This window comes from Mercenaria mercenaria, chromosome 5 (assembly GCF_021730395.1).
Source record: "Mercenaria mercenaria strain notata chromosome 5, MADL_Memer_1, whole genome shotgun sequence".
In the NCBI taxonomy this organism is placed as follows: Eukaryota; Metazoa; Mollusca; class Bivalvia; order Venerida; family Veneridae; genus Mercenaria; species Mercenaria mercenaria.
Genome location: NC_069365.1, coordinates 88,007,913 through 88,584,628, shown reverse-complemented (window position 1 = coordinate 88,584,628; position 576,716 = coordinate 88,007,913). Strand labels below are relative to the sequence as shown.

The 576,716-nt window shown below is 34.1% G+C and overlaps 19 protein-coding genes across 26 annotated transcripts; 6 read left to right on the top strand and 13 right to left on the bottom strand.

Moving 5' to 3' along the window:
- Positions 1–68,897: 68,897 nt before the first annotated feature.
- Positions 68,898–103,779, top strand: LOC123557879 (uncharacterized). The gene is made up of 30 exons (XM_053544757.1): positions 68,898–69,061; positions 69,305–69,411; positions 69,971–70,222; positions 71,588–71,698; positions 73,257–73,376; positions 73,983–74,167; positions 74,412–74,556; positions 74,869–74,991; positions 75,653–75,777; positions 78,162–78,225; positions 79,495–79,627; positions 81,232–81,407; positions 82,296–82,376; positions 82,784–82,999; positions 83,560–83,709; positions 84,200–84,382; positions 85,154–85,281; positions 90,841–90,985; positions 91,694–91,762; positions 94,298–94,450; positions 95,326–95,471; positions 96,409–96,598; positions 97,804–97,944; positions 98,180–98,500; positions 98,825–99,214; positions 99,858–99,962; positions 100,366–100,509; positions 101,105–101,316; positions 102,373–102,629; positions 103,773–103,779. The coding sequence occupies exons 1-30, from the start codon at positions 68,898–68,900 to the stop codon at positions 103,777–103,779; spliced, it is 4,743 nt and encodes a 1,580-aa protein (XP_053400732.1).
- A 1,873-nt stretch (positions 103,780–105,652) lies between these two features.
- On the top strand, positions 105,653–138,761 carry LOC123559203 (atrial natriuretic peptide-converting enzyme-like). Its single transcript, XM_053544756.1, has 17 exons — positions 105,653–105,861; positions 122,039–122,220; positions 122,833–122,943; positions 123,555–123,723; positions 124,085–124,233; positions 124,847–124,957; positions 125,350–125,412; positions 128,316–128,429; positions 129,080–129,203; positions 129,806–129,880; positions 130,318–130,355; positions 130,967–131,144; positions 132,055–132,149; positions 135,421–135,615; positions 136,185–136,354; positions 137,857–138,013; positions 138,748–138,761. The coding sequence occupies exons 1-17, from the start codon at positions 105,653–105,655 to the stop codon at positions 138,759–138,761; spliced, it is 2,154 nt and encodes a 717-aa protein (XP_053400731.1).
- On the bottom strand, positions 108,926–113,267 carry LOC128557205 (collagen alpha-2(VIII) chain-like). Its single transcript, XM_053544251.1, has 2 exons — positions 112,881–113,267; positions 108,926–112,348 (listed from the first exon to the last, which is right to left on the bottom strand). The coding sequence occupies exons 1-2, from the start codon at positions 113,161–113,163 to the stop codon at positions 111,945–111,947; spliced, it is 687 nt and encodes a 228-aa protein (XP_053400226.1). The 5' UTR covers positions 113,164–113,267; the 3' UTR covers positions 108,926–111,944.
- Positions 138,762–150,129: 11,368 nt separating the features above from the next.
- LOC123559199 (uncharacterized) lies at positions 150,130–314,714 on the bottom strand. 2 transcript variants are annotated; one of them, XM_053544250.1, is made up of 3 exons: positions 314,325–314,714; positions 302,554–302,772; positions 150,130–151,862 (listed from the first exon to the last, which is right to left on the bottom strand). In XM_053544250.1, exons 1-3 carry the CDS (start codon positions 314,623–314,625, stop codon positions 151,639–151,641), a joined length of 744 nt encoding a protein of 247 aa, XP_053400225.1. In that variant the 5' UTR covers positions 314,626–314,714; the 3' UTR covers positions 150,130–151,638. The 2 variants fall into 2 exon arrangements, with proteins under 2 accessions (XP_053400225.1, XP_045206947.1); XM_045351012.2 differs by lacking the exon at positions 150,130–151,862 and adding an exon at positions 298,860–300,616 and having other exon boundaries at positions 314,325–314,713.
- Positions 314,715–335,235: 20,521 nt separating this feature from the next.
- On the bottom strand, positions 335,236–350,633 carry LOC123557878 (uncharacterized). The gene is made up of 11 exons (XM_053544249.1): positions 350,489–350,633; positions 349,970–350,163; positions 349,477–349,667; positions 348,877–348,940; positions 348,402–348,565; positions 347,579–347,777; positions 345,880–345,984; positions 342,475–342,507; positions 339,865–339,984; positions 338,995–339,090; positions 335,236–338,746 (listed from the first exon to the last, which is right to left on the bottom strand). Exons 2-11 carry the CDS (start codon positions 350,156–350,158, stop codon positions 338,477–338,479), a joined length of 1,431 nt encoding a protein of 476 aa, XP_053400224.1. The 5' UTR covers positions 350,159–350,163; positions 350,489–350,633; the 3' UTR covers positions 335,236–338,476.
- Positions 350,634–354,621: 3,988 nt separating this feature from the next.
- On the bottom strand, positions 354,622–357,578 carry LOC123557876 (uncharacterized). 2 transcript variants are annotated; one of them, XM_053544246.1, is made up of 5 exons: positions 357,473–357,578; positions 356,899–356,931; positions 356,117–356,239; positions 355,719–355,814; positions 354,622–355,455 (listed from the first exon to the last, which is right to left on the bottom strand). In XM_053544246.1, the coding sequence occupies exons 1-5, from the start codon at positions 357,554–357,556 to the stop codon at positions 355,186–355,188; spliced, it is 606 nt and encodes a 201-aa protein (XP_053400221.1). In that variant the 5' UTR covers positions 357,557–357,578; the 3' UTR covers positions 354,622–355,185. The 2 variants fall into 2 exon arrangements, with proteins under 2 accessions (XP_053400221.1, XP_053400222.1); XM_053544247.1 differs by having other exon boundaries at positions 356,117–356,227.
- Positions 357,579–358,137: 559 nt separating this feature from the next.
- On the bottom strand, positions 358,138–369,813 carry LOC128557404 (uncharacterized). Its single transcript, XM_053544754.1, has 7 exons — positions 369,682–369,813; positions 365,540–365,733; positions 361,494–361,711; positions 360,951–360,993; positions 360,234–360,397; positions 358,476–358,674; positions 358,138–358,203 (listed from the first exon to the last, which is right to left on the bottom strand). The coding sequence occupies exons 2-7, from the start codon at positions 365,726–365,728 to the stop codon at positions 358,138–358,140; spliced, it is 879 nt and encodes a 292-aa protein (XP_053400729.1). The 5' UTR covers positions 365,729–365,733; positions 369,682–369,813.
- Positions 369,814–369,882: 69 nt separating this feature from the next.
- LOC128557204 (uncharacterized) lies at positions 369,883–382,911 on the bottom strand. The gene is made up of 10 exons (XM_053544244.1): positions 382,569–382,911; positions 381,936–382,084; positions 381,490–381,568; positions 380,203–380,381; positions 379,246–379,444; positions 376,500–376,601; positions 376,237–376,272; positions 375,740–375,871; positions 375,241–375,327; positions 369,883–374,189 (listed from the first exon to the last, which is right to left on the bottom strand). Exons 1-10 carry the CDS (start codon positions 382,869–382,871, stop codon positions 373,920–373,922), a joined length of 1,536 nt encoding a protein of 511 aa, XP_053400219.1. The 5' UTR covers positions 382,872–382,911; the 3' UTR covers positions 369,883–373,919.
- Positions 382,912–394,057: 11,146 nt separating this feature from the next.
- Positions 394,058–413,803, bottom strand: LOC128545988 (uncharacterized). Its single transcript, XM_053544245.1, has 8 exons — positions 413,653–413,803; positions 408,240–408,636; positions 403,343–403,473; positions 397,511–397,709; positions 396,669–396,770; positions 396,420–396,455; positions 395,903–396,034; positions 394,058–394,738 (listed from the first exon to the last, which is right to left on the bottom strand). The coding sequence occupies exons 2-8, from the start codon at positions 408,615–408,617 to the stop codon at positions 394,466–394,468; spliced, it is 1,251 nt and encodes a 416-aa protein (XP_053400220.1). The 5' UTR covers positions 408,618–408,636; positions 413,653–413,803; the 3' UTR covers positions 394,058–394,465.
- A 5,404-nt stretch (positions 413,804–419,207) lies between these two features.
- Positions 419,208–430,122, bottom strand: LOC123557875 (uncharacterized). The gene is made up of 10 exons (XM_045349622.2): positions 429,896–430,122; positions 428,606–428,793; positions 427,920–428,010; positions 426,975–427,189; positions 425,741–425,939; positions 424,576–424,677; positions 422,399–422,428; positions 421,724–421,849; positions 421,095–421,178; positions 419,208–420,076 (listed from the first exon to the last, which is right to left on the bottom strand). Exons 1-10 carry the CDS (start codon positions 429,938–429,940, stop codon positions 419,801–419,803), a joined length of 1,356 nt encoding a protein of 451 aa, XP_045205557.2. The 5' UTR covers positions 429,941–430,122; the 3' UTR covers positions 419,208–419,800.
- Positions 430,123–432,597: 2,475 nt separating this feature from the next.
- LOC123557874 (uncharacterized) lies at positions 432,598–446,605 on the bottom strand. Of its 2 annotated transcripts, XM_045349617.2 has the most exons (11): positions 446,531–446,605; positions 442,909–443,327; positions 442,278–442,426; positions 441,908–441,986; positions 440,096–440,247; positions 437,662–437,860; positions 437,301–437,402; positions 437,053–437,088; positions 436,594–436,725; positions 436,265–436,351; positions 432,598–434,181 (listed from the first exon to the last, which is right to left on the bottom strand). In XM_045349617.2, the coding sequence occupies exons 2-11, from the start codon at positions 443,311–443,313 to the stop codon at positions 433,909–433,911; spliced, it is 1,614 nt and encodes a 537-aa protein (XP_045205552.2). In that variant the 5' UTR covers positions 443,314–443,327; positions 446,531–446,605; the 3' UTR covers positions 432,598–433,908. The 2 variants fall into 2 exon arrangements, with proteins under 2 accessions (XP_045205552.2, XP_045205556.2); XM_045349621.2 differs by lacking the exons at positions 437,053–437,088; positions 446,531–446,605 and having other exon boundaries at positions 442,909–445,820.
- A 2,243-nt stretch (positions 446,606–448,848) lies between these two features.
- On the bottom strand, positions 448,849–471,943 carry LOC123557873 (uncharacterized). 2 transcript variants are annotated; one of them, XM_045349616.2, is made up of 11 exons: positions 471,790–471,943; positions 466,766–467,036; positions 459,507–459,688; positions 459,004–459,094; positions 458,029–458,243; positions 455,305–455,503; positions 453,943–454,044; positions 453,384–453,413; positions 452,799–452,924; positions 452,306–452,389; positions 448,849–450,974 (listed from the first exon to the last, which is right to left on the bottom strand). In XM_045349616.2, exons 2-11 carry the CDS (start codon positions 467,015–467,017, stop codon positions 450,699–450,701), a joined length of 1,557 nt encoding a protein of 518 aa, XP_045205551.2. In that variant the 5' UTR covers positions 467,018–467,036; positions 471,790–471,943; the 3' UTR covers positions 448,849–450,698. The 2 variants fall into 2 exon arrangements, with proteins under 2 accessions (XP_045205551.2, XP_045205550.2); XM_045349615.2 differs by lacking the exon at positions 471,790–471,943 and adding an exon at positions 469,237–469,386.
- A 5,217-nt stretch (positions 471,944–477,160) lies between these two features.
- LOC123559198 (uncharacterized) lies at positions 477,161–500,821 on the bottom strand. 3 transcript variants are annotated; one of them, XM_053544241.1, is made up of 10 exons: positions 500,667–500,821; positions 485,434–485,662; positions 484,159–484,358; positions 483,825–483,894; positions 483,033–483,334; positions 479,572–479,770; positions 479,085–479,183; positions 478,767–478,832; positions 478,212–478,307; positions 477,161–477,992 (listed from the first exon to the last, which is right to left on the bottom strand). In XM_053544241.1, exons 2-10 carry the CDS (start codon positions 485,629–485,631, stop codon positions 477,678–477,680), a joined length of 1,545 nt encoding a protein of 514 aa, XP_053400216.1. In that variant the 5' UTR covers positions 485,632–485,662; positions 500,667–500,821; the 3' UTR covers positions 477,161–477,677. The 3 variants fall into 3 exon arrangements, with proteins under 3 accessions (XP_053400216.1, XP_053400217.1, XP_053400218.1); XM_053544242.1 differs by lacking the exon at positions 500,667–500,821 and adding an exon at positions 496,650–498,645; XM_053544243.1 differs by lacking the exon at positions 485,434–485,662.
- A 6,941-nt stretch (positions 500,822–507,762) lies between these two features.
- LOC128557403 (uncharacterized) lies at positions 507,763–508,326 on the top strand (the record flags this gene model as incomplete). Its single annotated transcript, XM_053544753.1, has 1 exon — positions 507,763–508,326. A coding segment is annotated over one exon (564 nt), but the record flags the coding sequence as incomplete, so codon positions are not given.
- A 19,654-nt stretch (positions 508,327–527,980) lies between these two features.
- On the bottom strand, positions 527,981–535,818 carry LOC123557872 (uncharacterized). Its single transcript, XM_053544239.1, has 11 exons — positions 535,636–535,818; positions 534,838–534,895; positions 534,236–534,420; positions 533,474–533,549; positions 533,127–533,329; positions 532,115–532,313; positions 531,553–531,657; positions 531,222–531,257; positions 530,198–530,320; positions 529,266–529,361; positions 527,981–529,051 (listed from the first exon to the last, which is right to left on the bottom strand). The coding sequence occupies exons 1-11, from the start codon at positions 535,755–535,757 to the stop codon at positions 528,776–528,778; spliced, it is 1,479 nt and encodes a 492-aa protein (XP_053400214.1). The 5' UTR covers positions 535,758–535,818; the 3' UTR covers positions 527,981–528,775.
- A 4,112-nt stretch (positions 535,819–539,930) lies between these two features.
- Positions 539,931–544,455, bottom strand: LOC128557203 (uncharacterized). 2 transcript variants are annotated; one of them, XM_053544238.1, is made up of 4 exons: positions 544,083–544,452; positions 542,846–542,981; positions 541,062–541,202; positions 539,931–540,541 (listed from the first exon to the last, which is right to left on the bottom strand). In XM_053544238.1, the coding sequence occupies exons 2-4, from the start codon at positions 542,958–542,960 to the stop codon at positions 540,468–540,470; spliced, it is 330 nt and encodes a 109-aa protein (XP_053400213.1). In that variant the 5' UTR covers positions 542,961–542,981; positions 544,083–544,452; the 3' UTR covers positions 539,931–540,467. The 2 variants fall into 2 exon arrangements, 1 of the variants encoding a protein (XP_053400213.1); XR_008371121.1 differs by having other exon boundaries at positions 539,934–540,541; positions 541,036–541,202; positions 544,083–544,455.
- A 1,382-nt stretch (positions 544,456–545,837) lies between these two features.
- Positions 545,838–549,135, top strand: LOC123558620 (complement C1q tumor necrosis factor-related protein 2-like). Its single transcript, XM_053544906.1, has 2 exons — positions 545,838–546,195; positions 547,874–549,135. Exons 1-2 carry the CDS (start codon positions 545,889–545,891, stop codon positions 548,281–548,283), a joined length of 717 nt encoding a protein of 238 aa, XP_053400881.1. The 5' UTR covers positions 545,838–545,888; the 3' UTR covers positions 548,284–549,135.
- Positions 549,136–551,181: 2,046 nt separating this feature from the next.
- Positions 551,182–556,118, top strand: LOC123557881 (complement C1q-like protein 2). The gene is made up of 2 exons (XM_045349632.2): positions 551,182–551,562; positions 554,819–556,118. The coding sequence occupies exons 1-2, from the start codon at positions 551,280–551,282 to the stop codon at positions 555,220–555,222; spliced, it is 687 nt and encodes a 228-aa protein (XP_045205567.2). The 5' UTR covers positions 551,182–551,279; the 3' UTR covers positions 555,223–556,118.
- A 5,545-nt stretch (positions 556,119–561,663) lies between these two features.
- Positions 561,664–571,528, top strand: LOC123557867 (endonuclease 8-like 3). Its single transcript, XM_053544237.1, has 6 exons — positions 561,664–561,893; positions 564,142–564,319; positions 565,795–565,905; positions 566,989–567,155; positions 569,209–569,830; positions 571,057–571,528. Exons 1-6 carry the CDS (start codon positions 561,700–561,702, stop codon positions 571,216–571,218), a joined length of 1,434 nt encoding a protein of 477 aa, XP_053400212.1. The 5' UTR covers positions 561,664–561,699; the 3' UTR covers positions 571,219–571,528.
- Positions 571,529–576,716: the final 5,188 nt, after the last annotated feature.

The following is a 576,716-nucleotide window of genomic DNA, read 5'->3' as shown; positions in this document are numbered from 1 at the left end:
AGTTCCGTCCTCTTACAAGCCGTACATCAGCTTCAAAGTAGTAAATAATTTACTTGGAGATATTATCTCTTGCATGGAATAGAATGTAGGTAGAAATGTAAGAACCAGAGATATATGTAAGAATTTATAGAAGTGTTTCGATTCATATATACATGATAATGATTTAGAATATTCCATCTTATGTCTATTAGACAATGTAGAACTGTTCTTAAAATAGCATTCAATATTCAGACATACATCATGTTGATACATTGCTAAAATTATTTCATTTAGTCTATGTAAAACGGCTATAAGCATTCAGTATTTAGACGTGCAAGCTGATGATTTTATTCTTAACGTTATCTTCCATGGGTCTTTGCTGAACGATTGTTAGCATTCAGTATTAAGACATACAAGGTGATGATGCATGGCTTAATTTTATCTCAATGAGTTTTTGTTGGCATTCAGTACTCAGACATACATGGCGATGATACAAGCTCAAACATCTTTCTATGGGTCTAGGCTGAACGATTGTGAACATTCAGTGTAAGCACATACATGTTGATAATTCAAGGCTCAAACTTATTTAATGTGCAGCTACTAACATTCGGTATTTAGACTTACATGGTGCTGATACAAGCCCAAACATCTCTCTGTGAGTCTAGGTTAAGCGATTGTTTACATTCAGTATACTTCAGGGCTCAAACTTATTTCTTGTGCAGCCACCAACATTCAGTATTCAGACTTACATGGCGATGATACAAGTGATATAAGGCGCAAACGTGTCACTATAAGTCTATGTAGACTGTGTGTTACATCCGATGACTTTTGTGAGTTATGGGCTTATTAAAAGTGCGAACATATCTTTCGCATTTGCTTATTGCTAAGTATAAAACTCTTATCAGTAACATACACTATGTTCAGTTATAGAAATTGCAAACGTGTAAATAAAGTGATGAACATCGTTTACATTTTAGAAAGCTTCAATGAACTTACTATCAGGACCTGGTACGTATGGTGCTGGACTTGTCATAACCTGCGTTCCGTCTAAGAGAAAATAAAGATCGAGAAAGTTTTTTGCAAAGTTACAGCAAGCCAATATTGATAAAAAGAGATGAATATTAAAGCGTATTTGAAGATGTTATCTAATGCAACACATCATGGTGCTTACAAAAGATTATAATATCGCTTTAAGTGGCGACTGAATGTAGAAGCAATCTTTAACTCTATACGGGAAGATTAATATGAATTTTCAAATACTTATGAAAACTGTAACTCAGTACGATGTAATAGAAATATGAAAAACCACAAGTCGCTCAACACGACAAAAATGAAAAATGCAGGCTCGGTTTGATGGAGCTTGTTATGGACCTTAAAGAACATATTACGGTGTTTCTGGAGTAAGTAAATACATTATTAAAAACAAAAATAGTGTTCCAATAGTGATACATGTATATGTGCATATTAAGCCGAACAAAAATTGTATACCTTTGAAACTTTTGTTACTTAAGATATGACTGTGTTTTCATTGAACATAATAACTTATATGCTATTTAATTATCACATAAATGACATGTCAAAGTTGTTTTAGATCTAAATCAAGCTTACCACATGACACACCAGCATCTTGTGCATGGGAACAATGAACCAAACCATAGCCAAATCCACGTGACTTGCAGTCTCCAAGGTTACTCTCGTTACCATGACAACTGACTTTTGACAATAATATCGGCCCAGTACCTTCTCCAAACACAGCAGTATTATAAGCGTATGCAGTGCCAGCAAAACTAAAAAACAAAGCGAAAGTGCTTTTGAATTTTTTGTAAACGTTATCTTAAGATCAGCAATTTTACGTACGTATAACGTTAGCTATATAAAATATCTTTTTTATCCTTATAACATAAAACAAATTCTTTTCTCGACTGATAATTGAAAACTGCAAGGATTTACCATTTTCCTGAAAGCGTTGTTTGAAAAAAAAACGTAACAGTACATTTTTGTTTATCATTTTAAACATGTCTAGAATAATTACAATGTATTGGTGCGCAACAGGATTAATTTTATGAACCAAGCCGCCTTCCAACAAATTTAGACATATACATCAAAATCGCCTGATTTACAAAACAATAAAAGTCCTTACTCAGGATTTATCATCCTACAAACAACAGTCGCATCTTCTATTGACCAACCTTCACCACAAATTGTTCCGAAGTCTTCATTTATCCCACGCCTTCTCACTTCTACACGACCTTTCGTTATTGATTCTTGCTCTCCATCCATCAGTCTTACCTCTAAATCTACAAGAGCAAAACAAAAACGTTAGTTGCAACTTCAATTAAAGAAACATTAATGTACATTGTAATAGCTTGACATCTTATTTAATTCATTACTTTGTGAGCAGCTGTCGAGAAAATGCCGTTGACTGGAGATTGCATTAAGACTTCGGGTCACTCACAACCGGTCATAGGTGGCGGTTCTATCCATCCTGTGGTTTTATGTCTGTATTTGAGATTGTACAGGCTTGATAGAATGTTCTGAGGCGCCAGTGGGTATCAGGCAGCAGTTGATTAACTGCCAATAACAATTTTCTAAAATCAGTAATTTTAGATTCAACGCTTATAAATGGAAGAATTACCTAAAGTTTTAAACGATTACTTAAGATGCCCCGATATAACTCTAACATTGGGCCCTTAATTATTTAGGACTAACATGTCGGAATCCATTGTTATTAGTTAGTCCACATTTATACCGGATGCCCCGATATAACTCTATCATTGGGCCCTTAATTATTTAGAACTTACATGTCGGAATCCATTGTTATTAGTTAGTCCATATTTATACCGGATGCCCCGATATAACTCTATCATTGGGTCCTTTATTATTTAGGACTTACATGTCGGAATCCATTGTTGTTAGTTAGTCCACATTTATACCGGATGCCCCGATATAACTCTAACATTGGGCCCTTAATTATTTAGGACTTACATGTCGGAATCCATTGTTGTTAGTTAGTCCACATTTATACCGGATGTCCCGATATAACTCTTAACATTGGGTCCTTAATTATTTAGGAATTACATGTCGGAATTCATTGTTGTTAGTTAATCCACATTTATACCGGATGCCCCGATATAACTCTAACATTGGACCCTTTATTATTTAGGACTTACCTGTCGGAATCCATTGTTTTAGTTAGTCCACATTTATACCGGATGCCCCGATATAACTCTATCATTGGGCCCTTAATTATTTAGAACTTACATGTCGGAATCCATTGTTATTAGTTAGTCCACATTTATACCGGATGCCCCGATATAACTCTATCATTGGGTCCTTTATTATTTAGGACTTACATGTCGGAATCCATTGTTGTTAGTTAGTCCACATTTATACCGGATGCCCCGATATAACTCTAACATTGGGCCCTTAATTATTTAGGACTTACATGTCGGAATCCATTGTTGTTAGTTAGTCCACATTTATACCGGATGTCCCGATATAACTCTTAACATTGGGTCCTTAATTATTTAGGAATTACATGTCGGAATTCATTGTTGTTAGTTAATCCACATTTATACCGGATGCCCCGATATAACTCTAACATTGGGCCCTTTATTATTTAGGACTTACCTGTCGGAATCCATTGTTTTAGTTAGTCCACATTTATACCGAATGCACCGATATAACAAGAACAAATTGGGTCCCTTATTATTCAGGACTTACCTGTCGGGATCCACGGTTGTTGCGTTAGTCCACATTCAAACCACTCATCGCTCTTGTCTTTGCAATGCACAATTTTGTCACAATGTTTGGATTCATCTATGCACTCTCCGTCACTTATACATTTGAATTCGCTTTCAGAGCAATCTGTAAACATTAGAATTACTTCCGTATCTAATTATTCTCAGACTGATTGTTTTGTTTTCTGAAAACCTTTTTCTTCTTGTCTCTGATAACTTTACTAAGCGTTGAAAAAATGAGAAGCTACAGTGTGCAGTTAATATGCTGTTGTATAGTAAGTACCGAAAATGAATTTCCTTGACTTTGAACTGATTTACTTGAATAACGTTGCCTTTGAAATGTTAAAATATTTGTTATACATGCACTGTATATTACCATGTCTTACAGGGTTATGGTGCGGACACCAAACATCTATGGGATTGTTAATTTGGCTTAAGTGCCAAAATACATATATCATGAATTCTGAAAGTTGTTATAAAGAGTTTTGATGCTGAAACCACTCAAAGTCTTGACAAGCATATATATCGTACAAATAATTTTACTGATATAACCACAACAAAACAGGACTATAATTGTACTATTTATTGCACAATTGCAAAAGTATTAAATCAAATGTGCAAAAACATCCAAAAATTTGATCTTGCATATTTATTCAAAATATGCTAAAGGTTTATTATATCTACAGTTTCAGTTCAAATAGATTTTACTAGTGAAATCTGACACGATATAAAATAATTATTTTTTGGTTTATTACCCTTCTAAGTTGAGCAATAAACTATTAAAATACGTTTCAAGATGGAAATATAAAATTTTATTTGCTATAAAGATATATATCAGTTTTATCAACATGTTGTTACACAGGATTTTATTATATCTAACAATTAAACAGCTTCAAATTTCCTAAACCTCATGAAATAGTAAAACAGAATATGTCATATTGAAGAAATAAAACCATAAAATGGCTTTATTTCTGAAATAGAAAGGGCCTTGCTGATTAATATTATTATATATCAGGGATTTTGTCTAATTTAGTGTTCACATATTTCCTTTGAATAACATACTTCATTAAGATAATTTATGTTATTGTTTAGATGACAAAACGTTGTAGAAAGATGAAACGAATGAATTGGCACTTCTGACTAATCATCATATAATCAGCAATCAGAAGACCTTTAGGAAGCGTATAATGCAGCTGTGTAAACACTAATAGACTTAGTTTCAATAAAATTGTTCTTGTCGGAGAGGTATGAAATGTGTAACTAGTTAAATCTTTAGTTTTTTATAGTGTTGTAGACAGCCTGTAATAAATAAAAGATTACACGTTTATTTTTTGGACAAGTGACATAAATAGGATTTTTAAAAGTTTCAAGACGGAAGTGGTCTAATCGTAAAAATGTCGGCCATTCATCTAGGAGGTCACGGTTTCGAGCCCCACTGGGGAGAATAAACTACGTTTCAACGTTTACTTCTTATGCATCACTCCGTTACTTACTCAAATGTCCGAACATTCTGAGGAAGCATTAAAGTGCAAATTGTATAATTTCGCCCACTTAATGCAAAAATGTGCCGTAGCCTTCTTTAATTATCAGTACATGGTACCTTTTTGCTTTAAGGGGGCGAATATATGTCCTGATTTTGTTCAATATTTCATTTACTATTTCAACATTCAGTTGTAATTAAATTACTGTAAGTTTATCAAAATGTAAGAATCAGAAATAAAAACAAATTATGTCAAAATAGTAATGTACTGTTTAAATAGGTAGTCGAGGTGACATAGGTCGAATGATCATTACGTGATCCCTGACGAAAATATTCATCAGGGAGGAATTTTGACGACTTAAGTATGCCACAACTTAAGCTTCAATAGGCTGTTCAGTAGCTTTTGTTCGACTGGTATAGTATTCAATAAAAATGATATGTCAAAGTTATTTATTCGAAGTTATTTTTGCTTCAGGGTTGTGTCCCATATCAAACTTATTATTCAATGGCCCAACAGGTTTTGTACTGGTGAATTAACCTGGAAGTTGCCAATGACTTCAAGCACTACCAAAATACAGTTGTGCACACTTTTGTGACATAATATATAACTATGTATTTAACATTATGTAACTGAGACATTAAGTGTTGACAAGTTTTTCAAAGTTTTAGAAGTACCTGTTCCACTCGACCAGGTTGATGTTGAAGAATACTGTGTGGTGACACTTGTAGTTGAACTAGGCTCTCCGGTTGATACAGACGAAGTGGTAGTTGCTGTTGTGTCAGGAAAATAAGTTGTTTGAGAAGAATTTGATTCAGGAGAACTGGTTTTTGAATGTGTAGTAGGGTTCGGCGTTGTCGAAGTTGAGGTGGACGTGTCTGGTGAAGCTGACGTACTGCTGTGTGTGGTTCTTACTGAGGTTGAAGCTAAAGTTGAGGTAGGAGTGGGTCTAGTCGAAGCTGTTGCACTAATACTTTCTGTGGTAACAGCTGATGAGGTTGAAGTCGAAGATGTTGTAGATGAAGAGGTTTCTGAAGTTGATGTACTGGTGCTTGTTATGCCAGCAGATGATGAAGAGATGGGAACTGAGCTTGGCATTGATGTAGACGTGCTCGTCGAAGTTTGCACTGACGAAGTAGAGCTTTGTGATTCTGGAATATTCAACGTTTCTGAAATTAAATTCAATCGATTTACATTTAATCGTTCAGTTTGATGTTCCTGAAGCAACATTAAATCTTGTCGCACTGAATCTTCTGCCAACCGCTTCTCAATACGGAGAAAGCAAAAAATATAATTATAAAAGCAAACACTGTATCAACTTTATCCGATGTAAACAGACCAAATTGTGAAAATATGTATCTATTATTAACAGCACAATCAACTTACTTTTAACCTCGATTCGTCCTTTATCAAATTTTGTCGATGTTTTAAGCACGACAATGACCGTGTCAACAGTGATAATCTCTTCGGTATCAGCACCAGTGACATCCGTGACAGCCGGAACGTTGAATACTATCTGCATTAGTACCCGTACACTTCCAGGTCTGTCAAAGTAAAAAGAAAATTGTGTTTATAAGATATTTGATTGATAAGGGTTCTACTTTAAGAATTATGAATTCAATCGTTGTTTCAAAGTAAATTAGGTACTGAAATCTAATAAAAACACATATTTTGAAACAACACCTTTCTTGTACATGTATATTGTTTTCATCACTTTCAGTCATTTCCATTGTTGACCGTAGTTCTTGTGTTCTAAGTCGTGCAATTTTCATATTATTTTATTTTATTCAAGTCTCATCAGCATACATAAATAAAATCACAGTACATATTTGTATTACATATAATATCTTAAAACATATTTAATGCTGCCACTCAATACTGAGTTACTTGAGACTATATATCATGATATAAATTATATCAGAGATTATATCATATAAAACAAACTCCACATTATATTGCGCTTATAAAAACCCATATTGTATGCTATCACAAAAGGGTTATTACTATTATATTAAAGGATAAACATATACCCTCTAATTCAATCCCCTATGTGATATTTACATCTACTATTGTAATCTAAATCTATACATATTTGATATATTTTACATAATTAAAACTTGAATCCATTTCGCTAATCTTTTGTAGATAAAAACTGCCATAAAACTTAGCTTAAAATACTGAAAACGCAAAACAGGCATTACTATGCAATCGTTAGAAAATGTGTGTAAGAAATCCGGTCCAACATTAATCAGATTAATGTTGGTTTGATTAGCAAAATGTATTCAGGGTTACATAAAATTAAGTGAAAACATCAATGTATTAAGAAATGACTATTTATTTACAAAGACATAAAATTCTTCTTTGTAAAATATCATGACAGGGTTTGGCTGTACACCTTATTACTCCTGGTTGGACATAATAAAAATTATCTTTTCCACATCAGAAAAATTGGTAAGATTTGCTTCTATTGATATTGCCTTAGTAAACAGGACCTGTCTTATATCATGTAAATGTGGCAATGAAATAGAGCATGTACTTCGGTTTCAACTTCTTTACAAAACGGACACAATCTATTTTCAAAACTTAAACTCTCAAATCTCCCTGTTTCCACCCGCAATGGTGCTACACCACACCTGAACTTGGCTAAAGCAGACCTGTGTTTAAGTGGTAAAATAAATTTACAGTACTGCTCAACTTGGAGTTCTGATTTATACAAACGCTACATTCTCAGTTTATTTCTTCCTTTATGAGATGGACCAACAACACTTTGTTTTTGACTCAACCATGTTGCCTTACATTTTTCTAATAATGCTGTCTTAACAGTATTATACAATGATGGAGAAATAGGGGAAGAAATGTCAACACTGAGGTCAATATTCAACTTCCTCATTAATACAGTGATTACAAAATATATATTCTTACATTACACAGAAGCTAGTGAATAAGCCCACAAAGCTATACTTTTGTTCAGTCTAGTTACATTAGTGTTTGACACATGTTGCATAGACCGAATTATACATAACACTTGTTTAACACAAGCTGGTTCCCATCCCATCTCTCCAATAAGGGCAGCCTTTGGTGTATACTTTCCCACCCTAAAAAGAATCTCATGGCCCTGTTTTGAACCGCATTAATTATACATGAATACTCCTTAAACCCCCAAATGGAGGCAGCATAACTTATAACAGGCCAAACTACTGAGTTACATAATTTTGTAAATACATCATATGGTAAACCACCTGCTAACTTGCTCTTGGCAATAAGTAAACCTTAGGCTCTACTTGCACTTTTAGCAACATATTTTGCAGTCAGATCATAGTCTAAATGTCCGGTTAACAATAAACCAAGATATGTATAACTATTAGCAATGGAAATAGTATTTTCACCACATTTAAAATTAAACTGAGTGATTGGTGTAGACTGTTTACGAAAATGAATAATACTACTTTTACCAATATTGATTGACATATCATTTCTATCACACCATATATGTAATGCATCTAACAAAAATTGCAGATCATGTTCAGTTTCTGCAAGTAACACAATGTCATATGCGTACATCAGAATACAAATTTTATCTTCGGCAACATTAATTCCTACATTCAAAGATTTCAAATACAATGCTAGATCATTGAGATAGAGGTTAAATAGCATGGGAGATAAAATACACCCCTGCCTTAAACAACATTTTACTTCAAACCAGTCAGTATAATAATTATTTACTCTGACACATGAAATAACTGATGAGTAAATTGATTTAATAGACGCAAATAATTTACCAGATACACCGATAGCTGACAAGCATATGGTTGCTGAACCATGGTCCTTAATATCGACTAAAATAGTGACCTTATTCTGTTTCCAGTGAAACTTTGAAGAACCTTATATTATTTAAAATTGATTCATTTCAGGGGTAAATAAATTTCCGATAAAATATTTGAAAACATATACCTGAATCCAATAACTTTGGTATGACTATAACTATCTGCAGTAGTTGCGTCTTGTTCGAATAATTCATCCATCTAAAAAAGATTAGAGCTGGAGAGCATTAATGCCAAGTAACTACGTCGAAATTTTGAGTTTCAAGTTACATATCTTGAAGGATCGAGTTAAATAAGCCGATATTTCGAGTAACTAAGTCGAAATTTCAAGTTAAAAATAACGTGCACCTGGTATTAATGCCTTTCTGTTACATACATCTTAAATGTACATTACAAATGCGCATGATAAAAACAGAACAACAAACTTAAGGTTTTTCGCCTGCAAGGATCATGACTGTTTTGAGGTAAAAGTTGTTTTTTTTTTAAACAGACCAAGATTTGAAAGGTAAATAGTTTGTAAAATTAATCATTTCTTAATATCCCACGTCACAATTAACATTCATAATCATATTTTTTGTACAGGTAAAACTATATTTGATATTCTGACTGTTTGGAAATGGTGAAATTATAAGAATATAATGCATAGAAAACCGTGATCCAAAATTTACATCTGATATGAAGATTTCTTTCAACTGTCTATATGCTGTAGAATCTTGGTTATTAAGATCCTCTTGCCAAGCCTGAGCTATCAAGACAACGTCGCCATCAAATGACACTTCAGTAGTATCTACAATGTATGTATTAGTTTGATAAACGGTTTCAAATGTTTCGACTTGAAAGTAATAGAGAGTAAAACAGAATTAAAGCAACAGCTTGTACACTGTACATAAGGCATTTTCTGTTTACTTTTAGATCGTGTTTTGTGAAACAACATCTATATTGCGTTCTGAAGAATTAATGCTTTGCTTGCAAAACATTTTGCTGTAAGTATTGCCTCTAAAGCTCTGTCTATATGAGGATTTTTCGGCCTTGAAAAGTGATATCAGCCTAGGGCTACGCCCTCTGTAAATAGCATTTTTCCAGGTCTTAAATAGCCTACTTACAGCGACCTCACAAAAGGCAATTTGCTGGATTTTGTGGAAAAATCACAATTGTGAAAACATTAATTATGGTCTACCTAAATAACACAGATAACAACAAGCTTATAAGGGTGTCGAATGTATTGCTGAATAAATATTGACACCGTGATTTTATTACTGTTTAAAATCCATCTCGCAAACAGTATTAACACGTGTTATAAATACTCGTGTTTGATTTAAATTTTAATGATCTAAAATTGAAGATGTCTCAAGTTCAACGTACTGGGTCAAGAGAGAAACAAAGGGTATCCGTTGTTCTAAATGCTTCAGAATATAAAGAAAATATGCAACATGAAATACAATATAGGTAAAATAATATTCCTTTTCATATAGAATAAACATATGTTTTAATCAGATTTTAAAAATCGACTGTATTAATTCAAAGTACTAACTTAAGTAGAAAAATACATAAAAAATATAGCTTCAACTGTACAAATTCTTTCTTTTTTCCACACAATCAATTCTTAAAGATTCCCTCAATTTTGCCAGTTTTAATTATTAGTGCATGTTCTTACCATTTTCCGAAATTCTGTTCTCTGAAATATATTGTATATTGCTTTATTTTGCATGTGTTTAAATAATAATTCTTCTAGTTTTCTCTCTCTCTCTATATATATATATTTTAAATATCTGAATCGTCAACAAGTACCAAACAACTACTGTACTTATGTTATCTGTCACATCTTGTGGTACAAGCTTAGTCTGAATTTTTACAAAATAATGGATAACAGACTCGGTTTGGTTCGAGTATTTACCTGTCCCAAGCCCAACAAGAAACGAGATACAATTTATACGAGATAAATGATGAAGCTGTTCGTTAAAGACCCTATGTAGTATATTACAATCAACCAAAGGAGTAAATAATATAAAGTGGCTGTTTTATATCTAAGTTTGGCACATGAATCAAGGACAAATGCCCCGTGAGCCCTTAGACCACGCAGTCTTTATATGATCTTCATTTCATGTAGACAAGATCGACATATGTATTATCATGCGCATGAAATAGATAATTCTTTGATATCACCAACTATCTCACAAATGCAAATAAACAGATGCGAAAACGGACACGGACACATGGCAAACTAGGCTTTGATATGCTAGTTTAAGTTTAGGTTACTTTTGTGTAAAAACTGTTAAATTTTAATTACCTGAACTCGAGCTTTTCATAGAAAAGACAATTCCTACGGTCACACAAGCTGTTATCAACACCACAAATATTATTACACTAATTAATACAGTCCTTTTCCAGTTGCAATCCGAGTTTGCGGACTCTCTATCTGGTACCTCATTTGGTACAGCATTAGCCATGTAGCGACCGCCTGGGTATCGGTTGCTGTCATAGTAACGCAAAGGTGGTTGGTGACTTTTGTACTCAGTTTGCTGTTTTTCATAGTAACCGCTGTTGTCATAGTAACGGACACTACGTTCGAACTTCCGCTTTTCGTCTCCCTTTAATTTGATCAGCTGTCATTAAGATTTTCTATAGATACATTCATATAAAATTCGACATAAACAGATTCAGGGCCCACTTGTTCGAAACTTTAACGGCTCTTAAAGTAACCGCCAGTTAAAGTTTGATTCAACATATTCGTCTTGAGGGGAAACACTAGTCTGATGTTTTGGTTTTACTGTAAAGACGTTTTAGTGTTCATAATCCTTAATTCATCCAATTGTTTTTCTAAGTCTTCTACAATGCCGAAACATAACCTTAAAAGTAATTCTTTCTTTAGCTTACTCGCCTGTTAAAGTTTCGACAACTGGGCCCAGGGCTCATAATTATCAATGTTAAAGTCTGAAATATAGACTTTACTTTGAAACGCAAATTCTTGGTTTTGTTCTGTCATTGTCATATGAACTCTGACTACTAGTACCTTGAAATCGTGTGTGTATGTGTGCATGCGGCAGCTGCATAGTTACACAGCTTAGCAAAATTTCATTATTAAAATATGGTGTAAACAATATGGCAAATTGATTATCAGTCTGTAGTTTATACGTACCAATCCAGAAATGTTCAAATGCACTCAATGCCAGCACTAAGAAAAACATCATTAAGGGCACGATTTAGATGAGACACGCTCTCGCATTGAATATATGGAATATTTGTTTCATAAAGAGTGCTACGTTTTGTTACCTTGATGCCGTGGAAGCATGCCAAAAGTTAAACGGAAACTAGTATTTGCGAGAAGTTTGAATCTCGACTTTAGCATCCCGTATGTCTAATGGTTTCAAACCACCTTTAGGAGTAAACTAGAATTGTTTTCTCCTAATGTTTTTATGTGCTAGCTGATTACAATAGTCGTACTGCAAGCAAACAAAGTATGCATGTATTCTATATCTTATTAGTTAAAGTTCTATAAGGCTTTAAATTTTATCTTAAAAACAGATGGATCAACTGTCTAAATAGATGTTATACATAATTACATGGCTAAAATAACGCTCTAATACACTATAATTGAGCCGCGCCATGAGAAAATCAACATAGTGGCTTTGCGACAAGCATGGATCCAGACCAGCCTGCGCATCCGCGCAGTCTGGTCAGGATCCATGCTGTTCGCTAACAGTTTCTCTAATTCCAATAGGCTTTGAAAGCGAACAGCATGGATCCTGACCAGACTGCGCGGATGCGCAAGCTGGTCAGGATCCATGCTGGTCGCAAACCCACTATGTTGGTTTTCTCATGGCACGGCTCATATCAACTTTTAAAGGGTTATAATAAAAACAGTAGATTCAATAAACTTTCTACTGCTGTCATCAATATACAAACCTTTGACAAGTATAAGAGAAACAGTTATTGGAAACAGGATTAAACAAGAAATTAAAGTATTTTATGTTCAAAACGAAGCAACATTTTAAGCAAAGGCATTATTAGACTTTTAAGTTCATGCCCAAGTACAGACGTTTATTTTAGCAATTTTCAAGTATTGAAATATTTGTGTGTGTTTTTTTTCGAAACTTCGAAACATTCTCTAAAAGAATCCATGAAATCCATGTAGTGTTTGATGTAAAGATGATTGAAAAAGCTATCCGCGGGACAGTTTAAGGTTTCGAGTAAGTCACCTTTAGCCTGCTGGTGGCAAGTGAGTCTGCCTGTACTTTCTGCCGTTCGTGCAGGGTGATCATGGTCTTCACTGTTCGCTATTCAGTCGAACACTCCTTTGAATAATAAGTGGTGCTGCCCAAATCAATTGATGGACCAGTCCATTTTAGAAATTTAGCAGGAATCAGCTAATAAGTTTTTACCTACTAGTCACTTTCAGAGTACTCACTTTTTATGGATTTTTGAGAGAAATTATTTTTCGCCTCAGATGTGTGGGTTTGTCCCTATAAATCATAAAAATGATATAAATTATTTAACCACATGCATGTATATACTGAAAGTGAAACTCGTTTTTCTCTACCATTGCATTAAAATTAATAATTAATTAAACTCACCTTACGATGCATATCTCGTCTACTAGGCATCTTCAATTAAAAGATAACTTCCATATCAACATATAAATTGAAAATAGAGAAAATTCTTCACCTACAAAGCAATGAACCATAAAATTTATTTTATAAAACATTGACACCCTCATTAAAAAGAACTATGAGACCCTCCTTTATAACACTATATCAAAGCTAATATTTAAAAAGGCTTATTTTACTAATGAAATTCTCATATGATAGATTTTAAAGCCTATAATTACTTCTTTGTAATAAAGGATCAGCCATACAAAAAGATGACCCTAAATTCGCCTTTACGCAAGTGGCAAGTGAGTACAATGCCGGTAAAGAATCAAAACGAGAGTCTAATGCCCTGTTGACCGATGTCGTATTAGTTTTAAGGTAGTTCTACACGTTCGGGTTGAAATGAGTTGTGACTGTGGCGATGCCTTAATGTAGCGAAATAAAATGTATAGGTCCTTATGCTATTTTTGAGATATTTGAACATGATTAAAGTGAACCGCATATTTAAAGCTAATTTAAAGACATATTTTTGAATAATTTAACATGTCTTAACTTTAGAAAGAAAGTAACAGTGTCATTGTAATAAATTTACTCGTGTCGCCATTTAAGGAATAATTTATAGAAAATGTTTTAACGTTATTAATACATGGAAAGAGGTTACACCGCGGAATAATTTCAATAATTTCATAATTGTCACTAGTATGAGTATCGCGCCGAACTCTTATGTTGCTGTTCACGTTTGAAACGCTATGATTTTTTCCGACGTAGTTTAAAACCGTCACTATATGTGAAAATTGTGCTGTAAAGGAAGGCATTTAAACAAAGGTTTCAATACCTAGGGAAGACGCTGGGCGCATCTTCTCTTGCTGAGATTTGAAATAAAAAAGTATATATATATATCCCCCCACCCCCCACGCACTATCCCTTTGACGCCAGGAACTACAGTCGTTATTCTTCTAGATGCATCATATTGTGGTAATTATCTAAATTATCTAAATTTATACAAATGAAAGACCTGAATTTATGCGGACCAGCTATTGGTCACCTAAAAAACATTTGCAAGAAACATTTTGTCGATAGACTAAGGGATTCAACAATGATAGTAAACGATTTCAAAAAACAAGTCAGGTGAACATAACAGAACATCTGAACCTCCTCGTTTTTACGTTTATTTTTGTAATACCGAATAAATATTTTAAAGTATATATTAATCACAAAAGCACCATATCTCAACGTTTCGCATTAATCTGTTTGCAACATTCTATGTAACAGTTTGTGTTTTATGTAAATATTTATGAGACTGTGTTTTATGTAGGTATTCAACTGTCGAATGCCGCTACAAGATACACAAAAAATAGCTTTTAAAAAAGGATGGCTGGCGCAGTGTAGTTAGAAAATAAGTTATTTATTAATTTAGTGTTTGGCCCACTGGGACCAGACCAGAAATAAAATGTCACTGTACATGTTATACCCTACCCTTAGGTATACTATAAGAACCATGGTCATGAACGGGAAATTCAACCGTACATTTCTCACCTAAAACGCGCAGTTCGATGAATGGGTACCAAGCACATTGAACAAGCGATAATGTATCTTCCATCATGCACCAGTCACATTGTCTCAATATTTTAAATTGCAGAGATACTCCACATAGTTCATGCTTTGTAGGACCACATTCGTAACAGATCGCATTTGTAACAGATTTCGTACGTATGCGATCGCATTCGTAACAGGTAAAATGTGTTACGAATGTGTTTGTCCAACATGGGGGTTGACATGAGAAGCACATATGTATCATGTTGAGTTTTATACTGCAAATGTTCAATCAGTTGGTTATCATCGCAACATCATTAAATGACTGCCATAAGCACCATCACAAGTTAGCGTGGTCGTCGTCGACGTCAAAAACGTCATAAAATTATTTGATGAGAAAATGGGCCTTCGGAAATCTTCGAGGCTTTGCAACCAGTATGGGCCCAGATCAGTGCAGCCAACATGGTTCGCTGTTATCTCAAAGAAGGCTTATTCTACCTGAATATAAAGTTTTCTGACCCTAATTCAGATGCATAAATGCCAGATCACCATATACAATTTGTCATGGACGGAGTCGTTAGCCTTAAGTCTAGGAGGGTCCGACCTTGTGCATGCTGCGAACTAATGTATATGAGATTTTATGAAAATATAACTTAGGCTTTAATTACCCTCACGGCCTCATCCCACCGAGCTCGCTTGTAAGGATATAGGCCTTCGTTTATTATAATCCCGCCGTGAAATAGCGGAGTTTGTGCGTTCGTGCAGTTATATATAGGTTCTTGTCCTTGGTATAACTTGCCCATGCATTGTCAGATTTTCAAATTATTTGGTACAAATGATCAGCGCGGATAGAAGGTTTGTTGCGATCATGATCCATGTTGCTATATCCAAGATCATGGTCACAGCTTTGAACTTAGATAAATTTGTTTTGTTATTTTGCTGTAATATATACGTTTGTGTCCGGATCATAACTCGCTTTAGTCAGATTTCTAAATACCTTGGTACAAATAACCACCATTTATTGACAATCCGTTGTGATCATGTTACACCTAATACTGCAAACGACTGAAATTTTGGCACCCTGTAGAATGGTTTTGATGAATATTATGTTTGTTTGTTTGATCCAGAGCGCCTGTTTTCAACAGTATTTAGGTAATACAGTTTAGGGCAGTTAATCTTACCATTGATCCTACAACGCACCAGTCCAAGATAATGATGATGATTATGATGATGATGATGATGATGATGATGATGATAATGATAATGATGATAAAAATGTCAAAATATCAAAATCAATACAACAGTATCTTTATGTTAGTAACAGACAACTTCCGAGCTTGAAACAGCACCGGTAGGCGGAAATCGCAACAAATACGCGTAGTTATCACCCGGTCTCGAACGTGAATCCCTCGACACTCTAGTTGATGGTTAGTTCCTCCCATTAATATTAATTGAAATTATACCCTGGCTCATATACGAGTTTACACTCATACGTTTACGGGTCTGGTAAAACGCACCGATACACGTAAAGTCTTAACTGGGTGGATGAGAGACACATTATCTCTGGAAATTCCGGCCCTGACTGGGAATTCAACAGGCTCTGCCGGTTTCGTAATCTGCAAAACTATCCACTGCACCACCCTGCCGATGGAGTTACTTGTGCCGCTCCTATAGAGATACAAAATAAAAGTGTTTCCATACGAGTGCAGACACCAAGCCAGGCAAGAAAACTCTCTTAGTAAATATAATCTAATAAAGTTCACGTCGGGGTTTTGAATAGAACATATTTCATTTGATGTATCCATTGTCGTCGGTATAAGTTTTTTGTTTGTTTGTTGTTTTTTTTTTTTTGATGTTCAAAGCAATGCGAATTGACAAAGATAAACAAAACGAAAACGAAAAACCTATCTTGCAGCGAACCCGCGCACGCCGACGACATCAGGTCCTGGATTAGAACAATAGCCATGAGCAGTCTTCGAATAGTCAAGCTAGTCACTATTTAAAAGTATACATAAATGTATATATACCCGGTGTTCCACGAAAACAAGCTTTTACAAGACTTTCTATGTTGAGACTGCCTTGATCTTGTTTTAGTGCATTTTATTTGTTGTTGAAGCGATACAACCTGTAAAAGTTGAACAGGGGTTGCACGTGGTGTGCATCTTCCCCTTTAATCATACATATTCATATATTCATGCATTCAGTAAAAATAAAATATTACAAACCAAAACCGATACGGGAAATTTATAAGTGATATATACATGTAGTACCATGCTACTATGAACCGACCAGTCATGAAAACGGTATTCTTTCCAAGTTTAATAGCCAGATAACAAACCAGTACCAAGATATTAACCTGACCGGAAATATCCCTCTAATCAACAAGAGGGTCGTCATGGCCCACTATCGCTAACAAGAGTAATACTACACTATACATGTTATTAAATCTGCGATTTTTGCCATTTCAGGGGCCATAACTCTAAGACAAATAGCGTGATGCGGCTAGTCTTCGAGGAAAAAATCAAGATCTTAATGATATATAATTCAGTGCAAGTTTGGTCATAACTCCGAGACAAATGGTGCCATTTAGCTGGTTTTCGCAGGGAACCGAGATGTTATAGATCTATAACTTCTATACAAGTTTGGTCAAAATGAAGTAATAAATAATTATGGTCACTATTGTGTTCACAAGACTAAAATAAGCAAATTTTGCCATTTCAGCCATTACTCCGAGACAAATGGCGCGATATGGCTGTTTTTAAGGTAGTTCTGCACGTTAGGATCGAAAAATTTTCTACAATGTAGAATTTGATTAAACTCTGATTTTTCAAAACTTCCGAATATACTAAGAAAATTCAGCAAATAAAAAAGATGGGGTCGTGTGCTTGATTTTTTGCTAGACTGATTTGAAATATTTCGATCTCACGCAAGTTTTCATAATGGGAGTCTATTGGAAAAACGCAATTTTCATAACATTTTCGCGAATAGAAAGTTTTCTACAATGCAGATTTTAATGAAACTTCTCTCAGTCGTAAATACACATATGGCCTATAATATGGTGAAATAAAATGTATAGGTCCATATGCTTATTTATATAAGATATCTGGCTATGATTACAGTGAACGCCTATTTCAAGCTAATTTAAGACATTATTTTGAATTATTTAACATGTAAGATTTTTAAATATCATATTTTAACTTAAGAAAGATAGTTACAGTGCCATTTTAATACATTTACTCCCGGGTTGCCCTTAACTCACTCATTAACTGACTTTCGGTTCCGTACGCCGAATCCGGGCATTATTCTACGTTTTCTGGTTAAATGACGTTACGCCATCACTTCCAGGTTATCAAACGTGCAGAACTACCTTAAAGGAAGTGAGATCCTTCATAAGTTCAATAAATATCAAATAATAAATGTAATCTCCATTGTGTTGACAAGGATAAATCAGCATTTTTTGTCTTGCCAATTCAGGGGCCGTAAATCCAAGTAAAATGGTGCAAAACGGTTGTTTTTGAAAGAAAATGAGCTCTTATAGATATATAAGTTGTGTACAAGTGTAATAAAAATAAACAAAAATATGTGGTCTTTATCGCGTTCACAAGGCTAAAATCAGTAATTATTTCCATCTCTGGGGCAATAACTCCAAGACGAATAGCGTGATATGGCTGGTTTTTGAAAGGAACCGAGATATCATAGATATATACACGTTCTGTGCAAGTTTTGTCAAAATCAAATAATAAATGTTGTCTCTATCGTATTCACAAGAAAAATGTGAACGGACAGACGGTCGAACGACGGACGATGTACAAAGGATGATCACAATAGCTCACTTTGTCACTTCGTACAAGTGAGCTTAAACATGTTACAAATGTGTTTCAGATGTAAAATGCACTTTTTTGTTCATTTTTCCGATTGAAAATGACATGTAACATATGTGATCAGATGTCACATCAAAAATCGGCATCGATCACATTTGTCTCAAAAATTGTTACAAATGTGCTTGATTTCTGTTACATATGTGATCTAATTTGTAACACCTGTTACATATGCGATCGCATTTGTAACACCTGTTACAAATGCGATCTGTTACGAATGTGGTCCTACAATGCTTTCGTCAATGTTTCAGAATTTTGCGCGACTTCCCTAATAAACATCCTATTTAGAGGTCACACTACATATGTTAGGCGGATGTGTGCTAAACAAACAAAAATTCGAAATGGTGAATGAAATTCATCTTAGAAATGATTTTGAATTTGAAGTCATATATTGGTACACATTTGTATTGTTTATTTAATTCACATTGCACATTTATGCTGCATATACACATTTTAGGTACACGTGTAGTTTAACGACGACTGACAAACGGCATTTTCCCATCAGCCAATAAGGATAAGTTTGTATATTTCATTAGGAAAGTTCGTTCAAGTTTTTTCTGCAACGTTGATTAATCTATAAAACTACGCTTTGTTTCTCTGAGATAAAAAATACTGAAGGAATGTGACCGGTACACAATGGAAGATAAATTACCTCTTGTTCAATATCCATAGTACACATTTACCAAACTGCGTGTTTTAGGCGAAAAATGCGCGATTGAAATGGGTAAGTATATTTTCCCGTTCATGAACATGGTATACTTAGGGATAGGGTATAACATGTAGAGTGGCATTTTCTTTCTAGTCTGGTGCCAGTGGTTTAAATTATAACAGAAAATTCTCTCCTAAAGTCCGTAGTAACGAACCATGATCCGGTAATGAAACTGTTCTCCTTCTGCCTATGGTGTCGAGCAAACCAACTGCTTAGTGTTTACAGTTCAATTTCATGAATCAGTTATGTTTTAAGGATATACCAAGTCGTCCTTTACTTACCGCTAATGAAGATAACACTGCTGGTCTTAATCACAGGTGCATCCATCGTGGCATCTTGTTAGACGTTCAGGAATGACTAAGTTAAAGGTTCAGGAATGACTAAGTTTGACGTTCAGGAATGACTAAGTTTGACGTTCAGAAATGACTAAAGTTAGACGTTTAGGAATGACTAAGTTAGACGTTCAGAAATGACTAAGTTAGACGTTTTGGAATGACTAAATTAGACGTTCTAACATGACGAACCAAACTGTCTGATTAAGACGTTCCGGAATAACTAATCTTTCTGTTTGAGTCAGACGTTTTGGAATGACTAACCAACTTGTCTGGGTTAGACGTCCCAGACTGACTTACCCGCCTGACTGGGTTAGACGTTCCAAAATGACTAAGACGCCTAATCCGGATTGACTAACCCGACTGTTCGGGTTAGACGTACTAGGACGTTCTAGGATAGACTTTCCCGAACGGCTAACGTCCGATTCTGGATCAGATATTCTCGAACGGCTAATGTCTGGAACTGTGTTACGCATTTTCCGGACAGCTAATTTTCAAGCAGATGTATATCTTAACGCTTGGTTGGCCTATGGGCATTGCTTTAGTTTTGGAGTTTCTTACAGATGTGTTTATCTAATATGCCGTAATGAATTTACCTTCTTTTTCCGTTTCTTTTCTATGTAATAATTCCAACATCTATTTAGTTAAAAATATGCTATTTGATTGGTTATGCCTTACTCACCTGATCAGCCTATTGTTTTGTCATTTTATATTCATGCCCATATTTCTAGGTAAAGCAATGCCAAATCAGATGTAAGTCATATTTCGAAAACGGCGATAAATTTCTTATTCCTAAATGATGCATAATTGTGACCCCAACTTTGTAAGTCCTGATTTTTAAATGGTTTGGAATTTTTTGGAGCGAATAGCGAATAGCATCGCAAGTGAATTTAAACCTTCATTTATTATCTCTTAAATTTTGTTTGTCAATAGATATTTTTTGCATTTTTTCTTGCGTACCTTGCATATTTTACAATATAAATGGGCTATATGAAGAAGATTTACTACCCGCAAAAAGCGCTCGGTTACTTTGTATAAACGGAAAGTATAACGGACAAATATACTGTATAAAGTTCCTTTATCCTTTTATAATCTCTTGCAGGACCACAATGGAAATAAGCGTAATATAAATATAATATTTGTATATTATGTGATATTTGAAATTTTTAATTTGTGTTGTACCTGTATTTGGTATACTGAAATCAATCAATCAATCAATATTAAATTAAACAAATGGCTAACTTCAAGGGTTTCATGAGCTTGGCAATTTATGACGAGAAAGCTGAACTGGTGTCTACACGATACCCAGCCTGTTGACCTTAAAGAAACGCTTTGTCCCATCTGAAAGCAAGAATCGCAACACGCTGTGAGTGAAAAGAATCTGTCAACAGGTGTTGGGTTCAACCCGCTTAATTTGTTTAAATGTTAGTTTTCTATCCTTAAATGATCATTTAATGCCTTCAACATTGGCCCTGTTTTGACATATGAAATAAATCGATTGCTGTATAAATAATACTAATACGGCATGGAAGATCATAAGGCATGGTTGATGACACAGATTGATTGATTGATTGATTGATTTCAGTATACCAAATACAGGTACAACACAAATTAAAAATCTTTAATCAGATAATTTCGTATTGCCGTGTTTTAACGAAAATATGGATGTTTTTCTTTCATAATTTAAGAAATAATTTATAGCAAAACCGTGTTTAAACACTGTTTATACACGATTGGCGGTTATACGTCGAGCGTAATAATTTGACGAGGAAGATTCTGTCCACTTGCTCTATGACAACAGCAGTATCATAATTAATATTTTGTTTAATAGTAAAACTATTGATGCCGAGTTTATAACAATCCATCCGTTACATTTCAAATTAAGATTCCTATTGGAAATTTAAATAAACAAAAGTTAGGCGTAGCTATCACATTTTATTCATATTTTGAAGACATTTAAAATAATTGTCTAAGTTTTAAAACTGTTACATTAGCGAGCTCATTCGCTTTAATTTCAGCTTTAACAAGTATCATTTTACAAGAACGCGTTTTGATAAATATTTATTGAAGTACTTAAAATATCCTTATTCTTTAATGCACAACACTGCGTAAATAAACCAGTTGGTGCTAAATAAAATGGGTACAAAAGTTGGATACTTAAATCCAATCTTAAGATAAATTAACATTTTACAAAAAACTTCATCAAAATGACAGCCTTTCATGTTTAACACTTGAAATAACAAGAGTGTCGAATTCATACTAACTTGTGAAAACGATTACATATTCAAAGATTGAAATATAAAAGTTTATATCTTGTGACGGTAAAGATATATAATGTTATATTTCATAGTTGTGAAAGTTATAAAATCTTGAACTGGTTACATAGACCTAAAGATTTCAATTTTTGTCAGACGCACCTTGAAGTCTTTGTGCGAGGGCAAGTCGTATTTTTGTAAACGTTAAAACGCAGCGAACTTAAACACGAGTTTCGCTGGATAACTTTCTAAGTTTTATTGAAAAATTATTTGGTCGTACTTTGCCGTTTTATAAAACTGAAATGAAAAGAGCATTGTATTGTAGCAAAAACCTTCAGGTACAAAGATTCACTGCGAGTAAATTTTCATAAACTAGTTTGATGGATAGTGTATGTCAGATATATTTATCAACGAACATGTTGTTACATTTGGGGGTGGGGGTGTTTTGTTGTTTTTTGTTGTTGTTGTTGTTGTTGTTGTTGAAATGTCAGTCTCTCCGACAAACTGTTAGAGACTTTCCTGACTTTGATGGTGGAGGAAGACCAATCATCTTGCCGTCAATCTGCATGATTACTTTCTCAGATATAAAAAGTTTGAATGAAATTTCTAACCCAAGACGGGTAAAATATTTGGAGTCATTAACTTTAACCATCATGCAACGGACGCCTCAATGACTGATTCAGTGTTACGAATCTAACTGTTTTATGAATTAAAGTTATCCGATTCGAACCTCACCATTAAAGCTACTCGCCCACAGTTTGGGTGATTTTTTTTCAATATGTTCAATTCCACCAAGTTTGACATAGAATGGCATTGAAAACTGATAAAGTGGATGAAAATAAAAGTAAGATGTTGATATAAATGAAAAGAGTGCAATTTTATTCAAAAAGCGTTGCAACGGTTTACTACATTCTGCAAACTATGTTTTGTTATTTATAACAATACCTTGCAAAAATCTAATCGCCTGTCGCTTTCAGAGTACTCGCCTTCTATGGAGAGACAGTATTTTTCGACTAAAATGTGTGGGTTAGTCCCATTAACCAACAATTCATATGGTTCCCAGGTGAATTACCCAGTGCATAGAAGATTACTGTCAGGTACCACGGCGTAACTGAAACATTTCCTCTCTTTCGCTGCAACCTTACCTGAAATATAGATTATAACAGAAATGTAAAAAGCCGAAATGCTTATATTACTAATAATATTTTCTTTGACTAAACTTTCATGACATTTCCCATCATATTTTAACTACCAGACTCCAGTTATTCCAAACTTTAATTTTAGAAGACTTAGAAACCCAAATGTATGAGTTAAAAATTATAAACACTGAAGAATCTTTACAATAAAATCGAACTAGTGTTTCCAACCAATGATAATATTTTGAATCAAAATTAAAGTTTCAAACGACTGAGCCCTGACTGTGGCAATTGAAAAATTTCTCTTGATGTTTTACAGACTAATTTTTTTTTTTTATTATTATTATTATTTTCTTTTTAACTTTTTATAAAATAAATACTACAAAGCACACTGCTTTAACTTTTTACTTAAAATTAAAAATAATGCAACTATTTTCTTATATTTCAAAAAAACAAAAAGAGATAAAAATCAAGAACTCAGGGTAATGTTTAACTGGCTAGAGAAAAAAGCAAAATAACACAGGTTCTAAAAAAAAATTTTGGCTAAAAATAAAAAGAAGAAAAATTTGTTAAGTTGGTTAATATCTAATTTATAGCCGAAAGACAAGATTGCGCACATCTTGAGAGTATTGTATTCAAAGTTTCATAGTTTTTTAATGATCAATAGCATCAAGTTTCAGGGAGGTTGAACAGTGCATGTCTGCTCAACTGTCAGTTGAATTGATGCCCCTTTTCTTTGCTAGACAGGTGAAAGTCGTTGTGCAGTTAAATACAACACATCTGGACAATTTGTCTTGATTTACTTTACATTGAGGAGTTAATTGTAAAATGCAAACAAACGGATAAAATAATTTCATTTTGTGAAAAATGTGGAGCCGCGGATATTACGAAACTGAAAAGGTAACGCCGACGGAATTTACGTTTATAGCACATATCTGTTCAGGATGTTTTGGTCTTAATATTTTCCTTAATCTTATTGATATCTAATATTTTAACTATTGTTACTTATTTATTTATTTATTCATTTTGTCTGACACGGAGTTTATTATCATCTGGATCCAATGCAGCTGATACATTATTTTTTGACTGGGTATTTCTCATACTGTCTGAATTTGGTTCACTTTTTTATTCGTTTTAACACATTTTCACGTTTCAAATAAAGACTGTTTCTTAATAAATATACATAAGTACCCTGTGAATATATCATTTGAATGTTGTAACTTCTCTACCTCGTGAACGGACGTGTACTGCTGCAGGGTGCGTTTTTTTTTTGTAACATTCTGTATTTTTATGCTCACAGAGGATACTGAATATGAAATAAAACATGAGAAAAAAAATTAAACGAATGAAAATAAGTAGATGATTAAAGACATACATAAATAAATTAATAAATTATTTACTATAAAATTGCACGCTTGATTTTTTACGTTAATAACAAATTGCTACTTTGGATAAAATTCGGCCCCTTAAGTCCTCCACTTTCAATGTAATTACCACGCTAAGGCCATACCGAATTGAAAAGTTGTTCATCGGATTTTTTTTCTGAAAAAAATGAGGCGGCGAGCGGAAAAATAATTTAAATACTTCTTCTGTTTTTGAGAAAATCAGGAGCGAGCGGAGAGCGAAGAAATATATTTGTCTTGATTTGGCTCTCGATTTACAAATAAAAACCTTAAAATAGAATATACAGCCCTTTTACATGAAAAATAATTCACTCAGATTGAATTTTGACAGAGAACACAACTTTATGCCCCTTTTAAATTTAGAATATTATTGTTTAAGTTTTATATAACGTCGAATAGCTCTGTTACTTTTAAAGCTACTGACTATTATACCCCTTATACTGGCAAAACTTTAATTCAGAGTCAAGCACTTAGAAGAGTAAAGCGTGCTGTCATACTGACAACTTTTGTTCTAGCTTAAAACTTTCTTTACGGATTTAATTTGTTAAAACAAAGTCTCAAATAAGGACTGAAATGGAGATTAACGTGCATTAACATTATTCTACTCGAGGATTGGAAATTTTGAAGATCTAAACTGGACACTGAACACAACTCATAATGTAAATTCCTTACCCCACCCATTTTCGTATACAAATGATCATTTGGACAGGAAAAACAGAAACCAGAAAAGTGACTTGCATCACTACGTATTTATCCTAACCAAAATAATGTAGATCGATGTTATCAACTAAATTAGTAGGTTTTTTCATCCAATTTTCAATGAAATAAATCCAAGTTTTGTAGCCGCATTTGAAGAAAATGGCGTAACTGCATAAGGGGAAATAACTTTAATGCAACTAAATATAAGTATCATGATATGTTATAGACGATGTGTGTAGTAGTATGTATTTATTGTGATTAAAGTCCATTTTAGAACAATCTGGGACTGGAATTATAAGCATCTGTAGACTGTTACGTCCATAAAAAGCAGCGCACCAACATTTTGGCTCGACTTTTTTTGATGGGGCGAGCGCAAGCCAAAAACAAATATATATATATATTATGTGTTTCTGTTAATAAACGAGCGGCAAGTCCGATGAACAACTTTTTAATTTGGTGAGGCCTGAGGGATTTCGGTTACAAGAAGAGATGGTTTCGGACGAACTTTGGGAATGGATTTCTGAGTAAAGTGTCACTGCTTTCTGTGTATTTACTGTTATGAAAAACGAAATTAGGCCCGGATGGGCATTTCACAAAACTGATATGTCTGTTCAATAATTATTAACTTATTTGTGACACTTTACTCAGAAATCCAGAGCTCGTCCGAAGCCAATTTTAGTGAGGCTCGAATACACATGTCCTCAATTAGTAAAATCAACATAGCATGTACGTTTTAAGTGTTTTGCATTTTCAGTATTCTGTTCGCCTTGCTATAGTGTTGCTACTGTCGCTGCTGCTGTAGTGTTATGACACAAAATGTAATCGTTTAGATTATTCTAATAGCAAACAACTTTGTGCAAGAAAAGATTTTTTTTTTCATCGAGACCAATTAAATCTCAACATAAACATGGCGGCTGAAATTCAAGATGATAGGCTCCCGCGTAAATGTAAATACAAACATTGCCAGTACATCAGTGTAAACAAATTATGACCTATAATGTCTACCCTTGTTCAGTGCCATTTAAAATATTTATTGCGGTCTGAATACGAAATCTGGGATCAAAAGTATAGGCTTCTCGAAACAAAATAATTCGACGTGTTACTAGAATTAAATAAGTTATCAGTACGACAGAGCGAAGCAACCCGTCGGTGTACCGTTAGGAACACTGCTGCATATTTCAAGCTCAAAACAACGAAGACACGCTACTACGATATTGAAAAGTCGTAAAAACGAAACTACGGTGGTGACAAGCCGAATCCATGATAATGAAAACACGAAACTACAATGTTGTTATGTAGAAACAACGAAACTAAGAGTCGAAATTATTTTATATTTTCATCATCGAACTTTTGACTTTTCACCATCGTGGTTTCGTTGTTTCGACTTTTCAACATTGTTGTTTCGTTATTTAGACTTTTCAGCATTGTAATTTTGAATTTTCGCCATCATAGTTTTAACTTCTCACCATCGTACTTTCAATTTTTCACCATCGTACTTTCGACTTTTCACCATCGAAGTATCACGCTCCTGATACATATGCGCAGAGGATTCAAAATAATGGACGAACACAAGAGTAACAAAGTACCATTTTCTTCAGACGACTTGATTAAGTTCTATCCAATTTAATAATAAACGGACATGTGCGCATGGACGACAGAAAAGCGATGCTGAAATCACGAAACAAAGATGGTAAAAAGTCGAAAGTATTATGGTGAAATGACAGTTTAGTTGTTTTGACTTTTTAACACCACTATTCCGTGTTTTCGTCATCTTGGAATCGACTTTTCAGAATCCTAGCATTATATCTATGCTGTTTCGAACTCACACCATACGACCCTGCTTTAATCATGCTTTCATATTTTTCATGATAAATGTCCAAAGTATTTAAAACAAAACTTTACTTAGGTGTGTGTAGGTACATTCAAAGACTAGATTCAGTCAAAACAATTTCGAAGTTCCTAAAATCTGTCGGTCTGTCTGTCTGTCTATCCCTCTCTCTGTGTCTGTCCATCCGTCTGTCCACCCACCCTCCCACCAACTAATCCAATCCAGCCGCCAATTTTCCCACCAGCCTACTTACCTACCTATCTATATCCGTCCGTCCGTCCGTCCAACCATCCATTTATCATTCCATCTAAAAGACATTCAATTTGTTGTAAATTTAGTTATTGAAAAATTACAATGTTTTACTGATGTTTCATTTCAGTTCGCCATTTTAGGAGTTAAATTTTATAAAACATTTACCACAGTGCTTTTAACATAAATATTATTAGCAAAATATAGCTAAACAGTCTACCAAAGTCAAGATATGTGCCGAAAAATTTCATCAAAAACTGATATAAGCTTTACATTATAAAATGTCAATTTACAGTTTTTATCAACAGCGATCTTAGGAGCATCTTCAAGTTTTACATTTACGGTTATTAAAACAGCAATCAAAACTCAACACAGGCACTATTTTAGGAAATTCAACTCTAACTTTACTATGGAGATATAAAATTTTGAAATTTGAACATCATCAGATCATATAAAGAACGCGTTTTTGCGTCAAATTTAGCAGCAGCTAAACATGTATATTATTCTACAAAACGAGTGTCAATTTACTATTATATGCCTTAAATTCCGGAAAAGAACTGCTTGAATGGGCCACACTTCTGGACAGTTCAAAGCCCTTAAAATCCACGAGTTAATACAGTTATACATACTGTGTCAGTTTAGGCGTTTGTTTGTGTATCATTTATAAATGGGATTTAGTAATAGTATTTAATAGAAAAAGATTATTAGTTTTGCACTCGGCATTTTCCTCAATCGCTCAACGGAAATGCATGTTTCTTGATACAAATGCAATAATGCATAAATATTGTTTTATGCATTAAAGAAAAGTTACCTAGTCTGTATCTGTATAGGGGCCACATGACCCTTTACAGTTTTATGTAAATATCATTTCCTTTGTGATAGACAGTAAGTGTATATCTGCCAAATTATCCATCACAGCTTTATGTAGATATCACTGCGTTTGTGTATATCTAAATGACGGCCAAATTATCCAGCACAGCTTTATGTAGATATCACCGCCTTTGTGTATGACGGCCAAATTATCCAGCACAGCTTCATAATGTAGATATCACTGCCTTTGTGTATGACGGCCAAATTATCCAGCACAGCTTCATAATGTAGATATCACTGCCTTTGTGTATGACGGCCAAATTATCCAGCACAGCTTTATAATGTAGATATCATTGCCTTTGTGTATGACGGCCAAATTATCCAGCACAGCTTTATAATGTAGATACCATTGCCTTTGTGTATGACGGCCAAATTATCCAGCACAGCTTTATGTAGATATCACCGCCTTTGTGTATGACGGCCAAATTATCCAGCACAACTTTATGTAGATATCATTGCCTTTGTGTATGACGGCCAAATTATCCAGCACAGCTTTATAATGCTTTGTAAGTGGCTATTAGTCTGCAATAAGCCCTCAATACTGGACGTGAGTACATAATTTGATAGTAGTTAGTTTAAACATATTTTATTGCTTATAATACATGTATTTATATAATTACAGCACATATAGATAATCAATTGAATTATAGCGATAGGGCCGGGCCACAAGTTCTGACAACATTAGTAAACGGCCCTTCCCTTGCGTATGATGGTAGTTAAAGACATATGGCTTTGCATCTATATCTGACTATAAGCTGAGGTCAATGTCACTTAACCATTAACGAATATTGACGCTTTGGGTTCAGTTGGCCTTAAACGTGGTTTTGAAAAGTGTATGTAATAAACATATTTTTCGAGCCATTGTTTTGCACAATACCATGGGGTGTTTTCTGTAACTCACAATTTTCGAATATAATTTCTTTAGTCAACAGGGAGGTTGCAATTTTATACTTGTACAAGTACGCGCACGAGTAGAATTTCATTGTTATTTCAACATGCACGTTCTTTGATATACATGCTAAAGCAAAATTACACGTACGGACAATTTCAGCTGAGGTTTTGTTCTCAAGTATAAGGGTTTACTGCACGTGCGCGTTTCTCTCAGGTGGCTTTGGTTAAACTCGTTACTGGTGGTTGTTCAGTGAAAACTATCATATATTACATAATATATAAATTATTTCACCTAAAATATTTATTTCTAGAAGCACAGCGGACGCAAGCTGTCATTCCGACAGAAAAACCTTGATAACACTGGTTATTACGACAACAGGAGTTTCGACGACGGTACGCAAGAGCCGCCTCTACGTTACCATGGTAACTCTGGACATGCCGACGGTCGCTTTGGAAGTAGATCATTACCATCTCAGAGACGACAATCTACAAGTTCTGACAAACGTCGATGTAGCTTGAAACTGACGTCAGTACTTGTTGCCATAGCGACGGTAGTGTTAATTACAGTTTGCATCATCACAGGAGTTGTCATAGCAACTTTAAACAATGATTCGGGTAAAAAAAGTTTTTATTAAACAATATTTTAAAACCGTAAATTGTGCAAATTGTATTCATCAAAGAAACTGGTTTCTGATTTATGTAAGTGCACCTCTTATGTTTATTGCGTTCTTATTTTTCGTAATTGTCCGATAAATTTTTCTTTATATTTTATTACTGACATAAAATAAAATAGCTGTTTCATACTTATTTCTTTACGAGGCATAAAATTGCGGCGGGTCACAATGACGTTCCATATCGCATATTCCACATTTTTTTCATCTCTTTTATTTCCTCTTCCTTTCAGAAAAAGAAGATACATCAAAGTCAGGTATAAGCATAATTTATTTAGACATATTATCTGCTCCATCCCAACAGTTGAGCTACCACTGGTATTTAATGCTAGTACATTGACCCATGATGTACCACATTTTAATGTATTTGTGAAGTCCCATATGTATAAGTGTATAAGTGCAAAGTGATGTTTGCACACTCAACTGAAATGTTACAATACAATTTACAATTTCTGGTGGAATAAAGTCTAACTAGAAATAGACATTCAAGGTTCTCAAATCAAGTCACAATCAAGGTATAAATAACAGGATAGTGTGCTCAAAGGTCTTCACATTAGTATGTCAATACAGGGGGAGGGAAAATGCACGTAGGTTTAGGAATTACTTCGCAAAATGAGTTAATGCTTCCAAATATAACATATTTTAATATAAAAATTTTTATAAACATTTAATTCATGTAGTAATATTGGTGCTTATCTTCACCAAGTTACGAGACAGGTAAACCTGACAGGAGACGTCATTTTGACGGATACACAATGGTCACAAGATTTGACTCAAAAAGACTCCAAACTGTACAAACAGACGGAAAGGAATTTTATCTCCGATGTAAGTTGAATCATGTTGAAAAGTTTTCCTTTTTTTATCTCGGAACTCTTGCTTATTCCGGAAGTGACGCAAATGGTACCGTCTCAAAACTTTAAGAAAGCTTGTGCGAGAGGGACAAACCGAGTCTGAATGAAAATGAGAAATATTTCTAGCGTGAGAGCTTTTTTCAAATTTGAATTGAGATTTTGCCATGAGAATGTTTGTATATGCGTGTCCAGTTCAGTTTTGCAATATACATCAAGATATTCCTGCGTTCCTTAAAATCAGGATGTTTACTTCCATTCTTATTGCCAACGAATAAGTAAAAATACTTTATATTGATAAAAACAATTCTTCATTTATATTGATAAAACAAATTTCAATACTATATTTATTTAATAATATTGATAAAACAGTATTTATATTGATTAAAGCAATACTTTATTTATATATTGTTAAGCCGTATCCAATGATTTGATTACAATGCAGCATGCTTTGTCTTGATCTAAAACATTGTACATGTGTTTGTATTCAGTGTTATTACATTTGAAGGTGGATGAATTATTCAAGCAAAATTCAAGTACAAGGGATGTCTATAGTCATACGGACGTCAGTGAATTCAGGTAATAAAGTTTTGGATTAGTGAGTTTCAACACCACACAGTCACATTGGGAACATTTATCCTTTTTCTTATTTTGGTATACCACAAGGCACTATCTTAGGACGTCTTCTTTTTTTGTGTTATGTTAAAGATATGTTCATTGATATAAATGAAAAATGCAAGTTCATTTTGTATGCAGATGATAGTTCTATTCTCTCACAAGGACCCAAATATTATAAGTAATGTTTTAAGTAAAACTTTTGAAAGTTATAAATTGTCTTTACATATTGGTAGAAAAAACGTATATTATTTGGAGCAAACAGAATTTGTCAAAAATATACGTTTTGCAATGGAATATGATACATTTTCGATCTAGGAGGTATTTTAGACTATAAATTATCTGATATACCGGCATTTGAACATGAATCGCCATGCTAATTGACAAATGCAAAACAAAAAAATTTTAATGCTAAACGCTTATAGGAAATATCGACACAGAAAAAAGGATATCGACTGAAGGCGATGCCCGAAGTTGATATCGCTTTTCCCAGGTCCTTAGCCTCATATATGTCAATTTGTAACGAGATACTTGTTATTTCTCATATTTTGTTTACATGCAAACCATGTTTTATTACCATCGTGGAAATACAAAAGAATACAGTTATTTTGTGGCGCGTCTTTAACTTATCTGATGCATAATGTCCATTAAGATGATAAAATTGGATACCTAGATAAAACAAAATTAGACACTCACTGAACTTTTAATTACTAACCATACCGTCCTCATAGAAGAGCTGAACTCTACAAACAGAGCTGACTGGTTCCCGAGTTCTCGATTTCAAATGAACACTCTAGGATAGTGTGCGCTGTCATGCTAATATAATTACTCCATACTGTAGAGTAACGGACTAATCAAAGTCTTGGCCCTGGCAATGGGTAAAACTGCCTTTGCCATACTAATTCTGCAAGGCCATACAAGCTGGGATCAAGTCAAACATGCATAAGCTCCTCTATGAGAAAGATATGATCAGCAGTTGCTAGAGTAACTCTAGCTATTTAGCTGAACTCACTCTTTCGCAAACAATTCAGCGTAAATAAATAAACTGCCTGACAACTGCTGCATATCTTGATTGCTTGAATTCCCTCAATATATGTTATTTTATAATGCCAGTACGTCGGATACATTCATAAGACTGTGTTCTAAATTATATTTTCCACTTTATTCTTCTATGGTAACCCTGTCTTTGCCTACCACATGAAAAAACTAAATTAAATCTACTTATAATGTCAATAATGTTAGACATGTTTTAATTATGCGCTACAGGGCCCCTACACATTAACGTTTCAAAACTGAATGCTCATATATGCAAAGGCTAATCTCCTTGTTAACACACATGTACTCTCCCGTTAAAAAGCGACAATAACAGCGGTTTTATTCTAGAAATGATCGATACGACATCTTTGAACACATCCTATATTTTCGCAGTTTTGAGTCCCTTACATCGTGTAAGAATACTATAAGTAGATGTAAGTAAAGGTTATGCTCGGTTTTGTTTAATTTTATTTCAGGCCAGGCAGTATAAGAGTAATATTTTTGATGGTGTTCAATATTGTTGGACCAGATCAGAATGATAGTGCTGATCCAGATCGTACTTTGATTGACATAGTTACAGCTGTTTTAAAAAGGTCTAAGAAAATAGATCGTGTGACTGTCGGTATATTTGGTAAGTAACAACCTTTCACTACGGAAAATTTTACATATATATTGTGTTAGTAATGTCCGTCTATCAATGGTAGATATTTGGAGAATTGTATGAAAACGCCTGGCTCTTACCACTAAATGATGATAAATAATGGACCATTTAGCTTTCAATTTTAGCCCTTACACTGCTAAATGTCTATAATGACCTTGTCCATCTTTCAATTTGGATACATGGACTGAATGGCGACCAGTGCAGCTCATGATCAGACTGCACGGATGTGCGGGCTGATCGTGATCTGCACTGGTTGCAAAGGCAGAAACAATCGTGTCCAGCATGATAAGGGTTAAGCATCAAAAATGGAAATACATAAAAGGGCATAAAAGTTTGTGTCGCCAGCATCTCAAAAATTATTTGACCTAGAATCCTCAAATCTCATCGGATTGTCATTCAGCATGTTAAGATGCACTTGATGTTTCAACTGAAATTTCATACAGCCACACCAAAGTTATGGCCCTTGACCTTATCAAAAATATGCATAAAAGGGCCTAAAAGTTCGTGTCATATGTATCTCAAAAAAGTATTTGACCCGGGCTTATGAAACATTTAAGGAAAATTATTCATCGTGTGGATTTATGCTCCAGGGTTTGATATTTCACTCAGACTAGAGTTATGGCCATTAACCTAGTCAAAAATATGCATAAAGGGCATAACAATTTTGTCGCCTGCATCTCAAAATGTTTTTGACTTTGAGTCGTAAAACAGATTGGTTATATGGCATGTGAAGTTGTGCATCTGGTGTTCTGTTTGGGATTTCAGTTTTAAGTGAAAAATACAAATTAAGTGCTTTAAAAGTTTGTTTTGCATGTATCTTAAAACTATTTGACCTAGAGTCATGAAACGAAGTAGGAATATCATCCAGCATGTGAATTTGTGCACCTGACATTTGTTTTGGATTTCACTCTGCAAGACCAGACTTATGGTCCTTGACTTAGTTAAAGTATGCATTAATGGCATATAAATTTGTGTCATATGAGTCTCAAAAAGTATTTTACTAAGAGTCATAAAACATTAGAGGATTGTTATATAGTATTGTGTTGTTCACCTGGTGTTAGGCTTGGAATTTCACTCAGCCAGACCAGAGTTATGGTCCTTGTCTTAGTTAAAATACACACATGAAGTACTTAAAAGTTTATGTTGCAGCTATCTTAAACGTATTTCACATTGAGTCATAAAACCATGTACAGTGACACCAGTGTCCTATGGACACACATCTTATTGCATACATATTTAATTGAGAAAATTCATAGACTTTCGTTTCTACATCAGGACGCACGGGAGAAGTTACAACACCAACAACCACTGACTCAACAACATTAGCTTCAGCTGGCTCAACAACACCCACAACCACTGAGTCAGCAACACCTTCAGGAACAACATCATTTGAATTCAATATAACTTCAGCATCTACGTCAACAGCAAGCAATACTACCCAGCCGACAACGCATCCTGGTACAACGGCACCAAATATATCTTCACCAAATGTAGCCAATCAGACGACACCTACGTCATCATCAGCGCCACCTACAACATGTCCCGCGAACGAGTTCCAATGTGTATCAGATGGAGTGTGTATACAGGGAGATTGGCAGTGTGACGACTGGGACGACTGTGAGGATGCATCAGACGAGGAAGGTTGCTGTGAGTAGGACTTTGAAAGGCTGCTTTAAGTAGGACGTATTTCTGTAAGAAAGGTCGCTATAAGTAGGACTTATTTCTGTAAGAAAGGCTGCTTTAAGTCGGACGTATTTTTGTAAGAAAGGCTGCTTTAAGTAGGGCTATTTATGTAAGAAATGTGGCTATAAGTAGAATAATTTCTATATGGAAGGTCGCAGAAAGTTGGACTATTTCTATGAGGAAGATTGCTATAAATAAGACTTGTTTCTACAAAAATGTAAACCTTTTATTTTTTTTATCAAATTTCTGTTTGCCTCTGTAAAACAATGAGTGTTGTTTATAATTAATCTACGCGATTTTTCATTGAACCAAAAATCTCATATAACACTGTTCAATACTGATGACACTGAATTTTAGAATAATTACAAAGCCTTATTACAATACACGTATGAAACTTCTTGACGATTTAGCATGATGTAGCGACTCAATAGTTTTATTTCTTCTTGACACAGCTTGTGCTGAAGACGAATTCCGGTGCTCGGATGGTACTTGTTTACCAGAGTCACAAAAGTGTGATGGTGTGGCACAATGCAAGTACTATATAGATGAGGAGAACTGCCCGCCTCCAACTGTCGGTAAGCAGTGTGCGAGAATAAAAGTAAATTTAAGTAAATGCTGTCTAAGTGAGGTATATCTTCCAGAATACGACGGATAACTGAAAATGAGTGTCACAGTGTATTTGTTTTCATTGCATTTAAAACTTTAATTGAAAGTTTCCATTCAAAATGCCGACATGATTTTTTTCCATGTGGTGTGAAGGGTCAAGCGTCTTCCATAGCACGGTGGTTCTGGCTTCACAAGCGGAAGGTCGTGGGTTCAAATTCTTCATACAGAAAGTCTAAGTATTTTGCTTCTGGTTAAGGAGCTAGGAGATACCCAGAATCTTCTGTATATTTGACACCATTCTTCAACTTAAAAAAGATCTTCATACAAACTTAGTTGATGCTGCTATATATCCGGTTCCAAAGTATAACACTTGTTTTGCAGTAAATCGTTATCTGTTACAATGTATATATGTTTTGCAGAATGTTCTGACAGAGAATTTAAATGTATAAAATATCAAGAATGTATCAATGCCTCCAAACAGTGTGATGGTAGTTATGACTGTAGGGACAAGAGCGACGAATGGCAGTGTAACATCACTCACGCACCTTGGATGCCGATTGGTATTTATGCCAGTACTTTAGCTACACTCAGTACTGAACCTAGTTATCATAAGCACGTTTACATTCTCGACTATCAGTCCTTACAGAAACGAATTACAACGTAATAACCACCCTTTGTCTAACTATCACGTGAAAAAATGGATCTCTGTCTTCCGAAATAAAGTGCATGATAATTTAAATAAAACCCATTTTTTATATCATTCATGCATTTAGACAAAAACAGAATTGAAAGCTCTATAATGGGTTGTTCTTCATAATGTTTTACTTTCTTATTTGAAATAATGGTCGCTTAGCAAAGTTTTCAAATGTATTTATATAAGAAAATAAGACGCAGTTTGCAATGAATTACATTTAAGATAGTGGGCCCGTAATGAATTCGTCAAAATACGTACTCTCCTTATTCCATTTCGGCATTATCCGTTTTTTACGGAAAAATATGTGCACGTTGAGATACACTTACATCCGAAGATTGCCGAATTGCTTTAGAAGAATACGTAATAACACGGAAATTGCCGTCACGGAAATTGCCGAGTGTCATTACGGTTCCACTGCCTTAGTTGTATTATAACCAATGCCATTTCTCTGCTCAATTTATATGTATGACGTCATTCCAGATCTGGAAGTGAGACTGATTGACAATGGTCAGCAGTCAGCCGACAGAGGACGTGTGGAGGTTAAAAGAGTTGGAGAAGATGAACAGTTTGGAACAATTTGTGGTGATGAATGGTCAACAGAAGATGCTTTTGTAGTTTGTAAAATGGTTAACTCAAGGTAATAGTTAAATTGTTTTTAAACTTTTTGTAGGTCACTTTCTGTTTCTGTGATAAACTGTGGTTAGATTCTAATAGAAACTTCTTCGTTATGATTGTCTAGACTACAATAAAAGAATTGTTTCAAAACAATTTTATCCATATGCTGATGGGTATATCCCGTATCCCACCCACTGTTTTCTAAAATGCCAGAATATTTGTAAATAGGTTTATCGATATTTTAATTTCTTTGTAATTCTCAGCAGAACAAAACTATTTGATTAAGCGATGCAAAAAGGCAAATATATAAATTAGTTATTTTTAAATTAATCAAACAGGGACAGGTTGCACATGCAGTATTTGCATTTTTCTAAAAACAATCAAATGATTGAAATAGACGTTTATAAATATATAACTACATGTAAGTTTAATTTTAGTTTCAGTGGAACCGCATTTTCTTACGCGACCTCTGTGTTTGGTGAAGGTACAGGCTCGATTTTGATGACAAAAGTCAGCTGCAAAGGGGACGAAAGCAATATTGGACACTGCAGGTCACAGGGATTCGGATATGGGAGAGTACATTGTGCCCACAGTCAAGATGCGGGCGTTTCTTGTGGTATTCAAACTTGTTTTAAATTATTAAATTCTATCTTCTTTTTGCGCCTGAGTATAATCAAAAACTTATGCTGCCAGAAGATTATTGATATTAACTGATTCACATGCATGTGCTAGCATGAAAACATAGCATTTTTATGGTAGGTAAGAGTATCATTACTGAGTGCAATTATTTTCGCCACGCCTTAAGGTGGGAATATGGTAATGGAATCCGTCCGTTCATATCATTTTGTCCGGAGCATAACTCAAAAAGCATTATAGTGATTTTTGTTAAAACTTAATTTACAGACAGATGCCATTGTAGGATGTTCAGTTTGCAAGAACCATAATCTATTTTCTTACATGTTCAGTGGGGAGGACAGTTTATAATGTTAGCATAACTTAAAGTCCAACCCATTTGCTGTTTTTTTCCATATGATTATTAATTTTATATGTTATGTATATATGTAGAAATGAAAATTATATGCAATAAAATATCATTAAACTAAACTAAAAAAGACCATAACTCAAAAACTGACAAAGGGATTTTGTAAATCTTTACACAATGACGGAATTCACTGAGACAATGTGCAATGTACAAAAGCCATAAGTCATGCTTACTTTAAAAAAAATCCCTTTTTAAAATCTACTTACCTCGGGGATAAGTGTTACAAGTGTTATAAGGATTTTACTAAAACTGCATGCAAAGACATTGAAGGAAAGTGCAGTATACAAGAACCATGACTCTACTTTGCTTACTTTCTTGATTATCTTTATTTATTAATTTACTCACATTCTCGTTGGAGAAGAACTCTGAAATTATTTAAGGGATTTATTTATAATTGTACACAGTGACAGAGATCATATCATTCTGAGAAAAGTGAAATGTACAAGAGGCATAACTACATTGCTTACTCTAATTTACTTGCACCAGGCAAGATTCTTTATGTGTTAACTTATTCAAACTGCATACAAGAGGGAAAGTGCAGTGTACAAGAAACCATAACTATACTGCTTGTCTTCTATTGGCTTCCTTTAAAGGCAAAGAAAATCTCCTATATAAGTGACCCGCACCCCCACCCCCTCCCACCCCCACCCCCTTCCCCGCCGCAAAAAAGCCAGACACTTTAATCCCCAATAAACAGGATCCTGTTTGGTCCAGTCTGATAAGGGTCCATAAAACCACTGTAGACTTGACATGTAGTCTATGTCAGAGGATCATAAATTTTATTGATATGTAAAGATAACTGGTTATTTCCAGTGCTATGCATTTCACTGATTGAAATCAGCTTTTTTTCAGATTATACACACAATTATTTTAATTGATAATATACTAATTATAATTGCTCATTCTTGTTGAGTAATGTCCTGACCAATTAAATTATGATTCTTATATCAAGACAATTCTCACCATTTTAAAAAACTCTCACCTTTATTTGATGAAAAATGAAATAATTATTTAAAACTCAATAAGAGAAATGACAAGCATTATTTCAATTATGAATTAATTAAGATCATTTTATCTAAGTAACAAAATAAAAACAGAAAAATTGAATATTGTTGGATTTTCCTAGAAATTAAAGAAGCGCTCAGTTGCATTTTCAATAAATGAAAAAAAAATGGACCTTCATGATAAAATCAAGCAATAAACGGATATCATTGTTCAAAATACACATTATTTATAAATGAATTATTCATTATTTTAAAAAAGGTGCCTGAATGCATTTTCTTTCTTTATTTTGTTTCATAAAATCAAACAATAATGAGATATAATTGTTTATAAAGCTTGATTAATTGAAAATAAATATGCTGCTGTATTTTATCACTTTGTTTGTTTAGTCCCAATTCAATCAGGCTTTCTAAACTCGTTATAAAAGTGAGAACTGGTTTGCTATAAATTAGGTGAAAAATATCACATGCAATCTATGTACTGCACAGTAGCTATACAGTAGCTTAATATGATAAACAGAAGCAAGTCTATCAATCGTCCAGTCTTGTATATTGGCCCTTACTGCCACTACGCAGAGGAGGACGGACGTTTTGGCCACGGACGTTTTGGCCCGGACGTTTCGGCCTAGGATGTTTTGGCCAAGAAAATTTTTGAGGTAGGATGTTTTGGCCAAAAAAAAATTATTTCCGTAATATGCAAATTATGATCTGGACATTAATATGTTATCATATGTTACAGTATAATTGATCATTCTTTAAAAAAAAAATAATTGTGAATAAAATTTATTTTCATAAATCTTTTGGTTTGTTGTAAATGGCAAATATTTTCACATACACACACACACACACACACACACACATATACAATATACAATGTGTATATGTTTATGTACACGTATAAAAAGATTATAAAAAATAAAAATGAAATACCATGAGTATGTTTTATTATCAGTTTAATTTGTTCACTTATACTATAACATTCTTTAGAATAATCTCCAGACCATATTTTGCACGATATGGAACCACAATTTATTTTTGGCCAAAACGTCCTACCCCACAAAAATGCCTGGCCAAAACATCCTAGGCCGAAAGATCCTAGGCCGAAACGTCCGGGCCAAAACGTCCGCTGGCCAAAACGTCCTACATTCCTACGCAGACCATAGGCCACATACCTTGCATACCAGAATCAGTGTCTTTAACAAAATTACTTGAAGTTGTTCAGAAGTCCTTTGGAATCATGGAGCCCATTCAGTATCTTTGAACTGTAACTTCGCTGAAGCCGGTGCTAGGGGGCATGAGGGGTGTTGCACTTTCCACTTGCACTTTACCTGTCATGAACAGACTCAATCAAGCTTTAGTTTGCTTTTTAACTCATGGAACAATGTCGGTATCTAGCAAAGTCCATAAAATACAATTAATTACAGTAGCTTAAAGATGTGTTATATTCTGCTTTAATTTGCATACTTCAATAATTCTGTCTAACCAAGATGCGTTGCTCGAAAATGTAGAGCCGAGTTTACCTATAAATGCCAAACAGCAGGTTTATCGATATTTTAGTGTAAAGGGAAACAACTACAACGGTGCACAAGGCAAAAAATCAATACCGACAAGAGTTGCGTTTCTCGTATATTTCACGCTCAAAGTTGGGGATGGTAGTGAAAACCGGGTCAGGAACTGCAGTGTGTCATAACTACTTATTTAACACGATTTTTTTTTGATAAACTGCTTTCTCTTCTATACACACATTACATACAAACATTTCCTTCGGCGGGGGATGACCATGTCCAACATAGCTCTTGTATAAGACTTACGATTCTTTCCGCAAAACGTCACCTGAAAATTTTTCACTTAAAACAATTTTCAGCTTTATTTGTAATACTCTGTTTTACAGATGGAACTGAGATAATCACAAGTCCTACTCCAGCCTTAGATACACGTAAGTTATCACAATTTTCTTAATATGATGAAACTAGATGGTAAAAGTGTCTTTTCGTACTGGAATTATTAAACGAGTTGAATAAAATAATTAAATTTGAGGTTGTGCAGAGATTTTTTTTCATTCAATGAGTTTAATAAATTCAACGTGGAAAAACACAGATTTAATATTCTTTTTATTATATATATATAGTTATGTTAGTTGTTTTGGCTGAAACAACGAATTTTTTTCTTTCATTACATATTATACACCATTCGACCAACGTCTTCTATACTTGAAATGACATCAGCGTCAAAATGCTATTACACCAGTGTAATACCTACCTTATGTTATGTCTTTTATTAACTCCCACGACGTGAAACATATGGTGAGTATTTTTCTTTCTTTTCTTGTATGTTTTCACAAAAAAGTACGAAGCGTTTATTATGTGTACAACTATTTAACACATATAAACAATTTTTAAAGAGATAAAACGTGTTGCCATTTTGTAAAACTTCACAGCTGATGTACGTCTGGTCAATGGGGGCACGTGTTTGGAAGGCTTGTTGCAAGTCCGTCATAATGATGAATGGCGTTTCGTCTGCGACGATAATTTTGAAAGTAACGACGTCACAGTCGCGTGCAGGATGCTGGGATACAAGTAAATGAAAATTCTCAAATTTAACAAATAAAATATTTTTCATAACAGAGCAGATCTACACAGTATAACAAGTTTATTTTATTTGCACGAAAACGCATAAATGTTTATTAGAAATACGATTAAGTTTTCTCTTGCTTTTTGCATTTGAATCTTCGGTCGGTTTTCACCAATGTTGTGAACAGGACAATTTTCCTGGTAACACAGAACAATGTCTCTTGAGTAAGCTTAATTTGTAGAGCCAAATTTGTTCATTGTACAGAAATTGTTGTTCTTTGTCTATTTGTTATTAATTTCAGTGCGGGAGCAAGCTAAGGAGACGGTAGGTTTGGTATAGGAGATGGGGTATTTTGGTTGGATGGGGTGGAGTGCAAGGGAATAGTTTTGTCATTCTGTTCATTATAAATGTTATGACGGCACCAAGTTAAGGAGACGGTAGGTTTGGTATAGGAGGTGTGGTATTCTGTTTAGATGGGAGGTTGGTAGAGTAAGTGGATAATTTTGTCTTCCTGTTTAATATTTCATTATGGAACAAGACTATGTTTACGATAGTGACGATAGGTTTGATGTAGCAGATTAGGTATTCTGATTAGATGGGGTAAGGGTACAGGGGATGAATTTGTCCAGGCTATTATATATAGAGGATATATATTTAGAAGGTAGGTTTGATGTAGGAGATGCATTATTCTGATTAGATGGCATGGAGCCTGTGTAAAGGGGATAAATTTGTCTTTCTGTTATTTATTTCAGTGCGGGACCAGGTTATGTGGATGATAGGTTTGGTATAGGAGATGGCGTATTCTGGTTAGATCAGGTGGAGTGTAAAGGGGACGAGACACATCTTGCCAACTGCTCAAGTAACCCCTGGGGTGAACACGATTGCGCTTATTATGAAGCAGTTGGGATTGTTTGTGGTAAGGTTAACTTAAATTTTATTCTTTGTTTGATAATGAAGGGCTAATTGTATATAGAATGACTTGTTAACATAGAATTTCAGAGCTTTGTGATAAAATGAAAGTTTACTGTACCAATATAAAACTAAATGTGATGTTTTACTCACACCAAATGCTTTGACGTCTAAAGCACAAAATGTTTTCAAATTCGACGATATATTGTCTTACATATTGAAATAATTGATATAATACAAAGTCCTGTATATCGACGGAAAAAAAGATATTTGCTTGTTGAAGTCTTTATGACTTTTAGAGAAAAAAAGCTAAAAAATGACATGAATTAACAGCAAACGTGCAGTTTAAGACGCAATATTTTTATATGCGAGTTTCATGCTTTTCATTCTAAGAAATGGTGTCCCTCAAGTTACAATAAAATTTTTGTAATCATGTAAATTTGGTCTTGAAATAAGCCAAAGATGTGTTGTACTGGCTGTTATGGAGATCTAATTATCCGCCTAGCCCTAGTGAATCCAAATGTTCACCAATATTTTTTTTGCAAGTTAGTAGTCAATATCCAAATATCTAATTTTCTAAATGAAACTGATGTTATACTTTTTTGTGCTCTATAAACACATTTGGTTCCAGCTGGCGAGCCTTTTCTGGATTGTGAGGAGAAACAGGAGTGCATTTCAAATATTAACTGTACATTCGATACCGGAGATTGTTGCTATCAGTTCCCTGCACCAGACTTGAATGGTGAGGGTAGTACACCGTGGGTCAGACATACAGCTCAACAGATTGGTCAGGTCGACCATACACGACAAGACAGTCAAGGCAAGGATACATTATGTTCAACATATAAAGTTTATGAGCCCTTTATCCCTAAATATATAATGTCAAGCTTAAGATCAGACATCTGTGAGTCATGTGGTGAAGTTGTCAGTTACTTGTGGAAAACGTGTCCACACTTGTGCAGTATCATCAAGGAACTTTGTTATGAATATTGTTAAACCATGGTTATGAAAACTGTTAGACCAATCAATCAATCAATCAATCAATCAATAAATCAATATGCCAATCAACAAAAATGAATTACATGTATTAATGGTTGCGTAGTATTGCAAACACTGATTTGTTTTGCTAATTAGCATGGAATTCTAAACGTCTTAATCAAGACTATTTTGGTTTTAGACATAATTTTTATTTCCCACTTGTTTAGCGTATTTGGATTATAATTATCAATACTTTGTTACAGTTTACTTATGTTTATTCCATGCATTATGATGCAACTTTTTTTTCTACTTCATATATAGTTCATTTCATTTACCAGTGTTTTATTTTACAAGATTATGTTCATTGTCTTTTCTCTATGATTTTCAGGACTGTTGTTGTACTACAGAAATATATACGGAGATGCAGACGACTTTGCAAACCTTGTTCTGCCACCTATTACGAGAAAAGATAGCCCTCAAAAACTTGAATTTTACTATTTGATTACCTCCCCTGAAATGAACGCTTTAACGCTAGAACTCCATACAGAAAGCAATGCGGAAGTGTGGCAGTCGCGTGTGGTTGCACCGGAAATGGATAGTCAGTGGACTTATGGATGTTGGAGTATTCCGGGAACACTTTCAGAGGATGATGGTAAATAATTTAAAAGATATACTTTTTATTGTAGCAGTCAGTAACAAAATGACTAACTTTTTTTGAGAAATATATTAGTCTTAGACCTTCAGTTCGATCAATTATTACTAGTTTAAGTGATTGCTTCATAATTTCTGTAATATAAATTCTATTTTTTTAATTTATGCATTCACAAGTTTGGAGAAAAACGATAAATTCATATTTTTGCAGTCAATGTAAGGTTTGTCGGTCGTCGTGGACCTAGCCGCAACAGAGTGATCGCCCTTGATGACGTAAGCCTTTCTGACGGACAATGTTCAGGTATGAATCCCGTATGATTTATAGATACCCGAGTAAACCGTTTAGTAGGATTTATAGATGATAACCATTTTATTGTTCATATACATTGTATATATTTATAAACCTGATGACGTAAACAAGTTATTTAATAATACAACAAACACGTACCTGTCATGTTTATGTTATTGCTTTGGAATGTTTTAACAATAGATAGCTATAAGTTACACTATGCTTAAATCTCGAGTTTGAACATTGTTTATATTTACATCTTGATATTTACATCTTGATATTTTTGCTGTTGTTGTCTTTTATAGACCTATCTACCGTAAAGTGTGATTTCGATGATTTCCCATCATGCAGCGCAAGCATTTTATGTGACTACTGCGAAAAGGTGAAAACTGTTTTACCGTAGTTTAAACGAAGATAATCCCTTTCATATATCAATGGGTACATTAAACGATCATTTTAAAGTTTGCACTTAAAACTAAAACAGAGGAAAGCAGATGTTATTTATAATAGGGTACTAATTATTAAAAAAAAATCGTCAGAATTACAAAACTTGATACAGTATGTTCATACTGATTTTATTTTTGCCACAGGAATACAGATGGCACTGGACAAACAGTTCGGAATTGTTTTCCTTTAATATTCAAGGTAAAGATGGTATGAGTTATTTGACCCTGTTGGTGTATAATCTTTTTTTAGTATTGCTGTATAAACTTATTTTTGTAAAATTCCATTTAAAATCCATGTTAATTTTCCAACATGGTCATTGCAGAGAAAAGAATATAAAAAGTATGAATGTCTCGAAATTCAAGTTTGATAATGTATTTATAATTGAAGTCATTTCGATATGTAAAAGAAACGTTATTACGCAATGTAATCAAGTTAAGGCAAAATTTGGTAGGTCATTTCCTATCGAGTTGATATGTGATTCAGTGAAACTGACCTACTACAGTAACTGCAAGTTTGATTCAGTGAAGCTGACCTACTACAGTAACTGCAAGTTTGATTCAGTGAAGCTGACCTACTACAGTAACTGCAAGTTTGATTTAGTGAAACTGACCTACTACAGTAACTGCAAGTTTGATTCAGTGAAGCTGGCCTACTACAGTAACTGCAAGTTTGATTTAGTGAAACTGACCTACTACAGTAACTGCAAGTTTGATTCAGTGAAACTGACCTACTGCAAGTTTGATTTAGTGAAACTGACCTACTACAGTAACAGTAACTGCAAGTTTGATTTAGTGAAACTGACCTACTACAGTAACTGCAAGTTTGATTCAGTGAAGCTGACCTACTACAGTAACTGCAAGTTTGATTTAGTGAAACTGACCTACTACAGTAACTGCAAGTTTGATTCAGTGAAACTGACCTACTGCAAGTTTGATTTAGTGAAACTGACCTACTAAAGTAACTGTAACTGCAAGTTTGATTTAGTGAAACTGACCTACTGCAGTAACTGCAAGTTTGATTCAGTGAAACTGACCTACTGCAAGTTTGGTTCAGTGAAACTGACCTACTACAGTAACTGCAAGTCTGATTTAGTGAAACTGACCTACTACAGTAACTGCAAGTTTGATTCAGTGAAACTGACCTACTACAGTAACTGCAAGTTTGCTTTAGTGAAACTGACCTACTGCAAGTTTGATTTAGTGAAACTGACCTACTGCAGTAACTGCAAGTTTGATTCAGTGAAACTGACCTACTGCAGTAACTGCAAGTTTGATTTAGTGAAACAGACCTACTGCAAGTTTGATTTAGTGAAACTGACCTACTGCAAGTTTGATTTAGTGAAACTGACCTACTGCAAGTTTGATTTAGTGAAACTGACCTACTGCAAGTTTGATTTAGTGAAACTGACCTACTACAGTAACTGCAAGTTTGATTCAGTGAAACTGACCTACTGCAGTAACTGCAAGTTTGATTCAGTGAAACTGACCTACTGCAAGTTTGATTTAGTGAAACTGACCTACTGCAAGTTTGATTTAGTGAAACTGACCTACTACAGTAACTGCAAGTTTGATTCAGTGAAACTGACCTACTGCAAGTTTGCTTTAGTGAAACTGACCTACTACTGTAACAGTAACTGCAAGTTTGATTTAGTGAAACTGACCTACTGCAGTAACTGCAAGTTTGATTCAGTGAAACTGACCTACTGCAAGTTTGATTTAGTGAAACTGACCTACTGCAAGTTTGATTTAGTGAAACTGACCTACTGCAAGTTTGATTTAGTGAAACTGACCTACTACAGTAACTGCAAGTTTGATTCAGTTACTGACCTACTACAGTAACTGCAAGTTTGATATTATGTTGTTTAGTACCAACTTTCATTGTAAGATTTTCTTATTTTTGTGATCGACTCAATGAGGGTATTACCTATGGATGGTCACATTTTATTGGATTATTTGTCACTGATTTTCACGACGATAGATTTTATGAGGGAACTATTTTAATCCTTATAATTTCTCATTTTAGGCAACTAGCATTAATTAAACAATTAAATTAAAAAAAGTTTTAATCTAAGACATGAACAAATGTAATTAGATACAGTGCAAATGTTCTGAAATGTTCGAGCCAAAGTTTAAAAAAAAATGGTGCTTAACTCCATATTTAATCTCGGAATACTACCTAATATATTTCAGTTTTAAAACTGAACTCTAATGAATAAAGTTTTAATACTCAGCTTTATAACCATTTTACAATGTCGGAAGTTTACTTTTAGGATATTACGTTTATGCTGACGCATCGTATGGCCGAAAGGGAGATATCGCTAAGATAGAGTTTGATTTCAATATTAACCCTGGTGGTAAAAGAGGTCTCAAATTTAACTATTTGATGTTGAAGAGGGAAGATATTCAAAACAGTTTAAAGGTTTGTTTGATCGTGAACACTTTGCTCAGTATGATATCCACCAACACTATGTATTTCTCCGTATCAAATATGACTTGAGTACTAGTAATTTTGTCTTCAGGATAAGTTTTCACAATAAATTGTATAGGTTTGTTTTGTAATTTAACCCTACTGTTCTACTCATTAGATCTTATCCCTACTGTTCTACTCATTATATCTTTATATGTATTGTTTCCATATCTGTTCTCCTAAACACTTTCATGTCCGATCTGTAACAATTTCATTGATATGTGAGATTTTTGCATTTTTCAGGTCTTTGTGACAACAAGCACTCGCTCTTCTAATGTCTGGGCGAGTAAGTCTTCAACGGAAACAGGAGTCTGGCATAGCGCATGCGTAAACTTGCCGGAAGTAAATGAAGGTGTGACGGTTTTCTTTGCGGCTACACGTGGAACCAACAGATTCGGAGATATCGTTTTGGATGATGTTGAAATGATTCAGTTTTGTAAACGTAAGATTACCTTTTGAAATTTATATAATACCGAAATAATCGATTTAAAGAGACATATGCATCTGATCAAAACTAGAACTGTTCAAGGTCACGCACTTTAAATCAGCTGCATTGTGTGAGATTTCTGAGATATGGTTGTGCATAAAATATAAAAAAAAAACATTTTTGCTAGATATGTGTTGCATAATGTTTAAGAGTCAAAAGAGTTAATTAGTCTTAGCAGTTCTACAAATCACGGTGGTTCAACAAAGAGTCGAGTTAGTTCCTAAAATAATACACTGATAATACCTGGAACCTTTCCTTGGTGTTTACCGCTCAAAAATATATCGTTTTTAACGATATTGCAAATTCCTTCACAGATCCTGCAACATGTGATTTTGAAACAGATGATTGTGGATACGAGGTGAAAGCAGTTCGAGCAGATGTTTACACATGGGATCACAGCAGAAATGCAGGTACAGTGGTATTCATTATATTTTACACTTACTCTTCTTTTTACAGATTCTTTGAAAAGCCATTTGTTATAATGAAACGTTGCAATAGATCATTTTATGCTTTGGGTTGTCAATACCGACGAAGTAACTGTTTCCTTGCCTAACCAGTTAGATGTTAAATTACGATATTGTTTTAATTTCAGATGAAGTGCAATTATCAAAACAAGTCTTATAAATAAATATTTGATTTAAAAAGTTATTATATTTTTTATTAAATGTTTCTTTGATATCACCCTATTTCTTGCTGCTATGATGATACTGTTTTAATTCAGAAGTGAATAGAGCGGAATAAATCAAGTTTAAATATTTTGAATTCTTTGTCAAAATTAATTTGAAAATACTTTTTAATGTTTTGTTTAAGAGAAATATAATGTAATGGAGGAAGCTAGTATACGCCTTGTGGACGGCACTGTGCCTTATGAAGGACGTGTTGAAGTGTTTCATGAAGGTCAGTCCATACTTTGAACTTGTAAATGTTTCATTTTCTCTTCTTTTCGTATCTTCTTTTTTTCATCATCTATTCCCTCCAATTATTTTTCTATATTTTTCATTTGTTCAATTCTACTATCTTTTCTACCCTCTGTCTTGCTTCATTCAGTTTGTCCTTTTTAGCTCACCAGAGGCAAAGGCTCAGAGTGAGCTATTAGGATCGGTCACCGTCCGGCGTCCGTCGTCCGTCCGTAAACTTTTACTTTAAATGACATCTCCTCATAAACCGCTAGGCCAATTTCATCCAAACTTCACAGGAATGTTTCTTGGGTGAAGCTCTACAAAAATTATTCAAAGAATTGAATTCCTTCAGAACTCTGGTTGCCATGGCAATCGAAAGGAAAAACTTTAAAAGTCTTCTTCTCAAAAACCAGAAGCCCTAGAGCTTAGATATTTGGTGTGAAGCATTGCCTAGTGGACCTCTAATAAATTTGTTCAAATCGTGACACCGGGGTCAAAATTGACCCCGCCCCAGGGGTCACTTGATTTTACATAGGAAAATCTTCAAAAATCTTCTTCTCAAAAACCAGAAGCCCTAGAGCTTAGATATTTGACATGTAGCATTGCCTAGTGGACCTCTACTAAAGTTGTTCAAATCATGACCCCGGGGTCAAAATTAACCCCGCCCCAGGGGTCACTTGATTTTACATAGGAAAATCTTCAAAAAATTTCTAAAAATAAACCAGAAGGCCTAGAGCTTAGATATTTGACATGTAGCATTGCCTAGTAGACCTCCACAAAATTTGTTCAAATCATGACCCCCTGGGTCAAAATTGACCACGCCCTAGGGGTCACTTGATTTTACATAGGAAAATCTTCAAAAATTTTCTTAAAATAAACCTGAAGGCCTAGAGCTTAGATATTTCATGTGTATTTATTTATTTATTTATTTTGTTGGGTTTAACGTCGCACCGACACAATTTTAGGTCATATGGCGACTTTACAGCTTTAATGGTGGATGAAGACCCCAGGTGCCCCTCCGTGCACAATTTCATCACGAGCGGGCACCTGGGTAGAACCACCGACCTTCCGTAAGCCAGCTGGATGGCTTCCTCACATGAAGAATTCTACGATCCAAATGAGGTTTCGAACCCACATCGATGAGGGGATTTCATGTGTAGCATTGCCTAGTAGACCTCTACAAAATTTGTTCAAATCATGACCTCTGGGGTCAAAATTGACCCCGCCCAAGGGGTCACTTGATTTTACATAGGAAAATCTTCAAAAATGTTCTAAAAATAAAGCAGAAGGCCTAGATCTTAGATATTTGAAATGTTGCATTGCCTAGTAAACTTCTACAAAATTTATTCAAATCATGACCCCCGGGGTCAAATTTACCCCGCCCCATGGGGTTTCTTGATTGTACATTGAAAAATCTTCAAAATATTCTAAAAATAAACCAGAAGGCATAGAGCTTAGATATTTTACATGTAGCATTGCCTAGTGGACCTCTACAAAATTTGTTTAAATCATGACCCCCGGGGTCAAAATTGACCCCGCCCCAGGGGTCACTTGATTTTACATAGGAAAATCTTCAAAAATTTTCTTAAAATAAACCAGAAGGCCTAGAGCTTAGATATTTGATATGTAGCATTGCCTAGTAGACCTCTACAAAATTTGTTCAAATGATGACCCCCGGGGTCAAAATTGACCCCGCCACAGGGGTCACTTGATTTTGCATAGGAAAATCTTCAAAAATTTTCTAAAAATAAACCAGAAGGCCTAGGTCTTAGATATTTGACATGTGGCATTGCCTTGTAGACTTCTACAAAATTTGTCCAAATTATGACCCTCAGGGTCAAATTGACCCCGCCCCATGGGGTTACTTGATTGTACATAGAAAAATCTTCAAAATTTTCTAAAAAAAACCCAGAAGGCCTAGAGCTTAGATATTTGACATGTAGCATTGCCTAGTGAACCTCTACAAAAGTTGTTCAAATCTTGACTCTGCAGGGTCAAATTGACCCAGCCCCAGGGTTTACTTGATTGTACATAGGGAAATCTTCATAAATTTGCTAAAAATAAACCAGAAGGCCTAGATCTTAGATATTTGATATGTAACAGTGCCTAGTAGACTTCTACAAACTTTGTTCAAATCATGACCCTCGGGATAAAATTGGCCCCGCCCCAGGGGTTACTTGATTTTACATCGGAAAATCTTCCAAAAAATTTCTAAAAATCATCAGTTTGACATTTGAAACATGTAGCTCATATTACTCTGGTGAGCGATCCAGGGTCATCATGACCCTCTTGTTTTAACTTTCAGCCTTTCCTTCTTTTTCTTCCCCTTTTCGTTCTTCTTATTCGTCTTTCTTGACACATTTTACTGCTTTTCCTGTATGTCTGTCATCTCCCTTGTCCTATTTTACTGCTTCTCCTGTATTTTCCTAATTACACCGTCCTCCTATATGTCTGCCATCTTCATTGCCTCATTTTACCGCTTCTCTTTCCTGTCTCTCATATTCTTTGTCTCATTTTACCGCCGCTTTTCCTGTATGTCTGTCATATTCTTTGCCTCATATTTTTTTTACTTCACTTTCCTATCTCTCATCTTTGTCTCATTATACCGCTTCTTCTCTTTGTCTGTCATATTCCTAGTCTCATTTCACCGCTTTTCCTATGTGTCTATTATATTCATTGCCTCATTTTACCCTTTCCTGTCTCTCATCTGCTTTGTCTCATTTCACCGCTTTTCTTGTATGTCTATCATATTCCTCGTCTCATTTTACCACTTTTTCTTTACGATTCTCATCTTCTTTGCCTCGTTTCACCGCTTCTCTTTCATGTCTTTCATCTCCCTTGCCATATTTCGTCGCTTCTCCTTCATGCCTTTCATCTTTCTTGCCGCATTTCACCGCTTCTCCTTCATGTCTTTCATCATTCTTGCCGCATTTCACCGCTTCCCCTTCATGCCTTTCATCTTTCTTGCCGCATTTCACCGCTTCTTCTTCATGCTTTTCATCTTTCTTGCCGCATTTCACAGCTTCCCCTTCATGCCTTTCATCTTTCTTGCCGCATTTCACCGCTTCTCCTTCATGCCTTTCATCTTTCTTGCCGCATTTCACCGCTTCTCCTTCATGTCTTTCATCATTCATGCCGCATTTCACCGCTTCCCCTTCATGTCTTTCATCTTTCTTGCCTCGTTTCACCGCTTCTCTTTCATGTCTTTCATCTCCCTTACCATATTTCGTCGCTTCTTCTTCATGCCTTTCATCTTTCTTGCCGCATTTCACCGCTTCTCCTTCATGCCTTTCATCATTCTTGCCGCATTTCACCGCTTCCCCTTCATGTCTTTCATCTTTCTTGCCGCATTTCACCGCTTCCCCTTCATGTCTTTCATCTCCCTTGCCATATTTCGTCGCTTCTTCTTCTTGTCTTTCATCATTCTTGCCGCATTTCACCGCTTCTCCTTCATGCCTTTCATCTTTCTTGCCGCATTTCACCGCTTCTCCTTCATGCCTTTCATCTTTCTTGCCGCATTTCACCGCTTCTCCTTCATGCCTTTCATCATTCTTGCCGCATTTCACCGCTTCCCCTTCATGTCTTTCATCTTTCTTGCCTTATTTCCCGCTTCTCTTTCATGTCTCTCGTCGTCTTTGTCTCATTTTACTGCTTCTTCTGTTCTATTGTGTAATTACAGAAATAGTAGCAACAGTTGTTTCTACTTTCATTTCTGCTGTCATATCACAAATAGTTTTTACCATTATCACAAATTTTAATGGTACCCTTACATATATATATATAACACTTCAGTATTTTGTTAATTTTGCAATGTGTGGCTCTTGTTGTGTTTGCTGTGCTGTTTGCTTCCAGGAAATTTACCCTTACCTTTTAGTTTTTGACATAAGGACGATTAAAGAAAAAATATAATTTGAAAGAAAAATAAAAAGCGACTTTCTTGAATAGGAGAATGGGGAACGGTGTGTGATGATAGCTTTGACGATAACGCTGCCATGGTGATCTGTAGAGAACTTGGATATGGGTGAGATACGAAAATGATTATAAATATCCCTTTGTACGTGACATAGGTATATTAATGCGTGTATTTTGAAGAATGAAAAATGTTAATACAGACATATTTGAACTGCCCAGTACGCACCTTACAAAACACATCTTATAAAACATTACAACTGCAGCCTGCTAATTGAATAAAAAAAAACAACAACACAAACTTGCTATTCTTACTCCTTGCCATGGCAAGTGAATAATTATTCAAACGGTAAAGACATTGCATGTGTGTAAATTTATGTATGCAGTAAACAATGTTGCATAAACATACCTCTAGGTTTTCAGGAAAAATATCCATTACAGCTGCTAATTTTAATGATTATTAATTTTATCATTTGAGCCGTGCCATGGGAAAACCAACATAGTGGCTTTGCGACCAGCATGGATCCAGACCAGCCTGCGCATCCGCGCAGTCTGGTCAGGATCCATGCTGTTCGCTAACAGTTTCTCCAATTCCAATAGGCTTTAAAAGCGAACAGCATGGAGCCTGACCAGACTGCGCGGATGCGCAGGCTGGTCTGGATCCATGCTGGTCGCAAACCCACTATGTTGGTTTTCTCATGGCACGGCTCATTTTAGATTTTCAGAGGCTATAGCGTTCACAGAGGGTTACTTTGGGGAAGGTCAAGGTTATATCTGGATGGACGAAGTCAGCTGTGTAGGAACCGAGGAAAGTATAAGGGACTGTTCGTTTAATGCTTGGGGTGATGAAGATTGTAGCCATTCTGAAGATGCCGGAGTTAGATGTGGTAACATTATATATTATACCAGATTTATATAGCGCCCTTTTCATGATAAACACGTTCAAAAGCGCTTTACCTAGCATAAAGGCAGCCACTCGGAGCGCCAAATTACTCCTCTACTAGTACAGACACAGAGCGATCTGCCCAGAGGGACAGCCCGGAATAGTAAAGAAAAATCCTTTTAGATACAGGCCTGTCTGGCTAACTTAGCCTTGCCCTTTGCGAATAGACAGTCTGGTTCTTTAACATGCCCGGTGTATAGCACTGATACGAACGAAGTCTTTCCTGGGAAGAACCGGTACTGGCCTCTTAATTAGGTGGGAGACACTCGAGAGCATCTCAAATATTTTCAATGCCTGGACCGGGATGTGTTCTTGTTGTTGGTGCAGTTTATTGTTGCTATCGTTGTTTTGTTGTTGTTGTTGTACTGAATTAATAATGCCATACCCATTAGTCCAAAAATAAATACTTTAAAGGAAGTTGACCATCAATGCCAATCGGCAATTTCCGTTTGTTTACGTATTCTCCATATTCGACTTCGGCATTTTCCGGTTGTTTTGAAAAATAATTTTCTGTTATGACTCGGGGATGCCGAAATCGAATACGTAATCACACGGAATTTTCCGATTTTCATTACGGGTGCAATACTTTGTTCTTGTGAATTGAGAAATAAACTATCATACAGCTCTTGATAATTATACGCAACAAGACAAGTTATAATGTTATGTTAATACTTAGTTTAAAGAAACAAGTATTTTACATGCTGACTGTATAAATCTGAAGAAAATCTAAAACTCTGTTATCTATATACTGCAGGAGCACCAAGTGACACCCCGCTTCAAATGACGGGTAACTACTTCCGGATATATGATACAGGTGCTCCTTTTGGAACTTGGGCCCAACTTCTGTCCCCGAAATTTGATATAAAGGAAGAAACATACAAAATATCATTCAGAATGTCCAAGACTGGAACTGGTGTTCTTCAGGTAGTTAGCATTATTGTTACTAGAAGACTCGTAATAAGTAGCTGTATTTGTTGTAACATGATATGAGCCGTGCCATAGGAAAACCAACATAGTGGGTGTGCGACCAGCATGGATCCAGACCAGCCTGCGCATCCGCGCAGTCTGGTCAGGATCCATGCTGTTCGCTTTTAAAGCCTACTGCAATTAGAGAAACTATTAGCGAACAGCATGGATCCTGACCAGACTGCGCGGATGCGCAGGCTGGTCTGGATCCATGCTGGTCGCAAAGCCACTATGTTGATTTTCTCACGGCACGGCTCATATTTGTTGTAATAACTTCGCTGTGCCTGTAATGATCCCTTTAAGAAACCCGTGAAACGAAACGAAACGTATTATGGGATCATATGCGGTGGCAGGCGGGCGTGCGGCATCAACAAAAATTATCCGCTTTTTAACTTGAGCAGTTCTTATAAAACGTTCACCAAACTTGGTCACGACGATTGTGGGCATATTTCAGCCAAGTTTGAGAACCAGCTGGATCCTTTACGTTCTTCTGGAGTTATGGTCTTTGAAGAACTCGAAATTGCGAAAATAGACAGTTTCTGCTTGTAAACTTCAGTACATTGTAGTTCTAATCCAATGTTCACCAATCTTGGACAAAAATGAGCGCAATAACCTGGGCATATTTGATAACGGGCGAAAACTGACAGTGTCCGCTTTTTGAGTGGTTCTTATCCAATGTTCACGAAACAAAGTCACAGTGTGTATATGCAAATCAATTTGGCCAAGTCTTTTTTTTTTATTTGAAAGTTGTGATCAAAGGGTTTGCTAAATATTTCATCAATGTTATATTATCAGTGATCATCCGTTAAATTCCTAAAGTACAAATAACATTAATACAATAGTAAAAGCGGCATTCTAGAAACTCCCAACAGACCGAAACTTTGCAGCAGTGTGTGAATATAGGTGTTACAGTGTATGTTATTAATATGTACGGAAAACATACAAGCCCAGCTGAGAACTAAGATAATAGACAAACAAATAAAGATCACCTTTGGTCGGCTAGTGGAAAACACCCCTTGAGACTTTTAACCGGTTACTAGTGCACCAAACCTAATTGTTGACACCCGCCATGTTTTAAAGTTAAGGGGCAATATAAATGCAAACAACCCCAGCCGAGTGAATCTTGCGTCAGCGGACGGTTTTGTTTATTTCAAGTACGATGTATTTATTCTGAAATATAGTTACTAAAAATTTGCGAACAGGCTTCAACACAAAGAAATGTTCTTTCAACGTTTATCATGTTGAATACGTACCTACTTATTTTTTACGATTCATCACTTCTGTTCATTTATTCCAGTATTACATCATCGATAATAAGAATAACAAATATACACTCGATGAATCAAAGACAATTATTCAAGACAGTACAGACACAGTAGAACAAGTTTGTGTTGATTTTAATGAAGTGGTTCTAGAGAACGCTCGGCTAGTGTTTGAATCAACAAAAGGGTATCTGTTAGGCATTCAAGGTGATGATGCTTTTGACATTGTGTCTATAGATGACGTGTATGTGTCTCCCGGACAATGCACAGGTTTGTGCCATACTAAATTGATACTAAAAAGCCGTTATTGAATTGTTGTATCGAACATACTTAAGGATGTCAATATTCTATCTTACTGATCGTTCTTTAAAATTATATTGATAAACTGTTTAATACTACAGGCCAACCTCACAAAGTAACTATTAATAGCTACTCGTTAAATACAGATCGACGAATAACAACTTGGGGTACCGGCAAGATACAAATTAAACTTCAGTGTATGCAAAACAAAACAGAAATTTTGACATTTATCTTGGAATAAAAAGGAAGATTCAATAGGAAGAAAATTTCACAAAGATGAAATTCAAACATTGACCGTAGGTCCCATTGAATGATTCTGCATACTATATATTTTATGTTAAATGTTTTGTACTTTATTACATGAGTATTTTAATTGTATTCCAGATCTACATTACTGTACATTTGAGGACGATCATCGTTTGTGTAAATACACGGTTATTGACAAACCTAGATCCAGTGTATCATGCGACTCAGCGTACACCTGGAGACGACGTGGTGGTGTCAATGAGGTTCTTGGGATGGAGGATCATAGCTACGGTGATAGTAATGGTATGGTTGGATAACTCTTACCCGGCTAAATTTCTAAAAATGGACTGGTCTATTATTCAATTTGGAAAATATCATTTATTATTCGAAAGGGTGTTCACTGCAAATTTGCCGACTGAATAGCGAAAGGATAAATATGTATACAAATAATTTGTGTGATTACTTTCAGGTGATTCTCTAGTTGTTTTTTTTTTTCATTGGAGCGGAACAGTGTCAGAAAGGCTCCTGAATAAATCATATATTACTGAAGTTTTGAAAAAATCGTTAAAACCTATTCTTCAAGTCCTATATCTTCATGGAATCAACAAAGAAATTCATATCATTCATTGCCTAAATAGCGAGGGAAAATAAGGATGTCTAATCTCTTTTCCACAGAAAACAAAAACGTTCGCATCACACGGTAAAAATCGAGGACTGTTTTACCTGTACACGCAACAATACATTAAGCATTATGTGTTTTATTTCATTTATAGAAACAGCATATTCCGAAGTCAGTGACTGACGGAATAGATTGATTTAAAAAAAATCAAATGCTTATTTTCTTACAGATTTTCTAATAAACATAAATGTGTGAACCGATTTCAGGACATTACATGTCTGTGTCCACGATATACGGAGCTCGGCAATCTTCAGCAGAACTTGTCTTCGAGTTTATCAACTTGGATACGGTCCAGAATATGACATTTCTCATGTTTTATAAAGTTTTAAAAGAAACAGACGATACCTCGGGTACGTTGTTTAACGTCATAAAAAAGTTTAACTTACCTGTTAAAAATGTTATTTATTAGAATGTTTTTAACTCGTTGTTAAAGAAAATGATCTGTTTCGAGAAAAATGAGGTTTTTTATAATATCATCCTTTGACAAATGATAAATTTTCAAATTTAACTGATACTGGCCTACCATTCTTATAAAGTTTCTTATATCTAATTCTTTTATTTTGTACTATTCATGTATTACCGTGTGCTTACGTGGAATGCATTTTCAACTTTGGAAATTATTTTTTCCATATCCAGATTCTATTACTTCATTCTTTGCATTAAATTTGTCTGAAACTACTGAAAATGGCAAAGATGCATTCCAATATTTGCATACTTTAAGCACATAGGTCTAAGATTTCGTTGTTTGCAGTACTTCAGGTGCAAATTGGAAACGAAACAACTGAAATAGGTATCTATGATGCACCGATGAACAGTTGGATACCATTTTGTATGGAACTTACAGTAGAAGAAAATGCTACGGTTTCTGTGGGAATAGAAGCAATTGATATCAATGTTGCCATAGACGACGTAATTTTAAAGACAGGATTTTGTCCAGGTATGAAATACTTGTAATATTTGATTGTCATTTATATAAAAGGACAATATGCCACATTTTGCAACATTTCCTAGGAGAAAGAGGTTGCTTGCGAAAACAATATGGAAATTGGATTAAAAACAAAAGATGTTTAAAAAAGCTATAGCCATTTGATATTTATGTTCAGTGACGTCATAACTCTTTCCTTAAATGGGCATTACCATATAAGTTAAATAAGTAAACACATTTTGTAGATTGTAATATGATACGAATCGTAATTTGTTTGTGAATATGTATATCTTGACTTTAAGTTCCACGTTAATTAAATTGTATTTCAATTAAATTTGCCATTAAAATTGTACTGGTATGCCTATGAAAGGAAAGAACGACGACGTCACAGTGCCCGGAATGACTGCCGTTTCAATAAATTGATATATTTCAAACTATACAATATAAGGAGTCATGTTATAATGTCAATGTTGAACATTCCCCTTTAATATCACTACTCCGATTTAAAATTTGAATAAAAGTATTAATAATATTTTGTTGTAGAAAAAACAGCAAACTGCACATATGAAGACAGTTTCATGTGTGGCTATACAGCTGGGCCGGGTTGGAAATATATGAATCAAGGTATGTCTACTTCTAGTATCGTCTTTTTGTGACAGTAAGCATATATGATATTTTTAATTTTATTTGAGGTTCACATGTATATCGTTCTCATTTACCAATTACATTGTCTACTGTAGTCATGTTTGCGCCTTATACTCACAAATCTGTCATAGATATTTGCAAGAATCTTTTAGCTGGAAACCGTACTATTTTGATTTTTGTGGAATTATTTTTTAAATTTTCTATTTATATAATGATTAAGGTAATGGTTTCCTAATGACACTCGGCAATATCCGAGAGATTACATATTCTCCGTATGTGATTTCGGCAACAACCGGAAAATGCCAAAATCGTGTACGGAGATTATAAAAACGAAGGAAAATTGCCGATTGTTAGTACGGGTTCGCAGCCTTCAATGACAAAGAGGGTAGATACTAAAACATCATTCCCTCATTTTTGAGTATACATCAACCTTAATGTGTTCATCCGTCATTTTATATTCTATGTCAGAAGGGTTTGTACGAGCTGTTAAATCGGATGAAGAATTCATATCTCCTCCAATTACAAGTGAGGATGAAACCGTGTGTATTTCGGCTGAGGTTCGGGGATCACGTGATGAACTGTTTGAAAAAGCCCCACGTTTACAGTTAACCATAAGAGACGTGTCCGATAACTCAGAACTTCTGCTAAGACATGATACCCTGCCGGTCATAGGGACAGAATGGCAGACATTAAATTACCAGGTGAGGTTAGCTTGCACCCCTTATACTGGCATATTATTGAGGTTAAGATCAGTGAACATTTTATTTTCTCCATACATGTATTTATAAAGTAAGTGGCAAAACAACACCACTGAGGAGCAAAAGTCGGCAAATTACGCGCAAACCCTTACTCAGTTTATCACCAACATGCTCCAAAGTATTCGACAGTGTAAATGAAAGTTATCCTCTCGTACATACGTATTGGTATAACGTATAAGATAAGAAAATATTTTTAAAGCGTTCAAAGTTAATAATTCATGTCCATTATTATTCCGAACACAGAAACATTTTGTTTTCATTTTTAGATTCTGAATCTGATTGGCGAATACAGACTAGTATGGAGAGTAAATCTTGGTGATTCTCAATATTTGGACATGCAAAGTACTGGTGTAACAAGCGGTGATTGCACATCCTACTGTAAGTTGAACGTAGGGATTGATTGTTTGTTTGTTTTTGGTTTAACGCCGTTTTTCAACAATATTTCAGTTAACGAGCAGTTAACCTTACCTGTGTTCCTGGATTCTGTACCAGTACAAATCTGTTCTCCGCTAATAACTATCAACTTTACCACATGAATCAGAGGTGGAGGACGATTGAATTCAGACGCAATGACTTTTATCAAATCGTCACGGAGAACATTAGCCCAGCCAAGAGATCGAACTCACAACCCCTTGATCCGTAGGTCTGCACTCTCCCCATTGAGCTAAGCGTGGGACTGAGTTATATAGAACTACAACTACATAGATAATTAAAAATACATTTTGGTTTTCCAAGTGCAATTACGTCCGATTGTAAAGTAATAAAAAATAGTGCTGACAAGAAACATTATTCAAATGTAATTGAAATAAATTGAAAATTATGCATTTAAACATATATTAATGTTTTTAGCTCACCTGTCACATAGTGATAAGGTGAGCTTTTGTGATCGCGCGGCGTCCGTCGTCCGTGCGTCCGTCCGTGCGTGCGTAAACTTTGCTTGTGACCACTCTAGAGGTCACATTTTTCACGGGATCTTTATGAAAATTGGTGAGAATATCCATCTTGATGATATCTAGGTCAGGTTTGAAACTGGGTCACATGCGGTGAAAAACTAGGTCAGTAGGTCAAATAATAGAAAATCCTTGTGACCTCTCTAGAGACCATACTTTTCAATGGATCTTCATGAAAATTGGTCAGAATGTTCACCTTGATGATATCTAGATCAAGTTTGAAACTAGGTCAACTGCGGTCAAAAACTAGGTCAGTAGGTCAAATAATAGAAAATCCTTGTGACCTCCCTAGAGGCCATATTTTTCAATGGATCTTCATGGAAATTGGTCAGAATGTTCAACTTGATGATATCTAAGTCAAGTTTTAAACTGGGTCACGTGCGATTCAAAACTAGGTCATTAGGTTAAAAAATAGAAAAACCTTGTGACCTCTGTAGAGGCCATATTTTTCATGGGATCTGCATGAAAGTTGGTCTGAATGCTCATCTTGATGATATCTAGGTCAAGTTTGAAACCGGGCCAAAACTAAGTCAGTAGGTCTAAAGATAGAAAATCCTTTTGACCTCCCTAGAGGCCATATTTTTCAATGGATCTTCATGGAAATTGGTCAGAATGTTCAACTTGATGATATCTAAGTCAAGTTTGAAACTGGGTCACGTGCGATCAAAAACTAGGTCACTAGGTCTAAACATAGAAAAACCTTGTGACCTCTCTAGAGGCCATATTTTTCAATGGATCTTCATGAAAATTGGTGAGAATGTTCACGTTGATGATATCTAGGTTAAGTTCAGAACTAGGTCACATGAGCTCTAAAACTAGGTCACTATGTCAAATAATAGAAAAAACGACATCATACTCAGTTCATGTGGGGACAGGTGAGCGATTCAGGACCATCGTGGTCCTCTTGTTTTTCTATGGCAGCATGTGCTGATGGTCAGTTCTCGTGTAGAGGAGATGGTTATGCGTTCTGTATACCTCTGAAAGAAGTCTGTCAAAATATCAACATGTGTCCTAACGCAGCAGACACGGTATGTTGTAAGTATAACAATTTATTACGTGATCATTTGAATATAGATCTTCACATGTCAGTCTGCAAGGGAAGGGCAAGATTGATTTGACATAAATCGCTGCCCTGGACACTCACATTCGTCTTCTGCATTAAACTTCACATTTAGCCTGCTAAATGTCTAAAATGGAATGGTCCATCATCCAGTTTGGGCAGTAACCACTTTTTATCGCTGAAAATTGACTGATTGAACAGCGCAGAAATTACAAATCTTGGTCTGCACTTGTCGCAAAGGTAAAACCACTTGCTGCCAGCAGGTTAAAGGTTAAGTAAACATAAACTAAAGTTATTGGTGTATTCCTATACGTTGTTCTTGCTATTACAGATTCTTAAACTATATATCGTAATAAATTATCATTTTTTTAACCTTTTATGAAAATACTTTATGTCTGTATATCATTTTCCTTTTCACCAAGTGTCGTCTGCAACATGTGACTTTGACGATTCGTATGCATGTGGCTGGATGTTACATGGTGTATTTATGGCAGAAGGAGATTTACAAGGTATAAATTTACATCTTTTATGTTTATAGATATATAATTTACATCTTTTATGTTTATAGATATATGAGACATTGTCCTATCATTCACACAAAATTATGAATAATGTTTTGATATGTAAATCAGAAAATGTTAAGTCCGACCGAGTTCGTCTTATTCAAGATGCTATTTGTAATTCTCAGATGTGAAATAATAAAACCTTCGCCACCTCCCCGTTTAAACAAATAATTAGATGACAACCTAGCAATAAATTCATAATTTTCTAACACAGATGAACTATGCGTTTGTTTCAGATAAGTCGCTATATTTCGGCGGTGAAAAGTTCACTTATGCTGAAACACCAGCGATAGAAGTAACAGAAACTTCATGTCTGACCTTCACCTTGTACAGAGACTTCAACGACAATTTATTCCGCGTATTGCAAAACTACAGTAATAACCTGCAGGAGCTACACAATTTCCACATGTACAAGTCACAGGGCAAGGCGCAGGTTGTAAACATAGAACTACCGGCAGGAAACTATAGTTTGGTATTTGAGTCTCAACACCTAGAAAACAAGGTTTCATATTTGCTCATCGACAATGTGTCCGTCTCTAAGGGCGTTTGTGAACACAGTAAGTAATGCTTGCTAGAAATAATATATTTATTCAGATACTACATGTTGGTTTGTGAACACCTTAGGTAAAGCTTGCAAGTGTCGGTCTCAAGGCGTTTGTGAACACAGTTAGTAATGCTTGCTAGAAATAGTATACTTATTTAGAAACTATCTGTCGGTTTGTGAACACCTTAAGTAATGCTTGCTAGAAATAGTATACTTATTTAGAAACTATCTGTCGGTTTGTGAACCCCTTAAGTAATGCTTGCTAGAAATAGTATACTTATTTAGAAACTATCTGGCGGTTTGTGAACACCTTAAGTAATGCTTGCTAGAAATAACATATTTCTTCAGAGACAAAAATTTGTCGATTTTGGAAGGCGTTTGTGAAAAGTGACTTAATAAACTATTTGCAATACGTAACATTATAATGTAATTTCAAAAAAGGGGGCTAGGCTATTGTTTTAACAGACTAAATTATTCAATGTCTTGGATAGTATATATCCATTCAAAATTAGTTAAAGGCTTTCACCGGAAACTCTTGACCTTTTAAAATTGTTGAAATATAAAACTGACAAGTTAACATAGCTCTGGGCAGGTTAAGACATAACACCAGAAAAACTACATTTTATTTTGGTAATCAACAGTCTGGCCGGTGCATATAAAAGGTCTATGTACTAGATATTCAGAGTAGCGAGGCGGCAGAGCCACCAACCGTGGTTCTGCCAATGTAAGTCAAAAATACCTTTATGCCTGGTTAGGTTAATTTCCAAAATATGTTATGTAGATTTCATGAAAGACAACTTCAGAATATACATACTTAGTTCTTAACATTTTATAGTAGCTAAATATTATTTGAAAGATGGACAATGAGACAATAAAACTACTTGTACTAAAAGACTTTCTTTAAATACCTGAAATTAAACACACATCAGAAACGAACTATTGTGTCTTCAATCTTATATATGTGTGTGAAAGTTCTACCACAGGTTTTACAAGTCTGGTAGCACTGGTGCCATGTGGCTTTTAGAGGCCATTACGCTACAACATATTTAGATGTTTGTAAACATTTTTGCCTGCTAGAAGAATAAACTATATAAAAGCAGACCCAAAAGGTTCCTGAAATCTTACATAAAGGCTTCATTGGTTTGTACTCTTTTACAGGTCAATGCAACAACTATTCCTGTAACATCAACAGTTACAATGGAAGTTTGTGTTTTCCCAATGATAATGTCGTCTGCGACAAATTTGTTGATTGTCCATACGGAGATGATGAAAATGATTGTGGTAATATAGTCTTCGTATTTCAGTACTAGTTTGGTAGGGATTCTGCACATGTTACAACAGGAAACAAGCATACGTTAACTCTGTAATAGCATAAAAGGTGTAAAAAGCTAAATCAAATGAAAATTACTTGTAAATCGAGAAGGTACAATTTGTTTCTTTTATTTATGCCTTATAGGGCACCAATACCAATGTTACGTTTCGCCATGGAATGCGCATGTACAGAATCTTCTTGTTCACATACATTAAATCTCCTCAGTATTTATTTCATGTAACATATATAGTTTATTAATTGAACTTTCCTTCATATAATAGTCGATGTATTATAATCAATGTTACATATTTTAAAATTGCAGATTATTCATTTGATTGTGACTTCGACACTGATGTCTGCGGATATGACGTTCCTGGTGGCATAACACGTGCTGCACTTCCGCACGTGATCAGTGGCACAAATGTTACAATAAATTCAATCAATGGCACAGAAAATGGTATAATTTTGAAAACGGATTATAAACATTAGCTTTTATAAATAAGGATTTCCATTTAATAAATTTGTATGAAATATGAAACATTTTTTTTTTAAAATGATGGTGTAACGTCACACCGACACAGTTATATGTCATATGCCGGCTTGCTTGTATAATTGTGTCTGTGTAAAGTTAAACCCATAAAAAAGATTATAAGGATTGGTTAGGAACGGGTCTGCATATTAAGCACGTATATCTAAGACATATTTCATGACAAAATTACTGATTTAGTTTCTGTATAGGACAGTCTTCCTGAGAGATTGAACCTAGTGTACGTATAATTTTCTCTTAAGGTAATGTTTTTATTTGTTTTGTTTTATAGTTCGCTTACTTACATTGTACTCATTTTTTAAAAAAAAAATACTGGTATGGTTTTTGACTCAAACTTGCCGTGTAAGATCACATGATTACTGAAAATATTCATTGATACTGAAAACAAGGAAACAGAGTTGTATATACACGCGAATTAAAAAGACACGTTTCAAAACAAAATGTCAATGACAAAAAATTATCCATGCTTTGCAGGCAGCGTACTGGTTTATGATGCAAGACAATTAGACCAAGTTAATTTCACAACTGGAGTGATAGAGGTGCTTAGTGAAACATGCGCAGTGTCGATGGACCTGTGGATCTACAAAGATCTGTCATTTAATCCAGAAGAAGTTTTTCTGTATCTCATAATTGACTTCATCGATGAATTTCGCAAATCAAACACCTATGAAAGCTATTTGGAACTGAATGATACCCAGAACTGGTTTACATTTTCTCTTACGACCCCTGAAACATTCAAGTAAGCGTATTGATACACTGTAAATTTATTCATCTCTTCCGCCTTAAAATTATATGATTTTCCTCAACAAATGTTTCGTTAGAACAAGAATCCAGATGATTCACATTTTAAAGATGACTGTGTGAGAATCAGGGCATGTTGGGATTTGATTACATGCATTAACGCATCCAATAAATCCACGATAACTTTCCCGCGCCAATATGTCAAAGATATTTGCTGCTTACAGTGTTTAAACTTTGGTTAAAGCTAGTCCCAATCCCTGGCTCTAGGTGGTCCGTCCACTCTAATACCAGACTGAAAGGAAACGAAAGTAATGATTACGTTACGAGATGGACTAGACAGAAACATAAGTGTTGCTAAATTAATTTGTAGGAATAAGCTTTGTTATAAAGATTTGGACAATTTTATACCTTAAAAATTAATGTAATGAATTTGCTTTCATAACATTTCAGTATTTTTGATGGGACATCAGGACCGCTGTCAAATGGTAGATACCTTCCAAATATTCGATTTATAGCACGAGGACTTTATGTTGCTCTCGACAATGTTGAAGGCAAATCATGTAATGGTAAGTTTTAAAAACAATTTCTTGAAAAATGCATAGTGCAATTATAGTAAACAACTATTTTTCAGTCTAAAATCACTTTTCAATCTTTAAACACAAGTATTTATTAGAAAACTGTAATGAGTGTTAACCTTAACCTTCTGCTGGCAAGTGATTCTGCCTTCGCGACCATTGTAGACCAAGATCAGCCTGCACATCCGGGCAGTCTGATCATCGTCAGCACTGTTCGCTATTCAGCCATTAAAATTTCAGTGAACACATTTTTGAATAATAAATGGTATTGCCCAAACAGTATGATGGAACAGTCCATTTTAAAATTTTAGTAGGGTAAAGGTTAAAATATTTGTCTCTGTCAAAGATATGTATGGTGTCTTAAAATTTACGATTGGTATTGACATGTTTTTCTAGAAAGCCAAGAAGTCGCAACAGTGCCACCTAGCTTTAGAGAAAACACGACGTCAAACAGCTTACCAGGTACTCTATGTGTACATTGCTTTTTAATAAAATCTTCATTATACCCCCACCAAACATGTTTGAGGGGGGTATATAGGAGTCAGTTTTGTCGCGTCCCGTCGCGTCCCGTCGCGTCGCGTCCCGTCCCGTCGCGTCCCGAAATCTATTATCTCAGTTATTACCAAATGGATTTGATTCAAACTTAAAATGCATGTTCCACCTTATCACCCACATCATGTGACACAAGGTGCATAACTCTTGACACCACGTTTTCATGAATTATGTCCCCTTTTACTTAGAATTTAAGGTTAATTTTGTTGTATTTTCACTGTATCTCAGTTATTACTAAATAGATTTGATTCAAACTTAAAATAGATGTTCCACCTCATCACCCACATCATGTGACATAAGGTGCATAACTCTGACACCATTTTTTTTAATGAATTATGCCCCTTTTTACTTAGAATTTAAGGTTGATTTTGATGTATTTTCACTTTATCTCAGTTACTACTGAATGGATTTGATTCAAACTTAAAATAGATGTTCCACCTCATCACCCACATCATGTGCCCACATCATGTGACACAAGGTGCATAACTCTGACACCAAGTTTTCATGAATTATGTCCCCTTTTACTTAGAATTTAAGGTTAATTTTGTTGTATTTTCACTATATCTCAGTTATTACTAAATGGATTTGATTCAAACTTAAAACAGTTGTTCCACCTCATCACCCAGATGATGTGACATAAGGTGCTTAACTCTGACATAAATTTTTTATGAATCATGTCCCCTTTTACTTTAAATTTAAGGTTGATTTTGATGTATTTTCACTATATCTCAATTATTACAAAATGGATTTGATTCAAACTTAAAATAGATGTTCCACCTCATCACCCACATCATGTGACACAAGGTGCATAACTCTGACACTAATCTTTCATGAATTATACCCCTTTTTATTAGAATTTAAGGTTAATTTTGATGTATTTTCACTATATCTCAATTACTACTAAATGGATTTGATTCAGACATAAAATAGATGTTCCACCTCATCACCCACATCATGTGACACAAGGTGCATAACTCTGACACTATTTTTCTTGAATTGTGTCCCCTTTTACCTAGAATTTAAGGTTAATTTTGATGTATTTTCACTATATCTCATTCTGATTGGCTTAGAGCCAAAGGGAAGTAACCTTTTTTTAACCTTTGTACTGAGTTTCTTCCCCTTAAATTCCAGGAATTAGTCTATTTTTAGAAATCCTATTTTTAGATTTTCAATTTTTTAGGTATTTTTCTAACTTTTTTATTATAAGTCCTATGTAAAAAGTAAAAACATTTTTCCGTGGTAACATGGGTCAGTAAGACACTTTTTTGTATTCACTTTTAGTGTATCTCTAATATTAGAGATTTAATATATTTGCGAGTATTACTATACTAGTATTATACTAGTATTACTTACATGTGGAAGCCCAGGATGAAGTACACCAAAGTATTTTTAAGATTCCTTATGGTTGCCATTCTTCTGTGACAAGACCGTATGGTGGGGGTATGAGTCACTTCTGTGACAGTTCTAGTTTCAAGTTGATATTTCAATCAGTAAAGGGTCCTAAAACTCAAGTCTGCTTAACATAAAGTCCCCGAAAGGTTAATGTAGATCTCTTGACTTCGCATGAGACTTGAAATAAAGTTTGTATTATGCAACTGAACTTTTTGTTTTCTTTATTTAATTGATTCTTTATACTTTTGTATGAATTAGGATCTATTACTTATTTTAGAAAATTTTCCAACGGTAGCTGTTCTAGAAGATGCTGTAGAAGCTGACGTCCTTGACAGTATAAAACTGACATGCATAGTTGAAAAGAAAGAAAATATTGAGGTTGGAATTTTGATATGTCAGCTTATGTTTTTCTTATTTCTTGTCTTTTATTCTAGTAGGAATTGAATTGTTATATGTGAGTTTTACATTTCTTGATTCTTGACTGATCGGTAGTAGTGCCTTTCTTCATTCTATTCTCATAGTCGAAAATGACTTGTGCTTTCCTTCATTCTTGTCTTATAGTCAGGTCGAAAAATCAGTTGTGCTTTCCTTCATTCTTGTCTTATAGTCAAATCGAAATATTAGTTGTGCCTCTCATAGTCAGATCAGAAATGTCAGTTGTGCCTTTTCAGTCTAGTCACATAGTAACATTGCAAATATCAGTCGTGCCTTTATTCATTCTATTCTCATAGTCATATCAGAAATGTCAGTCGTGCCGGTTTATTCTTGGTTCATGGTCAGATTGAAAATATTAGAACTTTACATCTCACTTAGTCTTTGTCTCATAGTCAGATCAGAAATGTCAGTTATGTCTTCCTTATTTTTGTCTATGTCAGATTTCAGATCAGAAATGTCAGTTGTGTCCTCCTTATTCTTGTCTATGTCAGATTTCAGATCAGAAATATCAGTTGTGTCCTCCTTATTCTTGTCTATATCAGATTTCAGATCAGAAATATCAGTTGTGTCTTCCTTATTCTTGTCTAGGTCAGATTTCAGATCAGAAATGTTCCTTATTCTTGTCTAGGTCAGATTTCAGATCAGAAATATCAGTTGTGTCTTCCTTATTCTTGTCTAGGTCAGATCAGAAATGTTCCTTATTCTTGTCTAGGTCAGATTTCAGATCAGAAATATTCCTTATTCTTGTCTAGGTAAGATTTCAGATCAGAATGTCAGTTGTGTCTTCCTTATTCTTGTCACAGTCAGATTTTAGATCAGAAATGCCTTATTTTTTGTCTCAGTCAGATTTCAGATCAGAAATGTCAGTTGTGCCTGCCTTTCCTCAGTCTTGTCTTACTATTTATTTACGCAGAGGCTAATCTCCTGCGCCAGCCAATAATCCGTTGTTTCTGTGTTGCATAGTAGATTTAACGTTATAAGTATAGTAAGTACACAATACCTGTATTTAATGTCAAGTTACATTTATTGCAGGCTACAATGCACTGGTACAAAGGAGATGTTCAGATATCTCGTAACAGTGACATAATTAATCAAAATGTGATCACAATCTTTGACGAGCATGATGAGGTCAACAAATATACTGTTACAATACAAGAAGACTTACCATCACCAACCTCAAATTACAGTTTAGAGATTAACAGGCACGTCATTATCCAGTTTTTGAATATCAGATTTAACTTTACTACACTTCCCGCTTTAAGTTTTATACTCCCACCAAGAATATACCTGCTATTTTCATATCATGGTTGAAGAAAGAAGAAAACTCAAATTTGCAACGCGTTTCGTATTAAAATACCTCTTCAAACGAGAATAATAACAGATCTTTATCATGATCTCAGGTTAACATTTTCTAACTGGAAACTTGCATTTTTCCCATCTTACAGTGTTTCCAGAAATGACGCTGGTGTTTATACATGTAAGATAGAGTTAAACGGACTAAGTGCAACTGCCAATGTTGACTTGTCAGTGAAAACGACCCAGGCTTTAACAGGTAAGCAAGAGATAATTTTATCTAACACTTAAGGTGGTGGACTCGCAATGGTAATCGGCAATTTCCGTTAGATTACGTATCCGCCGTATGCGATATCGGCATTTTCCGACTGGTATGGAAGCCGCTGCAGTAATGGTCGCCGAATATTCGAGGTAGAATTTGGAATTTAATCGCATGAAAATTGTCGAGTGTCATATAGGGTCCATTACTCAGATGTCGAAATTACTAATTTTAACAACTGTTTATTTATAATTTTTAATTATTTTCATCACTAGATATCATATTGTCGGTGTGAAAGTACTGATGCACAAACAAGTCTGTAATAAGAATTGGGCCTACGTGGCCGAGCGGTTTAAGTCGCTAACTTCGAATTACATACCCCACACCGCGGGTTCGAAACCTTGCCTGCGGTGTAGACTTGTGTCATACAGCTGGTTTAGGAAGGTCTGTGATTCTACCAAGGCGCCCGCCCGTGCCTTTTATAATGTGGTCTAACCACATCAAAAGCTGGAAAGTGATGTTAAATCAAAGTAAAAAATAAATTTTGATATGATTTCAGGCGATAAATGCTACAAGAGCACAATTTCAACATGTCGTGCCTTAGGATTTGAGAAAGTCACAGTACCCGGACCATTCGGCGTTTCGGATATTTTTGACGGCAATCTACTTTTGCAAAACATAGACAAGTCGGACACGTTCAAGAACATGACAGTAGACTGCAAACGTTCGATAATGGCCATGCAATGTGGACTATATCAACCAAAATGTCAGAATGGTGCACCTATACCAATCTGTAGGGAACATTGTGAAAGTAAGTAGATTTTGTGTCAAAATGCAGGCCATTACGTATCAACGTTTTAGACATTACAACTGCGGCCTTTTTCTGCCTTGCAACTACATAAATTTCATCGTAAAACTATATCGTAAAAAGTTGAAAATGTGGTGTTCCTTAATAAACGAAGTGTAAAGGTCTTAAAGAGTCAAGAAGACTGTGAACGTTGATGAATACGAACCCTGTGTTTTTTCCTGCTCCTTTAATACCCCAGTAAATTGCATTGTTTTTGTCTTATAGATTATTTCCGGCCCACATTGAAATCTAATTAGCATGTACAATAGTCATACTTGTGTTAAGCAGCCATGTATGGAAGCAGCGTGACCTGGTTACTTAATGCAGGTAGCTGTTTAAGACAAGTCGATATTAAAAAAGTATGTCACGTGCACTTTTAGGAAGTAAGCTAACTGGCTACTTATGGTAAGTGACTGTAAGCTGTAACAATAAAACAAGTATAAATGTCAGTAAATTTGCGGAATATTTTAAATCTATTAACAATCCCGAAGATCACTTTTACCAAGCGGATGAGGATATACTATATTTTAATGAACGTTTTCTAGAAGGATAAATGCAGGTTATGTTTTCAGAATTAGATGAAGAAATTACTCTTAGCGAAATAAGTAAGGCTATAAAGCAATTTAGATCGAACACTAATGGTGGACCCGATTCATATCTAAACGAATTTTTTATACACGGAACAGACACATTAACTTTGTATTTTCATCGATTGTTTAATACATGTTTACGGACGGGTTATTTTCCCAAAACTTGGTCAGAAGGTTTCATCGTTCCTTTACATAAAGGGGGTGATATCAATGACCCTGCGAATTATAGAGGCATAACGTTACTTAGTACTTTGGGGAAACGTTTTACACGAATTTAAATGAAAGGTTAAATAGCTGGGCTGAAAAATATTTCATATATATTGAAGCTCAGGCGGGTTTTCGAAAAGGAATGAGTACTGTGGATAATATATTTATTCTTAATTCACTAATAAGTCATTGTTTTGACAAGGGAGATACACTTTTTTGCGCATTTGTGGACTTCAAAAAGGCCTTTGATTTTGTTGTTAGGGATATTCTCTGGTTCAAACTTATTAAATATGGTGTACGCGGTAATATACTTAGTGTTATTAAATCTATGTATAACAATGTCAAGTCAAAAATTAAAGCATGGAGTCGTTAAGTGAAAGTTTCTCCTGTTCGCTAGGAGTTAGACAAGGGGAGAGTTTATCTCCCTTTCTATTTAGCATATATTTAAATGATATCGAAGAGACCTTTTTACTGAAAGGCATTGAAGGGATAGACATTGGTAGCATAAAAATTTGTTTATTGTTATATGCAGATGATATAATTTTATTTGCGAAAACAGCACATAATCTGCAAGAATCTTTAAACATTTTAGCCGAATATTGTGATAGATGGAAACTAATTGTTAATACAGAAAAGACAAAAGGTATGATTTCTGGAAAAGGGGGAAGGCTAAGCCATAATATCAATTTCAGATATCAGAATATTCAGTTAGAAATAATGAGTAAATTTAAATATCTTGGTATCTTATTTACCTCAGGAGGCTCTTTTAATGAGACTGACAAAATGCTTTCAGGACAGGCACTGAAGGCAATTTTTGAAATGAATAAATATTTTTACAAGTTTGCAGATATAGGGCCAAAACTTACATTATATCTTTTTGATAAACTCATCATTCCAATTTTGAATTATTCAAGTGAAGTTTGGGGTTTTAATAAAGGTTTACAAGTAAAACGAACACATCTAAGCTTCTGTAAAAGGTTACTCGGGGTGAAAATTAACACACAGAACAGTTTTATTTATGCGGAAACAGGTAGATACAACTTAGTAACAGATAGACATTATAACATTATAAAGTATTGATTGAAAATTAGCAATTGTGGCCAGGTTAAATATACTAAACAAGTATATATTTCTTTGCAAAATTGTATAGATCTAAATTCTCGCAAAATAAACTGGGTCTCCAAGGTGAAATTTTTGTTATCAAAATTAGGATTCTATCATGTTTGGCTTGCTCAGAGTGTAGGAGACACAAAGGTCTTTCTTAATATTTTAAAACAGCGTCTAAGGGACATTTACCTACAGGATTTGAGCACATCTATAAACGAATCCAGCCGAGCACTATTTTACAAGAATATATTTGATTTCAGTTTCAGTAATTACTTAACAGTAATAAATATAAGGAAGTTTAGAATAGCATTAACAAGACTGAGGTTGTCATCGCATAGATTGGCTGTTGAGACTGGTAGATGGAGCCGTCCAAATAATAAACCTTATGAAAATAGAATTTGTACTGTCACATATTAGAAGACGAGTATCATTTTGTCATTGAATGTCAGGAGTTTGTAGATTTAAGAAAACAGTATATCAGGAAGTATTTCTGGCACCATCCAAGTTATTTTAAATTTTTGGAATTATTTTTTAATGAATATAGTAAAGATACTCGTAATCTCGCAACGTATATCTTTAAAGCATTTAAAAAAGGAGGTATCTAAATAGATAAACTCTAATGTTTAAGTAGCTAATACACATGCTTGGGTTATCAAAATTGTCTCTCCCAAAGCTGTGTTATTACTGATACCTATGAATTACTGAAACAGTTGTTAAACTTGTATTTACATATCTGCTATCTTGCCATACATGTTATATTTATTTGTGTGTATATTGAAGATATGCTGATGGATCGTGTTTGATTTATTGCATAATAAAGATTCTTCTTCTTCTTCTTCTTCTTCTTATAATACAGGTGGCGCTAATGTAGGCTTAAGTGTATTTATGTTTCTTGTTTTCAAAACAAAAGCGTCTCAGATATTAAACTGAAAAAAGGTAATCCCTGCTCAGGATCCAGAATTATCTATGTTTTAAAGATAAGCATTACTAGTTCGCCCAGTTACAATCATGTGGACACTGATAAAAAGACAATTATTATATTTATCCTATATACCTAACAATAGTTCTCTTATTTTTGATATGTTATGTTTCAGGTATTATATCGGGTTGCCCGCTAACAGACATTGATCAAGAGCTTCATGCAAAGCTACAATATGGATGCAAATTCCTGCCATATGTAACTGACAGTATTGGATGTGTACCAATATCTGCAGGTATGTACTGACATACATATCTTTTTAATCTTCTTAGAGATTCTAGTCTAGTTATAGCATCGTTGTTGTAATGAAACATGATACATTGAGTCAAACAAAACAGATTTCAATTTGCGTATATACTGGGATACAAGAAGAACAGTTTTACAACAGTTTTATTGCTTACATTTTATAATGACAAAACGTTTATGGGTGTCCTCCTTGATCGAGTGATTAAGGTTGTCGGCTTTGTATCACTTGATCCTAAATAATACGGGTTCCCATTGATTCTTAATGCGAAGAAGCCATTCAGCTGGCCTACTGATGGGCGATGGTTCTACCCGTGCTTAAAAATAGGCATGAAGAGTCATGATGGATCTTCCTCCAAAATAAAAAGCAGGAAGTCACCATATAATAGCTCTTTCGGTTTATGTGTTAAATCCAGAAAAAAGTTTACATTAAATGCGTGTATAAATCAAAATCTTTAGTAGAGACTTGGGTATGATATGAAAGTGCACACATTTTGTGGGGTTTTTTTTGCAGTATAGAGTTATTTGCAAGAAATAACTTAAAACTGCTAAGATGTAACAGAACACATTCCATAACCTAAACGTTTCTTTTGTATAGGTCGCGGAATGAGATATATGGGATCTAGCGGAAGAATTCTCTCAGCTTACTACCCTGACCCTTATCCGTTGAATTCTAACTGTAACTGGCATGTAGAAGTAGATCCCTACCACGTTATTAAATTTGAGATTGTCGACTACGATGTCGGTGTTAACACCGGAAGTGAAGAGGATTGTGGATTATATGTGAGAATTTCACACTTCTTAACCTTTTAGTAAATGCTGATAATATCTCTTTAATACATTCTATATACATTTGTATATTTAGAGTGAGAGTTTAATCAGTGTTTTACGAAAACGTGAATGTAAGAAATGTCTGTTGGTGGACAGAAGAGTCCTGTGAATTAAGACCGAGAATCGAAACCGGGTCCTATGGATTGCCAGTTCAAGTGTTTACCACTGGAACACCGTCCACTTAATTATATTTCAGGTGGAAGATAAAACTAATGCCACTGTTCCATATGAGTGTGGGGAAGTACCTTCTACATTTGTAACAAGTGGGAACATTGTAAAACTAAAGTTTGTGACAGATACTTACAGTACTGGGCGTGGCTTTAACATCAAATATAGGCAAGGTAATTTTGATTCGTTAGATTATATTGAATAAGCATTTTTTTATATAAGAAGTTCACTTTTGTTAAATATTACATCTCATTTGACTTGAAACATATTTTTTTGAATATTTGATTTAAAAGTATTTTCGAATTTAGATGCCATTATTTCGTATGTTTTTATCAAAAGATTGACATGTAACGTATCATTTACAAACAGTATATACTATTTTGTCAGTTAGTGTTGAATTTATTTTTATTTTAAGCGCCAGTTTCTCGTACACATGTATATTCAATTTCAACGAATTCTGCATATTTAACCTTTGAACATTCCAGTCCCCGTTGATGCATGTATATCGTACCCAGGTGAACACAACTTAACTTTGAGTTCAGACGACAATTCATCAAACTTGGATGTAGAAACATGCAATATAACGAAAATCTATCTCCAAGATAAAAGTAAGTATAAATCAACATCGCTTAGCTAATTAAGGACAGAGTAGATCTACACTCATGAGTTCTATCCATGGGCAAGTTAACCGTTACGATTTGATGAAAAAACATTTTGTCCACCCGGTTCAACGCCAGTCGTTACATAACTGAAACACTGTTGCTTTAAAGACGGTGCTAAACCAAAAACAAATAAAAAGAAGATAGTATAAGTTAGTACATTGCTTCATTTTGCATTTTCTGTTTTGTTTATTTCTAAAACAATGTTACAGGCAAAGGCTTTCAATGCAGTTTTTCACAGTGAAAATGAATACAACATGAAAATGGAATATTATTGTGTTATTTCCTATTTAAACTTAACCTTTACTCTGCTAAATTTCTAAAGTGGACTGGCCCATCATTCAGTTTTGGTAGTACCGCTACTTATTCAAAGGGGTGTTCACTGAAAATTTACTGACTGAATAGCGAACAGTGCAGACCGTGATCAGCCTGCACGGACGTGCAGGCTGATCTTGGTCTGCACTGGTCGCAAAGGCATAATCACTTGCTGGCAGCAGGCTAAAGGCTAATTGGAATTGGAAACGGTATCAGTCCTGTTTATAGTATTGATATTTGATATAATGTTCCATTCGGTAGCATTTGTTTATCAGCTACATTTTGTCTTTTGTAGGAGATACTCTTGTTGTGAGGATTGACTTCCTGGCGGAGGGGTGTATTACACTGACTGGCAGTCTACATCTGAATGTGACTTTGTGTAATATAACCACCGTACATGAGTATAGAACAAAGGAATATGTAAGTACAATAATTGAAAATAAATGAATAATTATATTAAAATGTATATATTATTTTTGGATACATACGTTCTGTTGATCAGGCATTAAAGTTCTCATTGCTTCAGAATTATAAATCTTAGTTTTGAGACCAAGATGTAATTTTGATTCGTTTAAGGACAGTGTCAGAATCGACAAACTGATGATTTGTCACTAAATTCAACTTTCTTTGAGAATGTTAAGATTGTGGTGCTGCATGAAATCAAAGTATTGGGAGGACTAGTGGGGCAAGTTTAGGTGGACTGTTGTCTTCTCTGTTTTATGTCAATAAATGCATACCGTAAACTAATTTACAGTTAAGGTGAATAACTAAATTTACTATCTGTCTGTCGACAAACTTCATGTACTATGAATAAAATACTATATAATAAAACATTTCCCGATAAAAGGAACAAACAGATTGAACGTTTGGGATAAAGAAATAAAAATAAAGGCTTATAATGAAGTATCCACACGTTGTCTTATGGAAACCATTCTTTTAAATAGCGCTATTCATTATTCTGATATATTATTATACGCCTTTTAAACGGGACATATATACATTTACTATGGTACGAGAGCGTGCGGCAACCACAAAAGCTTTCTGTTCTCTATTTGGAGCAGCTCTTATGGAATGGTCACTTAATTTGTCTATTGGTATAATTTATAGTAAGTAAGTAAGTAAGTAAGTAAGTAAATTCTTTATTTATAGAGGGTAGCTCATTTAGCTGATGCTAATCTTCCATGAGGCCCTCTCAAGAAGAAAACTCATGTATATACAGAACATAATGCATAATAAAATGAGTACATTGAAAATACAAAGGCATGTACATAAGAAAATAAAACAAATACATATCAGAAAACAAAAAGGTAATAGTTTATGTAATGTTCATCCAGTTGAGACATGATGATTTAAAGCATTGTAATGAACGAGCAGATTTAACTTCTATAGGTAAACAGTTCCAAATAATTGGACCAGAATATAGCATACTACGTTTAAACATTTGTGTGCGTATTTGGTATACAAAAATTCTTGTTTGTGTTTGATCGCAAAGTAAAAGAAGTATCATTTACTAGAGGTTTTTGCATGATTGTACATTTCACAAATATAGTTGGGATGTAAATTATTCGCGATTTTATACATAAAACAGGCCTTTTTAAAAAAAAGACGCTGATCAAATCGCTGATCGGCCATATTTGATAACCAGCTTGATCCTACAAGTCCCTCTGGAAATTTGGTCTTTGAATTAGTCAAAATTGCGAAAAGTGACAGTATCAGCACTTATTATCAAATATTTACAAAGCTTGGTCACAATGTTTCTGCGCAAATTATATCGCCAGGTTTGATAACCAGCTTTGATAACCAGCTGGATAGTCTAAGTATCTCCGGAGTTTTGACATTGGAATGACTTTCCCCGCTGTCCTTACAGTTCATTGTTCACCAAACTGCGTCGCAATGTTTATAGTTATATTTATAGTTATATTAAAGATTATTGTGTCCGCTGTCTAATTCGACTAGCTCTATCCATTGTTCACCAAACCTGGTCACAATATTAATGGGCTTATCTCTCTTATCTTCACGTTTGATAACAAGCCGAATAGACCCAATCAGTCTTGAGTTATGACCGTTGCATTACTTGCAGTTGCGCATACTGAAAGTGCCCAATAAATAACATAGACAGTGTTTATCCAGTGACCAACGACGTAAATTAAGTTTGATAAACAACCAGATAGTCTTTGTCGTTTTGAAGTTATGGTCCTTGAATATGTCAGTTTGTGAGAATTGACAACTAGCCCCCCACCCCATCCCCGCCATAAGAAGAGTATTTTAGGTATCTTAAAATTCAAATATGTGTTGCTGTGACGGATGTATATTGTCTAGCCCTGCCATAATGTTAAAATACTACAAAAGTCTGCTGTAAGAAAACCATGTATAAGTCCACTATCAAACTCAAAATAATGTACTCAAGATCCAAGCTGAAAAGTGTGCGACCAAAAACTGTGCTTGAATAAGAAAGCTGCATAATTATATAATCATTATGCAGTCTATGAGGTAAATTTTTCATCATTTTCAGAAGTGTACTTATAATTGTAGTAGTGGGTAAAAACCCGTCCAGAAATGCGACTGATTTGAAATATTGTCATGCTTTGAATAGGAAATTATCTGGTTGATGTGAACACCATTGGTACGTATTTTTTCAGGAAAGAAACTATTTGATAGTTTGTACCTTTTATGAACAGGCTTATTCAAAACCAAGTCTGCTATTTGTTGACTAAGTTGCATTCTATGCTTTCAAAGAGTCTTCTAATAGATTTTAGTTGGCGTACTTTTTGAAAATAATTTTGTTTTAAAATTTTGCATTTCAGGTTGATATTCATTTTGAATCATCAGCACTTGTCTACAATATTGCAACTTACAAAATCACTTATGGTAAGATATAGTTCATATGTGCAACTATTTCAGTCAGATTGTAAATAAAATGCTTCTTAGATTCAAACAAAAAATGAATTTTACGTTTAAATCTAAGTTTGTTTTCGTTCTGTTTAGCGGCATGTGCAACCTTTAGCCTGCTGTCGGTAAGTGAGATTCTGCCTTTGCGACCAGTGCAGACCAAGATCAGCCTGCACGGATCGACCAGTGCAGACCAAGATCAGCCTTCACATCCGTGCACTGTTTGCTATTCAGTCAGTAAATTTTCAGTGAACACCCCTTTGAATAATAAGTGGTACTGCCCAAATTGAACGATGGACCAGTTCATTTTAGAAATTTAGCAGGGTAAGGGTTAAAGGTTATTACAGTATCAGCAAATTAAGAAAGAGTGTATTTACTACTGATAACTTGAAAAAAAATGTACTTTCAAACAGGAAGAGACACGCCATTTCTACAGAAACAAAACGATTTCTTCGTATTAAAATGTAAAATAAATATATATTATCTAATTATAATATTTAACGTTTTTTCAAATTTAAATATTTGGACGTTACTCGCGAGGCTGTAAAAATAAATGACCAAATAAGATTTATTTGAGCAAAGTAGATGCGATACTCGTCCAACTGCAATTACATCTAGTGTTAGCTCTATGAAATTATTCAATTTTAAACTGTAACTAATAAATAGAATATTATTGAGCATTCTCTTTGATTTTACTTCATGATAAAATGGTTTAGACTTTCAGATCTTTAATAATACTGACCTTGACCTCGATTTCCAAAACTTTTCCTTCCTTGAGAATTGTCAGTTATAACCTTAAACATATTCTTCTAGTTATTATTTAAATGACTTTCACACAAAGGGTAACTTACATATAAAGTCAAACAACATGTGATAGTTTGTTTCTGACTTGGAAGTAATAGTTTGCCACTATTTCATGATGTTAAAGCGAGCTGACATATGTAATTCGATGGGTCTAACCGGATGTGAGGATGTGTTTAAAATAACACTCGGGAGATCCCTAGTGTCTTATTTTCTTCCCCTTCTTCACGATTTAAGATTTTAATCACTACGTGACATTGATTGAGCCCCTACAACAAACATGTGGCTCTGCTTTTAGCAAAGTAAGAAAACAAAATTTAATTGCAAGAAGAATCGATTGCGTGCATCGCAATCTGATCCACGCCAAGCAAACAATGGCAGTGTTATGAAATAAATAATACTGACACTTGTTTTGTCAGTGAATAAAAATCATTTTGATATTTCAAGTGCGACCCGTCGAGACAGTGGCATTGGACCATTCTGGACGCCTCCAGATTATGTCAGAAGGGGAAATTGGAACTATGTGCGGAGATTTAGATCAGACTGCTGCAGACAGTATATGCAAGTCTCTTAACTACGGGTAAGTACCTAGTATGACAAATGAGCGAATTAAGTAATTGGAACGTTTTTGGTAGCTTACAAAAAAATAAAGCTTAATGCTAAAGGAACAGATTTTAAAAATGCATAGATTTCAACTCCTGCTTCCCACAAATACAGATGGTTTGAAGTAAGAATTAATATTGCGCTTAGTTCGTCTGCTTACAAGATACACCTATTTACGTTTAAACTATATGATCGCATTGTAACAACCTTGTTCGAATTGAAATAATTTGTCTAAGATTGTATCCTTATCAAAAAATTGTCTGATTCATTGTATGAATCTTATGAAAAAATAAACAAGAGGGCCATGATGACCCTATATCGCTCACCTGTTATCATTGCACTTGAGGACAAGAAGGTCCTCAGAAAAAATATCTAAGTCCAAAGGACAGGAACAACAAAGGGAAGAAATTTAACCAAAAAGAAAAAAATTCTTACAAGGTACAGATATGTCAAAATACACCTAAAGATTGGAGGTACTATCCATGTTGTACCACAGAAAAGTTTTTCCCTACGGCCAATAATAAAAAAAGTTACTAAAAATAAGCTATTTATAGTAACGTAAAAGGGAAGTAATTAAAAAAAATTATTGTAAGTGAACAAAAGAAGGATCTGCCAAATAAATCTGTTGACATAAATGAAATTTCAGATCAGTATCTTCATCAGTTACAGAGATATACCCATTTTAATTTGAAATAAAGGGAGGTAATTTGACATAAAATCAGTCCATAGTTATCTACCCTGATTGGCTCAGTCCAACTCATGACAATAATGAAATTTCAAAAAAGTCCTATAAGTACTTACTGATATAAATCCATTTTGATTACAATCAGGGGAGGTAATCAGATATAAAATAACCCTGGAACCTACGATTGGATCTGATTTGTCATGGAATCCAAGATTTATTGTTGTTGAAGATATTTTGGAAGTTGTATCAAATAAAACCATAAATGAAGTCTCTATATGGCTGCAAAAGCCAAAATAGCCAATTCTGGACCTTTAAGGGGCCATAACTCTGGAACCCATGATGGAATCTGGCCAGTTCAAGAAAGGACCCAAGATCTTGTGGTGATACAAGTTGTGTGCAAGTTTGATTAAAATCAAATCATAAATGAAGCTGCTATTGTGCAAACAAGCTAATTTTGGCCCTTTTAGGGGCCATAACTCTGGAACCCATTATAGGATCTGGCCGGTTCAAGAAAGGAACCGAGATCTTATGGTGACACAAGTTTTATGCAAGTTTGATTAAATTCAAATCATAAATGAAGCTGCTATTGTGCAGACAAGGTCAAAACAGCTAATTTTAGCCCTTTCAGGGGCCATAACTCAGGAATGCATAAAGGAATCTGGCCAGTTCAAGAAAGGAACCAAGATCTTATGGTGATACAAGTTGTGTGCAAGTTTGGTTAAAATAAAATCGTAAATGAAACCACTACCGTGCAGACAAGAAATTGTTGACGGACGCACGGACGAACTGACGACGGACGAAGGGTGATCACAAAAGCTCCCCTTGTCACTATGTGACAGGTGAGCTAAAAATGGAGAAGAATGTTTACTATTACTTCTTGTTTAAATCAATTTCAGATGGCCTGCTGGAATCGAACAAGGTTTGTCAATTCCTGAAACTTTGCCAAGACTGGTCAGTGAGATTGAGTGTACCGGTGAAGAGGAAGATATATCCCAGTGTGGTTTTGTTTTTGATCCACTCGGAAATGATGTTTGTATGGAAAGCTTTTACACGAGACAGACAGTTACCTGTCGTAAGTCATTGCTAATGTTGTTATGAAAAAAGATTTTTGTCTTCATTTCAATTAAACGTTTACCATTATAACGTGACACCTTATATAAAATGCCGGTCAATAGTTTGTTCTATTGTACGGTCTTTATATTTAACTTTACTTTGCTACCTTGATGAAAAAATATGAAAATTTATTTCTGATGTCATGTAATAAAACACTTATTGAATGACTCGCCGGCCTATAGTAAAAACTATTGCCTTCATCCCGAGTCTTTTTGGACTGTTGTTATGTTTTTGCCGTTATTATGCTTATGATGCTGTGAGATATTCGATAAAGTCAACATAAAGCAAACATTTGAGCCGTGCCATGAGAAAACCAACATAGTGGCTTTGCGACCAGCATGGATCCAGACCAGCCTGCGGATCCGCGCAGTCTGGTCAGGCTCCATGCTGTTCGCTTTTAAAGCCTATTGGAATTGGAGAAACTGTTAGCGAACAGCATGGATCCTGACCAGACTGCGCGGATGCGCAGGCTGGTCTGGATCCATGCTGGTCGCAAAGCCACTATGTTGGTTTTCTCATGGCACGGCTCATTTAATACACACACATTGCGCTTGCGTATAGCAGTAATAAGGAAGTTCCTACTTTTCTTTTTTGACGCAATTAAATTTTCATCAACGAACTACAAAATAAATGTGTGCAAGTACATGCATGCATCATAAAGGCTGACTTTTCAAATTTACGAAAGATAAAAGGTTACTTATACGTAATTATAAACATGAGGTTCACTTACTTTATCCCGTACCACATACACAACACTGGCATTATTTTTAATGCAAAATGAATGTATTTGTATAGTAATAACTTGCCACATAAAAGACTTCACTTGGAATTTAATATTCTATTACAGCAATACGGACAATAGCATGTGACTTTACTCAGTCAACATGTGGCTATCAACTGAGTCATCAAGTGAAATTGTCACCCATCTGTAAGTTCAATTTAGTTTTATATGAAATATACAAAGTTCTAATAAAACTGTCACATTTTTTATCGGTTATGTACGGCCTGGAATTTGTTACGTTCATGGTAACCTTTTAATTAAAAGATAGAACCTACCGATTTTTTTCATAAGGTTTCAAGATGTGGGACCATCATGAGATTTATTATAATAAACGATCCCTTTATGCCTATAGCAGATTCTGGTTTTTCCAAATTATTAGTATGTATTTACTCGTATAACAAATTTCTATACATTGCATATATTTAAAAATCGTTCTGTTACCAGTATCTGTATAAACTCGTATTTCACTACTTTACCTAATATTTAGAGTTTTATGTTTAATATAGTATATCGCGCTAGGTAGTGTTGTCACCGCAGATAGTTTTCAATTCTAGATGGCCTTTATAAAACCGACTCTAAAGCATTTGCCAAGGGAAGTGCAACGTCGTCGACTTTTTCCTATTCAGAGGGTATTTATTTACACTTTGAATATATTATCCGACGAGGAGCAGCCGGTGATGCTATCTCTGTCAATCTATTGCAAACATCCAGTAATACTACCGTTACCTTATGGAAATGGGCTTCTTACACAACATACGGGACATTTAAAGGTATATTTACGAGATAATACACTTCATAATTCATTACAGGCAAAATGAGTCTATTTCTTGTGATTGTAATTTATTTTGAAAACAATATGAGCAAAAATATGTTTTAATATCCTGAAATATTTAGATATTTTATTTTAAATTGTTTCAGTAAGCTGATTTCGTCAACCCCAAACGTATATCACCGTTAAACCAACCTGCTTTGAACAAGTAGATGGTAATATCTTGCCTTGTAAATTGGAACTAAATTAAGGGAATCTACTTCTTGTTGTCACCATACCCATATTTGAGCAATACTATAAATCAGTAGGTCCTCAGCAGAATACCGTCTCTTAGGTTTTGACAGATGGCACAATTACTGAATTCTTTCATTCGTCCTTCGTATCCAGTTCATATGACGAAATTTTCAGTTACTTGCACAGAGCAAGTCAGTTTTGGTGCCGAATCCTGGAACGCTGGTAAGGTTTCCTTTCAGCCTCTACAGAAGTAAAATACTTTTGAAACACAGCGTTAAAACAATTAAACCATATAATATCTCTATCGGTTTGATTGTACTGATTTAGGCTGTACAGCAATGCCGATGCCAGGATCAAATAAAGATGAACTATACCAGCTTGTTATCGAATACACATCTGGGGAACTTGATTTCATTGACCCAACGGCTGAATATACGGGGATGAAGAAATTTGAACTGTCTTTTGAACAGTGTATAGGTAAATCAGTTAATTAAGTCAGTATATTTAAGTAGGTTGAGTTCTATCTGTTAAGCGTTTGCAATTTTAAAATAAAGCATATAAAAGAACTCAAATGTTTCCAACACAAGTTTTAAACATTAACTTTAAATTTGAATTAAAAGAAGCTTTAATGCGGAATCTTCCAATGTAAATATTATCATGTTTTGACACATTGTATTTTAGTATGCTAAATTCTTATGAACTTTTAAATATATCTTATCATTCCTGCAAATTGTTAACGAAAATATTTCTTAATTTCTTTTGACTGGCATCAGAACCACACCATCCTATTTAGAATAAGTGAAACGGTCTCTCCTAGGTTTGCCTAGTAGAAGATAACATGATCTTGTCATCACTTCTCTGCCTTCGTACACAGTCGCGCTATTCTGTCTTTGTTTATCACTACGACGAGATAGAATAGTTACAAAACACATTTACATTTTGAAATCTTGTCAGTGATGTATTGCAGATGAAACAGAGGAGATCATTTGTTCATTTGAAGACCTTGAAGCATGTGCTAAATTCATATTTCTTGAGAACCTTGCATGTCCTGAAAGTCAGGACGTAAATGCATCCGCCATTGTGACATCTAAAAGTAAATACTCCCGCGAAGAATGGATTCAGTCAGATTATACCTATAGGAACAATACAGGTAAGATCCCGTTTTAGTATAAATAACGAAGTTAACGCAAAATTTAATGAAAGCTATAATGAAGGCTCACTTTTTTTGTATGATAAGTTTGTCTTATAAAGCTCACGTGTTTGAAATTACAACTATATCATGGAAAGCACATGTGTTTGTAATGACAGCTATAGAATTATCATGGAAAGCTCATGTGTTTGAAATGACAGCTATAAAATTATTATGGAAAACACATGTGTTTGAAATGACAGCTATAAAATTATCATGGAAAGCACATGTCTTTGAAATGACAGCTATATAATTATCATGGAAAGCTCACGTGTTTGTAATGACAGCTATTACATTATCATGGAAAGCTCACGTGTTTGTTATGACAGCTATAAGATTATCATGGAAAGCTCACGTGTTTGTAATGACAGCTATAAAATTATCATGGAAGACACATGTGTTTGTAATTACAGCTGTAAAATTTTCATGGAAAGTTCACGTGTTTGTAATGGCAGCTATAAAATTATCATGGAAGGCACATGTGTTTGTAATGACAGCTATAAATTATCATGGAAAGCACGTGTGTTTGAAACAACAGATATATCCCTCTTAAAAGACTGAAATATGAGCTTGTATACTTTAACCTGAAACAGCGACCCCTACGACCGAGTGCCTGGATCCCTACTACTCAAACAACTTTAAATGATGTATTAAGTAAAAACAGTAAAGTTCTTTCCATATTTCTACATTTATATTGAGTTCTAGTGTACATATCTTTTGATTTTATTTAAGGTCACTATGTACTTGTTTACGAGGGGAGTTCCATGGATGTTGTTGATTTAACCAACATACCAAGAGATTTGCAATATTTCCGATTCTATTTCGGTATCAATAATGGAGTTGATGTCACCAAAAATGCCGTAAGATTTTCAATCTTTATGTTCAAAATTTTATTAAATTCTACATATCAAAATTAATTTACACTTACATATAAAATTAATTAACACATGCATAAAATTTTCAAAATTAACTAACACCTACATATCAAAATTACTAGTTATGAATACCTCCATATCAAAATTAATTAAAACCTACACATCAAAACTTTTATTTCATTTTTAGCTCGACTATTCATAGAAAAGTAGAGCTATTGGACTCGCCCATGCGTCGGCGCCGCGTCGGCGTCGGCGTCCGCGTCCGCGTCCCGATTTGGTTAAGTTTTTGTATGTAAGCTGGTATCTCAGCAACCACTTGTGGGAATGGATTGAAACTTCACACACTTATTCACTGTGATAAACTGACTTACATTGCACAGGTTCAATAACTCTGTTTTGCTCTTTTACAAAATTATGCCCCTTTTTTGACTTAGAAATTTTTGGTTAAGGTTTTGTATGTAAGCTGGTATCTCAGTAACCACTTGTGGGAATGGATTGAAACTTCACATACTTATTTACTGTGATAAACTGACTTACATTGCACAGGTTCCATAACTCTATTTTGCTTTTTTACAAAATTATGCCCCTTTTCCGACTTAGAATTTTTTGGTTAAGGTTTTGTATGTAAGCTGGTATCTCAGTACTCACTGATGGGAATGGATTGAAACTTCACACACTTGTTCACTGTCATGATCTGACATGCACAAAGCAGGTCCCATAACTTTATTTTGCTTTTTTACAAAATTATGCCCCTTTTTCAACATAGAAATTTTTGGTTAAGTTTTTGTATGTAAGCTGGTATCTCAGTATCCACTAATGGGAAAGGATTGAAACTTCACACACTAGTTCACTGTCATGATATGACATGCAGTGCAAAGGATCAATAACTCAACTTTGCATTTTACAAAATTATGCCCCTTTTTCAACTTAGGAGTTTTTGGGTTAAATTCTTATATGTAAGCTGGTATCTCAGTACCCACTAATGGGAATGGATTGAAACTTCATACACTTGTCCACTGTCATGAGCTGATAAGCACTTTGCAGGTTCCATAACCCTATTTTACTTTTTTACTAAATTATGCCCCTTTTTCGACTTTCTTATTCATTCAAGCGACAAGGCTGTTAAATAGTCGAGCGTTGCTGTCCTCCGACAGCTCTTGTTATATCATATCGAGGTATTAGAGCCAGAAAGCCCTATGCATGCAAATTTTCGATTTTAGCATTTTTATATTTTCTGACTTATCACTTTAAGCTGCACATTTTGGTAAAATCTGGACCATTCTATTTCATTTCTATCAATAGTTATTCAATAAAGATCAAATCAGTTATGATTTAAAAGTCAAAGAAGACGCCTTCCAGAAACAGTTATTTCTATATAACATGTTATGTATTTTAGTAACACACGCATTTATGGAGTCATATCACTCTATTGTATGATAGGTGGATTTGGCAGACAATATAATTTTGAATTTACAAAAATACAAGACTGCCAAAACCTGCTAAGTAGTGATAGCTAGTTCTGGAAGAAGAAATGTTGAACAATTTAACAAAATCTCATCAGACCAGAAAGCCCTATCCGCAGATAGGGCTTAAAATTTTAATCAGACTACATTTTTCTATTGGCCTATTAACTCTATTGTTTAACAGGGCATTCTGGCTAATGAGTATACTTCCAGATCTTATTACATTCTGATATCAAGAAACAGGTATGCAAATATAGGGCAATTAGGACTTGTCAAGATAAGCCATTGTTTCCACTTTTTTTATGCTTATAACATGCTATCCATTTCAATCGTGAATGTTTTCCACTTATATTTTTCTGGAATGTACATTTCCAACCAGATGTTTGGAGTCATTATAATGTTGACGAAGTGAAACATTTTCTGTTCTTATTTGAAGCAATATGTTCATATGTTAAAGGTAAGAATTTCGATTATAATATACAAACTTCAAATTATTAATATATAACATTTCTTATAAATATGTATACACTATTTCATTTTAATTTATAAGAAACAAAATGTCATTTTATTCAATATGACAAAAGCATGCTTTGCTTTTAATGAAATTAATAAGACTCAAAAATAGATATACTTTTGCATTAGATGAAGTTTATATTATCTAAATTACATCTCACCTATTGGAATCTACTCTTGCGTTCTATGTATGTAAATAGTAACTTAAAGACACACTATGCATGGCGAAGTTAAATTAAAAATCATTTTTAGAAAATATGTCTTAGCTCAATTTATCCAAAAAATAGTATCATAATTATACCAGTCGAATGTTAGATAAAACATGATAAAACAGGCTTTGTTTGTACATTGTAACAAAGACATTTTCTTGACCAGGTGAAATATAGAATTCAAATGTATTCTATAGAAATTCCTAAAGAAAAAGGTTCATCTGTGTACACTTTTACGTGTTCCATTCAGTACCATGTAAACATATTTTATGACACATGACATCAATTTGGGTTTTTATTTCTAAGGATTTACTGACTGACGCCATAACCCCTGTGCCTTTAAAACATCATTAGTTGTGTAATGAATTTAACAGGTTATCAACTTGTGTGTGTGTGTGTGTGTTCGGGTTTAACCTCTTTTTCAACAATTGTTCAGTCATATAAACTTTATTTATCATTTATGCATATTTACATTTGGGACTTTCATCAAAATGTAATGATTTCATGAAAACCATGGTCATGTTTTGAATGTTACTTCATGTATTTTTTGTATTCTAGATGTCAGACGACTGAAGCGATTGGTCAGAGGGTGAAACAGACCGTATACCTCAATATACTATGGAGCAAAATTTAGATGTGACTGATAAATCAAATAAATTAGAAGGTGGCCAAAACAAAACGCTTGTTCACAAGTTGAAGAAAAACCCACTAGAACTTACATCGACAAGGATGGAAATATTAAGAAAAAATGAAAGCAACTACTATAAGTAGACAGACAGTATTCATTTGTACTAGGAAATGAGAAAATATCAGTCTGTAAACCATTTTTCTAAAAAACATTGTGCGTCGGGACATCATACATTGATCATGCATTGAAGAAAAAGAAAGACAGACACTTTGTTGGACAAGACCAGAGAGGAAAGTACAAACCGCATAAGATACTCAAAAACACATTGGATCATGTAAAAAGACAGTGGACATTGTGTTAGGAAAGCGGCAAATAGACAGTTTTTAGGACCAGAACTTACACTTAAAACAATGTATGATTTGTATGAAGAAGAGTGCAATATCAAGGACCTTGATCCAGTTTCTTTGGGAAAATATAGAGACATTTTCAGAAAGAATTACAACTTTCGTTCCATGTACCAAAAACAACCAATGTCTGACCTGCAATGCTTACCATAATGCTATCCAAAAGGGTACAATAACCACTGAGCAACAAGAGAAATACGATAATCACCAAACATGAAAGCAAAGCCGAGAGCCCGTTTGGAAAAGGAAACTGACAAGAATAAAGCTCTTTCTGAACCTATTGATCATACCGCCTACCTTGATCTGCAATCAGTGCTTTATACACCATGTTCCCTTGTGAGCGTCCTGTACTACATGTGGAAGCTCTGCTGCGACAATTTGACATTCTATATTCTTGGCGATAGTAGGGTACATGCTATATTTGGAGCGTATTAGACGCCAAACCGGGGCATCAGAAGTAGGAACGTGTATTAGACTACATCTTATGTCACTTTCAGCAGACAAAAGCCACGTTATTCTTTATTCTGCTGCTTGCGGGGGTCAAAATAGAAACAAAATCATTGCATCAGGTTTACTGCACTGCGTAAGAACAATGCCAAACATTAACGTTATTGACCATAAGTTTCTTGAAAGTGGGCACACACACGTGGAGGCAGATACCATGCATGCTGCAATTGAATTTGCAAAAAAAAAACACCACACATTTATGTTTCATCACAGTGGGATACGGTGTTGCAAATGGCTAGGAAAAAGAACCCATACCATGTGGCACCTGTTAAACACTATGATATACTAGACTTCAGGCAGTACCAGAGTGTGACAATGAAGGCACGAAAGAAAGCAGAGTCTGGAAAGAAAGTTGAGTGGAACAAAATGAAATGGATGCGATATTTAAAAGAGGAATAAGAACAACAATTTACCATTGATGATCCAGTACCTGCTAAATATGCATCAAAGCTGCCAATATCTGCTGCAAAGAAAAAAGACCTAGAACAGCTCTGCAAAAGTGGAGTTATACCTACTGAATACTACGAATACTATAAATCGTTACCATCTACTCCTTTCACAAAAGAAATCCTCACAGAACCAGACATGGTTGAAAATTCAAGCATTGATTTAGACTGAACATCTGATTGAGCTATGAACTGTAAACTTGTGGAACAGTAGATGTGAATATTTCTTTCGTACTGAACATGTAGATTTATCAAATCATTGTGTAAATGACACTTAATGCGTGATTTCTAGTCCATGCTTTTTCAACTATTTGAATTAATTGGCTTTTAACAATATTTACTTCATAAATATGTGTTTAAAGAAAGACCAACATGCACAAAACAGATGAACTAGTAAACACTGATTGAACAAGCGTGTGATAGATATTTCTTACCACGAATATAAGTTGCTAAATGTAGAAACAAATTTTACCAAAAGCAGCTATCATTGAATGGCATGTTAAAGACTTAAAAACCCTTATGTTGCCTTAGTACTTTGATTATGCCAGAAAGTGACATTGTTTTATAGCAGGTTTTTGACAATAATTTCATTTGGGTTATGATGGCAGTGTACCAGCTATCAAATAATAGTGTGTTGTAGCATTACCTGAAATGCATTTTATATGTCAAATTCGCAGTGCCAAAACCTGCTATTAGTCAATAGCATGTTTTGGCACGATGAACTATATACATGAAATAGACATTCATTTGTGCCAGAACAAGTTATGCGTATTATGACCTAATTAGGTTAGATAAGAATTAAAAATGTATCTATCCTGCTAAATAAACCCTATATCAATAACTTCACTGCGTCAGATTGGTCTTTTTATGCTTTTCCAACCCGTAAGACGAAAAAATGGTCCTCCTGTAAAATTTCAAAATATAGAGATAGAGCCTTCTGGCTCTAATACCTCGATATGATAATTATGTTTTATGTATTTGATTATTTTGTTATACTTTGTATTTGTATTAACATGCGTATAGATGGATTAAAGAATTTGTCTATCTGTAAGTGAAGTTAAAATAAAATAGAAAATATATTTTACATCGCGCTTTTGCTCGACTGCTGTTATTATCACTTTTAGAACTTGTATTAACTTACATTATGTTGTCAGTTGTAGTGGATATAAATTCAGAATTTGTTTTTGCAGATTTTATAATATTTGCTTATGTGAAACACTCACAACAGGAAGAGATATCTCTTCAAAACAAAAGAAATAAAGTCAATAAACTTAAAAAAAAAAACATGAAAAAGTCGAAATTTGATTAATGACAGATGTTAGAAAAAGTCGGACATTTAGCGTTGACTATATCATGTGACTTTACTATTGCCAGACATTAGTCCTGTACGCCGATGATGACGTCATTTTTGAAGCAGCCACCCTTGGTGATGACTGGACGGAAGCTTGTATAGATATATCTGATACAAACGTAACCAGGTTCAGTCTGCAATTTGGTGATCAGCAGTTCCACGAAACAGGTTGAAATATTTTGTTGATTAAAATGCACACGTTTGTTTCTAAGAGAATTCTAGTGGATAAGTGTAAATAGGGTTGTAAAAGGAAATTGAAATACATTTGTATAAACTGTTACAATCGCTTAATCTGCTGTATTTTTTTATATCGTTATATCACATTAATGAGGGAAATGTTGTATTCTAAGTGAAAAAACGTTGCTATTTTTATATTTGCGAAATTAAATAATTCGTTCGGATTATTTTTGAATGTTTATTACAATATGATCTCGCATCGGAAGACTGAAATATGTTTGGTGTACATATTATTTGATCTTTAGAGGATAATGTGCAAGGAAACGAGCCCATATGCTTTGGAAATGATGTTTTGCCATGTAAGAGGGGTCTGTTACTTTGCGGTGTTATTTATTTTAAATTCATGCTGAGTTGGACATCTGTGATCTTTTAAGAAAGTTTATTCATAAGTCCATTATGTTCTATTGTATACTTAATAAATTAACTTAACGAACGATTGGAAATTGTTTGATGGTATACTATCTGGCCTTTGTAAAATCATTTTCTATTCACGTTTCAATAATGATATTTAATTTACTAGTCGTAGACGCTTTTGAAACAAAATTATATAAATTTCTTCAAAAGTAATCTTTTTTATCATTGTACATCTTATACATGTATTTACGTTAAAATGCAAATGTTATAATTTTATTCTTATAGGAAATGTTGGAAGAAAGACGGCGTTATTGGCTGTAGATGACATCGGCTTTACGTCTTTGCCGTGCTCATGTAAGTATGCCACTGTATACATAACTATGAATACAAAAAGCGTTACGTCATTGCATTGCTCGTGTAAAACGTCTATATAAATGACTTTAGATGCACAGTCTTTACTTCCGCGCCTTACATATGTAATTTCGTCTATATCAATTGCTTTGGATACCAAAGGAGTTACGCCATTGCCTTGCTTCTTGTAAAATGTCTCTTCAATTGAATTTACTATAGATGAAATAAGCTTTCCTTCCATGTCTTGTTTATTCAAATACGCAAATAATGATAGCAACATATTAATTGCACCCTTTTATTTCTTATGAATAGAGTGAATAGAGGCAATCAAACCAAGTGTTCTATTATTTAGTTTGGTGGCGTTCTCTGCTTCTAGAGAATCTACTTGCAAAATTGTTTACTTCACAGCAGCAGTCTTTTAGTCCCATAAACAGTCAATCCTTGTTCAGATGTGCTCTTTGTTTGGCCTCATTGTTTACGTGTTTTACCTTGCCTCTGAAACTGTTAACCAATCAAAATTCGTAGTTCTGGTTAATCTCTCAGGCGACTTGTCACCATTTTACCGCCAATGGCAAGCCTCAGTATACCATGCTTTTTCCGAGATACTTCAGTCAAAGGAATTAAGAAAGACTTTCGTTACCAATTTGCAGACATGATAAGATATAGTTCTCCTGACAGCTGGACTTATTTATGAAACTCAGTGCAAACATTTTCACTATTTTCCACTAAGTTTATGATTTGTATCTGTTACAAATGATGTTCGTAAATTTTATCTTTGCATGTTATATATGATTATGTCTGTCCAAGTCTAAACCAACATTTTGTTTGAAAAAAAAAAGAGTCATGTTATTACCTTTATGTAATCTAGCATTAATAGAAACCTTTGTTTTTATTGTTGTTGTATTTTTGTGCATTCGTTCAATGATATAGGATTGTAGAGTCAATTTCACGTTTACATATATTGTAAAAATGAATTCCACAAAAACTGGTGCTATAAACGTGTGGGTTGACGTAAACGTTGTTTCACTTAATATTTCCTGTCATGAATTTACGCGCGTGTTTTGCTAGATAACTACGTCCGTATTAATAATGGATAGATGGCATTATTATCATTACATCCATACTTTCCTCATGTAATTATGCCCAAAATTATTGTTGTTCTTGTCTCATAAACTTGACGTTCATGCAATGCTATATCTGAACGCTTAATGAATATTAATGGATGACGTAGACCTTGTTCGTGCTATATCCATATTTATAGCTAAACATCTTTTTTATCCAATGACCAAGTGAAGGATTTTCAAAAAGGTAACCAACTTATTTTTATATTATTTCATAACTGAAAAAAAATGGTTCACTTAATCATGAAGTCGTTCAAAATTAATGAGTATTTATTGTTCCGCCTACTAAGGATTTCCCACATTCAGGGAGGCGGAGCAACTGCCAAAACAGAGACTGCATACAAGACATAATGTGTCTATATAAATATAAATATCAAATTATGTTGTTTTTTTTTTTCTCTCTTTATATTGCAAGCTGTACTGTAATAGATAAAGTTTTACCTTTCTGCACCGTTCACTCTTTGTATCAACTCCACGATTTTAATACAGCATTGACCGGGAAGTGCACCAATTGTTACTATTTTTATATATCCAAATTTTCTTATGGTTCATTAAATTCAAATGTAACGGTCAATTAACCTCTACTAGTCTATAAATAAACCAGAGTGCATAAAGTTAAACCTGCATATTATATTTTCATTGAATAAGTTCTACAAACTACCCGATTAGTGAATCGTCTACTGTGTATTTATAATTGCAGTACAGACAATGTTGGCTACACCTCCCAGGGAAATTCAAATTCAAATCTTCAACTTTTTTCTCAAAGTCACCTTTGCAAAATAAAACAGAAACAGATTTTTAATAAGATATTGTAAAAAGTCACTATGTACAAATGTGCAAATTAAAAAAAAGTATATTTCTACTGATTTAAAGCGATTTCAAAGAAGGGTTCCCTATGTGGATTAGTTTACTTGAGACTGAGATGTTGCTGATTGACGAAAAGGGGCGTTTTTACTATAAGTCGGTTATAGATACACTTATTGACATTCTAATGCATTAAGTTTTGCCTTCACTAAGCTGCGCTCCGTTTCGGCAAACTTAATTGCATTAGAAAGTCAATAAATGATCTATAACCTATACGAGTACGCCCATGATAATTGGTTTTCAGTGAAATTGTCTTCACGTTTTTGACATGCATATTTAAGTGCGCTCATATTAATAGTTATAGGTGGCACAGCTTTCCAAATGTTTGTTTCATTAAATCATCTATTCGTTTGGATAAAATGGTTTCAATTACAAAGACACATTGACTTTACATATCGGCAAAACTTGGTGTGTTGAAAATATGTTTACAGCTTTGTTAAAAGAAATTTTTAAATTAGTCAGACATGGTATTGACAATAAGGTGTGTGCGATTTCAAGTATATTCAAAATTAAATAATTGAGATAAAATCAGACATAATATTCTCGATTGCAGATTATCTGAACTGCGACTTCCAAAACGACTGCAGCAGACGATATAGATCTGTGACTAAGGTTAACATACCACGTGAATGGATTCTTGAAGAGTCAATGACTGACCACACATACAGACCTCACTCTGACGCGACATTCAACACTATCAATAAAGGTTTTTATGAAATGACGGCGCAATTACAGGATAGATATAGGCTAATGATAATAACTTAATCGCATCAAAACTATTAAATTTTGGTATAATAGTAAGGTACCATTTATGTATTTTTTGTTGGCATTAACGTCGCACCGACTTGATTATAGGTCATTTGGCGACTTTCCAGCTTTGATGATGGAGGAAGATCCCAGATGCCCCTCTGTGCATTATTTCATCACGGACGGACACCTGGGTAGAACCATCGACCTCAGATGAAGATTGAGGCTCGAATCCACATCGGTGAGGGGCAAGTGATTTGAAGTATAGGTAGATAACACGAAATGATAACATGGATATGTTACAGGCTTTTTCTTAATTTAGGCATTTTGTATAATGCCTGAAACTTTTAGGCATTTTGTAAAATGACTGTTAGTTTTAGTCATTTTACAAAATGACTGAATTTTCAAGGCATTTTGTAGAATGCCTGAAAATATTTGTAGGCATTTTGTAAATTACCTATTTGAGACAAAATGAAAATAACACAGTTTATTAAACAAGAGTGTTTATTTACACACATTTCTCGACCTTTGGATACTGTGCTACTAAAGAATCACTTATTTTTACATGACAAATTAGGATGACACCTGCTGTTACAAAGCTGTCCAGACTTCCGACATAAACACCGTTTAGTGTTACACCGAGACTTTATATTTGTACTACATCCACGCTTAGTAAAGATATATTGAATATCGATAGAGCATAAAATTTACTGCTGATATGAACTTGTTAAAATATGTAAATCATAAAACTGTAGATAATGTATCGTTTCTTATAAATGTAATAGTTCGGATTATGATATTTTGTAAAACTTTCTTTTGCTTTCGTCGTAAAAGGTACTTATATGAGAGCCGACTTTGCTGATGCCGAGGAAGGCTTTACTGCTGTTTTACAGTCCGGTCAAATGTCAGAAGCTGATGATATCAAATGTGTCTCGTTCAAATTCTATATAAATGGAAATAAAAATCCAGGAACATTGAAGGTGATGTTTTAATATTTATTCACTGACTGAAAAATCTGACATTATATTCATCTTATTTTGTAATACTAGACACTAGTTACATGTATATTTGATTACATTATTTGTTGTTTGTTTGGTTTAAAGTTATTTGATTAATGTCAAATGGCAACATTCCAATTTAATCACTTTTGAGGAAGACCCAACATGCCTTCTAATACTAGAATAAGAACATATAGAGCTATTGCAGTCACCCACGAATAAGAGCCAGCGTCAGCGTCCTCATTTGATTAAATTTTATATGTAAGTTTGTATATCATTATCCACTGATGGGAATGGATTGACATTTCACTGTGATGATTTGAGATGCGTTGCACAGGTTCAAAAGCTCTGTTTTTCACTGTTACAAAGATAATTATGCCCCTCCTACTTAGCTATTGTTTGGTTAAATTTTGTATGCCGTAAGCTGGTATCACAGTGTTTACTTATTGGAATGGATTGAAACTTCAAACATTTGTTCATTGTGATGATCTGACACACACACACAGTGCACAGGTTCCATAGCTCCCTTTTGCATTGTTACAAAGTTATGCCCGTTTTTTTTTACTGATAAACTTTCTGGTACAGTCTTGTATATCAGCTGGCATCACAGTATTTACTAATGGGAATGGATTATAATCCTTAATACCCTGTTAGAATCGAAATAATATATCTCAAACAGTGATTTGCTGTTGAATAAAATAATGTGATCCTTCACACATCTGAACACCCAACAATGATTTTATTCAACTACAAAACACTAAATGAGATATATTATTTCTTAATTAATATTCATGTTTTCATCAATTTTACATTTTTATTGATAGAGCTTTTGAACTGTCGAATGTTGCTGTCTTTCGACAGCGTTTTTAAAGATATATCTATGTATATTTTTTATATGTTTGTATCTTCCATATTTAAGGTTACTGTCGATACTGGAAGGGAATATGAAACTGCTGAAGTCAGCAATGGAGACAAAGGAAACGAATGGCACATGTATAAGTTGTCTGTAACAAATAAAGTCCGCTTTATTCAGTTTGTTGCTGTACGAGGCATCGGTGATGGTACTATTGCTATTGACGATGTTCTTTTCACAACACAACCTTGCAGTGGTATGTTGAATATTCTTGATTGGTTTAATTCTTGCCGTCATGATAACATGGTAAATATTATGAGTCAATAAGCATTCAACTGGTGATATTTACGTGCAAAATTATAACATTTGTATTTTATAGTATGTATATTACAAACGCGCTGTATATCTGTTATTCCCCTACCCTCTCAGAACGGGGCGGCACAAAGAAATCGGACCATCCGTCTATCCGTCCGTCCCCTTGGTTTCCGATTGATGACTGAAAAACGCTGTGACGCAGGAACATCGAAATTGGTAGGCAGGTAACCGGCAAATGACCCCTCTTGATTTTGAGGTCGGTAACTTAAAAGGTCAAGGTCGCGGTGAAAATGAAAATCTGTTTCTGATCGTTAACTGATGAATGCTTTTACCTACAATCGTCAATTTCATAGAATGATTACTTGTGATAGGTAGATGACCCTGGGGGCGGGGCGAAATTACGTACAAGGTCGTCACTGTGACCTTGAACTGAATTTCCTCTCAATAACTGAAGAACGTTTTGGCCTTTTATCGCCAAACTTTTTAGGTTGATTTCCTGTGTTGTCAGTAGATGAAGCATAGTAGTTTGAGGGTCAGTAGGTCAAAAGTCAAAGTCACAATTAACGGTTTCCTTTTATAACTTTAAAAGGTAGAACTTGACCCCCAGTCGTCAAACTTCATGGTATGATTGGTCTTTAGGTGGTATTTTGTGTGTCAGTAAAGCAATTGTTTTAAGGTCAAGCTCATAGGGATATCGAGACTGAAAATGATTTCCGTTCTGTAACTGAAATAGACAATATTGTGCTTGGGGTCAGTATTCAATGGACAAGTTCATAGTAATCTCAGAATATGGGACAGGCTACAGTGGGGACATTCGTGGTTTACAAACAGGTCCTATTTAGTTTAATATTGTAAAAGATGCATCATATATATATTAGATAACTCTGGTTGTTTGAAATTAAGCCAGATGTGATACTTAAAATAAATTTTCACTTAGTGATATTATTAGTGATACTCAAAATCTGTTCTGTTGCAAAAACTATTGTTGGGACATCTTTATATCAAAGAGAGACAAGATATAATACCGGTATTGGCTTGTTGGAATAAATTTACATATTATTAAAATGCCTTTCAAATAAATCAAACATTTCAAAGATTGTAAATTGTCATTACGTTCTTTAACAAATACTTTTTATCCTAAACCAGCTGGCCTAGACAACCTGAAGTACTGTACGTTTGAAGATCCAGTGCTATGTGGAATTGACCCAGTCAATAAGAGTTGGAAACAAGGGAGAGCTAATGACTTGTCGGAGTATATTCAGTACGATGCGGACTTGAACAAAGATGGTAATTCGCCGTTTTGCTGTAACTTTTCACGTTTTGTAAAATTAAATACTTCTCATAAAATTAGTCGTATCAACATATTTCTTTGTTAAAAGCGGCATGAACACCGAAAAAACACTGAATATTATCGATACCATATGAAAAATAAAAACTAAATATTTTCTATACGATATGCAGAAGAATACACTGATTTTATTCTATATCAAAACAATAACTGCCGAAATATCATTTCTTTCAGGACATTTCTATTACATTATTCCATCAACGCTATCCGTAGGAGAGGAGATATCTATCCTCTTTGATGTTGAGACAAATAAAACCGCCCTCCAGTTCTCTTATATATTCGCTAGCGGAGGAGCAACAAAGTTATATACTGAAATAGACGGGCAAAGGGAATATGTGAATGTCCAAATTGTAAATTACTGGGTAGAATCGGAATGTATCTCACTTCCGGTGGAATTTGGCGGGAAATTAACCCTAGGAATAGAAAATGACACCAGTGATGTTACATTTATAGCAGTTGATAATGTAAGGCTGTTAAACAAGGACAACTGCATAGGTAGGTGTTTTATCCTCGTAAACTCCATGCATTTAAAAGAGAGAAAGTGGTGTACCCCGGGCTAAAGGTTTGTTATAAAACATATGACCGGTAAACCGTAAAGGACTTTGGTAACTTCAGAACTAAATAATACGTGTTAATTTCTATAGCATTGGAATTTTTAATTTCTTCTATAATATTCTTATTTCCAATGATTACATCTAAATACATAATCCATGTTGAATGACTTATTCAGAATCTCCACCTATCGATATTTTGTTCTTATATTTCCTTCAAGCAGTTATTGTTACAAACACGTGAAGCAAGATTTTTTCTCATTTTCAGAGCCTTCGCTTACATGTGATTTTACGTCTGGAAGTACATGTAGTTACAACTCACTTGGTACTAATTGGAAATTTTCTAACATATTTACAAGTACTCAATCAGGAATTATTCAAGCGCCTGTGGTTTTAGTTGCCAATGATACGCAGCATTGCTTCGGATTTTCTTACACCGTAACGTCAGTTGATTCAGTTGAAGCACAACCTAAGCTAGCTTTATACCGAGATGCCGTGGAAATATGGAGCGGTTATGGTCACGTGGGATCCACGAGAAATTCAGGGCAAGTGACAGTAGATGGTGGTGTACTCAGTCTACAGATCTTCAGTGAAGGACGCGGTTTGTTCGAAATATACGAAACAAGATTTCAGTTCGGGGCATGTGTTAGTATAACCGGTAAGAATGATGATAATACTGACTTTTTTTATTAACAATTATTATTATTTTTATTATCATTATATACAGTTATCGCTTTTTGAGATGTCGACATGAGTGTTTATCGATCTGGAAAAAGTGGTGTCGACGTAGGGCGTAGCTGTGTACGACGATACCTTGCTTTGACGTCAAACTGTTGTGAGATCAGTCCGTAACTTGTAGCTCTGCCAACGAGTCAGAACTACTTTTTACCATTAATCATGTGTCTATGTTTATAGATGAATTGAAAAGACCATAAATATAGATTAAATAATAATTTACAAGACATTGATAAATCTTCATAAAGGCAATACTTGTTTTATTATTCTGTCCAACAACTTGTAGATTATTTGAGAAAAAATTAAACATTTGCAGCAATTGGCTAGTTTTCCTTATTAAGGTGTACGAAGTCACCATTTCAGAATATCATGACGTCACTGTTTGAAGTCAATACGTGTTTATTCCTCCGCCTACGAATCAATACAATTTTTAACATTAATTATTGGACAGAATTTAGAGAAATGATAATCATTATTATTAGATTTTATTGGTTTATCACTTTTATCAAAATAATGCATTTTATTTTATTTCTGATATTATGATTATTGTAAATTAATCTTTTCAGATTGTTCGGAATTTATATGCAGTGACAAGTGTCTCCCAAATAATCGAAAATGTGACAGAGTTGTAGACTGTTTTCTTGGGGAAGATGAAGAGGCCGAGTTATGTGGTAAGAAAGGGAGAGATTATCTATTCTTGCATACCAGTCTGAGTTTCCGATGTTTTCACCACGGCTTTAATACACCAGGGGCAGAGCCTCTTTAGTGCTTGAACATTACCGTCGGGCCGGATATTCCAAATTTAAAGATTCTTATACAGTTGTTTCTGTAGCATCATATGTATATCTTCAAGAGTGATATGGTAAATAATATGCGGTACATAAAAGCTGTAAGAGATCAATTGTCAGAGATTTAAAGATTAATTGAAACCATTTGGCACGCCAACGGCAAATGAGTTACGAGGACGTCTACGTGTAGCAGCTTGCAAAACCAGTTTTTAGTTTTAGCACATATATAAACGCAAATTCATGTTTGATTTTATGCTTAAAATAGTTATATTATTTGTGTTTTCAGGATTTCATTTTAACTTGGATTTTACAAACGTAACAAGTTTATCTGAGACTGGCTTTCAGACTCCAGTTACTTCGAATTCTGCGTGGAGGTTGCTTTCTGATTTTACACTTAATATTGATGGGTCACAAGTGGATATTTTTGACCGTAAGAACTTTGAGGAAGATGTTTTTTGTACTTTAAAGAAGTTTGTTTGATTTTACATCAAACTAACGCAATTATAGGCGACATTACATCTTTTATGGTAGAGGAAGACCCTAGGTGCCCTACGTGCGTTATTTCAAACAGGCGCGGGTAGCTCTGCAGAACTGCAGACATGATGGTTTCCTTACATGAAGGATTTCCACGACCCAAGCGAGGTTCAAAACTCACAGCGGTGAGGGTCAAGTGATTTCAAATCAATTACCTTAACCACTCTGCAATTGAGACCCTTCTGCGAGGAAGAACAATATCTGTACTTTCTAAGCCTTGACTTTAGTATGTACATGCACAGATAAAAAAGCGTATAGGAATATTTGCTGGCAAGTTTCAGTCAAACTATATTTTGTCTTATGCTTCAATGTTGTATTTTCATATTTCTGATGAATATACTAGAAGAAATGTCTATAATAAGAAATATATGTATTGCTATGTACTTTTATTATATTGATATGATGAAATATTTTATGAATTTTACTTAAACACTAAATACGGTCGAGATGTTACACTACTATGTAGCGGCTGTGTTGATCTCTGATTTCAGAGTTACTTGTTACACATTTCACAAGACTTTCTCCAATGCCAATCATTATCGAATCGTTCGAATATCATCTCGAAGAAGACTCGTGTTTACAAATAGTTTATTATGGCGACGCCGCGTCCGGCAAAATCCAGCTTCGTTACCAAAGAGATGACCAACAACAAGCCGAGATTCTCTTCCGGATTGAACCTACACCATCTACTAGACATATTTCTGTAAGTAATATTTGCGCATATGGTCAGTCTACTTGTAATAAAATAGAAAAAGTGGAAACTCCAAAGGTCGCTCAACACGACAAAAACGAAAATGTTGCAGGCTCGGTTTGATTAAGCCTGTTCATGGACGGTAGTGAAAATGCATGCTACCGTCCACGCCTTCTAGCCCCGGGTTGAGCAGAACTCAACATTTACACATGCTACAAGTACAAAGACATCTGCAGATGTGGTCAAACGGTGGTGCGCCCGGCCGCTTAGCTCAGTAGGAAGAGCGTTGGTCTACAGATCGCGGGGTCGCGAGTTATATCCCCCGGGCGGAGCGTATGTTCTCTGTGACGATTTGATAAAAGACATTGTGTCTGAAATCATTCGTCCTCCACCTCTGATAATTCATGTGGGGAAGTTGGCAATTACTTGTGGAGAACAGGTAAGTACTGGTACAGAATCCAAGAACACTGGTTAGGTTAACTGCCCGCCGTTACATAACTGAAATACTGTTGAAAACGGCGTTAAACCCAAAACAGACAAATATACGGCAATGCACACGGAACTTTCAATGATACACTAGCATGTAATTCCATGAAAAGCGGCGTACGGTACCTAGGTAAAATAATTGGTTTGCCCTAAACGAGAAAACAATGGGCAGACCTTTACAAACTGGTATTCAGGATATCTGAGGTTATTAGGGCTGCATGATATCACAAGAACTGCCAAAAGACAAAATTAAATCGTATCTGCTTTTTATCTTATTTGCCAGAAACATTTGCAGCTATGCAAATATAGCATTTGTATGAATCAGTCTTAGAAGTAAAATGAAATCATAGTTTGATTGCATGTCATCAAGTATGCAACACCGTCAAGCCCTCTAACACTGGTATGTCGGAATTTAGAGATATTGAAAACATGATAGTACATGCAAGAAGTAATCGTGTTTATTTGCAACAATACTGGACATTCTATTTGGGAAAATATATCGGCCATACTCTACTTGACACTGTTGGCCAAACGAAAATACTTAAGTTTGTTTAATGGCATTAATGATATTCATATTTCCAGGTACCAGTACAAAGTGGCAATGTGAGAGTTCTCCTGTATGTTTATATGATAGACTTGCGTCCCGTCTACAGTGATGATATCCGGTCGTCTGCTGTTTTTGTTATCAAACAGATTATAATGCATGCTGGGGAAATGTGTTCCAATCTTCTTGTAGGCAAGGACATTTTTCTTTTCCAAAAAGGATACTTCTGTACAAAAATTAGATCAGAATTTAAACTTTCTTGCAACAGTTTGTCTGCATGTAGAAATAACAACACGTTTGTTAGCTCACCAGAGCACAAAGTGCTCAGGGTGAGCTATTGTGATCGCTCACCGTCCGTCGTCCGTCCGTCCGTCCACACTTCCCTTTAAACAACATCTCCTCCTAAACCAACAGGCCAATTTTGATGAAACTTTACTCTGCATTGCCTAGTGGACCTCTACCAAATTTGTTCAAATCATGACCCCGGATCAAAATTGACCCCGCCCCAGGGGTCACTTGATTTAACATAGAAAAATCTTAAAAAATCTTCTTCTCGAAAACCAGAAGCCCTAGACCTTAGATATTTGACATGTAGCATTGCCTAATGGACCTCTACTAAAATTGTTCAAATCATGACCCCGGGGTCAAAATTGACCCCGCCCCAGGGATCACTTGATTTTACATAGGAAAATCTTCAAAAAAATTCTAAAAATAAAGCAGAAGGCCTAGGTCTTAGATATTTCACATGTAGCATTGCCTAGTGGACCTCTACAAAATTTGTTCAAATCAGACCCCCGGGATCAAAATTGATTTTACATAGGAAAACCTTAAAAAATCTTCTTCTCAAAAAGCAGAAGCCCTAGAGTTTAGATATTTGACATGTAGCATTGCCTAGTGGACCTCTACTAAAGTTGTTCAAATCATGACCCCCGGGGTCAAAATTGACCCCGCCCTAGGGGTCACTTTACATAGGAAAATCTTAGAAAAATTTCTAAAAATAAACCAGAAGGCCTAGGTCATTGATATTTGACATGTAGCATTGCCTAGTAGATCTCTACAAAATTTCTTCAAATCATGACCCCCGGGGTCAAATTGGCCCCGCCCCATGGGGTTACTTGACTGTACATAGAAAAATCTTCAATATTTTCTAAAAATAAACCAGAAGGCCTAGAGCTTAGATATTCGACATGTAGGGTCGACTTCTACAAACTTTGTTCAAATCATGACCCCAGGGGTAAAATTGGCCCCGCCCCAGGGGTTACTTGATTGTACATCGGAAAATTTTCCAAAAAATTTCTAAAAATCATCAGTTTGACATTTGAAACATATTACTCTGGTGAGCGATCCAGGGTCATCATGACCCTCTTGTTTTTGTCTTTCTACATAATTCTGTCAACTTGATTTTTAAACCAAATCCATTTTTCATGTGGTGGTTCAGAGATTAGAAATGTATGCCCATTTTAACTCTTCCTGAATATGACCCACCTTTTTCATATTTCGCTAACGATGGTGCAGAAGTCTAATATTAAAGGAGCCTCCCCTGGCAAAATGGATTGGTTCACTGGCTTTACCCATGCTTTTAGTGTAGAATGCTTTTCTGTTTAGGAACAATTCAGCTTACCGAAGACCAGCAGTTCAACACAAATGCCTACCCTTTTCTGAAAATAAATAATGCATGGAAGTGCATCTAGGGTCTTCCTCTTTCTGGTAAATACAGGCACCGATGTAGCTGTTTGGTGCTCACACTTATAACTTTCCGGTTTATCAGCTGTCAGCGAGTATATGATTTATAAAATTCTTGTGTATTTTGTACCTTCTTGTACTCACTGCAACTAACATTATTTATAATTATGAGAAATAAAATGTTACAGAGTGCCCGGATGACATTCCAAACATGTGCTCAGACAAGCGTTCCTGTTACACAGATGATCAGAAGTGTGACTTGGTGCCAGATTGTTTTGACAACTCGGATGAAACAGCCGATTGTGGTAAGGTGTATTAAAATGCATGTAATTAAGATGCCTGTTACTCATCCAAAAATATGTAAATTTTGCAGGAGTGCATGCAGTGTTTTATAAAATGTAACATTCAGGGATGGTATTTAATCTTCATGTTGTATAAGTAACATATATGTATAAAATCTATAAGAAGATCCTTTGGAAATCACAATTGTAATTATGAAGTTCATTCATAGAGCCTTTTCTTCTATTATTTTTTTTAAAAATTTTCTTGTTTAGTTGTAATGTAATGATTTCTGTTGTATACGAGAATAAGAATTTAGGTCAAACCTGTGTTAAACAGCCAGCCAAGGGAGCGACACAATATGGCTGTTAAGGCAGTTGGCTGTTTATGACAACTTAAAAGTTAGAATAAAATGTCAAATAGGAGACTGGCTGCTTAAGTTAAATGCCTGCTTAACACAGGTGGTCGCTAAGACAAGTTCACCTGTAGTACCTAAAGTTTGTAAATATAATTCTGTAGGTTATGGTATAGTATGCAATTTCGAACATGCAAACCTTTGTGGATACACGAATACTACGGTTCCAAAGACTTATTGGGACGATCGAGATATCATAGAAATGACACAAAGTCTGTGGGAACGCTCTGCAAGCATGCAAATAACCAGACCGCCTACTGATCATACCTACCAGACGTCTGGAAAAGGTAATAAAATAAATGAGTTTTTAATATTTTTCGTTATCTTTAAATCTGACAAAGGGAACACAATTTGTTACTTTTGTATGTTAAGAAGGAAAACACGTGTATTTTTCCATGGTTGATTATAAATACATCTCAAATGAAGTGCGATTGCAAAGTTTTTCGTACTGCATTTTACTGACTGAAGTAAGCAAGGCCTGCACGGAAAATTCGTGCATTTAAGGTATAGTCTGAAGCTAGACACAAACACGGTTTATACTGCTAATATTGTCGACAGTATGCTCACATAAAACTTCATTAATACTTTCCTGTTATGTTTCTGAACTATCAGAAGATATGTAGTTCTACCTGCTCCAAAAAATAACACTTTATTGTTGTTGCTATATTCGACAACAGTTATACTCATATAATATATACGATTAAGACACATATATTTAACATCAGATATAACTTGCATTATATTTTGTCATGCACTTGACATTGCGCACAGTTTATCATTTCAAATCAAAACTGTTCATTTGTATTGAGATATTTTTCTGTTAAAAGAGCGGTACATAAAAGGTTTGAAAATAGAAATATCAAACTACAATGTTTATATCAAAAGCCGAAACATAGTAACAAATTATATCAAACGTTTCTGCACAATACGTAGGTCATTTCATGACTTCAAAGAACCATGAAGGATTACTGGACGCCATTCGTTACGTGGATGTTGAAACGATGCAGTCGCCATTCCAGACGTTTGACGTAGACGGCTGTATAACATTCTGGTACTATCTTAACAGCACTGGTCACCAGCCGAAATCTACAACAGCCCAGATCTATGTATACACACAGTATGAGGACACGATGGACAAGCAACTACTGTGGTAAGTACGATAGCCTTCATTTCTATTTTCATACGCCGCTTTTGGAAAAACGGACGTTTCATGTGATGGCAAGTGCGTTCGTCTATCCGTCTGTCCATTATATTTATTGTCTGGAATCTAACTCACTAATCATTCAAGGATTTGACTTCAGACTTTGCATATAGGTACATAGCGATAAGACAATGTGCAGAGTGCTTGAACAAGGTCGATAGATTCTAAGGTAAAGGTCATCAATGGAGCTCAAATTGCCCCTCATAGCTCGTGTCCAGTGAATTACTATTCAATGTATTTCTTTTATCTTGGCATATAGGTATCTGGCTATAAGACGATGTGCAGGGCGCATGAACTAGGTTGGTAGGTCAAAGGTCAATGTCAAATGTAGCTAAAAGGTAAATGTGTCCTTTGTGTATGGAGCATAACTTGATAACCAGTAAAGGTATTGACTTTGATATTGGCATATAGGTAGGTTGGTAGGAGACGATGTGCAGAGTTCATGAACCAGATCTGTAGGTCAAAGGTCAAAGTCAAAGCAAAGTCGAACTTTCATCATATTGTTTGTCTAGAGCATAACTTGATAATCATTTAAAGTATTTTCAAATGATTGTTGAGCCGCACAGTAGTCCAGGTGACTCCTTGTTACCGCAGGAAACATTTGAACTTGATTATGCATTAGTCAAAAAGGATTTACTGTCGAATTAAACACGAAGGTTACCGAGCCAATAACTGCTAAATATAAAATGTATAGTCTGTACCAATTTTTCATTCAAGAAAGGATGCCGTAATATGTTGTTAGGATGAAAATAATATTATCACAAACAACATCCATGTTTACTTTACAGTGTAAAATAATACTTTTCCTAAATTAAATAAGCATATTTTACCAGCGTTCTGCGTTTTCAGTCAAAACGGCGAAATGGTTTATTTCAATATCCAAGTTCAAATTGCGAACAAGAAAACATATGTTTGTCATGTACTAGTAATTTATATTACAATACACTTTTTTTCAAATGATACCAATATTTTATGAGCTTACCACCTGATTCATGTGGGGGAGTAAGCAGTTACTTGCGGAGAACAGGTTTGTACTGGTACAGAATCCAACACTGGTTAAGTTAATTGCCCGCCGTTACATAACCGAAATACTGTTGAAAAACGGCGTTAAAACCGAAACAAACAAACAAAATTTAATGTAGTATTTGATTATTCGTATGAGCTACACGGTGTCTTAAGGTATCCGGTCGACAAATAAGCAACTTCTATATAACAGTGCTATTAAAATATACTAAATATTGACTGGTAAGCTCATATAATTTTGATATCATTTGAAAGTGTATTGTAATATAAATTGCATGACAAAATATGTTTTAGTTTTTACTTTATAGTTTTCAATGATGCTTCAACAGAAATCCAATTTTTACAGTGTAAGATTTATCATTTCGCGGTCAAAACAATGACTGTAGTGATTCGTGCATATTACTTCCGGTCATCTTATTTACTGGCTCTAGTTTAGCAGACACAATTTTCAAATGATACCAAAGACACCTATGGTCACTAGGCATCGAAATGTTATCTATTTGTGGATCGGGTAGCATAATGTCAGTCATATGCACATCCGTGCGTAACCTGCTGTAAGGTAATGATTTTGAGAGGCTGCGTACTTGGTACCTGGCTATTTCTGCTGGATCATTGTGCTGGTTCCTGTATTCATGTGTGATATGGCGGCTGTTAAAAATTCTCTTCATACCTTCAAACACAAATATTTTATCCTTTAGGCCATACCAGATTAATTTGTCGTTCGTCGGAACTACCGCATCAATGATTTCATTCCCGAGAAAAAGAAAAAAAAAATCACCCGCCCGCACGTACGTAAAAATCTCCGAAAATTTTTTTTTTCTGATTACGCGGTCCGGAATGATAACGGCAAAACAGGTTTTATCGCTGTTTTAATGCGTCAAAGTGATATTGATCGGAATTCATGCGTTCGTAATACATGTAGCTGATGACTCAAACTCAAAAAGTCAGGAATTATGATGTAGTTCATCATTTGTTTTAAATCTGGAGTATCTGCGCTAATGCCACACTTGGCCTTCGATGTGCCGGTAGGTGATGAAGTAGTCCCTGCACGTTCTACGATTGTTCAATACAGAATACAGTGAAAAGAACAGAGCCAGACTTGTAAGACGTGCACGGGGTTTCAATTAAAAATATTTGGATTAAACATAGAAATATTGTTCAGATAAAGTTTTCAAACTATTTGTTATCAGTTGTTTAGTTCAATATGTTAGATCTAGAGCCAAAGCAAAGTGCTTTCTTTTAAAAAAAAAAGTTTGTTCACAGATCCCGACTGATCCATCACATTAAATTTAATTGTCTCGGGGCCCAAATCATTTTGAACGTAACTTCTTTAGTATGACAGTCAGATATTCTATCAAAATGCATATATTCAATTAAAAAAAAATGTTTAGCTTTTCAAATAAGTAGTGTAGATATAAAGATAACTTCTGTTGTATTGTAACCCCAATTTTCCCTGTTTGTATATTAATTGGCTGTGAATTGATTGAAAGAAAGAAACTGAAAAAAACAGACCTTCCCAACTCAAAATTTCTTAGTCAATCAAAGCACAACAAATAACACTTTTAAGAGTGGCCATATTGGGATCATTTTTTGTCCGTCTGTTATCATTTTTGACTGAAATGAACCTCTACCACAAAAACTTAAGCTAGCCTGATCTGTTAAGAAACTGTTCCAATGGGATTCGAGCAATGTCGAAACATTTCTGTGCCCAACTCCGTTTGGTCTCATTGGTCAAGTGATTTATTACTTTCCCCTCACCTCTACCGTTTGGAGTTTCACTAGGGGCACAAAGTTGCTCATGTGTCGAAGCCATCTAACTGGGTTTCAGAAGATATGTTATTCCACTTGGGTGCCCGTTTTGTCTTAAATATTTCTCATCCTCTGCCATTAAATGGTCACGCCTTCAGATTAATGTAGAACAATCAAAATTAAAAATAAGACACTCATCCCTTAGTAATTATAAATACAAAATAAAAACAAACTGATTCAGTGAGTTTTGGCAAGAATTTATTTGCAAAACCATTCATGTAGTCTTTAAAACATATTGAAAAGCTATCTACTGTGTTAGTCACACTGTAAATGTTTGATTTCTGTGTTATTCTTAAAGAAATGTTAACTTCATGTATAATCATAACTGGTTATGCCTCCTTTTAGGGTCCAAGCAGGAAAAAAAACCCCGCTCGCTCCATGTAAAATCTACCCGACTCTGAAAAAATCAAAATTGAGAAAAAAAAAAAAAAAAAATTCGCTCGCTCGCTCCAATTTTTTTTTGAAAATTTTCCGAAGAACTATTAATCAATTTGGTATGGCCTTAGAGATTGTTTTCTAATTTTTGAGCTCCTAGTTTCGAGTGTTTTATTGTCCGTGTTGTCTTACAAATGAGAGTGCCGGTGGTAGTCGAATGGTGTCGCGAGGGTTGTTGTTCATTTCAAGTAAACGGAGATGGGTGCGACGTTCCCTGCTTACGAAGGATCTTCTTGTAGATTTTAGCTATCATAATAGCAGCCTTTAAGTGTCATGAACCCGCTTGCTTAGCTCAATAGGGAAAACGCAGATCTACGGATCGCGGTGTCGTGAGTTCGATCCCCGGGCGGGCCGTATGTTCTCCGTGACGATTTGATAAAAGACTGTGTGTGTGAAATCATTCGTCCTCCACCTCTGATTCATGTGGGGAAGTTGGCAGTTACTTGCGGAGAACAGGTTTGTACTGGTACAGAATCCAGGGACACTGGTAAGTTAACTGCCCGCCGTTACATAACTGAAATACTGTTGAAAAACGGCGTTAAACCTAAAACAAACAAACAAACAAAATCTAAGTGCCGTGTGGCGGCGGTAAAATGTGTCCCCTTACTTTATTTCAGTGATTTTATGCTTTCTTGTCATCTGTGATCATAGATCCGTTCTTTCGCGAAGTGATGTTGTTGCATATTTCAAGTAAATGCTCTTAATATCTTTAGTCATCATTTAAAACTTATCTCATCCTACCAAGGGCTAAAGTTAAGTATTCGTTATAATTAAGGTGATCAAAAACAAAAATATTTTTGACTATCAAAATTCAGTATATATGATTGCTAAAGGTTATGACTATATTTATATAAATATCTTTTATTTGTATCACTTTTGAAAAATAATCAATTTTTTTCGAGCCCGCTTGCGGATGCGAAGACATAGTTATCAAATGGCTGTTCGGTGTATGTGCGTCTGTGCGTGTGTACGTCCGTCCGGATTTGTTTGTCCGGACCATAACTTTGACATGTATAAATCAATCTTGTTTACATATAGCTTGAATGTTAACCTCAGTGAGACGGATTGTCATGCGCAAACCCCAGGATCCTATCTCAAAGGTCAAGGTCACAATTGGAGGTCAAAGGTCATGTAAGATCTTGTCCGGCCCATAACTTTGACCTGCGTTGAGGAATCTTGTTTATATTTGGCAAAAATGTTTAACTCAATGAGACGAAATGTCTGGTGCAAACTTCAGGTTCCTATCTCAAAGGTCAAGGTCACAGGTAGGGGTCAAAGTTCATTTTAGAGCTTGTCCAGGCCATAACTTTGACAAGTATGGAGCAATCTTTTTTTTCTTTGGCGTAAATGTTCACCTTTGAGACGGAGTGTTGTGCGCAAACCTCGGGTCCCTATCTCAAAGGTGCAATCCCCAGACGCCTCTCTCAAAGGTCAAGGTCATACTTAGAGGTCAAAGGTTAAAACTTGGTGCTGTTAGTTCTTTTGACAACTGGCGGACTCGATATGTTGCCCATGGGTATCTAGTTAACATATACCATATCTCATTGCGAAGTAATGGTACTGTTGTGCAATTTATTTCGAAATACTTTAGGGCATAATTATAAGTTAACACAGTTGTATAAGCTTTATACATTTAATGTTTGAAATAATTAAACTTATCAAGAAGGAAGTTATCATAAACTGGCATTGTATAGATGTTAAACCTTTATAATATAAATTATATAATATCGAGACATGCTCGTGAACCGAAAGAAAATTAGCACATTCCACCCAGCTATTTCTCTTATAAAACGTGAATTTCAACAATTAGTTCTACGCACATTGAAAATTAGCACTTATCTTTAGTCGTATGCCTGCCATTCTTCCATTTACCTACCCATTGCAGAGAAATTCCGTGTTTAGGTTTTTCTTGACGTTACATGTTTTTATGACAGATCTAACCCAAAACAACATCTAACAATCCTTTTTTATCATTTGTTTATAACTCGCTGTGTGTATTTGGAGGCGACGCAATGTTAAGAGTATTCACAGTTTGATAATAAAACCTTGAAAATACGAATGAAGTATAGTCTTCAACATGAACATGAATATAACATGATACCCTTCTATTCTGCCGCACATGGTACTTTCAGTTTTCGTCAAAACTTTTCAGCGTACTTGTTTAGTTGAAAAAAATTCGACCTTCCTCCTATATATGTTGTTATCTACTTATTATACTAGATTTCTCAAGATCGATCTTGGTCTGTCAGAAAAGCAATGTAACGTCAAAGAAAACACTATATAAGCAGTGATATATTTTATGACATGTCAGAGTCAAAGATCTAAGGAGCAGATCGAACTCATTTAGGAACAAAGTGTTGCTGTATGACGCAAGCTTCTGATGCAATATTCGTTAGAAACTTTCCTATTTAATGCGAATTAATTAACTTAGCATTGGTGCAAAGTATGAGATAATTTATTCCAAATAGCCATATTTCATATCCATTGACTATAACTAATCTAATACCAAAAAGACATTGTTTACAACGTTTAACAATAAGCTGTAGAGTAAAATTTAACTGAACGTCTTTAATGAGGTACTACATAGCTCTTATAGTGCTGTACGAACATTCCATATGTTAAAATAGACGTGACCATCTTTCATACCGTCTGAATAAAATGTGTTTTTCTCAGTCCGACAACCGTGCCACAATTTATTCAACCGGAGTTCACACAATCTGTCAGAATGTTACTTTTTCATACAAGGAACAAATTCGTCATAATTATTAATGTCTTGTCAAAAGTGCACCAGCGAATGAATTAAGTCTGTACTGGTCGTAGTGCAGGTACGATGCATGTAATATTTTAATTGACACCCGTTCTTCAGACTTAACTTTGGCAACGGCAGTTACAGAATTACAATTGTTATTACTACTGTAATGACTACTGGTGGCTACTTCAGTACCTTCTACAACTATTGCGAAGTTTGCGCCTTTACCACCAACAATACAAACATGAGCTGCAAAGTCATAGAGTCCGCTTTCGGGAGCTGTAAATATTCCAGTCGCACTGTCATAACCTTCACCTTCATTCAGTATGACGGTATCAAAAACGACGAGGTCGTTTTTGTTTGCGTTCAGTGAAGACGTACGGCGGGCGTTGAAGGCGATGTTTGGAGCTGATATGTTTTCTGCAAAATAGTGAACATGTTTAACGTAAACTATGTTACCTTTACCAATACTAGCATATGGAATTCTAATATATATTTGTTCAATTACGGATAAAATATTATACACGTTTAACTTTTTGACCAATAATTATTGAATTGATAATTTCTTTTGACGGTAATGAAAACTGGACATAGTTTGTAACCGTTTTGTCAACAGTACATTTTGATTTGATTAAAATGAATGATTTAGTTTCAGCATTATTTTATTGCATGTTAACCCTTGACATGGCTGAAAAGTTTAATTACTCTACTGCAAAAAAAGTCCATAAACTTTAATGAAAATAACAAAACATGGTAATTTGGACAAGTTTTTTTTTTATACAGAGAGTTTCAGTGATGCTAGATTATAAATAATATCGCTGAATTTTTTGACAAAATTTGATTTCTTGCGCAATATTATTTATATACTGCATTCCTGAGAAGATGATATCAAAACTGTTCACTTCAAGATATATGAATATCGAATGAGGTGTCAGTAACGGAATATATTTACCTTCAAATGCAGTGAACTTTTTCTCCATAGTATTCATAGTCTTCTTTATATCTTCTTGAAATTTTACGGCGTCATTTTCAGCATTTTCCACCCTCTGTTCCACGTCTGTCGTCGTTTTCTTCATCTCCTCTACGATTTGTTCAACTTTAATCTCCAACCGTATCACTTTTTCTAATAGTTTCTCTTCGAAGTCGAATTTTGAACACGCTGGTTCTTTTGCAGCCACCATCATACTTTTGTACTCGATGGTAGCAGCAAATATTAAAAATATAAAAATGTCCATTCTCACTGGAAATTCTTTGGAACAAATGCTGTAAAAACACAGTCTTTGCACTGCAGGTATTTAAGACGGACGTTTTTCATCGTCAATAAAATCATACTGTTTAACTTTAAAATTGAACCAAGTTACTAATGTTTGAATAATGTGAGGATTAAGAGACTGGTTGATTATGAGTACTGTTAAGCGGTTTAAATTTCCTTTCCAAATCGGTACCTCAATATTTTCTTTCATTTGTTTGTTTAATCCTTGTTGATTATGTCTTACTTCGTATTATGCATTTTTATGTGCACCTCCATCATAATTATACACATCTATACACACGCATGCGCATACACTTTTGATGGATTTTATTTTTATTAGGGCTATGATCTCAGCACCTGACATATTGGATCTCTGTTCTGTTCAGATGATATTACTTTGTAATGATTCTAATGCTATTGCGTCACTTTCTAAACACAAATAACAAATTTCAGACAGATACTCAAAAATGGCACGCATAGAATATGAAAATATAAACTTTAGTTTTCAGCTGAAATACCCATCAGTACATCTTAAGTCAAAGTTTACCATCATGGCAATTTAAAAGAATCAACATCCGGGGTAATTTGGTATGTATATTGCCAGAATAGACTGGAAAATTAGTTGGCACAAAATATTATATACATTCACAGTAAAAGCAAAAAATTGAATAAAAACAATTGTAAAAATAACATTAGGATTTTAGAATTCGCTAAAAAGGCAAATTATCAGGGAAATTTATTTAAGTTAAGAAGTATACCATAAGAATTTTAAGCAGTTTTTGTTTGCAATCGGTTTCCGGAAATGTTATTCATACCATGAATTTTGCAGTTTATCTCATAAATATTTTGTAAAGTAGATGTTTTAGTGTTTGTTTTCTGATATAAATTGATAACACATTTTTAAAGACTTTGTTGAAGGAGTGCGTAATGTTGAAAGGAAAGAGGTCCTTAAATTAAATTCACTATTAGGATGTGAAAAAGATATGTTTGTATGTAGATATCAGTATTCAGAGTACTACTTAACATAAACGCTTATAAACATTATTGATATGGAGGATAAAACATTAATTATTGACTTTTTATAAAAAACAACGACATTTCTTTCTTATGTCTTGTCTCGACCTCAGACAATAGCTTTGACTAATGACCGACTGGATATTCATTTATAAACAGTTGATATAATGATGAAGAGGTGAATATCCAAGTTATTATATACCTGTATAAATTCTGTCAAAATACAGCTTGCATTTTAAATCGAAATACGAACAGGCTAAAAAAATCCTGTACTGTACCTTTCGTATTGTATGTTGCCAGACTACTTTCGTTAATATGCATGAGCTGACGCAGTTATATAAATAGCACACACAAAACATCCTTCGTTTCATTTTATCATCAACAAACATTTAAGATTTCGTTCTGTTACAAAGAAATAAACAAAAAGATGGAGATATAATAAAGGGGTCATTGCAACAGTAGCTAGATCTGGGACATTGTATTCGGCTCCCGTTGATTTTGCGAGGACGGGTCACACTCGGCGCATTCGCAGCTCGTGAGATCCGATCTGACAAAATCCAGTCGAGCCGAATACAGCATCCCAGATTGAGTTACTGTGTTATAATAACTCTATTTTACCTACCTGCTTCTTCGTTTCGATAAGGTCTATAAACTTCTTATAGACAACTTAATTAACAGACCTGTCCTACTTCTATTGTTTACACGAAAATGTTTATGACGAAAAATCCCAAGGGCCTGTGGCGGGATTCGAACCCGGGTCGATTGGGTGTTAGTCCAGTGCTCTCAAACAATTGATATCCCTCCCGCTTAGCTCAGTAGGGAGAGCGCAGATCTACGGATCGCGATTTCGTGAGTTTGATCCTTGGGCAGGGCTTATGGTGTCCGTGGCGATTTGATAGAAGATATTGTGTCTGAAATCATTCATCCTCCACCTCTGATACATGTGGGGTAGTTTGCAGCTTCGTGGGGAACAGGTTTGTACTGGTACAGAATCCAGCAACACAGGTTAGTTTAACTGCCCGCCGTTAGATACCTAAACCCAAAACAAGTATAAACAATGGATAAAAATTCATGTCAAATAATCGCATTCGAGCAATTAAGTCCATACGATAATCTTTTGGAGGTATAGACTACAACCAAAGCAAAGGAGACAAGATTTAATTGAATCTGCTCACCAGAGGTAATGTGAACAACCCCAGTGCCCCTAGCACAGATTATAGAAGAATAGCCCGCCAGTTTAGCTCAATAGGGAGAGCGCAGATCTACGGATCGCGGGGTCGGGCGGGGCTTATGTTTTCCGTGATTTGGTAAAAGCATTGTGTCTGAATTATTCGTCCTCCACCTTTGATTCATGTGGAAAGATGGCAGTTACTTGCGGAGAACAGGCTTGCGGTGGTACAGAATCCAGGAACACTAGTTAGGTTGACTGCCTGTCGTTACATTACGGAAATACTGTTTAAAAAACGACGTTAAACCCAAAACAAACAAAGAAGAATAGTATTATAGAATATGTTTGAATGAACTCAGAGACCCCAAAGTATGAGAAATAATAATAACACTAATGTAAATTCGGGGCGACCTTTTAAGTCTGCCGTACGGTACTAAACGACTATAGTTATGAAGGTTAATCCAGTCACATTCAGGAGGCATTGTTCAAATGACTTTAAAATCCTAGAATAGAATTATGTTGAATAGACTGCTTAATTTTAAACTCCAAGATGGTTACTGTTTAGGTTAAACATAAAATTATCCAATTGACTTGATTAAAAGCTTATTAAAGTTGTCAGAGGTATTTTTTTCCTGATGAACTTTATCCGTCCCTATTGATAAATAAATATCTGAGCACATCTGTATACAAAGAACATTACGATGTATACGCAGGGACAGGATAACGCATACTTTTTCATGTTATAACGTCTATAGAACTAAGAGGAACTGGTTAGTGCTCAAGCAGTTGTAATCATGCGTTAACGCTATTCCAGCATACCATATGTGAAAAGACTCCCTAAAATGAATATATTGTCTATCAATGCCATTAAATATCCATGCTCGGGAATGTCAGCATTGTTTGATCACGTTCAAGTCATTTCCCTATGAATTATCCACTATGTTGATGTAAAATTTAGTATGTTCACGCTTTGCCACGGAACATGCTTATGTACAACGCGTGAGAGCGAGAATCTCTCTGTTAACACACGTTTATTCTCCTGAACAGACCCTAAAAACGACAAAATGCTATAATATACAACACGAACTGTTTTAAACAGTTTAAACAGCATTAATTAATTGTGCTATTTTATACAAATATACTTTACGAAGGAAAACCCGGTTCAAGGTATAAAATATTCATTTGTTCAAAAGTGCACCTACGAATGAATTCCATCTGTAACTGTCGTGGTAAATGTCTGACGAACTTACTAAACTTTTAATCCACACTTGTTCTGCAAACTTTACTATGGCAACGGTGGTCACAGAGCTACAACTGTAAATACTGTCGTTATCATATTGTGAACTAGTTGCTATCTGATTATTTTCGACAATTATTGCGTATTGTACAGGCTTATTACCTCTGTTGCATACATGGGCTGCGAAGTAGTAAAGTCCGTTGTGTGGTGCCGTGAATATACCGGTAGCTGCGTTATAGCCTTCACCTTCGTTAAGTAAGACAGTATCAAAAATGACAATGCCATTCGTACTCACAGTGACTGATTTCGAAAGACGAACGTTGAAAGCCACGACTGGAACCGATGGTATCTCTGTAAAGAAGTAAACATACTCTTACTAATTGTCTTTTTCATTTACCTTCGTGAAAAGTTAAAGTATATTTTAATTTAAATGAGAAAATATAAAATGCATACCATGATGAGTTTAGCTGTAACAGTTATGATTTGTAGTATATAAACCTCTCTGTAAAGAAAATACAGATTTTTTTCGTTATTGCTTTGTCGAATCATGTTCTTTTATGTTAATTGGATTTGTAAGTAAATACTACACAGATTTTTAAAGCTACTAGTAATTGACCTTCAATAAGTACGGTTTAAAGGACCTTCTGACAGATTTGATTAATTACCACAACAGCCTTCAAGCGTTGTATGGTTGTCGTAAAATGTCTCCCCGTAACTGGACTGACTGTTGTCTATCTAATGTTTCTGTGTTATAAAGTCCTGCTTAAGCAGGTGCTAGGGGGCGTCAGGGTTGTTGCCTATTTCTTAGCATCTCACGAATAGAATCATTCAAACCGATAATTTTAAAGATGTTATTGAATGCACCATAGTTGAAAACTGAGGGAAACTCTGATGCGATTAGGGAAAATGAAGGGTCTATTCGTGCAAAACCTTAATCTTTGAAAATACAATTTCTAACAATTACAATTATTATGTCTCCCACCACACAGTGGTGTGGGAGACATATTGGTTTACTCCAGTCTGTGTGTCTGTCTCAAATCTTTTCCGCACTCTAAGTCAAAAATTTCTCTTCCAATCTTCACCAAACTTGAACAAAATGTGTCTGACCATAAATTGTCTGCCAAGTTCGATAACTAGCCAAATCGGCCAAGGCACTTCGGAATTATGGCCCTTGAATTACCGAAAATCGGCCGTTTTACTCTTGTCCACGCTCTAAGTCAAACATTTCTCATCAAATCTTCACCAGACTTGAGCAAAATGTGTTTGGCCATAAGTCCTCGGCCAAATTCGATAACTAGCCAAATCGGCTTACTAATAGGCACTTTGGAATTATGCCCTTGAATGATCGAAAATCGGCCTTTTTACTCTTGTCCGCGCTCTAAGTTGAACACTTCTCATCCGATCTCTCCAAACTTAAACAAAATGTGTTTGACCATAAGTTCTCGGCTAAGTTCGATAACTAGCCAAATCGGCCCGGGTAATTCAGAATTATGGCCCTTGAATTACCGAAAATCGGCCTTTTTACTCTTGTCCGCGCTCTAAGTTGAACAGTTCTCATCCGATCTTCACCAAACTTGAACCAAATGTTTTTGACCATAACTCTTCGTCTAAGTTCATTAAATAACCAAATTGCCGGAGGTACTTCAGAATTATGGCCCTTCAATTACCCAAAATCAGCCTTTTTACTCTTCAAAGGTATATTTGTAGTGAGTAAACAGTATATAAAGACTGACTTGCTATTTAGATGATTAGGCAATTGTGGGAGACATGTGTTTTTCTCAAAAGCAGCTCTAGTTTATCTAAGTACCTGAGGACGTGTAAACATGGCAAATATATATATATATACCATACACTTACTGAATGAATTGTCTTGCAATAATGAAAGCTGTTTGCATGGCGTCCGATGGAATTTTTTTTTCAATACAGCAGAATTTTTTTTTCACAGATATGTTTTTCGAGAATTTACTTTAAACCACGCAAACATTTCTTTACAATGACACAGACTATGAACCGTAGACATGTATAAGGAGTCACATGATACATATTTGAATATACTGGCAGGAATTACTTATAAAATTTGTCTTTACTTAAACTAGCGGTTTGTACTCGTTCTGCCAAATATACTAATCAATAAAGAAATCCGTTTTATTATTTTTTTTTTCATTATTTTAAATTCTATTATACATACCCGCTAATCTAATGGCCTTAAGTTTTTCTTGTGTATCCGCAACGATATTTTGATATCTTCCCGAAGATGGGTGGTATAATTTTCAACAGTTTCCACTCGCTGTGCTATGTCCGTAGTTGTAGACATCGCGCGCTCTTTCGTTTTCTTTATCTCCTCTACCATTTGTTCAACTTTAATCTCCATCCTCACCACTTTTTCTAATAGTTTCTCCTCGTAGTCAAATCTTGAACATGCTGGTTCATTTGCAGCTACTGTCCCAATGGTTGCCGCAACCATTAAAATATGGAGAGAGTGAAAGAGACGCATTTCCAGTTGTTTTGTTATCTGAAGCAAACACAATGTGGCAAATGATAGCTCATATAAGCAAGTCTTTGCAAATGTTATTCTTACACTGTTTGAAATTAAAAATGACACATTTGCATTATTTGTTCGTTCACTTATTTTAGAATTTTGTACACATAGACTTGCCCTTGTCCGGTTCGTCTGTCTGTCCCTCCGACAAAATATGCGTCGTCAATATGTCCAAAAGTATATGCGTAATAACATTTTATAGATATGTTACTTGTTTTTTTACCACATCTGTAGCCTAACGGTCAGCCCAGTGTTAATATAATGAAACTGGGTGGGTTATCATGTCACGTGTCTACGGCGTGATATTCCAGTGAGGCAGCAATATCAAGTTGTACATTCTCCTTATAATGAGACCCTTAAAATAGGAAGCATCGTTCAGTCGTCTTTTATACTAGCTGTTTGTACATTACCAAAACTATGACATTCTTTTACAATGACAGAGAGTGATAGATGAATGGATGCTCCTGTATCCTATGCAAAGATCCATAAATAGGAATATTTTTGGCAGCAGACTCAAATTCTAGCAATCATTTATGCATAATGCATTATACGACAGGGATATATAAACATTCTCTCGTTAAAATAATTATTAATATATCCGTTCAAAGTGTTCCTTCCAGGATATATAATCTCACTGTCATTCTTCTTGCTAAATAAGCAAATACTTTACTGAGGTTAGCTATTTAATATCTGCAGTGCATATGACTGGCTTCGAAAACATGTTTCTCATGCATGCCAAGAATTTAAACCCATGTTTTGTTTTGCTTTCATTAAAATATTTAATTAGTTTTGCCAGGAAATCTGGTTAGCAGATATTGTGATGAATGATTCTTTTATAGTTAATGGATTTTCTTCGGATACATATTGTACAAGGAGAAATCATAAAGATCATAGAAACGCGCTCATATGACTTCAAGAAAAAAAAGTTTATATTCTTTTTGACTCTTTACAGTGGTTTAGACGTTGCGTTTGTAATTTCCATAAATGCTTTATCATTACTGTTACTGTAGAAAATAAACTATTATAAGGCATATGACATATGCACATAAATTACAAATTTTAAGGTCAGTATTGTATTCCAAATGATGGCCGTATGAAATGATATGAAAGTTTAATCGACTGCAGAAAAATACACAACAAAATCCATCAAACAAATATGTACATTGGTTTTAAATGATTAGTGAAAAGTTCACGTACATGTATTCTAAAATGAAAAAAAATCTATATACAGATTAATACATACAAAATACAAGTTAGACAGAGAGCATGAGGAGAAAGTGTATTGTGTAAAAACCATCAGTCTGCCTTGCTTAATTTTTAAACTATCAATCTTTATATCGGTAAGTCGTCCTTACCATAACTCTAAAAGTGCTGAAGAGTATTTATTCAAACTTCATTCAAAGATTTAAGACCTTTAGGAACATTACTCTACCTTGTTTACGTTTTGAATACTGTCCCTGTATTAAATTTACTCACAACAGAATAATTACAAAACTATCAGAGAGATTTTATTGAACTTTCACAGAGGAGACGTTGCTTGTTTTGGAATTATCTGCCTATATTAAATTCATTTGTACGGGCGTTAACTCTACAAGAACTGAAATGAATTCAATCAACCTACATACAAAATAGAGTACAAAAAGGTAAACATTTGCTGTGTCGAAGAACTATGACTGTACCATATTGTGTGCAAGATCTGTACTGTAACTCTATCATGTTTACTTTTTGATTATCTCCCTTTATTATCTTTTATCAGGAAACTCAAAATATATCAGAGGGATAATTGAACTTTAAGACAATAACAGAGGACATTGAGAGGAAGTGCAGTGTACAAGAAAAATAACCCTGTAACGCTCATTGTTTTAATTATCCACTTTTATCATATTTATTTATACCACTTATATCCAGAGAATAACTCAGAATCTATTTTAGGAATTTGTTTAACTTGCAAACAATAACAGAGACATTTAAGGAACTGCAATGAGATCTGTAATTCTACTGAGCTTACTGTTTAAATGATCTTCCTTAATTAAGTCGAACATAACTCTGGAAATTTACTTAACCCTGCATTCGGTGATAGATGATATTCGCAGAAAGAACCACGAAGCAGATGATTGTCTAATGTTTCTATTATCTTTGTATCATTATCGTCATAAAGATTTCTCCATTGGTTTCGTTTGCATAACACACAATAACAGGTGGCACTTAAGAGGAAGTACATTGCAGAAGAACTGTAACTCTGCATCTCCTCATTTTGAATTATGTCCCTTTATTATATCGGGAACATAAGAAAAACAGTTCAAAGGTTTAAGTTGACATTTCATACAATGACAGAGCACACTGAGAAGAAATGTAATGCGTATGAATCATGACTATTTCGTTAGCCTTTACGTAATTATCATTCTTTATCATTTTAGTTCAACCTGGCTTTTGTTGATAATGAACTTTCATACACGAGCATTTTATGCAATGTCTTCAGCTGTATACTATTACACGGCAATTACACATTAAAATTGTGTTTATTCTACAGGATCCTTCGAGTATTTTATATCTTTAGTTTTCGGTTCCTTCCTGTTGATTTTGTAATATCCTTTTACTGGACTGTTAAATGAGAAAACCAACTTAGTGCATTTGCGACCAGCATAGATCCAGACCAGCCTGCGCATCCGCACATTCTGGTCGGGTTTCATGCTGTTCGCTAACAGGATGCGGAGGCTGGTCTGGATCCATGCTGGTCGCAAAAGCAGTATGTTGGTTTTCTCATGATGCGGCTCAATAAGTATAGTTATTATTTATTGGCTAATATGTCGCGGAACTAACTTTTTTTCTCTTTTGGGCAAGAAAGCAGAAGTATTTACATCTTTCTTATTTATAAGGCTATCTTTAACTCCCATTTTCAGGTTTGATCATATAAATCGTCCATTTCCAACTTGGAGTCAGGGTGGAATCCACGTGCAGGGCAACCGAACTGTCAGACTAATAGTGACAGCAAAAACAGCGATACCATATGATGCCTACACCGGTGTTGTATCATTTGATGATGTGGACTTTGCACCAGGAGCATGCACTGTAACTCCGCTTGGTAATTATTTTGATATGACTATTAACATTTTTCACACATTTAGAAGTAACTGTTTAGACAATCCTTTGATTCTAATATCCATACACGTAAAATAAAGGTAAAATCTGGATTATGTAATTACGAATGGTAAATAATAACATAATAGACAGGCAAAATTGTTTTTATGTCGGTAATAAATGATGTCTGAAGTTTACTTACACAGTGGTTTTCGGCTATTGTGGTTTTAATTTATATCTTTATATAATCATATTTTGCTTCAATACTAAACTAGGTGGTTTTAAACAATTCGACCCATACTAGTTTTACAACATAATCTACGTTGGGAATTTCTAACTTATTGTGTGTTAATACAAAACCATTGCATATTATATAAAATATGAAAGTAATAAGTTAGGAGAAGACAACTTGTATAGATTTTGTCCAATTCTTCAACTATTATGTTGTACATTTTTTTCAGGGAATTTGTTTAAACTAAGCCTGTATGGAATTACGCAATGTATCTCTCCCTTACTCTCAGATAATTGTATTGAAATATTTTAATATGTATAACCATTATCGTGTTCATTTCCTTTGTTATTAATATTAAACTATTAAATCTTGTTTTTCTACTAGACTGTGACGATGAAATGTTTCAATGCTATGAAGACAATGTCTGTATTCCAAGCAGTATGGTTTGTGATGGCGGGCCTGACTGTCTTGATGCCAGTGACGAACAACATTGTGGTAAGTTTATTTTAGCTATAAGAAGTTTTTCACTATGTTTGGGTACTATGTCTACAATTAATGACAACCGTATTAACCGAAGTTATTAAAAGTTTCTTGAACATTGCAATGTCCTTCAAATCGTATCCTTCAATTCAACATGTATTCAGTATATACCCATCACAGATACACTTTTGAATATTTTTTCAGTACATAATATGATTGTCGTGAAGCAAAATGGTTTCGTATATGTATTTCAGGTCTTCCTAAATACTAAAAAGATGACATTGGTTGCACATTGTTATTTGCAATTTTTTTGGTAGACCCATTGTTCGGTTGTCTAACCAGTAACATTAGACTGGGAAATATATTCGATAAAATCCCATTTTTGACGGAGCTATGACTTTATTGAAAGTATCCCAGTACTGTCCTAAATATATCAAACGACGCTTTTTCCAACACAACTATAACGTCTTCATCAAACAAAATTGTCGTTACAAACAAAGAGAACTAAAATTTCATTAAAGAATTGAATCTTTTGAAAAGAAAAAAAGATCTTTATAGAAGAAATAATTGTTTGACAAATACAAGAAAGCATCTCCTTCAAACGAAGTCATTATGTTTTAACATAGATCGACCGGATGGGGCACTACAACTTGTCGGCGGAGACGGAACATATGGTAAACTTGCCTATTTTTATAGTCATGCATGGAGACCAGTGTGTTATCCGACAACTGACTATGAACAGATGGTATTCAAGTTAAATACTGCGCATTATGCCTGCAAAGAATTGGGATTCAGGTACATTTGTGTAAATGTTTCATAAAATAGCATATAACTCCATACTGAAGTTACAATACTCATTTCATGTAAACAGTGTATCATGTTAACAGAAAAGCGTACTTGTCTTGGAAAATAATAACATAAAAGTTGATCTCCATGAACTATGAACGCTAGTTATGAAGTGGTTTAAAGAGATAAACTCGGGTAATAGGCTTTCGACTAGGTTTTAGGTAATTACAAATTAAGATTTTCATATTTACTGATGCTATTAGTTTTAAAAACTGCACGTAAATTATGTGTTTAGTATGTATCAATAAAAGCCGATATGTGTTAGCAACTAGAAGCACTAATACAAAAACTATGGTCTTTTTTCTATCAGTGGAAACTCTGATGCCTTTAGTTATCGGCTATGGGAAAAACACAGCCCAACTCAAATACATCTCTCGTGCGGAGAAGACGGCAAATGTTCTGCACGTGCAACTATAGATGAATGCGATGTATTTGCTTACATCAGATGCTCCAATGATGGTTCGTATATAACAAATTACATGTTATCTATAATTTGCAACTGAAGGCAGTGACTAAGTTGTTTTCCGTATATACATGTAAAACTGAAAAAATGCGCTGACTAAGTTTTGCCGTATAACAAATTGAAACAAAGCTGTGTACAACATAGACAAGGCTGTGACAAGGTTTTGCTATATAACGCATTGAAACAAGGCGCTGTATAATAAACTAAAATGTGTTGGAAGTGAAAAGCAATTTTTTCGTATACGTTAATTTTGAGAATACTCCCTCTGAATTAATTTACCTATTTCCTTTTGTCAACAGTTATGACCCTGTTAAATATTTGATTGACGGAATTTAGGAATATAATTAAACAGGTGTTGTTCCAGTAAAATACGAAGTATTACCAAGTAGTTCAAATATTGCAAGAATATATGGCAAACTTTCAGCGTTAACCACTCTATCGTGTGTACTTTTCTATTCTGGCATACAAAGCCATTGTTAAATAAAATATAATGTACTTGTACTTGTAGAAAAGCCATAATCTCATTAATAAAGGGATAATAATTATTATGGTGATTAATACAGTACTAGATATTTATACAAGATTAATGATAAAAAATATACTTTTTAGTTTGTTTTCCTGGAGAAAGTTTATGTCCTGGTACAGAGACGACATGTGTACCCGAGTCATACTTTTGCGACGGCCAACAAGACTGCCCAGAGAATATGGATGAACAGTGTCGTAAGCAAATATTAAGATTAATTTTATTACATTGTTTCATTCAATTTTGATTTTATGTTTTCGAATTTTAAATATAAATTGAAACCAAATAGATACCAAAAGTCAAACGTCTGCAATAGAAAGACTTAGCTTGGAAACAAAAACTTGATAAAAATGAATATACTACGTTAACTATGTTAACTACATTAAAAAAATCCAATCAACATGTATCATGTACGTAATTTTAAATTAAACAATTTATGTATTTTTCAGTTTGTCTGAGGTTTCAATTTCATTCCCTATTCCGTGAACTGTTTGAACAACCCTTATTGCGTTTATATTAGAAGTAAGTGAATTAAACAAACTAGAGTGGTATAACTTACTGACGTTAAATTGGATTTCATTATTTGTAGTGTGTTTAGACGGAGAAGATACTTGCATACACACACCAGATGAATGCACGGACCGATCTTGTGGTAAGCACCCCATAACTTTTTGTTTCGCGCATTTCTTAATTAGCATAAAATTTTAACCAATGGTCGAGTAAATCAATCTAGAGGTATGAGCATATTTGAGGTATGTATCGTTGTCTCGTAAGTTGAATTTTGAAGATATTTATTTATAAGATCTTTGTATATATTACACATTGTGCCTGAGGAGGCTTATGTTCCTTGTATACTAAGATCCTTTGGACGCATAGACTGCAATCAGGCAACAAAATTGCAGATGACTTTCATGAAAGGAAATGATGGCCTACCCAACAGTACCGACTGAAGTCATACAGCACATACATAGATGACACAATCATAAAAGACCAGAAATGATTACAAATTGAGTCAGGGGTACTTCAAACCGACCATACGGCACTTAAAGCCTATTGATGCGATTGTGATAGTTAAATGAAGCAATAAAAAGGCTCCTTTTAAAGGACAGGAAGTAGCCAGGAGGTCTTTTTGTTTTGTTAAGAGGCACGCCGACACACAATTGGATCACATAGCTACTGCCTTTGAAGGCGAAGAAAGAACCCTGGGCTGCATTTCATTACGGCGGGCGCCTGTATGGAACCACTGACCTTTTATAAGCCAGCTTCTTCAAATGAAGAATTCTACTCCCAAAACGAGGTCACGGACAAGTGATTCGAAGTCAGCGATCGGCGCCACTCGGCATCGGATGCCTTTTACCATGCGATTTGTTATCGGGCTGTTTGATATCTGGCGCTTATTTATGAATTATTTAGATTTTCATTAATAACCGTATTGCCCTTATGATAAATTGGTAAATAGATAACCGGGGATGATTAGCTCATTTTGGAGAAAATAAGGCACAACGCCAGATCTATTTCCATTGGGAATAAATCATAATGAAACTAATTTCCACTTGGTTTAGAACAGTTTTATTAGTCGTTTTCTGTGTAGTTGTTGGGTGGGTGTGGTGTTTTATCTTTGTACATGATTCTGCGCTATTGTGGTTAGTTGTAGTGTAATTGGTTAAGGAAGTAGATACCATGATTAGCTCATTTTGGAGAAAATAAGGCACAACGCCAGATCTATTTCCATTGGGAATAAATCATAATGAAACTAATTTCCACTTGTTTCAGAACAGTTTTACTTGTCTGTTTTCTGTGTTAGTTAGTTGGGTGTGGTTGTGTGTTTATCTTTGGTACATGAATGTCTGCGCTATTGTGGTTTACGTTGTAGTGTAACTGTGATTAAGGAACGTAGCATTCCTGATTAGCTCATTTTGGAGAAAATAAGGCACAACGCCAGATCTATTTCCATCGGGAATAAATCATAATGAAGTAACTAATTTCCACTTGTTTCAGAACAGTTTTACTTGTCTGTTTTCTATGTAAGTTAGTTGGGTATGGTTGTGTGTTTATCTTTGGTACATGAATGCCTGCGCTATTGTGGTTTACGTTGTAGTGTAATTGTGATTAACGATCGTAGCATTCCCTTTGTATATTCATCCTTGTTCTACTTTCCCCTTCAACTTCCTCCCCCATCCACACCCCCATTTTTACCCCTTACCACTTCCACCCCTCCCCCTCTATCTATATTTGGCATAAATTTATATGTACTTGTTAGATTTTTGAAGCAACCCGTCTGTAATATTTTTCCATTACAGCTTCTTTTTGTTGTGGACCTACTTTGCAATGCGTGGCTCTAAGGCTGTGTTTTTGGTGCTCTATGCTTCCGAGAAATTTACCCTTACCTATTCTCTTATTATTCAAAATAAAATACATTTAATCTAATTGTAATAATCGAAACGGTGGGTATTAAAAGATTAAGATATCATATTAAAACACAAATTCTTATAAATCAAAACAAACTAAAAAAAAATCATTCATAATCTAAAATACTAAAATAGTAAATATTATGAAAATGGAATTTTATGCCAATAAAACCAAATCTCTGATAAATTACACAAAGAAAGTTCTTACCTGTATTAAATCAAAATGAAATAACTAATTTCCACTTGTTTCAGTTTGAAGTAAGCCGGAGCGCGGTTCTTTTATACACACTCCTAAGTAATTCATTTACGTCATAACGGAAGTTAATACTAATTACCTCACGTGATTACACTGGCTACAGTATGAACAGCCATACCAGAATTGTCTATACCATAGAAACATCAAATCTAATGAAGTATTAGGTTAAGCAACTTATATTTCATATATTTACTAATACAATTAATTAAATTCATTTCCTGCTAAAATTCAAACCAGTATTTATTAAATTACTTTCCTGTAAACATTATTATCAAAACTTCATTATAAAAGAAGATTTTTACCAAATTATGAAAAAGACATTTTATTCCCACTCATGAACGATGCTAACCACCCTCATCACACCGACACTTGGTTCCGTCCATCATGTTAGTACAACAACAAGTAGCAGCACCATTCCAAATTTAGTATTACCTTAGCAACTGTGAAACTTCGAATCATTGCCAGATTCTCTTTGAACAATGAAATCTTGCTTACCTAAGATTTATCCTTGAACTTTCATTTTGTATATTTATTTCCATTTTGTATTTTAGGCAAACTTATTCAATCATTTGGTTCCTAGATAAAATTTTCTAATTTTGCTTTATGCTACTTTATGTCTTGTAACATGCCCCCTCAATACAGTCTAGCCCAATAAAGTATTGCTACATATAATTATGTGAAAATGAACATAGCTTTAAAATATGTTATTTAGCAACACGTTTTTGAATGTTATTCAATATACTTCTTTTCATTTTCGTCTTAGAGACCTTAGATTAACTTTCATTTTCATATCTAAGAAATTAAATTGTTAACATATAGAATTATATCACGTGTTTCGTACAGACAGTTAAAGAATCTTTTACAAATACATTTTGATTATTTTTACAACAGAGTCTTGTGAGGACAAACGAATGTTTGAATGTCAGAATCATCAGTGTATTCCATTACAAGACAGATGTGACGATATTCCAGACTGTTCTGACGGAACCGACGAATACCGCTGTGGTAAATGAACTCTTGTATATTTCATGCATACTGGTCTTTATTGTTTATTCTTTTTCATAATTTTGAATGGTGTTGGTGCTTTAGAGGCGTTGGGATCAATAGTTTTCATTTAATTGTAACTAGGGTTAGGGAATTCATATCGGCATAATGAAGGCATCTACTGATAGATTAAATCAATAGTATTTTCAAGGTAAACAACTGATAGCTTGCATTTAATTATATCAAAAAAATGATACAATCTTTTGGAAGCCTAGTACCAAGCCAAACAAAATAACAGCAGACTCGATTTGATAGACCGTCAGTTCATGAGAGGTAATTACATGTCCTACACCCATAACGCCCCTAGCACCGACAGAAGCGGAATTCTGTTACAGTAAAAATGAATGATCTCCATGATCTCAATTGATGATTGAGTGATATAATTACATATGAGAAAGTGCACCATTTTGATTCATATCTAGGCTTGTATGAGTGCGGAAAAACAGATTGCACGCACCTGCTAGAATTCAGTGTGAAAACCAACGGTGTCAGAATAATTATGTTAACAATATGAAACAAAATTTATTGCAATATATACCAGATCGATAAAGGTCTACAATGAAACCGCATAAGATATCAAACGAAATGTAAATATGATACCTTTGTTTTAGTCCAAATTGAAAAGAACTTCGAGGTGACAGTATTTCTGAATACTACACTTACCCGAGAAACTGTTTGTGGCGAAGACGTTAATTTAGAAGTTGCGGAGGAATTTTGCAGACTTGCGGGCCAAGGGTATGTATCTGTAATATATAGTGACAAACACGCCGTTCTTGCAAAACTGGAAAGCATATATATAAAGGAAATGTTTAGAACTTTTGTGTAACGTTTGAAGAGAAATATGTTTTGATCTGTATGTGAGAAAAAGATGTTGAAAAAAATCCTTGTAAAATGCTTGTTTTGCCTGACTCTCTTTAGTCTAACTGATTATATCTTAAGAGGGTATTAGACTATATGGGTGATTGTCAATGTTAGAGTATTTATAATCATTACATCTATAGATATCAGTTATGCTGGATTTATGTTTGAGCCTTTTGATTACTAGACAACCACTGGAAATGACTTGTATTGTTTTTTTACATATACAATTTTATCCAAGATCAGTGCATTTGCTTTTATTTTTTCTGCTCATAATATTCATGACTTATTTACAATATCAAAAATAAAATGCAACACCTAAACAATGGTAACTGTCCTTTACCAAAATCAGTCACGAGTCGGAGTAGTTAGAAGACTTCCAAACACCGCCTCGCCAGTACTCTCAGTGCTTTGATTTATTTATGTATATTACTCCCCATCTTTCATTATAATGCCAACAAACTGTATCCTCTCTTCAGATATGTGACTGAAATTACAAGCGGCACAGAGCCAATCGAGAAAGGAGTCACGGCGAATAATTTCAATGAGAAAATGTATGTTATTGTTTAGTTGTAATTCTTTAAACCTATTGGAAACAACTTTTATTAGTTATTAATTTACACACAACTTAAAATGCACGAAAGTGATGAAATTGCTTAAATGAAAGGTTATGACAATTTTGATAATATTTAAAAGCTACACTGTAATGCTACTATAATATTGTGAGTAAAACATTGCTTCTAGAATTTTTAATACTAATTTCGCTGTTTCGATCATTTTTGCATTTCACTCATAATCCTTTCAAGTAAATATTACGAACGTTCGTTAAAGATACACTAATAGAAGCTTGCTTTTAATAAAGGAATACGCATATATGCTGTAACTAAACGTAATAGTGATTTTCGTGTTTAAACACCACTTTGTTAAAAAGGCTGCAAATCATATCACATAATAATAATGTATTAATATAATTAATACCTTTCTTATTCAGGAACTGCTTCCCACTGAATTTGAAGTGTCAGCTTCCAGGTATGTCAGAAATAACCGATAACTTACCTCTAGAATGTTTATAACACTGGGTATAGATATATAGCAATTGGACAGAGTTTCTAAGGTCATACTTGACAGTTTTGTATTCCTAAAGGTCAGTTCAAAACTGTATTATGAAGTTTGCACTGATCAGAAATGAAATGAAGATTAGAAGGGATACCTTGTCGAACCTTATTTCGGTCTATTTTACGAGGTATTTACTAGTTGTGTCATCGTTCTAGTTCATTTCTACTCCGTCCACGTTTCTATGCAACATGTAAAAGCTACCAACAATATTGATCAGTCTAGAATGTGTGAGATTTCGAGTGCAATAGTGTCCACTTACCTTACGGACCCATAATGACATTTGACAAGTTCCGTTCGATAACGTACTCCCGTTATGCATTTCGGCATTTTTCGGACATAAACGTGGTCTCACGCGCTCATAGCTTTCCATAAAATCTGAAAAATGCCGATATTGCATTCGGAGAAAACGTAATTTTGCCGATTGTCGTTACAGGTCCACATCCCTAAACATATTTTAGGAAACGCTTTCGACAATACGTTTTGATAATTTTGTCTTGATTTACCGCTCATTTTCATTTATATAGAATGCGGGACAAACATTATACAGGATCGTTTGGTGCAGCCGTTTGTTATCAACGGCCGCGATGCATCTATAGAAGAATGGCCGTGGTATGGTGTGCTCAGAATGGATGGATACTTCTTGTGTGGGGTATCACTGATACACCCGTCATGGGCTTTGACAGTGTCGCATTGTATTATTGGGTAACATTTAGAAACTACTAGTATTAGACATATCAGTTTAACAGTGTCATTAGAATAGATTCTATTGTCTATAAATAGTTCTTTGCCTCAGTAAGATATAAAGATTGTTTTCTTTATGACACTATTTAACGCTTACCCTGCTAAATTGTTATGATGAACTTATCCATTTTTCAAAGAGAAGTTTACCAAAAAGATACTGACTGAATTGCGAATAGTGTAGATCATAATCAGAATGCACGGATGTGCACTCTGGTAATAATCTACATTGTTAGAAAAGGCAGAATTAATCGTGTACTGCAAGATAAGGGTTAATCTATTTTACGGTTGCATAATTTTGTTCAGAAATGAGGAAGATTATGGCGAAGCACACCTTCTATTCCTTGCTGTTCTTGTATTACTTTTGATAAACTGTGATCAAATACCATGAATTATATTAAAAAGAAAGAACTAATTTAAAACTAGTATTTGATAGAATGTACACTTGATCTTTCTCTTGGAATAATTAATATTTGATTTTCTTTTGTGTATGATCGTTTTATTTCTGATATCAAATACTTTTTCTAAAACATTCATGATTTGTTTTTATGCCCCAGAAGGGAGGCATATTAGTTTTCAACTGTCCGTCCTTTCGTTAGTTAGTTCGGTCGTCACAACGTTAACTTTTTGCATGAAGGCATTTTACTCGCGAACCACTGCACCCAGGACCTTCAAACTTCACATGCTGATAGTACTTATTGAGTACATGGCCCCTATTGACTTTGGGGTCACCAGGTCAAAGATCAAGTTCACCAGGTCAAAGGTCAAGGCGCTGCGGGGGCATTTGTCACCATTAATTGTTTAACAATTCATTCCTCTTCATACTTTGCCAAACCTCTATTTTTATATTGAGTGATTTAATTCTTTCGTTAAGGACGGAAGACAGTAAATATACAGTTGGTTTTGGGACAGACACATTTGAAAGAGAAGGAGACTGGTATCAAGAAATAACTGTTGTAAAAATATACGGTGAGATTCATTGACTTCCTTTCTTTTAGGCAAAATATGTTTGTTATACCTTTTCACAGTAGTTAAGTGACAGGCATGATCAATATTCCACCGCCTACACATTATAGGCAGCTTCGTGTTTATTTAATATATTCAACTAAACACAATCGGTCTCCGAGAGTGCCGAACATGTCGAATAATTGATGACTTCACAGTTACAAACCCTACTTTTATTTTATTCTATTCTCCGTGAATAAATTTTGACAACATTTGTTCATATAACTAAAGTTTAGCGAATATGTGATGCGTAGTATTATGCATTTCACTTTCAGATGATTTGAATCTTGATATTTATATATAAATGGTGTTATAAAATTATGCCCTTATTCATATTTGAAAATATACAAAATAACTATTCGATGTTTTCGCAAACGTAATTTTTTCATAATGCCCGCACCATGAGAAAACCATCATAGTGCATTGGCGACATGCATCCGCACAGTCTGGTCAGGATCCATACTGTTCGCTTAACGGTTTCTCTAATTGCAATAGGGTTTGAAAGCGAACAGTATGGATCCTGACCATACTGTGCGGATGCGAAGTGTGGTCTGGATCCATGCTGATCGCAAATTCACTATGTTGGTTTTCTAATGGTGCGACTCATTTTTACGCTTGTGTTCCCGTGATGATAATCGGCAAAGTACGAATTCTCCGTGAGCAATTTCGGCGATCGGAGTCACGTGCGCGTTCATCTGCATCCGAAGAATACCGAATTGCATAACGAGAGTACGAAATGTCACGGAAATTGCCGTCAAGTACCTTAACAAATGACTGTTGCTACATTTTAACATTTAAGATAGTAGACTTGTTGAACATTATGACGTTTGGCATATTATGTTTTCTCCGTATTTGACTTCCGCATGCTCCGGTCTTTACGTAGAGTCGTATGCAAGTTTAGCTACCTTAACATACGAAGAATGCCGAATTTCCTAACGGTAGTACGTAATCTTACGAAAATTGCCGAGTGCCATTATGAGTCCACTGCTTTCAGTTTGTTTGCCGTTCTGCATACACATTGAGTTTATATATCTAGCTAATTGAAATATATTGTTAAATATCATCTATATATAAACAATTTCAACTGATAGAATATTTTAGATGAAATATGGTTATTGTACAGCTTTAACTGAAGTTCGTTTATATATTTTTTTTCTGTAACAGTTTCACATTACGGTAGGTATAAATATTACTAAACGGAATTGTGTTGCAAAGTTAAATTTGTCTTTTTGTCACATTTTCATGTTCACAAGAAAAGAAATTATAGTATACATGTCATGAAAAATGACATAATTTACAACTCCCTTGTTGTTACTGGGCAATTGATAAATTGTAGGCGGCCCGTTTCAAAGGAAATGTAACTCCAGTGTGGTTGTGGTATCTAATTGTTTGTTCATAGTGGTTCTGTCTGTAACATTGTAAACGAATGTAGGGATAAAGCTTGTTTTTACGTTTTACGACTTCTACAGAATCCCAAGGGATGTTTTAACACGAACTGAACTTGAGCATACGCTATTCTAGCATAAAACGCGCAAAACTACTTAATGAATATATTGCCGTCAACGTCATTAAATTTCCATGAAATACACGGGAATTAAGAAATAATATATCTCATCCAGTGATTTGTCGTTGAATAAATCATTGCTTGGAGTTCAGATGCGAAGTAATTATATCACGAGGGCGTAGCCCGAGTGATATAATAATACGCATCTGAACGACAAGCAATGATTTATTCAAGAGCAAATCACTAAATGAGATATATTATTTCGATTCTAACACGTTATAAAGGATTTTAAAGTATATCCTTGATGACATGCATTAAATATTTGCCCGTTTTCAATCGGTTTCTTTTCCAGCGCGCCGCTATGCCGCTTGGCGCCATGACGTAATAATTGTGACGTCAGAACAGTGATTTGTTGTATGATAATTCACTGCTTTCTTCCTTCTTTGTTTAATAGGAAAATGAATCGGATCGTGTTAGAATGTCAGTTTTGTTTAATGACGTTGACGTCATTTCCTTTTGAATTATCCGTTTTGGGGCCGTAATACGGTTACGCTTTACCACGGAATGCGCATACATAAAAAGGTAATTTAACAGAACGTGAGCGCTAGAATCTCACTATTATCACACGTTTACTCTCTTGTTAAAACACCCACGAAAAGTGATAAGAACAGCAGTTTTATGCTAGAATGTGGCAATTTACAAGATTAAAAACCATTTCGGAGGAGACTTTAGAACATTCGGATTTGATAATGGTAGAATGTTATTTTGAAACGGGTCCTTACACATTTTATTTATAAAATAATATAAAATAGAATGTAGGTTTATTCTAAAATAGTCTAGTTCATATCCGTGAATTATACAGTTTGTATCCTATGTGTGTGCTTGTTTTCATATTTCGTGTTATGTACTCGTAAAACAATTCGTAAACAGAAGATATATAAATTGTAGAATAGGCATGCACGTGAATTATGATGTACACTGTAGGTTCTGTAATAGACTTTTGCATAATAATCACTCAATTAGATTGTACACCTTTTTTATTTGACTTACAAGAGTATGTGTCGCGGATAGTATGTATTAATTACGGTGGCACAGAGGTGACATCCGCAACACTTTATTTATATTGTGGCCACAACTTAGTAAATCGTGGCCTCAACTTAGTGAATTGTGGCCACAATTTAGCAAATTGTGACCACAACTTAGTAAATTGCGGCCTCAACTTAGTAAATCGTGGCCACAATTTAGTAACTTATGGCCACAATTTAGTAAATTACTAAACTGAGGCCACGATTTACTAAATTGTGGCCACGATTTACTAAGTTGTGGCCACAAGTTACTAAATTGTGGCCACGATTTACTAAGTTGTGGCCACAATTTACTAAGTTGTGGCCACAATTTAAATACAGTGTTGCGGATGTCACCTCTGTGCCACCGTAATTGATACATATATCAGGTAATCTATTCAGAAAAGTTAATAGTTTAAAAATAGAATGTCCTAGATCTATATGTATTTACTTGAATTTTATATTTATCAAAATCACTTCACACATAATCACGCTGGCAAATATAAAACTGAAGTAAGTAAGTAAATGTTGTACCAGTTTACTTCCCCTTCCTACTTTTGCATTAGCGTCTATTTCAGCTTCTTATGAAATAGAAATATATCATTTTGTTGATGAAAACATTTTACAGATCTGTTTGTATACTTGAAATGTGTTGATGATTTTACAGAATATGGCTATATCCCATCAGCATACCCGGCACATGATATTACGCTGCTTAGACTAGAACATCCGGTGTTGATCAACAATGTTACCCGTCCATTATGTCTCCCATCGGTGACGTCACTGGATGACGTTACAAGTCGCGGGTCGTCTGCTGAATGTTATGTGGTTGGACTTGGTGCGACGGAAAAGATATTTTCCGGTAATAATTATTCTAATCAAATTCTTTTGTGGTATATATGATAACGTGAATTGATGTAGATTTAACTAAATAAAATGCGTCTTGATTGATTAATGAATTTAGTCTGTAGGACTACTATTTAGAATCATGTTTATTGTATAGCAAAAGGTGGTACCAGTATCTTTCTGAAATTGTTTGTTTTGTGTTCGTTAATACCAATATAAGATTCAAGTAGCTTCAGTAATGTTTTAATATTATGTGTATTTAAATTGAGGACATTGTTCAGTCATAATGTGAGTGTATGTAAACCTTTTATTTCATAACATGTTAGATAGATCTAACATACAGTATATATAACAAACGTCTACTCTACTTTACTCCCTTAATTGTTAACTAAACATTCAATTCAGTTCAGAAACTCTGTGCTACATTTCCCAAAATGTGAGGCAGTTCAAATGGATATTAGTAGGCTAATGTTTGTCTCTTTCGTTTACTTAGCATACCTATTATGTGCTGCACATTTAAACGAACACATTGTAAGCCTTTAATACGAATAGCGATAAAGCACTTTTTGTCTCTTTATGTTTTAGATCCAAATACGATGGATGTTATCCCGGATGTGTTACAGAAGAAAAGAGTGCACATTGTTTCGTATGAATACTGTAAACAAATTTGGTTGTCTGAGACCGAAGGGGATGGAAACTTCCCGACGGATATTGTCTGTATTGCTACGGAAGGACCGAGTTCGCCGACATGTTTTGTATGTTTTGTATGAGAATTTGTTTATCCTTTAGGAAAAAAGCTTAAATGCAAGTTATGTAGATATAAAAACATTTACGCATATAAAAACATTTACGCAAGCCCGTGATAAAATGAAGAAGTCGGCATCTGAGCAAAATTGCACAACAAACGGCGTATATTTTGCGTGGTATTACGGCACTACTCTAGCCTAGATGCGACTGTTTATATTATACATGTAACAGTGAAATATTAGAAGTTTTAGCGGACTTTACATTTATAACGATTTATTGTATAAATAATATAAAATCCTGTCAACAGCATTTTTTCAAATATTTGTTTTGTTTGTTTCGGATTTAACGCCGTTTTTCAACAGTATTTCAGTTATGTAACGGCGGGCAGTTAACCTAACCAGTGTTCCTGGATTCTGTACCAATATAAACCTGTTCTCCGCAAGTAACTGGCAACATCACCACATGAAGCAGAGGTGAAGGACGAATGTTTTCAGGCACAATGTTTTTTTTATCAAATCGTCACGGAAAACTTACGACTAGCTAGGGGATCGAACTCACGACCCCGCGATCCCTACTGAGCTAAGCAGACGGGCTTAAGATATTTGTACTTATCACATGTTTTGACGTCGCGGGAGTGTAATAAAAAAACCATTAATTCTAACACGATCCGATTCATTTTCCTATTAAACAAAGAAGGCAGAAAGCAGTGAATTATTATACAACAAATCACTGTTCTGACGTCACAATTATTACGTCATGGCGTCTAATGGCATAGCGGCGCGCTGGAAAAGAAATCCATTGAAAACGGGCAAATATTTAATGCATGTCATCAAGGATGTACTTAAAAATCCTTTGTAACGTGTTAGAATCGAAATAATATATCTCATTTAGTGATTTGCTCTTGAATAAATCATTGTTTGTCGTTCAGATGCGTATTATTATATCACTCGGGCTGCGCCCTCGTGATATAATTCCTTCGCATCTGAACTCCAAACAATGATTTATTCAACGACAAATCACTGGATGAGATATATTATTTCTTAAATAAAAATGATAATACACTAGTATAATAAAGCTTTGACGTCGACGTCATTTATAGTATAGGAGACGTTGGTCAAATTGACTTGTTTATATTGTAAAAGAAAGTAGATTTTTTGATGTTTCAACAGGAAAAACTAACATGTGATAAAAAGAATATTACATTTGTGACTCTCCACATTGAATTTATTAAACGAGTTGAATAAAATTGATGAAATGCTCGGCAGAGCCTCGCATTTTATTATTTTATTCAACTCGTTTAATAAATCCAATATGAAAAGACAATCATGTAATATCCTCTATATTTATGCTGTATGGATGTTGTACCAGGCTGCGCTCTGATACCGCATACATTTTAGAATGTCGATAAATGATAGATACATTACTGTGAGGTTGGCTGCAGTCTCAGATCATGAATTTCCCATTGGTTCCTTATACTTATATTTGATATGTCCTATATTTCTTATTTCAGGGAGATTCCGGAAGCCCACTAATGTGTCGAGCAGATTCCGGGAGGTGGGAATTAATCGGCGCAGTCAGTTTTGGGTATGGCAACTGCTTCCATGATCTGGTACCCACGGTGATGACATCAGTTACTAAATATAACAAATGGATCAAGGATACCATAGGTAAAGTATTATATATTTTATACTTACTTTGATCACACCAGTGACACAATATAATAAATGGATTAACAACATCATTGGTAAAAGATGAGATTCAAAAGGGAATGTATAGCTATTTCACCAATATCATCCTCCGATCCGAAATTTCAATGAATTTTGCATTACGTAATGAACAACTATCGTCGCTACTGATGTTGTATTAAGTGTAAAAACTATGGACAAAAAGTCTAAAAGAAAAAGTAAAATCTATAAGAATATTTCTGAGCGTCAAACAAAGAACGCAGCTGTCCATAAAATAATGCTCATAGAAATAGGGATACACATAGACATAAACACATATAAAGCGGCTGAACACGTGTATACATTTGCACAAATAAATTCAGAAATGAAAACATAAAAGCAACAAAAAGACATATACATGAAAAAGAACACAGCAGGGCATCGCCTTGAAACGGGTGAATGGCTAATCATTTGGGAGTTTAACAAGTTTACTGACCGCAAACCACTCTCTTAAAACCTCTACCAGGTTTCTGTATTTCAAGACCTTGTAAATAAAATTACTCCCGCTTGGTAAATCTCTGTTCACACATAACAGTAGCCACAGAAATAAATCGAAAACGCAAACATGCTCATATAAAATCAAAGTTAAAATGTAAGGGTAGATTTCCCGGAAGCAGAGCACACCAACCAGTAAAACCATGAATCTGTAAATGAATGTATGCACTCGATGTTTGCAGAAGCCAGAAGATAAAAGAGAAACAAGAAAAACTGGAGAAATCCTAACTTTTTAAAATGCATTTGTTGACAAAATGTTCTAATAGTATTTTCGTATGTAGACTGTAGTACTTTCTTTTAGCTGAAGACCAAGATGACAACTGTGACACTGTCTGAAAATTGGAAACTTGCAACTTTTACGATATTTGTGAATGTATTTTACATTTTACTTTAATTATCATATTTACCAGTTACAAAGGACAAGAGACTCTGGAGTTCTAAATTATATTATGTATAAGTTAAACATACTGCTTTCCTTTCATTTGTTGAGTCTTAAGCCAGTTAGCTTGCTGTTTGCCCATGATAACCATGACATCATTTTAATGTTTTACAAGAAAATTTTAATAGTGAACTAAATGAAAGAGGGACGAGTGGTAGGGCGTGCATGCGTGGGTTCCTGTGTGTCTGTGTCAGAGAGAGCATTCATTCTTTTTATGTTAGCGTTTGAAAATACGGCTTTATGTAGGCATATGGGTACCAGAGATTTGAAAACTACAACAGAATTAATGCTTCACGTCATGTACAGGGGCACAGATGTAACAATTATTCAGATCAATTATGGACCATATAAATTACGCACAACTGCATCATAAGCTCTGTCATTATTTACTTTTTTAATAAATATGCAGTAAATGATGATATATTACACATGTTATCAATAAAGAACTTGCATTTTCATATACTATAGCTTTTAAGACTCATTAATGTATTGTTTTACATTGCATGCATTTATATCGGCCCACTAACTTTGACACATCAGTGTAAGACTGTTCTGATATTTGAACAAGAGTAGTGTGACTGTTCATGTACTCACACTTCAACATAATTATTATATGTATTAACTAGCAATGAAATGAAAAGCGATTCTGAATAAGAGAAGCAAAACCTGTTTTGACATAGCTAGAAATCGAATCATTGCAAATTGCTTTCTCTGAGACTAGATAAAACCGTTCATTTTAAGAAAAGTGAAGGAAAATTATCTCGATGGTTAAGCTTGCACTACTTTATGTCTTATCAAATCTTAATGTTAAAAACGACCCGGGTAACAAGCTGTCAAAACATTTTGAAGATAACTAAGAGCATAACAGGCATGCAGTTGATATACCGTAATCAGAAAATATGGAATGTTTAATAATTTTTGTTCACATTTATATATTGCGCAAATATAAATAGCAGTAACGTTTTGGGACTTTACTTTAAGGATAACATGGTGTAATAGCCATATTTCACATCTTGTAACTGGATGGTAACATTAAAATGAAATTTGGTCAATGATATATTTCTAAACAAAAGTACATTGACTTTGAAATCGCTAACTGATTTTTGCTTAATTTGCATCAACTTGTACTCGTCGAAAAAGAAGTCATTTGGGATAGCAACCTTGTAATCAGGGGCGGATATAGGATTTGGTGTTAGAGGGGGCGTAATATTTGTAGTGTAGAGCAAGTAGGGGGGTCCGTGGGCATGCTCCCCCTGAAAAATTTTAAAACAATGGATCCATCTGGTGCATTCTGGACGTTCTGATGTACTTTATTTGCTATTTACAAAGGACACGTTTTGTGACAAAATCAACCCAAATGACATGCCAATTATAGTAATATTTTATGAATTGTCAGACTTATTCTTGCGCAAGTATCTCGGAATTTCAGGGCCCGATTTCTGAGTACTTTTATTGGGAGAGTTATATGCGAGCATAGCGAAAGACAAAATTTAAATTAACCTGTGTGATAGAGGAAAAAATGCATATTTTATATTTTCACCAAAAACAGAAGACAATTACGTATTCGAGCGTAGCGAGAGAGACAAAAATATGCATATTTTTAACACGGAACAAAGATAAATTCAATTCGAGCGTAGCGAGCGAGAAAAAATTATTATTCTATATTCTTCAGTCAGAACAAAAGATAGATTGTGAACGCGAGCGTGCGAGCGAGAAAAAATGTATATTTTGCACTTATTTTATCCAGAACATAAGACAAATTACCTATGCTCCGGCGATTTTAGAGGGGGTGCACACCGGGTGCGCCCCCCTCCCCCGTGAATCCGCTAGTAGTAATGGTTAGAACCAAAATACTAATATAGATAAAACCGTTATTCGTTTATCGTGTTGAAATGTCTTCTGTTGGTAAAAAGCGAAAAGGTCGATTTAATGCAATGAAACAGAGATACCTGTTTACAAGTGAGTTGACGAAAAGTAAAGAAAATGTGGTTTATGTTTTCATTCCTTCCATTCAGACAAGCATAAATAATTTACCACCCAACTCTAGTAAACTTTGTATAATAAACAATGATGCAAAATGTCTTTTTTTGGGGTAAAATGTTAAAAATATAAATGAAACTGCGGATTTCTCTGGAATTGTCCCATAACAACAGACTTATGCATCTAAAGAGGTCCCAACTGGGCACAACATTAGATTGTTATTGTATGCAAAATGTAAAATAATTTGAAATTTAGAAAAAAAAAATGGCGTCTTAAGTCCAATATGGTAAAGTATACAGACAAAATTGCTGAGTAATTAAGCAGTACAGATTGTCGTAAACACCACGAAATGATGATTTTCTCCAACGAAAATGCTATAGCACTACAGAGCAAAAGACTGAGGACAATTTGAATCCGCCATTATGCGACTACCTTTTTTCGCATTATTTTCCTATTTAGTGCCTGTATGCCTATAAGAAAAACTGTTTTCTCTAAGATTGTGCCAGTTTCATTTGAAATGTACAAACAACCTAATACAAGGTTTTAGTTTGAATCTAACAGTTTCTAAGGTTTTATGGCAATTTCAGTAACGTATGAGAACTCGTCAAATTTTGCCAAAAATAGCTATCGAGACATAATTTCTAATTAGTTATCATAACTGTAGCCCAGTTTTGCCCCGTTTTGTCATTTTCTGCTCTTATCTGCATATAAAATATACATTTATACTGTCAAATATGTTCAATTTTATCTCTTACTACTAGAAATTAGCAATATTTAGGCTACCAGTATGCAATTTTTGAGAAAAAGTTCTATACACCCAAAACATTGAAAATGTGATATTTTTGTGTTGTATTAATATTTAACGCAAAATTGCAATAAATTTGTCATTTTCTATCACATTCTAATCAAAGTAGACTTTCCACCCTCATCTGGCCAGATTTCAATTTTTAACAATGTTCCCTTGTAGGATACAGCACACTAATTAGCCGTTCTTCTTTATTCTATATAAAATTGTCATATTTCCAATGGCCGCAGCACACATCAGGACCAATTTCAAATGTCTTTAACTTACATTTTCTTGAGGAATATTGTCAGTGCTGAATAACAGTCAGAAGAAAAGTGGGGGTCATGTTTGTTGCAAGAAAAATATTTCACCCATTTTTCTATTCAGTGTCTGTATGCCTAAATGACCATGTGGCGGCAATTTCGGATATCTGAATCCATCTTGAATTTGTTAAAATCTGAAGTTTGTGTGTTTTGAAATAAAGTGTGTGTATCTTCTATGATGCTGATCATCTTTCACAATATTTGAGCTTTGTGTAATACTTAAACTGTTTTCCTGTATAATGAGAATTTAATGGCGGTCATCTTGGATTTCTTTTCAAAATAGTCATGAGCTTAAATTGTTTGTGTTATAGTTATTTACTACCATGAAAAATTTCGCTTTCTTAACAACAATAAAAACATTATTATAAGTCGATTCCAGAAATTGACAGTTTCAGTTATACTTTTAAACATTTTACCCCCAAAAATGCATTTTGCACCATGATACTTTTTATACTTTTAGTATGCTGTTACATACATCTTGTATAATGCTTTCACCAAAAATCAATTCCTTTAGATTTTTTCCCTATTTCTATAAATGGCCTTTACTAATAATGAAACGTATTAATCACTTGTATATGGTGGTATTGGGTGAAAATAAATATATATCTACATAGTATGGCAAGTGTGTCCATGCAGTTATATAATGAATCATCCTGAATAAAAAAAAATGATACAAAGTGTATAAAAAATCTGCCTAAGGATACCATCCTTACTCACTAAATACATTCAAATCGATTTATCAAAAAAAACTCTGTGTGGTTTTGTCCGTGCACTTAACACTAATTGAGTAATAGAACTAAAGAAACTTAAGTAGATGTCTCAGAAACCATCCGCTCGTATCCAGTAGAAACGTACTTCCTTTCGAAACTTGTAAATGACAAAAAATCGTTTATCTACAAAAAAGAAAGCAAAACACAACAAATTAGAAACTATTAAAGCACAAATTATAAGATGCTATCATTACTTTCATTAAACAAACGCTGAACTCTCAGATTAAGTAAAATATGACGCAAACTATGGATTAATAGTACTTGCGCGTGACAGGTAATCTATATGTGAAATAAAATAAGACACATCACGTGAACTTATCGAATAATATGGAAAGTAAAATATATTTACTTCGTTGTCACTACCTTGTCACTGTATATACGAAATCTCAGTCTCGTTAAACCAAGGTGACACTTTAACAAAAAGGATATATAATTAAACGTATGGTAGAGCGGGTTGGAATTCAGTATAACAAAACCGTTCGCCCGTTGAACCTCAGATAACCTATTCCCACCTTTTCTGTGTGTTAATTAAGCACAGGTCAGCTACGTAACTTATTCTTACTTTCCTTATAAGGAAAATTAACGAACGAAGAAGAACCGGTTATACCGAGAACGATAGTAAAAACATTTATGTTTTCTTGCATTCCATTTAGACAAACATAAATAATTTACCATCTAACTCCATCTAACTACAGTAACCTTTGTATAATAAACCACAAACAGTAAATAGGATTGGTTTACGGGCAAACTGTTTTATCAAACACTAAAGAACCGGGAGTTAAATGTTTGTTAAATGTAAAATAAGAAAATAAAATACATCAATGTGCTGGAGCCTGCTGAAACATTTATAAACCAAGATTTAAAGATACAGCCTACTCAGTTCTTTCTCTTGTGTAACCTCTTTCGCGATGTCAGTTTTCCACCGACCATGCTTGATAAGTCTGTCAGGGACACCATTACATTGTATTAGCTGCACAAGTAGCCCTCCTGATCTTAGTGAATGTAACCCAAACTTAGATTTGTAAAAACCTATTTTGCCAATATTATCTAAAAATATTTCTCTTGCTCTTGTACATGAGGTATGAGATATGATTTCCGTCCCTTAATTTATAAGAATTGTTTTTCTTACAAAAAAAAACAACAACAAAAAAAAACACTTTCCTGAACAAATATTCATCCGACTTTTCTACAATTCCTTTTAAACGCATAAGTCTTTTTCTAATTCTTTTACATGACAAGTGGAATTGTCGGTTCTAGTTATAAGAACTTTAGACCCTTTACTCAGCTGAGCGGTTTTTGATTTTACGATGTTCAACTCAATGTGGTTAAATTGAAAAGTAATGTGATTGCGTTTTAAAAAAAACTACCTCGTTAAATTAAGAAAACCTGAAAAGCTCAAGAGTGTCATAGCAATAAACCTAGCATTCAAGATACAGCTATTCTGTCCGAAATATTCCACTATGGCTCGCAAATCCGATATATGCACATGTTCTTTTGATACACATACTTTTTCAATAGACTTTAATAATCCATTTTAATGTTTATTAACAAAAGTGAAGCTACAACAATCCGGAAATCCAGCCATGTTGTGTGCCCATTTAATGCCATGGAGATTTTTTTTAACTCGGTAAGGTGAGAACTCTCTAAGTATGAAAGGTATAAAGCTACGTAATGATCTTTTGCAGGAACCGGAACAAGATTGTATTTACTACACCGTGTGCAAAAATGTTTAAAATACATTCCGTACGATTTAGTAGTATTTTGCGACTTTACATTAAAAGGAAGCCTTTTTAAATTCTTGATGAAATTTTCAAATCTGAGTGAACTTATAATGTATCCATCTCTCTCCAGATGCCTACTTTAAACAAATCTGTGAAATGCAGAGGACAGAAAATATATATACATAACCAATATAAACATAAACCCAGAAACAGCACTTTAAGAAAACAAACATAAAAGAAGGAAAAAAATCCGTATTTCATCGTTCAAGCAGTGGTCGCAATTAAAAACTGCCATCTGTTTTTAGTTTCAGGCACTATATTAATAACGCGGATATGGTAAAAAAAACTGACTACTGACTTACATACCCAGACACTATATCAACGTCACGGCCGTAATCCAAAATCTGACTTCCGCTTTATGTTCTGGCACTTTATTAATTTCACGGCCACAGTTTTAAACTGACTTCCGCTTCTTTTTCCTGACACTTAAATAACATCTCTGACAGAGTTAAAAACTAACTTCTGCCTAAATTTATGGAACCATATTAGTATCGCGGCCACAGTTAAAAAGTGACTTCTATTTCCTGGCACTCTAATAACATCTCTGACACAGTTAAAAACTAATTTCTGCTTAAATTTATGGAATTATATTAATATCGCGGCCACAGTTCAAAACTGACCTCTGCTTTAGATTCTTGGCACTATATTAACTTAGCGGCCACAGTTAAAAACTAACCTCCGCTACTAATTCCTGGCAATTTAAAACATACGTGACGTAATTAAAAACTAACATCTGTTTAAATTTATGGAACTCTATTAATATCGCTGCCACATATTGAAAACTGACTCCTACTTTAATTCGTTGCACTATATTAACACCAGGGCCACAGTTAAAAACTCACTTCCGTGTTTTTCTGGTCTCTCAAACAGATTACAATATTTATATACATTTGTAATTTAAATATTCGCTAATCAGCGATTTATATTTCTATGTCATAACTGACTTTTGCACAAGTCATAATGCTGTTTATATGTGCCAATATAGAAAGCAATCAAAATATGCATGTACTTAATAGCAAAGGATTATAAAATCTAGGTATTCCATAAATCACTGTAAAAACAAAGCTGTATGAGCAATCTGAATACGCACTCTGTATGTCAATAACAGACATAACTGTTAAACATCAGAAACAGTTTATTAATACAAACTGCTAGGACTTTGCCACTGAATCTTTTACCAGAAAAATGCAATATCCACATTGATTATTTTCTTAAAAATGTCTTGATCAGACTAAAACTCCAAATTCTCGGAAATAATGTCGCATTTCGTAAAACTTTTCTTGAAAATAATAGGCCAAAATGAAGCATTAGGCCATTTCGGTACTATGAGCGTACCCACGGCTCTACAATGTAAGAGTTGAAAATTGTACGTGAAACTAAGCAAATTTGGGGTACTAGCCAGTTATTACAACCACTCCAATCCTAAGTGAAGGCATCTATATCCTCTGTGTCATAATCTAAGAAATTAGAATTATAACGCTTCAGTTTTCGATATTGTGAACTAGCAAATCGATCCACATTGTGCGGATCGCATAAAGGGCCAACGAAACAGACGAACTCGTTAGTCACTTCCCATTCGTCAGTATTAATGAGTTTGCTAGAACTCTTCTCTTTTTCATAATCAGACCATACATTATGAAAGACGTTATCTTTACAATTGACAACGTAAGACCCCGCTGTTGTATGGGAGGCATCAGAATATACAAGAGTTCACGTGGGAGAATAACTAGATCAGAATCTTTTGTTTAGACTGCACAGATTAGAACGCCAGAATTTAATTTCTATGACACAGGGACTTGTGGGTGAAAGTTTATATGTACCGTCCCAAGACGTCCTGGTTTCTATTTCTTAGTATCAATATCTAGTCATCAGACGACTTAGATTCCCAAAAGCAGACGAAGGAGAAATTATTTTCACTGTGTGCATTGAGCCTTGAGTAGACTAAAAGGTAACCAATTCAGAATTGTACCTAAGGTTAAAATACAACCATTTACTCGTCTGTTAGGTATACTGATAGAAAATTCGACACTGTTCCAACAGCTTCCTATCCATTCTAAAACCTGCGCCGGTACCCAAATCGATTTTGACGAAACCTGCCTCTAAAAGACTTTTCTTAACAAAAACTGAATCTGACCAGGTTAAGATCGTACGTTTTATTTGTACCCCAACCATCATCCAAAAACATGATAATCTTTATGCCGTTGCTTCTCCAATATTTAACCATTTGACGCAAACACCTACTAAAAATGAAAGGGGCGCTACTCAGACCAAACGGTTAAACAGTAAAACAATAGTTTTTCCCCTTTAGGTTGAAGCCCGGGAATGTTTGATGAGCAGGAAAAGTATCTTTTTTTTTTGCCTTGTTTATTGGTAGAAATACTAAATGGTTTAACTATGTGTGGAGTGAAAGGGGTTTCTATTATGCAGTGATTTAAAAGCAACTCTCCCACAGAATTTTCGACAAAGTCCATGTTTTCTAGCGCAGATTTATTGGTTTTAGAAAATGAACGTTCCGGCGTTTCTAATAAAGGCAATTTATACTCATATTTTACAGTTTCAATAATATCTGCGTTCGAGCCGATATTTTCCCAGAAGGCAACGTGACTTTTCAAACGATCTTTTACATGTTTACAAGTTTTTGTACAATCAAGTTAAAATTGACTTTATTGTTTGTTCCTTAAAAATTCTGTATCAGAAAAATAACTTAAGTACTTATTATTTATCCTTATCTGTTCTTGTGGCTGTAAACTCTGGTTCAGACTGTTTGAAGGTGTTGTATAAAGGCGTATTTTGTCTGCCTCCGCTGAATTTGCAGTCTTTTTGGAAGTGTCCCCCTGTAACCACAGCTGAAACACACATCTTTCTGGGTAGCCTGCCTGGGGCCTCGAAAAAGCTAATTTTGTGTGGTGCCAGTGGGTTGGCCCGGTAATCTTGATAGTTGATAATCTTAATGCACCAAGCATTTGCGTTGTTTCTCCCCATGAAATAAGAAGACCGTTTGTAAGGATTATAAAAAGAGAACTCTAGATCTCTAGGACTAGAAGTGGTAGATTTAAGCCTTTTGACCGCTCTATACTCGGCCTGTTTAATTTTCTTGTCATCAACGATACCACTGCCAAGTTTAGGTTTATTGTATTCGTTTACAGTTAACCAACCCCCGGGGGAACTATCTGCAACCTTAATTAATTTATTTCTGTATTTGAGTTTAGCAACTACCACGTTAACAATTTGACAGCCCTACTTCCACTTCTAGTCTTTGAAGAATGTCGGAGTTGAATTCGTATTGAATACGACTGGATTCCTTTTTGAATTTGACTTCTGCAGCTAACTTTACAGATATGATATTTAAATCTTTCTTGAAATCTTTAAGCTGTGCGTCAAGATATGTCCGAAATAAATCGAAAGCTTCAAAAGCTTCAGAAAGACAACTATCCCCGGGGACTTAACGTTACGGTTATGTGAAGCCTCTGTGTCGTTTGTGTACTCGTTTTCGCAGCGTCTTTTGTCTTTTGAAGACCCTTTCTCAGCTACAATAGTTTGCAAATGCCGAAGTTCCTCGTACTCTGGCAAGATCGACGTAGAACTGGAGTTACCCCTCCAATCATGGCTGCTATCCATAATTCAATTAAATATAACAAAACCGTTTGCCCGTTGAACCTCGAAGTACATAATATATATATGGTTGTTACTGTTTATTTTCATGCAAGATGTATGACGTTATAGTTATAGTTTACTTATACACTTTTTATATATGTACGATGTCATATTCCATAATATAAGGTGGCAGAGCAAAAGTTACTAAAGTATTTGAGCTAGAAATTAGTTATTTTTGTTACATTGAGCTGAAATCTGAGTAAGTTATTCAGATATCTTGGAAAACGCACGGATATCTTTACTTTAATGTTTTCTTTCTGTTGTATATACTAAAAACTGCTAATACAGTAAAAAAAAAAAAAAAATGTTGTCCACTTGACAAAAAAATGATAAAAAGTTTGAAGTTGTTTTATATTTTAGACGAGTATATTCGAAACATTTGCTCAGAAATAAAAAAAAGAGCACCGCAATGCGAAACACTATATACGCCCGAGAGTATGACCTTTGACGCATAAGTGTGACATTGACCTTGTAGCTAGCCATCAAGAACATGGATTCTGCACATCGTATCGATATGGTTAACATTTGGGTTAAGTTTCCTCAAAATCATTCGAAGGGTTCAAGAGTTACAGAACGATGACCTTTGACACCTAAGTGTGACATTGACCTTGGAGCAAGACATCAATAACATGCGTTCTGCACGTAGTCTCGATGTGATGAACATTTGTGCCAAGTTTTTTTTACTATCCTTCAAGCAGTTCAAGAGTTACAGATCGAACACGAAACACACTCATAAGACAATTGACCCCTAAGTGTGACCCTGACCTCGAAGCAAGCCAACCAGAACATGCGCTCTGTACGTCGCCTCAATGTTGTAAACATTTGTGTCAAGTTTCTTTGAAATCCTTTAAGAAGGTCAAGAATTATAGAGCGGACACGAAATTGCTAACGGACGGGCGGATGGACACCGGGGGTATAACATAATACGTCCCTTCGGGCGTATACAAATAAAACAAAAATTAAATAATTTTGACGAATTTGTCATGACATTTAATTTATAAATTGCTTCAGTTCTTCATTCTCACGTGAATACTAGTGATTATCCTGTCCATATCTTAAAAACGGGATTGGTAACATACACTAATAATCACTGAAATAAAGTAAATATTGAAGTAGATATAAAATAATTGGTAAACATGCATGAAGAATGTATATTTTCTGCATTATTTAAAAAGCGTTGCAACGGTTTACCACCTGCATAATATTGTTGGTTATTTATAAGAATAGCTTTAAAAGTCGTACGCCAATAAGTTTGTATCACTAGTCACTTTCAGAGTATTCACTTTTTGTTGATTTTTGTGATATATTAATTTTTGCTTAAAATGTGTGGGGAAGCCCCTTTAAGAATATGATGATTTCCAGAATAAGAAAATCAGATGGAGATACATCAGGTGTTTCCCTTCAGTAAAGAATGTAAACTCACTTTAATGTTTTTAATGACACAAGAGAGGTCGTGTAAGATTATGAAATCTATTAAAAATGGATGGTTCTAATCCAGACTAAGCAGAATGTATCAAAAGGGAAGCTGGTAATGCTACACTATGGTGTTTTATACATAGCTAAAATAGTCCTTTAATCTCTATAACAACTCGGGAATTTGAGAATATGTTATATTGTATCACCAGACTTCGACCTTGTACGCTGAACGGCCTGGTACTGAACTAGAGTGTAATTACTGTTCAAGGATAAGTAGCGAATGGGAGTTCTCCATCTGTTTTTAATCAAGTACTGCTTTCAATTTCAGCTAATAGGGTGTTTTGTTCCACTAAAATATCTAAAGCATTTTATCAAAACGGAAACCAGTTTATTTGTATATTTTAATGTGAACACATCTATAAACTACATGCACATAAGAAGTATATTTATCAATTACGTTATGTTGTAGTCTAGCGCAGAATTGACCTATTAATCATTTTGTGCAAGCTGAAATATGAAGGTAACCATGGCAACAATTATAAAAACATCTTACGGTTTCACCAAAACAGTACCAGCTTACAAATGGTATAAAGGCATTCGGAATCTGAAAACTTTACTGCATTTACATATACTAGTACTTTCATTTCTTTTATGAAGAAGGAATTTAGTAGGTAAATAGTACAAAGCTAGATAAGCAATATAGTGAAAAGTTTCACATTCAATGGGTTTTGTCTAAAATCGGATAGGATTAGCAACTAACATCAAATTGGACGTTTGTTTCATCAATTTCGTAACAGAATTTTTCATAATTTTGCAAAACCTAAACATTGTTTAAGTTATACAACATTCGAAGAGATCTCTAGAAGTGGTAATACAATTCTTTTTTCAAAACTGCGAGCCAAAAAATAATAACAAGTACAGACTAAAAATAGGTCCTTGTCGCTAAATCAATCCGTAGTGTTCAAGTACTGACTAAAATAGGTCCTTGCCACTTAATCAATCCTTAATGTTCAGGCACTGACTTAGAATAGGTCCTTGCTTAGTGTTCAAGTACTGACTTAAAAAAGATCCTTGCCGCTAAATCAGTCCTTAGTGTTCAAGTACTGACTAAGAAATAGGTCCTTGCCACTAAATCAATCCTTAATGTTCAGGCACTGACTTAGAATAGGTCCTTGCTTAGTGTTCAAGTACTGACTTAAAAAAGATCCTTGCCGCTAAATCAGTCCTTAGTGTTCAAGTACTGACTAAAACATAGGTCCTTGCCACTAAATCAATCCTTAATGTTCAGGAACTGACTAAGAATAGGTCCTTGCTTAGTGTTCAAGTACTGACTTTAAATAAGTTCTTGCCACTAAATAAATCCTTTGTGTTCAAGTACTGACTTACAACAAGTTCTTGCCACTAAATCAATCCTTAGTGTTCAAGTACTGACTTAAAATTAGTCCATGCCGCTAAATCAATCCTAGGTGGTTACGAACTAACTTAAAATAGGTTATTACCACTAAATCCATCCTTCGTGCTCAAGTACTGACTTAAGATAAGTCCTTGATGCTAAATCAATCCTTCGTTTTCAAGTTCTGACTTTAAATAAGTCCTTGCCGCTAAATCAATCCTTCTTGTTCAAGTACTGATTTAGAATAAGTCCTTGCCACTAAATCAATCCTTAGTGTTCTTTAAAGCACTGGTTTATGTCCGTGTAGTCATTAACTATTTAAAAAGAAACGAACAGAACCTCTATTACGGAATATGTAAATCAAACATTAAATCTACTTAATATCAAACACAGCTTGTGTAATATGGCTTAGCATACTACTGTATCTCACTTCTGTTTTGGTACATAGCTGTTCCACTTTTATCCGACAACATATGTAAATACTATGTGAAACAATACATACACAACTGAAATAGCAACAACACTTATTGTCACTATGGTGTATAAACAAACACTTCACACAATGTCATAAGGTCCCCCATCTCATGTTTGAATTTTAAGAACTTCCCGTAGAGTGTATTCGAACAGGTAATTGTAAGCCGGAACGGATCTTTGTCAACCTGTGGACCGAAGTATGAACCGCATAGTTTCCCGCCATCGTTGATGACGTCATCACGGCTGTCCGAAACAGTAACTGTGAAATTTGTATTGCGCCAAACTAAAATGAAAAAACGATATCTGTTAGTTTACATGGTACTACAAACACAGTACTTCACATAGAAATATTGGCATGTGTAACTGGAAACTCGTGTGCCACACAGATATTGTGCGATATTGTGATGTATGAAATCACTTGAAGTGTCCCATTTCCTGACAAAGTTTTCCGCTTACTATAGCTATAAAATATACGTTTTCGATAGTTTGGCAAAGGAAATTTGCGGGAATTCGCATCAAGCGAACATGAACAAGAGGAAGATGACGACACTGAATCGTTGACCTGAGTTTCACAGCTCAAGTAGAAAGGTTTCTCCTACAGTTTACTTAGTGGCCTATTTCTAACTGTTTTTGAATTTGACATAAATTTCACGAGGACAAATATTCTAAAGTATGCTCAGGTTTCATATAGATCAGGAGAACTAGAGCGTTTGTATAACTGCGAATGTTTATCTATTATTTGACATGCATGGCTTTTGTCCCTAGTGTAAAGAAAAGAAAAGACTAAGTCCAGCTTTTATATAGACAACCAATATACTATCAGGCTTCCTGAAGAACTTGTTGCCTCTAGAGCGTTGACAATATTTTTCAATGGTTTCAACTAGCAAAGTATTTTACCTTCGCATTGATCTAAAAGTTTACGAAGACATATTCTAAAGAGGGTTTTGATATAAATAAGTTAGGAAATACGCCATCTTGTGTGTTTAGGTACCACTGCACGTTTAATAAAACAGACGTTATGGCGTAACGAAAGCTTGTACATTGTATACGGAGATGATTTTATGAATCAATGTCAGATAATGGGCAAATATATTAAAACGGCAGCGTTAATATCTTTCTAAGGATAGGCCATAGGGTATGAAATTACAACATTTTACAAGGTAAGCTATTAAAACCACAGGTGGATATTATTTTTTTAAATTCCATACCTCACAGAGAATTACTACTTAATATAGAAAATTGTTGAGAGGAAGTAGGAAATATGTTTTATAAAGGTTAGCTTGTAAACGAATATATATTTTGTCTAGAATTACACGTAGCTCGACTTTTAATTTGTAGAAAATTTCAAACATCTGTTTCAGAAGTATTATTATCTTTTTTTATTTGTATGTGTAACATATTTATCTAGGTACTAACAGTATTGTCATTTTGACAGCCCTCTACTTTCAATTTTATTTTGCAAAGAACGTTTCGAAATGTCAACACTTGCATTGCATGGAAAAATAATTTGATATTTTCACAAACTTCTCTTGAAATAATCTTTTTATTCTGAACAGTATGGTATACATTTTCTGCAAAGCAAAGGCCGATAGATCCTCCGTAAACATAAAACAAAAATTCATTCGAGGGGCAGTTTTAAAACACTTTATATGAAACTTATACTCTACGATGTAGAAAAAACAACAACAACATATATTCGCAAAATTGTGAATGTCATACAGTCCCTCAATTTCAAAACCTGTGTGAGATAGAAACTTTTTCAAATTACTGAGCAGTCCAGGAAAAACAACAGACATACGACCTTTATTTATTGATTGATTTGCCAAAAATTCTTATTACACAATACAGTTTCGAAAAAAAAATCATTTTTAATACAAACAAACATTGAAGAAAAAAGATTCATCCGAATGTGTAGAAGTACCTCATTAAGGCTTTAAAAGTGACCTTATTTCTAACTTGACCTAGATTTCATGAAAACAAACTACGCTCTTAATATTTTGCATGCATATCAGATAGAAACTACGGCCTCTACAGTATCGAAATTATGAAATAGGGCGGTTGAAACTGATGCAATGACCTTGACCCTTGTCTTGCTACAGTAATCTTTTAGAATATCTATCATTAAGCTTAACCGAGACTTTGTAACTATAAATCATCTGTGTAAGTTTGGAGAACATTGACTGGTAATGTGTTAACAATCAGAAATGTTGGCATGAAGTAAGATCACATATATTTCTTACACAATATTTCTCAAGCAGATTTCAACTTCCTTTACAGGATCGGATGTACCGAATTCCACCGCCCAATAAGAGAACAAATTATCTGTGTGTGAACAGCTTTGTCCGTCTAAATTACTGTCCGTGTTTCCATCAATGGCCTTGTCTGCAGTTACAGGAACGTGCCAGTGGGTGTATGTAGAAGACTGCCACGCTGTAGCTTCTTTTAAAAGATCTTTATCTACAAAGTAAACATTATCTCTTTTTTGAAGTCAGTTTACAAATCAATTTTCTACAATTTCTAAATGTAAAAAGGTAAGATTATTCAAAATTGTTCCAGTTAAATCTGTTCCTGTAATATTGACAAGCCTGCATTACTGATATTTGACATTTCATGACCTTACCTTGATAGCATTGGCACCATTTACTACAGACATTGCTATATATTTTACAACTTTGAGGGAATCTGCAACTACTGGCGTGCCCCCAGGCATATGCTCAACGTGTTATCACCAACACACAGTCAACTCAAAATATTTGTTAATTTGTAAATGCTTGATATATTAACCCCTCAATAGTTAAATATTGAGCCAGGAACAAATTGTTTTATAATCAATTTACTGGCACAAGTAGAAGGAATCGTTTGCGAACTCGTAACTGTCATCAGGTGTGAGGAAAACATGATTACCCCGATCTTTCAGTCTAAAATAATGTCCTAAGTTTTATCTAAAAAGTGTTTGTCACAACATAAACAAACATCACTTCGGGTCCATGGTATTTATTAGGCGTTTCTATGCTATTTACATGAATATGGAGAACTCTGGTATACGTTAACTATTTAGTTTCAAGTTTTAGATGAAAAAGGATTAAATCTTATTTGATATTTCAATTTGTAAAAACAGAATACGAGGGCAATCCTAAAGAAAATGATTATCGCGCGCTTCCGTAGATGTATGATACGCAAGGAACGCGTGTTTTACAGGGATGATACATAAATAACTCCATTATAATCCTGCAAAGTTTTATAGATAACTACCGTACCATTTTACACTATTAAGCAAAATACATGTACATGAAGCCATGAATCTGAAATAAGAGCTATCTTAAAGTACTTTGTTCTTTAGAAATATCCTCATGGCAGATACTCAGCATATCCAATTTAAGAATTCTGCAGTATCAGAGAAAACTGTTTACTTTAGATACGTAGGGCAGCCCTAAATGACAGGACTCGACCTGTATGAAGGCCGAAAACAGCAGTGACATCAAAGAACATTGCTGCCTTACGCCAGGTTACATGTCTTTTCTTGGCATGTAAAAGGGGAGAACTCGTGAGATTCTCACCAAGCACTTGGGTTTTAGAGACTTTATTGTCCGATGTGTGTTTCACATGTTACAGAGGAGCAACCGTCCTATATGGTCAAATGTGCTAAAGAAACGCTGAAAAGTACATAAAAGGAGACGAGACCTGGACATACTTTCAGGATCCACATCATCGCGTTGACAACAGACAATGGCTGCGAAAAGGTTACCGTAGATCAATAATTGCAAAAAGAATTACATGTGTCAAATTGTTTGGTAACTCATCAACTCAAATGGTACTACAAATTTTAACACGGTTAGTAAATTTAGTTACTGGAAACAATTTACTGACAGCTGTAAAACGAAAATAAAAAGAAAATTGGGCCAAGGACTGGTGCTTACGGTCTCCAGTTGATCAATGACAACGATACGGCTCTCATAAGTGTCATCGTTCAAAAGTTTCTGCGGGAAGAAAATGTGGTACGAATCAAGTACTAAGTATCCCGCTTATTTGCCAGATCAAAGTCATTGTGACAATTTTCCTTTTCAAATGCTAAATAAAATATGCTGGATGGGCGCAAATATTTTTCGAATAAAGCACATGGGTGTGGTATGTTTTCAGTTACTTAAGACCATACTAAGGGGAGAATTCTTTGCAGCGTTCGCCTCTTGGATTTATCGACTATGGAAGTCAAGACCAAATTACCTTGAAGGATTAAACTAAATTCTGAGTCTGTATACAAACTGTGATCACATAACTGCATGACTGTGATTTTATTTAGAATAGAATAGATGTATATAGCCAATAGTATCTGGAAAAAGGAGGTCCATACTCATAGAAATCTCTAAGAGGCTTGTCTAGAGGTACGGATCCGTATCTCTTGAACCAGACTAGAGATACGGATCAGTGCCCCTAGACACTTCCTTGTTCATATTCAGTCATAAATGCAAATTCTACTTACGTATAAACTGTATATCTATCGCTAGAAATAAAAACTATTCCAGAGTTAGGGATCTTTAGCTTATGATATAATCCTTTCAAGTGGCCGATCAAAGAAATTTGGTTTATGGGGTGTCATCCTTTGGATTTTGTATGATATAAGTATTCTTTTGCTTAGTACCCTTCATGTGGTATAAATGTGTGATGTCTTGATTATTACCTTATGTTGTTGTATCGTAATGAACGAATTTGAAAACTGTATGATTCTTTAAGCTTTCAGTTTCAAAGGAAATGTCGCCCCTGTGGTATTAGTTATAACGAGTGATGAAATGCGAGGGAAGCGAGGACATTTGTTATGTTAAAGACCATAATAGGAGTATTGCATTCCGACGTACTGATATTAATTATAAATGATGTGCAGGCGTAGCATTTATCATGCCTTTATCTGAAATTGTAAAAAAAAAGAACTTAAAACATATGTTTGGCAGATTTGAGGGAAGCGCACGCCAGGCCCTCCCTAACCACCAACTCCTCTCCCCACAAACTCCCTCCCCTGAATCCACTAATATTTTCGAGTAAGAAAATATGCACTATTCTCAATGGTGTTACAATAATTTTGTATTAAGTATTTTTTTTTTTAAATTTACTTCTAAAACATTTAAGCTAAAATTTATTTGAAAATGCATTTTGATTTTATGCTAAAAAATATAATATATGATAATAATTTATCATTCTTACTGAAGTTAAAGTAGCCATCACTTCCAAATCCATAGCTTATCCCCATTCCAGTGATGGAGTGGGTCAGACCACACCAATTCATGATTCTGTCTAAGCCTAAACTGCGTCCAATTCCTACCTGATAAAGAATATAGAAAGTGTTTTACATTTCAAAAGGGAAGAATAGTGATTGCATAGAAACAGTTATATATGGAAAATTTAAGACTGTTTTAAACACTAAAATAACAGACAAAAACATGTAATAGTTTCGTATTAAGCATATTTTCATATACAGCTTTTTTCCGCGAACGTATTTGTATAGATTCCCGCGAATGGCCAAATTTATGTGTACAATTATTGCATAAGTGAATCGATTTTTTTTTGTTCATGAGAAACGACTTTAACCTGGGGTGTCAAAAGTCAGTCATAACGGGAACGGTCAACCATCTTTGAAGATTTAGCTCAATTTTTTTATCAAAGGTAAGTGATTATTAGACATATTTCACACTGCTACTGCTTACATATGAAGATATACATCCGCTAAAAGAGCGGCCAGTTACAAGTGTAATAGTGAAGAGGCTCTACGTGTATCGGCACTGAAAGACAAAGATGGACTGACAAACGAACAAATGAATATGATGATACTTGCATGACTCAGTGGATCTGAATGTTTGACACTTTATAAGCTCAGAAAACAACTAAGAAATTATGCTCGACTCATGGATGTGCAAGACGTCCCAATGTGGTTTACACACGTATAAACGTACAAAAATAGGATTTGATATCTAATTGGAGTTACATTATATGTATTAAGAATAATATTTTATAAGCATTAATGTAATGAATATATGTGCCGAATTAAAGTCAGTGATAATCATTTATGCTTTAGGAATAAGTCACGAGTTCAAAGCCTAGCCTTGTACTGACCTTATAACTGTCCATTACACAATTGTGTTTCAGCATATATGCGTTTTCAAACGATAGACGAAACAATCAAATCAAATACAGCATCCAGTGGAAATAGAGGAAAACACAATTCTAACTAAAGACGTCAATGTTAGGTATAGCTTCATACATGATGACAGCCGTAAAAGAAAATAACCGAAAAGGAACTAAAGTTGAAGTGGTGAGATGTATTTTATTTCTGTACACTGTTTATACAGGACAGGTTGGTTGAAATAAATGACCAGTCTGAGCCAGTATTTCGAATGCCGACATTCAACTGAATAGGCAGAATGAAAATGACATGCGATGAAGTACTGATATGTTGCACTACTTTATTCTTAATAATTTCCAAAATTCTACCTCTGTAAATAATTTTTCACACTTGTATAAACGCGTTTTTTACGGAATTTTCAATTTTACAGTACGCATACTTCCAAATAGTTCAGAATATTGCTGTAGGCTATTGGTTTTGAAGAGTTAGCAATGATATCATTTCTGATCCTTCTTGAGCATTACAGCTATACCATTCTTTTCTGATATACAAAAATATAGTTACTTTTCAATCGGTGCAAGGGACCTCGAGGAGTGTTGCACATTTCATTACCAGATTTGGTAAATTTACCTCGTATGTTGTGAACTCGGGAACTAGTTTCTGTCTTCTGATAGCTGATTTGGTATTTGAAAAACCTCTCAGTAAGATTTCAACAACATTGTTGTTTTCATCACTACAGTTGTTTTGCAACGGCACATGAGCGTCGTGACTGCCTGAAATTATATTCAGCTCAGGTCATAAAGGTAGAAAGAGTATAAGTGCGTTTTGTTCATTTATTTAAAATTTCGAGAAACGTAACTCGAACTTTCGAGTTATTAACATACTACATTTGTAAATCGAAATGTCGACGTCTTTCTACCACATGATAAACATTATGAACTTTTATATATAAGTCCTGGTCAAGATCAGGTACCTTGGGTAGTCCTAGATGATTTTTGAAAATGACTGAGAATTGTTTGTACTAAAACAAGAGCTATCAGAGGAGATAGTGTGCTCGACTATTCCGATGATAGACAGCAAAAAGTGAATATTCGAGGAAAGTGAAGATATCACTTTAGTGATTACTAACCCTGTTATACTGCTTTGTCAGTAAAACAAAAAATTGTAAGTGTGAAATTGCTGAATTAACAAATACAATTTCAATAAGTGGAGAAAACCGGGAGGGGTAGAGGTGAGGGTACTGAGGTCCCATTCTTCGACTGTCCCAGGAAAAAATGTCATTGATGTCTACTCTTCATTCAACTTGTCATGATATGGTTGATAATGTGGAACAGCTGTTTTAAAGTTTGAATAAAATAAATTAAAGAATAACAGAGGCGGAGTGAAAATGCATTAAAAGCATTACCTAGAGAATCTAAGTAAAACGGGGGACACAATTATAACGATATTTGTACCATAGTTGTGGAACTTGTACCATTTGATGTGGGTAACGATATAGGACAAATATTTTAAACTTTAATCAAGTCTATACAGTAATAACAGAGATAGAGGGCAAGTATATCAAAACTTTAACATGAAATTCAAAGTAAAAGCGGGACACAGTAAATGGGAACCTGGGCTATGGGCATAATTCTAGTCCCTACATGCTGGGTACCCTCAAATTCCATATAAAGATGTCTATGTAGATGTATCCACTTTACATTTTAAGTGTGGCTTCCAAGCTAAGGCATGTAAGATGTAACCATAACAAAATTTATTCATACACATTTTTGACAAACGAACAGACGTGTCCATGAGACGTATACATTTTGCGGAAAAGTAGGCAAGATTCTAAGTAGAAATTTCTAGTTACGAAAGTAGAATTTTTCAGTTAATATATAACACACACACACACACACACGCACACACACGCAAACACACAAACAGGCACAGAAAAACAAAATGACAAGCAAGAAAAATCAACACAGCGGGGCACCAGCCAGGGACGGCCTGCAGCCAAAATTATGTGGGCACGATAACGCAATCTCAGCAAAAGGAGATGGGGCGCAAATACGAGGGGCGATAGGGGTAGATGGATGGGGACAGAGTGGGAGGAAAGAAACGCCAACAACTAAAAAACAACATACGCAACACAAAAATCGAGACGGACAAAGAAAAAAACAAGCTTAAAATAGGGGCACCGCCTTGGAACAGTCAGTAACTTGTATAAGGAAAACAAGCCAAATAATGGTTTTCAAATTTATTTACCCTAAACAGAAGTAAGCAGCCAAAGTTTAATACGAGTATATCATCATAAGATAAAATGTGACAACAAGTAAAATATTGTAGTCTGTAGAATAAATCAAAAGATAGGGATCCGCTTGGGAGCCCAGGGGTAACAATCATACTGGTCTGAAATTAGCATAATAACAGATTTATAAACAAAAATAGTTTCTCTAATATCATAAATACAAATCTTTTTCTGTAAAAGATACGTTAAATTGCTGTAAAAATTAATATGCTATTTCAATAAAATATACTATAATTAAAAAGTAATTTTGAACTTTTGTGAATAAAAGGGAATTAATTAATGCTGTCAGTTACTGTACTTATAATAAGCATATAGAAAGGTCAAAACCGTTTCATTCCTTCCCTCTATATACACAAATATGACTAAAAAATGTATTAATGAGTGATGAATTGTCAAGCAGCAAGCTAATTAACACTGTACCTATGTTTCTTAGTTATGCTAACATGTCCAACAATGTAATAACAACATGAATTTTTAAGATTAAAAGTGATTCATATCTAGTAACCATAACCTAACTATTAATAAATAGGGCGTAAAATTGTTTGTTTCCGGTATCCCGACCTACCATAAATTTTTGGCCCGACCCTAAATGTGTTATTGTCTTGGAGATTTTTTTTCAACTTTTTACTAAAAGTTGCAAAACTGCACTTTTTATGCTTTAAACATGGTCAGTGATGTTAGAAATCAACTAATTGCTCTAAAGGCAAAATCCCCTTATTTGTATTAATTTTTTTTGACACAAAAATAATTTCCGAAAATTCTCACCTAATAATCTCCCCCCCCCCCCACTCCCCCCCCCACCCCACTTAAACCCGACCTACCTATCCTTTTTTTGACCATGTAACCGGACACAAAGAATAGTTTTAGGCCTACTCAAAAATGACCCAAATAGTGCGAGATCATACTGGACCGGTAAAATTCCTAAAAGGAACCTGCGGAGATCTAGGGTTTCAATCAACTGTATATAAGACATAATTATCTGATAAAACAGCCGAAGCCGACTCTACAGTACTGAAACCAATATGACCTAGCACCTGTTTAACATAAAATATTTACAATTTGTCAAAGCAGCGACCGCACAAAAGATAATGTACCATTTTTACATTTTGTTTCGATAAATACGCAAGGTCTGAGAGACAGAAATAAGAGACTACGATTAATTCAGTGGTTGAGTTATCAGAAAACAGATATTGCTTTCTTACAAGAGACACACTATTCGAGTGATTTAGAAATTCTATTGAAAGATGAATTTTGTAATTGGGATTTGTTTCACTCTTTTGGAAATTCAAATAGTAGAGGTTGTTCTATTTTAATAAAGAAATCACTTCAGTACAGTAAAATAGATGATTCTTATGATACAAATGGCAGATATGTTTTGTTAAACATTGAACTCCATGAAAATGTTTTCACACTTTTATGCGTATATTCGCCAAATGATAAAAAGCACAGAAACTCCTTTTACAAAGAAATATCTGAGCTCTTGATAAATTTTAGTCAAGGTGTAAAAATCCTAGGAGGCGATCACAATGATGTTCTTTCAGTGAATGATCATGATCGTATTTACAAATCCAATAAAGGTAAACCTAAATCAGTACCTGTTTCAAACTTAAAAAGTCTCATAAAATCCCATAATTTAAAAGATATTTGGAAATTCAAAAACAGTGAGAAATGTCAGTTTACTTGGAGAAGAAAAAACAGTACCGAAAAAAGTAGAATTGATTTTTGGCTGATTGAGGAAACTTTAATACCAATGACGTTAAGTTGTGATATACGACCTGCTCTAATTCAGTATACAGATCACATGGCAATTTCTTTAAAACTTAGAATACCAAATAGGAGAGGAAAAGGGTTTTGGAAGTTTAATAACTCCCTATTAAATAACGATGAATATATAGAAAATATAACTAAAATAGCAAATTCTATAAAATCTGTACATACCGAAAATTATCAAACAAAATGGGAACTCTGTAAATTAGATATAAGAGAATATTCTATAAAGTTTTCAAAATTAAAAGCTAGACAAAGGAATAATAGAATCCAAAAGCTAGAAATAGAACTAAAATCTCTACTTTCTTTATCCGAGAATCAACTAAATGATGAGATAAGAAAACAAATCAATAGACTTGAAAATGAAATCGAATCATTATATAATTTCAAAACTCGAGGTGCCCAAATAAGAGCTAGGGTGCAGTTTCTCGAAGAAGGAGAACAAAATTCTAAATATTTTCATAGTTTAGAAAAATCGCGACAAGTGAGAAAAGTTATTACATCATTAAAAGTTAATAACAAAACAGTAACTCAAACTGAAGATATTTTAAAAGCAGAAGTTGAATTTTATAAAACATTATACGACTCAAAAATAGATATAAATAGTAAAGACTGCGATTCTTATATAAATGAAGTGCTTACAGAAAACATAAGACTAAATAACCAACAGGCAGAATTATGCGAAGGCAAATTCTCAGTAAATGAATGTTTCAATTCTTTAAAAGATATGAAGCTAAACAAAAGCCCGGGCTTAGACGGATTAACTGTTGAATTTTACTTGAAATTTTGGCATCTGATTGGAGAACTTGTTACGTATTCATTAAACGAAGGATACGATAAGGGTCAACTTTCAAACAGTCAAAAACAAGGTATTTTTTCATTAATTTACAAAAAAGGCGACCCAGAAAATTTGCAGAATTGGAGACCTATTTCATTGCTTTGTATTGACAATAAAATTGCAGCTAGAGTCCTAGCAAAAAGACTACAAAAAGTTCTTCCTTATATTATAAGTTTAGATCAACAAGGGTACATTAAGAATCGATACATTGGATATAACATTCGACAGATTCAAGACATTATAGACTATACAGATATTTTAAATATTGACGGGGCTATTCTATTTTTAGATTTTAAAAAAGCTTTCGACACGGTTGAATGGAATTTCATGTTTACAGTTTTAAGAAAATTTGGATTTAAAACATCATTCTTACACTGGGTCAAAGTGCTTTATACGAATATTTCAAGTTGTATTTTAAATAATGGATGGAAATCTGATTCCTTCAAAATATCTAGAGGAATTCGTCAAGGCTGTCCATTGTCTGCCCTCTTATTTATAATCGTTGCCGAGATTTTAGCTTTAAAGATACGAAAATGTGAAAATATCCAAGGTATTTCCGTTAAAGACAGTCAATTTAACCGAACTCTAAAATTAACTCAATTAGCCGATGATACCACTTTATTCTTAAAAAACGAAAATGATATTTCAACAGCCATATTAATTATCGATGAATTTGGAAAATATTCTGGTTTAGAATTAAATAAAAGTAAAACAAATGGTTTATGGATAGGACGTTCTAAAACAAAAAGTCTTGACTTTTTTGAACAAATACCATTTACTAATTCATATGTTAAATCTTTAGGAGTTCATTTCGGAAACGATTCAAAAGAATGTGACAAGTTAAATTGGGATTCAAAATTAAACACATGTCAATCACTTATAAACGCATGGAATAAACGAAATCTTACTACGTATGGTAAAATTCTGATAATTAAGTCTATCTTGTTACCAAAAATAACATATTTACTACAGAATACAGTTCCACCTAAAACAATCTTAAGTGAATTCAACTCAATGTTCTTTAAATTTCTCTGGAACGGAAAAAATGATAAAGTAAAACGAACGACAACAATAGGTCACAGATTAGATGGAGGGTTAGATATGATAGATATTTACTCCTTTTATAAAACCATGACAGTTAAATGGGTTAAAAACTTTAAAACAACAGAAAATGCAAATTGGAAAGTAATACCATCTTTTTTCCTAAACCAGTATGGTAAAAATCTTCTCATATTCAATACTAACATAGATTCAGTTAAAAGCCTTCCAAACGTAAACTTGAAAATCCCATTATTTTATAAAAATTTAATTGAAACTTGGATAGAAATAAAACAAAAAGATGTGGATAAAACAGAGAAAGTACACACTTTTTATGACATTCGCAAGCAACTTATCTGGGGAAACAGATTTATTAAACACAAAGGGAAGTGCCTGTTTTTCAAAGCGTGGATCGACTCTAATTTGATTTTTGTAAATGACATTATTTCAAACAATGGCGAAATAGATCCAAATTTTATCTATGAAAAATTAACTAGAAAGCAAAATTGGATCGCAGAAATTAATATCATTAAACAATCTTTGCCTAATGCATGGAAACATAATATGAAATCCGAAACGTCTGTGCATACTAAAGTTAAAACATATTACGATATTCGTATCAAAGGCAAACTTCTCGAAGAAACCACGAACAAAGATATATATAATTATATACATAATATATACTTATTAAGTTTCTCGAAAACAAAAATTTATGTACACACGTTCTTAAAGACTTTCTAAAATACATGTACTGTTAGACACTTTTGACTTGAAAAGATATATATAATATCTTTGTTTCTTCAAAATTTACAAAACCATATATACATAAATACTGGGAAGATATTCTGTCCTGTGAAATTAACTGGAATTCATTCTACTATATTTTGAATAAATGTAATGTTGACAACAAAATAAAACAATTCAAATATAAAGCCGTACACAGAATACTCGCAACTAATTCAAACTTGTTTAAATGGAATATTGAAAGTAATCCTTGTTGCAAATTATGCAATGAATTCGAAGATTATGACCATTTTTTCCTCGATTGCAAATACTTAGATTCATTCTGGTCTAAAATTGACAAAACCTTCAGAAAATGTGGAATTAATAAATCTTTTAAAAATTTAAAAAGCATAATAGTTGGTTATAAGATAGAACTTAAGCAGTATAATGACATTAACTTACTATTAAACACAATTTCATACTGCATATATAAATCGTATTTTTTGAGTGAAAGAAGAATGAAACATTTGAACATTTGGAATATCTTGTATACCGATATTTTAATACTTATTAAGTTTCTCGAAAACAAAAATTTATGTACACACGTTCTTAAAGACTTTCTAAAATACATGTACTGTTAGACACTTTTGACTTGAAAAGAAATAACTTAAGTAGAAGAATATGATTATACCTTTTTGTTATTTCTGTTAGAAAAGTATGAGCTGTAATTTGTAATGCTTTTTGTGTCTTGATGTAAACTGTTAAAAATATATGTTTATATGTAATAATCGTCAATAAACGGGCTGTCGTTTAAGCAGTTCCAAAAAAAAAAAAAAAAAAAAAAAAAAAAAAAAAAAAAAAAAAACTCGTTGAAGTCTTCAAACCTTTTACCTGCAAAAATGTAAGTTATAAACAAACAATCTGTGCTATAACATTTGAGTCGCATTATCTGTAAAACAGTATATTTTTCTAAAAAAATAGTGTAAAGCATACTTTCATGTCAGGTTTGTCCCTTAATTTCCGTAGCAGTACTTATTAAAAAGAAAAAAAAAAGTTTTTTAATTACCCCCCTTTATTAAACTTACATGTAACATTTCTTTTCCAAAGAATAACTCTAAATTTAACTAATCATTTTTGTTGAAATTTCACACAACGTTAAAGACCATTAAAAGAAACTGAAGTATTTAAAATGATGAGTCTATCTCGCTCATTTTTTAAATTATCTCCCTTTATAGAATTTAGTTGTCTGAACCATATCGTTAAACACTAAATGACATTACTTTCTATTCAGCGGTCTAAATAGAACTTACGTTACTGGCATCAGTTGATCGTTACAAAGCTTTTGTCAAAAGGTCTGTGGTACCCTACTTGCTTAAGGGTTTGTTCAATTACATGTATATAGAAAACATATAAGCAGATGGTCACAATCAATACTATAGACATTAAGATTAATATTTACCGCATTATGTACTTGTTAAATCAGACCTCAGCTCCCTGACACTTATGTTATCATCAATATGTATCATGTACAGCACAACATATGATCTTTGATAGTTGTATATTCCCTTTGTCTGCAAATTTTGTATATAATTTAACACAGATTCTTCTTTTTCTCGTCCGCGGTGTAGTCATAGCAAGAAATCTTTAACACAGATATCTTAAGCATTGTTATAGAATATGGGGTAACATTTTAGCTCATCTGATATTTTTTTTGAAAATTATTGTCATCACTTGATCGTCATCGGCGTCTGCGTCGGCGTTGCCTGGTTAAGTTGTTTTTCTCCTAAACTATCAAAGCTATTACTTTAAAACTTGCAAAACTTGTTCACCATTAATTGCTGACTCTGCACAGAACGAAACATAACTCCATTCTGCTTTTTGCACGAACTTTGACCCCTTTTGAACGAAAAAATATCAGATTTCCTATCTAAATTTTATGTGTAGGTCAGCGTTTCTCTTAAACTATCAATTCTATTGCTTTAAAACCTGTAACACTTATTAACCATCAAAAGCTGACACTGTATAACAAGAAACATAACTCCATCCTGCTTTTTGCAAGAATTATGGCCCATTTTTAACATAGAAAATATCGAATTTCTTGTTCAAGCTTTGTGTTTAGGTCAGCTTTTCTTCTAAACTATAAAAGCTATTGCTTTAAAACTTGCAACACTTGTTAACCATCAAAAGCTGGCTCTGTAAAGTGAGAAACATAACTCCATCCTGCTTTTTGCAAAAATTATGGCCCCTTTTGGACTTAGAAAATATCAGATTTCTTGGTTAAGTTTTGTGTTTATGTCAGCATTCTCATAAACTATCAAAGCTATTGCTTTAAAACTTGCAACACTTATTAACCATCAAAAGCAGACTCTGTAAAGCAAGAAAATAAATCCAGCCTGCTGTTTGCAAGAATTATGACTCCTTTTGGACTTAAAAATATCCGATTTATTGCTTAAATTTTGCGTTTATGTCAACTTTTCTCATTAACGGTCAAAAGTATTGCTTTAAAACTTGGAGTAGTTATTCGCCATTTAAAGCTGACTCTGTACAGCAAGTACAGTAACTCTACATTTTTTTTGCAAGCATTACGACCCCTTTTGGGCTTAAAATATCATGGGTATGACAGTATTTCTATTATACAGAGAAAAAAAAGCAGACGCTCTTGTTTTATTTCAGCATACTTTTATGGAAATCTATGTACCGATACTTGTATTTACTTTTGAAAAATATACTGCATAACACAGGTATAATTCGATTTCTTTTTATATTTGTGAGTTCTTACTGCAAGTCGCTTTTAAATACTTTTAATGAATAAAATTCCCCCTCCCACAATTTACCACACCTTGAGCAATGACTGTCTACCACTGAGTACTAGTATATCATGCTTTGTTTAGCATACCATTTATTTCACCAAAATCTACGTTGCATTATAACACTTAAGACTTAAGACTGACAAACTTTTCAAAGTAACGCAATCAACATTAAGTTTCAGTGCTTAGTTAACAAGCATCTCTAAATGATTTTTGAATAATTCTTTATGTAAATTACTTCAAAGTGCATTCTTTCGCCAGATGCAGATGGTACATACGTTACTTAATTAGATTATGTATTTTGTTCCTGAAAACACTCTATTGATAAAGAGTGAGTGGCGCAGTGGTTAGCAGGCTGGGCTACAACACCAGCGGTCTGGGTTCGATTCAAGGTCGCGGCTGACACCTGCCGTGGGCTCTGCTGGAAATAAGTTGTTCCATCCATTACAGGTGTGGACTTTCGTCCGCTACCCATTTTAAACGAGAAACTTTACCTTTTTTAAAAACATTTATATCAAAACAAGTAAATTTTGTGTTATATACCGATAACCTAGATGAGTTTTCATATAGGAACGCAGTTAAATAGTTCCAAAAGTTTATATGAACTCATTGCCCTATGCTGCTATTCTGCTAACTTCACATAAATGAAGTATTTGACAATACTGAATATTGTTCTGTAATCATGAGTTTACAAGTACATGTACATGTTTTAGCGACTCTCACATACAGCCGACATCATCCTTACATAATACATAATATTGGCTTGCAATTTTTGTTGGTGTATTCCACCGACGCCACTTGTGCAAAGGTCAAGGTCACATGCACCCAAATTAAGTTTCCTTTTTGTTTGTAGATGAAATTACTTCCCTTTTATATCATATAGTTTAATAAATGTATTTTTCATCAGTTTTAGAACTAATTCAAAAATGAAATTACGATTGGTTCCGATAAATATATAAAAAAGCTATTAAAATATAACATTTCCAGAATATGAAAACAGACGCAAGTCACAACTTTATTGTATCTATTAGTAATACAGCATTGTTATGATTGCAATACAATACGTTAATATGCCATGTAGATCTGCATTGCCAACACTGGTGTTAACTTTCACTGTTGTTATATGCATTAGTACCATATAAATATCTTAGTGCATTTCATTTGTTTATCAATTGCTATACTTAAATATGATATTATTATAATATCATTTAATCACATTTTTATTCCTTATTTCTTACCAATATAAAAATAAAATAACATTCGTTCTTTAAAATGCAGATATTAACATTTGAAAGGATTCAGCAATTATAGATTTCCAGACAATTTTAAAGGATATACCTCTTCATGAATTATATCACATATATAGTTATAATTTATATACACATGATCATACAGTACATACACTGGAAAAGAAAACATAGCTCTTATAGGTCCACAGTTTGTCACTTTTAAGTTACCCCATTTTAATACATTTTAAAAGATTTTCCAAGAAATGGTTTAAGGGACTGTATCTTAAAAGAACAATTTAAGGAATTGTACACCAACAAACCACATTCTTTTATCATATTAGATTATGCTTTTAAGGTATTAAGTTGACATTAGATTTCACATAATGAGAGGAGATACAATGTGCAGGAAACTGTCTATACCAGTTTATACCCTTTTTGTTATATTAAGCCAACAAAGCTCTTGATGGTGAACGATTTTGTACGTGCCACTTTATGAAATATCTTCCGTTAAATGCAACAGAAGGTTGGCAACAAATTGTACATTGAAATCGTTTCTATTCTGCGGGGTAAAAGTATTCAAGTTATATATCTTACTTAACTAAACAAGCCTATATCCTGAATCTTTCCATTTGTATTAAAGCCTTATTTCGGATACATGACGATTTTTAATCATAGAATGAAATAACATTTCTTACCCTTCTGAAAACAGAAAAGAATAATTTATTGGCAATTATTTCTGTCCTTTCAAATATTAACGTGATTGAATGGTTTATCAATAACAGTAAGCATTGTTGTAGTTGATAAATAATACCCTTTTATATGCAAGGTTATGTATCTTTTCAGTAGGCAATATGATCGTGTTTATTTATACTCCATACCACTTACTGTGACTTTTGACATACATTTGTGATTTCTAAACTGAGAAGCATCTGTATGATTGCATTAGTTAGATAAAGAAAATTATCTTAACAAGAAATCAGAAATATATGGTCAAGTAGTCTCACCCCGAATTAAAACAAGTCAGGGCTGTCCATAAGACAGCTCGCTCGATTTTTCTCATTGCTTGACTCTGAAGTAGAGCTTTGCCAGTAAAATCTTTATAAAACTTTTTCAGAGTTATGGGGATTATTTCTGCTAGTGTAGACTTTGATAGTAAATACGTATTTTAAGTTTCAAGTCAGTAACTTTGATAGTAACAGAGATATTTGACTTTATCAAAAACTCTAACCAACGGCGACGCCGACTCCGACGCTGGGATATAGCTAAGTGCCCCCATATTTGTTTGCCAATATCTTCCAAAAATAACATAAAACACTGCTTGAAATGTAGTGTACACTCAGAACAATATATTATTGATAAAATGCCGAACTTTTAATAAAACCAAAACACATATAATATTCATTCATTTTATGAACTCAACCAATTTTGGACAGGTCACAAAAAGTAAACAAAAATGTTTATAATAGAGAGTTTGAGATTTCAAACTTCGCCTTCCCCTTCAACGTCTCTCATATATATTTTGGGTAAAACGTCACCGATATGCGTGTATTTTATTTATATCACACGTTGCTACTAAAGTTTTCCATGTAATATCACGTAAGCCTAAAACTTCTCTTTATTACTATGCGAAATAAAAAGCTTAGTTTCAGGATTTCTGCTTATTAAGTTATTTTATTATCCATATATATAATTAGACTAAATTTGATGCGAATCAATAGGTATAAGAATAATGAAGTTTTGTATGGCTAATGATTTTAACTAAATACATTGAATTGAACCTGGAAGTATGAAGTTATCAACTGATTTTGAGAAACTTTGAGATTTTGTTCAAACTTTAACTTCTACGTCATATTTGTGTCCCCAGGCGGTATCGATTATACCAGATGGGCCTTTTTGTCGTATGAAGTGAAGTTTTGAACGTCCGAAGATGTAATATCACGAAAGTCGAAACTTCATTCTTTTTACATCTACTCTGTCCACATACTCGGCATCAAAGACTGAAATCTGGATGGAGGCACATGGCATGACAGCCATTTTACTTGAAAAATAAATAATTACGCGCGATTATCATTTGGTGGAACATTTTATTTTCACATCCAAATAAGATCAATCTGTTTCTGTCGTACACTTAATACGACAATTGCGTTTTAATTATAAACATAAAATGGTACTAGTAAGACGGAAAATTCTTCTGAAGTATCAGACAATTTCAGATCTATGATATCATGACGAGAGACGTTTCCTGTTAGCCGTATGGGATAACTCCATACTTTAAATGCACGGAACCAGAGCCTGGCAGGGGGACATTGTGGGTTAATTCCCCCTTTGATTCTTACATTTTACAAAGAAAGTCGGTCTTGAAACTCGGCGTGACCCTCCCCTACCCCTACCCCCTCCCCCTCCCCCACCCCCTTAAATTGGTGACCCCCTCTTTAATGTTGGTGTCCCTCTAACCAAAATTCCTGGATCCGCAGATGCTTTACTTATAAAATAGTATATTAAAATCATATTGTGCTGTCTGAAAGTTTGGCATTAAACAGAGTCATACAGAGTGTCATTATCACGTTGATATGATCATTATAGGTTATTAACTTTGTATGTGGATATATGCACGCGTTCTGCAGCGGTAATATTGCGCGACTTTAGGAGCGCAATATTGTCCGCGAAAGAACGAGTGCATCTATCCACATACAAAGCTGATAACCTTTTTATTACATATCCACTATCAAATGATTAATTTATATCTAAATTATCGTTCTGTCACGAAAGACAGGAAAAAATACGGAAAAATATTCTCCGAAAACGCAATAAACAAATCAAACGGACGCGCATTAATATTTTCCGCGAAAATGACGTCAACTTGTTGTCGCAACGTGCGCGTGGACGCCATGGACGGCACGCGATTCTTTCTATTACAACGTTAAGAAAACATTCCACGTCCTATATTAGTCCAACTCATGACGTAATTATAACTTTCATTTCATTTCAGTCTGATAAATTACTACGTGCCAGTATCTAATAGGTCAGATTAATCAAAGTGTAAAAGTAAACAAAATGTTGCATAAATTACAAATTAAACAAACACACAATAGCAACAAAAATCTAAAGAAACGAGATCCGCAATGGACAGACCGTCAGGGGAGGTAACTAGAGTCACGGATTGGGACTAGTCCGATATGAAAGCGTTCAACGTCATGATATGGAAAAAATATTGCACGATCGCGGTCCATTGAAACCCAATGGAAAATAATTTTAGGTATGTAATAATCATTTTTATTTCCTCTCATGTATGATTTACAATCGTGCATTGTATACTGACTATACTGACATACTTTTATATAAAACCTAAATGTTTGGAGCAACACTAACGAGTTTTTACATTGTTCACATTGTTTCATCGTTTTATTTTATTTTATTTTTTTTTTTTTGGTAATCGCTCTAATATCCATGCGATGATTATATTAATTGAAATGTTTCTTTTTATTTAATTTTCTTTTTTTCATTTTTAAAACCTCTTGTAAAATTCCTGTCCTTTCGGACAATTGGTATCAAAATGCACGAAAAAAACGATCATAATTACGGATAAATTGAATGGGCGGATTAAAAGAAGTAAGATTCATTCTAATGTTTGAAATCTCAAGAAATTTTAATCGAACTTCAACTTCATACGTTAACTTCGCAAGAGACGTTGAAGGGGAAGCTCAAACTCTCTGATGTGCATGTACATACTAGAAACGTAAACGTATTTCGGGAAGATAATGAAATAACTTCGTTATCTTGTTTTTTTCTAAAAACAAAGCTCATCATTCGTGTCATATTTAACCATTCGCTAGAAAATAAGTATTAGTATGAACAGTTCTTATTCTTACAAATGGTATTCACACAGCTTTTATGTGTTTTTTGTGACTTTTTTTACAAACGGAGTGAGTTAGTAAATTGAATAAAATTATTATTGGCGTTACTTAATATTTTCGAAATTTTATTATGTTTTTTTAAAAAAACTTTATTCTAATAGTATGCTAAATTTCAAAATTAGATTAACAGAATTTGCAAAGATATTGGAAAATTAGCAAATGTGGTGAGCTATTTTGTTCTGTATATACCCTATGACCTATAACCTTTATATATGAGCATGCAATGCGTTTTCGAGTGCGAGTCATAATTTATTTATTGGATACAAGTGTATGGTTTATTTAAACCTATTATTGTAAATCAAATCCCGTTTAATGTAAAATTATTCATGAATCATTGCATCAGTGCCGGAAATTATGTGAAAATATCATTTTAACACATGACCTTTTGACCCCTATAATTTGCATATATTGGTCATATATTTTTTGGAGACAGCACCCAGATGCATCAGGGATGTTTAAATTTTAATGAACTCTTTGTCTCTAAGCATTAACATTCCGGCCCTCATAAACTTTTTCAGGGGCTAAAACCACCAGACTAACAGGAAGATAATCTATGAAACAGATTTTTTTCAAAATTAAAAATAATGTTCTTTACTATGAGTATATTTCATTGAAAAAAGTTCAGAAAAGTGAATATGAAACAATATTTATTTTTCATTTGTACACATTATTGTAATGATATAGTATTAAAAATATGACTATGATATCAAATAAGGTATATAGTAAAACCTGTAAAAAGAATAAATCTTATTGTGGTGTCTTGATGCATATTTTTGTTGGTATTTATTAAAAAGCAAAACATTATGAAAATATTGCAAAATCGCTAGCAGTGTCAACAATAGTGGGTGTGTTCAAAACATTTTTTTTCACAAAAATAAGCCTGGTGACCCATTGCTTTTATTTGTTCATTGTTTTAGCACAAATTTTCCTATTATATAATTATGTGAATTCGGAAAAAGACTATGAAAGGAAAAACAAACTATACAAATTCTCTTTAAAAAACAGGAAGGTTAAATAAATTATTAACAGCAATCGGGGATTAAACATGGCTTGTTTTTCTATATGTCTTGGTAAACAATACGTCATGCCATCATTTAACTAAAAGTATCACACTTCTGATTTGTACAAAAGAATGGCCGTTAATGGACAGGCATGTTTCCTATATCTACCTTAAATTGTGATCGATCTAGGACAAATATAAATCTCTTGAGACATATCATGCCCAGCGTTCGGTATAATTTAATCTGAAAAAATGAGTGTGCGTCCTAAACATACCACAATAATGCAATTTTCTACAAATTCCCCAAATTAAAATCATTTCATAATATTTAATAACGTGTTTTAGAAAATAATTCATTTCTTTGATACATTATCAGTTTTCTTATATTGACACCAGGAATCATTTTTGTCAGTTTCAGAAACCAGCTGCAAAGAAATTCCAGAGAATTATCCCTTTGCGCCAAGTGGTCTGTATAAGATAAGGTTATCGAGTCAAAGAAGATACCAACAGTCTACTGTGACATGGGCACAAACGGCGGAGGTTGGACAGTAAATTTATTTATAATGTTACAAAAGTGTATAAGATAAAGTTATCGAAGTCACGGGTGATACTAACAGTCAACTGTGACATGGACGCATACGTCGGAGGATGGACGGTAAATTTATTCATAAGGTTACAAAAGTGGCCTGTACAATATACAGTTATCGGAGTCAAAGAAGATACCAACAGTCTACTGTGACATGGACGCATACGACGGAGGTTGGACGGTAATTTTATTTAATATAAGATTACAAAAGTGATCTGTATTAAAGTTATCGAGGCGAGTTGTGTCCCTTGGTTATGGCGGCACGGTTTTTTTTGGAGCGGAGTGAATCTTGTGACTTTTTGCTTATATTTATAGTTTTACAGCTCTGGATGTATAGAAAAAACTGTGCTGAGAGGTGACATTCTGTATTGGGATTTAATAATAGACTTTAAAAGGATTAATATTGACTACATATCTTTTTTTCTACTGTGACTGTACTGTATTGTTTGGCTTTGTTAGTGCTTTGTTTGAAAATGGCGGACAATAATGATCAACTGTTATCAAAGCCTCTTTCTGTTCATTTTGAGACTAGATTCATCGGGAAAGTCAATCATGATGAGGTATTATCTTCTCTTTCGTCTTTTGTAAATAAAAACGATATAAAGGCTATCCAGATTACTGAATCTGAGTGCATCATAACATTATTAAATGAAGAGGTGAAAAACACGGTCATTCTGCACGGCCTGAGAATCAAAAACCGTTATGTTCACATAACAGACGTTGAAAAAATAATTACACATATCACGGTGAAGGATGCCCCGTATGAAATGTCCGACTCAACTCTATTAAACGGTATGACACAATTTGGCGATGCTATTGGTGGCAGTGTATCTAGAGGCAAAATAAGAGGTACAAATATATAAAATGGAACTAGATATTTAAAAATCCTAAATTGTGTGCCATTACTACCACACACAGTTGATATTGGTCAGTTTACGGTCCGATTGTTTGCAGACAACAACAGAACGGAGTGCAAGTATTGTGGGGCGACAAACCACGCCTACTTTAAATGTAAAGATAAACCAGCGCCGAGATCAGGTCAATCAGCAAATTCTCGTGCAAAGAAAGCGTGTCGTAACTGTCAGAGCGAAAATCATGTGAAAAGAGATTGCCCTTTTGACACAATATGTTGATATTGCGAGGAGGGTCATTCGCAAAATAACTGTCCAAATGAAAAATATGGAGAGTTTGCAATGGAAATGTTAGAAGGACAAACTTCAGATAACGTGTCTTTTGAGGAGGGAGCGGTAACTGCAAATATAGAGAACATGGCGGTATTAAGCGAAGCTCTGGAAAACCCTTGGTTATCAGAAAACGTAGGTAGAAATTCTATGGGAAAGGATGGAGACTTAGAATTCACACAGGACAAGCATTCGCAGCAACAAAATGTCAGTACCTCCAGTGACGAAACTCACAAATCAACATCAATTCTAGAAAACCCATCATCTTTTATTAACAATGCAAACTCTGGGGTAAATAGAGCATACCTTATTATCGGTGACTCAAACTCTAGCAGACTACATATCAGAGAAAGCAATATTTACAACAAATCAGTACCGGGTCTGTCATTTGAAACAGTTGACAATGTGATTGATTCGGTAATTCTTCCAAAAGGAAGCATGATGGATGGTATAATTATTAATCTAGGAACAAATGATGTAGCAAAATGTGACAAAAATACTGTGGTTCAAAAGGCAAAACGTACCCTTGAAAAGGTAGCGAAGAAATGGCCAAAGTGTCCGGTCGCATTCTCGAGCGTCATGCCGAGAGCGGGGAATAGCGCACCAATCAAGCGTATCAATTCAGATGCAAAATTCATCAATAGTTATTTGCTTGATCACTGTAAGAACACTCATGGTCTGCATTATTTAGATAATGATGAATTATTTCTTAAAGGAAAGAAACCCATTCCCTCTCTCTATGATGCTGGGGATCCGACGGGTATCCATGTCTCAGATGAGGGTGCTGAGAAGTTATACATGAACATGACATCATTTCTCATCGACGGTATGTCTGATGAAGAAGTATAAAAATGTATTTGTAAAATGCAAAGAAACTATTAAATTCCTTTTTGTGCATGATAAATTTCATGAAACGTAAATGTTTGAAAGCTTTTATTACCATGTCATTATTCTATAACATAATGTTTATAGTTTCCACCAAAGTTTTGTTTGGCAATTTTTGTTTTATATTATATGCGCAGGGAAACTTAAATTCCATTTTGTGTATGATAAATTTCAGAAAACGTAAATGTTTGAAAGCTCTTATTATCAGGTCATTATTCTATAACATAATGTTTATAGTTTCCACCAAAGTTTTGTTTGGCAATTTTTGTTTTATATTATATGCGCAAGGAAACTTAAATTCCATTTTGTGTATGATAAATTTCAGAAAACGTAAATGTTTGAAAGCTTTTATTATCATGTCATTATTCTATAACATAATGTTTATAGTTTCCACCAAAGTTTTGTTTGGCAATTTTTGTTTTATATTATATGCGCAAGGAAACTTAAATTCCATTTTGTGTATGATAAATTTCAGAAAACGTAAATGTTTGAAAGCTTTTATTATCATGTCATTATTCTATAACATAATGTTTATATTTTCTACCAAAGTATTGTTTGACAATTATTGTTATAAATTATATACGCTATTAGTTGTAAAAGTGCGCATCAGATTACGTTTTTCATCTAACTGCTATATTGTTGGAATATTGTTAATACTGAAACATTCAATTTCTATTATCCTAGTATACTGTTAGTACTGAAATATTTATTTTTAAACGATGGCATATTCACTTGCTTCTGTAAATGTGAATGGGTTGAGAGATGCTAAAAAAAGATCTCTTGTTTTTAATTGGTTGAATAAGAAAAAAATAGACTTTATATTTCTGCAAGAAACACATTGTAAAGATAACAATGAAGCAAATCTTTGGGGTAATCAACGGGGCGGGCAGTCGTTTTGGTGTAACGGTACAAGTGCCTCACGTGGTGTCGCTATTCTTGTAAAAGAAAAACTATCGGTAAAACTCGATATTGTATCTCAGGATACCGAGGGGCGTTTTATATCTGCTCAGCTGATCGAAAATGACAAAAGATACCAAGTGACTAATGTTTATGCGCCAAACTAGGGCAATTTACGCAAGCAATTTTTTAAATACATCGAAAATCAGCTACAACCGCTTGACACTCCGCATATTATAGCTGGCGATTTTGTAATTTCTCCAATAAAAATAGGCGAGATGAAGGGTATTTTGATTTAAAAAATATAATTCTCAAGTTCGACCTTGAGGATATCTGGCGCAGACGCAACCCATGTGAGAAACAGTTTACTTTTAGGCGTGCCGATGCTAAATCGCGTATAGACTATTTTTTCACCTCCAAAACTATTGATAACGAAATAACCGACACAAAGATAAGAAGTTTTATTTTTTCTGATCACGATCTAATTTCTTTAAAGCTGAATACTGAAAACATTCAAAGAGACCCCGGGCTCTGGAAATTTAACGCTAGTCTTTTACAAGAAACAGAGTACATCAATTTAGTTAATACCTTTTGGCGTTATTGGACAAAACACAAAGGAAACTTCATTACTTTGAAAGAATGATGTGATATGGCGAAGATAAAAATCAAAACTTTGTCAATGGAATATTCATACAATAAAGCTAAACCGCACCTAAAAATAAATCAGCTAGAAAATAAACTTCAAAAGTTAAAAAACGATTGCAATATAGAATATAGTGATACAGAAATAGAAAAAATATATACGGAACTGAAATATTATTATGAAAAACAAATAGAAGCAGTAAAAATAAGATCAAAAGCTAAAGAAATATGTCAAGATGAAACATCGTCTAAGTATTTCTTTGATCTTGAGAAAAAGCTCGGAAAGCAAAAACTATGGTCTCAGATACGTACGGAATCGGGTGAAATTAAATGTGATATTGGTTCAATTTTACAAGAGCAGTACACATTTTATAAGACACTTCTTACTACGGAAGGTATCGACGTTGACGCTGTAACTTATTTAGCATCATAATTATCAACAAAAGTAAGTGAAGAACAAGCTAGTAAGATAGATGAAGATATAACAGAAGCAGCAGAACTTGATAAAATAGTTAAAAGTCTAAAACTTGCAAAATCTCCGGGCGAAGACGGATTAACACTGGAATGGTATATCACTTTCTGGAATACCATTAAATCCGATTTTTAGGAAGTCGTAAATGAAATTTGTAATGAATGTTCCTTGTCAGATTCACAATATAAAGGTGTCCTCTCATTATTATACAAAAATGGAGATAGACAACTCCTTAAAAATCGGCGTCCTTTAACATTTTTGAATGCGGATTATAAAATAATTGCTAAATGTCTCGCAGAACGTGTAAAGCCACTTCTGTCAAATTTAATTCATACTGATCAGAAGGGATTTATAAAAGGTCGATTTATGGCAGACGCGAATCCTTTTTTACAAGATATAATAGATTTTGCAGATGGTAACAACAAAAACGGAGTAATGATTTTTTTAGATCAAACAAAAGCATTTGCCAGATTAGAGTGGGAATGGGTCAATATATGTCTTGAAAAGTTCGGCTTTAACATCAAATTTAGGAAATGGGTTCAAATACTTCTGGCTGGTTCAAGAACTGCTATACAGACAAATGGCTTTGTATCTGATTTTTTCAGTATATCCCGTTCAATAAAACAAGGTTGCCCGATTGCACCTCTGCTCTACATTTTACAAGCAGAGCCTATGGCTTGTATCATAAGACAAAATGAAAATATATGTGGTATCAAAATTCCTTCGCAAAATGGAATTGCACTTGAAGCTAGGTTAAACCAATATGTTGATGACACACAATTCTTTTGTGAAGATGAATCTTCAATCCCTGAGAATTTTCAAAATCTTTCTATTTATGAAAAAGCATCTGGGGCAAAAATAAATAAAGAAAAAACAACTGGGCTTTTTATTGGAAAATTTAAAAACAAGACCCCCAAATTCAAAGAAATAAAATGGACCAAAAACTATGTAAAAACATTAGGCATTTGTCATGGGTACAGTATAGATTTAAATGAACTTTGGATGTCAAAAATAAATAAAATCAAGAGTTGCCTAGAAATACGGAAATCGAGAGGTCTCACACTTAATGGAAAAATCCTCATTTTAAAAGCATATGTAATATCAAAGATAATTTTTGAAATAGAGATCAGAGGAATTCCGGATAATTACATCAAAGAAATTGAACTAATTATGCGAGATTTTCTTTGGGACGGCAAAAAACCATTGGTAGCAAGTAACACATTACTTTTCGATCGTGAAAACGGGGGTTTGAATATGTGTAGCGTAAAAATCATTTTAGCAGGTTTACAAATAAAAACAATATTTAGAATAATTCACTCTGAATTACAAAACTGGAATTCAATTGGAAGATACTACTTGCAATCTCTCGATCCATTGTTTTTACAATCTTTTATGCTTTGTAAATGTTCATCCTTAGAAAATGTTAAAATAGTATGTAACATGAGCGATTTCTATAAACAAGCGCTCAGTGAATGGGCGAAAGTTTTGTCTGAATTTCGCCCACAGCTATTTCTGATATAAAAGATATGTTCTTATTTGGAAACAACGAGATAAGATGTCGAGGGAAACCTATATTTTTTAAATCTTTCTTAAAAAGTGACATTGTTTTAATGAAAGATATCTGGGATCCGATTCTGAATGATTTTATTACTGCAGAACATCTGCTAACAAAATTGAAATACAAGCAAAACTGGATATCAGAATGGCATATTATCAAAGCTAGTATTCCTTTAAAGTACATTAAAGCTCTTAAAGAAAACTTCTATAGCGGTGAAAAATATACGACTTTTTTGTCTGGTTTATGTTTAATGAATAATAATCGTAAAATATTAGATCAAACCAATTTAAAACTGAAACAAATATCATCTGTCTGGAAGAGAAAAAGAAATCTATTACAGGTAGAAAACAAATGGGAGAGCTTGTTTGCGCGCGATATACCATGGAAAATGGTATGGGGTCAAATTTCAGGTTCTTTTTCTTCAAAAGTAGCAAAACAGTTTCAATGGAAATTTTTACACAACGTTATATTTACAGAGCATAAACTCAGTCTTATGAAATTATCAAACGGAATTTGTAATATATGCAAAGAACACAGAGAAACTTTAGTGCACCTGGTGGGAATGTCATTTTGCCAAAGATATTTGGACACTTTTAAATAAGAACTTGAACGACCTGTTTAGATATGTAAACATCTGTGATTCTGCTTTTAAATTTGCTGTTTGTTTCGGATATTTAGATGACAGGCAAGTAAACAAATTGATTAATACGATTATATATGAAACAAAATGGGAAATTTGGAGATATAGAAATAACTGTAATTCAATAACAACTATCAGTCAATAAGAACCTTTTATAAACATCTAGTTAGAAAAATTAAAGAACAAATAAAATGGCACAATACTGAAAATGAAAAACTACAGTTATTGAAATCTATTGAGTTCATGTCAGATACATATATCGACGTATAAATTTTCACAATGTTGTGTATGAAAAAATATTAAAATTTTGTAAGCTTGACAATAGAAACTTCGTCAAATTTTACTTGTCTTTTCGTTTTTCGAACAAGTTCTATTTTACTGGCGATGTAACTATTGTGTTCAATATAATATTATCATTAAATTTATTATTCATATGTTTGTATAAATCGGTTGTTTATGACTTCTTTTCTGGTTATTGTTTTGTAAATGTTTATATTTTACAAAAATAAATGGGGTTATCCCAATTGGGAGCCCGAAAAAAAGAAAAAAAAAGTTATCGAAGTCAAAGAAGGCACCAACAGTTAACTGTGACATGGACACAGACGGCAGAGGTTGGACGGTAAATTATTTATAAGGCTACAAAAGTGCCCTATATAAGATAAGGTTATAGATGTCAAAGAAGATACCAACAGTCTTATAATTGTTCTAATAATTCAAAACGTTCTTGAACCGATAAAACGAAGAAAAGAAAGCAAACCTTTGTTTACCCTTTTCACGTACATTGTAGTCTTATGTTATATAATATATTCAGTTCATTTATTCTACAACGGTTCTTATTTTTGGTGCAAATCGCCTTTGTAAAATTGTATAACAAACAAGATTATTATTTATTTTTCGTTCTATTCTAATAAACATGTTCTTACAATTTCAACATTAATAATTTTGTATTTCTTTGTAAGGTTTTTTTGCTTCTTAGAGTTTTGAATACTTTTTCAAGTTTACGTAAGAAATGAACAATTATAAATTGATACAATAATTTTTTTTTCGAATAATATTTAGCTCGACTATACGAAGTATAAGGAGGGCTATCCTACTCGACCCGGCGTCGGCGTCTTTTCGCGTCTCCACCTTGGTTAAAGTATTTTTTACACTTTCTCTTTATTCAATTTTTCTCTGTAATTACATGATGGATTTGATTCAAACTTGAAATAGTTGTTTAGCATCATCACCCACATCATCTGGCATAAGAGCCACAACTCTGGCACCAATATTTCATGATTTATCCACCTTTTCACTTAGATTTTCAGGTTTAAGTTTTGATGCACTTTCACTCAGTCTCTGTTATTACTGAATGGATTTGATTTAAACTTAAAATAGTTGTTCAACATCAACACCCACTGTGACATCATTTGACACAAGGTGCATAACTCTGGCACCAATTTTTCATGAATTGTTCCCCCTTTTTACTTTGAATTTCAGGTTAAAGTTTTGATGCACTTTCGCTATATCTCTGTTATTACTAAATGGATTTGATTCAAACTTGAAATAGTTGGTCAACACCATCACCCACATCATATGACACAAGGTGCATAACTCTGACACCATTTTTTCATGAATTAAACTCCCTTTTACTTAGAATTTCAGGTTAAAGTTTTGATGCACTTTCACTCTATCTCTGTTATTATTGAATGGATCTGATTCAAACTTAAAATAATTGTTCAACATCATCACCCACATCATATGACACAAGGAACATAACTCTGACATCAATTTTTCATGAATTATGCCCCTTTTACTTAGAAAGGTCCTTTATCTCAGTTACTATGAAATGCATTTGGTTCAAACTTAAAGAGGTTGTTCCATATCATCACCCACATCCTACGACACAAGATGCATAACTCTTGCACCAATATTTAATGAATTATGCCCCCTTTTTACTTAGAATTACTGGTAAAAGTTTTGGTGCACTTTCACTCTTATCACTGTTATAACTGAATGGATTTGATTCAAACTTAAAATAGTTGTTCAATATCATCACCACACCATATGACACAAGGTGCATAACTCTGGCACTAATGTTTCATGAATTATTCCCCTTTTTACTTATAATTACAGATTAAAGTTTTGGTGCACTTTCACTCTATATCTTGTTATTACTGAATGGATCTGATTCAAACTTAAAATAATTGTTCAACATCATCACCCACATTATATGACACAAGGTGCATAACTCTGGCACCAATTTAGCATGAACTATGCCCCCTTTTACTTAGAATTTAAGGTTAATTTCGATGCATTTTCGCTATATCTCAGTTATCATGAAATGCATTTGATTCAAACTTGAAGTAGTTGTTCCACATCATCACCCACATCATATGAAACACGATGCATTACTCTTTCACCAATATTTAATGAATTATGTCCCCTTTTTGCTTAGAATAAACTTATATAGTGTTTTGATACACTTTTCTTTACCTCTTTTATTACTTAATATTTTTGACACAGACTCAGGCTATTGTGCAGTATCTTTATCCACAACTGGAGTCATTAAACACCACAGTGACAGCTCCAGCTTCCTCAGCTGTGCACAGTTTCAACAGCATTGAAATAGTCGAGTGCGCTGTCTCCTGTGACAGCTCTTGTTTTTTTTATTTTCTATATGATTATAAATTAACAGTACTTATTTTAATTTCTTGGCAGGTGCTTCAGAACAGGTTTAACGGTTCAGTAGACTTTTATCGAATTTTCTCGGAATATGAAAACGGCTTTGGTGCGTTAAATGGTGAATTTTGGTTAGGTATGTTGCATTACTTACTTATTACCAATTATCAGAATATAGTTTGATTCAGTGTTTAAGCCATATGGCTGTATGTCTTTGTCTTCGGTAGACTAGTTGTAACACGCTTGACTGTCAATACAGAGGTCCTGGATTCTAATTCTGGTTCAGGCACTGAGAACATTTCTGAGGTGTTCTTGAGAATCCGACACCTAACTAAGAGGCATGTACTGGTTATTCCCAGGAAAACCAACTTCGCTAGTATCGCTGCTATACACCGGACACGTTAATGAACCAGACTGTCTATTCACTAAGAGCTAGGCTAAGTTAGCCGGACAGGCCTGTATCTAAAAGGATTTCTCTTTATCTGTTCTGAGGGCTTTATCTCGCTCTGTCCCTCTTGTCAAATCGCTCTGTGTTTGTTCTGGTAGAGGATGAATTTCGCGCCCTGTGTGGCTGCGTTTGCTATATGTAAAGCGTCTTTGAACGTGTTTATCATGAAAAGCTCTCTATATAAATCTGGTATTATAATGATAATAATATTAATAATGATAATAATAATATAAATGTTCGGTAAGTATTCCATCGTGGTTTAAAGAACAAATTTTGTATTGAATAATTAAACAAGAGGGCCAAGATGGCCCTAGGTCGCTCACCTGAGAAACACACCACAATACACCATAACAGTGTAAACACTGTTTGACCTAGTGATTTCATGGGAAAAAATATTCTGACCAATTATCATTAAAATGAAGCAAAAACAAGTATTTTTTTTGAATTCATCTAGTAACCTATTTTTTGATCCCAGATGACCCATATTCAAACTTGACATAGATTCTGACCAAATTTCATGAAGTTCAATTGAAAAATACAACCTCTGTCGCATACACAAGGTTTTTCTTTAATTTGACATAGTGACCTAGTTCTTGAACCAAGATGACCCATATTCAAACTTGACCTGCATTTTATCAAGGCTATCATTCTGACAAACTTCATGAAGATCAGTTGAAAAATACAGCCTCTATCACATACACGAGGTTTTTCCCCACTCAGGAATATTTTATTTTTGATTTGGCATTTTAAAACTGCTTAGAAACAAAAACTTATGTTCTGTTGTTCATAATATGAACAAACTTCAATTTTAAAGAACGATCATTTTAGCGAAAATCTGGAGGTCAGTGCCTTTAAATGCGTAGTAAAAAAATAAAATAGCATGCAAATATACATTTGCATTTTGTTCAATTTGTACTAAAATAAATGTCCAGGTCTGAAGATTGTGCAGGAAATGACATATCAAGGTACAACTGAGTTCAGACTGGATGTCACAACGGTTAACCACGTGACTTTTACCGAAACCTACCAGAACTTCTATCTCGACAAAGGCCCACAATATACCCTTCACCTTGGTAAACCAGGTAATAATGTTCATTTTTGTTAATTCCATTTCTTTCATGGGAGACAAAACTTAATCTTGGTGAATTAATATGATGTCATAAGCATTCGCAAAATCATTTCTTTTTACTTTAATGTATCAGCAGACAGTCAGTGTTGAGTTGTTCCACAATATTTGGGAATAGTAGACTTATCGTTGTACTATAATTAGTTAGCTTGATAGAGTAGTTTTTAGCTCACCTGCCACGAAGTGACAAGGTGAGCTATTGTGACCGCTTGATGTCCGTCGTGCGTCGTCAGTCGTCCGTCGTGCGTCGTGCGTCAACAATTTCTAAAAAAATCTACTTCTTGAAAACCACTGGGCAGAATTACACCAAACTTCACAGAAATGATCCTTGTGTGGCCTCCTTTCAAAATTATTCAAAGAATTGAATTCCATGCATAACTCTGGTTGCCATGACAACCGAAAGGAAAAACTTTAAAAATCCTCTTGTCCAAAATCAGATGGGCCTGGTGCTTTGATATATGGTGTGTAACATCATCTAGTGGTCTTCTACCAAATTGTTCAAATTATCCCCCTAGGGTCAAATATGGCCCCGCCACAGGGGTCACATTGTTTATACAGACTTATAGAGGGAAAACTTTGAAAATCTTCTTGTACAAATCCACATTGCCTAGGGCTTTGATATTTGGTTTGTAGCATCATCTAGTGGTCCTCTACCTACCAAGATTGTTCAAATTATCTCCCTAGGGTCAAATGTGGCACCGCCCGGGGGGTTCCAAGTTTTACATAGACTTATATAGGAACATTTCTAAAAAAAATCTTCTTCTTGAAAATCACTGGGCAGAATTACACTAAACTTCACAGGAATGCTCCTTGGGTGGCCCCCTTTCAAAATTGCTCAAAGAATTGAATTCCATGCAGAACTCTGGTTGCCATGGCTACCGGAAGGAAACACTTTATAAAAATCTTCTTGTCCAAAACCATAGGGCCTAGGGCTTTGATATCTGGTGTGTAGCATCATCTAGTGGTCCTCTACAAAAATTATTCAAATTATCTCCCTAGGGTCAAATTTGTCCCAGCCCCATGCGCTACATTGTTTATATGGACTTATATAGGGAAAACTTTGAAAATCTTCTTGTACAAAACCACATGGCCTAGAGCTTTGATATTTGGTATGTAGCATAATCTAGTGGTCCTCTACCAAGATTATTAAAATTATCTCCTTAGGGTCAAATATGGCCCCGCCCCGGGGGTCCCAAGTTTTACTTTCTAGATTTTATATAGAAAAAGAAGTTTAAAAATCTTCTTGTCTGAAACCGTACGACCTAGGCTTTTGATATTTGGTATGATGCATTGTCTAGTAGTCCTTTACCAAAATTGTTCAAATTATGCCCTTGGGGTTAAAAGAGGCCCCGCCCTGGGGTCACTTAGTTATTATGTGAGTTATAGAGGAAAAATACTTAAAATCATCTGATCCTATTTCCAAGACTGTTTGATTATAATTACCTGATGATCCCAAGTAATATTATGTCACTTGACTGTGACCTTGACCTACTGACCTACTTTCTTGTTTTTTAATATACAGCCTTGAAATTTGAATGACATACACAGTTTTGCACACAAATCGTAAAACTGAATTTCATTGACCATGAATGTGACCTACTGACTTTCTTAATATTTTATCATCAGTTTGACATTTGAAACATGTAGCTCATATTACTCAGGTGAGCGATTCAGGGTCATCATGACCCTCTTGTTAGCCCATCTGAATTTTTTGAAAAAAAAAAATGTTGAGTTATTGTCATCAGCTGGTTAAGTTTTATGTTTAGGTCAGCTTTTCTCCTAAACTATCAAAGCTATTGCTTTGAGACTTGCAACACTTGTTCACCATCATACGCGGACGCTGTACATCAAGAAGCATAACTCCATCCTGCTTTTTGCAAGAATTATTGCCCCTTTTGGACTTAGAAAATCAGTTTTCTTGGTTAAGTTTTATGTTTAGGTCAGCTTTTCTTCTAAACTATCAAAGTTATTGCTTTAAAACTTGCAACACTTGTTCACCATTATAAGTTGACCCTGAACAGCAAGATACATGACTCCATCCTGCTTTTTGCAAGATTTATGGCCCCTTTTGGACTTAGAAAATATCTGATTTCTTGGTTAAGTTTTATGTTTATGTCAACTTTTTCTCTTAAACTGTCAAAGCTATTGCTTTGATACTTGCAACACTTGTTCACCATCATAAGCTGACCCTGTACCTCAAGAAACATAATACCATCCTGCTTTTTGCAATAATTATTGCCTCTTTTGGACTTAGAAAATCATTTTCTTGGTTGAGTTTTATGTTTAAGTCAGCTTTTATCAAAGCTATTGCTATAAAACAGGCAACAGTTTTACACCATCATAAGCGGATGCTGTACATCAAGAAACATAACTCTATCCTGCTTTTTGCAAGAATGATGGCCATTTTTAGACTTAGAAAATCATGGGTAGGACAATATTTCTATTATACAAAAAAAATCAGATGAGCGTCAGCATGGTGCTCTGTTTTTTATATAATGACGTCACAAATGCCATCAGATTGATGAACATATTGTACAGTCATTTGAGAAAATTACATACTATGTATTATCACATGATATAAGTATTTGTAGAACATACACTAAAACGCGTTTCAGAATTGTTTTTCATTGATTTTAATTTTCTCTTTTCAATTCAATTTTATTTATAGCTGCTCCTTAATGGTTTATAAATTAATTGAACAAGCTAATATAAAGATCTTGTTCATTGCTCTTACTTGTTCTTTATTTCTGTTGCAAATGTAGGTTCAACACAAACTATGTTTGTGTGTAACAATGGTCACCATTTTACAACTTACGACTTTGACCGAGATGGTAGTCCTAATGAGAACTGTGTATCCAATAGCCGTAGTTCATGGTGGTTCAATGAATGTACCAATGTGAATCTAAATGGTTGGTATGGATATACAGCGAACTACTACGCAATTACAAGTGATAGGCGCCAGCTTAAAACAACTAAAATGATCTATGTGTATGAAGTTGCAACCAGTGCATTAGCGAAATTCCTTTTAGAAGGGAATCTTTACTTCATACACTTGAAGCGATTTGAAGACAAGTATAGATAATTGTGAAATATTCATGACTCCACTGAAAGTGCAAGTTTTAGTATGATTTAGTTTAGATGATGTATTTTTATTTATTGGTCCATGCACTTTTTTATTTCCATTCTAACAAAACACCAGCTCTACACGAGGATACCGACCATACCCTTACATTCAATTGTTTTAATGCATTTTACATTCATGTAAGAGTTGCACAACAATAAAGAAGACCACTATAAAGACATGGTCAGACACGAGTGGTAAAGTACTTCTGTATGTATATTTTACCTATGTTGAAGGTTATAATAAGAATTCGGCCGAGAATTTACCAAAAAATACATTGACCGGTAATTCCGTATTTTGTCATTAGATATGCCCATTATAATAAGGTAATAGCTTCCTGCAAAATACACGGTATTATATAAGATTATTTTCTTGTTTGTTTCATGAAGTAGTGGAAATATTTTGTTACAATGTAAAAATTATAATTATGGAAAACAGATTTTTTCTGACAAACTGACATTCGCTTGGCCAAAAGTAGTATTTTTGAACAAAGTTACTGTCTGCACCTTTTTCCTATAATATACGTTTGTGAGAATTTTGGGGAAGTGGGTGATAATGAGTTTGTCTAAAAGTCCAAAAAAAAAAAAAAGCAACAAAAAAATCCCTGCTAAATTGGATGGGATAAAGGTCTATAGCATAAGTGAACTATACTGTCAGAAGTTAGACTTGATCACGTGATCACATTGTGTTTATTTTCATCTGTAACAGAAATAATTATGTTATTGATTTCATTCAATAACTACAAAATTAGTGTCGGATTTAGATTCTTTACTTTTCAGTTAAATGTGTCTAGTGTTCAAAATTATGACAGAGCTGCTTTCAAAGTTTATTTGATATCAATGTCAAATATATATAAAAAAAAACTGCTCATAAACCGATTTTGAACCTTCTTTCACTTCTTTAAATGATTTAAGACATCGTAGTAGATGAATTTGATATGAGAACAAAATTGCCTTTCTTTTTAAAAATATAATAAAAACTTTTTCACAAATCATTTTCTTTCAAAGCAAGATTTAAGATATGAGACGACTCTATGGAAATAGAGAATTACTTGAAAATGTTAGCGACATGGAGGAATGAGACAACTATTTTGTTTAAGATTCTACCATTAATTAGGCAGATCAGTCGACTGATTTCTTTGTTTTCAAGAAAGACAGATGTTGATGAAGAAACCCTTTCAGGTGTATTAAATTATGTTCTAGAAATATTTGAAAAAGAAACGGAAAAATAGAGGTTCTGTCATTTCTGAGTTGGCTTTACGTAGGTAGCGTAACATTACTTACATCTTCTTTAACATCTAATTACAAGTTTTGATAAACACGTACAATTCTGACTGGATATTTACATATCTTATGCTTATCTTACACTGAAGTATCAAATTTAAAATCCTCAGAAACATACCACATTTTGCTAAATATACACAACAAGATGTTAATATAAAATCATGTAGTAATCTGTTAAACAAACTTCCAGTTAGTTGTTGCAGTACAAGTTCATACTGTGGTTTCAAGTTATTTGTGGCAGTACAAGTTCATACTGTGGTTTCAAGTTATACGTTAATGATGTATTTATACAGACGAACATGATTTTAGTATTTACATATATCAAGTGTTGCAGTGGTGTTATTTTTTTCCAAATATAAACTTAAGAATAGGCATTATATGTGAAGTGTTATCCATAGATATACATGTATTGCAAGTGCGATATTGTTTTAATTTTCATGTAATTACCCATGTTTTGCATTTAATCATTTTAATTATTTTAATTATTATTTAGTTATTTTAAACGCAGAATGGATACGTATCATTGCTTTTATTTTTTATAAATATCTATTGTATATGTTTCCATTTCTTGTTAAGCACCTTTGAACGTATATTCATTTTACATAAAAAATGTTATACAAATATGGTATAATAATAATAATAATAATAATAATAATAAAACGATAATAATAATAACAGATTTATCTTTTGTTTTCTTCGATATTTGCTATAAAGGACTTGTTAAAATAAGCTTTAGTGTGCAATTGAAATCAAAATTCATATATTACATTAAATGAATAATAATGCAAAGCAACTTTCCTTTGCTCAAGAATATAAGATAATGCGTACAAAGAACGTTAATCGCATCTTATTACAAATAACCCTTACATTCTTAACCCTGTTTAGGAATATATAGACGAATATAGACATTTATTGAAAAAGTAAATCAACTTAAGTACCTATTAGAAATTGTCTGTTACACAGTTGTTCAAGGTATTGATTTTGATGTAGCTCACGTTTGCAGTATGACAGTAATTCTTTATAACGCGGGAGTCGACATTTTAAAATCATTCCTATGAGAAACAAAAACGTCTTAGACAATTATTGAAAAAGTAAATCAACTGATGTATCTTTTAGAAATTTTCTTTGATACAAATGTTAAAGGCATTGATTTAGAGGCAGTTCATGTTTACAATATTACATTTTGAATAATTGATTATTTGGTATTGATTCTCTGAAATGGTATCAGTTTAGGTGAAAAGATAAGTATTTTGTGTGTAGAGTAATTTGTTATAACGTTATTTCATTTTGAAAATATTCCTATAAGAAAAAAATCTTCTCGGTACCCTAGGAATGGAAATATGTGCGTTTCCATATGTCGTCGTTATTCTATAATCGAAGAGCCCTCAGTTACCCGTAGGTAAATGTTGCTACTTTTGAGTTTCTTACCCTTTACCGCAGCGGGTTCGAATCCTCATTTCGGTTGAATATTGAAATGAACAAAATCCAGTTGCTTAGGGAATGATGTTGGTTTTATCCGGATACCTGACCATGCCTAAAATAATTGAATGTTGTTTTGGGGAATTTCCACACTAGCATTTCTGGACAGCTGCGATATGGCTTCACGTGTGTCGATGTGACATACCAACAAAGCAATTTTCTGCAGTCAACCGATAAACACGCCTACATACATGTATACATCAAATATATACAAACATTCAAACATACGTACAAAGAGGTTTGTTCTAAAGTTATTGTTTCTCATTATCTAGGACCCTTCCCAGTAAACGTAAACGTAAATCGATTCAACAAGGAGAATGATCAAAGAACCTTCTGTCTTTCAACATCACGATTTCTAAATAATTCTTAAAGATCTGGCATTTTAAGTATTATTGTAAAAGCATGTTAGCAAAATGTCTGAATATTTAATATTTAGCAAAAAATTAGTAGGTCAGCATTCATTTCAAGTAAATGAAGCAATTTACTGAAAAAATGTAATGTAGCAAATTGAACGTTGAGAGGGGCATATTTTAGTTTTAAATCCCTGACTGGTTTTCATAGTGATTTTAGTTCTTGCCCAATACTGACTAAATACACAGTTCAAATCTTATTCATGGCGAGGGAGAGAAATGCTTTGAAAAATAAAAGAAATCCTTTACCTTTGTTCTTACTATGACATTCCGCGACATACTGGAAACACTGGAAATGTTATGTAAAGTTGAATTGATGTTAGTTTTTCATAAAGGTAGAGTTGGCCATTTGATCACTAGATTTCCTTTCATTTTGATTTATTTTACATCTTCGTTTTTGATAAGGAAACCTGTAAAACTTTGAAGACATGTTCACCAAATATTATTGTAACATCTTGACACCCAAGTATATAAAAAGACTTGTCCTTATATTTGTCTTTGATACTTTATCGCATTGATCACTGTAAAATTTTCATGGCAAAGATCCGTTAAAGATTTTAAATTATGAAAACTATTTTTTTCTTTAAAACACTAAACGGCATTGACAAATAAATGTCATGTTTAAATACACCCATGATCTAGAGGGAATACCAAATTGTCTAATAGTTCTTTGAAAATTTTTCAAATATAACACAATGAGAGAGAGAGAGAGAGAGAGCGAAATTTGTAATTTGTTTCCTCAATTTTTAGAACTATTAATCTGGAAGCTTGCCCCTTTAACAGAGGAGGATGAGGACTATTTAAGGCAAAATGGGTACCTGTATGGTACTACAATCTTCTGAACCCCAGTTAGATGGCTTCGATACATAAGCATCTTTGTCCCACTTGTGGAACTCGAACCCACAGAGGAGAGCGGAAAGTGATAAACCAATCGACAAGTGAGACTTAACAGAGTAGGGCATAAAAATGCTTTGATATTGCCCGAATCCCACGGGAAGAGTTTCTTTACAGATCAGGATAGCTTTAGTTTTTCTGGTAGAGGTTCATTTCAAGCAAAAATGATACCAGACGGACAAAAAATGATCCCAATACCGCGACCATTAAAATACTGTTTGTTGTGCTATGATTGACCTAATATTTTATAGTTTTTGTTCATTTTATTCTCTCGGTCATTACACAGCCAATTAAGATACAGAAGACAAAGTTCGGGTTACAATAGCGCGCAGATATTGTAAGAAGTTATTCTTATAGTTTACACTACCTATTTGAAAAGCTAAACAATTTTTAAAATTGACTAAATGCATTTTTGCAGAATATTTGGCTGTTGCAGTATACATTACTTTCGAAAAGATTTCGGCTAACACAATTTAATGGATTGGTCAGAGTTTTTCAAGATAGCTCTCGGGTTTTGCCCTAAATCTAACAAATTGAACTGGACAAATGATAAAAAGGGCTTGAACATCAACAATAATTTCATGTTTATTTCAAATATTATGAATTACCTTCTCGTGGATTCAGTCATGTCGGGTTTTTCGTTTCAATGCACCGAACAATTCACAGAACGTGCACATGGTAGCACCTCCTTGCACATATAAAGCAATGTGCGACACTAGCACAGACATTCCTGATTTAAAACAAATGTTGAATAACACCTGATTGCCTGACTTTGAGTTTGGGTCATCAGCTACGTTACTTCAAATTCAAAATCGATGTTTACTATAGGAAGTAAACTGAGTGTACAATACACTGACTAGAGGCTAGGGTTAGGTTTAACATAGGTATATGATACTGTACCGCCATAAAAAACCAGTACAGACTTTAGAGCTAAGCCATTACAACTTTACAAGTTTTCATATGTTTGGCCCATATTGGCATCAACGTACATTGTATACAATTTTAGAAAAACATGAAACACAATGCTAAAATTAGCGAACTTACCGTAAAGCGTATCATGTAAAATATGAGCTTTCTTGTATATGAAATATCAATATAGAATTTTATCTAAAAATATTCAGTCTATCCATAGCCATCTTTAAGGATAACATGGGTTAATAGCGATATTTCATATCTTGCAACTGGATGGTAATATCTAAATGAAATTTAGTCACTTTAAATACATTCAAAATTAAAAACTTCACCGACGGATTTTCATATTTTATCATTTTTGGGGGAATATTGGTATTGAAGTTAACATTGATGCCTTCGAGAAATATATAATTTCTTTGATTATGAGAATCAGAGCTTTGAGTTTCGAGAAAATGTACGATAGAAAGCTGGATTATATGATTCTGATACAAATATTAAAAAGAAATCTAAAATTCCCGTTAGGAAAAGGAGAACATTATTTTTTTTTTATTTTTCAGGGGAGATAGCTCATGAAAAAAAAACCAAAGTTATCAGGGGAGGTTATCTAAAGGAACTTTTTTCAGAACTCCTATCTTTTTTAACTTATCAACATGCACCTTAAGTCTATCGTTTGACATTTTCAAAGCTTACATTATCAAGTTGCATGTACGCTTTTGGTGAAATAGAGGCCTATTACGGGTAATCATCCTTAACATAAACATTTAAACATGTAACATGCAATGTATCGACAGTGACTTTTGGAGTGATATCATCCTGTTAAATGCCTACACTTAGATAAAATTCAGATAATCTGACATGTATCTAATGCAAGGCAGAGACAATCAATTTAAAGTGCGAGGGAACGTTACCCTTCAACAGTCATTGTTAGATATCCCGACTCCTATGTCTTGATACTGCTGGCCCATTGTGCTGACCAAATTAGAATAGACTTTCTTCACACTGGTGTTGGGAACAAGTGACTACTCTTGATATCAAGATGATCCTACATGCAAAAGGACAAGTTTGATATATAAAGGGAAGTCAAACCTTTAATCTAAAAGATTGTCGAAATAATCGCCATTATTATACAGACAGTTAACAGTTTGGACGACAACATGTGTGCTCCGACGACCTTTTGATGACAGTCATTTGTATGTGCAGGGTATGGCCACCCAAAATATCGGAACACCAACAAGGTTAGGTAGGAAATGTTTGTCAAGAACGGAAACCAAGACGACATCCTTCATAGTTCTGACGGCATAGACATGAGTCTTTCGCCACCATATCAATCCAATCAGTCAACTATAAAAGACCCAAATTATATAAATCTCTTTAATGTTTGTTCTCTCTACAATTAATTAATACTTTTATATGTTTACTTCTATTCATATCAAAATTAAACGACCTTGACATTTCTAAGGTGTTTATTTTACCACGTGCCCATGAGGACAGACCTTATCTGCCTGATGTTGATAAAAATGCTGGGACTTTAATGACGAGCACCAGTTAATATACAACTGGAGTAACAATAAAATCTTCGTGTTGAACTTGTTGACATTTTGTGCATTTCTGACATAAACGAAACCAGCGTAACTGATGAAGATTATGAGCTTACAAATATTGACGATTTCATGTAAGATTCAGACTGATGAAAAGTCATCATGATAACTGATAATGTTTTAGTATGCTGAATAGACAGAAAATGCGGTTTATTGAAAACGACGAATAACTATGACATGATATAAAAAGACAATTACTGAAAATAAAAACGGTAGCATATTAGCGATTACGGTAACATATTGCGACGTAAATTATACGTTTTCCTTTTATTAATCTACGTGATATTTGAATTATAACCTCACGATAACTTTATTGATTAGTTAATATATATACAATGTATTTCCTAAACATAATATACTAAATAACAACCACTTTATATGAAGTATTAGTTTCAGTTCAGTTTATTTATTTTGCATTAACGCCTCCGGCCCATACACATAACATATATACATATCAATAGCTTACATCATATACATCATCATGACACAGTTTGTACTTAGAAATAGCATATTTCAACACTAGTCATGTAACATGTACAGTAACAATTACAATTTAATTACGCATCAATTTCATGTTAATCTACATAAAAATATCAAAAGTTAATTTAGAAAAGGTTTTCAATGTACATTTCAAAAAATAACTAGATTATAATTTCTTTTCTTAGTTTAAAAGCATGATAGATAAATGCAGCCAAATTCTTCATTGTGTTTTCATTCCTACATGACATCAACAGAAAAAAATTATTAAGGCTTTGGTTATCATAATATCTTTTGCGGAATATATCTTCTTCGAATACCATCGTACAGTGGACACTTCATCGTAAAGTGATATACATCTTCAGAAAAATCTACAACTCCATAACAATGTATAAAAAAAGAAATATATTCATAGTTTTCTTAAGATCTTGATTCTATTATTTCAGTACCAATTTCAAATTGGTCATGCACTTATCCTGTTTATAAATTGAAACTAGCATGATGACATAAACTTATGATTGCTGAAAACAATAAAGTATATATTGAGGTAAATATGTATTCATATTATGTTCATACAAAATTTATAGGTGGGATCCTTAAAGCAGCTAAAGTTCTACATTCCTAATTCCCCTGTCGTTTTACTATCAAACGATAAGAAATGTTATTAACACTTAGCATTAAGTTTTGAGAAAAAAGAAATCAAACAATACAAAATCATAGAAAGAAAGTGTTATTTCATACGAAAATTGAACAGAATGTAAAACATGTATATTATTCTACAAAAGAAGTGTCAGTATACTGATATTAACATAAATTCCGGAAAAGGACTGCATAAAATGGCCACACTTCCGGACAGTTAAATGCATTTAAAAACGCACCATTTTCAAAGAAATGTTACATAATTATGTTCGTTTTGATGTATTTGCAATAATGTGCTTGTGTTGAAATTTCGCATAACGTGGTGGAACGCAATATTGTTTATTTTATCTCTTTACAAATAACATTCATTTTCAAAGGGGGACAATTTTTTCAGAAAATTTAAAGTATCCGTCGTACGGGACAGTACCATAGAACATGTAATGGTTGAGCAAAATATTGGTAAATATGTTGTTCGTTTATCTTTTGTTTCTCTGTTTTCATCATATACTCCTAAACCGTAAATCATAATTTTACCATTAACAACTAGCGTGCTTACGGGATGTATGACTTCTACATACATTTAACAGCTTTGAACGTCCCATAGAATTACAAGGCGTAAAAAAGACATTATTTATTCAAGAGTTTAATGTCACGTGACAAAATAACAATAAGTCTCATATTTATACTTTAGCTTGAGGCTGAACGAATCAGACATGAAATAAAGAAATTGGAAATAATTATAATTTCAGTTCATATCGTTAATTGTTTGATGGAATGAATAGGTATGCAGAGAACTAACTTGTTTGTGTGTTTGCTGACTTTCGTTGCAGTCTGGAACTGTCTTTCTTCTGTTGCTATAAAATTTACGAAATATAAGTTTGGTTCCGAGTTAGCAGGATACAGGTGCATACCAAATGAAACCGCCTTTGAAGTTGAAAACATATCTAATTTTTACGAATGCAGCAAGCTATGCCACTTGAATAACATGTGTATCAGTTTTTTCTACCAAACGGATATTTATAAGTGCATCGGATGTCGTGTTAATCTTGGGATCAGGCCCGGCAGTAGTTACGAGTCATATCCTGGTTCCCTATATTTCTACACTAAGACATGTATGTATAATTTTTAAGATATTTTACATTTAACTTTCACATTAGAAAATAAATGATGAGTTGAAGTCTACAGTATTTATGCTAACAGAAAAATACATGTGTGCGTGTGTACCCGTGTGCAAACACGAATGCATTCGTGTTCTTTTAAAGTACTACACACCTACAAATGTAATAGCAAACACAGAATGCAAATGTTATAACTTTGAAAATTAGAAGGTTTTAAATAAATTGTTATTACCAGGTATAATTTTACTAGATATCATTCTGCTCTTCATATAGTTTTATTTTTTAATATATTTCTTCAAGTTAAGTACATTTGAGGATTACTAAAGGTTTTCTTATATTACCGGTATAGTATAATTTAGGCCCTCCTTACGTTTAAATATTTTCACAACTATCTACAAACTTATATAGTCAATTCCTTTTCGGTATAGTTTTAAAATCATAAATAAATAACCATTTTACGCTGTTAAAAGGTATAGTCTAAACGCAAGTTTTATTAACTACCAATACAGAAATCTTTAAGTGGTGCCGTTTGGCGGCTGTTAAAAGTCTCCTCATACGTGGATTCAATGTTGTTATATTTTCTGGTCCTTTAAGATCTTGGAGTACATATAACATATGTGTAATAGAATTCCGCTTAAGCCGGTGCTGGGGTCGTGAGAGGTGTTTCACATTTCATTACCTCTCATGAACAGACTCAATCAAACCGAGTCTGCTATTTTTCTTGGTTGCATTCTTTGCTTTCAAAGGATCTTTTTACAGATCTTATTAATACATGTAGAGTGCATACGGCTACATTCATTAAAAATGTTTAGACATTCAAACTTTGTCCTGGCCTTACATGTGCCCCTTTCAGTTTGCAGCTGGATACTTGTATGATTTCTCTTTTTATGCAAATATCGTTGAAATACAAAAGAATAAGCTATTCTGTGGCGCTTTTTATATCAATATCATAAAGATAAAATACTTTCTGTGAAAGATGAGTGTAGTACCTTTTTAGTGTGACCAGTAAATATAATACCCAATGCAATCGATTGAGATGAAAAAGAAATCGTAAATTTTGATATGTCACATTCTACCTAATAACTTCGTTTGGAAATGCTTGTTCATTTTTTGAATATTTACAAACATTAGTTCGTTTTGTGTGTTGTTTTAGGCATGTTTATATGGTTACCACTGACGGTAGCTATTTTTTCTCAATATTTTGTATTGTCATGACAATGTAACACATCTAATTGTTCATGTAGTATTTCATGTGACTGTTAACACTAATTGATTTGTATAATGACTTTGCCGCTGGGGGCCGTTTAATAACTGCATGAACTCTGAATTTTGAGAGATCTATCTAAAATTAGAGGTCATTACCTCGAATGCTCGACTTATTACCTAGAGAGCACGATGTCCAGCGTTCGATATAATTTAATCTGAAAAATGAGTGTGCGTCCTAAACAAACCACAGTAATGCATTGTACTATCAACCTATTAGTTTTCTTAGATTGACATCAGGAATCATCTTTGCCAGTTTCAGAAACCAGCTGCAAAGAAATCTCAGAGAATAATTCCTCTGCAACAAGTGGTCTATATAAGATAAGGTTATTGAAGTCAATGAATGTAACAACAGTCTACTGTGACATGGACACAGACGGCGGAGGTTGGACGGTAAGTTTGCTTTTAAAATTTAAAAAAGGAAAATCAAGTACATTATGTTAATGTAGGAGTCAAAGAAGATACAGGCAGCCTACTATGAAATGGACACATCCGGTGGAGGTTGTGCGGTAAATTTATTTATACTTTTACACAAGAAGAATCAATAACATTAATAATAAATCAGTTTTACCATTTATAAATGGTTGTGTTACGTTAATATTATGCATAATAATTGTTCTAAAAATTAAATTCGTTCCTGAACCAATAATGCCAAGTAATTAAAGAAGCCCTTTGTTAACACGCTTTTTCATGTAGTCATATGACATAATTTATTAAGTTAATTTATTCCCAATAAAGACCCATATGATTGGTGACTATGGCCTTCGTAAAACCCTATAACAAGATTAGTGTTCATTTTCATTTAATTCTAATAAAAAAAGGCTCTCACAAATTAAACATTAATATTTCTGTACTTTTGTAAGATTTTGTTATAATTTTTGTTTTAAAGATAAAACTTTAAAGTAAAGCTTTAAATACTTTTTCACGTTTATGTTAGTTTGCGTTAGAAATGTTTAATTACATTTTAATGCAAAATGTGTAATTTCTTTATAATAATTTCATTTTATGTTTTATCTGATTATAAAATAAAAGTGATTATATTCATTTATTGACAGGTGTTTCAAAACAGGTTTGACGGTTCAGTAGACTTTCATCGCAATTTCTTGGAGTATGAAAACGGCTTTGGGGCGTTAAACGGTGAATTTTGGTTAGGTATGTTGCATTAATTACCTTATTATTACCAATTGTCAGAATGTTGTTTTATTTAATGCTTAAACCATATGATTGTATGCCTTTGTCTCTGAAAGTATTCCTTCGTGGTTTAAAATATTTTTATTGAATAATTGAAGAAGGAAATGCATCGAATAAAAAGATATCTAACACTTGTATTCTACAAAGCAGTATGACATATGTGCAATCGTTTATAGCATCCGACTACCGTAAAGGTTTAACTTCTATGTGTTGTCCCTAAAGCTCCGCTCCTAACTGCCTGCGATACTATAACTAACTCTTCTTTAGTCTATGGCGGTCAAATGTTTTCTTAAAACTCAAAACTATCCGCCGTGACTGTTTAGCTTCTATAGCTTCATTTAACCCTATATAGGATACATTATCCGTCAAATCAGTTATCTGTCTACGTCAGCAGCAGCATACAAAAGGTATTCACAGACATCTGTCTACCTATTGATACAATAACACTCCTATGCTATCTACAGAAGTATGCCCTGATTGATGTTATTAATAGATATTTTGACTGATCTAAAATGGTACACAACTACTTGTCTGACAAATGGTTGGTTCCCTTATAACGATTGTCGATGCAATAAACCATAAATTATGCTGTCAATATGTGGATTGGCTCGGGTTCGATTCCCGACACGGGCATACTTTGTTATTGATTTAGCATTGTAAGACTGTTTTTTAAAAAATAAAACCAAACTTATCTTCAGTCTGTTGTTCATTGTATGAACAAACTTTCAATTTTAAAGAATGAACATTTAAGGGAATCTGGAGGCCAGTGCCTTATATGTATCATAAAAATAGCATGCAAATACATATTTAACACTTTGTTCATTTTTTACTAAAACACACTTTTAATGACCAGGTCTCAAGATTGTGCAGGAAATGACATATCAAGGTACAACTGAGTTCAGGCTGGATGTCACCACGATTGACAATGAGACTTATACCGAAACCTGTGAGAACTTTTATCTCGACAAAGGCCCATACTATACCCTTCACCTTACATATGGTACATATGGTAATAATGCTTATTTTGTTACTTCTTTCATGGGAGATTAAACTGAATTTAATCTTGATGAATAGATATGATATAATAAGCGTTCACAATATCATTTCTTTTTAACTTAATGTATCATCAGACAATCTGTCAAGTGCCACAACATTTGGGATCATTATAATTAGTCAGCTTGATAGAATAATGTATCTATATATAATGATGTCACGAATGCATTAGATTGATGAACACATTGTGCAGTCACTTAATAATGTTACATACTTTGTATTATCTATTGATAATACTCATACTGATACATACACATACTCGTTTCAGAATGGTTTTTAACTTCTTTTAATTTCCTCGTTTCAATACAATCTTAACTAAGTACAATAGTAGTAGATCCGTTTGGGTTCATTGCATGTTCTTAATTGTTCTTTATTTCTGTTGCAAATGTAGGTCCATCACAGACTTTAAGGTTTATGTATAACAATGGTCAGCATTTTTCAACTTATGACTTCGACCAAGATGGCAGCACTGATGTGAACTGTGCATCCTATCAACATGGTGGTTGGTGGTTCAATTATTGTACCGAAATTAATCTAAATGTACCATATAACAATCTGGTTTACAACTACAAAACAACTAAAATGATGTTTCGATGTTCAAGTTGCAACCTGTGCATTAGCGAAATTTCATACTGAAGGGAGTTTTTACTTCAATCATTTGAAGCGATTTCAACACATGTATAGATATTTATGAACTATTCATGACTTTGCTGAAAAAGCAAGTTTTAGTATGATTTAGTTAAGAGTATGTATTTTTTATTTATTTGTCAATGTTTTATTTCTAGGTTTCTCAAAACAAACGGCCAGCTCTTACACTAGAGTACAAACGCTACCCTTACATTCAAATGTTTCAATGCATTTTACATCTGTTATGTAACAGTTGCACAAAACTGAATATTGCTTACATAAGACCACTATTAACACATGTTCAGACACGAGCGGTAAAGTAATTTTGAATGTATATTTACATATATTGAAGGACATCGGACAGATATAATATGAATTTGGTCGAGAATTTAACAACAACAAAATTGACCGGTATTTCTGTATTTTTTTTCATATGATATGCCCATTATAATAAGGTTATAGATTTTTGCAAATTACACGATATTATATGAGATTATCTTCTGGTTGAATTATTTGGAGTAGTGGAAATATGTTGTTACAATGTAAAAAAATATAGCTGTGGAAAACAGACTTTTTCTTTAAATTGACATTCGCTTGGCCAAACCTAGTACATTTGAACAAACTTACTGCGTGCATTTTATCCTGTGATATACGTTTGTGAGAAAGATGGGGATGTAGGTGATAGTGCATGTGTCTAAATGTAAAAATAAAATCCCAAAAATACAAAAAAAAAAAAACAACAAAAAAAAAAAAAAAGACTGTTAGTGTACAATTGGATGGAATAAAGCTGTATGACAGATTTTTCTTTTAGTTGATGCGTAAAATGTCTTTATTTTATGAAGTTCATAGGAGGGGTTGAGCAAATCACTTGGTTTTGGTGAGCATTTTGAGACAGGCTACCGAGAATAAACATCAAAAGAGTCTCATTCAAGTTTAAAATGATTAGATTAAGGCTTTGCTTAACAGCAGTAAACATGTTCTTTCACATTCACAGAGGTTATTTTTAAATCTGTTTAGAAAATACTAAAGTTAAATAATCTTTATTTCAGACTTTTGAAATTAATGAGCACGATACAGACGAACTCCGTTTTTTTGTAATATTTAGACAAAATGATAACTGACATATATAATTATAACCGGTGTAAGATGTTTTTCACTTGTTCTCCCGATTTGCTTTTGTGAATATTATACCTTATTAAATGTATTCTGATGGCTTTGACTGACTTGATAAAATTCTAAAACAGGCCGATTTCATGCTGCATTGTCAGAAGTTTTTTAGACTGCACTTAATCCATCATGTGCATATTACGATGTTTTTATACAACAATAAGCAGAAATCATATACTTGGTACATTAGTGTCTGTGATGTTGTGGTTTACGTTGTGGTGCGACTGTTTTTAGGGTTTATGGCGTTCCATTGTTTGTTCGTCCTTGTTCGGTTTTTCCCTTCGGATTCCAACCCCTCCCACCCCGACCCCATTTCGCCCATTGCCGTTTCCTTCCCCGCCATCAATATTTAGCATGATTTAATGTACTTGTAGGATGTTTAAAGCAACTCATCTGAAATATTTTTCCATTACTGCTTCTTTTTGTTGTGGGCCTACTATGTAAATGCGTGGCTCTGGCATGGGGCTGTGGTTTTGGTGGTTTGTGCTTCCGGGAAATCTACCCTTACCTATTATCTTTTGATCACGTGATCACATTGTGTTTATTTTCAACTGTAACAGAAATAATAATATTATTGATTGCATTCAATTATTACAAAATTACTGTCGGATCTAGATCCTTTACTTTGTAATTAAACGTGTCTAGTGTGTTCAAAATTATTACAAAACTGCTTTCAAAGTTTATAAATTATGAATGTCAATAAGATTAAAAAGATTCCCATAGATGATTGAAATGTTGTGCAAAAGTAACACAATTCCATGTATTGTAATTCTCTTGTTTGCATCGAAATCAATATAAAAATCGCATCGTGTCCAGCAAATAAGTCAGCCTTATGACATATTTTCGTAAGCACAAACCATTCATTAATTCAGATCTTTTTAGAAAAACATTTTGTACTTGTAATTCCGGTAAATACTGGAAGCAATTTTAGTGGCAGATTTTAAAATGACAAGAAATATACTAATGTACATCGCTATATGAGAGAATTTTTCCAGATCACTCCTTTTTTCATGAATAAATGATGTACATAATTTGAAAACATTGTAAGCTTATTAATAATAAGAGAACCGCTGGCGATCGGTAAAATCGTGTTTGCTCTTATTGATAAGCTCCTTAAAAGGTCTCTATCTTCTTCAGTATTTTTTTAAAAAAATATGTAAATTAAATATGTAAACCAATACATGTTTGTCTTTAAATCTCTTAACAAAAATAAAAACGAGTGCAAACGACTGTAAATGGTATAGGTCACTTAGCTTTATATATTAAACAAATATATTCAAAAAAGAAAGAAGAATTATTCTATATGTAATATATTTTTATGAAATTTAAGTTTGGACGTTTTAATAATTAAGTACGGACATACATCAATACCTGGAGACTGTCTACGCAATAAGAAGGACAAGACACCTGTCATTCTTTTATATGAGGAAAACCATTAACATTGCTTCTAGTCAGAGAACATCCTCAAACCATTAATTATGTAAATTAATTGAAAACTCTTGAAGCATCGTTAGTGTTTGACTTTTCTTCTTTACATTATGAGCATTTAAAACACAATGTGATGTGAAGTAGACGGGGAAAGCTGTGAGCCTTTAGAAAGTACATTATCTGCATAATCATATTTGTTGTTTAGTATTGTTTATTCCGTTGTCTTACTTATGCATTTGTGTGCATATATGCGTGGGTGCCTGTAAACTTATATATACTAGTAGTCGCCTCCGTAAACTCATATATACGACTACTCTAGGCTTGTAATATTAAATTTTAGAGCACGCTCCATCAATCGTCTCAACCTTTAGGCGTACATTTTGTTAAACACCAATACACAGGATCCATCCGAAATTTATTTTAGTTGTTGGAGCAGTGGAGATACAAACCAAAGGATAATTGTTTCGTAGTTCGAAACGTTACTACGAGACCACTGTTTTATCTTTGTAACTAGTTGTACAAGTAAGCTCAAGTGGCGGGAAAATTTTGTTTTGTTGAGAATAAGTGTGTATAAATAAATTCAATATCATCTTAAAGTAAGCCTCTTTTACCTTAATAATTAATGAAGTACATGTAAAACGTTTACACAGAAATCGATATGAGCTGTTTTAGGAGCTGGTATCCGAAACTGTCAGGCAAAATATTATATGGTATATCATTTTGCATTTAAATCTATTTGGAGTCTTCTGTGTGTATATTATAAAATTCTTTACAGAAACACATAATAACATTACTATGAAAAATGAATGCAATACATCAAATGTTCCTGTAGCCATTGTAACGGAACCATAATAAAACAGACGGAACCAAAGGGCTTCTGTTATATTTATATTGTCTTACACTGTATCTTTAATATGAAAATTTGGACAAATGTAACTGTATGAAAACAAGTTAACCATTTCACATAAAATAGGGTATTACTATTGTAACGCAATCTGAGATGCTGTATTCGGTTTGAGTGGATTTTGCCGTATAAGAACACACGAGGCGCGCAAGAGCCGAGTGTGATCCGACCTTGCTAAATCCGCGAGATCCGAATACAAAGACATACACACAAATTATATTGCGTTAGCACAATTATATAGAATTTATATGGCCTTCTTTGAACCATCATATAATATAATACAATATATTTTCAGATAATGTTTTCACTGAAGTTATTTGTTGGCTTTGTGTTTTGTTGCGCTTTCTGTATTGTATAATAAACAAAAAAAAACAACAACAAAAAAAAACAATATTGTATGTTATTTTTATTGAGGGTGATGATAATAATATAAATGTATATTTATAATTCAAGACAGGCAGTTGCTTAAAATTTCTACGTGAAATCTCACTACACATGTTGGTCTTGCGACTGTGAGACCCAATAGGTAAGCTTACATTGAAGAGTACATGTACAATTAGAGGTCCAGATTTCGATTCTTGAACAAGGCAATTGTTCTCAGTGAATATTGGGAAAATAATGGCACTCCTCCAAAGCCTTGGTTTCATTTAAACTAATTCATCGATAAAAACATCAAAAGTTTTGTGTCGGATGATCCTTTGTAAGGAGAGTTTAGTATATGTAGTCGATCCCTTAATATATTGAAACATAATCGCATTTCAGCTATACATCAAAACCATCTTAATGAAAAAAGATCTGTCAGGTCTTGTATGAATAATTAATTAGCGTTCTAGCTAAATATCATACTTTTGTTCTTTTGTTGAAAGAACTGCTCTATAGCAGTGATATGGCCAACATTCATGAAGGAAAATTAACAAGAGGATTTTCCAGCATTTGCTCTAAGAATCATTATCAATGCCGAGAAATTCTGATCTAAGTATTAAGATTATTATATGCGATTTAAATGATAAAGAAGATGGCCTTACGAACGTTAAAGTATTTAACTGACGTCACCTGTTATATATTTATGCCCCTGAAGGCGGGCATATTAAAATTGCACTGTCCGTCTGTGCGTGCGTCCGTCCGTGCGTCCGTGTAAATTCTTGTCCGGGCTGTAACTCTGTCATCCATTAAGGGATTTTAAAAATAACTTTTCATAAATGTTCACCATAATCAGACGACGTGTCATGCGCAAGACCCAGCTCCCTTTTACAAGGTCACACTTAGAAGTCAAATCTAAATAGGTTTCTGGTCCATAATTCTGCCATTCATCAAGGGTTTTAAAAATTACTTGGCATAACTGTTCACCATAATGAGACGACGTATTATGCTCAAGACTCATACCCCTAGCTCTAAGGTCAAGGTCACATCAAGAGGTTAAAGGATAACATAGTGTGTTTCTTGCCAGATTCATAACTCTGCCATTGATGAAGAGGTTTTAAATTTTCTTTGCATAAAGGTTCCCGATAATCAGATGGCATGTCATGCACAAGATCCAGACCACTAGCTACAAGGTCAAGGTCACACTTAGATGTCAAATGTCAACATGGTATTTTTCTCTTCTGGTCCAAAATTCTGCTATTTATCAAGCGATCTGAAAATAATTTGAAACAAATGGTAATCATATTTAGAAGGTGTCACGCGCTTATGACCAAGGTATCTCAGGTCAAGGTCGCAAAATTGTTTAAATCTGAACTATTCTGGCTTATTTTGCGCAGACAACTGTGGCATTCTTGGACACGCTTTGGTGGCATTTGCCAATAATAGTGACAGCTCCAGTTATCATAACATTTAGGTTTACGTAATGAGTTTAAGAGCGGAAGAAAAATAATAAAGCCAATACCTTCGACACCCGATCGAAATTTGTTTGTAATGAATATATCTCTACGTACGATATAAAGAATACACACAACATATAAAAAGCTTTTTTCTTTATAATATGATAACAGAACACAAATTACCGAACTATGGATAGTGTAAAGGAAAATAAACAACAGTTATTGGTTGTTAGGAATTTCAGAGCTCTGCAACGCATGTTCTAATATTATGTGTTATAAAACTAATAATTTCCTTCTTTAACTTTCAAATTAATAATCAGGGGAAGATATGACTGCAACAGAAATACAATCCTAATTATTCGATCTAATTCTCTAATGAGCATTTCCACACATCTCCTGGCTTTTAAGCTCACCTGAGCACACACTCTATACTTTTATTCAAACGACATCTCCTCTAAAACCATTTGGTGGAAGTTGATGAAATTTAGCCTGTTTATGTTTTAGATAGTCAACTACCAAACTTGTCCAACGAATTTTATTTCATACAGAACTCTCGCTGCCATGGCAAAGGAAGTTAAAACATCTACTCAGAAACCGGATTTCAGAATGGTTTTGCAGAAATCATTTCCTCAGGAAGCCCTGTATCGAATATGTTCAAAATATGTCAATTTGTCAAAGAAACATTGCAGCAAGAGAGCATGGTCGCATTCCATGATATGTATGTGTTGGGAACTATAAAAACTTTCTTGTTATTTTTTAACACAATAGAAGTCACAATTTGGGCTCAATCTTAATGAAACAAAGTCTTGGAAGAGTTTCAAACATGTTTATTGGAGTTAAGAAACTGTCACTAGGTGAAATAATAGAAAAAGCTGCTTAACCCTCTAGAAGCCATATTTTTCTATCGGGTCTTTGTGAACTCTAGTCAGAATGTTTGTCTATGTGGAATCTAGGTAAAATTTCAAAATAGGTTCCCTGAGGTCAAAATATAGGACAACAGGTTAAATAATAGAAAAACCTTGTTCAGAGGTCGCATGTTCTACATGTTCATCATAAACCTTTGACAGAATATATGTTTCCATAAAATCTAATTAAATTTTAATTTGGATTGCATTAGAAAACTAAAAAATGCTTTTGAGAAAAGCGCATGTCTCCCACAACTGCCCCTATGAAAAATGTCTAGTTTCTAGATGAGTGGATCCAATCAGTAATTCAAGGGCCATAAATCAAAAGTGCCTGGGCTAGTTATCGAACTTGGCTAAGGTCTTATGGCCAAACACATTTTGTTCAAGTTTGGTGAAGATCGGATGAGAAATGCTCGATTTAGAGAGCGGACAATTGTATAAAGGCGGATTTTTCGGTAATTCAAGGACCGTAACTCCAAAATGCCTAGACTGATTTGGCTAGTTATCAAATATGGCCGAGGTCTCATGGTCAAACACATTTTGTTCAAGTTTTGTGAAGATCGGATGAGAAATGTTCGACTTAGAGTGTGGACAAGAGTAAAAAGGCCGATTTTTCGATAATTCAAGGGCCGTAACTCCAAAATGCCTAGACCGACTTGGCTAGTTATCGAACTTGGCCAAGGTCTTATAGTGAAACACATTTTGTTCAAGTTTGGTGAAGATCGGATGAGAAATGTTTGAATTAGAGTGCGGACAAGAGTAAAAAGGCCGATTTTTTTGTAATTCAAGGGCCATAACTCCAAGACGCCTTGACCGATTTGGCTAGTTATCGAACCTGGCCGAGATCTTATGGTCAAACACATTTTATTTAAGTTTGGTGAAAATCGGATGAGAAATGTTTGACTTAGAGTGCGGACAAGCTTTGTGACAGACACACACACAGACAGACACACACGTACACACACACACACACACTGGAGTAAATCAATATGTCTCCCACACCACTGTGTGGTGGGAGACATAATTACGTCAATAGGTTGAAGCATAGAAATACATTGTAAGCTTTATTGAGGCCACAGTTTATGTGTGTCTGTCATAAATCTTAGTCAGATTATTGTCCTAATGAAATCTAGATAAAGTTTCAAAACGTGATTGTCTTAGGCGAAATATTAGGTCACTAGGCTGAATCATAAAATAATGTTGTTTTTATTCCTGAAACCAAATTTTCTGCTTGATCTCTTAAAACTTTATTTGAATGTTTGTCTGTATCAAGTAGACATCTTAAATTAGGCAATCTAAGGTAAAAAACTAAGTCACAAGGTCAAATTATATGGGTCACCACTTCGAAACGCTCAGTGACAGAAACAACACTGTGAGTTTGAACCTGATTATGATGCACACATTACCTTAATCGTAAACCCATCGTCAACGTATTCCAGTCACATTATAAACAAAATGTATCCTCTCCAGCTGAATCTGAAGCAAAAGCAATGTGAAAAAATGCATAGTATATAAAAATAGAATATAATACAAAATACAAAAATTCGTTGTTAAATTAAGTACGATGGGTGTTCAATAAATTTGGCACTAATGGTCACTAATGGTCTTTCATAGGAACCATTATTAATAATAGCATTAGAGTTGCTGGGGGAATGGGGTATGTCGCACATTTCACTCCCTCACAAGACCAGATTCTAACAAACCGATCGTGTCTGCTATTTTATCTTGGTTGTGTTCTTTGCTTCCAAAAGACCTCCTTACAGATTCTTTAAAGTATCACCAAAGCAGTCTGTAAGTGCCATGTGGAGACTGTAAAAAGATCCTCGTACTTTAATTTAATACTGTTATAGTTTTCTTGGAATCATTGTCAACTATAATAAAACTCCACTTAAGCCGGTGCTAGAGAGCGTGTGGTGTATTGCACAGCATTTATCTCTCATGAACAGACGCTATCAAACCGAGTCTGTATCAATTTTGATTGGTTGCCTTCCATGCTTCAAAAGGATATTTTTACAGATTTATTGAATACCACAACAGCAATCCGTTAGTGCCGTAGGACGGCTGAGTTGTAAAGGGCTCCCCTTACTGCGATACTGTGTCGTTATTCTTTCTATTAAATTCTACTATTGAAGATGTTTGTTTTAGCTGATGTAAGTTTGCAGGGGGCTATTGCATATTTGCCCTTTCTCATGAACAGACTCGAACAGAGTCTGTTATTTGTTTGCTTGGTTGCGTTTTAGGCTCCAAAGGATATTCTTAGCGATTATTTTTTTCTATGCTTAGGCCACACCAAATTAATTAGTTGTTCATCGGATTTTTTTTTCTGAAAAACTAAGGTGGCGAGAGAAAAATATATTTGTCTTCATTTGGCTCTCGACTGACTAATAAAAACCTTAAAACATAATCTATAGCCCTTCTAAATTAAAATGTATGTCTTCAGGGATATACAAAATCTGACCTGCAGACACATAACAAAGCGAACTGGTGAAAAAAGGTAATAACATTGTCATACAGTACCCTGTAATCAAATAATGCATGCTTTTGAAAATGCTGTTAGAAAATATGTAATAAAAAACAATGCATAACCTTAAACCATACTTATCACATACATTATGTGACTTGAATATTTACTGCTATGATAATGTAGTATTTTTTGCTGACTTTGCAAAGTTTTTGATACATCAAATATCTCCGTGAGTGTTACTGGATCTATTAAAGCTTTTGATTTGAAACTTATAATAGTTATTTACTGTCAAAGTCTACACATGGAGAAACAGTACTCTTAAGTCTGAATCTAGACAGAGGTATGTCCCTTTTTAACATAGAATATTTTAAATTAAGTTTTATATAATGACCAATAGCTCTGTTACTTTCAAAGCTTCTGACTAGTATGCCCCTTTTACTGGCAATAAGTTGAGCATGATGTGTTATGTACAGCTCTTTTTTTTTTACTTTAAACTTCCATCACATATTAAATTTGTTGAAACAATTAAGGACTGAAATGGAGATTAACGTGCATTAACATCAGTCTACTAAATGACTGGAAAATTTGAAAATCGGAACTGTTCTGGAAACAACTAATAATATAAATTTCCTTACCCCACCAACTTTCGTATGCAAATACTGATCATTTGGACAGGAAAAACAGAAAACAGACAAGTGACATGCATCAATAAGTATTTACCCTTACAAAAATAATGTAAATTGATGTTATCAAATATATTAGTATGTTTTTCTTCATCCAGTTTTTACTGAAATAAATCGATTTTTGAAGTATGTAATTTGGTAAACGTTGAAGAATATGGCGTAGCTGCATAAAGGGGAAATAACTTTAATGCAACTAAATATAAGTGTTATGGTTTATTATAGACGATGTGAGCGTAGTATGTGTTTATTTTGATTAAAATCCATTTGTGGAAACTCTGGGACTGGAATTATAAACATTTATATACTTTTACGTCCGTAAAATGTAGCGCACCGAACAAAAATGGATTGATTTTTAATGGGGCGAACGCAAGCCAAAAACAAAACAAAAATGTGTTTCTGAAAATATACGAGCGGCAAACCCGATGAACAACATTTTAATTTGGTGGGGCCTTAATAACGTATGATTACTTAACATACCTGTGAATTATCGATTAAATCAAGTTTAAACTGACCAGGTTATTTGTTGTTGAATTATACATATTCATATACAGTGGCTATTTTTTCAAAGCTATAGCTTAACGAAAAGAAACAAATTAAAGCAGGTCATTAAAGTCAAGGCTTCTTTGCGAGTAACTCCAAAGATATTTTCTGAATTGTGTCTTATCCATAATAGTTCTGTTGTCACGTTAAGCACATTTTTGTTGGGTTAAAAAAGAAAAACAAGGGTGTCAAAATAATCCTCAAGACATTAACTCTCTAAGCAGGCCTGTTGTTGCAGCAACAATAAAGAAGAACAACACTGCTCCCGTTTAGGGTATAATAAAATAAATGGTCAATATTCTATGTCGAAAAAAGCTCACAATTCAGACATTTCAGATGAGATAGTCCATCATATTTTAACAAAACGTTTGGCTTTAAAGGTTTGTGCAAGATGTTTCCCCAGATGGACTTTTAGACCTGCAACACTGATGCCTTGTTTTGGACAAAACACACATTGATGCTTTTTACCCATCCAAACACTCCTGTACATCCCGATTCTTAAAATAAGCCGAGATATGATATCAGCAGTGTAATATTTATGTTACAAAGATGTTACTTGGCTGTTGTAATGTCACTAAGCTAACAAGATTTTATGTAGTGTAACTTGCTAAACGTTTTACTACAAAAGTCATTTGAGACACTTTCAAATCAAATCAAAATTTATCTCCGACAATGAATAAATTTTGATTTGATTTGAAAGTGTCTCAGATGACTTTTGTAGTAAAACGTTTAACAAGTTACACCTCATAAAATCGGCGACGAAAAGCGGACAAGGAGTGTTTTATAGCTGTTACAAGGATGTTACATAAATGTTACAAAGGTGTAACTTTTGTTACGTTTTTTTATGTCTAATTGTAGTAAAAATGTTACGCATACATGTATTGCATGCTATTTCTTTTAATTTGCCAGAATCGGCATCAGCTTTGTAATGAAAATGTAACAGAAAGATTTCAAGACACGGACGTTTCAAGAATATTACTTACGTTACGTTAATCTAGAAGTATAAGTTAAACGTTAAGTTTGTTACATGCAATTTCTTGAAATGGGCCAAACCCTGCTTCAAAAATTGAGCGTTCGCCGACAAGCACTGACTGCTGTTCATTATTTAAGAAATATTCAAATAGTATGACATATATTTAATTTTAAACACAACAGTCCTGTAGAGTATACAACGATATAGCATCAGTTAAAATTATTATTGTTGCGTCGCTTATTTTAAAAATAAAATAAAAAAAAGTTCGCGATTTTCTGGGACAACTCTCGTATTGTCGGGTTACGCTTCCGAATCTACAGTATTTGAATGGTGAAAAGTATAAAGAAGCACCAGTACCAGGTGAAACGTTCCATATCATTGCCTCATTCAATTTTACTGGTTTTGCACTAAATTACGACTTTTGATTTAGCAAAAACAGACAGAATAGTAATTTGAAAAAAATAAACGCATACTGAATGCGCATAACTATCATATGATTGTAAACAATTACCTAAAGCTGAATTAGGAAGTAAAACATAGGTTCACTAAAAAACTTAACAAAGATTAATGCGTTATATATGCCTTTGGTGTACATACAACCTACTTAAACGTTGATTTACCGGAGTTTAATAATTTGCGTTATACACCCTTTGAAAACAGACGTCTGCATTCTATTACATAAACTCCGCACCTTCAATATCGTCTGCTACACTGTAAATGTAAGTGTTAAGGAACTGAACACACTTTGAACGCCAATTTGCAACAGATATTGAACGCGTCTTTGCGTTCAAAATCCTAATACTAGTGTTCAAACTTTTAACACTTGCTGCTCAAAAAAAAGAACGCCCGATGAACAGCCAGCTGTTCTGTTGTGGAACACCTTATGAACAGCTAGATGTTTTTGTTTAGCACCAGACATGTTCTAATTTTTAATGTTAAGTGTTCAGATTGGTAACACTTACAGTTCCGTAAGTGAACAGTCTGTGAACACCCTGGTGTTCTTTTGTTTAACTCCAGACGTGTTCAATTCCAATGCAACAGATATTGAACGTCTAGAACATGTTCAAAGACATGGACGTTAAGAATATGAGGATTAGTTGAACATACTGCATTCATTTTTGAACACTGGATAAGAGACATGTTTTTCTAAGGGATATGTACATGTATAGTGTTCTTTAGCTGTATTTTAAACATACCTGAAAAAAACTGTCATAAAAACGTATGAAGATATTAATCTGCTGCAAAATATCTTATCATCAATAAATTCATTTGGTATATCAATTGTTACACTGTCTGTTTTTGTCTATATTGTAATTGTTTTTATGGAAGCGCATGGCTGAACTGCTTGAGTTCAAAATAAAATTTATCTTACTGTTTTTACTGCTTTGCTCCAAAATGATTTATTTAATCTGCGTGTTATAAAAAGCATCCTGTCGTCAAATGGGTGAAAAGAAGCAAACACTTTGGATCAATATAATACATGACAAACAAGCTACCATGCTTTGAACATAATTTCCTGTAAAAGTGTTCCCTATTCTAAAAATTTTAGAAACTGTATAAAAAATTACCATAATGAAAAAATATTGACAGAATTCTGTTCTCCTGCAAATAGACGATGGTTATAATCCAAGTTTCAAAGAAAAAATGATACTTAAGAAAAATTTTGGATATTTTTTTAACAAAAAGACACTGGCACATGACTATGACTTTCCCAAAGCAAATAAATCAGGTAAGGTTGGAATCACTAGTTACAAAATTATTTCATCAGTGGCACAAAACCAACATTTCGACTAGACATAACCTTGACAGACTTATACAATAATATAGAAAGATATACTACTATTTTATTCTTGCATACAGCTCAGAACATACGAAAGTACACTCTTATTTATGAATTACTGTAATATGCAATAATATATATATATATATATATATATATAAAAATTTCATTTAGAAAATGTTAAAACCCTGCTCAGTTCCAATTGCATTTAGAAAATATCAACATGTCTGCTCACAACTAATAGTAACATTTTGAGAATGTCAATCAACTTGCTCAGTACCAGTAAGTCCACTTTGTAAAATATGTCCCTGCTCAGTACCAAAAATACTATTTTGAAAAGCCCAGTAGGGCCTACCAGTAATATTATTTGAAAAATGTCAATCTATCTGCTTAGAAGAGACCAGTGGTGTCATTCATTGATATTAGCATTACTGAAAACACTTCTTTATCTTGAGCTGCTGCATTTGATTTCAGCAAAATACAAACCAGAATGATATTTCAGAAGAAAGAAATATTTGCAAATGACTGCCAATTTTATTATCCTCCCAATACCTTAACCATGTAACTCATTTATTTAAATACGGTTCTATACTTCTCACAGAAAAAAATAGATTTTCTTAACGTTCATTTGTATACTGTTCTTCAAATACAAATCGAAAACACAGAATGTTGCAAATAACTGAACTGCAAATAACACTGGACTCTCTCTATTGCACCTAGTGGCAGTACAATTTCCTACTATTTAGGCTGTCTCTGCTTTGTCAGTTCTGGTAAATATCACTGAATTTGGAGGAGTGTTTTTCTTTAGCTCCAACATGACCTCAAAGTCCTGTTCTTCAACAGCCTGGCAAAAGAAAAATGGATTTCATTACATAAACGGCATTTAAATTTCTAAACACTGGAGCATTAATACAACTATTTGCTGTTTTAAAATAGGTACAGAGATGGATATTTGAATGTTGTATAAACCTATTAAACACTGTTAAATGCGCAATGATGCTTTATGTTAAAATTAGGTATAAAAGCTTATGATTTAATACTATCTCCTGTTTGATATGTCTAGAAGTAATAATACATTTTCCTGACCAATAGCTCGTTGCTGATGTAAAATATCATACGCCTTATTCATAAAAAGCAGTTATTCAATTCAAACATCCAAAGGCCAGGCACTCTGTATTATTAGAGCAGGTTCAAGTCCCAGCTAAAGGTTCAGAAAATCATACTAGCACTTAATGACAGTATTGTTCAATGATTCAGGCGTACTAGTTTGTTTAACAGAACAGAAATATCATCTAACTTTAACAAACAAACCTCAGTGATCACTTTAGGAGTCTGGAAATGACATATGCCCTTCTTATTCCGATCAAACTTTGTTTCAGCTTCTGTTTACCTGCTCGTAATACGCTTTATTTAGAGCTATCAGACAGTTTTACTGTTTGAATTAGCAGCCAATTGCACCTACTCAAGATGTGACCTAAAATAAAAGTTCAATTAATTCATGTTTCTTTAGTTCAGCATTTGCAATACAACGAAAACAACAACAACAACAACAACATAAGTGCTGCCTATTTGAATTTACATGGCATATCAGCCATATCTATCTAGTAAACACTATAGATCTAGCGGGTGGAACTTAAATATAAATTATGAACAAAGTATTCAAGCTAAGAAGGTATGCAAATAGCAGAAAAATTACTTCATAACAAATTATTCCGGATTATCCTTCCAGTTTCCTGTTTCCGCCAAAATTGAGACTCTTGTTGCTGACCTACTCACGGTACTGACAGACGTTTTCTTGAGAAATTCTATTTTTAGACATAACACCGGCGTTCTCGGTTAGAACATGCAATGAATGCCCCTGTTCGTATCAAATTTCCTGTCATTGTTTTTATATAGTTGTTTCATTTTTATGCATTCACTGAAACTTCAATTAACAATATATCGGTAAAATAACTTACCCCTAGTTCAGTAAAACTCAAAACAGTAAAATTTGTCTAGACTTTTCTTGGAAGACGAACTAGTATTGAATGCTGGCGTTCAAATCAAGCGTTCCAATCGTACACAGAACACTTGTACTAAACATCGGTGTTCAGAGTATAACACGTAGTGTTCCAAAATTGAATACAGATGAACGCGTCCAGTGTTCTCTCCATTTACAGTGTAGGAATTAGTGTTTATACAGGAAATGTTCTATAAGACTTTGATCTTATGTTAACCCATATTATGCTAGACACGATTCATTCTTCCTTTGCGACCAGTGTAGATCAAGATCAGACTGTACATCCGTGCAGTCTGATCAAGATATACACTGTTCACCATTCAGTCAGTATCATTTTGGTAAGCGCCTACTTTAACAGTTAATGGTACTGTTCAAGATGAAAGATGGACAGGTTCATTATAGAAATTTAGCAGGGTAAGGGTTAATTCGTGCAAAGAGCTATAAAAATAATATATTTTATACTCCTTTGATTCGTGTGACATTGTCAAATGTTCAACTTACCTAGGAGCAATATGTTCTCCATGTGTTTGTCGAATAGTCGGGGAATTTGATTTCACAACACGTACGCTATTTCCTGAAAAAAATATTTGTAAATTGTAATTGAACTGGAAAGAAAATATAGTAATCTAGAAATGTCTAATCGCTTCTTACAGATTTATGTTTTACAGAAACGTATAATATACTTATTCTCCGATTTAAAAAGAATTTAAAAAGAATATGAAGAAAATAAATGTATTTGCAAGCGTACAGATCTGATGCACGAAATTAAGGTTACAGTTTCTGAAAATCTAAAAGACAAAATATCTATCAACGTGGCATATAATGGTGACCACACTTTAAGCACACATAATACATTCAGTCCACAGCAATTCTGTGATAGGAATGAAGTGGGACACGTAATATTTAAAGCTAAATCGTTTGGTGTTTCATTTTGTTTTTGTTTGTTGTGATTTATAGATGTGGATTTTTTGCTTTTGGCACGCTGTCATATGAAGTGCGTGTTGCGTAAAAGTGTGTTTTCTCCTATAAGATAAATAGTCATAACTTTAGGTTACAGATAGATTAGGGCACTGGACACGAAATAATGTAGAAATACATATAACCCCGGGAAAACTGAATCAAGGTCAAATAACTAGGGGTGTAACGATACATCGAACTATCGATGCATTGCGATACTAAGTGTCCCGATAGCATGCATCGATAGAAAAGTCACGATCCAATAACAATCGCCAATAGTTCCTTCAACAATCGATAGTTTCGATAGTTTTGAAATTTTAGTAAATACAGAAATAATTTATAATTTATAAACCAAGAAACAGAGCCAGCTTTCATTTGCGCCTCGGAAAATGTTTACGTCTCCATTTCAATAATTACCCTCACGGAATTAAACTACCATAAAGGACTGAGAAGTCTGGGAGATAATTAATAAATTTAGTTTCTTAGAAACTTTGATTAAATATGTTTAAATAACCTGTTAATTTTAGATGAGAAAATGTACTATGGACATGGAGAAAGAAGGCTATTTGTATTATACAGCAAACTGTTCGGTAGGGCCCTTCATTTAGTGCTGGTACACCTTAATCCGATCCGTTAATTTTCGTCTTTTTCGATGCTTTGGGTTATTGAACATGTTGACATTCGCAACAAAATGGCCGATTCGTTTGAGTATACCTTGCATAGGTTTATTGTTTTACTTATTGTTCCAAAGCCAAGGAAGGCAAGAAATATTTAATGTTAGAATTATTTCTGTCCGTTTCAGTTATACAAACATCTCAATGTGTGTTAACAGGAATTATAAACAGTGCCGTCTGTTACACTGTAACAATGCCAGTTGGTAACTTTACTGTATAAAATATGATGGCTGATAACTATTGCAATAGTATCGCAATAGTAACCTGCAATAGAATAGTATCGCAATAGTTTTTAAGCAATATCAATAGTATTGCAATAGTCAAAATTGGCCTCAATAGTCACCCCTACAAATAACACAATATTGAACATAAAATAAGATAGAACTATACGGGACTATAGATTGTAAATTAATAAGTCAAGTATCACCTTATTCGAACAGGATGAAAGATAGAAATCTATGTATCGTGAATAGAAGAATATCATAATATGAGCAAGGAAGAAGACTGACTATATAGAACCATGATCAGGGTCGTTTTATATTATAATATATCTACATGAAAGAAAATAGAACTGTATGAAATCATGGATAAGGGATAACCAAAGTGGAATATCACAATATATGAGCATGTAAAGAGACTATATAGAACCAAGGCCAGAATCAATTATAATGATATTTACACTTGAAAGAAAATAGAAATACACGGAACAGTGTATAGGGAATGAATCATGGTCAAATTTTATAATATTTCAACTTATGCAAGGAAAAAGAACTAAACAAAATCGTTGGTAGGGAAGATATCCATTTTGAAATTTATAACATCCAAAGTAGGAATACAATGCTTTACAGTGATTAAATCAACATATCCAAAGAACAACATCAAAATTCAATGGCAAGCTCTAACGGGATTTAGTGTAAGTGTGCCACGTCGACATTTTACTTAAGGTAATTCAGCCCATTTCGGATCATTTTTTTTTCTACAATGTAAATTGTGATTATACTTGGAGTTTAAAAAACTTCAAACACATTTTAAAAATCAGCAGTTAAAACACAGGTTTGTGTGCTTGGCTTTTGCTACACTGACCTGCTTGTTTTTGCAAGATTTGCCCATGAAGAAAGAGATTCGCATATTTCAAGCCAATTCTAAGACATTATTTAGAATTATTTAACGTGTAAATCATTTTAATATCATAAGTGATCTTACGAATGATAGCAACCTTAGTGTTGTTCTGTTTTCCGCCCCTTTGGGATCATGGAGTAGATTCGTTTTTGCTTGAAAAGGGTCTTTTCATCGATTTTTAAAGCTAGGCAGACTTTCAATCCAGGAAAATATATGAGGCCATAATTGAAACTTAATAATTTCAGTTCAATCGAAATAATAAAACTCTTTAGTTATATTATTTATACAGTGCAGTTTATACAAACTAAACTATGGGCCTTAGAAGTGTTTCTAGTCGCTAAACAACCTTTGAATTGTCATGCAATTAATGCATTTAACATTTAGTCTTGAGGAATGCCTGAACAATTACTATAATAGGATTTCAAAAAGACTGTATTAATACCTTTAAAAACCCACCACGACATTGCGTCCTACCTTTTCCCTAACATGAACTTGATGAAACTCCTTCCGGTGATACAGGTAAAATACAGATACAGGCGGACAATTTAAGGCCAAATTAATCTGTTTTCTCAACTTTATTCAGAAATGTACTCTTAATGTTTCATTAGATTGATTTTAACAAATTAACAAGTTTATTTTCTGCCTCTTTAAAGTTTTGTCTCTTCATTAAACTATGGCTGCTTAACTTAAAAACCATTGATACCGAAATCATTATATGAGATGCACATTCATGTATCGAATTTGTAAAGAAAATCTGCAACTGAGTCAACATTTTCGTTATTACGTTCTTCCTCATTTATATCATTTAATACGTGCTTTTTGAAAAATACTGCAAAAGATAGTTTTGTTTTGTTTTCTTTTTTCCCCATTTATTTAATTATGGCGTCTTCTTAAGCTGACAAAGAGATAAAAAGAAACACCTCCTACCTTGCTACATGCAGCTATGTGCAGCTAATCCAATGGAAAGAATGAATTTAGTTTTCAATTTTCTTGTGCAAAGCCTACTGTTTATAATTACTTATTGATAAAATCATAATTCAATTTATTTAATTTTAACTAGTAATGTATTGCGCCGCCGGTTGCTAATATATTGGAAATTGATTGTAAAGATCGATTCTGAATGATAACATTTAGGTAATAAGTTAATAATACTGTTATAATGTATAAAATGGAATAAAACTGAATCTCGTATACCAAAAAATACAAAATAATTTCAGGGTTCATATATTTTTTGTGCACATAGTGTTTTGCAACATTGTAATGATGAAGCAATACTATCATAAGTGCAATTATACCAAAACTACAAAATCTTATAAACATAATTTGAGCCGCACCATGAGAAAACCAACATAGTGCGTTTGCGACCAGCATGGATCCAGACCAGCCTGCGCATCCCCGCAGTCTGGTCAGGATCCATGCTGTTCGCTAACGGTTTCTCTAATTGCAATAGGCTTTGAAAGCAAACAGTATGGATCCTGACCAGACTGCGAAGATGCGCAGGCTGGTCTGGATCCATGCTGGTCGCAAACGCACTATGTTGGTTTTTGCATGATGCGGCTCATTTATAAAGACTTTGTGGACTATGTACATTTAGTGCTAGTAGATATATTGAGTAAAATATATATAAAATTACTGTAAATACTCAAAATATGTCGATAGATGTATATGAATTACATCATAAAATGTCTTAACTCACTCCATTTTGCATGAGTCTGCTTTTAAAAAACCTTTTCTCAATGGTTTCAATGTTAACCCATGCATTAATGCTACAGCGACTTTCCACTTCACAACAATCAGAATCAAAACATACATGATTTACTGTCATAGGAACTAATTTTTTTATGTCGAAAGGCAAATTCCATCTTCAAAAGTTCACAATAGCCTCTTTGTTTTTCAGTAACATTCCACAATTAACATGTTGAACTTGAATTTTGCAGAGAAGAACAACAAATTGTAGCAACTCTATTGTCTCTTTTATTAACATTGGCTGGCAACAGAACACGGCATCGGTAAAGGAATGTGGAATGGTTAGTCTTATTTTGCGCGCAATTTATCTAAACGTTTTACTTCTCTCTCTCTCTCTCTCTCTCTCTCTCTCTCTCTCTCTCTCTCTCTGTTATTTTAGTTTGTTCATGATAAAAAAGTATAAAGTATTCTGTCAATAGCTACGCATCCGGTTTGATTCTGTACACAGCACAGACCTTACACTGGGATTTTATTTGCACATAGAAGGAGTAAGTTTACTCTTTTTAGAATTCTTCTGATGCATTGTTACACAACTGTTGTGTGTTGGTCCAATATGTACTGCTAGGATTTTGTTTATCACTAGGATTTGTTACATTTTCTTTGCAAGAATTGTCTGCTTCGCAAATATATTCCTGTTGGTTATTAAAATTAGTTTCTACAACAAGCTTTACAGCTATGAACTGGGTGAATTTCCGTCTTTCATTTCATCAATGAAAGGTTTCTCAGGTATCTTAGACACCGCCCCCAATGTTCTTCTGGAATTGTCTTACTGAAATCAAGGTATACCAAATATACATTTATTTTATTACTTTTAGTTATGTTATTTTGTTCTTGTTGTTGTTGTTGTTGTGTTTAATATCGCACCGACACAATTATATATTAAATGACGACTTTTCAGCTTTGATGGTGGCGATAATAATATCATACGCTTAAGAACAGCCTTTATTTACCGTAGCTTATTCAAATGTTCTCGGTTATGATGAAGTATTTATATACAAACAATAAAAGTGTATGTATCAATGTAAAGAACCTACCTTCTTGTATAATTCCTTCTTTCGGTTTTAAAGTTTTTGTTTCCAAAACTCGTTGATGTTTATTTTATTTTAATAATGTATAAAAATGTACAACGCCAGTATAATAATATATCTTTCAGGTTTTCATGGAAATGCACATATAACGTTCTGGCATACAACGATACTAGTGCTGGTGCTAAACCCTTATTGCCATATGGTTCTCTATGATAACTTAAGTTCCAAACCTGATATGGTCGAAAAGATTAGGGCAAATAAAAGCGCTCTTAAAAACAGTATTAAGAAGTCTCAAAAAGTGATTTTAAGTAAAACATGGACTTTTACCGACCGTTTTGGCTGTAACTCCTCGAATTATGTATAACACATGCTCTCGTATACTTTTATATATACATACACATGTTTTCAGTGCCTTTGCAAGAAACAGAGCATCCAGAGGAACACCAATATTAGCCTGAAATAGGCCTGAGGTCAGATATCAAAGCAGATCAGTCATGGTTCCTGTTGTCGTAGAGTGAAATAACAGCACATGTAAAACCGTTTAATGTGTTGGTTGTTTTATTTCAGTTTCCCAGTTTATGCCCAGGCTGGTGTTCCGTACTTTTGCCAAAATACTCCAATACAAGGAAATAAATCATCGCCTCCTTTACTCATCTTACTCATGTTTTGCCATCTGTCAACTCACGGTGTTGCGCGTAAAAAAGACTTCAAAGTGAAATTATATTTTTGCTCAGTATGACACAATTATAAATGTTTTCGAAAAAAAAAGCAAAATGATGTTCCACACAAATATGATAAAACATCATACGTTTGAAATATATGGATTGTAATTAATGATTAGGTCCTATTGTCAAAAAAACTCGAAGCGTGAAAACGAATTAAATCAACAAAAATGCCAATTTCTGGTCTTACGTGCATATTTTAAGGATATCTGACGTTTTTAATGATAAAACAACTGTAATACAGTAGCGAATATCACGAATATCTCATGTATTTGCTTCAAATCCTGTTTGTGGGGACATTATTGACTAAAACATCTTGGGGAATGGGGTTGCTCCCATGGAATGGAGTTGCTCGTATATATTTTAATGCCAAACCTTCTTGTCACGTATGAGACTACAAACAAGTTTGCATCTACATAGATACTTAAAAAACTATTATTTCAGTGGATTTAATTGCCTAATTATTTCTAGAGAAACGGGACCATGATTTGAACACAACATGAGGTAAAGAAATATCCGTATTGTTTCATTGTCTGTAACAAATTGTGCATGAACCCCAAACATGTTATAGTATGCAAATATAGTCACGAGGAAAACATACATAATTTCTACATTTTAAACTAGGCTGTAACACAATTAGCAGACAAACACACGTTTGCAATTCTGGACTGAACATTAACCAATTGTCATTGACTGCATTTACGCAAACCTAATATTTCATGGTTACGAAGTGCTGTATGTGAATTTTCACTGCATTTCTCGGAGTATTGTTGATGCAAGAACCAAGATGACTTTCTGCTGAACTGTTTCTACACAGGTCGCGCATATGTGCGACAGTAATAATAGGGAGAGCGCAGAACTATTTATCGCCAGGCCGTGAATTCGATCCTCGGGCTAGTCATATGGTCTCCGCTGTGACAAAAGACATCGTGTGTGTAATCATTTATTTTATCAATGGACCGTATATAACAGGGAATGACAGAAGACGCAAAATCATTGGCCATTTTAAAAGAAACCAAGAATAGATTTATTAATGACTGATGTTAATATCATTATTTCGTTGGCAGATGAGATAGCGTCTGACCATATACGTACAACTTAATTATCAGTATAAATGAAAACTACAACACAGTCTAGTGGGAAAAGGCCGCGACTTTATTTAAAGATTTCTCATGGCAACTGGCAAGGTGAGATAATGTTTAAAATGCACATACTATACAAACAGCTAAAGATGTACATTGAAAATAACCTTATTTCATTTTCCCCAGCGACACTGCAAAGGTACAAACAAAATACATTTAATAAATAAGAATAAAATTTGAATCAATCGAAAGAACAATTATCCCCAGCAATGGCTGCAAAAGGGGAAAAACTAACTGTACATAAAAGTAATTAGAGTACAAAAGTATCGATTTTCTTATAACAGAAAACAGTATTCAACAATTTTACATTCTGATAATAGAAAAGAAAATATACGACATCGAAATGTAAATGTTAATCAAACATGAACAAATGCTATACGAGATGCCATTATACCAATTAATATGCATGCCACAATCGAATCTGTATATTAAATAAGTTAAAGCCGCTACATTTTGTCACGTTGACCAAATTCTATTGTATATTTCTCAAACGGAATACGAGCCGCCCACGAAAAACCCCCTCCCCGATTTTAACTAGGACAGGAGGAAACGTGTTTCCGTAGCCAATGTATAACACATTGAGATGCTCAGACTATTCCTCGAAATACTGAAAAAAACGGAACGAATTCAAGCATGCTAAAATATATATCAGTACTCTATGACTATTATTTATTTGTAACCATTTCGTAAAATTGCCATGCCCAACCTTGAAAACGTGCGGGAGCAGAAGGACACCAAAGTACATGTAAGTGCATTTTATATACACTTTATATAAAAGTGTTATGATTTAATTTGAAATAACAGTGTTCATTATAATCAAATTCACCGTAAGAAGGAAAGATGCAGGGGACCGAGACATACAGGTGATATTAGTACACTTTATTCATGTCACTGACTGTTTATGCAACTAAGGTCCCGAAGATAGGTCTGCACTGTGAAACAAACGCATGTACAGTCAAATGAAAAAACTCACGTATCGTTGGGGCGAGCAAAACATACCAGACCAGCCACTGAGCAGAGTAACTGAAAACTGATATTACATCGAGTCCCCAGACTACCGAACCCTACAGCCTTCAACCTATGACGTCATCTAATAACACAAATTGAGGATCATATTCGACGTCAGGTAATGACACAGTGACTTAGACAGCACACCCGACTAGGCTGGAATGCCATTTTGTTTTTAGTAAGTTATAATGAACTCATATTTAAACAGTATTCTACAAATGCCTTCGCCCTCAGTTCTCGACCGAATTATTTAGTGGCTTCTAGCCAATTTTGGCAGAGAGATCGTAAGCATTCATTAAAACACAAGTGCAGACCCACAATTGAGACTTATAAGCCGACAAACTATGACAAGGCTTCTGGTAACACTGCTGAGGCTCATGAAATTTTTCCTCGAACATATATAAACCATTGTCGGTGGTCGACAGCTTTTCGAAGTGGCGTACCATTAAACAAGGCTAATAGGCTATTTCCTTTCCCTACACAGAACACTAACACAAACATGACTATTCAATTTACTTCATACCATTCTGAATTAAAACATTACTTCGGAGTAAAACTATTACTTTAAGATTAATGTATATGGCTTTGGTACTATTCTACTCGGACCCACAGTGCATTTTCAAATTAGAAACAATATTTTATGAAAACGTTACAAAGCCGCGACAAATAATAACGTTAATAAGTCTGAGTTTCTGGCGTTCAACAGTACGTGTACGAACGACATTTACTAACAACACTAACACTAAAGTGCCTGATCGTATGGGTATTCCATATCATTTCTGAAGTAGTTCTCATAGCAATAATCTCACAAAATCCATGTCATTATTTTGATACATCCTCTCAAAGAATGAACGTAAACTTAATTGATACATCCTCTCAAAAAATGATCGTAAACTTTATTGATACATCCTCTCAAAGAATGATCATTAACTTAATTGATACAGCCTCTCAAAGAATGATCGTTAACTTAATTGATACAGCCTCTCAAAGAATGATCGTAAACTATATTGATAATCCTCTCAAAGAATGATCGTAAACTTTATTACATGACCAAATTGTTAGTCACTATATAGCGGTATGTGCTGTTTGTGGGAATACCACTTTCCCTTATTGTCCTGTTCTTTTACGACGTACTCCATGTTTGTAAACAGATCTACTATGCAGGAACCTGAAAAACAGATGAACAGAAGCAGCAAAGATTTCTGATTCACAATTAAGTTAGACAATTACTACGATTTGTTTATATGTAATAAACATTTATATAAGATACTTGCTTTTTCTAAAATAGAGATGTCTCACTGCAATAAATGACTGCAGGTACAAATCATCCTGCTAAATGAATGCTCATCTAGATTTTAATCGGACGTCCATCAACACAACAGGTATACAACACATATAGACAATCGCTGGAAACATGGCGACAGCAAGAAATTTGTGAACCGTTGTGCCAATCGATGGAATCTGTGATGACAATTATTTAGCCAATGCAGCTGAAATTAAATTACTACGATTTGTTTATATGTAATAAACATTTATATAAGTTACTTGCTTTTTCTAAAATAGAGATGTCTCACTGCAATAAATGACTGCAGGTACAAATCATCCTGTTAAATGAATGCTCATCTAGATTTTAATCGGACGTCCATCAACACAACAGGTATACAACACATATAGACAATCGCTGGAAACATGGCGACAGCAAGAAATTTGTGAACCGTTGTGCCAATCGATGGAATCTGTGATGACAATTATTTAGCCAATGCAGCTGAAATTAAATTACTACGATTTGTTTATATGTAATAATCATTTATATAAGTTACTTGCTTTTTCTAAAATAGAGATGTCTCACTGCAATAAATGACTGCAGGTACAAATCATCCTGTTAAATGAATGCTCATCTAGATTTTAATCGGACGTCCATCAACACAACAGGTATACAACACATATAGACAATCACTGGAAACATGGCGACAGCAAGAAATTTGTGAACCGTTGTGCCAATCGATGGAATCTGTGATGACAATTATTTAGCCAATGTCGCTGAAAAAATGAATAAAACAGCAGCACAACGGATGTAAGATATTGGTATTAGTCTAATATGTGATACTCCTTGGGAAAAATAAATTTCTTAAAGAGAGAAGCATATGTAAGGTGGCTAGAAAATACAATTTGGCTGACAGACATGATTGTAGTCACCCATATCATTTCTAATATCTTACAACAAAGACTATTTGTTTTAAAAATTAAACTTTTAATGATGACCTGGATGTATTATCTCTAAATTAGTACGACAACTAATGAAAGAGCTGAACATTAAAGGCTATGACAATTCACTTGAGCGCTAACTTGACAGGTCGTGGACAACATGTTATGCCCGAATCATGCAAAAATGTACTAAATAAACAGGAATCCAAATGGCCATGCCCCTATGTGCGGAACTCAAATTAGCTGTGAACAAAATTTACTTGTACGAATTTTTTTTTTAACTATAACCTACTTGTTCAAAGGACAAAAGGATACAGTACACTTGTACTGCGCATACAGTTTTATCCCAAACACAGACCTGCACTGACCAAACAGACGGATACGCTTCAAGTGGGTCCTCTTTGGTGGGACCCTGGTTGTTAGAGGTTAATTAAGACATTTTTTTTAATTGTTTTACATTTTTTTTTGCAACTCTCGACGCTTGGGGATGGCCGATGAAAAGCTTACTTTACCTTGAAGTATATAAGCACAGGTCTGTTAAGGGAAGCCGACAGAGACGACACTTCAGCCGACATTTTTATAGTCAAGGCTGCCTCTAACATTTAAGGGGTTTTATTTTTACTTATTTTATTTACTCTATTTTACCCCTTAAACCAATATAAACTATGTACTTGTGCCCCCACAACAAAAGTACATAGCTGCACAGATTATGAAGACGTGGCTGCAGGCATTTTATCTGCCAAACCAGGGATATAAACTAGCTATTTTCCTTTAGGGCCCAGACTGTCCAAAATAAATGTTAAACATAGGGTATATTGGGCATTTTATCCAACAATTTAGGGGCCCAACCAAAAATCTAGGGGCCAAGGGCTACTGGGCCCCTGCTTTTTTATATCCCTGCTAACGCACGCTTACACGCTTATAATCCGCCTATATATTTATCATTACATTTCTGTGGTGAGTTTTATTATGATAAAACGCTTCCGATGGGTTTAAGCCACTCATGTCACCTTTTTGAACGTTTTTCAAGTGCCCTTCAATGGATCTCTCTGAACAGGCTGAAAATACACTCATGCACTCACATTTTGGATGACTTCTTCTTTGTTGCTCCATCTTATTCAAACTGTTTACGTGATCTACAGAAATTCCTCCAGTTGGCGTATGAAATTGGCTTACCTATTAAGGAGGATAAAACTTTACTTCCAAGCACTGTTATGTCTTTTGTTGGTATGGAACTTGATTCAGTCCGCATGGAAAAACGCCTTCCAGAGGATAAAGTACACAAACTACGTGACACCCTAAATAGTATCAAAGTCAGGAAGAAGGTCTCCCTTAAAGAATTGCAAAGTTTGATAGGTCTACTCAATTTTGCGTGTTCTGTTGTAACACCTGGCCGAGCATTCCTCAGGCGTCTCATTGACTTGACGGTCGGTGTGAAAAAATCACATCATAAGATTCGTTTAAATGCAGAGGCGAGAGCAGACTTAGCAGCGTGGAGTTTCTTCGTTGATGGTTTTAATGGCATTTCCTTAATGTTGCCTGACCGCTGGGAAGGTTCGCTCTCTTACAAAACAGATGCATAATATTCAATTCAGATAATGAAGCAGTTGTGCATGTCATTAACAAACAATCTTCAAAGGATAAGGTGTTAATGCGTCTTGTGCGCCGTTTAGTCATGATATCATTAAAGTGTAACATTCTGTTTCAAGCAAAACATGTGCCTGGCACATACAATACTTTAGCAGACCTTCTATCTCGTCAACATGTTCCCAGATATTTGGAGACGTGCTCGTTTCCAGATCCAATACCGGAACACATTCCAGTGGACAAATTGTCACTTTGACACAGGTTGCAGACACGACAGAACATCGACACGACAATTCATCGACAGCACATCGACCGATGGTATACCAGTATATGTACTTCGCAAAATTTCAGTCTCAATTACCTTTAACATTAGCATAAAACTAAACGGGATGCTGACAAGTTCTTTTGTTTTTGTTTTTACTTTAAGCTTACATTGTCATTGTTGTTACGAAACAAACACGTACTTCAGGACCGTTGAATACACAAACAATTGGCTGTTTTTCTGTAATTCTCACTTTTGTGACACAGAAATATCTGTTTATTGCATGTTCAAGTAAAAACGTCAGAAAGGTTCTGGTTATTACAAACAAAAGACTACTAGTATAATTATGTAACTAATAATCAGGACAAACTAATGTAGTATAGTATCTTTAGTATTTATATGATACTACTATAATTATTATCCTTTCTATTTAATTTGGCTTTGCATGATCTACATACTGTGCCCAGCTTTGAATCTCTTGTCATTTCAACATCGTTCAAAATATATTATGGTGGCTTGTGGGAATGTCGATTGTTCCACTCCGGTATCTGCATATACTTCAAGTAACGCATGTAAGGGCATGTTGGGTCTGTCAGCCAATCTATAAGCTGATAAGGCACAACACCATATTAACAAAAAAAAAAACAAAAAAAAAAACGAAATAGCCTAAAGACAGGAAAGTCACCAACCATCCTAAGGTAAGGAGGTAGGATACCTTGTTACAAGGGTAAATTCAAATTAGTTGAACCGCAGCATGTTTTTGTAGTTCGTGTAATATGAAGTTTTAACTGCTACAATCTCAATTTCGTTTGTCTCTGTCCCTTCAAGTTCAATTTTTATCCAGGTTCGAAGAACATGACCCTACAAAGGTATTTCATATTGAAAGAAGAAGGAAAATACGGATATTTAACATTTTTCAGTGTATTTTAGTTTCATTGATATCCGTAGAAGTCTGCATAATTGATAATTTTACTGGTATGCACGTTATCTTTCTAATATAAGCTTAAAATGTATATGTCGCGGGGCTCGTGTTTCCATGGTAACGCATTTTCTCTCATTTTTAAACAACTATGTATAAAAATAGGGATTTTCGACGGCTTCTGTGCCATTCTTTTAATGCCCAACATGAAATATTTGGGTAATATTATTAGCAAAATACCAAGCACTTTACATGGTACCCTATTTTTCTTAAATTTTAAAGTAACCATGGCAACAGAGATGTTTAAAATAGCTTATATCTTGCTGTTTGTCGTAATTTCTTTAAAAAAAATATTGAATAAGATTATCTTTCTAGTTGATGTAGCTTTAAAACATATTATTTCTAACGTAGGCTACATTTTCGTGTTATTTGCATTTTTTCAAACAAATTTCACAGCTTAGAATACGTACAGCAGTACCCCTCGTCTGCCATTTTTCATGGAAAAATCGTTCAGCGTGCTGCTATTATTCTCATGGATATTGTTGAAATGAAAATAAAAACCCGAAGCTGTGTTTCTTAAATAGACCAGTGTCAACGCTATTGAATTTTACATTTAGATACATAGGTCACGGGCTTCGTTTCCATAGTAACATCAATTCAATTCAAGAAACCACAATTTTCTACTGAAATCTGAACAATTTTAGATCTTAGTTATAGTATGTAAGTAACAAATTATCAATGGAACCTGAAAAATAGGTATTACAAATCAAACTGCTAGACTTTTTATTTGAAAATGGCCGTAACAAGTAACCTCTCACCCAACTATATTCCAAATAACATTGGTTGCCATCATCCATTTTCTTACATTCCGCATAACATTTCAATATAACTACATAAAAGAAGCAAAATATTGATTATTATTCAGAGCAAAAGGCTCATAAAAAATATTTCAGCAAATAATGATTATTTGAAAATAGTTAAAATAAAGAAAATGTACAGAATTACATACTTTCAAGATAAACGCTATTAATTTTGCGCGGTAACTGACACGTAACGTCATGACGTCAATGACGTCATTTTAAGGCAACATTGTTTTGAAGCGTTTCTGCGGCAATTTATTCATTATTTCTGCATTATTAAACCATAAAGCATCAGATCGAAGACAAGTTCATGATTTGTTTTCAGAAGAATGAATATACAAACACATTTAGTTTGTCGTAAACGTCGTCGTAAATCGTCACGTTAGCTTCCGGTTGGACATGCGCACATACAAATATGAAGGTAACCTACCTCCTTAAGTCATAGTAACTAAGAACTAAGATGAAAATGACAATTCCTTTTACCGACCCGAACACCTGTATCAAGGCCAATTTCAAGTCAGTGAACATTTCTGAAAATATGTTAGAATAAAACCTTACAGGGACCTGCAAACAGTATATTATTGAGTTGAAGGAATTCGTCGATGCATCGAAACACCCACTCACTCATTAGGCGGCTGAATGAAAAAAAAGTTTTGAATTAAACAAGCACGTGAAAATGCGTCACTGAAACACACAAATAGATGCTGAACAAAAGGAAAGGCTTGGCACAATACTTCAAAGCAATAGACTCATCAGTGACTTCAATAAGTAGACGTAGTAGTAACGTATACTAGGCAGCTTTGACGCCAGGCTGTTAAGCTGCTAACTTCACGCTGCTAGGACGCCATGCTACTAAGTTCATGCTGCAATGTCACCAGGCTGCTAGCTAAAAGCTGCTTGGCTGCTAAGCTGCTAACTTCACGCTGCTAGGTCGCTAGACTAATAGGCTGCTAACTTCACGCTGATACGTCGCTAGGCTGCTAGGTTGCTAACTTCCCGCTGCTAGAACGCTATACTACTAGGTTGCTAACTTCACGCTGCTAGCTCGCTTGACTACTAGGCGGCTAACTTCACGCTGATAGGTCGCTAGGTTGCTAGGCTGCTAACTTCACGCTGATCCTTTTATATTTTGTAATGTTAACCTCGTTTACTTCGAAAACGTTTGTAAATATTTTCTGAAAACTTTACAGTTATGCGGTAAAGGTCTGTTGGAATAAAGCACCGTATATATTTGGTAATAATTCCAAACCATAAAAGTAGAAAACCTGACAATTAGTAATTCATTAAGCACAGAAATGCAATCTAATGACTTTCATGGAAAATGTATTGCCGTAATATGATAATAATTGGACGTAGACTTCGTTCTATCACTGTCACACTTACGATCAGGTCATTAAGTATGAAATTAGCTAATATGGTGTGAAAACCTCTGTCAATAAGTTAGAAAACAATTAAATCTGAAGCGAAAGAAAACATAGCACAATTAAAACTTTGTTTTCCCAAAGCTAGATCTCATTGCAACGGTAAAACATTATTTATCCATATTCCCGTGACTACTCCGAACATTCCGAACATACACACACACTCTTAGTCAATAGAAGGAAAATGAGTAGTATTCCAGAATATCTAGAACGTGCATGGAATGTTTGAAATAAAACCTGGTTCAGTCATGGCAGTCACGTGATCAATATTTACGACATTGGAAATTAGGTATTGGTTCCTATCAACTTTGAATAATCTCAGTAGTGCTGGGTACCAGAGCAGAACAGGGTACTTTCCTTTTCCCTTGACAACAATTAGATCATTCCTCTAGAATGTTTAGAACAGCATTCTGGGTAGTCAAAAGAATATGTGCTTAGTCTCTAATTCAGGCTTTCTTGAAATAACTGGCTGTTTCTCATCATTTTGAGATTTGAACGTCAACATTTCATTACTAGCCAGTGCAAACGAAGACATTATAGAAACAACTTCAACGTCTGAAATGTAATTCTAGTAATGCTGTTCCTTTGGGATCGTGGACAACATTCTTTTTAACTATAATAGAATTCCGCTTAAGTCGGTGATAATGGGCGTCAGAGATGTTGTACATTTCACAATTTCTCATAAACGGACTTAATCAAACCGAGGCTGCTATTATGCCGATTGGTTGCATTGTGTGCTTCCAAAGGGTTCTTTTTACATATTTTGTAAAGAATAACAATAGCATACATTAACTACCGCGTGGTGGTTGTAAACGTCTGCCCGTACTGTGGACTTAGTGTTGTCCTCTTTCTGGTCCTTTAACATCATGGACAACATTCATTTAACAATAATAGAACTCGGCGTTAGGGTGCGTTCGTGGTGTTCCACAATTTTATACCTCTCGTGAAAAGACTAATTCAAACAAAATCTGCTATTATGTTGCTTGGTTGCGGTCTATTATTCTTAGATATCCTTTCACAGACCAACTACGTATCACAGCAGCAGGCTTGAAGTGCCGTGTAGCGCTTGTAAAGTCTCTCTTTAGTTCGACCCAGTGTTGCATTTTATGGTTCTTTGTGATAATGGACAAATTCACTTTTACTACAATAGAATTCCGCTTTACCCGGTGCTAGGGGTTGTCAGTGTATTGCACATCCTACCTCTCATGAAAAAACTTAGTCAGACCGATGCTTGGTTGCATTCTGTGCTTCTAAAGGATATTTTCACAGGTTTCACTGAATTCCGAACAGCTGCAATTAAACTTTCCCGCTTTCGATATGATCAATTTATTGTTGAATTGTAAAACATAAATGCACTCAGCTGTTTTGACTGAACAATGTAGATCAAGCGTAAAGAACAGCGTTGACCTACGTAATTCATTTTATAATATGCATGAAAGCCAGAATTCATTTTCCCCCTCACAACTTAATTTGCAGTGGAAACATTTCCGGAGTTTGACATTGATTTTTGATTGGAATGCTACAATGCAGAAAATAGATGCACAGGAATAAAGTAATGCTCGACGATCTGTGACGTCAGACGTCAGACGCTTGATTGTAATAAATTTAAGTGGATACTCGAAAGTAGAATTGATTTGATTAAACAATATGTCAAAAAGGCATTAGCTTTATTCCAAAATGCTGAAATTCATAATGCAGCTTATAAATCGCATAGGCAGGTAAATGAACAAGCATTCTCACAATATTAAGATACTTGATCTATGTTATAATACTGTTGCTTCTAGCCAGTCTTTTATTTTCAAGTTTTACTTTAAATGCTCATAATGCTTTTGTTTAAAATTTCGCAGCCACGTTTTCCGTTATGAACATACAATATATTAATTTCTTGTTAAATCCTTTCTCAGATATTTGTTTTCCTTAATATCTGTCAAAGGTTTGAATACTGACGAACCTCGGAAAATGTTTTTTTGAATCCATTGTTTTTGATTACTTCCCTTCCTGTCTCTTACTGTAGATCGTAGATCTACCATCTAAATTACATTGAAAATTGGTTGACCTGGCTTGGAGATCATAGATCAACAAATTGAAATGCGTTCCGCATAGGTTGACCTAAATCGTAGTTCGTAGATCAACCATCTGAAATACATTCACAATTGGTTGACCTAGGTCGTAGATCGAAGATCAATGAACTAAATTACATTGAAAATTGGTCAACCTGGGTCGTAGATCGTAGATCAACCATTTTAAATGCGTACCGAATCGGTTTACCTGGTTCGTAAATCGTAGATCAACTACTAGTATATCATTTGCATTGCAAATTGGTTGACCTGTGTCTTAGATCGTAGATCGACCATCTAAATTACATTCAAAATTGGTTCACCTGGATCGTAGATCAACCACCTGAAGTGCGTTAATAGTTGGTTGACCAGGGTCGTAGATTGTTGATCAACCATTTAAATTACATTGAAATTGGTCAACCATCTGAAATGCGTATTGCTCAACTACCTCTGAACGCATTTGAGATGATTGGTCTACGATCTACGAGCCAGTTCAACCAATGTTCAATGCAATTTATATGGTTGATCTACGATCTACGACCCAAGTCAGCCAATTGTGAACGCATTTCAGATAGTTGAAATACGATCTACGAGCCAGGTCAACCACTTTTCATTGTAATTTTGATGGCTGATCTACGATCTAAGACCCAAGTCAACAAATTAGATTTTTTGTCGATCTACGATCTACGAGCTATGCGCCAATTCAAAGACCTCATACGTTGGTAAGCGATAAAGAATGACTGTGAATATTTCAAACTAAAATTGTTCTTTTCCAGTGAATCACTTAGGTAAAAGGAGCAGTGAGAACACCGCGCATTATGAAGCTAGCATATTGTAAGAATTATATACTGCCTCTAAGTAGTGCTTAAAATCATGTTACGATTGGGTTAACGGGAGTACCTTTGAGATTATACATCATTCCTATTTAGGAGTCATCACTGTTGAATAGAAGACTGAAAACACTTTGCTGTTGTAGAGTAGGCTGAAAGCATTTCTAGTGTAGGCTGAAAGCTTCTGATTATTGTAGAGAAGGCTGAAAGCATGTTTTCTGTTGTAGAGTAGGTAAGAAGCGTGTTATTGTTGTCGGGTAAGCTGAATGCAATTTATTGTTGTAGAGTAGGCTGAAAACGATTCATTGTTGTAGAGTAGGCTGAAAACGATTCATTGTTGTAGAGTAGGCTGAAAGCATTTCTAGTGTAGGCTGAAAGCTTTTGATTGTTGTAGAGAAGGCTGAAAGGATTTCTAGTGTAGGCTGAAAGCTTTTGATTGTTTTAGAGTAGTAAAAGCATTTCTAGTGTAGGCTGAAAGCTTTTGATTATTGTAGGAAGGCTGAAAGCATGTTTTCTGTTGTAGGGTAGGCTAGAAGCGTGTTATTGTTATAGAGTAAGCTGAAAGCAATTTATTGTTGTAGGGTAGACTGAAAGTGACTCATTGTTGTAGCGTAGGCTGAAAGCGATTCATTGTTGTAGAGTAGGCTGAAGGCGTTTCATTGCTTATGAGTAGGCTGAAAATGTTTCATTGTTCTACAGCATGTATCTCTGAAATACTTTACACAGTCAGCATATATCTCTGAAATACCTCGCACAGTCAGTATGTATCTCTGTAATACATCACACAGTCAGTATGTATCTCTGTAATACTTCACACAGTCAGCATGTATCTCTGAAATGCCTCACACAGTCAGTATGTACATCTGTAATACTCCACACAGTCATCATGTATTTCTGAAATACCTCACACATACAGCATATATGTCTCTGAGGTACTTCACACTGACAGCATGTATCTATAAAATACTTCACACAGTCAGTATGTATCTCTTTAATACTTCACACAGTCAGCATGTTTCTCTGAAATACCTCACACAGTCAGTATGTATCTCTGTAATACTTCAAATAGTCAGCATGTACCTCTGGAACACCTCACAAAGTCAGTATGTATCTCTGTAATACCTCACACAGTCAGTATGTATCTCTGTAATACTTAACATAGTCAGCATGTATCTCTGAAATGCCTCACACAGTCAGTATGTACATCTGTAATACTCCACACAGTCATCATGTATTTCTGAAATACCTCACACATACAGCATATATGTCTCTGAGGTACTTCACACTGACAGCATGTATCTATAAAATACTTCACACAGTCAGTATGTATCTCTTTAATACTTCACACAGTCAGCATGTTTCTCTGAAATACCTCACACAGTCAGTATGTATCTCTGTAATACTTCAAATAGTCAGCATGTATCTCTGGAACACCTCACAAAGTCAGTATGTATCTCTGTAATACCTCACACAGTCAGTATGTATCTCTGTAATACTTAACATAGTCAGCATGTATCTCTGGAATACCTCACAAAGTCAGTATGTATCTCTGTAATACATCACACAGTCAGTATGTACCTCTGTAATACTTCACACAGTCAGCATATATGTCTCTGAGGTACTTCACACTGACAGCATGTATCTATGAAATACTTCACACAGTCAGTATGTATCTCTTTAATACTTCACACAGTCAGCATGTATCTCTGAAATACCTCACACAGTCAGTATGTATCTCTGTAATACTTCACATAGTCAGCATGTATCTCTGGAATACCTCACAAAGTCAGTATGTATCTCTTTAATACTTTACACAGTCAGCATGTATCTCTGAATTACCTCACACAGACAGCATGTATCTCTGAAATACGTCACACGGTCAGCATGTATCTCTGAAATACCTCACACAATAAGCATGTATCTCTAAAATACTTCGCATAGACAGCATGTATCTCTGAAATACTTCAAACGGCCAGCATGAATCTCTTAAGTATTTCATTCAGACAGCATGTATCTCGGAAATGCTTCACACAGTTACCATGTATCTCTTACTAGGTACTTCACACAGTCAGCATGTATCTCTTACTAGGTACTTCACACAGTCAGCATGTATCCCTGGGGCACTTCACACAGACAGCATGTATCTCTGAAATACTTCAAACTGTCAGCATGTATCTCTGAAGTACGTCACACGGTCACCATGTTGTATCTCTGAAGTACTTCACACAGTCAGCACGAATCTCTAAAATACTTCACACGGTCAGCATGTATCTCTGAAATACCTCACACAGACAGCATGTATCTCTGAAATACTTCAAACTGTCAGCATGTATCTCTGAAGTACGTCACACAGTCACCATGTTGTATCTCTGAAGTACTTCACACAGTCAGCACGAATCTCTGAACTACTTCACACTGTCAGCATGTATCTCTGAAATACTTCACACAGACAGCATGTATCTCTGAAATACTTCAAACTGTCAGCATGTATCTCTGAAATGCCTCACACAGTCAGTATGTACATCTGTAATACTCCACACAGTCATCATGTATTTCTTAAATACCTCACACATACAGCATATATGTCTCTGAGGTACTTCACACTGACAGCATGTATCTATAAAATACTTCACACAGTCAGTATGTATCTCTTTAATACTTCACACAGTCAGCATGTTTCTCTGAAATACCTCACACAGTCAGTATGTATCTCTGTAATACTTCAAATAGTCAGCATGTATCTCTGGAACACCTCACAAAGACAGTATGTATCTCTGTAATACCTCACACAGTCAGTATGTATCTCTGTAATACTTAACATAGTCAGCATGTATCTCTGAAATGCCTCACACAGTCAGTATGTACATCTGTAATACTCCACACAGTCATCATGTATTTCTGAAATACCTCACACATACAGCATTTATGTCTCTGAGGTACTTCACACTGACAGCATGTATCTATAAAATACTTCACACAGTCAGTATGTATCTCTTTAATACTTCACACAGTCAGCATGTTTCTCTGAAATACCTCAAACAGTCAGTATGTATCTCTGTAATACCTCACACAGTCAGTATGTATCTCTTTAATACTTCACACAGTCAGCATGTACCTCTGGAACACCTCACAAAGTCAGTATGTATCTCTGTAATACCTCACACAGTCAGTATGTATCTCTGTAATACTTAACATAGTCAGCATGTATCTCTGGAATACCTCACAAAGTCAGTATGTATCTCTGTAATACATCACACAGTCAGTATGTATCTCTGTAATACTTCACACAGTCAGCATATATGTCTCTGAGGTACTGTCTCTGAGGTACTTCACACTGACAGCATGTATCTATGAAATACTTCACACAGTCAGTATGTATCTCTTTAATACTTCACACAGTCAGCATGTATCTCTGAAATACCTCACACAGTCAGTATGTATCTCTGTAATACTTCACATAGTCAGCATGTATCTCTGGAATACCTCACAAAGTCAGTATGTATCTCTTTAATACTTTACACAGTCAGCATGTATCTCTGAATTACCTCACACAGACAGCATGTATCTCTGAAATACGTCACACGGTCAGCATGTATCTCTGAAATACCTCACACAATAAGCATGTATCTCTAAAATACTTCGAATAGACAGCATGTATCTCTGAAATACTTCAAACGGCCAGCATGAATCTCTTAAGTATTTCATCCAGACAGCATGTATCTCGGAAATACTTCACACAGTTATCATGTATCTCTTACTAGGTACTTCACACAGTCAGCATGTATCTCTTACTAAGTACTTCACACAGTCAGCATGTATCTCTGGGGTACTTCACACAGACAGCATGTATCTCTGAAATACTTCAAACTGTCAGCATGTATCTCTGAAGTACGTCACACGGTCACCATGTTGTATCTCTGAAGTACTTCACACAGTCAGCACGAATCTCTAAAATACTTCACACGGTCAGCATGTATCTCTGAAATACCTCACACAGACAGCATGTATCTCTGAAATACTTCAAACTGTCAGCATGTATCTCTGAAGTACGTCACACAGTCACCATGTTATATCTCTGAAGTACTTCACACAGTCAGCACGATCTCTGAACTACTTCACACGGTCAGAATGTAATCTCTGAAATACTTCACACAGACAGCATGATCTCTGAAATACTCAAACTGTCAGCATGATCTCTGAAGTACTTCACACAGTCACCAGTGTATCTCTGAAGTACTTACACATCACCATTTGTATCTCTGAAATACTTCACACGGTCAGCATGTACTCTGAAATACTTCAATCTGTCAGCAGTATCTCTGAAGTACTACACACAGTCACCATGTTGTATCTCTGAAGTACTTTACACAGTCACCATGTTGTATCTCTGAAATACTTCACACGGTCAGCATGCATGTCTGTAATATTCACACAGTCACTATGTTGTATCTCTGAAGTACTTTACACGGTCACCATTGTATCTCTGAAATAGTTCACACGGTCAGCATGTACTCTGAAATACCTCACACAGACAGCATGTATCTCTGAAATACTCAAACTGTCAGCAGTATCTCTGAAGTACTTCACACAGTCACCATGTTGTATCTCTGAATACTTACACAGTCACCATGTTGTATCTCTGAAATACTCACACGGTCAGCATGCATGTCTGAATACTTCACACAGTCACTATGTTGTATCTCTGAAGAACTTTACACAGTCACCATGTTGTATCTCTGAAATACTTCACACGGTCAGCATGTATCTCTGAAATACTTCACACAGACAGCATGTATCTCTGAAATACTTCAAACTGTCAGCATGTATCTCTGAAGTACTTCACACAGTCACCATGTTGTATCTCTGAAGTACTTTACACAGTCACCATGTTGTATCTCTGAAATACTTCACACGGTCAGCATGTACTCTGAAATACTTCACACGTCACCATGTTGTATCTCTGAAGTACTTACACAGTCACCAGTTGTATCTCTGAATACTTCACACGGTCAGCATGTATCTCTGAAGTACTTCACACAGTCACCATGTTGTATCTCTGAAGTACTTTACACAGTCACCATGTTGTATCTCTGAAATACTTCACACAGAAAGCATGTATCTCTGAAATACTTCAAACTGTCAGCATGTATCTCTGAAGTACTTCACACAGTCACCATGTGTATCTCTGAAGTACTTTACACAGTCACCATGTTGTATCTCTGAAATACCTCACACAGACAGCATGTATCTCTGAAATACTTCAACTGTCAGCTGTATCTCTGAAGTACTTCACACAGTCACCATGTTGTATCCGAAGTACTTCACACAGTCACCGTGTTGATCTCTGAAGTACTTTACACAGTCACCATGTTGTATCTCTGAAATACTCACACGGTCAGCATGTATCTCTGAAATACCTCACACAGACAGCATGTATCTCTGAAATACTTCACACGGTCAGCATGCATGTCTGTAAACTTCACACAGTCACCATGTGTATCTCTGAAGTACTTTACACAGTCACCATGTTGTATCTCTGAAATACCTCACACAGACAGCATGTATCTCTGAAATACTTCAAACTGTCAGCATGTATCCTGAAGTACTTCACACAGGCACCATGTTGTACTCTGAAGTACTTTACACTGTCACCATGTTGTATCTCTGAAATACTTCACACGGTCAGCCTGTATCTCTGAAATACCTCACACAGACAGCATGTATCTCTGAAATACTTCAAACTGTTGCATGTATCTCTGAAGTATTTCACACAGTCACCATGTTGTATCTCTGAAGTACTTCACACAGTCACCATGTTGTTCACAGAGTCAGCATGTATCTCTGAAATACCTCACACAGACAGCATGTATCTCTAAAATTCTTCACACAGTCAGCATGTATCTCTGAAATACCTCACACAGACAGCATGTTGTATCTCTGAAGTACTTCACACAGTCACCATGTTGTATCTCTGAAGTACTTTACACAGTCACCATGTTGTATCTCTGACATACCTCACACAGACAGCATGTTGTATCTCTGAAATACTTCAAACTGTCAGCATGTATCTCTGAAGTACTTCACACGGTCACCATGTTGTATCTCTGAAGTACTTTACACAGTCACCATGTTGCATCTCTGAAATGATTCACACGGTCAGCATGTATCTCTGAAATACCTCACACAGACAGCATGTCTCTCTGAAATACTTCAAACTGTCAGCATGTATCTCTGAAGTACTTCACACAGTCACCATGTTGTATCTCTGAAGTACTTTACACAGTCACCATGTTGCATCTCTGAAATGATTCACACGGTCAGCATGTATCTCTGAAATACCTCACACAGACAGCATGTCTCTCTGAAATACTTCAAACTGTCAGCATGTATCTCTGAAGTACTTCACACAGTCACCATGTTGTACCTCTGAAGTACTTCACACAGTCACCCTGTTGTATCTCTGTAATACTTCACAGAGTCAGCATGTATCTCTGAAATACCTCACACAGACAGCATGTATCTCTGAAATTCTTCACACAGTCAGCATGGATCTCTGAAATACCTCTCACAGACAGCATGTTGTATCTCTGCAGTACATCACACAGTCACCATGTTGTATCTCTGTTGTACTTCACACAGTCAGCATGTATCTCTGAAATACCTCACACAGACAGCATGTATCTCTGAAATTCTTCACACAGTCAGCATGTATCACTGAAATACATCAAACAGTCAGTATGTATCTTTGAAATGCTTCAAACAGTGAGCATGTATCTCTGAGGTACTTCACACAGTCAGTATGTATCTCTAAAATACTTCAGACGGTCTGCATGTATATCTGAAGTACTTCAAACTGTCAGCATGTATCTCTGAAGTACGTCACACGGTCACCATGTTGTATCTCTGAAGTACTTCACACAGTCAGCACGAATCTCTAAAATACTTCACACGGTCAGCATGTATCTCTGAAATACCTCACACAGACAGCATGTATCTCTGAAATACTTCAAACTGTCAGCATGTATCTCTGAAGTACGTCACACAGTCACCATGTTATATCTCTGAAGTACTTCACACAGTCAGCACGAATCTCTGAACTACTTCACACGGTCAGAATGTATCTCTGAAATACTTCACACAGACAGCATGTATCTCTGAAATACTTCAAACTGTCAGCATGTATCTCTGAAGTACTTCACACAGTCACCATGTTGTATCTCTGAAGTACTTTACACAGTCACCATGTTGTATCTCTGAAATACTTCACACGGTCAGCATGTATCTCTGAAATACTTCAATCTGTCAGCATGTATCTCTGAAGTACTACACACAGTCACCATGTTGTATCTCTGAAGTACTTTACACAGTCACCATGTTGTATCTCTGAAATACTTCACACGGTCAGCATGCATGTCTGTAATAATTCACACAGTCACTATGTTGTATCTCTGAAGTACTTTACACGGTCACCATGTTGTATCTCTGAAATAGTTCACACGGTCAGCATGTATCTCTGAAATACCTCACACAGACAGCATGTATCTCTGAAATACTTCAAACTGTCAGCATGTATCTCTGAAGTACTTCACACAGTCACCATGTTGTATCTCTGAAGTACTTACACAGTCACCATGTTGTATCTCTGAAATACTTCACACGGTCAGCATGCATGTCTGTAATACTTCACACAGTCACTATGTTGTATCTCTGAAGAACTTTACACAGTCACCATGTTGTATCTCTGAAATACTTCACACGGTCAGCATGTATCTCTGAAATACTTCACACAGACAGCATGTATCTCTGAAATACTTCAAACTGTCAGCATGTATCTCTGAAGTACTTCACACAGTCACCATGTTGTATCTCTGAAGTACTTTACACAGTCACCATGTTGTATCTCTGAAATACTTCACACGGTCAGCATGTATCTCTGAAATACTTCACACGGTCACCATGTTGTATCTCTGAAGTACTTTACACAGTCACCATGTTGTATCTCTGAAATACTTCACACGGTCAGCATGTATCTCTGAAGTACTTCACACAGTCACCATGTTGTATCTCTGAAGTACTTTACACAGTCACCATGTTGTATCTCTGAAATACTTCACACAGAAAGCATGTATCTCTGAAATACTTCAAACTGTCAGCATGTATCGCTGAAGTACTTCACACAGTCACCATGTTGTATCTCTGAAGTACTTTACACAGTCACCATGTTGTATCTCTGAAATACCTCACACAGACAGCATGTATCTCTGAAATACTTCAAACTGTCAGCATGTATCTCTGAAGTACTTCACACAGTCACCATGTTGTATCTCTGAAGTACTTAACACAGTCACCTTGTTGTATCTCTGAAGTACTTTACACAGTCACCATGTTGTATCTCTGAAATACTTCACACGGTCAGCATGTATCTCTGAAATACCTCACACAGACAGCATGTATCTCTGAAATACTTCACACGGTCAGCATGCATGTCTGTAATACTTCACACAGTCACTATGTTGTATCTCTGAAGTACTTTACACAGTCACCATGTTGTATCTCTGAAATACCTCACACAGACAGCATGTATCTCTGAAATACTTCAAACTGTCAGCATGTATCTCTGAAGTACTTCACACAGGCACCATGTTGTATCTCTGAAGTACTTTACACTGTCACCATGTTGTATCTCTGAAATACTTCACACGGTCAGCCTGTATCTCTGAAATACCTCACACAGACAGCATGTATCTCTGAAATACTTCAAACTGTTGCATGTATCTCTGAAGTACTTCACACAGTCACCATGTTGTATCTCTGAAGTACTTCACACAGTCACCATGTTGTTCACAGAGTCAGCATGTATCTCTGAAATACCTCACACAGACAGCATGTATCTCTAAAATTCTTCACACAGTCAGCATGTATCTCTGAAATACCTCACACAGACAGCATGTTGTATCTCTGAAGTACTTCACACAGTCACCATGTTGTATCTCTGAAGTACTTTACACAGTCACCATGTTGTATCTCTGAAATACCTCACACAGACAGCATGTTGTATCTCTGAAATACTAGTACTTCAAACTGTCAGCATGTATCTCTGAAGTACTTCACACGGTCACCATGTTGTATCTCTGAAGTACTTTACACAGTCACCATGTTGCATCTCTGAAATGCTTCACACGGTCAGCATGTATCTCTGAAATACCTCACACAGACAGCATGTATCTCTGAAATACTTCAAACTGTCAGCATGTATCTCTGAAGTACTTCACACAGTCACCATGTTGTATCTCTGAAGTACTTCACACAGTCACCCTGTTGTATCTCTGTAATACTTCACAGAGTCAGCATGTATCTCTGAAATACCTCACACAGACAGCATGTATCTCTGAAATTCTTCACACAGTCAGCATGGATCTCTGAAATACCTCTCACAGACAGCATGTTGTATCTCTGCAGTACTTCACACAGTCACCATGTTGTATCTCTGTTGTACTTCACACAGTCAGCATGTATCTCTGAAATACCTCACACAGACAGCATGTATCTCTGAAATTCTTCACACAGTCAGCATGTATCACTGAAATACATCAGACAGACTGTATGTATCTCTGAAATGCTTCAAACAGTGAGCATGTATCTCTGAGGTACTTCACACAGTCAGTATGTATCTCTAAAATACTTCAGACGGTCTGCATGTATATCTGAAGTACTTAACTCAGAAGGAATGTATCTCTGAAATGCTTCACACAGTCAGTATGTATCTCTTAGGTACTGCACACAGTCAGCATGTTGTATCTCTGAAGTACTTCACGCAGTCAGCACGAATCTCTGAAATACTTTACACGGTCAGCATGTATATCTGAAGTACTTCACTCAGAAGGAATGTATCTCTGAAATGCTTCACACAGTCAGTATGTATCTCTGAGGTACTGCACACAGTCAGCATGTTGTTTCTCTGAAGTATTTCACGCAGTCAGCACGAATCTCTGAAATACTTTACACGGTCAGCATGTATCTCTGAAATACTTCACACAGTCTGCAAGAATCTCTGAAATACTTCACACGGTCAGCATGTATCTCTGTAATACTTCACAAAGTCAGCATGTATCTCTGAAATACTTCACATAGACAGCATGTATCTCTGAAGAGTGCGTGTTATTCCTCGTTATGTGATACAGATACAGTCAAGCTAGTAGCTTGAAGCTACACGATATCTCATAAGGTAAAACATAAACCATAAATACGTTCATGTAGAATATAGAAATCAACAAAAAACCTAAAAAGGGCTGAATTATTATATTACTCAGTGATTGTGCAGAAGGCGTGCTTATCGCTGTCGTGTTATCGTCTTTCTGTCTGACATGAGCAAACAAAAGTAAACAATGGAAGAAAGCTTGGTTTCCAGTATAAGGCGTTATTTTGTCTAGGTACACATACATGGAAATACGGATGATGCTGAGAGCACAGAAAGGTGAAAAGATACAAGGTACATAATAACTTAATGCCCGTTTAAAAGATATTGACTTTTATCTTGGCATACATGACCATGGCGATGTGACAATGTGCAGAGCGCTTCAACCGGCTCTCTAGGTCAAATGTCAAGATCACAAATTGAGCTAAAAGGTCAATATTGTCCATAATATTTTATGTTTTCAGCATAACTAAAAACCATGTAAGTGAAACACAAGATCAGCATGTATGTAATTATGTTGTGAATTCTTATGCAGTGTCTCATGAAATAATAACTTGTTAGTAATGGTCACTTCAGACAATCCCTACCATCATTAATGTGTTTCTATCTAAAATGAGTTAATTGAAAAGTGGTTATTAATTAGTTATCTCTTTTTATTATTCATATTACCCTTATTGATTTGTTAAGCACCGTCCACTAGTGTTAATTAACGGTTCACTCCTTCGGCAAACTACAAAAGTATTTAACAATATATATTCTAATTATTTTGTAGGACCTTAAGGGTTCCGTGGTTAATTCATCAGTTCCAAAATCTTTAACTACTTATCTTTGAAGATATGAATATGTCTCTAGGGCCATCCTACGACATTCCGTAATTACGTTAATTGTTTTATTGTTTCATAACTAAACTTTAAGGTGTATCAGACATTAAAGGCCACGTTAAGGAATCTTTTAGTTCTAACTTAAGATAAATGAGGAAAACGGTCACCTGATATGTGTTGATTCAACAGGATATCTAAGTACCTGTCAATCTCGACCAAGACAAGAGGCTTTGGTACCGTTTATAAAAAAAAAAGAAGAAAAAAGAAAAAACCTGGATAGTTCACATCCCAAAACACTAGCTTTCTCCCCGTATGAATATAAATAGTATGATTGGTTAAATTGTTTAAGATTAATGCAATTATGATTTTTTTAGTTGATTTATGGTGAATAAGCCTTTGTAGATAAATATGACAGATTGCCATTTTAAAGAAAATGCATCAAAACGGCACATATATGTATCAATAGCTATTCTGTTAAATGGTAAATTCAAACTGTTTATCAATTTCAGTTTTCAAAACAATAATAATAAATTTAAGAACACACAAATATAATTAGTTTAATGACATACATGTATTTTATTCATAAAAATATATATTTAATTGATGAAGACATGTTTGAATATACTATTTATCACACCTCATTACAAATAAGAATGTTAAGTTACATGTGTACATAATCAAAGGAATAATTTAATCCAATTATCACATATCATGATTAAAGGGTCAGTTTACCGCAAAGTGTTTGATGTGTAGTACCAACAAATAAAAATATGAAAACAATAAATAATGTCATTTATAGCATAAGCAATTAATTACATTAATTACATTTACTCCACTTTAAATTATGATATGTTCTTTTTTCATTCAAATAATAACTTTTGTTAACTTCATTGAAGTAACATCATACTCAGATAAAAGTAGATATTTAATTTTTAAAATTATTATTTCAATTAATATATTATCATGCCACGGGCTCGTTCACCGCAGTGAATTTTCTGTCACAGTCCTGTGCATGCCCGGCATCTTGCTGTATCATGTGACATCTGTGAACACTGGCAGCACATCAAGTGTGGAACCACTGGTAATTATATGAATTATCGTTTTATTATCTTTTAAATAATCACTGTAAATTTTGTTGAGTTTATTTATTATTAAAATGAATAGTCAAAATTTCGAATACCTCTATGTTTTTACTATATGTATTTGTTGCTATAGGTAGAGGTGATGGATGCTGAGGTTGAACCAGTAATAGAAAACGTCAAACGTCAAAGACCAGCTCAACCAATCCTTTAAGGTACCAGATGCTGAGAAGTCCAATGTTTCAGCAGACCTTGATATTGACGCTGATCAGAGTATTGAGATTGAAACACCAATTGAACACGGACCAGAGATTCAAGAAAAGTAAATGAATAATCATAACAAATGATCATTAAGTAATTGAAATATGATGATGATTGATAATGATAAAAATGATAAAAAAAAATGTTGATCATGATTGATCCCTAAACTGACGAGACAAACATGGATTTAGTCCGAACAAAAATGATGTTGAAGGTAAGCCATTGTGATAATGATAATAAGTTGTAATCTTTTATAGATTATTCTTGAGATGTCTGATGATGATGATGATGATGATGATAAATAACATGAAAGTTAGTGTCTAATAACAATTTGTTATCTTCTGTTTGATACTTTGATCTAATATAGACTATCATTGCGAGGTCTGACGATAATGATGATGATGATGATGATGGCTAACATGACAGTTATTGCCGAATAACAATTAAAAATATAAAAATCCTTTGACTGCGTATTCTGATAATAATAATGATGATGACTAACATGTTATTGCCTTTGAATGAGTAGTCTGATGATGATGAACATCATCATCTCATGATGATTATAATGATGATGATTTCTATTTTAAAATTGTTTTTGACAACTTACATGTAATGGTGTTTTCTTAAATGATTCATTTGATATCTTTCAGGCTGGCACAATCGTCTCAACGGTGACTGCGTACAACGGGCCTAGTCATTTTACAATTACAAGCTTCTTCCAGCCCTGAGGAAACAAACAAAGAATGCAGAGTTGGACATACAGGAGTTGGATGACCAGGGTGTGGGACGGCAACAACGGCGTGAAACGAGAAGGTCAGGAGACGCAAAACTATTCCAGTACTGAGGTGATTACACAGCAAACAAGTATAATAAAATTATGATTTCAAATGTGGTTGTTTTATATTTTAAAAAGTTTAATAACTTATTAATGTAATGAAATATATGAAAAATATTTGTGTTTCTTTTTACTTTTATTGAATTCAGCTATGACTTTCCAATCAGTGACACACTGGAGATACACAGGTTTTCACAGGAATTTAAAAAATGGAATTTACATAGAATCTCACAGGCATTTCATAGGAATTGTTTTAAAGTAGGAATAATATAATTTAACTTTTTCTCATTTTGTGAATTTTAAAAACAATACTTAAATTATTTTAATTCAATCAGAAACAGTATTAAAAGACACATTTAATTCAATAGATCTATAGTCATCAACAACATTTTAAGAATACAGAAAAACAAACACTTTTTACGAGTGTAAACAACGACGCATGAAAAAAATATTCGGCACTGACACAGCATTGCAAAATAAGCATGTACACACAAATTTTCTGCCGTTAAAGGCCTAGATTCACTACTATATAAGTGCCCCCCCCCCCCCTCCCCCCAAATCCAATATACAACTCCCATCTTATCTGCTGCTTATCAGTGATTATGTAACCGTAACTGATTAGAGGGCAATTAGCATAGCAGGGACTCCAACTAGACCATGAAGATGTGTGCAGTGGAGTTGAAAGAAATTAATTTTTCTTCAGTGAATGTTGAAGGATAATAATATTAATTACTATTTTGATATTATATAGATGATAATAAGGTTTACTTTAATGTTATAATAATGATAATAATAATAATAAAATAATCATAATAATAATTATTATTATTATTGTTATTATTATTATATTGCATAAAGGATAATTAAAGATACAGTAATAATATTGAAAATAATAATGATAATAAAACACTTCAACTTTTCAACTTTTATTTCAATACTTAGGCTCATACATAATGAACAGCAAAGCATCACAGTAAAGAAAAACATTTCAAACAATATCAATGGCGGTAACATATGTATGTTTAGTGTAGCGATATATTAGGAAACGGCAGCCTAATTTATTATACACTATATAATTAATTGTTACATGGATCATATATGTATGCAGCTTTCCAAAGGCTTTGCGGTTTCCTTCATGTTGATTATTAATGAAAACTAGCTAGTATTAGGGAAACGCCAGATTATCTTCTGTTTAAATGGTTTCTAAGATTATGATTCATGTAACCAAGGACATTGATATAAAAGATACATCTAGACAAATAGTTTTTAGTACATAACAAATTTACCATTACAGTACAATGTACTAACAAAACAATGAAATAATTCTATTTCAGCGTAAATGTATCAGACAATGAAATAGTATTTCAGCATATACGAAATGTACATGAATCATCGTCTGAGAGCACGGTTCAAAAAGTAAATGATATATTCAAAAATGGTTTGAAAATTTCAGTGAAGGCCATTGCAGCAGAAAGGAAAGGTGTATTGGATGCCGATAGAAACACTGGGTCACGTGTTATTGTGGCACGCCTTGCATGCAGTGAAGATAAATCAACTGTTATGAAGAAAAAACATGTTCTAAAAAGTCATAGTCAATATGCAAAGGTGTTTATCCACGCGGATCAAAGTAAAGACGAGAGAATTCAATCAAGCAACTTCAAAAAAATTATTGAAAGTGTGAAAAATGGTAATGTTAGTGATCTGGAGATGCGCGGTTCAAGAGTAGTGTCAAATACAAGAAGGAATGAGAGTAACGGTAACAGTTCTAGTCGCGCCAATGATTTTAATCAAAGAAACAGTAATAATTATTCAAATGAAAGAACCAGTAATAATTATTCAAATGAAAGAACCAGTAATAGGTATTCAGCTGAAAAGAACAATAACCGATTCTCAAATGGGAGAAGACCAAACTCGAACAGACAGCAAAATGGCAATGGATGGAGACCGTCCACAAGGGGTAGTAGACATTAGGAGTTATTATGCGGCTTTTGGAACGTTAAGGGTTGGAACATTAATGAATCGTCAGATAACTATATATTAAGGGAAACATGTTTAAATTTTTGTAAATGTGATATAATTGGAGTTGCTGAAACTCACCTAAAAACTGATGAATGTTTATATGTTGAAGGTTATAAATGGGTTGGTCAAAATAGAAATAACCTCCACAAAAAATCTAAAACAGGTTCTGGTGGTGTGGGATTTTTTATACGAAATAATGTTTTTAAAGATTTTAACCACGAGATTTTAGATGATAATTTTGAAGGCATTTTATGGTTAAAACTTGTATGTAAACATGACAGTATGTTAAATATACATATATGTGTTTGTTATCTTCCTCCTCAACATTCTTCAAGGCAGATTGATGTACATGATTTTTATGAAAATTTGTTATGTCAAGTTCATGCTTACCAGTCTAATTCTTCATTTATGTACATATGTGGCGATTTCAACAGTCGCTGTTCAGATAACCTTGATTATATACCTGGGGTAGATAACATCCAAGAAAGAGATGTTGTAGATTTTACTCTAAACAGTTATGGTAACCTTTTAACTGATTTTTTAGTTGATACAATTTTTTGTATTTTAAATGGTAGAAATTTCATCAAGAATGACTTTACTTTTATTGGTCCACAAGGAGCTTCATGTGTAGATTTTTGTCTTGTTCCCTATGAACAACTCAATAAGTTTAGCAGTTTTGAAGTTATTAAAACACTTGATTTAATGTCTGACTCGGACAGTTTCTCTAAAGTTAACTCAAATACTGTAAAACCTGACCATTCATTTTTACGATGGAAATTGTCTTTTGACATTTTTGCAGAAATTTGTGATAATGGTTTTACAGAAAGAAATATTACTATAGACAAAACTGTTTATGATACCAAGAACTGTCCTGAAGATTTTTTGTCAGGAAGTGAGGTTATTCAAAAGTTAAATGAAGTTATTATTTCTTAGACAGTATGAGTAATACACAAAAGGAGCTGGATACAAATTATGAAAACCTTGTTGAAATCTTTCACTGTGAAATGTCGGATAAACTAGATCATAAAACGGTTAAGCTTACCACTTCTAGGCGTACCAATAAGAAATTACGTATGACTAAACCATGGTGGACAAGTGAATTGTCGGGTATGTGGAATGACATGAGTAAGGCTGAAAAATCTTGGTTAAAATGTGCCTGTCATGAAAAAAAGAAGCTTAAACAAGTATATGTAGAAAAGAGGAGGCATTTTGATCGTTGTGTTCAAAGGGCTAAGAGAAAATATGTTATTCGGGCACAAAATGATATAGATGATCTTTTAAGTACAAAACCAAATGAATTTTGGAAAGAGATTGGAAAGATAGGAATCGGAAATGAAAGAATTAAAAAAAATATACCTTTCGAAATTGTAATGTCAGATGGTTCTATAAATAGAAATGCTGACCAAGTCCTAGACAAGTGGGCGCATGATTTCTCCTGCCTTTTGAACACAAATGATGGGAGTGAACTTTCTGCTTCTGATTTTTCAGTGTCTGATTTTGATATCAATGGGAAAGATGATGATGGTTTACATTTTAACTCGGTTATATCAGTTGAAGAAACACTCCATGCTATTGTACGAGCTAAATCTGGTAAATCTGGTTTAGACAATATACCTGCAGAACTTCTTAAAAATGACTCTGCCATTCACACGCTGGCAAATCTTTTTAATCAGTGTTACAATAGGAGTATGGTGCCATCTGCATGGTCTAAAGGAATTATTACACCAGTCCCTAAATCATCAACATCCGACCCTAGAGATCCGTTGTCCTATAGGGGTATTACACTAGCCTCGTCCATCTATAAAGTGTACTGTAGTATTTTGAATGAACGTATTAGTAAATGGTGTATGTCTAATGAAATAATTCATGATGAACAAAATGGTTTTATAAAAGGTAAAAGTACAATTGATCATGTACATACTTTAACCAGTATAATAGAAACAAGGAAACTTAAGAAAAAGAGCACGTTCACTGCATTCATTGATTTTAGAAAAGCATACGATTTCATCCCGAGGTCTATGTTGTGGTCAAAAATTAATAAGTTTGGTCTACAAGGCAAACTTTTCCGTGCTGTTGTGTCACTTTATAAGGATATACAGTGTTGTATTAGACTAAATGGTTTTGAGTCTCCATGGTTTGAAGTGAATTGTGGTCTTAAGCAAGGCTGCCCATTGTCGCCTGTCTTATTTAATTTATATATCAATGATTTAGTTACTGCTATTCAGGAATCGGGTATTGGGATTAAAATCGGTGACGATATTATTGGTATTCTACTATATGCAGATGATGTTGTTCTTGTTGCAGAAACTGCTAGGGATTTACAAAAGCTACTTGATATTCTTAACACGTGGTCTATTAAAAATAAAATGAGTATTAATGGTGATAAGTCAAATGTAGTTCATTTTAGAACAAACAGCTGTATTGTAACAGACCATGAATTTAATATAGGTTTAATCCCCATATCAGTGGTACACAGTTATAAATACCTTGGTGTCATGTTAAATGAATTTTTAGATTTTGCTGAAATGGCTAAGACTGTAGCATTGTCGGCAGGAAGAGCGCTGGGCCTAGTTATTTCTAAATGTAAAACCTTTGGTGGCTTCCAGTACTCGACCTTTACAAAACTATATGATTCTACTGTCTGGCCAGTTATAAGCTATGCAGCATCTATATGGGGGGAAAAATCATATTCTTGTATTAATGCAGTTCAAAATAGGGCAATGCGATATTTTTTAGGGGTTGGGAAATATACGCCAAATTCTGCCGTTTCTGGGGAGATGGGCTGGAAGCCACTAATTGTTAGACAATGGGGTACTGTTATAAGACAATATTGTAGATTTTTGAATATGCCTGAAACAAGGTTGAATAAAAAAGTGTTTAATTGGTCTAAATCAGCATCGGGCACCAAATGTAAGAATGGTTTTTTCCGAATTAGGGAAATGCTAAATAGTATTAACCTCGGGGATCACAGTTACTTTCATGGAATACGGGTAAATACAAAAGCAGTGATAGAAAATGTGGAAAAGAAATTGTTTGATGTAGAAATTGTTAAATGGAAAAAATCTTTAGATAGAGTATCTTCAGTTACAGGAAAGGGTAGAAATAAGTTGAGAACTTATAGAAACTTTAAGTCCGTCTTTGAGACTGAAAATTATGTAAAACAGCGTCTACCATTCCATTATCGTAGAGCAATGGCTTTATTTAGGTGTGGTGTAGCACCAATTCGACTAGAAACTGGAAGGTATGAAAACATACCTATACAAAAAAGAACCTGTTTTAACTGTACTGATCTTGTTGAAGATGAAAAACATGTCTTGTTACACTGTCCACTCTATATGCAATCTAGGGAAGAGTTGTATGCATCTATCAGAACTATTGTTAGTAATTTTGAAAATTTATCTGATGACGAGAAATTAAATACTTTATTTGCAAACCATTGTATTGCTAAGTTTACAGCCAAAGCCTGCTTTAACATTTTAAAACATAGAAGAAGTTTAGTCTACTGTAGATAATATGTATATTTTATAGTAGGACTATCATATTTTATATGTACATGGTAGTAAAAGGATGTTGTGAATTTGACATCTTATATCAAATTTGATTTGACAGGATGAATTTCTTTTAAATCATTTTAGAAGTACTATTTTAGTTGGTTTTAGCTTGTCCGCTCACAGGAGGAAATAAATGAAATCTACAAGAGGCGGTTGACCTTTGTCTTATAAAAGCAAAGCCAAGGTAACGCCTCTCGGATCTCGGTTTATAATTACCTTTTTCCAGTTGTCAAGAAATAGATCGATTCACAACATCTTTTTTATTGTATTTTATTTTTAGCTCGAATTGTCGAAGAATATGGGAGCTATCCTACTCGCCCCGGTGTCGGCGTTAGTATGAGCGTCACACAAATGTTAAAAGTTTGCGAACCACCCCAAATATTTTCAATCCATTGAGATATTGCTTTCATATTTTGCATACTTGTTTACCCCATTCTGTAAACAGGAGCAGACTACTCTATCAAGCATTTTGACTGAATTATGGCCCCTAGGCCTTTTCAACTTAGAATATGCTTATTGTAATGTTTATGTTTGCGTACCACCCCAAATATTTTCAAAGTCCTTTGAGATATTGCTTTCATATTTTGCGTACTTGTTGACCATCATGACCCCAGTCTGTAAACAGGAGCAGACAACTCTATCAAGCATTTTGACTGAATTATGGCCCCTTTTCGACTTAGAATATGCTTATTGGAATGTTAAAGTTTGCATACCACCCCAAATATTTTCCAAGTCCATTGGGATATTGCTTTCATATTTTGCATAGTTGTTCACAATCATGACCTCAGTCTGTAAACAGGAGCAGACAACTTTATCAAGCATTTTGACGGAATTATGGCCCCTTTTCGTCTTAGAATATGTTTATTGGATTGTTAAAAGTTTACTAATAGCTTATATTGTACTATCAAGCACTGAGAATAGTCGAGCGTGCTGTCAACTGACAGCTGTTGTTTTTAAAAATGTTTTAGAAATAAAACGACATGTATAGTATAAATAACAGAAATATTAATTAAAGTAAGCTATGCTTACCCGTCTCTTGTAATTCTGTTAAGAATGGCATATGTATTTTAATAAGATTTTATTATGTTTTATTGTGACATACATATGATGAGACGTAAATAAACTATTGAATTGAATTGAATTGAATCGTATCAAACAATAGGGTACTATTTCACAATATATAACAATTATACAGTTTGCTTTAAACATTTATAGTTTTCATTATCTTATTCATAAATAAACTTAAGTTCTTAAGATCTTTATAGTTATCATTAGATAGTAATGCTCCAAATTTTATGATATTTGGTCGTTGGTAATACTTCTTGTCTATATATTTCTTTCTTATATCATTAAAGTGTGAACATACTAATACATAATGGAATTCATCACCAATATCATTACAGAATAAACATTTTCTTTCGTTTGAAGGTGTTCCTCTCCATCTTCCAACTTCTATTGGTAAACGATGGTTTCTTGTTAAAAATGACATCATTCTTTTACATAAATATGTAGGTAAAGTATTGATATACGTGCTTCGTTTATATACAGTTTTATAGAGCTTATACATATTTGTATTTGATGTTCTTTCTATTTCCGCATACCATGTTTGTATGAAAATATCTCTTAGTTTTTGAGAACATGATTTAATTAACCACTTGGGATTTGAAAAACTTTGACTATACCATATTCCTGAGTATCCTGATGTACAAAGTATATTTTTGATATTCTCAATCCATTTGGATTTAGTTTCTTTAGACGCATGTAATTCATAAATCAACTGATAAATTTTAGATGATACCTTTTGTTGGACTACATCACCAGTGTTTTCTACAAGTTTTGTCCAAAAAGCTACAATTCTATTCTTTATATCTACAGAAACTGGAGTGATGCCTAATTCACCATAGATCATATAGGATGGTGTCGACTTTTTTAAACTGAAAACGTACTTATAGAATTTTAATGGAACTCTTTCTATAACATCAATATTACCAAATCCCCAGATTTCACTTCCATATAAAAGTATTGGTTTTACTGTTTTTTCAAAAAGATCCATCTGCATGTCAAAAGGTAGTGATAAAGTTCTAATCTTCCTCAAAAGACAGAATAATGCTTTGTTTGCCTGTTCGGCAATATGTTTTTTGGCTTGTAAAAAAGCTCCGCTCCTAGAAAAATATATACCAAGATATTTATAATTATCGACTATTTCTACAGTATCATTTCCAATTTTAAATTGTAGATTTCTTGGCTGTCTTCCTTTGCTAAAGATTACAATTTTTGTTTTATTAACATTTATTGAAAGTTTCCATTTATCACAATATATTTTGAAACAATCTAATGCATGTTGCATATCCTCTTTATTATCACTAAAAATGACTGTATCATCAGCGTAGAGTAAAATGAACAATTTTAAAAAAATTCGTGAATCATCTGAGACTGACTCTTTAACGACACCATGTACATTATTACCGTTTAAATAATCCTCTAAATCATTCAGAAAGATACTAAACAAAAAAGGGGACAAGTTTTCTCCTTGACGAACGCCGTTTAAGCAGTTGAAAAAAGGAGAACTTCCATCATGGGTCACAACTTTTGACTTTATATTCTCATACATTTTATAAATGATATTATAGCATTTTCCGTTTATATTTTGCTTCTGTAATTTCTGCCAAAGTCCTACTCTCCAAACTGAGTCAAAGGCCTGTTTAAAATCAACAAAACAACAAAACAATTTCTTTTTATCAGTATTAACAAGATCAATTAGGCTTTTAAGGATAAACAAATTGTCATTTGTTGAGTAATTTTTTCTAAACCCTGCTTGTGTTGATTTTATAAGACCTGTTTTTTCTGCATATAAATTTAGTCTCTTATTTAAGATACAGGTAAACAATTTACCAAAACAGCTTAACAATGATATTGGACGGTAGTTTTCTGGTAAATTTGGATCACCTTTGTTTTTGTATATAGGTTTTACCACTCCTATTGTCCAACTTTCTGGTATTATGCCTTCATTAAAAATAATATTAAACAATTGTGTATAAATTGGCAACATAGTATTTATTGTTGCCTTTAATTGCTCGTTTACAATATTATCTATACCAGGTGATTTATTATTGCTTAGACTCCTTAATGCTTGTAAAATTTCTTGCTCTGTTATAGGACCGTTTATTTCTGTATTAACGCGTATGTCTTCTTCGTTAACACTATTGCCATTTATTTCATTTTCATCTTCATAAACCTGTTCATTCACCTTTTTAAAAAAGTCATAAAAATCATTTAATGGAGCACTCACTGGCTTTGAATTTGTGTTCGAGTTTATAACCTTCCAATACTGCTTTGGGTTAGCATTTCGCAGACTTCTTAACCTAACAATTCTGTCCGAATTAAACTTATTATGCGAAATTCGCAACGTATCCTTATACTGTTTGCTAACTTGTTTCAACAGTGTTTTATAGTAATTTGATTTAAATCTGTTATATGCCCTTCTTGTTTTGTTATATAAATTTCTGGCATTTAAACACGACCTATTAAACCATGGTTTTTTATACGAGTTTTGTTTCTGGTGTCCATTTTTGTACACCATACCAAAAGTCTCCTTTGAACAATTTTCAAAAATACATCCAATATCAGAGACAATATCATCGATATCATTTTGGGAAATAATTTTCTCTCCAGATAAACCATCTAACTTGTATTCAATCTCTGACACTTTAATAATATCAATAATATAATATAATATTGTATTTCTCAACATAGGAGAAAAAGTTGTTTTTAAAGTAAGAGTTACTGGACAGTGCACATCCGAAAAGAGGTCACAAAAGTTTTCTATACAAAAGTTAGAAATATTTCTAAATCCACAAGAACTTGATAAAAAGTAGTCAACTGTACTTGCATTTCTGCATGTTAATTTCGTGTCGTGGAAATCTGACCCGACTCTTCCATTCAATATAAATAAATTATTATTTCTACAAAAATCTATCAACTGGTAGCCATAATTGTTCATGACATAATTCATGGTTTTTCTTTCAATTGGTATATTATATGTATTAAAATTCTGTATTCTTTCAGCATCCTCATCTTCAACAAATTTCAAATCATACAGTTCAGAGATAAACTCGTCCATTTGAACATAGTCAGACATATTACTGCATCTTGCATTGTAATCTCCAAAAAGCAATATGTGTTTATTATTTATACAGTATCTAAAAACTTCGTTCTGAAGTTCAAGAAATGGGTCATCATGTGCATACTTTGACCCAGCGGGTGGTACATAAACAATGCCACATTTAAGATCTTCGGCCTTTTCATCCTGTATACCATATATAGACTTTGAAATTGTAAAAAATTGTACCAGTTTACAATTACAATCGACATCAATTTTTATATATGGAGTTAATTCATGTTTACAAGTAATGCAATACCCCCTGACCGGTACCTAGATAGCTGTTTTCTATTAAAAACATGTACATTGTAACCAGAAATTTGTATATCGTCCGAAACATCAGTTTTTGTTTCTTGTAATCCTATTATATCATATTTATTCAAAAATGAAATAAATTCTGGACATCTTAGCTTTGACACTAATCCACATACATTAAGACATAATATATTCAAATCTTTATGATTTAGTTCACCTTCGAATAATGAAGGGTCATTATCAAAACTGTTTCTATTGTTCGGTAAATAATAGCCGTCTCCCGCTAATCCCTATATTGTATTTTCGTCCGTCCCTGCCCGTGTCTCGTTTAATCTCTGATCGCTATTGTCACCTTTTGCTTGATCAGTTAAATTAATTTGTGTATTTTGCGGCATTTGTGTCAAATCTAGGTCAATCAAAATTTCACTTTTTTCGCTTTCATCATCGCTCTCTGAATATGCTTCCTTTTGCTTTTTAAGCGTAATGTCTGCATCTAAAGGGGATCTCGCTTTTGTTTTACCTGCATAATTCTCGCGTCCTACAGGTGTGCTCATCAATGTTTCCTGACTTAATGCACTAAACTGGTTCTTAATAGGTAGATTGTATGGTTTCTCGACTGTATGCGGCATACTATTTTGCAAATTCTGCCTCGACCAAGGCGTATTACTTACATTTCCACTCCGTAAATTCTGTTTCCTTTGGGTATTTATATATTGTCTGCTTTGTATATTGTTTTGTCTTTCATCGTTTTGATTGCGCGTGTCTGTGTTTAACATATTGTTTTCATTTGCCTTTCCGAGGCCCGGTATGGGTTGTCCCATCGTATATTGCTTCTTGTTTATGTACAGCCTGTCTCTTACAAGACGGACTTTATTTGTTTGAATTTTGCGCGCCTCTCTCGCCACCTTGTACAGTTCTTTTCTCTTACTCTCCATTTCTGGAGGGAACTGCTCCTTTACAAAGTAATCAGTGTTTATAAGTGATCCGGGAGCTTTACTCCTTACATATTCTTTATCTTTATAGAATGTAAATTTAGCCACTATTGGCCTCGGGTATTCTGCAGCGGGATTATATCGGCCCAGCCTGTGTACGCGATCGAATGACATGTACTCGGTAATATTCATTTCATCCTTTATGAAATTTCTTATTATTTCTTCACAATTTTTTCCATTCTGTAAGAAATCTTTACTTTCTTCAATTCCAGAGAACACAAGATTTTCTTGCATGCTGCGCCACTGTAGGTCTGTCATTTTTTCATTTGTTTGTTGTTGGTTCTGAATGATATCATTTTGGTGTTGCTGTATTTTGTCTACCTTTTTCGTTAAATAGTTCAAACTTCTGTCCATTGCAGTATTGTTGCTAGTTATTTCGTCGCACATGTCACTGTATTGATGAGTCATATTCTGAGATTTTCGTTTTTATTGACTTTACTTCATTCTGTGTTTGTTCAATGTTTCTATCTGTTTTATTTATCCATAAATCTATGGTTGACAGATGTGCTAACTGAGACTCTAATTTTTCTATTCTTATGTTTTGCTCCTGGAATTTACCTTCTAAAGATTGCCATCTTCTGTCTTGATTTTCCACTAAACCTTGGATATTGTTTAATTGTTGGCACATACTTGCCGCCCACGACGGAATACCGTTATCGATCATTTGTGTATTTGGCTGTGGTGTTCCATAGTGTAATCCCTGATATGTGCTCACCATCGGATTAAATGGCACACTGTTTATGTGCGAATATATTTGTCCTTGTTCCTGTCCTTGTCCTAGTCCTGTCTGCGTGTTTTGCATGTTTTGTATATGGTGTATATTGTGTGCACTCTGTTGTTCATATAATAATTCTCTAGATTTACTAAGCATTTCACACGTGCTCGTATTATCTATCTGCCTCTGACCTTGGTGTTTCTGACCTTCATGGTTATTTAATTTTCCTTTGTCTTCTTGCTTCTTTTTATTACCCATATCGTAAAGTTATGTATTTTGTACGTATATGCATCATGTATGCATATTCATTCATATATACTTAGCTTACAAATACTCCGAAAAAACGAAGATATACCGTATTGTCACGATGATCTTATTTTCCAATTTATAAATTTTTAAGTCTCATAGCCTGCGGACATCAATCACAAGAACTCTCAATGTTCATTTTTTGTATTATCCTTTTGTGTTCTTTTTTGTCTTTAAAACTTCGTTGTCACATTTATTAACACTTTGTAATGAAATTAAGTGTTTATATTCCCAACATTTGACAATTATCCCATAATTTTCGTTACCATTTTCAAATTGTGTGTACTTTCCGCCATGTCACGTGATTCTCCTAAAGTATAGTGAAAACTTCAGGAGTTCTTTGTGCTGACAAACAATATTTTTCTTACTGGAAACTGGGTTTCCTGTATTCATGTAATCAACATTATTTGAACTTAAAATTATTGTGTTCCATCTATACTGAATTTTCATTTTCAGTATGTTGCCAAAAGTGACTTTTTTCATGCTTTGCTTTGTAACCTTGAAATGCACATACTGTTCAATTTTTAGACAAATGTTATTTACAGTATTCTGCAAGCTTTAAATGAGTGAAAGTCACAATTTTCTGAAATATCACAATTCTCCAGATAGACTTTGAAAAAATAAATATTTGCATATTTCTTTAAGTAAGTTTATCATTATTTCATTATTGTGAAAATAAGTTTCTGATTATCTTATTATTGTGTTTGTTCAACAAATATTTTTCTTTACATAGAAATGCCAAAAAAAATGTAGTATAACTTTAAAAGTTATCAATTATATATCAATTTAAGATAAATTACATTGTTTCCCCTTCTCACTAATTGATACACTTGTAAGGTAGACTGACTTTCCAATAAACATTGACCCTTGTTGATTGGAACCATACTGTGATGGTCATTAGCCCCCAACTGTGCTGGTGAAGACAGAAATCCCTTGGCCCACTGCCAAAATCTAGGCCTTTAATACATGGACGGATCCAGTGAAAAAAATAGTCGTATGCAAGAATACCTATAGAACACCCGCGTTCAGCTAATACACACTAAGCCACAAATGACACGACTTATTATCTACTGCTTACCTCGGACACAGTTGGGGGCCTCGGCTATGCAGTTATTTCTTTTTTCATCATCTAGTTATTGGAATATTGGGGTGAATGTATACCGAAGCAATTGTTTTATTATATTTTCGTTTATTTAAACAAATATGAAAGATAAAACACTTACAGCCTCATCTGACTTTTATAGGGAAAAATTATATTTGCTTATTTTCACGAACCATTTTGAAATATAGAAAAACAAAGAAACTGTGCTCTTAAAGAGGACAGTACCAAATCCTTCTTACTTTTAAGTTAGACATATGGGACCCGTCCTTCGTCTTCATAGTATCTGAATTTTTTATCTAGATTTCGCAATTTTCGACCAAAATGTAGATAGGTTTAGCACAGTTATTGGTACATAAATAACAATATATCAATTTGGAATAAGTAAAAGATAGGTATTAAAATCCATAATTTATTGGAAAATGATTGTGATAAGTAAGCTTGAACCCGCTTATCTTCCAAATAGAATGGATCAACAGCGTTTATCTTACATTCCGCACGACATTTCAATACAGGTACGTAAACGCGGCAGAATATATATTATTATTCAAAACGGATTATATGTAAATATGTATACAAAGAAAGGCTGTTCAATGTTTAAAATAACGAAAATTATCAGAAGCTATTTATCAGCGGTTACTGACAAGTAACGTGATGACGTCTGTTAATCCTAGCTGCAATTTATTTATAATCCATTTCCCACTGCACTGTCACACTATGAATTCAAAACAGCATTGTTAAAGCATTAGAATCAAGGAATGAATGTACAGACATATTTAGTGTCGTAAATTCTCACATTTGCTTCCGGATGAACATTCAAATTGATTCATGATACTCTATTTTCTTAATCAGAAAAATAGACATATAACATTTAAAAAGGGATAATTAGCCCGACTATTTGGAGAATAAGTAGAGCTATCGTACTCATCACGGCGTCGTATTTGCAGAAAAAAAATCGATCCAAACATGCAGAACTACAATTTTTAAAAACAGAATACAAGGTATTGTATTACTTCTTTGTTGTGCATCCTTCGCTTTTTTTGTTTTGTTTTTTAAAAGTTGTTCAGTCAGTCAATTCACGTGGTCCTTTTCATCGATAGCTCATTAAGTTGTTTACATCAACTTTAAGGACTGGCCTGTAATCCACTCCTATAATATGTCAAATAATTATTCTCATCAGGCGAAGGCAAAATTTGTTTACAGTCTAGCCGTAATTAATTTAGAGGATACAGTACGCATCTTGTCATTGCTTGGTTGTTTTTAACTGACAGGATGGCTTTTGTCACGTTTTCTTTGCTTGAAAATTTCGCTGAGATTAATCGTAATGGTCGTTATTTCAATATTATTCAATTTTGTAGGCTTTGGTTCATGTGTTAGATTAGTTTATCCTCTAAAAATAAGGAAAGAATATAACTTGTTATTTTCTTTTGAGAAGCGGAGCTGGATAATGAAATTGTAACCCCGGGTTTCTTAGTTCGGCGTCTGACGACAGGATATCTTAGTCCGTTCTGCTGAGGTCATGACTGACAATATTTTTATTAGTGGTCTTTTATGAAAGGTCGAAAACGTTAAGATTTAAATTTTATATTTTTGTTCATCGAAACATTGTATTTAAATTATCTTTGTTTGTAGGGGAGATATTTCAGTTCTAACAAATATACGCTAATACTTAGTGTTACCTTGTAAATGAAGTTCTTCTTTGCAAAGATATATAACATTTCGTATAAAAAATTGAAATTTAGAGGAAAGTAACGTGCACATACGCTGCACGTGCGTTCGTTATTCATGTATAATACCGATGCCATTATTTTGTTTAACGTAACAATTAAATTGGCATTTAAAATGAATATTATGTATTCACGTTTTAGTAGGGCAAAATTTTTGATTTACCTTGGAGATATCTAACCACATCAACTAAAAGGTTTACTGACTTACTGAAATGTATCAAACTTTGTAAAATTTAAGATGTCTTTAGTTTTGTCTCTTTGCCTGGTCAATATAACAGTATTTCTACGGACAGCTATTCAAAATTTCCGAAATGATATATTAATTATTCTAATATGACTAGCAATGCTAAAATCATCATTAGAATCGAAATAATTTGTAGCCAAACCGTGTTTGAACACTATTTGTACACCGGTCGGTTTCGCTATAAATTGTTTCTTCATTCTTGCTTTCTTATTACAGTGTAAGTCAAGGGAAGTAACTGCAACAGTCTTGCTGTAGTCCTTTTACTTGTAGATTACTCTAGTATATAATAAAACATACAAGTTTACTTCTCCATAGATTCAGCCGCGTAGATAAATCTGACACTTATAACGAGTTTATATCCATGGGGTTGCGGGTACATTTATATGCCAAGCATACGTATGTTTTGACATTCCCAACACACATATTTAAGAGATATTTTAGTTTGAAAATAAACATAGAAATCGGAATCCCTTTAAATATGTCCAAATTGTTATTCTACAAGTTAAATGTATATCAAAATCGAATAACATAAAGTCTATCCGGAGATAGTGCAGCTGAAACATTTAGTTCCAGTACAAGCACTAGTTCATGCAAAATTAGCATACAACGTGTTTAGAATTTTCTGTTTATGATTAGTAGACCTTTATTATAACATTTTACTTAAACATTTAGCTACACTGTTCATTATTATGTTAAAATATAGGTCATATTGCGATTTTCCAGGTTGATGGAGGAGGAATAACCCTGGTACCTCTCCGTACATTGTTTATTCACGGGCGTGTACTAGGGTAGAACAAACGTCACTTCGTAGATAGATTGATATCATCCTTACCTGAAGAATTCAACGTCCCGAGTAAGGCCCGAATCTACATCGATGGGGGGCAAGTGATTTAAAGTCAGCGATCATAACCGCTTGTTTGCAGAGTCCCCTGATCTCCGTTGATATTTTTTTTTCTAAAAAAAAACAATAAATGTGCGAGAGATGCCAAACTAATTTGATTTGTTGCACCTATAGTGGGTTTAGGATTTCTTTCCATTTCACCAGCATCCTCGAATAACTTGCAAGTAATTAAGAACTGTTGCACCTCAATCTTTATATGAGCTGCGCCATGAGAAAACCAACATAATACGTTTGCGACCAGCATGGATCTACACCAGCCTGCGCATCCGCACAGTCTGGTCAGGATCCATGCTGTTCGTTTTCAAAGCCTATTACAACTAGAGAAACCAGTAGCGAACAATATGAATCCTGACCAGACTGCGTGTATGTGCAGGCTGGTTTTGGATCCATGCTGGTCGCAAACACACTTTGTTAGTTTTCTCATGGCGCGACTCATATAGTAAATGTTTTATTCTCCATATTTTATGCAAGTTTTCTGATTATTCAGTCGCTCTTTGAGTTTTTATGTCTTATTTATTTTGCATTAATTTTATATATTTAACCTTTGAGTCAAGTTACTTTTCAAGCGCTTTTGTAAACAGTTCCCCGCATTAAATCAGCTGCCAATGGAAAGTATTTTCTTTTCTCGCCTATATTAGCTATGTGTAGTTTACGTACTGGTTTTTATTCGCACATAAGAATAGACATATATTGTCGTACATTGATTTTAGAAACGTAGGATATTTCATGTGCGTGAAGTTGGCAGCCTAGCAGCGTGAACTTGGCAGCCTAGCAGCGTGAACTTGGCAGCCTGGCAGCCTCCATTTTCGGCGCAACGCCGCTGAACGGCCGGCGTTGGGGCAATCGAGTGATCACGTGATGGCCCGAACGCCGGCCTTTCGGCGGCGTTGCGCCGACAAGTGTTTATACATTAACCTGTTAATTATTTATGATGCGTTTTAAGGTGAATTTATGTATTATTTAATTTATTTAGGTAAGTATTGGAGAATTATTTTGAAAAATGCGTCATAACATATTTATTATTATTTTTTACCGAATTGCGCAAAAGATATTATGAATGTGATATAAAAATTACGGGTTCTAAAATGTATGTGTTCTAATTTGAAGATCATTCAAATGATTTTAATGTTGAATATTGAAATTTGATCTTTGACCATCTTTGAATATATATGAAATCAGTTTAAAAAGTCAACCCTTTTATTGAAAGTACGTGCTTCTATTATTGATGATACTGTTCTTTACATGTTCTATTACTACATGTATCATACATTAAATATTTAATTGTTCATCTTTGATCTTTCTATACCAATGTATACATGTACATTATAAGTCTTTATTCCATATAATAGAATTACTTATGAATTTTAAAAAAAAGATGTGTCTATGTGATGAATACAGTCTTGACTCTAGTCATGGAATGATAATTTATAATTAAAGGAAGATGTACCTTTTTTTTTATTTTAATATCTCTTTATAAGATTATTATGAGTTAATCACATACGATAATACATTGTGCTATTACTGCAGTCATTGAATGAAAGATATTCGATCATATTCTTTCAATGATAATCTATTTTCACAGTATAATATCAAATTGTTCAAGAAATATTCCAGTCCATATAACATCAGATTAGCTCAGGCTCCATATTTCGTGCACTCTTAGACTATTTTTTTTTTTATCATATTTTAAACAATTCTGAGGTTGAAAACTTTCATCTAAGATTGAAATTTTCTTAGTTGCTATCCTTGAAAGTCGTAAACATAAACGGGCTAAGAATCATAAAAGTATCTTAGAAAAAAGTCATGAAATCTTAAGGACGCTCGTCTTGAAATTTAAGATCAAAAGACTCGATTTCTAAGATATTTTTTCCCTATTATTCTTTTCTATCTTAGAAAAGACTTTAAAAATATCTGTCTCAGACATATATATCCTTTACGAAAATACGGGCCGAGATAATATTATATGCATTTCATCAAGAATAAAATAACAGTAACTTAATCATATTTACCTTGGTTATAAATCCGTGCTTTCTGCAGACCAAATTATCAGAATTTTCTAAACTAAATTTTGCACCACTTTTAAATTTTCAGCAGATTGGCAATTACCACCAAAAAACAAAAGATTCTCACTTTCCCAACACTTAACCCCGCCTCTCTTGATTAATATACCTGATTATTAAATGTCAGGAAAAAGAGACCCCACAAGATTGGTGATGATCAGAATACAGGATGTTTATTTAAGGCCAATTAAATGTTACGTAATATCTTGATCAGAGGGTGCCGTATCCGGCTGAGCGTGCAATATCCGATCTCTAAGCTAATTTGCATAAAACGCAGGTAAATCCAGGTAAGAATAAGTCCATTTTCACAATAGAATAAAAAAGCATGCTTAAAAACGAATAAAACACAATTTAGTAGATGAATGATTTATAAAATTCATGTATTAGCAAAAAAAAACAAAAAAAAAACTAATTTACAAGTACTAAATTCAATTTTATTAGGAGATTGATATAATCAGATACAATGCAAAAAAACACCGGCCAACAGTACCGGCAATGAGACCCGAGCGTAAAACAACGACCAACAGTACCGACAATGAGACCCGTGCGTAAAACAACGACCAACACTACCGGCAATGGGACCCGAGCGTAAAACAACGACCAACACTACCGGCGATCGGACCTAAGGGGGATAACTCGAGGAAGAAAATGTCGGCAATGCCCCCCCCCCCCCCCCCCCCCCCCCCCCCCCCCGCCCCAGTAATCATTCATCTTAATATAAAATTAAATAGTAGTTTGTCAAAGGGAAGAGTAAACCTCTGAAAATAAGCTATTTATGCGAAATAAAACGTTTTAACCGTTAAAACTTTGCAGATTTTCACTTTTATCATATTTCAATAAAAATGTACCTTTATTTTAAAATGATAAAAATTAATATCAGGATCATACAACATGAAACTTACGTTTACATGTATTTCACAATATTATTTAATTCATTAGCGTTCTTTACCAATATGATTACATTTAGAATTAACGTATGTAAACTTATGATTTTAGAGATGGAAGCGTTTAAAATGTATGCCTATCTATTTCTTTTTCAGTTCAAATTTTTCCCGATTGAATGAAATCTTTTATTTAAGTACAGCTAAAATTATCATCATATTTCGTCAAATTATTGCGTAATAAAGGTTTTAAAATCGTTTAGACTTTCAATAATCTATATTCACACATAAATATTACCTCATATTTATATAAAAATAACGAAAATAGTATAAATTCATATTTGACATTAAATGTATGAATAAATATGAGTTTAAAGAAATATGATGTATTTGAATATTTAATCAGATCAACGTTTTTTCCAGTTGTGTGATTTTTTATATAGCTATAATGATATACTTTTCGGCCAAATTTATGGATTGCTGAAACATTAAAATTTCAATTTATATCTTAATGATAAGCCTTCAGTTCACAATATGCTTTAAAACATTGTCAAAAAATCTTTACAAGTATGATTAATATTTTTGGTTTCAATGTATGTATGAAAGTATCAGTTTTACGGTATACATTAAGAATAATTCAATGTTCAATATAATTATTGTTTTTGAAATGTATGATTTTTTATGAATGATGCTAAAATGACACGTTTTTCGTCGGCGAAAAAAGTTTCTTAAATACACTTTGTGAACTTTTCTTTTTCATTTTATATAAATGTTATACTTCAATATTTATGAGGCTGCGTTTGAAATATTCTATGTTCTATATTACATAATATTGTGAACTGGATCTACGTTTAAACCTAAATTTTATGTTGTATTCATAATATATATCATGCTGTTAATAATATCAGGTTTTAACATTTTGATTGAAAAGTGAAGCAACATTTTATGGAAATATGATGAAAGTAAAAATTTGCAATGTTTTTAATACGGTCTTAAAACATTTTATTATCAAAAATTTAATTCATTGAAAAGCAGTTTACTCTTCGTTTGATCACAATTTAATTTTTATATTACAATGCATTATTACTGATCGAAGAGAAAAAAAAACTGGAATAAAATGGTTGACACGAGGTGGGGGGGGGGGGGGATGGCATTACCGACATTTTCTCCCTCGAGTTATCACCCTTAGGTCCGATCGCCGATAGTGTTGGTCGTTTCTTTCTGCTCGAGTCCCATTGCCGGATGTTTTGGTCGTTATTTTCTGCCTTTGGTCCCATTGCCGGATATTTTGGTCGTTTTTTCCCTGCATTTGGCCCCATTGGGATGTGTTGGTCGCTGTTTTCTGCCTTTGGCCCCATTGCCGGATTTTTTGGTCGTTATTTTCTCCCTTTGGTCCATTGCGGCTTTGTTGGTTGTTTTTTCCCTTTTGGGTCAATTCCCGGATGTTTTGGTCGTTTTTTTCTCCCTTTGGCCCCATTGCCGGCTTTGTTGGTCATTATTTTCTGCTTTTTGGTCCCATTGCCTGATGTTTTGGTCGTTGTTTTTTTTGCCTTTTGTCCCATTGCCGGATGTTTTGGTCGTTGTTTTCTGCCTTTGGTCCCATTGCCGAATGTTTTGGTCGTTATTATCTGCATTTGGTCACATTGCCAGATATTTTGGTCGTTATTTTCTGCCTTTGGTCCTATTGCCGGATTTGTTAGTCGTTATTTTCTCCCTTTGGTTCCATTCCGAATGTTTTTGTCGTTATTTTCTGCCTTTGGTCCTATTGCCTGATGTTTTGGTCGTTGTTTTTTTTGCCTTTTGTCCCATTGCCGGATGTTTTGGTCGTTGTTTTCTGCCTTTGGTCCCATTGCCGAATGTTTTGGTCGTTATTATCTGCATTTGGTCACATTGCCAGATATTTTGGTCGTTATTTTCTGCCTTTGGTCCTATTGCCGGATTTGTTAGTCGTTATTTTCTCCCTTTGGTTCCATTCCGAATGTTTTTGTCGTTATTTTCTGGCTTTGGTCCTATTGGCGGATGTGTTGGTCGTTATTTTCTGCCTTTGGTCCCATTGCGGATTTGTTGGTTGTTATTTTCTCCCTTTGGTCCATTGCAGGATTTTTTGGGTTGTTATTTTTGCCTTTGGTCCAAATTGGGCAGGATTTGTTGGTGTTATTTTCTCCCTGTGGTCCATTGCCGGATGTGTTGGTCGTTATTTTCTGCCTTTGGTCCATTGCCGGATGTGTTTGGTCGTTATTTTCTGCCTTTGGTCCCATTACCGGATGTGTTGGTCGTTTTATTGCTTTGTATCTGATTATACTAATCTTTTTTTGAAACTGAATTTAACAATGTCCTATCAAATGATTATGCAAAATAGAAACTGTCACAGACCTTTATGGCTAGTTTCTTTTTAAAGAACATTTTATATTATTTCTTACAAATCATGAATATTGTTGAAGCTATCTGGTGTTAGTACAAAATTTGATTACCGAAAAAAATCACATGTGAACTCACAGAAATGCTTAAAGTGTTATTTTATAGTTTGCGATTTTCATCAGATGGACTCAAGGCAATATGTAAAAAAGAAGTAAATATCTTCCCTATATTTCCCTGTCTTTGCCGTTGAAAGCCACAACATGATTAAAAAAATTATTTAATTTTACTGCAATAATAAGAATATAATATAGAAAATGTACTGTTATGACCAATCCCTAAACATTAAAACTTACAGGATCATTCTATTCAGATACTCTGGCCTGAATCATTGCTTTTGTTTACATTATTTTGGCGTAGAATTTTCAATAATGATATCTCTATAATAATGAAATTTTTATCTAATGTGTGAATTTTGCTTCTGAATGTTTAAAAAGTTCTAAAGATATCTAAAAGTTGCATGTCTTTGTAGAAATATATGGGTTTTCAATAAAGGTATAGTTATGTTTGAAACCGACCTAAAGGGTCGTCCGGGCTCGAACGTGGGTACCATGTCCAAAAGGGATAAAAGACCAAAATGCCCTTATTTGTCTAAATAAATTCTATTTAATCAACTAAGACTCAAAAGTAACACTCTTTGCTGCATAACTATTATTTCTACGGAAATAATTTTTTGTAAGTTTGTCGTCTGTAAGATCTATAGAATTGTACAGGGACCCTAAAACGGTAATTTAGACGCTTTTTTTCCCCCAAAATTTCATTTAATTCATCTTATAATAAATTCCGTTTGGAGTAACATTCGCACTTTAAAAATTTCTTTTACTAAATAGTGCAGCTAATGTCTAAACATATGTAAAGATCTTTTTATCTCCGACGGATATGCCGTCGGGAATTATTATGAACTTTGTTAATTTTCCCGGGAAGATTACCCTTAAATAAGAATACATGCCCATAAATTGATTATCAGGCAGAAATAAATACAAGTAAAATTCTTTTTATAGAAATAGTAATATCTAAAAGTTGTAACAAAAATTTAAAAATGAGTGTTCGTCCGTCTGTACTAATTTAGGTTAATACCTGTAATACCGTACTTTTCCCTACGGAAAATGTTCACGTTTTTTATTAATTTCAATTTATTGTAGAATATCACAGACAAGGGATATTTTATTGAAAAAACTTTTAAATTGATTCAAGACATTGTTAAACAGACATGTATTTTGTGCAATTTTACTCGACAGTTTTCGTCGGGGGAACCTCTCAAAATGTACTATTTTTCGTAAAAAAAAGATTTTTCATCTTTTATTAAATAGAGTGGTGAGCTTATTTAACAGCCATATCTTCTTACCCATGTCCGAAATTAATAAATGAATCTTGTTGAAAGAAAACCCAATACCTAAATGAAAAAGACCAAACGGGTTCGAACCTGTCGTCGGCTAGGGGCTAAAGTTATAGGTCAAAGTCCGGCAATATTCTCAAAAAAAAAATGAACTTTTCTGAGTAGTCACAGCAGCCCTAGGGATTTAAGTACTATCTTCACCGAGTCCAGCAACACCATTAGAGTAATTCTCACGTCTCCCCTTGTCGGACCACCTTAGTCTTGGCCAGCACCCTACCGCATATAACAACTTTGAACATATTCTAAGACTGCCCTGAGCCCCGATGGTGTCATATGGTCTTGTAACTAGTCCTAACGTAAAGGTAAGAATCTACCAGCATATCATGTATGATTAGGTAGGTACCTGGGGGTAGAGACTCAAACCCAGGGAAAAAAATCTAACATAGTGTCAATATCAATTGAAATTCACTTAAATTAAAATACGTTACCTTATGTATTTCCCCTGAACCTATGGCTCACCCAGGTTCGAACATGGTCTTAATCTATAGCCAGGACTTTAATCAAGACGGTCATGTATATAAAAGTGTTACAAGATTTGGTCAAAAAGGATCTAGTCGGGTGGAAACCCTCAACAGAAAAGCTCAGAAAAGCCGTTATGAACCCAACCTGGTATTCGTATATGACTTGCCCCGACGTCTAAGACTATCCAAGGTATTCAATGGGGGCCTCATTCGATACCCAGGACTCGCACTATATGCCCATGTATAAATATAGATATATTACTGTAGCATAGGGCTCGACCGGTCGAAAACCTCTTAAATATGGTCAAAATAAAAAACTTAAAAAACCAAAATGGTGTCTTTTATGTCCGCCGCGACACCTAGGGTGTACAAAGTACTTGAACTTGGTCTCAATCGATAGCGGATTTATTCTATCAACCATATATAATACGGATAGACATTTGGGTCATAGAGCTCAACTTTAACGAAAACCTCCAGACATGGTCAAAAAAGTCAAATAGTCTTTTTCCCAAGTTTTGAACACTACCCCGGGGACTTATAGGAAACTGTCTAGACCCCTTAGTATCCAAAGGGTCCCCGACTAGGTCTATTCTTAGCCACGACCCATACCTATACAACTATGTATGTACTTGTACATTCTTGGTTATTGGGGTTCGAACCCGGGTGTAAAAGCCTTTCAGATATGGTCAAAATGGTATATTTGCTAAGTTTGAACACTACTGGTGACCTTATATGACCCGCCATGGCCACTACAGGTAGGTAATTACTTGAACTTGGTCTATCAGGTAGCCCTAGTCCATACCTACTCTTAAAAATACATTGGTAATGTTCTGGTCATAGGGATCCAAACCCGGGTCGAAATCCTTTAAAAATGATCAAAATAAGGCCGTTTTGACTACAACAGTCCTCCATATATTCATGTCCTGATCACAAATGGTACTCAATATACCCAATATGGTTTTAAACAGTAGCTAGAATCCATACCAACCCGGGGCATTGTAGTAAGGGTATATGTGATGGCAAGAGGCTCGAACCAGGGTTTCAAATCTGTTAAATGTTGTTTGAATCCTGAATTTTCACGGGTTTTAGCGTAGTTGACCTGCATATTTCACCTCTTGTGACCTCTAGAGGTTATTCTTTCACCTTTAACCTATTTTAAAATGTTGATATGGTGTGTGGCTATTGTATTAAGTGTCATTTATGTGTAATGAAAAATCAATCAAAATAGGCCATTTTTTTTGTGTATTTCCTTTACCGTGCATGCATTTTTTAAGTCCTGTTTTCATATATGGTAACAAAAAAACATGTCTGGGGTGTCGCTTTGTAGCTACGACATATATCTACCTGCTCTGTACCAAAACAAAATATATCAGTAGTTTTGTACTTTGAAAAAATAAATAAATAAAATTGGACACATTTTTTTATATCTTTTTGTAATTTTCTGCTAATATTCATCAGGTCAAGGTCACTTCATTGCCCTGTCCCTACCGTACCCATACGTACCATACCCTACCGCCTACTGTACCGCCTATCCTACCCTACCCTACGCTGCCCTGCCCTACCTTAACCGAACCCTACCCCTTCGTAACCGTACCCTACCACTTACCCACCACCCAACCCTACCCATCACCCTAACCCTAACCCACCATCCTACCCTACCAAGCCCCATCCCCTAACCCCACTTCCCCTACTGCCCTAACCTAAGCAAAGTCAAGCCTACCCTAGTCTAGCCTAGACTACCTCTACCCTTATAGATACAACTATCCCTATCCCTTACCCATAGCCTAGCCTACCCTATCCTACCCCCTACATTACACTATCCCCTACCCTATTCTACCCTACCCTAACCCTACCCATACCTACACCTACAACAATAGCCTGGCCTGGCCTAGCCTCGCCTAGCTTACCCAACCCCTACCCCTATCCCTTACCCTTAGCCTAGCCTAGCCTACCTAACCCCCTAGGGTGGTAGGGATAGGCTAGGCTAGCCTAGGGTTTTAGGGGTAGGTAGGTAGATGGAGGGCAGGGCAGTAGAGGTAGAGGTAGGGAAGGGAAGGGAAGGAAGACGTAGGCTAGGGTAGGGTAGGTTATGGCAGGTTAGGCTAAGGTAGGCTAGACTAGGCTAGGTTAGGCTAGGCTACGGTAGGGTAGGCTAGGCTAGGCTACTTGTATGCTAGGTTAGGGTGGTAGGGTAGTGTAGAGGTAAGGCAGGACAGGGAAGGGAAGGGCTGTAGGGAGTAGAGGACAGGGCTAGGAGTAGGGAATGGTAAGCTAGGGTAGGCTAGGGTAATAAGGGGTAGGTTTTGGTAGGGGTAGGATAGGAATAGGGTAGGCTGTGGTAGGGGTAGTGTAGGGTAAGGTAGGGAAGGGCTAGGCTTGACTACGGGTAGGAAAAGTGGTAGTGAAGGTAGGCTAGGCTAGGCTTGAAATTGGCTTGCCTAGGCTAAGTGGTATGTTTTGGTAAGATAGGCTAGAGTAGGGTCGGCTAGGCTATGGTAGGGGTAGGGTAGGATAAGGCAGGGAAGGGTAGGCTAGGCTAGGCTAAGCTAGGCTGTGATGGTAGGGGTAGGTTGGGTACGTGTAGGGGTAGGGTAGGGTAGGCTATGGTAGGGGTAGGTTGGGTACGTGTAGGGGTAGGGTAGGGTAGGCTATGGTAGGGGTAGAGTAGGGTAAGGTAGGGATAGATAGACAAGGGTAGGCTGGACATTGCTTGGCTAGGCTAGGTGGTAGGGGTAGGTTTGGGTAGGCGTAGGGTTGGGGCAGGGTAGGCTAGGCTAGGCTAAGCTATGGGAGGGACAGGGTTGGATCATGTAGGGACGAGTAAGCTAGGCTAGGGTGGTAGGGGTAGGTTGGAGTAGGGTAGGGTAAGGTGGGGTATGCTAGGCTAGGGTAGGCTATGGTAGGGGTAAGGTAGGGAAGGATAGACTAGGTTAGGCTGGGGTAGACTAGACTAGGCTAGTCTTGGCTTAGCTAGGCTAGGTGGTAGGGGTAATTTGGTTAGGCGTAGGGTAGGGGCAGGGAAGGGTAGGATAGGGCAGGATAAGGTAGAGTAGGATAGGGTAGGGAGGCTAGGGTAGGGTAGATTATGCTATGTTAGGCTAGGCTAGGGCTTGGTAGGGTAGTGTAGGTAGGGTAGAAAAGTTTTTAACTGCTTCAGAACTTAATACTATTTTTGTTCCATTTATATATTTATTTAAGAAAAATATTTTTATATAACATTTCATGATCTTTTGGTAACAATTTATTCATTTTTAATAGTTCATCAATTATGCTAATACCTTCATTTTTTAGTTCTTCATTATTATTTCCAGCATCAATTGAACCACAAATAAGCTCTAAGTTATTAACCAGTTCTTCTGGATTACATGGACAAACGTCATAACCTTGACCTCTAATTACTTTTTTAAATTTCATAGATCTTTTATTGATAGGTAATCCTGATTTTTCTGTTAATTCTTTGAATATTTTTCTAGAAAGTATTGAATGTTTTTTATTATTGTTATATCTTTTATTAATTAAATCAATCAAATCATCATCTACCATAACATTAATTACTTCTTTTCCGGTGTTTTTATTTTTAGCAATCAATTTGTTTTGACCATAAAGTTTATTAAGATCAATAATTAAATTACCATATTGTCCATTTGGTGAAACTTTATATGGATTATGATGTCGTATTCCTTTTCCCTTTTTCTTATACTTTTTTGATTTAATAATATCATCGAGCGAAACTTTATAACTCGTCATATTTATTGCTTTATCTCTTAAATCTTCTATTTCTTTCTCACCAGCTTTTGTCTTACTTTTCTTCTTTTGTTTTCCGGTAGCTGTAGCGCTTAGTGCTCTTCTATCTTCTTCTGCTATTTTTATAATGTCTTCTATATCTTTTTTAGTTATTTCTCTTTTATGAAATAAAGTAAAAACTTCTTGTGGTATGGGATATTTATTTTTATCTAATAAGTCCAAATTAACACCTTCATTTGGGTCCAATTCATATACCCCTAATTCTTCAGGAAATTCTTTAGCTTCTTCATACTCATCCAAATCCTTAAGCTCATTTTCTAATTCATTTATTTCATGTATTAAAAATTGTTTTTTTTTCATCATCTTGTTCACTACGATATGCTTCTTCTAATTTTTGACTTTTTTATGTATTTCTTCTTTTTCTTGTTCTTTTTTTTCTTCAGTAGGTTCTCTGCTTATTTCTGTAATCTTTCCTTCCTTGTATTTTTTATATTCTCTTAACAGTTCTTCATATTCTTCAGGAGACCCTGTAATTGGTTGCGGCTCTTGGAATAGCTGTAGTAAACCTTGATATGTTTGTATGTCTTTTATTTCATCACCGAGCGACTCTAATTGCTCTTTAATTCCAGGTAATGCTTTTAATTCTCTTGACAATTCTTCTTTTTGACTTTCTATTCCTTCTGTAATTGGTTTTTAAATTTCACTCTACATTTCTCGACCATTTCTTCTCTTTTAGCTTTTACTTTTTGTCCAACTAGGTTATTTATTTCTCTCATTTCTTTAAGTTTTGCTAGCATTTATATAATAATATAAGATAATGTAAGATAATGTAATATTATGAAATGAAAATTCCTAATTATGATACAAAAAGTGATAAATCTAATAACTTTAAGCAAATTTATCCTTTTATGCCAGATTCATGTTTTAGAATGTTAATATGTGGATCTTCCGGATCAGGAAAAACAAATACATTAATGCATATGCTTCGAAAACCTCTTATATATTATGATAAATTATACTTGTATGCTAAAAACCTAGAACAATCTAAATATCAAGATTTAATAAATCACTTAAATGAAATTGCAGATCAAATTGAATTAGATCCAAATGAAATACTTGAATATTCGGCTGATCCCAGCCAAATAATTAATGTTAAGTGTTAATGATGTTGAATCAGAAAAACAAAAAGTAGTAATATTTGATGATTTTGTATGTGAAGAAAAAAAGGTCCAAAATGAAATAACAAAATATTTTATTCAAGGACGTCACAAAAACTGTTCTGTTATTTATTTAAGTCAGTCTTACTATAAAACACCAAAAGGTATCCGAATTAACTGTTCTCATTATATTTTGTTTGAAAGTCCAGAAAAAATTGAAAATGATATGATTTGTAAAGAACAAAATATAGATCGTGATTCTTTTGCTAATGCAATAAAACAAAAATATGATTTCTTATATGTTGACAAACCAAGGAAGTTTCTAAGAAAAAACTTTACGGGAATTATATAATAATTATATAATGGGAGTTTTTAATAATATATAACAAATAAGTGAACCTGACAGTATAAGTAAAGTTAAATTTGATATTGATTTAAGTGATTATGCCACTAAAAACAATTCAAAAAGCTTAAAAAGGAAACGGAATCGTATCTTCATAGAAATAAGGAACTTGATAACACAATGAACAGAGCATTAGATATGGGAGGTAATGAAATAATTAATTTAGGAAATCCAGATAAACCCAATGATGCAGTTTCAAGACGGTTTGTGTTTAAACAAATTCAAAGTGTAATAGAAGACTATAATCTTGAAGATAACAAAAACATTAAAAAGACACTAGAAGCAGAAGTAAAAATATTGAAGAATTAGAAAAAGATTTTAAAAACAATTCATTATTAATAGTTCAATTACAAGGTAAACTTGAAGAAGAAATGAAAGCTATGGTTGATTCTATTAAAGAACTTGAAGAGAAATCTGGTTTGACAGATATTCAAATGAAAGAAGTATTCAGAACCAATTTTGAAAACTTATACAATCAAGTTCAGGAAATAAATAATACTATGATTAAACATGAAGAACTAAGAGACAAGATTATTGAAGCCGAGAAAAGGTTACAAAATATGTATCAGTTAGAAATCAGAACAGAAATAAATAAACTTAACACTGACTTTACAAAAAAGCATCAAGATTTATTGGATACATTTTCAAATAAACTTGCAGAATATAAATCTGAACTGGAAAAGGCAGCTTCACAAAGAGGTGATGACCATGGCACAGCATTAGATAACCTTAAAAAAGAGCTTAATTCTAAAATAGAAAATTTAAAGAAACAACTTCGGATCTTGATAAGTAATGTTGACACACGTCACAATTTAAAGTACGCGGACTTAAATACACTTACAGGTTTATTACAAAATGATATTAACGAACTTAATGCTAAAATTAAAAATGAACTGGACTATGTAGTTGGAAAATCAGTTAACAAGGAGAATCGATTACTGATAATACTAAAGCAATTTCCACTAATACCGAAGATATTACAAAAGTAAAAAATGCTTTTTTAAAACAAGAAACACGATTAGCTAGAACAAAAAATACTGTTGACAATTTGTCTGCTTCTGATGTAACTACAACAAAACGACTTGATGATTTGGCTAAAGTAATTCTTGAACATGAAAATAGATATAAGGCTTTGGAAGAAGAACTGGAAACAGTAAGACGTGAAGTGTTTCTTTTTGAAAATTACAATAGCAGACAACTAGATGTAGTTGTTGGAAGATTGTATTTTATTCGAGATAAACAATTAAAACAGATATTACATTCCCAAGATTTATTTGCATTATTTGGAAAACGAGTTAATAAGATTACAGATTATAAAAGTTTTATTAAAAAAGAAGGTGGTGTATTTGAAATCCAACAAGATAGGGATTATATAATTGAAATGAATATTATCATTGATCACTATGATCACTCTGATCACCCTAGTGAAAACCCAGATCGTTTTATTTTTAGCTGGCAAGATGATAACACAAACGGACAAGAGTATATATCACCTGAGGCTAAAAATACAACATTTATTTTCAAGAAAAAAGTTGAAATTAATTTAAACAAAAAAGCGACGTTTAAAATGTATCCGGAACCGTTTAAAAATGATAGATTTACTATAGAACCAGGAAGTTATGTCAGATTCTGTCTAGTTAATTAATTACTATGTTTTTATATAATGGAAATATTTAATAATATAAATGAAAAAGTAAGTAAAATAGAAAGGCAAATAATAAGAAAACAAACCTCCATTGTTTTTAACATCTGCAACAGAAGATGTTGCTGGATTATTTCAATGGAAAGTTGTAAATGCTAGTCCTGGTTTAGTTCAAAATGGTAATAATGTAACAATCAAACAAAATTGCACTTTAATTATTCTTATAAATGCAATTAAATTAGATAAAGGAGAAGTTAAATTGGAATTAAAAAACAAAGAAAATAAAATTCTTCAAAGTTACAATGCAAAAAAAATAACAGAAAAAATGAATCTATTTCTATTAATTATGCTAATGAATTTAAAATGAATGATATAATTTATATAGATGGTTTAAACGTTATGAATATTCAGTTCTGTAATTTAACGATAAGGTAATGTATCAGTACCATTATCAAGAATATATCTTTTATCGTCATAACATGATAAAGACGTTTTATTTATAACATAACTGGAAAGATTTTGCTTATCAGAACGAATAACTTTAAAGGTATGGTTAATTTGGGTTGAATTAAACAAAGTATCTTTGTAATTTTCATGAAGTATTGTTTTCTTTACAACATGTTTTTTAATTCCTTTACATTTTTTAATATTATTTTCGTTTTCTAATAAATATGAATATATTTTACTTCTTAATCCGACAAATCCAACAATGGGAATGCCGGCAGCTTCATCTTTAAATTTTCCAATTACTTTTTTATTATCTTCAAAATAAAATTCTGATTTTGGGTTGTAATCACTATTATCAAACAGTTCTGAATCTTTATAAAAATCCTTATATGTATCTTTGGTTTTTATTTCATAACATAATGAATCTGTGTCAGTAAATAAAAGCTTTGCTGAATCCTCATACTTTTCTTTAATGTAATTATAATGAAAATCATACATTAAATATTTTGATAAATCTAGAATACACATTCCAACATAACAAGGTCTGTTTGATAATAAACTTTCTTTTATTTTATGAATACCAAACAAATTCTTATTAAACATTGTTGATCTAACAAATGAAGGTTTTGCTATATATTTTAATAAAAGATTTTCATCATGTGTTAATTTAATATTGATTCTTTTAAATGAATTTTTTGCTTTAGATCTTTTTTGAGTATTAAAATCAATATATCTTTTTAACCAAGGACTTTCGTCAAAAGTTAATATTCTGTGTATTTTTGTTATTTTTAATCCTAATTGTACATACAGTTCAAGATTTTTATAACGAACAACATAATTTTGTTTTTTCATTAAAGTTGGAACTAATTTTTTTACATTACTTTTTCCTATTTCAAATTTTGTTTTAATATTTTTACTTTAATTTGAAAGCCATTGATCTTGAATGAGTATCTTTTCAGGAGCTAAGGGATAATCATTGTGAAGATCATGTAATTCTTTTGGATATTCAAGATCACATTCAATTATAAAGTTAGTTTTACCTTTTGTAATTAATTTCTTATATTGTTTTTCGGTGACCCATTTAAAATTTTCAGAGGGTAAAGGTCGACAAATAGCCCAACCGTAAAGGTTATTGACGTCAATAATTTATTTAGTTTCTAATTCAGGATCATAATCTTTCATATATTTATTGTTTGCTTTACTGTAACGATTAGCTATATAACTTATTCCTCCTCTCAGTCCCTTTTCAATAAAAAGATACATATTAATATCAGTTATTAAATCCAGATTTATTCCAGTCATTTTTAACATTGCATCCCAAGCTAACCCAGGACTACTAAAGTAATGACAAGGGTCAAGTTTATAATATTCTAAACATAGTTTTCTAAAATTTTCAAAAACATCAGCTAAAAGTAAAACGTCAGTTTTTAAATATAGATCATGATATTCTCCCATTGTTTTAATTTTAAATTTATTCCAAACATTTTTAGCATACTCATATTCATTGTCAGATATATGTGTTTCGTTTAAAATTGAATAAAACTCTTCTTTAGGAGGTAATTCTGTTTCTTTAATTCTTTTTAATGAATCCATGTAATCATACGGATCAATACCTTTTGTTTTTAATAATTCAAGTGCAACCGAAGGTTCCAGCTTCGCAAGTTTACTTTTACTAAATTCTTGAGATGTGTACTTAAATTCTGGAATATTTTTTACTAAGTTATCCAATGATTGAGACATAAATTGAAAACTATCTATAAAAATCAAATCACTTACCATAAATGCCATATATCTTTCCATATTGTTAGGAATTACATTAATTTCTTTTTTGAATTTTCCTATTTGTTGCATAATAAAATGACCGTCATAACCTCTTAAATTATGAAAAATAACAGGAATTTTGTGTGTTAGTCTAAAATTAATATTACAGTCTTGATGAGCACTTCCTCTAAATTTTCCTGTTATATGACAGTGGTCTCTTACTTTAGTTTCATTTTTCTTATATTCTTTTTCACAAATATGACAAAACTTTTGTTTTTTAAATAAAGCTTCATCTTTTTTAGACATTCTCAAATCTTTGTTAAAGTTTTCATTAAATATTTCTTTACAATATTCCTCTTCCTCAAGCATTTTTTCAATAAACTTATAAACTGCATTAGGACCTCTGTAAACTTGTGTTGGTTTAGTATATTTATCGTCATAACAACAAACTTTATAACCGTAACACAATCTATATGTTTTTGATATGGTTCAGTAAATGAAGATTCAGATGATGGTAAAGCAGTTGATATTTTTTCAGTTATTGATTCAAAATCAGCATAAATTAAAAAAGGTACTGCTAAGCCTTTATGATAATTTTTAAAATGTATTTTACTTCCCTCTTTTGGCATTTTTACAGCTTGAATACCATTAATAGCTAAACAATTTGGTATTTGTTCATGCAATATTCTTTCTTGAGAAAAATTTTGTAAACATGATTTGCAAAAATGTTTTTTATGTTGATCTTTGGTTTTGTTAAACATTAATCTGTTAAAGTCTTTAATCCAAACATAATGTGTTATGTTATGTGAGCTTTCAGCTCCCAGGGACTCACGTCCATCATTATTAATTAGCAACATGTCACAGTGTTCTTCATATTGTTATTTTGAAATGTATAATGGATAAACATTATTATTTTCATAACCAAATATATTAAATGAAATATCATTTTGAGTTTCTATTTTAGGTATTTGATTTATTGTAACAGGAAATTTTATTCCTTTAAAATTAAGTTTTTCTATATGCTTTTTATATTTTGAAACCCTTTGAGGGTTTTTTTCAACAGGAAATTTGTAAGCTAAATGACACCATCTGAAACATTCATTATCATCATTCTTTATATTTATTAATCCTTTCATTGAATTTTGTAATGATTTTGGTAATTCTAAATAACTAGAAGCAGCTAATGGATTATATTTATATCTATTTATATAATGAGCATCAACTGACTCTATTCTCCAGCCACTTCCTTCTGAAATCCAATTACCAATCCTATTTATTATTTCATCAAAAGTTTGACGTAAAGTGTTTTTTATTTCGTTTGTGTTAATAATTTCTAAAGCCTTTGATTGAAAATAAGCTGATTTATATATTGTATCTATTTTATCCATCTTCGTAAAAGTCATTTTTAAAACAACATTTATTTTTATACCTTTTGAAGTTTTAAGTTCAGATTTAAGAATATCGAATGAGTCTTCTATATTTAAATATAATTGATTTTTTGGATCTTGTCTATATCTAATTTTAATTTCAAATTTCTTAATAACTTGTTTTGGAGACTTCTCAATTTCTCTAACATTCATCTATATATTATATTTAGAAAAAAAATCTTTAAGCAAAATAATTTAAAAAAATAAAGTTTAAGAAGAAATAAAATATTTAAATTTATATCTTTTTCCATTAGTTTTTGATATTCCACTTTTTACTCTGTTTTTCCCTTCACAGCACATTTTTATTAACCCAGAATTAATATCAAGGTCTTTAGATGCTGCGTAAAAACTTTTATATGCTTTTTCTTCATTAGTGTCACAATCGGTTGCAATTATCTTTTTAGAATTGTTTCGATGATTATTTGGTTTGGGACAATCACATAATATTTTACTTTCCTCTTCTGCCGGAGGCACTAACATTAAACAACCACAATCCCATTCAAATAAATCTTTATTCTTTTCAAAAAGATAATCTATATCATTTTCCAATCTATCAATTACTTTATTTTTAAAATTTTCACTGGTCAATTGATTAAGCTTTGATTTAATAATGTTTCTATTTTTCTTTACCTTTTTAAAATTTCCACCGGTTAATTGATTAGTCTTTGATTTAATAACGTTTCTATTTTTCTTTACTTTTTTATATGATTTTTTTTCTTTTTCTTTTTCTTTTTCTCTTAATTCTTTTATTTCTCTTTCTTCATTCCATATTCTTCCTAAAGTACAAGATAGTTTTATTGAAATATCATTATCTACCTTTCTATTAACCATCTATATAATATACTTATAGAAAAAATGTTTAAAAAACGCACGTAAAGAAATAAATTCAGCAATCTGAATTTAATACAACTGTTCTTCTTTTTTATTTTTATATCCGTTAAGTTTAAATTCCTTCATATGCATTTCAAGAGGCATTTAATAGTCTTTTTCTTTCTACATTTCTAACAGTTTTATAAAAATATCTTCAATAACTTTTTTCTCATCTTCTTTACTTACTTTTCCAATCCGTGCTTTTGTTATTAGTTGTTTTATTTTGTGGTGATGCACTTTCAAAATAAATTTCTTGTCTTCAAGTTTTAGTCTATTAGTAAATATGGTAATTACTGGCGGAACTGCTCCAACCAATGCTATAAATATAGGAATAGCAGGAACAAGAGCTAGTGCAACTGAACAACCCATAATTCCTGCTGTAATATATAATCCAGTACTTACTCTTCCACAAAACTTATAACTCTTTCTGTAAGCAGCGGCAAGTTTAGTTAAGTGAATAATTAATTGATCTATTGTTTCTATTCCATTAGAAGATTTTTATCACTCATTTAAATAATATATTTTTTAAATTAATTTTTTTCCAATTCACTTAATGGTAGCCAGCTATTAAATTTTTTACTATAACCTTTCCATTTTACTAAAGCTTGTTTTTCCTTATAGTCTCGTTTAATAACTTTTTCTATTCTAAAAACCTCTTGTCTAGTAGGTAAAAGTTCTTGCTCATAAAATGAACCTTGAATTATTTCATTATTTAAATCTTTTATAGTGTATGTTCTGGGATTTGTATTATTAATTCCATAAATTATAAATATTACCTCTGTCCAGTTTGGTGTATATCCTTTTTCAAAATGTCGTTTAAGTTTGCTTAAGCGAACTCGATCACCAATTTTAAATTTTGGTTTACTCTTTGGTATCTTTAAATTACCATATAAATTAAAGTAAACAGTACCTTTATTTAAGTTTTTACTGGCGTCAGTCGGTGTCATTTTTATACTAGAATGTTTTCTTTTGTTATATGTATCAACCATATCATGCAAATTATCTTATCTAAATAAGTGTAAGTATTATTTGCTGTAAAATATTTCCACATTATTCTTTTTAAACTTCTATTAAATCTTTCAACAGCTTTTCCTTCATTAAATGTATGATACATGTTAATCTTACTTTTATTTAAAAATGATTCAAACTTTTTATCATAAAATTCTTTTCCTTCATCTACCCATAAATTTGTAGGTGTTCTACCTTTTAAAATTATTTTTTTCAAATGCTTCAGTAACAGATTCTCCAGTTTTATTCTTATAATAACCCAAGCATATTTGCTGAATATATCATAACGGTACTTAACACCTTTATTATATGTTGAGAAAGCTTGCATATCAACTAAATCAGCAGACCAAGTATCATCAATATCATTAACTATCACTCTTCGTTTCGTAAATTTTCGTTTAATCGGTTTATGTAATTCTTCTGCTAATTCATCACTCCATGTTATTTTGGGGGTCTTTTTGAGTAAATACTCTACCCCCTTTTCCCGTTTTTTGACTTTTGTTTTTGTCCGAGCCCAAGTTTGTATTTCGTTTTAATTGCAGGTTTTACAACTAAATGTTTTGCAATCTTTTCTCCAAATGTTTTTGATTTAGTGTTATTTAAGTTGGAAAGCATTTGCTTGTCACATGTACCTTTTTTACACCGCTGTCGTAGCAAAAGTCATGGTCCATACATACTGCCTCTAGTTCATTAACAGGAGGTCCATTATCTAAAGGATTTCCTGGCCCACAATAGTTATATCCTGGGAGTGTTGAACCTTTCTTAGGGAATAAAGGTAACATTGCTTTATGAATATCTAAATTACCCCCTGTACTTTTAACAAACTTTGATTTCATTCTTCCACAAGATGAACAGGTAGCCACTATCATTTTTCTCCCGTTTTTTGCTGTAACATAATGAGGATTTATATTATCAGTAAATCTTCTTTCTTTCAAACAATATATTTTATTCTGTAAACTCATCTATATCATATGTATTTAAAACTTTTTATTTTTTATTGGGTTTAAAACCTGTGGGTTTTAAATTGGTCGGCATTGGTCACTTTTAACCGATGGTAAAAGGTGAAACGAGGTCAAGCAGTGCTGGCTGCGGTAAACGCCTAACTACTAGTATCATGAAACGAAGCATGAAATGATAGATTTCTAGCCAAATTGCATAGAAACAAAATAGGCAACGCTATGATGCTGAAGCTCTTTCACCTTGTATCCCTGTGTTGCCTTATGTATCCCTTGTATCCCTGTATGACTGACCAATTTGGTGAAATATTAAAAAGTATGCTTGTAACCCCCTTGTATCTCTGTGTTGCCTTATGTATCCCTTGTATCCCTGTATGACTGATCAATTTGCTAACATATTTTTAAAAAATCTAGTGGTAATAATTGATCTTGTATCCCACTGTTGCCTGACAAAACCATTGTATTCCTTTTGCCTAAAATATAAAGTATCGTATATAATTTTGTATCCTGTATCCCAAGGTTACATTTAACACACTATATGGAAAGTTTTGTGTTTTTAGGACATATATATCTGATTTATGATAAGCACACATGTACTAGACAATGGAAGGAGAATGCAAAATTGCAAATTGTGCTAGCAAATCCAGCTGCCGAAAATCCGAGGCCAAGATGCTCAACGAATTCTCAACATAATGAAAATCTATTTTGCTCTGATTGCCTAAATTATGCTAATGACTGTGTATACAATACCGAATGCATACCGAAATGCACGAAGTGTGTTGAGGGCCACCAAATATTTTATGAAATAAAATTTGCCCATAAAATGGTACATTGAATATTGTATCTAATTACTGAATAGCCACATGCAAGCATTCATTTCTTTAATAATACCAGATTTTCCGTATAATTTACTTTCAAAGATGGCAATATAAGCTATATTCAACTCTATTTGACCATTATTTCTCTTGTTTTTATCTAATCAACACTATGCAGCAGTTACTTTTTCCGTCATAAATTTGTTGGATCTAACCCGAAATAGGTCAGGCGGTAATCTTGATAAGACACGTACATTATATTTCAGCCATAATTCAAGTATGTAATTACGTATACATTTGTATTTGAAATGATCAAAAGTTTTACTTAATAGTGTTTTGCTTACTCTGCTAGCAAAGTTTCCATTTACTTTCACCAGTCTAAGGTGAAAGAACTCTACCGAGGTCATGCCATCCTGCCACTCCGAGTATATATTTAGATTTAGCAAAGTCTCTCATGCAATCTACCAAATAGTTCAACAGTGTTCTCAGGCTGCCCTTCTATTCCTAGTGTACTGTTTGACTCGAGAGTGCTTCTTCCTTGGCTCCGGTATAATAACTGTTACATATATCGACAGCACAACGCCTGTGACAAGAGGATATAGAAGCTGCATACACAAGCATCTAAATAAAAGTAAATATAATATCAAAATTATTATCTATTATGTTGGGTTTAACGCCGCGAAATCAAATAGCTAAATAATAGAAATACTATACAGTTTTTTTATTATTGATAAATGATTTCGTTATTACGATAAAGTCACAAAGCGCACAGCCCTGGATTTGGCACTATGGACGAAAATTATTAACTAGATGGCGGCATTAAGATCTCATACTGATACAATATTCAAGAATCAATGTTACTGCAATTCCTGTACGACTAAGCCACTCGCAGTATAATACGGAATATTTTCTTACATAATACATGCATGCACAGGAACCATCTAGCACTGAAAACACAGTCAAAGCCGCAATTCGAAAGCAAAATTTGTATGACATATGCCGTTCAAATCAGTTCGATCAATTTAACCTCCTTAGAAATTTTGATTTTACAAAAGCCACAGCTTAACAATTTAATTACAAGCATAAACATAGATATTACGGACATAAACCAATGTATAGTCTGTATCATATACGGTAGAACAAAACGGACCAAAAACAACTTTTCAATAACATCGAAATTTTATCTCCCGCTTCTACAACAACCACATCAAAATAGTTTTTGATAAAAAGCGTTAACATAAATAACGTGGTCATAAACCGATCTAGATGGTAGAACAAAAGGGACCAAAGACAACGGTTTATTAACATGTAGCTGTTACCTGATTACTTACAGATATTGCTACCTATTGCTACCAAATAACATATTTTATCTACTTTACCCAACACCAGCATAAATTTCTATTGTCCACATGCTGTTTTCCTTACCCATCGTCCAAAAGAAATTTACTTTCAATACCTGCTTAAAAATAAAACAAACAATAGATTGAACTGCTGTATAATGAACAAAATGTGACGCAATCTAATACTTAATGCATGATTAATTCTTAAACCATTTCCAGTTTCGGAAGGTCAACATAGTACTGCTGTAATTATTACCCAATGTACAGTAAAATGCATAGTCTAATCATCATCATCATAACCGCCACCACCATCATCATCATCACCATATTTTACTTTTGCGTTTAAAGGTATGATTAATAGCCCAACGTCGTCATCAACATCATCATCATGAGGATACCATCAAAATTATTAAAATAGAACAATTAGTAAATAACCACGATATTATATTTCTTAAACTAGAGATGCTTTTGAGAAAGGCGCATGTCTCCCACAGCTGCCTTATCAGACTTTCAGTGCTTTGATTATAATGCGACTGCCTTATCAGACTTTCAGTGCTTTGATTATAAAAAAAACAAGTTTCAAGGGCCTTAATTCCGAAGTGCCTGGGTCGATCTGGCAAGTTATCGAACTTGGCCGAGATCTTATGGTCAAACACACTTTCGTCAAGTTTGGTGAAGATCGGATGAGAAATGTTCATCTTAGAGTGCGGACAAGCTTTGTGACAGACGGACATACGCACACAGACAGACAGACAAACACACACACACAGACAGACAGACACACACACACTAATAAATAATATATATCTCCCACAGCACTATGAGGACCTAGGAGACTGAAAAGATAAGTTGATATCGAACGCACAAAATACTGGAAAATACTATTCCACAAACTGATAAATAAGTCATTACCATTTTAAAGCTAAATATATAAATGAATCCGCTCAGTAAATTTGTTTAATTATACATTGTTTGCAACAGACACGGGTGCAAAGGTGAGGATCGGGCACATTGTGCCGCGCAATAGTTAACCCTCCAAGCAATCAACTGCACTAAGCGGCACTCAATAACATAAACAGGGGGTGGGTGGGGGGGAGACCCAAGTGTTAGAGGTTTGTAGCAAAGTGATCAAAAATATATAAAATATATAATATGTACTGAATTACAAGTACACATTTATAAACAACTTTCGACGGATCAAAGATCAATTGGCCAAAGAGTTGTAATCCCTGTTTAATATTAGATACAGTCAATTCGAGGAATTTGGTTGAACGACCGACCATGTAGGTCAAGGCCCCCTCTAACGGTTAAGAAGCGCACGCCCTTAACACCAATAATAAGAGAAGGCCAGTCGAACGCCAAACTTAAGATGCTGATCTAGTGGCCAACCTAGGAAGTGAGCTTGAATTTTAAGATACTACCGCAGTATCAAAACTTTAAAAGGCATACCAAAATTGTGGATCATATAAATTGTATATAGCTCATGTGATCAACACGGACAGCGTAAGAAAGCATTTTTGAACAAACAAACAAACACAAATAATTCTCCTGTACGAGTGCGTTGGACCTGTATCTCCTCTGAGAGACATAATAACAACGTCAGTAATAAAATTGATAATCGTTGTGATCATCATCAAAATCGTCCATTCCAATATCATCATAAGAATCGTCTTGACCACTAGTCGTGTTCACCAACATCGACCTTTTCTGTACATAAATCTACTAAATCCGTTCTACTATACTTTGTATTATCACCATCTGCAACGACAGCAACATGGCCATATGGACAGCATGATAAATTATTACGCTTTATAAGTATTCAACTGCTAGCAGCAACAACCATAGAAAGATGCGTTCGTTAATTCTTAAATTTCCAATCGTTTTTTAATTTTTGTATTTCATTTGTAATAGAGCTTTTATCTAAGGCAGTAGTGAAACAAATAAAATGTTGTTGATAATGCCGTTGTAAAATATGCACGTATTGAGACCTTTGGTCTTGAAATGTTCAAAGATATTTCATTTATTCGCTTAGGATAGTCGTTCAGGTTTGACTGTATAAGCAGTGTTAACTTTAAGCTTTCATCCTAAATTATTTAGTGAGTCAGAGAAAATATAACAAGAGGGCCACGAAGGCCCTGTATCGCTCACCTGACCTAGTGACCTAAAGATCATCAAGATTAACATTCTGACCGGGTTTCATTAAGATATGCTCATAAATGTGGTCTCTAAAGCGTTAACTAGCTTTTCCTCCGATTTGACCCGGTGACCTAAGTTTTGACTCCACATGACCCAGATTCAAACTTGACCTAAAGACCATCAAGATTAACATTCTGACTAAGTTTCATGAAGATACAGTCATAAATGTAGCCTCTAGGGTGTTAACAAGCTTTTCCTTTGATTTGACCTAGTGACCTAGTTTTTGACCCCACCTGACCCAGATCTGAATTTCAACTATAGATCATCAAGATCAACATTCTGACCAAGTTTCATTAAGAGATGGTCATAAATGTGGCCTCTACGGTGTTAACTAGTTTTTCGTTTGATTTGACGTGGTGACCTAGTTTTTGATCCTACATGACCCAGATTGAAATTTGGTCTTGAGACTATCAAGATTAACATTCTGACCAAATTTCATGAAGATACAGTCATAAATGTGGCCTCTACAGTGTTAACAAGCTTTTCCTTTTATTTGACCTGGTGACCTAGTTTTTGATTCCAGATGACCCAGTATCAAACTCATCCAAGATTTTATTGAGGGTAACATTCTGATTAAGTTTCATTAAGATTGTGCCAAATTTGTGACATCTAGAGTGTTAACAAGCTTTTCCTTTGATTTGACCTTGTGTCCTAGTTTTTGACCCCAGGTGACCCAATATGAAACTCATTCAAGACTTTTTTGAGGGTAACATTCTGACTAAGTTTCATTAAGATTGGGCCAAACTTGTGACCTCTAGAGTGTTAACAAGCTTTTCCTTTGATTTGACATTGTGTCCTAGTTTTTAACCCCAAATGACCCAATACAACACTCTGACCAAGTTTCATTAAGATTGGGCCAAAATTGTGACCTATAGAGTGTTAACAGGCTTTTCCTTTGCTTTGACCTGGTGATCTAGTTTTTGATCCCAGATGACTCAATATTGAACTTATCCAAGATTGTATTAAGAGCAACAATCTGACCAAGTTTCATAAAGATTGGGTCAAAATTGTGACCTCTAGAGTGTTAACAGTCAAATTGTTGACGACGGACGGACGACAGACAACGACGGACACAGGGCGATCACAAAAGCTCACCTTTGAGCACTTTGTGCTCAAGTGAGCTAAAACGAGGGCCATGAAGGCCTTATATTGCTCACCTGACCTATTGACCTAAAGATCATCAAGATTAACTTTCTGACCAAGTTTCATTAAGATATGGTCATAAATGTGGTCTCTAAAGTGTAAACTAGCTTTTCCTTTGATTTGACCTGGTGACCCAGTTTTTGATCTGACATGACCATAGTTCGAATCTGACCTAAAGATCATCAAGATTAACATTCTGACCAAGTTTCATGAAGATACAGTCATAAATGTGGCCTCTAGAGTGTTAACAAGCTTTGCCTTTGATTTGACCTAGTGACCTAGTTTTTCATTTCACCTGACCCAGATTTGCACTTGACATATAGAATATCAAGATTAATATTCTGACCAAGTTTCATTAAGATCTGGTCATAAATGTGGCCTCTACAATGTAAATTAGCTTTTCTTTTGATTTGACCTGGTGACCTACTTTTTTATCCTACATAACCCAAATTCAAACTAGACCTTAAGATCATTAAGATTAATATTCTGACAAAGTTTCATGAAAATATAGTCATAGATGTGGCCTCTACAGTGTTAACAAGCTTTTCCTTTAATTTGAACTGGTGGCCTAGTTTTTGACCCAAGATGATCCAATATCAAAATTCTCCTAGACTTTATTGAGGGTAACATACTGGGCAAGTTTCATTAAGATTGAGCCCAAATTGTGACCTCTGGTGTGTAAACAAGCTTTTCCTTTAATTTGAACTGGTGACCTAGATTTTGACCCCAGATGACCCAATGTCAACTCGTCCAAGATTTTATTAAGGGTTCCATTCTGACCAAGTTTCATTAAGATTGTGCCAAAAATTTGACCTCTAGAGTGTTAACTAGCTTTTCCTTTGACTTGACCTGGTGACCTAGTTTTTAACACCATATGACCCAATATCGAACTTGTCCAAGATGGTATTAAGGTCAATATTCTGACCAAGTTTCATTAAGATTGGGCAAAAATTGTGATCACATATCTAGAGTGTTTACAAGCTTTTCCTTTGATTTGACCCGGTGACCTAGTTTTTGAGCTAAGATGACCCAATCTAGAACTCATCAAAAAATTTATTGAGGGTAACATTCTGACCAAGTTTCATTGAGATTGGCTCAAAATTGTGACCTCTAGAATGTTAACATTCAAATTGTTTACAACAGGTCGGACAGCGGACACAGGGCGATCACAAAAGCTCACCTTTGAGCACTTTGTGCTTATGTGAGCTAAAAATGAGGCTCAAAAATCATTTTTTACTACATTCAAACTTTACAACCAATTTGATCCGAGTCTGCCTTGCATATAATTCTGGATACCATAACTAAATAAGGTCTTTTATATACTGACGGTGATCTTTTAGTTATGGAATTGTGATTTCTTTTGATACTGCCACGCATTTGATTGATTTGCAATAATATTTCCCGTCATATGCCATTTTGTTGGGAGAATAATCAACCGGAAGTAAACAGAGAAAGATGAATTAAATTTATCTCCCCTGAAGCACAGACTAAAATCTAAATTCTGGGACACAGAACATAACGGATTAGACTGGTCATGCGCAACACACAGTACTTTGCGCTATAGTAAGACAAAAAATCGATACCCGACAACCGCTTCCCCCAATAAAACTAATGGGAAATGTTATCTTGCATTTTGGGAAGTTTCTCTGCCGTTTTTTGGAAAATCCTTGATTAAAATAGAATAGGCTAAGTTAAAAATAGACACCAACAACACCAAATACACAATTTAAAATGTGTTCATGCCCCAGTTCCAGACAGTCAAGCGCTTTTAAAAACTCACCATTTTCAAGGAACTGTTACACATGTTTGTTTTGATGCATTTGTAATAGCGTGCGAGTGTTGAAATTTCACATAACTAGGTGGAACACAGTTTTCAGCGATTGTTTATTTTTATTTCTTTACAAATGGCATTCATTTTCAAAGGGGGACAACTTTTTCAGAATATTTTCAGTACGGGACAGTACGGCAGAACATGTAATGGTCAGGTAAAATTTTGGTAACGATGTTGTTCGTTTATAAAATATTTCTGTGTTTTAGTGATATACTCCTAAACCTTAAGATTTAATTCGACATGGAAAAGGTTGGGAAACCAAAATTCGGTCATTTGGTTTATGGAATATCTCAGTTATTGTCGATTCCGAAAATGGCAAATCGACGGAAAAACAGTTAATTGGAGTGGTATTTGTTGCACAAACATTTTGTTTTTCAGTGTACACTAATAGAATGTGGTCCAATTGATGGGATACCAATTTGTAAAAAATGTGCGTTTTGTAATATTATTTAAACGAATGCGACTACTTTGGAGCCGTACACCTGTTGACTTTCAAAGAACAACTGGCTTTGACGATGAAATGTAATGCTCATGATCATCATCAAAGACCTTCGACTACCTTGCACAGAAATATGAAAATTAATACGTCAAACCGTTTTCTATCTATTTGTACTTCATCACCCCTCTTTACGAGTATAATGTGCAGCTGCGCGCCTGTACACGAAATTTAAAGTAGAATGGACAGTAGAATACACAAATAGCTTAACAGCTGAATAGAGCCTTTGAAATCAAAAATATTGTAAAATAAGAGCTGAAAAACAAACGCTAACCTTGTTTAGCTTTGTGTCCGACCTCTCTGTTCTGCTTAACATTATTGAATAATTTTGATTTGCTGCCAATAAAATTTTGTCCGAAGTTCAGATGTATACCGAATTACCCATCTTTACCAAGCAAACGAATGATGTGACTTATACACACGCCATAACGCCGCTTGTCAGAACAAATAGGCAACCCGTATCCTCGATGATTTTATTCAATAACACTCCATTCCAGATGCAACATTTTCCTAGACTGAATTGCAGAAAGCTAAAATCCTGAACAAATGCTAACATGAGTAACTTTCCGTTTCCTCAAGCGTTTCCGTTATAAACACTTTTATGTAGTAATTGCAAGTACGGTATGCATACACTATACATTTGTACCATGGTCTCACGAACATAATAAAAGCCCAGTTTATAATAATAATCGCATAGATATGTCTTTTTTTCAGTTATTCTCAAGAACAAGATGGCGTCGTTTTAAGAAAAAAATAAAAAGTAGTCCGCCAAGCTTTACAAGTCACTGACCTGTATATATTTTTAGACAATTGAGATTAAAACCAAGACCAAGTGGGGTTTTTCCCTCATGACGTCAGAGTGTAAAAATAGCCGTAATATAGGTCATATTCATGCGCTTTGTTGTAGGTGCTCTTATTTATTAGAGGATGTAGGAAGTGGATGCGCTTTGCCGTTTTGCACTAAGAAGTGCCGGGCTTTCATTTTCCCGTCTTAATTCCATTGGAGGCGGAGCTTACGCACCGCCCCAATGATCAAAATGACCACACCCGTGAACTGCTCGTGCGTGAAATTGATTAATCGAGTCACGTTATATTATATGGACTGGATTAGAGTAACAGAAGCCGAAATTATAGCTCTTGCGTATCTACTGAAAAATAACATAGATTTATTTCTCAAGAGAACATAAATTCCTATAATTTAAATATTCGCTAATCAGCGATTTATATTTCCATGTCATAACTGACTTTTGCACAAGTCAGAAAGCAATCAAAATATGCATGTACTTAATAGCAAAGGATTATAGAATCTAGATATTCCATTAATCACTGTAAAACCAAAGCTGTATGAGCAATCTGAATGCGCACTCAGTATGTCAATAACAGACATAACTATTAAACATCGGAAACAGTTTATTAAATACAAACTGCTAGGACTTTGCCACTGAATCTTTTACCAGAAAAATGCAATATCCAAATTGATTATTTTCTTAAAAATGTCTTGATCAGACTAAATTCCAAATTTTCGGAAATAATGTCGCATTTCGTGAAACTTTTCTTGAAAATAATAGGCCAAAATGAAGCATTAGGCCATTTCGGTACTATGAGCGTACCCACGGCTCTACAATGAAGGAGTTGAAAAAAAGTACGTGAAACTAAGCAAATTTGGGGTATTAGCCAGTTATTACAACCACTCCAATCCTAAGTGAAGGCATCTATATCCTCTGTGTCATAATCTAAGAAATTAGAATTATAACGCTTCAGTTTTCGATATTGGGAACTAGCAAATCGATCCACATTGTGCGGATCGCATAAAGTGCCAACGAAACAGACGAACTCGTTAGTCACTTCCCATCGTCAGTATTACTGAGTTTGCTAGAACTCTTCTCTTTTTCATAATCTGACCATACATTATGAAAGACGTTATCTTTACAATTGACAACGTAAGACCCCGCTGTTGTATGGGAGGCATCAGAATATACAAGAGTTCACGTGGGAGAATAACTAGATCAGAATCTTTTATTTAGACTGCACAGATTAGAACGCCAGAATTTAATTTCTGTGACACAGAGACTTGTGGGTGAAAGTTTATAGGTACCGTCCCTAGACGTCCTGGTTTCTATTTCTTAGTATCAATATCTAGTCATCAGACGACTTAGATTCCCAAATAAAGACGAAAGGGAAATTATTTTCACTGTGTGCATTGAGCCTTGAGTAGACTAAAAGGTAACCAATTCAGAATTGTACCTAAGGTTAAAATACAATCATTTACTCGTCTGTTAGGTATACTGATAGAAAATTCGACACTGTTCCAACAGCTTCCTATCCATTCTAAAACCTGCGCCGGTACCCAAATCGATTTTGACGAAACCTGCCTCTAAAATACTTTTCTTAACAAAAACTGAATCTGACCAGGTTAAGATCGTACGTTTTATTTGTACCCCAACCATCATCCAGAAACATGATAATTTTTATGCCGTTGCTTCTCCAATATTTAACCATTTGACGCAAACACCTACTAAAAATGAAAGGGGCGCTACTCAGACCAAACGGTTAAACAGTAAAACAATAGTTTTTCCCCTTTAGGTTGAAGCCCGGGAATGTTTGGTGAGCAGGAAAATTATCTTTTTTTTTGCCTTGTTTATTGATAGAAATACTAAATGGTTTAACTATGTGTGGAGTGAAAGGGGTTTCTATTATGCAGTGATTTAAAAGTAACTCTTCCACAGAATTTTCGACAAAGTCCATTTTTTCTAGCGCAGATTTATTGGTTTTAGAAAATGAACGTTCCGGCGTTTCTAATAAAGGCAATTTATACTCATATTTAACAGTTTCAATAATATCTGCGTTCGAGCCGATATTTTCCCAGAAGGCAACGTGACTTTTCAAACGACCTTTTACATGTTTACAAGTTTTGTACAATCAAGTTAAAATTGACTTTATTGTTTGTTCCTTAAAAATTCTGTATCAGAAAAATAACTTAAGTACTTATTATTTATCCTTATCTGTTCTTGTGGCTGTAAACTCTGGTTCAGACTGTTTGAAGGTGTTGTATAAAGGCGTATTTTGTCTGCCTCCGCTGAATTTGCAGTCTTTTTGGAAGTGTCCCCCTGTAACCACAGCTGAAACACACATCTTTCTGGGTAGCCTGCCTGGGGCCTCGAAAAAGCTAATTTTGTGTGGTGCCAGTCGGTTGGCCCGGTAATCTTGATAGTTGATAATCTTAATGCACCAAGCATTTGCGTTGTTTCTCCCCATGAAATAAGAAGACCGTTTGTAAGGATTATAAAAAGAGAACTCTCTAGGACTAGAAGTGGTAGATTTAAGCCTTTTGACCGCTCTATACTCGGCCTGTTTAATCTTCTTGTCATCAACGATACCACTGCCAAGTTTAGGTTTATTGTATTCGTTTACAGTTAACCAACCCCCGGGGGAACTATCTGCAACCTTAATTAATTTATTTCTGTATTTGAGTTTAGCAACTACCACGTTAACAATTTGACAGCCCTACTTCCACTTCTAGTCTTTGAAGAATGTTGGAGTTGAATTCGTATTGAATACGACTGGATTCCTTTTTGAATTTGACTTCTGCAGCTAACTTTACAGATCTGATATTTAAATCTTTCTTGAAATCTTTAAGCTGTGCGTCAAGATAAGTCCGAAATAAATCGAAAGCTTCAAAAGCTTCAGAAAGACAACTATCCCCGGGGACTTAACGTTACGGTTATGTGAAGCCTCTGTGTCGTTTGTGTACTCGTTTTCGCAGCGTCTTTTGTCTTTTGAAGACCCTTTCTCAGCTACAATAGTTTGCAAATGCCGAAGTTCCTCGTACTCTGGCAAGATCAACGTAGAACTGGAGTTACCCCTCCAATCATGGCTGCTATCCATAATTCAATTAAATATAACAAAACCGTTTGCCCGTTGAACCTCGAAATATATAATATATATATGGTTATTACTGTTTATTTTCATGCAAGATGTATGACGTTATAGTTAAAGTTTACTTATACACTTTTTATATATGTACGATGTCATATTTCATAATATAAGCTGGCAGAGCAAAAGTTACTAAAGTATTTGAGCTAGAAATGAGTTATTTTTGTTACATTGAGCTGAAATCTGAGTAAGTTATTCAGATATCTTGGAAAACGCATGGATATCCTTACTTGTATGTTTTCTTTCTGTTGTATATAATAAAAACTGCTAATACAGTAAAAAAAGGAAAATGTTGTCCACTTGACAAAAATATGATAAAAAGTTTGAAGTTGTTTTATATTTTAGACGAGTATATTCGAAACATTTGCTCAGAAATAAAAAAAAAGAGCACCGCAATGCGTAACACTATATACGCGCGAGAGTATGACCTTTGACGCATAAGTGTGACATTGACCTTGTAGCTAGCCATCATGAACATGGATTCTGCACATTGTGTCGATATGGTTAACATTTGGGTCAAGTTTCTTCAAAATCATTCGAAGGGTTCAAGAGTTACAGAACGAAGACCTTTGACCCCTAAGTGTGACATTGACCTTGGAGCAAGACATCAAGAACATGCGTTCTGCACGTAGTCTCGATGTGATGAACATTTGTGCCAAGTTTTTTTTTACTATCCTTCAAGCAGTTCAAGAGTTACAGATCGAACACGAAACACACTCATATGACAACTGACCCCTAAGTGTGACCCTGACCTTGAAGCAAGCCAACCAGAAATTGCGCTCTGTACGTCGCCTCAATGTTGTTAATATTTGTGTCAGGTTTCTTTGAAATCCTTTAAGAAGGTCAAAAATTATAGAGCGGACACGAAATTGCTAACGGACGGACGGATGGACACCGGGGGTATAACATAATACGTCCCTTCGGGCGTATACAAATAAAACAAAATTAAATAATTTGACGAATTTGTCATGACATTTAATTTATAAATTGCTTCAGTTCTTCATTCTCACGTGAATACTAGTTTAACTTGGTCATGCGATTATCCTGTCCATATCTTAATCAAAGCGCTCAAAGCGCTGATGGCGGCTGCTAATCAATGTGTAAAATATTATTAAGAAAGCGACATCTGAGGAATTGATAATATAAACCGGAAGAACTCTTTTTTTCAAAATGGCCTTGGTTACAAAATTAATCCTTTTTCACTGCCAGTAATTGTTTATATACACACTGATTCAGTCTTTTAACGAATAGTTTTGATCCTTTTTAATTATTTGTGACGAAAACTACAATATAAATTACATCGACGATGTTTTACTATAAATAAATAATATAAGCTTTTTCTCCAAATCATTCAGCTTTTAAGATTTCCTTCTAAAGCTTTTGGACAGTGCCTGTCATGAATTATATACACACTGATTTGGTCCTTATCAGATATCTGTGAGATTTTTGTGAATGAAAACAACACAAACATACTCCACAAATGCACCTCAGAATGTCAGTTCTGCAACCAGCGTATTTTAGAGGTGCATCAATTATCACTCCATCCGTTATACTAAAAAATCCGCTCTACATAACAGCAGGCTTCGCAAAAATGCTGAACATTAAGTCAGACAAACTTACAACTTTAGTCAGACCGGGAAAAAAGTCGAAAAATATGTAACCGGCGAAACGAAACCGTTTTAATATTTATACATATATTTGTATCAAATCAGATATATTGAACCACACCATAAGAAAACCAACCGTCATAGTGCGTTTGCGATCAGCATGGATCAAGACCAGCTTGTGTATCCACGTAGTCTGGTCAGGATCCATGCTGTTAGTTTTCACAGCCTATTGCAACTTGAGAAACCGTTAGCGAACATCATTGATCCTGACCAGACTGTGCGGATCCTCAGCTTGATCTGGGTCCATGCTGGTCACAAATGCACTATGTTGGTTTTCTCATGGTGCGACTCAAATGAATTTTGCTGAAGTGAACAGACCCTGTCTTAAAACAATTTAATTTTTAAGGTGGTCAAATCTGTTATTCGACGACTTGCTATAGACTGCCGTTTCAAAAAGGCGAGTATTAATATCATCGTTAATTGGCAATATCAACGCCTGGGGAAATCCATATCACTGCTGATTATCGATTTTTTATAAATAGCCTAATTAGCATTTGGTCATATTTTCGCGTGTTTGAAACGAAAACGAGACAATGTGGACATTCTTAGATCACTACGGTTGCATTAATATATCTTACAAGTTGATAGCTATGACGAACATTTAAGTTTATTCTGACATATTTGAAAATTGTTACAACTTGCTGGAAAACCTATGGGAGGTACAAACTGGTATTGTCTACAGTATGGACCGGAAATGTTCGGAAACTTTTCCGTTGAAATTCCGTTTCTATTTTTAGCCGTGGATTATTGCTAGCAGAAGTCATCGTTCTTTATCAAATACAGCCTTATATTTCAGGAGTTATACATGTGACACTGCGGTTAGGAAACATGTTTGAATTTTCAGTCTAGATTCCCAGGCTAGGTTTCTACCTTTTCTACGTTATAAGCTACTTGAACTCTACAGTAGGGCAGTACTATGCAATAGCTAATCAATATCATGGCTCCAGTTCACATGACATGAGGTCATCGTTTATTCAAGTGACCATAAACTTGCATATTTGTATTCATACACGTGGTTGTTTTAATTAAAACGTTGACTTCAGTTTGTATTGATTTTAGTCGCCGAATTTACATTAAAAATGATATTAAGGCATATATTGTAGCATTGCATATTATGCACGTTGTGTAGATAATTGTTTCCCTGAAAAGCCTGGAACTATTTTTGGTTGTGTTGTTAGGATGGTCTTAAGAACTGACAAGATTTCTCAAACTGAGTATTCTTTTTGACACTGGTGACAGCAGCCACCAAAAACGGGATTGGTAACATACACTAAGAATCACTGAAATAAAGTAAATATTGAAGTAGATATAAAATAATTGGTAAACATGCATGAAGAATGTATATTTTCTGCATTATTTAAAAAGCGTTGCAACGGTTTACCACCTGCATAATATTGTTGGTTATTTATAAGAATAGCTTTAAAAGTCGTACGCCAATAAGTTTGTATCACTAGTCACTTTCAGAGTATTCACTTTTTGTTGATTTTTGAGATAAATTAATTTTGGCTTAAAATGTGTGGGGAAGCCCCTTTAAGAATATGATGATTTCCAGAATAAGAAAATCAGATGGAGATACATCAGATGTTTCCCTTCAGTAAAGAATGTAAACTCACTTTAATGTTTTTAATGACACAAGAGAGGTCGGTTAAGATTATGAAATCTATTAAAAATGGATGGTTCTAATCCAGACTAAGCAGAATGTATCAAAAGGGAAGCTGGTAATGCTACACTATGGTGTTTTATACATAACTAAAATAGTCCTTTAATCTCTATAACAACTCGGGAATTTGGGAATATGTTATATTGTATCACCAGACTTCGACCTTGTACGCTGATCGGCCTGGTACTGAACTAGAGTGTAATTACTGTTCAAGGATAAGTAGCGAATGGGAGTTCTCCATCTGTATTTAATCAAGTACTGCTTTCAATTTCAGCCAATAGGGTGATTTGTTCCACTAAAATATCTAAAGCATTTTATCAAAACGGAAACCAGTTCATTTGTATGTTTTAATGTGAACACATCTATAAACTACATGCACATAAGAAGTATATTTATCAATTACGTTATGTTGTAGTCTAGCGCAGAATTGACCTATTAATCATTTTGTGCAAGCTGAAATATGAAGGTAACCATGGCAACAATTATATAAACATCTTACGGTTTCACCAAAATAGTACCAGCTTACAAATGGTATAAAGGCATTCGGAATCTGAAAACTTTACTGCATTTACATATACTAGTACTTTCATTTCTTTTATGAAGAAGGAATTTAGTAGGTAAATAGTATAAAGCTAGATAAGCAATATAGTGAAAAGTTTCACATTCAATGGGTTTTGTCTAAAATCGGATAGGATTAGCAACTAACATCAAATTGGACGTTTGTTTCATCAATTTCGTAACAGAATTTTTCATAATTTTGCAAAACCTAAACATTGTTTAAGTTATACAACATTCGAAGAGATCTCCAGAAGTAGTAATACAATTCTTTTTTCAAAACTGCGAGCCAAAAATTAATAACAAGTACAGACTAAAAATAGGTCCTTGTCGCTAAATCAATCCGTAGTGTTCAAGTACTAACTAAAATAGGTCCTTGCCACTTAATCAATCCTTAATGTTCAGGCACTGACTTAGAATAGGCCCTTGCTTAGTGTTCAAGTACTGACTTAAAAAAGATCCTTGCCGCTAAATCAGTCCTTAGTGTTCAAGTACTGACTAAGAAATAGGTCCTTGCCACTAAATCAATCCTTAATGTGCAGGCACTGACTTAGAATAAGTCCTTGCTTAGTGTTCAAGTACTGACTTAAAAAAGATCCTTGCCGCTAAATCAGTCCTTAGTGTTCAAGTACTGACTAAAAAATAGGTCCTTGCCACTAAATCAATCCTTAATGTTCAGGAACTGACTAAGAATAGGTCCTTGCTTAGTGTTCAAGTACTGACTTAAAATAAGTTCTTGCCACTAATTAAATCCTTTGTGTTCAAGTACTGACTTACAACAAGTTCTTGCCACTAAATCAATCCTTAGTGTTCAAGTACTGACTTAAAATTAGTCCATGCCGCTAAATCAATCCTAGGTGGTTACGTACTAACTTAAAATAGGTCATTACCACTAAATCCATCCTTCGTGTTCAAGTACTGACTTAAGATAAGTCCTTGATGCTAAATCAATCCTTCGTTTTCAAGTTCTGACTTTAAATAAGTCCTTGCCGCTAAATCAATCCTTCTTGTTCAAGTACTGATTTAGAATAAGTCCTTGCCACTTAATCAATCCTTAGTGTTCTTTAAAGCACTGGTTTATGTCCGTGTAGTCATTAACTATTTAAAAAGAAACGAACAGAACCTCTATTACGGAATATGTAAATCAAACATTAAATCTACTTAATATTAAACACAGCTTGTGTAATATGGCTTAGCATACTACTGTATCTCACTTCTGTTTTGGTACATAGCTGTTCCACTTTTATCCGACAACATATGTAAATACTATGTGAAACAATACATACACAACTGAAATAGCAACAACACTTATTGTCACTATGGTGTATAAACAAACACTTCACACAATGTCATAAGGTCCTCCATCTCATGTTTGATTTTTAAGAACTTCCCGTAGAGTGTATTCGAACAGGTAATTGTAAGCCGGAAAGGATCTTTGTCAACCTGTGGACCGAAGTATGTACCGCATAGTTTCCCGCCATCGTTGATGACGTCATCACGGCTGTCCGAAACAGTAACTCTGAAATTTGTATTGCGCCTACCTAAAATGAAAAAACGATATCTGTTAGTTTACACAGTACTTCACATAGAAATATTGGCATGTGTAACTGGAAACTCGTGTGCCACACAGATATACATATTGTGCGATATTGTGATGTATGAAATCACTTGAAGTGTCCCATTTCCTGACAAAGTTTTCCGCTTACTATAGCTATAAAATATACGTTTTCGATAGTTTGGCAAAGGAAATTTGGGGGAATTCTCATCAAGCGAACATGAACAAGAGGAAGATGATGACACTGAATCGTTGAATTGAGTTTCACAGCTCAAATAGAAAGGTTTCTCCTACAGTTTACTTAGTGGCCTATTTCTAACTCTTTTTGAATTTGACATAAATTTCACGAGGACAAATATTCTAAAGTATGCTCAGGTTTCATATAGATCAGGAGAACTAGAGCGTTTGTATAACTGCGAATGTTTATCTATTATTTGACATGCATGGCTTTTGTCCCTAGTGTAAAGAAAAGAAAAGACTAAGTCCAGCTTTTATATAGACAACCAATATACTATCAGGTTTCCTGAAGAACTTGTTGCCTCTAGAGAGTTGACAATATTTTTCAATGGTTTCAACTAGCGAAGTATTTTACCTTCGCATTGATCTTAATGTTTACGAAGACATATTTTAAAGAGGGTTTTGATATAAATAAGTTAGGAAATACGCCATCTTGTGTGTTTGGGTACCACTGCACGTTTAATAAAACGGACTTTATGGCGTAACGAAAGCTTGTACATTGCATACGGAGATGGTTTTATGAATCAATGTCAGATAATGAGCAAATATTTTAAAACGGCAGCGTTAACATCTTTCTAAGGATAGGGTAAAAATTAAAACATTTTAAAGGTTAGCTATTAAAATCTCAAATGAATTTTATTTTTGGAATTCCATACCTCACAGAGCATTACTACGTAATATAGAAAATTGTTCAGAGGAAGTAGGAAATATGTTTTATAAAGGTTAGCTTGTAAACGAATATATATTTTGTCTAGAATTACACGTAGCTCGACTTTTAATTTGTAGAAAATTTCAAACATCTGTTTCAGAAGTATTATTATCTTTTTTTATTTGTATGTGTAACATATTTATCTAGGTACTAACAGTATTATCATTTTGACAGCCCTCTACTTTCAATTCTATTTTGCAAAGAACGTTTCAAAATGTCGACACTTGCATTGCATGGAAAAAAAATTTGATATTTTCACAACACTTCTCTTGAAATAATCGTCTTATTCTGAACAGTATGGTATACATTTTCTGCAAAGCAAAGGCCGATAGATCCTCCGTAAACATAAAACAAAAAATCATTCGAGGGGCAGTTTTAAAACACTTTATATGAAACTTAAACTCTACGATGTTGAAAAAAACAACAACATATATTCGCAAAATTGTGAATGTCATACAGTCCCTCAGTTTCAAAACCTGTGTGAGGTAGAAACTTTTTCAAATTACTGAGCAGTCCAGGAAAAACAACAGACATACGACCTTTATTTATTGATTGATTTGCCAAAAATTCTTATTACACAATACAGTTTTGAAAAAAAATCATTTTTAATACAAACAAACATTGAAGATAAAAGATTCATCCGAATGTGTAGATCTACCTCATTAAGGCTTTAAAAGTGACCTTATTTCTAACTTGACCTAGATTTCATGAAAACAAACTACGCTCTTAATATTTTGCATGCATATCAGATAGAAACTACGGCCTCTACAGTATCGAAATTATGAAATAGGGCGGTTGAAACTGATGCAATGACCTTGACCCTTGTCTTGCTACAGCAATCTTTTAGAATATCTATCATTAAGCTTAACCGAGACTTTGTAACTATAAATCATCTGTGTAAGTTTGGAGAACATTGTCTGGTAATGTGTTAACAATCAGAAATGTTGGCATGAAGTAAGATCACATATATTTCTTACACGCGTCATTTCTCAAGCAGATTTCAACTTCCTTTACAGGACCGGATGTACCGAATTCCACCGCCCAATAAGAGAACAAATTGTCTGTGTGTGAACAGCTTTGTCCGTCTAAATTACTGTCCGTGTTTCCATCAATGGCCTTGTCTGCAGTTAAAGAACTTTGCCAGTGGGTGTATGTAGAAGACTGCCACGCTGTGGCTTCTTTTAAAAGATCTTTATCTACAAAGTAAACATTATCTCTTTTTTGAAGTCAGTTTGCAAATCAATTTTCTACAATTTCTACATGTGAAAAGGTAAGATTATTCAAAATTGTTCCAGTTAAATCTGTTCCTGTAATATTGACAAGCCTGCATTACTGATATTTGACATTTCATGACCTTACCTTGATAGCATTTGTAGCCAACCAATATCACCATTTACTACAGAAATTGCTGTATATTTTACAACATTGAGGGAATCTGCAGCTACTGGCGTGTCCCCAAGGCATATGCTCAACGTGTTATCACCAGCACACAGTCAACTCAAAATATTTGTTAATTTGTAAATGCTTGATATATTAACCCCTCAATAGTTAAATACTGAGCCAGGAACAAATTGTTTTATAATCAATTAACTGGCACAAGTAGAAGGAATCATTTGAGAACTCGTAACTGTCGCCAGGTGTGCCGAAAACATGATTACCCCGACCTTTCAGTCTTAAAGAACATCCTAAGTTTTATCTAAAAAGTGTTTGTCACAACATAAACAAACATCACTTCGGGTCCATGGTATTTATTAGGCGTTTCTATGCTATTTACATGAATATAGATAACTCTGGTATACGTTACCTATTTCGTTTCAAGTTTCAGATGAAAAGTGATTAGACCTTATTTGATATATGAATTTGCAAAAACAGAAACAAACGTTTAGTGTAATAGTATGTCATACTAAGGTCTATTGAATACAATTTCAAGTCAAATTAATTACATTTCATGCTAAGTTCAGTTCAAACAATACTATTACAGTCAAACCTGTCTACAAAGACCACCCATGGGAGAGCCAAAATGTGGTCTTTGTTGGGAGGTGGTCTTTATTCACAGGTTAAAATACACTGTAAATGTTAAAATGGGAAACAAAACATGTGGTCTTTAGAGACAGGTGGTCTCTGGTCAGAGGTGGTCTTTAACACAGATTTGACTGTATTTAACATTGCAGTGCCGAGCGTTTCAGTTGAGGCAAACATGTTTAAAACACCAGTACATTTTCGCAAAAACTGTTTTATATCATATTGGTTGAAGCTAAAAACCATAAGTATTCGTCAGAGGTACTGACCGTGGATGAATTATACTTTATGTTTATGTGTAGTTATCTCTACTAGGTGAAGCATGTGTTATTATTATACATAATCTATAGAGACATGTGAATAATTAATGGGTCTACCTGAATATATCATTACTCCTTTTTCAGCCTTAAACATGACATTATTATGAGCTTGGTACAGCTTATTTAGCCTAGCTGCTTCTACTATATACTATATGGTTAAACTAAGTACTATTTGATTATTTGTGTTTTTTTTTTCAAGAAGTAAATTTTCAGATCTTGAAGTTGGATGTATTTGAGATACGTACATGTAGCTCGGAATATTTGAATCGCACTATTTTTCTGTGTCTTACTGTAAACCTAGAAACGTTCGCGAACACTATATTTCACGTTTTTATGAAGTTTTAGCGGCTTCAAAGATTCGCAGAATACGCTAATACTTAATAGCTTAAGCACATAACAAATGGTCGCAGGTAAAAAATTTTTTTTGGTTGGATTTAACGTCGCATCGACACATGATAGGTCATATGGCGACTTTCCAGCTTTTTTTAATGGCGGAGGAAGACCCCAGGTGCCCCTTCGTGCATTATTTCATCACGAGCGGGCACCTGGGTAGAACCACCGACCTTCCGTAAGCCAGCTGGAAGGCTTCCTCACATGAAGAATTCAAAGCCCCGAGTGAGGCTCGAACCCACATCGATGAGGGGCAAGTGATTTGAAGTCAGCGACCTTAACCACTCGGCCACGGAGTCCCCCCGCAGGTAAAATAACAGATAAGACAGCACGTAAACTGGGCAAATACTAGTAACTGGTCACTTATACTTAACACATTTTAATCTATCCTATATTGTGATCGTGGGTGAAATTCACGTTCTTCAAATGCACCGTTTGTAATCACAAATCGCTTAAAAGTAGTACAAGAAAGCAGACCGATATGTCTATACGGAATTTTTGTGACATCAAATTTGATCAAACAAGCACAAGCATTTTTCCATGTGATAACTGGACCATGGCTGAGAATGGTAACAATGTTTTAACAATAAGATTTATTGTTTAGGCATTGTAACTGAAAATACAAACTTCAAGTAGGAGCTATCTATATTATATGTATGTGAAGTTAACTGCATCAGAATACAAGGACTGAAAAAATGATTAAAATATCATTTCCTGAAAAAGTGTTATTTGAGCTGAAAAAAAATGATCCCGGATGAAATATTTGGAAAAAATGGAGACAACTCTGCAAATACTTTATGATAGGCTTAGGTGACAATTGACCTAGTACCTCATCCAAACTACCCACTTTTTACCTCTAACCATGAAAAAAGCATGCCTATTTGCCACATGGATTAGCAACCTGAATACAAAATTATGTAAAGATCAAATAATTGATTGCCCTGGGGAAAGCAGGACATTTTTTGTGGTGAAATTTGTCAACAAACAGACGATTTTTTTAAAAAAGTCAAAACCCACAGAATTTCACAAGGTGAAATATGTTGAAAAGGCTAGTGCTGGAAAGAGAACAATCTCAACTACCCATACATATGCGTCAAAGTATGGGAAAAATATCTAGAAATATGAGAAAATCGAAGAAATCAATTTCAAGACTGTTAGATGCATAACTGTGTAATTATACATGGCATTTATCATAGATAGGTTACTTTTCCTTTGCACTGATTTAACATGGGCAGGATTAGGATTAAGAAACGGTGTTCACTCAAACATTTCACTATATAATTAGTTTGTTTCCCTTGCGTAAAGAAGGCTTAGGGTAAATCTCTATATTGTTTGATACGGTAACATAGCCAAGGTGATTAAAATAACAGGCTCGAACAAATATTTTACTACTGTCAGTGTTTCACATACTTTTCGCTAGCATAAAATGTTTGCATATTGTCCCATAGACGATGTTTTTTTATTGTATCACATTTTTGTTTAAATTATATGATCCTCGATATAAGTATATGATATAAATATACTACAATAAGAAATTTCTATATTATTAAAACATCTCTTTTTCCAGAGTTTTCGGGTTCAGGAATATCTCTACATTCATTGCTCTGATTTTTCATCATCCGGAACATGTTATCTGTCCTGATCCCGATTTTTCATGCCAAGCAATATCTCCTAACTGGCTTTAGACAAAACGCTTGTGATCAGGAATGTCTAAACTCACCATGCGTCGACACACCGTACTTGGCAATGCCTTTACCGTCCTTACTCCGGCTGTGTATTATCAAGATTTCAAAACTGTCATTATCCCGATTGTTTGCTTTCAGCAATGTCTTAATTGCCATAATCTCGATGTTAACGTGCTCATAAATATCTCAACTGTCAAGGAATATCTGAACTGTAACTATTCCGATTGTCCGTAATTTTATATATATTTGCCTCAAGTGTCCATATTCAGGAATATCTAATCTATCCCTATCTCGAGTGTTTGTGCTCAGAAATAACTTAGCTGCTGAATGGTCAAGGACATTTTCAGTGTCCCGATTGCCTGTGCTCAGGTGTAGCTTATCTGTCCTAGGAGTATTTAGCTGTCTTTTTCTCGATTGGCCGTGCTGAGGTATATCTTAGCTGTCCTCGCCAGAATTGTCCGTACTTTGGAACTTGTGTCTATGATCAGGAAGGAATGTTTACTGTCCTTGACCTGACTGACCTTAATAAGGAACATATATCACCCGTCCTTAACCCTAATTTCCATGCTCTGGAATATTTTTATGCTTCTTATCCCTATCGATTATTCTTGGAAATATCTTATCTGTACTTATTTCGAGTGTCCGTGTCCATGATTAGGAATATCTATACTATCCTTACGCCGAATGTCCATGATCAGTTATATGTTAATTGCCATTGTTTCGATTGTTCGTGCTCAGGATAATCTTAACTGCCGCTAACTACGCTAATTTTTCAAAATCTTGGAAATCTTAATTGTCCCTATTTTCCGTTATCGCGAATAGCTAACTGTCTTTAACCCAAGTTTCCGTGCACATGAGTATCTTAATTGTCCTTTACTTGACATTTAATATACTTTCGTTTTTTATTAGTATTGGTACCTTTAAAATAGATACAAACCGCTGCTTTAGGACTGCTACCTTAAAAATAAAACAGCTACCTTATAATAATGTTAAGGTAAAAGTCTTCTAGTAAAATGACATGCAATTTTGTTTCAAGAATGATAGACCTTTAAATAATTTTTCAGGGATGTGAATACATTTTAAGAAAGTCTTTATTGTAAATAATGTTCATTCTGAATATAATTTTGTATGTAGAATTGCCGGATTGTGATGATGCTTAGTGCTCAACTTAAAAAAAAACAAAAAACTATCTATACTTCATTTAAGGGTTCGGACCATGTGACTTGCGGTTACATTTAATTTGGAATATTTGAATAGCACTTTTCTGCCTGCTAGTTCATTCATTTCATTATATACAACTTGATGTTGTGTGATTCATGGATACAGTGGCAAAAACACTTGTAATGACGACTGCTAACCTACACATGTACAAATAAAATATGATTAAACTAAGACAATATCGGTTTATTACTCAGTTATTTCCCTTTATAAACAGAAAAGTAAATCCGGGGAAAGTAATTGTGTCCCTGTAAATCTGATCAAGTTTTAATTTTTTGAATTTGTCTACTATGTTCATGAACAAATAACCAATTATCAACTCTTCTTTAAGTATCACATGTATAAAAAGATATTACTGGTTTTCATCGGGAAAAAATCCTTGGAATGATAAAAAGCAGTCATGATTGAAAAGAAAACTGCCGATTTGTTTCGAGTTTTAAAAATTCTATAAAGACAGAAGTTTTGAGCAGTGGAAATTAAGATTAAAATAGATGAATTATACACTTTTCCCGTTCCTTAGTAACGGAAGTAAAATTTTGCGCATGCACTCTCAACGTGTGGCTAAAAAAACATAGTTTCAGAATGTAAACTACGTTCAACTTCCTCACATATATATTCAATTAATTTGGTCCATATGAGCCGGTATCATTATAAATTATCACTAGAGGACAAAGAACAATATCCTTTTTACATCTACAACTGCCTTGCTCAAAATGAGAAGCCTTCACTTAAGTAAGCACTTTATAACTGATAATAAGGGATTCATAATGATCAGGCAAAACTTTTTTCTTCAGCCATAGTGATTTTCATTTTGAAAAATTTAAGTTATTCCATCACACGATTTGACAGAAGTTACGACACGTCGCCGCTGAATTAACTTACATGATTATGTCATTAATTAAATCAAATTTAAAAATGAAAAATTGATTAAAGCGACCAACCCACACATCGTGGTGTGAGATTTACAAAAAAAAAAAAAAAAAAAAAAAAAAAAAAAAAAACATTTCCTATATTCACCTTTATGTTGCATATTTGATGTTCTAACAAGGTATTTTTCATCAAATTCTGTTGAAAATTGTTGTTTTCCTAATAAATTTAAAATGAAAACATCCGTTTACGATTTCTGATAAGGGTTTCCCGGTTTACAAAAATACGGAATTCCGTTCAACGATCACCTTGCAAGCATCACGTGACAGTGAGAGATATAACACCAATCAAGATACGCAACAGAGCGCATGTAGGTATCGCACAGTATTATAGCGTTAAAATGTAAACAAACAAAACAATAACATACGATGCAATTAGTGATTCATCGTTGGTCAAGCGATTAACGATATTCGTATTATACTTTTTCGTCGGGAGTTCGATTCCCAGACCTGTAATTTTTTACCTGTATTTCATTTCTTTTTCTTTAAAATACGATTAAACGAAGAAAAATGAGTTAGTTAATCTAGTTCTAACTTGTTCACTAACTCATATATGCCATTATTGACACGTAAGTATGTTTAAATACACTTCGCCATTAATATGATCTAATATTTTTGAAGCTTTCCTGTGATATTTTTAAAGATATACGGGTTAGTTTTATGAATTTTATAACAATCTTACATTGCACTTTAATAAAAATATTTCCGGTCATAATTTCAGTATCGATTTATCTAAAGATACTACCGATTTTATACTAGACAGGTAGCAGTCGTTAGAGGCCTTCAAAACAAATATCTCTACTATAAAATCCTCTTTAATAGCACTTTCTTGAAAAAATTACAATATCTCTGACTCTAGAGAGAAAATGGTTTTCTGAGAACATATCAGTGTCAGTATGAAGAAAGAAACTAACATTATTACAGATTATTTGATCTCAACAGACTTTGTAAGTCTAATTTTATACGAATATAAGAAACTATGCGATACATATAAATGTGCGCTCTATTGATTATCAGAGACGGAAGCAAAATATTCGAATGCGCAGTTTTGGTTTGCTGCCGATAGTGTCAAAAAATACTGTCGCGTCTCGTTCTATACTTATCATTGTTTTACAAAAGTAAACCGTTGCAACAGTTTATAGAAGTGCATGAGAAAAACTGCGAAAACTCGAATGTTGTCGTAGTTTTGGAAACTAGAAACTGATCAACCATTAAGTTTTATGTAAATATATGAAACAGTGTCAGTATTTTGCCTTTCGATGATAAATTATTTTGAAAATCACAAATCACAATGTGCGGGTTAGTCGCTTTAAGAGTAGTTGAAGAAGATATTTCATTTCCGTTAATGGATTTTAAAAATTCAAAAACTAAAGATTTTCGATGGGGTTACAGATTCATCACATTTGGTGTACAAATGCCGCCCCCTAACGCCCCCATCCCCCACACAAATACACACACCACACTTTATAACGCCCTCACGCACACTATAATATGTAATACAATTATGCGCATCTTTAAAATACGAGACAGTGGCTATATCCTTTTTAGAAAAAAATATATAGAATTGCAAAGTGCATATTGTCTTATGAATTTTTAGCAAGCAGTAAAATACAGACCTAATACTCTAGCTTCTTTTCCAAATGTGTAAATTTCACTCATGAAATTGTTATGACTTTCTTTTCTTCTCTCTCTCTACCTTTCTTTCTTTTTTTCTTTTATATTGATGCATGCAGCAAGAATTACCAATACAACAATACAATACAAGGAAATTCATTGATGCAAGCATCAAAGACGCCGCCAAGTGTTGTGTCTGAAGTACATTTATTGCAATATGAGAAATCACCTAATTATTAGTTTGGTTAGTCTGACTGGTTAAAAATATCAACATAGCACATAATACAATATGTGTTATAAACTGTTAAGAGCATGAAGAATAAGCATGATAGAAAAGTATTACCATGCAATACAAATCCTCTACCTGCAATGACACTGACATTGCGAGTAGGTGGTCCCTTTACATACAAAATTAAAGTAATTATTTCACCAACTAAGGTCAGCACCTATGAAAAGTTCTGTTATGCAGGAGCATGTGTATGAAGTTTCACAGAAATGCAGTTTGTTGAGAAATGAGGAAATGTTGAAAGATAATTATTTCAAAGTTGTGGTTCACAGAAACCATTATTTTTATTATATAATGTAATGAGTGTTTTCTATTCACTGATGAAGTTTCATGGACCTTAGTCACCTACATTATAGATTTCAGAATGCAGATTATACAGTTTCCGTTGTCAAAACAACCAAAAATCTTGTCCAAGTAAAGAATGATATAACATGAATAATCTCTAAATTGCTCCTATTCACGAAGCAAATGTCATGAATCTTTCTTATATACTTTTGGAATATCGTAGAATTCATTTTTTTGGACGAACTTTAAACTTGAAGTCCTCGTTGAACAGTAAGGTTACTAGGAATATGTCAGTGTCTAGATTCAAATCTAATATTACAAGAAATTTAGCAAGCATAATAGCCCACTGCCAAAGTGTAGAAAATGTTTTAATGAAAATCTTTTCTTAAGTTAGACATGGACAGATACAAAAACAAACTATCTATAACAGAAAAAAAAAGACAAATGAAACAAATAACAAGATATAATACAACCAGAGCAACTGACTAGTCATATAAAATTAATGAAAATATAAATTCAGCAAGGAAATCTATTTGAAAGTCACTGATGCTTTGATAAGTTATGGTCCCATGGCTTTTGATATTTCGATCTAACCGCATTTTAAAGAAGCATAATAACTTGTCACTGACAAATTCAGCCAAATAATGGCCCTTTATTGCACACCTTAGTTGACAGTGAATATCGATAAACAATAAGTATATGACACATAAGCAAAAAAAGTCAAAGGTTAGAATCAAGATGAGTCTATAAAATACATGTATCTAGAAATATTCTGACCAGTTGTACATGTGGTCACAAATGGGAAACTCCATGCTTCAAAGTTAAGGTAACCTTAACAATTAAATGAATATACAACTGTAAAAGGAATCTGCAAAAATGTGCGCATTCTGAAATTACATCACTTTGCCTATCAAAAAAGAAAATAAGACAAAAGATTAAAAACAAGTTAACAGCGGCACTTCCTACGTTCATTTTAACATATATTATGTTTATTGATTCCTTTATCTAATTTGTTAATACGTTTTTTTCAAGGAATTTTATGCAGACAAAGTGTAATTTTCCGTATTTTTATTTCTTAATATTCTTTCGAAGTTTACTGAAAGGTTAACTATTGTAAAATACATGAACGCTCCCTTGTCCGCGATTCACGCGTTGCAGTATGGTATATCTGCGGTGTGTTCTATTTATAGAAAATGAGATAGGTAAGTAGGTCATGCTAAGGTCAGAAATAGAATTCTTGACTTACAGAGTAACCTCCCTTATCAATAAATCGGATCAACATTTTGACGAAATTGTAAATAAAAAAAAAATTATTTTCTGCTCGACAAATAAGGAGAGGAAAGACAGATAACATTGTTTTATATCACATAATAAGTTGCATTACATACATTTCTTATGTTTTCTTTATGCCATTTTTTTATTCACTAAAATCTATTGTGCAATATTGTGGGTCCTTTAACAAACTATTCACTGTGTTCAGTTTATCATTCCGAAACTATTCATTACCATCTTTACAGGGTCCAAAATAAAAGTGTATCCCATGTACTCTCTGTATCGGTCGAGTTCGCGAGTTTCCGCGCGCGTTCGGAAATACCACGGACATGAGCAATAAAGAAATTTTACAAAAATCACCAACTTTTAAACGTCCAGAGAAGCAAAAAGACATTAAAATAATTTCAAAATAAAAACATATATAAAAAATTATTGTCTGTAGAATACTTCAATAGGATAATAAATATTCTCAAATTATGAATAAAGCGGCTACAAGGGAAAGAATAAGATACGTATCACAGGTTTTTGCTTATTTATCCAGTAACTATATGCCGTAAACTGAGACTGATGGTGTTTTTTAATCGCAAAGGGAAGCATTAATTCTTCTTTTTAGATATATTATTTTTATACCTTTGTAAAGAGAAAAGAATGACGAACACTTCAATAGGATAATAAATATTATGTTCTCCGTGACTATTTGATAAACGACATTGTGTCTGAAATCATTAGTCCTCCACCTCTGATTCATGTGGGGAAGTTGGCAGTTACTTGCGGAGAACAGGTTTGTACTGGTACAGAATCCAGGAACACTGGTTAGGTTAACTGCCCGCCGTTATATGACTGCAATACTGTTGAAAAACGGCGTTAAACCCAAAACAAACAAACAAACAAATCATTCTAATAAAAACAATATTAGTTCATTTTTTTCCTTCTTTGTTTCTATTGGAAAATATCAACCAGATAAAAGTCGATATCGCCCAGCCAGGTGATTTCAAGGGGGATAATTTTACCGATAAGGCGGCAAATTTTACCGAATTGTTGATCATGATTTGACAACGGTGGACACAGTCCCTCTTTTGTTTTTGCTTTTCACATTATATCCAAATGTCAAATTCATTTCGTATGCAAACTGATCATTGTAATATTATTTTTATTTCTGTTGATTTTTATTATATTTTTTTAAAGTTTTTATTTAACAAAGTCAAAGATTCGGAGTGGGGCAGAGGGTGGGGTGACTGTAGTGGTCAAATTTAAAAGGGGTGAATTTTCCGGGTAGTTGTGGGGGTGTTCTACACTTACATTCTGTTGTTAGACATAGACCTCTGTTTTAGTGGAAATCAAGTTTATTGTTTAAATTGTGCTTCTTATAGACCGTTGCTGATTTCTGTACACGGTATATTTTCTTGAGTTTAACGATGATATCAAAGCTACTCGCCCACACACGGGTGAAAGTTTTCAACATGTTTATTTCCATCAAGTCTGGCATATAATGTATACATGGCACTGAACAATGAGGCAGTGGGTAAAAATCAACGTTAGATTTTGGTAAAAATGCAAGACGAATGTAGATTTACGTTCTGCATTAGTTCAAAAGCATTGCAACGGTTTACTACCTTCTGCACAATATTTTGGTTATTTACAAGTATGTCTTGAAAAAACTCTTATGCCAATAGGTTTGTGCCACTATGACCCGGTCTTATAAGCTGACATCATCTAACTAACAAACAAGTTCAATGCTATTATGGTCTTGGTCACCAAGGCAGCATGTTTTAAGATGTTCGTTGCAAAATAATTTTTGATAAATTGCGCTCAGCAGCAACCCGTATATTATAGAGACAGCAAGCAATTTCAGTGACAAAGAGCAGCTCCTTTAAGAATTCTTAAGAAATATCATTCAACTCAGAGAAAAATATACAATACAGTGCTATTGGAAGAAAAAACTCTTGAAAGATAAAATGAAAAGAATGACATTTTCAATCATAAGGAACAAGTTTTACGCCTTTTTTGTGAGTGGATTGAGAATGCTTGCGGACGGATAAAAATATGAATAAAAGCAGCTTCTCAGGTAAGATATATCATATATATATATACACATATCTATCTCTACACAAGATATTTTTACAATAAATTATCTGACCAATTCCTATTTAATTATATCAATACAATTCGGAATACATAATGATTTTATTTAGGTTTCCTAATTTTTGATCAACAAGAGCGGCCGTTTTGTCACACGTAAAGAACACATGCGCATTAAAATTAAAACATCTGGTTAATCAACAGGACAAAAACAACGACGTTGTAAATTCATATATACTGACAATACTGAAAAACAAATGACTGCAGGAAAGGAGAAAAATAGTTAAATAGGTACTTAAAAAATCCTACAACTCAATACTTCAATACAATCCATATATTTTCTAACCGGAAATGTTTGAATTATTTCAATTTATTAAAAAAATATAAAACGATTTTCCCAATTCTGCAATAAAGAAAGATTATAACTTCTAAAACTCTAGTTCGCTACAAACATATTTTTCGGTACAGTTATGTAAAATGAGTTATTATTTAGTGAATTTCTTTCGTTTTACGATGACATGTATGAGTTTCAATAAGACCATGTACTAGTTAATACGCATTAATTACCAAAAGTTTCAAATATATTTACATATCTACATAAATTTTATGATATCACATAGATTATCATGAATAAGACATGAGAAATGATCTTACCAAAGTTTCTTCGGAAGAAGATTTTCCAGCCTTTCTCGGGCTTACCCGACTTCGTCTCGTCAAGGGGATAGTAGTCGGTAAGCTTGCATTTTCCATTTTCTTTATGAAAGTTTACCGACAGGCAACCGTATGTGTCATCACAGAGGGCAACACATGCTTGTACGGAATTTGTATCAAAATGAAAAATTACATTTCCTTTTATTTCATTTTTTGAGTATAACTCGTAAGCGAAAGATTGTTTGAGCCCATACGCTACGGCACAAAAATGAAACAATACGTATGAGAAAATAACCAGTTCCATGGTTTTATCTTAGTTTCCAAACGCCAAAGTGCACGCTTTTACTACAATATCAACGGCAGAACTAAACATTTCGCGCAACTTAATAGCAGTGTATTTAAAATTCTCGTGACTGCTGTATCGCCGGGAGAAGGGTTGTTAATAAAGTAACGTTAAATTTCGTATGTAGCGACACACGAGGACAAAATTCAGCTAATAGTATGGATAAAAATAACCATATTTACTGTTTCACAATTATCATTTTACAGTTTAAAGCGCTCATTTAACTACGTTGTAAGCTCTTATTATATGCCTCCAGTTAGTGCATAGTGAGTGACGTCATACCGCTTCGTCATAAGACATAGTGTATCTTTAAGAATACAACAAGGTTTGACATATTGTATCTTCAAGACCACAATAGGGTTTGACATAGTAACATAGTATTATCTTAAGAAACACAACAAGGTGTGTCATAGTGTATCTTTAAGAACACAACAATTTTTGACACACTGTAGCTTTAAGACCACAAGGTTTGACATGGTATACATTTGTAACTTTAAAAACACAACAAGGTGTGACTTAGTATACCTTTATGAACACAAGCTTACATATATCATTTTATGAGCATTACATTATTATTTTTCAGATAGTGAATCTGTTATGACGATGTACATTTTCCGTACGAATACGTATTCTCTATGTGCGAGTTCGGAAATCTCCGGTTATTATCTGTAATGACCGAAGGATGCCGAAATAGCATACGAGAACACGTAACCGCACGGAAATTGCTGATTATTCTGACGGATCCACTACCATAAAATACCTACAACAAGAACTGGTGTTTTCGTTTTCTTGGTAAGATGATATTGTTCTATCTTATGGCGCAGGGTTTGGTGGTTGGAGGTGAAACAGTGGAGCACTTACATAGGGAATATTCTCTAAGTGGGAGCCCAAGTCAACTACTCTCATGACAGTTTTATTTGCCATTTACAAGATTTCTGCCTCCGTTCGGTTCCGTTTAATGTGATGAACATTTTCTTTTTTAAATCTCTTTAAGTTACTTCACTGAATATTTATGTCTGATATGTAACTGAATTTTGAAAGTGACCTACATCAGTTTTTCTCGAATTTTCAATGAATACGTATAATGCAATTTCTTCCACTTAGTCGTTACATATTGATATAATCCTCCCGTTGAGCTTGAGTATTTAATTTGTGCGTAGTCAAAGTTTGCTTCAATTTAGATTGTACGTGAGTCAAATCATTCGTAGGAAAAATGCCAGCTTTTTGTTATTTTCTTCTATAACGTCAGTCCATGTGGCACATTATATTTCTGCCTTTATCTGTTATCTGGATCAGCTAATACGACTATGTATGTTACTGCCTTTATCTGTTATCTAGATCAGCAAATACGACTATGTATATTACTGCCTTTATCTAGATCAGCAAATACGACTATGCATGTTACTGCCTTTATCTGTTATCTAGATCGACTATGTATGTTACTGCCTTTATCTGTTATCTAGATTAGCTAATACGACTATGTATGTTACTGCCTTTATCTGTTATCTAGATTTAATTTAGCAAATACGACTATGTATGTTACTGCCTTTATCTGTTATCTAGATCAGCTAATATGACTATGTATGTTACTGCCTTTATCTGTTATCTAGATCAGCTAATATGACTATGTATGTTACTGCCTTTATCTGTTATCTAGATCAGCAAATACGACTATGTATGTTACTGCCTTTATCTGTTATCTAGATCAGCTAATATGACTATGTCTGTTACTGCCTTTATCTGTTATCTAGATCAGCAAATACGACTATGTATGTTACTGCCTTTATCTGTTAACTAGATCAGAAAATACGACGTTTTCAGGCTCCGATGTTTCTTTCATCGCTGTCGAAAAACTATCATGGTTCTGGAAGATTGCCAGCATCCAAATTTATCACAAAAAATAACAATTCTGTTAATTCCTTATTAAATACTTATGTCACCATGTAATTTTTTGCAACCTTCCTAAATACTTTTGAATTTGTTTTGAACAATAAACACACACACTGATTTTAGATTTTCTCATCGTTAGTGTAAGAACTACTTCTATAGCGGGAATCGCATGCATATGAAAGAAGAGCTTAATGAAACCATCATTAGGAGATAATCAGCAGCGCCAGGCAGTCGAAGTGTTTTAGACTGGCACCTAGATCTGTAACTTAGTGCGCAAAGACAGTCGATGCCTTTTAGTCTGTCACCCAAACGGGTAACTATGTGCTAAGTGCGCCCAGACAGTCAATGTCTTTAAGACTGGCACCCGGAGCTGTAAATAAGTGTGCCAAGACAGTCGATGCTAAAAAGACTGGCATCCGGATCTGTTACTACGTGCGCCCGGACATTCGATGCTTTTAAGACTGGCACCCGGAGCTGTTACTAAATGCACCCCGACAGTCGATATCTTCAAGACTGGCACCCACAGCTGTTACTAAGTGCGACCTGACAGTCGATGCCTTTAAGACTGGCACCAGGTCTGTTACTAAGTGCGCTCAAACAGTCGATGCCTTGAAGACTGGCACCAGAGCTGTTACTAAGTGCGTTCAAACAGTCGATGTCTTGAAGACTGGCACCAGAATTGTTACTAAGTCAATGCCTTGAAGACTGGTACAAAAGCTGTTACTAAATGTGCTAGTGTGCTCTTGAAGACTACCACAAGAGCTGTTACTAAGTGTGCTAGCTATAGTGTGCTCAAACAGTCGATGCCTTGAAGACTGGCACAAGAGCTGTTACTAAGTGTACTAGTGTGCTCAAACTGTCGATGCCTTGAAGACTGGCACAAGAGCTGTTACTAAGTGTGCTAGTGTGCTCAAACAGTCGATGCCTTGAAGACTGACACCCGGATCTGTCAATAAATTAGCCCAGAGGGTTAATACCTTGAAGACTGGTACCAAGAGCTGTTACTAAGTGCGCCCAAACCGTCGATGCCTTGAAGATTGACGCTCGTATATTTTTTTTTTCAAAAGAGGCACATGTATGTAATTAAGGCCAATTATCACTAAAGCATGTATTCTTCTACAGATAAATTCAGCTTTTTATTTTAATAAGCACTCAGCAATTAGCATTTGACATTTATGCCGCATTTTGCAATTAACAAGTGAAAACTGCTGCTCGACAATCAGTATTTCACATTTAAATTCAGCAATTAACAATTGGTCGTTTATCGTTCGGCAGTTAGCATGGCGCACCGGCCTTCCATAGTTTTCGCGTTTATCATTCGACAATTAGCATGGCGCATCGGTTTTCCATAGTTGTGCATTCATGAAATACTTTTTTTATATCTAAATTAGTAAAATGTAGAAGAAGAAATTTTCCAGTTTTAAAAATTCTGTTCAAAATGCAGGCGACTTGGAAATTAATACACAGACGTTTCGCTTGTCTGAACTACCCTTGTTTGTCAATTTATCTGTGTGTGACATTAACATAATATCAGATTTTGAAACGTGATTACAAAATATTGTAATGGTGTTGCTAGCAGCAGTTGAATTATACATCAGAAAACAGAAAATACATTCTTTAGACTACAAAGAGTGTGAACATATTAAATAGCGCAATCATAAAACTAGTCGATAATTATGCAGAACTTCCTGGAAATATTATGTTACGAATGGACCGTATACAATAGGCTATGACAGCCACTGGCGCCAGATCAGAAAGAAAATGCCTCTGTATATATAATACCCTACCCCTAGGTATTCTATAAGAACCATGGTCGTGAACGGGAAAATATACTAACCCATTTCAATCGCGTATTTCATACCTAAAACACGCAGTTCAGTAAATGTGTACTATTTATATTAAACAAGTGGTAATTTATCTTCCATTGTGTACCGGTCACATTTCTTCAATACTTTTTATCTTGGAAAAACAACGTGTAGTTTACTGTTTTTCAACGTTAAACAAAAAAACTTGCTTGAACTTCCCTGGTGAAGTTCCGTTCTAGATTACAAAACCATTCTGACTGGCTGATGTAAAAATGTATGTCAGTCGTCATTTTACTACACGTGTACGCTAAAATGTTTATATGCAGTATAAATGTGCAAAATGAATTAAATAAACAGAATAGATGTATACCAATGTATGATTTCAAATTCAAAATCATATACAAGATGAATTTCATTCATCATTTCGAGTCTTATCGTAAGACTGTGAATATATTGCATTCTGTTTTTGTTTGTTTACATTTCGCTTAACATGTGCACACTGCCGTGACCTCTAGACCGGATGTTCATTAGGGGAGTTCACGCAAGTTTTTTCTGTAACGTTTACTAAAGCATAAAATATATGGAGCATCTCTGCAATATGGAATATTGAGACAATGTGACTGGTGCACGATGGAAGATAAATTATCGCTTGTTTAATATCAATAGTACACATTTACTGAACTGCGTGTTTTAGGTATGAAATACGCGATTGAAATGGGTTAGTATATTTTCCCGTTCACGACCATGGTTCTTATAGAATACCTAGGGGTAGGGTATAACATGTACAGAGGCATTTTCTGTCTGATCTGGCGACAGTGATGACAGCAGCCATAAGCAAGACACAAAATCATCAGCCATTGTTTAGAGAAAACAATAGTTAAAGATAATAATTATTTATGACTTATTGTATAAACATTGCGAGCGTCCGACCTATTACGTCTGTCATACCTAACTAATTCATCAGTGTAAATGAAAACTAAAACGCAGTTCAAATGCCTCGACTTTATCTAATGATCTTTCATGGCAGTCGGCAAGGTAAGATCATGTTTTAAATGCATACACTGTACAAACAACTAAGGAACTGTCAAGGACAAATTTAATAAATTTAATAAATGAATTGAAAATAAAGTTTATATTCTGCGAATAAACAATTATCCCCAGCGATGATACACGTAAGTAATTGGAGAATACAAAACTACTTTGCTGATAACATAAAACAGTGATTACTAAATTAATATTTTGTTAATAGAAAAGCCAACATATCATAGCATCGTGAAGTCCAATGCAAATGTAACTTTTGTTCACATATGTATATATATATTATACAAGATACCGTCATGTCTATTAAGATACATGCCAAAATCAAATCTTTATATTTAACAAATTGAATACGGTTCAAGCCTCTACATTTAAATCTCAAACGGAATACGAGCTGACCAAGAAAACCCTCTCCCCAATTTTAACTCGGACAGGAGAAAACATATTTCCAGAGCCAGTGTATATCACATTGAAATGCTCAGACAATTCTTTGAATATCGGAACAAAGTCAGACATGCTAAAATATATACTAAACAAACACATGTTTCAATACTATATTTCAGTCTGATCTTGAAATGTTTATACAAAATGTTTGAATACTATAATTTCAACTCTAACCTTTTTAAAATTGAATTCTAATGCAAATTATATAAGTAACAAGTTTATAGTTAACCAAAGAGCGGTATGCGTATTACTGACTATTCTTCAGAAGTCCTCGTATACATTGTTACAGTCACGTGACCTAAATGTTCAAACGAGTTTTGTATAATATGTTCAAGTTGAAACGAATGTTTTCCGCTATATACTGACAGTATTCTATAACTTTTTCATATGATTGTCATGCAAAACGAAAACTTTGTCATTTTTTCATATTTTAAAGTATTTTCTATTTTACTTCATGTAGTTTGTTTTATATTACTTGTATTCCGTCTGCTACAACATATTAAAAATTGCTGTTAATCCCCTACTAGTGTTAAGCATGAGAGGGTTTATAGGTTGTCCCCATACGTCTGTCAGTCCGTCAGTCACGCGAAGTGAGATACTGCGATAACTTTAAAAGTACAACATATCTTTTATAGAACATGGTACATGGATAGATGGCGATGTGAGGAATGACAAACGTCATTTAAATGTGTTGCTTTGTCAACAAATGTGGTTGCTATGGCAACAGATAGTCCAAGAATATGACAAAATTGTCATCCTGCGATTTCTACGAAAGTAAGAGAGATTTTTCTTGACAAATTATACATAGATAGAAGGAAAAATTGAGAACATGCTTTTTATTTTATTTTCTCCGTTTGTTCATCTGTTCATCAGTCTGTATGTCCGTCCATCAGTCACAAATTATCAAATGGTGGATTCTTCTCTAACTTCGAAAGTACTGATTTATGAAACCTGGTTTATTGATGGTCGGTAATTTGGAGAATATACATATCCTTTAACTTTAAGTTACTATGTAAAAATTATGGTTCCTATGACACAAAATATGACAAATGCCCCTTTCAGTTCGGGACTTAAAAATGCAATAATAGATTAAAGCAACAGACTGGTAGAATCAATCGAAGCAACGCGCGTAACTATGCACCGACAGTCACAATATCTGCATAATACATTGATCAGATAATTATTGATTATGTAATACTAACTTTCGTACCAAAGAAGAGTAAGGCCGAAAATATTGAATCTGCTTTAATGGTCAAACTTGGAAATACGCATCTAGTAACTATTATGTGATATGTAATATACAAAGTGAGCTGGTATCTGAAATAATGCACACGTAAGCAACAGATGGTAGACAGTATTAGTAAACTTGCATAAGGCAGTGCACAGCATTTTGAAAGCACTTTTGACATTATATCCTTGAAGAGCTATTAGCATGATATTGGTGCTTGAGGCAAAAACAGTCAGTTTCGGTCCACTTTAGTCTAAATTCCTGAACTGTATTCGCTAAAAGATAACTTGCCCTTATCCAAGCTACATGCACTTAAATCAAGTGAATATTTATCTGAAATGTATGTGTTACGCCAAAAACGTCAAAATAATATATAAACTTTGGACGAGATATGATAAGATATGCGAAATGGCCCCCAAAATAATTAGAATATGAAAACTCCATAATTAAAATTTTAACTGTCTAAAACAAAAAAGATCATAATTGTTATAACTATGACTTTAAAAACCTCAAATTTAAGTTATGTATACGACTCATACCTTTAAATTACATGAGGTCCGTGACTTTTAGCGTTTTCACACGCGATTTACACACTACATGCTCGATTTTCATAGTGAGCCGGACCTGGTGTCAAGCTGAAGTTTTGCTGAGAAATAAGGTTACTAAATTATACATTTTCAGAAAAGATCAGCTTGACACCCGGTCCGAATCATATTGAATTTCTACTTTTTTCGCAACTTTTAGCCGCACTTTTCTTTGATGGAAATAGGATAACGCGCTCATCTCTAAGCAACCGAGCATCAAACAGATACTCGGGCACCAGACTAATAACTTAAAGTTGTTTTTACAAGAAAATTTAATGTTCAGATCCAAGTTTACTGCAAAAGTGAAACTGAAAGTAGACATTCTGATGATCATAAGAGCCTTAAAGTTTTTGGATCGGAACTAAAGTTCGATATCGGATGGCAGCGCACACATTTTAGGCATTGTTTATGGAACGAATATCATCAATACAATTTTTAGATCACTTTTGACAATGGCTCAGGCAGAGTTCTTTTTAACAGAGGGTGCGTTATTTTATTTAAGGGAATGTGGTTTTAAAACTGTAGATTGGAATCCAGTATCAAAACAGATTTGAGCCGTGCCATGAGAATGCGCAGGCTGGTCTGGATCCATGCTGGTCGCAAAGCCACTATGTTGGTTTTCTCATGGCGCGGCTCTATTTATTGTACATTGGATCACAAACTATCTGTTATTGTTAAAATAAAGCGTAATAAAACATCACGATTGACATTGAATATAATTCAGTTCAAATCCTTCTGTTATGTTATGGAAAGTGTTCTGTTACTTGCTTCAGTTCTACAACGACAGGCTTAATGGTTTGTACTGGACTAAGACTGAAGTTTAAATTTCCAGAACTGAAGTTTTATAACGTTGAAATCCTGGTCTTTGCAAATTCAACCTGATAAGTTCCAATATGTATCAAAGGAAGTGGGGATATTGTACATGCGCTCTGTACGTCGCCTCAATGTGGTAAACATTTGTGTCAAGTTTCTTTGAAATCCTTTAAGAAGGTCAAGAATTATAGAGCGGACACGAAATTGCTAACGGACACCGGGGGTATAACATAATACGTCCCTTCGGGCGTATACAAATAAAACAAAATTAAATAATTAAACGAATTTGTCATGACATTTAATTCATAAATTGCTTCAGTTCTTCATTCTCATATAAACAACATTGGTGCAATAATATCAAGGGTGGCACTTTCCGCGACATTACACGCGCGGTCTTACGTCATTCACAAAAGAAATGAACAAAATGGCGTCGTTCAAGAAAAAAATCAAAATCGGACATCAAAACAACACTCGCATATAACATCAAATTATGAGCTACAACATATTTTTCTGGCGGTAAATCGATACGACTATGTGATTTTCATTGGCTTTAATGATGCTTTAGATAAACATCAAAGACAGAGTTTTTTTCGGAAGGCAAATTACAACTAAAAGTGAACAGTTGTTTTGGCTGTTCTATTTAGATGTTTATAAAATCGGAAGCTGATGCTGCTGCCTTTTTTCGCAGAAACATTAGAAAGACTACAGTCCATGTTAAATGTATTGAATACTACAACGACTGGGGAGTTACAATTAATATGAAAAAGACAAAAAATACGATATTTAAAAAAAGGAGAAACACAAAACAGAACATTACGCTGTACAATTCAGAATTCATTTAGATATTTAGGTATACATTGCTTTGAGAATCGAAATGAGCTTGAACGCAAAAACTGCATTTGTTGATAGTCTGGAAGAATCTATAATAAATTATAGCGCCGAGGTGTGGGTAAATTACGAGTGGAGGGATATTGAACTACTACATTGTAAATGCATACCTTAAATACTGTGTGAAATCAAGAAAACAACAAATTTAGATGGCTTTATACATGCTTAACTACTGGTTTAAAATATTTAAATCACAAAATACAATCACGCAAACAGTTTTTTAGATACCGAAAATTATGTAACATACTGAAGTGCAAAGTGGACTCATCAAAATAAATCGATACCTAATCAAATAGGAATGTCAGATATTTGGCAAAACCAAACTTCAGAAAATGTATCTTTCAATCTATCAATCAACGTTTTGCAAACGTAATACACTTACAAATGTATTTACATAATTTTAACAGAGTGTCGGGACTTCCAGCAAATCACCAAAGAGTTGCTAGAAAAACTGAAAACGAAATGACAATTGTTTGATGTAGAACAAGTAACTGTTTGATGAGGAATATACGGAATATGTGAAAATTTAATGACATCTGTGACAACTGCATTTAAACTAAAATGTTATAAGTTTCACGAAATCAATTTCAGTTTTATTCACTCACAACTTATTTATTCCGGTTCGGTCAGTACCCTTAAAATGAACCCAGGATATAGAATAATCTGCACTAGATTATAAAACAGAACATTTACATGTTAAGACCGCATATCATTTGTAATGTTGACTTGTAATACGCTGTACACATGAAATTATTTTATTGTCTAACTTCAGTTAAAAATATAAAACAGTGTATTATCAACATGATTCAGACAGAAGTACAATCCTTTTTGTTTAATAATTTATGGTTGTGCGTAAATGCAATAGACAAGATTGAAAATCATGTCTGTAGCAACTGCATACAATTTTGCATATTTGATGAAAGAGTTGTTGTGAAATTCTAAGGTCTGACATAATCTACAAGCTCCTGCTCAAGCCGTATACGAAATAATTGATGAAACGCAAATTTTATGACAATAAAATTTATTGTTCACAGTAAAAACTAATGCTTAACGTCGGGAATGCAATAGTAAATAATTCAAAGTGACATTAGCGAAATGTTAAAATCATTATTGTTATTTGAGAACGGAAATCCGGTGGTGAATAAACGATTTCACACTGCACGACTTAACAAAGTTTCCTGAAATGTGAAGCCATGAAGCTTGAAATTGTAATGTACGTAATAAACTTCATGATTTCAAACTTCACAACTTCACAATTCTTTTTTTTTTTAAATTTCATATTACTTGAAATTGTAAAGTAAGAAATCATGAACTTTACGATTTCCCACCTCATTTTTATAAATTTCATAACATTTGAAATTGTGAATTTGTAAAGTACGACATCATAAACTTCAATGTGTTTCCATGTTCGGGTAATGTTCTCACATTTTAGTGTAATTTTAGTTATAATTTGCAACGTTTTGTTAATGTTCTCTCATGTAAGAGTAAAGTTTTGCCACATTAAGATTATATGTTGTAATGTAAAGGTTAATATCCTATCATGTAAAGGTAAAGTATTATCATGTTAGGATAATAATCTGCCGTGTTAGGATAATGTTTTGCCGTGTTAAGATATTGTTTTGCCATGTTAGGATATTGTTTTGCCATGTTATGAGTAATGTTTTGCCATATTAAGGAGAATGTTTCCTATGTTAAGAAAATGTTTCGCCATCTTCGGGATGAAATTTTGCCATGTTAGGACAATGTGTTGACATGTTAGGGATCAAATTTTCCCATGTAAGGATAATGTTTTATCGTGTAAGGGATAACTTTTGTAATGTTAGGATATAATGTTGTGCCTTGTTAGGGGTAAAGTTTTTTCCATGTTAGGGATAGTATTTTGCCATATTATCTCATTGCAAGTTATATGTTGTCATGCAAGGGCAATGGCAATATTTTACGATGTTAGGGATAATGTTTTGTCATGTTGGGGATTGTCGTTGCATGTTATGAATAATGTTTTACCACGTTAGGGATAATAATTTGCCATGTTTGGATAATGTTTTCCACAATAGGGATAATGTTTAGCCAAATAAGGATAATGCTTTGCCATGTTAGGGATCATTCTGCCATGTTAAGGACAATGTTTTACCATGTTAGGGATAGCGAGTATTTTTCCATGTTAGGGATAATATTTAGCTATATAAGGATAACGTTTTCCCATGTAAATGTAATGTTTTATCATGTAAATATTCTTCCATGTTAGTATAAAGTTTTGCCATGTTAGGAGACATCAGGGTAATTCATTCTTTGCCATGTTCGAGGTAATGTTTTGCAACGTAAGAGGTAAATATTATAACATGTTTGGGACAATAGTTTTTTATGTTAGGGAAAAGATTTTTTATGAAAGATTAATGCTATCTCATGCCAGGGTTAAGTTTTTCCATGCTAGAGGAAATAGTTTGCAATTTTAGCGTGTTTCTATGCCATACTGGCGATAATGTTTTAGCGTTTTGGGGTATTATTTTACCATCTAACTGTCTGTGTTAATTATATAGAATAAATAATCAGCCACAGATGTATACGCATCGATCTTGGAAAGAAAATCATTACAGTTTTGTAAAATATTAAAGCATGTTGTTGGTTGGCCTTATTTCTTTGCATTCTAAACCCTGGCTGTATTGCATAAAAGTGAAATTATATTCTATATATATTCAACAACGAAATCAATTCATCGACCGACCAGTCTATCAAATTTGTAAAATTGACGTTTACGATTTGAATATTGTTGGCGAATATGATTTTACGTAGAACAATAAAGACTTGTTTCCATCTAATCTACTCATCACAGTAAAACTGCATGTGCAACAGTTTTACGTTCCTAAACTGAACAACATCGGAGACAGAACATTTGTACAGTTTATGCACATTTGTGCGTCTACCCTATGGTACGACTATTCCCTGGTATGTTCAACCCTGGTACGTCTATCATCTGGTAAGTCCTCCGGCAGTTTACCCTGGTTCGTCCCCTGGTACGCATATTTTCTGGCACGTCTATCCCCTGGTACATCTATCATCTGGCACGTCTATTCTCTAGTACGTTTATGCCATGTTGCATCTATCCTCTGGTACGTCTATCCTCCTCTGGTACGTGTATCGTCTAGTACATCTATCCTCTGGTACGTCAAAGCTCACAATTTCAGATATACTTTCTACATCAGTGTTAGACAAGTGGTTTAGTCAATAATCATGGAGGTATACTTTCTACATCAATACAGGACAAGTGGTTAATCAACTATCACGAAGTCAAAACATCAGATATACTTCCTATAACTGTGGTGGACAAGTTGTTCAGTCAACGATTATGGAGGATCCCAATGCCAAATACATTTTTACTCTTTACATCACTGAACAAAAAGTGATTCAGTCAACGATTATCGAGATTCCAAATTTCATGGAAGTGTCTAACCGTCCGGTAACCGGACGCCTGGTCTGCGTTCCATCCATCCGGTAACATGACGCCTAGTGTTTTTTTAGTCGATGGATGCTTTTTCTCTTTTTTGTTGTTTGGTTTAACGTCGCATCGACACAATGTTTGATCATATGGCGATTTTTCAGCTTTGATTGTGGACGAGGACCTCAGGTGCCCCTCCGTGCATTATTTCTTCATGAGTATGCACCTGGGCAAAGCCACCGACCTTCCGTTAGCCGACTTGATGGCTTCCTCACATGTAGAATTAACGCCCCTATTGAGGCTCGAAACCATATCGATGAGGGGCAAGTGATTTGAAGTCAGCGACCGAAACCACTCGGTCACGGAGCCCCCTCGATGGATGGTACATTAAAGAATGGCCGTGTGTGGATTAGACCGATTAGTTACTTTGTACATAAATTACCTTGAAATTCATTCTTTGTTTTTTAAAACTAAGTTTTCAGACTTCCGGTGGTAGGGGAATATACAAGGTCAGGGAAAATTCTGGGAATATTTTAATTGGTCGAGGAAGTTTGGAAATTAGGAAAACGTTGAAACCAGAAGTTGAAAGCTGAGGAATCAATTTGTGAAAAAGTGAAAAGAATGGAAATAAAAGGCTAAAACACTTTCTTCTTAGTTAGCTTAATCAAGCAATTTCACAAATTATTCAGTTATCATTATAATGTTTTCTCGATAATTCCGTATTTCAAATTTAAAAAATTTAGTTTTCAGTCATTAAGTCTGTTTAAGTCTCTAAAACTGTAGATTATCGGCACTATAGTTAAGAGTAAACAGTTAAACAGTTACTTTATCTCATTTAACCTTATTGAAAAATAACAGTAGTAAAAATTATGCATTTTCACAATGTAATCATTAAATAATCATAATAACAATACCATAATTACTAGTATAACATATTCAAACTATGTTAAGATCACCTATATCAAAATGATTGCATGTAAAAAAAAACGCATTGATATAATTTATAACCATATTTCAAAGTTTAAACAATATACATATTTACATATTTTCATTAAGTTGGGTTGTTTTGACCAGGTAATTCTTCAAATGGCGGTGTTTTGACCAAACTTGGTGTGCTTTTACTAGGAGTGTTTTGACTAGGGAACGTTTTGACCAACATTCCAAACCTTTAAAAACTGGAGATGATTTCCAAAATTTACTTCCGTATTTTTCTCGTCGTTTAAAATACATTGTAAGTGACAGGAAACAAAAGTATTTGCAATTCTTTAATCCCTGGAAAATTACAATCGCAAATTTGATAAATAATAAAAAGCAATTTGTACGCTGTAATCTGAAGCTTTTATCAAATTCCTGTTTTTCTCGGGATTCATGAATGAAAATAATAAACTTTTAAATAAACGGTTTCTTTAGTATTTACGACGTGGATTGTGCTCATGAATGAATTGTTGAACTCGTTTAAATGTTTGAGCAAATAAATATCGATGATTACCGGAAGCCGATATTCAAATTTCATTTTCAATAAGCCTGGAAGTCTAATCCAAGTGAGAACTTATTATGAATAAAATATCTAAAAAAATCTTGATTATAACTTTTATCAGAAATAACCCTATACGCTGGTATTACAGTACATACTATTATAATGTATATTAATTTTCCGACCTCTATAGACTCCGGATCTAGAGGTCTGGTTATCGGACCCTAGCCACTTTCTACTTTTATATCAGTTGTGGAAAACTGGCTCGGTCAATGACCATTGAGTCTCGTTTCTTTATACATCAGTGGTAGGCATTTTGTTCAGTCAAAGACCAAGGACAGTCATAATGCCAGATATACTTTCTACATCCAATGCTGTAAATGGTAGTATTACATTTTTTACCCAATCGTTGTGCAGCTGTGCTCTGAATATAAATAAGCATCAGGGCTATCCACGAGCTCGCTGCACCCGTCTAAAATATCTTAGTGCCGGCTATAAGATTTAAATATACAAATCGTCATGTACAGATCTCCTCACCTGTAAACATAACCAGCCAGAATAGAAATACCTGATTGATCATGCCTGGAGGCCAAATCGATAATGTTATAGTCGCAGAACTACGGATACTGTTACAAGAAGTCGGCTCATTTTACAGCCAACTGCCAAATTCTATTCGAATATTCGTGCAAGGCAATTTATTACAAACCACATTTTATGTTGAGGAAAATTCAACGCGTTCAAATACTTGTATATATCAAACAAAGTTTTATATTGCACGTCATCAATTTTGATATCAGTTAAAACTAAATAAATCAGCAGAAATTGACGAATCAGTTCAGTTGAAAACAAATAAAATTTGACGCAACATGTTGAACCATTTATATTGTCTGTTTCATAACCAGCAAATAGTAGCTAGTCAATTTTATTTAAAATACTTGCAAAACTTGCCAAAATACAAACGCTATTTGCGAAAATTGGCAAAAATGGAACAAGAAACAGTAGGGGTTTTCGGAGGACACACATTCAGATAATCAATACAGTGTCAGAGAAGGTAGAAAGTTGCTGTTATTCGATAAGCTACATTTACTTCAAATATTCGTTCAAAAAATAAGCTTCAGATTCAACCAAAACACGAAACATAGAATTATTGATAGATCTAACAGATAGCTTGTGACACTATGAGGATTAAATAAATAATTGATCAATGTATCAAATGAATAGTATGCTTATTGCGATAAACGGCTAAAATGTATAACCGGCTATAATTCTGCAGAGCCTGGCTATAAGAAAATCCTATGGATAAGTAAAAACTGTCCATCATCATTTTATATTAAGAGTCACATAATAATTTTTGGTTGTTTGTTTGTTTATTTCGATATTGCCAACATGGCTACAATGACAACATTCATGGGCCTGGCTATAAGAAAATCCTATGGATAAGTAAAAACTGTCCATCATCATTTTATATTAAGAGTCGCATAATAATTTTTGGTTGTTTGTTTGTTTATTTCGATATTGACAACATGGCTACAATGACAACTTTCGTGATATCATATTAAGATTGATCAGCAAGGAAAAAATAATAAAATTCATGAAATATGCATATGTAATGAACCATAACAGTAAATAAATATCAGGGATTACACAAAAAGAGAAGACATCCCTAATTTCCATTTAGGTCCCTGTTAGTGATGTTCTGACATAGAGAGGCATGAAACATGATATCAATAAAAAATATAAGACTTAAGACATTTAATAATTAAGAATTGCACTTAATTAACGACTAGGTACAAAGTTTGGCACAATAGGACAAAATTCTGCATGTGTAATCTAATGTTTTAAAAAGATCCTTAACAGCACTTTAGATACGCCAGTGCAGTTAATCACTGATCAGGAATATCGATGATATATAAATCACCCCAACAATAAAAAAAAGAAGCTGAGATTTTTATTAAGATATATTAACTTAACAGTAATCATATCATACACTATATTCACATCTCACATATCCAAATGAAAAGAAACATAGTTTAAACGCACCACTGTCAACCACTACTATCAATAGCACGTTGCTCATGTTGATAATTCATTGTATTACTGTCAAATTCAAAGAAACATATTGTCACATCAGTCCAAAAAGTGGTAAACTGTTTCTTTTTGTCACACTTAATGGATTCTTGTGCTGTGGAGATTATATGTCATTGCAGTTAACAAGTTTTTACGCTCGGGTGACAATGTCATTGTAGTTAACCAATTTTTGTGCTGAGATTTTGACAAGTCATTGCAATTAAACAGGTTTTTAACGGAGATTACAAAGACATAGCAGTTATCCAGTTTTAGCACTGAGATGACATTTCGTCATTAAAGTTATCTAGTTTTTGAACTGAGGTGACATTTTTTCATTAGAGTTATCCGCTGTTTGCACTGAGAATACATTTTTTCATTAAAGTCAAATAGGTTTTGAACTGAGGTAACATGTCTTCATTAGAGTTAAACAGTTTTTGAATGGAGATAACATTTATTCATTAAAGTTAAAATTTCGTCATTAAAGTTATCCAGTGTTTGTACTGAGAATACATTTCTTCATTGAAGTCAAACAGGTTTTGAACTGAGGTAACATTTCTTCATTAGAGTTAAAATTCCTGTTTAATATTAATCAAGTTACTAGACTGCCCTTAGATAAAATGTAAGTCATTTAAGATATGATTCAGTTGATTGTCTGTCACTACTGAATGCTTAAATTATTTATTGGGAAACAAGATATGTCACTATTAGTGACAACCCAAGAAAACTACAGTTGCCTGCGCAGATATGCCAGATTAGTTTAGTTGTGAATTTTTAGCCATACGAATGACACGTGAAAATGCTCGTTGTGCTAAAAAGATATGGACCGGACACGACAAAATAAAGGCATCAAATTGCGACCTTGACCTGACAGACCAAGGTTATAGGCACTACAAACCTTTGGGCTTAGAAAAACATTTTAGAAATGTCATTTCAAATCATTCCATGGTTAAAAGAGATATGAAGCAGAAAGGGAATAAAATTAAAAAAATAAATAATGACATTTACCATGGCTCGACAGACACGATCATGCACATATTTTCAGGCTGAAATAGATATTTGCACAAAATGATTTCTAAAGCCATATATAAACAACAAAAACAATCACTGCATGGAGAAAACCGAAAACCTAATATAGTTAACATTTACGTCAAACTATTTCCAAATCTCCCTATGAATGTTGAAGTTACAACCCGGACAAAAATTTACACTGGCGCACGCACACACACACACGCGCGCGCGCGCGCGCGCACACGCACGTACTTATACGGACGGACTGTGCGATTTTAGTATGCACACCTTCGGGGGCATAAAAATAACAATAATAGCCTATCAAATTAAGAGTGTATATGCACCAATATCAATACAAATTTAACATCTTTCAAATATTCCAAAATTTTGGATTTCTTCCTGCCGTCACATGGGTGATCATTTTCCTTTATTAATAATGTTTTGAATTTGTTGCCATTTTCCATTTTACTCCACCTTCTCGTGTTTGGGTCCTGATCTCCGAGTTTTACGCCTGTCTACCCTGTAAAACCACACAATCGAAATACAATAGTTAACAGGCAATATATTCTCTCTTGTATATGTGGATTTTGTTTGTTTGTTTGTTATGGGTTTAACGCCATTTTTCAACAGTATTTCAGTTATGTAACGGCGGGCAGTTAACCTAACCAGTTTTCCTGGATTCTGTTCCAGTACAAACCTGTTCTCCGCAAGTAACTGCCAACTTCCCCACATGAATCAGAGGTGGAGGACTAATGATGTCAGACACAATGTCGTTTATCAAATAGTCACGGAGAACATACGCCCCGCCCGAGGATCGAACTCACGACCCCGCGATCCGTAGACCAACGCTCTTACCTACTGAGCTAAGCGGGCGGGCTTGTATATGTAGAAGTTTAGTCCTCAAATTTACACGTGTGTGGCAGAATTATCATGTATACAACTGTATGCAATTATTGAATGGCCTGCCAGACAATAGTCAAAAGCTTTTGGCCGAGGTCCAAAGGTTCTAGGGCTTACAGTTTTCAGTATTGATCAGCAAGCCATGCAGTAAGTGTATTATAAAATGCCATTGAAGGTGATGAATGTACCCCCAACACAACCTGACACAGTATATTGCATTTTGACACACACAATGTAAAGTAACAAATAAAAAAGAGCAAAAAAACTAAAAACAAAACAACAACAAAAAAAAATAAAAAACCAACAAAAAACAAAGACAATAACGCTGAAGCTTCCGTTTTATGAATTTTCAAAGAACATTAAATGCACCACGCACAACTAGGTTTGGTGCAGCTGTGTGAAGTTTCATTAAATTTTGTACAAGGGATCAGGAGATTAGGCGCACACAAGATTGAATATGCAGAAGTTATAAAAGAATCTAACATGCACCACGCACAAATAAGGTTGGATTGGTACTCATCACTTGTGTGAAGTTTCATTAAATTGTGTGCAATGGTTCGGGAGATTAGGCGCGCACAAGACTGCATATGCAGACTGTATGTACGTAACAAAAAATAAAATCCCATGACTTGCAGAATATTTATCTTAAAAAAAGTTACATGCACCGTGCACAGCCAGGGTTGGTACTGATCACTTTTGTGAAATTTCCTCAAATTTTGTGCAAGGGTTCTGGAGATTAGGTGCGCAAAAGTTTGCATATGAAAACTGCATGTATATAGGATAAAAATCAAGAAAAAGAACAAAGTTCCATAACTGTGGAGATTATTTTTCTGAAAGAACCAAACATGCATCGTACACAACTAGATTTACTACAGATCAGTTGTTTTAAGTTTCTTAAATTGTGTGCAATGGTTCAGGAGATAAGGTGCGCACAAGATTGCGTATGCAGATTTTTTTGTATATACATATAGTATATTAACAAAAATGTCCCGTAACTTTGCAATTTTTTTCTTAAAGAACCTAGCATGTACCATGCACAACTATTGTTGTTACTGTTCACTTGTGTGAGGTTTAATTGATTTGTTTCAAGGGGATGAGGAGAGTTAATGCGCACAAGGTTGTGTTGTGTTTGCGGACAGACAGACAGACAACCTGAAACTAGTATATTCCCTAACAACTTCGTTGTTATGAGGGTACAATTACAACTTCGTTGTTCGTGGTGTACAATAAATAGTTGACTTCAGCCCTGCAATCCTATGATTGACTACAGACTGATTAATACATGAAATATGTACTGGTAATTGATATGAGTCATGTAATAATTTTCATATCTTAAAAATCAGTAGCTTGAGTTTATTAAAGACTTTGCCTATCTGACATTGTTACATCATACACACATCATATATGCTATCATGGGCTTGCAGGCACAATTAGTTGGGTGTACGGGCATGCTCCATCAACCCCCCACCCTCACCTCCTCGCCCCCATACTGACGCTCATTTCTGGAGTGTTTAAGCTCTTAAACTCTTGTCCATTGTTGGTAAAATAAGACAGTCTGAAAGACAACTATATCCCCCGCTGCTGTTATGGATAGTGAAAGGGTTGATGATATTGGGTGAAAGCATTGACGTTGTTAAGTATATTTTATTGTCCATGTATGAGGACATCATTGAATTTGAAAATCCTTCAAGGAGTTTAGGAGAAACAGAGGAACACATAAATGGATAAATGGAAGGCTCAAACTTTTGACTTTGAATTGTGATCTTGACTCGAGTCGAAATAGCTTATTCATGGGTTTTGTACATCGTCTTGATGAGCTGATCATTTAACCTAAGTTTCATGAAAATCCTTCAAGGGGTTAAGGAGACACAGAGCGGACACAAAATGGAAGGCTAAGAACTTTGATCTTGGGGTGTGACCTTGACCTTGAGCCGACATGGCACAATCATAAGTTTTGCACATTGTTTTAATAAAGTGATCATTTGGCCCAAGCTTCACGAAAATCCTTCAAGGGGTTCAAGTTATATGGATCGGACATGATTGTTTAGGACGGACGGACGTTCTCACAAATGGGCCTTTACTTGGTTTCTTTTTTTTTTTTTTTTTTTTTTTTATGTTATGAATTACGGTACAATTACTCAACAAGCGACAGAAAGTACCCAATAAGCAGTGCGGAATCAACGAAATTTACCGTTACCTTTTGTCCTCAGTACCCGAACAATTTTCTCTCGTTTGCTCGGAAAGACAAACAGACAAAACCAAATCTATATCCCTATCCGCAAAGTGGTGGCATAATAATCAAGATACTATCACCATTATGGGAATGCTTTTCCTACAACACAAAAAAATAATTTAATTGTAAAATTAAACATAATACAATTATATTAAGAAAGTCCCCTTACAAATCGACCGTCCTCGGTGACACAGTCCACTTCGTCTTAATTCACAAATGTCTATTTTCTTGTCATTTGAGAATATAGTGTTTATTCAATGTTAATGCATCAGAGAGTATGTGAGAGAGATGTATGTTGCACTTTTCATTACCTCTCATGAACATACTCATTCAAAGCGAGTCTTCTGCGTTTTGGCTTGATTGCTTTCTCATATCTTCTATACACTTTATTCACTAAACTTAAAATCCTAACACCGATTCACTTTACTCGATGCAGATTCTGTGAATATGGTTGCTGTTTCGGTACCACTTGCAGCAATGTTTACTTATCAGTCAGTTATTTTATATAGTTTTATTATGCATCCGTGTCCAGGTGGTTGAGTCTCTATTACATTGTTACTTTTAAACGAATATCTCAGTAGTGGACGTAATGCAGTCTGTATCATGTGTGTTTCACACAGAAGGGCAACTATCTGTGTGGTCTGCCTAAATAATGTAATATATTTGAGAAACTTGTGCGATGTTCGAAAAGCAAAAGAGAACGTTGAGTACTGCTTCCACACTTCTTTGCATTTGAGGATGATTTGTGCAAGCGAAAGCAAAGAAATATAATTTTGGGTTTATTAATGTGTCAAATGGCTACAATTTACTAAATATCAAACCTAATTTATAAACATATACAAATGCTGATTGAAACTAAAACTTAGTTAAATTCACATATAATGAAGACAGGTTTTACATGCAGTTCGTTTTAGGTTTAAATATCGCCTTAATGTAAAATAAGACAAGACTATGTACCATATAAATACATAAGCTTATGTCCATAATTGTAACATGTACAATATTGAGGTTCACTCAATCTGGGCTAGTGGGCGCTAATCTAGCTTACATTTCCGGTACTTTCCACGAACATGCCAAATCAAAACGAGCCTACAACAGTTCCATTTTTGTCGTGTTTGGCGAAATCCTTGGCAATTCCCTTTTATATGTAGAATTTATCTAACTTGTATATTTCATACTGATCCTTTATGGTCCAAGAGGTAATGGAGGGACCTTTATTGCAACAATTGTGGCCAAGAGAAGGTTATACTTTTTTTGGAAACAATATTTCATATCCTCCATGAAAAACCCATTTCTTAAGTGTCAAAGCCAGGCCTTTCTATTTCTTATTCACTTATGTTTGTGATAAAGGTTAATGTTGACATTTGATATTAGCTTTACCTTGGACAGTTTTGGGATTACATCTGCACTACTGACTTTGCCTGAATACAAACACTAAAACAAGTTTACTTTAGCGGTTAATAATTTTAAGAAATATAAAACAGATTCGAAAAAGTAAAAGTAATATTTTTCACATTTTTGCATGAAAATGAACTTTGACCTCAAATTATAAGGGTTAACATTGATTTTGCGATAACATTTGCATTGCTGATAGTGACTTATAATAACAAACTGGTTTGGAAGAATAAAAATAAATTTAAAATATGCCAATTTTTGTGATTTTTACATAAATTTGAACTTTGACCTTGAATATCAAGTTTGACCTTCATTCTGTATTGATGAATTTCTTACTGCTGACATTGTCTGGCGTCTGTACATTTACTGACAACCGGATAGTTACTGTAATCAAACAGTGAAAATTGGTAGAGATAAACTTTACCCAACCCACTAATATTTTTACATTGAACGCGTTTAACTCCCTTTTCAAAAAACCCAGTGAATTAAAAATATAGGCACGGCTTTGACACTTAAAAAATGGGTTTTCATGGAGGATATGAAATATTGTTTCAAGAAAAAAATGTATAAACTTCTATTGGCCTCAATTGTTGCAATAAAAGTCCGTGATCTCTCGGACCAATGTTACAGATAATTCTTGTTACTGGTAACGATAAGTAAATACATATGAATAAACTTGTTAGTTTCGAAGGTTCATAATCAAAGTCTCTTGATGTGTTTCATCTAGACTAGCTCCTAGACTATGATATATCTTTTTTTTACATTTGTATGATTAAATGTAGTGAACTGAGCCAGTCTATATTCTATGTCCAATATCATATGATAATTTCAACATCATTCCTCTGTGAAAATCTGTAAAAGAGACTGGCTTTTGTCTCTATGAAATTAAATTCATCAAAAAAGGAAAAATGTAGAAATATATTATTATCAGTCTAGTGGCTAGTCTATGTTTCATCCATAAAGACATATAATCAACAATATCATAATCAACATTTTTACAGACTATCTATATTTAAACATCACACGACGTTTGTTTTCCTATAAACAAAGAAGGCCGAAACTGTGTTTATTTTGCAACAAAATTACTCTTTGTACTTCCCAATTATTACGTCAAACATCTCTGCCGAGCGATGTACGAGGGGTGTCCCAGACGTTCGCAGAATAACGTCCTTGTTCACAAATGCAACACCAATCTGCTTGAAATGTGGTGGGAGTAAATTTTAAACTAAGTAAGGTTTTGCTATTAAAAATCATGTTTTTCTTTCCCCCGATATATCAGTATCCATAGCAACTGACCTACCCTTACCCGGTGCAGACATTAATATGTGCATGTTTTTGTTTAAACGTCGTCAGTTTATATTACTGTAAGGTGGATGAATATCCAATGAACTGAATGTGACGTTACAGCATGCATTGACGTAATTTCCTGAAATTTCAACGTCATAGCTGTTTCTGTTCAAAGTTGCTATAACATTAGTAACATCGGTGTTAAGAAACAACTTTGGCATGACGTCCACATGTGACGTCGAGTTACAGAGTGTCGTGAAAATGTACGTAGGTCTTCAGATGTCGTCAGCAGAAATCCTGAAGCTGATGAAAAGATCGACAACGCGTCCCTAATTCGGAAAAACTTTCAGATTCCGTAAAGGTAGACACCAGAACCGGGCGGCCACCTGATCCTTTAACAATTTGATATTCATTTTCAGGGTGTTTTTTTCGGAGAGAACTAATTCAAAAGTTTTGAGAGAAGCGACCGAATGTAGATCAAAGCCCACTTAGGCGGCCAACGCTTTGAGTAGACCTCTGACCTTATCCAAACAACAAAGAAAATTGTTTCTACTCTTGACAAAGAGTGGTACATGGAAATACATGTATTTCAGAAATGGATCGGAAGACACTGGAAATGAGTAAAAATTGGCTAGGATTATGTTGAAAAAGTGACCAGGGAACTTGTAATGTAACGTTTTGTTAACGTCATCAACGTCGTATGTGCTCCGGTTGTTACGTGATAGACGATTTCTGTACATCCATTTACGGATTCATGTTTATCGTAATCTTTTGATTTTTATACATTTATGTTTTAAAATCATAAATTGTCCTCCTGAATTCTTTGTTACAAATAACCAGTATGAAATTTATTTAACAATTCCGCGAACTTCTAAGGGCACCCCTCGTTCAAGCAAACCACACAAAACAGACAAAATATTTGGATGTCGTCAATGATGTGCATGGCAATCCTTGACATACTGTTATAGTTCTTAATGCTGTTTTAAAATCGTTATTATCATATATTTCTAATAGGAAGAAATGGGAATCATTGTTTATCGATAATAATACATGTAACTGATTCGAATTATTATCAATAGGACTGCAATTTACTATAAAATAAATTGAGTTGTTCATTGGTCAGACACATCTAAGCGTTGCATTTCTTTTGCACTTTAATGTATATTACCTTGGTGCTTTATACAGTAATGTAAATCATAATGCAGATAAAATAAAAGGTGTGCGTCACAATGTATTACAACACAGTTATTGTTAGATACTTATTCATGATTATCTAGACTACTTCAAGCATATACGTAAATGTTGTGTAAATTACTGTGTATGATTCATTTTCTTTTTGCCTCTGCAACACCCTTGACGACTACAGACCCATCTTTTTCTAACAACAAAGCTGGCCAAACTAAAAAGTCGACGACATCTCCACTCTTCGTGTACTCTTTAAACTTATTTTTATCTAACTTTCCATCTGCTTCACAAGTAGCTAGAACCATTGGTGGTGATTGAACAACCATCATCCATCCGAGATTTAGACATTTTAGTATGAAAGGTTTGAGCTCCTCAAGACATTCTGGATCCCAGCTAGCCTCCATGTAGGCCTGCAGTAAGAAAACATATGGGTTTATATTATTTATGCTTTGTTAAGGTTATTACAGAAGTATTTTTCTCTTTAGAAAGATCTTATTTCAAGTAAATCATATTGACGTATGACAAGAAAGAAACAAATAAATAACAGATTATTATAAATTCTTTCTCTGTTTTACTATTAATCAGTTTGCATTCTGTATCATTTATCTATGAAAGCTGCAAATGAATATAATTGGTAATCAATAGCTGTCAAGAATACCTCCTGTACAATTGGCACCATGGATGCAGCAACTTCCTTAATAAGATGAATCAGTTTACCTTCGGCCGTTCTCTTAAGCTTCTCTTTTATTTTTCCCTGAAAAAAAGTCAAATATTCTCTCCTGATATATCATTTATACTTGTTAATATCCCTTTATTGATCGAACTTAATCTTCAAACGAAAGAAAAATCATCAAAATAGAAACTGCATTGATTATAGTTAATTATGCTATTGCATGTTATCACTTACAACAACTAATGTCTATATAGCTATAAAGTAGTCAAAACTATAAGATCTGGGGCCGTATTCATAAAGCATCTTAAGTATAAGTTTTGACTTATGTTTAAGATTTTACTTAAGTCTGTGGTGATTTCAACTTAAGTCTAATTAAAAACTTAAGTTCTAGTCATAAAACAGCTAAAACTTAAGATACGTAAGAAATGACTTAAGTCAGAAAATAAAATAGCGTGGTGAGTACGATTAAAGTGTTGTTTTCAGATAAAAGCACTTTAAACATAATTGTGCATATTGTATCTGTCTGAAATTAATGTGTTTTTTTTAATGTCTTCGTCCACAATAAAAAACAAGAATTACTTATTAAGTTGTTTTATGAATAACAAATATACTTACGTAAAATAAATTTCTAACCTAAGTAATACTTAAGTAAATAATCAATTTCTTATACTTATACTTAAGATGCTTTATGAATACGACCCAGATTTCACATTATAAAACCAATACATTGATGGAAGTTCATTATATCGACGCTATAAGATATCAACAACTTTTTTACTGATACAACAGAAGACATATTCTTAAGAAACACCTAACACTGTGCAATAGGAATCTAGAGGTGAATGAAACAGTTACCATTTCAGTGCTCATCGGCATTTGTTTGCTCTCTGATTCATGAGCATTAGTTATAGCATTTTTTGGTTTCCATCTTTGTTGTAATTTTATTTCACTAATAACACTTCCTCTTTGTCGTGGCTGCATACAGAAAACACAAATGCTTGGGTACAATACTTATAAAAGATGTCTATGATAACTAATTGGAATTATGTTAGCTTTAACTCTACTTTGTATTGTGCGCATCTTTCATCAAATATTTTTTTATCGTCAAATGTCTGCTTTAGAATATCCTCACCAAATGCACATTACTTTGATAAAAATATACATAATGTTGAGTTGTTTCCCTTCAAATCAAGCAATATCATACTTCAATTTTTGTGTTCAAGTTTATTTTGATTGATTTATCCATAAAACATTAAAGTCTGTTAGTACAACAGATTAAATAAAAATATTCTTTTAATTCAGTCTACTATGGTAAACCCATTTCAAAAACAAATAATATTAGTAAAAACAAACATATATATTACTGTAAAATGAATGATAAGGAACTGACTGCCAAGCAATGTATTAACTATCAGATCAACTTTTACAGACAAACAGCCTTGACCTTAGATAATTATTACAATTTCGAAAAGAATTGGAAAAACTGAATAATATATTGAAAAAATAATTTAAATCATTTGTATCTAAGCGATTATGGTAGAAGAATATAAAATTATAGAAGACTCATATAAAACCAGTTTTTAAACATTTTTAGAAATATGAAACACACAGCACTGAAACGAAAGAACCTTTATTATATAAGAAATATAGATTTACAGGCATAATATCAACTTTGTATGTGTAAGAGCGTGAATGAATGTTTGTCTTTTTTTCATTTTTCCTACTTATACTCGATATGATTAATACGTAATAAAATCGCAAAATATATGAAAAAGATACGAGGAGTGTTCGATATGAATTGCTTATTGTCCTCTAGCTCGATATCCACGTGGGGCACGATAAAAACCAATACCTACCTGTATAGGGTTATTCAATACCTACACAACGGTGTATAAATGTACATGTTAGACTAAGTGTAAGACATAAAATTTGCCATTTGAATACACGCAATCATTGACCACTGTAGTAAAAATGGTTGGTAGAAGCGTGGACAAGAAAGATGAAATACGGGCTTACATCAAAGCTCGCTCAAAACTTGGTTGTTCTTCGAAGCAGCTGATGACTGAACTTTCTACTGCTTATGGACCTTCTTGTGTGTCTTATGACACAGTTCGGCGGTGGAAAAAGAAATTTGAGTCTGGTGTAGAGTCCATCAAAAATGCACCGAAATCAGGTAGGCCAAAATCTGCATCTCGTAAAGAAATCGTTTCCAAAATAAAGGAAATCATTGAAGGAGATGCCAGATTTACAGTTCGTGATATTGCACGAAAGGTAGGCATATCACTATCAACGGTTCACCTTATTTTGAAGAAGCATTTGAAAGTCAGAAAGATTTCTGCTAGATGGGTGCCACATCTGTTGACTGATGAGCAAAAGAGGCAACGGGTTAAATTGGCCAAAAAGCTGCTTCAAATGTTTCCAAAATATGACAAAAAGCAGTTTGCCAATGTCGTCACAGGTGATGAAACCTGGGTCCATTATTTTGAGCCCGTCAGAAAGGTCAGCAATAAGATCTGGGCCACTAAACACAGCAAACGCCCAATAATTGCCAAACGTTCTTTGAGTGCAAAGAAGGTTTTGTATGCAATCTTCTTCTCTGGTGAAGGAGTCGCAATAAAAGTGCCGGTGAAAAAGGGCAAAAGCATCACCGGAAAGTACTACAAAGACGTAGTACTGAAGAAACTGAAACCGTATTATCAGAAACAACGCCCTGCCACTGGTTTTAAACATGTCCGTCTTCTACATGATAATGCCCCCGCTCATACCTCCGCAATAGTTACGGCGTTTTTGAAGAAAGAAAAAGTAACTGTTTTGCCTCACCCCCGTATTCCCCAGACCTTGCCCCATGTGATTTCTTTTTGTTTCCGAAATTGAAATCATTCCTTGCTGGGCGGAAATACCAGTCCCGGCAGGCACTTGGATCTGCCATTCATCAGTACCTTATTACTGTGCCCAAATCAGCGTACCGTGACGTCTTCAAGAAGTGGATACATCGGCTGAAACTTTGCATTTCTAGCCACGGGGAGTACTTCGAGGGCATGAAATGAGCCCTTTTGGGCTAACTTGAAATTTGAAGTCTCTAGATAGAAATAAGCAATTCATTTCGAACATCCCTCGTATACCTAGTTCTATACGGTACAAACGCATTTGCTTTTGCACGATAGTTTATATATGTTGTCTTTGTTGTATGTGCTAAATATCACAATTTTGAAATGTTAAATTGCAGATAAGATCATAATTAGTGTATTGTATAAAATCTTATTACAGAATTTCAATTTGAGTATTAATTGTACTGGATGTAAATGCTGCATATTTGTAAAATCTTTATGTATCGAGAAAGTGAATAAAAGGGGTAACCCTCTTTGTGGCATTAAGAAAACAAAAACAAAAATAATACTAGTAATTATTTTTAGTGTTTTTCTTGTTTTTAATTTAGAGAAATGTAACTGTGCAAAAATGTCTTACACGCTTTTGCCGAACTGTCAAGTGAGCAGGTACCTAAAAATGAAAAAGATATAGTTTTTAAAAATCACCGTTTACAAGGCAATATTGTGGCAACATATTACTGTTGTAGATAAATTCATCATCCATGAAAAACAGACACATATTATATAACAAATGTTAAATATTTTTCTTATATGCACCAAACAAAAACAGCTTACATGTCATTTGTTATTTTGTCAATATCTTAAAGTATGTTTTTGACATTTAGCGTACACTTAGCACAATGTGTTGTTGAAATTAGTTCACAATTTCAACAAAGTCAAACATTAGATCAGGTTGTTTTTTTTATATTAGTTTGCGTACAGAGATATTTGTAACCTGACAAAGTGGATACTGATTTTGAAAGTTTATAAATGCATTTATTCCTTGATTCGCGGATTTTAAGTCGACCTAGTCCGATATATATATATATATATATATATACAACCAACTCAACGGTAACGCCTATTAGTCCTTTTTTGAAAAAAAATGAATAGCAATGAGACATTTCACTGAATTAATTTTTCTGTGACGTCAAAATGTAAAAATTCTTTCGCGATGCGATCTTATTTAAAATTGTTCCATTCTGAATAAACAAAATGAGTAAGGCAACACCAATAAAGATCTATCGACAACGGTACATATCTTTGGATGTTTTCAGTTTTCGTGATCTAAAGAGTCCCTACTTTACAATGCTCTTTCTTTGGAATTTAATTAGTCTTTGATTTTCGCTTAGTTCCCTTTCTGATTCACTTAAATGACATTTTTGTTTTTTGCACATCACGATGACATAACAATTTTTCTAAAATGACACTGTCATGCATAATATGAACCTATGATGAAAGCAAGTGAATTTTTACGAACTTTTGCATCAAATGAAAAGGGAATTTGATAGTAGCTCCTCTTCACGTTGTACAAAAACAAAAATATGACTCGCTAAATTCTAGTTTCAGCTGTTCAAAGTTCCAAATTACGCTGATCTTAATCGAGTCCTCCAACAAACACAGCTTTAAATCGTGAACAATTAATTTCAAAATTCGATATAAATTTATCCAATCCTAGTATTGATCAGAAAAGGCAAGTAAAATCCAAATATTTGCGAAAATAATGCTGCCGGTAAATAAAAATATAGTCGTGGCACTAATAAAGATCACGCAAAAACTAACACGCTGTTCAAATGACGTCACCGGTACGTATAATAAAAAGCTTCCGAAAAGGGACAATTTGGAGATATGAAAATAGCAATATTATACGTTGTTTTTATGCAAGAATAGCGATAACACACATTTTTCGTGAGACCGACGTTGGAATATCGAGTAGGATTGCTACAAACATTAACAATCACCGGTGCATTTTCTAACGCTTGCCGTTACTTTTAAAAAAAATCCTCTCAATGGGCCCTGACTTCAACACGCTTTAACCATTATGAGATACCTTAAAAGCTGGCCTCAGTAATTGCAACATACGGGGGTCGAATGCAAGAGTTTGACGCATTTTGGTGGTTCATGTTAATCATACCTATATATATATAGCTTTACTGCAATACTTTAGATGTTTTTAAGTTATCATAGGCTCCAGATTCTGCGGATATAAGAAAAACATACGTGTATTTCTTTTTTGGATTTAACGTCGCACCGACACATGATAGGTCATATGGCGACTTTCCAGCTTTAATGGTGGAGGAAGACCCCAGGTGCCCCTACGTGCATTATTTCATCACGAGCGTGCACCTGGGTAGAACCACCGTCCGTAAGCCAGCTGGATGGCTTCAACACATGAAAAATTCAACGCCCCGAGTGAGGCTCGAACCCACATCGATGAGGGGCAAGTGATTTGAAGTCAGCGACCTTAACCACTCGACCACGGAGGCCCCAAAACATACGTGTAAGTCCCCGATTCATAATTGGGACAAAAATGAAAAAATGAGACTTGTTTAGTAATTATTTGGAAGCTGAATCGAGTTGCAATGCATTTTGCCGATTCCATATATAGTACGGCAAACCATTATGAAGTTCATTGCATTCAATATATACTTTGGTGCTACAAGCGTTCTATCAATAAAAGCTGTAAAACGATCCTTTGGGAGCAAAGAATGCAACCAAGAATAATAATAGCAGATTCTGTTTGATTGAGTCTGTTCATGAGAGGTAATGAAATGTGCAACACCTCTCACGACCCCCTCCCACCCCCCCCCCCCCCCCGCCCAGCACCGGCTTAAGCGGAACTCTATTACATATATCTTGAACTCTATGATCCAAAAGGACCAGAAAATGTAACAACACTGAAGTTTCATATTGTTGACGTACGAGGGGCGTTCAATATGTAATGTGACTCCGTATGTAGTTCCGTAACCGCTTGTTATTTTTAGATGCGGTTTTCGGAACATTATAGAGCAATTAGCAAGTTATTGGGAACACAATGCTATATAAATTATAAAAATCGGTAGATTCAAAGTAAAAATATAATCATTTGAATTAGGTGTACTCGGGTATACTGGACAATTTTATGTCCAAAATATTAAGACTGTAATATGCAATTCCTTGATTCTACTATTCAACAACTAGAACTATAGTTCAATTTTCAGTTTAAACAGATAAAACAAACCATGATCTTCACAAAAACATTTGAAAACTAAAATGAAACAGTTTATAACAGTATTAAATTGACTGTGTATATTTTTACTCGAAAAATGATAAGTTGAGTACAATAAGCCTCTGCAATTTTGTCAGGCGCGATAATCATCATTAAAAAAAATGTTTGTATCTTAAGAGATACTAGTATATTAATACTTGATTGCGAAACTAGTTCTTACTACTTTGATTAATCGCTCTCAACACCCATTCCAGATGGAATCAACCTCGAGTTTAGATGTTTTTAGTTGTGTTGTAAAAATAAAAAAATGCAGTAAAAAGTTTAAAACAAACGCAGACTCATTACAAACTGCTGTGCCTCGTAGTAAAAAGAATGGAATTTTGTGATTTTACAAGTTATTTTATTATTCTTAGACTCTGGATGCCCAGGACAAACCTAAATTATAATTATGGTCCAGTATACCTGAGTACACATCTCTCAAATGATTATATTTTTACTTTGAACATGCAGATTTTTATAATTTATATAGCATTGTGTTTCCAATAAATTGCTCTATTATGTACCGAAAACCGCATCTAAAAATAACCAGCGGTTACGGAACTACATACGGAGTAACATTACATATTGAACGCCCCTCGTATGTTGTCAATACACGTTTCCAAAATAATAATATTAGCAGTTGAGTTTTATCACTTGTTAAATTTCATTCCGTTTATTCGAAGTATGACTGTATTGTAATAGAAACGGTAAACAATCAATAAATTTAGCTATTGAGGAAAAAGCTCAAATAATTACCAATACTGTTACGGACTGCTTGTACTCCTCAAATAACAAATTGACCGCATCTGTGGCTTGTTTCAGTACCATACCGGCTTTCGTCTCACAAAACTTGAATACATTCTGCAAAAAACAGAATAAAATGTAAATAAGGTAAAGCGCTTGTTTATATTTTAACTGAAACTACTAACATCCTCATCACCTCCCCACCCCCCCCCCCCCCCCAACACACACACACCCGTACCCGCCCACGATAATTTTGGCGATATATTTCATTATTTTAAATTGACATTTATCAAATTTCTCACACATTTTGACAAAACAGTTTTAAGAAAACATATCAAAACTTCAAGAAAATCAAATCAGGCAAAGACATAACTACACATGAAAGTAGTTCTTTTACGAAAAGAGTAAATATCGTTTATAATGAAACAGTGGTGTTGAAATTGACAATTTACTGATATACGGTCAAATATCAAAAAACTTTTACGTTTGCCAAAGACAGGAAAATAAAAAGAAATGATCTTGCTTTTCTAAGTCTTCTTGCCTTGAGTTCGTAGAATAAATAAAATGACAGGATTGCATCATTTGACTTCGTTGAAATTTTCAAATGTTTCCTGCTGGAAATACATTTTGCCACATATGTGCGTAATTTGAAAAATATACTATGATATATGAAAGATATTGACAAAGACAACTTTGGGGGATTTAGGTTTCGTTAATTTTACATTGTCACACTTACTAGCATTGATTCACTTATGACATGCACATCATGAATCTTAACGCCAGGCAAGTGGTAACCGGTATGTCTCCCTTTCTTAACATCCGCCTCTCGTTTGGAGCTTAGACGCCTTATAAGCAAGATAACTACAGCCTGTGCATTTAAGCGACAAATTCAAAGAGAGCATCTGAACGTTTTTCAACATTGTTATTGATTAATATTATTCTTGTAATGGAATGGAATACCGATGTTTAAACACTACAATTTGTGTTTAATCATTGATTTTAGATACTGTATACTTACAAGGTGTGTCATCGAAACTGCCTGATATCGAAAGTACAACAACTCCTCCAATATATACATTGTTTCAATAAACTAACTTTGTAAAATGTCATAAGGTTCATCTCTACCTTTGAAATCACTTGTATACAAAAACATCTGACATAAGAATAGACTTATCAACGCAAAAAAATCATTTTAACTCTTTTATCTAGTAAAACTTCATCAATAGCTGTAGGAGGAATGCCACACTCAACTATTCAAAAGCTATGTCACTTATTAATTGAATGGATGAATATCAGTCGTTAAAGAAGGGGCATAACAAATGCAAAACAAAGTTATCAAAGTTATCAAAGTCAGAACAACTCATCAGTAAACAAGTATGTGAAGTTTTAATCTATTCGGGACTGAGATACCAGCTCACATACAAAACCTTAACAAAATTTAAAAAGATGAAGAAGAGGCATTACTTTGTAAGAATGCAAAACAGAGTTATGGAACCTATGCGTAGCATTTAACAGTAGCACATTAAACATGTTGAACAAGTGTTTCATATATGTATTCCCATACGTGAGATATCAGCGTATATACAAACGCCGACACTGACGCCAGTGCCGACGAATGAGTAAATGCAATATATCTACCTATGCTTCGGATAGTCAAGCTAAAAATAAAATACTAACTACAAATACACTATCAAAATATATGGGAAATTACCAGCCACGTTAACTGCAATGTTTCGACAGCCGTTTCATCGTCATAACCAGATTTGTTTAATGTTTCGAAGGCATTTGTCCATTCGTTGTCGTACATTTCACTGTAAACCTCTCCAAGTTTTGTTGGTCTGTTCGGATCACTCAGATCCGCGATTGCGGGGTTGTTATCTATCAGTCTATCCCCTGCCAATTTACTAATCCTGTTAAAGAATGAATATATATGTGATGAAAATATATTGTTTCATACAAATTGTAATAACGGCAGACAGTAAAGAATAGTACAACAGTTCTTAAGGGTGGTTTCCTTTGTATCTTCTTTCATCAAATACAGGTAAATGTGCATTGTCGATCTGGTTTTGTGCAGGACAACTAAAGCAAATTTTGGGTGAAGTAAAATCAGTTAGTGTTTGCGTTTTATCATGGTCACTCAGCACCTTAAGGCACGTTATACCATAAGGCTATGTAGAACATTGACAGTAGAGAAAAGGGACATAAACACAACGGTCTATGTGTCAAATTCATAACTTGATGGGTTCCCTTGGTTATACGTGTCCAATTCATTCTTATTCATTCTAAGGTTATAGAATGTTCATGTGTATTGTTCTATGTAAATTTTTGTGTGCTTGCGTAACAAGCTGTAAATTTTTGTGTGCTTGCGTAACAAGCTGTAAATTTTTGTGTGCTTGCGTAACAAGCTGCATTTATCACATCTTATGATGTGCAATGTTACTTAGAGATAATGTGTTTACTGTTTGGAACAACTGCTATTTAGTCGAATTCCAGGCTTGATATTTACTTAAAGAATGCTTATTTTCACTGATTACCTGAGCAAAAGAGATGCCTTTTCTTCTTCTACAAACTTTACATGCATTTGCAAACTTTCAACGTTAGCCTTGAGCACCTGTGCTTCGTCTTCCTTTTCTGCTAATTGCTTTTGTAAATGTAATATCGTCTGATCCGCTTCATATTTAGTTCCCCGTGATTGTTGCTAAAACATCATTACACGAGTTAACATCATCGTTTTGCAAATTTAATTTTGAACCCCGAATCAATTGTTAAGATATCACTGATAAAACGTTTCCTTTTTGGCGTTAAATCTAGATATTAATTAGGTATTACTTGTTTTACCGAACAACTTAAATTCTTTTGTATGAGCAAATGATGTTTATACTTATTCTGATTAGGGCGACCACTGGGCACTTGTGAGTGAAATCAAGTGCTCTTGTCAACCAAAAAACTATTTTTATCCCGATAATACATTGATGCTCGAGCGTATTTATTACTGTAAACGCAACTTACATTTTGTGGCGATCTCATTTCCGGATTTGAGTAACGACCAGCAATGACCTGCGCTTCCTGTTTCCTATAACAGTGTATAAAATTCAACTAAAAGGATGTTTTGTTATTACCACATTACTTTGGTTACACTAGTATACATACGGTAATACCTTGCCGAATAGTTCAATACACTTCTGACCTAACAGAATTTCTTTGATCGAAGTTAAAACAAAAGTGGTGAAATGTCATTGTACCTCTCTAAAGTGTGCCTTAAATACCGAGGGCAATAAAGGAAATGAATTATTTTCTTTTTATATCAGGTGCATGCATTTGTTTGATACTCATGTTTGTGCATATTCAAATCAATGCATTATTGTAGCAGTAATGTCTTGAGTTTACGAAGTTTGCATGTGTTAAGATTTAATACATTGTATATGTCTCGTCTACTGGGCGTTTCTTTTAATTAATGCACAAACTACACGAACAGTAAAGAAATTAAATTAAAGGTATGTTCAAAGAATGCTAGAAGTAATTCAATTCAAATGAACTAACTACCGCATGCCATTCATGTAACACTGTGAAAGGTAGAAATAAATCAAAATAAATTAATTAAAAGTGTACCTTTGTTTTAGCTCAGTAATTTCTCTGTTTAAAATAGATAATGTCATTTTCATTTCTATGTGCTGCGACTCAAGATAACTATTTCGTCGTAAAAGGCGATCATTGTCTGATTCTTTCCGGCCCAGTTGATACCTTAACTGCCTCAGTTTCTCTTCATTTGCTGCAACTTCATGTTTTTTTAAACTTCCGCCCTTGAATTTACAAAATAGCATTTTATGTAAAGAACTGGGTGTATTATTTCGATAGTTTGGTTCAAGAAGACTTTTTCAGCAAAGGTGTTTGTTTTTTATCCATCCTTTCAATTCGAAACCATTTAAGTAGCTTCAAGATGTTTGTTTGTAAAACTCAACTATTCAAACGACTGAAATAATTTCAACTTGCCTTGGTATCTGATCAAGACATGCATACGATTGTTATCTTTTTGAACAATTATAACTTGTATCGCACCCATGACTAACATGTATATACAACTACTACATTATTAGATATTTACCAGTTTTGTTCTTAGTCCTCTCCATTTATCTTCAGTGACCATTATTTCATTGTACATATATGCTTCCCATGTTGCATCATGCCTCTGTTGCCTTTTAATGTTGGCAAAAATATCCGACCATCTCTTGGTTTCTTTACTGATGAATACTAGCATATCATCCACAGATGGTTTCTTATTTGCATTTCCCATTTTATCTACATATCATAAACTAGACAATCATTAAATTATGAATCTTTTTTAGGAAAAAGAAAGTAGTTTCTAAATATCACATACTAGGCAATATCAGTTTTCATATCAGTTACATAATTATACTTTTAGGAAAACGAAAGTAGATCAATATTTCAACTAACAAATATGAATGAATACTTAATATGATAAGCTGTGTTTGTAAAGTTGCATAAAGTATTTAATTTTATGTAATTAATAATTCACCTTTAACAGAACGTAGAAATCGAATGAATAGAAAAGACAAACTAGCATAACCTAAATTTATTAAATTTCGGCGTAATATTTACTTGCCTGTATGAAGTGTAAGAGAAGACAGTAATGGTCCAAAGTTGCATATGTATTTTCTTTTAGTGTTACTTTAATTCTGTGAATGCAATTACCTTCCTTGTTTACTTTAATTTATCCGTACGTATACGAAGCGTAACCAGGTTTATTAACAATCGCATTCATTTACAGTCAGCGTTGTATTTATTGTATTATTTAGGTAGATTTAATACCTTAAAATAATATTAAGATTACAATATTTAAGTAAAAGGACATAAAAGTTTGTTTCAACCACGATACACCTTTTTAAAAAATCAAGGATATAAATACACCTTTAAAAACCTTTAAGAATATAGTATATACAGACTTGATGGAACTGTTAATACTGAATGAAAATTTGTATGTAGAATTGTCGGATTATTGTGATGCTTGATACATGAGCGTGGTTGTGCTCAATTCATGCTTTCTAGTGATTCATTTATTGAAAGAAATTAACTATTTTTCAACATTATTCCTGTACATATTGCTATACCGTTGAAGAAAATGTCGAGTTAAGATCTTTAAAACATCTTATTCCCAAAAGCAAATTACTCGTCACCAGCGTTTCCAAGAATTTTCCGGAAAATCCAGTATTTGACAAACGTTCATTCATTCAACAACAGACTACTCAAGCAACTGACTTAAGAAAAATACATCCAAAAAAAAAAAAAAAAAAAAAAAAAAAAAAAACTTTAAAAAGAAAAATAAAAGAACTTGTTAAATAAACTAATGTAAAAATAAAATCAATATCGATAACATTCTATTACTGGGTAAAATTGAATGAGAAAAAAAAATCTTAAATGACTATGACGAACTCGAGGTTACATGCGTGGATGCAAAGAGCTTAATTGTACGCCTCTGTATAATAGGTTAACTACACAGGTTATTTGAGTAAAATAAAAATGTATCACTGTATCGCGTAAACTAACGAAAACGCTTAAGAAATGAAATGTATTTTTTTTTTGGTGTTCATGCGAAATGAACGACAGAATAGGATCGGCAAATCCATGAGTGAAAGGTCAATATTTACAGTCATATGATATACAAATCAACATACCATACCATAAAAATTGTAAATAAGAATTTCTTTCAACGTGGGTTTTAAACAAATATACATCTGAAGAAGCTGAAGCTGTTGGCCTTATTGTTTAAAATGTAATTCAGAACTTTGTGTGATGTAGGAATGGTGATGTCATGAAAGCATAATATGTTCAGATACATCATACATTCGATTTTAATCAATTATACTCGATGATTGTTAAACTCTGAAATTATTTTAAAGTCATTGGTCCTCAGCGGAAAAGTCAAAGAAGCCCAGAGAATTATTTTGTATTGTTACACATTTGATGTGTACATTCTGTACTTCCCAGATGTCTGAATTTAAATATGAATAAGAGACTATTTCCATACATATATATATTGTAGAAAAATTGCGAAACGCACTGAACTAAATTTGTATTTTCATAAAACACCTAAATAGCAATTCAAACACATTGAAATACAGGCTTCTGTTAAAATGGAAATGAGGTGCTCATACTGAGTACAGTTTACAGTTAAACCTGCCTCAGAGGACACCTGTATTAAGCCGCCACTTACCTTAAGTTACTAACTTTCAGTATTGAGTTAGTGATCTAATTTCAACTTGTCGCAATCAACTACCTACCTTAAGCAGTCAGATAGGGTCACACCCTTGGCTTGCTGCTTAATAATACAGGGTTGTCTGTATATGCATGATTAAAACAAAGGAAGCACATTTTGCAAGTCAATACGTCAATATATGAATAAATTATAGGTAGTTCTCTGTGTTTGAGGAAAATTCAATATATTTTATTGACTACCACAACAATAGTATTTAAATTAGTAATATACGTGACAGTGTTGTTATATTATCTGGTCCTTTGACTCAATGGACATACATCAGTGAGTATCGCTTAAGCTGATGCTGTGTGTGTGTGTGAGATGGATGTTGCACTTTTCGTTACCTCTCGTGAACGCATACTTTGCTCGATTTCTGGGGATGTTGACCGCAATGTTAATTGGTTACTGTGTTGGTACCATTTGCAGTACCGTTTTCTAATCTATCGGGCTAAAATCGAATATATTTAATACATCAGTGCAGCGCAAATGTTATATCGTGTTAAGCAATTAATATATTTTTGTGAGGCACCCGTGGCCGAGTGATTAAATCTTTATTACATTGTACCTTAAATACGATTAAACAAACATGGTGAATGAATTGAAGTCTGTATAATGTTTAGTTCACACAGAAAGACAGCAATCTGAGTGGTTAGTCTAAATGATATAGTATAACTTTGGGAAACCTGTGCAATTGTCTAAAAACGAACGAGAATGTATAGGCCGCTTGAACACTGCTTCCACACAGCTTTGAAATCTGGGGATCATTTGTGCAACCGAAAGCAAAAAATTATAAATTGTGTCTATTAATGTGTCGAATAGATACATTTACCTCATTTATCCAATTTATTGATATGTGCCTGATTGTAATATTTAGATACTAACTGAATAACTCGACGGGATTTCACCATATGTTTGTATTTCCATGTACATATAAAATCTGCGTAAATCTAGACTAAACAAAAGAAATACAAAATTCAGCTTGCAAAAATAGCACTTTCCCCCTTCCCACAAAAAGTATTGAAAATCTAAAAAGTGAGCTTATTTAAGTGTTCTACTGTAGTAAATTACCAGAAAATAATATCATTTGCACTGTCGTTATTATCGCTATTTTAAACTTCTATTTTTCATATTACCTCCTTTGATATGTATATTGCATATTTTTTTTAAGACGAATGATGCAAAGAGTTTCACATGTGCAGACTTTATAGACAAAAAACTTCTAATGGCCAGCAGTAGAAATATTACTTCTGAATCAATAATAAAGCCATAACTTAAATGTAACAAGTGCCCAAACGTTACATTGAAATTATATGTAATGAAACAGCTTAGATATATTTTAAAGCGTTGTGCTAAACACGATACCGAATAAGAAAACTGAATTAGATAAACGTTACGACAAAAAAAAATACAAATGTTGATTAGAAATAACACTAAGTTAAATTCATACATAATGGAGAGAGGTTGTACATGTAGTTCGTTTTAGGTTTGAATATCGCCTTATTCAAAAGATATCTTATGTCTTTAAATTGCAATTTTGCTTGTAACATATATAAATGTTGAGGTCTGCTCCACCCGGGGCTAGAGGGCGCGGAGGGTTTCCACATTTCCACCAGCTTCCACGAACAGGCTCAGTCAAACCGAGCCTGCAACATTTTCATTTTTGTCGTGTTGGCCGACCTGTTGTTTTCCATTTTTTCGTTTTGATGCACCCTCTTACAATACAATGGTTTAACTTGTGTTTGTAGTAATCAAGTGTTTAGCAGAAGGCAATGCTGAACTTGTCTAGAAATTTGAGCTGTTACAACATTTATGAAGAGTAGTTTTCCATAATGAAATAGATAATACATGAACGAAATTTAAATAACTGGTTTGCAAACTTTAAAACATTGATTACACGTGACTAGTGACTTGGTGTTATCCTACATCTAAATTTGACAAATAAATCTTTTTGCTGTTAACATGCCACAGTGTGCGTGTAATGTGTCTCTGAGAACATTAGATTTTAGAACATACATCATACTTTTTCGCCACATCCTAAGGCAATTCCATTTTATATTTAGAAGTTATCTTAATTGTATATTTTATACTGATCCTACAGTATTAATAACACTTGTTATGAGTACCAATAAGTAAATAATAAACAGGTTATTTTCGAAGGATCATAATCAAAGTCGCTACGTAAACCATTCCTTAAACGTGAAAGAATATGAAGTCGAAAATTTAAATAGAATATGTTTTATCGACATAGACTTATACATCTGCGGATGTTTCTAAATTGATAATTCGTACTTGTAGCATGTGTAAATGTTGAGTTCTGCTCAACCCGGGGCTAGAGGGCGTGGACGGTAGCCTACATTTCCACTACCGTCCATAAACAGGCTCAAGCAAACCGAACCTGCAACATTTTCGTTTTTGTCATGTTGAGCGACCTGTGAGGTTTCCTCTTTTTCTGTTAAATCAACAATATTATAATTAACACTTCATATTCAAGAAATTTATTTTCAATATTCTAACACCGGCCGAAACTGCGTTTATTATGCAACAAAATAACTGTTTGTACGTTACAATTATAAAGTAAAAAAAAAACAAACACACAAAACAGACACATATTTGATGGCTGTAGTCAATGATGAACATAACAATCCTTGACATAGTATATTAATCCTTGATATCGTTTTGAAATCGTTATTATATATCTCATACAGTAAGAGAGGGGAATTATTGTTTGTCTTTCAGATTCGTATAATTATTTCAAGAGGGCTGCAGTATTATCTTTTAAAATAAATTTAGTTGTTCATTGGTGAGATACAAACATTCAAGTGTTCCATTTCTTTTGCACTTCGGTGTATATTACATTTGCGTTTTATACAGTAATTTAAGTCATTATGTAGATACCACATCAGAGGTATTGTGTACAAATAATATAAAAAGTATGCCGTTACAGTGATATCCAACACTCATCTTGGTACATACTTGTGATAATCTAGACTATTTCGAGCAGATGATATACTAGTACGTAAATAAAAGGGTAAATAACTGTGTATGATTCATTTTCTTTTTGCCTCTGCAACGCCCTTGACGACTACAGAACCATCTTTTTCTAACAACAAAGCTGGCCAAACTAAAAAGTCGACGACATCTCCACTCTTTGTGTACTCTTTAAACTTATTTTTATCAAACTTTTCCTCTGCTTCACAAGTAGCTAGGACCATTGGTGGTGATTGGACAACCATCATCCATCCGAGGTATAGACATTTTAATATGAAAGTCTTGAGCTCCTCAAGACACTCTGGATCCCAACTAGCCTCCATGTAGGCCTGCAGTTAGAAAATTGAGTTGTATTTGTTATGTTGGGTTTAGGCTAAGGTCATACGGGTCATTCAATATATGAGATAAGCAGAGAAATTTATCTTATTTCAAGTTAGTCATAGAGAAAAATAGAAAAAAGTCTAACCATGTATCTGTCTCTTTTATGATTGAATAATACTAGTTATTAGTTTGCTTTATATATCATTTATCTATCAAAGATACAAACGAAATTAGGACTGGTGAATAACCTTAAACAGGAAATGAACTATACCTCCTGTACAATTGGCACCATGGATACAGCAACTTCTTTCCTAAGCTGAATCAATTTACCTTCGGCTGTTTTCTTAAGCCTCTCTTTTTTCTCTCCCTGGAAAATAACTGTTATTTCCTGCTATACCATTCACAGCAGTAAGCATACACATATTTGAATTTATTAATTGTCTACAAAATCATTAGGTACATAAGATACTGTTATAGTTACAGGTTAGCATTCAGCTTACCAGCAGTTTATAAATGAATAGGAGTGATAAGATAAAATTGGACTATTCAGAGGATACTGTCGTATCAAAACTAATAGATATCAATTATTTGGTTAATGAATGAAGTAATAAAAGACATATTTTATTAGCAGCACTTTCAATTGAATCTGTGGGTAAAAGGGAGAAATACCATTCCAGTGCTCATCAACATTTGTTTGCTCTCTGATTCCTCAGTATTCGATTGAAGACTTTTTGGTTTCCATCTTTGCTGCAGTTTTATTTCTTCAGCAGTAACACTTCCCTTTTTTGTTTGCTAATTACAAGAAAAAATAGCTTTTATTGACTGTCACAACAGCAGTCTTAAAATTCCTTGTGGCGTGTGTAAAATCTTTTCCGCACTTAGACTTGATCTTTTATATTTTCTTGTTTTTTATCACAGATATTAAGATAATAAAACCTGTGAGAAGATTCTTTGGAATTAGAGAATGCCTCTTCGTATTATTTCGATGTATTAAATCAAATTATCTTTCAAATCTATAACATAAAAGTCTGTTTTATATATGTTCCATATTTTATTCCTATTTACTTTCAGAATAAACGTACTAAGTTATTCGTGTGTAGAAGATGTATTAAAAGATTAAGACAATAACGTTACTCTGTTAGTTAACGCGGCTAAATATAGTAAAATAGAGACCATAAAGTGTATGATAAAATTATGTATTATATGTGCAAGTACTCTCCTCTATTTCTTTAAATTTAACTTACGTCAAAGAATATTTATAAATGCAATGCCATTGTTTATAGAGGTTAACGACTAAGGTACTGTTATATTTGCAATAAATCATATATAGAATTCCTTTTACATAGAAACTTGATATCACGTAACCGTTATATGATCAACATTACATGCTAATTATTATTTAGATTTTTAAATAAAAAGAGGAATTTCAAGACTAATACAAATTCACTTACACTCTTATGCAAAACTGTCAGGTGATCAGGTACCTAAAATAATGTAAGATAGAAAATCAATTGATCACCGTTTCCAATAAGATGAAAATAAAATAGGACATAAAGCATATTTAATAGTTACATTCCATTTAAAAGCTAGCAGTCATATGTTAACAGTGGAAAATAGTGAGAGTGAAGTGCAATTTAACTAAACATGGGTTGTTCGTCTGTTAAATTTCATTTTCTGTACTCTTAAAAGTGAAATACACATTTGTTATAAAAGTTATGGAAGGGAAATCCTGTAACATTTCGTTTTCATTTATACTTGATTAATCAAAAACTCAAACTGAGTAAAAACTTCTGCATTCCATATCCAATGTGTTTAAGAAGTGAACATACTTGATAAACATTTGACATAATTGTCCAAGTTATTAAAACTAATTTACACCATGAAACTTTTGTTTTGAAGTTTTCTTAAAGTGTAATTTTATTCCTGCGAAATATGACTTTACCCCTAGATACAAATCTTCTTAACTATGAACTATAGACGTCAAGTTTGACAGACAAGATTCTAAAGCTGTTAAAGCATAAATACCAATGCTGATACTGATCTCTTGTACTCTTCAAATAGCAAATTCACCGCATCTGTAGATTTTTTCAATACCATACCGGCTTTCATCTCACAAAATTTGAATACATTCTGTAAATATAAGACATGTTTAGTTTGATAGTAACTGTCTGCATTTGATGGCTATAATATATGCTTGCAGATTAGAGAGAAAATTCAGAAGTATTACATCGATCTTTCTTTATAATTTTTAATACAGAGCAAAAATATAGTTGGCTTCTAGTCACAATGTCTGCAAAATTAGTTTATATTTATCCCAAGTCGCGACGCATTTTTGTACGTCCGATAAAAGATATGCAATGAAACTTAATATACAGATAGATGGAAATAAGAAAGAAAAGTCAGAATGAAAGTTCTATCACTCTGTCTTAAAATGAATATCATTGCTCTTTAAAGAGTACAACTCCAATCATCATTGAACAAAACCAATCCAAATTTTTATTCTTTCGTAAACTCTCTAACGCGTACAAAATCTAGAAAAACTCGCTTTTATCTTTAAAGAGGTAAAACAAATAATGAACTTGAAGTAATCATATATCAGGAATAATACTTAAAATGAAACTTATCAACTGATCTTAACATAAGCACTGTAGCGAAACGAGACGGTTAAAGTATTTGTAAAACATTCAATTTCAGTTCTTTACATGTCCGTTTCTTAATGCGTTATACTGCAATGATAAACAGAGGCCCGACAGACACTACAACAATAAACACAATATTACACGAGGATATAATATTGAATATATGGGCATCACCCCGGAAGATGTTAATCTATCAATATATAAAATCTGGTCGGGATCATCAAAATAAAAAATAAACATTGCCACTGACGAATGATTAACGTTTTAACTACACTCTGTTGAGTATAAAAATCGACTTCTCAGAAGTTTTCAGAATAGACTAGATACAATAAAAATACTAACTACTACATATGAATATATTAAAGATTAAAGATAATATACTATTTTACCTGTAATGTCAACTGCAATGTGTCGACAACAGTGTCCTCTTCATAGCCAGATTTCTGTAACTTCTCGAAAGCATTTGTCCATTCGTTATCATACAATTCAGAGTAAACTTCTCCAAGTTTTGTCGGTCTGTTCGGATCACTCAAATCCGCAATTGCGGGGTTGTTGTCAATCAGCCTATCTCCGGACATTTTGCTGAGCCTATCAAATTATTTAATTGGTACAAGTTATTTCTCAAGTAATAATTGAATGAAAACATACAGATGAATATATTTCAGTATATAAAATATGATTGTTTTTCGTTATATAATCTATACCGTGTTGGTGCGCCGTAAAACCCAAATAAATAAATAAATAAATTCGTTTTCACGATTTCTTGAAGAGTAACTATTATATATAAAAGCTTTATTGAAACTAGAAATGAATGCTTATAAGGTAATATCTGCGTTAACTGTGTCTGAATGTGGAATTGAAAAAAATTTAAATTTTCATCTTTTAGTTTAAAAGTGTTACTTAGCTGTTGAAAGTCATAGATTTAAAACAAGAAGACCGTGTGTCCTTAAAGTCGACTTTAGGGGAAGGCTGCATGTTTGGAACAGTATAGTACAGTAACAGAACAAACAAAAATACCAAAAAAATGCGTGCCACTACAGGATAACTCTTTAATTCTGGTACAACGGAAATATTAAAGGGTAAAATTGAATTTAAATCTTAATGCGCTAGTCAGACCTTTTCAGAATGTTTATCGCTTAAACTTTATCTTTTACAGACTGAAGGAGGATTATTCAAATTTGAATACAACAGTCAAAAATAGATGCAAGCACCTTATCTAATAAATACGACATCTATTTATATTTTAACTTCATTCTGCGTTTTGCCAGACTTTCAGATGTGCCTAGTGCTTTGATCTGATTATTATATTGCTACTATTGTGTTGTTGTTGTTTTTTTCAACTCAGAATTAGCTGATAAAATTCAAAATAACTTTTGCCTGTGATTTATTTGTTTGTTTGTTTGTTTATTTCTACACTAACAACATGTAACAATGACAACATTTGATATGATATTATCAGCAAGGTAAAAAATAATAAATTTCATGAAATATGCACGTGTAATGGACCATTTCAGTAAATCAATATCAGGGATAACACAAAAAAAAGGGAAGAAATCCCTTATTTCCATTGCGGTCCCAGTTAGTGATGTTCTGACATAGAGAGGCATGATACATGATTTTAATAAAAATAAATACCTAAATGAAGATGCTATTATTATATAAAACATGTAATGTTCCATGTTAATTATTAAAGACAAGATATTTAATTAAAAATTGCACTTAATTAAGGACTAGGTATAAAGTTTGGCACAAAAGGACAAATTTCTGCATGTATAATCTAATATTTGTAAAAAGGTCCTTAACAGAACTTTTGGCAGCAAAGCTGGACAAATTCCTTATTTGAGATGGAAGCATATTCCATAATTTAAAAGGAAAAAAGATTTCCAACCAAAGCCTTTCACCCTAGGTAGCATAAAAGACCCACTGTCACTAGACCTTGTTCACAGGCATAGTCAAAATGACACTGTATCAAAGCTAAAACCAAAGTCTTTTAGTACGATCAGTAAGAAATTTCTGTTTCCTATACAGAAATTTTAACCTTAACTAGCATTTGCCTTTTTGATAATAGGGTTAGCCATGTATTTACCAGTAAGACTCTATCTTAAGTTACACCTAGATGAAAAATGAAGATTATATGAATGAATCACCTTAGAAGAAGATTAGCCTTTTCTTCTTCGACAAATTTAACATGCATTTCCAAACTTTCAACATTTGCCTTAAGCGTTTGCATTTCGTCTTCTTTTTCTGCTATTTGTTTCTGTAACTGCACTATTTTTTGATCAGCTTCATGCAAATTCCCCTGAAACTGTTGCTGAAACATCATATAAATATGTAAGTTTTCTTAACGCATCAACTGATGGAAAAATCAAGTAAGTATAAGCTTAATTGTAAAACTAATATGCTAGCCGGTCAATTGTTTTGACTATTGGCTCGCAAGTCATTCAGTAAGTGTTTCATTACATGACATTAAAATAAGGGTTGACTTTAGCCAAGTAACATTTGTGGTTGAACTATAGACCGATCAATAGCACAACTATGGGCGGGTGATTTATATTAGGAGTCATGTTATAATATTTAATTGACTGGAGTATTACTAATACTTACATAACACAATAACTAGACTTCAGAAGCAAGCACTTTGAATAACATACTTTTGTTTGAAATGTCTTAAACAACTGCTACTGTAATATAAATCTAATGATTCTCGATGATTTGTTACTATTTTGTGTGTCATTTCGACTTGCGAGAAATTAGAAACTACTTACGTCATCAAAGAGTCTCCATATTTTCGACAAAACTCTTCAGACAACTAAGTAACATACTGTTATATTTATATAAACGACATTTTAAAATACTTAACTTACCTTACTCTCTGATTTTGAGTTTGGAACGGCAGATGTTTCAGGCCTCATATGAAATAATTCAAAATCAGCTTTAAATATATACAAAACATTCTGTTCGTAAAAAGAAAGATTTTGTTTTTAAACTATGCTCATTATCCAGTGATGAACTGTAAAAATACGTAAGTATGATTGGAAAAATCAACTAAATCGAAAGGTTATTTACATGTTCACTACTGTCAATATAGTTCTTAAAGAAGATTATGATTTTCAAAGTATTATTTTTAATGTAGTGTCTTTTTAGTCCTATTCCTTTTTTAGAAAATAGGAAAAATGAATACTAAATGTACGCATTTAAATATTATTGTCTATATCGAATACAAAGTTTGATAATCTAACTAGATGGCCAAAGATGCCCTAAGTCATTGATCAGACCTCGGTCTTTCAGCTTTTTCTGACTGACATATCGACCAAACATGTATTGTGTTAAACCAGTCGCGAAGAAGCCTTTCCTTTTGGATATTTGAGTATAGAATTTACACCCACTGGATTACAAATAATACTTACTTCGATTTAAGCTCATTATTTTCTCGTTGTAATTCAGAAATTTTCTTCGACATATCTGCAAACCGTCTTTCAAGATAGACATTACGTTGAAAAAATCGTTCTTTTTCTGACGACAACTGATTAATCTTATTAACGAATTGCCTCATTTCTTCTTCTCTCCGTTTACGTCCATCCTCATAGACTCCACCCTCATTTTTGCCGGCTCTTTGATTTCCGTACTATGGTAAAGACATAAAAGTTCTAAATCCCTCACTTCACGCAACATTACTTTGATTTCATGTTAAAATTTTAAAGTCTGATAAAATAATTTGCCTGAATTCTTTTAACATGTTAAAACTAAGGTAAATGTGAAGTATTTACATAAATTCTAAAGCAAAGTGATATTTTGATCATGCAAACTCATGTAATTACCATCATCATTATTGACTAAATCCATTTGACTAAAATTTCATATACTTAAAACGACATCTAAGACTATGCAGTTTTACACTAATATAATACAAAATGTACCAAAATTATGTAAATAATTAATTTCATTCCCAAGACGCCAAACATGTGATAAACTGCGATATGAAATGGTCAGAGATGTGATACAATTACCACACCAGTCAAGCTGTGGTAATTAAAACGTCACATCCTAATTTTGAGAATAAGACAAATCTCGATTTTGTCTTTGACAAAAATTAATCCTCTTTTAGCAATTCTTTAAAAAAGATAAGGACAAAAATCCAACAGAAAAATGTAATTCAAAATATGAAACCGCCAATACAGCGCTCCGCATAAGAATAGTGGCATGTTTTGATTTAAGTTCAAGTTTAAAGTTTATTTTCTTTCATCCAGAAATTCTGAGACCCATGTGACAAAACAACAATACATATAAATATGGCGACATGTGCGGGAAGTATATATTCTAATAAATTTGTATCTATCAAACGTAGATTCTAGTACTTTTGCGTATACATACACTCAATTATTCTTTTATATTTCATGCGTCGCTTATTTTTGAAATGATAAAATGAAGTATCTGGGACAACCCTCGTAGTGTTATAAACATTGAACAGTTACTTAGCATATACAAACATAGTTGTTGTCAAAAAAAGTGGTCGTTCACTTGTTCTTACTGCAGATGTTTTTTCTACATATGCGCTTAAGTTTATTATGACACCTTATTTCTTTAGCGATTAATTTAATACACGTTTAGTTTAATATACATTATTTATTTTAGGTCGATTGTGAAGGCAGTTTTACAACTTATATTAATCACTCTCGACACCACCTCATTCCTGATTGGATCTGTCGCCACGAGGGTATGAGAGAATGTATGTTTGTAATACATTTTTGCTTATTCAATCGCCAGTAATAATAGATTGTTTTCTTCAATTAATGTACAAAACACATTCTAATACAAAATGATATTCATCCTGCTGTTTGCTACACTAACAACTTCCAAATATGACTGAAAGCTTTGATTCGAAATATATTTATAAAATAGTGGTATACTGAAATCATTTAACACTATTCAAAAAATAGCGAAGAGTAACCAAGGGTCTGAAATAACCTTACTTCAAGAAAATCGAGAGTGCATCATGAAATGAATCATTTGACAATGAACCATTGTTTTCTATTCTGTTTGGGTGATCCATAATATCTTGTTTTTTACATACACCTTTTCAATATATCAGCTGTAATCGAATGCCAGAAACATTATCAAAATTTTGACAATATTGACCTTATTCGCCGTATACAGCTCTTTTATGTATTTCTTTAACACCTGAGAAACGCTTGCAAAATTGCATATGTAACCGATCTACAAATTTAAATGGGTTTAAGTCCCTACAACTTACATAAAGATCTGTATACTTATATAGACTCGTCTTTATTTTAAAAATAGTTTGTGCTTGTCCGTCACTTGTATTCTGCGCCCCTGAAAATGAGTTACTATGGCGAAAACAATACTTAACGCTTGAGTACATTACTGGTAAGTACATTGACCTTATAATATCCAAAAAACTTTCATCTTATCATGCTTATACCAGGTTGAATTAATTTGGTTAATTTGGACCATATATTATCTCTTTTATCCCTTTTTACATAAACAAAAGCCTTACTAAAGTAATAAAATGCGCAATACAATTTTTTACCACGTTTCATCATATAGTTGATAAGATCAAGCAAAAAAATCATGTTATCAACAGAACCTAATTCAAAACAAAAACCTGCTTGTACCTCTGCATATACAATATAGTTTTCAGCCCAGATTTTTAATCGATCAATTCACAATTGTGTAAAACGTTTACCTTAATTGCTTAGAATATAGCTGTTTTCATTTTTGTACTACCTTACAAGATTGTTTCAGGGAAATAGCAGCCCATTTCAAAACAATTATTAAACGATGACTACAATTCTGGCAAAATTGCTTGCCATGTATGAAACATTCATTTTAATATTATAGTAGTCAGTATTAAATGGAACATTTAACTCTTCAAACATAACATTAAAAACCTATTTAATATCTGTTAAGAAAATGTAAAACATTTTCATCTGCATTGAAAGAACGGTCATCAGGATTATTTACTGATTTATCATATTGTTCAAAAACATCAAGTGAAATATTTGTTTCTTTGACACCTGTTTCCGGTATAGCTTTACGTTATATATACATTTGGCATCTATCAGTTTACAAGTTTCATTCTTATCATACTCATGTCTAGTTTTCCTTATACAACGTTTATAGTGATTGTGACCGAACATTAATCATGCTTTGTCTATTTGTTGCTGATTTATTTTTCCTATATAGATTTAAGGCCACATCAATCATTTTAAGTTTATCATCACTCATCACTTCTTTTGTGTACTACTTCTTGCCTGTGGCTATCTGTCTAAATCGCATCAGAATAAAGGGGAGACAATAGCATTTACAATATTGTCAAGTTCATTTACACATGAATCAATATCAGTGTTGTTTATGTTTACATGTACACAGCCACTGAGCATATGTTCACTTAAACACAAGATTATGTAATAATAATATTACTGAAGTAACTTAACAGAAAAAAAGACTACGAAGAAGAATTGAAGCAGGCACCGTCTTGAAAAGGGCAATGGGAAGACACAAGTAGGGAGTTTAAACTATTTGACTGGCGACAAAGCATGTAATGTTGATATGTAACAAGACGGTGTAGAGCCATGTGAATCCTTGACCCACAGAGCCTTAAGCATGTGTACGCGATTACTTTGAAGAAGCCATAACAACCATTAATGGCAGGACAAAGCATGACATGGGACAATTAACAATCAATTCCTTCCCTAGAGAGGGATTTTATAATTAGTTCCCCCTCCTGTCCCGTTATCAAACAGTCAAAACCGAAAGGTCATGGTATTTTTAATTTCTTGATGTTAATTGAATGTATATTAGAATGAGATTATTTACCCGAAATATCACACCACTTTACGACCAGGCATGTACTAATTTTTATTTGCAGCTTTTTACAGATATTTGTATATAACAATAAACATGGTGACAATATTTTTCTCTTTTATACAGTTTCATTTATTCTATAAAGAAAGGACAATGATAGGGCTGTTTCTTCATTGACATTAGTATTTTTATCGGAATGACCTAGGGTTATCTTTGAAAAACGGATGATGGTTTTAGCTATGGTAAATAACTGTTTTATGACATTAAAATGGCAATCCATTCGTTACAACGTTATTGACAAAGGAATCCAACACATCTCCCTTGACTTCGGGTGGGCACTATTTAAACATGAGTTCTGCACGTCGTCTTTATGACATATTTAAAATATACGAGGCGAACATAAATGTTTCACCATAAGTTCGCATTTATGACAGTGCAACCCTGATCACTTCAACCCCAAATGTTCATTTACATGATCTTTTTTATTTAAAAAAGGCGTGCACTCACAAATCTTTTTGACATACCTGTTTTAACTTTAAATGCATTCAAAATGAGGAATATTACATTGAAAGAGATAATTCTATGAAAAACGGATAGTTTTTAATTGACTATCTATTTAGATAACTACCTCTTGTATTCTTAGACGTCTCCATTTTTCTTCTGTTTCTTTAAATTCGTTATAAATATAATCACCCCACGGCACGTCACCTCTTTGCTGCCTCTGAATATTGACTAGAATAGTTGACCATTTGTTTATCTCACGTTTGATGAATTCTAACATATCAGGTATGCCTGGTTTCATGTTTGCGTTTCCCATTTTTCCTAAATTTAAACAAGGAAGGAAAATAACTGATGATACAAATGTTCTTGATTAACGAATTTGAAAGTATCCTTAATGTGTGTAAAGTTGAAAGTATACTTCATATAAAATTGGTGTGCAATTTTACTAGGAAAAATAACGGCGTTTTATAGATAGGAAAAAACTCAATACACCGACGATACAAGCTTTGAGCAAAAGTATTTTGTCGGTTTTGATAGGCTTTTTACGTGATATAAAACTAGCACTGAAAGCCTGAAAACACAACAGTATTTCATTGACCATTTTCATGTAATATCATCCAATCAAAACATGTATTGCAGAGATAGTTCCCAAATCCTAAAATAACACTTCATTCAGAGAACGATTTTGTCGACTTCCTGGAAATAGCGGGATTAATAAATAACGCTTTCATTTGCAGATAAGGTTTGATAAGTTTCCCATACCGATTTGATATTTAAGCAAACTTTAATAAAGGGAAATTTATCATATGCATACATAATAACTATTCTTCAGAAACCAGTTTCCTTTCGTGTACAGCAGGATTAAAATTAATAAAAAAACAGTCGAACAGACTCCTACTTATAGTTAGTATCTAATAGTATCCCTGTGACAGTTCGCGTAACGCTGGTGTCAGACGGTGCGTGAGCTTGTTATTAAGTTGATAACTGAGAAATGTCATTATGTCATTGTCTGTGTATGGAACATGGAAGTTTGTAAATCCTGAACCATATTAAAGGCTTAATATTTGGCCTTAGAAACTTTTAAATACTTGAATAGGCCTTTTCAGCCAAATTAAATCAAATGCTAACAATGGGCGGGAACAAATATATATTGAACAAGTTACGTGCTACCACTGTTATATAAATCTGATATAATTGCATAACAAAAACATCCCAACATAACAAACTCTGACTGTTATAAACCTATTAATATAAAGCATACGTACATTTAGATAAAATCATTAAACATATACCATGCCAATTTTTCATAAAAAATATCATAAATTCAAATGTCAAAATCCTAATTAAATATATCTAATCTTGCCAAATACAAAAACTAACTGTATATGTACATATCATGCTCTGAAAACACAACTAAAATCCGTTTTTAGAAACGACGCATTATGTGGTCGCTAAACAATATAGAGTTCCGGTTTAGTTTATTAGCAGGACTGTAGCGCTTTGATATGTGCTTTTCTTCAGATGTTGTTTTTAAACAAAAAATTTACGGAACAGAGAGCAACTTAAGAATTATTTTTTATAGTTCTATGTAAAAAAGTGACGCAAATTACTTCGTAAATCTGTTTTAGAATGTGTTGGGCTGTTTTAGGCTCAAATACGTAACATTTCATAATAACGAAAACACACACGACATATCATCGTGAATTGTTTTTAGAAATATGAGCCGCGCCATGAGAAAACCAACATAGTGGGTTTGCGACCAGCATGGATCCAGACCAGCCTGCGCATCCGCGCAGTCTGGTCAGGATCCATGCTGTTCGATTTCAAAGCCTATTGTAATTAAAGAAAATGTTAGCGAACAGTATGGATCCTGACCAAACTGCGCGGATGCGCAGGCTGGTCTGGATCTATGCTGGTCGCAAAACAAACTATGTTGGTTTTCCCATGGCGCGGCTCATATATTTTATGGCTTTAAAATTGTTTACTAAAATTGGTAACGTTTGTGCGACTTTCAAAACTTGTTTTGTATTTTCTTTTGTTATATTTGCTAAACAATGTTTTTTTTTTATAATAGTCTCTTAACAAACGTGAAAGGTCTATCATATGTACTAATCCCCAATTATAACGTGATTCCCGCCGAAACGCGAGGACGAGTCCATTTCATGATAACTGATAAAATAATAATTCAAAATGCTTGCACATTATATGACAAGTAAATATTAGTATTTGTTTCATTTAACTATCCACTGAGTATACGGCAACATAGCTCAGTCGGGTAAAATGTAGATAACAACTGGATATTTGCAAATCGTTTTGTGAGTTCGAAACCTCAGGAGGATATTTTTCAGATGTTTTTTTTTTGTTCTTCCTATTCGTTTTCATTTTTGTTACCATATTTTCGTTTCTTTCTTTGCATATATTTTAATTTTATTATGTTCATTATTCGCTTTAGTCCATGCATTTAATTAATATCACCTTTGATATAATGCTAAACTTTTCTAATCTACCATATCGGCTTTAGATATTTCTCTGTCGTGTTGTCAAAGAGCACATAAAGAAATCTAAATTTTTATGCAAAAATGAAATAAAAATCAAATGTCGATGCTGAGTTTCGAAGCCACATAGTAAATACGCTTTACTTCTGAGCTAATTTGCAACTGATACTAAAACTAGAAATATTTAGATTTTAACATGTTAGAAAAATGTTGAATTCTCTATGTTCCATTTTAATCTATTTATAGTCATGTTTGTAAATATCAAGTTATCGTTGGGGCATAGTACTGAATTTTGACATTTCAAAATTTTGACGATTTTTAACTAGGTAAACACATTATTTTGTGCGCTTATAATTAAATATTCCCTTTTCTAACTGACATGTTACACCTAGGGCATTTTCAATAGTCATTCTAATTTTAATGTTGTGCTAATGTTATGCTATATGTTTGTGTGACTTTCAAAACTTGGTTTATGTTTTCTTTTGTTATATTTGTAAAACACTATTTTTATAATACTAGGCTCTTCACAAACGTGAAAGGTGAAAGTCTTGTTGAAATATCAATATGTACTGAATTTTGACATCTCAACATTTTAACGATTTTTAACTAGGTAAACGCATTATTTTACAATTAAATATCCCCTTTCCTAACTGACGTGTGACACTTAAGGCATTTTAATAGTCATTCTAATTTTAATATTATGCTATACAAGAGTCATTAAACACTGAATAAAACTGTACTACATACAATATTTATCTATATAAATTTACAATTTAAAGAGACACTAATTATTTGAAGTTGAAGAACGAGTACGTATTAATTTGATATATTGATATTGATATATTATATTTGATAGTTTAAAACAAACTTACAGAACTTTCCTTTATTCGAGGTTCTTGTTTTCTCGTTATTTATAAACAGATCGTAAGAATGTTCCCATTGTCAACGTGATTCACATGATCTAATAGTTTTTTGTCAAATCATATATTATACAGTCACCGTTATTTGAATTTTGTTTCATGTACTATGAGTGTCTAATATTTGAAGGAAGGTATAAAGGCATAGCATATCAATGAGTGACATTATTATCTCTGTGTGTATATGTGTGTGTATGTGTGTGTATGCGGTAGAGTGAACATTTTAGGTAAGTTGCAATATATGATGATAATCTACAATGGTGTTAACTCATATCACAAGCGCTACTTCCATGACCAATAAGTGCACATATATGACATCGAAGTGTTATTTTTATAACCACGAAATGTTACTTTTACGAGCCGGTGTGACCTATATGACCACGAAATGCTATATTTATAACCTAGTGTTACCTATATGGTCACGACGTGTTGCATTTATGTCATTGTGTTAGCTATACGACCACTAAGTGTTACTTTTATGCCCGGTGTTACCTTCATGACCCGTTGTTACCTTCGCGGTTCCAACAAGGCTGTGCTCAAATATCAGCGCACAATGTGTACTGAATTTTGACTTCTCTGATGTTTTTTAACTAGGCGAATATACCATTTCGTCCCTGACAATAAGAAATTTCCTATTCCCTATTCTAACGTGTAGCATTGACATAACTTTTCAAAAGTTAATGTTATTTTAGTTTTAAATGTTATTAAATACTTACAGACAGTAAGACTAAAACAAACATTTTACATGTTTTAATTTATAATTTATATATATATATTTAAAAGATACGATATATTTATCAGTGTTACAAGATCTATAATCTTATTTGATCAATTAATAATAATTAGTATAAACTTACAAAAGCTGAAATTTCCTTTATTCGGCGAATGCAATTACCTTCCTTCTTCACATTCAACAGACCGTAAGAACATAAAATGTAGTAAACTGTAACTCGTATAAACTAATATGTTTTGTCAAATTGCCTCAATTACAAGCAGAGTAGTTAAAGTCTTATTTAAAGAAGGCAAATCTTACGTTGAGTGTCAAGTATATAGGAACAGAACAGAACAGATAATTTATTCAGACTTGTACATGTGTACATCGTCAAATATACATTGAACATAATAAAACATGAATAAATAAAATCACAATGATCGAAGTTATACAGGATGTTCACATTTAACAGATACAGAGGATGAATTATTCTGTAATAATTGTTGATAAAGATAATCTATGTGACAATGCAGTTCTAAGATATAGACATAGATTAATTAACATATTTCTATTTTCTGTCTTTAACATCTCAATAAACTTATACATACTGGGTCTTATGTAATAACATCGTTTTATATATTTTTTTCTTATATCAGTGTAACATGGACATATTAAAATAAAATGATACTCGTCCTCAACGTCATGGAGATTACAGTATGTACAGTATCGTTCACCTCTAACAGTTCTATTTACACCATATCTGCCAGTTTGAACATGTAGCGAATGAGATGATACTCTAATTTTAGTAAGATATATTCTTAGATTACTTGGCAGTATATCAAGGTAACTATCGTATATAAATGAATCTTTTACATGGTTGTATAAATTCAATACAGCACTGTTCTCTTTATCATTATGCCAGTTTTGTATAAAACAGTCTATAACTCTTTTCTTAAATAAAGGTACAAAAACTTTATCGTTTACAGATTCGGGATATTCCCACACATAATTAAAACCGTAGTTACAAAGTAAACTTTTAATATTTGACAGCCAATTTTTCTTTCCAAGACTACAATCAGCAAATGCAATGTTATAAACTTCTTTTAAAATAACATTATCAGTCGCTAACAATTTAAACCAGTATTTAACGATTTTTACATATCTTGATATATACAAAGGGTAACGTGCAAGTTCCCCGTATACAGCAGTATTACATGTATTTTGTTTAACATTAAGTATCTTTTTACAAAATTTGAGATGGACTCTTTCTATTTCTTTTGACTTACTATTACCCCATATTTCAGCAGCATAGCTTAATATTGATCCAACAAATGAATCAAAAAGCTGACATAAGATTTTTGGCTTAAGTTGATATCTATTGCAATTAAGTAATAACACATTGAGAGCTTTTGTCGCCTTTCCAATAAGTTGTTCTTGATTTAAGGTAAAACTTCCAGTATAATTAAAAACAGTTCCAAGGTAATTAAAATCATTTACAACTTCAAGATATTTACCATCATATACAAATTGTTCATTTTGCTTCAAACCGCCTCTTTTTCTAAAAACAACAACTTTGGTTTTATCTATATTTACATCTAAACTCCACTTCTTACAATATTGTTCTAAAAGTGTTAAGCTTTTATTAATTTCTGCAGGCGATTTCCCCAAAATTACCATATCATCGGCAAATAACAGAAGTATAAGTACTATGTCATTTATAGTCAGACCACAATTAATGTCTTGTTGCAAGAACAGCTCAAAATCATCTATGAAAAGAGAAAATAAGATAGGAGAAATTACCTCCCCTTGACGTAGGCCAACGGCATATTCAAAGAAATCAGAATAGCTATTACATAGCTTTACGCATGATTTAACTTTGTTGTACATATCTTTAACAATACGTAATAATTTGCCTCTAATACCAAACTTAAATAACTTTAGCCACAGTGCATTTCTATATATACAATCAAATGCCTTTTTAAAATCGACAAAAACACAATACAAACGTTTATTATTATTAATGTAATTCTGCACCATAGTCATTAACACAAATAATGCATCTATCGTAGACTTTCCCTTTCTAAAACCATACTGGGCATCTGATAAGACAGAATTTTCTTCACAATAATTGACAATTCTTTTATTTAAAATAGACGTAAATAATTTTGACAAACAACTAACTAATGTTATACCTCTATAATTGTTTACATCATTTTTATCTCCCTTTTTATGCAAAGGAACTAAAACACCTTCAGTCCATTTCTCTGGAAAATAACCACTATTCAGTACACAATTAAATATATCACAAATGTGCGAAGATAAAATATCGATACATTCAATAAAATATTCATTCAATAAACAATCATTCCCCGGTGCTTTATTGGGTTTTAAAGTTTTAACTGCTTCTAAAATTTCTTCAACAGTAATAGCTCTATCTAAAACAATATCTGCATTGTCAAAATTATTAAAATCATTATTACCCGAAAAATCTTCAGATTCAGTATTGGTACAGGTATAGGTATTGAATTTCATTTAGCAAGAAGAAACGTTATCTCTTCATTTTATAAATTCATACGGCACAATACAAATATTAAAACTGGCCAAAAAATAAATCGGTAGGTAATCAATTTAGTAATTGTCACAGTTCTATAGAAAAGTTTTGCGGTAAAAAAAAACGTCCGATTCAGATTGAGGCACAGTGTTTTTATAATGTCTAGTCCTTTGGGATCATTGATCAATGTTCATTTATAATATAGTTTTTCACTTTTCTGAATCTGTGATGATGGGATTCATTTAGAGATAGTACCTAAAATTTTAGATTATGAAAATCAATTTTAAAAAAAAATAATACTGGTTGCTGATATGTAACATTTAAGACTGAATACGAGGGGCTCGTACAATATTTAAGTCTTGATTTGGTCATTTTGAAGCATTTTATTTAAGATTTTCTTAAACTTCTTATTTTATTTCCATGTAGCTGCTCTTGCAGACAGTCTTACCTATTAAGTTATTGATAAATATTTAATCCCCAATTATACCTGGATTATTGAGAGAAGAACTTATCTCAATGTAAAAAAGATGTCAAATACATGATTATTGTGTGACATCAGAAAATGTTTTAAGTCAAATAAAATAAATTTAGTTATAAAGTTATTTGTACCACATCACACATTATATATAAAAACAAGAAAAGCTCTTCAGCATTTATCATGAAAATTGACATTACAATGAAATGAATTATCACTAAGTTTTTAACAATACATTTACTTCATTATGCCTATTAACTTGTGTCACGCAGGTGTACAGATAAAAGCAGGATAGGATTAATTTTTGTGTCATTTATTGATCTAGTACTACGTCTAATTCATTTATACCAAGTCTATTACTTTTTGTTGCATTCTATTCTTCCAAATGATCTACTGATATATTTATCTATAGATAACTATATAAAATTTCTCTACTATAATTATGCCGATGCCTAAAAATACAATTCAAGCTTTGAGTACCCAAAATCGTCGGAGTATATAGATTTTTCTTTCTCCATCTGTCAGTCCTTTCGTTCTCCCGATCTTCCGCCTAGACGTAGCGAATATATGACATACAGTAAGACAAAACCACATGAAGCTATGTATCTGGTGTGTTATAACTTACCTTGAATTAAATCATTTAGAACAGGTTCATTGGTCTTGACTTGACTTGACTTGACTTTGTAAGTGATGTGTTCTTCATCTGTCGAAATGTATTAAACACCCTCATGCCTACTAGCATTTTTCTAACAAGATTAAAAACTACCACAAATATTCAATAATAAAATAACCTTGAGTGAAACCATACAGTGTATGTATGAATGTGTAAATGACTGACATTTACATCACATAAAAAGTTTGACAATAACACAAAGAACCATGGGGAGTTTTAACCGGAAAATGGTGAGTGCCGAAACTTACTCTTTATCTCATGTTCGTGATGTCAAATGAAACTCACTGAACAATTTAACATAACATTGATGTTAGCTCCTAGAAACTGATAATAACAGAATGATAAATTTTTGAAGCGAGCCACAACAAATAAAATACGCAGAATATTGTGATTACATTTCTTGCATTTGTTTGCAAAATGCGGATGTACCAAAGCAAAATGAATAAATGTAACATACCAAAATCAGATTGTTCACATTTTAATGTTCCTAATACGCTGGTTAATGCCTTTACACATTAAGATATCCGATCTACCGACACTCAGAAATAATTAGTAATACCCTCCTTAATACGACATTTAGTTACTCGTCAAATAAACACACATGCATTAAAGAAACAATTATAGCATAAGTTCATTTTTTTCGTAGTCAACGTATAAATGTTCTTTCAGCTTCTCTAAAGCTAATTAAGTTTTTTTTGCTTGTGCAACGCCTTTTCCGACGACTGGGCCTCCTTGATGCAGCAGGAGGGCTGGCCAAACCACATAGTCAATTACACTTCCACTTTTTGTGTACTCCTTGTACGCTTCCTTTTTTAATTGTTCACCTGTTCTGCACTCTGCTAAGGTCATCGGTGGTGATTGCACCACCATCATCCATCCAAGAAGTATGCATTTCCGGATGAACGGTTTTAGGGCATGAACATGTTTGTCGTTCCAGCTTGCTGACATGTATGCCTTAAAGTATATAGTTGTGATTTGTTAACTCATCTAACAGCAGACTAAACTTGTTGCAAGGTGGAAACAAAATGAAACCATTTATAAAACTAGCATTTTGTCTACAAATAATATCGCAAATCTGAAGTACAACTATCCTCTATCAACTTACAGCTTCACCTCTCTGCGCTATGCATTTTCCCGTTCTCTAAACATCCTTACGAACAAACTGCACGTCTCTTTCAAATACTAAATTTTATTGTGTTACAATGTAATATTTAAAGTGATTTGTGGCATCCTCGACACATCTCAATTTGTATTTAAGACTTAGCCTTACATTTTAAGAAAAAAAGTTCAAACGACACCAAATCATTCAAAGAAAAGGTGGTTTTTACACGAAAATTGAACAGCATATAAAACATGTATATTACTCTATTCAACAACAACAAATGTCAGTTTACTTATATAAACGCTGAGTTCCGGAAAAGGGCTGCATAAGGGGGCCACACTTTCGGACTGTTCAGCACATTTCTTAACTATCACTATTTTCAAAGAACTGTCACATATTTCCGTTTCGATGCATTTGCAAAATTGCCATAGTGTTGATATATCACGTAACTAAGAAAAACGTAGAGGAGGGTGGTGGGAGTGGGGGCAACTTTTTGAGAATATTTTAAGTATACATCGTACCGTACGGGATAGTACGGCAGATCTTGTAATGGTTAGGTAGATTGTTGGTAAAGATGTTGTTCGTTTATTAAAAAAATGTGTTTTGTTACTTCTATACAAATCTGGTATAATAATAATAATAATAAATATTCTAGCTACAGACTAGATTACAGTGTCATTAATTTTGCAATAACTTCTTATTTATATATTACCCATGTTACGAGGACTGAAAAGAAATTATTCGATAAGAATTTGAAAAACTAAAACTAGAGCAGTTTGCACCGCTCTTATGAAAGATAGATAAAGTCAAGATCACAATCACCGGAAGCATAATAAGAATAGAAGTTTAATTGAAAATTGCATGAGACTGTTGTTAGATGTTTGGTGTTATAATTTAACAAACCTTTTCTACAACTGGAACCATAGATTCAGCAACTTCTTTCCTGAATTTCTTCAGCTGGTCAACGACTTTAACTTCAGATATGTCAGTCTATGAATAGTGAATACATGTACATATTGCATGCCTTTGTATTATCTTTAATATCATTTATATGAGATAGTGAATATGTGTTCATTTCTGAGTAAATCAAATTACCTTTCGCCAAGACGTGTAACACATATGATAAACAATTAGCTTGTTTATCCACGGTTTTAATATAATTTTGTATATTGAGTTTCGATAGTTTTGAAATGTTCAATTGTGTAATTATAAGATAAGGTTCACTCTTATACTCGAATCTGTAAACATACGTAAGAGATATAATATGTTTTTATATTTTCCAAGAAATGTTTGGACATTTGGACAGTACAGGAAAAAGATATTATTTATATATATATAATAGTTGCCTCGTCTCCCATCCTTTGCAATATACTTCCTTTTTGTTTCATAAAAATATGGGTACCTTTACTGTAGTTTTGTTATATATTTGTCCTTGATATCCTTCGGTCTTTGGCTTCCATTTGTCCTGTAAAGCTATAGTTCCAAGATCATCAGTAAAAGAAGCCCGACGGACTAATTTACCCCATTGCTCGGACTGAAAAAGATCTCAAACATGATAAAATAGAGAAAAGAACACCTTATACCATATATGCTGCAAGGTGACTTTGGGACGACCGCAGTATCCTTGCATTACACGCTATAAGTGCTTAACCTAGACAACAAAACAACTATTCTTGTTTTACAAACAATTACTGTCCTTAAAATATTTTGAAAACAAAATAAAAGCATATTGCTTCATTAAATAGATATTAGATCAATTAATATTAGATAATTTTACGAAATCGTTTGAAGACTCATTAAAAGGTGTACTGCTTTAGCTCAAGATAGTGTTTAAAGATTTTCAGACATGTCAGCTGAACTTTGTAACTTTCAGTAATAAATAAGAAATGATTTACTTACAAGGTTCCTTGGCATTGTTAAATGTCTCATGTCTTTCTGTAATTACAAAAAAAAATTAGCTAAGTTCCAGTAAGGTTGATAAATATACCATTCTAAATTCACAATGAAGCACCTGAATATATATGATACATAAAGATACAAAAATAATAAAAATGATCGCAGTAAATCTTATATCTATTTCTTCGTATAAGTTTCAGATAAATGTTTTTGTATGTTGTCTGTAATTGTCTGACATTAATAACTTGTACTATAAAAAACGTTACCTTTAGCTCATTTGCTTTGTATTCTTCAAATAAAATATTAACGGCTTCCTCTGTTTTCTTTAGAAGTGATTCCGCCTTTCTGCTACAAAACTGGAAAACATTCTGAAATAAACGGATACAAATAACAATCTAAATAATGGACATGAATTGTTTTACAAAACATGCAAGGACTAGTCTAATATCTAAAGGTAAAATCTGATTTAGTAAAGGAATAAATGGATTGATTTTGGTTCGGAAATATGAGTTTCTCTTTCATAGACCTACATTTTAAACAGACGTTCTGTGTCTTTAGTAATAAAAATGTATTATGTCCATATTTCGTAACTGAAATTAGATGTGTGTTACACAGGTGCCCCTATTTCTTCTCCCTATACATGGTTTTATCACTCTAGCCGGGATATTTTTAAGTTTTTTGCAACATAAACTTTTAAGCAATTTATGTTATTTTTCAAGTAGTCGAGAACCATAACTCTAGTCTGGCTATTTGAAATATTGAACAGGACTTCAAATGCTATATACAGTCTTCTAACGTTTTATGACTCTAACTCAAATACTTTTTGAAATACATGCGACATAAAGTAGCATGCCCTTTATGCATATTTGTGACTCAATCAAGGACCATAACGCTGGTCTGTCCGACAGAATCCCAAACACAACCCAAGGTGCACAGCTTCGCATGCTGAATGATATTCCTATATTTAATAATCCTAGGTCATATACTTTTCAGATACATACGATGCAAACTTTTAGGCCTTTTTATGCATACTTCCGACTAAGTCAAGGGCCATAACGCTAGCCTGGCTGGCTGTGTAATATTCAAATTAAAACTCCAGGTACACAACTTTACATGCTGAATAATAATCCTCTGAGGTCTGATGACTCTGAGTAAAATACGTTTTGAAATATACACGAAACAAATTCAGACAGACGGACGGACAAGGGCAACTCGAAGTGCCTACCAAAAATTAGGGGAGTGTGGGATGTAAACATGATTTAAACAGGGAGAAACATGTCTGTGTGTATAAACGTTATTGCGTGTTATACCCCAGTCACACATACGTCGCGGATAGCTACGTCCAGCCACGGATAGAAACGTAGTAATCCGTATCGATCCGTGCCTAAGCCGTACCTTATACCCCAGTCACACATACGGCGCGGATAGCTACGTCTAGCCACGGATAGAAACGTAGTAATCCGTATCGATCCGTACCTGAGCCGTACCTTAAAGTAGTAACCCGTATCAATCCGTACCAGTCCGTACGGCGCAGGTACGGATCGATACGTATTACTACGTTTCTATCCGTAGCTAAACGTAGATATCTGCGCCGTATGTGTGACTGTGGTATTAAAGTTGTAATCCGTATCAATCCATACCAACACTTAGTCAAAACGTATTCAAAACTTATCCCAAACTTGCAACTTTCTCCAACTTTTGAACATGCACAAACGTTTGAGATATCCGTAGCCATTTGAGCGTGACCTTAGTCGAACTTGGTCGAAACTTGTTCCTCCGTAGTTGAACGTACTAAAACGTAGTTATCCGTACTGGTACGTACATTGTCGTATTGATCATTAGCTGAATGTAGTAATCCGAGGCTACCCGTACTTAAGCGTAGTTCAACGTAGTTCACCGCAGACCCGTCCACGTGATGGGCGAGGCGCAGTAAAACGTAGTTCAACATAGTACCTATTCGCGTCCTGTATTTTTTGATATCCGTTTCTCACCATACTTCCCGTACTAAGACCTACTGCTCCGTACTTATCCGTGTCCGTCCCCACCACAGACCAATCCCATCAGCACCGTACCTCAACGCACGGACATATCCGTATGTGTGACTGTAGCTTTAGGTTTAAAATTGTACACGTTTAATAAATGTTTACTTGGCCACAGTATGACTTTGTACAACATTTTAAAAATCGGCAGTTTATTTAGCAAATGACTGTTACTAACTGGCATCTAATTGTGAATGTCGCTCCTCATACACAACGAGGTTTCTATATTTAGTATATTTAGCCAAGCTAACTACATTTGATGAGCATCCACTATATTCATGGTAGTTCTGCATATTGGGATCAAATATTAGTCTACTATGTAGAATTAGATTAAACCTTGATTTTCAAAACTTCAGACTATAGTAAGAAAGTTAGGCAAATTAAAACTTTAGGATCGCGTGCTTGATATTTTGCTACATTTAATTGAAAAAACTTGGACCTTGCACATATTTTCATAATGAGAGTCTATGGAAAATTACAGTGGTAGAATGATTTCTACAATGTATATTTTAATGAATTATTAACTAAGATATGTTCTATAATATGGTGAATTAAATTGTATATGTCCTTGTGCTTATTTGCCCGTGTTTAAAGAAATCAACGCATTTAAAGTCGATTTTGAGACATTATTTGAAATTCAACGTGATCATGTTTTGTCCATAGAAAGATAGTAACATTGCCGTTTTAATAAATTTACTCTCAGGTTGCCGTTAATTTATAAAATGAATTTCGTTTCCATATGCCGAGTCTAGGCATTTTCTATATTATCCAGATGAATAACGTTATGCCATTTCGTCCGATTTAACAAACGTACAGACCTACCATAAAGTCAGTATCTATTGATAATATATCTAGTGGTGAACATTTGATATTTTTAAGATAAAATCGTATCCAAACACGCTATGGTATGGCATGAAATATTTTGGTCTTAAATTTATAAAGCACATCTGTTTGTGTTAACTGTGAGACACACCATTAATGTCAAACGAAGAGTCTCAATCACATCTTCTTCTTGATATCCTGAGTCTCTTAACGCTTCAAAGGCATCTGTCCATTCGTTGTCGTATATTTCGCTATACATCTCCCCGATCTTTGTTGGTCTATTGGGATCACTGAGATCTGCTATTGCTGGATTATCTCGAATAAGTCTATCTCCTGCCATTTTACTGAGCCTTGTGGATATAAGAAATAAATGGATAAAGAAAGATTTTGTGTCATTCCGTAGCAATTGATGAGCAATGAAATATAACAATACTGCTAGTGTTTAATATCCATGATTGCCCGTTCCTCAGTCTCTTATATAGTATAGTGTTTATTACAAATATGTTTAGTAACGCTGTATAACCTACTCTGTACTTAACGACATTTGAACTTAACCCTGGTAATAACAGGTATTTCGCCATATTGTGATATATTTGATTTTATATATTTTCTGCTTTCATTTTCTTGAAAAGAATATGTATTTGCACTTTGTAGTCAACTGTTGTTTTATTTATATCGTGTTTGGTGACCTTAGATTTCCCACTTTTTTCTATTCTGCTATTCAAATACAGAGACTGAATTAATGTTGTAAAGTTTTGGGTTTTAAATAAATATGTGTTTAAAGTAATAAGTTAAATTGTCGTTTTAAATTTGATGTCTTTAAGCCAGGCCAAATATTCAACAGGAAAATAATTACATGTTCAAGGAATGTGTCTACCTAAAACCTATCCGTCCCCATACATCCTTTAAAACGAGGTGTATATGATAAGTGGGTGCGTTGATCTCCTTGTTGTTTTTAATGATTGATTTTAGTCTTGGATAATTAAATTTTGGCTAAATAGTGTCCAACACTTTTGCGGTTTTGTTCTTATGTACAGATGTATGTTAAGGATATATATTCAATTCAAATAATAAAATAAGTGGTGAAACTTGATATCAAAACCTTTACCTCATCTGTAAAGCATTTTTCTCCGTCTTTACTTCTCCCAGTTGCTGCTTTAGATGATCAATATACAATACGGCCTTTGCTCTGGCTGCTCTTTCTTCTTCCAGATCTCTTGCAGAGACACTCAGCTTTTGTTGCAACTCTCTTATGTTATCTTGCTGATAAATGTCACTGCAACTTTGCTGTGTTCACCCAAAAAAAAATTAAAAAATAAAATAAGTTGTTTATAAATGCCTACATTTTCCTTTTCAAAGATTTTCCTTAACTTACACGAGAAATATTACTAGCAACTAAGTAACACAGGCTTGAACTGTACAGTGTATATCATTACATTCAATATTTCTGTAGAATCCTTTTCATGATCATGATGAACACATTCAAAGGTGCTTTCCATCCATGTATATATACATACAAACGCAACCTCTAATGAGCGGCGCGAAATTCAGCAGTTACAAGTGCAGATACAAAGCGATCTAACCGGAAAGACATAGCAATACTTCAGACCCCAGAACAGAATGGAAAATGTTGTACATTGTTAAAACAGACATGTTTATATAGTTACTAAGCTTAACTGTTAGTCAATAGACAGCATAATTATTTGTGGTGCACTGTTTAGAACACATGTACGAGCAGTGTCCTCTTTCATGGAAAGATTCAGTACTGGCAGAAGATACTCAAGAACATCTCAGATATTTCAACTTTCTCTATGGATCGGGCTTCAATTCAGTGACCTTTGCATAGACGATTGACCGTGTCACCTTTCAAACTATCGGCCCAACCAGAATTCAGAATGACAGCCCTCATTTTTCACAATTGAAACGAGGCTTAGCCATGTCGCTGGTAATGGTAAGAGCCTATAAGAGCAAAACATTATTAAAGCCATCTGGACTAAAAATCTTACAAATTTAAGCTTTGCCACACTGTTATAGAAAGTAGACAATTACTGATGTTGTTAAGAATTAATGTTTAAAAGAAAACTGAATTGACTGTTGTAGACAGCAAAAAATATATAATTAAAAGCTTAATATCGAGCATATGCATTCACAAGCATCGAAGAAGGTTGTGCTACATTGGTAGATCAAATCATGTTCAACATCGCTTTCTTTAATAAATTCTAAAAGAAGATTCCATTATACATATCACTGACAATTGACCACGTGAACAATATAATTACCTTATCCCAATTTAAGATTTTCAATGGTCCCTTATCAGAAATACAAATGTATATCATTTAGTTACCCTAGTGTGTTAAAAATTGTACAACTATTTAATAGTCTTTACAGTATTTACCAGTGTGCCTTTGTTTTCTTTGCGTCTTGTTATAGTTTCATTAAACCCACTACTCGCTGGCCTGTCATGATTGCTTGATCTATAATTAAAATTATTTCAACTGTTATATACAGATTAGATATTTACATAACCAGACCAGTTCAGAGTGAGTTTCCGTGGTCACAATAAGCGCCGAACCCTCTTATTGTCTGGGAAAAATATTTGATTTGATCTTACGTGAATATTCGTCTCTACACTCACTCCATAAATGCTTTGTCACTACATACACCTCCTCTAGAAAAGGAAATCTGTATTTTGAAAATCTGTATAAGTACATTTATATATATATATATATATATATATATATATATATATATATATATATATATATATATATATATATATATATATATATATATATATTGTTAATAACACAGAGTAAACTCTAAGGTTTTTATTTTACTAACTTTGTATTCTGTTGTCTCATGGAGGAGGTAAGAAGTCCGTCAATGTATTTCTTTTCTACTTCCAAACGACTGTTTTCTTCTTGCAAATCCATTACTTTTTGTCTAAGTCGTTGTACCTCTTTATCGATGACTGATCTTTTCGCAGGGTCCTGTTGATTTAGCTAAAGTTAGCAATATGCTCGAGACAATTGCAAAATATTTTATATATAAATTTTCCTTAAGTGCAAAGTTTGTCTACTCGATGTGACAACATGTCGTTGTTGTTTGCAAATACACAAGAAAATAAATTAAGTTTGTCGATACAAACGATATATTAATTTAAATCAAGTATTATCATTTGGTGTATTACTAGCCTGGAGACCTGTCGATCTAAAATTCCAGTATCTTACTTGAAATTTGTGCAAATGCGTTTTTCTAAGACTTTCAGCATATTTTAAACTTTATTTTAAACTGTTGCACTATGACATTTGCTGGAGTACCAGAACAGATTATTTGATTTAGCTTTCAAAATTCTGTTATTAGCTTCCTGATATGTTGTACGACGAGTTTACTATCATCGAAATGTTAACAATTTCGATAAATGTTTAACCTGTTTCAGATATTTGTACCTGTTTAAGATATTATGTACGTTACCATGTCGATATTGAATTTTCGTAACAAACTTTCCTTCTCAGCCATTACTTCACAGATGTAACTCCTTCCACCATCATCAAACATTTTCTCTTTCTTCATGTTTCGAATAATATCAACGATTGACATAAGTTCTTTATTCAAATAGTCTAACAATTTAGGAGTAGATAGGGAAGAAACTTGGTGTGGTTGTTGTACTTGTTGTTTCCCCTGCTGGTGTGGATAATGATGTTGCGGCTGTTGCTGTGGACGCTGATTGTGCAGAAGTTCATAGTAGTCATGTTCGGATGATGGAAAAGCACCCATATTACCAAATAAATCTAAAACTAACAATGTATATTTTTTGCGTGAAAATAGCACATGTAATTTATAATATGATATTTAAAACACTCAGAGATTAATTCTTTTAAAGCAATTCTAACACGAGAGATCTGCTTCTTAAGCTTTAAAAGATACTATAAAAAGTTTAAGGTTTACAGTTTGGTATGTATATAGGAGACAAACGCATATGCATCTGTTTTGAAATGTATTCAGGTTTTCTTTTTGATGATTTTCTGGGTTATCAATTTTTACCCTGCTAAACACGCTGTATAAGTCTTTACAGGCACCTGTAAATATCACAAAGGTGCCCGCAAAATATGCCATTTTTGTAACTCTAATTTAAAGAAAATTACACCAGGCTTTACCTGCAATATGAATGTAGCAGCCTTATGTTTCCTCAACAAATCAAACAGTGTGAATAGAATAAGCAAAATTGACCCCCCCCCCACCCCCACCCAATTAAAATAATAATAATGATAATAAAAGCAACTCATTTTTGATATATTGTTCTGACTGTACATACAGAGAAAATAAGTCACGGTCAGGGCGACCATGCTTTTTCTAGGATCATCATAACACCCTTGTTCGAAGAATAAAATATCTTGAGCGCCCGACATATCATTTCTATTGCACGCCATCGTTTTTTCGATCGTACGTTATCTTGAAATCTTATCTCGAACGCTTGACAAACTATTTTGCGTGGACGATGATTTATTATTATACTAGATTTATTATTATTATACCAGATCGACATAGCGCCTTTTTCATGATAAACACGTTCAAAGGCGCTTTGCATATATAGCAAACGCAGCCAGACAGTGCGCGAAATTCATCCTCTACTAGTACAGAAACAGAGCGATCTGACCAGAGGGACAGAGTTAGATAAAGCCCCCAGAACAGATAGAGAGGAATCCTTTTTAGACACAGACTTGTCCGGCTAACTTAGCCTACGTTTTTGCGAAAAGACAGCCTGGTTCTTTAATTAGCCCGGTGTATAGCACAGATACACGCGAAGCCGTCTTTCCTGGGAAGAACCAGTACACGCCTCTAAGTTAGGTGGGAGACACTCAAGAGCATCTCTGAAATTTCCAGTTCCTGAACCGGGCTTCGAAGCCCGGACCTCTAAATTGACAGTCAAGTATGTTACCACTAGACCACCGGCTCTACTATCTTATCTCAAGCACATGACTTATATCAACCGCACGGTATTTTATTTCCAGCGCATAATATATTATGTCGAGCACTCGGAATCTCATTTCTATCACGCGAAAATTCAATTCTAAAGCACGACATATTTTATCGAACGCACAAAATCATATTTCGATCGCAAGATATTTTGTTTAGAGCGCATGCATTTTCTTTCGCGGTCACGGTAATTCATTTCGAGCGCATGGCATATCATGTCGAACACACTACATCTTATTTCAATTGCATGTCATTTTGTTTCGATCGACACATATCATATTCATAATTTATACGACATATCATATTCATAGTTTAATCTCAAAAGTGATAAGTGTGTATCCTAAACAAACAACCGTAAGACGAAGATAAAGGAAACAGAAATAGTTTTCGGATAGGAATAACGATGACGAAGCTATATTCACATAACTAGACTATATTTACAATTGTAAATACACCGTTACAAACTTGAATAGATTTTGTACATTTCTTGGATATGTAGTTTCAAATCATAAGTTGAATTTTCAATATTTCTTTGTTTTCGTTTTGAATAATCTTTTACCATCCCCAGCTTTTATTATATTTGACTGGCTTATCATAGTAGGTTGTCCCCCTTGAAAATTATCCGATAATCAATATTGGTTTCCCTATTGATATTACCTTGAGCAATAGATTATATAGAAAATTTATTTTTAATGATTAATTTTAAATATGTCTTTTGGTTTGTGAATATTTTACCAGATATGACAGTAAACTTCAATTTCTTCTCTTCAATTTAATGTGAAAATATTTATTCCAACTGAACATCTTCTTGCTTCCAATTTTGTTTTAAAAGTATCACCGTCACTTATGTTGAACATATAGTAAAAAACAGTAAACTTTTCAATTTCTTTTACTTTATTTTCCAAAGCATGACAATTTATTATCACATATGCAGGTATTCTTGACTTTATAAACAATACAATAATATAATTTTAAGTGTAATAGGGTAAAGGCTTCTTGCTTCCATTTTACTTCAAAGTGTATCAAGAAATAAAAATCTTGTGGATTTCTTAGACGTTGCGTACGTTGTTGGCGAACATCGGGAATTTGTAAGTTTCTTACATTTCAATGTTTCGTGAAATTCGTTTTAGAAATACGATTGTTTATATGCTTATATCACAAGAAAGGCAAAACAATCGTCCTGTTATTAAATGTGATCGCATCTGCGTTAAATAATTAGAAAAAAATTTAATTCGACATAGTATAATAGAAAAGAACACAAAAACGTCATGTAAGATGTAACAAAATTTACCAATGCGCATTACATAACGGCTTAGTTAATTCATAAAATTATTTTTTTCCGTCAAATAAGAAGACTCGGTGACGTGACGTGACGTCAACTATATTTGACGTCATTTCAATGATTTACTTTTCAATACTTTCTGTAACAAATCGGAAGCAAAAGACAGTTCCAACGGAAAACGTAAGATTTTATGTCTTTCCTCGACCGGATTTATTAAAACTTCTGTAGTTTCTTTAACTATCGTATGCTTTCTATAATATTTATTTTGACAAAAAGTACATAAATTCTACTTTTGAATTAGTAAGTTGTTGTCCTGTTTTAACTTGGATAATGGCGTTTAATATATGTATACTTTAATTTAGCCGTGATGTCACACGTGTCAAAAAAATGCGAAAAATAAAATTACGAAATTGTTACGTGCCGAAATATGTGCAGATTTACTAATTTGCGTCTACAGTCTGAAAGTACATACAATTGTCTGCTAATTGATATGCATAAGTCTAACGTTGAATATAAATTAAATTTATCACATGAAAATTGCAAAATCCAGCCGAAATGTAACAACCGTGAAATTAATGTAATGTCGACGTTATGTTTGAAAACTAAATAACGTATACGCATAAAAATTGTATCCGAACATTGCAATATAATTCACTGTCTGATAAATAATTTGATTGAATAAGCATCATTCGACATCTATATCAAATATTTCTTTTTAATATCGGAACGATATGATTTATGAAAACTGTAGCTCAAACACCCCAAGTAATCCCTGTAACGTCAAAGCGGTTAAAAACGACGATAACGTCAGTTACGCTAATGTGCGCCAACAATGAGCGTAACGTCTTAAAGTTCTGATGTAACTTAAAATGTGTTTATTCACGAACTGCATATACCAACAACTGACGTACGATTCAATATAGTCTTTTGAAATAATAACGTTCATAATTGTCTCATTAGTAAAATAAACCAGAAAAAAAATGAAAAGAACAGAATAGAACAGAGCTTTGATTTTTCACCAAACTGTTTATGAGAACAATACGAATCAACATAAATTACATAATTTCCGACAGAAAGCTAAATATCTTTGGAATACTGAAACATTCGACGACAGGAGAAAAACTACTTCAAAGAATAATTTTCTAATGAAATAGTGAAATTTTGGTTATTAACGCGCAGAGAGTTGTGTAATATGAAGTTAGGCGCCCATTGAAAGCTGGTGAGAGGGGGAGAGAATGTGTACATTTATTTAAACAAAAGACACAGCACGTTTTCAACGATGTGCAATGAAAGAGCGGAATTAACAGACGCGCAATATCATGTCTATTTTAGAAATGAAATCCAAGCTTGAAAAAAAAAAATGGCATGCTTTCCATGAGTTTGCACGGTAGGATTATCTCTTTAGTACGACCTACAATTTTTGTCACGGTTTTGTTCGTGGAAAGCATGAAAAGCAGCCACCTTTACAGCTAAAGACTTTAGTTTACACGATAAATTTGATTTCATGATTGAATTGTAAAGTATGTACAAACACATATCTGAATGGCATATTTGATTTATGTATAATCAAGTAACTTCGACACTATAAATAAGTAGACAGGATGAATCAGAGCTAGTTGTTTAAAAAAATGAGTTAGGATCTCTATGATACACATACACCAATGCTGATCAGAAAAAATCAGAAACTTGATTCATAATTCAATAGATTCTTTCTTTCTTTGATTTCTATGGAAAACCTTGGATCAAGACCAGTTAATAAAACATGTGTGTGCGTGTTTTAGTAACATGTATGTTTTTTTAAGTTTGTTAAATTGCTCGGGTTTTTCTTTGCCATTGCCTGTCAAATACAGTATTGCTTAGTTTATTACCTTATTTTATCATGTTTTAAAGAGTAAACTTCTAGGCATGAAAGTTAACCAAAAGTACCGTTATATGGACAGGAATAATCAGTCAAAATGGGAATACATGTATCGTCACACAAGTTTCCTTTTTCTCGAGGAAAACTATTGTGTATACATGTGTTTGTGGGAAAGCTCGTTCATGTAATAATTTTCGGATTTCAATGTTTGGCGGGATTCAAAGTTTCAAAAGAAAAGAAATTTATTTAATTGTTTTCATTTTCTGTTACATGACAACACGAATTTCGCAATATCATAAGCTGACATAATGGTTTTTACAGAAATGTTTTATATCTTTACATGAATAATACTTCTATATGAATCTATAAAACAACATGATTTATATCAAAAATTGGCTACATGTTTTTTTGCTTTCTATGGAGTAACATGCGAGCTTAATTTCCGTGTATTACCTAAAGCAAAATATTAGATCAATGCAAAATCCATGACAAAGAATTATTGACTTAGCTAGGTCATGAATGACACGACTTTAGCTAATGTAAGGGAGGCAATTCAATTTGAAGGGAATTACTTTAACACAGTCAATAATTAAGGGAGATAATTCTTGCAAATTCTCGTTAAAAGCTGACCATATCTGTTATTTCGTACCGTACAACACAGTGAGGCGACACCCTTTACTTTGTAACATAAAATCCTTATAAATATTTCACATGAACGGGACGTATTTACAAAAACATTAAAAAACAAAATTAATCATTCATTTCTACTTTATATCTAACCCTATGAAATGGGGTGTTCAGTTTCTGAAAGAAGCTTCTTACAAAATATATGAAATGTATACCGTATCATAATATGTTACTTAACTTTTGAGGTATTGAAAGCGAAAGTGTGCATTTATACGAAATGTACCTTGAGTGTCTCTAAATTACTGTAACCATTGTAGAAAATAAAACCCCGAATCAATACCTATGCACATATATCGAAAAGTATTTTTGTTTAATTTTGTAACGTAAAATTACTTACCGAGTTTGGCTATTAAGAATTTGCTTCCTGCTACAGTAAAGATAAAATATGAGCAAATGAAGTGAGACGATGACTCAACATGTTTACATTGATAAAGATAACGCTATACCTGCGCAAATGTGAGGAGCGTCCATTACCAGTTGCAAATCATCAAATCGTTTTGTATGACAAGAAGATTTTTGTTGTGTTTTCCCCTTTATTTTTATATTCTTTGATGATATATACCTTCCATGTATGTCTTCATTTAACATATTTTCATTATTTACGTCATATTTAACTTAAATGTTTATCTATAAGCTTTTAACAAATATTATATTTGTTTGATGATAAGCTTTTTTTTTCATCTGCCATAACGGGATTGAAAATAGCTCACAGAAAAGATGATAAACGCTCAAATGAACCTAAATATTTTTTATGCGAAACAGAAAAGAAAATCAACTGCCGTCGCTGCCTTTTGAACCAACGCGACAAAAGATCTGTTGATCATCTGTTGAATCAGTGTGCTTTACCTCTGAACTAATTTGTTATTGGTACTAAAACAAGAAATCTTTGGATTTTGACTTGCAAAAATGTTGAATTCTATATGATTCGTGCATACAATTACAGCGAAAAAACACGCCAAAATTATTGGCGAAGGTTAATGAGTGGCTGGTTAATATATGTATTTCGTTTTGATAATACGGGTGATCAATAATATTTCATACATATCCGTGCATCAGTTTTGCATATACACATTTTACTTATGATATGGGTCATTACACACAGTCTGTATAAAACATGTATATATTCACTCATAGGTGTAATAGATATTCAATATTTTCAAAACAGAGGTTTTACAGAAAGTCATTTTATGCCCCAGGCATCTACTGATGCGGGAGGCATATAGTGATTGTCCTGTCCGTCCGTTCGTTCGACCGTGCGTTCGTCCAGACGTCCGTCCGTCCGTACGAGGTTAACCAAATAGGACCGTTTCGTCTAGCATCAATACCCTTTACTGAAATGACATGATACTAATGCAGATGTAACCTGTGACCATTCCTCATCTTCAAACATCACCTGACCTCAGTTTGACCTTGAACTTGACCTCGTTTTGGACTTAGGTTGCTTTGTATCGACAAGGATGCCACCGGGGACATCAAGCGTTTATTGAACGCAGCTTCTTGTTCCTTCATTTTTGACATTTCTTATAAGCTAAAAGGAGTCCCCATAGACTCCTCTTTAATAGGAAATATGATCTAGAAGTATACAAATACAGTGTACAGTACAACCCGACCTATTACATACTATGTGAGACATGTTTATAAACAACACTGAAACTTGATTCCATGCCAACAATTATGAAAATTTCAGACTCTTTGATGCGATTCAAGAACAAGATTAGCTTTTTATAATATCTAGTCAGCGAGCGTTTGTTATGCTTACGTTCAACGTAATCGAGACTGAACGATCTGTGGCTATGACCAAGTTTAAAATCATGAAAATGACACATATAGATAGCAAAAAAAGTAAATAATCCCTTAGGCCAAGTTAATAAAAATAATACCATTTATACCTGATTGTGACAGGAAACTTGGTTTTAGTAAGAAGACTTTCTACATAAATTATCTTTCTTTTTGTCACAGTTCTATCCTGCTTTCAAATATAACTGATAATGACTTGTTCCATGTTGAAACAAATAGAATACCGCGGCATACCGTCGAAAGCAACTTACAATTATCTTTTAGAAAAGGTATCTTTAGGTAAGTTGGTTCTTAGCTTGCCAATAATTTATTGCACAGAAAGCAAAGGAATAATATCATTGGTAATAAAAACCTTCGGTTTTTAAATAAAAAATCCTATCGTTATACCGCCCTATCAGGAATCTACGGTGGCACAGAGGTGACATCAGTGTTTGTATATTAATACGTGCGCACGTAATAACTAATACGTGCACACGTACCAGTACAAAAACATCATCGCACATACTATAAAAAATATCTTCGTACGTATACAGTAATACGTGCGCACGTAATAACTAATACGTACGCAGGTACTAGTACAAAAAACATCATCGCACATACTAGTACGTGCGCACGTACTAGTTAAAAGATCATCTTCGTACGTATGAAGTAATACATGCGCACGTAAAAGGTTTTACGTGTGCACGTATTAGTTTATAAAAACATCTACGCACGCATAAAATAATACGTGCGCACGTAAAATCTTTGCCTCTGGTGACAAGGACCCGTGAGGCATATAGTGTTTAAATTGTCCATCCGTCAAGTATATCCGCCCGTCCGTTACATTTGTTTCGGAATTAACTCATTCTACAATTCTAAAATTTTCATCCAATTGAAATAAAACTAAGTTTACCTCATGAACATGAAGTAGACATGAGCATATGATCGGGACTTTCATCCAATTATTTTTCCTGAGTTATGGTCTTTTTGACTTTGAAATGATACAAGTTCATTAGACAATTGCATACTCTATTCCCTCTACAGTTTCTATCCAACTGGAATGAAACTTGGCATACGTCTTCAATATGAGGCGGGCATGCGCATATTATCGATACGGCCGAGCAAAAATGAACACCAGGCCAACAAGTAAAGTAAGTGAAATACTCTTATTTAAGTAAAATAGTTTTATATGGACTGTTCTTAAATAACTTATACGAAGAGCTATTCAAATTAAGTTAAAAGTTAGGCTATCAACGCAAATTTTACATGTTACATAAATAATTAATGTAATTTGCAAAACTGATGCCTAGCGTTTCCTCAAGAGGTACGGTTTACTTTTATCAATTAAAAGGTTCCCAAAGACAATGCATTTTAGGTCTCTGATTCGTAAAAGAAGTTATAACTTACATACCGGAAACGTGTTATTGGTTTGATACTATATGTAAAATACTGTTGAAAACGGCGTTAAACCCAGCTGTTTGTCATTGTAGGAGTGGGGTAACACAGGAAGCAGCAGACAAGTAAGCGAATAGAGTCATTGTATAGATTTGTTTACGGTCAGATGAAAAGCTCGAACTAGGCCACCATGGCGTTTGGTCCTGGATATTTCATTTAATGGAATGACCTCGTTTTAGACTAACCAGTTAAAAAAAATATGTAGTTTATAAAGTTAGTAACAATAAATGAAATGTATTTATCTGTTTTATTTGGTATAAGTTATACTGACACAATTTTATATCATTTGGCGACTTTCAAGCGTTTGATGGTGGCAAAAGACCCTATGTTCCCATCCGGTCATTATTTTAGGCTGAGTGAGGTACTTTTGTGGAACCACTGACCTTCCGAAAGCAAGCTGAATGTCTTTTTCATATGAAAGAATTTGACAATCCTAGCGATGTTTTAGACCTACAATGGTGATGAGCAAGTGGTGTGTAACGGTCAAGGAATTTCAAAAAATGACTTAACGCTTAGCCTTACCTTTTGAGAGAAAAAAATCAAACAACACCAAATCATAGAAAGAAAGAGTTGTTTCACATGAAAATTGAACAGCATGTAAAACATGTATATAACTCTACGAAACAAGTGCCAATATACTTATATAAACATTGAATTCCGGAAAAGGACTGCCTAAAGGGGTCCCACTTCCGGATAGTCAAACGCCTTGAAAAACTCACCATTTTTAAAGAACTGTTACATAATTATGTTCGTTTTGATGCATTTGTAATAGCGTACGAGTGTTGAAATTTCACATAACTAGGTGGAACACAGTTTTCGGCAATTTTTTATTTTTATTTCTTTACAAATGGCATTCCTTTTCAAATGGGGACAACTTTTTCAGAACATTTTAAGTGTCCGTCGTACGGGACAGTACGGCAGAACATGTAATGGTCAGGTAAAATATTGGTAAAGATGTTGTTCGTTTATCAAATATTTCTGTGTTTTAACGATATACTCATAAACCTTAACTGTTCACGATACTGTTCTCCCGCTCTTCACTTGATGAGGTGTATTTTCTTGTTGGATTTAAAGTTATACAGACACAACTGTAGGTCATATTTTCGAATTTCCAATTTTTGATGGTGACGAATGACCGGAGGTGTCCTTCCATGCATTATTTCAGGTTGTCCCCTCACCTGTATGGGTTCAACACATCGCTCAGGATATACAATTCTTCATGCAAGGAAGCCATCCAGCCGGCTTACGGAAGATCGTTGGTTCTGTACAGTGCCGTTCCGTGCATGGAATAATGCTTTGAGGAGCACCTGGGTCTTATTCTACCGTACAAAGCTGGATAAATCGCCGTATGATCTACAACTGTGCCAGTATGAATATTACACATCACAAAAACAAAACTATTTTATCGATTTGTTTATTAAACGAGATCATGTTGAAACTAGTATACTGTTTGATGTTCAGTTCTTTTACAGTTGGTCGTGATCGAGGGTTTTCAGCATAGTCAACCGCTTAAAACCTTCCCCTTCACTCTGACTGCTTAAGGGTTGATTTAATGTTGTCTTCGCTTTTCTAACTAACGCATGACACTTATTTTTTTTAAAGAGAGTGTTATGTTAAAGTAAAGTTATTCAGGTGCTATAAAATAGATACAATTACACTAAAATAAAACTGTACTAGCATTATTGACCAGAATGATTATTTTATCAATGCAAAAAGGACAAATGTTTTCTTAGTAATTTTTATTGATCGGTTATAATTTCATAATAAACTTCCATAACTGAATTCTTGTTAAACGTTTCCTTTGTTCCGCGAATGCAATTATCGTCCTTGTTTACTTTAATTTCTCCCTAAGAATATTAAAGGTAACTAACTTTAACCACAAGCTTATTCGTTTAAACTAATTATTTAGTTAAGCTAGGTAAAACAGTGATCGTCAACTATTTGAAGAATACCATACCATTTTATCAAAAATTATAATTTCTCTATATAATTGTATCTGGTGCAATGTAAATATAAGAATTCGGTATTTGACCAACCGAATTAACACAAATGAACATGAGGCTATGCATCTAGTGTGTTTTAACTTTACTTTGGATTAAATCATTCAGAGCAGGTTTACTGCCCTTGAATTGACTTGGAATTACACTCTGTGTATCAATGTGCACCGCCGTATGTATACATCTGCGGGTGTCTCTAAATTATAATTTGGTACTTATAACATGTGCAGATATTGAGTTCTGCTCAACCCGGGGCAAGAGGGCGTGGACGGTAACATGCATTTCCACTACCGTCCATGAACAGGCTAAATTAAACCAAGCCTGCAACATTTTCATTTATATCGTGTTATGCACCTGACGAAATGTATGAATCACAACTTATAAGATCTAGCACTTTCCAAACAAGAAAAAAAAACAAAGACAAAGATAAAATAGAAATGCAACCTCCCATAGTCAAACCCTACACTGTGTAGTGATTGACATTATCACCAAATAAAACAGTTAGACAACAAGAAACCATCCGGTAAATGACGTGCGTCAAAACTTACTCTCAATCACTAATTCGTGATGTCCAAGAATACACATTAAACAATGTAACATAATATTGACATTACTGTCTAGAAGTCGACAGTTTAACAGAATCATAAATTTGAGAAGCGAGTCACAACAAATAAAAAAAAAAACCCGCAGAATATTATTATTACATTTCTGGCATTTATGGTTAGTGCCCTTACGCATTAAAGTACCCGATATATCGACATTTGCAAGTAATTTCCTTCCTTGAAATGGTATTTAGTTCTTCCAACGCGCCCTGGATATATTTGGCAGTATCTTTCTTAATTAACAAAAGTTATTAAATTTCTTCCGCACTTAAAAAAATCTTGTTCTGGGAAAAATATCAAACTTTCAATAAAATCAAATAGCAAAGAGACATCATTTCATTTATATACGACCTCTACCAATATTTTCAAAGTCACAAAGCACATACAAATGCTGTTTTTATAGATCGAGAAAATATCATTTATAAGGATACAGAGGTGAAGATATTGACTGTTCACTGATTTATGTTCGAAATTTAATTTGTTCTCGAAATATGACAGGATAAAGAAGTTAATTTCTTTTCTTTTTTTCATGATTTTCATGCCTTATGACGAAATTCGCTTGACATTTACGTGTACTTATGAGACTTTTCAACACTAGGTTGTGTCAGTAGGACGAATAAAACGATCATATGCAGCACCTGGTTATGTTGAAAAATTAATGTTGTTAAAAAATAAAAACAGTAGAAAAACAGTATTTTTTTCAAAGTCAACGTAAAAATATTTAAATTTCCCTAAAGCTAATTAAGTTTCTTTGCTTGTGCAACGCCTTTTCCGACAACTGGACCGCCTTGATTCAGTAGTAGAGCTGGCCAAACCACATAGTTAATTATACTCCCACGTTGAGTGTACTCTTTGTACGCTTCCTTTTGAAAGTTTTCACCTGGTTTACACTCTGCCAAGATCATTGGTGGTGACTGCACAACCATCATCCATCCAAGAAATATACATTTTTTGATGAAAGGTTTTAACGCATAAATACATTTTGCATTCCAGCTTGCAGACATGTATGCCTGAAAATATATCGTTTTATTTTGTTAACTTACTCCAATTCTCCAAACTCGTCACATCGGAAATTGCTAAAAGAATCAAACGGATCCATTCAAGATTCTAGTATGTTGCTACCAGGATAATGTACAATATGATATTAATATAGCTCTCTTCACAATTAACCTCACCCCAAAACCACCAATATAAATATTCATAGTCCAGCTTTAATTCCCTGTTTAATGATAAATATATTCAATGAAAATTTTAACGTGTTACTACTGGTGGTTATTGAATAACAAAATACTGCATTTTCTGTATTCTGGCAAGTGTGTGATATGATAGCGTAACCAATTACGCAGTTTCAGATCGAAGAGTTGAGATTCCAAACATACCAATTTTAACTGTAAAAAGCAAATATTTGAAGTAGCTAAATGTCTTCAACAGGAAGAAACAAACTCCTTATATAAATATAAATTTGGTTGTTTGGAATACAAATACTTAAAAACATGCAATAACGAATTAACTAACATTTCATTTCACAACTGAGTTGTCAATAACGTTTCAATAACTTGATGTAAAAGAAAGGAATGAAAGGAAATAATTCGATAACAATTTAAATTGCTATTGTAATTGTTTCCACTGTTACAAAATTTAGATAGAGTTAGAACTAAGATCAAGGTGGCCTCGGCATAAGATGCATAATCAGATTTGAGGTGCTATGTGCTTCCGGGTAATCTACCCTTACCTTTTGTCCTTTTTTAAATAAATGTAAATTTACAGTTACCTTTCCAAATGTTAATACTTACGTGTGGCGCGGGTATATTGTAGTTTTTGTAATTGTACAAACCTTTTCTACAATTGGAACCATCGATTCAGCAACTTCTTTCCTAAATTTCTTCAAACTGGTCTACTACGGCAACTTCCGATTTATCAGTCTATGATTAAAAATACATTTTTGCATTGCGATGTTATATGTGTTCCCAATATTTGTCTATATTTGCATTTGTCTGTGTATTTTGTGAACATAATGTATATTTATGACGTATCAATTCATACATACACCGCTCTATGGCTTTGGTGTGCAGAGTGCGTATTTGAAAAATGACCGTCTCTGTTTGATTTGTTTTTTACGAACCAATATTTGGTATTTGGTATTTCTTCTTTTAGATATATAAATATATAGGTACCTTTAAAATAGTTTGATCATGATTTAGTCCTTGATATCCTTTAATATTTGGCTTCCATTTGTCCTGTAAAGCTATAGTTCCAAGATCATCAGTAAACGACGATCGGCGAATTAATTTACCCCATTGCTCGGACTGAAAATAAACTCATATCGCAATAATATAGTGGAAATAATAAATTTAGAAGAAACCAGGGAAGTGCACCGATACTGAACTGATATGCCTATAACATTTTTATCTAACATAATTTTACTTAAGAAGCTGATTTTTTTTAATTTTCAAGCAGATTTTCGATCTGTTAAATCATTTAAGCCAAATTTTTTAATATTTCACACACTTCTTTGCAACAGCAAATCCAATCATTCTACCGACATCCGGGAAGTGTGTACAATAACAATGATAAACATTGTCTTCATTGTAAAAAAATGTCAAGCTGACTAAGCTGTGATAGCTTTAATGCTTTATATATGTCATCTAAACTTTGTAAGTTACAGTGGCAGATAAGGAATATTTTACTTACAAGGTTCTTTGGCATTGTTAAATGGCTCATGTCTTTCTGTAATTACATAAAATATTTGCTAAGATGCTATTAAGTTAAACAAAAGTTGAAACATCTACTATTCTAAAATCAGAATGAAGAACCACATTAAAAGGACAAAACGCAAACAGTATAACAATGACTTTTTTCATCGTATATGTTTCTGTTATTTCTAAATATATATTGTCTGTCTTTTTCTTACATATATAGCTTGTACTATAAAACAGTTACCTTCTGCTCCGTTGCCTTGTATTCTTCAAATAAAATGTTAACAGCTTCCTCTGTTTTCTTTAGAAGTGACTCCGCCTTTTTGCTACAGAACTGAAAAACGTTCTGGAATCAAAAAGAAAAAATAATAATAATAGAACAAGAAAGAAAGTATTAATATAAATTGCTATATAAAACATTTTACGACTGGTTTAATATAAAGTGGGGTTCTGATTTAGTAAATGAGCTACTGTAGGCGTACATTTATTAGCGCGGCAGAAAATTAAGCGCAAACGCAATTTTTGGTGAACTGTCTAATTAATGCGTGGACGTGAATTAGCGCTAATTTCTAATCTTAGCGCTGTCCGAGATGAGGCTCTCGGAGATTTACGGAGATTCACGAAGATTTTCGGATATAAACATAACCGTCGGCAAACTACAAGCTTAAATCTTTTATTTTGCATGATCATATATTTAAAATAATAATATGAACAATAAACAGGAATATCATACGAACCTTAAAATATTAGCAAGCAGTGTAACTCTTGCAAACTCTCAACAGTATTTATTTGCAAAAGTTCGAAGAAAACATCATCAAATGAAAATGTACATGAAAATGCTTGGACAAATTAATGCGCGGACATGAATTAGCGCACGTGCAATAGCGCTAAAAGCGCTGTTATTAGTACACCGCTAAAATAAGTAAGCCTACAGTAGTTGGCTGACTGGATTAAAATTAGAAACTGCATCTAAATAGCAGTTCATTACCTGAAGCTGAGATGAACTATTACGTTATAATCTTTTCTGCATATTTCATGTTTTAAAGCAAGCTATAAAGCGTTGAGTTTATTAACTAATAGACACACCAGAAGTGTCAAACGCAAGGTCTCAATGGCATCTTGGTCACTATACCCCGCATTGTTTAATGCTTCGAAGGCATCTGTCCATTCGTTGTCGTATATTTCGCTGTACATCTCACCGATCTTTATTGGTCTGTTACGATCACTTAGATCTGTTATAGATGGATTGTCTCGCACAAGCCTATCCCCAGCAATTTTACTGAGCCTTGGGGATATAAGAAACAAATAAATGGTGAAAGCAAATTGCTGTGTAATTTCATTACAATAGTTGCGCAATAAAGTTCAACAATACTGCTTAATTGCTTAATTCCTCTACATTATTATCTGAGGCTTAGCCTCTACTTTAAGCATTTGGCTTATTATAAAATAGTTTAATAATGCTGCATTAAACCACACGATGTTTTATAACATTTGAATTTAGAAATTATAGTTGATCCTGATAATAGTTACTATTTCGCCACACTGTGAAAACTTTGTCCTAATTTATTGTGTTATTTCATCATCTACAAGCATGCATCTATACATTAATTATCTAAATAATGGTTATATTACCATAGATGCTTACTTATCACAGTCGCCGTATGCTCTAGGTAGTAACCCAGTGTTGACTCAACACAGTTGCTTTATAGTTTAGGTAGTAACCAAGTGATGTTAGTGTTTGACCCAGTGGTATAAGTGTTGGTGGTGGTTTTGCCACTGACCGTTCCAAGGCGGTGCCCCACTGTGTTCCTGTATTTGTTTGTTTTGTCCTTCTGTGTGTGTGTGTGTGTGTGCGTGCGTGCGTGCGTGCGTGCGTGTGTTGTTCGTCTGTGCCTTTGGGGAAGCTGCGTTTTTGGGACGTGGCTTTCCCTGTTGGATATTTTTCCTTGTTTTTTTTTATTATTAAGGGTTGATCACAGTTATTGTATATTTTAAGTAGAGACAATTGCTGTATATTTATAGTTTTGTCCCAGCGTTCTCAGTTGCAGTGTTGGACCTAGTGTTGTTATATGTTCTGGTTCACCAACATTATAGTCCGTTTGCTATAACAGAGTTACGCTTAAGTCGATGTTGTAGGACGCGAGAGGCGTTGCATATTTCATTACAATCTTGCAAAGAGACACGAATAAATTTGGTAATAATATACTAGTAGTAACCTCTTTATATTGTTGGTCCTTTGGAGTCCACTCGATGTTCATTGGTTAGAGAGTTACGCTTAAGCTAATGCTAGGGATGTTGAACTTGCCAATACCTCTTATGAACATACTTAATCAAGCTGAGTCTGCTATTATTATACTTGATTGTATTGACCTTTTTACAGATTTTATTAACTATCACGACATAAATTTTTAAATGATGTGCGGCGGCTGTAATAAAGTGTCCCCGTACTTGGATTTGGTGTTGTTACATTTTCTGGTCCTTTCGGGTACTTGGATTCAGTGTTGTTATATTTTATGATCCTTTTTGAATCATGGATCACTGGTAATAGAGTTCCAATTCAGCTGCTGCTAGAGGGCGTTAGGTGTGTTGCACAATCAAATCTGAGTGTGCTATTATTATGGTTGGTTGCATTCTTTGCTTCAAAAAAGATCTTCTAACATATTTTATTATTTGCTATTATTTTGCTTTGTTGCGTTCTATGCTTCTAATGATCTTCTTAACGAGTTTCTTAAACGGGCCAGTACTAATCATTTTAATAGTTCTACAAATAGCCTCAAATGAGAAAAAAATGACCATGATAAGATAATATCTATATACTGTGTTTTGTTTGTTTTGGGTTTAACGCCATTTTTCAACAGTATTTCATTCATGTAACGGCGGGCAGTTAACCTAACCAGTGTTCTTGGATTCTGTACAAGTAGAAACCTGTTCTCCGCAAGTAATTTGCACATGAATCAGAGGTGAAGGACTAATAATTTCAGACACAATGTCGTTTATGAACAGTACGGAGAACATACGCCCTGCCCGAGGATCGAACTCACGACCCCGCGATCCGTAGACCAACGTTCTACCTACTGAGCTAAGAGGGCGGGCTCTATATATAGTGAAACGAATTTTTAAAATGATGATAAATGGTTAAGTCGTTTTTTATATGAAGTGCAAAAATGTTTTATGGATATAATATTTTGATACAGAGTATACTGATTGCATGTATCACATATTTCTGTTATTTCACACAGAGAGTGAATTAGTGTTCTCGATTTTTGAATAGATATTCCTATTAAACAATGAAAAAGATAAATGCTGAAGTTGAACTTTGTGTCATACAACCAAGAACAAAGTCCCAAAGGCATGTTTAAAGAACACTTATATCAATATGGTTTTAACAATGAATACTGGTTTCATGAGTTTGAAAACCCTATAGCAGTATACCCCAGACAGCATTCTATACCGGCCCGATATCAAACCGACGTCTTTGTCTATAACGGCTCGATATCGGCTTCAATTTTGGCTGCAAATAGGAATGATGTCGGCCAGACGTCGGCAGACGATATCGGGCCAACATCATAATGACATCGGTCAGACATTGGCAAACGATATTTGGCTAACATCAAAATGATATCGGCCCGATATTGGCAGATCATATCGTTGTCGGGAAATAATGTGACTCGCAATGCTTCATCAAAGTTTTCTTCAAATATACACTTTATAAATTCTTAGAGTAATTTACTTGAGAATAGATGTGTCTCGCATCATGTGTATGATGGTTATTTGATTTTATTGATATAATATTATTCACAACTATATACTACATGTTTTATACAGTTACGTAAGTTTTCTGTATATTCTTAACACTATTAAAATTGTTCAGTTAGAATTTTAAACATATTTATATTTTCATCTTTTGTAAATATAAATATTTCTATGGCGGCATTCTACATAAAATAAAAATGCATTTTAATTATAACCTCCCTTTATTACATATAAATTTTTGATAAATACCGTCTACAAATTTTGTTTGGAACCTAGTTTGATTAATTCTGGCATACATCATATTTGCTTAATAAATTAGCACACATAAACAATTAGATTACTTTTTCACGTTTATCAATAATATTTTGAAAAATATAGCTATATCAGAGAATCCAATATCGGCCCGATGTCAATCCGACTTACGAAATAGTTACACTGATTGATGTCGATCTACCGATTTCAATATTTTGCGGCAGTTCAACGGTCCGATCTCGGCGATATATGATCATTTTGTGTCGATTCGCCGTAAAACCTAACTCACTCACTGACAACGGCCCGACGTCGGCCCTACATCGGCACATTTTGCCGACATTCCGACATTATACCTATATCGCTCCGATATAGTCATGCTGGCTGGGACATCTTCTATGTACATATAGACAACGTGAACATAACAATAAATAATGACACATACTAATAGTTGAGCACCACCTCAACAGTCAGTTGCAAAAGAACAACCAGGGAATTTGAAAAGGTACAAGGGTGCACTAATCTCACTCTAAATCACCCCATGATAAAAAAATACCTGGCAGTGTAATTAAAAGGTATCCCCGCCAGGTGAATCCATGACAGACGACATTTTGCATAACTCAAAACAAATTCTCTCAAGAACAATAAATGCATTTACTCTTTACTCTATGCCTTTGCATAGGCAGAAAGCAGAGCTATCAATGGAAGCACTACTAAGGACCCGACAAAACGAGCATGGTGTGCCTAATAGTAGTATTTCCACGTTTCTGTTAGTCTATTTATTATAATAAAAAGAAATCCAAATTTGTAAACAAAATCGCCATAAAAATCCGGTTTTGATATACACTGTTGCAAAAGTGTCTTTAGAAAACTGTTACATTTTATGAGTCGGTAGTACGATAAAATTTAGCAAATTATTTACGGGATTTACATTAAGCAGTTTTATTAAGACTTTTTAGGGCTTTAATTAGATCTAAGCTAGATTACGGTTGTATTATTTATGGTTCAGCAATAAAATCTTTTTTACAAATGTTAGATACCATCCATAATCAAGGTCTTCGTATTACTCTTGGTGCATTCCGAACATTGTCAGTTGAAAGTTTATATGCTGAAGCAACCCTCTCTTTACACACGCCGAGAAAAACTTTCATTGCAATATGCTTTAAGAGTGGCTGCAAACAAATCCAATCCTGCTCATGAAATTATTTTTAAACCAAAGTACTCCAAATTACTCCGATTCATATGACGAAAAACCAAAACAAATCAAACCGTTTGGATTTCACATATTAAAATCTTCTATGAAAAAAACTGACTTTGAATTCGATGGTATTAGAGAAAATTCAATTCCAGATACACCACCATGGACCCTTCATACCCCTGCAGTTGCTTTCGATTTGGAAACTGCCTTTAAAAGTCTGAAACAAACCCTGAAATATTCAAGTCCAAATATCATGAAATCAAATCAATTTTTGCAATTTACACAGACGGTTCAAAAGATGAATCAAGGAAGGCTGTGCTGCTGTCAGCCTCCTTCATCAATCAAAATTACGTTTGTCAAATAATGCAACAATATTTTCAGCCGAGGCCAAAGCTATTGATTTAGCTCTGAATTTTATATAAAAAATAGTGAAGAAAATTTTATTGTCTTTTCCGACTCGCTTTCTGTTTTACAGTCAATTCATAACCGAAATATGGAAAATCCATTTATTCAAAATATTCTTCTCAGGTTTCATGAACTATCTTTAAAAAAGTCTATCATATTTTGTTGGATTCCCAGTCATGTTGGAATTCATGGAAACGAGGATGCTGATATTGCAGCAAAGAAATCCCTTTTATTATCACTATCTAATTTGAAATTACCACATACCGATTTTAGGCCCAATATAAACAAATACATTTTATCAAAATTGCAATCGTCATGGAACAATGCTTCATTCAATAAGCTTCATGATATTAAACCTGGCACCAAGGGAACAGATCAGTTCGCAGGGAGGAAGTTGTTCTGTCTCGCTGTCGAATAGGTTATACCCGTTTGACTCATTCTTATCTATTGAATAAAGAAGATCAAAACAAAGACAAATATAAAACAGGGAATGTCACGTACCAAAATCGCAGCCGTATGTGTACCATGTCAAACACCACTAACTATTAAACATATTCTAATCGACTGTGTGGACTTTGCTACACAACGCAGTACATATTATGACGTTCAATCCTTGAAAGAGTTATTTGAAAACGTTTCAGTCGGAAATATTTTATCGTTTTTAAAGCAGATAGGAATATATCAAAAAATCTAACATTTCACATTTTTATTTACATCTTGCAATATTATTATGTCTGCAGCTGATATTTTAACACACACTCATACATTTTTACATGGATGTTTTTAGATATGCTTTACATTATTCATAGTGTTCTTTACATTTTTACATGGATGTTTTTAGGTATGCTTTACATTTTTACATCAATGTTTATGCTTTACAGTTGGCGTTTGCAATATGACTTCTTCTCGGCGATATATGACCATTTTGTGTCGGTTCGAGGTAAAACCCAACTCACTCACTCACATTCATTGAAGCTCTCAAAATTACTTCTTGGCCAAGTTGCTAAAGTGGCTGACTTCAAATCACTTACCTGTCATCGTTGTGGGTTCGAATCCCGGCTTAGGATGTATAATTGTAGAATTTTGACATGTGGGGAAACCATCCAGCTCGCGAACTGAAGTTCCGTAGTTCTACCAAAGTACATGTCGGAGTTTTTGAAAAATGGCCGAAGCGGCTACTGGGGTCTTCCATCACCATTAAAGCTAGAAAGTTGGTATATGTACTATTACTGTGTTGTGACGTTGAGCCTACAAAAATACATCAGTATTACTACATACACTAGCAAACCGATTTATTCAGAAATATCTATTACCTCATATTTAAAGCAGCTTTTTCCGTCTTTACTTCTTCCAGATGCTGTTTCATATTTTCTCTGGCTGCCCTTTCTTTTTCAAGATCTCGTTTGTAGATACTCAGCTCTTGTTGCAATTCTGTTATTATGTCCTATTTAAGAATATCGACAATGTATACAAACAAAACTTACAACTAAGACAAAAAGCACTTGAAATATTGACCTTGATATTTTCTTTTCCGAAATAGTGTTGATAAGAAAACCCCATTCTCGGTTCGAGATATAAACCTAGGTATAGTTTAGTTTTTTGACGAAGCCGTAACCTCGTTTGAGATTTCCTTAATCACACTCTTAATTATTAATAACCTTGACGTTAAAAACATAACCCAATATATTTGACATCTGCCAAATACATGATTCTTTCGATGAATAGTAAGAAATGTGTCATATAGAATTGTTATTAGTAATCGTAATCAAATACGTGTTGCAAAATAATCGACGGTAATCAGATGCCATTTCCGATTACTTGTTATCGTAATAGAGTTGATTACAGACATAAAACTTGGTGTAATTTTTAAAAGCATGTTCGATTACATTACTCGAGATTATATTAATATTTAGATGTTTAAAAATCTTAGAATTAAGTTTGATCAAGAATAAGTATATTAAACTGAAAAAGGCCAAATTTTCCAGTCATTAACTTATATAAGGACACGTATTACTTGAAAACAAAATAAACCCAATCATCTTTGTCTTTGTTAATTATGTTAATAGTACTTTGAAGTATAATTACTGAGCATTATTAATTTCAGATGTCTGCTGCTATTCTTATACTGTTATTGATCTGCTTGTTAAATCTTTCAGATCATAATGAAAATGTTTGTACCTTATTTATATAATTATGCTTCCAATTATTTCATTCGCAGTTTTTTCAAGGTGTCCTAACATTTTCAACAAAGTTAAGGGGCTAAGGCTTTATATCAGTTATTATATCAGAAGTCCATGAAATGTTATTACATTTGAGACATGCTTATTTAGTCTTGTGGTTTTTTGAAATATTTAGCAGTTCATAAAAGTTTTCAAAACATAACGTGTGAAATGAAAAGTTATTATGTCATGGAAAAGTCATTTCGTATATAAGATTTTTTAAAGAATAGGGACGTTTTATCTTAATTACAGGCAGGAGAATGAGCAAAATTACCAAATCCTTGCAAGACTTAGTAATACAGGCAACACATGCCCCCTGTAGAAAGATGAATGACATAACCTCCAAGAAACCAATCATTAAGGGCAAATCTGGGGCCACTATCTCGAAAACTTATTCGTATTGTAAGTTAAGGTATGGTTTACGATAAACTTAAGGTAAGACTAATACCCACTTCACATCTACGATTTTTCTTACGATTTGTGACGGATTGCACAAAATCGTAAAAGTATTCCGATTCCCCACATTCAAGACCTACTTAAGAGCTGTTCACGATCAAATTGCGATTTATTCCGAGTTATTACGATGCATTTACGATAAAAATTACCGATTTGTTATTTACGAGCTGTTGCGAGTGAATTACGGAATATCATGATTCACCAAAGGCTTTACAAGCACATTACGATTTGTTTAAGAGTTGTTACGAGTAGTTGTGTGTTAGATATGAGTATTTACGAATATCGTGTTTTTGCAATTTAAATTTGCACGAAGGCGGGCGTGCTCTCCTCTTCTCTTCTTGTTGACTACCTTCTTTTTAGGTGGCATTGTTGCAGATATGATTTGACGTATTAACAGCAACTGAAAGGAACTGTTCGATTTGGCAGCTTTTATACCTCTCATAAATCGTAAAGCATACGTACGTATTCGTAAGGTACTCGTAAAGTGCCCGTAACAAATCGTAAACCCCTCGTACCGCATCGTGAAAGAAGTCGTAAGAAATCGTAAACACATCGTATTTAATCGTAAAATAAAGTCTTTACGATACATTTACGAGCGCTTACGAGTGGTTTACGTGTTGTTTACGATACTTACGACTTGTTACGAGCTCTTTACGAGCTATTCACAGATAATTCAAATCGCGGAAGATCGAAAGAAATTTTTGACATGTCAAAAATATTACCTCAACGTTCACGATTGCTTGCGATCGCCTGCGAGAAGTGCCGAGCTATTTACGACTACCGACGAGCTATTTACAATTGCGTGCGACTGCCTACGAGTTGGCAAATCGTAAGGAATCGTAAGAAAAAATCGTTGATGTGAAGGGGGTATAAGGTAACGTTATTCGGGTATTTCCAAACGCCTCTTAACGCCCTCGTAAAGCGCTCGTAACTTAAGGTATTGTTAGTTAGTTACGATATCGTAAGTCATGGATAATCCATTTAATGACGTCATTTTCGAACAACTGTACCTAATAGCCCACTAGCTGTTTATTGCTTAACAACATTGGAAAATATATCCACATTAAGTGAATTTTTACGGTGGTATGTAAAGGATATGCATTTCTTTCGTTTTTTAAGATCAAATTATCTCGAGCGCACGACATATTATCTCGTGCGCACGACATCTTATCTCGTGCGATCGACATCTTATCTCAAGCGTACGACATCTTTTTTAAATTGATCTTTTTTCTATAATATACAAAAAATATCATTTACATACATCGTGAATATAAACCATGAATTATAATACATGTATATATAGTCAGCAACTACAATATGACATTTATCTTCATGAAATAATACATGTAATACAAAGTTATGGAAAAATGAAAAAACAAGTTCAGTTAATATGTATTTATTTATTTGTTGCCGTTGTGCGTGCGTGCATGCGTGCGCGTGTGTATGGATTTATTGGTTGTCGTTGTGTGTGCTGTGTGTTTGTGTGTACGTACGTGGGTGCGTGCTTGTACAAGCGTGCTTGCATATGTGCGCGTGGATATGCGTGTTGTTTGTGTGTATACAATTATTGTTAATGGCTGTGGTGCTGAGGTCGAAGTGAGTGAGACTACCGGTTATAGAATGTAGATGTTTTGAAAAAATGTCTTCAAATTAGGAACTGACCACATTTTCCGTTGTGAACATTTACTTTATTTTTCGTTATAGTTATAAACATTAAACTGATAAAAAATGCACCGAAAATTCAGCGATGACACAAAGTAATAAATTTAAGCCCTTGACAAAATAAAGATTAAGTATGTAGGCTTCGCCCATATATCAAATAATTTCTCTGTTTCCCCATTATTCATGCATCCAATTTTATAACTTTTCTGACAATGTGCGAATTAGTCAAACTGCATTTTGTTGCTATTCTAACATGCAGTAAGCATGATTATGCTTTTTTTGACGATAGGATGATCAATTACATACACTGTTCCCCCAAATGATGTGATAAACTTGTACTTGAGTTTAAGTTTATACTAATTTGTTTTAGCTCGATTGTAATGAAAGCTTAAAGCTTATTGGAACCACTCTCGAGTCCGCTTCCTGGAAAACCCAGTACTGGTGTCATATGAGAAGTCATGGTCGTGACCCCAGTGGGGCTCGAACCCACGTTCCCTGGATTGAGTGGCCGACACCTTATCCACTAGACCACCGCTCCCCTTTTACTTGAGGAAAGTTTAAATAAAATCTGAATAGGCGGGACACTAATTATCTACTCATCCATATATTTTCACTGATGACCTGAATACACAAAAAGGCCCTAATAGAATGTGGATAAGATGTCGTGCGAACGAGATAAGATGTCGTGTGAACGAGATAAGATGTCAAGCGCATGAGATGTCGTGCGCACGAAAAAAGGTGTCGTTCGCACGAGATTATATGTCGTCTGCACAAGATAAGATGTACAGTTCACGTGATAATATATCGAGTGCTCTAGATAAGATGTCAAGATGTCGTGCGCACGAGATAAGATGTCGTGCGCTGAGATAAGAGGTCGTGCTTTCGAGATAAAGATGTCGTGCGCTCGAAATAAGATGTCGTGCGCTCGAGATAATATGCATTAGTATTCCTGGATTCTTCACAGATACTCCCCCCCCCCCCACCCCCACCCAAATAATGCAGAGGAGGAAAATGAATGAACTTAGATGTATTGTACCATAGCCATTAACAATAATTGTATAAACACAAACAACACGCATATGCACGTGCACATACGCAAGCACGCATGTGCAAGCACACACCCACGTACGTACACACAAACACACAGCACACACAACGACAACCAATAAATCCATACACACGCGCACGCATGCACGCATGCACGCACGCACAACGGCAACAAATAAATAAACACATATTAATTACACTTGTTTTTTCTTTTTTCCATAACTTTGTATTACATGTATTATTTCATGAAGATAAATGTCATATTGTAGTTGCTGACTATATATACATGTATTATAATTCATGTTTTATATTCACGAGGTATGTAAATGTATACTGTGTTTATTATAGATAAAAGATCAATTAAAAAATGATGTCGTGCGCTTGAGATAAGATGTCGATCGCACGAGATAAGATGTCGTGTGCACGAGATAATATGTCGTGCTCTAGAGATAATTTAATCTTTAAAAAAAAAAAGAAATGCATATCCTTAACATACCACCGTTAAAATTCACTTAATGTGGATATATTTTCCAATGTTGTTAAGCAATAAACAGCTAGTGGGCTATTAGGTACACGCGCAGTTGTTCAAAAATGACGTCATTAAATGGATTATCCATGACTTACGATATCGTAACTAACTGACAATACCTTTTACGAGGGCGTTAAGAGGTGTTTGGAGATAGCCAAATAATGTTACCTTAGTCTTACCTTAGGTTTATCGTAAACCATACCTTAACTTACGATACGATTAGTTTTCGAGATAGTGGCCCCTGGACAGTTTTAAAAATATTATACCTAATTTGGGGAATTATGAAATATACATTACCGTGTTGTTATTTAATCTTCGGAGCAAATGTTCCTTCTCAATCATTACTTCACAGATGTAACTCCTTCCATCATCATCAAATTTTTTCTCTTTTCTCATGGTTCGAATAATGTCAACGGTTGTCGAAAATTCACGATCCAAATATTCTAACAATTCAGATGTCGACACGGAAAAAATGTTGCGATGTTGTTGTTGTTGTAGTTGATGTTGTTGTTGTCTATCCTGCGGTTGTGGATAAAGTTGTTGCTGCTTTTGCTGTGGGTCCTGATTATACGGATGTTGTGTATGATGCTGATATTTTGGTGAATAACCGGGTTGCTTCTCTTTTGAACTATTTGTTTCATAGTCGTCAGGTTCAGATGATTGAAAGCCACCCATTTTACTGGATAAATCTGCACTGGAAAATAAAAATGTTTGTCAGTAGAACTAACTATATAATCTTCATAATACTCAAAAGTTAGCTTTTTAAAGAAAGTTACATCATGCTTTGCATAAATGATTGAGCTGTCCGATTGATTGTGTGTTAAACAAAGGTGTTCTTGCAGACTCGTAACTGGATAGGAGATCCGGAGAAGGATATGATGTTTTTGATAAAAAGCTTTGATAGATTGTGGAATTGGGCGATGCCTCTGTAGAACGTTTGTCTGTTTTCGAAGATTATCAGCCTTCAATACGTTATTCAATCTTGGAATGTTTTGTTGGGATAACGCATGTTTTGTGTTATAATGTCTGCAGAATTCCGACGGACTGGTTGGTACCAAAGTATCCCGAGGGATTCTGAAGATGTTATAACACGAAAATTACATTCGCTAACGCTATACTAGCATAAAACGCAGAGAAAGAATAACGAATGAATTAATACATTATCCCTAAACGCCATAACATTTCTATGAAATGCGTGGGAATATCCAAGTTGCTGTTTCACGTTGACGTCATTTCCATTTGAATTATCCGTCTTGAGGCCGTTATACGTTTACACTCTGCCATGGAACGCGCATATATAAAAAGGTGTTATGACACCACTTGAGCAGTAGAATCTCTCTGTTAACATGTGTTTTCTCTCCTTTTAAAACACCCCCGAAAAATGACAAGAACAGCAGTTTTATGCTAGAATATCTGTTATGTCACTAAATTGGTGAATCTCTCATTACAACAAGGTGTTTTTCTAGTATCGTTTCTATCAAAACTTATTGAGAAAGCTGTTCTTTACAGATTAAACAACATGCATGTAAATCAAAACAGTCTTTTGCCTAAGAACCAGTCTGCATATAGGAAATACCACTCCTGTGAATCTGCGCTACTTTGGTTGGTCGATGATCTTCTAAGTGGTATGGAGAAAAAGGAAGTCACTGCCCTTATTGCGATTGACCCAAGTGCGGCATTTGACACTGTCGACCACGATATTCTTCTAGATGTCCTAAAAACACAGTATGGCGTCTGTGATACAGCTCTTCAATGGGTAGACTACTATTTAATTCTTCGTACTTGTAAGATTATTATCAATAATTATATTCATCAGACCGCCATCTCGAATGCAGTGTGCCCCAGGGCAGTTGCTTTGATCTGTGGCTGTATTTCACCTATGCTGGAACTCTTTTTGATGTCATTCCAAAATCCTTATCAGTCTACGGTTTTTCTGATTATCATATAGCAAATAAAAAGCTTTCGTCCTACATTCATTTTCGTCGAATCACAAGTGATCGAAGACCTTGAAAGGTGCGCAGTTATATCAATGACTGGATGAATAGGAACAAACTGAAAATGAATACTGGCGAAACGGAATTTTTTATGTTTGTTAGCAGATCTCAATTTACAAATTCCATGAACATGGCTTGTGATGATGTCAAACGTGAAATCACAATTAACATCTTGACAGAACCTTGAACTTTAAAGATCATGTAAATCGAAAATGTTATACAGCCATTTTGAATTACCTACGAATAAAGCACATTAAAATATACTTCAGAAAAGAAGCCACTGAAATTTTAGTTTTGTCACTAGTTATTTCACATCTGGATTATTGCAATGTCATGAGGTGCTTAAGATGCAACGTATTAAAAAAAAACAAGGAAGAATATCCAACAGGGAAAGCCACGTTCAAAAAACGCAGCCTCCCCAAAGACACACACGAACAACTCTCGCACACCACACACAAAAATGGACACAAAAGGACAAAACAAACAAATACAGGAACACAGTGGGGCACCGCCTTGGAACGGTCAGTGGCAAAACCACCACTGGGGAGTTTAAACCGGTTTATGGTGCACCTAATCTCACTCTTACCCCCACCATGTTCCAAAGTCACAAGACAGTGTAAATAAAAGTAATCCCCGCCAGGTGAAACCCTAACATATGTAAAGGCAACAGAAGGTATGTAATGTAAAACACAAAGATGCCCTTGTAGATATAACATAAAAACGCAATCCTTAAGAACCTAAAACGCATGTACTCAGTACCTTTGCAGAAGACAGAGCAACAAGGGAAACACTCTTAAGGGCCCGACGAAACCATGTGCGCAAAATGAGTTCACTATACTTTCTTTCATGTATAGCTGTCACATTGGCAGAACACCTCTGTATTTAACAAAATTGTGTACAGAGTACATTCCTAGTAGACAAGGTTTTACATAGTCTGTAAATTCTGAATGCCGTTATGTTGTTCCATACTACAAGTGCAAAACATTCAATGATAGAAGTTTCAGTACTATTGGTCCAAAACTTTGGAATGAACTGCCGTTAGAATTACGCAAAAGTAAATCACTTGACACATTAAAAAAATCTTAAGACACTGTATTTCAGAGATTTCCCGGCATTGTTTTTTGATAACTGTTTATTATGCGAAAACAGGTGGTAGTTCTTAAATTTAAATTTATGTAAAAGGTTTTACATTTAAACATTTATATTTTAAAGGTTTGTTTAATTAAACGCGCTTGTTGGTAAGTCTCCATGGGTAGGCTAGTGTGTAGTATATCATTCTTAAATAGCATATTAATCGGGAGCGGTGAACCTCTATATGCAGCTCGTCTGGGCGTACCATGTGATGCTTAAAGCAATGATATTCGCAGTAGGGTAATATGACCTCAAGGGGATGGGTGCGGTCATGGCAGTTTGTTACAATAAGGCTGTTACTATTATTATTGTCATTATGAATATTGTTATAATGATAATTATTATTATTATGTACAACGCCATGGAATATATCATTGTATAAAAATAGGCGTTTAATCTTTTTTTTTTTTTTTTTTAGTTTCAGTTTCAGTTTTCCAAGGTTTGAATTCTTTAAGAATATGCCCAAAAGGGTTTCTTTGGATTTTTAAAATGCTTTCCATAAGATGAGCTGGCAGTATTGTTCAAGATGCATAGTATTCTTATTTCAAAACGTTATGACCAATTGATATGCAAAACATAGTATTTATGTACAAATACACAGATTTTGTCTGTAACAACGTCTTTTTCTCAACACAACATTACCTCACCTACCAAGCAATGTTGAACTAACTTAGGTTTTCTCGATATTTCGATATGTGGACTTTTTTACTTTGCTTCCAACGAAAGAGAGCAAGGACAAAAATTAATATCAAAGTCGAGATATCGAGATTTGACTATGTTTATAATTCTTCATTTCTAGATATAAATTCTTTTTCACCGCGTTATTTCTGTCATATTCTCTGACCCTTAAATTATTTTCTTAAGGAATTTTTAAAGCCGTGTATTTTTTTTTTACAAGTTTTCGATGGCCGAACAAAAATAAAACTTCCGACTTTTCGATAATTTTTTTAAAAAAAACACTTATGCCGTATGAAGATCCTCCACAAGCATCCAGTCTATGCCATACTGTTGAAAACAACACCAGTTCAAGAAATAATCAAGTGCTGAACGCCACGGCTATCAATAGCTCTGTTTCCTTCCTGCTAACCACCGCGCCGCTGAGTCCAAACTTATTGTAATAAGTTGTTATTGTCCGTTTGTACTCAAAATTCTTAAGGCATATTTCCTCTTTACAAGTTTTGTTCAATACGAAAATATACCATATAAAAATGACGATTTAATATCAAAGTTTCGACCCAGAAAACTACAGGTTATATTTAAAAAATAATAAGTTCCCAAAAGTGGTTTATCATAAAATAACCCGAGTTTTGAGTTCTTATGCGTAAAAATATATCACGAAGGCCGTAGGCCTGAATGATATATTATTTCGTATAAGAACGAAAAACAAGGGTTATTTTACGATAAATCACACTTGGGAACTTGTTATTTCGATTCTAACACGACATAATAGTATCAAAAGTGTAAGAAAAAATAGTAACTACTTTTTACGACCGTGCCACGCACCTGGACCGGGTGACGTCATTGCACGTGAGTGGTTTATCGCAGAATAACCCGAGATAGATTTTGCTCTACATGTATGTAGGTTATTTGCTGGTCGTGTTAGAATTTTTCACAAAGAGTGATCGTGTAGATTTTCAAAACAATAACATTTACAATAAACGAGCTGATTTTAATATCTGAAACATTCTTCAAATATTAAAACCGGAAGTGAAAAAAATATTCAATATCTAATAACTTTTTGGTTTCGAAAGTTACACATGTTAATCTCATTTTGGTAAAGATATTAAAGTAATCCAACATTTGTCAAAATAATGTTTTTATATTAGTATCAAAAGGTAAAATACAACTTTACAATTAAATTATTTCCTTGTTAATTAGAAAATAAATAGAGTATGACCAAAGTAATCACAAAGACCAAATTTATCAAATATTGTATGTTTAAATTTGAAACCTTTTAATCCGTTAAATGTATGATATATATCAGCATAAAACGCTGACACACATTTACAGAGGTTTAAGCTTTCACTTTCAAGTTTGCAGTCCTTAAAAACCACTTGAATTTATGGACACAAAAATCAAGGGGATATAAATATTTTCCCTGTATAAATAGATTAAGATGCTGTATAGTTACTGTACTGGGTAGGTTTTTTTTGCATTTCTTGAAAGTTTAGTTTCAAGTAATTTTTCTAGCAATTTAGTTTTCAATGTTTTTAATAACCTTTTGTTTTGTTATTTAGCAAAATATAGCACAGATAGGCGCCGCCTTTAAACGTTTCATAGCAGAAATTCTACTAGAAAGTCTAATATGTTTACATCGTAACACGAAATTTAAAACGAATTATCTACTAGGGTTAACTCCAGACATTAGTCTGTAACAAAATATATTTAATTTAAAATATCATAAAATGTTCCTTGATAAATGACTTACGAGACTGGCCACCTTTAATGTATTGAAAGCGGAAGTATACATTCATACGAAGTTTATCTTGAATGTTTTTAAATTATCACAAGCACTGTAGAATGTTTATAAAATACAAATCAATTTCAATGCACACATATCAAAAAAAAAATTCTCATGTACTTACCAAAGTCTTTATGAATGATTAACTTCCTTATACAATAGAGTTAATGAGCAAGTCAAGCGTGATGTATCGTTATACTATAGTGAGCGCAACTTGACCCCGATGGTTGACCTTTGTATTATAATACATAATGAGGCACAACCTATTATTGTAAAGGAGTGTACGTAAAACGCTTTGTCTCTGTACATTCACAAATTCAAAATTGACGTTGATTTATCGTGATATATATTTACTGCAGTTGTGTAAGCGCTGGAATTCAAGTACTTGTTTTTGTTAAATTATATAGAGTAATAGGTTCATAGGTTCGAGCCCTTTGAGGGATTTTTTTTAATCTATTTTATCTGTTTCAGCTTTTTTTCTGGTTTTAGTCTTTTGCTATTTCATTTTTATTATATTTTGTGTGTAGTTTTCCTTTTATTTATTTTTCATATTTATTTTTTATTCAAAGGCATTAGTTTAATTATACATGTACACACATAATAATAATAAAATTTCAGTCCGAATCAGAATCAAATATTTAGTTACATTTGAAATAATTTTTTCTGGCTTGTAATTTATAAGGAAAAAGCCATTTTCAAATGACAGTTATGTACGGTAACGCTACTTATATACACAGTATTGTATATGTCAAGGAAATTTTGTTGAAAAAAACCACAAAAACACGAGCTGCACAAGAAAATGGAAATATAAATTTGTGTAAACATAAATTAGTCATTAAGTGTACTGGAAAGTTTGAACTGATCAAATATAAGTATACAAACTTTGATACTGCACTGTGTACAAACTAATTCCATATAAATATACACGGCTACCCTAAGCACCCCTTATTTCTATAGTGAAATAATCGATATGAATAATTAGCCTAATGTCAACCATCGCGGTGAAGTTGCGACTACTATACTAGGTATTTCGCTTTAATGATATACGTAACAAAACAGATAATCCGTCATTTGGCGGCAATAAGTTACTGAAAATACATTTTAGCTCGACTTTTCAAAGAACTAGAATGTGTCTGTAGGACATAGGGTGTGCCCCCACTGGTACATTTGTCATAAATGAGGGTAATCATTCAAATGTTTGCAGTCTTAACGGGATATAGCCTCGACAAACATTTTATGAAAAGGATTCATTATTCTAGGCCATATACTTTTTGAGCTCTGAGCACCACAAACAAAAAAATCCACTATTTTGGCTATTTCAAGGGCCTTCACTCTGTAATAAGCAATAAGATTCTCAAGAAAAATGCCAAGTATGCAAGGTTACATCATGATAAAGACTCAAGCAAGCTTTCATGAATTTACATCAAACACTTTTTGCGCTAGGCACATAATTAGGTGAAAATGTGCATTTTTTTCTATTTCAGGGGCCATGACTTTAAAAATAGGAGGTGGAGCCAGCCCAAAAAAAGAGAAGAGTGCAAGTTTATATCATGATAAAGACTTATGCAATTTTCAACCATCTGTATTAAACACTTCTTGAGCTAGGTGCGTCACAAGGTGAAAATGTGCATTTCTGACTATTTCAGGGGCCATAACTCTGAAAATAGGAGGTGGACCCAAATGAAAAACAAGAGTTGTGAAAGATCATGTCATGATTAAAACTCATGCAAGGTTTAATCAATTTATATGAAATACTTTTTGAGCTAGGCGCGTCACAAGGTGAAAATGTGCATTTTTGACTATTTCAGGGGCCATAACTCAGAAAATAGGAGGCGGACCCAATGAAAAATAGGAGGTGCGCAAGTTCATATCATGATTAAGACTCATGCAAGGTTTCATGAATCTATATCAAATACTTTTTGAGCTATACGTGTCACGATGTGAAAAAGTGCATCTTTGACTATTTCAGGGGCCATAACTCTAAAAATAGGGGGCGGAGACAGGCGAAAAAATAGGAGGTGCGCAAGTTCATATCATGATAAAGACTCATGCAAATTTTCATCAATTTATATCAAATACTTTTCGAGCTAGGCGCGTCACGAACTTCGTACGGACGGACGCACGGAAGCACGGACGGACGCACGCACGGACCAGACCAAATCTATATGCCCACATTATTCATGGGGGGGGGGGGGGGGGGGGGCACAAAAAGTAGAGCTATTGCACTCGCCCCGGTGTCGGCGAAGGCGTCGCCGTTGGTTAAGTTTTTGATAAAGTCAAATATCTCTGTTACAATCAAAGCTTTTGACTTGAAACTTAAAATACTTATTTACCACCAAAGTCTACACCAGGAGAAACAATCCCGAAAACTCTGATTTGAATTATGACAGAATTATTCCCCTTTTTAACTTGGAATTTTTTGTTAAAATCAAATATCTCTGTTACTATTAAAGCTTTTGACTAGAAACTCATAATAGTTATTTACTATCAATATCTACACCAGGAAACACAATTCCCATAACTCTGATTTGAATTTTGACAGATTTATGTCCCTTTTTAACTTTTTTTAGTGGCCAAGCTCTAATTCAGAGTCAATCACTGATAAAAGTCGGGTGCGCGGTCTTACGGACAGCTCTTGTTGAATTTAGCTTTAATAACCTATCAACATTTAAATGTCGAAACATGCAACGTTTTTATTATATCACCCTATTTTTAAAAGTCACGTAAGCTTTTGACTAGAAACTCAAAATAGTTATTTACTATCAATATCTATACCAGGAAACACAATTCCCATAACTATGATTTGAATTTTGACAGAGTTATGTCCCTTTTAAACTTTTTTTAGTGGCCAAGCTCTAATTCAGAGTCAGTCACTGATAAAAGTCGGGTGCGCTGTCTTACGGACAGCTCTTGTTGAATTTAGCTTTAATAACGTATCAAAATTTAACGTTTTTATTATATCACCCTATTTTTAAAAGTCACGTAAATACAGATAAAGCTGTGATTTTTGAAAACAATTTATCAGATAACAAATGTGTTCATTATTGATTTCATGTCAGAAAATGGTTAAAATGACATTAATTTTACATTCTCTTTCAAGTTAGGGCATGACAAAGACATTGTTTTGTTTTTCGTCCGTTTTTCGTTTATTTTTAAATGCGTCTCTTTTGGTTACTGACTTCGAGTCACATTTCTCACAGATGTGGGCTCGAAAGATAAAAGGTAAGGGTAGATTTCATTGAAGCACAGAGCACCACAAATGCAGCCATAGAGCCACGAAATTGCAAAGAAGGCCCACAACAAATGGTATCGACACCTTGTTGATGTGTTACAGTAGAATTCTTTCATGTGAGAAAGCCATCCAGGTGGCTTGGGAACGTCGATGGTTCTTACCACGTCCCTGCCCGTGCCTGAAGTAATGCTCGAAGCTGCACCTTGGTCTTCCTCCACCGTTTAAAGCTGAAAAGTCGGCATATGACCTATAATTGTGTCAGTGAGACGCTTAACCTAACAAAAAAGTATGATACCAGTTTGTATGTCTGTGATAATGCATTTGGTTTTAACACAATTGGTTAATAGCATGTCTATTTTCACTTTTCTGTAGATATTAATTATTTTCCATATGAGACGGTTTACAAGACACATCTTACTCATATCAATGTTTTTTCTTTCTTTCTTTCTTTTGTAAATTGACATTGTCAAATTTACACAGTTCTAATAAACTAAGATTAGCTTTTAAATAAAGTCCAGTGGTTCCTCTACAACTGTACTTACAGAGCAAAACCACGTCAACGAGTTAAATACACTTATTCATGTGAAATAATTTTAAACTGTAATTCCATCATTCAAAAGATTCATCTAAACGAGTGAAACGTTAGGCTAAAAGGGTATTTTTGTATGTTACATAAATTAAGTTTAAAGAATTGAAACATAGCGTTCACTTCTGTCAAATAAATAGATTTGTTCTGTATGTCCAAGTACAATATGTTTAAGGTCTCTGCTTCGTGAAAAGAAGTTGTCATTTACATGCTGGGCACGTGTTTATGAAGAAAATGAAGAAAATTTAGGTACAAATACTGTTGTTGGATTAATGTAGATGTACATTTTCTACAGTCAGATGAATAAACTGGGTGTAGTCCGCAAGGGCGATTTGTCTTGGATGTTTTCATTTAACAGAACTGTCCTTGTATAAGACTAATCAGTGTGTAGCTGACAAAGTCAGTAAGGTATAACTGTTATGTATATCAGTTTTGTTCGGTTTAAACTCATACCAACACAATTTTAGGCCATTTTGCGACAGTCAAGCTTTTAATAGTAGTGGAAGACTCTCTGTGCCCCTCGGAGCACTATTTCAGGATACGAAGGGCAAATTGGTGGATCCACCGACTTTTCGGAAGCTTGCTCTTTTCACGAAAGAGTTCTCCACTTGACCTACAAAGGTGCGCGGTAATTTGAAAGTAACGGTCTACGCATTTTAAAAATGACTTCTACGTTTCTGTTCATGGTACAATACTGAGCTCTTTATTTAATGCGGTGTACTTATTGTTGGTTTTAAAGCCATACAGTATAACTGCAGGTCATATTTCAAGTGTCTAGCTTTTTACGGTGAAGAAAGAGACGAGGCACCTTTGAATTCCCATGCCTGGAATTATGCACCTGATCTTCCTCTGCCACAAACACTTGAAGAATGGCCTACATTGTGCCATTGCGACTCTAAACATCCCCATCAAAATAAAAGTGTCTTATAGATTTTATTTTTAAATGAGGTTATGAATCCATCTGTTATTTTAAAGGAAAACTATTCAGGTAATTTTGAATATGTAAAGTGACTTGTAAACAATGCTTGCAGTTTTGTGCAATAAGGAAAATGTTCACCTAATGAATTTAGTATAAACTTCCAAAACGGGAATCCTGTTAAAAGTTTTCCTTTATTCCGCGAATGCTTTTATCTTCCTTGTTTACTTTAATTTCTCCGTATTACTAAAATATGAAACGTGACCAAATTAACTTAACTTTATAATTCATATGAAGAAGGTCGTAAGAAAAATGTATTGTTTCCGGTATCCCGACCTACCCTAAATTTTTGGCCCAACCCTAAATGTTTTTATGGCCTTGGAGAATTTCCTTTTCACCTTTTTAACAAAAAGTTGCAAAACTGTGCTTTTCATGCTTTAAACATGGCCATTGATGTTAGTAATCAACTTACTGAGCTCTTCAAACATTTCCCCTTATTTGTATTCATCTTTTGATACAAAAATAATTTCCGAAAAGCCTTTATGAAAAAAAATCAAAACAAAAAAGTCAGACGTACCTACCCTAATTTTTTTGAGCATATGTTACCGGAAACAAAGAATTTTTTAGGCCTAATAATATAGTTAATAAAATACTTGTTGCCGCGTATAAAATTTCTACCTAAATGTTTGCGGGTACAATGTACTCGAGGTTAATTTCTTTATAGCATCATTTGTTCTATATAAAGTATTGTTGCTGTAAAAGATACAAAAGAAATCAATTTCTCTAATCTGGGACTCATATAAATTAACTGTGCCCTTATGTCAGTCAGTATTAAACTCCTACGCAGTGTTCTCCCTTGCCGCTAAGTTCAATGAGCGTAGCGGTTAGGGAGATCACTGCGTAGGTGTTTGAAGCAGTATTTGGTTGGGTGCGTAAAAGAAGTCAGCATGTTGTTATATATATTATAATGTCAAAGTGACGCACCTTCCGGAAGTAATTTTTAAATTCAGAATAAAATAAGGAATATTAAATATAAAATATATCTTGATTATATAAAAATATGTCTGTAAGATGAGAAACATTCATCGTATGATATCAAATGCAACAATTTTCCTTCAGTTCAAGAAAAGTGTGTGCATACTATTACCACACAAATACCATTGAGAACAAGTGATGACCGCAGTTTTCAGTAAAGTATAGTGACTTTGAAGGTTTTTTCCACTTCATACGCCTTTCAGTCTCAGATATATTGAACATTACATAATAAATGGACCGCTATCTAGCTTGTACAAAGTTAACATTGTTCCTATAACAATGTCAAACTGACGCACCTTCCGGAAGTAATTTATGTATTCAGAATGAAATAAGGAATATTGAATATAAAATACATCTTGATTATATAAAAATATGTCTTTAAGATGAGAAACATTCATTGTATGATATCAAATGCAAAACAAATTTCCTTCAGTTCAAGAAAAGTTGTTCGACCGGTGTACATATCATTACCACACAAATACTATTGAGAACAAGTGATGACTTTAAGCCTTTTGAGCTTGCGCTATGCCTTTTCCGATGACAGGACCTTTTTCATGTAGCAAAAGTGCTGGCCAGACTACATAACTGACTTTAGGTCCTCGTGTGGTATATTCCTTATATATGTTCTTGTCAAACTCTTCCTCTGGATGACAGACAGCCAAAGCAAGAGGCGGTGATTGTACAACCATCATCCATCCCAAGAAAATGCATTTCTTTATAAATGGTTTAAGCGCTGATATGAATTGACTATCATTCCAACAACTGGCCGCCATATATGCCTAAAATATAATTAATTCCATGTTATTGTCGTTCCAACAGCAACTTGCTGCAATATATGCCTAAAATAAGGTACAATGAACTGACAACAATATGAATAATCAATTCCGTTTATACTTGAGATAGATTTATTCAAGTGACGAAATACACAAAATTTCAACTGCTTTAGTTAATTGTTTGTTTGTTTTGGGTTGAAAGCCTTTTTCCAACAGTATATCAGTCATGTAACGTCGGGCAGTTAATCTAACCAGTGTTCCTGGAATCTGTACCAGTACAATCCTGTTCTCCGCAAGTAACTGCCAACTTCCCCACATGAACTATCAGAGGTGGAGGACGAATGAGTTCAGACACAATGTCTTTTATCCAATCGTCACGGAGAACATACGCCCCGCCCAAGGATCGAACTCGCGACCCCGCGATCCGTAGACAAACGCTCTACCTACTGAGCTAAGATTGACTAAATATGAACCCAGTTGATATATCACAATTTAACTTTCTGTCATTGTAAAACAAATGCGATATTTATAATGCATGCATAACATAATACCAATAGTGTCTCAGTTAGGCTCACATACTGCAATACGATAACTATATATTGTATTAATACGGTTCGGATGTACACAAAGGTCTTGCATTCTCGCACTGCATACTCCTGCCAGTGTGTTTAAAGATTACCCTTATCATGTGGAGGCTTCTCAATGTAATACCACAATCACACATACGGCGCGGAAAACTACGTCTAGCCACGGATAGAAACGTAGTAATTCGTATCGATCCGTACCTGAGCTGTACGGATTGGCACGGATTGGTACGTATTGGTACGGATTACTACTTTATGGCATGGCTCAGGTACGGATCGATACGGATTACTTCGTTTGTATCCATGGCTATACGTAGCTTTCCGCGACGTATGTGTGACTGAGGTATAACTAAGACGAACAAACCGTCAGAATTAATTAGTAAATTCACTGATATATTAGAGAGCGTAGCATATGTTATGTCAAACATTAAACACCTTACCTTCTGGACAATCGGTACCATTGACTCAGCGACCTCTTTTCTGAACATTTTCAGCTGACCGACAGCAACATCCGGCTTTGTGACCTGCAAAATCAGCATATACCAAATTTATACAAATGAAAATCCTTGTATAATGGACTCTAGTCTAACGCGATTAAAGGCCAGCAAAATGACCAACATTTATGAGATAGCTGTCACTGTCGCAGGGCAATTATATGCGTGAACAATATAAAAGCACCATCTTCGTCAAAATGATTCTAGTAGGTAAACAAACTCATTGCAGAAAGATATGATGGAAATCCGTAGACTAGATAAATAGTTTGTTTGTGTAAAACTTTCACGATTTAGATAATTTGTCCAAATTCGATCGCTATAGACAGGTTAGACTGTACTCGTGGTAATCTGTATGTCGAATTGAATGTTATTCGTACAAGCATAGAAGATCTATATGGAATATTAGTTTGAACCTCAAACTGATTTTCAAAAGCAAAATGACAAGTTAAACTTGTTTCAGTGAAAATGAATCCCGAAAGAAACAATTGATTATATTATGTTACAACTCTCGTTATACGCAAAACTAATTGCAAAGCAAAACCGCCGATATATGTCTACTGTACTAATGCATATACCTCAATGTGACTTTGGGTGTAAGTCTGTGGTTTTTTGTTCTTATCTTTAGATTTCCACTTGTCCCTTAGATCAATATCAACACCAAGGAATCCATGTAAAGATACTTCCTTCAGCAATTGTGCAGACTATTCGATAATTCAAAATTAAAATCTTAATACAAAAATAGTACAAAAGAACTCTCTATATTCAGGCAGGACAAGTAAATCAGATTTAGTACTTTATGTGTACAGGATTATGTTTAAGATATTGATCTCTTAAATAGTGATAATTAATGAAACTTTCCAAGTGTTCCTTTCTGACATACTTTCTTAAAACAAATACATTCAACTCTTGACTTTAACTGAATTACGAGTATATATCACATAAATCTGCGATATTAATGGTTCTAATTTATTGTGTCTTTTTCATTGTCGTAAATATATATGTTTAACCTTTTTAACTTCATTTTTTCTTTTTTTCTTACAAAATGCTTGTTGAAAAACAATATTTTTATGATTTTCATTTAATATTCTATTTCACAAGGAGAGCACATTTTAGTTTTACATATTATTGTAAGTTTGACTTTCAATTATATAAGTAAGTTATTACATTATCTCTGCAATTTTAACTCAAATCAATTAATTTGTCACTCATTTTACAGAACTTTAGATTATCTTGATAATGTTTTGACTTACCAAAGACCTTGTCATTGTCAAGTGTTTTTTCTGAAAATAAAATTTACTTTAAATACGGATAAAGTAAAACAGTAAAAACTCCACAGGTTGCGCAACGAGACACAAAAAAGAAAAACAAGGATAAATATACAACTGGATGTTCCACATTCCAAAAACGCAGCCTGCCGAAACCGCACCTCCCAGCCCACATACATGCAGACGAGCAACACATACACACACGCGCGCGTGCGCGTAAATACAAAACAAACACACGAGGACCAAATAAAGGAACACAATGGGGCACCGCCATGGAACGGTTTATGGTGCTCACCTAACCTCACTGTTAGGGCCACAAGGTTCCAAAGTCAAGGGACAGTGTAAAAAAGTAACCCTCGCCGAGTGAATTCCTAACACACGCAATGGTATAACAGAAGGCATGACATGTAAAACACAAAATTGCTGTTATAAATTTATATAAAAAGCAAACCTTAATAACCAAAAATGCATTTACAGAGCATTAAGAGAAACACCATTAAGGGCCAGAAGACAAAAATCAAAACAGGTTAGTCCCGGTAAGATTTAAAAAATTTCTTTCATAGAATCCTCCCCCCACATCCGCCAGACATAATCAAAATGGAAAGCGTAAAAGGGTTGAATACTAAACATGCAGTTTATCTCAAAACAGTTGGGTCATAACCTCTTTTGGCAAAGCATTTTATAATTTTATCACAGTTGGAAAATTGCCCAAAATTTTACGAAGTCTGTAAACGACACCCCCATTAAAATTGGGTTTTGAAATATCTTCTCGCAGAAGTGTCCTAATGTTGATACTGGATCTGAATAACGGTAGTAAAATTTAGCAATATATTTACGCAATTTATAATAACGACAGCCTTGAAGAAGACGTTTACTTGTAATATATTAATTACTTTAATTGAAACCGTCAGCATGATTACACGTTCTGGCAGACCGAATTAACTGAAAAATATATATCCAATAAGATACATATCGGGAAATTGACAGTACTAAAATTAAATTCATCCGTAATGTCATAAATTATGGTATGTGTAATATTATCATAAGCAGACAGATGTAAATCTAAAAATGAAGCAGTATTATACAAACTATTAGTTTTATTTAACTGGACCTCCCAGGCATAAATAGTATCCACCAATTGAGCAAAATCCGGATTATCCCTATTAAGAATTTCACCGAAATAGCGTGATGTATTATCAAATGCAGCAATAATGTCTACGTGCGTATCCGGACATTAAATCTCTTTCATAAAAAAATAAAAACAAATCTGCAACAAGGGGTGCACACTTTGTTCCCACGAGAATACCAATTTCTTGTCTTAAAACTCCATTCCAAAACCTGACGAAAATATTGTTCAATAAAAAGTAAAGGGCTTTACAAACTTCATAACAGGTCCATGTAGTATATTTTAACAATGCAACGAGAAAAAAAGCTTATCGAAATTGCAAGCTAGAAATGTAGCATTCTCCTTGGCAAAAGTCGTCTGAATTAGGGCAGTTAGTTTGTTATTTATCAAATTAAGTTGTAAAGTGGTATACAAGTAGAAAAATCGTAAGTATGGACTGATAATACCTTGTAATTGTTAATTTTATACTTATCCAGCATTTTGCTGTAGATTATAACCGACCAAAATAAGTGTGTTCGCATACTTTACCGCAGTATCTTTTCACATGGGCTTTTACAGCAGTAAGACATTAGGTTAATAGCTAAGACATTTATGTAGTTACACATGAGCTTGCATTGGCGATGAAACGAGCTTTTTATGGTTGTTTATGCAATTTAGGAATCCAAGTTAATTCCAAATTATTTGGACACTTTTCAATACTTTTATGTATTACCTATCAGCAAACTAAACAAAAACAACAATTCAAGAATAACAACCACGTTCCCAGAACACAGCCTTCTGATAAAACAGAACCCCCGAATAGCATTTGTACGTATAAGAAACAGCCAAGAACAACACATTAAGGACCACATTGTGGCTACGCATTGGAACGGTCAGTGGCAAAAGTACTTATCATGTTAATTGTGTGCAAACATTCACTCTTTTGTGTCAAAGACCTAATTTAAACAGAATCTATGATGCAGTCGACAAATTTCTTGTCTTAACAGAGACAGGGAATGTAGAAATATACAGTAGATATAAAAGAGTACGAGTATACCCTTTTCTCCATATCCTTTAGTTCTTCAAAAAGAAAATTCATAGCTTCCTCTGTTTTCTGTAGTAGTTTATCAGACTTCCTCCGACAAAAGTCTATCACATTCTGAAAGGATGTTGTAATATACAGCAATTGTGTACAAGTATTATATATGTGCATTTTGATGGCGGTTGATTTTCACTGTCACAAATGTTAATCCTTTTCCTTTTCAACTTTTTAGAATGTGTTGTACACCAAAATTTTGCATAAATATATTTCAACTGAATGTATCATAAGTTTCGCAGCTATAAAGGACATAGGGTTAACTTAAAGGAAAACGCGATGTTGTTTTGATATCAATTCCACCTGCTGGGACTTCTTCAATCATTTAATGAAGTGAAATAATTTTCAAAATCGACTTACAAAATGAGAAAGTTATGGTTATGGGACTTCTTCAACCATTTAATGAAGTGAAAGAATGTTCAAAATCGACTTAAAAATGAGAAAGTTATGGTTATGGGCATTTAGATATTTGTGGCGGATTTATTAAATTTCTACACACAAATATGAACTGTATTTATTCATTTCTGTAAAACAATTTCTCTACTTTTTCAGCTGCAATGAAAGAAATTACCATATTTTACATATTACACTAATGAAACAAATACAGTTAATTTATTTAAAAGGGTATTTGCTAAATAAAGAATTCAGCAGTGTGAAAATGACGTCAAAAACACACAAATTTGCTGCCTCTATGTTCATCAGTTGATTTCATACTGCCATATCTTTTTCAATAGTTGATCAATTTTATAAATTATTTCAGGTTATGATATGCTTGAGGATGATTTCATATGAAATTAACTTATTGTCAGGCTTTCCTTGTCCTTGAACACTTTAAAAGCTCAATATATATATATGCATTTTATATTTTTCATACACACATGGTTATACTATATATACTATATATATGTTATCATACATATTGCATATATAACGGAAAGAAATTCAACTGAATGAAATGACTTTTAGTAGTGCTTTATAGTAGTGGAAGAATTCACGCTATCAAATGAATGTGAATAAACATGACATTATGTACAGCACAAGAGGCATTAAACGCCCCGTGGCGAATGAGGAGTTTCACCAACATTTTTGAAAGACTGCAAACCTAATCTTGTATGCAATACCTTACCATGAGAGTAAGTCGTAAAGTCATTATTGCTTCAACTTCTTCGTAACCTGCATCCAAGAGACCTTCAAGAGCATCTGTCCATTCATTGTCATATATTTCGCTGTATATTTCCCCAAGTTTGGTTGGTCGGTTAGGATCACTCAGATCTGCTATGGCGGGGTTGCCGTGCACAAGTCTTTGTCCAGCCATCTTACTGAGCCTTAAAATAAAGTAAAACGCATAAATACTACATCAAACACATGATTATGAAGTATTATCTAACTGATTTCATTGCTAGAAGCACTACGTCTGGAGAATAGAAAATATGTTTGAAATAAAATTGCTTGTTTACATTGCCTTCATGCTTAGATAGTCTTAACTATCAGACTTTCAATTAGCATTTCCTCATGAATACTAACGTAGGGTCCATTGAGACTGTGTAGAACGTGTTTCAAGACAGAAAATAATATTGGATTTAACACTAAATCTTTGGCAATATTGTGTAGTTATTTTGTCTGGTTCTTTGAAATTATGGAGTCCTCTCAATGTTTCTGGATATAAGAATTCCGCTTAAGACAGTGTATACTAGGAGAGTGTGAGGGATGTTGAGCATTACATCTCATGAACAGACTCAGTCAAACTCAGTCTTTTATTATTTGATTGGTTGCTTTCTTTTATTTCTGTTAGGTTTATGCGTCATATGACGAGTTTCCAGCTTTAATGGTTGAGGAAGACCCCAAAAGCCCCTCTGTGCATTATTTCCTCACGCCTGGGTAGAACCATTGACCTTCCGTAAGACAACTGGATGGCTTCCTCATATGAAATATTCAACGCCCCGAGTGACTCTGGAACCGACATTTGCGAGGAGCAAGTAATTAAAAGTCAGCGACCTAAACAACTCGGGCAAGGAGGCCCCATCTTTGCTTTCTATGTCTGCACAATCATATGTTTGTTATTTCTATATAATAAAAAAAAAGATAATGGGTATAAAAACTTTTAACACGCAGTTGTTTGTTTATTTTTCCTCTTATGAATTAAAAACAGCTCATTTACCATAAAAGGCTTCTAATTTCCTTTAGAGACAATGCTTATAAAACATATAAAAGACATTTAAGATATAAAAAGATCTACTCTATCTGATATACTCGTTCTATATTGTTGTTAATTGAACTGAACAATCAGAAAATACCTGTATAAAAATGATTCAGCGTTTTTTATTCCCTGGATAATTTATGAATTTCAAAAGTAATAATACCTCATCATCAAAGAATTTTTCTCCTCTGATATCTGTCTAAACTTTTCTTTCATGTCTTTATATTCTTTCTTAAGAATATCATTATATGACTGCAAGTTTCCGTTATCTTTCTGAAACTCATCAATAACTTGAGCGTCCCTCTCAATCAGTTGTTCCAAATGTCTTATTTTTTCAATCTCTTTCTTTTCTTTTGCATCTCTTGAGCTCTCTTTCGTCTTTAAAAAATCCATGTAGAAAATATAAAGCCAACTGACACGTAATTGATAATCGACAATATCCATTCAATTATTATTTTTGGTATTTCCTGACTGATACGGATAAATGGTAAAATAACAGCCGGAACGGAAATGACAGATTGCAATGAACTGGGTATAACTAAGTTATAGTTATGCTCTTTAGGAATGATTCACGGTTATTCATTATTACAAAATCACATGTTTAAGGTATGTGTTTAACACGATCACATCTTTAAAATCATTGTCTTTCATATTCATTTTTTACCTCTTAAAATTCAGAATTGTAGGTATAAAATGTTATTAAAACATCATTTGTTATATAAAAACCGGTCCATAGTATATTATTGGCCGATCTGTAGTTCAAAATCAGGTTAAAAACGATGGAATCCATTCTGATACCATCTATCACACACTTGTTGAATTTACCACCGACCAATAGACAAATACTATTAGCCCTTCGGATTTCAGGCAAATAAGTTTGGCTATTTACCGGCAAGCCAATCAATAAGTGTATGCTTTTGAAACTACAGCTTCTTTATAAAATTCTACGGCAGTTGTATATGGATATGTACACACAAATACACTGTAAAAGAGTTTTTACGAAATAGACAATAACGTCGTAACAAACACATTCGCTCAAGGCGTGCTACAGCATAATGACTATGCATATATAACTGCATAACAGAAACAAATAGTGTTAAGCATTTACCTTATCTTTAACGCTTGCGAGCGGAACATCCAGTTTCTTTCTCCCCGCATCATATACACCGCTAGTGAATGATCTTGCGTGCTGACTACCGCTTTTAAGACAAAAGACATAGTAGGATTTATTTAATTACCAGAACCTTTCTGGATCAAATAGTATTCAAGGCAATGTTGCAATGAAAACATGTATATTTTGGTGCTTTCATTACTGGTACGTTGCATAGAAGTGATTGTTCTAAATACCATTTACGCAATCATTAAAAAAATAAGAATCAGATATGATGAGATAAATACTAGATATTTACGTTATACTTCCTGTCATGTAGTCGAATAGGTAAAACAAATGACGATTAGTTTTAGTATTGTTGACTTTTGATATATTCATGATAGAAATTAAGATGTCATTTTTTGCACCTTCCATATGGACGATATTACTGAAGTGAGTGTAGGTGAGTTTTTGACACTGATATAGGACGGACGGAAACGATTTATTAAAGAGCATCTTTTGTCCGAAAATGATACCGGGATCAAAACCCATAGACAGTAAAATCAATAAGAGTACACAATGGTGAAAATACGTTTAATTTGTCCCTAAAAAAAATATTCAAGAAATGCTAATGTCTCCAACAGCATACTGCTTTATATTTACCATGATAAAGAACTTACGCAATTAGGCGACATAATTTATACCTGCTTTGTCCTTGTTTAGGAGGTGTCGTTATAATTCCTTCTAGGTATTTATTGTAGTATTTCAGACGACCATTTTCCTCTCTTAGCCCTTTAATTTTGACTATGAGTTGTTCTTGTTCATCAAGTTGTTGGAGGTGCTCCTTCCGTCTATTATCTTTATCAGTCGTTTGCATTTGGTATGCCTCACCCTTAGAAAAGAAATACACGTGCTGTCCTAACGAAAGGTTATACGTTTAGCCACAAAAAGATATCTGTTATGATAAACAACATTTCATACTGTGAGTTTTGTGTATAATACATTATACTTACACAATATTTAAAACTTTACGGATGTCAAACCGGTGTCTATGTAAATGCAATGAAGAATAAAATGTATGGTAATTATCTATTCTCGAGCAGTATACCCATGCCTACATAACAGAAAGTACGAGTACGAGTCGATGAGTATCATCTTGTCAATAAAAAAACAAAACGAAATTTATCCTATTGTTTATCAACCAGATATCGCTTTACATAGGGCGTTTCCCCTTATAAAGCTTCGTTTAAATGTAATGGTGACTTTAATTGCTTTCCGCTTATTTCCCATTAAGGCAAACATCAATGCAAAGTTTTTTAAAAGCCTTAAAAATGATTCAACATAAACCGGGTAGAAGGGAAATTCTGTCTATTTGATCTTTGATATCACCACACGATAATAACCTTCTTACTGCTCATGAACAGACTCAATCAAACCGAGTCTGCAATTTTCACTGTTTGACTTGTTCTTGGTGCTTCCGATGGATCTACTTTTTATATTTTATTTCCCCTTATCTACCTATCTACCTGACAGAAGGTTGCGTTCTACACATCGTTTCATCATGACCAACATTTGTACAAGGTAAGAAAAGCTAAGTGGACACAAACTACTTCCTATATTGTAAATACTAAATTGGTTATGAATGGTGTACTTCCTACCTGATTTTTGAACTCGCTGTGCAACTTTGCTCTTGAACAGACATTTAAGATGGTAAGACAATACAGAGCGGGTACGATTTTGTCACTAGTCACCAATTGTTTGGGAGACATAATAAATACATGAGGTACTGGCAACACCAGTTAAAAGTAAAAGTGCATTGAGGAAAGAGGCTGGCTCATACATGTTACAATTCACCCTTCTATATATACCAAGATGATTCTTGATAAAACATCATTGATGGGTGGGCTTTGTGCATTTCGTACCAAGTGTCTATTGTAACTGTCTTCCAACACATAGTATAAAATCAATTGAACAACTACATCGCTACATTTTACCTTGTTCATGTTGAACACTTGTAACTTCTTTTCTGTATCATGCATCAGGGAAAATATATATACCCTTGTTCCTTTATCAAAATTACCACCTTTTTGGAGGTTTTGTATAGTCACTAAAAGTGATCGAAATTCATCTTCCAGATTGAATAACAATGTTGCGTAGGTAGTGAAGTGATTGGATGCTGATTTACCGCCGGTCGTCGGTGTTCTTCCGTTTCAGGGATTCCTGAGAAGTAATTGCCGATTTTTAACACATAAGAACATCTTGAAAAGACAGAATATCTGAGTTAATGAAAGACATATTGCAGACAAAAGATAAAATGAAAAGTCATAAAATGTTACGTATCGTAAAAAGAACAATAATAAATACCCAGACAAAAAGAAACCGTATATAACCATTACAATTCTTGGAAAATAGTGTGATTATTAATAAATAACTTCCTTCTTCAGATGTGCAAACGTATATATAAGTATTATGTTTTACTTCAAAGGATAAAATCAAATAGTTCTCACTAGGCTCATAACGAGAAATGACTTTCCGAATGATTTACTTCCTCCTACAATATAGAGGAAATATGAGCAATTCAAGCGTGATGTTGACTCAACATATTTACGTTTAAGTTAGAAAGTTATAAAGATATTAGATAAAAGACATCCTTCGCTCCGCTTGGCTGCCTTCGGATAAATATCTGTATCAGAGTTGCTTTGAGATAGATCCCAACCCCTTTCACTACCCTCCCTTAACTTTAAGATAAAAGTCACATGTAAAGATGCTATACATCTGGAATGCTAAAGAATCAGGGATGTTGTTAAAATAGCATTGTCTTCAGTATCTTACAATATACTCCAGATAAAAATTAATTAACAGTCATCTAGAAGAGACACGCAATTGCGTTATCATCTGCGACTGTCAATAAACTTGAAAACAATTAAAGAAACACTAGAAAATTGTACGATAGTTGCTCAGTTATTAGCCTGTTAAAATTAAATCTGGCGCTAAGAAAGCAGAGATAAAGCTTTCTTTTTGAAAACCAGCTGTCATACCTAAGTGTGTCGGTATTACATTTACAATGTTTTCAGTGTCCATACACTTACACTTAGCCTGGGAATACAGTCTGACAATTTCTAACCTTTTTAATACCTGCAAATTGACAGCCTGGGGAAACCTGTTTTCCGACCGCAGCTCCACCTATATTACACCCGAAATATGCGGGTGTTTGATAAAGAACGATAACTTCTGAAAGCAATATGCCATGGCTAAAAATAGAAACGGAATTCTCACGGAAAAGACAGATCGGAATCGTGTACTTCCGAAGGTTTCCGAACATTTGCCGGCCATAGGCAAATACCAGTTTGTACCTCCCATAGCTTTTCCAGCAAGTTGTAACAACTTTTAAATATATCAGTATAAACTTAAATTTGCATCATAGCTATCAAGAAGTTATATTAATGCAGACCTAGTGATCTACGGAAATTGCCGAATTTTCGGAATCATTGCCTCGTTTCCGTTTCAAACAAGCGCAAATCTGATCACATGTTAATTAGGCTAATCATAGAAAATCGATAATCAGTAGTAACATGGATACTCCTCCAGATTTCCCCAGGCGTTGACACTATCAGAAACTCGATGAATGCCAATTAACACTAATTAGCGCAAATTAAGTGATCTTTAATGCATTGATATTAGGTATTATTTCTTCTGACAAAGCACAAATATTATCAACGGCTTCCCAGGCTAACTTACACTATGTAATCTTATTTTATTATTCATGTAATTGTTTAGTTAAAAGGGTCAAATTCGCCATATTAAACTTCAATTACTGTATGGTTTATCATATCCGAAGCAGTTTTTCGTGATTTTTGCCCTTATTCCATAATTTCCGCATGTTATTTATAACAAATATTTCAAGTGAAATAACAATTACTATACTAATAACTTCCGTCAATTAATAATGTAAAATAACTTACCAAGACGATTGAGAATGATTTACTTCCTTGTAGGATAAATATATGAGCAAGGCAAGTTTGTTGTTTACGTTGAAGTAATAAATCTATAGATAAATATAGAGAACGATAACGAAGACATTATCGGAAAAGTCGATTATGTAATTAATGGTAATTCAGGGTTTAGTTCATGGTAAATCAGGGTTTTCCTTATAGTCAATATGATTCAAAAGTAGATCTAGTACAACTTTTTTGTCACGTTTAACTACCCGATTCCCCTTTTCTCAACAGTAACATTTAACATGTTATTGTTACAAATACCGTGCGAGAGTAGTAAGATTACTAGGTATTTCGTTTTGCTGAAATGTAACGCTTGGTTTCATGAATAAAATTTGCAAAACGTTTATGTTTGTTTAGTCTATGTTAAATCATATCAGCGATTCTGACTACAGTAGTCGGGTAGTAATTTTTATCAGAAAAACAAACGTTCTTTTAATTTTTGGGTCAATCCGATGTGATGGATACATATTAAAGCAGCATGCCTCCAGATTTGGCTAAAAAATTATATCATAATGCGTGAGTGTTGTGAAATTTGAAGTGCTATCTATATCAATTATTCACCAGAAACGACCTTTGCATTTGCCTAAATGCTTTAGGACGAATAGAAGGGTATTTTTAATTTAGTTGGAAATATTGTAAAGTAAGAGGATTCTGTACTTTCTTACTAAAAAATACACACTGTAATTTCCAAGCCAGTAAAATGAAAATAAGAATATATTTCTGTAATTGTTTGACACTGTACATCATTTATGTACAATTTTTATATCAGATATTCAACACAGTTAACTAGATCATCATTACGAGCGTGCACAATCCCTTTGAAGTAACATCTAGTTGGAATAAGAACTATAACACTAAAAAGTTATCATTGGAACTCAAAAACATACATACCATACATTGTGTAACCATGATACTGTGCCTTAGATAAATATCTTACGTAAGAATATGATTAACACTCTTTCTTGATAATAAAATTAGCTAAAAATCAGCGTAACCTAGCTCAACAAACACCCTGGCAGTTACAGAAGTTATCATAAGAACTCTGTGACTTCTTTAGAGTTATCATCTGAACTCCGTTACATTTGAAAAATCGGGCATTAAATTGTTACATAGTGGTTTCTGCTTGCAACTTTGCACTAAAATTAGGCTATTGCGTGTGGTGAGGATGAAGAACGTGAATGAGTAGATTAATATGTATGACTTAGCAAACGATTTCGATATTTTACTCAAAATGTCTTGATTTCAAAGAAGTGGCGCTGTTTGTTAGACTTAACTCTTTTTTTTTTCTGACGCATAGCACAAAACATTAGGTAACCTTGATCATCAAACATAAGTTTTACACCCCATTCTCTCTTTTTAAAGATAACTAATTGCCATTTTGTCGACCGATTCCTTGTTTTGCAATACAGATATCAGAAGAACTCTGTAACGTTTTCATGGAACTACGTAACAGTTATCAGAAGAAAACATGAAAGGTTATCAGAAGAACTCCGTCCTTCGTGTAACACTTCCTCCCCCGTGTTTCTGTGAAATCTATCAAACTTTTAATGAAATCAATAACAAACAGACATAATTTTATTAAACTACGACCTTAACAAAGTCACGAAAACACATATAATTGTTTTAATAGAACAAGCAAATATCAGTTATTAGGATACAGAGGTGAAGATATTGACTTTTCACCGACTTTTCACCGATTTATGTTCCAAAATCGAATCAAATTTAATTTATTCTCAAGATATTACAAGATAAAGAAGTTGTTTTCTGCTTGTCACGATTTTCATGCCTTATGATAAAATTGCTTGCTTCTAAATGCCAGACATTTACGTGCTTTAAAACTGTGTTTTGTCAGTAGAACAAATAAAATGATCATACAGCAGCACCCGATTATGTTAAAAAAATTAATATTATTTTCAAAATACATATTTCTAAACTTGTTAGAAAAATCAAAAGTACAGAAAAAGATTTTTTTCCAAAGTCAACGTATAAATGTTCAAGCTTTCAAAAAGCTAATTAAGTTTCTTTGCTTGTGCAACGCCTTTTCCAACAACTGGACCGCCTTGATTCAGAAGTAGGGCTGGCCAAACAACAAAGTCAATTATACTTCCACGTTGCGTGTATTCCTTGTACGCTTCCTTTTCTAAGTTTTCACCTGGTTTACACTCTGCCAAGGTCATTGGTGGTGACTGCACAACCATCATCCATCCCAGAAATATACATTTTTTGATGAATGGCTTTAACGCATAAACACATTTGTCATTCCAGCTTGCAGACATGTATGCCTGAAAATATATCTTATTTTGTTAATTTACTCCGATTCTCTATCCCAGTTACTGCGGAAATTGCTGAAGGAATCATGCGAATCCATTCAATATACCAGTATGTTGTTATCAGGATAATTTACAATATCATATTAATATTGATCTCTTCACATCTAACCTCACCCCAGGCCACCGATATAAACCTCATAATGCAACTTCAATTCCCTGTTAAATACTGAATATTTTCAATTGTATTTTTAATCTGCCATTATTGATAATTGAATAACAAAATGTTGCATTTTCTGTACTCTGGCTAGATTGTCATATGATTGCGTAATCAGTTAAGGCAGTTTCTGATCAAAGAGTTGAGGTAAAACGAGCAGATCCCCAACATATCAATTCTAACTGAAAAAAGGCTAATATTTGAAGTAGTAGATATCTTCGGCAGAAAGAAACAAACATTCCTTGTAAAGATATAAACTATATTTGGTTGTTTGAAACAAATATGCTTAAACACATGCTATAACGAATTTACTTGCATTTCACTCCACAGCTGAATTGTCATCAACGTTTCAATAACTTCATGTAAAATCTAAGATGGATTTAGTTTAATCAATGTTGAAAAGAATGAAAGGAAATAATTCGATAAGAATTTGAACAGCTATTGAAATTGTCTCCATTGTTACAAAATATAGATAGAATAAGAACTAAGATCATGGTGTCCTCGGTATCAGATGCATAATCAGATTTGAATGTAAATTTACAGTTAACTTTCGAAATGTTAATACTTACGTGTGACCATGAGTACATGAACATTCATTAGATGAGATTTGGATTAAAAACAGATTCTATGTGTTTGTCAGAAATACACTTGTTATTTTGGTAGCTGGGGTAAAATCGCCACCAAAATAACAAGTGTATTTCTGACAAACACATAGAATCTGTTTTTAATCCAAATCTCATCTAATGAATGTTCATGTGCTACACAAAATAGTCCCAAGTGCTACAAAAAGTATTCCCATTTATGAGCATTGCGGATGAATTATCAATGATCAAGCAGTTCTTATTTCACCTGTATCGATTCAAACTGACCATTAAGATTATATAAGATCTATAAATGATAAGGTATACTAAAGTATATGCCCACATCACTGATTTTACAGCTGGCAATTTTGATAAGTTCATGTAATGTCAGGCAGAGTTCATCTTAGAAATGAGGCACATTTGTATTTGTTTCTTATACATGTATATTTATAGTTTGGCATTTGCTTTGTTACCAGTAGAATGTAACCAATAGATCAGATATATTACTGACATCGCAATTTATAAATAAGCTATTTATGATGGAAAGGCTAATATTTCACAGTGAGGTTTTGTTTCTGATTTGAATGCAAACTGTTTGCTTTTCGAAGGCGACGCATATAGTCGCCGCTTCGTCTGTCCGTCCCATAATTCTTGTCTGGAGTAATCCTCAAAAACCACTGGTTGAATTTAAGTGAAACTTCACAAGAGGCTCCACTATCAAGAGATACGCAGTTGTCTTCTTGTTCCTGATGGATTAATTTTCTTAGTTTTATTGCTCTTAATTATTCAACAGTAGTATACTATAGTACAATTATTGTCCGGAGGATATCTCAGCAACCACTGGTTTGAGTCTAGCCATACTTCATTGATTGGTCATTCATCAAGTGGAGATATGCACACTGTCTTAATAATTCGGTCGGATTATTTTGCCCAGACTTATTACCCTTTGATTTTTCAACAAAACTATATTATTTCATTCCACAATTGAGTTGTCAATAACGTTTCAATAACTTTATGTAAAATCTAACATGGATTTAGTTAAACCATTTTTAAAGGGAATGAAAGGAAATAATTCGATAAGAATTTGAATAGCTGTTGTAATTGTCTCCGCTGTTTCAAAATATAGATAGAGTAAGAACTAAGATCACAGTGGCCTCATCATTAGACGCATAATCAGATTCGGGGTGCTCTGTGCTTGCTACCTTTTATCATTTTTCAAATATAACTTTACAGTTACCTTTCGAAATGTTAATACTTACGTTTGACCGCGAGTATAGTGAAGCTTATTAACTGTACAAACCTTTTCTACAATTGGAACCATCGATTCAGCAACTTCTTTCCTAAATTTCTTCAACTGGTCCACTACGGCAACTTCCGATTTGTCAGTCTATAAATAAAAATACATTTTTGCATTTTGATGTTATATGTGTTCCCCATAGTTGACTGTCTGTATATTTTTTGGACATATTAATGTATATTTATGATGTATCAATTCATACATACATCGCTCTATGGGTTTGGTGTGCAGGAGTGCGTATTTGGAAATGACGGTCTCTATTTGATTTGTTTTTACGAACCAATATTTGATATTTCGTAGTCCTTTTTTTAGATATATAAGTAAACGGGTACCTTTAAAATAGTTTGATCACGTTTTAGTCCTTGATATCCTTTACTATTTGGCTTCCATTTGTCCTGTAAAGCTATAGTTTCCAGATCATCAGTAAACGACGATCGGCGAACTAATTTACCCCACTGCTCAGACTGTAAATAAACTCATATCGCAATAATACATTGAAAATAATTATTTTTTATGCCTAAAATATTTATCATCTAACATAATTTTACTTAAGAAGCTGATTTTTTTTTTTTAATTTTCAAGCAGATTTTCGATCTGTTAAATTATTTAAGCCAGGTCATTTAATATTTCACACAGTGTCACTTCTCCGCAACATCCAGGAAGTGTGTACAATAACATTGTTACACATTGTCTTCTTTTTAAAATAAATTCATACTGACTTAATTGTGATAGTTTAACTGTTTTACACAGGTCAACTAAAGTTTGTAAGTGATAAGAAATATTTTACTTACAAGGTTCCTTGGCATTGTTAAATGTCTCATGTCTTTCTGTAATTACACAAAATATTTGCTAAGATGCTATTAAGTTCCACTAAAGTTGAGACATCTGCCATTCTAAAACCATGAGAAAGCACCACATAAAAATACAAAAGTCATATCGGACGGCAAAACGACTTTTCATCGTATATGTTTCAGTTACTCTTAAATGTATATCGTCTGTCATTTTCTGACACACATAACTTGTACTATAAAACAGTTACCTTCTGCTCCGTTGCCTTGTATTCTTCAAATAATATATTAACAGCTTCTTCTGTTTTCTTTAGAAGTGATTCAGCCTTTCTGCTGCAGAACTGAAAAACATTCTGAAAAGAAAAGGAAAGAAAAAAAAATAATATAAATTATTATATAAAACATGTGACTACCGCTTTAATATTTGAAGGCGAATTCTGATTTAGTAATGCGCTAGTGGGCTTTTCTGTTTCATAGAAATGAATTTACATGTAAATAGCAGTTCAATATCTGAAGCTGAGATGAACTCAAAAATATTACGTTATAAACTCTGCATATCTTATGTTATGACACAAACTATAAGGTATTGTGTTTATTAATTATCAGACACACCAGAAGCGTCAAACGCAAGGTCTCAATTGCATCTTGATCACTATACCCTGCATTGCTTAATGCTTCGAAGGCATCTGTCCATTCGTTGTCGTACATTTCGCTGTACATCTCACCGATCTTTGTTGGTCTGTTTGGATCACTTAGATCTGCTATAGCTGGGTTGTTTCGCACAAGCCTATCCCCAGCCATTTTACTGAGCCTTAAGTATATATGAAATAAATAGTAAAAGGAAATATTTGCGTAATTCAATACCATGTGTGCGCAATGAATGCAACAGTGGAGAGTTTAAGATTTCAACCTTCGCCTTCCCATTCAACGTCTCTTGCCAAGTCAACGTATGAAGTTGAAGTTCGATTAAAATTCCTTGAGATTTCAAACTTTAGTATTCTATTGTTGATGGTGTTCTTGAAAGATATTACAGTTTTTTTTTAGTTTTTTTTTTGAATTGGTAATTTGTACATCGAATTCCTTAAAAGACGCGTTTTACTTGTAGATTGTTCCTGTTGAAAATCTAACCTTTTAAAAGATATGCTGATAACATGAGCCAATATACACAATTTATGAATACATTTAACAAGCGATTTGAAACAAATGTAAGATACTCTCGTGATATCATACGTTTTGGCATCATGACACTCAGTTTGACTCTGTATAATGCCAAACTCTCAGACAGCACAATATAATCGTGCCAAGTCACCATGTGTCTAGCGAAACAGTCAAGAACTGTTAGGTGGAGACGAATATTGTCGCACAAAATAACATGTGGGCATATACACGTATTTGTTTGAATATACTACTTCATAAGTAAAGCATGTGCAGATCAAGGAATTTTGGTTAGAGGGACACCAACTTTAAGAGGGGGGAGTGGGGGTCACCCATTCGGGGGGGGGGGGGGTAAGTCACACCGAGTTTCAAGACTGATTTTCTTTGTAAAATGTAAGAATCGAAGGGGGATTGGCCCAAATGCCATGTTCTGAGTCCGTGCATGTAAAGAATGGAGCTATCCCATACGGCTAACAGGAAACCTCTCGCATCATGATATCATAGATCTAAAATTGTCTGATACTTCAAAAAAATCCGTCTTACTAGTACCATTTTATGTTTATAATTAAAACGCAATTGTCTTATTAAGTGTCCGGCAGAAACGGATTGTTTCTATTTGAAAGTTAAAATAAAATGTTTCACCAAATGATAATCGCGCGTTATCATTCATTTTTCAAGTAAAATGACTGTCATGTCATGTGCCTCCATCCAGATTTCAGTCTTTGATGCTGTGTATGTGGACAGAGTAGATGTACAAAGACTGAAGTTTTGACATCTTCGGACGTTCAAAACTTCACTTCTTATGACAATAAGGCCCATCTGGTATAATCATTACCGCCTGAGGACACAAATATGCCGTAGAAGTTAAAGTTTGAACAAAATATCAAAGTTTCTCAAAATTTGTTGAAGGGGAAGGCGAAGGTTGAAATCTCAAACTCTAATACTGCTAAAATACGTCCTTTATTACTGTCGGTTGCTCAGTCTCCTGCTGCAAGCATTGTGCTTATTACAGAACTTTATGATAATATTGTTTAACCTATTACGTATTTTAAATTATGTTAAATTGTCTATCCTAAAACTAGGACAAATAGCCATTAGGAACGTACATATTCAAACAATGTGTCTACTTAAAACATAATCCGTACATACATTGTTGTATGTATTTATGTATGTATGTATACGTAATAAACATGACACAAAATTAATAAAACATTAAAGCAAGAGGCAACGAGGGCAATACAAACAAATGATACTAAACTTTTATGCTCCTCATCACTGAATATTAATTTTATGACAGTGTTTAAATCATGATAAAATACCAAAAAAGCAGAGACAAAGTAAATGATATGGTAAATGGTGCCCGAGACCTCCTTCTTAATTCCGATGATGTTCAAAACTTACTCTGGTAGTTATCCCCGGTAAGTGAATTCCTTACCAACGTAACAACTCGGAGCATGATACGTAAATATAAAATCCACTTAAATAAACCCTATGACCAATTTTTGCATGTTCTCAATGACTTTGCACACGATAGAAACAGCAGCATGTCTTACGGCCCGATCAAACGGGGATAGATAGAATCCACCTTTTGAGCAATAACATAGTATTATTATCGTAATATTATCTTGGCAGTCTGCTCTGTTTTAGCTGTAGCAGTTACATTTTTCTCCAACGAGCATATCTTTTCCTTTCATTCAGACAAGGGACGTGTGAGTGGACAGTGTTCATGGATTAATACTTTTCTTTACATTCTTGGGTACTTAAGTTAAACTTGGGCTAAATAGTGTCAAACACGTTTGTGGTTTTGTTCTTATTTATAGGAATATTTTGTGGATTGTTTTCCTTTTAAACAATAAACTAAATGGTAAAATTTGATTTCTAATACTTTTACCTCATTTGTAAGGCATTTTTCTCCGTCTTTACTTCTTCGAGTTGTTGTTTCAGATGATCAATATATGATGTGGCTTTTACTCTAGCTGCTCTTTCATCTTCCAGATCTCGTGCATAGACACTCAGCTTTTGTTGTAATTCTTTTATTTTATCCTGTTCACGAATGTCAATGCATTTTGGTTGTTCAAATAAAAAAAAGTAATATATGTTATTTCCATTCATTACATAATAGACGCTTTCAAACATTGTCTAAGATTTTCAACGAGAAAGTTTATTGAAAACTACGTAATATATGCTTTGAACATGCAACTTTTTTTTGAAAATTGAAAATGATTTTGTATAAATAAGGGTAGTAAATGATGATATGAAATCTTAGAAATGTATTTTTATACTATAATACTTATGATTTCTAAAGAATCATTTTTATGATAAAAACCTTCAAAGGTTCTTTCCATACTGCTTTTACATGTAATTCAAAACAGACAAGAGCGCGAAATTTATCATCTTAAAGAGTGCAAATACAGAGCGATCTAACTAGAAGGACACAGTGATACTAAGCTCCCAAGACTGAGTGAGAATTTTAGATAAAATTTAAAACTTAAGGGCTGATTACCCGGAAGAAAAGAACACCCAAAAACACATTGAGGCAGGTACGGCAACTTAGACAATCTCTGGCCCAAAAGTACAATTAATTCCCCATAGGGTTACATACAAATATATCAATGCAAGGCTTTGACACAATGTTCTGAAGACAAATGCAAATACCTTCTCTTTAGAAATCTATCCGAGAAAAATACAAAAATCACTTTGAAGTGACCTGTTGACCTGCTACTTTTCTCCTCACATCTGTCAGAATGAGTAGTGTATTGCATTTTTACAAAGTGAAACGGTCCAGCCTACTTTTTGTACAAATCCGCAGACAGTCATTTGCAAAAGAAACCATGATTTTCCAACAATTATTTACCCCTTTCTCTTCATTTACATCAGATCTATAAAATTTGGCTACTTTCAGAAGCTCAGGATATCTATTTACAATCAAATCCTTCATGAAATGAGGGACCTCTTTTCTCTCGGATACACTTCCTTTAGTTGGGTAACGAAGGACAGGTAACTGTACCTTATTACCCTCTGTCAGTAACAGCCGGAGTCTTTAACGTTCCTGTTACAGAGTACCGAACACACGCAGAGCCCTCTTTCATGGAAAATACAAGTTGTACTGGCCTCAGACATTTATAGACACTAAGGAGCATCATGTTTGGACACGAGTTCGAATCAAGGGCCTTTTGATCAAGCTTGTTACCTCTAGACTACCGGGCTAACAAGTTCATCTTTGAGAATGCTAGCTCTTATTGGTTTCAATTAAACTAATATTTAACCTTACTGCCTAAAATGGTTGGAGTGTAATTTTTATCATTCTGTTGTAGAAAGTTGAATAATTTAATTTTACAAATATCGCTAGAAGAGATATTGTTTAAAATTAATACGTTAAAGAAAACTGAATAAATTGTTGAAACAGCCATTTTTTAAACAAACAACGGTATAATATCAAGCTAACACGTTAATGTCTGAAAACGCAAGCATTCACATATGACCATGCTTCACTGGTAGATCATATCATGTTCAAAATCGCTCTCCTTAAAATGTAAAATATATATTAAACGATAAAAGCTTTTATTTTATGTTGACGTACTATTGCTTGCTTTAATTTAAAGGAATATCGTTTTAAAGAACAGTCAAAAATATGTTATCTAGTGACCTGGGTTTCTTAAAAACTGTAAAACCATTCAGTAAAAGATTAACAGCAAAGTTTTACCGTTGAGCCCTTGTTTTCTTTGTCTCTGGTAATAGTTTCATTATACCCGCTACTTATCGGCCTGTCATGACTGCTGGGCCTGTAATTAAAATCTCGTACTGTTATATAAAGATAAGATATTTTCATATCAAGCTCAAAGTGTGTTCCTGTGGTGACAATAAGCGCCTTACTTACTAACTGACAAACTTACATCACATTTTTGACGAAAGGAAATAATTAATTTGATATATTTATAAATTTGCATTCGTCGCTACACTCTTAACTGCACTTATCACTGAATTACCGAACAACACTTTTATCAAAGCAAATCTATATAACTGTTTATTTATCTTTAAGACGGAGTATAACCTATGGTTAATATTAGACTGACTTGGTACTTGGTTGTCTCATTGAGGATGTGAGAAGTCCATCGAACAATATCCTTTCAGCATCCAAGCGACTGTTTTCTTCTTGTAAATCCTTTATTTTACCTCTAAGTCGTTGCAGCTCTTCGTCTACAGCTGGTCTTCTCGAAGGTTCCTGTTGATTTCGCTAAAGTTAGCAACATGACCGTAGCATTTGCAAAATATTTTATAGACCATGTTTTTGCCAATGAATAAAGAGTTTGCCTGCTTAATGTTACAACATGTTGTCTGAAATTATACGGAGTTAAATCAAATACAAGAAGATGGCATATTTTCAAATTAAGTGTTGTCCTATGGTATATTACTGTTTTGGAGACATTCCGCTCTAAAATTCCAGCATCTAGCTGGAAATGTGTGAGACTTTCCCAAAAAATCATTATTAAACTCTTATAGCATGACATTTGCTGCGGGTAAGAATACATTAAGTGATTCGGATTTCGCATTTTATATACATTTACTGCCTTCTCCATCTGTTTCTACATCTAAATTGAATTCAGTTGAACACTCCACAATTCTACTATCATAGGAATGTTGACTATTTCGAAAAGAGTGTACTTTATTTAGATATTGAGAATTATAGAAGATTGTATACGTCACCATGCTGATATTAAATTTTCGTAGTAAAATCTTCTTCTCAATCATTATATCACAGATGTAACGTCTTCCACCATCATCAAAATGTTTCTCATTCTTCATGTTTCGAATTATGTCAACGGTCGACATAAACTCGCTGTCCAAATATTCTAACAGTTCAGGCGTGGACAGGGCAGAAACGTGGCGACGCTGTTGTTGCTGCTGCTGTTGTTGTTGTCTCTCCTGCCTTTGTGGATAATGTTGTTGTGACTGTTGCTGTGAACGCTGATTATGCGAATGTGATGTATGATATTGACGTTCATTATAAGGTTGCCTTGGAGTATAATGTTTTACTGGATAACCATGTTGCCGCCCCTTGGCGTTACCTTTTGGGTAGTCTTCAGGTTCGAATGATTGCGTACCACCCATATTACTGAATAAAACTAACACAAGACTTCTATCATATTACACGATTTAAAAAAGACTACGCAAAACTGACAAAAAAGACCAGCTACCTAACCTTTAAAAATCTAAAAAAAAAATGTTGTAGGCTTAATGTATGTTTGTATACAGGATAAACATATGCATCTGATCTGAAATATATTCTGATTTTCTTTTTAATGATGATGTTATGTCGACATGTTTAGTTGTTGATATTTCACCACTAAATACAAATCTGTAACGGCGACGATAAAATATAAAACAGTGTTAAAAGAATATTGCATTGCGATGCGAATGTATAAATTGACTCAAATAGAGTTGGTGGCATGGTAGCGTACAGTACCAATGATTTCAATAATTGGATATGAACGGTAATAGATTAACATTTAAACGATATTGACTTTATTATTTACAGAGAAGATGTTGAGAGCACCTGTTTCATCAATTTTGATCTAACCAAGTATTTTACACATCTGCGCGCATTGCACTGTTATCAAATTATTTTAAAAATATCTTTTACTAGGTTTATTTGCTGATTTCCGGAATAACTGTCTGTGAGTAAATGAATTAAAGGTCCAATACTAAGGAAAGTGAACATTTTAATTTCTTTTAAAAAGCACAGAAACTATTTCATTTTATTGGAAAATGAAAGTTGGTATGTAGAAATTCGAAATAAATCGCAGTATATGTACAATTATTTTTCTATGAAGTATGAAGAAAGTTAAAAAGACCTGGGGGTCATTCTGTCGATTCATTGAAATTTCAACATAATACACATACATTTCTTTGAGTTCCAAAGACCTTCTGTAAATTTTGACCTGCCAATCTTCATTTTTTAGTGTCTTGCAGAAGTCTATGCACTGGCTATGAAAAAAATTGCCAGCTCACTTTCTCTTAGTAATGGACCTTTAAGTTTAGATAATGAAAAAAGTTGAACAACTACACATACGAATTAGGCAAAGGCACGAAGCAACTGATTTTGATACTGCAGGGCTGATGATTGCTGTTTCTGAAATGAACAGCAATTTTAATCCGTTTTTTTTTCACACAGTCAGAATGAATGGTTCCAGGAAATGGTGGAAAATTACTTCTTTTTTATCGAGAATTTTCTGAAGACGTAAGTGTAACTTTGTTTGCAGTTTTCTCTTAATTTCAATATGTCCAGTCCAGAAAGCTATGTTTTGGCTTCAATCGGCATCAATCGTTGACTAAATAGGTTTAAGAACAAAAAAGTTATTGAAGGCACAACTTGGCTGATTAGGATAATATTTTGAAAGATCTTCACATTCTATACGTCCGTTTGAAAAACAGGACGTATTTTGGGAGCGACCCTGGTGGGCTGTTGGGCGAACGGGCGGCGTCCACAGACATTGTCTGGAGCATATCTTCCTCATGCATGGAGGGATTTTGGTACAATTGTTCACCATCATGAGACGGAGTGTCATGTGCAAGAACCAGGTCTCTAGGTCTATGGTCAAGGTCACACTTAGAGGTGAAACAGCCAATTCAAGAATGACATTGTACGGAGCATATACACCTGCAAATACAGGTGCTAGTGTAAATAATTTTGCTGTGATGGGCGTATATTGTGACATTCTGGCACCCTTTTTTTCTTAATTGTAACGTATCTAAACCCTACTCAGGCCTTTATGTTGTTAACTATGATAAATCATTTGATTATTTGAAATTCTCCGATTTTCACGCTCATTAATACATTTATCGCCATTTTTTTTCACTTAATGCATGTTATGTTGTTGTTGGGATGACTTTATGACAGTTTTTGTTGTGGGTAAACATCGATTGGACTCCCACAACAATAACTTCTCTTACCACTTTACGTTCGACCCCTGCTTTTTAACGGCAGCGTAATTCAATAACGAATATATAAAAATAAATGTTATCGAGTTTAACCGCATTTGACGAAGCAGAACTAAATCTCATTATCTGACAAACGGAATCTCTCTTAAAAGATATATGAGCACTACTTTTCAGTTTTATGATAATTCTTTAAAATGAGGTATGGATTTGTAATCTTAAATGAGATTAGCTTTGTGTGGCAAGTCTTTGAAAATAGTCAGTTTTATATAGAATATATAGGGAATACTATTTTGGTCTGTGTTATCTATATTGTAACCTCGTTAACATCGCGTGACTCTGTTACTTTCTTGCGGATATATAGGTAGGTTTAAATCATTTCATCGAATTTCCTGACAGTACAAAGGAGTACTTTCAGACCCAAAGGGGGTAGGGGTCCTGGAAGGAGATATTTTATAATAAAATACCAAAACCTTCGATAGGTTGTTTAAGGAGCACAGGACACGGGTGCCTTCATTTATTGTCACTGTACGGTAATATGTTACTTGCTTACACTATGATATTAAAAGTATACGTCCATATTACCTTACGGTGAGAATGCCGTTCGGAGGGTTTAACATGCCAGAAATCATCAAAGAGAATTTCTAGATAAAAGACACTGAAATAGTAAAAACAAAGACAAATATGTTTTTGTGTTTGGTGGATGAAAAAGGCGGTTCAATTTCGTTTATAATTTTCTCAGGAATTACTAGATAAAATATTGAATAAATAGCTGCTTGAAATAAATGATTACTGTTGCTTGAAAGGATGGTCGAGCAAAATGATATAACGATAAATATCCAGTACCGTTTAAAATAAAATTGTACACAGTCGACACTATATTTCTTTAAAATTAAATCATCGAAAAAACTAGTTAAATAAGATTCATTTTAATCAATTGTGCTGCATTGTGATGCATTAGAGAGTATACAGTCATTAACTCAATTACTTGATTACAACAGAAGTCGTAGGCGAATTCTAAGATTATTGTAGGAATTATTTAATGATGCGTAGCCTTTTCGACTACATTTTTAAAACTTATATTTTTTGCAGGGCTAGATAACGTTTTTTGTTCGATAAATTGTTAAAAAGCGAATAAACCCGCTTTAATATTGTGATGTTAAGAATTAAACGACTTATTGTCTAGTAAAACCATGTCAGAAATAATGTGGCCAAAAAATTAGGAGTTTCATTTGTATAAAAGGAGATTTAGATTGTATATTCAAATAATTCAGGTTATATAAACATACATCATAAGATTTAATGTTTAAAGCATTAAATGTGCAGCTAATGGTCAATATAGGTCAAAATTATGTCTTTGTATAAAATTTAAAAGATAAATGACACTTACCTAAAACAAAAGTTCAAAAGTTTTAAAATCAAGCAATTACTTCCTTGTAATTAGAAAATTAAATAGAGCATGACCATAGTAAACTTGCCAAATTGTCAGTGTATGTTTACATTTCATATTCTAATCTGTTAATGTAGTTAATGTAATCAGTAAGTTACAATGAAAAACATAGTTTTTTAGATTAAATTTTCTCGAGCGATCGACTATATGTGGGCTTACGTTTTATATGTATAAAGTGGACACTTTGCAAATCTTCGAAATAGCTTGTTCGTTTTCACAATAAATTATTTACCGTAATTGCTAATTAGATTAAATGTGTTAATGTCATGTTGATATGCTGAGAAGCAAAGTCACCATGAACATGGTTTTTGTCCCCTACCGGTAACACCGGCGGGGACTGTAGGAATGCCCTGTATGTGAATAGAGGGCAATATGTTGATTATGCACATAGGCAAAAGTTTGTTTGTAGGCAAAAGGTTAGTGTCACTATTGAAGGTCAAGTAAATATTCATTTCGCTCCATAACTGCTATATGCATTGATGGACTATCTTAGTGCTACACAGAAATGTTCCCCATGATGAGACAATGTGTCCACACATGACCTATGCTTGTAGGACAAAGGTCATTGTCACTATTAAAAGTGTTCCACCGGTTGGAGACTTCTGTATTGCCACTGCAATACTCGGACACTTATTTCTATAGGTGATGGCAAAACAATATGTCATGAACACATTTTGCTATGACCGTTAGCACTTTTTGACTTGGACAAATGGGTGGGATTTGTTTCAGTTCTACTTCGAGATGTGAAACTCAGGTTGTCGATCTAAAATCATCCTAACCATTTGATTAAAGATAAAAATATCTTGAACGCCTTACTTATCTCGAGCGCACAAAATCTTATCTAAATTGCACAACATCTTATCTCGATCTCGCGACACATTATCTCAAATGCACGACATCTTTTCTCGAGCGCATGATATCTTGTTTCGATTGCATGAAATTTTATCTCCAGTGCACGAGCACAAAACATTACTATTCTTGTCCGTAATTATTTTCCTCACACTCATGAATATTCCGTATGTTTCCTTAAATATATTTCCATTGTCCGAATTCATGGCCCTGGCCTATACTGATATAGGTGTCTAGTATATGTCTGGCCCTATCATTTTTTAAAATTTTATCAGGCAGGAAACTTGCCTCGGTTTTCAACTGGTTAATTATGGTTAATTCATTGGGAGAAATACAAGTTAAAATTCAACATTCTTCTACCGTCATGCACTTTTCAGTAATCCGTTGTAGTAAATGTCGACCAATTCTGTATTGTTTATATGCATGAATGAAGTTGTCATTTACATGCCGGACATGTGTTCTTGTTAATATCAGTTAAGAATCAAAGAAAAAAGGTTTGGTACTACAAGTCAAATACTGTTACAAACAACGTTAAACCATGTTGTTTATCATTAATATGGAAACTACATTCAACAGACAAGTAAACGAACAGGATTATTGTAGATGTACATTATCTACAGTCAGAAGAATAAACTGGAACTGCTCCGCCAGGGCGTTGGATCTGGGTTGGTTCCATTTATCTGAACTGTCCTCGAATAAGACTAATCAGATTTGTAGCGCACTAAGTCAGTAACAAATGACTGAACTGTATAATTATCTGTTTTGTTGGGTTTAAACTCACTTCGACACAATTTTAAGTCATATGATGACTTTCAAGCTTTTAATGGTAGTGGAAGACCCTATGTGCCCCTATATCAGGCTAAAGGGGTAACCATTGCAGAACCACCGACCTTCCAAAAAAAGCTAAATGTAGTCTTACATGAAAGAATTATACAGTGCAAGAGATATTTTAGACCTACAGCGGTGAAGGGCAAGTGGTATATAACGATCTAGGCATTTAAAAGACTTCTACGTAAATGTTCACGGTACCATACTGAGCTCTTAATTGGATGTTGTGTACTTATTGGGTATAAAGTCATACAGACACAACTGCAGGTCAAATTGCGGGTGTTTAGCTTTTATGGTAAGGAATGAGCCGAGGTATCCCTCTAGGCATTATTTCAGGTTGTCTTGAAATCACTTGTCTCTCACTTGTATGGGTTCAAAAATCGCTTAGGATGTAGAAATATTCATGCAAGGAAGCCATCCAGCCGGCTTATAGAAACTCCGTGGTTCTGCCCAGAGCCCTACCGTTCCTGGAATTATGCTTTTTAGGGGCCTCGGTGTCTTCTTCTACCATAAAATTTTGGAGAAGTCGCCATAAGACCAATATTGTGCCAGTGGGACTATTAAACACTACAAAAACAAAAATACTTTATAGATTTTATTATTTAATGTGATCATGACCAGACTAGGTTGAAACTAGTAGTATGTTTGGTGTTCGGCTCTTTTACAGCCGGTCTTGATCGAGAGTTTTCTGCATAGTCAACCGCTTAAAGGCACCCCAACCCCCTCTGACCGATTAAGGGTTGCTTAAAGGTTGTCTTCCCTTTCTAACTAACGCACAACACTAATCTTTTTTAAAGAGGGTTTTATTTTAAAAAAGATATTTAGGAGTTATTAAACAGATACAGTGACGCATAAATAAAACTGTACCTCCAAGACATGAACATGAACAATGATATCTGATATCAATGCAACAAGGATAAATATTATCTTAGCTATTTTTATCATCGGTAATAATTTTATTATGAAGTTTTAAAGTTGAAATCCTGTTAAAATTTTCCTTTATTTCGCGAATGCAATTTTCTTCCTTGTTTACTTTAATTTCTCCGTAAGAATATGAAACGTAACAAAATTTAACCCCAAGCTACTTTATATAAAGTAATAATTTAGTTAATTTAGGTAAACAGTTTGTTATATTATTTAGGTAGATTTAATATCAAGTCAAGTTGTCAAGTGTCAAATATTTGAAGAATACCATATCATTTAGTCAAAAAAAAATGTTATCTTTCTATTTATATCTGGTACAATGTAAATATTAGAATTGTTAGACAAGCAAATATGTAGCCGAGTAATTACTTATGTGCTATAAATTATATATTACCGCTAAGCCTTTAAGTCAGTCAGTATTGTTTTGCTTGATTGCGTCTGTATAATAGAACAGACTCAATCAAACCGAGGCTTTGCTGAATTCTATGCTTCCTAAAAATCTGTTGGCGATATTTTAAATTTGACTATGTTACACTTCGTAGATATGTATAGTTATTACATCTTACACTCGTCGTAATTTGATACAGTCAAAATGATCTTGTATTTTAGATATAGGTTTGGACTTTTATTTACGATTCGGATGTTATTTTTTTTAACTATAGACTAAGTACAGTTCAATGAGTGCATATGCTTCCTTTTTTATTAGAATAAGAATTTGACGTAATGAATACTCTAACAGTATTCATTTCTTGAGAGTAAAGGCGAACCATGTCAAATTTGTATTTAAAATTGACAATTTACTTTCATTGTAGCCATTTCTCCATATGATGCGTAAGAGAAATAAGATTAAAGTGTTCAATGCATATTAATTGATTATTAAAGCTGTTGTACAATAAAATATCCACTATAATGATACACTTGCTTTTCTCTGTTTCGTGCGTATCAAGTATATATTCACATTGACAAATGTAAATAAGAAACAAAGAAAGATTTATTACATGATTCTCAGCGGATTGTTGAAATATGGGAATGAAATATATCTTGAATCTTCACAGCAAAAATATCAAACATTTTATTCTACTGATACGACCTACACTTAAATGCGTAATAAATAATCAGAAGTCGAATATCTCTTGCTAATTATGGCCTACACCTTAAGACATAATGTAAACAAACTAAAAATGTTGACGAAATGTGCTAGAGGTTCAACCAGGGTACAATGGTACAATGGTAGGTATCTGGTATGCTAGAATGATTATAAGTTTTTCTCATAATGATGTCAACGTCGTGCATTTTACTCAGAAAATGTATGTTCATAATTATTTGGAATAGAGTTGAAAAATAAATACAAAATATTTCTAGTTTGTATAAAAAACAATGTTTTTAAATTTGAATGTATGATATCAAATGAAACCATTCTCCTTAAGTAAAAGGAAAAGTTGTTCAGCCGCTGTGCATACAATGCATTATGATCGATCGCACAAACCACTGAGAACCACTGGAGATTTTAAGCTTTCTGAGCTTGCGCTATGCCTTTTCCGATAACAGGACCTTTTTCATGTAGCAAAAGTGCTGGCCAAACTTCGTAACTGACTTTAGGCCCTCTTGTTGTATATTCCTTATATAAGTTCTTGTCAAACTCTTCCTCTGGATGACAGACAGCTAAAGCAAGAGGCGGTGATTGTACAACCATCATCCATCCCAAGAAAATGCATTTCTTTATAAATGGTTTAAGGGCTGGTATAAATCGACTATCATTCCAACTACTTGCTGCCATGTATGCCTAAAATATAGTACATTCAGCTGACAAAATTCATTGTTGTCCTAGGAACTTGCTACCATTTATGTCTAAAGTTAATTAATCCATGTGACCAATACACATACTTTCAACTGCTTTAGACTGACTGACTTAATGTGCAACCAGTTTATATTTCACAATTTAATTTTCTGGCAATGTAAAATAAATGCAATAACATGTTTATCATGTTTGGATTATTGCAACTCTCTTCTATATGGAATTCCAAAACGGTCAATGAACAAACTGCAATATGTCCAAAACACGGCAGCTAGAATCGTAACCAGAACATCCAGATACGACCATATAACGCCTGTTCTGCGTGAACTCCATTGGCTTCCTGTGCAATGTAGGGTAGAATACAAAATTATAACACATACATATAAGGCACTCAAAGATCAATCACCAGCTTATGTAGCGAACATGCTAGAAATATATACACCATCCAGAAATCTGAGATCGCAGAATAATGCATTAAAACTAGTGGTGCCCAAATGTCGAACTATACGATTTGGTGACAGGAGCTTTCAGACAGCTGCTGCGAGGTTATGGAATGCCCTCCCATCTGGCATAAGAGAGTGCAAGACCGTGCAAAGTTTCAAAAAAGCGCTAAAGACGCATTATTTCATACAATTCTTTGGCAACTAACATCTCACTGATTACCTGATTTATAATGTAGGTACTTTGCCGGCCAATTAATTACTTTAATTAAGAACTCCAGTGTGACAGAATAAAGTTGGCGGTGTTTTTTTTTCTGTGGGATGTGTCATGGATGTTCTCCGGACCGTTTAGGTAGGGATTGACCCAATCATCCGGGACGGTTTGCATGCTGTGATGCATTTCGCAGACATCATACCGTTTAATTCTGTCTGTTCAAAATGTAAGATATCTTCTGTTCTATTCTGCTCTGACCTGTGTCTTTGATAGGTCAGTTAATGTTTTATGATATTATATTTTTGTTTCATGTTTTGATCTGCCTACCTTCCAATTTAAAATGCTTGGTATCTTATTACCGTAATGTAATTTTAATTTCTTCTATAATAGTTCAATTCCCATTTTTTATTGAACATTATATAAATGTTTTTGTGTAAAGCACTTTTGAACGTATTTTTATATGAAAAGAGTGCTATATAAATGTGGTATATAATAATGTACACTCACACTGCATACTCATGCCAATATTGGAGACTCTTATTCAGTATGTTGAGGCATCTCAATGTAACCATCAGAATTGACTATATAATTCATATATACATGTACATGTATATGTATATTAGAAAACGTAACATATGCTGTATGACAAATATTGAACATTTTACCTTCTGAACAATCGGTACCATTGACTCAGCGACCTCTTTTCTGAACAATTTTAGCTGACCAACAGAAACATCCGGCTTTGTCACCTGTAAAATTAGCATATACCAATTATATGTATTAAATGTTTCCAACTGGCTTTTCTTAACTCAAATGATATAAGCATCTTGTATCATATTCATCCTTCTAAAGGAGTTGAAACTAACAAAAGCAAAATAGCGTAGCACTAGTTTCAGTGACTTTGAATGTCTCATTATACTTCATTACAACTCTCTTAGATGTACGAACGTAATCAATTCAACGTCAACACAAACCCTCATTCACTGATATCCTCAATAATGGTGAGTTTACCTTCATTAGACACAAGTATAAGGTCATTAACAAGACAGCAAAACATTTTACGCATTACCTTGTTCAAAAGTATTTGTCTACAATTTCTTAATGCGACAATTTTAGTTTTTAGTCTGATCTACAAGTATGTACTATACATGTAAATACCTCTATGTGACTTTGGGTGTAAGTCTGTGGGTTTTTGCCCTTATCTCTAGATTTCCACTTTTCTCTAAGATCAATATCAACACCAGAGAATCCATATAAAGATACTTCCTTCAGCAGTTGTTCAGACTAGTTGATAATTCAACATAATACATAAATATTATAAAAGAACTTTCCATATGCATGCAGGACAAGTAAATAACATTTTATTGAACTCTGTGTGCATGATTATTTTTAAGATGTTGCTCTCTTTTGAATATTGATTACTCATGAAACGTTCAAATTTAATTCCTGATATATTTTCTTAAAACAAATACATTCAACTCGGCTTTGATTTAAAATGTTTCTAATATCAGTATGCGATAACACAGGATTTCACGAAATGCTTTATAATAAAGATTTTTTTTAATTAAACGGCTTAATTTTCATGAGGTGTGTTTGCATTGTCGTAAATATCTATTTATCATTAATTAATTTATTGTTGACGTTTCGTACAACATGGTAGTCAGTCATTACGTTGTCTCTGCAATTTTGATTCATAAATTAATGTGTCACCCATTTCACACAATTGGTAATTTTGTAACTTACCAATGACCTTCTCATTGTCAAGTGCTTTTTCTGAAAAGAAAACTTACATTAAAACGGGAAAGGTAAGAACAGCGGAAAACCCACATGTTTCCCAACAATAAATGATTTGGATACTGTTAGATACCTATACAAAATGTATGTTTTACGTATTAAGAAACTAAATAAGAACAAGAATCCAATGATGAGAGCCATGTTCCTAGAACGTAACCTCCCAAAACAACCGCCTTCCCCTCTCTCATATATATAAGTATTAAGAAAACAGATAAACCCTCAACCCCCCCCCCCCCCCCCCCCACCCCCCCCCCCAACACACACACAAACAAACAGTAGCATATATATAAGTATTAAGAAAACAGATAAAATCAACACTAAACAAATGAAGGACTTCATTGTGGAATGGTTTGCATCTTTATGGAGCTTTAACAGGTTAATTGCGCGCAGGCCTGCACTTTTCTGTGTTAAAAGTTAGTTCAAAAGGAATACAAGAGCTAAGATGTTTGACTTCAACAGAAATGGGTAATGTAGAAATATAGAGTATATAAAAACGATATAGAAGTACCCTTTTCTCGATATCCTTCAGTTCTTCAAAAAGAAAATTCATGGCTTCCTCCGTTTTCTTTAACAGTTTATCAGACTTCCTTTGACAGAAGTCTATCACATTCTGAAAAGGAATGAGTAGATATTTTTTGTTATGAACGTTGTTATAAATACCAATTAGGAAGAAACAATATATGAATATTGTGATAAAGTTTGATTATCAAGCAAAATTTCGCTGTCATAAAGTTTAAAACCTTTCCTTTTTTAAATTTTAGTTTCTTGTATATTTGGAGGTTGCGTAACAATATCAAAATTGCATGTATCAGAAAGTTTCGTAGCTTAAAAGGACATGAGATTTACTAAATACTTAGCTCAATTTATATACAATCCTTTATATTCTCTATTCTCTATACACTCGTTGGAAATTCACTAAAGCTACAGTCACACATACGGATATGTCTGTGTGTTGAGGTACGGTGCGGGTGGGATTGGTCTGTTGAGGCGGACACACGGATAAGTACGGAGCAGAACGTCTTAGTACGGGAAAATTGGTGAGAAACGGTGAACAAAAGATTACAAAACGCGAATAAGTACTACGTTGAACTACGTTTTACTGCGCCTGGCAACTTGCCCAGCGCGCGGACGGGTCTGCGGTGAACTACGTTGAACTACGCTTAAGTACGGGCAGCATCGGATAACTTCGTTCAGCTACGGTAAGGTACGTTTCAGTATGGATAACTACGTTTAAGTACGTTTAAGTCACGCTCAAATGGCTACGGATCGCTCAAACTTTTGTGCATGTTCTAAAGTTGGAGAAACTTGCAAGTTTGGGATAAGTCTTGAATACGTTTTGACCAAGTGTTGCTACGGATTTCTACTTTGAGGTACGTTTCAAATACGGATCGATACGGATTACTACGTTTCTATCCGTGGCTAGACGTAGCTAACCGCGCCGTATGTGTGACTGGGGTTTATAGCTTAATACCCCAGTCACACATACGGCGCGGAAAGCTACGTCTAGCCGCGGATAGAAACGTAGTAATCCGTATCGATTCGCGCCTGAGCCGCACCTTAAAGTAGTAATCCGTATCACTCCGTACGGCTCAGGTACGAATCGATACGGATTACGTTTCTATCCGCGTCGTATGTGTGACTGGTGTATACTGTTGTCATCTATATTTCAAATGTAACAAAAAGAAATAAAATTGAACGAATGACATTTTAGCTGTGTATTCTTATAGTAGGCATTCATTCATAAATGTAGATGTTATTACGTATTACTTTATTTTCAGAAATAGAGACATTTTACACCCCGGGGTGTAGGTAGAGTTTCGACGACATCATTAAAAGACTGGAAAGTTCCATTCTGTATGAAGAAACTTACCATCAGAGTAAGCTTTAAAGTCATTATTGCTTCAACTTCTTCGTAACCCGCATCTAGGAGACCTTCAAGAGCATCTGTCCATTCATTGTCATATATTTCGCTGTATATTTCTCCAAGTTTGGTTGGTCGGTTAGGATCACTCAGATCTGCTATGGCGGGATTGTCTTGCACAAGTCTTTGTCCAGCCATTTTACTGAGCCTTGAAAAAGGTAGAATGCAGTAGCACGAACATGTAACTATATTAAACTATATTTAACATAGAAATCATATAGTATTTTTCTCACTTTTCACTCTACTGTAAACACGCTTCTTGCGTAATAATGAAAATATCATTTTTAGCTAATATGACTGGTGTACATTATCTAATGGTTAGTTGTGAAGTAAAGAGACTTTTCTCGTTATATGGAATGTATTTCCCATCCATGAACTGTAAATTTAAATTCTAGTGTTGAGTCCATTGTGTCTATATTTGTTTGTTTGTTTGTTTGTTTGTTTTGGGTTTAACGCCGTTTTTCAACAGTTTTCAGTCATGTAACGGCGGGCAGTTAACCTAACCAGTGTTCCTGGATTCTGTACCAGTACAAATCTGTTCTCCGCAAGTAACTGCCAACTTCCCCACATGAATCGGAGGTGGAGGACTAATGATTTCAGACACAATGTCGTTTATAAAATAGTCACGGAGAACATACGCCGCGCCCGAGGATCGAACTCACGACCCCGTGATCCGTAGTCCAACGCTCTACCTACTGAGCTAAGTCTATATATGTGGGGGTCTTGTGTTAGAACATAAAATTGTTTCCACGAGCGATTGTAATGCTGGACTAAACTCTAAACTTTATATATCAACTACAGTGAATCTCAAAATTAGTCCTTCAGTGCAATGTGGTGGTCATTAAAATGTCTCCCTGGACACAGGTTCGGTGTCAGTTTATTTTCTTGTTCATTGGGATCATCGAGTCTACTAAATGTTTCTGGATAAAAACAATCGCCTAGGGGATGTTATGGATGTCGTACGTAACCTCTGATGAACATGAACTAAGTATGTTATTATTTTGATTAGATGTGACCTGTTACTACAATCTTACACACCTTTTTCAATATCATTTAAAATAATATACAAAATTAAAGTTGTTTCAATAACGTCTCTACACGTAGCTGGGCTTGTTTCACCTTTTAAAAGTTAAAGTAGTACGTACCTGAAATGAACTTGAGCATTTTCATTTACTATGGACTAAGTACTTATTTCTCTGTTATAAGAAATACAAAAGTTTAAGACAAAGGAAATAAAAATACTTTATATGGTGTATAATAATGTGTTACACTGGAATGAATAATCATAACATATTTGTTTGACTCAGTTTTGTTATAGTTTCTGATCTTTTGGGATCGTGGAATTCATTCAACGTTTGTGAATAATAGAGTTTTGCTCAAAGGATATTGCACAATTCATTACCCCTCAGGTTTTGCTACTTTAAAGGGAATTCCGATAGTTTTTTATGCGCATCTTTCTGCGCAGCCAACACTTTCTATGGAAAACTGAAATGAAGTCAACATTTGTTGAAACATGTTACAGACAGTCTTAAATATGAGAAATCTTGAATGAAATAACATTTTTGATAAGTTTTACCAGTAATCAAATGTTGATACTGGTTTATGCTGTATTGACAAGTATCATGCCTGACAGGTATCTTGCTATTTTTGTGATTGTGTTTTCACATCGCATTTTAGTACAAAGACAGTGTTGTTCATATAATGTAAGATAATTGACTTAGTACTGATAAGACAATATCACCTTTCAGATTATTTAGTATTCAATTATAGAAAGAATTAAGAATTTTTAAAACTTTTTTGTAACTTCTAACAGACATACATGTAATCAATTTGGCCAGGTTCGCGCCATTTTCCGTCCGAACAGGTGTTGTATTCTAGCGGTCTTAACATAAAAATTAGCCTGGTGACCCATACATTTTTAGCCATTTTTATGCTCACAATACAATTACCTATATACAAGAAAAACAGGAAAAATTCCTATGAAAGAGTTTTTTCAAAACTTAAAAAAAATATTCTTCACTATGGGTATTTTTCACTGAAAAAAGTTCACAAAAGTAAATATGAAACAATTTTTTTTTTCATTTGTACCCATTATTGTAAGGATAGAGTATTACAAATATGACTATGATATCAAATAAGTATATAATAAAATCTGTAAAAAGAAAAAAACCTTATTGTGCTGTCTTGATGTGTATTTTGGTTGGTATTTATAAAAAAGCAGAAAATTATGAAAATGTTGAAAAATCGCTAGCAGTTTCAGCAACAGTGGGTGTGTTCAAAACAATTTTTCACAAAAACAAGCCTGGTGACCTATTGTTTTTATTTGTTCATTGTTTTCAGCACAAATTTTCCTATCATATATGTGAATTTAAAAAATTTCTATGAAAGGAAAAAAACTATAGGAATTCTCTTTAAGGGATCTTATTATAGATTTCATCATATGAGCCATGAGAAAACCAACATTGTGTATTTGCGACAAGCATGTATCCAGACCAGCCTGCGCTTCCGCGCAGACTGGTCAGGATCCATGCTGTTCCCTAACGGTTTCTCTTATTGCAATTGGCTTTGAAAGCGAACAGCATGGATCCTGACCAGACTGCGCGGATGCGCAAATGCACTATGTTGGCTTCTCATGGTTCGGCTCAAATATATGAATTTAAAAAGTAAGGATACCTCGTCATCAAATTATTTTTCTCCTCTGATATCTGTCTAAACTTTTCTTCCATATCTTTATAGTCTTTCTTAAGAATATCATTATATGACTGCAAGCTTCCGTTTGCTCTCTGTAACTCATCAATAATTTGGGCGTCCCTCTCGATCACTTGTTCGAAATGTCTTATTTTCTCAATTTCTTTCTTTTCCTTTGCATCTTTTGATATTCCTTTCAACTGTAAGAATTACATAAACTTTGAAGGTAATGGACCCGAAAATGACAATTTCCGTTTAATTACGTATTTTGGCGTTCCAGGTTGATACGGGAAGCTCTGTGATGTTATATCAGATATCAATATGGCCGACAAATGCCGAGATCGTACGGACAAAATACGATTGAAATTATGGGTATGAGTAAACTATGCATACTTCAACACAAGTTTGCTGGGAAAAGTCAGAACCTGAGTTTAAAAACGCATCGAAATTCATTTCTAAGTCATGTATTAAACACCTCATTGAATTTATCGCTGAAGAAATAGTCGACGATTAGCCCTCAGTCCTTTGGATGTAGGATTAGTAATACTGGCTTTGATCGGCAAACCTGTCAAAACATGCATGCTATTGATAATACAGCAATACGAAACTTCCTAACAATAGTTTACTTACAAAATTGTTTGATTTTGTTAATGCAACTAAACTTAAAAAAGCAGGTTTTGATAAATTAAACAACGAAGACGGAACAAACACATAAAGGAGCACGTTGAGGGCATTGCCTTTTAGTGTCAGACTCTAAAATATTGTTTAAGCATAAGAAACTTGTCGAAAACACGTACTGTAGATAAATGTAATCCGTTCGACATAATAATGACTATGCACATATAACTACATTTTAGATTTATTAGCTTGACATTTGCATACAAAAACGATTTAGTCATGAACATATATAAAGACAATTAATTTCAAATCGTCAATTTAACTACTGTTTTCGGCATTTACCTTATCTTGAACACTTGCTAACGGAACATCCAGTTTCTTTCTCTCAACATTAGGCATACCACTAGTAAACGATTTCACAAGCTGACTTCCGCTAATTGAAAATAGAAATTATAATTCGCTAAAATAGTATTTAAAACGTTAAGTATGCTTTACGGGATGCAATTTGATAATAGTTTCCTTTGGATTGTTTTCTCGGTATCAGGCAGTACCTGAATTATAAAATGAATATTCAAACACGATGGATGATATGGTCAATTAGGAGGAACGACAATTGATATTGCATGTATTTAAAGGTAAATGTTTCATGTGCTTTAGTTTAAGTAAACTATAGGATAAGGCTCTGAATATATCATATCACAATGTAAAGGTAAACATTAGTTCTGTACATTTCATCAAAAAGTGTTACTTTTAAAAGAATGTTGTCTAAAGAAGTGTTTCGGAACCTAAAAGAAGACACATATGTAGTGATCAAGGCATCGAGTAATGTAGGGCAAAACTGATACCTGCTTTGTTTCGGGGGTGCTGTTATAATGTCGTCAAGATATTTATTTTGTTTTTTGAGAAGACTATTATCCTCTCTCAACCCTTTGATTTTTATTTTGAGTTGTTGTATTTCATTCTGTTGTTTGAAATGCTCCCGCTGTATTTTGTCTTGCTTAGCCTTTTGTGTTTGAATTACTTCTCCCTAAGAATACAAAAAGATAAACGTTTTAAACGTAAGTCATTTTATGACAAAAAATCTACCGGAATAATAGAATAGTCATTTTGTGTAGTTACAGTTAACTTTATAAAAGTCTGCATTACTGCCAACAGTTAACTTCTGCTTCATTTATGCAAACTACATAAAATCTGCTTTACTGCCAACAGTAGACTTTTGCTTCGTTTATGTTAACTATATAAAAATCTGCTTTACTGCCAACAGTTAACTTTTGCTTCGTTTATGCTAACTACATAAAAATCTGCTTTACTGCCAACAGTTAACTTTTGCTTCGTTTATGTTAACTACACAAAAATCTGCTTTAATGCTAATAGTTAACTTTAGCTTCATTTATGCTAATAATCTGCCAAAAAAATGTGACTTCTGATGGCATTTTTTGTTAATGCTCGGATATTAGTATTAAAGTGTTTCTTAGGCCCGAACATGAAATTTAAAAGGGGCTGTCGCCTTCTAGGATGCCTCATTACAGTACAATGGGGTCGAAGGTCAAATAAGTGCATTTACATATAACCTATGCCGCTGTGCACTCGTTTTATTTTCATATACCATCTAAATTGGTTTAAATACTGTGTCTCAATGCCCTTTAGTACTTTGTAAATAAAACTGATGATAATATATAACATATATATCTAATATATATAATATTATATAGAATAATATATATCTGGGAAAAGTGGCATACGATGGCAAAGTGTGTTTTACTTGACATGTTTACTAATCTAATGTGGATGAACTAGAGAAATATTTTTGGAACTGTCGTATCCAAGGGTTATTTCAATGTAATTTCAAGGTCATAGACATGTCAAGGTCAAAACTGAATTTTTAAAAGTGACTTCTATAAGTTATTTAAGGTAGCAAAATGGTACGTATATCAACAATATAATCAGCAACTTTTCTAACTCCACACCTGTTTTTTTCCCTTTATCGCCAAATTTTGACAGATTTGAATGAATGTTTTACAGAATGTTAAATGAGTATTCTATTATTATTTAACATAAAACGATCATAGCCTGATGTAAATTCATTTAACTGTAAGGGTAATAATAAGGTAACCCTTAAATTAAAAGTCACATTAGTAAATTCCAAATCACAGTAGTACACTTTGATCCTATTAATTCAATGCAATTAAAATTATTGTATTCTGAATGTTCCACTCTGTCTAGTTTAATGGAACATCTGTTAATATTTTCAATATGTTAATTTTCATCAGGTTTGTGACGTCATTAATAACACTACATTAATGACAAAATTGTTTAATCCCGGAGATGACGGTACTTGCGACATACAGACCAGCACCAAGTTGCATTCATTCTGTGACATTTTTTGGGAGGGGGTGCCTTATTTAAACTGTCATGGCACAACGAATATACGCACAATTGATATCGCTGTTAAGTTTATTTAATAGAAGTGGTCATTAAACAATGTGTCCAATTTTCAATCACATCCGTCAAAATTTGGCAGAGATAAAAACAAAACGACGATTTGATAATAGACATTGTCAGGAGTGATTTCATCCTCCGCTTCTGAATCATATGGAGAAGTTGGCAGTTACTTGTGGGGAAAACGCTACTACTTGTAGAGACTCCAGAACACTGATTAAGTTAATTGACCGCCGTTAAATGACTGAAATACTGTTGACAGTAACATTGATAATATTATATGGAATCTTTCTCCAGCTCCTTAAGAAATGATTTCAAATCTGGTGATGATTCATTATATGATATATATTTATGTTAATTTGTCCGTGTGGCAATGGTTAAATAGCACCATTATAGAAGAATAACTGGAATATTAGTCACAACATAGGTTTACACAGTTCATGTACGGTAATAAACTAAACAGATGAGATCTGTAGAATTTGAACTAGTTAATATATACACTATTCCCTTGATTTGCTGTAATATAGTTCTTTTTTCACTATCGGTCAGGCATTTATCAACATACTTTATGTATTTGCAATTAAGCAGCATATTTCAAGAACTAGATTTTCTATCACCAAAGCTCTTAATGCGATATTTGCATCATTCAGCACGCTATTTCTGTTTCGATCTTTATCATCTTTGGCTTTGCTTCTACACTCTCACTTCCTGGTCAAAACAAAGTTGAAAACGAATCAGATGGTAACAATTTACAGATCTGACACACGGTTCCGGACAGGATGTCCTTGATAACATTATGAAAACAAAGCTTGTGTCTTGACGCTGAAACATTAGTCATTCAGATGTTTTACAAATAAAATATAAAATTAAAGATATGAAAAACATCAGAAAGTTGCTTTAGTATTTTTATAATAGTAACATTAAGGTTCATTCAGTGATATATTGAAGTTGTACCTCCCGATATTTCATGATTACTGACAGATGATGGTTCAGCTAATCAAAACGATGAAATATGGTGGTTCGATAGTTAAAAAGAGATATAAAATGCGTAAAAATAACTTCCTGCAGGATGAGAAGAGCATGAAGATGATATTTGAAATTCAAAACGATGGATTTATAATAAACAAAGGTGTTGTAACAAACATGATTTGCCCCTATATTCACAGTCATAAATATCATACTAATAACATTCAATATACTATCGAATTCACTGACAATTGTCAAGCCTTTTTGATGTTATGACATCTAAATAACCAACATAAACAAATATTTACAAAATTGTAGATATTGCAAACACTTGAAGAGAGGTTACCAGTTCTTATAATAGCCTAATGTTAATGTGCAAAGAAATAATATCTTAGCTGATTAAAAATATGAAAAGTACCATTTTCATGCTGACGGAATGAAAACACACACACACACACACACACACACACACACACACACACACACAAAACATAACATTTGCGCGACTTATATTTACACTTTGATATCGTTATAGGTAGTATTTCTAAACGCCCACACAGTCATGGAATTGCTACAGCACATGCGTAAACCAATGGAATAGAGTTTTGATTGACAGCATTGACCATTTTAGATAATGATTGAGGGAACTTTTACATTTCATATTATCTCACAAACAGACTCAATCAAACCGAGTTTGCTATTTTTACGTCCTGGAGTTCTGTGCTTCCGAAGGAATCTTTAGATTTGTTAACAGTTAGTACAGTCAAACTATGTTCGCTAGAGCTCGACGGGACAAGCACAATGCGTTCGAGATATCAGTAGCACAAGCCGACGTGAATTATACATTATATAGACCTGACACTGAGTTCGAACCGAAAGTAGTAATTGGATAATCCGTATTCGAGCAAACGGAATTTGACTGTACTAGTCGTTATAAAATACGCGCCATAGAATTGTTCTACCTGTACTGTTCATACAGACAATCACATAGGTAACCAACCAGCCATTATGGAAATTGTTAGCCTGAAAACGGAAATTTTAGAAGCATGAGAAAGGTAACTTCCATAAATGAACAAAATATCAGAGCGTACGAAAAGTTAAGCTCATTCTGTTAAAATAACTTTAGTCGTTTTGAATTTTGCCAGTCTCAAATGCAATAAATCTATTTGAAGTAATTTATTTTACTTCTGAGATTCATAATTATTACCGAAAAAATACAAGTTTGTATTAGAATTTAGCAAAAATGGTGAAAGTCTGAAGTTTATAACAAAAAATGCACTTATTGCCCTTTGACCTTGTGCTGTGACCTTACTATGACCCTTAGAAGGCGACAGCCACCCCCCCCCCCCCCACCATCCCCTTGAAAAGTTTCCAGTTTTTTAGCTCACCTGTCACATAGTGACAAGGTGAGCTTTTGTGATCACGCAGCGTCCGTCGTCCGTCGTCCGTGCGTCCGTCCGTGCGTTCGTCCGTCCGTAAACTTTTGCTTGTGACCACTCTAGAGGTCACATTTTTCGTGGGATCTTTATGAAAGTTGGTCAGAATGTTCATCTTGATGATATCTAGGTCAAGTTCGAAACTGGGTCACATGCCGTCAAAAACTAGGTCAGTAGGTCTAAAAATAGAAAAACTTTGTGACCTCTCTAGAGGCCATATATTTCAAAAGATCTTCATGAAAATTGGTCAGAATGTTCACCTTGATGATATCTAGGTCAAGTTTGAAACTGGATTACGTGCCTTCAAAAACTAGGTCAGTAGGTCTAAAAATAGAAAAACCTTGTGACCTCTCTAGAGGCCACATTTTTCATGGGATCTGTATGAAAGTTGGTCTGAATGTTCATCTTGATGATATCTAGGTCAAGTTTGAAACTGGGTCATGTGCGGTCAAAAACTAGGTCAGTAGGTCTAAAAATAGAAAACCCTTGTGACCTCTCTAGAGGCGATATATTCATGAGATCTTCATGAAAATTTGTCAGAATGTTCATCTTGATGATATCTAGGTCAAGTTCGAAAGTGGGTCACGTGCCTTCAAAAACTAGGTCAGTAGGTCAAATAATAGAAAAACGTTGTGACCTCTCTAGAGGCCATATTTTTCATGGGATCTGTATGAAAGTTGGTCTGAATGTTCATCTTGATGATATCTAGATCAAGTTCGAAAGTGGGTCACGTGCCTTCAAAAACTAGGTCAGTAGGTCAAATAATAGAAAAACCTTGTGACCTCTCTGAAGGCCATATTTTTCATGGGATCTGTATGAAAATTGGCCTGAATGTTCATCTTGATGATATCTAGGTCAAGTTCGAAACAGGGTCATGTGCGGTCAAAAACTAGGTCAGTAGGTCTAAAAATAGAAAAACCTTGTGACCTCTCTAGAGGCCATACTTGTGAATGGATCTCCATAAAAATTGGTAAGAATGTTCATCTTGATGATATCTAGGTCAAGTTTGAAACTGGGTTACGTGCCTTAAAAAACTAGGTCAGTAGGTCAAATAATTAAAAAACCTTGTGACCTCTCTAGAGGCCATACTTTTCATGGGATCTGTATGAAAGTTGGTCTGAATGTTCATCTTGATGATATCTAGGTCACTTTTGAAACTGGGTCACATGCGGTCAAAAACTAGGCCAGTAGGTATAAAAATAGAAAAACCTTGTGACCTCTCTAGAGGCCATACTTTTCATGAGATCTTCATGAAAATTAGTGAGAATGTTCACTTTGATGATATCTAGGTAAAATTCAAAACAGGGTCACGTACCTTCGAAAACTAGGTCAATAGGTCAAATAATAGAAAAACCTTGTTCGAAACTGGGTCACGTGCCTTCAAAAAGTAGGTCAAATAATGAAAAAACGTTGTGACCTCTCTAGAGGCCATATTTTTCATGGGATCTGTATGAAAGTTGGTCTGAATGTTTATCTTGATGATATATAGGTCAAGTTTGAAACTGGGTCAACTGCGATCAAAAACTGAGGTCAGTAGGTCTTGAAATAGAAAAACCTTGTGACCTCTCTAGAGGCCATACCCTTGAATGGATCTTCATGAAAATTGGTCAGAATGTTCACCTTGATGATATCTAGGTCAGATTTGAAAGTAGGTCATGTGCCTTAAAAAACTAGGTCAGTAGGTCAAATAATAAAAAAACAGTGTGACCTCTCTAGAGGCCATATTTTTCATGGGATCTGTATGAAAGTTGGTCTGAATGTTCATCTTGATGATATCTAGGTCAAGTTTGAAACTGGGTCAACTGCGTTCAAAAACTAGGTTGGTAGGTCTTAAAATTATTAAAATCTTTTGACCTCTCTAGAGGCCATTTTTTTCAATGGATCTTCATGAAAATTGATCTGAATGTTCACCTTGATGATATCTAGGTCAGTTTCGAAACTGGGTTACGTGCGGTCAAAAACTAGGCCAGTAGGTATAAAAATAGAAAAACCTTGTGACCTCTCTAGAGGCCATATTTTTCATGAGACCTTCATGAAAATTAGTGATAATGTTCACCTTGATGATATCTAGGTCAGTTCAAAACAGGGTCATGTACCTTCGAAAACTAGGTCAATAGGTCAAATAATAGAAAAACCTTGTGACCACTCTAGAGACCATATTTTTCAATGGATCTTCATGAAAATTGATCTGAATGTTCACCTTGATGATATCTAGGTCAGTTTCGAAACTGGGTCACGTGCGGTCAAAAACTAGGCCAGTAGGTATAAAAATAGAAAAACCTTGTGACCTCTCTAGAGACCATATTTTTCAATGGATCTTCATGAAAATTGGTCAAAATTTTTATCTTGATAATATCTAGGTCAAGTTCAAAATTGGGTCACATGAGCTCAAAAACTAGGTCACTATGTCAAATAATAGAAAAAAAACGACGTCATACTCAAAACTGGGTCATGTGGGAAGAGGCGAGCGATTCAGGACCATCATGGTCCTCTTGTTATAAAGTTAACAATGAACATGGCTGTCGAGCATTAACAAAAAAATGCCATCAAAGTCAATTTCTAGCCCTCTTTTTTGGATATATAGGCAGACTATAACTACATAAAAGTCTGCTTTACTGCCAACAGTTAACTTTTGCTTCCTTTATGCTAACTACAAAACAGTCTGCTTTACTGCCAACAGTTAACTTTTGCTTCATTTATGCTAACTACATAAAAATCTGCTTTACTGCCAACAGTTAACTTTTGCTTCATTTATACTAACTACATAAAAGTCTGCTTTACTGCCAACAGTTAACCTTTGCTTCATTTATGCTAACTACATAAAAATCTGCTTTACTGCAGCATGATTAGAAATACATTTTATTTCATAGCACATTCTCGACGGTCCACAAAACTACATACAGAGCAAGACGTCAGTTGTTTTATAGATATATTGAACTGCTTCACTTGAGCTTTAAGGAGTTACCGAAGAAATAAATATATTATTCAAACACATGTAAATCGAAATCAATCTGATTTTATTAGATAACTTTATGTATAATACATAATTTATTTTATGTTTTTCTAAGAACTTACTTAGTTTGAAAATAAATACTCCGTTTAAGAAACAACACTTACCACTTAACATAATGGCCATGTAGTCGAACAGATACATTATTCGCTCGCTTTTCATTAACATTTTAACAAGCGTAACTTAAAGTCTAGATGGTTACATATCTTCATGTATATCAAAATAATTTGTGGTATTATGGATAATATTTTACCTTGTTCATGCTAAACTCTTGTAACTTATTTGTTGTCTCTTGCATTATGGCAAATATATAATCCCTTGTTCCTTGATCAAAATTTCCACCTCTTTTAAGGTTTTGTATAGTCCCAAAAAGTGATCCAAATTCCTTTTCCAGATGGCATAACAATTCTTGTGTGGGAAGAGAAGTGATATGTGGTCGGCGTGATCTATTCTGCTCCTCCGACGGTCGTCGGGGTTCTTCCGCTTCACTCATAAAATTTCCCATTTCTAACAAATTAGAACCTCTGAAAATTATAAAATTATTGACTTCTAGTAAGGTAAATATATGGATTTAATGCTTTTGAAAAAGTGATATTGACCGAAATCACCACTTATTCAAGGCACTAAATCGTTTAATTCTACAATCTATCAATCGAAGGGTTCTTAAAGACGGTGATGCAAATGTTTGCATTGGTTAGTAATTATTTCTAGTGTTAAACGGTAGGGGGTGTGAGAGGTGTTGCACATTTCATTACCTCTCATGAACAGACTCACTCAAACCGAGTCTGTTATTATTCTTCTTGGTTGCATTCTTTGCTTCCAAAGGATCTTTTAACAGAATTTTAACTATGTACGAGATGACATTATATGGGTCAAACATTAGGTCTTAACTGCTGAATGCAGTATGTATCTGCCCTCGAGCAAATATGACTTTTTTATCTGTAATCACATAAATACAGATTTAATAATAATGACTGATATTACTCACTATAACTTGCTTAAACAAAACGATAACTCTATGTATCGTTAAAACACATACACAATGTACAATTCATAAATTGATCTGTAATCTGCAAAAACGTACAAATTATCTTTAACGTGTAGTGAAAATTAAAATAACTTCCTCCTTCAGATGTTTTAAAACTACGATATCATATAAACATTACTTTGAATTATACAAGTGTGGTGTTATGGGCATTAAGGCGGGCTGGTATGAAATATAGTATATTATTCTATATCTATTTTATTTATCCAATCATGAACGTTTATTTGCAACACGTGACCGTACAATATATTACCTATTAGACGCACGTGCGTACAAAAAATCTATATTTTTTCCATATTTGGACGGTTCGACAGTCCCATGTTAAACATACGATAAAGCTTGAAACGCATGTAAATGTTCCGAATGTAAATCAGGTGAAGAGGCACAGAGTTTGAATATGCTTCTGTATAATATATATTTGCACTCGTACCAAGCTGGAGGCAAAATTACAATATTTAGTGAATAATTTTTTATTTAAACTAAAATGAAATAGATATAGAATAAAAATGTTACTTACCATTGTACTGTACAATACGAGATATATTTGAACGAGTACCCAGCTGGGAAAACCATATTGGACTCGCCTAGCGACTCGTCCAGTATGGTTTTCTCAGCTGGGTACTCGTCCAAATATATCTCCGTATTGTACAGAACAATGTTAAGGTATTAGGCCCATAATAGAGTACCTCCTTTTTAAAGAGTATTCAATTCCTACTATAAACCTACTTTGACAGCAATTTTCAGATGGGGGTAGGTTCAAGCCCCACTGGGACCAAATTTTTTTCCCCTTATTATCCTTTTTTTCTTATAAGTTTTTACTTCTTTCAAGATTTATTATTGATTTATTGTACAAAAGTGGAAAAAAAATAATTTTATAAGCGATTTCTTGCTGTTCAAAATGGTTTTACCTCTGAAACAGAAGATGTAGAGTTAGACATCTTTAAAAATACTGAGTTACATGCGGTAAAAGTTCTCTATTTTGCCTTCATTCTTTAGATTACATATTGTGGAAAAAATGTAGGTAGGTTTAACTTCTGCCCCAAAGTTATTTTAGAATGAATTAAGTGAGCCAGCTTCAAAACATACCCGCAGGATTCGACCTTAATTTTTCAATGTTGGAGTTAGAATTCTGTCTCATTAAGTCCGTTTACTTGAGGCACCCTAGAAAAAATGATACTGGCAGTTTTATTTTAAGTTTTATAATTGTTTACCAATAGTTTGATGTTTCTTTTATAAAAAGTAATGGTAAAATGAATTATCTGCAAACGTTTTGGATAAAGGCCATCACTTTGAAAAGCTCGAGGAAATACCATAAATTATACAAAATTTATAAAAAACGGCACGGTAAAAGTTTTTAAAAAATTGCAACAAAGTGCGAAGCACGGTCAGCTGTGAGAATATACCAAGCAATTCCATTTTTTAAACATTTCTATTAGGGGTCTAATACCTTAAATAACCTAATAATAATGAAATCAATGTTGCATTAAAACATAGATTTATCTTTGCTAAAACGAGCTACTTCCTCTTGTTATGTCAGCTACACCGGCAGTTATTGTTTCTTTAAAATCAAATGTGTGCATTAATTTATTAAAATATATTATGTTTTGTATCCAATTTAACAATGCCTAACATATATAGCAATTAGGTTAACGTATAGAAAACGAACTGTATATACTTACGAAATCGATAAATAATGTATGTTTGTATTATGACATTTAATGTAAAGAATAACAATCCAATCGGTTTATGTGAACAAAAATGAAAAAGGTTTCTACACAATTCACAATCATTATGTAAACAGCTTAAGAAACGGCTAAGAATAATTTACTTCCTCTTAAAATAAGAATAGAATATGAGCAAACCAAGCGTGATCGTGACTCACCATGTTTACACTGCGACTCACCATGTTTACACTGAGACTCACCATGTTTACACTGAGACTCACCATGTTTACACTGACACTCACCATGTTTACACTGACACTCACCATGTTTACACTGAGACTCACCATGTTTACACTGAGACTCATCATGTTTACACTGAGACTCACCATGTTTATAGTAGTCGCAACTTGACCGCGATGGTTGACCTTAGGCTGATTATTCATATCGATTATTTCATTATAGAAATCGAGGGTGCTTAGGGTGGCCGTGTATAATTTTATGGAATTAGTTTGTATACAGTGCAGTATCAAAGTATATACACTTACATTTGATCAGTTAAAACTTTCCAATACACTAATTTATATTTACACAAATTTATATTTTCTTTTTCTCGTGCAGCTCGTGTTTTACGTACACTCCTTTTCAATAATAGGTTGTGCCTCATTGTGTATTATAATGCGAAGGTCAACCATCGGGGTCAAGTTGCGTCCACTATACCTACCGGCTTCTTTGTTCCGATGAGGTCTATAAACACCTTATAGACCGCTTATGAGGTCTATAAGAATTTCCAGACCTGTCCTATTCCTACTGTCTACACAAAAATCTTAAGTGCCTTAGTGGGACTCGAACCCGAGTCGCTCCGATACTAGTCCAGTGCTCTAACCACTGAGCCAAATTGCCGACACATTTACGCACTTGTCAGACATTAAATTTAAAGTTATGTGTAAGCGACCGAAACAATGCAGTAGAACCATGAGAAGTTCGTGCATGACATTTTAGGTGAACGCGTGATTGACTCCGTAAAATAGTATAAATTGCTTCAAAAAGGTAGGTTTTAAGTGAAAAAAGTTCGACCAGTTTTACATATCATGACTTTACTGTAAAGTTTTAACATTCAGTTCTAAGCAGGTCTTGATATTTGTCAGAAAGTTAATACGGACATACTCTTCCGTGAGAGTGGAGAATGCTTCATGAAACAGGACATTTTATTTTACATAGAAAAATATTGACAGTGATATAATTGCAAAATAATATAAACAACACAATTTCATCCAAGTTAATAAATAGTCTGCTAATGAAAATTGTGACGTTTTCTGTACAATTAACATGGAACATAAGTAACGAAGTTGTATTTTTGAAAATAACTCAGTTATCTTGATACATCCCGAGCGTGTCTGAAATAAGATTAACAGTTTAAACATATTTAAAGGCAGTTTTTAGGTAGTGTTAATTGGTGGGAAACTGGTTAAAGCACATTTCTTGTTTTATGAAAAATGTTCTAAATTTGCTGAATGGCATTAATTTATATCGAATGAACAGTTGACATTTTTATGCCTTTAAATATTATTAGATACTTTGCACTGTACAAGGTTTCATTGATTCTATACTTGTTTTGACATCCACAAGTATATGACAACTTCTGCACGTGAATCAGGTGTGGAGAACCAAAACGACATTAAACTATATAATGTTTAGTCAAATCGTTGCAATGTCAATCAAAACGGAGGCCTCTGACTACAAACCTCTTAATTAGTTTTAATCATTGCTTTCATTGTCAAGAAAACTGAAGCTTTTTATATTTTCTCGATGCTGTCCGCGCAATTTTTAGCACAGTTCGCTGTGTCTTCTTGGCGTGTGCGAAACTAGGGTATATTATGATACGCATTTGTTGTGATAATGTAATGATATATCTATATCAATACTTTTTATACGGCAATATTTAAGTAGCAAATTAAAGAGCTAAGTAAACTCTTTTGTTTTTAAATAATTATGAAAAAAAAACAACATAAAATACCATTCGCGTCAACTTCTGACTGATTGACTAGACAAACATTGATGATCTCAGAGAGAGACTATTTTCATGCAATACAAAATGTCATGTCCTAATTGCTGACAAATATGTTTACAGGTTCGTAGCAAGTTGGGCATTACGTTTTATCAATAGTAGCAAATAAATTGTGACAAATAATGTCGTGTTCTTTATTCTAACTATTTTTATCATACATACACGTTACAAACGATCTTCAAATCCGAAACCAATCTGGACTATGTAAAACAAAAGAAGCATGTAGGTAAGTCAGTTATCATTCTCGGAATAGGTCTGCATTGTGTTTATAGACCTGTGAGGAGATTTGAAAATCTCGCTCGCTACGCACGCTCGGTTCACAAATCCCTCACAGGTCTATAAACACAATGCAGACCTATTCCTCGAACAATAACTATTACTTACAGTGAGGATGGAAATATATACAAATACTGTATTCTGTAAGATCCAGAATATTTAAAAACAATCCAATTATTCTTTTCAGTATTAGGATAGCCATTCAGTAAAAATGTAAAATAACTTACCAACACACTTGAGAATGATTTACATCCTTTTCAGATACATATATGAGCAGAAATGTTGAAGTAGTAAATATATAGATACTTTAGATCACTAGGTATTTACTATTTTGACGTAAGAAAGTAGAATATACGGAAGTAAATGCGATTATCTTTTGACAAACTAATATGTATGTATATCCAGTCTTCTACTCAAATACATTAACCTGTCTTTGGTTTGATGCAATATGGTCTTAAAATGCCGAAATGGTTCATAACTTTCAAAGCAAACGCTGCAAATGTAATAAACGTTATGATTTTACGTGTGAGTAACCGCGCAAATTTAAATGTTTTATCTTGTAAGTAAGTGATTTTCGGCATTTTGTATTTTAACTAATAGCTGCCGAAATATTTTTCACGAATCTTGATCAGCTCATGTATTTTACGCTTTCAAATACCGGTAGTAAAAATTTGTACGGAATATAGGGTAATGGTTGCTGGAACGACAGACGGATATAATGTTAATCATCACCGCCATTTTGAGATATATTGGGAAGTTTGATTTGTAATACCTACTAGTATTTTCCCTTTTCAATTGAAAATTTGTTATCTAAATACGAATAGCTTCGTTAAAAAACGTCCATACAGTAGAAAATAGTGATATCATGAACATAATTAATGTTACCATGGAAACGAACAATGCAATCTATATATCTAACTAATGATTCAAAGGCTTTGATAATGACCAATTAAGTTATCAAGATTTCAGCTTAATAACTGTATTTCTAAGTACATGCCACTCAATTTTCCACATAAAAGTCAGACGAGGAGTACTGCTGTTAGTAATTTAAGGTTTGATATTTTTATACATAAATGAAATTAAAACATATATAAACTTACTTTGAAACTAAAATGTTTTGAAGTCGTATGATAAAGGAAAAATGAATTTCTTTTTTTTAATATTACGTAAAAAAAAAGATATAAAGTATTTTAAATATGCCTGTTGCTACTGACACTTGTAACTTTGGATCAAAGTTTATCATGTGATTCCATGGCTCGTTCGGTCACCAAGCTTAAAAACGTGAATATCTTGCATAGCGTACTAAGAAACTTTTGATTTTGTCTCTCATTCAATGTTATTTTGATTACGCCTGTTGATTTTGGTATGATCGGTTAAGTTTAATGTTGAGAAATAAACTACAAACAACCTAAAATATGTCATTGAGGTTGTTTTGATTTAGATCCCAGGCCTCATGTCCATATCTTTAAACAGGTAACCTATACATATGAGTTGATCAATTTGAAACAATTCCGATTCGGGTCTTAAGATAGTACAAGGTACAGCGTGAACATTTTTATCTCCTCCAAGACCATCAACACGGTTCCGGGAGAGAAGTTCTTTTACAGTTCCAAGGGTCAAAAGTTTGGAATCAAATCTTTTGCATACTTAGGTTATTCTCTATGGAATGGGTTTTCAAAGCTCCTCACTTTAAAGGTTGCCGTCACAACCCACTTGCTAGGTAAACTGTAATTATCATCATTTTATTGTCGGAAGTAATACAATATTATGTGAATATTCCAAGTACATTCCATTGTTTTAAGTATGTTTTTCTGTATGATTTTTATTACTCAGTTATTATGCATTTTGTCTAAATTTACCAGCCAGCAGAAGAATTTTTTACTTCCATGTAAACATTATATTCTTCCTATCCAGTTCAATGTATATGTGATAATTCATAGTTCATGTCTCCATTTTTTATGCCATTAATAACAAAGACTATATTTGAAATAAGGGTTTTTATCTCCTTTTTGTGTAATCTCTGATACTGATTGACATGATATGGTTCATAACTCATGTTCGTATATTTAATTTTTAAATAATTCAACACGATTGTTATTGTAAACGTGAATGCACTTTGTGACAAATCTACCTACCTACCTATCTACCTTTCTTTCTATCTGTCTATAACTTTATTGTACTGTAGCGTACAATGTTAAGTGTTTGATATTCTGCAAGCTTATATTAGACATTTTTGCACAAACAAATTATAATAATCAACTATACAGACGGATAACAATTAAACTGAAATCAGCTGAAAAAAAGGTTATAAATCCATTTTCCCCGTTTTCAATATGAAAAACCTTTAAGGTGGCATGTACTTCAAACCTGGAAATTCCTTTCTTGAAGAGAAAGAGACAAACAGACAAAGAGTTTAGCAGATTTAAACATCTAATTACAAAAATTACAATGAATTGCTACGGTGAAATATATTTGAATCTATCCTGGTAACAAGGTCTGCTGCATCCGTATTTTCATAATTTCCAGTTGCAAACAGTTTTCTCCATTGACCAGTGAAGTCTTATTAGAAAACAATGTTTAATCATGTCAGTGATTTAGACTACCCGCATGGTAATCGTAACAAGAAAACATAGTTTTTGTTATGTAGCCTACTTCTATATACCGCAGACCATTCGATGTGAATACACGTTGTTATACCTGTTTTATTCTACAACATCAATACATACAAACAATACTGAAGGCTTTCTTTTGTCTGAGAGTGGATCGTGGCTATTCCTGTCGACCTTTGTTCTTGTCATGCGGTACAAATTCACGTGCAAAATGCTCTTCTTTGCAGTTTTTCATACAATCCTTGAATGTGATTTAACACTCACATCAAAAGCCAAGCAGCAAACACCATTCGTTGGGCAACAGTGACGTTTCCACTTTTCCTCAACACCCGGCCCTTTTATTTACCCCTTACCCTCCTCCCCATGGTTTCTGTATTTTGTTTATAATTAAAATGTACTTGTTGGATTTTTAAATCTGTGGTTTCGTGAAATCTTATATAATATGTTCTCTTTGGAACCCGTAAAATCGATGTAAACGCCGTGTAGCTGTTTTGCTGCAGACAGTTCCATGGTAGTAGCCCTGTAGTGTTTGTTGCAGGCTGTTCTATTGTTGTACCCCGTACCTTTTTCTGCTTACTGCTCCACGGTGGTATCCCTGTAGCTTTCTAGTGCAGACTGTTTCATGGTGATATCACTGTCTCTTTGTGCTGCAGATAGTTTCAAGGTTTACCACTATAGTTGTTGTTGCAGATTGTTCTAAAGTGGTATCCATGTACCTTTCTGTAGCACACTGTTCTATGTTGATACACCTGTAGCTTTGTGTTGTATTCGGTTCCATTGTTGTATCTTGTAGATTTTCTTTGCAGCCTGTTCCACGGTGGTACACATGTACACCTACAGCTATTTGTTGCAGTTCTATGTTGGTACCCCAGTAGCTTTCTTTTGCAAACAGTTCCATAGCTGTATCCCTGTAGCTTTCTGTTACAGATAGTTCCCTGAAAATATCCTGTATCCTTTCACTTCAGACTGTTCCAAGGCTGTATTCCTGCAGATATTTGTTCCAATTTTTGACTTTCCAATCAAAGCGAAACCCCTTCAGACCGTTTCAAGGCGGTTCCCCTGGTTATTTTGTTTCGTCTTTATGGCTTGTGATGTAGTACATGTAAATTTTGTGTTCTGTGTTTTTCTGTAAATATTTAGTTTGTTTGTTATGCTTCGGCAATTTTCATATTGTTTGCTTGTTGGTTTATAGGTTTGTTGATCTGCTTTGAATTGTCAATTCTGTTGTATCATGTTAAAACTTTAGCATACTTAAAATAAGCTTAGATTGTAAGTGCTGCTAATTTAATGTATTTCAACTATGTATTATGGAAAATTGTGCCTTTATAACTGCTGCAATCTTAATGAAATCTTGATGACATATTCTCTTGTATACATTGACAATTAACTCACTATGCTATGGCAAAAAACAACAACACAGAAGTGTACAAGGACATGAACCGGCTGGAGAGGGTATGCTTTGTTTAATTGTATGAATGAAATATATTACATGAAATGGGCAGAGCAACGGTAAAAGTCAGGTAAAAAGGAAATTTGTAAGATCTGTAGCCCGCCTGCTTAGCCTTTTAGCGAGAGCGCAGATCTATGGATTACGGGTCCGTGAGTTTGATCCCCGGTTGATGCTATGTTTTTCGAGATGATAAAACACATTCTCGTCCACTATCGGAGATGTTGGCTGTTACTAGCGCGAAGAACAGGTAAATATTGGTTCACTATTCGGGAACATTGGTTAATGTTAAATTGTGCAAACAAATGATAGACATGCGCTGTTGCACGTATGTTAAAATCCGTGAGATGCATAATAGACGAGCAATTGTAAATGTGCATTAGTAAAAACTACCTGAGTATGAGCATATTATGAAGCATAATCAAAGCCTTTTTACCATGGGATGTACAACTTTTTCCTGGTAGGTTGAACTGAATGTACTTCTGTCATAATCATGTCACAATAATACAGATGTTGCAATATCATAATTGAACAGGTTCATGTATATGTATGCTTACAATCTTAATTAGATCACTACCCAGAACATTGCGATGTTTGTAAAACAGTTTTAAGGTAGTTCTGCACGTTTGGATCGAACTTCTTTCTACAATGTAGAATTTGATTAAACTCTGATTTTTCAAAACTTTAGATTATACCTAGAAACTTCAGCAAATAAAAAGGATAGGGTCGTGTGCTTGATTTTGTGCTAGACTGATTTGAAAAATTTTGACCTCACGCAATTTTTCATAATGGAAGTCTATGAGAAAATCATAACTTTCAAAACATTTTCGCGAATAGAAATTTTCCTACAATGTAGATTTTGATGAAACTTCTTACGGTTGTAAATAAACATATGGCCTATAATGTGGTAAAATAAAATGTATAGGTTCGTGTGCATATTTTTGAGATCTTTGACCATGTTGAAAGTGAACCGACTATTTCACGCTAATTTTAAGACATTATATTGAATTATTCAACATGAATTTTGTTTTAATATCAGATTTTGACTTTAGAAATATAGTAACAGTGCCATTTTAATAAATTTAATCCCAGGTTGTCATTAATTCATAAAATGAGTTTCATTTCCGTACGCCGAATCCAGGCTTTATTCTACGTTTTCCGGATAAATGACGTTACGCCATCATTTCCGGTTTATCAAACGTGCAGAACTACCTTAAGCGTGCATGTTAAACGTATAAGTGTAAAACTAATTTGGAGCTTTATGCATATATAAATACACGTAGTGAGAAGTTCGTACAATTTTAAAAAAGATGTATTCTCTCCTTTAGAGTTCGACAAAACATTGAAGTATTACAAATCTCACGGTTTAGTGAGCACATCACATATGTACACTGCAAATTCAGTATGAAACATAACATATGTGGCTACCGATAAGTTCTATAAAGAATGAATGAAATACTTTATCAAAATAATCTAAAGACCTTTATTACACATTACACACACGGTTTTCTAAAGAACGAATAACTATTGAAACTCGCAAGGAATGATTCTATACTTTATATGAAATGGACTTATTTCATATAAAATGTTACCACATGTTAACAGATGACGTTTTGCAATGCAATCGAATGATCAGCTTATTGATTGTCATCAGTGAGAATTATTGTCCTCAAGATATTGTATTAATATAATGAAAAGTGATTTAGGCACGTATATATCAAACATTGCGATGAAATTGATCGGCATGTTTGTGTACATTTTAAAAGACTGTTTTATAGTTTATTACGTTTTTCTTTAGTTTTGTAAATGCTTTATTTCGCCAGTGTTTATCAATATGTCGAAACACTTTGTACTGATAAACAAAACGAGAGAAACGAAGAAAGACTTTGAAGCAGCCAGAGGAAAACCAGACGCGTCAGCCTTGGGAGAAAGCTGGAAGACAAAATGCCCAAGACCTGAAAAACATAACTGCTAAATGTTGGATTTATGGTTTAATTTGGTAATTTGATTTGCTATACTCGTGAATCATACTAATGTTATAATAAAACACTTGTGGAAGTCATCTTTGAAGATAAAGCTTTTTATGCCAATCTTTGTCAAGATTTTTCTTCCCTTCGGCAACACCTTTCGCTATGATAGGACCATTCTCGTGAAGTAATAAAGCTGGCCAAACCACATAGTCAACCAAGGGACCTGATCTTGTAAACACTTTATATACATTATTATCGAACTTCGAATCTGCATCAATCGGGCATTCATGCAGAACCATAGGAGGCGTCTGAGTAACCATCATCCAACCAATACGCAAACACTTCACGACGAATGGTTTCAAATTATTTATGTATTCAATTCCGAACGTTGCTTCACGAAATTCCTGAAAATACAGAAAAATAAATGTGATATCCTCAGTATAATTCAATGCGAAACAATACCCCTATTCGATCCTTTTCCTTGTTTTAATTATCATTTTATTTCAATTGTATTTTAAGATGTAAACCTCTTAAGCAATTCAGCGTTTATTATTAGGCTCAAGCCATTAAACTTCTAGCAGTCTTCTATAATGTATCGCGAATATGGAAAAAGTGGGTATAACCTTCTGTGCAAAAGAAGCTAAACTTGCTCCTATTTCCTTCCTTATGGTCTCTAGTTTGCTGTTTCTTTCATGGACTTGTTTCTTTCTTCCTGGTACCTTACGAGAAAATATCATTACTGCAGATTTTAAGTTAAGGGTTAATAACTGAACACATTGGTTAATTAAAAGTCAGTTGCAATGTACAGTACAGTATTCAGAAATACATTTACAAGCGACGAACTATTTAAGAATATTTTGTATACCAACTATAGTAACACCTAAATGACACACTTTGACATTGATAAAAGGAAGACTTGCCAACCGCGATGCATTGCCAGGAAATGGTCCACAACTCGTTCAATGGCCATAGTCCAGCATTTTTGAAACTATCAAATAAATAATATAATTGCTTTGCGTTGCTTTAAGTCTCCCAGTATACAATACTTACATTAGAAACAGAATGTAGCGATCTGTACCAAATATTTAAAGCACATTAATACACATTTTTATTCTCAAAAAAGTACTTTCTAACTGATAATCCATCAAATACACGTCGTTAGAAAGTTTATATTTTACCATATCACATGTTTCCACTCTGTCTACCTCCTTCGGTCCTGTCTTTGCTTCTAAAATCTGCACTAACTGAAATCAATTATAAACACTCTTCATAAAACTACAACCAAAAAAAAGACCTATTTCATTAACCGAGCCTACTATTAATTTGCTTTGTTGCATTGTGTCCTTTCAAATGATCTTATTATAGTTTTGATTACAATGTATACTGAAAGAATTTTCTGAATAACTACATGATTTTCAAGTTTCCTTACATCTAACCATGCTTAAGTCTGAGAATATCAAATGATTATTTTGACATTTATGTAATGAAATGAATACCCTTTCTGATGTCCTGTATTGCCCCAGTATTCTTTGTAATTCTACCGCTGTTTTCCCTACAAATGGTCGAACTTCACACTCACAGAACTCGAGTACGTCCTAAAAGAGATTTGTTTTAAGCTCAGGCGTTTCAGAAGGTGAGGATCTGAGTTTTGTCTAGGTGTCTAGGTCTAGGTCTCTGTCACTAAACAAAGATTAATGCATCGCCTTGCTTTAAACATTTTAGGGGCCAACATCCGAGATGTATTGAAATGAGGATAGCAAATAGAAACAGCCAATCAGAGCACTCTGCAGAAACAGGAGACGAAACACTCATACGTGCATAGATTGATTAAATCTGCTATACTAGGTCAATGATTGTAAACATTTACGACACAACTGTTTAATTTTCTATTACTAGTTTCTTTCTTAAGCTAGAGTATGTTTCTGATTTCTTTAAACAATTTGACTTAGTTCATGTTTTGGTAGAGATTTATATCTATAATACCTCCAACATTAATCTTAAAATTTCAACTGCTGCCTCTTCTTTATGGTCATCCTCCATTAGTGCATCAAATGCATCGATCCATTCATTGTCGTAAATATCGGTGTACATTTCTCCAATCTTTGTAGGTTGATTTCGGACTCTAAGATCGGTCAATGCAGAGCTGCTGTCCACATGCCCGTCTGCAGCAACTTCACTTAGTCTACAATAATGAACATATCACAGAAATAAAAAAAAAATCCTGCCGGCACATGTCAGTCAACTCAAAGTTAAAAACGGACATATCAAAGATTGGAATCATTCCAAGAAAAAACTATGTAGTTTAACAAACGGTTTTTTACTAAAAATGGCGCTTAATCATATCAAATAAAGATTTTTCTCCCAGGACATTTTACATGAGCTGTATTACAAAATATTTACAGTGTCCGAAATATCTTATTTCAGATTATACTTGTCAGTAATCTAATTAAACGAGTCTATTATTATATTGCTTGGTTATTTTATGGTTCCAAAGGATCTTCCAAAACATTTTGATTTATTGTACCGCTTCTTTATTTATTTGTTTGCGATTTTTCACGTTTGATACTGTTTTTTAACACTTTACCCAAGCAATAGACATTATAACATGGGTTTGTACTATTGAACGGTCAATAGTTAAAGACTTACTGGACTAAAAGCAAAAAAAAGAAAAATCCTGATATCATATAATAAAACCCATATTGAATGGTTTGCCGGTCAATAGTCAAAACTAAAAGCCTTCGATCCTTCGAACCTCGAGCACATAGTTTATACTATTTATCGACAAACTTAGTAAATTACTAAGTAAATCTTATTACACGGTTCCTTACACAAATCGCCAGTAAATCGTTTGTGCTATATGACCGGTCTCTTTTCAGCACGTGTCTGTTAGGCTATTTATGTAAACGTTAGAGATTACTACGAACATTTATTTCTGATGCCATATAATAAAACTCTTATTGAACGGCGTCCTATTCAATGGACAGTGTTTGACAACTGGAGCCATATAATATGTATTTCATTATACGACATGAGAATATAATTTCAAATGTTTTATCTCCTTTCTTTTATTTAGCCTAGCAAACATGTGTTGAGTGATAGACCGGTCAATGGTTCAAACTATGGACTGACGATTTAATAATATTATTAAAGGATGTTTGCTTACTGCCATGCAATATCGATATATCGTTCACCAAGTGAACATCAGATGCAATTTTGTCACGTGTGGCGCAGCCACGAATGAAAATTTAAAATCTGGTGTTCAGGAGTGAAAGATATTTTACCCGCGTAAGGTCACATACATTGGCCAACGTGATACGCAAATACATGACGTTACGAAGTTTGTATTATGAAAATATTAAAAAAATTCTTTATGTCATAGGGTAACATTATAATACATATAAATAAAATGAATAAAGTGGTTGTTGTTTTTCATTATATGTACATTCCTTTATATCGTAAAATGACAGCTTTAAGATATATATATTCATCATACAATATTCCCTTTACTTCTTATTTGGCCTATATATCACCCTTACAATTATCCCGTTAATCCTATTATATTCCCTTCTACTTATCCATGCTAACCGTGCACCTATGCCCTTAGGAATCGATGATCTGGACAAGTGCAATGCATCATTGCACTTGCCAGATGTTTATCCTTCCATAAGGACATACATGATATAAAATAAATATTATCTTTGATAAATTTACTTGCAGGTTAGTTATTGTTTATTGTTTTAACTTAGGTCTTCCTCAGTAAGATATCATTGTAATTTGACATTTTAAATAGTTGCATATCTTTAGTATTCATAATAGCATTGTATATTATCATTCTATTGTTTTGTTATTGAATGCATCATTGGCACTTGCCAGATGTTTATCCTTCCATAAGGACATACATGATATAAAATAAATATTATCTTTGATAAATTTACTTGCAGTTGCAGTCTTTTATTGGTTCGACCCAAATTACAAGAACTCACAAATATTTGACGAACACCCCTAGCCGTGAGCAGTACGTTTAGTACATATAGTGAGGATGACTAAATATAAAGTCACCACTTCGTCATTTGCGCTTTTTAAAATTTGTTTTACATTTTTATACGGTAGAGCGCATATCTTTATGTTTTGTAGATATTTACATACTTCTATAACTTTATTGATTCATAGTTTGTAAAGAGTTTTCGATTACTTTTAATCGATATTCTTTCGCCTTCAAGTGCAGCTCCGTAACAGGAAGAAGTATAAATGTTTGAAACCGTGAATGTTATAAATGTAATACAACATTATATTTCAATTAGTTACTGAAAACATGAAATAAAGACTACTTAACCATACCTTTTTTGCCTGTTCAATGTTGTTTTATGACATTTACCAAGAAATTATAAATTATTAACAATTTTATACTGCGACTTTGTTTGCTTAAATTGTTCAACTACCTTTTAATATATTATATTGTAAGGTAAGGATTTATTGTAATACGTTAGCAATCGTGTATAACTGAAACGAGCAATTGGCGGAGGAATTTACAAATCAGTAAAATATTGAACCTGTTTTGGGTTGGACTGGAGTATTACATTTTAGGCAAATACATCAGTTTTAATTAAGACTGACAACAAACTGACATCTTCTACCATTCTTATTGCACTTCCTTTTACAATCTATTTTTTCTTTCTATTTTCCTATGCCAACCATTCACAATCTCAAGATCGTGAGAAAAGTTTGATTTTTTCTACACAAACCTAAATTTTCTAATGTTTAAGAAATCTTAATATCTTTGTAGCAACAGTCTTCTTTGAAAATCATTTAAAACGACACCTTTGTATTTGAACTTACTGATACACGGCACTTCTGAAAGTAAATATCTTTAAATCTATTTACAAATGCTAGCAAAAAAAGATTCAAATCAACTGATTGGTTCAACCAAACATATCCAAAACCATGTCTTTGCAGACTATCTCTTACGGAAGATACCCAGTTATTACGGCCAGGGATACCATCACTATACATCGTTTGACAGCACGTTTTTACTATATAATCTATTGTTGCGCATTTTTACAACTTTTAACTAATATTTCATACATCTTTTACATTATTCTATACTCAACGGATATCTACCGCAATCACCAAATAGAGACAACAGCATTAGATTAATTGAGATCATTTTTAATTAATATCAATTTTTATTTAAACGGGAAATATCGCCTTAGTATATCCTTGTGTTGCGAATTATTGATAACGGTAAGAGATTGTCTTATCTTAGTTAGTAATGGAGATCATACGTCTCTGTTCAAAAGTCTCAGATTATTCATGACAAATCATAGTGTAAAAATCCGATACAATATATCAGTTATTTGTCTTAGGCGAATTGTATTGTGTTTATTTGTAATTTGTCTCTCTAGGCAGTTGTGTATATCCGACACGGGGTTAAGCATCTATTTTACCTTGCCAGCGAGTCAAAATTTGATTTTTCTAGATGTTCGATACGTTCTTCAAGGCTGTATTTCTGTGCGACCAATTTCTCATTCTCTGTCTGCAGTTCGGCCTTTTCTTTTACAAATTTCTCTTCCACATCAAGCATTCTTTTAACAAACTTTTCATGACTCAGAGTTTGATAATCTTTAACGCTGTTGTTTTTTGCGGTTAATTCCTCAATCTCTTTCTGTAATTGTGCCTTTTCTTTTTTAAATTCTTCTTCCATATCAGTCTTTCTATCAAGCAATTTATCAACTGGAAACATTCTATCCTGCAGATCGATATATTGAAAAATAACTGGCTAAATGAATGGGTGTTTTTGTGCCTTAAGTACAGCCTTATCCTTGTAAATGGAATATAACATATTTTTTGCATATTTACTGAACAAATCAAATATCATAGTAAGCTATTAAAAGTCGTATTTTCTTTGCTGCTTAAACTCTATATTTATAGATAACCAAGGTTAAGCCATGCTTATTTACCATTTTTATAATAACCCCATGTTGCATTATAATACCTTGGTGTATAAAAGAAATGCTCTGGTTTGTTCTGTTGTGTTCTGTTATTGTTCAAAATAAAGTTTGCTTTGGTATTCAATCAATTGTTTGTCAGTTTTAATCTATACGGTCATGTTAAATCTATATAACATGTATATTAGATATAAAATCATATCTCATTAATTACCTAGTGTGCATTTGAAATATATTTCTGCACACTTACTTTTGAAACCTTAAACGTGTATTAAATCACATAATACAAACCTTCAACACGGTGTTATCATATTTTCCGTTTCCCTCTATGCCCGGCTTTGACGTAGCAAGTTGATCCTTGCTAAAATGTTATATGATGTTTAGATTAAAAAACTTTAATAACACTCTATAAAAGAGCACACATAATATGCATTTACGTGTTATATTAAAGCATTTCTATATAACTGTAGTAAATTATTACACTAGATTTCACGTAATGATTACACAGTGCATGAGGGGAGGATGTCATGAAACCATATCTTTCATATAATTATTCTTTTTGTTAAAATAATGTTTAAACGCTTAAAAATATTTTTGAAAATTATATCTTATTGGTGTGCATTACTATTGCTTTGCTGTCGTTCTTTGTTTCAGGTATTCCAGTTCACGTTCGGTCTTCTGTTTATTTCGAAGTAACGTTTCATTGTTTTTCTGTAATTGATTCATTTCAGCCTCTGTTCTTCTTTGAACATCTTGACAACAACGTGCTAACTGCATGGCAGTTTCGGGATACTTCATTCGGCCGTCATTTTCCCCAAAGGTTGGCTGAAAGCATATGTTGAATCAGAAAATATATTACAACAGTCAAAACTATGGATATAACTGCTGGAATGTTTTAAATCTTAATAATTATTTTGTATTTTTCTTAATGGATGTTGTATGCCAATTTTCATGAACTACACTATCTTATTAGTGAATTATAATCTAGATCGCTCACACGGTGACTATCATTAAGAGTTAAATAAAGGGTTTGTTTGCGTTTTGTTTATATTAGATCTCATTCAAAATGAGACAATTTTCATATTTTCCCTCGAGCTACGCGTTTGCGACAATGACTTATACTCATTTACATATATTGTATTGCTCTTTAAAATTTATCGATTGTTTGAACTTTATGTTTGTTTAACAAATTATCAAGGCCTTCAAGTAGTTTATCGTCTAATTTACCACGGTTCAGAGTATAGATGCGTAGGAATTGAACCCGAGTGGTTAAATACTGAAGCATCTCAACGATGAACCGTGGTAACTTAGACGATAAATCACAAGAAGACCTTGATTGTTTTCATTATGACATGCTCATTGACATATTTTAATAAATATTACACTGGACTTCATTTACCCGAGGAGAAATGTATCGGATGTCATGCGGCGATTTGACGTCATAATGACGTCATAATGCTCTCTTACATGTCCCCGCGTTAACCGTTGTTTTTCGCAGAATATACAGAGCTTGATTTCCTTCTTTGTTTGACTGGAAATCAAATCGAGCCATGTTAAAATAAAAATTAAAGAAATGTAAGCTTGTACATAGTCTGTTTGGTACAACTTAATAAATATGTTATATATCTCTATATTGTTGGTCCTTTTTGACCATTGAGTACAGTCATTTTACTGTAATAGAATGCCGATTAAGCCGGTGATAGGGGTACATTTCATAACCTCTCACCAAGAGACTCAATAAAACCGAGTCTGCTGTTATGTTGCTTGGTTGCGTTCTATGCTTCCAGAGGATCTTTTCACAGGTTTTTATTGATACCGAGAAAATGTTTATATTTATCTATTTATACATTAATGTTGTGTTTAGTTATAGAATAATCTATAATCATTAAACAGAACATACTGTTATTGACTTGATATTAAGCCATCTGGTCTCTGTTTCTTCAATCTGTTGTCTCAGAACTTCAGGTACCCAACTCTCTTTATTCTTCCAACATTGTTTAAGATTTTTTAAGCTGCCACCCCATTTTTTCACTTCTTCCTCCAAAAACATTAGGATGTCTTCCGTTGCCATCTTCTGTGTAGACTGAGCACCACCCATTTGTCTGATATGAATTTGCTTCACCAAAAGTCTAAAATTTAAATGGATATTTCGGCCTTTAATGACACATTATCAGAATATAAAATGGATGAAACAAAATGAAAATGTGACATCAGATTTTGACGTTTCATTTAGGCCTTTGTTATGTCTTTTTAAGGTGATACAAAACCATTTCTGAACATGATGGATATTATGCCTTAAGCCTTATGAATATCGGACGGCACAAACAGATGAAATCGTGTTCGTCTGACAGTTTTGAGAGGAATAAGCATGGAATAATAATATCATTGACATTGTGCTGTCAAAACGGGATATAGTTAGACTGGTACCCATCAAAGAAAAAAGGTATACCAATGTCCTAGTTGATTAATTAAACAACGTGGTGATAAAATGTATAATCTCAGTGTGTAATTAATAAGTAAATTCTTTATTTATAGAGGGTAACCCATTTAGCTAAGCTAATCTTCCATGGGGCCCTCTTAGGACTAGAATGAACAGTATTATGATCATAGTAACAAATATTTAACAGAAATCTAAGAAATTATAAATGCATAAAACAAAAGACATGAAATGTAGTTAGCATTAAAATTCATTCATCCATCGATCATTTTATACAGTTAAATTTAAAACATGGCAATGAAGATGAGGTTTTGATTTCTATTGGCAAACAATTCCATACAATTGGCCTTGAATATAAAAGACTACCTTTAAATATTTCACAGTTTGTATTTTTGGTATATAAAAATTTAAGTTTGTATTAGAACGCAATGTTAAGGGTGTGTTTTTGTTTGTGTCTTTTGCAGAAACATTTCATTTATATAAGAAGGATGTAAGCCAGTTAACACTTTATACATAAAACATGCCTTCTGAAATAGAGACGCTTATCAAATCTTTGAATATTGAATAATTTCAAAGCTTGATCAAAATCTTGAAAATCGTTACCTAAGATAGTGCGACAGGCTCGTTTTTGTAGTCTTATAATTTTGTTTGTGTTAATTATACTGGTAAATAGTTTTTCCAAAAAAAAAAAAGGTACAGTAATCCAGGTGCGGTTGAATATATGCTTTATAAAACAAAGTTCGATACTGTTAAGAATCTCTGATTCCATACAATAGCCAAATAGATGATGCTACTTTTTTACAAACATGTTTAATATGAGTATCCCACTCAAGATTATCTTGAAAGAATATGCCACGAAGATTTTTGCCTGAACTTTGTCCAAGAAAAATATCTTGTAGTTAAGCTTAAGTTTACAGTCAGGTTAAGCACGTTTTCTTTGAGCAGTGGCAATGAAAATTACCTTTGTTTTAACTGTATTTAATGGCATACCATTATTTAAGCACCAACGTTCTAAAGAATGTAATGACTTGTTTAAGTTTATCTGTAGCAAATTCTTGCTTTTTTGAATATCATAAAACGTTGTATCATCCGCGTAGGTCAGTAGATGTCACTGTATTCCCAGTTGTACGTGGTAGGTCATTAATAAATAAGATAAACAGAAGAGGCCCTAATATTGACCATTAAGGCACGCCACATGAAATTTTGTTTTTGTTATTTGAGAGTTTAATATTTGCTTGCACGAGTTAATAACGGTTATGCAAATAAGAGCTAAACCAGTTTATTGTTGATTCACTACCTTTATAAAGTTTTAATTTTTCAATAAAAGAATATTGTTGTCTACAAGGTCAAATCTATCATTACCGCTCCTGCAAGATATCCCTCATTCATTGCATTCAACCATCTATTAAGAAGGTAGTATACCTTGTTAAAAGGGTAAATTCAAATTAGTTGAAACGTAGCAATTTATTGTATTTCGTGTAATTTAATGTTTTAGCTGCGACAATCTCAAGCTCGTTTATCTCTGTCCCTTTAAGTACAATTTTATATGTGCTAAAAACATAGGTATCCAATCATAAAATACTAAAAAATCCAATTTTCAAGGGCAGATAATTCAATATCAAGGCAAGGAAACTGTGCATTTAAATTTATATTTCTGTTTCAGACTTCATTTGCAGTCAGTATACAAAGTATAAAGAAATCCGGTCCTTGGGAAAGACTAGGACTTCGCGGTATCATTTTGTCATGTTCATAGTTTTTAGTACATATTTCCGTTTTAAACTTGACTCTCAGTCAATACACAAAGTTTAAAGAAATTCTGTCCGTATTTTAGTTTTGTTATATAAGTACCAAATTACCAATGGAAATGTAAAAAAAAGGAATACAAGTCACACTGCCCAATTTTTATTTGCTTCATCGTTAATAAAAAAAAATGCTTTATATCAACTTTTTTATTGCTACATTCTCTTTTAGATTTTGATTTTTGCCATATTCCTTGAAGATTTTCCAGATAGCTTTTGGATCATGTTTGCCTTCTTCAATTGTTTCTTCATACAACTCTTTTCTTTCTTGTCTAATCAACATTAAAACTGAATTTCTTTTATCTTTGTATAATTAAGAAGATTTATCATGGGAAAGAAGATCAGCTCTTTTATTGCATATGATATTTCTGAAATAAACCAGCCTGGTGAATTTACGCCTTACACGTTTTATTTGTATTGGTGCATATTTGTCTACAATGTTGAAAAATGCTGAGTTCCATAGTTCTAACATATTATTTACAGTACTACCATGCATTATGTCATTTACACCTGAATTTTACAGGTCATTGCAAAAAATCAATTTCATTAAGATTCTTAAAACTGCGATAGGAGATTGTGCCATGTGACAAGGATCTAATTTCTGACTAAGTTTCATAAAGATTGCTTTACAACTGTGGCCTCTTGAGTGTTAACAAGCTTTCCCTTAGATATGGCCGAGTGACCTGGTTTTTGAACCCATATGATCCAGATTCGAACTTGACCTAGAAGAAATCAAGACAAACATTCTGACCAATTCTCATGAGTTTCAAACTTAAACCGTGGACTCTAAAGTGTTAACAAGATTTTCCTTTGATCTGGCTTACTGACCTAGTTTTTGACCCGACATAATCCAGTTTCAAACTTGACCTAGAGATCATCAGGACAAACATTCTGACCAAGTTTCATAAAGATGTGTAATAACTGTGGCTACTAGAGTGTTAAAAATCTTTTCCTTTGATTTGACCGGGTGACCTAGTTTTTGACCCAACATAACCCAGATTCAATTTTAACCTAGAGGTCATCAAGACAAACATTCTGATCAATTATCATGAGTTTCAAACTGAAACTGTGGACTCTAGATTGTTAATAAGATTTTCCTTTGATCTGTCCTACTGACCTCGTTTTTTGACCCCACATTACCCAGTTTCGAATTTGACCTAGAGATCATCAAGACAAACATTCTGACCATGTTTCATAAAGATTGGGTCACAAATGTGGCCTCTAGACTGTTAACAAAGCAAATGTTGACGGACGGCGGACAATGACAGGAAACAATAGCTTACTTTGAGCACTTCGTGCCCTAGTGAGTTAAAAACAGGAAAGTGATCACTATTTCCAATTGTAGGGACACTAATATTAGTAATATTCTGTGGAGTATTTGTATATACATGATCTATTAGTGTACTTGTTACCCCAGTTTTTCTAGTAGGCTCTTCAACCATTTGTTCAAGTCCCAGTGAGATAGTATAACTTAACCACTCATTACAAATGTTAGAATTAAGTAAATGGCAATTGAAGTCTCCAAGAATTACAGTTTATTTTTCTTCTTATTAATGATATCTATGAAGTTTTCAAATCTATCTTTCCATTCCACTTTAGATGATGGATGTCTATAAATTTGTCAAATTATAAATTATTTACTATTATTAAGAAATACTAGAAGATCCCCGCCACCATTTCTTGTTATGTTATCTTTTCTGACAGGGGCCTTAAAGCCTTTAATCTTAAGTGTGCTATCCATTGTATCTGCTTTTAATTTAGTTTCAGAAATACCATAAATATCTATTCTGTTTTTCGGTGATTTAAAGTTATAATACTGGCCAGATAAGATTACGTAGCGAAAGTAATAGGAAGGTCATTTTTCTACAGCAACGCATAATACATCCGTTCACGAAGACATTGGCTGGATAAATTTACTTGTAAACTGATAGATTCCACCGATTGAGACGGATATAAAAAATGTTACTTTCGGTTTCAGTGACACAACCGCCATCATTCGGATACGTCCGTGACTACGCTAAAGGAAGTGGCTAATCGTACGGTCCCGTATGAATAGTGAAATAAACCGCAGGTGGCTATTCGTACGGCAGTTTTGTATTACATTGTACTGAGGTCATTCAACTGATATGTTTTCAACCGATTTCTTTACTTTTCTTTAATTTTCAGTCGCACATAAACAGGAAATGATTTTGAATATAGAAAAGGCTAATTGTATGTCTGCGTGCAATATTGTTGTCATCGTATGACACATATGCAATAAGTGTGAATAATAAAAATGTCATCTATAGAAGTTCACATCATCGTTTGAATATCATGTAATATGCTTACTTTTTCTTTCATATTTCGGTTGATAAGACTGGAACTAATTATTGACAATAATAAGTCTCCCTCTCTCCCTCTCTCTCTCTCTCTCTCTCTCTCTCTCTTTCCCACTAAAAACTAGAGACGCTGCTAAATATCTGAGCATCACACTAAGTAAATACATGTATCTCATTTGGTCAGAATATGTTGATAACTTCACATCAAAAGCAAACAATTCACTTAGATTCATCAGAAGGGGGAAAAAAACAGGAAAGTAAAAGAAACAGCTTACAACACAATGTCCGCCCACAGCTTAAACACTGCTCCTCTATAAAAATGAGACTAAAATTTACATGTCTTCACTTGGTACCGGCAGTGTTCCACAAGATTGGAGGACGGCTATCGTTGTCCCTGTATACATAAAGGGCCCACGAAGCAAAGCCAGCAATCACAAACCTATTCTCTTACTTGCAATTGCTTCCAACTGATGGGGCATGTTTTAGTATCAAATATTATTAATCATCTAGATAATAAAATTAATTCCTTCCAACATGGCTTCCGCTCAAAGCACAGTTGTGAATCTCAATTATTAAATTTTAGTCAAGAATTTGTGATTACCTTGAAGCTAGTAAATAGACAGACCTAATAGTAATGGACTTTATCAAATCGTTTGACAAAGTCGATCACAATCGTCTGGTCTACAAGCTATTTCAATTAGATATATATAGAAAAACATCCATGTGGATTAAATATTTCCTTTAAATACGAACACAAAAGGTTTTCAATCAGATAAACCACATTTGGTATCAGGGGTACCGCCAGGGTATGTCCTTAGGCCTTGCCTTTTCTTAACATATCAGTCACCTGCCAGGCTCACTTAAAAGCACCGTAAGACTAGTTGTAGATGATACAGTAGTTTATCTCACTATAAATATCATGCATGATTGTGAGACTCTCTACCAGTACCTCCATAAATAAGAGCTTTGGAAAAAGACCCGGTCAAAGGAATTGAATTCCGATAATGCAAAGTGATTAGGGTATATAAAAAGAAATAAAAAAAAACATTGCTTTTCGCTATAAGCTACATATCCATGAATTTAAAACTATAAAAATGCTTAATATTTAGGCGAACCAGCAGTGTTAGATCACAAAAAAAGACAAACAAGACCCTAAAATACATGATAAGAAATTATCAGACATATGATAAATGTACAAATTTAAGAAACTCCGTATAAAACATGTTCAACCATAATTGGAATATTGCTCAACTGTTTGGCATTCAACAATCTCTAACATATGGAATTGAAAGAGTACGAAAGGCTGCCGCCAGATATGTTCAAATCAACTACATGTATGTCTGTAGATGAAGCATCACAGAAATGTTAACTGTACTGGCAAACGTTAGAAACAAGGAGAAATTTCACATCCCTACATCCCTGATTCTTTTATATAAAATCCGTCATTCCATTGTTGTTGTTATTTTGTTTTTTTGGTGGTGGGGGGGGGGGGGGTTGTAGATCACCAGTACCGGCTAGACTCTTAGGTCCTTCACTTTTATATTCCCTCCTCTCGCACCCATTATCACAAGAACTCAATTTTTCCCCTAAGAACCATTAGACTCTGAAACAACCTACCACATCATGTTAAATCTAGTGCTACTCTTAATGAGTTCCGGAGTGGCCTAGATTACTGATGTTCAAACCTGAAATATATGTTTTATCAGCTTTTAACCTGTAACTTGTAATATAATAGTACTGATTTTAATATTGTACACTAATTTGTGTTTTCAATAAAGGCTTAATCATCAAAGTGTCAACCAGACAGTCGCCTCCCAGTCACAGTCAGTCATTGACAATGGGGACTATCTAGTTCTGGCTAACATAACTAAACTGACACTGTTTTTATTTTCTGATGGTCGCATTCATTAAGTTATGGCGAAACCACATTTGTTTAACTAATCAGTATCATAACCGCAATATCTCGCATAGCCTGTCGTGAGAAACTCATGATGTCATGCAACAGTTCAGAGCACGTGGTTATTCTTGAAAAACAATATCAAAATTTTACCTGTTTATGAATTTAATTTAATCACATAAAATCTGTAAAACAACATACAATTTCTCAGAAAATGTCAATAAATAACGATTCTCTATCGCCTATTGGTTTTTCAAAATGAAGAGTACCATGATCAGGTGACAACTGCAATGACGGACAAAATATTGCAGACAGGGGTACCAATTTGAAACTTGTGTTCAAATTATGTTGCATGGATTATTTATGCCAGATCAAAAGGAAAATTGATTAGAAATATTGTATAGTAAAAGGTGAGTCCATTGCATTTGATAAAATTAAAGCGTGACAGACTTCTGGAACGATTCCTGGTAAGGTGTCAGTACGGGATTCATTTTAGCTCAGAGATCCGTAACAGCATATTATATAAACATCTCTGAGCTGAACTTTTAGCTAGGGACTACTGTGCAGATGTAGACAAATTGATTGTGAAACGTACGGGAGCGTAATACGAGCCACGTTAAATGATTGTTCGTACGGGACCGTACAAAGAGCCGCGCTAATCTATTTTAAAAAACAAAACAACAACATGCCTAGCACATTCGTATTGCATTTTCTGGTAAACTGTCTTTCCTTTTATTTAAAGGTCCAATACTAAGGGAAAGTGAGTTGGCAATTTTTTCATAGCCAGTGCATAGACTTCTGCAAGACACTAAATAATGAAGACTGGCAGGTCAAAATTTACAGAAGGTCTTTGGAACTCAAAGAAATGTATGTGTATTATGTTGAAATTTCAATGAATCGACAGAATGACCCCCAGGTCTTTTTAACTTTCTTCATACTTCATAGAAAAAATAATTGTACATATACTGCGATTTATTTCGAATTTCTACATACCAACTTTCATTTTCCAATAAAATGAAATAGTTTTTGTGCTTTTTAAAAGAAATTAAAATGTTCACTTTCCTTAGTATTGGACCTTTAACAACAGGCTTAATTTTATAACATTAATGTATTGTTTGTAGGAATGGCATCGAAAAGCAAAATATTTGTAAATTTCTGCATTTATCCGCCGTCTTTACACAAAATCCTATCACGGCCAATCAGCCATTGTTGTTTTCGACGTATTTAAATATTTGTCACGTGACACTGTCTTCGTTGGTTTACGGAATTCGGCGAAGCCTGGCGAGTGAATTAGTGACCAGCTTGTCATTAAATATTTCATGGTTTTATATCCATTTGTATCTCAACAATATTTGGCCATCCAAGTCTAACTAACGGGCGAATTTGTTCATTAGACTGTTTTCTACAAATCTACAAAGTTATTTGCTTTATTTTCACGGTGATTTTTTACAGGATTATAACTTTAACATCAACTGAATTTCATTAAAATTATCGTCGATATTGCTTAAAACTCTGTACATTTTGATGTCCAATATTCAGTCCTTTCCTTTTTAAACCTAAACTCAAAGAGTGCACTGCACTTATAGAAATATGACCATCACTACTTTTAGTTGCAGTTTTATACCTATTAATTTTGCTTTTATCGCTATTGTCTGAAACAGTATCTGTTCTTACAGTTTTACAATTATTATTTTTATCATTGTTATTACTATTATTATTATTACCAATATCATTATTATTGATGTTGCTGCTGTTGTTGTTTCTGTTGTTGTTATTGTTGCTGTTAGTAGTAGTACTTGAAGTCACTGTGATGGTTTTGGTATCTAAACATAGCACTTTGCTTATATTGTCATTAGTGCAACTCAGTGATTTTTTTTTTTTTTTGCCCTTTTGGGAAAAGGTCCGGTACCGGATAAATTGGGGAAAATAGCGGGATTTTTTCTCAGATTGGGAATTTTATAGTTAATTAAAAATGCAAACTTAATTTGATCATTTGGAGAATTTTTGGATAATAATTGGGGAAAAAATTGCATTTTTTAATTGGGAAAAGGTCCTTTTATGGGTACTTTATAAAGAAGGAAAAAATCGCTGGCAACTATCATTGTAACACGTATTTTCTGAAATAGTATAATTGTTCTTCAATAACATTGTTACTGCGTTGAGCATCTGACACAATATCATTTCTATGAATTACATTTTTATGGCACTCACAATTTCCATTACAAATGTTTTCTCAAGTGCAATCGCCCCCACCCCACGCTCCCTCTTATATCGCCGGAGCATAGGTAATTTGTCTTTTGTTCTGGATGAAAAACATGCAAAATATGCATTTTTCTCGCTACGCTCGCACAGGTATTTATCTTTTGTTCTGGGTGAAAAACATGCAAAATATGCATTTTTCTCGCTCGCTACGCTTGCATAGGTATTTATCTTTCTGTTCTGTGTGAAAAATATAAAATATGTACTTTTTCTCGCTCGCTACGCTCGCATATGTAATTTGTCTTTTGTTCTAGGTATAAAAGTTATAAAATATGCATTTTTCCTTGCTCGCTACGCTTGCACAATAAAAATCCTACAAAGTTTGCATGAGCTCCTATAACGCTCTTTACCATTTGTACAATATGCTAATAGCCCTTGGTAACCCTACCCATAAACATCCTCAGAAATCATATCGGACTAAGAAATTCCATTCTGAGATACTTACGCAAGAATAAGTCTTAAAACTTGGAATATAATTAGCATGTTACTATGGTTGATTTTGTCACAAAACCTGTCCTTTTAAGGTACCAAATGAAGTTCCTCAGAACGCCCAGAATGCACCAGAAGGGGGGGGGCATTTCCCCGGACCCCCTATTTGCGCCCCCTAACACAAAATCCTGGATCCGCCCTTGTTTCTGAAGCATCAAAGTTTATGCCAACCTTGGACTTTTCATTGCTAACGTTCATATATAGGACACGAGTAATGCTTTAACTGTTACTTTCATTTTCATTACAAGTGACTCTTGAAACAGAACAGTACTTTATAAAATCATTATAAACATTTATAATCTTAACATCTGATGGTTTACTTTTGTTTCTGGTCACTACTGACACCTGGTAAAGATACTTTTTCTGAAATATCCGAGTCATCTCTATAGACACAGCAATCTATTATTTGAGAGAAATTCGGACAAAGACTACCTAGCGCCTTAAATCGACTTGGACATACTAATATATTTATCATGACCACTTGGCCTGTCTCCTATTTTCTGAAAAATTACCAACGGTATATACTGTAGAATCTGGTAAATAAGCGCATATTCGAATATAAGCGCATATCAAAAGTAAACGCACACGGCCTTACCGTTATTCCGTATGGGATAATAAGCGCATGTCAACTTGCTATTTAGGTGTGAATTTTACTTACACAGGTAATATGAAAAATGCCGTAAGAACATTATCTGACCAAGCACTGAAAGCATATAATTGTTTAATTTCAATATTTAGTCGGATAAGCTTAGATGTACGGACAAAACTCTCATTGTTTGATAAAATGGTGGTCCCAATTTTATTATATAGTGCTGATGTTTGGGGTATATATGATTTTAAAGAAATAGACAAACTTCACATCAAATTTTGCAAATATATACTAGGTGTTCGTCAGCAGACGCCGAATGTGGCCGTGTTTGGCGAATTAGGCAGATACCCTTTGTCTGTAATTTGCAAGGAAAGAGCCTTGAAACATTGGCTTAAGGTGATGAAATGTAATGACTCGCCCATGCATACATGCTTTATCGAACAATGTAATAGTAATGATAACAATGGCTGGGCAATGAGAGTAAAACAACTGTTAGAGACACTTTGATTAAGTTACATATGGACTGATTTTAACGTAGATGTTAACTATTTTCCTGTCATTAAGCAACGCTTGAGGGATCAATATATCCAAAACTGGCATGCTACTATCCAGACCATGCCTAAGCTAGAATATTTTAAAAAATTTAAATCGAACTTTTGTTATGAAAATTATCTGGATATAGTAACTAATAATGCATTAAGAAAACAATTAACATGTTTTAGACTGAGCTCACATGATTTAGAAATAGAATTTGGTAGATTTTCTGGAACTATACGAGAGGCACGTATTTGTAAAGTTTGTTCATGTAATATGATTGAATCCGAATATCATTTTCTTTTGTGCTATCCATTATACTTGTCAGAAAGACACAAATATTTAAGAAATACTACATGGCCGAATATTCATATGCTTATTTCTTTTATGTCATCTAGAAATAAGAAAACCATATTAAATGTAGCGAAATATATAAACGAAGCTTTCAAGCTGCGAAAGGAAACCCTTGCCGGGTTAACTGCTTCTTAGTTAAGAAAGTATCTTTTTTAAACTAAGTTGATCAAGTTGCTATCTACTAGTTTGTATCTGTTGCAGTTGCTTGTATTTTGTCATGTCTTTGCCATATTTGTACTGTTTATGTTAATGGCCAAAGGCAAATAACTTGCCGATTTGCTTGATAAAAAACTGAAAACTGAAACCATAATTTTGTCTCGAAAGTAGGCGCATATCTGATTACTAGTAAACAAACAACAGATACAGCAAAAAAAGACGTAATTAACGGTATTATACCGTGATAATTGTTTGTAATAAATACAGGTGACAAATGTTCTTACCTGTTGAATAGCCGATGTATGTCAAAAGATTTTAACGTCTATTGTCTGATAAAACGATAATTGTTTACGATAATCATGCTTTTTGAATAGAAAATGTTTTCGTTGTCATAATGTTCAGTTTGTCAGTTTTTTTTTAAATCTGTGAAAACAATATGGATAAAATGTTACAATCTTCGTGTTGAACAATGATTGAATGGTTCGAGAGATTGAGCATTATTTGCAAATTATGTATGATCATTATGCTTTCATTATGTATAAATACTGTATGTAATTAAAGGAAGTAGTTCACGGCGCACGTCCATGACCATGTTTTACTTTCGTTTTCTCTACCAAGCACTGTCAATTTTCCTAATATATCAAAAATAGGCGCACACGGCTTGTCTATAAGCGCATATCAAATATAAGCGCATAGTTTTGGCTTAAGTATAAGCGCATATCAAAAATAGGCGCGTAAAAGTGTCACTAAAATTATTATAAGCGTATACGCTTATTTACCTGATTTTACAGTATGCAAGTATAAAATCTTCCACTGAACCGTTTCATGCGGAACCTACATTCTTATGTTGTACGATTGTTTTTGTCACAAATTGAACATGGGCTGTCACTTCTGGATATACGATCTCTCGACTGTTTATCTGGCTTGTCATTTTTTACTCTGACCTTGATTTAGAGAAATCCTCTTAATATCAAACACTTGTCAAAGTTGGCGAAAATATTTACTTTCTGGTTTATCGTGAGTGTTTTATGGGTCTTTTTTTTTTTTTTTTTTTTTTTTTGGTTTACATATTCATAATTTTATTTGATTTATTTTTTGATGCATTTCATTTTGTGCTCATTGTTACATTATTTGCAATTTTATAATCATTATTTTCTGCCGGATTTCATAACGAGCTTTCCTATTGACTTCTCCAGTAATTTTGGTTTTAACAGTGTCAGCATATGTTTTTTCTCTTCTATTCAGTAGCATTGTAGCATTGCTACTTCTTTTCGCAGTAGCCTGATTTAAGATTCCCGAACATCGATGTATTTGCATATCTTTCCTGACGATATTTGGAATATTAGTATACTTGGTGTTTCTCTCGTTTGGAAGTATATCACTAACATTTTGTGAGTTCTTTATTTGATTTTCTGTTTCATAGTCTATATCAACTGGGTGTACGGTGAAATGTTGTGTAATACATATTACAATGCAGATGCTGAGCTTGTACATTTTATAAATTCACCGTGTGGTTGTTTAACAACACACTAAATTGCTCAGTATAATGTCAGTATAATGTCGTGTTTCGCTTTGTATGTTTTGTGACGTGTTTTAGATAACTGAACAATGTAACAATTTAAACGGCAATTCCACGACATTTGCACTATAAAATGGGGTGTTAATTTCTCATCGTTATGTTATATGTCGCGTCGCACTGTAGTGTTTCGTGCCGAGTGAGTACTGGGTGAAACATGATACAACACTATATTGAGACGCGACACGCTACATCAGGACGTAAAATTCGATATTTACCGCGACATTTCTTGATACAGAGGTGACATACGACAGTGTAACGCGTCATGATCATTCCTGTATTCAGTTGTCTTATGTCGCGTCGCAATGTCCTGTGTCTTGTCACAAAATCGACTGTTGTATCGCATTCATGGTAAACCTAGCCAATGTTCCTTTTTTTACCAGTACTAACCTGTTCTCCGCAACATTCCGCAAGGAATGTATGACGAAAGCCCCTTGGACAACAGCCACCTGGTCTAAAAATGGTCATTTGGATAAAAGCTCCCTGTTTTGTTGTTGTTGTTTTGTTTTTTTGTTGTTGTTGTTGTTGTTGTTGTTGTTTTTCAAGGTGGTCAGAAACTCCCTGACGAGTAGACAAAAGCCACCTGGTGTATTTTTCAGGGTAGAAAAAAAGCTCCCTGGTGTTTTTAAAGAGGACAAAAACCCCTTAATGATAATAATATGTTTTATTTTACAGCATATACATAACATAAATGCATACTATGAAGAACAATCATAATAAACTTCTAGCTATTAAAGTCATTTCCAATTTATCCACTTGAATCAGAGTTAGAGGAAAATGATTTCAGACACAATGTATTCTATCATATCGTCTTGCCCTTAGATATCAAGACCCAGTGATCAGAGCTAAACTTTATGCAGTGAACATGGAAATTCAATTTTACTTCACATCTACAAAATCTTACAAATATCACTGATTTTATGATAACTCGTGACATCAACCGCAGTGTTTTTATCGGTTACTTTGAGTGGGCGCTTTTTACTTTAAACTCAAGATTATTTTATTCATCTCATTCTTGTTTCTTATAAATGTAAGGTTTTCTATTCTTGCACTGGACACCGTTTTGTCCAGGAGCAACGGTATCGGACTCTTTCTATTAAATTTCATTTGGGAAACGACCATGGTGATTACGACTTGCAAGATGCGGTTAAAATCATCTGAACCTGGTTTGCTTACACGTGAAGCTTAACTGCTTTACCTACAGTCCAGTCGTTTCTTCTAAATAATATTTGCTACTTTAATAAATGATGTGTTTTTTCCGTACGAAAATCTGACATTTTTGCTTGAAATTACATCAGATAAGCCATGCAGGTGTATAAAGCGTACCTGTTAGGACAATATCCTATTTGGTCCAAAGGCCTGGACGTGCACATACTCTTCACAGTTATAATCTATTATATTAATAATTTGTAAAGAAATAAAAATAAACAATTGCTGAAAACTACGTTCTACCTTGTTATGTGAAATTTCAGTACTGAGACATTATTGTAAATGCATCAAAATGAAAATGTAACGGTTCTTTGAAAATGGCGAGTTTTTAAAGTCATTGAACTGTCAAAAAGTGTGGCCCCTAGATGAAGTCCTTATCCGGAATTCAGTCTGAAAAGGTATATATCAGTAAACTGATAATTGTCTGATACAGTAATATAACAGTTTTATATGCTTTTCAATTTTCATGTGAAACATCCCTTTCCTTTTATGATTTAGTGTTGTTTGAATTTTATTCTCAAAATGTAATGCTAAACGTTAACCTCCGTAAGAACTTTTACAACCGACCCCTTCTGTATGACTAAGTCAGTTCAAATATCTAACTAAACTCGTGCATAGGTCAAGCTCGGAATTCAGTGTCATAGGCGGCTCCAAGGGTACGAAGTCTGTGCGCCCCACCCCTCCACTAAAATCCAACGAGCATTCATTTTCAAAATCGTGATATCAGTCATCTTAGTCAAAATTGGCGGATCACTTCTCTCGCATAGCTTTATATCAGTAGTATTTATAACTGTTGAAGGGATAGAATTGGAGAATAGTCACATTAAAAAGCTATCAACTAAGTCATATTCCTTTTTTGAAAGCATTTACAATAATGTCTCAGTACTGAAATTTAGATATCTAGTAATGGCATTGTGTCAAATGTTCATGCTCATACTATGTCAAATATAGGTCAAATTGGATATTTGTGGTATACTTGGTAAAGAATTTCCAGATGGGGGTGCATGCCCGTGGACACCCAGTAGAATCTCCGCGCCCCTACTTCCCAAACCAAAACCCTGTATCCATCCCTGAGTAATGATCTATGCATTCATGTCTGATAAGCAATAGATTTTCCCATTGTTTATAATGATCATGACAAAGTTATCACTGTGGTATTCCCGTTGAAAATATAAAACTAAATATCCCGACTTGCGCGCCTTTGACTTTGTGTACGTTTCAAATAGGTTTGCTTGCGACTTATTATTAGGTTTTCTTGTTATTTATTTTCGCTTTATACTTTCATATAGAAATATGTTTTTTATTCTAGGTTCATATAAATGTCATGCTATATAAGTAGTGTTTTCTACATATTGGAACATGAAAGCAAGATAATATTAAGTTAATTGAGAAAAAAGAGACATACAAAGACATTCCTATTTTGTCCCGATTTAACTACTGTAACACAGCATATTTATACTTGACTACGGGTTTATTAGACAATAAATATTGTAAGAATTGAAAGACTGTACCATACCTTTAAGGTAAAAATAATCCTTTCTTGTAAAACACCTAAACTACGCAAAATTTTGTTCTATATAATATCTTAAGTAAAGCAACCCGTCGCTAACCTTTTTTATAAAATATTCATTACTTTACCAGTTCAGGTTTATAATATAACTTCCTTGTCAGCTTTTGAATAGACCTTTTCGGCGTAAATGGAAATGTACACGGCTACGCAAATGTATACGTATTTCGATCGATTTCGAGGGGTATTCTCAAAACACTGGACAAAATATATTTGGAATAGGAATGAATCAGCCAGCTTACATATAAAGTCAAAACAGGAATTTACGCAATAAAATGCCTGGTACCAGCGTGCTCCATGATGACGATGTTGATTTATATTGAGTTTTATTTCAATCAAATGAGAACTGTAAAAGGAGCTGAAAACGAAAGTTATTGTGAAAGATGGATAGTGCATACCTCACTGGTCTTCGATAGCCAGGGAATAAAAACTCTACAAGCGGTAGAATTGTTCAGATTCAACAATTAGGGCCCGGCAATTTGAAAATAATTGGGCTGGCAGATTTTGCTCAGTTTAATTTCGGCTTTTTTTATGTATAGAGAAAACTTGGCCCGAATTGTCCATTTACATTGAATAAATTTTACAATCACAAGTTTACTAATTATAACTGTGTAGACCGTTAGGCACAAAGGTTATTACAAGCGAAGCGAAAGAATTTTGTGTTGTTGAATATTCTAGAATATTCTTTAACTGAAGTCGGATTAAAATATTTCTATTGCAAACTGACCTTGGTTGGGAGGCGTCATGTTATGTCAAATACTGCACTGTTTATTGAGAGCGATGCGAGCAAAATGTCTGAGATTTTAAAATATAGGTCGTGAAATTTATTATAATAATTATATTATTATAATCCAGACTACTAGTTTATATCAACTTTATGTTGAAACCGGTAAACATAAGTATTTTTTTTTCTGACAGCTTCGTCTCTGACTTTCTAATGTTTATCAATATATTATATAAATATTATACAATAGTAATCTATGAAATATGATTGCGACTCCAAATGTATGTAAACATTTCACGCTGGGTTACAGTATTACGGAGCGAACATCAGAGTTCAGGCCGAAGAAGAGGCAAATGTATTCGATCATTGTGGAATATTTTATAGGTTTAGAATGCATGGCGATAAGCAAGATCATTTCTTAGGGTGGCCAAAGCTCCGTCACTATGAGACTTGGTATTAATGCTTTCCGTTGTTGTCATGAGAAAACCCATACTTTTGACCGACGTATATAATAAATGCACGTGGTCCTATGCATACATATTTACGCCGAAAAGGTCAAGCAGAGCCTATGTCATATATTTTCATAAAATAGCGTACAACAGTCTATCTAAGGCAAATCCAATTCTACCATATTTTCCAAATAAATGTTATTTGTGTTGTTATACTAACCGAAATTCCAAAGCAACCGTGCACTATGATAATATAGAAGTGTGACGAAACAAAAATACATGGTTCGGTTATTTTTCAGCCAAGACATTCTAAACTGTTTCTAAATATTTAAAGTGAGATGTTTACCTAGTGATACGTATAATTTATCACAAAAATGACATAAAAATAAATGTCATGCACGACAACGTCCTACTGTTTTCAGATGAAAAAGTAAGAATATTTTTCGTGAATATCTTGTCATTCCAATTTTGACTTTTTGTCACTAATACAGGTTTTGTCATGTAACGGACAAATTTTATATTTTATTTAAATTAAGTAAATTTATGTTCTCTTATGAAATAAATTATTTTAATTTTGGTGGGTATCGTCTTGCCTAACATAACGCCTCACTGCTAATCCGCACCTGTATTTGTATTTATAGTCGTATCAGTTCAAATACTAGTTTGACAAGTTTTAATCCCACGGGTTATTCATGGGCAAATTTAGTGCAGTGACAAGTACATTCTTTATCGGAAATCCGTAGAGGACAGATCGTTTACAAAAATTCATAGCAGAAGAATACGGCAGAAAACTGCAGTGCTACTGTTTTTGAGAATTCACAATTTAGATCAGTCTGAAGTGAATTTTAGTTTAAAAAAAATAAAATAAACTGGTATAGTGAGCTGACAAACACTCACAGGTAAAACATGGGCGTGGTCGAGCGTTTTTGGTTGCATGTACATGCGCTTGAAAAATGCAGTACGTTAGTTACTATACATTATTCTCAGTCATAATTATTTATGGACTTAAATCATATGTTCAGTATGCAAGTACTGGTTCCGCCCGAGGCGTATTGAGGTTTATGCATTTCTAACGTACATTGTCTAGAATACTCGTGTTTCGGAAATATCTTGTAACATGATTTTGTAACGTTTGAGTGAATCAAAGAATCTTTTCTTTGTAGCCTAATATATTTAAAAAAAAAATACAAATTATTACGTCATAAAATAAAAGAAATATACAAATGATTGTTTTTTTACTAATTGTCAAAATTAAATTTAAATACCTTGCTTCAAATGATAACAAGAAATATCTTTAAAAATGATGGTCGGCGAATTGTAATAAGGAAAGAAGTTTATGAATTTTTCATCTAACATTCATCTTTCATCTAACATTTTTCAAATTGCAAAACTAAACACCGCACTTTAACAATTTAAATGGTTCTCTTTTAATTTTTCGCAAAGGTTTCGTAGGGTTGCAATTTTGTTTCGTTTATCCTTAGACGAATAATTACAGCAGTAGTTTGATGAAGATTCATGAAGCGGTTCATGAGAAGAGGTCATTAAACGTGTTTATATTTTTAGCTAAATTGGTCCCTATCCCCATTTGTAACAAAATAGCAGGAGACCTTACGATATTGTTACACATCGAGTTTGACAAAAATCCATTACATTTTAGTGGTTAATGCGAAGAAAGGCATATCTACTTTTAGCTATAGTGGTCCCTAATAGGGCCCAAGTTCCTATATAAATAAATTTGTAAGAGGACCTTATAATGATGCTCCAGACCAAGTATGACAAAGATCCACCAAGCTGTTCATGAGACGCTGTATAAAGGCATTTCTAGTTTTAGCTCTAGCAGCCCGTAAAAGGGGTCAAATGTCCCAGCTGAACAAAGTTGGCTGCGGGCCTAATAAAGATGCTACAAATCAAGTTTGATTAGAATACATGAGAACAAATCAAAGGATTTTTTTATTTATTATTTTTATTTATTTCTAAAACAGGCCAACTGATCCCGCTTTAACAAATGCATATTCGCTATTCGTGAATCTTTGAACAATGACGTCACACCTATAAAAAGTGAAGCTCAAGCAAAACATACAATTATAATTATTTCAATATTTCTGTTTCATAAGCAAAGTTTGACCGTAGTTATATCACATAGATAAACTGTATGCAACGTACCTTCGTTTCAGTGTAATGAGATTCAGTCATTATATAGCATATATATAATGAAACAGATTTCAACTGAGTTCAATATTTGCATACCATACTAAAAAAATATTCATATATAACAAATCAGTTAAATAATTTGTAACAAATATATCAAAGCAAACAAGTACTCATTTTAATATGCAAACTGAATAAGTCACAAAAGCAAGAAACCTTTTCATATACAGACGACAATTGTAACAAGGAAAATCTTTTAAAAAGCACTTCTCTACATAAAAGACTCTTTTCACACCCTTATTCATGTGATACGCAGACCGTATTCAGCTCTTTCTTTAATTTGATATATGTTGGTATTTGAACAGGTTTTTATCATATTTATTAAACTTACTTATTATTTTGAGATATATCAATATTCTTGCTAAATATACTGAGCCAAAGTTAGCTTTAAAACTGTGAGCAGCGTCGTTTAGGATAAACCCTTTGTCTACATTTCACTCAGCGTAGCACAATCAACAGAGTGAAAGAAATTGACACTCTCGTCCAATCAGGCAGTGTTGCATAAATCTTCCATTTTGATAAATTATCTATAATGCGTTATCAAGTAGTTTGATTGGCAAACTGAAGTCACGTGGCATAGGTAAACGAAAACGAATTTAAACGGCGTCGCCGAAAAAAAAAACAACATGCTGCATATTCTAGTTACAGCCAAACAGATCCGATGAGAAAGGGGCGACATACAATTAATTGGTTCTATGCCGTTTTCAACAGTATTTCAGTTATGCAATGGCGGTCAGATGGTTGAAGTGATTGTAGAGACTGCATAGAAGAAAATTGGTATGTAATAAGGTAATGTAAGCTTACTTTTTTTCCATGGAAAGAAATAGGCTATTTAACTCGATTAGCTGTACCAGCAAGAGAGCGTTCCAGTTGGGTTCGTACCATGGCATGAAACATTAACAGCTGACAAGAAAGATACGTGTATATTGGATGTTTTCATAATGTAACATTTTGGTAGGCTGCTGTTTGTTTCGAAACAAATGTAAAATATATTTTCAATTTTATACATCAGCAGTGTAACCTTGATCTCAACTCTCGTAATGTATAATAGTAAATGATAAGTGATACTTATGAAAATTAATAACAGACTGTCACAGTTCTAAGTCGTAAAATATTTTTTCTAAAGCACGAAAACGACATGATTAAATCAAATAATTCACGGATTTATACATAATTATATTATCAATTTATTGTAATGAAATTTCAAAGCTCTTTCAGAATTGTAAAAAATATAATGCGGACATGCTCGAAGTAAGGTAAAATGTGCTTTTCATACTTGAGTCTGGTTACTGTTTCTGAAAGTATTTTACATTTAAAAAAAGCCATCAAAACAACGAAACTTATGGAGAACGGTGCTATAGAAATAAAAACACAAACATTCTTAGCTAAATGGAATAAGCCACACTACTTGGGAGTGCGACGAGTGATTTCTCATGAACCAATTTAATCGAACCGAATCTGCTAATACTTTGCATGGTTGCGTTCTGCAAAAGATTATCATATACAAGGACTTAGATAAATTAATACAGATTATTGTTATATTTTGAACAATATTCAGCTATAAATGTATTTCTTAATGACTAAAATATGGATTTGGGTTATCAATTTTGTTACACGCTAATGAAATGCATACACATTAATTTTAGACGCAGTTCTAGCCTGTACGCTTTGATGCGGATAATCCATTACGTCAGCAACTGTAACACCAGCATTAACACGGTCAATCTCTGGTATAAGGGACTGCAGAAAACTAATGTCGTCAACCGGCTATTCTCCTAATGACTTCAAACAGTTTAGCTATAAGAGCGGCGTGACATGGTCGGGATCGGCAGCTATTGGGGCATCTTGTGTTGAAAGGTAACTGTTGTACCTGGTTAATTTTAATAGATCTGATTTATCTAGGTCCATTGCATGCATTACTTAACTGCCTGCATGTAAAAGAATAAGTTATAAAAATGCATTGATATGGAAAACGAAATAATCAAGAAATATCGAAAATAGGTGTAAAACAGAATTGAATCAATTATGAGAATAATGTTAATAATAATAATAATTATAATAACAATAATGATATGAATAATAATTTCGATAATATGAACGCAAAGAAGACGTCACAGGAAACTGTTCAAGCATATTCTGTTTATGACGTAACAAGTCATTGGCAGTAAGACTCTTCTGGTTGAAAGTCTTAAGGCTATTGGTTTCCTATCCGTCCGTCCGTCCGTTCGTCTGATGTTCGTTCAAAATAAATAGATAATACATTTTGACTGAAACCTCAGTAAAAGGTTTCATGGTGACCCTGGCTTATAGTAATCGAACTATTGGATAATATGTGCATATGTACATGTACCTGAAAGACATTGTAACGTTAAAAGATATACAGTATGTAAAATATGCAGCGAGTTTCATAGATTTTGATACATCTTAAAAATTAAGGTACATAGCAAAAGGTATTTTCTAGCTCTAGACTTTAACTGTTTGTCAATGAGCTGCTGTACTTATTGAGTAAACGTGTGTTCACTGCATATCTCGTTTTGGCGAATTTTATTTTTATAAAATGTTGAGTGGCCCTCAATACACGTAATGTGCATTTCGGTATGGTAAATTGTAAATCTTATTAGTATTAAAATCTAAAATGCATTACATTCGTTGAAATCTATAGTTATCATCTTATATCATAGAGATCGGCGAGAGCATCTTTGTCTCGTTTCTCATTAGTGCGAAGTACTAGAACCTACAATTTCCTATTAGGTCTGGTATGTTCTGCGCTTATTTTCATAGTTTTCTGCACCTTCGCGCTGCTATGTTGCTTCCAGGCATTTTAGCTGGAGCTTTGTCTTTCATATTTTCACATCATTTTCATATATACCATGCTATATATTTACAATATGCCATAATTTTCATTTGAAAATTTACAAGAAAGTCACGGCCTTATCCCACATAATCTTGTTTTGTTTTTGCTATATTACTTGGTACATTCACCTTTGTCTCAGAACCGATGAACTCCCTTATGCAGTCAGACCCGTACTGTAGACAGCCTCCAAATACATATAAACTGCTTACTATGGTCACACGTCACCTGTCTTGAAAAAAAAAATGTTTTCACAAATAGCAGCATTTTCAGTCCCCAAGGGAGGTTCTGCAGCCGGGTTTGACTGTATATATATATATACCCTAGCACCCATCAATAAATTAAATTTATTTATTTTCGTTTCAGTTACACGTTACTTTTTTATCTAGTTTCCTTATTAGGAAACGTTCCTAAATATAGAAATTTTACGGCTCGATTGATTGCGGCTTGATATAAAAGCCGCTCTGCACGGGATTTACGCTATTCGAGGTCTAACGGGCATAGTGACAACAAGATTATACATACATGTACTAGATTAGATTGGCATTTTCGACAACGTGTCACGTTTCAATGGAAGAAGACAGCCATATTGGAGGAGGAGATAGAAGCCTTTCTGCGCCCTCTAACAACGATGGAAACAATTCAAGTAAGTCCCCAGGGGATTCAGCAATAGAAGCATTTTCGCTTTTTAAAACGTATTTAGACGCTCAGTTAAAAGACTTTAAACAAACTTTAGTTTCTCGTAACACTGAAAAGGAAAAACCAGCAGTTCAATTTAAAAAAGAGTCGAACAGAATTCAGTAACAATTTAACATTGAAATTCTAAAGGGAATAGAAGTGGTTAGAAATTATAAACATTTGTTGCCACAAGAAGTTGGCGAAGTCTTGGATGATACTGTGTCTAAACTGAAGCACCGGAACAAGTTAGTTACTTTAGCTGAAACTTCCCATGGGGGCTGGACTACGGTGTCCGAATATGAAAAACCGCTGTTGGGTTCAGATAGTGATGACGAAAAGCGCATTAAACAGGCAGAGGCCAGGGCTCTCAAGAAAATTAAGACAAAGAAAACCACTTCTGTTCCTCGCAGTTCCTCTCCTTACAATATTAATAAACGTTTGTATGATTTCATGGGGAGACCTAACAACAACCAAGGACAGGGCAGTCCTTTTCCTGACCGGTTTCTGCAGTCCTTTCGTTCCTCACATGGTACTGGAACATCCAGAGATGCGGCCATCTGCTTCTCCTGCGGTCTTAGGGGCCACTTCCGTCACGAATGTACAGCCAGAGATCAGTCCAGGACCCGAGGCATTCCCGCTACCGTCAGCAGATACTCACCCGGAGAACCAGCCAACACACCAAGAAAAGATTATAAATGATAAGTATTTTCAGTACTTTGATTCTTATGAAAATCAAGATCTGGGTATGATTTTAGAGATAACGAAATCTTCTACAAATGTAAAGGGTCGCCTCAGGGAACATATTTCGTATTGGAAACATATAGGCGTTAATCCAGAAATTATTGATATTATTGATAATGGGTACAAAATTCCTTTTCTAGAACTTCCAGATTCGAGTTTTTCAAAAAATAACAGGTCCGCTTTAGAGCATTTCGCCTTTGTAGAAGAAACCGTTCATGAACTTTTACAGAGTGGCTGCATTATAGAAACACAGTCTGTTCCACATATTGTTAGCCCACTTACAGTTTCTGTTAACAAACAAGGCAAAAAACGTCTTATTTTAGATCTCAGAATAGTAAACAAATGGATTTGGAAAGATAGTTTCTCTTTCGAAGATTGGAAAGTAGGTTAAGAGTATTTTGATAAAGATTGTTTTTGCTTCGTTTGACCTTAGCAAAGGTTACTATCATTTGGATATTTTCCCCAGTCTTCAAACTTATTTAGGTTTTTCAATAAAGGGAAAGTACTACGTGTTAACAGTTTTAGTTTTTGGCCTGAGTTCTGCCCCTTTTGTTTTCACTAAACTTATGAGGGAAATGGTAAAATTCTGGAGAAATAACGGAATTAAAATCGTGATGTTTTTAGATGATGGCTGGGGTACAAATAAGAATTATGATACAAGTTTAGAAGATTCGCATTTTGTACAAAATAGTTTACAGAAAGCTGGTTTTGTTATAAATCAAGAAAAATCCGTTTGGTTACCCGTACAGTGTTTAGAGTGGATAGGTATTTACTGGAATAGTATAGAATTTTACATCAGTATACCTGATAGGTATTTCTTCTTTGCAAGCCATTTTGAATGATTTGCCTTTCGTTTCCGCTAGAAAACTTGCTCAGTGCAAGGGGAAGATTATTTCAATGTCCGCTGTTATCGGAAATCTTACAAGATTAATGACCAGGTATTTGTACATGGAAATAGAAAACAGAAAGTCCTGGGATTTTAGATACAAGATTTCAGTAAATCATCAATGTATCGATGAGATTAAATTCTGGATCAATAACTTAGTGAAAAGAAACAAAAGGTTTCTTAAAGATTACTCTCCTACAAAGACTATAGTCTATTCATACGCGTCCCACGTTGCAGCAGGCTCATATATAGTAAGCTGTAAGGATAGCGTTTTTCATTGTAAGTGGTCAGATTTCGAAAAAACTACAAGCTCAACTTTCAGAGAACTACGCGCAGTCAAATTAGCTTTAAGGGCCTACGGACAAACTTTGAAAGATCAGTCCGTAAAGTGGTTCATGTGTACACATAGTTCAGTCAGGTAGCACTAAGTCCGAGCTTCAGAAGGAGTCCCGAGACATTTTTGAGTTATGTTCTCAGTTTAATATAGATTTAGGCATTCAATGGGTACCCATGGAACTCAACCAAGTTGCTGACGATATTAGCAAGTTGAGTTGTACAGACGAGTGGGAAGTTTCAGTAGAATTTTTCCAATGTCTTGATAAAATGTGGGGTCCGCACGACGTAGATAGATGTGCCACTTTCAGAAATAGGAAAATTGAGAGATACAATTCCAAGTTCATTGATTTTCAAACCGAGGCAGCTTTTACACAGTCGTGGGGAAACTGTAATAATTGGCTAGTGCCACCTATCAAGTTGGTGCCTAAAGCTTTGTCACATTTACTTTATTTCAAAGCCGCAGGTACGCTGGTAGTTCCCAAATGGCCTAGTTCGGCATTTTGGCCGCTTCTTTTCCATAAAAATCAAGTGAAAAGAGACTTTATCAAGGAAATTCTAGAATTTTCTGAAAGCCATCGCATTTTCGTAAATTCAGGAGTTAAAAAATGTGTTTTTGATTCAATGAGGTTCAAAAGCAAAGTATTGGCTGTTAGGATTGAACACATATAGTACATAACTGTTTATAGTACTAAAAAAGTATTTGTTCTTCCGGGGAACTTCTTTTTGTAGATTTATATATGACAGTGCACATTGTTTGTAGCGAAGGGGACGTATTTAGTCCTGAGAGGCTATGGTTCATTACACAATGTTTTGTTCCTCCGAGGAATATGTTGTTTGATAACCTTTTATGATTGTTCACATTGTATGTAGCGGAGGGAACATACTAAGTTCTATGAGGCTACTGTATATATATACAATGTCTGTTCCTCTGGGGAACTTGTTTTTCATGTGTTTTGTTACAACAATGGCATCGGACTACAAATTAGGAGTGTTTTAGTACAGTATGGTGGCTTAAATTTAAACGACAGTTATGAGACTGTTCGTGAATGTAAAAATTATTTTCTTTAGTTTTTATACATTTAACAGATGTGTTTAAAGTTGGTATATGGAGACAGGTCAACTCGTGTCCAGTTCATTCAGATCTGCGTGAAGCACACGATAGAATCAAAGAATTGTCTTTGAAATCCAAAGCCAAGAATACGGTTAAAAAACAAAGAAAAATATCAAACAGGGAATGCCACGCACCAAAAACGTAGCCTCCTCAAAACGAAACCCCCACGAAACAACACGTATTTTAAGCACTTTTGTACATGGTGTAAAAAGTTTGATTTCCCGGCTATTCCGGCTTCAGACTACCACGTAGCACTGTATCTGTCTTGTTTACAAAAGGATTTGCACTCAGATTCTAAATTAACAATATCGTTTACGGGATTTCTTTTGCACATAAGTTAGCAAATTTACCAGATCCATGCTGTTCAAATTTAATCAAAAATGTGAAAGACGGTCTTATCAGATCAGTGGGCAAACAGCATAACGCGAAAGACCCAATTTCTATAAAAGAGCTAGATTTAATAGTAAAACATTTCGGGACTACTGATTCTCTTATCAACATGAGATTCGTAGCAATGTCATTATTGAGTTTTTCAGGGTTTTTCAGATTTAATGAAGTTGTTTCATTGAGAAGAAGTGGCATTTATATTAAAAAGGATCATGTCGAGGTATCCGTTGTTAGATCTAAGGCAGACCAGATAGCGAAAGGGTCAGTTGTCATTGTTAGTCGTACAGGGCAGAATACTTGTCCGGTCACAGCTTTAGAAAAATATTTGACGATGGCAAAAATTCCAGATAATTCATCTGATAACATTTTTAGAAAAATTTCATTTTTTAACAAGTCTGGTATTTTCAAACTGAGACAGGGATCTCATTTATCTTACACACGAGCTAGGGAAATAATTCTTCAAAATATTTCAATGTTAGGATTAGACAAGTCCAAATTCGGGCTGCATTCATTTCGGTCTGGGGGCGCTACGAGCGCTAGTAATAATGGAGTATCTGATAGACTGATAAAGAAACACGGCCGTTGGAAAACGGATATTGCTAAAGATTGTTATGTTAGAGAAAATCTAGAGACTATACAGTCTGTGACTTTAAATCTGGGAATATAAAGTTATTTAGAGTTTTACCTTTACGGTTAAATGTTTTGTTTTATTGTACGTTCGAAAGCATGGTTGTATTACATGTATAAGTCGATTTCGTGCATTGGGCTGTGATTGCACTTTTATATCTTCCCGGACTTTTCCAGTCGATATAACTATGCCTGTTTCACCACTCCTATTCAGTAGTTTGTTTTATGTATTTTCCCGTTTACTATAAATGGTAAAAGATTAGAAAATTAAATAATTTATATTTGGCTGAATGAAATGAAAGAAAATATAAATTTATTTATTTTCGTTTCAGTTACATGTTACTTTTTTATCTAGTTTCCTTATTAGGAAACGTTCCTAAATATAGAAATTTTACGGCTCGATTGATTGCGGCTTGATATAAAAGCCGCTCCACACGGGATTTACGCTATTCGAGGTCTAACGGGCATAGTGACAACAAGATTACCCTCCCTCCCACCCAGTTTTCTAACGTATGTTATAACAAAACAGTTTTCACTCTGTGTTATTTTTCCAGTGTCTAACTTTGTTATATATTTCAGATAGTAACGATTTTCTGTCGTTATCCGCCGATTGACAATGTAAAAATTCAGAAAGTGTTCTGTATTTGTGGATGTGAGACGTTGGTTCCAAAGACAGTTAATATTGCAACACTAGTGTTCTTCAGTTGCAATCAGTGTTTTCAATTTATCGATGTTATAAGTGCTTAGACACTCTAATATGCCATGTTATAAAATGGCAATCATTTTTTCTTTTTTGTTTGGAACCACGTTGTGTTTGAGTATGAATGAAAAATGAAATAAAACTATGCCTGTTTCACCACTCCTATTCAGTCGTTTGTTTTATGTATTTTCCCGTTTACTATAAATGGTAAAAGATTAGTAAATTAAATAATTTATATTTGGCTGAATGAAATGAAAGAAAATATAAGTAAATTTATGTTCTCTTATGAAATATATTATTCTAATTTTGGTGGGTATCGTCTTGCCTATCTGACGCCTCACTGCTAATCCGCACCTGTATTTGTATTTATAGTCGTATCAGTTCAAATACTAGTCTGACAAGTTTTAATCCCACGGGTTTTTCATGGGCAAATTTAGTGCAGTGACAAGTACATTCTTTATCGGAAATCCGTAGAGGACAGATCGTTTACAAACATTCCCTCCCACCCTTCCCATTACAGTAACTTTGTTGTTTTTAACATATTTCTGCCGTCAAGCTTAATCTATTTCAGGGTCTCAATGGTGAACCATACTGCTTAGAGATGGTACCTAAAAAATTCAAATTCACCTTTATAGGTTTTTTCAGAGTGAAATGATAGCTAAGTGCACCAATTTTCTAAATATATTTATGGTTTTCCTCTTCTCCATGTCAAAAATAGAAATATTTGATATCTAAAAAATGACTTTCTCAAAATATCTGAAGCAAAATGGACAACTCTTGTATTGACCGTTTTTCAAAGATTTTAGGACTTCCCTAATTATAGTCTATATCAAAAGCTCCCACAGCTAAATAAATTCAATAGAGTATAAGGTAAGTTTACTCTACATTCAACATTTTGAAAGAGCCTATACTGAACTTCCTTTTGTCTTTTTAATAAAGTCAAATTCCAAGACTAGCCAAGAGTCTAAAACGCTTGAAAAAAATTCTGAGTGAAAGAGAATGACATTGTCTTTATTATAAGCTTACCAAAACCATACCAAAAATGTACCTTAAAGAAGTTATTAAAGATTTTATATTGTAAACAAACCCCTACACCATTTTACCATCAATATTTTCCACTCATGAATGCACTCAATTCAGGTGATAATTGTTGATATATTTGTAAATGAGAGGCCCCAACAAAAGCCTTTTTTCAAGTTGTGTAAACAGTATAAGTTTTAAATTAATGTTGATATCTGAAATTATCCAATTAATTTGTTTTCAACAATAAATGTAACACCTTTTAGTTTGTTTAGGGTAATTGACCTGTAACGAAAATCATCAAAAAGAGTAATCTCCATATGCTTTTTCAGCATTTATTCGTTTTTCAAGGAAAGCAAATGATCGTGCTAGTTCCCTCCAGAGAATGTTTAAATTGAGAATTGCTTAAAATGCATTACATAGAGTCATTACCTGTCAGCTACCTTAACATGTAGTAATTACAACCACTACCTTAAAACATGGTAATTATATTTGACGACAATGAATTTTTGTGTTACCAATTTAACTTTTTTTGTTATTTCTCATTGTTGGATATATACATTTTACATTTTGATAAATAAATGTTGTGTAAACCAATGTATCACCATTGAGAACAATAAATAAACAACTTTGGCTAAAAGATCAAAACTTAATAACGTTTCTTAATGTATGCATTATTCTATATAATCTTCGTGCATTACTAAACTTTCTGTCAGGGCCTCATTACAACTTACAAAATAACTGTCAGTGTAAGTCATGAGAAAAGCGTGCATATTTTCTATTGAATACAAAGGGATTTAAACAAATGTAGGTCATATTTTGTCTGCCTGATAAGTTGTTTGAAAAAGGACCTATCTGATTTTTCTTTCACTTTTGATCAATGTTTAATGTTGGCTTCAGTTTATTGATCAATTCAGAGTTGTCCCCCTTTGATTTATTTGGGTAGGTACCATCTCTATACTTCTGAACCCTGCCACAAAATGTACTGCTGCACAAAACATGTCACGCCGCTTCGGTAATCTGTGCTATATTAGAGAACAAACTCTTTACAGTGTGTGTGTATAAACTCAGTTTTGCTAGTATGCTTCTGTTGGTACATTTAATCATCATGGAACAATATAGAGATGGTACCTACCCAAATAAATCAAAGGGGGACAACTCTGAATTGATCAATAAACTGAAGCCAACATTAAACATTGATCAAAAGTGAAAGAAAAATCAGATAGGTCCTTTTTCAAACAACTTATCAGGCAGACAAAATATGACCTACATTTGTTTAAATCCCTTTGTATTCAATAGAAAATATGCACGCTTTTCTCATGACTTACACTGACAGTTATTTTGTAAGTTGTAATGAGGCCCTGACAGAAAGTTTAGTAATGCACGAAGATTATATAGAATAATGCATACATTAAGAAACGTTATTAAGTTTTGATCTTTTAGCCAAAGTTGTTTATTTATTGTTCTCAATGGTGATACATTGGTTTACACAACATTTATTTATCAAAATGTAAAATGTATATATCCAACAATGAGAAATAACAAAAAAAGTTAAAGGACCTCGGACATTTTCCTATTCAGATTGCCTATCCGATTAAGGAAAACTTGACATAGGGATATACTTCTGAAATTGCATAGTTATGATAGTTGAAGACCATTTCTTGATAAATGCGACTTCATTTTACAAGTTTATGAACAAAAAAGAAGATTTTGTAGACAATTCTCATTCTCTTTTCTATTAAAATATGAACATAAATCATTTTTACGTTTTAAACATCTTTCCCACCAGTGACGCAACAAAATAGTTCACATGCCTTTGTAAATAATTATTATATACGTATGCTGCAAAAAAGACACTTGGTCACGGGTGGGAAAGTGTTTAAAATTGAAAAAAACTACGTACAGGGTGTCAGCAAATAAATTTTAACATAAATATTTGACACTTATTGCATGTGTTTCCTAAACCTTACATATATACACAGTTTATTCATTTTTGTAAATATTTCAAGCACAGAAAACACTAAACTAAATAAATAGGGGACATAGAAAGTGAAGCTAGAAAGCAGACAGATCTTTATAAGTATATCTTATGAATTTTGCAATCAGATCTGTTACCTCTTGACAGTCTAAGTCCATCGATTGAGTGTTATCAGGATTGAGACAACTGCATCTGTCATAAGTCAAGAACCAAGCAAGTGGCTTCGACATATTACATATGTGTCTTCAACGTAAAGTAGACAAAGAAATACAGACGAACTTTTATGGGAATAGTGCCACTTAGGTGCAATTTTTTTACCTTTTGTAGGACACAGTTGAAGCGAACATAGAATGCATTTTAAGAGCAACATTTGTTTTTATTTGATCCAGCATCCTATACCCTAACAAAAACTACACCAGACACCATCACATTAACTAACCTAATTGCTTCCAGAACTTACACTGACACCCATAGAACTAATACTGACTCACCCATAACTAACCCTGACACCCCCAGAATTAACATCAGTTCGCTCACACATCTGAAACTTATTTCGAAGCCAACCGAAATACTAGTAAGGACCTCAAAGAACTAACACAGACACCCCAAGAATATCTATATAAATAAGGCTGATACTAGCTAGTGAAGTTCCACTGATATAAAATGCTAAAAGTAAGGCATCCCTGAACCCGTAGTGGAATAGGCAGTCTCCTGCACCCCTCCGTTTCAACTGAAAAAGGCCAACTACGCCAATGTATGGCCAGCTACACCACTGCATGTATTCAATAATAATCCTCCACATAATGACCGGTCAGAATTGTACATGTGTATAAATACAGTATAGCAATTGATGTATAGAAAACAAACAATAGGATATGATCAATGCAGTGTTATCATGGGCACTCGGGTGGAAATAACTTGAACTACAGTTAGGGACCAAATGTTTTGTTCCACTCTTATTTTTTCCGTTTCGTTTATTTTGAAAAATGTCAATAAAACTGATAATCTCTATGGTATCAGTTTATTTATTGTGTCAAAATATTTCATAGTAGACATACCTTAAATACCAATGCTTATTTTAACTAAAAATACACATTTAAAATTTTTCAAAAATATGACCCTTAGTTACAAACTGTTCGAATTTCAAGAAAACGAATATAAAATAAAACTATTTTTTGTGACAGTTTGATAGGAATATAACTTATTTATCAGTATTTGAAGCTGTTATATAAAACTATCAGCTACTGAAGTCAAGAAATAGCATTGAACTTAGGGCAAAATCCCTAGCATAATGTCCGATGTCCTTGGTAACACAAAAATTCATTGTCGTCAAATATAATTACAATGTTTTAAGGTAGTGGTTGTAATTACTACATGTTAAGGTAGCTGACAGGTAATGACTCTATGTAATGTATTTTAAGCAATTCTCAATTTAAACATTCTCTGGAGGGAACTAGCACGATCATTTTCTTTCCTTGAAAAACGAATAAATGCTGAAAAAGCATATGGAGATTACTCTATTTGATGATTTTCGTTACAGGTCAATTACCCTAAACAAACTAAAAGGTGTTATATCTATTGTTGAAAACAAAGTAATCGGATAATTTCAGATATCAACATTAATTTAAAACTTATACTGTTTACACAACTTGAAAAAAGGCTTTTGTTGGGGCCTCTCATTTACAAATATATCAACAATTATCACCTGAATTGAGTGCATTCATGAGTGGAAAATATTGATGGTAAAATGGTGTAGGGGTTTGTTTACAATATAAAATCTTTAATAACTTCTTTAAGGTACATTTTTGGTATGGTTTTGATAAGCTTATAGTAAAGACAATGTCATTCTCTTTCACTCAGAATTTTTTTCAGGCGTTTTAGACTCTTGGCTAGTATTGGAATTTGACTTTATTAAAAGACAAAAGGAAGTTCAGTATAGGCTCTTTCAAAATGTTGAATGTAGAGTAAACTTACCTTATACTCTATTGAATTTATTTAGCTGTGGGAGCTTTTGATATAGACTGTAATTAGGGAAGTCCTAAAATCTTTGAAAAACGGTCAATACAAGAGTTGTCCATTTTGCTTCAGATATTTTGAGAAAGTCATTTTTTAGATATCAAATATTTCTATTTTTGACATCCATAAATATATTTAGAAAATTGGTGCACTTAGCTATCATTTCACTCTGAAAAAAACCTATAAAGATGAATTTGAATTTTTTAGGTACCACCTCTAAACAATACAGTTGAATGAAACCGACATGATTTTAAACTGCATGTATTCATTTATAAACATTCCGAATGTTACTATCTTTTTTCTTTTTGGTACTTTGTTTCTTTCTTGTTTTTGGTTAAATTTGGTTTGAATTTAAGCACGAAGATATCATGAATTAGCGCGGGTTTACTACACAAAGCGATAGCATGCAGGTTCGCCAAATTCTGGCATATTATTTGCAGAAATATGAGGAGATGATCTTAAGGTCATTTATTCTGTAAAAAAAACAACATAATTGAAATATTTTTGTAGGAACATCGTTTTGTACATCGGTTTATAATTCGATGACAGCTCATGAACATTACCCAATTTTTCGTGTTGTTTTTGTTCTGTTTGGCACATTTATTTTATCTACTAGAAACATTGATGATAGTAAATACTCGGAAAGCAGGGGATGGAGAGAGCCTTTTCGCTGGTCAGAGCCTCGGGTTCTCCCTACCTCCCCACTCTTATATAAAAATATCATAAAAAATAGAAAAGAGTTAGGGTTGGGGCAGCCGGCTCGCAGCATACGATTAACCTGTCTTTCTGGGTAGTTTTAAGATGAAATATATTAAAACAATAATAATAATAATAATAATAATGCGTAAAGATTAAGATAACATGACAAGTATTTGTCATATTACATATGAATTGTCCATTCTGTATTCTGTCTTACTGCATATGTTCATAAATAGTCCGGTATATTTTATGTATCTTTCGGCATATTGACTGCTTAAGTACATGCATATTTGGAAAGAATTATGGTATTTCTGTCTATATATATTTTGAAGGCGTTCTATTGATGCATTGTGTTATTGGGATATTGATTTGTTATATGAACATTAGTTAACCACCATCTTTGAAACCAGTTTAAGTTGTTTGTTTTGGTATTAGTTATATAGTAATGGAAAGAAATAATTTATTTTCGGACGAACGAAGTGAGGCCGAAAATAAGGCGTGTATGTGTATATAAACTTGATTTTATTAGTAAAAATACATTACTTGCATTGATCTGATTTCATCAATTTAGAATTATTTTATTGTCGTGACTTAAATGGCGCTTACAAATTGTAATCTTTATTTGGTGTACAGTAAAGAAAGTCTTCTTTATTAAAATGTTTTGCTCAAGTCAATTCTAATTTCAATTTAAATTTTGTCCGTGTTGTGAGCAATAGTTAGTGGTCCACAAAATATTTTATTCTTGTATACTACGGCAGTATCAAAATAAAAGCTCACTTGTCTAGGTCGGCCTTCTCGTATCTGCAACCTCGCGCTCGGTTGGTCATCTCTTATTATTGGTTTTATTGGGCGGGCGCCCTTTAACCGTTAGAGGGGGCCTTGACCATGTGGTCGGCCATTCACCAGGCCCATGGATTGACTGTGTCTTATATAAACAGGGTTATTCAACTTATCGGCCATACGATTATTAGTGATCAGTCGAAAGTTGCATTTATTATATGTACATGTAGGTCCGTACATATTATTATAATTTGTGGATCACTTTGCTACAAACCTCTAACACATGGGTTATGTTGAAACAGACATGTAAATCCCCCCTGTTTTCTTACGTTTCCAGTCTGCCGGTTAGCTCAATCAATCGCTTGGATGGATTATATTATTATTGTGGCATAGCTTGCTATAACCATTCCCTCGCACCGGTCCGTTTGTTCATATATTACATTAAAACAAATTTTTCAATATTTTAATATTTTTGTGCGTTTGTTTGCTGAAGACTTTCTTGACTTACATCAGATTTTATTTTGATCTTGGTGTTATGTTTCATTTCGTATTTACATAACCTAGGAAGAATATTTTTGTTGATATATCATCTCATGTCATAGAGATCTCTGAGAGCATCTTTGCCTCGTTTCTCATTAGTGCAAAGTACTAGAACCTACAATTTCCTATTAGGTCTGGTATGTTCTGCGCATATTTTCATAGTTTTCTGCACCTTCGCGCTGCTATGTTGCTTCCAGGCATTTTAGCTGGAGCTTTGTCTTTCATATTTTCACATCATTTTCATATATACCATGTTATATATTTACAATATGCCATAATTTTCATTTGAAAATTTACAGTAAAGTCACGGCCTTATCCCACATAACCTTGTTTTGTTTTTGCTATATTACTTGGTATATTCACCTTTGTCTTAGAACCGATGAACTCCCTTATGCAGTCAGACCCGTACTGTAGACAGCCTCCAAATACATATAAGCTGCTTACTATGGTCACACGTCACCTGTCTTGAAAAACAAAATGTTTTCACATATAGCAGCATTTTCAGTCCCCAAGGGAGGTTCTGCAGCCGGGTTTGACTGTATATATATATATATATATATATATATATAAATACCCTAGCACCCACCAATAAATTAAGCGGTTATTCATGTTACAACTACATTTTTGTCGGCATTATGAATACTTAAAAGCGATGCACTGTGTCTCGTTATGTTAGATAGAACAGGAAAAGTAAGTTTTTTGTGCCCCCCGCCCCCCCCCCTCCCACTCCCCCCATGAGTGGTGGGGGCATATAGATTTGCTCTTGTCCGTGCGTCCGTGCAAAGTTCGTGACACGCCTAGCTCAAAAAGTATTTGATATAGATTAATGAAACCTTGCATGAGTCTTTATCACGATATGAATCTGCGCACCTTCTATTTTTTGTCTGGCTCCGCCCCCTAATTTTAGAGTTATGGCCCCTGAAATAGTCAAAATGCACATTTTCACCTTGTGACACGCCTAGCTCAAAAAGTATTTGATATAGATTCATGAAACCTTGCATGAGTCTTAATCATGATATGAACTTGCGCACCTTTTAATTTTTCATCTGGGTCTGCCCCCTATTTCTAGAGTTATGGCCCCTGAAATAGTCAAAAATGCACATTTTCACCTTGTGACACGCCTAGCTAAAAAAGTATTTGATATAAATTGATGAAACCTTGCATGAGTCTTATTATGGTATGAACTTGCGCACCTCCTAATTTTTGTCTGGCTCCGCCCCCTATTTTTAGAGTTATGACCCCTGAAATAGTACATTTTCACCTAATTATGTGCCTCACTCAAAAAATATTTAATGTAAATTCATGAAACCTTGCTTGAGTCTTTATCATAATGTGACCTTGCACACTTGGCATTCTTCTTGAGAATTTTAGCGTTTATTACAGAGTTATGACCCTTGAAATAGTCAAAATAGTGGATTTTTTGTTTGTGATGCTCATAGCTCAAAAAGTATATGATATAGAATAATGAATCCATTTCATAACTTTTTTTTGAGGCTATACCCCATTAAGACTGCAAACATTTGAATGATTTCCCCTTATTTGTGACAAATGTACCAGTGGGGGCACACCCTGTGTCCTACAGACACATTCTAGTTTAACAATATTTTTCATGACTATAGTCATGCCTGGATTGCTTTCCTTCTTGATGTACATGTTTTATAATTATATAATTAATTTTCAGTGTTTTAGTTACTTTGAAGAAAAATGCCAATTTGAAGAAAAATATCAAACTTTAATCATATAGTTATTGGAATTGAATTGTAGAATTGGTTATTATTAGAATAAATTACCTTCCAAATGCTTATATTTCAGCTTCAGTAAGGTTTGTTGTGCAAATTATTGAAATACAAGAGTTGGTTTGAAAGACAAACTTAATGCACAGCTGTGTTCTAAAACATGTGTTTAGATTTTTTCCATGAACTAAAATCGTGTGGAAATGACATAAAACGGCGTATTAGAAACTCAAGAACTCACTGATTCATTTTTTCTCTTTATTTTTAATTACTTAAAATGAAAGTGCATTATAAATTCCAAAAGAATGACAAAGACCTGGTGTGTTTCTTCGAGAAATGTATATTCTAAATTTACGTAACACACTTACTGAACTTTCTGCATAGATAAGAAAAGAGAAACAAAAACAGACAATAATTGCTTTTGCTGACTACAGTTTAAAATATTACAACCGGCTATTTAGTGTAGGCTATAAGCCGAAAGATTGTGCACATTTTAGAAGAGTTTTTATTTTGTATGATTCTTGCATGTTATATTATAATATTACAATTCTGATGTAGAACCCATCGCTGCATGAAGTATTTAACAAAATATAGGCCGATCTTTATGAAACTTTACCAGTGGAGATTTTCATTTTACTTGTCATAACTTTTTTATTTTTTGTTTAATTCTAAAAATATTTTGTACAAATATTTGTCTTTTAGCTGCTGACGCGATAGATATATTTATTTGGTGTTTGTTGCAAAATTACTGGAGCGTGTCGAACTTTATTGATTTCAGCAATTCTGCATGTAAAACATGTATACATTGACCTACTTTGTAAAAATTCATGTAAAGGATAAGGTTGGAGCCGTGCCAATTAGAATTGATATAAAAGTGGATATAATATCAATGTAGACGTAAGTAGATTGATCTGAAACTTTTTTAGTTGACAATTTCATCGCAATTTTCTGATACAATGTTCAGAAGCTTATGACAAAAACCATTGGACCGTGACAAATTGTGTTCATTGCTAGTATGTCCGTATTCGTTTGTAAATATTGAAAAATACTTTTAAAAAAACATGCAGATGATAACCAATTAGACGTTTATATGAAATAAGGCAAAACGTTCCAAAGCGAGCTTGACGACTTTGTCACAAGGAAGCTATTTACTACTAAAATGCGACTCCAGGTTCTTGTGAAAGTATTCAAATAAAGAACGAAGGTAGTAATTCGCCGATTCTGCCTCTGTGGTCACACCGAAAGTAGTCCATGTTAGTATATAGTGCTATTTTCCCGCAAGGTAATTTTCATGCCAGATATAAGCTGTATTGATACTTTATAGTAAAGTAGAATGTCTGTGGATGATGTAAAGCTACGTTAAGTTTTATCGTTCCATGTTTGTGTAAAACCTGCTGGGTAGAATGAAAGTGAATGTAGATACCTGCTGATGTCTTCCTACACAATATTATTGTTTTATCATGTATTTCAGTCACGTGACCATGTTTTCATTGCATTATGGAAAACCCAATATTTTTGTTATTTATTGTCTATAGACAGACCTTCAAGACAAAAAGCTATCTCGCAAGAAGTGAAAGGCTGGACATGCTGACAAAAATGCTATGTCATTTTACATTGAAAATAGTAGCAGAGACATTCAGTACATTCTAACCTATAAAGAAAAATCAAACCGTTGCCATTTCTTACAGGTACGAAGGTAGTAATTTGCTAGATATGTCCCCGGAGAGCCGATTACACCGTGACGCTATTTGCCATCCGTCGCGCCTGTGGTATCCTTTTCGAATTTCATTCTAAAGTATTTCTTTAAAAATGTTATCATTTTTTTTTTCATCTAGCTGGAAACTTTGATAACTAATTGATAAGTAACTTAGATCGACTGGATGACGTTGTATTATTATCATTATTATTATTATTGTTGTTATTCCAGAGGGATAGAGTGAAATCCCTTTTAGATGGGGGCCTGTCCGGCTAACTTAACATAGCTCATTGCGAATAGACAGAAAGTTTTAGAATCCATCAAATGTATGAAAGTTTTTCTGTTACTCGGGTTCTCTGTTAAATACGAATTTAAAGTATCTTTCTGTCGCGTTCTATGTATCTTTATCAGTTTCGTTTTGTCTCGTTGGGCGCATACCAAAACAACACGCACACTTGCCAAATTTTATTATGGTGTGTTGGCGTGTGTGCCAGAACGACACAAAGAAACGTGTTGCATAAAGCGCGCGCAAGCCAATGCAACATCACCAAATATCCTAAATTAGCTATAGATAAACCAACGACAGCATTTACACCTGACGACATACTGAAATTATTACGTATATCGCAGAATATTTGAAGACAAGTTTCAGATGTTATCATCGACGAAATGAAATTGTTTAACGGGCTAAATACAAAAAAGACAAGTTTTAAATGAAAAGGTATACATCAGATGACATTTTCGCGGCAATGCTTTTCACGTGTTTTATTTATGTTTTTATATAAAAGTATAGGTTATAGATCATTTATTGACATTCTAATGCAAAATTTTAAGTTTGCCGAAACGGAGCGCAGCGTAGTGAAGGCAAAACCTAATGCATTAGAATGTCAATAAGTGTATCTACAACCGACTTGTAGTTAAAATGCCCCTTTTTGTCAACATCTCCGTCTCACATAGGGAAACCCTCTTTGAAATTACCTTTAATCAGTAGAAAGATATCCTTTCAAATCTGAAAATTTGTACATACTGACTTTTTACAAAATCGTATTAAAAATCGGTTTCTGTTTTTTTTTTAAAAAAAGGTGACTTCGTGGATAAAAGTTTAAGATTTGAATTTGAATTTCCCTGGGATGTTTGGCCAACATTATCTGTACACAAAATCATGCGGCTGACGTAGATCTAATTATAAATCAGTGGACGACTCACTTATCGAGTAGTTTGTAGAACACAATACTAGTATTACATTCTTATCCAATGAAAATATGATATCCAGGTTTAACTTTGGGCACTTTGGTTTATTTTAGATCATTAGAGGTTAATTAACCTCCGGTTTACATTTGAATTTAATGAACAATAGGAAAATTTGTATATAATATAAATAGCAACAACTAGTGCACTTCCAGGTCAATACTGTATTTAAATCGTGGAGGTAATACAAAGAGTGAAAGGCGCAGATAGGTAAAACTTGAACTACAAAAGTACAGCTTGCATTATAAAGATAAAACAAAAAAAGAACAACACAATTTGATATTATATCGATTGAGACATATTGTTTCCTGAATGCAGTCCCTGTTTTGGCAGATGCTCCGCCTCCCTGAATGTGGGAAATCCATAGTAGGCGGAACAATAAATACGCCTTAATTTTGTACCACTTCAAGATTAAGTGGAACTTTTCTTTTCAGCTATGAAATAATATGAAAATAAGTTGGTTACACTGGCTTGCCATTTGATGAACAAGATATTTTGAACTATAATGTAAGGGTAAAGGTCTTGTTTATCATAGTGTCTTCCGTCTTCCCTTTTGACAGGGCCAGCCAATTTGGTTTATGAGACACCTTTATTGTGCGTACCAATTACCTCCCAACTCCTACCACTATACCAGGCGCCAGGCGGATAGAAGTCCGTAACCATTCATTTAACTAGCTCGCGGCTCACGAACCGGCCTTTTCGGACAAATATCCCCCGGACGACCGCTCCCTGTGGAACTCGAACCTTCGACCTCCCGATCCCGAGGCGGACGCCTTAACCACATGGCCACGGTGACCGGTTATAAGTGACGATAACATATAAAGAACATGAAAATGTGAATAAATGCAAGGGCCATAACCCCCCACTAATCACCTGACAACTCGTTTTGTAGATTCTCATTGACACTTGTCTTTAAATTTTTCTCAATATTTGCATGCATGGAGACAAATGTTTTGACATCTTCTTTTATAACAAGACATTTTAGACTTTGCATTTGCGGATACTACAGGATTATTTTTTCTTTTTACTCCTGATTAACTTGAATTTCAAATGTCACGTGTATAATATTACTTTGTTTAATGGCTAAATCTTATTAAAATCATGTCCTGCAAACGATAAGCTTACATTAAGGGAACATCTTAAAGCTTTTGTAATGATGACAAGCTTATGGCTAATAATTATGTTTATATAATTTATTGCCCTTTATTCACATCTGACCTTGATCTGAAGGTTTAAACTTGTTCTTGACTCTGAGGACAAATTGTTGGACATTTCTGAAGGAAAGAAAACTGAGAAAACGGTGCTGAAGGCAAGAATCTGATACTATGTCTCGGACATTGACAGCCTAATGACAATGTTTAGAGACCGAAACTACTGTGACATCGTGCACTGAAAGTTTGACATACTGACTTCAAATCAAAATTAAGGCTCATTTACCAGTCATAAATGACCTGTAGATCAAATCTGATTTTAGACCACAGCATTCTCTTGTTATTCGACAAAATATTTTTACTGTTCTAGGTCGATGTGACATTTTACTTTTGATCTACTGATTTCAGAATCAACAGGCGTCATCTGCTGGTCATGATCAACCACCCTATCAAGTTTCGTTAATTTCGTGATTCCAGGCTTAACGTTCTCAAGTTATCATTCAGAATTGGTTCAACTGTTCCGGATCGCTGTGACCTACACCTTTGACCTACTGGTCTTAAATTTAATAGGAGTCATTTGTTTGTCATGATCAACCACCCGATACAGTTTCGTGTTTCTAGGACTAAGGGTTCTGAAGTTATCTTCAAGAAACTGTTTGACTGTTCTGGATCACTGTGATCTTGACCTGCTGATCTCAAAATCGACAGAGATCATCTGCTGGTCATGACCAACCTCCTAATCAACTTTCAAGATTTCTAAGCTCAAACATTCTCGAGATATCTGGAAACGGTATACCTGTTCTTTGTCAGTGTGACCTTGACCTTTGGCCTACTGACCTCAAAATCAGTAGGGGTCATCTGCTGGTCATGATCAACCTTTCTAAAAAGTTTTATGATTATAGGTCAAAGCGTTTACAAGTTATCGTCCAGAAACTGTTTAAATGTTCCATGTCACTGTGATCTTGACCTTTGACCTATTGATCTCAAAATCAATAGAGGTCATTTGCTGGTCATAACCAACCTCCTTAACAACATTTATAATCCTATGCCGAAGCATTCTTGAGATATCATCTGGAAACTGTAGACCTGTTTTACGTTAATGTGACCTTGACCTTTGATCTACTGACCTCAAAATCAGTAGAGATCATTTGCTTGTCATGATCAGTCTTTCTATAAAGTTTCAAGATTCTAGGTCTAAGCGTTTCCAAATTATCGACCAGAAACTGTTTAACTCTTCCCGGTCACTGTGACCTTGACCTTTGACCTACTGACCTAAAAATCAATAAAAATCAATTTGCTGGTTATGAACAACTTTCCTATCAAATTTCATGATCCTAGGTTTAAGCATTCTTGAGTTATCATCCGGAAATTGATTGGTCAAAATTTTAAAAGACCGACAGACAGACCGGTCGACTTCTGAAAAACAATATACTCCTCCTTCTTAGAACGGGGGCATAAAAATAGGGTGTCACAACTAATTAGCATGTCATTTACTACTTACAACATCATTTTTGGAAAGATAGCTGAATAAAACTATTCAAAAATCAAACTTTAAATGTACCATTATAAGTGTTGTCCGATTTTTCTATAATTTTACAAAGTAAAGGGCCGTAACTCTCATATGTGCTCATCTATTTCGTTTCCTAGCACCCAGACTGATTAATAATTTCCTCCGACATACATTTCGCATAAAATGATGGGACATATGTATTTCATAAAAAATATATGGCGAGTGTTGTATACTAATACCTTTTTAAAATGATTGCAAGGGGCATAACTCTGACCCTTATTATTTACCATAAAAGGCTTAATAGAGGTGGGTTCTACATCTAAAATGTTTCGTTATAGATAATAGTATTGTATCAGATAAAAATCAAAACTCTTCTAAAAAGTGCACAATTCGGCCATAATTTCAGCCTTATAGCCTACACTAATTGTTCTTAAAGCATTTAGATACGTTCATAATTTGCTTCTTACATTATTCATGATATAAAATTTTGCCAAAGACTGACAATTTGCACAGGAACGTAAATTACTTATGAATGACATACGCTAAATGCGGAAATAATATCCCAGACGTTCCTTTTCACACCATAACTGAATATTTCTACTAATTAGATGTATTTAAATGATGAAAACAATCATAAGATCCAAAAGACAGCCACAGCACAATCTCCCAACAGAGTATGCAATGAACATGTACATACGCATACATAGACGAAATCAAGTTGAAAATAAAACACAAACATATAGTGGGGCTTCACCTAGGAATAGTCAGTAGCAAAAGCACCTCTGGTTGGTTTAAGCCTGCTAAATTTGCAAGAAATGTCTAAATGTTTATCCCTGCTCCACAGGGACAGGGCTATGTCAATAAAAATTATATCTGCCAAATCCTTAACAAACGCAATGGTAGCGAATGTCAATAGATGTTAACCACATAAATACTTAAGTGATATATATTACAAGATGTATATAAACAAAAACAAACTTACGGACTAGATATGTATGAAACCCTTGACATTGTTAAAGAACTACCATTGAGTGCCCGGCATAACAAAAGAGCTGATAAATTTGAAAATATGAAAGACCAGGTGTTCTTTTCAACCTGTCTTTCAAACTTGTTTGTCACTGAGTTTTCCACTTGTGTCTTTAGATAAAAGCAAAGAGGAAAACTATCAAATTGTAAAATTGGGGGTGGGGGGGTTTATTTCCTGAAAATTAACGCATATAGTGTTTATGATAGAAGACAGAGGTGAAAATATTTTGAAATGACAGACAAAACTATCAAATTTGCCTGCTTTACATTTGCTTAGAGTAAGATCACTCTTAGAAAGTTCTAGATTCGGAATGTAAGATGTCTAAAATAATACTTATGCAATGAGATAACTTCAAGTGTTTAAACAAAAACGTTGAATATAACTGTTTATTGGATTAAAACTCAAACGAATGAAAATGATATCTGAGCCTCCAGCTCTCGTTCTTCAAAATTAATTATGGAAATTATTATGAAGCACAAAGGCATGAAATGTATGTTATGGAAATCGGTTTAGAACATGAAGAGAATTATGTTCCACTGCTGGCTTTCAACACCACATTTTATGAAGATGTTGTAACAACATGGTCTGAAGATCAAAGTTTTAACACAAATAAAATCAAAACTGTTACACGCAAAACAATAAAATGTCGTGTATAGTTATGTTGATTGTTTTGAATTCCTTAAGCAAACTTACGACCCGAATTCTTGTTGCTGGAAAAGTGTATTGTGTCATTTTCCATAAGACACGGCAAGTTCATTTTCCTCACTGCACTGGTCATATTGCGTTTCATTTAATCAGCCAAAAAGTTATTAATTTTAGGTATGACAAAACACGAAAACATAAAATGAAGTCGTTATATAAGAGACACTTCGCAGATCACCAACATTGTGTTAGCTAAGTCATTTACACAAGTCATGCAAGTCATGCATCTATTTATCAGCACTACACCTAAACATCTAGTTTTAGGGTTTCTTTCCTTCTGCCACGCCTTTGCAGACGACAGGTCCATTTTCTTTTAACAACAACGCTGGCCAAACCACGTAACTGACTAGAGGTCCGGATGCGGTGTATTCTTTGTACATGTTTTTATCAAATTTTATCTCTTTTTCGGTGGGAAATTCATGTAGGACCAGCGGTGGCGACTGGACCACCATCATCCAGCCTAGGTAAAGGCACTTCAGAATGTATGGTTTTAGTTCTTCTATGCATCTGTTTGTCCAGCTTGTTTCGATGTACGCCTTAAAAGGTAAAGACAAAATTTACATTTTTCTTCTTTCTTAATTTTCTTCTCAGCAATCTAAGTGGTCTAATCCAATCTTTGCATTATTACACATTCAAAATTTCTGTCAATACATGTTATAACGGATGTTTTATTATGACCATTTACATTTTACTGGAAAAGAAACACAGCAAGCGATAACTACACGTACATACAAAGTTCTTAAAACATACCTTTTGCACAATAGGCACCATTGATGACGCCATGTCTTTTCGCAGCTGCTTCAATTTAGTATCAGCGTTCAATTTTGACTGTTCTTCTTTCTGTACCTTGTGAATATAATCTCAAGCAATAAGTAAAGAAACGCGCTAGCAATTTATCATAGGTATGGTAATATGCATCGGGCTCGTTGTTTAATCGAAAAATTAAAAATGATTGTTTGTAACTTTCAAATTTTTACCTGTATCAAAAATACATTTTTAGCTCATCTGATTTTTGGAGAAAAAAAATGATGAGTTATTGTCATCACTTGATTGGCGTCGGCGGTGCCTGGTTAAGTTTTATGTTTAGGTCAACTTTTCTCCTAAACTATCAAAGTTATTGCTTTGAAACTTGCAACAGTTGTTCACCATCATAAGCTGACCCGGTACATTAAGAAACATGACTCTGTCCTGCTTTTTGCAAGAATTATTGCCACTTATGGACTTAGAAAATCAGATTTCTTGGTTAAGTTTTATGTTTAGGTCAGCTTTTCTCATAAACTATCAAAGCTATTGCTTTAAAGCTTGCAACACTTGTTCACCATCATAAGCTGACCCTGTACAGCAAGAAACATAACTCTGTCCTGCTTTTTGCAAGAATTATGGCCCTTTTTGGACTTAGAAAATATCAGAGTTATTGGTTAAGTTTTATGTTTAGGTAAACTTTTCTCCTAAACTATCAAAGCTATTGCTTTGAAACTTGCAACTGTTGTTCACCATCATAAGCTGAATCTGTACATCATGGGTTGGACAATTTTTCTATTATACAAAAGAATCAGATGAGCGTCAGCACCCGCAAGGCGGTGCTCTTGTTAAAACAGTAATGATCTCTAAAATGCAAATATGAAAAATATTTAAAACAGTGACAGATCCATTTTTACCATATTAGAAAAAGTAATAATTACTTTTTCGGAACTCGCTTTAGCATCTCCTTTGATTTTATTAGGTTTAAGCTCCCACCTGCGCTGTAGTTTTATATCTTCTAACGAAGACTTCTCACGACGGACAAACTGTGCGACATCTCGCGCCTGAAAACAAACTTTGTATTGTTACATTCTTACGGTTTTATTGAACTTAACTTATTTTGAGACACAAAATGTTATGATAATTATTCAATGTCATGTAGCCTAAAAGAATTAAATGGGGCCGGTAACATTCAAACATCATTTTATGAAGTTTCTTACTTTACTTTTATTCTGTTAGAGACTTACTTTGATACTGGTTTGTGAATTCTTCTTTAATTAGAATAGTTCATAGTTTACTTTTATTTTAATATACTTCAACCTTTATATTAACAGTTCAACGATATTAAAAATATTTCAACACATTTTAACACTGAGTGTAGATTCAGAATTTAATAATTGCTAACATAGACCAAGGGAGGTAATAATAATTTTTGCAAACTTGCGTTTCTAATAAATGTCGTCTGGATATTTCATCATCATAGCAATTTTTTAAAGATACTATAAAATAGTTCTAATATTCATATCACTCCTTAGGCAAAATAAGTCAATCAAATTTGAACTAACCTTAAAATAACTCTATCATGGTAGGAAAATAAGTGTTATAATATTACAGAAAAATAACATGTATTACCGCTCAATAAAAAATTGAATAAATGTAATGTTTCGATTAAATTCATGTCTTCACAAAGCACAAAGACCATATTAACCACCTTTAAAACGTAAACTAAATTGAAAGTTTGTGCAATTTCTAATACTTTGGTCACAACAAAGCAAAGAATACGCTTTTCTTTTTGTCAAATCTTTTTGTAAGAAATATTTAATTTTTACCCGTTTAATTTGATTTGAACACATCATTAAACTGAATTAAGAAAGATAATAATATAAAGCATTTAAAACAAAGAAACTGATATGTTGTTTCGAATAATCAATAATATCGATTCTGTTCCATGATTGTTTTACTAACCTGTCGTTTTGGCATTGTTAAATGAGATGGCGTTCTCTGAAATAATGCATATAAACTGTATTAATAAATAATAATATAAAATAATGAATCGTACAATAGACAAGGTAATTTCAGATTCTGTAGAGCAACTGGAAGTTCGCACTTAGGCACTTAACGAACAATAACGAAGTACAGTTTTTCCTACTATTCTTTTGACATGTGTCAGTGTAAATGTTATTATCTAGACATATACGTTTGATTATCACAAGTGTTTTTTCTTATCTTTCTATGTATCATGACTTAGTTATATTGTCTAGCAAGAGAGGAGTACATTTTTAAACACATCGCTTACAATTTCCATAACCGACTGTCGATACTCTTCAAACAGTAGATTCACAGCATCTGAAGCTTTTTGTAACAAAAGATCAGCTTTGCTCTCACAGAATTGTATGACGTTCTACGTAAAGAGAAAAAAAACAAGGACGTAAATCCAATAAGAAAAAAAAACACATTCAAAGAACGCAGCCACCTATACAGCACTAAAACATATGAAATTCAAATGTAAGCAAGGCGTAGTCAAAATATTATCTTTTTATTTACCTTGATTAAATATACCAACACTTAACAGTTACATTGTATAAACAATTTTTGTTTCGAATAATACTAAATCTTAAAGATATTGTCAAATGCGCGGACTATTTTAAGCGAGCAACGTGTTTTGTTCCCTACAAACAACCTTATTTTTGCTCATGATTGTCTATAAAGTATGTATATGAAATTTTTTAAGGTGGACGTAGTTGAAGGTAGTCATAATTTACGGTCAGTAAATCAAATATGATTATGGCGTTTAATAGCGGGTATTTTTCTTTTAAATCGCATTATCAGTTTTATAAAATGCAAAATATAAAGCCAACCAGCAGCGTCAGTCTTAATGTTTCAATCGCTGTTATTTCATCGTAGTCACCATCAACTAACGCCTCAAAAGCATTGGTCCATTCATTGTCGTATATCTCACTGTAAAACTCTCCAAGCTTCGTAGGTCGGTTTGGATCACTCAGGTCGGTAATTGCAGGATTGTTATCAACAAGTTTGTCTCCGGCGAATTTACTAAGCCTGTTACAAATATGTATATATTGTGTTTATGTGTATAACATTGATGAGGCAGACTTCATTGTTGTTTACTAGCCTTATAAGTTAACACAAAATCAAATTTAACGCGGATACTAGCGTGTAATTTCACTCTCAAATCCTTACAGTAAGATAAGTCAAAATTTAATTAAACTTACTCCATTGAAAAAACTGAAGATTACTGTAGTTAAAGGAAAGTATGGATAAATTAAAAGTTAGTTGCTCAGTGTAATTATATTTTCTGGTCCATACGATTTTAAAGTAATAAGCCGGTAATAGGTGACTTGAGGGCGTGTTTCATTAGCTGTAGGAACATAATCAAACCGAGTTTGCTAATATTTTGCTTGGTTAAGTTCTTTGCATCCAAAGGATATACTTATAAGTTTTGTTTTGTTTAAAGTTTCTGAAATCATGACTGATCAATTGTGAAAGTATGGCAGAAATTTCGAATTATATGCTTTTTTTGTGTTTTATATTGTAAATTGTGCAAATAACACGAAAATCTATTCATTTGGTATTTTGTTCGGTTTCATGTAGTATCAATGTAGGTTACAATATGTTGTGACTTTCTATCGTTAAAGGTTTTGGGAGACCCCATATGCCTCTCTTGATATTATTTCAGGCGCGGGCATGCACATGGAATGACCCAATGACCTTCCTCACTTGAAAAAAACTTAACTTCTGACAAGGCCCGAACCCAAAGCGAAGTCAGACATCTGATGACCTTTAATCACCCAAGCAGATGCGTTCCAGATAATCATAATACTTCCTTATAAACAGAAATAGCTAATATTATACCGAAGCAATAATTCATCTCTTTCTTCTTTAATCTGGTTGGAATATATCTGTAACGTATCTTTCTCTGCTTGCAATACGTCCCTCTGTTCGATGAGTTCCAGGTTTTTATTTTCCATTTGTTGACACTGCTTTCTCAATGCTTCCTTCGGATAATCTGTCCCAGTTTGTTTTTCTCGTGTGGTGTTGGCTTGTTGACATTGTTTCTGAAATAAAAAAAGAAATAATGTTTTGTTTACAGATATATAAAATTACTTCAAGCGATTTAGGTCTATATTTTAGTAAAGTGTACATGCTTCAAACATAGTATATATTTTTTTAAAAAGGAAATAGCTTTAAAGAGAGTATACCTTTATCAATTCCTCATTACGCTGCCTTGAGCGGTCCGGTTCACTTTTGGTAATGTTTTCTGAAGCCTTTTTATCTCTGTTTAAAGAAAAATAGGAATCCTTGAATATTTGACTAGCTTTACATTTACCTTGCTTATAGCCCTTTTCCGACCTATTTGATGGCAAAATCAATAGATGATATAAATTAGTGCTGCATAAATACCCAAAGAAGCTTAGCTCGTGGCTCAAAGCTTTATGTAATTAATAATGCAGTTCAATCTTTTTTGTGATTGCAACTATCAAAAATGCCCGCCCGCTTAGCTCATTAGGTGAGAGCGTTGGTCTACGGATCTCGGGGTCGCGAGTTCGATCCTCGGGCGGGGTGTATGTTCTCCGTGACTATTTAATAAACGACATTGTGGCTGGAATCATTAGTCCTCCACTTCTGATTCATGTGGGGAAGTTGGCAGTTACTTGCGGAGAACAGGTTTGTACTGGTACAAAATCCAGGAATACTGGTTAGGTTAACTGTCCGCCGTTACATGACTGAAATACTGTTGAAAAACGGCGTTAAACCCAAAACAAACCACAAAAGCAACTATCAAAATAAGGAAACCTGCCAGAGAAATATGTGTAAGTGAAGTGTGTTGCTTTCTTGCATTTACAGTCCGTCTATCATAACATTTAATACAACACATCTGGTTACTCTCAGATGATAAAAACCGCAAGGTGTTATGAAAACGTTTTACGCAATCTTTTAAAGGCTGCTGTAGCTAAACATACTTTGTCAACATTTCTGCATTTTCGTTCTCTTTCTCTAATATGTAGATGCGTTCCTGTAGACGGTTGTTCTCTTTAGTCAATTCTTCATTTCTCGACTTCTGTTTTTCTTCCATTTCGTTTGCTTGCTTTCTCAACATTTCATCTTTTGCGTCACTTTGTTTGTCGTCTGATAGTTGTAAACTTTCCTGAATACATTTTATTCGGTTATATAACATTTTTTTATGTCTACTCAGTTTAAAGAATTATAAGATCGGGGCAAGATTACTTCTATTATACGTACTGATTTATTACAATTATATCTAAATGTGTTCTAATAAACTTGCTTATTACACTTTGTTGCTGTTTGTTGTCAAAATTAAACTTTCTTCAGTATTTTAAATTTTGTAATGCGTTTTATACTTATAGTATATTTCATTGTTCATGGCATTGTTTTCCATGGCTATTTAAACATGAGCGTACTTTCACTTACTGTAAAACACTCTGACAAATTAATAAGAAAGTTCTTTGGTAGCATAGCACACAACCAAGCGAAATAATAACAGATACATTAATATTTAAATGATTAGATATACATTTTGTATCAAAAATCATGTAAATATTACCTGTGGAGTTTCTTTAGTTTGTTGCGTTGAACTTCCTGTATCTAATCCTTCCTTACTCCTTGAAAAAATATTAAGATATTTCTATCTGACTATTTTCTGTTATCTTCAATAATAACAACATTCTGAATTTGGTAGATAGATATTATCTTGTTTACGTTAAAAAATTATTAAATACGGCAGAACTATGCCATGCAGTACCTTAAACAAAATGTAAACAGTTTATTTAAGAAACATTTTAAAGATATCCAATGGCCATCTTTCTCTAATATTATATCGTTAGATATTTACTTCAAAATATTAACATCCTCATCAAATGTTTTTAACTTTACTAATTATATCAATTAAGTTTGCATATAGAGTTACATTCATAATTAGATGCTATGCTGTAACAGAGGATTGTTAAAAAACAGCCAGTTAAATTGTAGTACACATTCATATTGTGTTTATCTACACATGTACACAGTCTGTACTATTATAATGCATAGTACTGTTGGGACACATAAACTTGTTCATTTTATGTATACATAAACTATTTAAAGTAATTGTTCATGTTTTAAAATATGAAATATGGATCTAATAAACCTTTAATATTGGTAATATATCATGAAATATATATTTGTTCGTTCATAATCAATATTTTAAACAAAACCCAGTGTCATTTTATGTAATGCGTTTTCAGTCAGTTCTCAACAAGTTAGCAGTTATTTGAAGTATCAGGGCTTTCTGTGTGCGTATGTATATTTGTAATGTATCTCCTAGTTATCGAGGTTTTATTTTTTACCACTTGTACATATGTACCTATTTGCTTTTTCTAGTACTTTGAGGCGTTCTTCGAAATAGTTTTTATCTCTGGTCAATTTTTCATTTTCTGTCTTCAATTTCTCAATTTCCGTTTTCGATTTCTCTTCAAAATCCACCATTTTTTTCACAAATGCATTCTGCGGCAAATTTAGAACATCATCTGCCCGATGTTGACTTTGCTACAAACAAGAGAGAGTCGTTTACTTTGATAACTAATTTTAATATCTGATCTGTACAGTTCGGTTGCCCTGCACGTGGATTCCACCCTGACTCCATGTTGGAAATGGACGATTTATATGATCAAACCTGAAAATGGGAATTAAGGATAGCCTTATAAATAAGGAAGATGCAAATACTTCTGCTTTCTTGCCCAAAAGAGAAAAAAGGTTAGTACAGCGTCATATTAACCAATAAATAATAACTATACTTATTTGAGCCGCATCATGCGAAAACCAACATACTGCTTTTGCGACCAGCATGGATCCAAACCTGCCTGCTCATACTGTTAGCGAACAGCATGAATCCCGACCAGACTGTGCGGATGCGCAGGCTGGTCTGGATCCATGCTGGTCGCAAATGCACTAAGTTGGTTTTCTCATTTAACAGTCCAGTAAAAGGGTATTACAAAATCAACAGGAAGGAACCGAAAACAAAGGATATAAAATACTCGAACGATCTTGTAGAATAAACACAATTTTAATGTTTAATTGCCATGTAATAGCATACAACTGAAGACATTGCGTAAAAATGCCCGTGTATGAAAGTTCATTATCAACAAAAGCCAGGTTGAACTAAAATGATAAAGAATGATAATTACGTAAAGGCTAACGAAATAGTCATGATTCATACGCAATACATTTCTTCTCAGTGTGCTCTGTCATTGTTTGAAATGTCAACTTAATCCTTTGAACTGTTTTACTTATGTTCCCGATAAATTAAGGGACATAATTCAAAATAAGGAGATGTAGAGTTTAATAAGTTCTTCTGCAATGTACTTCCTCTTAAATGCCACCTGTTATTGTGCGTTATGCAAACGAAACCACTGGAGAAATCTTTATGACGATGATGATACAAAGATAATAGAAACATTAGACAATCATCTTTTCAAAATTTCGTTTGAGTTATGCTCGACTTAATTAAGGAAGATCATTCAAACAGTAAGCTCAGCAGAATTACAGATCTCATTGCATTTCCTTAAATGTCTCTGTTATTGTTTGCAAGTTAAACAAATTCCTCAAATAGATTTTGAGTTATTCTCCGGATATAAGTGGTATAAATAAATATGATAAAAGTGGATAATTAAAACAATGAGCGTCACAGGGTTATTTTTCTTGTACACTGCACTTCCTCTCAATGTCCTCTGTTATTGTCTTAAAGTTTAATTATCCCTCTGATATATTTTGAGTTTCCTGATAAAAATAATAAAGGGAAATGAATAAAAAAGTAAACACGATAGAGTTATAGATCTTGCACACAATATGGTACAGTTACAATTCTTCGACACAGCAAATTTTTACCCTTATGTGCTCTATTTTGTATGTAGTTTGACTGAACTCATTTCAGCTCTTTTAGAGTTAACGCCCGTACAAATTAATTTAATATAGGCAGATAATTCCAAAACAAGCAAGGTCTTCTCTGTGAATAAAATATCTCTGATAGTTTTGTAATTATTCTGTTGTGAGTAAATTTAATACAGGGACAGTATTCAAAAAGTAAACTAAGTAGAGTTATGAACTTAAATGATTTAAATATTTTTATGAAGTTTGAATAAATACTCTTCAGCATTTTTAGAGTTATGATAAGGACGACTTACTGATTAAAGATAGATAATTTAAAAATTAAGCAAGGCAGACTGATGGTTTTTACACAATACACTTTCTCCTCATGCTGTCTCTCTTACTTGTATTTTGTATGCATTAATCTGTTTATAGATATTTTTTCATTTTAGAATACAAGTACGTGAACTTTTCACTAATCATTTAAAAACAATGTACATAATAATGTGACCATGACTGAAAAAATGGGTCCAGATGAGGAATTTTGACATTTTCAGGTTTTTGCATATTTAGAAAGTATATTCATTCAGAAATAAATCCTGGAAATTTCAGATGAAAATCTTCAAAATTGTCAATTTTATGACAGATTTTGTAACATAGATATTAAAAATAAAAACAGTACATTTCAGTTATCCTTTCTTTCTAGTTTATTTCTCACATACTGGTATTCTTGCATAAAAACTACTTTTTTCACTGGATCCGCCCATGTATTAACGGGAGAAAAATCGTGTGCAAACAAGGCAATTCACGTGCTGTTAATACCCGATTTTTATTTTTGAAATGCTTTGCCAGGGATATATGTATGTATTTTTACGCACACTGATATTTGGCATCTGCGTCTTGTTTCTTCCTTAACAACCTCATCTTGTAGCATTATAAATACAATGTAATCCATAGTATGTTTAGCTGTATCTGTTTCCAACCCCAAACGTACTGCCCCCATCAATGTACGCCCTAGATTCTCTTAGAGTTCACTCCCTTTACAAAGCGTCTGTTCAGTTATTGTAAATAACTGTGAATAAATAAGTATCGCGTGTAACTTGTGCTATTGTTCGTTTTTAGGTATTATATTTATGATTTTGGTAAGTATCAGTCGGTATGTTTTTATCTAATTTCTCGAAGAATTTATATAAACAGCTTGGAAACTTGACACTACGTTCGTACTTATCCGTACTCCAACTGCGTGTCCGTACTCAATATAACTCGAATGCAAAGTTATTATTCTTGAAATTGTGATCGAGTCCACCAAATTGTGTAATGATATGAACAATTATTGGTAATTTTATGTTTGTAATAATGAGAGATAAAAAATCGCTTAAAAACCTTCAGGAGGTGCTTTTGATAGCGCTGTTTATTTCCTTATTTGCCCTGGATACGGATATTTAAAACATGTTTACCGTTTCCAAGAACAACTGGAATGGTAAATAAAAAATGTACCGGAATCGTCAAGTCATCACGTATGAAAACAATACATAAATCGTCGTGAAATATATTTTTATGCAAGAATAGCGACAATACACGTTTGTTTTGTGTATTAACATCTGCAGAAGCCCTTGGGATATGTTTGTGACCTCGACCTTCGGTCTCGGTCACAAACAATCCCGCGGGCTTCTGCAGACGTTAATACACAAAAAAACGTGTATTATCCCTACAATGGTTAACAATTCTGAAATACATTTATCTTTTGTTACAATTGCATGATATAAGTAAGATCCCTTCTTAATACACAAAATGATAATCAATTAAAATCTACAATTTCTATCAAATATTTCTAAAATTGTGTTACCATGGCAACAAATATATTAAAATCCCTTTTCTATGATAAAACTTTAGAAAAAACACGTTAGCTTGAAATAAGGATTTTAAAAAGTAAAATATTTTAAGGCATATGTATTTACAAAAATAAACTGAAAATTTCCCATGAAAATATTAAGAATGTTTGGTTTTATGACAGTTTTTGTAACATGGGTAATAACCATAAGAATAAAATAGATTTGTCATTGTTTCTTCTTAACTTGTCTTTTACATGCTGATGCTAAATGACTACTTTGGAAAAAAAGAACCTTTGTAACATGAGTAATAACTATAAGAATAAGACATTTCTGTCATTGTTTCTTCATAACTTGCCTTTTACCTGCTGGTAATAAATAACTATTTTGAAATAAATGAAACATATATACCAGTGATTTGTTTTATTGTTTATGCTTATTTTAAAGTAGAATACTAGAAAGTACAGCTAATTAAAATTGTTCCATATTTTCTAGAAAATTGTGTTACCATGGCGACACATGTTTTAAATTCCCTTTTCCTACAATAATACTTAAAAACAAGAGCTTATTTTAAAAAGGTATCTCTAATAAGTTAAATATTTGAAAGTATAAGAATTCAGGAAAGAAATCTGAATATTTCACATAAAAACTTTAAAACAGCCATGTTCCGTAACAAAAGTAGTTATGTAAGAATAAACATTTCAGTCATCCCTTTCCTCATAATCTGTATTTTCACTGGCTAGTTATAACTGACAATACAAGAAAGTGAACATTCTTTTACCATTACATTATATACTGTAGATCCCTTATTGAAATACAAATCTATAGTTTCAATGAAATATAATTTGAATTATGTTACCATGGCAACATACATACTAAATTCCTTTTTCTAAAAATACTTTAATAATTAACACAACAGCTTAACTTTTGATGAAGGTTTCACTGCTACAACCTTTACTTGATGTTTATGAACAGCAAAACAGGCTAAAGTGTTGTATATTAAAACGTTTGAATTCAACAACAATTTCTATCTTTTACATTCACTTCCTTTTTTCAGTTCTCAGGAAAATCCTCACCAACCACAATTTCAGTTTCAGTTGAAGTGGTTTGGGACAAACAGAATCCTTTGACTTTTCAGACAAATACTATTCACTTATGAGTTCATACAGGTACCATTGTCAGGCTTGTGTCATTCCATGTCAATAATATTCGTTTGGCAAGGGGAAGTAGATTTTAGTAAGTTAACTGGACTGTCACTTTTAACACTAACAATCCAGGTGTTTCTGCAGACATGATAAAGTGGTAATACTTGGTTAACTTCTTCAAAAGTTTAAAATATTGCGATAAGATATTTCTCCACTGGTAGAATGTGACAGGATTTAAATCATTGTTGACCAACTGTGCAGTGTTATGACCTTTCTTTGATGACTGACACACTGTGTCAGCAATATCATGTATTATTAAAGGTCTCAGCATTCACCCTCCTCCACAGATTCTTCTAAATTCAAAAGTGCAAGTCAGATTCAAACTTTGCATGGTCTGTGATCATTGTTGAATATTCAATCGATCTGTGATATCCTGTAACAAATAAGTAAAACATATTATTTTAAATAATTAACCTAGGAGTCTCTTTATTTAATAAAAGCAGAGTTATCACTATTTGATAATAGATGATTCTTTAATTTCTTACAACCAATGCTCTAAAATATTGACAAACAGACTGACAACAGCGTGCTGTCAGTATGTAAAATGTACTTTGTTTGTAGATTTTGATTACTGCAAATAGGATGTTCTAAAAAAACATTTTTTGCATTTATTGGGTTAATCCTTAACCTGCTAAATTTGTAAAATTGACTACTCCATCTTTAAATAGAGACAGTACCATTTATAGCTTATAGGGGGTTCTCAAAGAAAATTTGCTAAGTATCAAACACTGCAGATCATGATCAGACTGCACAGATGTGCAGGTTGATATTGATCTGCACTGGTAGCAAAGACAGACATAGCTGCCTCATGTAGCCTATGGGTTAAAAGTATACACTGTTTTAACAGCTATCAAAAATGGTTGTTACCTAGTAAAAGTCTCCACAGGCCGTACCACAGCAAGATGTTATTTCTATTCTAGCTAGCAGCATTGTCAAAATGGAATACCAATACAGGTAGTGATGTACCATGCTCACAAGTTGTCTGCCCTTAACCAACTGAGTTGTTTCATAAACAAGAGGAAACACTTGCCTTCCTGAAAAAAGATTTAAAAGTCTTTAGTAAAAGTATTTGTTATCTTCATGTATCTCAGGAACCTTTACAGTCTTCATTCTCAGGGCCCACGCTGTCGTTCGCCACTCGAGCCATTTGGCGAATCTGCGATGAAAGTGGCGAAGAAAAATCGCGAGTGGCGAAAATGAAAAAATGTTCGTAATTTGGACCGCCATTTTGTTTCAGGCGTTCTAAATCGTAACCTCCGAGAAATTATGTTAAAAAACAGTTGACTGGTTCCGATAATTTTACCTTATAAAATTAACTTATTTCGGGATAGTATACCCAGTCTTCATTTTTACATATAACAATGTGTAATAAACATCTTGACACGCGAGAAGATGCAATTTGCAATCAATTAGCAACCGATTATCGGGTTAAGATAATCTTTTTGTTTTGTTGTCATTACGGCAGATTAAATGATTGATGCCTTTAATTTCCATGGATCAAATAACTAATAAATAAATCGGCAAAATAATGAATGGTTTGATGAATTTTTTAACATTGTCGCCACCGTCAGACAGTATCTTAATCACAGGCACGGGTCCAGTGTATTTTTTGTTTAATATAAAAATCCTTTTTTTTTCACACAAATATACTTTTTATATGTTAGTCAAATGAAAAAAAAATGATGACAAAAAATGACTAACATATAGAAAGCATATTTGTGTGAAAAAAGGTTGTTTTTTTATATTAATCAAAAAAAAAAAAAATACACTGGACCCGTGTCTGTGATCTTAGTAAGTAATTAGTAAAGGTGTTTGCCAAGTTTTTTGAATGTCTTTAAAAGTTAGGTATGCATTTACATAGTAGGCCCACAACAAAAAGAAGCTGTAATGGAAAAATATTTCAGACAGGTTGCTTCAAACATCCAAAAACATTTTAAAATACAAAACTTGCTTTAGAGGTATACCCACTTTCATTCAAAAGTCCCCCTATATAGCTAGAATATCACCATTTGCTTATGGGAAGTAACAAAAATTTTCAACGCGCCGCGGGAAGGGAAATCTTTCCAGCACCCTCCCTACCGTTCCCGAGAAAAAAGGTGGCTCCAACTTTTTTCAGCCCAGTGTGGGCCCTGATTCTAATCTATATTCTTGGTGCAATAAAACTGGTAAAAAAATTCAATCACATCACAATGTCTAAGTCAAGAATGGGTTAATTAAATTTGAAAATAATCACATTACAATTAAACTAAATTACAATTAATTGATTTACTTTGAATACTTAATTAAAATTCCTATTATTTAGAACTATATTCTACAAGTTAATGAGATATCAACTTATACACATGTACATGTTGTGTTAAGCATTCAAATTATCCATGTACTTATTGAGTGCCACAGACTTTTCTCAGGCTAATAGCCAAAGTAATGAATACTTTACACCAACTGATCCTCCTCAAAACAAGATTGTTGAAATTAAATTTCAATAATGCCAGTTTTGTCAGTTTAAGCCATTTAATAGTCATAGTACATGTACATACATTGTACAAATCATTAGTATAGAAGTAGACTTATTTTGAATTAGCTCCAACAAAACCTAGACAGACACATGACAAAGGTATAAATAAATAATATATTGCATTAAAATTTTAATAAGAGCCATTAGCTGCATGTTACTTACCTGATTCCTCAAAGCACATCCAAAATGTTACATTTTCTTGGGATCTTAAAGTAAACAGACCAATTTCCTGGCTGTTGTAGGGTATATGAACCAGCTGTATAGTGGAATGAACCATCAAAGGAACAAGGAATATTATCTGAAAGAAGATACATTACATGTACTGTAAACATCACTAAAAAAAATCAAAAACTTCATGAATACTAAATTAATAATGTGATTGTGAAAGGTTTCATTAACTCACCACAAAATACTATAAAAGTTATTATACTATGAATCTATTTTTTAAAGGATCATAAATTATTTTACACACAGCAAGGCTCAAAAATTTCAAAATTAAAACGATTTTCATTATATGGCATAAATTCCCACTATCCAAAAAAAATAAATATCCTGTTACAAAACATTCTGAATCAACAATAATGGAAAGAGAGTAGTCACCAGACAGAAATAACATGACTTACGAGACCCACAGCAAAAAGAGTTACCATTTTATAAATGGAAGTGTCTAGACATCCGGTAACCAGAAACCTAGCCGGTGTTCTAGCCAACCGGTAACAGGACGCCTAACCTATCCAAATTTCAATCCTATATGGGTTTTCTAGGTGTCCGGTAATCAATTTTAAAATATTGTATACGCCTTACAGGTGAATATTCAAACCTATGCCAAAAAAATGATACAATAAATTTATTTCCTTACAGTATTCATATATAAAAAGATCGCCGAACAGCTAGAAAAACATTCGCGGAGAGGCTAGTCGTATTGTTGCCGGACAGCTAGAATGCAGGGTAGGCGTCCGGTTACCGGACATCTGCATATTTACTTTTAAAATACCTTGGCTACTACTTGAGAGGGGACTTTTCGAGAAATGTGACACAGGCAGGCATCTATAAGTCTGCATCAAATTTATTAATTATCATTGCTACATGTACATGATGTATACTGTATTTTTCCAGAATAATGCTTACTATGGACAATGAACTAATTTGATGAATCCTGGTCACCTCGAGTAAGAAGCTGCCTGCCTTCAATAATCTTTGTGATAACCCATCTGGCCATTTTATATTAAATACACAGACATAGTGAAATCATCTGTGTTTAGTGGCCACGTGATAAATTTCATAAATTTCCCTCAGTATGTTTTGGATTCACTTCCGGATAAAAGACCGACTTATTTCAGTGAAAGTTTCAAAAATATTAGAGAATCTTCATTAACTACTGTTTATAAACGGTACTTACCAAATCAATAAACAGAATTACAAGTCTCAGATCCCTTCATCGTTGAACAAAAGGTAGTTAAACAAAAGTAAACTTCACATGCTTCCTTGATAAATTCCGAAACCGGAAACATAGCGAAGGGGAAACAACTGATTTTGAACGAAATATTTTGCCTCAGGCGTAATACCACTATCTTTTTACGGGTCTGATGTCTAAATATTCTTTCTGTAGTAGGCTGTTATCAATCATGTAACAAGCAGTCGTACTTTAACGGTCAAACTTTTGCTAATTAAAACATGTGTATGAAAGCTGCGCGCGTAAACTTGGCGCAACTTTAAACGTCGTTTCTCGATATTACGTCATGCCGCATCTGGACCGGTTTTCAAAGACGACGTCACATATTTGTTTGATGGATTTTGTTGTGTATTTTTCTGCAGTCGATTAAACTTTCATACCATTTTATACGGCCATCATTTGGAATACAATACTCACTTTAACATTTGTAATTTATAGGCAAATGTCAAATACCTTATAATAGTTTATTTTCTACAGTAACAGTAATGATAAATCATTTATCGAAATTACAAACGCAACGTTTCAACCAATGTAAAGAGTGAAAAAGAATATAAAACTTTTTTCTTGAAGTCATATGAGCGCGTTTCTATGATCTTTATGATTTCTCCTTGTAGAATGTGTATCCACAGAAAACCCATTAACTATAACAGAAACATTCATCACAATATCTACTAACCAGATTTCCTGGCAAAACTAATAAAGTATTTTAATGAAAGCAAAACAAAACATGGGTTTAAATTCTTGGCATGCATGAGAAACATGTTTTCGAAGTAATATACACTGCAGATATTAAATAGCTAACCCCAGTAAAGCATTTGCTTATTAAGCAAGAAGAATGACAAGAAACCTTGAGGCAAACAGTGAGATTATATATCCTGGAAGGAACACTTTGAACGGATATTTGAACCGTGCCATGGGAAAACCAACATAGTGGCTTTGCGACCAGCATGGGTCCAGACCAGCCTGCGCATCCATGCTGTTCGCTTTCATAGCCTATAGCAATTAGAGAAACCATTAGCGAACAGCATGGATCCTGACCAGACTGCGCGGATGCGCAGGCTGGTCTGGATCCATGCTGGTCGCAAAGCTACTAGGTTGGTTTTCCCATGGCACGACTCATATTAATAATTATTTTAACGAGAGAATGTTTATATATCCGTGTCGTATAATACATTATGTTTAAATGACTGCTAGAATTTGAGTTTGCTGCCAAAAATATTCCTATTTATTGATCTTTGCATAGGATACAGGAGCTTAAATTCACCTATCACTCTCTGTCATTGTAAAAGAATAGCAGAATTTTGGTAATGTACAAACAGCTGGTATAAAAGACGATTGAACGATGCTTCCTATTTCAAGGGTCTCATTATAAAGAGAATGCACACGTCAACTTTATAGTGCTGCCTCACTGGAATATCACGCCGTAGACACGTGACATGATAACCCACCCAGTTTCATTATATTAACCCTGGGCTGACTGCTAGGCTACAGATGTGGTAAAAAACAAGTACATATCTATAAAATGTTATTACGCATATACTTTTGGACATATTGACGACGCATATTTTGTCGGAGGGACAGACAGACGAAACGGACAAGGGCAAGTCTATGCGTACAAAATCCTTAAATAAGTGGACGAACAAATAATGCAGATGTGTCCTTGTTAATTTCAAACAGTGTAAGAATAACATTTGCAAAGACTTGCTTACATGCGCTATCATTTGTTTGCTTCAGATAACAAAACAACTGGAAATGCATCTCTTTCACTCTCTCCATATTTTAATGGTTACGGCAACCATTGGAACAGTAGCTGCAAATGAACCAGCATGTTCAAGATTTGACTACGAGGAGAAACTATTAGCAAAAGTAGTAAGAATGGAGATTAAAGTTGAACAAATGGTTGAGGAGATAAAGAAAACCAAAGACAGCGCGATGTCTACAACTACGGAGATAGCACAGCGAGTGGAAACTGTTGAAAATTATACCACCCATCTTCGGGAAGATATCAAAAGCGTCGTCGCGGATACACAGGAAAAACTTAAGGCCACTAGATTAGCGGGTATGTATAATAGAATTTAAAATAATGAAAAAATAAAAATAAAACGGATTTCTTTATTGATTAGTATATTTGGCAGAACGAGTACAAATCGCTAGTTTAAGTAAAGACAAATTTTAATAGTAATTCCTGCCAGTATATTCAAATATGTATCACGTGACTCCTTATACATGTCACCGGTTCATAGTATGTGTCATTGTAAAGAAATTTTTGCCTGGTTAAAAGTAAATTCTCGAAAAAAATATCTATGAAAAATTATTTCTGCTGTATTGAAAAAAAAATTCCATCGGACGCTATGCAAACAGCTTTGATTATTGCAAGACAATTCATTCAGTAAGTGTATTATATATATATTTTTTGCCATGTTTACAAGTCCTCAGGTACTTAGATAAACTAGAGCTGCTTTTGAGAAAAACACATGTCTCCCACTACTGCCTAATCATCTAAATAGCAAGTCAGTCTTTATATACTGTTTACTCGCTACAAATATACCTTTGAAGAGTAAAAAGGCTGATTTTGGGTAATTGAAGGGCCGTAATTCTGAAGTACCTGAAGCTCGGGCCAATTTGGCTAGTTATCGAACTTAGCCGAGAACTTATGATCAAACACATTTTGTTTAAGTTTGGAGAAGATCGGATGAGAAGTGTTTAACTTAGAGCGCGGACAAGAGTAAAAAGGCCGATTTTCGGTCATTCAGTGGCATAATTCCAAAGTGCCTATTAGTAAGCCGATTTGGCTAGTTATCGAACTTGGCCGAGGACTTATGGTCAAACACATTTTGTTCAAGTTTAGTGAAGATCTGATGAGAAATGTTTGACTTAGAGCGCGGACAAGAGTAAAACGGCCGATTTTCGGTAATTCAAGGGCCATAATTCCGAAGTGCCTAGGCAGATTTGGCTAGTTATCGAACTTGGCAGACAATTTATGGTCAAACACATTTTGTTCAAGTTTGGTGAAGATTGAAAGAGAAATTTTTGACTTAGAGTGCGGACAAGATTTGTGACAGACACAGACTGGAGTAAACCAGTACGTCTCCCACACCACTGTGTGGTGGGAGACATAATAATTGTAATTGTTAGAAATTGTATTTTCAAAGATTAAGGTTTTGCACGAATAGACCCTTCATTTTCCCTAATCGCATCAGAGTTTTCCCTCAGTTTTCAACTATGGTGCATTCAATAACATCTTTAAAATTATCGGTTTGAATGATTCTATTCGTGAGATGCTAAGAAATAGGCAACAACCCTGACGTCCCCTAGCACCAGCTTAAGCAGAACTTTATAACACATAAACATTCGATAGACAACAGTAAGTCCAGTTACGGGGAGACATTTTACGACAACCATGCAACGCTTGAAGGCTGTTGTGGTAATTAATCAAATCTGTCAGAAGGTCCTTTAAACCGTACTTATTAAAGGTCAATTACTAGTAGCTTTAATAATCTGTGTAGAATTTACTTACAAATCCAAAATAACATAAAAGAACATGATTCGACAAAGCAATAAAGAAAAAAATCTGTATTTTCTTTACAAAGAGGTTTATATACTACAAATCATAACTGTTACAGCTAAACTCATCATGGTATGCATTTTATATTTTCTCATTGAAATTAAAATATACTTTAACTTTTCACGAAAGTAAATGAAAGACAATTAGTAAGAGTATGTTTACTTCTTTACAGAGATACCATCGGTTCCAGTCGTGGCTTTCAACGTTCGTCTTTCGAAGTCAGTCACTGTGAGTACGAATGGCATTGTCATTTTTGATACTGTCTTACTTAACGAAGGTGAAGGCTATAACGCAGCTACCGGTATATTCACGGCACCACACAACGGACTTTACTACTTCGCAGCCCATGTATGCAACAGAGGTAATAAGCCTGTACAATACGCAATAATTGTCGAAAATAATCAGATAGCAACTAGTTCACAATATGATAATGACAGTGTTTACAGTTGTAGTTCTGTGACCACCGTTGCCATAGTAAAGTTTGCAGAACGAGTGTGGATTAAAAGTTTAATAAGTTCGTCAGACATTTACTACGACAATTACAGATGGAATTCATTCGTAGGTGCACTTTTGAACAAATGAATATTTTATACCTTGAACCGGGTTTTCCTTCGTAACGTATATTTGTATAAAACAGCGCAATTAAACTGTTTAAAACAGTTCGTGTTGTATATTCTAGCATTTTGTCGATTTTAGGAGAATAAACGTGAGTTAAAAGAGAGATTTCTCACTCTCACGCGCTGTACATAAGCATGTTCCGTGGCAAAGCGTAAACATACGAAATTTTACATCAACATAATGGATAATTTAAAAGGAAATGACTGGAACTTGATCAAACAATGCTGACATTCCCTAGCATGGACATTTAATGACATTGATGGACAATATATTCATTTTAGGGAGTCTTTTTACATATGGTATGCTGGAATAGCGTTACGCATGATAATATCTGCTTGAGCACTAACCAGTTCCTCTTAGTTCTATAGACGTTATATCATGAAAAAGTATGCGTTATCCTATACCAGCGTATACATCGTGATGCTCTTTCTATACAGATGTGCTCAGATATTTATTTATCAATAGGGACGGATATAGTTCATCAGAAAAAAAAAGTACCGGTACCTCTGACAGATTTATTAAGCTTTTAATCAAGTAAATTGGATAATTTTATGTGTAATCTAAACAGTAACCATCTCGGAGTTTAGAATTAAGCAGTCTATTCAACATATTCTATATTAGGATTTTAAAGTCATTTGAACCATGCCTGTTATGTAAAGGTTCCTGAAAGTGACTGGATTTACCTTCATAACTATTGTCGTTTAGTAGCGTATGGCAGTCTTAAAAGGTCGTCCCGAACTTACATTAGTGTTATTATTATTACTCATACTTTGGGGTTTCTGAGTTCATTCAAAAATATTCTACAATTATACTATTCTTGTTTGTTTGTTTTTGTTTGTTTTGGGTTTAACGTCGTTTTTTCAACAGTATTTCAGTCATGTAACGGCGGGCAGTCAACCTAACTAGTGTTCCTGGATTCTGTACCACCACAACCCTGTTCTCTGCAAGTAACTTCCAACTTCCCACATGAGTCAGAGGTGGAGGGCGAATGATTTCAGACACAATGTCTTTTATCAAATCGTCACGGAGAACATAAGCCCCGCCCGACCCCGCTATCCGTAGATCTGCGCCCCCCCCCCCCCCCCCCCCACCACCCCCCCATTGAGCTAAGCGGGCGGGCTATTCTCCTATTATCTGTGCTAGGGGCACATTGTTCACATTACCTCTGGTGAGCAGAATCAGTCTCCTCTGCTTTGGCTGTAGTCTATACCTCCAAAGGATTATTGTACGGACTTTATCGCTCGAATGCGATTTTTATACTTGTTTTGGGTTTAAAGCCTTTTTTCAACTGTACCAGTACAAACCTGTTCCCCGCAAGTAGCTGCAAACTCCCCCACGTGAACCAGAGGACGAATGATTTCACAATATCTTTTATCAAATTGTCACGGAGACCATAAGCCCCGCCCGAGGATCGAACTCACGACCCACGATCCGTAGATCTGCGCTCTCCCTATTGAGCTAAGCGGGCGTGCACTCTATTGTTTGAGAGCATTAGACTAGCACCGAGCGTCCCGGGTTCGAATCCCGCCACAAGTACTTGGGATTTTTCGTCATAAAGTTTTTCGTGTAAACAATAGAAGTACGACAGGTCTGGTAATTGCTCTAAAGTGGTCTATAAGGAGTTTATAGACCTTATCGAAACAAAGAAGCCGGTAGGTAAACTTGGATACTCACTTCTTTATCATACAATAACTGTTTATTAATGAATATCTAGTCGGCCATTAGTCAAAGCTATTGTCTGAGATCGAGACATGACATAAGAAATAAAGGTTTGTTCTTTTTTTCTTCAAATTTTGACGTTAGCGCAGCAAATTGTCGTGGTCATATAACAAAATCTATGGACCGATTTTTATAAAAAGTCAAGAATTAATATGTTTTATCCTCCATATCAATAATGTTTATAAGCGTTTATGTTAAGTAGTACTCTGATTACTGATATCTATATGCAAACATATCTTTTTCACATCCTTATAGTGAATTTAATTTAAGGACCTCTTTCCTTTCAACATTGCGCACTCCTTCAACAAAGTCTTTCAAAAACGTGTTATCAATTTATATCAGAAAACAAACACTAAAACATTTAGTTAACAAAATATTTATGAGATAAATTATGAAAAACATTTCCTGAAACTAATGGCAAACACTAACTGCTTAAAATTCTTATGGTATACTTCTTAACTTTAATAGATTTTCTTGATAATTTGCCTTTGTAGCAAATTCTGAAATCCTGAACGTTATTAAATTGTTGTTTTTTTATTCATTATTTTGTATTTACTGTGGATGTTATAATATTTGGTGCCAACTAAATTTCCAGTTTATGCTGGCAATATACATACCAATTAACCCCGGATGTTAATTCTTTTAAATTGCCATGATGGTAAACTTTCACTAAAGATGTACTGATGGGTATTTCAGCTAGAAACTAAAGTTTATATTTTCTATGCGTAACTTTATTGAGTATCTCTCTGAAATTTGTTATTCGTGTTTACAAATTGACGTAATAGCACTAGAATCGCCACAAAGTAATATCATCTAAATGGAACACAGATCCAATATCTCAGGTATTGAGATCATAGCCTTAATAAAAATAAAAGCCATCAAAAGTGTATGCGCATGCGTGTGTATAGATCTGTTTGTGATAGAAGTACACATAATAAGGCATAATCATGATAATACAAAGTAAAACATAATCAACAAGGATTAAACAGACAAATAAAAGAAAATATTGAGGTACCGATTTGGAAAGGTCAGTTGCAAAAACTATATGAAATTTAAACCGCTTAACAGGTCTCATAACCATTCTCATAATCTTCACATTGTTCAAACATTAATAACTAGGTTCAATTTTAAAGTAAAACAATATACTTTTATTGACGAAGAAATTCGTCTGACTTAAATACCTGCGGTGTAAAGACTGCCATCAGTTTTACAGCATTTGTTCCAAAGAATTTCCAGTGAGAATGGATATTTTTATACTTTTAATATTTGCTGCTACCATCGAGTACAAAAGTATGATGGTGGCTGCTAAAGAGCCAGCGTGTTCAAAATTCGACTTCGAAGAGAAACTATTAGAAAAAGTGATACGGATGGAGATTAAAGTTGAACAAATCGTAGAGGAGATGAAGAAAACGAAGACAGACATGACAAAAAGGGTGACAAATGCTGAAAATAACGCCATAAAATTTCAAGAAGATATAAAGAAGACTATGAATACTATGGAGGAAAAGTTCTCTGCATTTAAAGGTAAATATATTCCGTTACTGACACCTCATTCGATATTCATATATCTCATGGTGAATATTTTTCATATCTTCCTCGCAGGAATGCAGTATATAAAGAATATTGTACAATAAATCAAAAACAATCTGTCAAAAATATGCTACGATATCATTTATAATCCAACATCACAGAAACTCTCCGTAAAAAACCAAGTCATGTTGAATTTACCATGTTTTGTTATTTTCATTAAAGTTTGTAGACCTTTTTGCAGTTTATGTCTCTGACGAGTGTAATTAAACTTTTCAGTAAAGTCAATGGTTAATTTGCTGAAAACTAAATTTTTCAATATAGTCAAATCAAAATGTACGGTTGACAAAACGGTTACATGTCCAGTTTCCATAACCGTCAAAAGAAACTATCAATTCAATAACAACTGGCCAAAAAGGTAAACGTGTATATACCCCAGTCACACATACGGCGCGGATAGCTACGTCTAGCTACGGACAGAAACGTAGTAATTCGTATCGATCCGTACCTGAGCCGTACCTCAGAGTAGTCATTCGTATTAATCCGTACCAAAACGTGGTCAAAACGTATTCAAAACTATTCCAAACTTGCAAGTTTCTCCAACTTTTGAACATGTACAAAAGTTTGAGCGAACCGTAGCCATTTGAGCGTGACTTTAGTCCAACTTGGCTGAAACCTATTCATCCGTAGTTAAACGTACTTAAACGTAGTTATCCGTGCTGTTACGTACCTCGCCGTAGCTGAACGTAGTTATCCGAGGCTGCTCGTACTTATACCACAGTCACACATACGGCGCAAATAGCTACGTCGAGCTACGGATAGAAACGTAGTAACTCGTATTGATCCGTACCTGAGCCGTACGAATTGGTACGAATTGATACGGATTACTACATTAAGGTACGTCTCAGGTACGTTTCAATACGGGTCGATACGGATTACTACGTTTTTATCCGTGGCTAGACGTAGCTTTCCGCGCCGTATGTGTGACTGGGGTATAAAGCATAGTTCAACCGTTGAACGTAGTTTACCGCAGACCCGTCCGTGCGCTTGGCAAGTTGCATGGCGCAGTAAAATGTAATTCAACGTAGTACCTCGTACCTATACGTACCTATTTGAGTCCTGTATTGTTTTGTTTGTTTCCCGTTTCTCACCATTTTTCCCGTATTAAGACGTACTGCTCCGTAGTTATACACCCACAGACTAATCCTATCCGCACCATACCTCAACGCACGGACATATCCGTATGTGTGACTGTAGCTTAAGAGGGGATGAAAATCCCCGAGACGGTAATGTCCGTAAATAGTTATTTGTCTTTGTTGTCTGCATATAGTGAGGCAATTTTTTCGATGTTTTCCGGTCCCGGTTTATGTGTACATCGCAGACTGGTTGTCTGCATGAACATCAGAGCACCCCGAATCAGTCACAGAAATTCGTAAACCGCGCCAAAAACTTCCTTTTCGTAATGAAAACTGTACATGCAACTAAAAACACTCTTAAAACAATAAGAAAGTGTAAAGGTCGTCAAGTTCCTGCGTGGACTGCAAACAAACAAAAAAATCCTAAAGCGAGAACGCGGTGAATGACGTCACCACCACGGCTTCCCGTAATTTTTGCAAAGTATGATATTCGCTGTAAGAGGTATGATGACACTAAATGTAAACTTTCTGTTTTGAGCGAAGTTTCACTTTCTTTTGAGTGTTGAATAATTGTTTGTAAGTGGATATATAAAAGATAAATCCCCATGCTAGGCGGTGCCTTAATTCATATTTAGGGATGAAAATGCCCGAGACGGTAACTTCCGTATATAGTTATTCGTCTTTGTTGTCTGCATATATTGAGGCAATGTTTTCGATGTTTTCCGGTTCAGGTTTATGTACAGTCCGCAGACTGGTTGTCTGCATGAACAACAGAACACCCTGAATCAGTCACAGAAATTTGTAAACCGTGCCAACATGATTCTTTTATTTCTCAATCGTAATGAAAACTGTAAATGCAACTGAAAAACGCCTTTTAAACGGTAAGGAAGTGTAAAGGCCGTGAAGTTTCTACGTGGAGTGCAAACAAACGTAACAAGAGCTGTCCGTAAGACTGTGCGCTCGACTTTTCTCAGTGCTTGACTCTGAATTAGAGCTTTGCCAGTAAGAAATAGATAAAGCGAAGAACTAACTCCAGAAATATACTTTTTACTTCAAAACTAACTTTGCCAGTAAAAACTTTATCAAACTTAAACCAAAACATCTTAGTTAAACAGGGACATAACTCTGTCAAAATTCCAATCAGAGTTATCGAGTTTGTTTCTCTTGATGTTGACTTTGATAATGAATAACTATTTTAAGTTTCAAGTCATCAGCTTTGATAGTAACAGAGATATTTGACTTTATAAAAAAATTTAACAAAAAATTCTAACTTAAAAAGGGGCATAACTCTGTCAAAATTCAAATCAGAGTTATGGGGGATTGTTTCTCCTAGTGTAGACTTTGTTAGTAAATAACTATTTTAAGTTTCAGGTCAATAGCTTTGATAATAACAGAGATATTTGACTTTATCAAAAACTTCAACAAATATTTCTAAGTTAAAAAGGGGCATAACTCCATCAAAATTCAATTCAAAGTTATGAAGATTGTTTCTCCTGGTGTAGACTTTGATAGTAAATAACTATTTTAAGTTTCAGACCAATAGCTTTGATAGTATAAAAGATATTTGACTTTATCAAAAACTTTAACCAAAAATTCTAAGTCAAAAAGGGGCATAACTCCATCAAAATTCTATTCAGAGTTATGGGGATTGTTTCTCTTGGTGTAGACTTTGATAGTAAATAATTATTTCAAGTTTCAAGTCAATAGCTTTGATAGTAACAGAGATATTTGACTTTATAAAAAGCTTTAACCAACGGCGACAAGTGCAATAGCTCTACTTTTTCTTCGAAAAGTCGAGTTAAAAATCCTAAAAGGCCAGTGCGAGAACGCGGCGAATAACGTCACCGTCACACCGACTTCCTGTAAAGTTTGCAATGTATGATATTCGCTGTTACAGGTATGATGACACTAAATGTAAACTTCACTGTTTCGAGCGAAGTTTCACTTTCTTTTGAGTGGTGAATAGTTTCTTTGTAAACAGATATATAAAAGATAAATCCCCATTCTAGGCGGTGCCTTTATTCATATTATTTTGTCCGTAATTGAGCAAATATATATTAGAATTTCATATGCTTGTATTGGTAAAGATAAGATTAAGCATGTTCACTTTTTTACAGAAAACGTATCAGCTCCAAACATCGCCTTCAACGCCCACCGTACGTCTTCATTGACTGCAAACACAAATGACGTCATCGTTTTTGATACCGTCATACTGAACGAAGGTGAAGGTTATGACAGTGATACTGGAATATTCACAGTTCCTGAAAGTGGACTCTATTACTTTGCAGCTCATGTTTGTATTGTTGGTGGTAAAGGCGCAAACTACGCAATAGTTATTGAAGGTACTGAAATAGCCGCCAGTAGTGTATATAGTACTAAGTACAATTGTAATTCTGTAACTGCCGTTGCCAAAGTTAAGTCTGAAGAACGGGTGTCAACTAAAATTCTATATCCATCAAACCTGCACTATGACAAATACAGACTTACTTCATTCACTGGTGCACTTTTGACTAGACATTGATAATTATGATAAACTTGTTCTTCGTATAAAAGATTAACACTTTGGCAGATTGTTTAAACTTTCGATAAAATCATTTTTCGCTCGGCTGTCGGACAAGTAAAACAAAATAAAATAAAACAACAGACTAGAAGGATGACTTCTCTATTTTATCGTCAACGCACATGTTCTGACAACACTATTAGAGCTATGTCAATACGTTATAAAAGACTTTCAATTTAATTTTACTATACAGTTTAATGTTAAACGTTGTAAACCATGTGTTTTTCGTATGAGATTAATGATAATTGATGTGCAATGTGGCTATTTGGAATGAATTATCACATTCTCTGCACCAATGTTAAAACAATTCATTCGCACTAAATAGAAAATTTTCTAACCCATACTTGTCAGATACATAATAAGAATATTGCACCAGAAGCTTGCGTCATACAGCAACTCTTCCGTGCTCCTAAAAAGAACACAATCTGCTCCTTAAATCTTTGCCTCTGACTTGTCATAAAATGTATCACCGCGTAATTGGTGTTTTCTTTGACGTTACGTTGCTTTTCTGACAGACAAGAAATCTAGTAGATAACAACATCTTTGAAAGGTATGTCGAACTTTTATTCACGTAAAGAAGAACGCTGAAATGTTTTTGTACAATGTGCATTTTAAGATGAAAAAAAAAACAGAATTAAAGAATACCATTTTGTTATTCATATTCATGACATTGTTCATTGTTGAAGGGTATACTTAATTCATACTTTCAAGATTTCATTATCAAACCTTAGATACTCCTAATATTGCGGTCGCCTCTCAATACACACACCAAGTTATAAACAAATGATAAAAAAGGATTTGGGTTAGATCTATCATAAAAGCATGAAACGTCAAAAAAACCTAAACACGAAATTTCTCTGCAATGGGTATGTGAATGGAAGAATGACAAGGATAGGTGCTTATTTTCAACAGCAACTCTTCCGTGCTTCTAAAAGAGTACAATGCTTATTTTCAACTGTTGAAATTCACGTTTTATAACAGAAATAGCTGGATGGAATGTGCTAATTTTCTTTCGGTTCACGAGCTTGTCTCGATATTTTATATATTATAAAGGTTTAACATCTATACAATCCAAGCTTTAATGATAACTTCCTTCTTGATTCAATAAGTGCAATTATTTCAAACATTAAATGTACAAAGCTGTATACAACTGTGTTAACTTATAATTATGCTCCTAAAGTATTTCGAAATAAACTACACAGCAGTACCATTACTTCGCAATGAGATATGGTATATGTTAACTAGATGCCCACGGGCAACATGTCGAGCCCGCCAGTTGTCAAAAGGTCTAACAGTACCAAGTTTTAACCTTTGACCTCTAAGTAAGACCTTGACCTTTGGAGGAGGGATCTGGGATTGCACCTTTGAGATAGGGACCCAAGGTTTGCGCACAACACTTCGTCTCATAGAGGTGAACATTTATGCCAAAGAAAAATAAAAGCTCCATACTTACCAAAGTTATGGCCTGGACAAGCTCTAAAATGATTTTTGACCCCTATTGTGACCTTGACCTTTGAGATAGGAACCTTTGGTTTGCACATGACACTCCGTTACATTGAGTTAAACATTTATGCCAAATATAAACACGACTTCTCAATGCATGTCAAAGTTATGGGCCGGGCAATATCTGACATAACCTTGACATCCAGCTGTGACATTGCCCTTTCAGATAGGAACCTAGTGTTTGCGCATGACACTCCGTCTAAACTGAGGTTAACATTCATGCCAAATATAAACAATGTCAAAGATATGGTCCGGACAAACAAATCCGGAAGGACGCACGCACGCACGCACATACACCGAACAGCCATTTGGATAACTATGTCTTCGCATCCGCAAGCTGGCTCGACAAAAATGAATTTCTTTTTCAAAAGTGATACAAATAAAAGATATTTATATCAAGGTAGTTATAACCTTTAGCAAGCATAGTAACTGAATTCTGATAGTCAAAAATGTTTTTGTTTTGGATTATCTTAATTATAACGAATACTTAACTTTAGCCCTTGGTAGGATGAGATAAGTCTTAAATGTATGACTAAAATATTAAAAGCATTCACTTGAAATATGCAACAACCTCACTTCGCGAAGGAACAGATCTATGATCCCAGATGACAAGAAAGCATAGAATCTTATACGGCCTCCACAAGGCACTTAAATTTTGTTTGTTTTGGGCTTAACGCCGTTTTTCAACTGCATTTCAGTTACGTAACGGCGAGCAATTAACTTAACCAGTGTTCCTGGATTCTGTACCAGTACAAACCTATTCTTCGCAAGTAACTGTCAACCTCCCCACATGAATCAGAGGTGGAGGAAGAATGATTTCAGACACACTGTCTTTTATCAAATCGTAACAGAGAACATATGGCCCGCTCGGGGATCGAACTGACGACCCCGCGATCCGTAGATCTGCGCTCTCCCTATTGAGCTCAACGAGCGCGTTCATGACACTTAAAGGCTGCTATTATGATAGCTAAAATGTACAAGGAGATCCTTCGTAAGCAGGGAACGTCGCACCCATCTCCGTTTGATTGAGTTAATGAAATGAACAACAGCCCTCGCGGCACCATTCGATTACAACCGGCACTCTCATTTTTAAGACAAAAGGACAATGAAATACATGTACTAGAAACTAGGAGTTCAAAACTAAGAAAACAATCTCTAAAGAATAAAATATTTGTGTTTGAAGGAATCGAGATATTTTAACAGCCGCCATAACGTACATGAATACAGGGACCAGCACAAAGATCCAGTAGAAATAGCCAGGTACCAAGTACGCAGCCTCTCAAAAGCGTTACCCTAGGTTACGTACGGATGTGCATATGATTGACATTATGTTGCCCGATCCACAAATAGATAACATTTCGATGCCTGGTGACCCTATATGTCTTTGGTATCATTTGAAAATTGAGTCTTCAAAACTAGAATCAGTAAATAAGATGAACGTAATAATATGCACGAATCACTACAGTCATGTTTTTGACTGCGAAATGATAAATCTTATACTGTAATAATTGGATTTCTTACACTGTAATAATTGGATTTCTGTTGAAGCATCATTGAAAACTATAAAGTAAAAACTAAAACATACTTTGTCATGTAAAAGTAATTTATATCACAATACACTTTTAAATGATACCAAAATTATATGAGCTTACCGGGCGTCAATATTTAGTATATTTTAATAGCACTGTTAAATAGAAGTTGCTTTTTTTTGTGGACCGCATACCTTAAGACACAGTATAGCTCATACGAAAAATCAAATATTGCATTGATTTTTTATTTTTTTTTTTGGTTTAACGCCTTTTTCCAACAGTATTTCAGTTATGTAACGGCAGGCAATTAACTGAACTAGTGTTGCTGGATTCTGTACCAGAACAAACCTGTTCTCCGCAAGTAACTGCCAACTTCCCCACATGAATCATAGGTGGTAAGCTCATATAATCTTGGTAACATTTGAAAAAGGTGTATTGTAATATAAATTACTAGTACATGACAAACATATGTTTTCTTGTCCGCAATTTAAACTTAGACATTGAAAAACCCATTTAGCCGTTTTGACTGAAAACGCAGAACGCTGGTAAAATATGTTTATTTGATTTAGGAAAAGAATTATTTCACACTGTAAAGTAAACTTGGATGTTGTTTCGTGATAATATTATTTTCAACCTAACAACATATTACGGCATCCTTTCTTGAATGAAAAATTGATACGAACATATAGTATACAATTTACATTTAGAAATTTTTGGCTCGGTAACCTTCGTGTAAATCATTTTTTGACTAATGCGCAATAAAGTTCAAATGTTTCTTGCGATAACAGGAGTCACCTGAACTACTGTGCGATTCAAAAATCATTTGAAAATACTTTAAATAGTTATCAAATTATGCTCTGGACAAACAATATGATTGCAGTTTGACCTTGCTGAGACTTTGACCTTCGACCTACAGATCTGGTTCTTAGACTCTGCACATTGTCTCATATCAACAACCTATATGCTAAGATCAAAGTCAATACCTTTAATGGTTAATAAGTTATGCTCCATACACTAAATAAGTACAAATTTACCTTTTAGCTACATTTGGCATTGACTGACCTTTGACCTACCAACCTGGTTCATGCGCCCTGCACACCGTCTTATAGCCATATACATTTATGCCAAGATAAAGTCAATACATTGAATAGTTATTAAGTACTTCTCCGGACACGAGCTATGAGGGACATATTTGAGCTCCATTGATGACCTTTACCTTTATCTATCGACTTTTTTCATGCACTCTGCATATGGCTTATCGCCATGTACCTATATGCAAAGTCTGAAGTTAAATCCCTGAATGGTTATAGAGGCTCCGGACAACAAATATAATATACAGACAGATGGACGAACGCACCTGCCATCACATGATACGGCCGTTTTTCCAAAATCGGCGTATGAATATATGTCACAAATTGACATACGGGCCTTATTTTATCTGTAGTGTAAATGCAGGTATTGCATCATCTTTTTGTAAATTTTTGAGTTATTGAGGTAAATGTCAGATTTCACGCATGAAATACCTCTCATGTTTTTCTGTATTTCATAACTTAAATTTCCATGTAAATTTCATTAAATTCTGTTCAGTAATAAGAAAGTTGATATTTTATAAACTTCAGTAATTTATGTTTTTATCCCCAAAACCACTATAATGGGCCTCAAATTGTCAATTTAAATTCGCGCCAAAGTAGTTAGATTTCCCGGTTATATCGTGATTCCCGTGAAAATGACAATAGTCATAGCTCACGGCTTAGCCGTGAATCCCATGAAATTTAGTATTTGGCGGGACATTATCCTTTAAATAGACTGACGAACACGTTATTGTCACAAAATTGTTACGTAATTGGTAGAGCATAAGGCTGCACTTACACTGCTTAGCAATATATACTGCTGTTAAAGCGAAATGGTAGTGTCTGCCTTTTGTGTGAGAGGTCCTGGGATCGATCCTCGGTCAGAGCTTAAATATTTACATGATTCTGTTACAGCATGTATTTGAAGGTCTTCAGACTGTTCCAGATGTTCTATATTTTTAGCGAACAGTTTATGGGTCATTGTTTAGCAATCCAGATCACTGTTGAATGTACAATGAAATACACCCAAATAGAAAATATCCTTTATATATTATGTCCTTTTGATGTTTCTGCTCTACATGTCCAGAATAGTTACATTTCCTTGATCACAAAATTTTCTTTAATATGAAATTATTAAATGCTCATAACTACACTTCTGGTTAAGATGTTGTAAATATATCTATTTTTTGAGAAATATATGGACATTTGCTTGCATTTCAAAGCTTTTTAATTTCCTACCTATGTTTTGAAAAAAATTGGTACTATCTCTTTTATAAATGACGATTGCCCTGGAAATTGTATCTTTTACTTCCTTGCATAGAGCAGAAGTGTCTATGACTTCCCAATCTATAATTGAGTAGTTTGAAATATTATTTTTCCCTGTTTGAAAATGTAATTCCAGAAATTTACACAAAAAAAAATAATTTTTATACTACATGTTTCAGTATAAGGTTGAAATATCTTTCACAAGTGAACACTAGATGCAATATTTTGACGAGTAGCATAGCCATGAGTGAAAGTGTAAGATGTGGTGCTCATGAGTGAAAGATATTTTTATCTTACATGTAATACAAACAGATTTAATTCATGTTTTGACTAAATTTACTCATTTTATAGTTTCTTACCAGTAAAAAATATATTTAATATTTTCCACTGAAAATTACAAACATATTTCACTCTACTATTTCAGTGATTTACCGAAAAACATAAAATAAATTTTCTCTCGGGACCTTCCTACCTATGTCTTCAGCACAATTAATGTTACAATTTCTAGCGATGTTACATTTTCATTAATACTGCACTAAGAAATTCCAGGGAATGATTAAGAGTTTGTCCTTTCCATTGTTCTAATTTCCAGGAAAAATAGCAGTCTTATGAGAAATAATCTAGAAATAGAATGACTTCATTCTTAGAAATGGTATTGAAAGTTTAAATATACAAGTGTAAATAAAGTGTGTGATTCACATCAAGTAGATAACAATGTAAAGTCTTTGCTGCACTTTAAGTACACAATCTAATGCGTAGTATGTTGTTTTTTTGTGTAAATGATTTTAATCAGGTTTGTGTTTTGCTGTCTCATTTTGAAGAAACAAAAGCAAATGAAATAAAAAAAAAAAAGAACTCAAGATTTGTGTTTTAACCTTTAGCCTGTTGACTGCTAGTGGTTATGCCTTAGCCACCAGTGCAGATTGTCTGCACTGTTCACTATTCAGTTAGTAAATTTTCAGTGAAAACCCCTTCAATTATTAAATAGTATTGTCCAAATTGAATGATGGATCAGACAATGAGATAAAGGTTAAAGAAGGACAACTCTGTAGAAGAGACTTAGAATGTAAATGATAGATTTATCTCTCTTGATACACTATGATAAGTTATTTGATTACAGAGTGCATTTTCTGATGGCTGGTCAGTCATTTATCAACAATGAGAAGGTAGACAATGATCTAGGTGGGAACGCTGAAACAGCCTCCCTTGAACTACAGATGTCGGAAGATCTTCTAACCTTCAAGAAAACTTCAGTGGATGTCAGGTAGGTGTTTATATTGTTGAGCAAACCAGTCATCTCAGCTCACAGCATCTTAGTGACTGTTTGTTTTAGTTAGAAATTAAATAGACATGGTCATAAGTTATAAGTGGTTGACTGGTTGATTGAGAGGTTGTGTTTTAAAACCAGTCTCAAAACAGGTTTATAACCTTGAACTGCTTCCACATTCACACGAGTTAAATGTTTGAAAACATTAATTATAGTAAGAAATTGTAAATTATGCTTAGTACATGACTCGGTCAGCTCTTGGACAATGCCTTTTCCTACAATAGAGACTATTTATAGCCCAGATCCTCTGAGAAAATTTCTTTCTCCACAAAAAGTGACTTTTGTCAGATATTTAGCTTGACTATTTGAATTTCTTCAAATAGTAGAGCGTTCTTCAAATAGTAGAGTGCTTGTAATCACCCTTTCATCAGGGTTTGCATCACAAAAGTTTTACAAGTAAGCAGGTTTCTGAAGAACTACTTAGCAAAATGCTTTCAACTTCACACATGTATTTGGCATTATTAGATGACATCCTAGCTTTTATTTTGTCAAAATTATGCCCCTTTTTAACCTAGAAATTCGTGACAGTTTTGCATGACGTGAGTATTTTTCTTGGGAATTACTTGACCAAATGTTTTCAGATTGTCCAAAGTTTTCAGCATCATGGGATGACCTCGAATGGCAAGTTTCTTGGCAAGTTTCAAAACTGGTTTACATTTTAGCAAAGTAATGTCCCTTTTTCATTTTAGAAAATTTTGCTAGAGCTTTTGTTTATAGGTTAGTATTAGGGGGAAGGCTTCAAAAAATCAAGCACACTGTCATTCAACACCTCTTGTTTTATTCTTCTTTGCCCAAATAAAATACAGGGCTATTTTTGTCCAAATCACAGGTCTGGGGCCCCCTTCCTACCCAGTAAAAAGAAACCTGTAGGTTTTGTGTAGTCTGTAAAAATATGTAGACAGGCTCTCATGCTGTAAATTGTGAGGTTAAAAAGTGTTACAGGTACTTTTTATCTTTCTAAAAAAAATTCATACAGACATTCATACAGATTTACGACTTTGGTATATTTATTTAGACATGGTATCTGTCTAAAAATTTTGATAATGTGATGTACATCTAAAGGCATCCACTTTTAAGATACTCAGTGTCATATTTCCATGTGGCAAGTCTGTATTTAGAGCTTTTCATTTAAATCTTAATCTTGCTAGAAATAATTTAAATGAAATAGTTTTTATGCCCCCGAAGGGAGGCATATAGTTTTTGAACCGTCTGTCGGTCTGTCAGTCTGTCCGCAATTTTCGTGTCCGGTCCATATCTTTGTCATCGATGGATGGATTTTCAAATAACTTGGCATGAATGTGTACCACAGTAAGACGACGTGTCGCGCGCAAGACCCAGGTCTGTAGCTCAAAGGTCAAGGTCACACTTAGACATTAAAGGATAGTGCATTGATGGGCGTGTCCGGTCCATATCTTTGTCATCGATGGATGGATTTTCAAATAACTTGGCATGAATGTGTACTACAGTAAGACGACGTGTTGCGCGCAAGACCCAGGTCCGTAGCTCAAAGGTCAAGGTCACACTTAGACTTTAAAGGATAGTGCATTGATGGGCATGTCCGGTCCATATCTTTGTCATCCATGGATGGATTTTCAAATAACTTGGCATGAATGTGTACCACAGTAAGACGACGTGTCGCGCGCAAGACCCAGGTCCGTAGCTCAAAGGTCAAGGTCACACTTAGACGTTAAAGGATAGTGCATTGATGGGCGTGTCCGGTCCATATCTTTGTCATCCATGGATGGATTTTCAAATAACTTGGCATGAATGTGTACCACAGTAAGACGACGTGTCGTGCGCAAGACCCAGGTCCGTAGCTCAGAGGTCAAGGTCACACTTAGACGTTAAAGGTCATTTTTCATGATAGTGCATTGATGGGCGTGTCTGGTCCATATCTTTGTCATTCATGCATGGATTTTAAAATAACTACGCATGAATGTGTGACACAGTAAGACGACGTGTCACGCGCAAGACCCAGCTCCGTAGGTCAAAGGTCCTAAACTCTAACATCGGCCATAACTATTCATTCAAAGTGCCATCAGGGGCATGTGTCATCCTATGGAGACAGCTCTTGTTCTTTGATCTTTTTATATATCTATTAGATCATAAAACAGGTATTAATCTTTCATGAATGAAGGAAAGGTTGTTCCTTGCAGACAAAATATTTCTAACCTGTACATTGCAGGCCTGCAGCACCATGTAGAAAGAAGTATGAAACCTTGAATGACCTTGACATCTGTTCACCAGTGTTCAACTTTCCTCGAGCTGTGGCACTTGTGAAGGAACAGCAACATAGACTTGTCTGTGATGTTCTGTTGGATCAGTCCATTTTACCAGGGGTGGGCAACATTATCAAAAATGAGGTAAGAGATGGACAATAACTTAAATGGTTTGACTTTATATAAAGGAGAAGATATTGAAGTGTTTTAATGCCAGATTTGATATGTGGACATGTAGTGTTACCCCTGTCTATATGTGTAGTCCGACTTCTTCCGTTTGTGTGTTGTTGTTGTTTTGTTCGAAAATTGTGTTTGGCCTAGAACTTTCAAGCATGGTCTGTTTTCAAAATAACTTTGAACAAATGATAAAATTAAGGTCACACTTAGGGGCCAAAGATGCAAGGTCATTTTTTGTCAGGTCTTTATAACATTTTTATGCATGGATGGATATTCAGATAACTTTGCACAAGCATTCAATAACTTGTGTGCATGTCTACATGCAAGACATAGACCCCCCTACTGCAAAGGTCAAGCTGGTCATACTGAAGAGTTCATAGATATTATGTCATTTTTCTTCAACATTCACTGTATCAAGGCAGCTTGTCCCTTGCAAGACTTGTACCTCCAGGTCAAGGTCACACATAGGCATCAGTCAGTATATTCTATTGTCAAAGTGACATATTACAGACAGGAAACACACTTCATTGTCCTAACATTACATAATTAAGCATCAGTGGACTATGGACACATTCCTAGGTTTAGGAAACTGGTAGAAAGTTCTCCACTTGGCTTCACAGAAAGAAGTTATTTGTGAGTTAGGAGTGTTAAAACAGTAGCATTCTCCATGTGCAATGTTCGTTAAAATACATGTGGCCCGTAGGACAATTTGACATACTATAAAAAAGCATGGCAAATCGTGCTTTACCCTTATGATCTCAGAAATGCCCTGCTTTCATAGAAATTGAAATAAGATAAGTACATAGATTCATCAGAGGAAACACATTTAGACAGTATAATTATATTTAGAGGTATATTCCCTCTGTTAATGTTATAATTAAGCTGACACAGCAAATATTATTTGTCAGGCTAAGAAACATCAAAACTTGTGTCTAAAAAATTTACATGAACAATAATGTGTACTTTTTTCACCCACTTACAGTACCGTCTGAAAGTCTGGAGACAAATGGAAAATGAAAATTTTACATCAAAATACAAGTGTATACAGATTGTCAGTTATACAGAAAGAATATGACTGTTAAAAGACTTTCAGCTGATTTAGTCACAAAGAAAAACAGATTATGTATATAATGTTTTTACAATTGAGCTGCGCGGTGAGAAAACCAAAATAGTGTGTTTGCAACCAGCATGGATCCAGACCAGCCTGCGCATCCGCACAGTCTGGTCAGGATCCATGCTTTTTGCTTTTTAAGCCTACCGCAATTAGAGAAACCATTAGCGGACAGCATGGATCCTGACTGCGCTGGTCTGGATCCATGCTGGTCACAAATGCACTATTTTGGCTTTCTCATGGTGTGGCTGAATTTAACAGTTACATCTTACTTGCCACTAGACTTTTGGTGGGAACTGTATGTTACTTAAAACATTTGAATTTTCTACAGGCACTTTTTGATAGTGGAATAAAGCCCAGTTCAAAGGTTTCGGAGTTAAAAGATGAGCATGTGTCCCACCTTATCAAGATGACTCGTGATTTTACCAATATTTTCTACCAGGTAAGTGAATACTATACATGAAGCTTATAAAGCTATGTCAGCGTAATAAAAAAAGACTTTTGTGATGAGCAGCTCGTTACCAGAAGGAAAGGCATTTTCTCAGTAATTACAGCTGTTTTTATACGCCCAAAGGGACGTATTATGTTAACTTTGGGCGTATAATGTTATGACGCCGGTGTCCATCTGTCTGTCCGTCTGTCTGTCCATCCGAGCAAACAATTGATACCTTATGTGGTTGGAGGTGTGGCCTAGGACAATAGAAGTCCTTTGTATTCATTCCGTAACCACTTGTCTTTTTTCCCTTAAGTGGTCATCCTATTGTTTTCAAACAGTGGAATGATGACCTAATACCAAATTGTATGGGTGTGCGTCCATTAGCAGTTTCGTGTCCGCTCTGTAACTCTTGAACCCCTGGAAGGATTTCAAAGAAACTTGACACAAATGTTCACCACATCAAGACGACGTGTGAAGAGCATGTTTTGGATGGCTCACTTCAAGGTCAACATCACTCTTAGGGGTCAAGGTCATATGACTTTGTTTTGTGTCCACTCTTGAACTGCTTGAAGGATTTTAAACAAACTTTGCACAAATGTTCAGTGCATCAAGACGACGTGCAGAGTGCATGTTTAGGATGGCTCGCTTCAAGGTCAAGGTCACACATAGGGGTCAAAGGTCATACCTTCAAGTGTATATTGCTCCGCATTGCGGTTCTCTTTTTATCCTTTGTTAGGATGGGTCAGTACTTCTAGATAAGGAATTTTGAAATATGGTTAAAATTAGTTTTAAAAGTATGCAATTTTTGGAACACTGGTTGCAAAAACAGTGGGAATTGCAGTAGCTTTTTGCCATTGGGAACAGATGTATTCATATGCGAAGTATTCTTATGTGATGTTTGTGTTATGAAAGTGCTGCTAAATAGTTGATTGGCGTATCTGCAACAGTTATTTCACTGCCAGTGCTCAGCCTATAGTTAAAATAATAATTACATATACATGTTGCAATTCAGATAATATTAAACTCCTGTGCATAAAATTTATTGATATTCAATTTGATAATCACTAACTTTCCAATAAAATATTTCAGTGTCGTAGAGATGGCAAACCTTTGCATGTACATTACAAAATCTACAGTAAGAGAAAATGTAAACAGTGCGATGGAAAGGTGACTATCTGTCGCCTTGGAGATGACAGTGATAGGGTGACATACTTCTGTCAGGCGTGTCAAACAAATGACCTCAGAAACAAGCAAAGGTTAGAAGAGATATTTCCTACATCCTTTCATGTTTCAAATATTTATTACAATTATTGCTGCATGCAGTACAAAATATTCACACATCTATCTTTTAATGATCAGATTAGGGGTTAAAAGAGCACTTTCTATGACATTTGGATGTGTTTGATGTATATCTAAAGAACATAAATGAACAGTTTGTTTGTTTGTTTTGGGTTTAACGCCATTTTTCAACAGTATTTCAGTCATGTAACGGCTGGCAGTTAACCTAACCAGTGTTCCTGGATTCTGTACCAGTATAAACCTGTTCTCCGCAAGTAACTGCCAATTTCCCCACATGAATCAGAGGTGGAGGACTAATGATTTCAGACACAATTTCATTTATCAAATAGTCACAGAGAACATACGCCCCGCTCGAGGATCGAACTCAGGATCCACAATCCGTAGACCAACGCTCTTACCTACTGAGCTAAGCAGGCAGATTTCCTATACATATGCGTTTTGCAGATATATCATTTTAATCTTAAAAATTGTTAAGTCGGCTAAAGGCTGAAAGCCTTTTGACAAGTCCTTGCTGTTCAGCGATTCTCTAAATGGACCGAATAACACGTGAAGGGATGTAGTTCCATTAGATTTCTCAAACTTCAAACAGTTCACTGCATGAATGAAGTTAAGTTGTGTCAATTCCCTTTGCTATGACCAATGTAATTTGTCATATTTATGACTTGTAATTGTGCAATACTGGAATGTAACTCATTAAGCATAAATGTGCATTTTAAGAATTGCGCAGGCTTACAAAGCTTGGGTAACATCCAGCGAAAGACAAAAAATAGTTCCACAGGGCTCCAGATAAGATGTGTATTAGCGTAAATTACGTATAGAAATAATGCAAATACGCATGTCTAATAATTTCTAAGCATATAAAAACGTATATAAAATTACAGAAATGCACACAATGCTTTTTTTAAAAACAAAATCTGAATCGTCTGGATGCGTTAGGTAACATAGCCAATCAGCCTTAATTCTCCCACATTGAACGTAAACACGCATCGTATGATTTCTATAAACTTTGCGTGGGTTGAATTTTGCAGTCAGTAAACGGATAAATTATCGGAAGAAGAAGCTCTTACTGGTTTGTTTAGTTACTACTGATATTAAAAATGATTTTAATTCTTATTTTTCGAGAAAAATACAAATCGGCGAAACATTAAATTGTATTTTCTTGTAGTTTTTGAAATCGAAAGTAGATCGTCTATGTTTGGCTGCTTTCACGAAACGAAACAACTTTTTTACGAAAAGATTTAAATAAGAGGTAATTTAACTGTAAACTTCAATGTCAGATACTGCCAATTGCTGCTAAATGTCTTCCTATCATCACAATTTGTAAAATATATTGTTGAAACTGGAGAAAAGTGTAATCGTATCCGGATATAATATTTTGGGTAAATATCGTGCTGTGTTACGAAATTTTAAGAAAAAAACTAAAAACAAACTGAAACTGGTAGACTATACTGTCAGTACATCAATCATTAGCCGACACAGGCCCTTCAGGCCTTTGATTTAATTCTCTCATCAACTTTTGTCAACATAGAATTTCGAAAGTGGAATCATACGCATTTTTCAAGTAAAAATTCAGCTGAAATAGATGACCATGTAAAAAAGGGTCAAGGAAATTATAGCTTTTAACTTAATATACCAAACTTTGTTTTACCAGTACGAAATAATCAGTCTCCCAATATGACTTTTCTTATTTTGACCTGGGCAGTCTTTCAAGAAATGTCAAACTGCATGCAGGAATTGCTTCCCTTCAACTTCAGAAATCTCTACCTGTAGGTAAGGGAGATCACTGCATAGAATATTGAAGAAAAGAACTATTTTTTTATTAGACTCTGATTCCTTTATTTCTAAAGCATCAACTTCAAATACTTGTGCGGCATTATCGTTGATTTAACACATGTAGATGCACAGCAACCGAAAATTGCTTTGATAAAACATTTACCAAAACACACACCATGTGCAGTAAGATGCGTATAATGCCACTTTAATCAAAGCTTAACATTTAATTTGTTTCAGAAAATTGCCAATGAAGGGCAGCCTTCTTGGATGGGTGAAAACTGGGAATGATGACTCGCCAACAACAACAATAGAACAAACAGAATGGTCATGTAACAGCTGTACTTTCATTAATAAAGCTTCGTCTACAACTTGTAACATTTGCCTCAATCCAAAATTAAAGTCGTCTTCATTGTCAGCTACTGGTCTTCAGGATTCAGACGACTGTGTGATTTTAGATGAAAATGAAGTTAATCAGCTAGTAAAGAGTAGAAAAAGATTGTCATCTGGAAATGTTGAGTCTGATAAACCAGTCAAAAGTAGAAAAGTTGACCAAACTGGTGTGCTTAAGGCTAATGCAGTCACAGCAGCTACAAATGACCAATCAAAATTTAGATCACAAATGAAATCAACCAATCAGATTAGTAGGAATGGTGGTCCCAACCAATCAAATCAAAGAGGACAAAGTAAATCAGTGACCAATAGCCAATCACAGCAGGTTTCTCATGTTGATAACAATGATAAGATTCCTTTCTGTAAAACACACAAGAGAAAGTGTAGCATGAAGGAGGTGAGGAAAAAGGGAGACAATCTTGGAAGATGGTTCTTCTCATGCCCTGTAAGGTCATGCAATTTCTTTGAGGTGAGTTATTGCTTATAAAGTTCCAAATTTGAAATACAACATAATAGTCCAGATCTGCTTTATTTTTGTTACCTGTCATTTACAGGGAAGAAATGTCTCTCAGACCTCTTACTCTTAAAGTCTTTACAAAAAGTTAACTAAGTTAACTAAGCAGTTCCAGTACACGACTGAGTCAAGAGATGAGGAGTTTGAGCTCCCAGTAATGGAAGTGTACCTCATAGGGGAAGGATAATTGTGAGCCAAAAAGCTTTCATTCTAATTTTCTTTATCTCCATTATTGCTCTATTTAATGATTCATGAAATGATTTGACTATGTCTAAAGAAGATTCTCTGATATAGATTTGTATTGTGAAGATATATTGACAGTTTAGTTTGTTAAACAAAAATTTGTGAAAATTTATTGATAAAGAAAAAGCCCGTATAGGCATACAGACACTAAATAGAAAAATGGCGCGGAAAAAAATGGTAGTCGCATAATGGCGGATACAAATAGTCCTCAGTTTTTTTGCTCTATAGAGCTATTTTCCTTATTTTCTTTGCAATTTTTTTGCTAAAATCACATGACAGATCTATGCTTGACATGTAGGTAACATTTTCATAATGAAATAACAACATGACAAAATTTTTCATGGAAACTTAGATCATACACCACCAGTATAATTTGGGGTCTCATTTTTTAGCTGATTTTGCAGTTTGTGTGTTTGACTGAAATTATTTTTCTTGCATCAAACATGACCCCCACTTTTCTTTTGATTTTTAGTTAGCACTGACAATATTCTTCAAGAAAATGTAAGTTACAGAAATTTAAAATGGGTCCTGATGTGTGCTGCGGTCATTGGAAATAGGTCAGTTTTATATAGAATAAAGAACAACAACTATTTAGTGTGTTATAACCTATAGTTATTTCGGTAAGGAGAAAGGGAGAGAACTACCTTGAGTTTAGGAGTGCTGTGAATTATTTCTGTGTGTCCTTGACAAAAGTTAATGTGTTTGTTGAACCAATCTTCATCATATTTCTTGAAGGAAAGTTGTCAGTTACTTCAGGATAAAAATCAGTTAAATAGTGGTTATAATAAACAATGGTTGGGTTAATTGACAACAGTTTCATAACTGAAAGGCTTCTGCAAAATGGTCAACTACTAGTATATCAGACTATAAAAAAGCATTCACAGAAACAAAATTTGTTTTCCTATTCATTAACCTATAAAACTTATGTTTTGTTGCAGTGGGCAGATGAGAAGTTCCCATTGTGTCCCGATCATGGAAAGCCATGTACTATACGGACTGTATTGAAGATAGGACCAAACAATGGCAGGAAATTCTTCGCCTGTAAAATGCCAAAGAATAAACAGTGCAAGTTTTTTGAGTGGGCAGAAGGTTATGATTAAATAGTGACAGATTTTATGATGGCATATGATAAATATTTGCACACTGCAAATCATTTAAATGAGCAGGTTATAATTGAACAGTGCAAGTTTTGTATTGAAGCAACAAGTGATTGCAACTGAACAGTGGTAACTTTTTGAGTGAGCATTATTACCCTCACTTTTTCTAAATGGTTACAGCCTTTGCTTTTTACAGCATAAACAATAGTATTGTACATGTTAGTACTGTGTATTTACATTAGACTAGTCTTCCATGTTGAACTTATGAAAGTATTTGGTTTTTGTAAGTTTTAGATAAATTTTTATTGTAGAATTTTGTTGTTTTCATATGTATTATAGAGGTAGACCCTCAGGTTTTCAGTGGTAGAAATACATTTAAAAAAGTCAAGAAATTGATTTCTAAGTCCTTGAAATAACCAAAAAATGATATTAATGATAGTTACGTTAATATCAATAATTATGTCTCCCCCAGGAGACATATTGTTTTTGCCCTGTGCGTCCGTCCGTCCGTACGTCACACTTCATTCCGAGCAATAACTGAAGAACCATTTGACCTAGAACCTTCAAACTTCATAGGATTGTAGGGCTGCTGGAGTAGACAACCCCTATTGCTTTTGGGGTCACTCCGTCAAAGGTCAAGGTCACAGGGGCCTGAACATTGAAAACCATTTCCGATCAATAACTAGAGAACCACTTGACCCAGAATGTTGAAACTTCATAGGATGATTGGTCATGAAGAGTAGATGACCCCTATTGATTTTGGGGTCACTCCGTCAAAGGTCAAGGTCACAGGGGCCTGAACATTGAAAACCATTTCCGATCAATAACTAGAGAACCACTTGACCCAGAATGTTGAAACTTCATAGGATGATTGGTCATAAAGAGTAGATGACCCCTATTGATTTTGGGGTCACTCCATCAAAGGTCAAGGTCACAGGGGCCTGAACATGGAAAACCATTTCCGATCAATAACTAGAGAACCACTTGACCCAGAATGTTGAAACTTCATAGGATGATTGTACATGCAAAGTAGATGACCCCTATCGATTTTGGGGGTCACTCCATTAAAGGTCAAGGTCACAGGGGCCTGAACATTGAAAACCATTTCCGGTCAGTAACTTGAGAACCACTTGACCCAGAATGTTGAAAGTTAATAGGATGATTGGTCATGCAGAGTAGATGACCCCTAACGATTTTGGGGTCACTCTGTGAAAGGTCAAGGTCACAGGGGCTTGAACATTGAAAACCACTTGACCCAGAATGATGAAACTTCATAGGATGATTGGTCATGCAGAGTAGATGACCCCTAACGATTTTGGGGTCACTCTGTTAAAGGTCAAGGCCACAGGGGCCTGAACATGGAAAACCATTTCCAATCAATAACTTGAGAACCTCTCGACCCAGAATGTTGAAACTTCATAGGATGATTGTTCATGCAGAGTAAATGACAGTCTTCGTCGTAACTGGGTTGCCCGAAGTCCGGGACAAGTAGATCCTGTTTCGGGCAAGCCAAAGTTTTCAGGTGGTTGCCCTAACGGACAAGTGCTTTTTCCGAAATTTAAATCCCTTAATTTTCACAATAATTACAAAAAAGAATTTCATGAATCTGAAATGAACATCCTAAATACTAGCTTTCGTATATTTATGCATGAATTGATGACTTCACATTTGCAATATATAAAGTTGCTTTACAAAATTCAGAAATTACATCCCTATGACTGGAGTTTACCCGCGAATCGTAAAGATATCAAAACGTCATGCCAGTAATTTTCCATTCCTCGAGCACGTGCGACCTATCGTATCGCCGTTACTTTTGTTTATCGACACGTACACAAAAAACGCGTGTAGTGCATTCATTTTTTAATATAATCGCTTCAAATTTTCAACACCGCTTGAGAAGTGATACAGTTTGAATTCTATAACAATTTTAATATGATATCGACAGAAATGTAGGCAAAATTCTAGAAGAACGATCGAAGTTTCATACAATTATTTGTAAAATTTCCAACAGCGCGATCTTAATCATTTATTTATTTCTAAAAGTAAATAAATAATACATACTATGGTCATAAAATTCAGACTTTTGACAAGAAAGTACAAAAAACAGAATTAAAAAATCTTAAATAATGAAAAAGCGGCAGCAATTTAAATACATCGAGTAAAACGTTTTTTGGCAAACAGATTTCTGCAAGTGCGGCAGAATAGGTTACGTGACCTCGTGAACGTAAATAAAAAATTGTTTTAAAATAAAGCAGTCTGATGTCGCTGTCGTTTTTAGTAAGTTTAATAAGTAAATGAATCTTTGTACATGTCTTTTTTGACTCCACACTATGTCAGATATTCTTTTCAAACAATAACGTAAATTCCTTGAGGGCAAATAGGTCACACTGTTATCGTTTGACGCATTTACCTGTCAGTTTAAACGGGATATTGCACATTCGCTTTTAAAAAAAATTAAAGAAGATACTTTTTTACTGATTTTTTCTCAGCAATTTAAAGAACCGAGGCCGTACGATCAGACAGTGAAATGGCGCAAAAACATGACGTAATGCCATGACAATCTCGGGCGACTATACCGCTTTGATCTCCACTTCGAATGCCATGATACCGACACACTTCTTTTAGCTCTTTGAGGGGGTTTTAATTGATGATGAAAACAAGGCCAATTACTTGTTTATCAACAGATTTACCGTCCGATAATTGTTAATGTTTTTTTTTTCGCTTTAAACACGGGTGGGTTGATGATGGTTATTGTGTCCATATTTTTTGGACACGTCGCCCCGGACTGTGATATTTACTTGATAATAATGATTCAACTTTTTTTGGCCATGCTACCGGAAACACAACAATTTTTTTTTTGGGGGGGGGGGGGGGTGGCTAACCAGACTGATCCATTATTGCAGTTAAATTTGAACAACTACACTATATTTTAAAGGCCCTGGATTAAAAAAGTAAGTTTTAGAAGGGTAGTGTAAATTTGAACCCCACACCTGGCATATAACTAGATACTGGTATAGGTTTTACTTTTTTTCTACAGTTTTCTCCCATAATTTTTGTCTGCTAGTTACTTGAATATTGCAACATGGTTATCCACTTATGTTGGCTTAGCCTGCCCATCAATAGTGTGGGTAGGTTAGTTGACTACCATTTAAATAACTGAATGTTGAATTAAGCATAAACCAAAATACATCATATTTATAAACAAAATGATTTCGGGCAAGTAAAAATGTTTTCGGGCAAGTGGTTTTCTTAACTTACTTGCCCGAAAGGACAAGTGCTGAAAAAAAATTAAGGCGAAGACTGAAATGACCCCTATTGTTTTTGGGGTCACTCCGTTAAAGGTCAAGGTCACAGGGGCCTGAACATTGATAACCAGTTCCAATCAATAACTTGAGAACCACTTGACCCAGAATGTTGAAACTTCATAGGATGATTGAACATGTAGAGTAGATGACCCCTATTGATTTTGGGGTCAGTCTATTAAAGGTCAAGGTCACAGTGGCCTGTTCATGTAAAATCATTTTTTGGAAATAACTTTAGAACCACTTGACCTACAATGTTGAAACTTAATAGGATGATTAAACATGCAGAGTAGATGACCCCTATTTATTTTGAGGTCACTTGATCAAAGGTCAAGGTCACAGGAGCCTGAACAGTGACTTGAGAACCACTAGGCCAAGAGTGTTGAAATTTAGCGGGATGACTGGACATGCCAAGTAGATGATCCCTATTGCAGCCAACCATCAGTGTCTCTTTGACTTTTGCTCCTGACCCCTATTGACTTCTTGCCTATAGGACTTTGCATTAGGGGAGACATGCGCTTTTTTACAAAAGCATTTTCTAGTTTAATTTAAATTGTGATCCGCAAAGAATGACTACTCTTGCCTTAGGCTAGTACGGTACTTACAAGCAGAGATGCATCTATTAGTTTACTTCCCTTGCAATTACACAATTGAGTGGAAAATGAAAGTAGTTTAAGACACAATATCATACCTTTTTGCATAACAAAAACATTTAGGATTTATTCATGTGTTTGATTTACCCTTTAAAACTTGCTTCATATGATTTTGTCAGCTTACTTGTGGTAAAAAACTTTTAACAATCCGATAATAGGGAATCGATCCTACCGATTTTGGTCGCAGAGCGACGAAAATCGGGATCGAATCCCACTACGGTAACATACGAGGGTATCCAAACAACACATACTATCCAAATAAAAAGATATGGAGTTCCGGTTTAGACCATGGGCGTGCGACGACCCCGATGAAATTCGGGATATCACGGTCTTCGTTAATGTTAATAAGCGTCCGTCAGATCAGTGGGCGAAACGCAATATCCGCACAATAAGATGTCTGCGACCCGAAAGAATATTCAAAGTAAGCTGTTAATTTTGTTGCGTCAGAAGCTAATCAGCCAGTAACGTGACTACACTGATATAATTTGTGATACAAACATGCTTTATTCAATACTGAGTAGCATTTTTAAACGGCGACATTTTGAATATTTTTATATTTAGAGTGAGAGTGGATACAGTACTGTTACACTGGCGCCAACATTTTGAAAATTTGAGAAAACAAAAGCATTCTCCAACGAGTTCTTCAGCTCGGGGAATGAGAGAATAGATTCACCTTTGTGTCGCTTTTCAGATCGTATTTTAATTCCTTTCCGGTACTTTAGTTTCTTTGAACTTCTCTGTTACTCACTAAGCATACAGTATTGAATTTTTAAAATTAAGAAATCCGTGATTTTACTTGCAGGCATGACTGATAAATGGAAAACTGAAAAAGTTTTATATAGAATATGGACGGCACTCCAGTACAGCATGTACATGGTTGGACCTGTTGACATTTTTAGAAACGTGAGTAACCAAAGAGCTATAAAAATAAATAGATTGGCAACTTGAGAGGCATATAGAGCAAATCTCGCCAACCTCCCGTGACAAAAAAACGAGATCTCGTTTACCGGAAGTGGCGCTTTCTCCACGCGCCATTTTGTATGCGAAAGCAATTATTCATCGGTAAAATAATTTATCACCGTATGACCACGCTTCTTTCGATGGCAAAAAAAAAACTTTGTACTTCGTGTCTTAAGGACCATTTCAAATTAAATAATTTTGTTTTAGAAGCTAACATGTATTTTAAATGTAGTTTTAAAGGTACAAATTGTAACTCCATGCTCGCCGATGTTTGTTTTTAGTAAGATAACGCCGAATCATGCTCTGACACGAGCTCACGCGAGATTACAGCCAGTTGCCATTCTGTGTATTTTATACTTCTTTGGAGTAACTAACTTTCCATTGTATAATAATAATGTAAACAAACACCCCACCCATAAAAAGCATAGAAATTCCTTATTGCTCAGCCTTAGAAATATAGGGAATCGGGTCGGCTTATAGAAAAAAATATAGATTTTAAACAGGCTGGTAACATTGCCAGATCGGGCTTTCGACATAAAAACTAACAATTTTGGAAAAATGGTAAAGATATTTCTTTCAAACTTGG

Coding starts and splice junctions, on each gene's coding strand:
- LOC123557879 (XM_053544757.1), top strand. CDS start 68,898: ATGCACTGGTACAAAGGAGATGTTCAGATATCTCGTAACAGTGACATA. Junction 90,986..91,693: donor TCAGCAGTTCCACGAAACAG/GTTGAAATATTT, acceptor TTATTCTTATAG/GAAATGTTGGAAGAAAGACG. Junction 98,501..98,824: donor AAACAAGGACAACTGCATAG/GTAGGTGTTTTA, acceptor TCTCATTTTCAG/AGCCTTCGCTTACATGTGAT.
- LOC123559203 (XM_053544756.1), top strand. CDS start 105,653: ATGACTTCAAAGAACCATGAAGGATTACTGGACGCCATTCGTTACGTG. Junction 122,221..122,832: donor ATGCACTGTAACTCCGCTTG/GTAATTATTTTG, acceptor TTTTTCTACTAG/ACTGTGACGATGAAATGTTT. Junction 132,150..135,420: donor AACTGTTGTAAAAATATACG/GTGAGATTCATT, acceptor ATGATTTTACAG/AATATGGCTATATCCCATCA.
- LOC128557205 (XM_053544251.1), bottom strand. CDS start 113,163: ATGGACATTTTTATATTTTTAATATTTGCTGCTACCATCGAGTACAAA. Junction 112,349..112,880: donor AAAGTTCACTGCATTTGAAG/GTAAATATATTC, acceptor ACTATTTTGCAG/AAAACATATCAGCTCCAAAC.
- LOC123559199 (XM_053544250.1), bottom strand. CDS start 314,625: ATGGAACTGGTTATTTTCTCATACGTATTGTTTCATTTTTGTGCCGTA. Junction 302,773..314,324: donor CTTCTTCCGAAGAAACTTTG/GTAAGATCATTT, acceptor TTTACTTTGTAG/ATAAAGATCTTTTAAAAGAA. Junction 151,863..302,553: donor CTGCTTGAGAAATGACGCGT/GTAAGAAATATA, acceptor TTTTCATTTTAG/TTTGGCGCAATACAAATTTC.
- LOC123557878 (XM_053544249.1), bottom strand. CDS start 350,158: ATGGGAAATGCAAATAAGAAACCATCTGTGGATGATATGCTAGTATTC. Junction 339,091..339,864: donor TGCCGATGAGCACTGAAATG/GTAACTGTTTCA, acceptor ACTTTTTTTCAG/GGAAAAATAAAAGAGAAGCT. Junction 338,747..338,994: donor TGGTGCCAATTGTACAGGAG/GTATTCTTGACA, acceptor TTCTTACTGCAG/GCCTACATGGAGGCTAGCTG.
- LOC123557876 (XM_053544246.1), bottom strand. CDS start 357,556: ATGAAAGCCGGTATGGTATTGAAAAAATCTACAGATGCGGTGAATTTG. Junction 356,932..357,472: donor AGAGATCAGTATCAGCATTG/GTATTTATGCTT, acceptor ACATTATTTTAG/GTACCTGATCACCTGACAGT. Junction 355,815..356,116: donor TGTTGATGAGCACTGGAATG/GTATTTCTCCCT, acceptor GTTATTTTCCAG/GGAGAGAAAAAAGAGAGGCT.
- LOC128557404 (XM_053544754.1), bottom strand. CDS start 365,728: ATGGGAAACGCAAACATGAAACCAGGCATACCTGATATGTTAGAATTC. Junction 360,398..360,950: donor ACTCAAAATCAGAGAGTAAG/GTAAGTTAAGTA, acceptor ATGATGTTTCAG/CAACAGTTTCAGGGGAATTT. Junction 358,675..360,233: donor AAGGCTAATCTTCTTCTAAG/GTGATTCATTCA, acceptor ATAATTTGATAG/GCTCAGCAAAATGTCCGGAG.
- LOC128557204 (XM_053544244.1), bottom strand. CDS start 382,871: ATGGGTGCTTTTCCATCATCCGAACATGACTACTATGAACTTCTGCAC. Junction 380,382..381,489: donor AAGAAAACAAAGGCACACTG/GTAAATACTGTA, acceptor GGGTGAACACAG/CAAAGTTGCAGTGACATTTA. Junction 375,328..375,739: donor ATAACAAAACTACAGTAAAG/GTACCCATATTT, acceptor CACTATTCATAG/ACTGACATATCTGAAGTTAA.
- LOC128545988 (XM_053544245.1), bottom strand. CDS start 408,617: ATGGGTGGCTTTCAATCATCTGAACCTGACGACTATGAAACAAATAGT. Junction 403,474..408,239: donor GAAGATTAAATAACAACACG/GTAATGTATATT, acceptor ATTCTTAAATAG/GACATAATAACAGAATTGCA. Junction 396,771..397,510: donor CCTTGCGTTTGACACTTCTG/GTGTGTCTATTA, acceptor TTTTGATTCCAG/AACGTTTTTCAGTTCTGTAG.
- LOC123557875 (XM_045349622.2), bottom strand. CDS start 429,940: ATGCATGATACAGAAAAGAAGTTACAAGTGTTCAACATGAACAAG. Junction 428,794..429,895: donor AAGTGTTCAACATGAACAAG/GTAAAATGTAGC, acceptor TTCTTTTCTAAG/GGTGAGGCATACCAAATGCA. Junction 428,011..428,605: donor CCTAAACAAGGACAAAGCAG/GTATAAATTATG, acceptor TTGTCTTAAAAG/CGGTAGTCAGCACGCAAGAT.
- LOC123557874 (XM_045349617.2), bottom strand. CDS start 443,313: ATGGGTGGTACGCAATCATTCGAACCTGAAGACTACCCAAAAGGTAAC. Junction 437,861..440,095: donor AAAAATGCCTTACAAATGAG/GTAAAAGTATTA, acceptor TATATACTTAAG/GCTCAGTAAAATGGCTGGGG. Junction 436,352..436,593: donor GTGATCAAACTATTTTAAAG/GTACCCGTTTAC, acceptor TTTTATTTATAG/ACTGACAAATCGGAAGTTGC.
- LOC123557873 (XM_045349616.2), bottom strand. CDS start 467,017: ATGGGAAATTTTATGAGTGAAGCGGAAGAACCCCGACGACCGTCGGAG. Junction 458,244..459,003: donor TAGCAAGTGTTCAAGATAAG/GTAAATGCCGAA, acceptor TAATTCTTACAG/TTGAAAGGAATATCAAAAGA. Junction 452,390..452,798: donor ACACCCAAAGTCACATAGAG/GTATTTACATGT, acceptor CTAATTTTACAG/GTGACAAAGCCGGATGTTTC.
- LOC123559198 (XM_053544241.1), bottom strand. CDS start 485,631: ATGGGTGGTGCTCAGTCTACACAGAAGATGGCAACGGAAGACATCCTA. Junction 478,308..478,766: donor GAGTGGAAACATGTGATATG/GTAAAATATAAA, acceptor TTTTCTCGTAAG/GTACCAGGAAGAAAGAAACA. Junction 477,993..478,211: donor TAGCTTCTTTTGCACAGAAG/GTTATACCCACT, acceptor CTGTATTTTCAG/GAATTTCGTGAAGCAACGTT.
- LOC123557872 (XM_053544239.1), bottom strand. CDS start 535,757: ATGGTGGATTTTGAAGAGAAATCGAAAACGGAAATTGAGAAATTGAAG. Junction 533,330..533,473: donor GTAATGAGGAATTGATAAAG/GTATACTCTCTT, acceptor TTTTTATTTCAG/AAACAATGTCAACAAGCCAA. Junction 532,314..533,126: donor AGAGATGAATTATTGCTTCG/GTATAATATTAG, acceptor TATTTGTAACAG/GCTTAGTAAATTCGCCGGAG.
- LOC128557203 (XM_053544238.1), bottom strand. CDS start 542,960: ATGGTTCATTCCACTATACAGCTGGTTCATATACCCTACAACAGCCAG. Junction 541,203..542,845: donor GATGTGCTTTGAGGAATCAG/GTAAGTAACATG, acceptor ATCTTTTTTCAG/GAAGGCAAGTGTTTCCTCTT. Junction 540,542..541,061: donor AGAAATAACATCTTGCTGTG/GTACGGCCTGTG, acceptor TATTTGTTACAG/GATATCACAGATCGATTGAA.
- LOC123558620 (XM_053544906.1), top strand. CDS start 545,889: ATGCATCTCTTTCACTCTCTCCATATTTTAATGGTTACGGCAACCATT. Junction 546,196..547,873: donor TAAGGCCACTAGATTAGCGG/GTATGTATAATA, acceptor ACTTCTTTACAG/AGATACCATCGGTTCCAGTC.
- LOC123557881 (XM_045349632.2), top strand. CDS start 551,280: ATGGATATTTTTATACTTTTAATATTTGCTGCTACCATCGAGTACAAA. Junction 551,563..554,818: donor AAAGTTCTCTGCATTTAAAG/GTAAATATATTC, acceptor ACTTTTTTACAG/AAAACGTATCAGCTCCAAAC.
- LOC123557867 (XM_053544237.1), top strand. CDS start 561,700: ATGATAGATTTATCTCTCTTGATACACTATGATAAGTTATTTGATTAC. Junction 561,894..564,141: donor AAAACTTCAGTGGATGTCAG/GTAGGTGTTTAT, acceptor TGTACATTGCAG/GCCTGCAGCACCATGTAGAA. Junction 565,906..566,988: donor TTACCAATATTTTCTACCAG/GTAAGTGAATAC, acceptor AAAATATTTCAG/TGTCGTAGAGATGGCAAACC.